Raw genomic sequence first — 576716 nt, forward strand, 5'->3', positions numbered from 1 at the left:
TATGGTGTTTTTTGTTTGGCTTTTTTAATTACCAAAGCAATTCCATCTCAGTTTACAAAACAGGACTCAACAAGCTGATGTGGTGTGCCAAGGACGTACAGAAATGCAGTCCAAAAAAAGAGTTCTGGTCTCTTGGGATGTGGCATAAAGGTCTAGCCATTAGATAGTACTGCTACTGCAGCTGCTACTACTACAGACTATGATTCCTTTAATGCCCTATGGATTGTTATGTTTTTTCCTCTCATCAAGAATAAAGAAGAGTAATATAAGATATGTATTATTTAAATTTAATTGGTGGCAATCTGCAAGGTACAACGATGCTCATATTCACATTCAAAATATTAATTCTGAAAATAAAAAATACCTCATGTCAGGTGACCAAGACACTCTGTATTGAAGAAAACTCCTAAGGAAATGGGAAAGACTAAGGAAATGCTGAAACAATTAGGATTACTGTACTGGGCTGAAAAGCAAAACCGGTGACACTTCAAGTCAGTAATACAATTTTTAATAGGGAAAAGAAAAAGGAAAAATAAAATACATGCAATAATAAAAAATAAAACCACTGACAGAGTCAGAATATAACCTGATACCCTGTTAGTCAGGGTGTTGGTGCAGTCCAGTTAAATGGTGGCTGCAGTCCTCCTGGATTACAGATGTGGTTCAGTTGAAGCAGTGGTATTGTAGAAGGTGCAGTTTTCCTCCAAAGGGTCCAGTGATGATGTGGGAAAAACCTGGTTCTTCCTGTGGAATCCAGTGGAGAAAGTCTGCTTTTGGCATTCTAAACCTAAGTTTTTATCTAGGTAGGAAAGTCTTGGCTCCTCCTCCTGGCTGGAGCATCTCCCAATGGGGTGATGTAATCTTATCAGTTATACAGTAGGACTCAATGGCCCATTAACAGAAGATATTTCCCACAGAGATAAGGATGATCACCCTTCTCAGATGGTAGTAGAATATATATCTTGTATTGTAAACCAGGACAATTACTTTTACAAATGGGAGCACCAAAATTGATAATGTGCTTCTTTGGACAGCCAAATGTCTTAATAGTCTGCTCACAGAGGTTTTATTTAAAGACAGGCTGTGTCACCACACCAGTGACAGGCTGGTACAAACCTTTAGGATGGACAGGGCTGCATGCTGTCCCTCTGGGCTCAGCTCTGTCCAGCTGGGGAGTGCCTGACTGCCTGTCTATGGTAGCCCTGTTGTTACAAGCACGTTTCTTGTCTTAGATCCTTCCTCTCTCCATGTTATTCTCATTAGCATGGGAAACAGAAAAGGGAAAATATCCTCAGTGCTGGGACCAGCATGGAGACACGAGGAGGACGCAGGGGCTGTGGCACTCAGGTGATGGGTGGGAGTCTGAGGGTGGGAGGAAACAGCATCCGGGGTCCACTGCAGCCCTCTCCCTCCCTAAGATGCTAAACTGCAGTTTTGGTAAAACCCCAGGGGATTGCCAGGGAATTGGAAGCTTCATCAGAGAGGGGTGGACACGGGGCTCTGTAGGGCAGGAACAGCCATGGGAGGGCACAGCTTGAGGGCCGGCCCCAGTGCGCACCCCAATGCCCGGGTATCCCCCGGGCTTGGAAGTATTTGCAGGGCTGGCCAGGCAAGCCCTGGGAGCCCAAAGGCTGCATGACCCAGCTCTCCCACTGCTGTCCAGCTGTGACCAGCAGCAATGCTCAGCTGCACAGAAATATCTCCTCCTCATCCTGCCTACAGAGAATGTCTTGGACCCTTGAAATGTTAATTACTTTACAGCCTCCTGCCATTAACAGTTAAATGTTTTCTTTTCTGCTGTTTAAAGAGATAAGGATGTAAAACTGGATCTAAGAGACCCAAACAAAATGCTCATTCCTGAGCAGGACTCTTACAAGACAAAACAGAACAAAGTGTAATTTGGATCTTGAAGATGAGGAAACTGAGGCACAGAACAGCTCAGTGACGTTAAGTTAAGCTCCATCCAGTTTTGGTAAGCTAAGTCTGAGGTTTGTGGTATATTAAAAGCATACCCAGCTTCTGAATCACAGGTCTGAGTCCTTTGCTTATAGAAATACTGCTAGGTGATTGCAGATATTTTTAAATTACAAAATAGGAAAGAAATCATAATTCATTCTCATGGTTACTTACACTGCCCTTCCTATTCAATGGAAAGAGCATCCCTGCTTCTTTCCTTTACACAGCTAACATCATCATGGATATCTTTGACTAGAATGTTGAGTTTAGATATATTAAATACTAGGAGTCCAAAACTTTGGGTTTCAAGCCCAGCTTTGCAGATGGAAGACAGTTTGTCAACTGGGAAGTTGCAGTAGGATTATGAGCAAAACTGACTGTGAACTTTTAACTTCATATGAACACGTAATATAAAACAGAGAAAAAAAATACTTAAGGCATCAGATGGAAAAACCAACACAAATGAATGAACACCTCTTAAGAGATAGTATACTTTTAATCATGAAAATATTAAACTGACTTTATGTGACAGAATAATCAAATTGAAAGGGAACCTTAACACTTGCAAATTTGTTTCTGTGATACAGCTGGAGGGAAATAAAATCCCTCTTGAGTGACTGAATGTTTCTTCTGTTTTCCTCCATTTCTTTTAAGCCTTAATTAGAGCCAGATGTTTATTTCCTTTCTTTTTAGTTTTCAAGTATGTGCAAAGTATGGTGCCAGCAGTAAACACCATCTTTGAGTTTTTTTATGTGTCAACTGCATCTAAGTCAGAGTCACAAACCAGTAAAATTCCAGCAAAGCAGTGCAAGCTTTCACTCAGTCATTCTCACTGGAAGGGGGAGATTGGCATTGCTGTTTCCTGCAGCACAGGAGTCATAAAAATCCCACCATGTGTCTGAGAACCTTGTCCAAATACCATTGGAGGCAGGAGGCTGGAATGCTGTATACCATGAACACAGCTGTCCCTCCCATGCTCTTCAGAGTGCTGGTGTTAGTGTGGAAACACATAATCACAGGATGATTATATGTGGGTTCTTTTATTGAAGAGCTCTGAGAGTCGGGGTACAAACCCAAATCTCACTCCGACGTGGATTTGAGACAAACATGTTTTTATACTCTTCGTTATATAACTATATATTAATTATTAAATCCATATTGTTCTGTTGTATACATTGATCTTATCCAAGCATGAATTCTTGTAATTTTCTTCAGGTCCCCTAAACACCTTTTCTCATGATTCTTATTACAATTAAACAATAACTATATTCAACTGCCAAACAATCGTATCATTTATCATATGATGATTACGCAGGTGCAGTTTCACCTGATCTGATTTGTCCCCAGGGCCTAGTTCCCTTTCCCAGGCCTACCAGACCCAACCTTTCTTACCACGCCCTGAATCTACACAATTCCCATGATTTTAGAGACATTTTAAACTTATGCTATCACTGGGAACGATTCCTTGTTGCTTAATTGCTATTCAACTGTATGGATCTGCAGCCTGTTTTCCATTTCTTCCTTCTCCTCCTCAGAGAGACAGTGGCTGGTAACCATGGCATGTAGGCAAAACCATTTCTGCTCCAGTTTCATGCCTTTATTGTGGTCTTACATTGACATCTTAGGTGCCATCTCTGGCAGAGTTCTATAGCAGAAGAACTATATGGCAGAAGTCTATAAGTGAGAGCTTATTTTCTAAACCAAATTGCTAAGTAGTATTACTGAAGTATTTACAATTATGGTTTTCATTTACTTTTCTAGACGCATTTTCATTCTAAGAAGTGTATCAAATATAGAAATCCATGAGCTGCAACATTTACTTAGCAAGGAGATAGAAATTAGTGTTTGAAAAAGGTCATCTGAGGACAAGTTATTCCTTATTTGACAAATATAAGGCTTTTTACTCACATATTTTGAGCAAGCACGTATTCTACCTAGAATAGATTTTAAGGACAAATTTTCTGGCAGTTTTCCAGTTGTCTTTCTCCCTTTTAACAGATGTGCTCTTTGTTGCTTAGTCTTTGGGAGTCAGACTCCCTTCCACTACTGCACATGCTGAAAGGCTTTTTGGATAAAAAACTATTTTGTTTTCTTCCACCAACTTCTGTACCAGCAACTCCTACCCAAACTGCTGTAGTTTGGAGGAACTGAAATATTTTGGGGACAGGGCATTAAGGTACATGATCCACTGAAGTTTTTTAGTGCCTTAGTTTTAGGGATGAGTGAACCTGGAGGATTCAAATTCCTTGCTGTCATATTTGCTCTTTGTTCATGCTATGTTTAGTCACAAGGGAAAAAGGTATTTGTTTACAGAATATAGAACAAACATCACAGCTTCTAATGACAAGGTAGTGCTGACCTTTCTTGAATAAAAGTTCAGCTTGTTCAAATGTCTGGATCTGTTATGAGAGTAACCTGTTTATCCCACCCTAACCTGTCCCATAAATGGTTATATTTTTTTCCCCTGAAAACATGACAGACATTTTACATTAATAAATCAATTTTATTTAAATAAAGTTACATGTGTATTTTGTCTAGTAAAGACTACCGTATAGTTTCTCAAAGGCACCAGTATTTAAAAATAATTTAAATTTTCTTGAGAGCAGCTTCCTGTTTCTGAGTGGTGTTTGTAAACTTGTCAGACCTCCCTCCCCTCATTCAACTCAGGCAATACCTGCTGCTTATAAAATGATGAAGGCTGTATCTTTTTCATTGTAATAGGTGCCCCACTGTTCCTGGGCATCTCTTTTGTACACAGGAGAATGGGTGTTCCATGTAGCAAAACCCCACTACGAAATAGGGTGTTTCTTTCCGTTATGGCACCATAAATTTGCCAGGCACAAACCCCCACTATGACTCACTTTGCATGTACTGTAAGTATTAAAAAATTCAAAACACTATTCTTTCTTTGAGACTTCAGGATCTGATTTTTTCTTTGCATTTCTCCAAGCTTGATAATGCAATGCCACCTCTTCTAATGTGGGGAGGGAGTCTTTTGCACAAAGCCTGCCCTACAGTTCTGTGTCACAGACGGTATCAGCCTCCAGTCTGGGCTTCTTTAGAGGTGTCTTTCCTAGGCATGGTTGCACCTAAACCAGCAGACGTGTGTTGGGATTTTTCATCCAGTTCTGTAATAATTTACAGGAGATTCACAACAGGGACACAGAGGGAGGTGCAGGTGATACCTCTCATCAGGCCAAATCCTGCTCATATTTTCTCCATAGAGAAGACCCAGCTCTACAGCCGTGACTGGATGTGGGTAAGGACAGAGCCAGGGTCCCCAAGCTCCTCCCCACAGGAGGACCAGTGTCAGGCACCCACTCTCTGGCCAGTGAGTTCAAGTACTGTCACTTTTTACTTTGTAAAAGCAGGGAATTTTTTTCTAAAAAACACTGCTTAGCACTGCTAAGATTTTGGCTTACTGCAGCAGACTTTTGTAATAATCCCCAAGTTCTCTTTGATGAACAACCATCACCTTCTCTGCCCAGCACTACAGAAGTTTTGTAGCTTGACCATTCTAGCAAGAAAAAGAATCAGCCCTTTAAAAATATCCCCACAATTTAGAGACAACACTGATGTGGTGCAGTGAAGGTAAGATGCTGCAATTAACAGGCAAACTCCTCAGGGAAGCCATGGATCTTGCTTCTACAGAAAGTCTGATTTTAATGGAACCACAGTAATCAAACTCAAGTCTTAGATTTACAGAGTAGAGTAAATACAATTATTACCGGGTCTGTAGTAAGACCACTGTAAAGCTGAGACACAGAGCTACAAATATACCATACCAATACCTATCTTACGAGAACGTCCTGAGACAGGCTTTAGTAAAGTTTGCCAAAATCTCCAAGATCCTTCAGAGAAAGGCATTGAAAAAGGGCCAACAGTTGCTCAGAAAAGCAGTGATCTTTGGCTAGCAATGTGTAATTTCCTCTTTGACATTTGTAAATGTAGAAATGTATGTGAGCCAACTACTCTTGCTTTCCAAAGAAGATTCATCTGGATAATCTGACACCTGATTATAGGTTCACAATACTTGGCAAATGTCTAAAATAATTTTTTAAATTAACAACTGAAGTCTTCTAAGAAGACATACGAAAGCTCAGACAGTTTATTTCGCTTTTCATCCCGCTTAGTTTAGAGATCCCTTTAGTTTAGAGATACAGCACCTTAATATTTGCACGGTATTGAATGTATTCATCAAGAAAAGCAGTGAAGAAATTTGCAATGTTCCTGCCTGTGAGAAGCAAAGTAGTTTCTGATGATCTCTTTTAGAATAAACAATACCACTGATTTTGGAAAGACACTGACAAAACTGACAGACTAAAATACATCATTAACAGCATGTGCAGCTGAGAAAGGTGCCCCTTGAAAAAGGGGAGATAAAAGATAGATCTTAGAAGTGAAGTAAATATTTATGTTGCATTGAAGGTAAAGTAGTTTTAAAAAAAGCCTGTAAGGATTTTCTTGGATCTTGGGATCCCTTTGAGGTACAAACTATTGTATTAGCTAGGTTTTTGAAGCAATCATTTTTGAAGCTGCCATTGGCCATGAACACTGTGTTTTTCACTAGATCGGTTTGCATGGAGAAAATAAATGCAATTAAAAGTGATGTTATTTTTTAATTCCCTCACTGGTGTTGGTAGCTGGGTATGGAGCTACTAAGAAGGCAACATCCCTCTCACAGCTCACTGTGCAGAACTACGCAGGCTGCCTGACTACTGAAGGGGTGATACAGGGAAAGGGATGCAAAACCATCTCATCCTGCCCACAGAGCAGAATTATCCACTCCTGAACTCAGGTGGTGGGTCACGTATCTGCTCTGAACCCTGCAGAAAACCACCAAATTCCACCAAAGGAAGGGAAATAACTTTGGGAAATAAACTGGTTTTGCAGTTAGGCGCTGCCTGACTGGACACCCCTCAGCCTCTCTGGAAAAGAAATTGTTCCAGGCACCAAAGGAAGGCAGAGTCACTTCCACTGCCTTGCAAAGTCATAGGACAGCAAATGGACAGGATGTGTAGGCACAAGCATGAGCAACTGCACTGCTTTTTGACCACCATACACATCTTTGGTCCTCCTGCCAGGCTTGGTGGTGTCTCTGGGGGGTGAACACACTACACACACTTCAGTGAACCACTCAATGGATTCACAGTGTTAAGTTTTTTCTGTTTAACATAAAGCCAGAGACATAAAGTTTTTACACAAGACAGCTGAAAGACTGTGGTTTCTTTATCTTGTTCTACTGTTTTCCAGGTCTGCACAGTTATTTATCCACAGGCACTTTCAGGGCAACCAACACACACATTTAGACATCCTAATTATGGAAACTTTATGTCCAGCAGTGGCTGAAAAACATTTTGCTTAGCTTTTAATAAGGCAAGCATACAGACTTCATTGTGCCATCTCATCCATGCCAAGTCTGTCCCATACTAGTCTGATTTTCTGTGAAGCATATGTTAAGCAAGGTACTAGTGCAACCACCATGGATCAACATCAATCTCACCCTTCACAAAAAAATATAACTGTGTAGATGTAGACATCATAGAGGATTGATATTTGCAAAGAAAGTCGTAGTAAAGAATTAATAAGATGGCAAAAGAATGTAGAAATGAGGTATCAATTAGCCTATTGGTTGGAGTGGGCAAACTAGTCGAGCCATGCTCATGCTAAATTTCTTCTTCTGACTCATGATCTCGTCCAGATGTTTTCAGTAAACCCATTTCCATGGGCTGGGACTGCTTAACCTTTGAGCGGACCACCCTGGAAACAACAACAAAAAAGTTGTCAATAGTAACTCAAAGGCTCATCTGACTATTTTTAACATGTCAAAATTGGAATTTTGTCAGAATTAACACTGGGCAGTGAGGAAAAGGGCTAACTTTAGACATTAGGGGGTGAAAATGATCAGTGAAAAGGAAATCAGGTTTGATCACAGGAAATTTCCAGCAAGGAATTCTGTGTAATAATATTCAAAGTGAAGTCATGAAGCATGCTCATTAAGCCACTTAAAATTACCAGAGATGAGTAGTGGGAGACAAGATTCTGCAGGTAAAAAGAATCTCCTACTTCTGACTTTATATGAACTTACAAATGTGGAAGACTATTGGAGCTCATTTTATGTGAGAAATATTATGCTGTCAGAGCTATATTTATGGATGTGTTTTTCCCCCTTTCTACTGAAGCAATGTCATGTGATTTTCACTGATTACTAATAAATATTTTTATTTCACCTTTCAAGACAATTATTTACTTCATAGAAACCTTTTCATTTGTCAGTGAAACTTTTCTAAAATAAAGCCCCTACTAGACTAAATGGACAAGTCACCAAAGTCTTAGTGTTTCAAGTAACTTACCAGGTGACAATTGTGTAATTCACTGCAAGTATAAGAAAAGCAAAGGCATAATGCCAGCAATAGCACATGGTCAGGAACATCATGTTAGTGTGATCCATCTGATTCCACTCTGGGCTCCCATTTGGAGGATAAAGCACAAAGCCAATCTGTAGTAAAATAAAAGGGATTTAGTATGTGTCATTTGATGAGCATCCTATGCCATATCATGTTTTATGCTACAGTTCACAAGGCAGACATTTAATTTTCTTAGGGTGTTGTTTATTTCTGTTTAAAAATAATTATTAAACTTAACTTTTAACTATTAAAAATAATTTTGTAGTCAGTCTCAGGTGTAATGGATCACTTTAGACAGCTCTGTGCAGAAATGCCTTTGAAGATAAAGTGCCAGCCCCAGAGACCTACTGCTCTTGCCCAGAAAATTAGGGAGCCTGCCCAACAGCCCAGCCCTGCAACAATCACAATTATGCACTGTAAGGAGAAGAGCTTGTGCTCAGTGTGCTCTGAAATGAAATCACCTCATACATCAGAAAACCTGCCTGGCCATTTGCATTGCTTCCCTTCTTCCCAGTAGTGTCTGGGAATGTGTTACATGGCTGGAAAGATGAATAATCAATGAACAAATAAAGGGGAGCTACAAGTCTATTTCTTTTGGACCATCCAAGGGAAAGGTAAGAAATGGCATAAAAATGGAGCTTCATCATGTGAGACTCTAAGTTCATGTGAAATATGTAGATTTGTTTATTGAGAACTGGGAAAGATCAAATTCATATTTATGCAAAAAATGGGAAAAGAATTAATCCTGTGGCTATACAGGCTTTGCATGACAAATACCAACCCTCTCTATTGCTTAATAATCTTTAAAGTCATCACTCAGCAGTTTAGCTGATAATTTAGAAATTGGGAAGAGAGGAAGAAGGGGGAGGAGTGCATTTTGCATTTCCATGAAGAGAATTCAATGAATGAGGATGCTGATGATGCAGAAAGAAAGTCCCTTTACTTTTTACAGATTTCCTGTGCTGCAGCCAGTGTGTGATTTTCAGTCACACAGATGGCTGAAGTCTGATGCAAGTGTGAAAAAGCCACTTAAATTTCTTCTATTTTTAGTACTTCAATTTTTGCTTTGAAATAAAATCCACATCGTCTCTAGAGCTAAAGAAATTATCTCTTCTAAAATGAGACTAGGCAGAAAACAATTAATAAATGATTGCATCTAATCCTCCTATGTAAAACTTCTAAAATCACCAGCTGAAAGTTTGCAAACAAGAAAATAAAACAGCAAGTATTGTAGCACCACATTCTTGAGTTCACTTATAGAAAAATAAAGCCAGTTCTGAGGTCTGTCTTCATGCCAGAGCAAGCATTTAAATATTTGATTTGGTGCTGAGTGTCCAGTTCTCCTAAGAAACAGCAAACATTTTTATTCATCTTGTCTGGCCAGCACAGAAAAAAGGGAAGCAAGTCTAGACATGCCGGAAAGAAAAATCATTGGAGTGACCTCAATTCTCCACTATAAGATGAAACACACATCAGTGCTAGTGGTCCTATTTCTGTTACAAACGCCCAGCTACTTCTTAAATCTGTCTCTTGTTCTGACAGGAGAGAAAGCACCACTGTCAAATATCTGTTATTGGACAGACTCACAAGTAAGTGAGGGCATGGAAGCTACATTTTGAAAACTCCTTTCAGGAGCCACATCCCTGAAATATCAAAGATTTGGCTGTTCTCTTTTCTGCTCAGCTCCCAGAGCACTACAAGAGCAGGAGGCTTTACATCACTCAGTCTCCTAATGAGAATCTGTAATTTAGGTACCTTTTGAAAACGGCAATGTCAATGAGGCCTTTGCATCACCTGTCCAGTACTACACTGGGCATCCACTCACTGCTCCAGCAGGTGACAGTGGAGACTCTATTTGTAAAGAACAGCATATATTTCCACACCCTAAAATCACTGCCATTTGGCTGGCAAATTTGGAACAGGATGTTCCAAATTTACGGGGATCAGAGAGCTCTGTAACATGGAGAGCTCAAGAAAAACACTTCAGCTTCTTTATTGATTCAAATAAAATGCACTGGAAGTAAAATGGCTGCTTCTTCTTCTTCTTCTTCTTCCGTAAAATGGATATGAGAAATACTTTTATCTCTTAAAAGGAATATTTTTTTCTGTATCTCTTTAAAGGAACTTGTTTTCTGTTAGTCTCTTGAGGTCTGTGTTTAAAAGGCAAATACATAACCTATGAAAGATCTGTAGAGGGTTAAAATTACTAATTTTGGTGAGAAAGAAATTACAAAGGCAGAAAAGTTACCTACCTGCCAGAACCAGCTGCCTTGTAATATGCAGAGGCTTGTACGGAGCATCTCTAGCACAATACTGCCACGGAAAAAAACTTCCAAAAATATGCAGGCAGCAGCTCCAAAGATAGCAAATAGCAGTAGCTGATGAACATGAACATCCAACATGGCTCTCCCATGAAGATGGTAGCAGAAGAGAAAACCTGGAATAAATTGTGATCAGTTTAAGATAATTTCTTCCCTTCTAAATTCCCTTCATCTGCTTTTAGAAAACAGTGAAACATTTCTGGCATTTCTCCTTATGCCAGTATCACCTTCTCTCACGCTGGCTTTAACTAACTAGTTGTGTACCATGTCAGTACCTACATCAAACACATGCCTGAGCTACTGAGCACTTACCCAAAACAGGCTTTTGCAATTTTCATAACATTTCTGTTGCTGTCTGAGCCAGGTAGGAAAGCTAAGATGTGGATGTAGACCCACCTCTACAATGTGGGATCATGACCTAGGGAGTGTAACAAGGGCCAAGACTGATCTTTTTGTGACCTCTTTGAAGTGTTTCAGGGAGTGAAACACCCAGATTCTAAAGGGTCATTCTGTAAGGCTGATTTGAGATTCCCAGACCAATGACCAATAGCCATCCACAGGATTCATGCATATCCCTGCAGGGAAAGGTAAACTGGCCTTCAATAAAGACTGCTAAGGAAAGCATCATCCTGTCCATGGCCACTGGCAGCGCATTGGTCCCATGTGCCACGACGTCCACCAGCCCTGAAATGCCATAGAAGAGGTACATGGTGGCATGCTGCCAGTTCATCAGGTGATCCCAGTGCTTCTTCTCATAGTTGTACAGCTTCAGATGAGGTCCATCAGGAACAAACTGCTCAGCCACCATCCCTGTGCATGAAACAAGAAGAAAAACCATTTGTTGTGGTACTTAAGGTATAAACTGATGACAAGTCTTTACACAAACAATAGAGGCAGCAATATATCCCCCATGCAGCACAATGCCAGTAAGTTTGAGGTTTTAGCATCACATAATCTGGACAGTGAAGAGCCAGAGGAAATCAGGCTTCAGCTGCACTCCTGGTGGAACTATTTGTGTTTTGCAGTTTCCAGCAGTGAAAATGAAAACAGCTATTCTGTGCTGCTTTTTCTTCTTTTAAACAATTGCTATTGTAGTAGTCTTCTGACCAAATTTTTCAGCTGCCTTTTCCAACAGTTCAAACATGAACATAACACACACTAAATTCTCCAAAAGAAAGATTTACCATTTCAGTGCCCTGCCACATCCAGGATGACAGAGTTCAGACTCATAATTCAAAGGGAATTTTTCTTCTAAAGCCATAACAGGAAACCCCTCCACCATGCAGAATTATTAGAAGTCCCATGGGAATGTACACAGAGTTAGTATTTGAATCACTGCTCCACTCTCTCTCTTACCATGGCCCCTCAGTATCTTGCTAATTAGCTGAAGTACTCCAGCAAGGGAAAACTGATTTTAAATGTTTTATATGATCAATGAAGTTTGGGGAGAGTTTAAAAGTTTTTCTGCTTTTAAAACATCAAAACTGATTACATTGTTTATAAGGCATAGGCTAGCATCCTGCTGTATAAGTAGATATGCTCTAGAACAAATGCAGTGTTGTTCCATCTTTATTGCCAGTTTTCCTAACATGGAAACAGAAGGTTTTACTCCTGATACCTTTACTATCTGTCATAGCCAAGAGTTTTTGCCCATACTTTTGATTGGAATTGGAATTTTCATATGCTAAAATACTAGCTTGTGGTTTCAAAGTGAAAATAAAAGCAGTAGATTAATGTTTTAGCTGCCAAACTACCTCTAGACACAGACTGTGAGATTTGTAGGAAAGATGTCCAAAGACACACCTCAAAATGAATGCTAATATTTATATTTTTATAATTTTTTAATCATAAAACTGTAGACACAACATCCCTTCAGTGATGGATCTTAACAGAGAGGAAGGAAAAGCAAGAACAAGACTTTGTCATAGCCTGCACTTTGATTAGAAATGAGGCAACTCTGGGCATCTAAAGAGGAGCAGACAAATAGATCTGGAAGTGCAATCTAGAAGTGCAAAAATGCTCAAAATTTAGATATTTTTCAATTTGAGCTGCAGGTGCTGAGGTCCTCAGTTGCCTTGTTGTTTAGTTTACTTACCCTCTAAAGCTAAATCACTACCATACAACCTGCCAGGATGCAAACCAGAGCTAAACACTTCCAATCAGCTACACAGCTCTCAAACTATCCCAGTAGGTTTGTACCCAGGTCTGGACACAGCAGAAGGACAAACAGCTCCCCCACACCCCATCACAACAGTCCTGCAGCAATAAGATCTGGAGCTCTGTCTTTTTGTGTGAATATTTTCACTTTTCACTGAGATTAATAAAAAAATCATCTGCATCATTTACATATTTTGTCAATAAATCAGTGGAGGCTTCCAACAACTGAGATGGTTGAATTCAAAATAGAAAAGCAACACCTTTACAGTCTGGTGCTCCCAGCATGCATATGAGAGCCCCTTGCCTAAATATCTTATCTCCCTCTCTGAACAGTGAACTGTACATGAACACTGAGATGTGGTCAGGAGTGCTTAAGTGGTCAAGAGACCTCACAGAACCTCCAGAAGAGCACTATGAATGGAAACCATGTTATAGCCACAGCTGTGTAATTAACAGCAGCAGCCCCACCACTTCTGAGTGGTTAAAGGCGAAAGAGCAGAACACAAGTAAATCCATTTTATCAGAGAAAAAAATTTAAAGCAAAAGGTGTTAGATAGTACAGCCTGCTCTTAGTCCACCTCACTTACCAATGAGGGCAAAGACAGCTTTGATGATGCCCTCAACAAACTCCAGGCGCTGGAATCCTGCCCTGGAACCAAAGTAGCAAGCATTCTTGTTTTTTCGACAGGCGTACTTCAGTGGATACTTCACTGACCACCATAAGCCAAAAAGAAGAAAAAAGCTTCCAGGGAGGGCATGCCCTTTGAAATTGCCCATTGTTTTCTGCTAGGCAATACCTGAAGGAGAAACAAACTGACACCAATTATGGGAATAGTGGGAGAATTCTGTGAGTTACCATTTTAAAGTATGTCCTTGCATAGATCAAATGGGTGCCACTGATCTGAGTACTCACAGTTAATTTAAAAATAAATTCAGGTGCTTAACTTCCCAGCTAGTCTCTCCAGTTTCATAGCTCTGCAGAAGCAGAGACCCAGATGCAGAGCAGCTGACCTGAAATGCAGAGCTGGCAATAAGCAGGGTAGGAGAAGAAAAAGCCATGGCACTGTGTCTTGCTGTAGAAGTTGTGCTAGCAAAAGAGAGAACCTGAATACTCACTCTTTGGTACTTTCACCTTTGGAGATGATTATGTATTTTCTTCCTTCATGAAAGGAAGCCAAGACAATACCTGACTGAAGGAAAAATGAATTGCATACCCACCAAATGGGTAAATATTCACTAGTAAATTGTATTTTTAATTTCAATCCAGATGTCTTGTTATGATTTACAAACATCAAGCTATTATTATTTGATGGGTGAATTATGCACCCACAACTAGATATATATTATCAAGTACATCACGTGCACTGTGTGACAAGGTTACTAGTTGGTCAGGATCATATAGTTATTTAAAAGCAGTGCCATTCATAATCCTAGTAATTCTGGTCATCATCCAAACATTGAGGATAGCTGCCTTCAAGCCAGTGGCTTCTTCATTAAAATGACAGTTCTAACATTATATTGCAATTTTTTCTTTAAGATACTATAAATAGAGTTGTTCCTCATGTCCCCAAAGCCAACAGTCTCTGCACAGGCAGCAATCAAGAATAACCACTTTAGAAGGATTGGCAGTCTGTACTTTCTGTTATTATTGTTGCTGACTTAAAAGTTCAACTGCCACACTGCGCTGGAGCCATCTGGCTATGAATGGAGCATGGAAGTTCTAGTATATTTTTGTTTTTCATGGGTATTTCCTATGGTCAGATCTGCATAAGAAGTTTTAAACTGAGGCTTCTGGTCTGTGTAGTACTTGCAGCTGGTTCATGTAAGGCTGTCTAGTCACGTAGCATGAGCCCTCTCCTATTTCTGGAGGCTAAACTCCACTGAAAGCATTATTATAAATTTTTTTTTTAAGGAGAGAAATTTTTCCACATGCACAGGTCTTGGATTTCTCCTAAGACCATCCCAACTGCATGAAGAGAGGTGACCTCTATAGCCAAAAAAAAGAAGAAAATAAAATACAACTGTTCATGCATAGCATGAGTCTGACCTGATTTAAACAGGATGAGGGTCCTGCAGCCCCTGTCTGTCCCTTCCTTCTCCAGAACTGAGCTCTCTGACTGTAAGGGCTGAGTGGGAGAGGTGAGCTTTAAAAGCTTTCCCTGGAAAATACCCTGCTTACCTATTTCTAGCAAAGCACTGGGGAAGTATAACAGCAGAGAAATGTGATGCTGGTTGCCCAAGCAAGTCCATTTCTGGCTGTGTCCCCTGCAGACTCTGGTGTCTGCATGTGGAAGCTGGAAAGGGGAGCATGTGGAGATGATGCATCGAGCTCAGGGAAGCAGCACCTGCCAGTCGTGGGGCAGCCAAAGGGGACATGAGGGAATGTTTATGAACAAAACATAAAGGACACCCACTTGGGATTTCTGCTGTGTGGGGAAGGCCTCTGGCAGCTGAGGGTCCAAGGGCTGGAAGAGCCTTTCTCTGCCTCCTCTGCCTCCCCCATCACCTTTCATGTTCTGCTGAGTTGATGCCTGTATGTTTTATTTGCAGTTGGGGAAAGTGCTGCTCACCCTGCAGCAGCCCAAAGCATAATGGGGCTCTCACTGGTGAGGTTTGGGGAGCTCAGCGCCGTAGGTGGGACCCAGCCTCTCCTATCTCAGCCAAAAGGTTTTTTCCTAATTTTGAGACACCTTTAGTTCTAAGAGACTGACCTGCCTGTACATCCCTGCCAGTACTCACTGCACCACTGTTTGCCTCAATAAAGGGCAGTACTGACAGTTTTAGATAGTTGTCTAAGCTTTGCTTTAAACTTTAGAAAACTTCTTTTGCTTTTCAAACCTTAATTTCTGAGATTTTTAAAACATGCTGGCCTGGAAGGCCCTGCTTTCTTTTCAGGACTTTTTCCTTCTTCTACTGAAAGGAAGAAGGGAGGAAAGGGGAGTGGCTTTTCCTCACCATGTCTGATCTCACTGAACATTGTACACTGGAAAGAGTTTATTCATTATTCATCATTACTCACCACAGATACAAAGCAGTTCAAAAGGAACAATTTACCCTGTACTGCACATCAAAGCAAAACAATGGATTATAAAGGTAAACGAAACCTCTGAATAACCTTCCCTTAGGAGAGTACAGCTGCAACAGGAGTGAAATGAAGAATTGTGTTTGCACCATTTGTAGTGTATGGTATACAAAACTTCAAAAGTAATTATTAATCTGTAAATTCACACCTAGATCTTTAAACACTGGAGGATTTTTCTGCACTAAATCTGGGCAAGCTATCGAGAAACTTTGTTTTAAACTATTTTTTGCCTTTCAAAATAAACAAAAAGAAGAAAATGCTGATACAGCAACTGATGTTCCACATCCAATATGAACAAAAATAGAATCAGAAAAATTACTTTTTTGCTAAAAGAAATACAATCACATATTATTAGCTTTAGAGAGTGTAGACTTCAGATTGAGTTCATCCAAAGGTGTTAGGGATTATTTCTAGGATTTCTCTAGAAAGACACACATCAGTTCTGCTGGCCAGCTGTTGTGGCAGACCTTTGGAATGCAGCATCTCAACACAGTTGGTTTCAGAAAGGAGTTATACAACTTGCCCTTTAAAGTTTTAGTGAATTTGAAAACATCATGACAGACCTTGCCTTAAAATTATTAAACTTCCTAATTCATGAGTTTTCTCTTTTCAGGCCTGAGAGTCCTTTTTGGTAAGTCTAGAAGTCATCTGCCAACACCCAGAGTTTGATGTGACTGAGAAGTTTTGTCTGAAAATAAACTGGGGGGTATTGCACAATTTGGGGACTTAGTATGAAACTGAGAATATGGTGAGGCCAAGCAGAGACTCCTCAGTAAGAAAGTCACTGTGGGATCAGGAGATGGATCTGGGAGATGGAAAGCAGGGGTGTAATGGGAGGTGAAAGGAGAGGAGAACAATATATCAGGCTGCTGCCTTTCCATGTGGCAGTTTGGTATACCCCTGTGCAGCCTGGGACAAAACATCTCCTGCCAGCTCTTCTGTACAGTTTGAGATCCAAAGAGTTTTGATACAGCAGGTGCTGTTTATTGGACAAAGATGGCATCAACATGTTATGAAATACTTGATAAATTTAAGGGCCTATTTTTACAGAGCCTTATCAGTCTATATCTGCAATGTCAGACTGATGTTGCAGAAAGTGCAAATCCAAGGTTTTCTTTTTTAACCTCGGTGATTTCAGGTGTTGCCCAGAGTGCTGGCAGAGTCACAGCGATGTTCTCAGCAGCAAACATCCCTTGCTGCCCACAACCCATCCTAGAGTTCATCATCTTAAACTGGATATCAGGAGAAATTTCTTCACTGAAAGGATTGTCAAGCCACTGCCCAGGGAAGTGGTGGGATCATCATTCCTGGAGGTATTTAAAAGATGTGGAGATGTGACTCCTGGAACATTGCTCAGTGGAGGATTTGGCAGTGCTGTGTTAGCAGTTGGACTCAATAATCTAAAAGGTCTTTTCCTATCTGAGCAATTCTGTTATTCTATGGTCTGCCAGAGTTGTAAGTAGAGTTGCCCCATTGATGGGAGCCATGAGACCTGGCCCCAAGGCCACCCAGTCCCATCAGGTGCCACATGCATTCCTTTAGCTGGTGACCTGCTTCACAACTTCAGCTCTGTCCAAATCCTTCTCTTAACCCTACCAGGCAAAAGCAGTGGCTCTGATGCCTACAAAAGGCACACAGACAGCTGGCATCACAGAATCACACGAATAACAGAATCACTAGGTTGGAAGAGAACTTCAGGATCATTGAGTCCAACCCATGCCCTAACACCTCAACTAAACCATGGTACCAAGTGCCACATCCACTCTTTTTTAAAACACATCCAGGGATGGTGACTCCACCACCGCCCCAGTCAGACTATTCCAGTACTTTATCACTCTTACAGTGAAAAACTTTTTCCTGATATCCAACCTATATTTCCCTTGGCAAAGCTTAAGACTGTGTCCTTGTTCTGTTGTTGCTGCTTGGAGAAAGAGACCAAACCCCACCTGACTACAGCCACCTTTCAGGAGTTGTAGAGTGTGATAAGGTCGCCTCTGAGTCTCCTTTTCTCCAGGCTAAACACTCGCAGCTCCCTCAGCCATTCCTCACAGGGTTTGTGTTCCAATCCCCTCACCAGCCTTATTGCCTCCTCTGGATACATTCAAGCATCTCAATGTCCTTCCTAAACTGAGGGGCTCAGAACTGGACACAGCACTCAAGGGGTGACCTCACCAGTGCTGAGTACAGGAGAAGAATGACCTCCCTGCTCCTGCTGGCCACACCATTCCTGATCCAGGCCAGGGGCCATTGGCCTTCTTGGCCACCAGAACACACTGCTGGCTCATGTTCAGCCAGTTGTTGACCAGTACCCCCAGGACCCTTTCTGCCTGGGCATTTTCCAGCCACACCATCCCCAGCCTGTAGTGCTGCAGGAGGTTATTGTGGCCAAAATGCAGGACTCGGCATTTGGACTTATTAAACCTCATCCCATTGGATTCTGCCCATACATCCAACCATTCCAAGTCTCTGAAGAGCCATTCTACCTTCCAACAGATTGACACATGCTCCCATCTTAGTGTCATCTTCAAATTTATTAATGAAAGACTCAATGCCCTCATCCATGTCATCGATAAAAATATTGAACAGGACTGGCTGCAGCACAGACCCTTGAGGGACACCACTGGTGACTGATCCCCAGCTGGATGCAGCACTGTTCACCACCACTTTCTGGGACTGTCCATCCAGAAGAAATAGACTCAGATGGTTGATTTAAATACTTCCAATGTTTTTGGAGAGATGTTTTATAATATTTACCAGTTTGACTTCTGATCTCCACTTTTGTGGGGTCTAAGGCAAGACATGCAAGTGATATGGAGAAACACTACATACCACCTGGTTAAACAGAAGTCTTCTCAATTGCTTCTGGAAGAACTAGGTTAGTTTCCCTTCATCCCCTTTCCCTTTAGAGGACAGACAGGGGTTTAGGCAGCACAACCTTCATGGGACAGGGAGGACATAAGCAGTAGCTGAGCCAGAGCCTGCCCTGTAGCAGGCATCTTCCCTTCCCTGCACATTCTCCTGCCACAGCAGTATGCCCTGCAATTTCCTGTGTTTGTCAAGCCCTAGGGCATGCTATAGAGGACTGTCAACCAGAAATGTGCATTTCTTTTCCAGAAATGACAGAAATTATAAAGCCACAAACTCACTCTGCAGTAATGCTTTCATTTCTGCTATACAACCATCTGACAAAAAAGGTTAAGCCCAAAGATTAAACATTACCACCTTTATCGTCCATGTGCTAGATTAGAAAACAGTGATGTGGAATTTGTAATATTTGATAGGAAATGTTTATTTATCCATAACAGCCACAGGAATGGATTGTGAGATCAGTGAGAATGATGCACCCAGATAAGAGGAGGAAATAGCAGTTGTAGGCATTTTCTAATCAGTACACAAGCTCTGATCATACAGCTTTTACAAAAAAATGGAAACCAGCAGAGCTAAAATGTATGTAAGACAAAGAAAATAACACACGGGTTTAATTCAATACCAAAGTTTCCTGCTTACAGATAGAGATCTATTCAAGAGGCAAGTGCCTTTTGTCCTGCAGTTGTTATACTGTAAATACCACAGCCAGCCAGGCTGATCTGAAAAACTGTCTGCTCCAAGTACTTTGTTCACTAAACACAATCCTGATTTCATGTCATGACTGAGAGCATTTCAGCGATTACAGCTCCATGTTTCCAGATGAGACCACTGCTCTGGTGTTATACTCAGCTGGCACCTATAGACATTTTAGAATTAGACTGAAACTAAGTATTGTGTGCATGAATGAAAGCAGGACACAGGACTATTTGAAATGCTAAAAGGTGACAGGACAGCCTTGGTATTTTTGGCTTAGGGGTGTTGGAGATAAAGATTTTCAGGTAAAGAAAACAAAGAAACGTCAACACACATCTCCAGTCTGTAGAAGAATGGAAGCCTTGAGAGAATCTTCAAGCCTGAAAGACAGGGATGAAAACAAAAAATCCCAGAGGTAATAACCAGAAATCTATCTGCTGGCCCTAGAAAGGAGGGACTCTGGGACAGTCTCCCACAGTGATAAGTTTGAGCCAACAACTTGTACCACTCTATTCTTTTTCAGTGCCTTGCATCTGTCAGAGACTCTTCCTTCCCAGATTCTTGTCAGCCCTCTGAGTGCTCCTCACTGTTTTTGTCATCTCACATGACCCTCAGTTTTCTGGCTCTCTTTCCCTGTTGTCTGTGCATCTGCTGTCTGTTTCTGCTCCCACAGATGAGCAGGCTATCTCCAGGGGTTATCCAGGGACAAGTACTACGTAATAATCTTACCATTGGCTCGATATCTGAGCAGCTGATCATCTGGGGATATAATTTTTTTTGTCTTCAGAACTGCCAAATTGGGTCCTTTTTCAGAGCACCACAAGTTCAAAAAAGTTAAGCACACAAAAAGTAAACCTGGTAAGTTCATGGGACATGTAAGAGTAATTTTTTCCTATGAAAGATTCATAGTTCCTGTATTGGCCATAAACCCTGGTATTTCCTAGGACTGGCTGAAATAAAGGATAAAATAGCACGGGTATGTGAGTAGACTGTTGCAAGTAAAACAGTGCTACCTCCAGTGGGACCAGGTTTGGCTCCAGCCACCACAGCCACTTCCATGCTCAGCAGGGTGCCTCCTGTGGGGTGACCCTCCATCTGTCCCCCTTGCAGGACAGCAGTTTCCTTCTCCACAGAGGGTCACAACAGAGTGCTTCCCTCCAGCTGAGGTGCTGCAGGGCTCCTCTCAGCCTGGCAGTTCTTGATGGTGTGTGGCACACCCTCTGTGTTACACACTGTGACATCCCACTGCTGTGCTGTGGGAGCTCTTCGCTAACATCTGAGACCATCTCCCATTTCCAGTCCACCCAGAGCTGGGCTTAGGTGGAGATCTTAGTGCTTCCCTATTTTAACCCAAGTTGTGCCAGGTAGTGAAATTCCGACCTGCAGTTGCTCTCCTCTTGAAGTCAAATCCTTTTATAACAGAAACACAAAATCATGAAATCACAGAACGGTTAGTGCTAGAAGGGACTTCTGTAGGTTGTCTAGTCCAGCCCCCTGCTAAAGCAGGTTTCCCTAGACCAGGTTGACCGGGATTGCATCCAGGCAGTTCTTGAATATCTCCAGTAAGGGAGAATCCACAACCCCTCTGGACAACCTGTTCCAGTGCTCGGTCACCTGCACAGGAAGAAAGTTTTTCATCATGTTCAGGTGGAACATCCTGTGTTTCAGTTTGTGCCCATTGTCCCTTGTCCTGTCACCAGGCACCACTGATAGTTCTGGCACCATCCTCTTGACACCAGCCCTTAAGGTATCTGTATGCATTGATGAGATCTCCCCTCAGTTGCCTCTTCTCCAGGTTAACTGGCCCAGTTCCCTCAGCTGTTCCTCTGAAGAGAGATGCTCCAGTCTCCTAATCTTACTTGTAGCCCTCTGCTGGACCCTCTTCAGTAATTCCTTGTCTTCCTTGAACACAGGAGTCCAGAACTGGACCCAGCACACCAGATGGGGCCTCACCAGGCCAGACTGGTGGGGTAGGATTACCTATGATCTTTAAAATAGTCCAAGTCACTTCAATGAACAACCTCTGCAGGACTCTGGACATTCCAGGAGTTCCATGGTCCAGCAGAGGTTACACTGCCACTAGGCAGATTGTTCCATGGCTTTGTCACAAAAATCAGTTCTGTAGGTTTTTCTGTAGTTTTGTAGGGCGTAATCTCTGGCTCCTCTTTGTCTTTCCAGTTGTGTTCACTTAAATGTTCTCTGCTTCCTAGGAGAAAAAAGGCTTCCTAGGCTAGGACAATGTCAAGAGAGTAAAAGTTTGATGTATCAGCTGATGATTTAGAGATCATAGCCATGCTCTGTAGAGGAAATGAAATAAAATGTGGTTTGGTTTCTGTTGGCATCCTTTTTACAGACCTTCTCCTACAGTATCTTGACAGTACAGTTGGGGTTTCAGTGGAATGATCTCATAAAACAGCAAAGCTGACAGGACTACTAGATTATGTAAAATATTTGTAATAAGTACTAGTGACCACTTGGGCTGTGAAAGATCCTGCATTTGTCACTTACAAAGCTCTTTACAGACTCTTAGAAGTTACTGCAATTGTTATTTGTGTCTCCAAACACTACTTGAAGACAAGAAGACACAACCCAAAAAAAGGGGGGAGTCTACTGAGAAAACTTAATGTTTGAGTTGTCTTCAATGGATATTTTCCACCAGCAAAGAAGCCATATCTGAAAGGGAACTCTGTGCTTAGAGAAGGACAGGTCACAGAATCACAAAATCAATTACCTTGGAAAGCACCTCTCAGATCATTGAGTCCAGCCTTTGATCACCACCCAGTCAACTACACCATGGGGCATGTCCAGCCTGTCCTTAAACACCTCCTGGGAGAGTGACTCCACCACCTCCTGGGCCACTGGGTGGTCCAATCCCATTTCTAATCACCCTTTCTGTGAAGAAATTCTTACTAATGTCCAACTGAAACCTCTCTATGCACAGTACAAAACTATGTCATTTCATCCCGTCCCTACTTGCTTGGGAGAAAAGGCAGACCAACACCTGGCTACAATCTCCTTTCAGGTAGCTGTAGAGAAGGTGTGAAGGCATGGAGGTGTGAAGTACAGGGCTTGCTGACCTCAATATGAGCTATAATTCTTTGGTTGCAAAGTTTGCTCCCTTACGATAACTACTGGTGACTGTGCAGAAAAGGCATTAGAATTTCTCTTCATTACATACAGCACCAGATATTGGGGTGACTGAAGCCTTTGAGTGAGAAACTGGATTACAAAGAAGACCGTGTTTTAAGGAATAACCAAACACTAACAAAATATGGGAAGCAGAATTGTCATCTGTGCTGTGTGCATTAGTAAGCTTTCATTTTAAGGACAGTCTCAAATTGACAAAAGTGGGAAGGGAGCTTGCATCAACAAATGCAAGGTCATTATTAAGACGTTGATGGTTTTCATGGGAAGGATTTGTTTTTCTTACTGAAAAACTACAAAGAGACTCAGATTGCTAATGTGATGCTCATAACAGCTCATACTTGGGCAACAAGCAGGTGACACTTGTAAGAGCTGAACTTCTCCTGTCGCCTGCAAGGGAGAAGGCTGGAAACATGGGGCACATGTGTCCAGAATATTGGCTTCTGCTGTGACACTGTGCTTCATTTTGCTGCCTCATTCCATAGAGAACCAGCCACTTGTTCATGAATCTCTGCTTTCTGAAGTTATTCCATTATGGGCTCATAACCTCATGATAGAATTATAGAATAGTTTGGGTTGGAAGGAACCTTTCCACCTCTCTAGGCAACCTGTGCCAGTGTCTCTCCATCCTCCTCATGAAAAATTCCTCTCTTATATCTGATCTACATAGATCCTCTTTTAGTTTAAAACCATTGCTCCTTGTCCTATCAACAAGCCCTGTTAAAAAGTCTGTCCCCATCTTCAGCCAACCCATCTATCTGTGCAGTACAGTTAGGTAGTGTAAACTCCCACTGCAAACAAAATGATTAAAAATAAAGGTTTAAACCTTGTGGATTTGAAGATTGTAACCAATCATGAGTGCTTGGAGCTTACAGCATTCTGCTGTGATAAGAAGAAAAAATATTAAAATTTTCTTATCAGTAATTTCCAGAAAGTTGTGCAGCAGAGCAGGTGGGGTTTGCACCTGGAGCTTTGCCTTGGCTAACCTGCCTTTGCACCTTGAAGTTTTCTCTGCAGTCTTGTCTGTCAGTCTCAGGCTGCCTGATAATACTGCTTCTCCAAGGGGAGACAAATGCACTGCCTCTACCAGCTATAGCTCGGGGGAAACATTATCAACAGCAGAAAGCTGTGTGGATCAAAACCAAAAAGAGAGACATTAATGAATAAATGCGAGTGTTGGCAAGGTAGCCTGTAACATTGATGCTAGCTGGGAGAAGTGGCTGGCTGGCATTGCCCGGCTAGAAAAGACAAAATGCTTGAGAGGTGTAGTTCCATTTTACAGGATCACCTCATACTCATTAAATTAGAATCAGCTTGTGCTAACACAACATTAGGAGAAACTGAAAAGTCCTCCATGATACAAGGCTACAGCAGTAGCAGCTTCAGTTCTGCAAGCCCACCAACAACACAATGAACAGAGAGAGCAGATCCACCAAGATCCTCTTCCAAAACCACTGGCATTACAGATGCTACACAATTTGTCTTGCAAATGTGTCAAGTACAAGGTGATTTGGACCAAGAGTTTAAGGAGTGCTGCTCAGATAGCATTAGTTATAGCAGGCCCTGATTTAGGCATAAATCGATGAAAGGGACTTAAGCATCCTTTTTATCTTCTGGAGCAAAAAGCAGTGCCAGGACCTGAGGTCTGGCTCATGCTGCATGTTGGGATAGAATTGCCATGCAGAGAGTCACTCTTCTAAAAATGAAGGTATTTCAAAACCAATGTAAAATTATTTGTAATTCCTGGGTTTAGGAGCTTGTCTTGCTTGCAACTTGGAAGAGACAGTCAAAATTACTACTACTGCCAGCTGCAAGTGAGCATGAGTGTGTTTGGTCACATTTAAGGAAAAGGGGCCAGTGACAAGAGTTTCAACACTGAGAAGTCTTGGTTCATGTACCTCTTCAGACTGGAAACAAGGAGCTCATTTTCGCACTGCTGCACTGGCCATCTGCAGTACTGACTAAAATTATCTTTGCAGGCAGATTTGTGTGCAAGAAGGGAGTAAACAGCAGTTTGCCTAAACACAGGCATAATTATTCCAGCCACTCCTTAAAGTTCATTTGAGATTTTTCTTCAGCTGTTATTTCTACCCACAGTCTCCACAACTGAGAGAATAATGTTTGATTTGCTGAGTTTCATTTGTAAAGAGAAAAATACAGAAACGGCCAAAGAAGCAACCCTGAAAAGCAGCAAAAGACATCTGTGCAAACTTCTGAAAGGTAACTCCAGAGTCAATTATGACTTTGCATCTAAAATGGATATTGAAAACATTCCTTTTACAAAATAGTTACAGTGACTTGGAGTACAGCTTATACTATAATTTAAAGAATTCCACCAGAACAGCAATGTAAGGTGATGCAAGCAAAGTTATACATAGTGGAGAAATCACAAGTCCTACATATGCAAATGCATGGTAGTCATCAAACACTTGGTTTAAAAAGAAAAAAGCATAAATAGTTTGGCCTTCAGTACTTCAGTTCCCAAACTCTTCAGAAAATCCTTTATCAAAAAGATAACTTTTGACACCATGTCAAGTATTAAATGTTATTGGTAGAGTGGAATATTATTTATTGATGGAAATTTGAAACAAAATGGAACATATCCGGGGTTTTTCTGTTTCGAAATAAATTAAGTGGCTAAGATAATTTTAGGGTTTCTCTCATATAATAAGAAGTCATGAAGTACATTTCAATTATCTTAATTTTGCCTGGAAATTAAAGTTTGGATGTACATATCCATTTGACACACCCAGGAGGGAGGGAGAGGAAAAAAATCACGTAGTAAACTTAGAACTAAGCCGAACACTTAATCTGCGCTTTGTTCAACGATCCAGAACCTCGGCTGTAAAACCTCTTGCACACAGAGCAGAACGCTTCGGATGCCTGCAAGGGCCACGCTCGCATTTGAACACCAGCGACCTTCGCGAAAGAGATTGCTGATTTCTAAGTGCCGTTCGCGCTTTTCACCACAGAAGTGGCCCCCGTGGACCGAGCTGAGGCAAACATGGAGTAGTTGTCCTTTCCCCCGGCAATATCCGACATCCCCCGGCCCTGCCCCGCCGCCGCCCTTCCCGCCTTCACCCCGGCCCTTCCCGCAGCCGGGGACCGCAGGAGCCGGGCAGCCCTTACCTGTGCCGCCCCTTCCCTCGCAGCCCCTTCTCCCCTTCCTTCCCCCTCCTCCGGGGGTCTCGCTGCCGGCCCGGGCAGCGCCTGGGGGGGGTGGGGAGGGGTGCAGGACCCTCCAGCTGCGGCCCCCGGCGGATGCGCCGAGACCGCTCCAGATGTTTGCGGCGCGGCCGCCCAGATGTTCCCCTGGCGGCCCCGCGGGGGACGGGCGTTCTCCTCCCCGCCTGGCCGGGAAGGACCCAAAGCAGTGCCAAAGGAGAGGGGCTCGGGTAAAGCGAGGTTTCCGCGGGATCCGACGCTGCCCGCCCCCTCTCCTGCCCCGCTTTCCAGGAAAAGCGGCCGGGTGCGGGCAGGGCTGGCGCGGGGCTGGCGGCCGGGGACAGCGGCTCCCAGTAGCCCGGGCAGGCGAGGAAAAACAGAAAAAGTGGGGAGACTTTCAGGCATACAAACTTTCCATTGATCGCTGCATATAACAGAGGCCTCTTTTTATTTACACGCAAACCGACAGCCGTGGTTTTCTCGACGAACAGTGAATAGCCGTGGCTCTCATTCCTGTAATTTAGCGGGAACTTATGGTACAGCCCTGAATCCAAAAGAAGAATGTCTAAAAATAAAATTTAAAGAACGAAACCACAACTTTATTTGCAAATGTTATCCTGTAGTAAACAGTGTAAGTGACATTACAGAATCATTCGCAGTGTAACAAAGGGCATCCTACACGGCACCACCTCTGTTACAACAGCCAGCAGAGAACACCAAGTGAAAGCCTGAAATCTTTCATTGTGGAAAAATCCTCCTTTGAGGTATTTGCCAGGCAGTTGTGATAATTGGGTTTTGAAGCTCTGTTTTAACTATGCCAGAAGACTCCCTTGACCCTTTTCCACCCCTGTCAGCATTAAGATCTTGTGTTGCCAGATTTCCCTGTGGCTGTAGGAATAACCAAGCCGAGGTGCAGCTCTTCCTAGCAGTAAGTCACAACTTGGACTGAATACTGAGACACTCTGCTCAAGTCCCCTAATTTAAGATGTCTGCTTTTCATGATCCAGAATCTTTTCTTGTAGAAATTTTGGAGGAAATCAGCTCCATGTAAAGATTAAAACCTTTTCATGGTCACTTCTCAGGCAGCTGCATCCATGCCTGCTCTCTAGCACAAAGTGAAATTTTCACTCTCACATAAATAGTACTCCAGCAAATACCCCTGAGCATCTGGCAAGCAGATGCCTTTGCAGGTTGGATGATGTAATGAGTACAGAGGAAAAGGGCAATAATATTTCCAGAAGGACCACCTCTCTGTAAACAGTGCTTCAGAAATCCAGCCTCTATGAAAGCTGCTTCCTGGTCTGAGTGACTTCTGAATTTTTTTTTTTTCAGACAGCAGAATGCATTTCACATGACAACATTAATGCCTACCTAATGGACAGCCTTCTCTTGCAGAAGAGTTTTCAGTTAGACTGAGCTAAATCAGTCAATAATACTGATAATTGTAATTACCTCATCTATTTGCCAATAGTTTGATTCTTGTCTTGGCAGTGGAGCAACAATTGCTTCCTGGGGTTCCTCATTTCCACGAACACTTAAAATGAATTAAAAATCTTTCTAAGTGACAACCAATGTTGCCAATGTAAAAAAACCCCTCTAATTAGCATCCCTGGAGCCCTGCATGGATTCTGCACTTCTGCGAGTCAGTGTGTGCCAAAGTAACCACAGAGAAGTGCATGCATAAAGTATTCTACAAAACTGTTAGAAACTAGGGAAACAACAGAACATCTTTTGTGATGTTTTACATAAGGTCAACAAAAGGCCAACAGTGCTGCCACATTCAGTCAAGTTCTGACCTTCCTTCATTTTGACCTTACTCTCTTTGCCTTACTCCAAAGTTAGTTTGGAAATTAATTCAACACTCCTCTTACAAACTCAGGATACATGCTTGACACACAGGCAGGCAATTAAGCTCTTCTCTTTCTGGAGAAATAGAGCATCCAAAAAGAGCATTTATTTGGTTGTTCACTACTGATATTGAGCATTGCACCTGAAGGAAGGAATTAAAATATAATTTCATGGGCAAAACCTAAATGTTGTGAGATGAATTTGCAAGTATGCTTGAACCACTTTCCACATGAGTTAGGTTAATGAAACAACACAGGGTCAAATGTCTGTGGCTCCAAGGCATTTAGACATCAAATCTATTACATTGCATTTAGTGTGGTGTCCAGAGCTTTTACTTCATCAGAGCTATCACAGATACCAGGCACTAACATCAACACTAACATGAAGTCACACATCTATGACTTGATCCAAATAATTAATGAGCACATTACAGACAAATTAGAGCTCTAGATGTTTTAGGATTATTGTAACATCTTCATTTTGGCCCAGAAGACAAGATACCACCTGGGCACAGGTGAGCTGATTTCAGCCTAAGTACTTGAGGGAGCACTACTTTACATATCCATGACTTGTTTCTTGACGAAAACTGAAGTGAAATGTTGATCTACTCCCCTGAACACTTGCAGTCTAAGGTTTGCTGTTTGTAGGTATCTTTGTAGCATCACACCTAATTTATAGCTGCGGGAGTGAAGGCCCTACCACCACAAGAGCAGGTTCAGGACCATCTGATGAAGGTGAATAGTTACAAGTGTCTAGGACCTGGTGAGATACATCCCAGGGTCCTGAGGAGACTAGATGTTGTTGTTGCCAAGCCACTTTCCATCATATTTGAAAAGTCACAGAGGCCAAGTGAAGTCACCAGTGACTGGAAAAAAAGGGAAACGTTTCTCGCATTTGCAAAAAGGGGAGAAAGGAAGATAAGAGGAATTCTTTACTCAGAATTCTTTACTGTGAGGGTGCTGAGGTGCTGGCTCAGGTTGCCCAGAGAAGCTGTGGATTCCCCATCCCTGGAAGTGTCCAAAACCAGGCTGGATGGGGCTCTGAGTAGTCTGGTCTAGTGGAAGGTGTCCCTGCCCATGGCGAGGGGGTTGGAACTTAATGGTTTCTAAGGTTCTTTCCAACCTAAAGCATTATATGATTTTATTAAATGTAACATAGAAGTGTGGCTGATAAAATAATAGCTCTCTGGATAAAGTGCCCAGAAAGTTAAACAAATAATTCTGGCCTTGCAAAGTTCATTCAACAATTGAACAAAGAGCAAATACATGCATTGTCTCTGACATGAGGAAAAACAAACATTGACATTCTGGTTTTAATACAATTTGCAAAACCAAAATAAATAAAAAGTGAACTTGGATACAAAGACCCATCTTTAAAAAGTCCATTCTTTGGAGTGCTATTAGGAATACACGCTCTTGTATGGATTTTGAAGGTACAAGTTTAAATCTGTAAAGTTTAAAAATGCTTCCAGGACTAATCCTATCTATCATCTGGGGGGAGGAGGAAAATGGGGAAGAAAAGCAATTACCTTATACATGACATTTTTAATTTTTTTAAAGTTAATAGTTATTATCTGTGTTTATGTTATCTGCTTTTTATTTTTTTACGAGTAGCCTGTGAGACCTTTCTAAGAAACTTTCAAAAGGAGCACTTTTTCTGAGTTGATATCCTGTCCATGAAATTTGTCAAGCTGATTTCTAGCGTATAAAAATGTATCCCCCCCATTATGAAAGTCTTTCATCAAGAATAAGATGTAAAAATAATCATGGAGATATAAAAAAGTCAGAGCTCATCTTAATTCTATCTGCATGAACAGAGGAACTGCAGTGACTGCAGGAGCATTTCCTGAAACAATCTTTAGTTCACAGGTAATTGACTATGTTTCAAGTTGATGAGAGTCCTTTGAACTAGTCTAGCAATTTGGCACAGAGAATCTAGTGTAATGTTGAGGGTTAGTTCTCTCCCTTTTTCCCTCTGTGGAATTTTCCCCATTGTCATGCTAAGATACCTGTTGACTGGGCCCTGGTGACAAGGGGGAGGGGACGGGAGGGAAGAGGGAACCCCGCGAGATTCAAACAGCCAGAAGAGGAAGCAGAAGGCTGGGCCTCGGCCCCATTTCCCCCGTGGAGTTCGGACGAGAAGGACGATCGCTGCCTCTCCTCCATCTCCGCCATCCCAGCGTCGGGAAACCACCATCGGACCCTGCCCGGCTGTCTTCTCACTGTGAACTACCACCATCCAGCACTCTGCTGAGCACCAGGACCAACACCGTGAGCGGAGGGCTCTCTCTCCATCTCTCTCTCTCCCCCTGGGACAGCGCTGCCATCACCCCCAGCCCTCCTGCGGCTCTGGGGGACCCATCCGTCCCCAGCACCGGGAACTGCAGCTCAGGGAAAAGGTGCCTGCAGCCAAAAAACACTGGGACTGAGTTACTGTTCTGTTTGTGGGTAATTTCATAGCTCTTGTTGTTCTTGTTTGTCGTGTTAGATATACTAGTAAAGAACTGTTATTCCTACCCCCATATCTTTGCCTGAGAGCTCTCTCTTAATTCCAAAATTATAATAATCGGAAGAATCACAATTTTTTTCTTTCAGTCCAAGGGGAAGCTTCTGCTTTCCTGGGCAAACACCTGTCCTTCAAACCAAGACATGTAACAAAGCCAGAAATGCCAGGAGTAGTAACAGAGAGAATTTTCTACCCAGACTTTCCTATCCCTTTATTATGAGGATGAAGGATGAAGAAATCTAGGAAAAGCAGAAGCACCAGAGGAAAGTAGTTTACAGGTTCCAAATGTTTTTCTTCTCAGTTTCAGTTCTTGAAGCAAATTATGTCTCAACACGGAGAGCTGTGCAGGTGAGGTTTTCTGCAGTACTGCTGCTTTTGTTCACATGTTAAACCATGACACAACTGCACAAAAAAAGATTGAGCCCTGTCACAGTGTTGAGCAAGAATCTTGGATTTTCCTTGTCTCATTGGGTATCAGCTGAATGAGAGAAAATATGATTTTAAAGCTCAGAGACATAGAGCTCTGAAAATCATCTCTGAGAATGTGGAGTGGCATTTCTTTTTACTATACTCTAGCTCATGATGCAAGTTTCATGTTAGAAAATGAGAGATTACTCACACTGAGGAAAATCATGTGGCATTTTTTGATGAAGGACAGTCAGCAACAGAACAGTCAAACAAGATGTGACTTCTAAATAACATCTGGCAGTGGAGAGCTCATCTGTGTGTGCTTACTCAGGGTCAGTTATCAACCCAAGTCCTAGCTTGTCTGGGACATGGAAACCTAAGGCAGAGGACTGTGGTAAAACAGGGAATAATCCACTAGCAGAGGAAAGAAATGGCAGCTGAAAGAACTGAAACTCTCACTGCTTCTGTCAAGTTCCTTAGTCACATCTAGGTGAGATATCTGCATGTCTGGCTTATGGTTTCCTGTTTTTAGACACCTGGTAGGAGCCATTTAGGTTATAGATTCATAGAAGCACCCAGCACTCAGAACAGCAAATGAAGTCTGCAGCATCAGTTAGCTAAATCATAAAGTATTCTGAATAAATGCCAGAGCTAATGGAATATTCAAAAAAAACTTCATCAAATCATAATAAAAAGTTCCCAGCTCATTGGAAATAGTAGGTTCTCACCTTTAGGCAGACTGTGGTGAAGAATAGTCAGAGGCTGCAGGGAATCCACCCCAGAAAACCTCATGAAGAAGCTGTCAGCTCCAAATTCAGTGCAGAGTCTGGGTTAGGTGGTGATAAACGGGGTTCCTAGTCATACACTTAGTCCAGGAAATGCAGACACTAGCTTCATTCCCAGACACTATCCTGCGTTTACACTAAATGAGGCACTAGTCCTGTGGGAAAAATAGCATGTAACCAAACAATTAAATCATGCCACATAACATACATTGTGGGGGAAGGGAAAAGGGGGCTGAATTATCCCTCCAAAGGCAGACTTAGGTCTGAATTTGTCCAACATTTGAGAGTTTAACTTTGTTAACCTAATAGTGTTTCCATATTTTTTAAAAGTTGCAGTTTTATCTTCCTCATTGTTTTGTTAAGTTTTTTCTCTCAGTCTCTCTGGCTCACTGCTGTTCTGCACGTACCTCGGGTGAGTCAGGATAGTTAGCTGGGGAAAGACATCAGGGTGAACAACCCTCTGGACAGAGACACGAGGCAGAAAGAACAGGATGGGGAAACTGGCCAGTTAAGCAATAATATGAAAAACATCAGCTGTAGCCCAGCCTAGGGAGAAAGAGGGAAAAATGCTTTTTCAGCAGGAGAGGGAAAGTGAGAGCAGGAGCACAGCTGTGGAAGGTGAGTGTGGAGTGATGAGGAGGTTGTAAATCCAGTGTCACTGCATAGGCATTGCCTCCCATGACCCTTCTCCCTTGGCTCTTCTGCAGCACAGCAGGAAAATGTCCTCCTGCTTGCCACGTGTAGTTGTTGTACCAGTCTTCATTACACGGGACACCAGGGACATAAAATCTCTGGTGCACAAAAGCTCCCCCAATATACACATTTATCACTTACATGAAAGAGAAAGAGCCATAATAAGGAGAGAGTCTATCCAAGTCACAAAATCTCAGTGACCAAGTGCAATATTCCCAGGAGACAAACTTTCCACTCAGCCACTGTCCTCCCAGTCAGCTCCTTACAGACATGGCCATGTGTCCCATCTCATTGGGAAATGGATCCTTTGGTGTCCTGGCTGGCTGTCACTTAGGGAAACTTTGACCTCCCAAAACACCTGAATTTACAGAGTCCCTATGAACCCAAAACATCTCTTAAAAACCAGTTCCCTCCCAGAGGCAGCTCTGGGCTCCCTCCACCACTCTCCTCCCCAGGGATGCACTAATCCAACCACCTCATGAAAAAGTTCAGCCTGAGCTCCTCACCCCTGGCATCACCATCTCTGCTCCCAAGCCAGGCACCAAGTCACAGCTGCAGAGGTGCTTCAGCATTAATTCACTGGGGTCCTCCTCCTCTTTGCTTTGTTCCAGAACTCCAGCTGGCACTGCCACCTTCACAGTGCAGACTCTCACTTGTTCCTGCCTTTTCACGAGGTTTCCCACAGCATGGAAATGTCCATCTGCCCACGGATTAAAATATATTGACACAAGACACCTTATCAGAACAGACATGCTTGAACATGTGTTTGAGCTTGCAAGATAATGTTGGATATAAATGGGGTCACAGGCAGTCAGCTAAGCATGTTTGTAGGAAAAGGTTGTTGTAGAGAAGCTGGGGATTGATGAGGAGAAGACTGTTTCTGAGCAAGAAAGTTGAGGGAAAGCAGAGAAACCCAGAGGCAGCTTGGAAAGTAATAGTTTGTGGGCAGGCAGGAGGAGTGGTGGACAGAAAACCACAATACAGCACAGTTCTCCCAGGAGATGCAGATAAACAAATGCCTAATTGTCAGCACATGTCTCTCTGTGTGTGTGTGTGTGTATGTGCATGTATATAGGTATAGTGCATATGTTATATAAATATACATAAATTGTTAATTTGTACCTTGGTGAACAGGCAAAAGTATAAAAATGAAAGAAGGTCAATTCTGATTCTGTGCCATCCTTTTTTAATTATCAGCTTTTTTTTTTTTTTTTTTTTTTTACTTTACTGTGACTTACTTTGTTTCTTTTTTGAAATATGGTTGTTTTACCTGCTTTTTATTTCTGAGCAAATATACACTTTTACTTGACAGGACATCTGAACTGATCCTGCCAATGTGTCCATTCACATGGATTCCATTCACGTCACTTCACAACCATGAATAATCCCCCCACAATTATCATATTTGTAGTTGCTTGGAGAATGAAGTTCAATATGGTTTTACGTGTCCAGATTTCCACTGCAATAACAGTGAGAAGACTGTAACTCACGTTACTTGTGCAAAGAAGATGAGTGGTTTAAGACTCCTGCTGCTCCCCAGGTGCTTATTTCTGTCCCACTGCCAGATGTACTCTCACAGCAAAACTGCCCAACAGGAGCGTGTCCCTGCCCTTTGCCATGGGAGTTCTCAGCCCAGCAAAGGAGCACAAACCTCCCCATATCCCAGACTCTGAACCAGACTGGACAAAATTGGGGTGCATATGCCACTAATCTCACTTTGCAGTTGTAAAGGAGAGGTTGCATTTGATGAACAGAGATGTTTTAAATGTATTTTAAAATATGGCTTATTTTCAGCTGTGTTGCCTGTGAAAAGTACTTGTGCTGCTTATAAGAATAAAAATGCTATTGCTTTTTCTCACTGATTAACTTCTGTCAGAATAAACTTGGGGCAAGAAATGTATTATCTTTCCTATAGTAAGAACTAGGAGAGAGCTGGATCTGGGTTTTCTGCTGACCATGGGGTAAATACTGCAGTCCTTAATACCAGATTAAGCTCTGCCATGGGTTGCTGTGTATATTAATTTCCTTTATTTCCTTTTTCCTTTAAAAAGCCGTATATGAACAACACAGGGAAAAATTTGACCACTTGGACTTGTGCTGTTGATGATGGATGTCTCCTGCTGGCATTGTAACTATTTCAGTCTCAAATTTGTATTTGCACTGGACTATAGTGCATGTGCTGACTTGGTATGTACAGACTCCCTCTGCTGGAAAATGGCTATGAAGGTTATCTAGTCAATAAATGATCAAAAGTGAAAGAGCTTGCAAACAATGTATTTTGTGGAAAATGTGCAATTTTGATTTACACTGTCCAAGGAATTGTAAAAATATTTTTACTTATTCCTTAATCACTGGGAAGGAGCTAGAAAGTTTTATCTTCAAAGTTTAAATCTGGACTTCGTAAAAATCCACACGACTTACACTAACCTTATAATGCATTAATTCACTGAATAAAGTTTTGATTTCTCTTTTTTTCTGTATCTAGAATCAAGCCTTGAATACTTCTGTACTCCTAAAGGATGCTCTCTTCACTTCTTCATCAGAGAGGACAAGAAACTACCCCTGACTTTACAGACACAGCAGGACGTGATGTGTGGGACAGCTTGGTTTTTTAGCAGCAACTTTTGAATGCACTGTTAAAAGTAAGTGGGAAAGTGCACTTGAAAACAGGATTTTAATGCAAGAATTCCTGCTATTTCTCAGGAATTTCAAGAGGTGGAGCTGATATATTCCCTTCAGAAATTAAGATCCCTGGTCCAGATGATTTACTGGATCACTGATCTTAAGGAAAGGAAGTTTACTTTTGTTAGATGAAGTCCTGTTATCATCAGAATACCTTCAGCAGGATCCAGGTCAGACACAACTCTTTTTTTTTTCTTTTTTTCTTTTTTTTTTCTAGAAGAATGTGTTATCCAGTGCTTTCTATTTTGCTTGTTTGATACCAGACCAAAAAGTATTGAGATAAGACAAACATATAAGAAGGAAAAAAATGCATCCAGTATGACAGAATATTGATGCTCATTGTAACACTTCTTTCTCTTATTTTCTGTCTGACCTCAGAGACAAGACACAGCTTAGAGAAATTATCTTTTTCCAAAGAACTGTAGATACTGAGCTGGGATTCAGAGGCATCCTCCTAAGAGGAGTGAAGCATCTGTCAAGCTAATTGTCAGATTGTTGTTTAACAGTGAAAATGATAATCAACATGCTATGAGCAATGTTTTCTATGACGTGTGGGTTTATTTTCACACTTGTTCTCACACAATTACTTAAAGCTCTGGCACAACAACTGCAGGCAAAGCATTATTTATTAAGTTTGTTGCATTTCAGTGTTCAATTCCCTCATTGAATTACTAGATTTTGGCTGTAATATCTCTCTGGAAATGTTTCAAGACCTGTTTGTTTACAACAGTTTTGGCAGAAAGCTGTAATAAGCTCAAAGTCCTGTGATTATGATTCATTGCTGTGTGAATAATTTCAGTTAACAAGCTTGATTATATGTCAACATGTTTTAACATTATTCACATGTACACTGAGAGCATTCAGAGCCAGGGCTGTGCTTACTCAAATACCCTTATTGGGTAAGCACAGCCCATATTTCTTGTGCTAAAGAGCAAAAACCTGCCAATGAATATTTTAGTATTTTTTGTATTTAGTATTTTATTTCTTTTTTTTTTTTTTAATAGGTATTCAGTTATACATTGTGGTTGTTTCATTTTTGTTTTATTCATGCATTTAAATATTTCCTATTTTTTCCCCACAAAGGCTTGTTGTGAGCATGTACATAAATACAGCTGTTACATCATTTTACCTCTGTGGGGTATGGCATTTCATATACCAATACATGATAGGTTAACCAGCACTCAGAATTTAATTCATCCTCCAAACTGATGCCTAGAGAGGCTATCTGTAACAGAGGCTAGACGGTGTTAAAGGAATAAGGAAGGTATTTATTAAAAGGCCTTCAAAGGATTCACCTTGGGCAGTACAAGAGCTTGGCCGTGGCTCTACCCAAGATGGACCCAAGACAGACATCAGGTCACAAGTTTTCACACCTTAATAAGTTTAGGTTCAATTACAGCTTCAGGTTATGAAGTCCAATCCTCCCAGGCTGCTCTCCTCAGTTCACTGTTGTTTGTACTTTTTGGGCCTGAAGCTGCAAAGGTGTCCTTGGTTCTCAAGCTGGAAAAGGATTGTTTTGTCCAACTAAACTGTGAAGAGAATTTACTAACACTTTATGTGAAGTTCAGAGTCACACACCAATGCAGTACAGAATTGGAAAAATATAAAAGCTAAAACTTAAGGTATCAAAACCATTGAACAATACAGTGAAATTAAACAATACCTGAGAAGCAAGCATAAATATTTTGCTTTGGGAATGCCCATCCGACAGATGAGGTAATCACAACTGATGTCCTCTTCTTAGCCCTCTCAGAAAACACTGGGGTAAAAGTCTCTTTTGCTCTTGAAAGTTTTGTACATACCCACATTTTCCCTTCCCACAGAAGCACTTTCCAGCTAGCCTAAACTGCTGGAAGAATTCACAGGGATGAGCATTTTTTCAGACCATGGTCTTCCACTTGTGAGACACAGCAAGTTTAATATTTCCTTCATGGGTCCCTGAACCACACCCGTTTTCCTGCTCATTCCCCTTTCTGCTTCATGTTTTCAATATTTCTTAGTAGTAAGCATATGGATTTTTTCTTCCCTTTGTCTTCGCTTCCCACTGAAGCCTGACCTCCTTCACATCCAGGGTTTGGACTCTAATACAACTTGCAGGCATCCCACTCTTGGAAAGGGCAGAAAAAGCAAACAGTGTTTGCCCAGGAATGAGTGTTTGTGCAGAAACTGCCAGCAGCCAGCCCTGTTGCTCTGGGGATTCAGGATAGAATCAAGACAGTGACAATTTTTTATGTCAGTTGCAACAGAACTAATGATCTACTGTGAGAATGGAAACCCTCTGGAGCCTTTCTGACTACTTGTATATTCCACTTCCTGTGGAAACACAAACATCAGATAAGCCATTGCAATCAAATTCCTCTTTCTATGGTTACCTGCCTTCCTAAATGCCTGATTTCTTATGGAATACTTGTTAATTTCTGTGGAGAATGATTGCATTCTATCATGCAAGCTTCAGTCCATCTAAGTAATATTATTACTTCAGACTGGAAGGGACTGAGCTGGAAAGGACTGTTGGTCTAATTAGCCGTGACACAAAGCAAGAGAGAACATTTTTGAGTAAACTGAGGACATTATGTGAAAGCTGGTTTCCAGAGTCACACCATGAGGCTGATGAGCCGGTTCAAAAGAACATAAACACTTACAGACTGTCCCATCAGAGAGATGGGATTCAGTGGAACACAGGGGAGTTGTTTGCAGGCAGAGCTGCCTGGCTGCCCTGGTGGCAGTTGAGGCTTCTTTGTGCTTTCAGAGAGATGGTAAACCAGCAAGTCAGAGGCAGCAACACAGGGCTCTCCTATTTTAGATCTGTTTGGTGTTTTCTTTCCATCAGGTGTGGTGTACAACCAGCACGTGTGTCTGATGAACACAATGAAATTCTGCTGGGTGGGCCCTGTTGAGTTTACCTGTCTGTAAAACAGGAGGAAGCAGCTGATGGCCTGAAATTCAGGCAAAGCTGATACAACCATGGCATTCAGCTCTCCCAAGACGTGAGTACAGGCTGCTACCTGAAAGGATGTATGCAAGAGATTTTATCTGAGGAGCTCAGACACTGCTGGCCATGTTCTTTTCTATCCAGACACCTTGTAATGCAGTCTTCAGATTAAGATTGTGAAGTCATCTCTATTTAAGTTTTGGCTGACAGAAGAACTTTGTAAAAATTCAATATGGATTGAGAAGGATGGGAACTATGCATAGGAACAACATTTTTCCATTATTAGATTTATTAGTTTATAATATATGTTACCAGGCTAGAAGCAATTCACAAGCATCAGTAGGGGTCCAGTTACTTTCTTATGTATCCCCCAATGCCCTAAACAAAAAAACCAAACAATAGAATCTCTTAATGGATATAAGTGTTACAAAATTTTAAGGATGCTCTAAGCTTTAAAAGGACTGAACATTCAAAAGTAAGGCTCTAAGGTAAATTATAAGATCTTAGTTAATTACAGAAAAATCACAGGAAGAATATCCATCAGACCTTGACTTTATTAGTCTTCACTCTTCTCTAACCATATTATCCAAACCAGGCTTTCTCCATAGTGGGCCTGGGGAGATTATTTCCAAAGAGAGCAGGGTTGTATCTGCAGAGAACACTGGCACTTTGAAGAAGGGGGTTATAGGGGAATTGTGGGAATGTGTATGTGCATGTGCCTGTGAGCATGTGGAGATGAGATTTACACCTGTGTTCAGGAGATCTTCAGCCAGAGGAACAGAGTTTTGCCAAGTCCTGCTTACCAGAGACAGCCAGTTTGGCCCAAATTTTGGAAAAGGAAAAAGGGTTGCAATGCCTGAGCAACCCCTTGAAGAGATTATATGGAAATAGGAGAGACAGAACATCTCTGATTTTACTGGAGAATTTTCAGCAAGGCTCAAATGCTGATGAAGCAAAAGTAGAGATGTAGCAAGAGGCAAGATACAGCTACAAGACAGCAAAATAGTAAATGGAGAGAGGAAAGGACACAAAAGAAGCAAGGTAACAAGGCTAAAGTTGGGATAAAGAACTAGTTGTGTGACTGGGGAAATGGGACTTTGGACATGGGAGAGGGCTGGGAGATGCCAGTGAAATGAGTCACACTGCAGAGTGATAGGAAAAGCAGAGAGAAGTGAGACATCAGGGATGTGTAGAAGAGAATTTGGGCTTCTCTTACATAAATTTGGAGCTGAAAGATTGTCAGAGCAAAAAGATACCTGTTTTCAAGACAAATCTAAGTGATTGTCAGGGCAGGAAGCAGTTGGCTGTTTATGTGTAGTTTTTTCTTCTCAAACCCAGCAAAAAAGCCTGTTTTCAATTATAAAAGAAACATAACACTTTGCATGGCTCTGTAATACATAGGTGGAGGTCCCCTTTTAAAGGAACACATCCACCACTGTCCTGCTGCAATGCTAAATATGCCTGAAATCCTCTTATAGTGGTTAATCTCTAACTTGGATCTTGCTACTGATCCACTCCTATGACAAAGGTCACATTTCTAATGACAAAAGTAAAGAAAGGAAGGTAGTAACATGGTGCCAGTGGTGCAGTTGAATTTTACTTTTATTTTACAACTTAGGGGCTATTCTAGCTAATAGGCCTTTTCTAGTCAGAACAAGAATGCTCCCTCTGTTCTTCAGGGAGATTGTTAAGATTGATTATCTCAATGCATTCTAGCTGCCTGTGCATACATAACCTTTCTGAATGCTTGCTTGTGGTAGAAACTCTTCTCTGTGTTTTGCAGGTACTTCTGAACTTTCAGCTTCTTCCCCGTCTCTCTTTGCCTCTGATTTCTCTCCCATTTTCTTATGAGACTTGTTTTTTCTCAAATGCAATTTTTCTCTTTCTTGTCTCTCTTTCGCACCTTCAGGTTGCTAAAAGGCAGGGAAAAAATAGCAGGAAATTAAAAGAGACTCCTACAAGAACAAAAACAACAAAAAACCTTCTTTATTTTATTTCACTATGTAATAAAATATTCCAGTAACCTGCCTCACCAAGATCAGCTTTACAAGGATGGGCTCAAATTCAAGGCCCAAGCCAGTCATCCTAAAGCTCAGCAAGAAGAAACACACATTATTTGATTTTATTCTGTATATGATAGGAGGGTCACAGGCTCAGTGGACTTGAAGAGAGCAGACAAGAGGGAGAAAGGGAGGATCTCTGAGATTTCAGCCCAGACTCCATGTTTCTATTCTTTCATGTGACCAGTCTTTATGCCCCTGAAGGCTGCTCAGTGCTAGCTGCAAATACTTCACTGAAAACAAGTTCTGAAAGGTTCTCAAAGACACATTTATATGAGAAAAGCAAAATGCAGGGGAGGACATGAATTACCTTTCCCACACTGTTCGCCTGTCTGATCATGTTGGTTTGAATTGTATCCACAGAGCTCTGAATGCAAAAGACTCTCTGTTTGGAGGCACAGGTTTACGCCCAAATTTTCTTTCACATCTCTGGCCTATTGCTCAGTTCTTTGAGATTAACAAGTCCTTCACATCTCCCAAACTGCAATTGCAACTGAGGCAATGGCAAAAACTTGGTCTGCTTGAAAAACAGATTAAAATACAGCTCAGCACACTTCACTGCTGATTACAGACAGGCAGTGGAATCCATTATTTTAACTAGATCCAAAGCCATATTTAATACATTGCGCTCACTATACCTAATCTTACATCAACTACACACTCATAGACTTCTTAGCCACAGGCATTTTTGAGAAATGATAAATGATAAACCAGACAACCACTGGTGAATGCTGGCACATGAGGCAATGTAAATTTCCAATTGAATAGCTCCTGAAGAAAAAAAATATTAGGGAATGCACTTGAAATTTTGACAATGGTGTAACACTGTTGTCATCATCATAATTCCTCATATTCTTAGAAGACTGCTCATGCAAGAACTATAATTATGGGATCAATCATGTAATTATGCTGCTTATTGAAAAGAGAAATTTTTCACCTCTTTTGCTGTGCAAAGAGAGTTGAAAATTGCTTTTTCATACAAATTGTCAGTGTCAAGAAAGTGGGGAAAAAGAAGGATACTTCCTTCTGTGGTTATTTGATGCCAATGTCAGGTGTTATTCAAGCAGTTTTTGAATGGAGTGACAATTTGATAGTGTTTTTCTGATACTTAAATGTGAGTTAGAATTTATTACCCTTTCTTCCATTGCATGGTACAGCAGATACTACATATTATATAAATATATTAAAGTGTCATAAACAAAAAGTTGTTACTGACTACTTCATCAACACACACCAGAGAAAATGCTCATGGCTCTGGATAGAATGATGGGGAGAAGGATAAAATGGGGGGAGAATCCCCTGCTGGCTGCATGCCCTTTCAGTGAAAATACATTCTGCTACTTACAGCAATAGCTGCTGCAGCTGCATGGTGACACTGCAGAAAGCAGATGGATGGAGTCCTGTGGGGTAAATGAAAAGCCTGTCAAGCACTGGAGTATCTGACAGTATAAAAGGTACCTCCAAATAGGTTAAGTCAGGTTAGCAGCAGCGAAAATGTGAGCCAGGTCTTGCAGCAGAAGTGAAGCAAACCTGGGTTTGTATTGTCATGTTTTGTGGCCACAGCCTTAGAAACCTCTGAAAACATTGCCACATGAGCCAGTGCAGTGTCATGTTTTGAGGATAAACATTCCTGAATAAGCCTAGACAGTAGGTAACATCACATCAATAATCCTCACACTAATGACACAATTTTAACCTTGTTTGTGCTACTTGTAGTTATTCAAGACTACATAATATGAGAAATTCCAATTGGAGTTTATTTCTGCACTTCCCCCAGCAAAGTCACAGCAGTTACACAAAGGATGAAGCTGAGTTGGTTGGTTGGGTTTTCTTCTTTTGTAGTGATCTTAAGTTGGTTGTTACCTACCAAAGAAACTGAGCGTTTACTTTTGAGATGCAATTGCTTTTCAAAGGTCTCTACAAATTCCTGAATAGAGTTTGAGCTTGTCTCTGGACATGAGCTGTCTGCTGAAGGTGTTCTGCTTGCCTTCCTGTGGCAGTAGCATTTGACATCTTGGTCTTCTTGAAATTCCTTGGAGCCCCTGAGGTGGCCTGAAGATGAGCCTTTGGCAGAAGCATGAAGTCGTGTTGCATGGAGGGAGGAAAGCTTGGCCTGAAAAATAAAAGGTCTTTGTTAACTATTAAATAGTAAAGCAGAACACACAAGGCAGGTTTTTTTTCTGCCACAGACAATCTCCCAAACAGTGGTACAAAGTAAAGGACCTTTCCCAGAATTCTGTATATTTTTCTTTTTTTTTTTGTTTTTAACTGTACGAGAATCACACTTCCAAGAACTTGCTTTCTGGAGGCAGCAGCAGCAGAATTTCCTATTATTCCTGGGTTTGAGGATATAAGCTTTGGCACACAATGAACATTTCAAATGTAAAGTGGTTAAAAGTAAACCTCTTAGTGTTCACTGACATTAAAAGGAACCGGGACACTTCATAACCTCAAAAAGCCATGCCTCACACCTGGCTGCAGTTTCTAGGCAGCACTCTCAAAAAGCATTACCCAGCCTTTTGTGGCCACCTGAGTCTGATAAGAGGTTTCACCTACAGTGCTCCAGGTCTTGTCAGCTGTTTGAGTTTAGAGTGTGACAGCAACCATTTCTCACCCACTTCTGCCAAGTTTTCAGCATGCCCTATATGCAGGCAAGATCCTTTATTGCCCAGCTTTGAATTTTCTGCTGCTTTCTTAGGCATATTTGTTTTGAACTAATGAAGGAGTACTTTCAGGGTACTGAGGGACACACCCCTACCAAAGAAGGGGTAGGAAACAGACTTCTACAATTATATTTGCAGGACTGAAGTGGAGAGTGAGAAGACAGTTGTTTAGTTTCCATGTGATTCAATTTTCTGAGGCCTGGCATGCAGATAAAAGCTATTGATCCACATCAGCTGTGTTTAATTGAATGTCTGCAAAGGGGATTACACTGATACAGAACTGCTGTGTCCTGTGGAGTCATGTATTGGTGGTTTTAGAAAGCGAGAGACCTGTAGAAGAGAGGTGTGAGAAGGACACCACACAGAGCTGAGGATACCCCAAACGCTGTCAGCTGTTGATAATTTTAAGGATGAGTAGCTGAACACTGGTAAAATGCAGATGGTGAAAGTTGTGAGAGATGGGAGGTACTGAAAATTACACCCCTGCAGGTGTCAGATTAAAGCACTCCAGGCACCCAGCTGCTGAATACATTTTTGACTGCATATATGTTTTGGATATTATGAGGAATTTATTCACAGAAGGGATGACTAGATATTGGAATGGACTGCCTAGGGAGGTGCTGGAGTTAATGTCCCTGGGCATGCTTAAGGAAAGACAGGACATGGCACTCAGTGCCATGGCATGGTCTAGTTGACATGGCGGTAGATTGGTGAAAGGTTGGACTTGATGATTTCAGGGGTCTTTTCCAACCTAATCAATTCTGTGATTCACTGTTTTATATAAGCCTAGTGCTAAACCTTCAGCTACTAAGTAACCCTGAGAAGTTCTGCTGGCTTTAAGGGAGCTGTGATTGTTTATAACAAAGGAAGGTTTATCCCACTATTTCTGCAATGCTTTCTAAGAAAATCCAGTAGAAAACCATACACTCAGTGCAGGGTTTGTAGTGTGTGTATTGGTTGTTCTGTTATTTTAACAAACAGGGGAAAACTAAACCAACTTGGTATAGTGTTCACATGAATCTACAAACCTTGGACTGCAAGGGACCTGAAACATGTCCTGCACACAAATTCATTCATAATACATGTACTGGCACAACAGATACCTATGCAGCCTTTCTCTGAACAGAGAGACTGTACATTCATATGGCTGCAGCTACATCACATTAGACAGACAGAGAGGCTAAAAATAATAGGTCTCACACCTGTCAGAAGTATCTAATATTGAAGAGTGTTTACAAAATACATGGTACTGGTTCCATTTTTTTCCCCAGGAATAATCTTACTATATCTTATTGCCTCTGAAAATAGTGTTAATGATTTCTGCCATATTATTTTTACTTCAGTTTCAAACCAGTCAATACAGCTGTAAGTTCTGTAAGGTCATATTGTATTGTCACTTTAGAAAGCATCAAAGCAATCCCGTTGTGCTTGAGGGCCAGGAGCACACATTCCATGCCAGGCTCAAAAAGCTAAATGCCTTCTCTGTCATATGGCATCAACATATATTCTTTCCTGGAAATAAAAGTTGTCTCACAGTAAAAATCTCTGGTATCTGTTTCTAGAGGGTTGGGGAAAAATCCCAAACTAAACACAGGAGGACAGCTGAAATGGGGGATTGTATTCAATCAATCTTGTTTTGCAAAGTCTGTAAATGTTTTCTTTTACTAAGACATTTCTTTTTAATTTCCCTTCACAGACAGAATTACAGTTAAGCCCTTAACAAAAAGACTCCAGTTTACCTATTGATTTGGCAGCAATGGTCCAGAAAAGGGACTAGCTTTCCTCTCAAATGCCCATCTGCCTCGGTGGGCTAAGGATAAAAAGCTAGACAGACAGGTCTATGTAATCATATTACTGCGAGTGTGCCTTCTCTCACAGTGCCTTTGCATGATACATTAAATTCTCCACCATCAAAATGGGGATTTTTTTTGCCTGTGCTGGGAAAGCCAGAAGCACCAAGGGATCTCAGGGATTGTTTCTCATTCCCATTAGTAGTCCTTTTTTCTGTGTTGGGTAAAGGCCACTCATGCCCAGTGTATCTATTTACAAAACAGCAAATCTTCTGCTAATCGACCATCTCAAATACACAAAAGGTAACAAACAGAAATACTTCACACAACAAATATTGTTGTCAGCATAATTTGCCTTATCTCTTTCTCAGTTTCTGTTGTAAACAAGTTAAATGTTTGTATCTTTTGGGCTTGATTTGAGAGCTTGCACAGCTATCAGTAAAAACATGAATCTTCAGTGTGTCAGCAAAAGTGTTCTTTTTTGCTGGAGTTTATGCAATAATCCGAGTATTCTAGGGATATTTTGGAACATCTGACATTCAGATGCTCTCCCGTGGCTTCATTTCCTTTCTAGAATCTTACAGACAAGCATATATTTCTTAAAAATGCTTTGGTCTGGCCTTCAATTGGTCTATAGTAACAACAGTGTTGTAGATGTTCGTCAAGTTCAGTTTAAATTAAATACCAGTAACATCAACAGCAGTCATTTGTTCTGCTCTCACTCTCAGTTGTCTTGGCAATTTTCTCCCTTGAGCAACAATGTATATTTGAACGTGAGTACATGTATAGGGTTGTAAAATTCTTACTAGTTTTCCTTTGCCTCCAATCTTTTCCTTACAACAAAATGTTTGGGAGGTAGGATGTGCTCTGAACAAAAATTATGCAGAGTAACTAGAATGTGTCAAGGAAAGTCATAGCTGGAGGCTTCAAAAAGGGTATCAGAGTTAATTTGTCTAAAGTTTGCCAGGGGAACAAGTTAAATAAAGGAGATGGGAATAGCTGACTTAATTATCCCCTGGCAGTTTTTGCATCCAGCATTGGACCCCAGCAACATGCACAGGTCTGAGCTTTCCAGGAGAGTGAAGTTATGTGTTGCTTTAGCCTGATAGATTGCAGTTATATGTTTTAGCCTGACTTGCAAGTGACACAGTGAAGGATTAATATAATTTTGTGCTCCCCTCTGCAAAGTGTGAATGACTTTAGCAAAGGCGTTTTGCAAAGCTTATCTCAGGAGCGTTTGCGAGGTATACCAAGATATTGGGGGGGGAAAGAAGAAAACTGTTCTTAGTTTGGGAGTTATTCTTCAAAGCTTTATCTATATTTAGGATAGGGACTGTACCACGATAGGATACCACAGGAGTTTACTTCTGTCTTTGAGGTGGGAGCAGTGGCTTGAATGTCTCACAACAGCACTGCAAAGATCAACACACCAGTTTGGAGCTGAAAGTGATTTTCCAGCAGAACTACGTTTTGTGCTACCCTGAGAGCACTTTGCTGTGTAGCACCAAAAGGCTCATGATGCAGAAGCAGTTCACATGGGCAGGACTGCTCTGCTGCTGATGCCCTGAATACCAGCCTTGGATATGAAACCAAGTGAACTGGCAGTGCTCTTTGGGCAGTACCATTGTACCTGCACAAGGAGCTCTTCCCAACAGCTGTGTCAGAACTTGCTGACTTGATTTTCATCTAAACAGGGGAGTTATCTCAATTTTCAGTGCTGAAACAGAAGAAAGGGTACACTGAGATGTGCTAAGGAGGTATTAGCTCTCAGAAGAGATACATTCTAATCTCAGTTATTATTCCTCCTGATAATTAGCACTGTTCTGATAAAATGAAGACAATATTTAAATAACAGTACCAGTGTTAACGGTCTTACAACAGTTATAATTTGCAATAATAAATCTTACAGCACTTATAATTTGGAATAACTGTGCAAAAAACACACATCCAGGTACAATAGCTCTCAAGTTACTGCTCTCAACAAGGAGATGCTCTGTCTGGAGGTATTTCCAAGGCATCAGTAGCGCGCATTTATTTAACTTCTAGCTTTGGTTAGACAACATATATATTAGTGCTCTTTACTACCAACTACTTAACTTCCAAATCAAGAGTTCATTTCAAAATGTATCCCCAAGTCATAAAATCCCCAGACAAATCTTCCCATCTCATTCCTCCAGTCAACATCTGGCACTGAGAAATAAAGCAGTTAAAATTTATATCTTCTATATTAAACTTGTGGAGCAAGACAAGTTTGTGTGAAGCATTAATTTAAAGGCCAGATATTATTAGGTGTACATAATATCTTTAGCTTGTTAAACAGTAACATCAAAAAAATAATAGTCTTTCTGTCAGCTAACTTATCTAAATTCTAGGTATCGATTAAGGGATGCAAGTATAGCAAAGTATAGCTATTAGCTAAATATTTAAATAGCTTTTGAATAAACTACAAGGACAAGCTTCAAATGAAATGTCTGCACACACAAATACAGACACAAATATACAAGATGTGTTCAGCACCTTGATGAATGGAAAGAGATTTAAAATACATCCTTGTACTCCAGTTTCTCTTGAGGCCTAAAGAAATCACATATGTATGGATCTTTGAGTGAAAAACATGAAATACAGTAAAATTAATTAACCTCCTTACCCTGCAACTAATAAATGTTATGTATTCAGCATTCTGATGGAATACAGCAGCAAAGCTCTAGCTCAGAGTCTGTCTTACAATCTGCAGCTGAGGTGAAATATTAGAGTAAATAACAAATGTGGCTGGTCAGACCAGGTTACCTCTCCAGCCTGTCCATGAATTCAAAGAGGGAGGAAGTGGTTTTGGACTTGTTTTTCTTAGCCAATCTTTTGGAAATAAAAAATCCCACATCTTAGAACCTGAAAGCTACAGAGGAGAAGAATTTGCAAGGTGGAAACATAAAATGGGACCAAAAAAAGTTTGGAAAAGATTAGCTGTTCCTCCCCAGTACATAAGCATTTGCTTCATTGCAGCCATAATGATCTAAGGATATAAGAAAAAAAAATGGTTTGTAAGGAAACATAATATCTTTGTTAAGACAACTGATTTAGTTGGAACAAAAGGAGACAGGTTTGGACCACCTAAATGGTTATTCAAAAGCTGAAATGAAAGCAACAAACCTTGAATAAAGAGATGACTGAACAGTTGTTTTCAGTTTAACCCAATTTTGATAATCACTTAGATGGTTGTGAGCTGCCTTCTGCACATGAACCTCCCCCTTTCCTAACTGTTGTTTTAAGAATAAATAATGTACTCCTACCTTAAAGTCTTACTTCACAGTTTAGTAAGCTTTGTTATGTGTTGTATCATTGTTTTCAGAGTCAGATGTTTTAAACAGGAGGGACTGCATCCTCTAGCTTAAAATAGAAGTTACACTTATCTGAGAACAGGTAAATCTCAAGGGATAAAGGGTAAAGCTTCCTGGAGACAATATAGTTGCATAATTAGGTCCAAATCCTTTTAATACATATGGAGTTATACAGTTTTTCACATGAGAACAGACTAATTACAGAACAGTCACTATATATGCAGGGGCAAAATGTTTTGATCTCTGCCAGTTGTGCTGAGCAGCCAGCACATACAGTAATACACAAATGGTATTACAGTAATACTGCAGTAACACATAGTTAGGCAGCTATTACATGCTTCTCCTTACATTGCTGGTCCTATCATCACTTATCTTGGTGTTTGCCAGTTTTCTGTATTCCAAGACCCCAGAGGCTTGACCCTGTCAGACAGCTAAATTCAAAAAGCAACTAGCAGCTGTCAGCAGGAACTGAACTTACTTGGCAAGGTACAAGCACATCCTCATACATCCCTGGGGCTGTACCTCCGGGCATGGAACTTATATTTATATGTATACCATGTGCACACACAGAGAAAGCTGCACACGGCTCTTACCGGTAGGGATGCTCTCCTTTCACTCCAGACTCGTGGCTGACGTTTCTTGTGGCCTCTGCCTTCTTTCTCCTCATCGATCAAGTTGTGGCCCCAGAAGCTGCTCATCCATTTTGCAAAGAAAATATCATCATCCTCATCATATTCCATGTACAGATGCTCCAAACTTGGGGGGGGTGGGCGAGGGGTGTCCCAACCAAACAAGGCAAAGCAAGGCCAAATTCCACCACCACGCCAGTAGCTTCAAACTGTTCTGCCAAGAAGAGGAAGCAGACACAGGTTCAACCACACTTTCTGCACTCTCTCCCCAAAATCTGTCCCACTGTAGCTGCGGGCACTGTCTAAACATAGTCAGCCCTTTCTCATCTCTTTTCAACGAGGTTTCCTTTAACCTTTCCGTTGCAGCCATGTCCAATATGACACTGCTGGAGGGTGTGGGTGGCAGGGCTGTGGCTGCTCCCTGTGTTGCTGCTGAGTGCCCCAGCTGTCAATACCAATGCAGCATTGCCCACAGTTACATGCCTGTGAGGGGCAGACCCAAAGTAGGCTTGTGATTTTTGGGAAGCAGAATTGACATATTGATGTTAGTCAGAAATTGGCATAGATGCTTGCAGAGACCTAGCTAGCCCTGTGGGAGGGATCATAAATGGATCATAAATGGCCCACTCTTCTGTTGCTCTCTCTCTCCTGACCTCTGTTGCTTCTGCTCTGCCTTCAGTATTTCAGAAACATTGTCTGTCTAGATAAAAACCCTCCCTGAAGCAAATGCTCATTCATTTTTGGGTTATAACAGACAGTGCAAGCTTGCAGCTGCTGCTTTTCACCTGAGTAATTTCATCTGCCGTATCAGGGGTATGGGAGGCCCTGCCTCACTTGAAGGCACTCAGGGTTAAAATGTGCTGGTTCTTCCTCACCAGCCCTGGGTGTAAGCCTATACCAGAGAACAGAATAGGGCCAGGAAATTACTTCCAGCCCTCAGACCAGGTGTCTAAACTGACCTCATGTACCCTGCATGGTGTTTGTGTTGAGGGTCTCTTCAAGGCTTTATGCTGTAATTACTGCACTGTTGTCATTTTTGTGTTTCCTTTATTTCAAAATCTCTGGTATAACACAAAATCTGTTGTGGCCCACAATGTTGTCTGCATGGTATGAAACTGGAAGATGTGTTACATGATTTGAGGAGGAAAATGAGGCCTCTAAGGCTGTAGTGCTGTTGGGATGGTTTTGGAAGATTGCATGCATGGGAGGAAGAAATCAAATCTAACTTCTTACTGGAAGAAGTCCGTGGTGTGTGCTGGTGTTCTTCTGCTGCCCAGGCATTGCTGTGGAGATGCTGGTTGGTCTTGACAGAAATAGGCCAAAGGGCTTGCTGGTAATTTAGCATTACAGAGAATCAGTGGTGCAGCATTAAATCTTTTCCCCAACCTGTTTAGAACTACAGATGTAGCTACAAAACTTGTTTCATTCATGGGGGTGTAGGTATGAGGTGTAAGTACAATGTGGGACTGTCCATTCTGAACAATACAGGTGAAGGGAATGATTGGTCATGGATGTCTATGTGCCCATTTTTACCCTGTCCATAGCAGGCAAGAGTGTGATTAGCAGAGGGACCTGAGTACATGGGTGTCCAAACGTAATTCCCTCAGATGTTCTGTGTGACAGCTTGGAGACACTACCATACCTGAAGCATCCTGGACGGGGGAAAGAGAAATAACTGCAAAACAGTACAGTAAGAAGACACCTGGAGCAATGAAAAGCATGTGTGGGCTGATTTTCTAGGTGGGGAAGGACACTCCTGGCCATATTCAAACAGCCTGAATTTGATTTACATCTTGGAGGAAACCCATCTGTACAGGCAAGGGCACATCTGAAGGCCTACAGGAAGTATGATGTAGGTGAAAGTGAGGTTGTCCCAGCAGGAAGCTATGGACCTGTTGGATCCGTATTTTCTATCATGAGATGACAGGGAGAATGGGGGGGAGGAGGTGTCACACAGTTTTGTCAAAATATGCTTACATAAATAGTAGTAGTCCATCAATTAAAGGATATTTCTCAAGTTGTTTACTACCAGGCATGCAGATACACTGACTCAGAGCACAGCAGGGCAAATTTTAGTTGGGATCCTGAGATGTTTGTTTTGCAATCTTATTGCTGTTTTTATTTACAGCCTTTTTTCTTCTGCACAATATGTGTCTTCTCACATTTCCCTCCCACAATGAAATTTCCAGGCATGAGATGACTGGAGCCAATTGTAAAAACATATCAAAAATTATTCCTCTTCATCTTCACCTGAGTGCTCCACAGAAATAAGTGGAGGCAGGAACATAAACTTCTTCTGCCTACAGGTAAGGATTTTAACTAGGCATAGACACACACATGAACAAAATTCCGGTATTAGATATTAAATTATTTTTATGACAGATTCAATTAATAATTGGGAAGAAAACAGAAATATTTAATTTATAACAAGGATTGCTCCAAAACTCTTAAGTACAAAGTCCGAGAAAGTTTTAATCAGCCACATTAGCTGAAACTTCACAGAATTAGAGAATCAGCCAGGTATGGATGGAAAGGGCCATAATGGATCGTCTGGTCCAACCTCCTTGCTCCAGTAGGGTCGTTCCAGAGCACAAGTTACAGGATTATGTGCAGACAGGTCTGAAATATCTCCAGTGAGGGAGACTCCACAAACTCTCTGGGTAACCTGTTCTAGTGCACGGCCACATGCAGAGCAAATAAATTCTTCCCCATATTCTGATGGAACTTCTGTGCATCAGTTTCTGCCCGTTGCCTCTTGTCCCATTGCTTGGCACCACCGAGAAGAGCCTAGATCTGTTCTCTTGGAATCCCCTCCTTAGATACTTGTAGACATTGATGAGGGCCCCTCTCAGCCGTCTTTTCTCAAGGCTGAGCAGGCCCAACTCCCTCAGCCCTTCCTCTTAAGAGCGCCTTAACCACCCGCGTTGCCCCTTCCTGGACCCGCTCCAGGAGCTGCACGTCTCTCTGGTACTGAGGAGCCCAGGACTGGACACAGCACTCCAGACGTGGAGCGCACTTCTCGTGGGAGCGGCTCGGAACGCCTTCCGAACGGATCACTCCGGCCCCGAGGCCTTTCTTTTGCCTGGGAGCTCCCCGGAGCCCCGAGCCCAACCCCGTCTCCCTCACAGGGGCTGAGGGCGCTCCTCCGCGCCGGCAGGGGGCGCTGCGGACAGGCGGAAGAGGCGGCGCGCCCGCGTCCTCCCGGCGCACCCCGCGTGTCCGCTGACCCTCCCCCCCTCTTCCTCCTCCTCCTCCCGGGCGTCATGGCCGCCTCGAAGCCCGTGGAGGCGCCGGGCGGCGGCGGCGGCACCACCGGGCTGTCCCGCTGGCAGCTGGCGCTGGTGCTGGGCGCGCCCATCCTGCTGGGAGCCGGCGCGGTCTACCTGTGGGGGCGGCGGGCGGCGCGACGCGGGAAGGGCGCGAGCGAGCGGAAGACCCCCGAGGGGCGGGCGAGCCCCGGGCCCGGCGGCGAAGGCGGCTCCAGGCAGCCCGACGGGCCCGGGCACGACGAGATGGTGAGCGGCGAGCGGCCTGTAGCGGCGGCAGGGGTGAGGCTCGCCGCATGGGGAGCCGGGGCCGAGGTTCCGCCGCCGGCCAGGCCGCCCGGAACAGCGTGGGGATGCCCGGGCTGCGATCTGCGGGCGGCAGGGCCCGGCAGGCCGCTGGGCCGGTCCGGAAAGCGGCTGTCAGAGTGCCGGTCCCGACCGAGGAGCAGACGTGTAGTGGGATAGAGCTCGGGTGGCATCCTGGTCCTGCTCTACGTGACATGGCGGGCAGGTCACAGAATCACAGACTGGGCAGGTCGGAAGGGCCCACAGTGGATCATCTGATCCAACCTCCGGGTCGGGCAGGGGCATCCCAGAGCACATGGCGTAGGGTTCTGTCCAGACGGTCTGGAATATCTCCGGTGAGGGAGACTCCACATGCTCTCTGAGCAGCCTGTTCAGTACAAGGCCATCTGCAGAGTAAAGTTCTTCCCCATGTTAAGGTAGAACTTCTGTGCATCAGTTTCTGCCCATTGCATCTTGTCCCATTGCTTGGCACCACTGAGCAGAGCCCGGACCCATCCTCCTGATGCATTTTCTCCAGATGCTGATACATGTTGATGAGGTTCACTCGCAGCCATCTCTTCTCAAGGCTGGCCAGGCCATTCTCCTTTAGGTTCTGCTCCTGTGAGATGTTCCCCAGTCCCTTAGTTCAAGTTTGTCACCCTTGGCTGGACATGCTCTCTGGACATGTTTCTCTGTCAGCCTGTGTGACCCACAGAGCTCTTAGCCAGGTATCTGTGGTTGTGGTTCTGCTTTTTCCACACAGGGATCAGGATTAGTTTGTTCCAAGATCAGGCATTGCCAAATGCATCTCATCAAGTGGCTGAGCATGGATCTGTGCTACTGAGGGGAGAATGTACCTCTGCCACTGAGGTGTAGAATAGCTGTAAGTTTCCTCCAGGAACAGTGTTTTGAAAAGGAAATCTGTGAGATGTTGGATAGAGCAGAGTGGAAAGAAAACTATCTAGTTTCTTGATAGAAAACTATCAAGATTATTTTAAAATGGAATATGTTCCATGAAAATGTAGACACCACACAGTTTGTGCAGCAGAGACTTTAAAGTGTAGAATTTGCCTGAGTAGGTATGCTCTCAAAACATACATTTGTCCTGTTGTAAATGACTGTTCTGAGAACTTTCAGATAAAATGGTTTGTGCAAAATCTCAAGGACAACATGTAAGATTAGAGTGCAGATCAGATCCATGGTTGTCTTGTATATCTGTATTTGGAAAAATGCCTCTAAGATGCACTTTGTATACATCTGCAGTCCCAGATGTACCTTGCCAGTCATGCAACATTACTGAGGTGATGTTGCAGTTGACAAGCTTGTTTAAAGTGATGGATTTGACTAAGTGATTGCTTTTATAAGAATATCCCGTACTGCATTTTCTTCTCGTTCTTCTCTATCACCCAAAATGCATTGAACTGTCACACAGTTTAAGCTTCCCATCTGAAATGATCAGGAGGGGGAAAAAAATCACCTCTTGGAGACTGGAAAGAGTCAGTTTTAACCTTGATGGTTTGAGTGATGAAGATGGACTAGCTTGGGCAGGCAGTGGAAAGTGCACATGGGAGTGGCAAGGAAGGTGGGAAATTCTCCAGCTAGTGAATCATAGCTACTCTCTGGCATTCCTGAAAGCACAGTAAGCTGTAAAACCTATGCTGGACCTTGAGGCAGTTACTTGAATGCAGTGATTTGTTTCTTCCTGGGCACCAAACAATACTGAACAAGTTGTGTACAGAGGGCAAATTGAGACTGTTTACTGTGGTAGCTTTGGCTCATGGCTGCAAGCAACATCTGGCATATTTATGGGAGTGTGCTTGCTGCGTGTGAGGTCTGGTTTGCAGGCTGCTATGACCTTTGTTTTGCTGCAGTGACTTCCCTGTTGGTGCTTTCACTCTGGATTTCTTGATTGTGTTTCTGAATTCCAGCAATATCCAGGGGTTTGTAGTTATTCTGCAGTTTTAAGAAGGAAAAGGTTAAAACATTTAAAACACTTATGTAGTATTTGATTTAAAATGATGTGTTGCTCCACAGATTGAATTACCAGAAGGCTCTGTGCATTTAAGAGTAAGTTGAGTGGTATGACCTGATGCAAAGTTTCTTGAAGAGTGTCATTGCTTACACTGTTATGAAATGAGAGATATTGCTTAGGAAGGCTGCAGATGTTATCACATTTGACTGATTACATGAGATAATTGTCTAGCTGGTCAAAATATAGCTGCGTCAGGAAAATAAATTGCTCCAAGTTCCCAGGACTGCGTTATGTGTGTATGGAGGATTGTCTTCCTGTTACTCATATCCAAAGCAATGATGCCATGTAGATTTCATGTTTTCTCTCATATTTTATTAGTTATGGATATTAGTGATAAGACCCATGATTGAAAATGCAACCACTGCAGATACTTCACTTGTAAAACTACTTGTATTGTATTAATCTGCCTTTCTAATGTGATGGGATATTTTTTTAAACTTGGTTGGATTTCACATACCAGTCTGCACAGTGAACAAGAGCCAGTAATTAATTTCACAGTTGAAATATAAGAGGAAACTTTTGGAAAACACATAGGCCAATAATGAATTTGCTACCAACAGCTGTGTTAGCTAGCTATTCTTTTTCTCATAAATGTAACCTATGACTCAAACTTTTTTGTGCTTTTCATTAATTCGGCCCCTGTATCCATTTGATGTTCTGGTCACTGTTTCTGAAGGCACAACCTTGAAATTTTTTTCATTGTTCTTTAAAAATATGTAAGGTCCAGTATCTTCCCTGTTCTTTATTCAGACTTGTTACTATTTTGTGTGCAGTTCAAGCTTTTCTTTTACCTGCTGCACAGGCCTCACATTTTTTTCCCAGGCTTTGTCTGCACCAGAGGATTCTCCTGACATCGATGAACTGGCCAGGTGTGTGATCTGTGACTGACATTGTGTTGGCAGAAACCTTTAGCACAGGTGCTATGTTGGGAAAAGCTGAACTACTTTTGAGATTCTTTCTCCTGTAAGCACAGCTCTTCAACAGTACAGTAAACTGGTATTATTGAACCAGTTAAGTGATGTCAGTAAAACTGCATCTATGGATGGCTCAAAGGTCAGAAAGCCAAATTGCATCTGTTAATGACAGTTGTCACTGTTCTTATAATTTAGATGGAATATCTTTTAGTCACTCAGTAGCAGTTGCTTTTTATATGCTTTCCTGGTTTGTAGGGAGTATTGTGGAACTAAAACACAGTTATTTGCATATATTGCTTTAGTTGTTGCACAACTGATGTTTTTTTAACTTGTTCTGTGATAAATTCTTAGCAGATTTTATACCCTCCTTGTCTAATAAAAGTAAGCACTGGTTAGTCAGTGAGGTAATGTGTTGGTTGTTTCAGTATTTTTTTCCCTGAAGTTGGAATCAATTCCTTTTGCAGCTCTGTAATAGGCTAAATCTCACACCTTAACTCTTTCAGCAAGTTCACGGGGTTGCCCTGTGTTTGGTGTGACAGGAGGTCAGCTGGGTGGATTTGTGTATTGCAGACAAAGCCATTGGGGTCACCAGGTCCCTGTCTCTGCACACTTTCCTGTGAGCTGGGTACTGTCCTTGAGTGCAGTGGTGGGTGAACGTGACAAACTCATCGGCCTTTGTGGTGCCACATATCGGGATCAGCAGCCAACTAGCGTGGCTTCTTTCCAGTGTCTGTTTTAGTAGCAATTGCTGAATGCTGCCTCACTGACATGACATTAGATCAGGATATGAACAAATTGAACCCCTTAGTCTACATACAGTCATGTTGGTGCTTACTCTAAAATTAATCTAAGCAAAGTAACTAAAAAGTAATTTTTATTGTACTGAGCACCTACCTTTTGCTTAATAAATCTCACTATCAACCTACTGTAAGTCTTCTGTTTCATGCTTGCTGTAGTGGACAGGTGTAGAAAATTCCTGAGTGTACAATAGCAGTAAAACAATTGCTAGACTCTTGGCTTATTCCTGAAAGGTGTGGATGGAAAATTCATTTAACAGGAAGGTGACTGACTGAGAACATTGTGAATTTGTCCTGTAAACTTTTTCATTTGTTCTGGGTGAAATACATCTTTTTCTTGTGCTTTGAATTTACTTCTAAAGCTCACATAAACATATTTTTTTCTCATAGTTGTTTTAGTGCTAATGAGACTTTCTAAACCATTTATATTCAGTTAATGCCTTTGTTTCAGAAAATACTTGAGATTAACCTTAGTCAAAAAAAAAAGTAGTGGAAAGATAAGTATTCAGAAAAGAACAGGATTTTTTTTCCTGGTACCTCATGTCTTTTAGAGGGTTCTCTCACTTGGAAAGGACGAAAAGAAAGGTCTAGACCAAGGCTTTATTTTTTTGCAGGTTGAATTAAGATGGGTAGTAGCTGCCCTCCACATCATCTGTCAGACAAGAGCTCATGCAAATCCTTTTCAGCCAAAAGAAAATGCTGAAACTATGCTTGAGCTTCTGCTGTGAATCACTCTCATCATTGGCTGGCGGGAAATTTCTTGTTCTGCTTTGAATAACAGTCTCCCTCAAATATACAAGGTTCTGAACTGCTAGTTTAACAATATTGCCATAGATGGGAGTTACTAAACATTATTATTGTAGCTGGCAGTGTGTTGCTGTTAAGTTGCTGTTTGCACGCAGTTTCTGAACATTTTGTGAGGAAAGCAGTTTTGCTGAAGTAGAAGTTAAGAAAATTTTCTCAGTGTTGTCTCTTTCTTAGTCAGTGAGCAATCTGCTTGTTCAGGTACCTGGATAACTGATAACTCAATTTTACAAGTGTCCTTTAGCTTAAGCTCTGTTCTAAGACTTGTTAATGAACAGTTGCTGAAAGCAGTCCTGAGATGTTATTTTTTGTGTAGCAGCAAATTTTTTTTTTGCTCTAGAAATGCACAAGGAGAAATTCAAGCTGACTTGCATGCATTTAAGTTTGCGGCATATGCATAACCCTTCTGTTTGTTAAACATACATTGTTGTATTTGGAGATAAATTTAGGGCCTACTGGAAATAAATTTAACGTTTTGAGACTTTGGTTAAGTTTTAAAGAAACAATTTATCAGGTACACAGTTACTTGTCTCTCAGTAAAAATAGTTACACTCTGATTTTGGCTTAGAGTTCCTTAGAGTTTCACACAGTGTATGGGGTGAAGTTAATAATCTTCTATCAAATTAAATTTGAAGCCTTGCAGATTGCCTTTTTCTGTGAACAATAAAGACGGTGCAGATTAATCTACTGTGAACTCAGTGATTAATGACTTGCAAGAGAAGAGCTTTGCTGGCAATAGGGATATTCAAGAAATTCTCTCCCTTATATGGTTTCACTTGTAAGTCTCCCCTCAGGAGAATGCCTCTAAGATACTTCTGTTCTATTTGCATTCTTACTTGTATGTAGGAACTGAGGCTACTATGCATTTCTGTTTCTCTCCTGCCAGGATAGGGATCCAGGCCTTAAAATACTAGCTGTAGAGCAAGTCCTGGCTTCCCCTCAGGTTATCAGTTTTAAAGTAAATCACTTAGATGCAAAAAATTATCGGGTTGGCATGAAATGAACAGACATTAAGGGGAGTGGACAAATGAAATGCAAAGTTGCTTTCAAATTTGTGTTACAGCTGTCTGGTTGTCTGTATCTGTTAAATTTGGCCCTGGCAGTGGATAAGTGAGTAGAGAAGGCAGAAGTATGGTCAAAGAGCAGCAGGGACAATTCCCAACAAATCCTCAGTGATATGAAGTGCTGGTGGTATGCAGTAAATCTGGCAGCTAATGTTAAAGGCACTCCTACCCCCAGTCTGTAGTCTTTCCCTCCTCAGAAGGGTTGGTAGAATGGCATGTGTGCTCATACTTCTGTTTTTGGTCTGGTTGAACTGCTGCAAAGTGTTGTCCATGAAGCAAGGCTATTGCAGAGGAGCAGAAATCCAGAAGATCAATATTAGAATCTTTTGCAGCTCTTATTTCTTGAATGTGGGTCACACTCCTTTGATAGAGCATTTTTACATCTGATTCCATACAAACCACAAGATTGGATAACTGATTTGTAAATCCAGGGATTTCAGGTAGGTAGCAATGTTAGTTTCTGCAGAAATACAGATCATCAGTATGTGGTGCAGAACATAAAGATGCATTTAGCGGGATCTCAGGCCAGTCAGCAAAGTTTCCCATCCCCTGCTAAGATGGTTATGGTCCAACAGTTGTCATTGCATGAAACAGAGTGTGTGAAGCTGTAGAGGAGTCAGCTATAAAGTTGATGTTCCTGGTGCATGAAAGGTAAACCAGCTTTATTTTCCTTACAGGTTTTATTTGTCTTGGTCAGTAGGTCTTTCTACAAAATGTTTTCCATATTTAATTCACAGTCTGAGGAATCCCCTCTGGTTTTATATGCTACATGTATTTCAAAGGGAAACTCTTCTATTTGAATTGCTCTGAGGGCTTGGTTTTCTTTATACATTTAGCCTTTGGAGAAACAACTTACCTTGTTGGTTCTGATCACCAGCCATGTAAAAGATTACAATCTGTTTAGCCTTCCAAACAGAAATCACTGCATTGTTTATTACCATTGTAGTTAATCTTGTGAAACAGTTGTCTCCTATCTGATACACTTGCAAAAGAAAATTCTTGTGTGTAACCAGGAACTGAAATCAGTGAGATTTTTTAGAAACTGGGTTACAATTTACAACTCAGGTCCATTTTTATGTCTTTGAAGATGAGCCCTAAAGTGCATAGATTGTGTGCTGTGATGCCTTTTTAATCTGAACTGACCTCTCACTTTCTTTTTCAGAGTCCTCTTGGTAGAGCCCAAGCAGCCAAGAACAAAGGAAACAAATACTTTAAAGCAGGAAAATATGAGCTAGCTATTCAGTGTTATACTGAGGCTATCAGCTTGTGTCCTCCTGAGAAAAACCTTGATCTTTCTACTTTCTATCAAAACAGAGCTGCTGCCTATGAACAACTGGTAAGAAATTAAAGATAATTATGTTTTTATTGTAAAAAGTAGCATTATTAATTTTGTATTTTGTCATTTTCATCCACTGAAAGGTCCCAAGGGATAACATCTGCTGCTCTCACAACAAGATACTGTTGCAGCTTTCTTCAGCTCATCATACTTTTCTACATACAAATGAAATTATTTTCTGTTAACTACACTTAGTCTATCTTATGTACTTCTTAATGCATCCTGTTCTTCCAAGACAAAGTTTTAATTTCTTATTTTCTGGAACAGTTTTCCTGTATATAAGTTAATTTTACTTCTCTATTTGAGTGTTTAACCATGAAAGGTGAAAGGTCAAATATTTTGAAAGGGTGCTACTTCAAAATTTAAATTAAAAATAATTTAAATCCTAGTGAAGGCCAAGGCCTAAATTTTGCACATGGGGAAGTTACATTTACTCAACAGCTGAGTATACTTGGTATTATTTTAGAAGTCAGCCAGTGCTGCTTATTACAGTATGACGGATTTACTTATGAGGTTGAGTTGGTGAGCTGTATAAAGCAGTGGAAAGGCTGGCTTTGTACAGTCTAAAGTATCAAGTGAGAGACTGCGCTTGCATAAATCTGGTGTTAGCTTTAGTTCTTGTCATACACAAATTCATGCCATAATGAATCCCAAATGTGTGTGGTTCCTCTATTAGAAAATTGAAATAAATTTTGTTTGAAAATGTTTTGGCACTTTGGTAAACTTGTTTGCTTCCATTATGTTTCCATCTTTTTTATTCTAGTTGTTTTGCACCAGTCTTTCAGTCCTGATGTTACCTATCTTTGCATCAACTCATTATGTTTTCCCATGGGATTTGTACAGTGTCTGGTGTAATATTTTGTAGGAATTCTGTTTCTGTTGTGTGGCTTTTCTGGTGCAGGTGATTTGCAGCAGTGCCCAGGCAGTTTCTGCCTGTGGGACTTGCTGAAGCAGAGGCAAGCCGGGAGAAGCGGAGCCCCGGGAGCTGCAGCCGCCACTGGATGTGTGTGACCCTGGAGCTGGCTGTGGGAAGCCAGCACAGGGAGCTGAGGGGGCCCCCCTCTCAATGTGTTCTTCTTCTGTCCACAGCAAAAATGGACAGAAGTGGCACAAGATTGTACAAAGGCTGTTGAACTTAACCCTAAATATGTCAAAGCTCTCTTCAGACGTGCGAAGGCCCATGAGAAGCTAGACAATAAGAAGGAATGTTTAGAAGGTAAGTGGCTCATGCTGTGTATACTTAAAAGTGGAATTAGCTCTGCTGCTTTGGAGAGCTTTGGAGATGGAAACTTCTGCAAATGTTTTGTTTTTACTTCTGTAGCTACAGTAATACAAAATTATGTATTTAAAACCATTCATAACTTCTGCAAATACATATTCTTCTCTTGTCAGAAGAAACCTATTTGCATTTCTCAAGCTCTCATCTGCTCACATCTGAAATGTCTGCTGAGAAATTGATGTTACTGTAGCAACTCAAGGTATTCTTTTTCTAGGAAACTCCTTCACTTTAGAATAGAATTCATCTAACATGAGTGGATAACGAGGACTTCAGTTGTTCTATTTCCATGCAGTAAAGAGACTTTCTTCTTCTCTGTATGTTTTAGAGAAATTATACTACTACAGAAATGAAGGTGTTTTTGCAGGCAGAGATACATGGTCAGAAATAAAAATATTGCAGTGATTTAAATGTATTGGACAGGTATTAGAGGGAGAACAACTTCAGTATCATTTTTTTCTGGTGCATAGTTTATGAAGACCAGAACAAATTTAATTATTTTTTTAGTATTAAAACTTTGTATTTGGAAGAAATTACTGTGTCAAATCCTTCCAGTGCTATTCCTAAAGAGAGTACATTTTGAACTGTCAGGAAGATGTCACTGAGAAGCCATGGAAATGAAGAACTACAGGTCAGATATGTTTTGACACAGCACTTTTGAACTACAAGCTACTGCTTGAAATTACCCATATAAATTTCATCAAGTGAAATCATTCCTGATGATGTTGGGTTAAAAGACAAATGAAATTTTCAGCTGTGCTCATTATCAAAGAAGGACAGAAAATAAGGCAGTACGTTGTCTGGCAAATCTAACTGTTAAATTAGTTTCATTATGTGTAACGGCTAAGAATTAGGTGCCAAATTAGAAGGTAAATTAGATGTGGAAATTTTATCTGCTGGTGGGATGCCTTTATGCCCTTTAAGACCATAATGACTAGAAAAGACAACTTTGTTCATTTAGTGCACTCCTTTGCAAACCACTGTGTATCAGCTGCACTTCCAGAGTGCTCTAATAAAATCTAATCCTTATGTAGCTGCCAGGTGATAAAAGCCCCAAGAAAAATCAAGTGTCCCTGTGAAAGTAGGACAGTTTTAAATGTAACTTCTTTTTAGTGTTAATAGCAGTAATGTTAGTGACAATTATTTTCAGCCTTGATTTCTGTTTGATTTTTTGCTTGCAGTTTTTTCAGATCTGAAGCTTTCTTGCTTTTTTTTTTTTTTAACTACACTGTTTTTCTATAACCCTGCTTTTACCTGCCAACCACATATCGCCAGTAAAATCCCAGGAAGTAGGGTATGCCCATGTAGTGGAGGAAAGCAAAACCAAAGAAACCTCAAAACCCCAGCCACTACCAGCAGGAAACTCCTCCAGTGATCCCTGGCAGTATAATTTGGGAGGATGTGCTGCAGCAGCCAAGCCTGGAGTGCAGCAGCCTTTGGTCAGAGTGTGTCTGCTGGGTTTGTATAACATGTTCTTTCTGGGGGTACCATATTTTCCCAAGTACTTTGATGTGCTTCCTGACTGTGCCAGAGGTGCAGGGTGTTTCTGTATAAGTGATGGCTTAATAGTCCTTCTAGCAGTGTAGAATTAGAGAAACATGCTAAAACTCCAGAGCAAGACATTTACTTTTCAAGCATATTCAGACAATACAATGCTTGAATTTCAAGTCCAAGCTCTGTTCATCTTCACTAATGTTTAAATGAAAGCAAAACAGGGAAAACTCACGGTAGCATTGCATTAAGAGGAGGATCCAGAGAAACTGTGTATGGTAAGAGTGCATTTCACACTGGGAAGCTTCACTCAAGCAGCAGTGGGTTAACACTGCAGAGGTTTCTCCGTGTGAATGAAAGCCATGTGATAGAGGCTGGTGCTTTAAATAGACCAGCAAGGTATATCTCCTTGCTCCCTTCCAAAGTCACGGAGTTGAGCAGAAAAGTTTGAGATGGCATTTAGGCAGATTTCTTAAACTGAGGAGCAAGTGAGATATGATGGGACTGAATGTGAATTATAGAATTAGAAAATAAAGATCAGTCCCAGTGTGTTAGCACTTTCAATATGAACATCATATGAACATAAGTACTCTCCTCAGAGTTTCAAAATGGTGAAAGGCCCTGATAGAGGTATACATTTTTCACTGTTAATTTAAGTGTGCTCATCTCTAGATAAAACATGAATAGAAGAAGAAATGTAATTTCTTTTCATTCACTGTCATGAAATCATTTTATCCCGGGAAGATAATGGGGTTTTTTTGGAAAAATTTGTGTCCTGAAAAATACAGTAAACACAGCAAACTGGAAACAGAGGCTTTTGCTTGAGAACAGGATGTGTATTAGTTTGGCAGTGCCTCGTACTCAGTGGCACATTTTATAATGTACTACAGAATTCCTTTAATCTCACTTTTGTATGTTGTTTCCTAGATGTCACTGCAGTCTGCATTTTAGAAGCCTTCCAAAACCAGCAAAGTATGTTATTAGCTGATAAAGTTCTTAAACTCCTTGGAAAAGAAAAGGCCAAAGAGAAGTACAAGGTAGGACTTGTGATACTGCTGACTAATTGTTGTTTCACCTGACTAGTTTTTGAAAAGTTGGTTGTTTGCATTCTGTCAATTGTTGTAAGCAACTCACTGTCTCCATTTGCTCAAATGTAAGAGACATAAAGTGGTTTCTACAAAGCTGCTGTTTGTACCAATGTTATTTTCCTTTGAGACCTCTCCAAAGTTTTTTGAACCTCATCAGGGAATAAAGATCTGCTTCTAGCAGTTGTTTCTCTTTAATAATGACATTTGTTATGACATTCTGGAGACACTATAAGTTGATGTGCTGCCCTACACAGGGCTTTTCTGAACTTGCAACTTCATGGAAACTGGAACTTCATGAAAACACATATATGCCTGAATGTTTGGAAACTGTAGAAGAGAGAACTGTGGAGGCATAGGAGTAGCCAGGAGCAATAATTTTAAGTGGCTGTAGGTTTACAAAAAATTTGGGGCAGATATTAACATGTTCTTGGTTGTTATTAAAATATTCTTGCTTGTGTTTTGGTGGTGGTTGAAGTACTGAAATCCTGGTTTTGAGATGCTGGATTTCTTTCCTACAGAAATTCACATAGATGTGTAGTGTAGAGGTAACAACAAAGAGTGTTTATGAGTGGGGTGGACATAAATAAGTGTGCTGCAGAAGAGTGCATTCGGTGTTTTCCTGCGGGAGGGATTGAATTGTAATTCTTGTGTGCAGTTTATTTTAAACAAGAGATTTTTGGCTGTAGAAAAGATTCATTACCTGAGAGGTGTTACTTCTGGGACTTCAAGTAAAATGTGTGGTATCTGGGCCAAGTTCCACACCGAACTAGGGTATTTCCTCATTAGTCTCCATTGTAACAATGACAGCAGCTTCTCTTGGACAAGCTGGAGAAAAGAGAAGACTGCCATTCAGAATCTGCTTGAATTTAGGCTCATGCTTAAATCACAAGCTTGCATTTTTCACCCAGTTTATGTGCACACCCAGTGCTTTAGTACATCTACCCAAAGAGTCCTTATTTCTAGTCACATATGTGGAAAGATATAATCTCCCTCCCCCTGGCATATCATCACTTTATTTTCACTGGTGATGGGTATTGCATTGTGATCAGAAGCTTAAAGAATCCCTAAACATCAAAATGGCAAATCCAAAACATCAGGCTATCAGATGAGATAGTGAAAGTCATACATTTGTTCGTCCATCAGTTTTTTTTTAAATAATCATGCTTGCTATCCATTTCCAACTTTATAATCTGATATTACCACCTAATGATTTGGAATTACCTTTCTCTGTTTCAGAATCGGGAACCTCTGATGCCCTCACCACAGTTCATTAAGTCCTACTTCAGCTCTTTCACAGATGATATAATTTCCCAACCTTTGCTTAAGGGCGAGAAATCAGATGAAGATAAGGACAAGGAGGGAGAGGCTTCTGAAGTAAAAGAAAAGTGAGTTTACAGTACAGTTAGGAATTGTTTGGCACTGGAATTACGTTTTCAGTGATTTGGACATTCTGCTCAGTGTAATGTGCTGCTGTTTGTGTAGTACTTGGCGCGGAGATTCCTTTGATATAAATTATATCCGTATTGCAAGTGAAACCTTAGTGAAAGCTGACTGGCTAGTTCCAAGCTTGCACAAAGACAATGAGACTGGGAAAAATGCTGAATATTTACTACAGTAACACAGTAAACATTAGGAGATGGGAGAACTGGAGAGGCCTGAATGATGCTTTGGAGGAAAGGAATATTTTATACGGAAGGAGCATTTCCAAGGAAGAAAGCAAGTTAGCCTGTAGACTGGCAGGGAGACGAGCTAGGAAAAGGGGGTTTTTAAATGAAAACATGTGTTTACAGTGACAGAGGCTGAAAGGGTGTTTTTATATTTCTGGAATCGAATTGCCCATAAATAAAAAGTTTGTTCTGGCATAGAAAAATTTGATTTTGTGGTTCTGTTTTGTATTGTTTTAGTGGAGCCTGAGCACCACATAAATGGTTCTTTACTATGCTACTTTCCAGACTTTTTTTGGAAGATAACAGTGCTGTCAGTTTAGAAAGCATTGCAAACAGCATTATAATTTCTTTTAAAGTAAGAGAGAATGTCCTGATCTACAGGCAGATTCACTGAATCCAGGATACAGCTGAGAACAAGGCAGTACTGTAATTTTTTTAATATTAAATAATTTCTTCCATATACAAGCTGCACATTGCTAGGTTTAATATTTCACATTCTTGTCCATGAGTTCTACCCTTTTGCTTTAAAACAGAGATTATTGCTGTTCTTCATGTGAAAAAAAACCCTCAAGAGACAAATGAAGCTCCTTTATGTTTAAAACATTTCTCTTTATTTCCAATGTAACTTGGCCAGTTTTTGTGCAAATTGTTTTCCATCTATGATGGCTCTATTCAGGAATGGATATTCCAATGGGACAATGCTGATGTTGTAAAAGTATAGCACAAGTTAGTATTTGTAATGATTTGATGAAACATCTGAATGGAAATTGCAGTGTTCAGTGAATGCATGTATATATACAACTGTTTTTACATCATTTACAGCTCTGGCTATTTGAGAGCAAAACAATATATGGAAGAAGAGAACTATGACAAAATTATCAGTGAAAGCACAAAAGAAATTGAAGCAAAGGGAAGATACATGGCAGAAGCTTTGCTTCTGCGAGCTACTTTCTACTTACTTATTGGCAATGCAAGTGCTGCCAAACCAGACCTAGATCAGGTCATCAACATGGAAGATGCAAATGTGAAGGTAAGAATCTGTCACAGCTGGATTGTAGTTGGGATTGAGAAGTTACATGATAAACTTGCAATGTATTTCAAGAAGTTGTTTGTCCAAATTTCCAGGTGTATTAGTGGGAATATTCTGGTTTATTTACTGTTTTGTTACTGACAAATTGTTTTTTTCAAGGGCTTGTTGATTTTTGAGACAGCTGTACTGAGTAGTGCAAACTAAAAGTGATAAGTAGTATAAACTAAAGAATGAGGGAAGTTCAGTGAATTAGAAGCTTATCCATGCTGGATAAGTGAAAAACCTTAATTGCACTTCTGTATTCAGCTGCTTCAAAAAACATGGATGTATTTGTAAACATAGGAATTGAGAAGGATTTTGGGAGGCTTGGAAATCCACTGAGATGGAAGCATAGGCTAGCATTTTTGAAATTAAGGGAGCTCATTCATTTATGGTCAATATGAAATTTGCTGCTTATAATAACTGAAACCTGTCAGTGGGAGAAATAGTCAAATGAAAAATTTACTGTGATTGTAATGAAGCCTTAAATGCAGAGAAACATTGCGGTGGCTGATGTTTCCCTGCCCATGTTTTGCAGCTGCGAGCCAACGCTCTGATCAAACGGGGCAGTATGCACATGCAGCAGCAGCAGCCTACGCTGTCCACTCAGGACTTCAACATGGCTGCAGACATTGATCCTCAGAATGCTGATGTTTACCACCATCGAGGACAAGTAAGAAACCTTCGAGATTTGGTCCCAACATTTGGCTATTTCAGTATATACTGAAAGGAAAACTGGTGTCGTTGGAGACACTTTATACTGTTTGTGGCAGAAAACCCTGAACTCCTAATTGAGAACTTTTGTGGGATAAACACACACTCCTCTATTTTGGAGGTTCAGGTCAGGCAGAAGTTTATTTCTATAGCTTTAGGAAAGCCCTCTATCAGTATGAACTGAGACTTACAAGTGCTGGGGCTTGTGTACATTTACAGCAGATGAAAGCTGTTCTCTGAAGGGACCTGGATGGCAGAACAGCATCTGCACAGCAGGAAGCTTTGTTACAGCAGAGGAAGCATATCCCTGATAACACCTGCAGCCCTGTGCTCTCGACTTGGATCTGTTCAGCTCATCCCTGTCTGCCTTGTGACACTACTATGTCCTAGACTAATTTCTGGCAGGCTTCTGCCCGCTGCCACAGACCTGTAAGATGAATGGTGCTGGAAGTAAAAAAGGAGCACTATCATATGCACATAGGCTATTTGTAAGGAAGACTTCCATGGATCAAGAGTTTTCCTCTATTAATTTGTTAGACCTCTTTAGTGTTCAGAAATGAAAATGGTGCTGTGTGTTGACTGAATGGAATGAAAGTTTTCTGCAGATTGAAAATTTGTTTTACAGTAGCTTCACAGTTAAGTAAGAGAATGATGGAGTGAAGTCTGCTCCTGTGGAGGAGTAAGAATGTCAAAACCAAAGAAATGCAAACAGAAGAAGTTGAAATACAAGCTGGAAAAGCTGAAATATTTCAGTGTCCAAATAGTCCACAAATACTGGCTACAGAGAGGCAAAACAACTTGAGAAAATACGGCATAATTTTAGAGGCTGGTCATAATGCTGACACAATGATGGCAACAGTCTAAAATGCAAGCATTCTCTTCCTACACATGGTCATTGCCTCCTTGCGTAGTAGGTAGCTAAAATTTCACTGGTGGCTTTGACAATACATTATGATGGTGATTTTTAGTTACGGGTTTCATAGGTTTTCTAGACAGTTCTGCAGTTTAGCTGGAGATGATATGAGTAACTGATGCTAACTGAATTATCATGTAAGTGTCTGAAGCACAGATGAAATGCAGAAATAGGATTTTCTTTCATTCTGGCTAGCTGAAAATCCTGCTTGACCAAATTGAGGAGGCTGTGGAAGACTTTGATGAATGTATCCGATTGCGACCCAATTCTGCCTTGGCACAAGCACAGAAATGTTTTGCTCTGGTAGGTAATGTGCTGGGGTTTGTCTGGGTGCTTTTGCTTTAAAGTGTTCTGGAAAGCACTGTGTTTCTCTGGTTTATTCCAGTTTAACAGGAAAGTAGGGCAACATGCATCTCTGTCTTTTAATAATAAGGTAAAGGAATAATGCAACAAGTTCTTCAGTTGGAACATGGGTTTGCTGCTTTCCCTCTGAAACACTCATTATTTAAACAGTAGAACATTTTTTCTGTTCTGTGTGAAAGGAACAAAAATCTTGATTGTTATTGGAGCACAAAATTGATTTTAGTAAAGCTTTACTGTTGTGGAAAATGGTCATTACCAAGAAATTGGAAACAAACTATTTCAAGCTAGTATAATGACTCTGTGTGCAAGAATCTTGTCAGGACAGCTTTGCATGGTATGAACAAGGAAGAATGCCAAGTTTGGAATTTCTAAGCATTTGAAATAGAGAGAGGCTATCACAATTACCAGACCTTATGAGTTCCTTCTTTCACCCATTTTCCTCTCTAAATCCACACACCTGGTCACGTGTTCGGTTCCCAAAACCAGATTTGGTAGGATGTACAGGCCTTTCACCTTCTGAAACTTAGCACAAAATCATACAATGGCCTGTGTTGGAAGGGATCTCAAAAATCATCTCGTTTCAACTCCCCTGTCATGAACATCTTCCACTGGACCAGGTTGCTCCGAGTCCCATGAAACCTGTCCTTGAACACTGCCATGGATGAGAACTTCCCTGAGCACTGTTCCAGTGTCTCACCACCTTTACAATACAGAATTTCTTCCTAATATCCAATCTAAACCTGCTGTCTTTTAATTTTAATCTGTTCCCCCTTGTTCTGTTTACATGTTCTTGGAAAAAATAATTTTTACATACTCTTGTAAAAAAATCCCTCTCCATCTTTATCATGGCTTCCTTCAGGTATGTGAAGGCCACAGTTAAGATCACCCTTCAACAGGCTGAAGAATCCCAATTCTCTCAGCTTATGTAAAATAACTCAATTATCATGATACCGGCAACTCTTGGTGAGGTGGGTAGAGGCCTGATCAACCTTTTTCAGTCTGGTGATGGCATTTTTGTTTCATTTTCTTTTTCACTGGATTAGTATCGCCAGGCTTATACAGGAAGTAATGCTTTGACTGTGCAAGCAGCCATGAAAGGCTTTGAAGATGTCATTAAAAAATTTCCAAGGTGTGCTGAGGGCTATGCACTCTATGCTCAGGTATGTTTTTCTCTCTCTTTAAAAAAATGCTGTATTCTCTTGTACTTTTTATCTTGGATATAACGATTCTTCAAATAACAGATGAAGATTTTGGACACTAAGTTCTGAGATAAGTGATGCTGCGTGGAACAAGCTGCTTGCATTTATGGTTATGGCTATTCTGGTGCAGAGGAGGTACAGGGGAAGTGGTGGAGCAGGATATAGATAATAAGAGTTGAGGGTGGTTAGGAGACAGAGGTTATTCCTGCATGATTCCTTCCTGCATGTGTGTGGCATCTCAGCTGATGAATGTCAGGGATCGTCTGGGTAATTTGAGAGTCAGATGTGTGGAACTAGAGTAACATTTTTGTTCTGCTGTCAGTGGCATGTAGTGGTTTAGAAGAGCTGTTCAGAGTGCACTTGTAACAGAAACTGTATAATTTCTTTTCTAAGAACATACTGCTGGTTTTAGTAGGAAGCATGACACATTCTGATTTTAAGTAGGTTGGCAATATATATTAATTTCTTTCTGAAAGAAGTATATGTTAAAGAGGAAGAGTTGAAGCTTGCACTTACAGACTTTTAGAATGGTTTTTATTTACAGCACACAGCATGTTGCTTGTGGATATTTGATTACAGGTGACAGTGTGGTCAGTAATTTGTGCACTTAAAGCACAGAAGCTTTCCAAAAAGCCTCAATTTAGAAACTTAACTCTGGTAATTGATTTGCCTGGCCTGCTCTACCATAAATTAACTACATCCAATCTCATGTTGTCAATACAGTTTTAATTAGAGTTAGCCGAGTGCAGAGTGCATGCTTTGGTTGCTTATTGACAAACAGGTTTCTCTTTTGATTCAGGCACTAACTGATCAACAGCAGTTTGGCAAGGCTGATGAAATGTATGATAAATGCATTGACCTTGAGCCAGACAATGCCACCACATATGTTCATAAAGGGTATGTATTGAGTTTGCAGTTCTTTTGGTTGAGAGCAGTTGGTGCATTTAGATGAATCAACCTGAATTGAATGTTTATGTTTAGAAGTTTAGCCAGGAAAAATAGCTTTGTGAAAACATCTTTGTGCTCTTAAATGTATTTCTGTATTTTTGTCTTGACAAAGCTGCAAATAAGTTTCAGGAAAGTTTCATCAGTGTTCATTGCTAATTGAGTATCTGCTTGAAGTACATCTGACTTTTCCTTTAGCCCTATTAGTTTCAGCTTTGTGTTGAAGTTTCTTCTTTCATAAAACAACATGTACCAAACAACATGTTTATCTTGAGGAAAATTTGCCTTTCTTTAGAGTCATTAAAGCAGTAAAGTGGCTTATTGAAAGTGACTTTCACATAGGTGTTTTTAAAAGTCATGAAGTTACTAAGTTACTGTGTACCTGCATTAGAAATTAAATACATTATACATTTGGGATGGTTTTGCTTACCATGATGAGGGTTTCGGGGGGAGTATGTGAAGTCTGTTTGAAATTTTCTCTTTCTTGTAGTTTACTTCAGCTCCAGTGGAAGCAAGATTTAGACAAAGGATTAGAACTCATAAGCAAGGCCATTGAAATTGATAACAAATGTGACTTTGCATATGAAACCATGGGAACGATTGAAGTGCAACGGTAATGCTGAATTTCAGTGTTAAAGAGTTCTCAGTTACTTCTGAAACTACAGTAGTCCTTTAAATTTGCTCATGCATCCTAAGTCTTGTGATCTTCTCCCTGGCGTCCTGTAAGGTCAGCTCTTACCCAAGGTCCTGATTTCTGTTCTGTAACTCTTAGGTAAAGCCCTCCATTCCTTGTGGTATAATTGTGATTTATGATCCGACAACTTCTCATCACCAATTTCATATTTAATGGACAACATGCAGATGAGTCCATATATTTTTAAATACATCTCTTCTGCATTTTAAGTTACTTCCTTAATCATTACATGGCTTTGTGTGTATCTGATGATGTCCTTGGACATTGGACTGTCTGTTCTGAGGATCCTGTGCTGTTTTCTCCTGCAGCCAATAGAACTCCAGTTGGCATTTCTTGGGAAAAGAGGAATGCACTGTAACATTGTATTGCAACTGTGCAAAGGTTTAGAGTGTAGCTGACAGTACAGTTGAGTCCCTTTTTAATATGTCTAGTCCTCTAAATGACAGGCAATTAAACTAATGACATGAGAAATTTTGCAAGCATCTCTTATTTAAATAATGTGCTTCTGTCTGTGCAAGTTTTCCTCTTTTGTTGTATACAAAGTCCTTTTGGGGAGATGAGACTTAATTCAGTTGCCCAGAATTATCTTTGTAGTGAACCTGGTGTCCCGTGAAGAACATTTTATCCTGCACCACCACCCATTGGGGCTCTCAAGAGGAAGGCTGTTTAACAGCTGTCCTAGTTGCTTAGGTTTGGTAACAACTTCTCTGAGTTTACTCAGCATCACCACAAGTTCTTGTGGTGATTCTTCCCGAAGTCCTTTTAAGTTATTAATGGAGAGAGTGAAGTCCTGAAAGAAGAAAGATGTTTGAGATTACAAGATTGCTTTGGCAGACTTAACTAATTTTTTGTTTATTTCAGAGGTAATCTGGATAAAGCCATTGAAATGTTCAACAAAGCTATCAACCTGGCCAAATCAGAAATGGAGATGGCCCACCTCTACTCACTCTGTGATGCTGCCTATGCCCAGACAGAAGTTGCAAAGAAGTATGGATTGAAACCACCAACACTGTAAAGAAACAAGGAGGAAATGACCTTGCAAAGTGAAGTTGCTCACTTCAGCCAGCCCTAAAGACACTGTTGTAGACCATGCTGAATGGTGGAACTTAGTTTTTTCCCGTTCGTGGTGTTGTCGTTTGCTACATTTGTTAAATGTTTAGGTGTTGTGGGAGTGGTTGTTCAAGGAAGTATGCAGTGCTGCATCTTGTTCCTTCTGCAGCAAAAACCTTAGAGTGTGATAAGGGAAATAAAGTTGCAGGGGAACCAAAGGAACATATTTTGGCCATGCAAATAAAAACTTCACACTGGTTCATTTTGGGTGATTATGTTGTGGGCGATTTTTGCTTTATCAAATAACATTACAGTATGTGGAGTTTTTTTCCTGTTGATTTTAAAGGTAATACTAGTCAGTGCTGTAAAATAGGTTTCATTTTTAATATCCAATTAATCCTTGAGGGTTGATTTTAATTTTGCAAAAATTAATTTTCAAACTTTAATAATAGAGGTTTTTTTAAGTCAGTAGATGTGGAGAGGATCCCTGTAAAAACATGCAAGCATGCACAATCTTCCCTTAAATCCCCTTCCACCTTTCACATAACTTACTTAGAAATAGTCCTGTGGCAGCTATTAGGGAATTAATTTGATAGTCCTTATTCTCACCCCAGAAAGCTCTAGAATACTGCATAGGAGAACGAGGAAAAAAGGTTGGCTGGGGAAGGAGGTCAGGTAACATTGCTTCAGTGTAGACTTTACTGGAAGAATGTATTCCTGCACAGCAGTCCTTACTTGAATGTCACAGGAAATTGTTCTGGGGGGTTCAGAGGGACTTTCAAGAACAGAAAGTACTGCTGGGAGTCAAGCTCCAAAAGGTAAGGTCATGCTTGCATATAATCTTTGTAATCTCTGATGCTTTTGCATAAATGCAGCAGCTGATAGTCAGTCTCCAGAGACTGCTGGGTTTTGATCTCCTTTTAAGAGTCCCTTGGCAGGATTAAGTGAGATAAGGAACAAAGCATAGGCTGAAACTTCCAATAATGGATTTGCAATCTGCACTCATTTCCTTGTTTTGTAGACCCTGTCTTGTCCAAGATTACAAATACTGTAGAAAGGAAGCAATTGTGCTGCAAACAGCAGATAGGCAAATTATGAAATAGTTTTTCTCTCATTAGGAGCTTCACAGAGTGCTCTCTTGCTTTGGGTTGATCTTTCTGGTATGGAAGTCAGTCCACCTTGCCTTTCCCTGGACTGATGTGGCTGGACAAACCTCATGCAAATGATGTAGCTTAATTTATGACACACTCATTTGGGCTTCTTTCCATCCTGAAATCATAGATCTGTTCGTGGTGAATTGTCTAATGTATTTAACCTTTTAAAGGAATGAATGACGCTGTAGTCAAACTGTCCTGGTCTGTAGTTGTGCCACCATGCAGCAGCAGCTTGCATTTTCAACTTGACCTTCCTTTCTCCCAGCAACTACATTTGAATACTTAAATGGTGGAGAGTAGACATAAAGATTTAATCATTACTTTAGTAGTTCATTAGGTGATCTGAAATCATAGCACTGGTGTAGAACTGAAGATAGGGGAAGGTACTGGCAGCTTCTAGGGGCACTGAACGTAACAAGTGTCAACCGTCTTCTCCAACCTCCAATCTCTGCATCAATTAACTGAGAACAAAAATATGCTAGACTGAGGAGTCCTGTTCTCCAAGGAGTTTTTATTCGCATGGCCTTATTTACATTGGCATTTTCTCCTCATCACCCCATCTGTACCCCATTCCTTACCCCACCCAATCAATTAAGGGAAAAAAGCATGTGCTGTCAATTACTAGCATTCCAAATCATCAGACTTTTGCCTGTTCTTCAACTAATTTGATACTGCACTGAAAGGATGCATTGTCTGTAATTTTTTTGTAAATGACATATCACCTGTAAACTGAAAAAATAAATACTACCTTCAAGTATCTCTCTCTGACATGTACAAGAACAGGTTTTGATGAAGGTGTTCTCTGCAGTGGTGAGCTCTGAACATACATTCTGACTGACTCCTTGTCATCTCTCACTTCAACCTTTAAGAAAGAATGAGGAGGAGATGTGGAATCAACAAATCCGATTTCTGCTTGCTTCCATCACGCAGGGGCAAGGAAGTTGATCCAGGAAGGCTGGGAATCTGAGTAGCTGAGACCCTATTGTGCATGCAGGTGCATCCCTGTGATTAAACGGACTTTCTGTAAATGGCTGATACAGCTGAGGTTTTGTTTTAAGACAGGTGTGCATGTGAACCGAAGTGAAACAAGTATTATTGCTGTTTTTAAAAAAAGTTGAAATTATGTAGGAAGCTAGTATTGAAGACTTGGATAAAGCCCATGTCTCCTAGAGGGATACTCTGGGAAGTTGCTTCCACATACAATTGTCTAGCAACTTGATTCTCATCATATATGGTCCTTGTTGTGCACAAGAGACAACGTGCTCAGGCACACGGTGTGATTCTTGCAATGTCCTGCACAGGGCCAGGAGTTTGACTCTGATCCTGATGGCCCCTTCCAGTTGAGCATATTCCATGATTCTTGCATCTAACTGCAAATGGAAAGGGAAGAGGGAACTAACATACACCGAAGAGCTGTACTGTAATTTAGTCTGTAGCTATCAAGAACAGCTTAGATAAGGGCAGGTTTAATCAGCCCAGCAGTCCTAACACTGCCCAATTTTCTGCCATTTCTTTAAAAGTAATTTAAATTCTTGCAAGCTGAAATTCTGGAACTGTTTCAGGGTTGTTGCTGATTAGTTTATTGGTGCATATGTGTCATAGGGATACTTAAAAGTGCCTGTTTCCTACAACACAAAGGTTGAGTATTGGCTGCTTTAAGTACTATGGCTAAGGACTATTTTTTTTTTTTTCAGTGGAAGCCTCACAAATGCACAGTCCCATTTGTTGCACTTGTGTGCAGCACACTGGAGACCCTACTAAATACCCTACTACAACAAGGCGCTTCAAAGTTGTCCTGAGAGACTGAGAAGAACTGAGCTCATGTCAGCTCTTCAGCTGAGTTTACCAAAGTAACCTGTAAGAGATTTTCATTCATCCTCTCCATTTGGGATTCCAGGGGAGGCTTCAGACCACAGATTCTGTTACCTGTTGCAAACTGCACTTTGCATTTCTCAGACTTAAGTGGTCAGTCCATGAGAATCCTGCACTATAATCCTCCAAAGGTAGTGATTATTTACTCGTGTGTGTTGAACTAGTAGAGAGAGGGGAGGGAAAGAGATAAAATAGTTATAACTTAGAAGTTGGAGCCCAGCAATGGCCATCACATATACAGGTTGTTAAGTATGTGGGAAACACTAATCTAATGCAGGAGACTCAGCTCAAATGGTAAACTGTTAATTTTTTAATATTTATTTTTCAACAAATAAACCTTCATTTCACCTTGTGCTCTGTGGCTTATTTCTTAAAAGTTCCAGTGCAGTATGTACATCAGAATGCAGTGAAAAGTACAGACAAAAAATACCTGCTGCTACAGAATGCCACCAAGTGGAATGGTGGGATCTGGCTTTTGAGGAGAAGAATGTGTCATGGCTTGGCTGAGCATTTGTTTTTGTTTATAAAACACACACCCAAGCTCATTGCAGAGAAGCCAAAATTAAAAACAAACAAACAAAACAAACAAACAAAAAACCTCACCAAACAAAATAACTGGGAAGAGGAGGATTGCTGAACATGAATAAGAGGTAAGATAGTTTGGGGGTAAATGTGGTTAGCTAGAGCAAAACAAAACCTTTGCTTTCTATTTTGATATCTCTTGTAGCCTTACAGCTGTTTTATGCTCTGGGAAACCAAAAGTTTATCAGTGAAAGCTGGCAAGTTGGTTGTGTTTTTCATCCCAAGGAATAAAAAGCATAATTTGTAATTTCTGTTCGCATTAAAAGATATCTTCCTTCAAGAAAAACCCCAAAACCAAGAGTGCAACACGCTTGGCTGGTTTTCAGTATTTTAAAGCCATCTTTCACAATCAGTTTGTCTCCAGCAAAAGCAGCACAGTAAGGAGTGTTAGCTGCCCATGGTAGCAATAATGCATTCCCACATTGAGCAGTCCCCTGTGAGACTGGGCAGAAGGACTAGTGCAACAGGTTTTCCAACCTGACTCCCCTTGGCTTTTTTGCAGACAGCAGAATGAAAACCCACTCAGACAATCTATTAAGGAAGCAGTATGGAGATAAAACGTGTGGCAACACGTGAATTATTTTAACAACACAGTAACCCTTATCACTGCAGCAATGAATAGGATTTCCCATAAGGAGAATTCAATACATGGATCCAGACAAAACACATGAACCAAAAACTCTTATAGATTCTTCTATAGGAGCAGCTCTGTCTGGCAGCTTCTTCTGGTGTCCCAAGTAGTGCAGAGCAGAATTTGGCCTATTTTGGTCAGTGTGTTAAATTTTAAGCTTCTCAAGTTAGAACTAGGGCATTCAAGGACCTTGGTTAAGACATGTGCATCTAATAAGGACAGAGTGAGAAGAATCATGCTTCTAGATGTTCTGATAATTCATTGAAAAATTAATAATACCAAAGCTGATTTGAGAGGGAGTCTGAGAGAACATTTCCATATTCTACAAAAAAGCCTTCAGAAGGTAACTAAAACATTATGATGCATAAAAAGCAATGTTAATCACTGCTGTGTTGAACTGATTTCATCTCCATCTTTATCCTAGCTGTAAAATATTATGAAATACTCAAGTATGAGAAGAGACACAAAAGTTGTATTTCAATCATATTAGAATTGCAACAAGTTTTTCTTATGTGGTGGTTTCTTAACTGACACATTTGGCAGCAAATTATGGAGCAACTGCTAAGGAAATCCTTCCAAAGATGAAGGCACGAGCCACTGTGACAGCTGAACCTCCCCTCTTCACCCAGCTTCACTTTTTCATCTCTACACCATAGAGATCACAACGCTTCTGGCTTAAAATAGGAATTTGTTGACGTATTTCTGCAAGTTTCTTTAGATCTGCAGAGGAGAAGAAAAGAGTTAAAGGAACAGCAGCTAAAAAGAAAGCTCCTGACTTGCTCTGAGGTAAGACAGGGTGGTAGTGCAAGTGAGCAGGCAGGACTGAAGGAAGCCTCAGCTTTGCTCTATCCTAAGGTGATACCTTCTTCCCATGGAAGGAACTACAAGGGTACAGCTACAGAGTATTGTATACAGAACAGTATAGCCAAGTGCTGCTGGTCCTTGCTTTAACCTAGCAAAGATAGACAAGGCAGAGGAAGGCTGCACCATCTGTAGCTGCATGTGTAAGGCCAGACTTCAAAAACTGTCTCTCCTTAGCATCATGACCTGTACTCAAGGAAAACAATGGGGAAAAAAAACCAGTTTTCCCCTTACCTATATCTGTGTATACAACTGTTTCCTCAGCCCCAGCTTTGGCTATGACTTCACCCCTGCAAAATTAAACACATTTGTTCACAGGATTAACACATTGGTCTCAAGGCATCAGTCCAGTTGCTGCTGTTTGTACAAAAAAGGAGTTCCTACCCTTGAAGCCTACAGCTGTAACAACAGGGCTGCCCTGAAAATAGCATCATCATCCATAACTCTGGCATGATAGAAATGGCTTCCAGGCTTTATATATGGCACTTTTTATATGTACATACTCAGCATAAGCATCTTTCAAAGATCAAGAACTGTGGTAAAAGCCACTCTGAGAACCACTGCCTGTGAATAAGCAACATACCTCAAAGGGAAACAAACAACCACACTGGCAAAGATGAACACTTTCTCTTTTGAAGATCCTACTGGCTTTTATTAGCGTACTTATACTCTGCATCAACTACTGAACATGATCGTGTCTCTGCCAAGTGTACTGTCACTGCTTTCATCACAAAAAGTTAAAAGCTCAAGACACAGACAAAGTTTTTCTTACTGTACAAACAACTGGAAGCAAACTATCAGTAGATTTATCTGAAAGAAAAACAACTGTCTGAAGATTTGGTCACTTTTACCTCCTATGCACCTTTGTGACTTCTGCTCAAGACAGAATCTCTCTTCTCTAGCTGAAGACATTCTTCTTGTTCTTTCTTATGTCAAAGTAGTGTTGTTCTTTTAGGAAATCAGATAATTATGTGTAAGCTGTTTAAGATGATCTGCTTCTACACAGAGAACTACTATGTGCATAGCATATAATGGACTGACAAGGTGACAAGGTCAGCAGTTGCTAAATCCTAGTACTAAGCAGCATCTTTACTATCAAAATGAATACACACTCAAACTAGTCCTAGTTTACTTCTTGGTTTTTTTAATATATTTTGGGTGTTTTAAGTTATGATCTTGAAAATGTAGGCTCAAGTATCATGTGCCTTTTACCAAGAATTTGCACTTTTAACTGTAGATGGTAAAGTAGGACTGAAGTGTGACTGCCATCTAAAGTATTTTTAACGAAAAAAAAAGGTGGTGTTTTTAATTTTATTGAACTTACCATGGATTTACTACAGTGCTGTGTCCCCAGGCAACATAGGATGCTTTTTCATCTCTAGCAGGAGATACAGTAGCTACGTAGAGCTGATTATCAACAGCTCTGTGTTCACAGAAAAACAAAGGAGAGAGGGAAAAAGTGAGAATTGTTTTTATAATACCATTTAATTAAGCAGAAGAGAAAGAATCCACTCTGAAGGACAAGCTATATATCCTGTAAAATGACTAGCCCTAACTGTGAATGATACAAAGGTCAGAGAAAGAAGAGTCTGGAAAGAGAAGTCTCTAGCACCTGGCTACAGAGTCAGTGCATAGAATATCATCACAGATTGATTGAGTATGTATCAAAATTGATTGAGGCTGACCAAATGAATAAATAATACTGCATTCAGGAATCTCAGAGTCTACTTCTACACGTAATCAGACCACTTCCCAAATTGTAACTGGCTGTTCTCTCCAGAATTTGTGTGTGAAGGATGCTTATAAAGCCATGGGAAAGGGCTGTTGAAAGGGCAGGGGACAGGCAGGAGTAAAGGCTGAGAACTTCCTGCTTTTCTCCTTGACAGTAAAATCACTTTGGTGTCCTATGCAAGGCTTGACGGATGGTACAGCTCCAACGGCAGAGTGGCCCTGCAGCACCACTTCTGATGAACAGGTGTCATTTAGAACACAAGGAAATTCAGTTCCATGCACCAGCTCCTATAGAATAGGGGGATAAGCTGTTACTGTGATCTTACCGTCCCCTTTGTAAGAGTTCCCAATGAGCTGGTCCTGTTGTCATGTTAAAAGCCCCTGGATATATCAGCAGCTGGCAACCTTTGTTAAGAGACAATTAGAACCCAAGCATCATTAAGGGGAAGATGGCTTACCCTGGAGTGGCCTTTACACTGAAACCCAGGGTGAGGTTTCTTTCCATACTTCCCAGCCTCTGCCCAAAATGGAACTAGACAGAGCCAGTCCATGTGTAACAGGTTACATCAGCCAAGAGCTGTTGTGGGGATATCCCCAACTCCATCATTCCACCACCACATGTGGATCAGGAAGTGTTGGTTACTTTACTCCCTGAGAGAAGTCACTTATCTGAGTAAGAGTCTTGGCCACAGGATGCATTTTGTGTTACTGGGCAGGGATAAAAATGCCTGATCACAGGGATCACCCAGCACACACACCCCAGAAACAGCCCTGACTAGGCCTGGCCTTAGGGCTGCCCACGCTCCCTTAGGTGACCCAGCCTTACCTTTCTGGCTGTAGATTTGAGCCATCTCAGCAAATCTCATATCATAGCAGATGCCCAAGCCCACTTTGCAGTATGCTGTTCTCAAAACACAAGAGGCAGTCATATGACTAGCACAAATACACAAAACAATCACAAGACTCCCTGTAGCCATCCTGCCAACTGTTATTTTTCATGGCTCACAGCAACAGGAGGACCTGTATTTAAATGTGTATACAACAAGCACTAGTGGGGGATATCCGCGCTTCAAGACCGCAGAAAGACTTTGAGAAGCAGTCTTATCTACCCATTAAGGATAGCCATTTCCACAAAATCATGCTGTAACAGATCTTTGTGTAATATATTCCTCTCTCATTTAGCTGCCATTTTTTCCATTATTTTCCTTTCAATAAAAGAAATCACTCCCTGCTTTTCATGGAGTAAAAATACAATAGTGTACTTTCTTAGAGCATGCACATTGCAAGGAGGAAGAAGTGGCAGACTGTGGCACACAAGACTCTTTGGAGAGTTCAGTAAACAGACTGTGTCAGTCTTTTAGTGATATTGGATGGGGAGGAGTAGCTATTTTGCTTTTTTTATCTGATGTGGCTGATTCAAGAAGGCTGATATAGTTAATTGTCTCCATTATTACATCATCCTCACATGAAGCAATGTACCAGTGTAGCTGTTACATACTTCCTTTTCTAGGCCATGTTTTATAAGAACCATTTTCAAGCTGTAACTGCTATAAAAATATAGACACTTCTCTCTAACAAGTCAACAGGATGATTATTTAATTAAGGGAAGTGGGGTGACATATGTTTCAACTCTTTATACTCCTCTGTCATTTTGCAACCACATTGCCTTTTTAAGTTTCAGAAGTGACCCAAACACTTGAAGCAAACTTAAACTATATTTGCCAAGGGTATCAAATGCCCAATCTAATAGTCTAAAAATCCACTGCTGGGAAGGAGGAGAGAGACAAGAACTGCAGAGTGACAGCAGTGTTACTGTAGTAGAAATCCTTAAAGAGAGGGCTTGTCTAATACTCACGTGTGTCAAACATAGAGAAACTATTCCCTGGACTCAGTGTTTCAGACTCTTTGAACTCTATCTTCCCAGGAACATTAATGTCAAACAAATGGACCTGCAATAATACTATGATTAATAACAATTACTAACAACTTCTCTGCTTGGTATTTCAGCCTTTTTAGGCATGTGTTATTTCCTGTTATCTAGACTTCTCTTTTGTCAGTATCCAAAGTACACATTGATTAAGATTGTTAGATCCCTCAAAGATGATTTAAAGTATTTTCTTCTTTGCAGAAATATACATGTCTAAAGTTGCAATAACATGCAGAACAGCTAGATGTCTTGACCTAATGATCTGTCTCTAACATTTAAGTCCCATTCCTGTAAAACTTCTCAAGAAAATACATTCACCGAGGCATAAAGTTCCCATGACTTCAGCTATACAGATGCCTCTGAGGGCCTGCAGCAGCCTTTATCCCTCCCTTGCAATTCAAGTGTTGTTCCTGACTGGAACTTCCTAACAACACAGCTGGTTTTATCTTATTATTCATTCTTACTTAGCACAAGCCTGCACTCACTCTACAAGCAACTCCTGGGCTTGCAGACTGCTGTGTTATGACAGGTGGAAGGCAACACAGAACTGCACAAGGTCATCTAGTTAAGTGATGCTAATGGAGAATCAACAAACAGAATAAATTAATACTTGCACCACAGGGGGTTCTGCACTACCTTATTTCTTCCAAGTAACCTTGCATTATCTTTTTGGTTTATCCTTGAAAGAAATAAGCTGTTATTCACTCATGGAGTGATCCCTGTGTGCACAGTCCCATGAGCAGAAACTGGGGATAAGAATGTACAGAACAGTCCCGTGAAGATAAACTGACTTGAGTTAAAAATGGGAGGCAGTTTTTCAGAAGGCACAAAGCAATGTTGAAGTGGAAGATGACAGTAAGCAAACATCTACCACAAACAGCAGTGACAGCTTAACTTGGAGTCTGCATGTCTGCACTAATCACATGTATAGCACAAAGTATGTAAAGAAGAGCATTTATTATAACAGAAGGACTAAATCCATCAGGAAGCTGAGGGAAAAATACTGATCCTACTCAAGTGGCACTGTGTTTTAGACTTAGGCCACAGTATAGAGATATCTGAGTTGGATCAGGTTTTACTCTTCATCATGGTTTTGGAAAGCCAATTACACTTTCTAGTATTTTGTCATCCTTATCTAGAACAAATTTATGACCACCTTTTGAAGTGGTCGTTACATGCCCCAAATAAAAGTTATATGAAATTTCATGGGTGATGGTACACAACATTTTATTATTGCAAGATTCTACTAATTTACATCACTTTTAAATACAGATAAAATGTTTATGCAACACCACTGAGAAAACTTTTAATAACGATATTCTGCTATCTTACCTTCCTATGCTTTGCCAGCAGAGCACCATCAGGCCCAAAGACAGTACATGTATTATAAAGCTTTCCACCATCCTCTTCTGGAATGGATCCTTTGCAATGGTGAGAACAGAGATATCCCCCACTGTATTATTTATGTAATTTTGATCTAATGGCAGTAATAGACACTGCCCATTTCCCCCCCACCCCTGTGAGGTGGTCACTAAGAGTAAACTACCTCCAATAAGATATATGCTGCACTCCTTTGCAACTTCCGACAGCTTTTGTGTCGATTCCCCAGGAATCTTCTCTGCATACTCCTTAAAGTATTGGGTTCCATACGGAGAATTAAAGCATTCCTAGAATTAGACAGGGAAAAAAAAAAGAGAGAGAGAGAGAAAAGCTAAAATCCGGTAACACCACTACAATGAGATGTACCTAGCTTTTCAAACTCCTCTCTAATCACATTCTCAAACAACCTTTGGTGACAGAGTTTAGTTTATAGAAGCTCACTAAACAAACCAGAAAAGCCAGGAAGGCCAGAGAGACTTGAACAACTGTTGAAAATAGAACATGTGTGTTCATGGAGTGCATGCCAAACAGAACAGCAGCTACGATTATCATGCAAGCTGTAAGGCTAGCACATTAACTGCTCTGGGTTTAGCAAGAACACAAAGAATATTCACATCAGAATCAGGAGCTAAATTCCACACAGCTCATTTGACAAGTTACAAGCTCAATAGATACTCTCAAAACTGTGAAATGTTCATGCTCATCCACAGCCCATTAGCTCTTAATTTTTAAAAGAACATTTGCAAAAGCACGCATTTCTCAAAATTACTTATTGTTTTGCTAAAACAGTACTTTAAACACTATTTTTTCCTAACTGAACAGTGTCCCTCACCTTAGGCCCTAAAGATTTGCCATCTCTCAGAACCAGGCATGTAACCTTTACACAGTCAGATTAAGAGAGTAGTTGAGATGCCTAAAATAGGTGGGCTAGTGAGATTTGAGATGCCCAAGATATGAGGAACTTTCACTCTACATTACACTTGCCAGCTCTGTGAAGATGCCAGACACTCCAACCAACACTTTTTTGTCTCCTGAAGGAGAACAGCAGGAGGCCACAAATAGGCCATCAGCAGCAACTTCTCTTCTGTGACAAAGGGACTTCCAGCCCAGTCACCTCCATTGTTTCCTTTGCTCATCAGAAGTGACAAACACACATGTGAGATGCTACATAGTGTTTCATGTCATTATAAAAATACATTATAGGATCAATATAAACAAAAATATTGATTCCAAAGAAAAACATGGACACGAGACACAGGAAAATCTAGTAATTTTATTATACTTAAATCACTTTGTTGTAAATTGTTATTTTTTTTAAATTGTTTTTTCACTATAATCATGAATTGCATCCACTTTTATGTATAAGGAAAATGTGAGCTTTGGAGATGAGCAGGCTTGTCACTGTGGTTACCTGCTTGCTAAGTGTAACCTGAAAACGTGTTCGAGCCTTGTCCAAACCTAGTGGGGGCTTGTAGCCACTGCTGCTTAAGCCCTAGCCAACATGTTTGGGCTTGCTCGGACTTGTATCCCAGCACGGTGGGCATGATACAGCCCACCAGAGACTGCCTACAAACGGGGCAGTGACCAAAGGTGAGGTAGATATGTTGGTGGAGTGCAGACTCCCCATGTCCCCAGCGCTGCTTGCCTGTTCCTTATCAACGAACTAATAAATTGCATTATTGATTGACCTACCCGATTTTGGTCAGTAATTTATAACACCCACACCCGCAAACAAAAAGGGAGAAAAAAATCGAGCTCGGACTAGAACAATAAACGTTCCTGCTTCACCTGCTCAAGAAAACTTCTTAACAACTGAGATAGGTTCTACTGAACTGGAATAAATGTACCCAAACTGGAAAGGTTTCTTTTTCCCCTATACAGGTACTTGGCCAGCAGGCATCAGCTAACCCACAGCAAAATCTGTAGATGGAAAGAGCACGAAGAGAAGTCTCTGGAGGCTGTCAAAATGAGCTTCCCAGGCTCTTGAAATCTGTGCTGAACTTCAAAGCAAAGCCAGCTGCCTCCATCTTCATACATTCTGTGCGAGATACTTTTCTTTATATAAAGTTACTAAAACAAACAATGAAGAAAAGAAACAGAGGGAGGACAGTATATCAAAGCCCATGCCCTAAGGTCAATACAAAATGTATCTCCCAAAAGTCTGTGAAATGCCTTGCCCATGTTTGACAACTTGTATTCTAAAAGTATAAATCATTGTTGGCAAAGTGAGTATCTCAGCTAAATAAGTCTGGAAAATTCAATGTTTGTACACGTGATGAAACCAGTAACTAATAGGTAATCTCTACACAGGAGGCCCAGGCAGAACACTGGTCACATTTGCAACACAAGAACCATGTTAGCACAGAGGAGCGGGGAAGGTTGCTCAATGCTTCTCCCATGACAGCAGGAGAGAAAACATTCTGTGGGTAAAACTGAAACTCCAAGTCCACCCAGAGACAAACTTTGCACTCCTCTGTCAAATGCTGCAAGGTACAGGAAAAACACAAGTATCCCCATGAAGAGAGGAGAAATGCTCAAAGCTGCACTGGGAAGCCCCCCTGCTGCCAGCACACCCATTGTGTGAAAATTCAGCAAAGTAATGATGGCTGAAGTTCAAAAGATAAGTCGGAAGTGATTGATCATTTTAAGTGGCTATTTATGTCTCCACACATGGAAGTCACAAGAGAAATGTGTAAATCATAATTCAGCCACAAATGACCTACTGGAAATATGTTTTAAGTCTATTTTGTTTCTCATGTATCTGGAATGCTTACAGTAACGGGAGTTACTGTGTACCATCTTTCAACTTCTTGACAACATAATTTAGCTGAAAATTGCCTTTTTCTACACTTCTTCAGCAAAGATTCAAACTACAGTGTCATTTACCTGAATTCAGAATATATCAATGATGGCATTGCCTAGTATTTAAACCAGCAGAAACTTTACCAGAATCTTACACTACATAAAAGATCAACCTGTTTTTTGTTTCCCTCTACATTCCTCACCTCTTTGTTTCTGCCAAATACAACCCCAGGGATTTTTTTTAGTTTTTTGTTTTACTTCAAAGCTTCATACAGCATCTAAGCTATCCAGGGAGGAAGAGGAATATATACTGCATTAATAACACTAGAAGGAGGTTTTGAAGGGTTATGAATCATAAGGGCTAAGTAGGCCATGATCTTTACTCACAGGTAGAGCCACAAGTTTTGCTCCTTTAGTTGATGCTTCTCTCACCAGTCCACAGGCTCGTTGGAGATTATCTGATTTAACAGCAGATACATGAAGTTGGATAAGAGCGAGGCGGAAGGCTGATGGCAGAAAAGAAAAAAATTATTCATCAGAGCTCCCCCGGGAAACTCTTCCATATTTGAATTCAGTAACAAGCATTGAAGAAAACAAATGAGTTAATATATAAACATATGCACAAACCACCACCAACTCATTCTGCAGCCTGTCTCTGACTCTGGACACAGGGAGTCTTAACACAGGGAGAACAATGAAACCCAGGACTGCCAATGGGAGCCACGCATGGCCACGGTCCTGCAAAGATCACAGAGCTCTCGTGCCAGCAACACCCAATCCATGATCTAGGGGCAGGTGTCGTGTTACAGGAAGGGACAGCACAGCCCGTCTTTCCCAGGCTGCTGTGCACTGTGGGAGCCCATCTTCTTGTCACTAGTACGCCAAAGGACTGGATCATCCCAAAAGCACCAAATAAAGGAATTATTTGCTTTTATCCCTCCATTCACACCTAGTCTGGGAAATGGCAATAAGAACCAAGAAAGGCTAACATCTTTCCTGATAATCTCTTAGCATACTGGTTTCTAGCTAAATTGCAAGTGTTATCAACAGCTTCTACTCCCACTATGCAGGGTACACATATGCAGGCTCTACAAGTAGCCAAGTTTTTTGTACGCCCCTTGGACTTCTTTCCCTTAATCGCCAAGTAGCCCAGGTTGTAGGGAAGCACACCCTGATCAAGTAGAACTGTTTCCTTTAAAACAACAAAAACAACCAACCAATCCTCTCTGGCTTTATTAAAAAAAAAAAAAAACCCAAAACAAAACAAAAAAAACCTATCCCAGTTTCATAACACCTCTCCTGTTTGGAAAACTCCCCCATCATACAGTCAAAGATCACAATAAAGAAAAAGACAAAGCCAGAAGCAGTCTACAGTCAGCTGGAAGATGACTACAGTCCCAGCAGTCAGGGAAACTGAACAGCTGATTCAAGTGAAGTTGAGAACGCAGCAGGAACAGTCGAGATACATATTTTTTCCTGCCCAATTCTCACTTCAGTAGCCAAGCAGATAATTTCTAGAGGTTAAGCAAATGATTAACTGCTCCTTTTGTCACTCTTCATGTAAGACACTTTTATTGTTGGTTCTATTGAGCAAACATAACTCATCTGATATTCTGAACAGATGTAACCATAGGTTCCAGACCCACAGAGATAATTATACTAGGGATCTGCCAAGAACTTCCCAGTATTTGTTGAACGTGTTTTAGTTCAGACAAGTCGGCTGCTTAAAGATTTACATTTCAGCATAAAAGGAAAAAAAAAAGAAAAAAAGACCCTAGGAAAAAAAAACCCAAACCCACAATGTTTAAAATATCAGAAAATGTAATTAAGGTAATTAATACTGTTTCCCCATACATAAATATAATCCCATATGACTCAGGTTTGGAGTTTGATAAGGTACAAAACTGTAGCTCAGCCACAAACAGAACACATGTACTTGTGCCACGGTTTCGTTTACAAAAATTCAGATGTGGAAGCAACAGAAGCGCAGAGAAATGTGCAGCAGTGCTGTAGACAGACCTCTGCTCCCAGCCTTGACCAGCTGCCTCAAAAACTTATTTAAAAGCAATGTAGGCCACAACCAGGTAAAAGCGCATCAGAGTAAAATAATGGTTCACATTTATATCACTACATTACAAACGCGCTTGCTTTTTTGTTTTAAAACACCGGAAGCGAACTACGCCCGGTTTGTTCGCGTTTCTTGAGGAGCTGACCCCTGCAGGACGAGCGCTGTATCCCGGTCTGTGCCCAGAGGAGCGCCAGGGCAGCCCCCTTCTCCCTGCGCTACTCCACAGGCTGTGCCAGCGCCCAGCACCGAGGCCTTTCCCGGCCTCGCCAGGCCCGGGGTCTCCGGGGAGATGCGCGGCAGGTAGGCGAGCGCCCCACGGAGCCTCTGCCGGCGGGACCGCGGGAGGAGGAACGGGAAAAAGCTCCCACTCACACGCCATGGCTCCACCGGCCGCCCGCATTCCCGACACCGCCCGGGCGGCGCGGCCCGCGGGGGCTGCCGGGATCGCAGGGCCGCCCCCGGGCCGGGGTTGGGCCGAGCCGCCCTCACTCCGCCTTTGCCCAGCCCGGCTGGTGCCGGGAACTGCGTTCCGAGCAGCGAAGGGCAGGGATGAGGCACCTCAGCTGGCAGCAACAGCAGATACCCCACAGCTCCGGCTGCGCTGAAAGCCTCTTTGCCCTGCCCTGCGCAACAACCCCTGGCTGCCTTAGGTCTGCCTCGGGTCTGTCACCCCAAGGGTTCTGTACCAGTTTACAGGTAACTCATTCACCTGGGACATCCCCGTCTTTCTTTACAAGAACAGCATCTCCCAAGGTACAAACCACCTCCACAGTTCTCCAGCTGTGGAGCAGTGTCCAGTTCTGGGCTCCTCAGTACTAGAAAGACAAGGAACTACTGGGGAGGATGCAGTGGAGGCTACAAAGATGATTTGGGGTCTGGAGCATCTCTCTTATGAGGAGACACTGTGGGAGCTGGGCCTGTTTAGTCCAGAGAAGGGAAAACTGTGAGGCAATCTCAAAAGTGCATATAAACATTTCAAAGGCATTTTTCAAGAGTGTGGTGCCAGACGCATTTCAGTGGTGCCCAGTGACAGGACAAGGAGCAATGGCCATAAACTAAAACACAGAGAGTTTCACCTCAGTATGAGGAGGAACTTTCTTACACCGAGGGTGGCAGAGCACTGAACAGACTACCCAGTGAAGTCTCTCTTTCTGGAGACATTCCAAACCCACCTGGACAAATTGCTGTGTTACCTGCTCAAGGTGGCCCTGCCTTGGCTGGGAACTTTGACTAGATGAGCTCCAGAGGTTCTGTCCAACACTGCCAATTCTGTGAAACCAACACACTAATTAGTGTGCTGCTCTTCCTTGACTTTAAACACCAAGTGCTCCCCTCTACTCAGCACAAAACATTGCTGTCTCATGTACATATTTTACAGCCTTGGGCTTTTTAGAAACATGTTTGTATAATTGTAGATTTATGTTGTGCAGCAGTATTTCTCACACAAGATTATATCTGTAAACTGAAAGCACGTAACGGCAGAATAGGCAAAGATAAAATGGGTAATCCAGGATGATCAATCTCTTGCACACCTTCCCTTACAGGAAACATGCAGAGAAAGGATGGGAAGTACATAACCACTGTAAAATACACAACCTGCATTTTACTGTGTGCAACAATTACAATCCTTGCTTTAACCAGAGAACAGTTCAACCTGCCCCTTGGAGCAGTAAAGGGAACCACTCAACCCAGCTCAAGCCAAAGGATGGCAGAACAGAGTGCAACAGCCCTTGGCAGGTCTCCCTCCTTTTTATACCTGTCCATGGTGGTAGAAAGAGCATACATGATTTTAATTTTTTTTTTCCCCTAAACATCACACTTTGCAGGGCTCCAGGTACAAAGAACAGCTGTCTCCCAACTTCTTCCCAAATAAGAAAAAGAATAAAAATTTAAGTAGTATTGTCCCTTCAAGGTGCAAAGCACAGGCCAAAAAATCCAGTTTCCCATGCATCAGAGAGACAGAATGTGTTTTTCATGTTTCCAATCAAAAGTACCTAAAAGCACTAAGTATATCCAGTAGAACAAGTTACATAGTACCACCATTTTCCTTCCCTAAAGAGAAACTTTTCACATATTCAGTAGATTATGCCTATATTGACAAAGCTTATTAGACAGTTCCTGAAATTTTGAAACTACAGCTGACGCATAATTGCAAGGAAATGATACAATCACAGGTGAGACCCATGTGTTAGGGCTAACAGGAAAAGGAAATTTTAAAAAAATTCATCTCTGCAATTAACAGTATTTTTGGTATGTAATACATGTAACGTTCTTTACAAATTCTCACACAAATCAGAATCTAAATGAATCTGTGAGACAAGTGAAGAGCCATCACTGAGCATAGAAGCACCAACAGTCAATATGAAACAAAGTTAAGAGCTTTCATGGGGCAGCAAAGTTTACTTCAAGACATTCTTTCCTACTCCAGACCTCATTTCTATCACTCCATCATAACAACTGTCACATTCAACAATACAGACAGTGGTGCATGCACAATAAAATAAGAGCTAACATATTGCTAGCAAACAATTAAAAAAAAAAAATCTTTGAAGCTAAAAGGGATAGGAAGTAGCATACCAACTTTTTTATTTTTCTTTTCAAAAATGTCACTGCAGTACTATAATTAGAATTTCTGCTTAGTAATACAAGTTTTATAACAAAAATAGTAACTACAGATATGTACACTAAGGCAAAAGTGGCCCTTAAACTGTGGGTAGAGATACACCAGCAACATTGAAATAATTCATAATTTGCGCTGAGCTTTTTAAGATAAGAGGTCTGTTGATAACTTGTATAGTGCCTTAAAATTTACAAATAATTAGCCTTGAAATGGCTTGGACTATATGTTTCTACAGAGAAGGGATTTAAGAACTGACTTCCTGTTGCTTCACTTGCTGTAGATCTCAAAGGTCTGCTGTATTTGCTGTCCCCACAGTGAGGCATACACATTAGCCACAGTCCACATTTAATACTCAAGTACACCTGCTTAACAACTGCGTGTCATTTTCACATTTCCCCCTTCCTGACTACGTGAAATATTTTGCCTACAAGTCTGGAACTTATGCAGAAACCTTTTCTATAACTTGATTATTTGCTAATTCACTTTGACCTTTCTGTGGATGCTCACCCAAAAGTCCTTAATGAAATTAACCTAAATTTTGAAATACTTACATTAAGAAGTCACTGGCAGTAGCTCCCTATGATCCATAATCAGCTTCTTCTACTCCAAAGATAAAATTCCATTTACAAAACACCTTTAGGAAAAACTTTTAATTGATTCAGAGAATTTATACAGTACGCAACTAAATGCCTTCTCACAGAACAAGTTATGTTCAAATTGTACTGGTTTATTTACAACTTTTAGTTTATAAACAGTAGCACAAACATCTTTACATGAAAAAATCTCATTGCTGAAGTAGGCACAGAGTCAGAGACTCCTGAGGATATTTTCAGAAGGGATTAGGAAGAGGAAAATGTAATACAACAGCTGCTGGGCAAAACTATAAATATGTGAGCATTGGCCCAGGTGCAATTTCATGCAAATATTTTCAAGAGTTCAAGTTCTATTGGTGTTTACTCAGATACTAAGAAGGAAAAAAAAAAGTAATTAGTTCCAGAATTAAGGTGCCCTAGCTTGATTCCTAGTAAAATAACTTAGAATAAATGTTTTCTATAAAGGTCAGTTTAACTTATTTCACCTTCTGATGAAGTACCAAATCATAGGCTTTGATTCAAGTACTCAGAAGATTTAATGCAGAACAGCTAATCCCCATTATCTTTATTTCACAGTTTTTGGTGATTTCTCATCAGTCTACAAAGATGCTCTGCCTTGTCCATAAGAACACTCCTGTACTGACCTTTGAACAAGAGAACCATTCTTAAACAAATGGAAAGCTTATGATGACCAATCATACAGTTCTCATCTCCCAAATATTTACTAATTTAGAAGTTGTTACTCAAAATAATATGAATGAATACTTGAATCAATGAAGGCAAAAAATTAAGAATACATTTATCACAGGTATACAGCACTGGTATTTCTTCCCTGGTTTTGTGTGCATTCATCTTCTTGCTGAACACACTTTTGGTCAGCATCTACTCATTTTTGTGCTGAACTGAAGATGTTTAAAACATCTAATCTAAATTTCTTATCTATTTTGTTTCTGAGGAGCATGGCAACTTGTTTTCAACATTCATATTCTGTCATGAAAGTTGCATTTCAGTGCATACACTCATCTTTACATGGGAAACAGCCTCAATCTATGAAATGTAAAATTTTGCATAATTAAAAAAAAACCCTCTCAACCCTGTAGTAATAACTACAGTTAACAAACTATTTAAAAATATTCCTTACCACCAATTCCAGTCATTTAGCCTAGTAGTTGGTAAGACTTTAAAAAACCTTTCATTTTATAAATTGCTTGCATTTTTTCCATTTATCTGCAGCCCAAATTGGACTTAACCATTTTTAATGCTAGAACAGAGTTTTTAAGATTTTTATCTGCTCTGCTTAAAGCCCTAAATTTTTAATTAGTCTGTGATGGTACCTGGTAGGCAAAAACAAATTTCTAGACTGTAGGCATGCAATGGAGACATTTTATTTGCAAGGGTTAATAATTTAGAAACCACTGTGTTTTCAACTGCTTCTCTGTATATCACAGTCCTTCATTCCCTTAACACACTTAATGTGAACCCAGCTCCATCTGCTCTTGCAAAGATGCAGATCACTCCCATTATGGCTGCATAACAAACAAACTGACCTTTATAATAAACACTTATTCAAAACAGAAAAAAATTATAGTTAAAAAAAAACAACCAACCAAAAATCCTGTTCAGAAATGGATTATAATTTACCCTATCTTAAGCCTGCTACTCAGGCACTCCCACCAGCAAACGGGAAAATTCTCTTAAGTTAGTATTCAGTTGGGAAACAGTCAGCTTGTGTCCACATACAGTATCTTGGTTGCTTCTTCTTTATAAATTGGTCTCTACAAAGTCTTTAGCTATTAACTCTCCAAGGCATCCAATACTTTCATGATCTGTTGTTTTATGGCTTTGGTAGCATCACCTGCATTTGGAATCAAATACCTTAAAAAAATTAGAAAAAGCCATCATTAATTCACTATAGGATTTTTTAAATGAAAATTCTTTTCATTCTTCCTCTGTCTAGGAGGAAGAAAAGAGGGGAATATATTAAAATGAAAATAATACCAGGAAAATAACATTTAAATCCTGATTATATTATGAAACCTTCACTTTGTGAACTTAAAACTGTTGAGGAGTAAAGAATTGACAATGGGATAGGTCAGGCCATTCAAGATCTCTACAGACAGCACTGTCTGACTGAAGCATAGCAGTCCTTGCTTGGTTTTTGTGGTGTTCATTTTTTAAATTCATTTAGATAGCTCTAGATCAATCTGCTCCAGTCCACAAGGTGGTAATGAAGTAATACAACAAGAAGTAAAGCTCTCTGCAAAATTTTAATTTATCTTTGTTGTCCTACTACAAACCTAAGGAACCAGTGGCACAGAAGTTAGGTAGGAAACTCATCTCCCATCTTCATACACTTGCATACAGTTCTCTCCAATGAAGAGGATGAGAAAACATCCAGCTGGTATCAGCAACTTTCTTAAAACAGTGCCAAGGAACAGCAGGCTACACAAGTAGAAAAAAGCCTGATACACTGCCTCATCTGACCCCTTCCACCTTTTAAGCATGCAAATAGTGAGCATGGCAACCTACAACCTCCTGGAATCAGGTTTCAGGGAATCAGAGTTTTAAGTTTAGGCTTCTAGACTCCTTACACAATGCATACAGAATGAGAGTCAGATGTCAAAAAAAAAAATTCCACAGAAGAATGACCATACTCATAAATCCCACTCTTCACAAATCTGTATTTTTGCTGCAGAGAACTGTCCACCTCAATTTTTATTTAAGACCTATTACAAAAAGAAAACACTTGCACACATCCCATTCCCAATAACTGTAGCTGCAGTTCCTCTCTTCTGGATCTCATACACACTCAGAATTTTGCTGGCAGATCTTTTTTCCTAGATCATATCTGAATTATGTATTCCTAAATAAAAACTCTTACTTTTGAACTCAATTCTGGGAATTACAGCATACTCTTGATTTCCAGTGTAGAGATCCAGGATTATCATTACCACTTACACCTCTGCTACTGAGATGGCTTACCTTTCAACTGCCAGAATTTCTATGCCTGAAGTATTGCTATTTCCATACTTAAAGGTGATCAGTTCTGGGTGTTTCTTCTTGGATGTGATTTTGACTACGGAGTTGAGTGCCTGTCGAGACTGTATGTAAGCCAGTCCCTTTCGTGATGGAATCTCTCTCAAACAGTACATATGAGTTGCTGTTACTAGGAGATGACTTAAAGGAAAAGAAAAAATACAAATTAGTTTTGTTAATGAATTAAATATCAACTATTTAGAAAGTTAAATTCTATAACTAAACTACATGGAGAGAGCTAGATAATACAGCTACCAAATTTAAGAAATAGTTTTAATACTTTCATAATACCTAATTAAGAAAGCTCTGCAAAATACTTCAGATTTTCCTTGAGTGCTGTAGCATGGCCATTTCTGAAAACAAGCATGGCATCGCCTCCAGCATTACTGGTGCACACAGCAAGTACCTCCAGCCCCTCTCTCCCCCTTCAATTTTTCTTACTATCTTGTTCTTCAAAGCAAATCTTCACACCAGGTTCTATACATAATTACCATCCTATAACACTACGAATACAGTGTTGGAGGTTGGGTATTTTTGCCTTTTCTTTCGTTGTTACTTGTGGCATTTTTTCCCATTAAGTCGCTAAGAGGCAGTGATGGCTGGGTGCTTGTTCGGGAGGGAGAACCACTCGGGTTTTGGGAATTCCTCTCGGAGGGACAGAGACACCGTGCGATTAGAAGCAGGTAAAGGACAGGGGCTGGGGCAGTTCTGGATCTTTTTGCTCTCGCTCTTCGGATCAGAGTAGGACAGCCAGGCTGTCGCTTACTGCGGGGAGAATTCACCGGCACCTGAAGGACCTATCACCATCTCCTCGGGTGCCCAGGAATCCTGCCCTGCTCTCAGCCAGCCGCCGCTGCCTCAGCCCCGCCGCTCCTTGGGCGCTGCTCTGGGTTTCTCTGCGCTGTAGCCCCGCACCCCCCGCCCTGCCGGGACGTCCCGCAGTTCCAACTACTGCTACGGTGTTTCTGATACATCTCGCCCACCAGACCGGGATCTTTTGTTCATTCCTGCCGTTCCATCTTAGTGCTTTTTCCAGAGTCCTGCATGGGCACCGGGATCGACTGCCCCAGGGCTTTGTGAAGTAAAAACTTCTCCTTCATCCCCCCCCGAGAAGGTTGTCAAAGGGTACTTGGTTCTGTTTGTATAGTTATTGTTTTGTTTGCCTTGTTATACATACTAGTAAAGAACTGTTATTCCTGCTGTGATAATTGATAAAAGATTCGTGTTAATCATAGAAGTTTTGGAGTTTGTATTTAGATAAGACATGGAACTAGATAAAGGCAAATATATCATTAAAACTATTCTGCTTAAATCTCCCTGTTATGAATATTGTGCTAAGTAAATTGTATTTGACACCAGTTTGCAAAACGAGGTTTTCCCACAGCCTGAAGATTTTGCAAAATCAGATTTCCTGCCTTTGTGTAATCAATTGCAACCTATCTACTAAGGCCAGACTTCCCACTTCTGCTGTTCTTTATCTACCAAAACCAGATGGCTACTTGACAAATTGTCCAGAGATTTCACGCAAGAGGTCCCACGGATGTTTTTTTTACCACCACTGCTTACCTGGCAGAATTATAACAACAAAAAAATAACAATTATTGATTACTACAAGGAAAACCATACTATAAAAAGGAGCTACAAACCAAAGTTCAACAGAGCGTGGACTGGGCAGTGACCCCTCACATTCCCCAGCGCTGCTTGCTCCATCTATATAAAATAAAGCAATCTAAATTTTGCTAAATATCTAGACTATTTGTTTCTCATTTATAACACTACCCTCATATCTTTGCCTGAAAGCCCTTTAATTTTGAAATTATAATAATTTGGAAGGAGGGGGTTTGCATTCTCCATTCCACAGGAGGGTCCTGCCTTCCCTAGCAAACACCTTCCAAACAAAGACATACAAGAATGCAAATACAGTAACACTTCGTTCTAGGTTGCTTCACACTTTCATTTCCTGGTTTAATATACAGGATAATTTAAGTTTCCAACACTTTTTTTCCTGAATGTATATCAAGATGGATGTTTTCGGTGAATTTAGGATTAATTTCAGTACCTGGGAAACATATGTCCATTTTCTTTTACTTCATTACATGGGAAGTTATACTTCACATCAGGTTTATTAATCCATGTTTGGATGTTGACGACCTCTTTTCGATCATCGTCTGACATTGAGGAACTATCAATTTCATCTGTTTTGAATGGAGGAGGTAAAAATGTTTAAAAAAAAAAGGAAGTATTTTCACACCCACCAGCCAACTTTTCAATTCACTTAAACCCACTGTAGCTACACTGGTTCAAAGCAAGGTCTACCTAACCATACAGAATTATTGAGAGGGAAGAAATATCTGATATTTCTCTCTTGACAAACAAGTATTTTTACGTCGGGGGTATCTTAGGCTAGTCTGATTTGTCCATTCAGTAAAGTTTAATGGATTTCTTTTACTTGGACTTGTCCAGACTTTCCCTGAAGCCATATAAACCCTTTGCATTTAAACCATCAATATCCTCTGGCAAGGAGTACCAAAAACCAAGCCAGCTACAGAAATCCAGAAGAGTATCTTCTTGTGACTTCTAGTTTCTTTTAGAAGAAGAAATGAACACTTGTTGATTCCTTTCAAGGCCAGGCATTATTTTTGTGGATCACTCTTCCTCCCTTAAAATGCCTCTTTCACATAACTAAACTTCTAACATACATACAGCTGTGCCTTTTGTGCAAGCAATATCAAATTGCCTCACCCTTCTTATTCCTCTCTGAACTTTCTCCTATTCAAACATTGTTTCTGACATCAAGGTCAGAAGACACACAATATTTAATGTGTGAGTCATATTTCTGAGCATTTGATTTGCTTTTCTAACTGTTGATGACTGCTTACTTATAAACCCACTGCTGCTGGATACAGCCAAATCATTCTACCACCACTGGATCTGAAACTAGAAGTGGTGGAGTTTTTTTTAATGTCTTTCTTGCATTAAATTCATACTGAATTTCATGTGCTATTTTATTACCCAGTCATTCAGATTAGCAAAAGACTCAGTCTGTCCTTACTACCGCAAATAACCTTGGATCATTAGCAAAAATTGTTGTCTTTGGCTTCACATCCTTTTTTAAGGACATTTAAGAACATATTCCAACCCCAAATTTTCAGCACAGACCTCTGTGAAACACCCAAAACTCCTGCATGTATTACTTAGTTGCAAAATATTGCTTTTATGTCTAAAGATGGTGATTATGTTTACATAGTAATTTTGGTGCTACATTAGAAGAATTTAAGCAATCTAGTTATCTGACACAATCAACTATATTAACTCCATGCAAATCACTCTCAGAAATAATTCAGGACAGCTCTTTAAAGAGCCTTTTTCAAAGCCAGTTTTCTACTTCGTTAAACTATTTACTTCAATGCAATTCAGAATTTAAAACACACTTTGGAAAACATTTTCACTGAAAAATGTGTCGTGGAATTGAAGCAAATGAAACAATAATCCACCCTCATGTCACAGAATCACAGAATGGCTGAGGATAGAAGGGCTCTCTGGAAGTCACCTGGTCCAACCCCCCTGCTCAAGCAAATCTACCTAGAGCAGGCTGCAATAATTACAGCTGACTGCAATTATTTAGTACAGAAAAACCCCAAACACTAAAACCAATTAAACAGAAACAGGTTCACTTTTTGCATTCTTCTGTATCAAGACTAGATGTATTTCACTTCATATCTCTTAGCTTTGCTTACTCAAATTGCTCTGATTCTGCTTAATTGCCAAGTGTAATAGTGATTTTAAAAGCAAACATTAAATAAAACTTAGCAAACAACCATTACTGAAAACATGTTCTAGACAATCTGTCTTAGAAGAGCTGGTTTTCTGAAACTACAGAGACTTTGCCAAACACTATTATGGATACTCAAAAGACTGTGCAAACTTAATGACATGGCATTTGGAGAAAAATCTTATTAGCACTAAAGCTTCTGCCTGATAATTTCACTTTGCTCCTTCAAAATTTTTACTGCAAATGATGATCAACTGTTTGTCATCTATGTTATTTAAACCTGTGACCCTCGTTAATTTACCAGAATTGCTTCTTTTGCATGTCAAAGATTCTCAGACTAGTTACTTGTTTCTCCCACGGTGGACAAATATGCCTTTTGGCCACAGAAGAGTTATTTGTGAGATGATGACTGGGAGTGGGCTAAAACTACCAGAGCAAAACCAGGGCAGCAGTAGGTCTGCATCATTTTAATGTTAGAACTGTTCTCAAAAAAAAAACTCCAAACAAACCTTTACAAAACGTGTGGTGCTCCAGTTTTACCTGTAGTTTCTCAACTGGATAAAAAATTTAAATAAAAACTGCTTACTTTTTTCCTACAGCAGTCTGCATGCATTTCAAGAGATGAATTATTTATTAATAGATTCAGCGCCGAAAAGCAAAGTCTGAAACACTGGAGAAGTGTGCATACATGAGCCATTTAAAGTCTAGCTCCAACTATATATTCCAGAAGTTCAGATCATTACACTAGCTGACAATACTAGACATTTAAAATGAGATACATCAGCCAAACTAGGTCTTTTACATTTTGCTTACTCTTAAAGGCACAAATGCCAGGTAACACACACAAGATCAGTGTAGAAAAATATCCTTACAACAGAAATAACAAGTGAAGACAAAACATCTACTATATCTCTTATTTCAATTTTTTTTCTGGCTGTTTGGTGCCTACCACAAATTATTTTTTATTTAATCTGCTACTATGTATTTGCAGGGGGGTGGTCCTAGGCATTACCATAGCACACATGAACAACAAGTATCATACTGCAAGACAAAGATGTAAGAGACACTTTGATTTAGTCCAACTTAATAATTTTGTCTAAATAAGCTAATCTAGGTAAGAGCAAAATCTTCTACTGTACCAGTATCATATTCTTCTTCATCTCCAATGCTGAATACTGGCTTCACACCACGGTAGGGTTTTCCTACTCTGTCACTGCTGCTGACATGTCTGCCGGCAATGAAAAGGGCAGGAGAGGGCATGGGACAGGAGAAGAAAAGTAACTTTGAAACTGATAGTCTGAGTTCCACAGTAACATATTAGCAAAATGTAAACACAGCTATGCAACAGAGAAGGACAACAGAATTTCACAAAGCTTCCTGCAAGGAAGACATGAGTGACCCATCAAGCAACTCGGTTAGTGAAAGCACATAGTTCAGTCACTTTGTGAGGCTGACTGTTGTAACAAAGAAAGTATAAAGAAATGCTGGTTTGTCTTAAAAAAACCCCAATTTCTGCTCACTTTCTCAAATGGCAACATACATTAGAGACCTGAAAACTGACAACATGCTAAGTTTCTAGCATGAAACTAAAACGTATCTGGAGAGTCAGGGCAACCTTCATAAGGATGCCAAATTCAGATGAAGCAAAAAATGAAGACTATTAACTAACATGTCTGGCAGTTTAATTTTTCTGGTTAACTCCTCAGAAGACAACAAAATGCATTAAAAACTACATAGTGGTTGTTATAAACTATTAAAACTATTAAACTATTACAAACCATGCACTGTAGTTTAAACCCTGACTTCCTGTTCATTATTTCCAGTTTGAGTCAAATCTTGAAATACTTGCTAAAACAATTCCTACTTCTACAACCCCAGCACCATTGTGATATTGATGCAAAAAATTGCATTTAAATTGTTTCTACAGATCATATCAATGACACAAATACACACAAATGAATCTTAATGTGTGACAGTAAGATTGCAAATCCTGAGATACTCTAAAGCTCCAGATCAGAATGCTGTGATTACAAGGTCACAGGTGAATTAAAAGCTCTTGCCCTCAACTGCTGAGAATGCCTGAAAAATATGAGAAAAGTCCGAAAGTTCAGAAAGCAACAATACAGGCAATTTCTTAAAAAAACAAACAGTTCTTAATTTCAGCCTTTAGAACTGGCAATGCTTAGCAGCTTTAAAAAACTCAGAAGGAAACCAAAAAACCTGCCTTGTCTCTTTCCTCCAGTTCAATCACCTCCTTCCCCATACTCTGCATTCATGTTTCCTACCAACTCTAAGCCTTGGTTCCTGTTATAATACATTCACAAACTGCAGCTTAAATGCTACTCTAGAACCAAGCTGGACAGGGAACAGGTTTAGTAACAGGTAAATTAATGCTACTACTTAGGGGTACCTGAAAGTAGAACTGAAAGTTAGAAAAGAAAACATTTTCTATGGGTAAAATTTACTAACATAAAAAAATAAGGTAAAGTTAAAAAACAAACAGAAATGTGGTCTACAATGGCACAAAAACATACGATAACATGCTCATTAGTGTTTAAGACAATAAGCATCAATGACACTGACAATTCAAGAGGGCAGTGCTTCCAGATGGTGGCTTTTGTAAATATGCTTTAGTAGTACATAACCAATTGAGTAAGAAGCAGCACATTTAAATAATGTCAAATTGAATTATACAAAGAGGGTCAAAGAGCACATCTCACTATCAACTGACCTTAGTCAGGACAACAGAGTAAACAAGAGAGTAAAAAGCTACTTTATACAATACTGGTAACATCTTAAACTAGAAATTGATTCCCTTTAACCTGTGTATGTGGAAGGCCATCATTACATGGTTACAAATTGAATGCTATGTCCTTTGGTGGCAAACCAGCCAAACAAAACATCATGGTGATAAACACAAGGTAAATCTAACTGAATGGATACAGAAAAAAATGCCATTCTAGGCTTTTAACAACTGCAATTTTAAGAAAATGCTCTTAGGATATATTGTGTGAGCTAATTTATTATTGCATCTACCCAATGAAAGAAGATGTGCAACACGAATGAAAGGAATTAGCAAAATAACCAAAGTAAAAAAACTCAGTATATCAAAACTTCTTTGTTACTAATACAGATTCATGCATCTCTGAGTTATTAAAGAGTCACCATATATTTAATATGGTATTTTAACACTTTCTCACCATATTCTAGAAACAGATCAACAAAGTGTGGGGTACAATCCCCATGATCTTTAGTATTTCTAAATTAACAAAACATATAATATGCCATTGGGCCATGCCCATTGTTCTTTTACAGAATACTGGTTAATGTTACTACTGATTTTGTGCATACAAACAGCACCTTTCTGTGATGCTTTTGTGTGAATCCGAGTGCAAATTATGTGCAAACTACTTGAAAGAAAAATTACTGAAAATTTTAAAAGTGAGTTTTTAAGGATTTTTCACTAATTTATCCAGCATTAATCCTCATACACTTCAGTGTAAGAAGGTCAAAAGCTACAGAACTCCTAAAGTATAACCAAAGTTCCAAAGTAATTATGCATGAGCTGCTCTTCAATTATCACAAGTAATTTTATAAAATAATTCACATATTGTATTTGTGAAATAATTATAAGACACTGTATGTGAGGCAAATGTGAAGGGCCTCCACATTTGCATGAAATGCAGTAATTATGTGAACAAGATGAGGTAAAACTGCAAAGCATATTTACTTATCATTTTTCTTTTCCCAGTAATGAGCATGTCTGTTTCTTTCAGCATGTTTTATCACCATGTGGTATGAAGCATGAAAACTTCAGACTTCCAAGACAGAATTTCCACATGGGTTTCGTATCTAAGTTCTGATGATGTTCTATGAAAAGTTTACTTTTCATACTTATAGTCTCTCTTGTTAAAACCTTAAGCCATAATTTGTTCAGCAATTGCTCTTGGTGTCTTCTACTAGTACAGGTTACTAATAAAATGTATATAGGAAATGACAGGTTAAAAAAATTCCATAAATAGTAAGGAAGAGAACAGAAATTACAAAGCAGAAACTAAGAGAAGAAAGCCCTGGCAATACATTTTTTTTCTTCCTTTAGTCTCTTGACCACTGCTTGTAAAAAGCAATAGTTTTAATATATTCCAAAAAAATTAAATTTATATCAAAATACGCAAGCAATCTTGTCAGTGTAACCAATGCTTACAAACATTGCAATGCCATGCTAAATACAAGAAAGGTGGTTTTAGTCAGACTACTTAATTATCAAGCTTACCGCTCCAGGCTTGGTCTGTCTGGCCAGGAAATATTGAAAGGTATTCTACAGTACATTAGGGTAGAGGACAGAACAAAAGCATTAAAAAAAAAAAAAGTAAATAAAAATCCTAGATAAATAGCTGAAATTCTCTATATTGGCAATGTATCTTCTTCAAGGAGGATGCTTGCAAATAAAAACAAGGCTTCATAAAGCAGGTAAAGAAATACACAAGGTAAAGAAATATTTGCAAAAAATTTTCTAAAAGATGCGTTTCCTATGCTACCTATGGCTCACGTGTAAGCATTACTTGATTTCACAGAATGGCTTGGGTTGGAAGGGATCCTAAATACCATTTTATTCCATGCCCTGTCCTGCACAGGGACACCTCACACCAGACCACATTGTTTACAGCTCCATCCATCCTGGCCTTGAGCATTGCCAGGGATGGGGCAACCACAGCTTCCTTGGGAAACCTGTGCCAGCGCCTCACCACCCTCACTGTGAAGAATTTCTTCCTAATATCTAATCTAAATCTCTCCTCTGAGAGGAGATCTCAAAATCTTCACGTTCATTCAATTTAGTTCTTCACACAGCAAAAGCTACTACCAAACGCTATTTAAGATTTTTTTGCCTCCAATTGTGAAAGAAAAGTAATAATGGAAATTTAGAAAAACATTTTCCAACACTAAAAGAAGGAATGATCTCATGTACCAGACTATTAAAAGCTACTCTTCATTTGGCATGTATTTTAAATCCTGCTATTAAACAAATGCTAGGTGTCTCAGATTCCTGAATACCAGTGTCTTGGTATCCAACATACACCTTCAAAGGCTGAAATTTAAGAACTACAACAGGTATTTCATTTAAAACTCTGACAGATGAAAGCTGTTATTCTTGTATTTAGTTAAGACAGGTATTTGGAATTATAGCTTCCAGATTTGGAAGTGTTCTTCAATCTTCATTCTCATTCCTTGCTGTACCTTCTGAAGACACAAAAGCCAAACAAGGGTGGATTCTGCATTTGAAAAGCAGCTTTACATGAGGACTTGAAAAAAATATCAAGATCTTCAAAAGAGGCAAATTCTATTTGGCAAGATGCAGCAAGGAAAAAAAAACAAAACAGAACAAAACCAACCAACAAAAAGTCCACACGGAATCCCACTGTCATTAATCGATTTCATTAGAGTCAGGATGGGGAGGAAATGAAATACAAATGAAATCTTGTTCACTTTTAGACTGAACACAAAATTGACACATTATAAGAAGTGAAATTAAATTACAAATTCTAGATAAACATTCAGTAAGGAGCATAGTAGGCTCCTTAGGTCACAATGAAATTATGAGGAGGGCAAGGGTAGAAAATTAAAAAACTGAATATTTGGAAGACAAGATTTTCCAAATTAGCCCAGTTTTCCCACTTACAAAATAGCCACATGAAATAGGAAGTCACTTCTGCACAGTGAGATATAAATGACACACCTGTCCACTGGAGTAGAAGTATTTTCAATAAAACTGATAACTTTCTCTTTCACATTGACAGATTTAGTCTTCAAAGCAACCGTCATTTTATTCACTAGGGACTTCATGCCTTTTCCATCACCTGAACCGTTAGGAGAATCACCCTGTAAAAGTAACTCCTCTCAGGATTAATCATAAAAAAGTATGTTATTTCATCTCAATGAATTTATTAAAAAGGAAACAGACTATAAAACAGCAATTCACATTTACTTTTTGGTACTCAGTAGAGCCTTATTTACACAACTGAGTATTTATTTAGAGTTATATAAAATAACAGCCATGATATGTGACTGAGGAAAATATCCCATAAAGCAAGCTTTACAAACTATATTACTGAGCACTCTGCTATGGACATCTAGACAAAGGAATCTTATTAGTGATACATTGCATCTAAATTAAAAGCTAAATTCTACACATAATAGATCAGCTATAGAAAAAATACAATTTTGAACTGTGCCATGAAATTGTATGCCACTTTATAGTAACTCATTCCCAGAGTGAGTAAGAGCCAGGGAAAGAGTTGCCTATTACATGTACTCTGCTGGAGAATGACTACAGCAGGTTCTTACCTACAAACTCTTGCCCTCAAGAGGATAAAAATGTTTATGTCACCTCTGACTAGACTGTGATCATAGCTTGAAATTAAACACACAAGTGAAAAGTCATAACTTGCAGTACTGCATTTTATGGAATAGAATGAGGAATGTGAAGAAAATATTCACTACACACTGTGACACACTAAAATCTCACTTACATCAACAGAGTTTATGCTATTTCTTAAGCCTGAGGTACTTGCAATCCAGTGGCCATATCCATTTTCTGGTCCTTCTACATTGATATCTGCTAAGTGCTGTTGGAGGGCTGTTAAAAGGCCATTAAAAACATTCAGAATTACACTGTTGATGAAAATATTGTATATACCCGAGACTAATCAGTAACAATTTTTTACCCACAATTCAATTAAAATAGATAAATTCAGCAACCACTGTAACAATTCCCAGCTTTTCTTTCAGTAGTACAAAGGGATTAAGATAATCTAATTATCTAATTGTCTATATATCTACCTAATATACAAATTATTTTAGTAAACATTTAGAATACAGCAGCAATTAAAAATAAATGCTTTGATTTTGAAGGCAGCTCTTACAACACTACACATATTGATTAATAATTCCTCTATCATCATATTGTAGCACAGATCTCCCCACTGTTGTAGAGTCTAATTATTTCCAGCAACATCAACTGGAATTAAACTCCTGATTTAAGAAATCACAACAGCAGTTAACAGTAATTATGAAGCATTGTCACATGAATCTGCCATCTACAGTGGCTAAAATATCAAGAATGACTAGTTGGAAGAGGGAATTTCCCCAATTCCTGCATTAATTTTTCATCACTCAGAAATTTGGGTAAGCCCTAAGAGTTAACCACATATGTGCAAGTGCACAGTATTTACTTATACAAAACAAAAACCTGACAAATGAGACCTAGTTGCTATTAATTTAGATGGTTTTTAACAAAAGTCTCAAAAATATCAACAGTGTTAAAGATAGCAAGATTTTTCAAGTCAAAGTTGATTTTTAATAAGCTTACCCATAAAGCCTCCTTTGGCAATGCTCACATACTCCTTATTTTTCTGCAACAAAAAAGATAATTCTGATCAGAGCAAAAACCTGTGGAATGAGTTTGGCAAGCATGGTAATTAAACAGGGTAATTAGTTTGTTTACCAGAAACTGTAAACTTGAGTAATGTAAAAACCAGTTCAGATCTTAAGAAGAAAATGTTTTGCCATTTACCATTAACGACACATGCAAACACCCTTTACCCCAGCTGTTAAATCAATGGCAAATTTAATTGTACCTGTAAGAAATGTGCTAACACCATGTTCATATACATATCTTCTTCTTCCCTGCCACTTCCCATGAAGCAGAGATGTTCCCCACCAGCTATGGAGCCAGACTCAATAGATTGTTTTTGTGCTTCTAACAGAGATTTTACAGACTGTGCAAATTCTGATGGGTTTTGAAGCATCTGTGGAATGAACAAACGAAAATGCTGTATGACACCAAGATGTTGTAATAAGAGTTGTGAAAGGAGAAAAGCTTTGAGAATGGTTACAGTTTGTTGATCACAAGCAAGGCAATATCAGCACTGTGCAAGTCACACACACAAGGAACCTGACAGACCTCATGTTACATAAAGAATGGTCATTTACTTCCTTACCCCACTTACTTTCCCCACAAAAGAAATACAGCTAACATTTGTTACTTTATTTCTGAAGGCATCAAGTGGAACAAGTCTTTGTAACTTTCATGTTGCATTAATTTGGTAATACAGCAGTGGGATTGCTTTCCATATTTACACAAGCTTGGGTAGAACACATTCAAACTTCTGAGATTTGAAACCCTTTAAATTACCTAAGATTTCTAGATGCCAGTAAAGTCTTCCTCTTGTTGCGTCCCCACTAAGCTTTTTCTCATTTACTTAAGCTTTTTCTCATTTACTTATCAAGATTTGGGAAAAGAAATTACAATTGAAAGAACAAGGAGGTATCTGTGATTCTTTGTACTCTCAAAAAGTTAAGTCTGGGATTCATAAAGGCCTACTATGCATGTAAAAATCATGAGTTCTATATGAAAGAGACAGAGAAAAAATGACTTTCTCAATACAGCTAAAATTTTAACCTGTATTTGTGGGGAAGGTATTTATTTAAACTTGTAAGGGAATTTTGACCTGTAACTGGATTGAGGGGGCAGGGAGGGGCCAGAAGGGATTCTCATTATCTTGTCTGTACAGTGGATTAAATGGGGAAGGACAAAGTACACAGCCTAGCCATCAGTAAGGCTGAATTTTAACTGGGGTTTTCCTAGAGATAAAGGCTGCTGCTTTATTACATAGGTCCTAAATCTCACTACTTCTAACTATAAACGAGATGGATTCCAAAGTGCTTTCTTTCCCCATTGTCACTCCTTACAATAATTTTTGTGTACTTTGCACATACAGGAATATAAAATGCACTGAAATTTCATTAATGACTTGTCATCGCAAAGATTTTTCCTTATAATATTTTTCTAGCATTGAACTTTTAAAACAAGGATGAAGCTGGTGATATTCATCCACCATGGTTCATGAAGGACCATTAATTCCAATATACAATTTAAACACACACGAACTGATCATATCTAATTTAAGATTTGTTTTCATGGACTCCTTTTTCATATACTATCAGCTATTTGTACTACTTAATAATTTAAAATGCTTATTTCTTCACTGAATATGATATTCAATTAAGGCCAGAACAGCCACATAGGACAGGGAAAATTTTTTCCCAAGTGATTTTTAATCTAGGTTAAAAACCACATTATATTGAGTTGGAAAAGACCCTTGTCATCGAGTCCAATCACCAGCCTCACACTGCCAAGCCACGTCTCCAAGTGCCACATCTACAAGTAATAAATACCTTCAGGGATGGTGACTCACCCCCTTCCCTGGGCAACCTGTTCCAATGCTTGACAAACCCTTTGGGGAAGAAATTTTTCCTAATATCCAATCTAAACTTCCCCTAATGCAACATGAAGCCACTTCCTCTTGCACTGCTAGTTACCTGGGAGAAGAGACTGACACCCATCCTGCTACAACCTCCTTCAGATAGTTATAGAAAGCACTAAGGTCACCCTTCAGCCTCCTTTTCTCTCCTATGCAATTATATTTAATATTATATTCACATATGTGTATATAATGTACTGAATAATGCATTATTTTAATTAGAGAGGTAAAGATATTAGGTACAGGATTGAGTCTAACTAAGGTATAAAAGTCTTTTATGGTGTATATCCAAATTAATCATTCCATGCAGCTTCCATAGACTGCTTAAAGTAAAATAGTTGAGGGCTAATCCAGAAGCAATGAATACACCGCTGAAATTGAAGTGATTCTGGGGGGGAAAAAAGGACAGAGAAAAACAACTGTATGCTTAATTAGGAACTCATAATCAAATAGAAAGTACAAAATCTTTATTGAAGTTACTCATCCATAGCACATCTCAGTGCCAAAAGTAATGCACTTTCTCTTTCATATCGTAAAGCAAAAATTTTAAAGAAGCAACCAAATCCTTTTCATGATATATGCCCTGTAAAAGCAGACTTATAAGACTGGCTAAGGCAAAAAAAGACAAAGAAGAAAAGTCCTCTTTTTAAACATTAATTACACCTTTCACTGGAAATTAGGACGTTAAAAAAAGATTTCTCCTTCAAGCATGATACAGGCTATAGTCTGTATGGGTTTCCATTCCTAACCAAAGAACAGGAAGTCTGAAATCCCAAATTCTAATGTCATTGAGGGCTAAACTCAGTAAAATGATGGTTTTACCATTTCCTTTAGAGAAGACAATTCTTGAAACCTTACCATCACATAGTTAGACACTGCAGTCCACAGAATAGAGCCTAAATTAAAGATGCTTTATTTTTCAAGGCAGGCATTTCTCTTCCCTTCTATCTCAGTTAGGAGTCAAACACGAGTAAAGAAACAAAAAGCATACAAACCAAATCTGAGTCTAAGTGAAATGCTGTTGATAAATGCCCAGCATTGTATTGCTCTGCAGGACGACAATCCACTACAAAGAATCTCACTCCTTCCTGAAAGAGACATTTTTAAATTTTAAAATTGCATAATTATTGGCATAATTCAATTACATTCTAATACTAATCCAATACTATAGGAACTGCTCAGAACAGATAAGAGCTATTAAAAAAATATCTTATTTCATTTGATTAAGCTGAACTTTTTCTAGAGTTACCAGACCACCAGTAGTATTCTAGTACCAGCTTTCCATTAAAACAGCAGCTTGTACAATTATATAATTTCTACTGAGAGAAAACATAGTGGGTATGAGACAATACAAGAGTCCACTGCTAATCAGCACAGCACATAAGGATATCCCACCAACTTGGACAGGATATAAACAGATGCGTAACTTTATTTGGATGAGGAAAAAACTCAAACTGTGCATGACAAAACTGGGGCCTGGAAACTGCTACAAGAAGTCAGTAGTCAATAAGACACACTGTAATCTAACTACATTATGATTCATATATGGGTCTTAAATATTTCTAGTGAAGTCCTGCATCTATATCTCCAATTAACTTCTAATGAAACAGGTTTAATCAATTTTATTTTTCTCATTTAAACCTTTCACTGACAAAAGACATATTCCTTAACAGCATTCTTCTCAAAGGTACTGAGTAGTGAGTTTTAAATTTTCCTCTACTGTAGCTACATTTGGAAAGGAATTCAAATGAATGAGATACTACTTTCAGTTCACACTCCTCCAATTCCAATTGCTGTCTTAAGCTCCCCTATGCTCATTGCTACAGCACAAATACATTGAAGACAGCAGATCATTTACAAGAGAGAAAACTTCAAGACAAAAATATTTTTCCTGAAATAGCAAATACTCATATGTTCTGTTAGCATTTAAAACTAATGGTTAGTGATCCATTCTTTTCCTTTTCTATAAAACTGGGGAGAAAAGGTTAGTTCAGTACACTAACTCCTTGTTGCTGATTTGCTTGCAGAATCTCGGACACAGAAACTGCTAGACAGAGAGCCTGGCTCAAGTCTGTGTCATCATCTTTGAGGCCCATCAAGCTGCTGCCAAAAAGACTGTGGTTGTCCTAATAAGGCAAGGAAAAAAAAAAAAGATTAACTGAAGCCATTACCTTTAGGTGTGAAAGTTTAAAATAAAACTACATCCACTAAGTTGCAAATATTAAGTTCCACACATGCATATCCTGTCTACATAGTAATTAAACTTTTGATCAACTGAAATTCTTTCTGAAAATCATGGCAAGGTCTGCACTTCCATTACAAACATGCTTGTTCATCACTTTGACCATGCCAACATGATGCAGTGCCTCTGGTATTTGTTTTTAGTTGTTTGTTTTGTTTTTTCCTCATTAAAAAATCCTCTCATACCTGTCTACACACATCAGAGGAAGTATACACAAGCCAAGGGCAATGGCTATCAAATACTTTTATTTCATTCATTCACTAAGTCAGATACCCAGAGTAAGGAAGAGCCACAAAAACAGTGCACCTGATAATAGGTTAATCTATAGTAAGAGACATTTTCCTCTTTGTTATTGCAAATACAGCTAGCACTGCCATGCAGTGTACCACAATGCAACTGTGTCAATATGAAGTTTAGCTTCATGAGCTCTTACAAGAACCTCATTTGGAAAATGAGGTGATCAGTCATGAAGTGAGAATATTACAAGGAAGCTTCTCTCTAACATGTTTCACTTAATCTTATCTTTCAAAGACCCTAAGAGTATATACAACCAGAGTAACAGCATGAAAAAAACTGTTAAAAAAAAGAATATTGCAATGAAATATTCAAAGTTACTGTCTGCAAGAGCTTAAACACTTGCCAAAAATAAGACAATTTCAAAATTACTGTTATTACCTTCCTGAAAGAAGCTGGAGTTTTGCTACAGTAATACTGTGCCAAAGAGAAAAGATCTTCTATATCCTCTAAATCGAGATTGGCTGGTGATGTTTCTAAGAATTCTGAGACAAACAACATAAATGCAACACTATTTCAGACATGGAAACCAAGCAACCTAGATCATAAAAGAACTTATTTTTAATAAGGCATAACAATCTAGTATATTGATTAAACATGAATATTGATCCACTCTCCAGATGAAAAGTGAAGATACAGGAAATACTCCTTATCCACAGAAAGCATATGCTTTTTGCTAGATGTTCAAACCTTCTACGCAAATTGTTTTTTACCAGATACTTACTTCTGTATAGCTTTAGCTTTCAGTATTTATTCTAAGTCAGCTATTTTTCTAGAGCTCTGACCAAAAGAATCCTTTAAAATGTCTACTTAATCAGTACCACTGTTCTCTGCCCAGGATAACCCAATGGTGTAGTTCCGCAAAGACACAAAATTCCAAGAATTCTCATTTTGAATTACTAGAGATTATTAATCATATTGTATCATGTATGTAAAAAAAGTACAAAGGCAAGAGTTAAAATTTCCACTGCAATTTAATGCATTTTCTATAAAAAAATGAATTAGGCACAAATTAAGTGCGCATGAAGATAATCCAGAAAATGCAACAAGTGCAGTAGATTTAAAGAAGGATTTGACAGCTGTTGTTTTGGGCTTAGAAAGACCAGTTCCTGATTATTGTTTCCAATACTTCAAGCTGAAGTATAAAACTAGGTGTGGGAGTACTAAAAGAATAGGAAAGAAGGTCAAGGACAGGCCAGCAAAAGAACAGTAAAAAAGGAATTACTGGGTGAAGGGATTAATTAATGACAAAAATCACGCAGAAATAATCTAGCTCTTTAGCAACAAAATACAGTTTATAAAAATACAGTAATAAATGGGGATTATAGTATATAGTAAATAGTTCACTAGCAGCTATGTAAGAAAAGTACTTACTTATCATTTCTTCTTTATCTGATTCTTGTGCTAAGATAACGTCTCTGAAAACAGTAAAGTCACAGGCATAGATTAAGTCAGTAAAACCAAAATGAAACAAACCTGGATTAAAACAGTGTCAGCAAAGTATGTCCCACAGAATGAACTATACACTTACTTTGCATTGACAAGGATGATCAACATTAGGAAATAAATAAAGAATGGATCTGCTTGTTGTAGATATCCATCCCATATTGCCTGAGTGACTTCAGCTGAACAGTAGTAGGAGAAGAGGCTTCCAAGCTAAAAATTTGGAAAATAACATGAGAAAAAGCAATTAGCAAACTTATGAGGAATACATTTTTAACAGAAATACAAGATACCTAAAAGAAAATGAACTCAATGAAATTATGATAAAACCTACATCTGCACAGTGTACTGAAGGATGGTTCTAACCTCAAAACCAGTTTTTAATGGAAATAGTGTACAATAGAACAGATAATCTGTGAATAAATATGACTATTGTGAAGGCAAAGTTAGCTGCACATTGTTAGTCTTTCAAATTCAATCACAGATAACACAATCAAGCTAGAGTACTGTTTAGCTCAAAGCCACTGCTAAACACCAATTATACCAACAAGACAATCATAAGAGAACATATTTACTCAAATAGCATAGCAATTAGGGCTTTGAAAGGATCCTGCAAACATAATTATTTTTATTTTCCACAGTAGAATTGGGCTAATTTAACACAGTTGCACATTAGTTTGACATCACTTACTTAGCATTACATTATGATGCTTTATGACTGAGTAATTAAACATTTGCAAGTATCAGAAAATTTTCATTACTGTTGAAGAAACTCTTTGCCTGCTCCCATGCTCCCAGTCTGAAAATATACCCTCTCTGATATACAAAGGTCAAAGCAGATAAAAGGTGCAACTTACTATACATGCCAGAAAACATTTACAATCACACCTAACTCAAATGCATACCACTTGACTTCACTAGGGTCTTACTGAACTTGCTGATGCACACAAATTCAATACCACCACAGCTATAGATTTGTAAAGCTTTGTATCTGTTTTAAAACATTATCTTGGAATATTTCAATGCTTCCCAGAATAGTTTTATAGCAAAAGATAAAAATATCTATTCAACTCTGACTCAAACGCAACTGAAGACAAAACGTCCATGAACAAGATGACAATGGCAGGCCTCTGTTTGTTGCTTATGTACTTCTAAGCATTAGTGATATACCTATATAGACTGAGATTTTTCACAGATGAAGCAGGGAATTTTACTGTAATCTCATTATATAATATGAAACTTAAGATTTTTTCCTAAAATTGTACACCAGGAAGCATGGTGTTGAGGACTGGTAGCTACACCAGCTTACTTCACTACCACCTTTCAGAAAGAAGATTATTTTTCTAATTGGGTTCTTCCAAAATGCTAATAAACAACTTCTAAGAATTTTGTATTTACTAAGGAAAATTCTATTTAAAAATGGAAGTTTAGTGGCAAAAAAAAAGACCTAATTTCTCTTTTGAAGGCTCATCAGACTGGCAAAAGGCAGATTTTGAGAATATGAAAATTTTTCCTAGACACATTTTCATACTAAAATTGTCAGCAGCCTTAAAAAAATAAAACCCAAAACCAAAAAATAAACAAACAAAAAACCCCATCCAAATACAGACCTCAAAGTTTAATAATTAATTAATTCTTCTTCAACTGAAAATACACAACGTTGAAAAAAAATTTACATAGTAAATGAGTATGCAAGAAGAACCTAGGAGAGTTCATGGGTCAAAGCCTTCTCTATTAGATTACAGACTTTACCTTCGCAAGCACAGTATCATGATTTTGTATTGCATATACTAAGTAGCACTGAAACAAAAATTCTGTTGTAGTCCTGCTACACAAACTTCATAAAAAATGATTGAGGTAATCATCTTTGTAACTACCCACAATCTGAGGCAGTTTTGAAGAGGAAATAACTATTGCTTTAAAAGTTGTAAAATATACGTGCCTAAATTCTAAAAGACATACATATATATGTGTGTAGCAGGGAGATTTTTAAAACAATTCATACTTCAGTTTTAAAAGACTGGTCAGACTGATGTTTACCCATATCTGCAACATACAGCTGCCCACAATCAAAACAAACATCAGAGCTTCTTATTTTTTGAGTATGTCAGCTGCTTTCTAACTTCCTTAGTCCAAGAAGTTCCTAACATCAGTGGCTCAATAAGGACCCACCCAATACAGTAAGAAGGAGACATTAACAAGACCTCATACCTCATGCTAAACACTAAAGACAAAAAGCCCACACTATATGAAAACATGCAATTTGTTTTAATGTACACAGTTCTAATTGCTTGTACTATTCTTCCATAAACTGGCAACACACACTTAAATTTTAACGGAATTTTTTTTTCATTATGTTATTATGTTTCCCTACTTTCACTTTATTACCCAGTTGAGTGCATATGAATCTGGAGTCATCTTCTTGGTATCAAGAAAGGAGCAGAGTTCAGGTTCATGGTACTGAAGCAACAGTCTAAATAGATGAAAGGGCCTTCCCTTCATAAAACAATCCCTAAAAAGTAGCAATGAAAAGAATAAACTTCCTGTAATATTGCAGTTTTCAGACTTGCAGTAGCAATTCTTTACTATCAGTGATTACATAATTTCCTGTACATTGCTCTTTTAATTCACAGGGACTGATCATGAAGTCAACTAGCCTCTAGAGTCAAGAGACCAACCAACCAAATCAAAACAACAAAAACACATAACACTAAATTAACAAGGCAGCAGAATGAAATACTGTCAATGCTTGACAGATTATATAATACAGAAGTGTTTACAACAGATTGAAATCTCAAAACAAGGCAAGCATGGTACCAATGGAGCAGAGATTTGCATCTATTATAAACTGACTGTATTTCATTTTCTCACTCATGAGGAAAAAACAGTCCACATCTCATTGAAACACCACCTAGATTCCTACAGAGAAGCTCAAATACCAGATACTCTGCAAGCCTTCTACAGCTGAAAGCACATGAGTTATGTGATCATAACGCCACTATCACCAGACAGCTCACAGAGTGTTTAAGAGTAGAAAGGGAAACGAGCTGAATCAAGTGACAGAACCAATAAATGCTTCCTTCCACAACAGCAAACATACATTTTTCATATTTTGGGCTTATATCCATCAGCCAGGCTGGAATCTCCTCTCCAGGCAATCAGAATAAGATCTTTAATTACAGACTATCCAGGCTTGCTGAAGCGTCACGGTGCTCCAACATACTTAACTTACTTTAGTGAGAGCACAACATAACAGCATGAAAAGCTCAAATTTAGTATTTGTCATTACAAATATTTAGCAACTTAAAAAATAATTTCAGTCCCAACTCAATAGAGCGTATGAAAAATATCAAAATATTAACTACTTCTAAAGAAATTTTGAGACTTAACTAGTGCTTATGAATTACCATTTCTGAAGGGATAGAAGTATTTTAGATCCCAAAAATGCTAGGAAAGGGAATGAAAAACCACTTTTATGTAACCTACATGAATTAGTTAATAAACAAATGTTTTTGATATTACATGAAAGGATAGTTCTTTAAAAGGCATATTGAGTCTAGATCAGTCACACGCTAACTCTTTGCAACTAACCCAACTAACTCTTCTTAAACCAACGTAATCATCTCCTGGATTTCAAACCAACAGGTACTGAAATTTATGATCATATGAAAGAAAGAATCTGACAACATGGCTACAAACAGTGCTACCCTAGCCAAACCAAACATGAACAACTTTCAGAGAATCCTTCTACTGCCAATAAAAATAGTACATATGGAAAAGAAAGAGTTTTACCTTGGAATGAATTTATTCATGATAGCATAGAAGCAGTTGTACAAATCACTGCGAGGCAAATGAAGGTGCACCAGAGGTTTGAGGAGATGTATCCAGCCAAGGCAAGAATTGTATTTAACATTGCGTGATTTACAATAAAAAGTAATTACAGACTCAATATCCAAAATTAATACTGACTTCTCTTCTTCTGGCACTGACAACTGGTCTGAAATAGGCACAGTAATATCAACTGTGTTAAAGGCTTTTCAAAGAAATTGAATGAGATTATTTCATAGCACAATTGCACCAATGGAGACTGATCAGGGAAAAAAAAAAAAAAAAAAAAAAAAAAAAAAAAAAAAAAAAACCAACAAAACCGGACAAACAAAAGCTGGCTATTTGGATTAGATTCTTACAGAAAGGAATTAAAAAAGGTATCAAAATACAAGTGAATTTATAAAAGGATAGGACATTTAAATACTGCAACAACAGGATGAAAGAAGTTTGAGGATTCTAGGATCAATATGAAAGAAGGAGGTAGATTCTTATAATGCACAGAATGCTCCTTTTCTAGTCCTATTTGATGTACTTTGCACACAACTTAGGCTCAACTCTACAACAAAATTCCTTTGAATTTCAACCCACGATGCATACCTTCAATTCCTCAAAAGTTGACTGACATGTAAATTTATCCAAATCAGAAGTTTGAGATCAACTAGGCTTACAGACTTAAATTTTAGCATTAACTTATAAATCACATTTTTTTATGTCAAGGATGGGGGAAGAGATATAGTGGTATGGTGATGAATAGTAGAGATGTAGTGTGTATAATGTACACACTGAATTAACATAGTGGCATTAGATCTCTTGGAAACATCTTTCCTCCTCAGCTTCAGGAAGACCATGAGTCTCATTATTGTTAATAATTTTTTTTATTACAAAAGTCTTTAATACTTTCCCATCAAAGCCAGTCAATATATGGCATTCCTTTTCTCTACCTTTCAGAAAAATGAAACAGTACATAAAACCCACATCCCAAATGAGGATAGATATACTTCAAATCTGGAGATTACTTGCTTTGCTAAAACATTGAAATAGAGACACTTAATCCAAGAAAAAAATGAAGTCTCCATATAACATTCTTTCCGAAGTAACTATACATTTGTTCCCTTTATCAATTTAAATCCTTACATATCAAAAAAAATTGCCAATAAATACAAAAAGAGAACTATCAGCCACTGAAGTGCTTGATTTTGTAAGTTACGAATATAATCAGGACATTTTGCATCTTCTGAAGAGAGACTGTGATTAAATAAGAGTGGTAATTCCACCCCCATCTCTTTCCTTTACAGGACACAGAGAAGGAAAATAAGTCCTATTAGATTTTAGGGCTAGAAAGTGTAGAAAGGCATTTCAGAAATGGTAGGTATGTATACATGCACCAACTCTATCCTCTGCCTTAAATTTCAGTTGTACAAAAATAAATAAAGTGATAGGTAATAAAACAGAAGATTCTCTTATTGAAATCGTGAGATGTATCTTGATTTATGAGTCAGCACTGATGCCGTCAAGTGATCACTGATATCAGTGCTGTCGCATCATGTCAGGGGTTTGACCAGTTCTGTGATGAACCGCCAAGCAGATCCTCTGGCAGCTCCTTGCAGACATACCAGAGTATTATTTCCTTTGTCTTGGCAGCACCTTGCTTGCACAAACAGCCTTTCTTTTTCACTAAAAATGCTATTAAAAAGTATCTATCTTTCTTTAAAATTGTTTATGAAGTCCAAAATGTTTAATATATTTCTTCTCTCAAATGTTACATGCATTTTTGTGCTACAGCAGGTTTTCACATTAAAAACAAGGCTTTCCACAATTAATAACTTGAAGGACACTAGACAAAGAATGTCTGCTTTAAAAGATGGAGCTTGGAAAACAATTACCATTTTTTTTTCATCTTACAAAGCTCTCTGACTATGCAAACTATCACTTACAAGCTAATACTGTAAACTCCCATGATGTCACCCCCCTCCCCCCCCCCCCCCAGTCTGTGTACAGGTAAGACACTTTTGTTTTCTTACAGTTTCTTAATGATTTTTATCTGCTCTTTCATCTTCCTCCTCAAAGCTTCCCCCAAAATGTAAACACCATTCAGATAATTTAATTGAAATAAAGTCTTAAGACAACTGAGAATACAGAAGTTTTCAAACCGATGATCTAAAAGTAACACAACTTACCAATTAGCTCTTGGCAATCCTTGTGAATTATACTCTGCTCAGGTAAGTCTAAGGAACCATCCCAGGATGCTAGGCTGTCCCCCTTTCCTACAACATTAAGTGCAATCTGAAAACAAAAATACAAAGCCCTCTAAACATTTTAGTGTCTTTCTACAGTTGCTCAATTCCTGAACTCAGCAATTAAAAAAAAAAAAAAAAAGAAAAAAAAAAAAAGAGAGAGAACTATTCTTAAACTGATTCAACACAGATGCATATTAAATTTCCAGTACTACATCTCTTCTGCTGAGATGCCCAGCAATTAAATCTTTTACCTCAAATGAAACACAACTTCAAATACTTCCTGCTTCTGAATTTAAGCTCATATTTACCATCCAGACTTTAGCCCTTAGATCAGCAGGTAATTGCCTTCCTTGAATGATGTTTCTCACAGTTTCAAGATCACAACCTCCTTCTTCTAGAGCGTCTGCAAGATCTTTTATCCTAAAATAACGAGATGTAATTTTAAAAATCAATTCTACTATTTTTCAATGTTTATGTAGACTGAAGGCTACTGTCAAGAAAATCCCACACATATGCAAATATATAAGACAACTTGGAAATTACTAAAAATAAATACTTGCAATATGTTATTTATTCCTCTACTTTAAAGCTGCTTTTTCAACTTGTAGTTCCATTCATCTTCCGTACAAGAAAAATGAAGTTTGCTTTTTTGTTTTCATTAAGTGACAAGGTTGCAAAATGTATAATAAAAATGCAAATTCAGTTGCAGTATACAACTTCCAGCAACTTTCAATTTCAGCAAGCTTTCACACATACACACAAAGCAAACATTACACCTAAATTAGACGGTGGAGTTATTTTAAACAAAATATTAGATGTTCTAGAAAACAGAACACTTATTTAAAAGTTTTAGAACATTCAGCTTTTTTCTGACCTCACCTTTCCCTGAAATGGGAAAAGACCTTTTAGTCAAACTCACATTTATTTAACTAAACAGTTCTAGTATTTTAAGTGTGGACATATGCACAAAAAATAACAGAGAGTAGCAAAATACACAAATTGACAAGACAATAATGATTGCTGTATTGACGATTGCTGGGGTTTGGGATAAGACAACAAAAGTTCATAAGCATTACAGACAAAAAGGAATTCAGCATTCAGGAATGATTACTTTATAATCTCTCTTAATAGCTTCTGCAGACTGGTTCAATGTTTCCATGCTGTCAGTAATGGGAGAACCTCATCTGATGATTTCAGGATTTCAATTATCATGCAGCAGAGTAGTGGCAAAACAGGTTCACTGGAAAAATAGCAATGGCAGTGACACATAGGTCCTGTAGGCAAAACTCCCTTGCTATATCCTCTTAATTCCTCTCTACTTGCTCTGACATCTGCCTTAAAAAAGGCTTTGTTTCAGATACCTGGGGAGGTAAACACACATCCAGGGGTTTATAGCCAGAGCAAAACAAAGAACACAATTGTCTCTCCAGGACAGATATTCACATGGGAAGATGTGTTCCTGGTAAATAATACATCTACTTACACATATGGAATAACAGATGTAAAAATCTTATCAGCAGAATTCTCAGTTACTCCATGATTATGATGTAGTCAACTCAATCAGCCACAGAAAAAGAATGTCATCTGCTGAACTCTTATCTACTTTAATTTCCATACATACACAACTAACTCCTCAATATAAAACTTCATAAGTTTGTTCTCCTGAAAATTTAAAACACACATTTCTGATTTTCTAAATAACATCCTTTAGGACAAATAGATTAAAATCTCAGATCTCGGTATACCTCATACCTCAGGAAAAAGGTATGCAGATATTTAACTAGCTTTACTCAAGACTTCTCAAAAGTATTTACAGGTCTGAAGAGTAAGCTTTTTCCTTGCATTGTATCAGCCAGTTTCTTCGTCACTACTTTTTGGTTTGCCTTTTAAATCATATTTCAAATATACACTGAGGCACAACTCTATTTTCGTCAAGTAATTTGCAAATTTGGATGAAAGAAAGCACAGATTACAAAGAGACTGATTTGCCTTATTTTCTCACATTTCTATTACACAAAAAGAAAAAAAAATCTCAACATCTGTTTTTGTATAGGGCTACAGGTTGCACAGGTTGCCAATTCCTTTCCTGAGACAGAAATGGAGGGGAAATGGAGGGGAAGCAGAATATGGAAGCACACTTGCACTACCATCACCTATCCTGTTATCCAGTTGTGTACATAATGGTCAGTGCCTGAAAAGTTAAATGAATGGATCAGCTAGCCTTGGATAAAAATCAAGTATTTCCAGGACATTTACACAGAGACCTCCTAGCTCTCAGAAGAACTGTATGAACTCTAGGATGATCTAGCTTCAACAGAAGCCAAAATCAAACATCAGCTGGAGAGAATGAGGTGCTCTTAGACATATTGCACATTTCTGTGAATATTGTGTATGAAAAACAGACCAGAGAGCAATAGTCAGACCTTGAATTACAGCATACAAAATACAATCAGTTGTTACAACTATATTTAAGAATTAAACAGGTATGTAGAAATGAATGCAACAGATGCGTACACGTTCCATTTCAAGCAGAAATTCTGTGTCACCCAAAGAAACTATTTTGAGAATAAAAAAGTAATTTTTACTTGAAACAACACTTAAAACTACATCTACACTAATTACAGAATCATCTGGCAAAGACTGTTTCACAAACCCACAAGTACTAATTCTACCAGTAACTAGTATCCAGCATTCAAGAAGCTGTGCATGGGCTAACACCAACTTAACGTGTTATCTACAAATGTCTGCTTCTGCTGCTTGACAATATATTACCATTTGCAAAAACTTCTTCCAAGTACTGTCACCCCCACTCTCTACACTGTAAAGATGAGAGGCAAATGCAAGTTTTACTACCTCATCTCACAAAGCAAGACACTGACACGTCCATCTGTCACATGAAAAGATGTGATGCATTGCCAACAAGGAGTTAAATAACAGCAAGGGGAGAAATGCTTTGCTCTGCTGTGTTTGAATTAGGTGCTCATTTTCTCCATCAACTGCAAGATTACTCACAGGTTGTAAGTAAGGACTTTTCAAAGATTAAGTAAATTATTTTCTAGTAAACTTTCTATTCAGGCTAACTTGCAAAGTACAAAACATGAAAGTGATTTCAACACTTTAATGCATGTCCACTCACTGTATTTTACCTTACTTCTGTCAGTTGTTCTATAAATATTCCAGTAAACTGCTAGCAATCTGGATCCTTGTTTTTCATGAGAGGAGAGCTCCTAGGAAGTCTTCTGTTCACATGGACAATTATTACATGTATTTTGAATAGAAAGCTGCACTTCTCCCTGTGGGCAAACTCCTCCAGACCTGAACAACTGTACTTTCTGCTCTGCCATGGCTTCACTACCTGTTTCTAGGTGTTACTCCAAATTTTGGCTAGATGTGCAGAATTCCAGCCTACAACCAAGCCATGGCTTGAAACAATAAATTCCTCACATGATTCATCATTCCCACTGTTCAAAATGTTGTAACACAAAATGTTCCTATTAGTGGATCTGCAGTAAATTTCCATACTTACAGAAGGATCTCTTAAATTCATGCCAGTCTGGTGACATATTATAATCAATAAGTAGCTATCTCCACAAATATTAAACAGGACCTTTTGTAACTTAAGGTGTGTAAGCTGGTGGCAAAAAAAATTGATCAGCTGTTGGGAATTCAGATTAAGCCACTTCTTCTAAGTATTATTTATACATGACTGAGATACTTGGTAATAATCACTCATAAATACTAGTGAAGGGATTAAAAGTGTGGGAATGTGAACAGCAGGGAAAAGATAATAGTAAGTGATCAAGAAACTACATAAAGTATTAAGAATACTACAATCAATTTCATACATTTATAGAAGCTATTATTATGGTTTCTACTTTTAATTCAGGATTTTCCTGACTACCAGGAAAAAGCCTCAACAAGAACTATATTGAATTGAAATTAATGAGTGTTTATTAGCTATTGAAAACAAACAAAAATGAAGCCCTCACATTTGCTTCAAGATATCCAATGTATCCAGCATGTCACTGAAACATCTTTTATTTTCCAACAGAATTTTGGAGAAAAAAAAATTCCCTGACGTTCCTTCTTCAATTTCATGCTTAATTGGAAAAGACTTTTCTATTAATGGGCTTTCAGAAGAAATACTTCGTCTCCAAGTATTAATTAGCCAGATTGCGAGAATGGGAAAGATATATGGGGACTACATTTGTCACCCTGTTGTCTTAGGCAGTTGCAGTGCATTTTGGGATCCACAAGATGAATTATTCCAATGCAAAGTTAAATGCACAGGAACAATTCCATCTGCGGTTACAGTTATATTTAGTTACTTCAGGTCCTAATTTCCCAAGTACAGATCTTAAAAATTACTCCTTGATCAAGTTTCCTGAAGCTTGAGTATTAAACAAACATCTGCAAAAAGGTTTTATAAACTAATTCATAACCATTAATCTGTCTGAAAATCTGAACAAGAAAAATAAGGTTCAAATCAGCAGTTTCCTTGATAAATAAGGCAAGAAAAGTCTATAACTTTCAATTACAAACATTTTAACTAATAACCATCTTATTAAGACCTTCTTATTTGCATCTGTACAGTCTACTGACTAGACACATTGCATTGACTGAAATTATGATTAAAATAAACAAATAAGCAGGCGAAAAAAAATATTTTACAGCAGTTTGAAAGCAGCCTTTGTGTTTCACAGCATTCTTAGCTTTGGACAGATTTGCCTTCCAGAACAAAACAGTGCTAGAAATTTCTCAAATTAGCTTTTGAGTATATGTCAAATAGCTCAAAAGAAGCATGTAGCAAACAAGGCCTATGATTTAAAAATGATTTTGTTACTTTTTAAATCAAAAGTGATGATAACTTCCTGTATTTACTGAAGAAAACAAATTACACTCATGTTTCTCTATACATAAGTTTGGGGTGGTGGTGATGCTGGGTTTTCTTTTTAATTTTATTTTATTGTGTAGTGGCAAAGTTCCCTGGTTTTTGTTGAGCAAAACACCCAGCAGTCAGTACAGATGTTGGGGGGTTTAATTCATAATTAGTTTGTGACACTTTACCCCCACCCAAATCACTTATACTGGCACTGCATGAAAAGTTAATGCTGAAAAAAACAAACAGGGAATTTTATGTTGGTGAACACATCTGGATTCTACACATTCAAGGTGCTGCAACAGCCTCTGAACAGAAAATTTCATCTGCCTTTTAATCCTCCAAAGGAAGTGAACACAGAATCAGCACTGCCAGTTTTGCTCCCAGTAAAGCTCAGGCATATGCATCACTATATGCATTATATGTTTGGGTACTTTTAAAATTTGAAATCCTATATACTTCAAAATATGACAGTGTAGTAATTTACGCCAACAACCTTCAACAACAACTGCTCACAACACTGAAATATGAATACAAGACAATGCTTTAAATCCATTAACAAAAAAGAAAATACTACACTGAAATTGGCTTTTAAACAAAAAACAAAACAGGAAAAAAACCCCAAAAAGCCACGTGAAGTTTATAAGCAAGCAATAAGGAATGCAACTTTGTCATTCACAGATCTAGTAACAGGATGCACTGTCACATATTAGTGTAGCATTTAAGCATAAAATTCTAATTGTTCCCATAAAGACTTAAATCTGTTTTAACAAATGCCTTCAAGTTTGCGTTTTCTAGTGCCATCAGTATAGTTTACTATAGTTTTGAAGCTGCCAAACAGAATATCAGCAATGCAGGCTGTGCCTTGAAATGTGTCTGGAAACACACTCGTCCTCATCCATAACATAAATCCTAGAGAAGTTTGTTGTGATTCCATTATTAGTAATGAAAGTCATCTGAAGTAATTTTTCCAGAGGTATTTGAGGTATGGTTCTTATTCAATGTCCAGGGTTATATTTCAAAGTATCAAGAGTGCACTGTCAGTGAGTCCACCCCCCGCTGTAATTATATGGCCCAACAGTCAGGTCTTTATTTAGAAATAATGCTTATGCAATACTGCTCATAGAAAGAGCTTCATAAATATTGAGGCTGTAAGTAAAAGAAAAAAAAATAACACCAACTAACTTTGATTTTCTAGTTAATGATACTAAGTTGTTTAAACCAAAAGCTGTATTTGTAGAACCAACCTAGACAATGAAGAGTTTCCACCTACACCTGTGTGCTGTAGCTTCCTTACAGTGAGATAACTAAGCACAAAGAAGGCTAGGCTCAGTCTGCAGGAAACTTTGAATCTGCCACGTCAAATAAAGCCTAAAAAGCAAAAACATCAGATTGGAAGTGATCATAAAAAGCAGATCTGTAAAGTAATTGCTTGAAAAGCCTATACGTGGAAAGAACAAAGAGCAATGGTGTGGCACAGATCCACAGAAAGAAATCACAATGCAATGCAGAAGCGCAGAGACAAAAACAAAGTGAAGATGCAAATGGAGATGCTGGATGCAGTGAGAATAGCTTCAGTGTTTAAACATAATGTTTATTTAAGCCTTGGCAATCTTGAGTGAATACACATGCAAAAAATACTAAAATCACATCACCGTTACCATCAAAATGAACCTATACACACTCCAAAAATAGTCTCTATTCTTATCCTAGAGGTTCAATGCACAATCCATTATAAGCAATAGCCGTGCTAAAGAAGGGTAGCGAGCAAAATCATTCAGAAAACCGAGGGAGGACCCACTGCTGCCACCTGTTCCTGAAAGCCGGCACGCAGCGAAAGGGAAAGCTGAACTGAACAAAGCAACTCCAGGCAGACTCCTGGAGCAGCTCATTAAAGCTGTCGTTTTAAACTGGAGCGACCGGCTGGCTCCAGGCTGGGCACGGCCCTCGTTTTGTGTCTCGCCCGTGTTTTGACGGGCCCCTTCCTCTCTGGGGACCCGGAGCCGCCGAGCGCCGGCGGCGTCCGCCGGGAGCTCCTGCCGGGCTCCCAGCGCGACCCCGCAAGCGCCCCGAGCGCGACGAGTCCGAGGGGAGAGCGGCGACGGGCGGGGCGCTCCGGCCTCTCTTCGCTCATAGCCGCTGCGGAGGGGAGGGAGGGCACGCGCACCCCCATAACTCACCAGCTGCCCGGCGGCGGCAGCGCCTCTTCCCCTTCCGCCATAGCTGTTGACGTGCCCACTCGCCCGGCCGTAAAGCGCGCTCGGGAGGTATTTCCTCCCCGAGGCCACTCCTCCCGAAGCCCATCCCCTTCCCGGCCACTGTCCCCGCCTCCCCGCGCCGCTGGGCTGAGGGCGCGAGCCGCAAAGCGCGGAAGCCTGGCACGGGAGGAGGGCGGGACGGGACGGCGGCCGGGGCAGCTGCTGAGGGAGGGGCTGCGCAGCGCCACGGGAGCAGAGCAGGGCAGGGCAGGGCAGGGCAGGGCAGGGCAGGGGAGTTACTCTGACGCAGGTTTGAATGCCTTCATAAAACTGTAGTGCTTTGCCAGATGTAGGTCTGATTGTTAAGTGACTTCCCCCACAGTGTTTAATGTGCCACAGGTAGGGCGTACTCAGCGAGTCGGGCAAATTCCCAAGTTTCACGCAGTTTCCAAGGGCTAAAACTCACTTGGTGTCGTCCATTAGCAACCCTGGACAGAACAACACGAATGCTCTTTGTCACGCACGTTCCTTACCCACCTGCATCCTCAAAGGCGGAAAAATGTAGTATACCTCAATGAAAGTTGAGTAAGAGCGTTGGAGCGGGTTATAGACGGAGTAATAGTGCCGCCTTACGAGAAACTGCACTCCTTACACGGGTCTGTTTCACTTCCACGGCTTGACTCGGGATGTGCTCCAGCAGGTAACGGCCTGGCTGGGAGCGGGACGGCTCCTGCGGGAAAGAGATGCAGGATGGGCACGCTTGCCCTGCTGTCTCCGGCCCCAAAGGGCCGGGAACACTCATTCCAAGGTAACGTGCACCTTCTGCAGGCACCTATCTGTTCCTCAGAAAAGATAACGTGAATTACCTCAACCAAGAAAGTAAGTATTTTACAGTGTGACACCGGGCTGAGGCAATTAAGTGAATGTTGAGAAGAAGGAGGTAAATAGTTTTAATTCCTTTCTTCCTTCCCTCGCTTCTATCTTTTCCAAAAAAAAAAAAAAAAAAAGTAAAATTTCCCCAGCATGCATTTAAAGGCCCATTTCTCTTTCAGAAGACTATTCTCTAAGATGCAATGTCAGCTGTGGCAGCAGCCGTGCCCGAGGCAGCGCTGTCCCCCGCCCGCCCGGCAGCGCGGGGCGCTCCCGGCCCGGTCCCGCGGGCAGTGCGCAGGCGCGGCGGCGGCGGCGGTGGCGGCATGGGGGACGCGCTGGAGGAGCCGTGGTGGGACACCGAGACCGGCCCGGGCGACACTCCAGGTACTTCTCTACTGGAGCTCGCTCCTCACTCTGGGATTGAAGCATTTTCTCCGACAGCCAGCCCCTCCCGCCCCCCCCCCCCCCCCCGCCCTTTCCTGCCTTCCTTCGATTTTGGGGTTTCTTTCTACTTCCCCCCTCCGCCTTTCCCTTCTCTGCTTTTAATTTACTTCTCCAGGTTTTCCACTCTCACTCGCTTTTCCCCAGACTGTATTTTCTTCCCAAGAGTTTATTTGATGGAAGGTTTTTGCATAATGTATGATCCTTGTGGGTCCCTTCCACCTCAGAATAGTCTGTGATTGTGTTTACCATCACTGGAATGAACTTGCAGTTTTGTAGGGCCTAGGAAACAGTAAACCCATAGTAGAGCCTTTGGAGGGAAAAGTATCTTTTGTACTTGAAAAGCATCACCCATGTGCTCACGGAGGTGCGTGGCATCACCCTTGCCATGTGTTACTGTAAAAGGGCTAGAGTTAAATAGTTCTCTCCAGCCATTGCTCCTCGGAGTATGGTGCTGTGATTGATTTGTCTTTTTTTTTTTTTTTTTCCCCTGATGGTTATGTACCTGGCTCATACACTTGTATTTTGTCGATGTGTCTCAAAACCACAAGCTGTAAAATGTTTTATCTGTAATGCTTCCATTTAGTGTGAAAAATTAAGTAGATCTAGGCAACTAAAATCACTTTAGACTTTATAGTGCCCTATTTTATTGATTGTTTTTTTAAATTTATTTTTTAATACAATATTGGCAAGAGCTGGGAATTACTGGGAGTTGTCTGCACCTCTACAAAGACTCCAGTTTTTTGAGTGTCTTGGTAATATTTCCTATGAGAAGTACTTGGAGAATAGAGAGGAAGCAATATAAAAATCATATGTATGCAATAAAGAGGGTTCGCAAGACCTAATTAGGCTAGTGAACATCTAATTTTTATTTTCAGTCTCATGTGAGTTCCTTAAGCAGTCCCAGTTCCCATGGTAAATGCTCTTCATTAGCAATTTTTCTTAAGAACCTACCTGCGCATTCAGCCACCGGAGGTTTCATTTGGGGTGGATGGTTAGCTGACTGTTACAATGTTGGCAGCTTTCCTTTAGAAACTGGATGCAGATCAGCACTTTGATTATAAACTTTTGAGGTGATGGATGTACCATCTGACTCTGAGGTGAGACTGTGAATGACAACTTTTCCCGTTATGAAAAACTCTTTGGGATTTTTCCAATAGCATTTTTGAGCTGCTAAAAGAATTAAGGTGGAAAATAACCTTTGGAGGTGTCTAACCCAATCCTGTCTATTTTACTCCAAGAACATTCTTTGAGTGTGTTATGAGTAGTGATTACAGGTGAGTGTTGTGCAAACCAGGTACTCTGCTGTCTGCAGCCCACCTGTGTAAACTTATTCACAGATTCTTTTTATGGAGTGTGTTGTTGGATGAAGTTGACACAAGCTATCAGTAAACATAAAACATCTGTCACTTTTATTTTGTGTAGCTACTTTTCACGTAAAACAGGTAAAATCAAAGGTTAATTTGTACAGCTTCTTACTGATAATGTAAAATGTTTTAAAATTAGTTGGCATAAAAGAGGAAATCAGGGTTCGCAATGTATAATGTAGGCAACAATACAAGAAAATAATTGCACTTTAGTGAGCACCTTTGAAAGACTTGGTCAGTTTTATTTCTGTGAATCATCAAGTTTTGTTAAAAAAAGTACTATCCAACCTCATTTACTGACCTATTTAAAAATAACATGTCTGCCATAACTGCAGGTGCAAAGCAGAATTCAAAATGTACTTTTGAAATGCTGATCTTTTGCCAGATCCTTTAAAACTAACCCTAGAATAAGATCTACAGAATATTAATCACAACTCAGCTCTCAGAAGTGTTTTAAATTTTAGCCACTTGTAGTTAGGAAAGGCTACTTTTAAAATGAGTGTGAACATTGTTCATTCACTCTACCTAGAGAGTATGAAAACACAAAATATATGTAAATATATCCCCTGGTGTATGGATATGTAATTCTAAATTTGATTTTGGCCGTAACACTGGAAGTCATTATTTTAGAGTCCATATTAAAGATTAAAGGTAATTACTCTCACCTTAAAACATGAATCTTTAACCTGCTGCAAGTGATTTATATGTGTACAAAAAGCCCACAAAACCCAAGGAAAAAATGCTAAAGGGATACCCATCTTTTTGCCTTTCTGTGGCATGACAAAAACTAAAGAATCTTGCTTGATAACATCTTCAGCAAGTCTTTGAGGTGAGATTTGTGGAGGGAGTGGTTAGGGATTGTTCTCTATTTAGTAGGGTAATTTAGTGTTACTCATGTTCCATGTCATGCAACTGCAGGACTTCCTTACCTTCCTTTTTTCCAGTTAGTGTCTCAACTTTGTGCAGTCTTTCATGTGTTTTTTATATTGCATTCAGAATTCAAGGGAAAGGAAAAGGAATTCAGAGGAGTTTATTTTGTACTGGTGTAGGACACCAGCTTTCTCCTCTTCCCTCTCTGAACATAAAGAGCAATTCTCACAGTGCTATAAATGTCCAGATCTTGCCTGTAGCCAGTGTGCCTCATCTTCCAGTCAGTTTGAGGGAGAGAGATGAACTTCTGTTTTTCAGAAATTCTTCCAGTTTCCTCCTTTTTTGTTACTACTGCTGTCTTCCTTTCTCCATGCTTTCTGTATCACCCTTAATCCCATAGGAGTGTAGTATCCCCATTTGTCAGTTTTATATCCTTAAGTAGGTTCTACTTATGAGGGGCATGGCCCTCACAGGTAGAAATTAATTGTGTAATTGCAAGACAGGAGCAAAACTCTTGTATGTCAGCAGCACAAATTGATGAGAAGTATAATATGGGACCATGGAGGATGATTTGGCAGTGCTTGTGGTGTCCTGTGGGCAGTTGCTTGTGGGCTCTAAAGCAAAGGATGCTATTGCAGGAATTGATTTCTTTTGCCAGGGGTTCTCTTTTCTTTCTGTGTAGTGAAGGGTGCCAGTTAACATCAATTTGTAATATGTGATTTGCAGCTATTGAGAAGCAGACTCTTCATTGTATTGCATTCAGTGGGAGCACTGTTGCTTGATCAGAGCTGAGGTTTGTTGCTGGACTCTGTACGAGGCAGTTTGTATCTTGTTTTGGCTCATCAATGACTTGCTGTTCCTTGTAATAGAACTTGGTCAGTACTTGAAGATCTGTTTGATAAGCATACCAAGTTGGCAACTGCTTTTTGAAATCTGTGTTTTTTCACATCAGTGTACATTCATTCTGCAGGTTGCAATGGTGTGCTTCTGTGAACTGTGTTGGGATCTGAGCATACATGATACGGACTCTCAGAACTTGGTAGCTGCAGATTTAGTGAATAAAGTGGGAAGCCTTTCCTTTTTACTGTGGAACAGTCATTCTTTAATGTCTGCATATTAACGCAGGTGTGTCTTGTAGGACACAGCTGAAATAATTTTTCAGTAGACTGATCTTTTAAAACCTTTAAGTACTTCTAGAGAATTTCTTGTGAAGCTGTAGAGGAAGACATAGGTTTCATGTGGGTTTGCAAAAACAGTCACACAGCAGTGCTAAAGTCTTGTACTGTCTCAGTGGTTAAGTTAAACTTTTAGCTGTGAAATGAAAGGGAAAAATGGGGTAACAGAATGCATCAGAATCTCTCCTTGCTTCAGCAAAAAGACTGCAGTTCAGGCTATGGCACTCTGTTCACCACCAGCTTTTGTTCTATTTAGGAATTGGGATTGGGCAGTTCTTAAAGAAACACCGATGTGTAAGGAGTTTTCCCACGTATTATCAGTTGAGCCATTTAGGCTGTTGGAATGCACTCTGTTAGGGGAAGAAGAACAAGGAATTAATGCCAGAGAAATAAATAAATTTTAATATTTTAAAGCAGTAACTAGGGTTAGTTGATGTTAAAGGATTCTTGTATGGGAGTTCCTTGCTGTAGTAGTAGTATTTTGTAAGTCTTTCTTAGCGTTCTGTAGGACAGTGAGAAATTTTCTTGTAGAGCAACAATTACTATTTTTCAGAAAATTGGTAACAACAAGCATGGAGTCTCTTCTAATGTTTTTGTTTGAGGTTTTGTTTTTGTATGTGTGTGTTGGCTAAAGGGAAACCTTGAATTTTAAGTCTTTTAAAAAAGTTATGCTTTAAGAAAAGCAAAAAGACAAATTCTCTCATGTGAACTCAGAATTTCTTCAAGAAAGAGTTTGGTTATAAAGAAAACCCTTTCACTGGGAGCAATGAATCTAGTTGCATATTTTAAGTGAATGTGAGGAGTTGAAAGGAAGGGCAAAATTGTGGAGGAATGCAAGAATAAAGTTGCACTTCTATGTAAGCCACATCTTACTGTTAAGCTTGATACTAATCTTGATCAGTTCTAAAATACTTTTTAAGTGAACTGAGATCTAAATACTGTAGTCCAAATGATGAAAGTTTATGTAGCTGATGCAAACAATATCTGTCATGATTCTCGCATCTTTTTTCTGCATGAATTGTAGTGGAGATAATCACACTAGTTAACTTTTTGAGGAGTGAGTCGCTTATCTTCACAAAATACTTTTAAAGTGATGTTTGGCACAGCAAGGAGCTCTGCATTTCTCTAAATTGAGTATGTTTTAGAAGAGGAGATTTCTCCATGCCTTTCTTCATTCCATCCTTAATGTTGAACTTACAGAGACACTTCTTGGCTAGACCAGCTTTGAAAACATGATAACTTCTGCAGCTCCTCTTCATGTGATTGACCACATTTTTATAAATCTACTGAAATAACCTTACTGTTATTTGTAGTACATGTCAGAACTGAATTTATAGTAGAAACTTATTTGTGTCTTGTGCTCCTGTACTGTGAGTGGCAAAATCTGGAATTGCGCCAGAAGAAATGGAGCTGAGCATGGTCCCTGCAGACATGCAGTTAACTTTGGCTCCTAAGAATTTGGCTGTCCTGATGTCCTGTGATTGGTGACTGTTGATGTGCTGACCATGTGGATGGTTTCTGATTTTTCTCCAGTGGAAACAATTGCTGCTGAGATTCAGATGGCTTGAATCTGTTTTAGTGTCACAGATAACAGGAAAGTATTTACCTTCTCCCTCCACTTTGAAGGTAGGCTTTAGACACAGTCCTTGTAATACGTATTTTTCCAGAAGGGCTGTCTTGGAGTGGTTTGTTGAGATGTCCAGCAGGAATTTTGACAGGTGCTTTGGTTGTGCTTGCAGGCTTTGGTTTGGGGATCCGAGTTGGAATTGAACGATGGAACGTATTGGTAATCTGGAAATAAACCAAAAAAAAATAAATCATGCATTAGGGAGAAGAAACAAGCTGTGCTTTTAGCTTGGTGGTGCTTTTTCCACTTTGTAAATTTGAATGTACTGCTTTTAGAACTGTTTGTTTAAACTTCCTTTATCTTGTTGGTAATGAGACAGAAGCTTTGTATTTAACTTACCTACTTAATTGGTGAATATCAAAAAATCTCAATGGATTGAAACACAGAGTATAAATAAGAGCGTTTTCCTTTCTGTCAGCTGACTATCAGCCCCAGGAACTGAGTGGTGCAGTGCAAAGTCTTGAACTCTGTGGGTTCTCTGGGTGTATAATCAGAGAACTTCCACATGCAGAAGCAAATCTTGTTTCAGTCCTGAATAGAAGGCAATAGCCAGGTCATACTTCACTGTGAGACATCGTTCTTTGACAGTGACCCATGTACACAAAATTAATATACTTGTGAGATAACTCTCCCTCCAGAATGACTATAGTCATATATAATTGCAAAAAAAAGGTAAATATACAAAAAAAGTTAGGTGCACTGAAAAGGGGTGAAAAATTATAAAGTCAAGACATTTGTTTGAAAAGTACCATTATCTGAAACCAGGATTAAACATACGCTACTCATGAGACAACATTTTTGTTTCGCAAACATTTTTATATGCCTTTTTCAGTTAAGATAAAAGAACCTCACTTCATATTTGGTTTTTTTTTTCTTTTACAAAGAATGGAAATAGTGTTCCAATGGGGACAATAGAAAGCAGTGTTGGAATTCTGGTGACTTAATTATGAGTAAGAATAAACTAGATTAAAATGGGTTTTGAAAAAACTTCATAGTGGCTATAACACTCTGTCTGGGCTGATTAAAAAAATAAAAATAATCACAAATCAAAAGCTTGCTATTTACCTGTAGATAATTATGTATGACAGGTTTTCAATACAATGAAGCTGAACCAACATCAGATCGTTGCATGTGTTTAGCCTGGAGGAATTTGGGGAAAGTTTGCACATCCCAGATGTGCTTAATGGATCATGACTAAGGAAAAAAATCATACGGGGCTTAATTGCAGTTTGATAACAAAGAGACAAAATAGTAATGATCTCCCAGAACAGTGTGGTCCATTTCTAAGAATTCTGAAGGAGATGATATTTAAAATTGCACAATCCTTGTTAGTGAGGTGCAATCCGCTGCTGGAATTGTTGGTGGTACTAGAGGGGTGCAATGCCAGTTTGGAGTAAAGCTTCACAGCAGATTCATAAATGCAACTGCTGAACTGATTAAAGTGTAGAAATGTCAGTTAAGTAATATGTTTGCCTACATGGTTACTAATTTTGCGAAAACATCCACAGTTCTTCTCGGGGATAATCTTCAGCTCTGTTAGTCAGATATTGTTGTATAGGTACATGCTATTGGATTGTTTAATGATGAGACCCATGTGGGGGGGGAAAGACCTAGGTAAGTTTTTGGAAAAAAACCCTTGATAGTGGTCTCTAACAAAAGCATCTTATGAGAGCAGATTTTGTGTGCAAACTGTGGAAAACCAAGGAAAATTCTCAAGGTTAATAAGTGACATGTGGATAGGTAGCAGAGCAGTGAGCTAGTTTTTAGTAGTGTAGTAGAGATAGCATCTCAATCTCACAGACACCTCTGATACTCAACATATTCATAAACTGCACAGGCGGACAGTGCTGAAATTATAATATTTGCATATCATATAACAGGCAGAATATTAGAAATAAGAGCTGACAGTAATTCATGTTAGTGAGTAAAAATGTGCGTCAATGTTAACCATATGAAAAATAATATATGTAGAGAAAACTAGTTCATGTACAGTTGAGACATTTATTGTCACTCAGACACAGATCTTGGAAATCCTCATTGCTCAGCAACTGGCAGTTGTCAAAAGGGTAACAGACAGGTTAGGAACTACTAGGAAAAGAATAGAAGAAAACAAACCCCATCATTTTTTAGTGTGTGAGTCTAAACCGTCCTACATTGGACAAAACCCAGCAAGATGTTCACAAACAGCTCAAGAAAGAGTATGCCAAAATGCAAAAAAGGTGGCAAAGGCTATCAATTATGAAATGTCTACTCAGTGAAGATTAGTAACATACACTAAACCTTTTCAAGATTGGAAGATAGATGGTGGTAAGAAGAATAAACTACAGCAGAAATGTAGCAGTATGGTGAGTAGGGCTATTCTCTGGCATGCTTGAATGGGCATCCACTGGGGGTGGATTAAAGGTAGGTGAAAAGTGTTTTTCCTTGTCAATGAGCTATGAAACTCTTTGGGACAGACAGTTTTTTGAGGTGATGATATAAATTGGTTTGGAGAAGATTTGTACTTATTTGGGGCATCCCTCAAGGACTGCTAAACACAAAGATGTGTTGAGATTGCAGCTGTAAGTTGCAGGCTGCCTAAGGCTGGATTTTCTACTCTGTTCCTGGTGCTTAACATTCACAGGCATTTAACACTGGTCACTACCAAAGAGATGTGTAGTCTGAGTGTCTAAAACTTCTTTAATGTCTTTATTTTTAAAATCAGCTTCAATTTGTAACACTTTTCAATTTTTTTTAATGCATTGAGAAAGTAAAGAGTTTGGCTTTTTGACTGAGTAAGGAGAGAGGGGATGCATTTTTCTGTGTTCCTTCAAGATTTTACCTCTAGGTGGCAGCAAAGAGTTCCTTTTGTATTTCATCAATGCCGAGCAAACAAAATTAACATGCATTTTCATGGTAAGTTGGAATTTTAGCATTCATATTGTTTGTAGGAAAGGAAGCAAAAAAAATATATATATATTTTCCCTTTTACCCCCAAACCAAAAAGCATTTTGCTTCAATTACTAAAGGTGCTGTGTAACTAAAGGAAATAATATTGGAAGGGATGACTGCATTACTACCGTGTGGCTTTCCATGAGTACTGAATTGGAAGAGTTTGCCCCTGTCCATGTGGTATGGCCTGGTAGATGAGGCACAGTCCTGAGAATAAAATATTTGAGTGGGCTTTTACTGGCAGTGCTACTGCCTGATGTAATTATAGAGATGATAGAAAACGTGTCTGTTTTCGAATTATAAAAAGAATTTCATTAGCCATCACTTGCTAAGTATATTGAGGTGAATAGATATCTCTAAGAGTTGTGTTTGGTAGTTTGGTTTGAGGTCTTTTTGGGAAGTGTTCCAGCTGAGAGATTTCTTAGGTTGCGAAGTGGTTGGAGTATTGTCTGGAGTTGATTGACCAACCATGTTAGTACTTTGGGATGGCATTCGTAGGCCCAGATTTTTACAGGTTTTGTGCATCTGACTCTGGTATTCAGGCTGTTCGGTTTTATGGCATCAGTGAAAAGTTAGGCGTTGAAATATCCCTGTGCTCTGGCCTATAGTTTGCACCAGTCTAGCTCATTAAAACCACTATTGACGATACGGCCTTCTAAGCCATCAGATTTAATTTCCAGAAATTTTTTTTTTGTGATTCAAAATGATGTATTTTGCTTTTCTGAATGACATTGTTGAATACCTAGAGCTGCATTGTAACAGATGAACTTGTCAAGGTTTGATCTGCTTACAGAGTTTGTATTGCTCTCTTGCTTGTGTCGTGTTTGATTGTACGACAATAACAGAATTGCTCTAACTCCTGGCATGGGCTCAAACTTGACAATAGCAGTTGTATTATGGGGCTTTTTTCTTTTTTTCTGAATTTGCACTTCAGTGATTGTGATTCTGATGAAGGCAAGGATTTAACAGACTGCCCATCTAGTTTTCTTCCTCCCCATACTGCACTTAAAAATTGGTTTATTTTTCATCATTCATTATATAAATTCTAGAGAGGAAAGAAGGAATAATTTAAATTTAAGGAAAACACTTACTGACACTTAGCCTTTTGAATTCAATTACATGTGTGGCTAGATCAAGGACTAAACTTCATTTATTTTCTAAAACTTGTACTTGACAAATTATGAATCTCAGTAAGAGTTGTAAACAGAACAGATTGGGTCAATTGACTAGATCAGTGCTTAAGCTGCTGTAAGATACAGAGGGAATAGTGCTATGTGGGATTTGTCTGGAAAGCTCTTGAAAGTAACCATATGTAAAATTCTGCATTGATTTAGTTGTATGTGTATTGGAAATGTAGTGCAATACTCTTAGGTCCTTCCCTACTGCTTAGTGTAGAGGCATGTAAGCAGATACATTAGCCATAGCAGGCTTGTATCTGAGGATGTTTGGTTTAGTTTTTAAACAGACCTAAATGACTGAAAACCCCATATATATAGATTTTGGTGGGCCTTTTCAATTTGATTTTTAGCTATGTATGGGAAATCTGTGTGCACACCATGAATTACTTCAATTTTCTTCAAGTGTATGCATCCTTTCTACTAGTTCATTTTCTCCTTCAATAAGAACTGTTTTTGTCTCCCTCATCCTTTTTTGAATTCTCATTTGTGTTCTGAATTTGCTGGCTTTGTGTTCATCATTGCTGTTTAGCTATGTCTCTTGAGTTCCCATCTGTAGGCCACTTTTTATATCTGCTATCTTTCTAAGTCAGAGAAGAGAAAAAAAATGTTATGTTTGTTCTTCAGAGCTGAGCTGCCTTTCATGTTCTGGAGATCCCTTGTGAATTCCCATTGAAGCTCTTGAAAAACTCCAGAAACAAAATGTTGCCCAGGAGTGACCTGTGTGAGTAGTGTTATGCAGTTTTCCTTCACTTCATGTGTCTAAGTAAGCATTTGCAAATAATTACTGCAACAACAATGATAACCCCAAAAGCATTAAACTGGCCACTTTTAAATTAGATTGTCTGGTATGTCTGTCTCTAAGTATAATAGTACCATACTGGTTCAAGGCATGAGGCTTGGAAAATAGCAGTGCTTAGTTGGAGAAATGAACAGTTAAAGCTAATTTTCAAGGCAAGCAATGATGTAAGAATCAAGAAGGCTGCATTTTAACTTCATTTTTAATTTAACTTCTGAAGCAGACATCAATTGCCTGTAATAGAAATTGGCAGGAGAAAATGTGTTAGAGTGAGAACTGTGCATAAGGGACTACATTTGTTGTCTCTTAGCAAATGACAGTTGGTACTTCAGGGATGGGGACAAACACTGGCACAGGTGACAGTTGAGAAATTTTCACACATTAATGTGAAAATGGACCTTCTGATTTCAAGAAGACAATGGAGAAAGCATGCTCTGGAATATCAGGATGTATTTTTCATATGCATCTTTTTTTTTCTCCCCCATGGGGACAGAGGTGGCTTATTTGTATATGGGCCAGCTTTTAACATAGTGCAATGCTTGCTTTAGAGAGTGTGCTAAGGCAAGCATATGTGGGAGTGTCAAGGAGAGAAAATATTTCTGTTTCCTTGTTGTTGAAGTAGTTCTGCTTTTGGTCTTAATCCTTTCCTTTTCCTTTTGATAGTATGATGTGTGCTTTGCTGCCTGTTTGAACTTTATTCATTTAAATGGAGGGAGCATGTAGTATTTATGCTGTAAGTTTTCATACTTGTTTTTCTACGTCATTGGAGCACTTGATCTAGGAGAAATAACATTAGATAAGGTTCTTTCTCGCTGCTTAAATTTTTTGCAAAGAAAATTGAGTAACAGAGTATCATTTGCAGCTTCAGTGAAAATGTCCAAGGGATGGTGCTGAAGATCTTTACTCAGAAGGCCATATCTAGATGTATGTGCACAAAGCGTGCCTCTTGCCAGACTTAAATTTGTTCCTGGATGACTGAATGCAGTCAGAATGAAAGCCAGGTCTTCAACTGAGAAGGAGTTAAAATTAAGTGATAAACTTGAATATTCCCTTTTGTCTCCAAGACAGACAGCTTTGGCTGAAATTTTTGGTTAGGCATCCTCAACTGCACAGAACATTTCAGATACTTCCTTTTCTTTACTTTTCTTTCATTACATCCTGGCATTTGTTTTCTAGGAATCCAAAGTGAGAAGTCTCAGTTGCTCTGAATTCCCTTTTATGCAGCACATCTCTGTGTGTGACTGTACTGAGGTGTGTGAGCAGGAGCAGTGAAATACTTGCTCTCACCAATTCACTTAGGGTAAAACCTAAGCCAGGCTGGTGTCTGGCTTGCCTCACTGCATTGTCACACCACTGTAAACAGCTCGGCAGAGGGAAAATTACAATAATCTAGAGTCGTAGTACTTGAGGTATTAAGTGGGAGAGCAATTTGGTTTGTTTAATCTAGAGAAAACAAAACTGAGCAGGGATGTGATAATTGTCTTCTAATATGTGTTGCAGAGAAAATGAATTTCAGAGTCCAGTGGGGGGAGAGGAAAGGGAATACTGGCGTATTCAGCAATGTAAGTTTAGTTTGGAAGTCAGCAAGATTCTTAATGACAAGGGTATTTCAGCCCTGTTCCAGATTCCTGAATAACTGTGAAGTTGTCACTGCAGAAGTTTTTTTGGAACTGGATGAAACAGTTTTTTATATGGAAGGTTTTAAGTCAAGTTGTAGTGAGAAAATAGGCTCAAAAATGTATTGAGATCCTTTTTGAAGCTTTATTTTATGTGTCTTCTACTCTTCTGCTGATATTTGCTTTATTACAGCCCTCTTGATTTCAATAATATGGCATATTTGACAGAAAAATCTGTATTAATATTATAAATTATTTCCATATATGTGGCACAATTTGCACTAATGTACTTAAATGTGTCACTGCAATCTTATTTCCTGAATGTGCAGTTTAAATCTACTTTCTGGTGGTGGAGAAAAGAAGAATGGTTGGAGGCAGAAGTTGTATTACAACTTCTAAAATTCTGTAATGTGCCTTGCTTTTCTTGGGACATGTCCTCACTGGCAAGTGTGATGATATTATTTTGAACTTCAGATAACTTAAAGACTCATTTCTAGTAGATAACTGACAAGATGCAGGGAATGGTAAGGTTATGTTGTGGATTAACTCCTGTGAGACAAGATTACCTGGGGCTGGTTGATCAGCATTGTCATGCAGCTGGAATGAACAGCTATTGTTAATACTCTCTTTGCCCCTTGAAAGTCCAGGGGGTCTCAGGCACCTTGATAGGGCACTTGGGGGCGCTTAGGAAGAGAAGTGTGTGGCCTTTTTAGAATACTACCCATGCTGTAATAGCAATTCTGTCCTGCACAGGGGAGTGCTGGCACTTTGATGTTTCTGCAGGTGCTTAGGTGTCAGTGGTGTTGGAGGGAATACAGCCTGGGTGAGACCTGCAGTCCAGTTGGTTTAAAGCTGCTCTGCCATTTGTTGAGTAAGATTCTTGGCAGTAGGGGATCATTCTGTGCAGACTAGGGGCACATAGGGATATTTCTGTTCGGGTATTTTTAAGGCAGTTTTTAAAGGTTTTTGAAACTGCACTTACACATACCTTTTAATGTGAAAATGTCTTCATTATCAATATTGTCTGTTCAAAAGCTTTGAGTATGTTTTCCCCATGTTAGCAAATTTTTATGCTTAAAAGGTTTACAGAGGTTCTGCATGGAGGAGGAAAAAGACCCTCTTGCCATCATGGCTTTTACCATCATGTCTTTTTTTTGTCTGTGAGTAGGCTGTTTTTCTCTTGGAAGGCCACATTAAAAGCTATGTTAATCAGAGACCTATTTTCAATATATTTTTTTCCTAATATATATAAAATGATAATGAAAATAAAATATTTTCTATCTTTTATCCAGATAAGATTCATTTTTTTCAGGACAAAAAATGATTTATAGTGGCTTGAGTATGAGACAACTAAGTATAAGAAAATGTAGGTACTAATGATATTCAAAGCTACCTTGCTTGGATTTTGCACAAGTCAATTAACTTCTCTCCCAAGAGAGATACAGAATCATTTTGATGGGACTGATGGATATTTGTTGGATATTTGAAGTGCTTTGTGATGTATTTGCATGCTAGATTGTATCTCTCCACCAAAGGTGATGGCTTTGGCAGCAATTGCACTGTAAAATTCTCCTTTTTCCTTTTTGCTTGTCCATTCAGTTATGCCGATGTAGGTCTTTTATAAAGCTGTGCTATGAAAATGGATCCTGTTTTGTTGAGGTTGTTTGTTTGTTTTGCTTTTTTTTTAATGAGGATTTGTGGCATATTGATTTTTGTTTGTGGTTTTGCTTTTGTTTTTTAAATCCAGGTTAATTTCTCGACTTGGTTCACAGTGCTGCCTTCCAGAAAGTGGTGACAGCACAACTGGAAGGGCAGTATTTTGTAATCAGGGTTGTGGTAGGGGTGAAAAAGGGGAGGGAGCTTCTTTGGCCCAGCCCTGTTTTAAGACCCTGTGATGTCAGACAACTGCATGGAAATGAAGAGACATTGATTAAAAGAGGTCTTTCTTCTTGTACTCAAAAAGTGTTTCTCAAGAATACTTTGCTTTATGGTCAGAAGAGATTCATATTCAGTTGGCAGCTCTGGTGTTTGAGGCTTTCTGAGTGCCCACAGGTGGGTCATTGGGTAATGTGCTAGTTACAGCACAGAGAGAATTCAGCTTCATCTTGGAGCCACTGGCTGCAGATCTGTGAAAACACTTCTTGCTGCTTAAATTTTTATGGCTTGTCTTGTTTTTTTTTTTTTTTGGAGCAATTTCTGACTTAAAGTACTTGGTGTTAATTTTAAAACATTTTTATAGATCCACTTGTGCTGTATTTGAACCATAAGATCTTTTTCTCTTCTGTTTCTTGGTAACATAATGTTTTGGTACTCTTTCCTTAAGCCTGGAGATTAGGCAGTTGTCAGTTTTTGTTTTGCCTGTCTCAATATCTGTTTCCTAGGGACAAAGTCATCCTGCAGATGGTTACTCCATTTCCATCATCTAGCCCTGCAGCATCCATTGAATCTTACTCAGAAAATAGAGCTGTACGATTCTGTTTCTGATTATTTTTTCCCTGGTGTGGGGAGCACGCCTTCCTAATCCCTGCTTGAAATGCTTACATACAGATCTTTTTCTTATTACAGCCTTACACACTGTCCCCAGACATGGTATTGGCTATGGTGCTTTGGATCAGGAAGATTAGTAGTCTGCTCCTGTAATTTTTGTCAATTCTATTTCTTAATTAGTGGCTTGCAGGAAGTCTTTAAATAACTTGAAATACTACCTCATAATTGATGGATGGGTGCTTTGGTCTCAGATTACCATTTGCACTTCATATTATCTTTTTTGTTTTCCTCCTTTTCCCTCCCTCCCCTCATCCATCCTCCCTGTGTAAGGACAAAAATTGCAAGGATTTCTTCTGAGAAATTTAATCACAAAAAGAATGGCTTAAAAATGCTGAGCACCAAAGTGTTGCTGCTACCCTCACTTGCATCCATTTGATCATTCACTGAAATAAACCTAAAAGGATGAAGGAAAGTGGGCTGGTAACTGCTGTCATTTTAAAATCAGTTAATTCTCCCTTTCTTTTACTGGAAACTAAACATAAAACGGAAAGGGTAGATTTTTAGACCTTAGAGATGCTTGCCAAGAGTTTTGGAAAAGAGGATTGATATTACGATCTGCTGAAAACTATTTTTACATTCTCTTTCACAGTTTAATCGCTCTGATATATGCTTCTTAGTATGTGTCCTTATTTCCCCATAACATTTAAATGAACCATTACATACCTGTCAGACTTTAGGCTTTTGAGCGACTGCTGAAAGCAAAAGTGTCTCAGCCTCCAAATTAACAGCAATACTTACCACTTACAGAGTAGTTGAAATTCCTAGAAAATCTGTCTTACTTGTTGAATTTTAATATGATTGTGTTTGATGTTTTTGTTCAGAGTGCTTGAATCAATGTTCAGATAACTTATTTAAATTTTTCCTTGCTTTGCTGTTTTCTCTTTGTCCGTCAAGGAAGTAGGTGGCTATTCCCACTCAGCAAAATGGAAATACTTGGAAATATGGAGTGGTGATCTGAACAACTCAAGGTTAATTTGTAAATTAATAATTTGACTCCTTGAGGTTCGCTTTCTATTTGTTATTTCATTATAAAATTACAGCTAACTTCTTTCTGTTTAAACAGTTGTTTCAGCTCTCAGCAAATACATCCAGGTGTTGATTTTCTCTGCTTTGAAACTGATCTTGGGAATTGAAACAAAACAAACCTGTTTTGTTGTACAAACCTTATTTTCAGGCAAAAATAATTATTTGATTTTTTTTTTAATCTGTTGGAATGACTGACAAAAATTTTGCTGTGAAGTCAGTTAAATCTACACAGAGGTTATTCCATTAGCAGGGGAAGGTAAGCATCCCTTAATGTGCTTTTTCAGGAAATGTAGCAATTTCATTTCCAGGCAGTGCTGATGCTTCTTACTTATGAATTAATGGTCATGAGTGGCTGCTTCCTTAGTCTTTTGTTAATTAGACAGTTACTGATAAATCATTATGAGTTTAAGACAGGGACAGAAGTACTTACCTGTTAAATGATTATACTTATAAATAGTGTGAACTGTCATCTAGGTTTTGTATTCAAATCTTAGTTTTAAAGACTGAACTTCCTTATTCATAATAGCTTGGTAATTTTCCAAAGGACTGTGTGTACTTATTGCTATGCCCTTATTTGTACTATTCTTTTATAAGCTACTCTAATAGGTGGCCAAGTGGTTAGTGATCAACACATTTCTGTGTATTTTTGAAGGTAGATCTGATTTTTTTTTTTTTTCCTACAGGCTTTTTAGGTTTAACTGAAGAAAATTTTAGTGCCTGTGGAGGACAAGTGTTAGTCCTTTAATTTTTTGAGAATTTGATGTCTGTCAGTATGCTGGCAAGTGGCTACTACAGACACAGTTATTCAGTACCATGCTTGTAATGTGTTCCTCCTGAGATCTTAGGTATAGATCAGCAGGATATGCAGTATCCTAAAAAACAGAAGTGCAGAGAATGTATTTTGAAGGTACTGAGTTTTGGGTTCTTAACTGAGTCCTGCAGTTAAGAATGTGCAGCCTGAATGTAATAAGGTAACTTGTTTGTGTAATTAACATGCTCTAAAAATTATGATTTTGCTTTGCTTGAGTTCTGGCTGTTGTTTTTATCAGTAACTTTTGTTGAAGTTGGTGTGAGTCAAAGTTTGCTCTGCAGAATAAGACTATGTACTCTTTCTGACCCAGGTCTTAGTCAGAGCTCATTTGTGCAGCCATGGATATAGAGTGAGACAAAACAAGGAAGGAGGACTTTTTATGCCGCCTATTGACTTCAGATTTATAAGATGAGGTTGTGCAGGTCCACGCACAATTTCTCTTTTGGAAATTGCCATTGTTCAACTGTAATACATATGTTATTATCCATTTCTATCACATATCTTACGTAATTTATTGTTTTTTTCTTCCCATTGTTTACTGGAAAAAAGTGTTTATGGGCAGTGGACTTTGTTTTTCAGTAGAAGCTGTTCTAAAAGCATTTATCCACAGTTATAAACATTTTGTTTCCTGTCAATCAAAAGTACTTAAAATGATACAAGTCCCCTTGTTATATGAGATCATGGGCCAAAGTTCTTTGCTGAATCTGTTGCTAAGTTATACTGCAGAAATATTTTTTTTTCCTCTGGGAAATACAGGCAGAATAAAGATAAGGGTTCAGTGAACAGGGACTTTCTGCTTACTTGCAAACCTCCTTGTTGATAAGGAGGTTGCAGTTTTTAATTAAAAAAAATTATGCATACCACCACCACCCCCCCGAAAGCTCCAAATTTATGGGTATTTAACTTTTTAGTATAAGAACAATTGTTACAATTTTGACAAAGCGTACAGCTTTTGTGAAACAGAGAAGTTTGAAAGTGCATTCCAAATCTTCTGGACTGATTTATGTTGTATGTGAAGCTGTTCTACCACTAGCAATATTTTATGGGAAACTGACTGCTTGGCACGTGTGTAAAGGACAGTATTGCTTCTTAATGCTTCTGTCAAGCTCTCTCTGTCTATGGAGGGAAAAACATGAAGTTATGCCATAATTTGGTAATCTTGTTTCTTCTTCAGTGTACTTGTGTGATGTATACTGGTTGTCAAATTGATGGCTTGGAGCTTAGATGAAATGTGAAAATTGTATGTGAATATGTTCTCCTGAATTATTGTTTAGCAACAGCTAAACAATAATTGTTTACAGCATACCTGAATGATTGCAGTTTTTCCATTGTATGGGAAAAAACCCTTTGTTTGGACAGAATTACTTTGTGATACAAGCTTCTGAACTTGGTTCACTTACAAGCAAAATTTACAGGAGTATTTTAAAAGAGTTTTAACCAAACATTGTTATATAATACATAACATTTTGTGTGTGATGTAGTGATAATTATCTGAAATGAGAGGGCTAGAAGGAATTGGGAAGTAGTGGGGAGGATAAAACTTGATTCATTATCTGAAGTTAGCAGGCAGTATTATGGCTTAAATTCAAATTCTATGATACATGCAGAAAAAATGCAAACCACACATAACAAAAACAAAAAAATATTCAGGCAATGATGAAAATAATCAATTATTTACTGGTTTTTTTTGTAATGTTAAAATATTTTACCAAGGCAAGTTGCAGTCAAAAGTAATGTGAGTTATTTTGAAAATTGCAATATATAAATGCAATTTATACAAGTACAAGACTAAATATTTTATATAACTGTATTTTAATGAGAAGATACACAGTAAGTGCACACTTGATAACACTAAGCAGGCAAAACTTAACGTTAGTTCCATATGCTGTTGTGTAGTTCATGCACAGATCTTTCCCAAAGTAAAGAGGCTGTTCAAATAATTCTTGCTGGGATGAAAAACAGGATGGGTTGCTGGTAAGGGTGTCAGCATGGATGGGGGTCAGTTATAGATATTACTTACTGTAATTTGTGATTGCCGTGGAAGAGGAGTGGCTGATGGTGTGATAGTAATACTGCTGGTGATTTTATTGGTGGACTTAGTGGGTACGCCATTAGCTAGTGCTGGAGTTCTGTTGTCTTGCACTGCATTGCAGGGGCTGATGGGCTTGGAATTGGTGAGAACTTGGACATAAGGACTTCCTAAATGAATGTGGATTTTGTTATCCTCAGTAGTTATTACACTTGATCCTGTACTGTTAGATCTCTGAAACTGCCATGATGACTGCCTGTCTGGGGATACTCTAAAAACAGCATGCTTGGCTCCCATTTCCAAAGGCTCTGAGGAGAGTGTTTGTTCCTGAGAACTTGAGCCAGGTAAAGCCAAAGGAGACATTGTTCCTTCAGGAGTTAAAGAACCACATGATTCAGGAGTTTGAGATCTTGCAAAAGTAGTCATAGTAATAGGAGAAATTACATGCTCTGGAGTCATGTAACCTTCTCCTGAGTTTGATTTTACAGGTGTTAAGGAGGCGTTTTGAATTATGGTTATTCTTTGCTTTGGTGTGCCACAGTTGGGTATAACAGCTGTGCTTGTGTAGGAGTGAGGGCTTTCAGTGGTAGGACTGGTTATTTCAAGGGTTGCTGTATTCTGTCCATGGTCTGGAGTAACTTTTATGTGAAGGGGTTGGCCAGGTGTATGGCTTAGTACTAGATCTCCAGTCTGTGCACAGTTTCCATTTTGGTTTGTGTGTATCTTTCCATTTTGAGGGTGACTCTCTTTGGATTTCATCCAAGGGATCCATAATTTTTTGTTTGTGGCATTTGCGGTGGATGAGTTGCTTTTGAAAGACACTGTTTGTTCCTCTTCATTCTCACTGTCTTCATAGATCTGCCCATTTATGGCTGTTCGTTCTAAAGGCATGAGGGTTTTGTAATCAGGTGGTTCATTGTCTGCTGGATCTGTTTGGATTTCTTTAGAAAAAACTTGCACATCTGGAATTTTCTTTCCATTGAGACTGGGCCTGATGTTCTTGCTGAAGGACCTGTACCTCTCCAGTTCTTTTGTGAGGCTTTCCATTTCTCTTGCTAACTCCCTGTTTTTTTTTTCTTGCTGGAGGAGTTTCTTCTGTAAGACTGTGTGATCACCTCGCAGGTGACAGATTAGGTCTTCTGTTGCCACATATTCATGAACTTTCTCTTTCAGTGCATCTACTTCTCTGGAAAGGTGACTCGATTTAGCTTCCTCTTCTTTGAGTTTCTTAAAAAGGCTCTCCTGATCGGACTCTGCCTTTTCTGTTAATTTATACCTCACCAATTCCATTTTCACAGCCTCCAGCTCCTCTGAGAGGAGCTTGGCTCTGTCCCGTTCACTGACATATTTTCGTTCTAGAGACTCAAATTCATCTTCAGTTTTCATAAGATCATCTTCTATGGACTTCATTTCATTGAGCTTCTGCTTAAGCCTCTCAACTTCCTCAGAAAGCTCTTTGATTATGTTATTTTCCTGCTGCAAAGAGGTGCTAGATTTAGTACTCTCCTTATGTTTATTTTTAAGAAACTCTTTTTCAACAACTTCCAGAGACTGAAGTCTTTTACTTAGAATATTCACTTTGGAAACAAGATCACTTCCTTTCTCCTCTTCTGCTTTGAGTTTGTTTTTCAGTTCATCTCTTTCTTTTGTAACACTGGACATTTTTTCCTCTGCATCAGATTTCGATTTCAGTACCTTTTTACTTTCCTCCATCAGCTTTTCTGTAACCGACATCACTTTATTTTGTTCCACCTGAAGCTGAGAAGTTGCAGCTTGCAGCTTTTCTTCTGTTTGTTTTATTTTTTCACCCATAGTTTTTCTTTCATCCACAAGCATCACTGTTAAACTCTTCAGCTTTGTTAAATCTTCTTTAAGTGTAAACTCAGTTTTTTCTAACTTGCTTTCAATTGCTTCAAGCTCGCCAACTCTAGCTTTTAAACCATCCAGCTCATGGGACAACTGCTTTGTTAATATTTTTTCTCTTTCTAGGTTGCATTTCAGGGAGTAACATTCCTGTTTACTCTTGTTGAAAGCATCTTCTAGTTTCTCCAGCTCCATAATTCTTTTATTCAGTTTATCAACTTCACCTTTAAGGTTCTTGCTCTGTAATGCTTCTTTTTCTAACTTTCTATTAAGTTCTCTGCACTGATCTTCCATTTTTATGAGCTCTTCATCTTTTCCTTCCATCTCCAGCAGTCGTTTCCGTAATTCTTCTACTTCATTCATAAGTGTGGTATTCCCACACTCTCCCTTATTTAACTTATCCTTTAGGTCTTGAAGTTCTTCTTCTGCTTTTCGTAAAGATTTGTTGGTCACTTCCAGCTCATCGATTTGCTGGCTGAGAGTTGTTAATTTTAGCCGGAGCTGGCGATTCTGACTGTCTTCACTGGTTAGTTTGGCCGTCATTGCTTCTTGGTCTTGGGAAATCTTACTGCTCTGGGCGTGAATTTCAGCCTCCAGCCTGCTGGATCTCTGTTTATCTGCTTGAATTTTTGCTTCAGCAAAAGTCAGCTTTTCATGTGCTTGTTCTGTACAAGTGGTTAGTTCTTGAATTTTTTTACTTTGTTGATTCAACTGCTCAGTGAATCTTTGCTGTTCATCCACCACCATTAAAGCAAAGGATTTCAGTTTAGTCAATTCTTCTTTTAGTTTAGCTATTTTCTTGTTGTTTTCCTTTTCTTTTTTTGCCTGATATACTGTCTCTTGTTCAAGAAGTTTTTTCAATCTGTGGGAGGAAATAATATTGTATTTTGTAACCGTTTTAGTGGGCTTTCAAAAACACACTTGAAATATTACAACTTTTCTGCTGGATGTCCATGGACATCTGCTTGTAACTACAAGTAGACTTCTCCTTGCAGCATCATTCGGAAGTGCCCACTGGCCTTACTTCCTATTCAGAAGTTCTTTTGTAATGAACACTTCAGTATGATATTTAGACTTAGCAACTTCAGTTATTGTGCATCTTTAATTCTATTTTCAACTTCTCATGGCATCAGAGCAACAAAACTATTTCGTTATTCTGCACTGGAACTGCACTTCTCTCAGCTGTTTACTGAGGCTAGGTATGTGCATACAAGCTTTGTTTGGTTTTTGTGTGTGTTGTGCCTTTTTTTTTTTTTTTTAAGCAATGTGATTATTTATAATGCTTGAGAAGTTAGGTCAGTGTAGCCCTCAAGGACAGATATAATTTACAGCATCATAGACATCCTAGCTTTGTTACTTATAAACTATCCTGACATTTTACAATCAAACCTTAAGGACATTTGAGTATGTGAAGGAAACATAGCCACAATGGGCAGTTAGTCAGGCTGCCTAATGTGAATCCCTAAACAACACACCAGAGCAAAATTAGGTAAGTCTGTCCTTAGTGAAAGTGCAGGCCTTGTGACTTCATTACACACAAATGCAGTCAGCAGATAAACAGCTATTCAGTTGTGCCTTTTGAACTTAACAAAGTCAAATGTCTTAATGTGTGCTAGGCCTGGATTTGCAGATACACCTCAGTGCAACCGTGCTTTTACATGACTCTTGAAGGTTTTCATGATGATTTTCCAAAATTAGTTTATGTTAATACTCAGTCTTTATTGGGATGCCACATACTTAATTAGCAAGAGACTTGGGATAAGGTTGTGCTTTTATTTATATAAGATCCTAAGAAACCTCCAAATACCTCAACTTCTGAGGTTCTTTTGTAGACTTTTCTTTGTCAAGGAGATGCTTGTGGAATTCATCTGAAGTATGATAAGGTTTGGCCAGCACATATGCCTCCTTTCAGTTGCATTTTTCTTACAGCCAAGATAAATATATTCTGGTATTAAACAAAAATCTGAAAAGCCTATGAATGAAGTAATAAAGAATTAGAATTTGTATGTTGTTCATAAGAATGGTACAGACTCAGTTGTGTAGATCATGTGAAGGAAATGTCTTGGTTATCAAGACTGTACTTGTACAAAATGGTTGTTTAGGCACCCACTAAAACTTTTTCCCCCTCTGAAATATGACGGCTGTCTAGAAGTTGCTGCTGAAACATAGGATTCCTGTTCCACATTTGTCTATGGTCACTATTGTGATGTCCATGTCCAAGTGGTGAGTCTTTACAGCTTTCCACTGACAAGTTCCTGTTGCTGTCTCCCTTTTAGTTCAGGAAGAGCTTAGATAAGGGCCTCCTGTGCACAGCTTATAATTAGTTGTTGACTGAGTGAAGGCATATATTCCTGGGTAATAGGCTGCCTCAGCAACATTCCCTTTGGAAACAATGTAATTTTCCTGCACAGAGAAAGGAAGTCCTTGCCATTGTACAACTGTCCCCCAGACTTGTCTGATTTAATGGTGATGTTGGTACAGAAATCCATGACAATACAATTTCTTATAACATCTTCATAGTCCCTACTGTTTCTATTTTAGTGCCTGTATGTAGTGAATGTAGTGAAATGCTTTGTGGAAAAATTAACAGAACGGGAAGTAGTCATAAACATAGAAGACTTGAAGCAGTCACAAATTCTGTACAACAGTCAATAACCATAATGGGGGAAACAGATATGAAAATGTAGAAAGGGAGAGGTTTGTGAAATGATTTGAAGGAGTGCTTCTGGTTGACAGAACAAATAAATGGGGGAGGACTGCACCATCTCAAAGGCAGCTTTTTACTGTGTTCATGGAATATAAACTTCTGTCCCCTTTTCACTGCTACTTTCAGTTCTAATTCTTTTTAGTGTAAAAATCCATTTTCCCTCTCCACCCTTGTCTCTGAATGCTTTAGGAGTGAAGTTCAATTGATGATTTACCGTTGCCATAGCTATAAAACCATAACAGAAGCACAACTAACAATTTCATTTGGAATGAACTCAGGTTTTATGTGTGCATGGACTTAAGACATATTCATATGGTTACTTGGACTTACCAGCATTTGATTTATTTTAGCTTGCTTCATGCTATTTATTTTTTTAAGGCAGATTTAGCTGTTGTCATTAATATTTTAGGTAATCAGTGTTATACCTAACACTTTCGTATTAACTAGTTGGTATCTCTCTCGCCAAATGAAATTAATGATCCAGCAAGTCATGCCTCTTAAATTGCTTTGGAAAGAAACTCTTAAGCCAAATAGTAACAAACAATTGTAATTTTCATAGAGATGCTATACAAACTTTTTTATGATTCAAATAAGATAATTGTGCATAAATAATGAATAAAATAAGTTGACAAGTCAAATCGGATCAAGCTTGTGTTGTGTAGGCTATTTGAATGAAAGTTCCTATATTATTGGTACCTGGACTGTTATCTAATGATTTTTGAAAAAGTCTGTTTCTTTGGTCATGCCAAAAGACTTTCTGTACTTAAAAGCGATTCCTTCGTTCAAAAGATAAAATGCAGTTTTAAGATATGAACAGACTCCCAAGCAAGTATTTGTAATGACTGAGATCTATTTAGTTTTTAAAAAATACTTCTATAAAATCACTTGATTGAAGTTAAGAGCTTAGCACAGCAACCAGGAATTAAAGGATTTTAATGTATTTCCAGAAAAAAAATGAGCAATATATTAAGCATGATATATTTTTTGATACTGTGTCATTAAGTTTTTTCATTTGCTTTTGATAACTGTATGCTTAGTCATATATTCCCATATAGACTAAGCATAGACTCCTATTCAACACTGCTGAATAAGTAGTGATTTCTTGGATAAAGATTGATTTTGCAAGAAGTCAGCTGGGAGTCTGTTAATATTTGCAAAGAATTTTCCTTGGCTGCTGGGTTCCTGTTTCGTGGTTCATTCGGTCACAGTGACTGTGTCTGCACATAAGCACTTAGGAATGGAAGAGGATCCTAAAATGTTTGGGGGATTTGGTGTTATTTATTTGTTTGTTTATGTTCTTAAATTAATTGCTTAATTTTGGTCAGGGTTTTTTTTTGGAACCCGAGTTCTGTGGGTCAATGCTTGGTTATGTATATTGTCTGAATTAAGAAGTCTCGTGCTTGAAGAAGTGCTTTTAACTGATAATATCACTTAGTGACTTTGGTGACAGGGTAAAAGTACTTTGTGTTAACTTCATCCAAAATACTGTCTTCCTGAAGAACAGTATCTAGAGTATCTGAGAGAGCAATTTTACTGAAAATACGCAAAGGTCAATAAAGTTGGCTTAAATAAATAATAGTTTTTAAAGAAGAGCAGGCACTCCCCTATCCAATAAAATATTTTTATAATTTTCTTTGCCAGCTAAATTTTATGATCATGTAATTTTGTATTAGGCAAAATTGTAATTTTTGTCATGTATATAATTGTTATATATATAACATTAATATATATTATATTTTATTATATTATATTACATAATGTTATGTCATTGTATGTCATTTAGACAAAGCTTTTACACACCTCTAAGCAGTTGACTTCACAGGACTGCAACAACCCTTTCTGCATTGAAACCAGCAAAAACAGACATTGAAAATTGTTTTTATGAACATGACTGATAGGTAGTTAAAGAGAGTCAGGGCAGTGTCTTAATGCTTCAGAGTTTGTTACAAATTTTTGCTTTATTGTGGCTCAATATTGTAAAACTTGCAATACCACTTAACTGCTCCTTTATTTCCTGGAAGAAATCGCATTTCTCAGCTCTCCTCTGTTTACTGTAGTTGTTTCCCTCAATATGCAGGCTAAAGCTTCTTGGTGTTAATGCCATGCATTCAATTGTGTTGTTTTATTTTTCCTTATTTTTTCTAAGTGAATATAGCTTCAGCTACACTACATTATATTTGGGAACATAATGACTGTATTCTCTACAAGATTTCAAGACTCCCATAACAGTTCATTGTCCTGGTGTCATGTCATAACATTTTGCCTTTAAGAGGGACTTTCCATTTTCCTGGGGTGACCTGAATTACATGGAGATTGTTTAAATTATGTTTTTACAGAATTTTAAGGGGGTGACTTTTCCTTTCTGTTTCACAGAAACCAAAGAAGGTACGGGAGCTGAGATTGCAACACTCTTTTTTTTTAATTTTTGTTTAGTTTGTTCTGGAATTAATCATTATTCTTTGAATAATAAGAATAAAAATTAGTATTTTTTGTTTGTTCAAGCAATGTTGTAGTGGCAACTTTAGAAAAGGCTTTCTTCTAAGGAGGCAAGTGAAATAGATGATTGTTTGTAAAGGCCAGCTTTTGTACTTCTCACTGAAGTGTTGTGGAGTTTTTAATGTACATATGGTAAATATCTGTATCAGACCGTTCTGCAGAAATGATAGTGATTTTTAATTTCTGTGATTTTTTTTTTTTTAATAATAAAAATCCATATTTTTAACTAGGTCATGCTCTTCACCCTTCCCCAGATGAAAGATATGGTTTATGAGAGGTTCTACAGGTTATTACATGAGGGAGACTTCTAAAGGTTTTGGACATATGCTTGAATTTCCCCTGTTACAAAGCAAATAAAAGCTTTAAGCTGAAAGCTTTTAAATGTGGATGAAGTCATGCCGCTTCCTTTGAGGCACTCTTCTCAGTTAGCAGTAAGACATGGTCTGGCCTTTAATAAGAGAAGAAACATGCTTCATCATTTCTGGTAAATCTTAAAAGTTGTTGTAATTTTTTTTACACCAGTGCAATAACATATCTATTATTGCAAGAAAGCCATTCTGTGCCTTCCACAGTTCATTGAAACAAAATTTTTGTTTGTTAAAGTATTTCTGGTTTTGGGATGGCTATGCATTTTTTTTAAAAAAACTTTTATTTTTCTTTGCCTACAGTTCTATTTATCGATGTATAGTTTCTATGAAGACATATGTTACAGCTTTTTTTATGGTTCTCTATTATCTTTATTAATGCTTCTTTTTCCCTGTCATAAAGAAAGTCAAAAGCCTTTGAAATTACAGCAGCAACAACATACCATAGCTGTTGTGTAATCTGCTGGCTTCATCTGAATCAGTCAGCACTTCCCAATAGAATGTGAATACTTTTTTTAAAATTTGTTTTCCATTACATTAATTTACATCTGTAAATTGCAAAGAATTCATTTATGCTAGGATGCAAACCTCTGCAAAGGGTGTCTCAACTGTAAGAGACTGTGTAAAGCAAATTTCCCAATAAGGAAGTTTATTTTATAAAACTAGAACTTTTAATGAGGGGGCTGTGAGTACTATCACAAAGTAATTATCATTTTATCTGATGCTTAAAATGCTGGCTTGCTTTACGAGTCTTAATAGAAATCACAGAAGATGAATGGTATTGCCAGTTCTAGGTTAACGGGCAAAATTTTGCATGGATAACCAGATATATTTAGCTGTGGTGCTGAGTAAACATGTGTAGATTATACATGCTTTTAAAAATTATTTATTCTGGAACACTGATGTTGTTTCTGACCATGATTTCACATCTGCTAAGCTGTTGAATATTCTTACTGGTGATACAGGGATATTTGCACTCAAAAATGTTATGAAATCCTGGATAAATTTGGTGACAGAAAATGGTATGAGAAACTTTTAACAAATTCATATTAGTTAATTTAAGATTTAAGACTGGATTAACTTCCAGTTCAAATAATTATACTTCAGCAATAAAATTCAGTTTTGTTTTATTATGAAACCTCAGTTTAAGAAAAATTTTTCTGTCTTGAATTACATTCTTATCTGGATGTTCTTGAAAGTCACCTATCAAAACATCAGTCTTGTGTAAAAAGTATTAATGCTTTCTGTGGCAGTAAGGACTTGAACATCAGTGTGATAATTACTAATTCTGATGTTCATTTCTAATCTACCAGTGGCAGCCATCTACAGTGAGATTATGACAGGAAGATGGGAGTGGAATTTTTAGGTGGCAGTGAAGAGGACACTGTCCTATTAAATTGTTGGCAGGTTTTTGTTTTGGTTTGTTTTTTGATTTGACTGTTTATCCTGAAAACGTTTTAAATGAACACTGACCTGAGAAGACCACAATATTAATGAGCTTTACTTGAAGTTAGCCTTAAAAACTCTGGGTCCCAGCATTCGGCTTATTAGAAAACATGGCACAATGAATTGTGAGCTGGACTCTCATGTGTCACTGCTTTTGAGTTGCACTGTGCTTTCTTCTTCCCTCTTTCTAGATTTAACAGCTATTTCAGGTATTCTTTGAAGTCATTATCTATTACTGTTGGCATTTCATTGCCATATGATTGTGCACACAGCATGACTTAATCCTTTTCTGTTCTGGATCTAAATACCTCAATAAGCTAAACAGCTCACAGGAACAGCACTTAGGTTTTGTTAGTAATTCGGGATTTTTTGTACATTACATTTATACATTTTTATACATAGAGCATATTCACTACCTTCTCCTTCCCCCCCATCACTCTCAATGTCTCCCACCATACTGCCTCTAAAGTCAGAAATAAAGCCAGTAATTTCAGATGCAACACCAGAATTTGGAACTCCTCAGACTTACGTCAGCCAGCAAATTATAGTTTTGTACATGGAAAGCTTTCTGAAGGAAATGGAAAGATGAACCACAAGAGATGTGGTATGACGATCCCACCCTTGTGTGTTTCATTTGTGTAAGGCAGATACTACTTCGCTATCACTGCTATCCTATGTTTACTGGTGATGGAAGGGTAAAATTTGGAGGTGTGAGTTTTTGTCTTGGCTGTTTACTCTGCATCCTTCAGTTGACTGGGGAATTCGCAGAAGTTCTGATTCTCTGAATGTGTCACACTGAGCTGAAGCAACTAAGTTTGAAATCCTTAAGTCATATTTTTACACTTAAATTTAATGATATTGTTTTATATTAAGAGAACAGTCTGAGTTTTCTTTAAGTCATTTCTATAGATAAATCCTGTTAATTTTTTAAAAATTCTGCATGTAATATCATAGTGTGTAGATTCAAGGTGGACCCCTTTTATGGAATGTTTTTAGGGGGTGCACAGGTGGGAAAATAGGTGCTATTCTGGTATATGATGCACCTGAGGCACCGCTGGTGCTGCTGTCTTGACCAGAATTGGGCATAATTGTGCAAGGATCTAATTTATACAAACTTCTTTAAACATCAATTAGTTAATATTTTTGGTATGACAGAAAATGGCTCTCAGCCACATCATATTACTCAGAGGAGACCAGTTAGTTGTAAATGTCATTTTCCCATAACATTTACAGGAACTGGATGTTCTCTAAAACAATTTTAACACACTTTTTATATAAAAGTAAATGTCTGGGGCTACATTTTCATCCATGGGCAGAGTAGGCATTATGCCTATCTTTTATGCTAATCATGGCCTTATATTATCAGTCATCAGCAGTGGTGAAATTTAGACCTTTCTATACTGCCATGCTCACTTATTCTTTTGAACTGAAGGCATCCTACTCATGTTGCGAGCCCTGGATAATCTGCTCAGTGGTCACTTTGTTTCTAGACAGGTGGAACTTGTCTGCAAACTCTATTATGCACTCTTCATGCTCAGTGTACAAGAATTCATGTACCTAAACTGTGATTTAAATGACATAGATTAAACATGGTAAGTTAAATAAAGATACTTTAGTACTGAATGGCACTGTTAGGGAAGACTGAGAGTTTGCCATTATTTGTAGGAATGAGGCTGGTTGTAAACAATTAGACAAATAATCCTCAGAAAATTATAGAGGTGATGTCACTGCTTTGTGGGAGGATTCAAATTCCATTATTTCTTGAGAGTTCTCTTCATGCCATAAATCTTTATTATATACATACATCCTCAGACAAAAGTAAGTAAGCCCTTTTTCTGGTATGCTTATTTCATGAAGAAGCTTTGTGTGTTTAATAAACTCTGAGCGCTTGAAACTGGGCTTGGGTGGCATCACATTTCTTCTTTTTTGTCAGAAAGCTTAAATCTTAATTGTTACTGCACATTTAGTTTGCAGTATTTAAGTTTTCCTTGATGCTAAGTTGCATGAAGCAGTGTAGTTGAGGCTTTTATGAGGTTTGCTAGTACAGTTGCAACTTTTTCTGGTAGCCAAGACTGTAAATAATAATGTTAACAGCAGTAGTGTTAAAATCAAACGGAAGTTTAATTTTGAAGCTAAATATGCATCTTTTCCCATAGACTTGATAATGTGGGGGTGTCCATTTTCTCTAAGCACTTCATGTTGGAGGCACACGTGAGAGAGATGGTAACAAATGCATTGTGACAGCGTCAACTAGCTAAACTTCAAAGCTGCAAGTGATGAAGAATCCTGCTATTTTCCTGGTTTGCACTCTGTGATATTCGGAAATTGTACTGAAACTTTTTCTTATGTATTACAAATTGTGTCTGGGTGCAGTTCTACGTACTCAACCTCTATAGGTCTGGTGACTTGACATGGCAGATAATTCATTTTCTTGCTATCTGTTGTAAACCTGCTAAATGTTAGGAAGTTGTATTTTATTTTCTCCCAGTAGGCCTCTGGCAACACAGACCTGGGAGCACTTGATGAATTATCTAAATGTACAATGTCAATGCATGTTTTGTCTAAAACATGTTAATCCTGAGCAAAGGTGCTCTGGTTCAGCATTTAAGTTTACATGGTTTCTTCAAACTGATCCTCTTCATAGAGACACATTGTTTTAGACTACAATGTAGGAAGCTACATTGGAGACCTAAAGATGATAGTTAGAAAATTTTTTTAATGGTTATAGTTCTAACCAAGGTTTACTTCACAGATTTAATTCACAGTTCAATAGCAAATGATTGTTAAAGCAGCTTCTTCACCTGTGATGAATTGTTTAACTGAAGAAAATCTTTTACTCTCAGGTCTGTTGATTATGATGTGTTGAAGTAGGATTTTTCCATTTCTGTGCAGCCTTGGCTGTTCACTTTGTTAAAGATCATATACCCTGCTTTAGAGTAAAAGAAATTGGGATCCTTTACTTGTATGTCCACTCAGAGTGCCAGTAGCAGTGTTTAAGATGATTGTGGTGTTTTGGGATTTTTAGCTACTTGCATGTGTGTTCAGCAGTTGGAGTAACTTCCTTGCTTTGTAAAATAAATGTTTCTCCATTTTGTAGGGAAAAAACTCCTAAATCATTGGAATGAAAAAAGTAGATTTAACTAGTTCTAGCATTTAGGTGATGAATGATTTCTTAAACTCTTTTAAATTTGGTCTGAGCACTTTTCCTAAAGCTAAGAGAGATACTTACTTTTTCCATCTTAAGTTGTTTTCCAGTGGTTTTTGCCTTTCAAAAACTGTCATAGGAAAAGGCTTTTTTTAGGAAAGAGCAGGGTCACGTGCATGTATGCTTCCCTTGTCCCTTCATATGAAGACTTTGTGTTCCTTGTTCTTTAAGGAACTTGAATTCAATTGAACATTCTGTGCCCAGTTAGAGTACCCCAAACTGATTTATAACTCAGTATCATTATGTGACATTTGGCTACATGCCCTACCTGATCTCTTTCCTTGCCCCTCGGCTGATTATCTGTGGTATTCAGGTTATAGTTTCTTGTTTCAGATGTTGCTGAAAATGAAGGAGCTGTAGCATGTTTTCATGTACAGTATGTTTCTGTTGTAATATATTTTAGATTTTACCATTAATTTGTAATGTGGTTTCAAATGCTGAAAATAAGAGTTCTGTCTAGACAGAACTTGCAAGTAGTTTAGTTAATTGCTTTAATCTAGGTATATGAGAGGATAATTTACAAGTTCTAAAATGCTACCAATGTCAATTTCTGACTCTTCCCACCCAGGTAATCCTGACTGAAATAGAGAAATTTTGCACTTTACAGAGATGAGAGTAATCCTATAGGGCTCTAGGTGGCAGGTGGGAACAAAGCAGGGGCAAGAAGACCCTTTCCGAAGTGGCCTCTCCTTTGTATAGAAAAGTACATTTTCCTCCCTCCTCCTTTGTAAGGGTTAGCAATGTATGTAAGCTTGACTATTCCTATCAGCCCTTGTCTGCTGCTTTCCCAAAAGGGAACCAACGTGTGAATCTCCCAGCACAAGCCTAAGCATTCTCTACGGGTTGGTGTCGTCCCCGCACCACCCTAGTAGGCAGCTGTTTGTCATTTGGAATTGGCCTGTAGTGAAGCTGTACTTGCTGACTTCACTGCAGAGGCTTTCATCCCCCTGCTCTGCTTACTCATATGCATACAAATGAACACGCTCATTTATAGATTACATATTTCTTTAGAAACACAGATTTTAGAAGTTTTAGGGCTGCCAAGGTTCCTGGTGGCCTTTTCATTGAAGACAATTCAGTATTTAGTTTGGGAATTTAGTTTTTGGCTGCTAATTTAAAAACTCTTTACATTAAAAAGTGTATATAATAGTATTTTGCAAGTTAAGAAAAATGTTTCAGATTTAGCATTAACACTTGAGCATTGAATATTTTTTTTTTTTTGGCACACCTTCCTACATCCAAGCTAGTGTTCAATACTGGATTTTTAGATACTTAGATTAGAGATTGGCTACCCCAAATCTGGTGGTGTTGTTACATCCTCAGGTTCAAGTGACCAATATAAATCACTTTCCATTTTTTTGGTATGGATTTTTTTTGTAACAGAATGGCTTTTCCAAGGTGTTGAATGTGCTTGACTGGGGGGCGTAACATTTTGAAATTGAAAACAAAAACAACTGTGGCATTTATTAGGCTTCTTCTGAGCCTCTTTGTGGCTAAGTAGAATAGAATCATGTTTGGGAATGTGATGGGTGATGTTAGTTTCAGGTAGGCCAAACTTACATGTGATAAAATTTCTAAATTTTCTTCATAGTGAGGCTTAATGACTAAAAGCTTTATAAATTGTACCAAAAAAAGATTAAATCCATTGAAAGCTGACAGAATTCAGTCAGCTTAAAATTAGCTCCTAGATAGTTTTGTCCAATGTGTAATTAAAATGCGAGTTTTATGAGTGCATTACTTTCTATTTTTAAGCTGCCAGTTTTATGTGGGTTTTTTATGGCAGTAGCATCATGCTGCTTCATTTCAGTTTTTAAAATTTTTCGTCATTCTCTTACTCTGTCGTTGCGATAGTTGCTATGCAAGCACTAGATAAGCTTTGTGTCTCTAATAAAAACAAAGTTTTAAATCAGCTGTCTGCAATTAATTTTAAAGAAAATGCTTTGAATATTAGGTTTAAGGCAGATCTTAAGAACTCCATCCATCATTTAAGTGCAATTGTGTTCCTTCCCAGGCCTTTGGAAACGTATAAAGGATAATGATGTCTGATGTATTGTTTCACATCCCTGACATTGTATGCAAGATGAGCGTTTTCCTTGTCAAGAGTGGATTTTTTTCCCACCCACGTTTTCAGTCATGTTCACTAGAGCTTTGTGTACCCTGCCTGATGTACGTCTGTAAAGCTTTTGCAAGTTTGGACATGAGCAGTTAGGTGGTTGTGGGCTCTGGTTTCTCAGCTTCTTTGAGCATGCAGCATGAAGCAGAATGGCTCAAGTTCTGGTGCTTTGCCTCAGCAGCTACTCTCTGGTGGTCACCTGCCCAGCCTGAGGCTGAAGTCAAGCAGCTGTGTTACATCATTGTCATGTGCTCAATGAGCTGCAGCAGCAGGTGTGACTTCTACAACAGGCAAAGAGTGCATGTATTTATCATCTTGAATGACCAAGGTTATGGTTTTGAGTTGTGTGGAGTTGCATAGCAAGGTTGGGTTGAACTTTCACCCCTGATATTTCCATATTACTTTTAAAGGAGGGTTCTGTGATGATGTTGCTGGGTGTTCAGCCAGCATTCATTGTTTTCATGAGCATTCATCTTTTCAGTCACATCCCTGGTGAGGGACCACTGCTTTGAGAGGTGTTTTGCATACTGTTTTTAACTGGTGGCTACAGACTGCCTCAGAAAATCTCATACATTCTGCTAGAAACTGTGAACACTCTGGAGGAATCAGCTGTGACTGCCTGAGAGTGCTCCATTGGTGCATCAGTGTGAGTTCAGCTACTGAACTTCAAGAATTTCATGGTGCACTGGACATGCAATCAAAGTGATTTTTGTCTTGCTGACAGAAAACACAGCAAATGTCAAAATCAGCATAATGTACTGAGAGGTGTTAACAGTTGAAGTGTCCATTACTTCACTTAAATCACAAGACTGGGCAGTGTATTTAGAATTTTTCAACAGTGATTTTTACTTTCCTGGAGCTTAGTAATACAGTTTAGTGAATGGTTGGACTAACCAAGCTTTCATCTACATGAAGAAGCTCAACCTAAACCTTAAGGGTGCCATGGCAGAATCTATTCAGTATGAAAGAAAAACCCTAAGCAATTAAAAATTATTCCTAAGACAGTTTCTAAGTTCAAATCAATTTGGTGACAAGATAAAGTGTTGAGGGAAACCATTAATGAGACAGAACTACAGTTTTATATAATGGTTTTTAAAGATATGTCCTCCTACACTATAAATTCATTAGGATTCTCTGACTTAGATATTTTAATTGCTTTTTTTAAATGAACTTTATTCAGGTAGTACCACACCCAGGATTTGAGAACAGCTGCTCATAGGAAAGGCCCAGAGGAGCTGTAGTTGCTCAGTTGCCCATGCCGAACTACTTGTGTAAAGAATTTCTCCTGAAGAAAAGTATCAGTCTTTTAAGACCTGCCACAGAGGGGAAGCACTGGGAGTAAAACCAAACTTTTTTTTAATCCCATGACAAGTACAAAATTGGTAATTCATCACAGTATTAGGTAAATAGTATGAAAATTCTGTTGCTCAGCACAAATCAAGAAATAAACTGATTTTACTAATACTGATGGAGCATAGAAACTATCCCTTGTCTTCTGGATCAAATATCTAAATATTTTGCTGTCAACAGATATTTGTCAATGGAAGAAAGGGAAGTGATGGGGACGGAACAAAGGGTCGATGAATTTTGATAGGAAGCTGACTTTCATTTCTGGAGGATATATTTGTTCTTAAAATGTTTTCACATTGGATGTTGTGAAAAATTACAACAGTTTACAATTGTGTGAAAAGAAATTTAGATGAAGACTTTACAGTTGTTTAAGACTGAGTTATGTGATGATTGTTTTCTTTCACTGTCTTATTTTACTTTTAATTAACAGAAGCTAGCATTTTAATAACTTAAAATTAGGAATACCAATCAATTAATACCCAAAACATGTTAAGAAATCTGATATAATAAAGGAGTGTAATACAGAGGTGGTGGGGGAAGAACAGAAAAGAGACAGTTTAATCATTATACCTCTGTCTAATTATTTTGGAGTTTTACCAGTATAAATGAGAACAAAATTGGTCCTGTAAGTATTAAGTGAAGAATGTTTTCCCTTTTAATCTGAGGAAGACAGACTATGGGAAGTAGAGTTCTGGCTTTTGATAGATGTTATGATTTGTTTTAGGCTAGCAGTATTCAGAGTACAGATGGTACTTAAGATACTGCTAAAGCAGTAATTAGTGAAAAAAGTCACCCTTCTTTTTTGGATTTGGAGCAGCTGAAATTGCCTCTTACCTATGGGGAGACTTTTTTTATTTTCTACTTAGTACTTTTATCAAATTCATTGCATATGTAGCATTCCTGTTAATATTTTTTCTTTGCTATATTGTTGTCTTTTGACTTCTTCAGCTCATCCTTTCTACTCAGACACGCTTTTTGAAGACTGTCACTTAAAGTTGGTTCCTAACCCATCTGTTCATAATGTAGCTAAATTTTCTACTTTATAACTTGACACTGGATACTTAGGAAACTGAGTAATCATTTTAAAACTGTGAAGCCTCTGCACATATGACAGAACAGTGAGCAGAAGACTTTTTAGTGGGCTCAGGATATTGATATGGGGTATTGTTTTTGTACTGTGAAATGACATTTGTTCTGGTTGCTAGGATTCTTTTCATTCTATATATATACTATACAGCACCCTCTTCCTTGATTCTCTCAACAGAGGTATAAACTTTGCTTGTTACAAAAAAGATTATTTTGGAAGCATGGATGTGACTTTTATCTAATTTGCCAGGTTAATAATATACAAATACCTGAATTATCTTTGAAATGAAAAGTCACTTTATATTTACATTTTTAGAAGCATGTTGAAAATAAGTGCTTTATATTTTCTCCATGTTTAAAGCAAAAAAAAAAAAAAAAAAAAAAGTTGTGCAAAAGTCCACACAAGATATTTTGGCTCAGCCTCTAAATGTGCGCATGCAAGATACTACAACAATACATATGTTAGTACCAGCTTTGATTTTTCCTAAATATATAACTGAACAAGGATTTTGCAGGATTTAAAACATCAAACAGAGGGAAAAAGAACCCTTAATTCTCTCCTAAAATTGCATTTATTTTTGTATTAAGTAAAAGGAGAACATACCATGAAAACATGTTTTACCTGTAAGAGGAGTTCGAATTTAAAGTTCTTAAAGTCTAACTTATCTAACATTTTAAGTTATACATAGGACTCTAAAGAGCAGTGTAGTTCCAATTTCCAAGTAGGACAGTACAATTGGTTTAATTGCAGTTGTTCCTACGAATAAAGATTTGACAGGGCTTGGCCCTTAATTAACGGAGAGGACAGTGAAATTTTGCATATTACGCAGGTGTGAACTATAAACACACTGAAGTCTAATCTTTCAAGATACTTTGTGCCTCGCCTTGTGAATGTTTTTCATTCCCTGTTTTCTGGAGTTAATAGCTGCAATACTGTTGAGCGTCTTGCAGTATAAGCCTAGAAGGGAGCAGTGTGCTTTCTGATTCTCACACTCATTCTGTGTTTGAACAAGATTAAAAGTTTTTTTCATCAAAATCTGACAGTTCTGCCCTCTTATGATTTGACACTTGCACGCAAGACACAGAAGAGGGAAGCAGTGTGTAGGAGTTGAAAAGTTTGTTAGCAATTAAAGTAGTGGCAATTCTTTCTTTTAGACATAGCATAATCTTAATACAGAGTAATGTTTGTGGCAATTTATACATTGCTCTGAAAACTACAGTAGAAGTTGTTCAGAAGTATAATAAATGCTTAGAGACATGTATGTACATGTCTACTAATAAATAGCATATGCATGTAAATGCAGCAGAAAGAGAGGCAGTAGCTCTACCTAATATATTACAATACTGTTGGACTCCTTCCACAGCTTTAAATGCAGTCATGATTTTATCTGACCATTTGGAAAGTGTGTGTAATTCATAACTCTCTCCTTCTTTAATGTTATATTAATTCCTCATCTGTTGCCTCTGCGGGAATTGTTTAAAAACGGTTTTTAACGCTTGAAATAGTCACTCTATATATGATTCACCAGACATCTTCTAGATCTCCTGGTGCTGTTTTGGGGTATTTCATTGTTTCTTAGTCCTCATCCCTCTTTTTTTTTTATTTTGGAAGTGACTTTTTAAAAGGTACCTCAACAGGAAAAAGCCAGAGGCGCCAGTGCTTGCCAGAAGAAGCTTGCTTCCCACCCTCTCTGCCTTACCTTGCGCTGGTGGGCTATAGCAATCCCGGGTGAGCCGGTGCTGCGGGACGCGGGAGCTGCGCGGTGGCATCGGGGCTGCTGCGAGCATTCCAGCGCTCCCGCGGAACAATGAGGGATGGGCGCGCGGGCGGCCCGAGCCTATGCACCATTACGTCAGCGCCTTGCCATATAAGGCGCGGTGCAGCCCCGCCGCGCTGCCCGGTGCCCTCCGGTGCGGCCCGGCTCCCTTTGGGGCGGCCCGGCTCCCTCTGGACGGGGCGGCCCGGCTCCCTCTGGACAAGTCGGCCCTGGGCAGCTCAGCTCGCCCTTGGCAGCTCGGCACCGGGTGCTGGCTCTCAGCACTGTGTGAAACACTGCGTTTGCCCACCAGCTCAGGGCCAAGAAGAATGTGCGGAAGGTTTGGGTTAGGGCAGCTCCTCTATAGCCCTGATAATTAAGTCGTTAGAAGTTGTTACTGATTAGGTACAATGCTTTCCACTTAGTCCCGCAGCCTGGAGTTTAAAAATGGAAAAAACTTAATTCGAAGTCATCTTGTTTAATTAGTTGTTCTGAGGGAGCTTTTTCTGTTTTACTTTTTTTTTCCCTCCAGTTTTTTTTTTTTTTTTAATATGACAAAAAATGCGACTTTAGCTGAACTCCTCTGAGGGGGGATATGAACTTTGAGCCTGCCTTTTTTTTTTTTTTCCTTCTCTAAAGAGTCGGGGTCCTTGGAGGATAGTATTTTATTTCCTGATGATGTAACTACAAAACAATTCTCTTAAGTGATGATGGGAAGGCCAGATGAAATCTGATTTCTTTTTTTTTCTCTTCAATGTTTTTTCTGCAAACCCCTTTTTCATATGTTTGTGTTACAACTAACACAGTTAAGCAATGAAACCAACTACTTTTAGTAAGAAGGTCTTGAAGAAATTAGTTGTTTGGTTTAATATTTAGGGAAGAGGCAGAAAGCCAAAAAGTAGGATTTAGATTAAAGAATTAAAATGTGTATGTTGTAGTCCCTCTACTTTAGTGTACACACTGAAGAAACATTGATGACAGAAAGAAGAAATACTGGAAATAGGCACAAAATTTGTTACTGAAAATCCACTAAGGGTTAACGGGATTCAGTGAAATAAACTCCTTTTATGTTGGTGGGTAAATTAGACCATTGACAGGAATTCTACACTCCTAAAGTAGTGGGTGCCTCCACAATAAATTTACTTGCAGCATTTGAGTTTTAGTCTTCATCTCTATAGCTTAAGCTGTTCTCTGCCTACTTTTAGTGTGTTTTGTCATACTGAACATAATGCTAACAGTAAGGCAAGTTACTTACTTGTGGGTGTTGTCTGTAGGTATAAAGACAAATGGTGATTAAGCTGCTTGCATTTCATGAACAAGACAGAAATCTTCTAGCTATCTTGAATATATTTATGAGTGTAGTCTGAAAAAGGTACTTATTCTTTAGTTGGAAAATTCCAGGCAACCCCTTGCATGGTTACTGAGTAAAGACTTCCTCAGAACTCTGCTGCTTACTTGTATGTGTGATCCTGCTGTGCCCTCTTTGTAAGTTTCTGAGCAAGTTCAGATTTGGGTGCCTCATCAGAAAATTTTCAAATTATTTAATACTAACCCTTCCCAAATGGTTTTGGAGATAGAAAACATCTTATTTGAATATACCAATGGACAGACCAGGATAATATTTCATTTGCTGTTCTAGGGAGAGTTAATAATCAAATCCAAACAAAAAGAAAATAACATGTCCTTTAGATGATATTAACCTATTGAGTTCCTTGGCTAATGTTTTTGGAGGCTAACAGTTTGCCTATTTTTTCTCAAAAGTATTATGCCAATATGAATAATTTGAAATACAAGCTCATCTTGGTGACCTTGATATGGGAAATATCTTCAGCCTTTCTGCTGGGACTGTTTAAAATGACAGGACAACTGCAGGTGCAAGGTACTAATTGCAGGCTGTGGTGGTAGTGCTGTATCCAGTACTGATTTGCAAGGGGAGTCAGGGGATTTATTCAGTGGAAGGCAGCTAGGAGTTAAATGTGAATGCATTCTGATTTACATGTACGTATGTGTATATGCAAGCATACATATATAAATCCTTAGGGGTGAGAATACTATTTCTGTCCTGGGTGTGTTTTTTTTTTTTTCTGCCCTTCCCTTTGCAATTGTTTTGTTTTTCTGCAACTTTCCCTTCACTTGCGCACACCCTGTTTCTGTAGTCTATATGAAAATTGCCTGCATTTTTGTTTTCCCACATGAAACAGTTGTTTTAGGCCATAAGCAGCTTTGAAGAAGAGGACTTCTCAAAAGCTGGCAATCAAAAATTCATCCTCACAATCTAGTTCTGTTCTGGAGTGGCAAGGAACACAGCTCAGATAGTGCTGGTGGTAAGTTTATTGATACTGTGGAAACAGGGAATAGGGAATGCAAGTCCTTCTGTTTATAAGTCTGTGTTTACATCTGACGATGGCCAAAATACAAACTCCTCATTTCTTAATTAATTCCTCTCTGCAATACAAAAATGCACATCTGTGACCTTCTGCAAACCAGCTTTATCAAAGAGCATCAGCTGACTGTATAATGACCTGACTTCCTTCTTTTAAGTTGTTATGACTTAAGGGACATTGTACAATGCTATCCAAGCCCCGTTAAGGGACTGGAAATTTTATTAAAAATTCCAATTCTGGACTACTATAACATGAAAAGCTTATTTTTTTCTGAGGCAATTAATTGAGTTGCAAAGTTCCTTACTGTGTTTTTACAGTTTCTTTCAGTATCTGTAGGTAGAATCCTGGCACTGGTGAACTAAACCAAAGAGGAAAAAAAGAAAAGCCTTTGAGCAGGCAGCTGTGCCTGTCTCATTCTCAATTGCTTATTGAAAGTGACTTCTGTTTCCTTAGTTTATACATACAGTTTTGCACAGAATTGGTGCATTTGCAAGTATTGTGATAGCAAAAGGAACTGTTCATTTGTAGGAATAGGAGACCAAAAGAAAATCTTACTAAATCATTGTTGCATCTCCTGTCAATGCAGGGTTGCTCTCTGCAGCTGCTTGCAGTGACTTTTTTCCTAGTCTCTGCTTATTATTTTGTACTGTTATTTGTGCACACATTCTTTCAGAATTTTACTTCAGAAAAATAGAAGCTGGGAAGATGGAAGATTATATGAGGCAAGGGGAAGATAGGACAAATGAGCTAAATGACTTTGAGGCAGTTCTTTAAACATTATCTTAAACTATCTGAATTCCTCCCATTACTTCTATCGTTAATCTACTTCTCTTTCCTTTTTCTTCCCATGGCGTTTCAGCAGCAGTTCCAGTGTCCTTAAACCCATAACCTATCTTGTTGCAGCATTTGACCCCTTCCTTTGGCCATTTTGTATCTAAGATAAATAAAGGAAATTAGAACTTGGGCCTCAGTTCAACAAAGCACTTAAAACATAGTCCTGTGTATTTTTGTTGAAAAAGGAAAGGACTTCAGCAGAAGTCTGATTTTAATGATAAATTGAAATGCTTGGCTGAATCAAGCTCTTGGTGACATTTACTTCATGTAGATATTTTTGAAGCTTGGGCTTTTGAAATTCTCCCTGGGGTCTAAATCTTTAGGTTACTTTCATATTCCAAAAATGAACATCTACTGAAGTACAAACACTGTCTAAGATTCTATTAGTAGTTCACATTACTTAAAACTGTTCGCTTTTTTGGGGTGGTCTGCTTAAGTTTTGCATGTGATACCTGGAGAACTGAAACATACATGGAATTGACAAATTGCATTTTATTGCCTTGCATAAATGGATTCTAATATTTAATGTTTTAATAACTCATGTGACTTCAAGCATTTTTGTCCACTGTGTTCTCAGCCTTGTCTCTGAAATTTGTGGGAGTTTAGACATTACTCAATGGAAGAAGATTCAGTCTAATTATTTCTTAGATTACTGGCATCCTTCAAAATTTTTCTAATTTATCTTTATTGCTCCTAGCATTGTGTTTGATCATCTCTTAGATTTCATCCATAAAGTGTTTTAGGGTTTCATATCCTAATGTTTAGGTTAATTTTTGAATATGGCAAAGAGAAATATGGAGGTTGTTTACAGCCTAAAATGTACTGACAACTGATAAATGCACGTGGAAGGCAAGTGGCAGGAGCAGGGGAAAGTTCTAAGGATAACATTCTCCAGATTCATGTGTCTTTTACTATGGACTATGGGCAGAAAGAGATTAATATCTCCATTGCTCTGTGTTTTTAATTTTTTTTTTTTTGGCAGCATGGAGAAATATTTTTTCAAACTCTCCTATTGTTTACAGATTCCATTATTCTCCCCTTTTGTTTGGCAAATACAAATAAAATTCCTGGCCAAATTTTAAGGATAATTAGATCCCTTTATGTTGGGCTCTGTATTGGGAAGTTGATGACTGCACCTCTAAACTACTAATGGCTTCTAAGGAGGATTTGCAAGTGCTTCATATCTGCTTGTTAGGTGGTTTCATTCTGTATATGGGATCAAGGGATTTTTTTATGAAAAAGACAATCTTTTGCATGGCAGAGTTTACCATGAACAAGGATAGACAGAATTTAATTTGTATGCCTTCTGTATATAAACCATATATAACCAAGTAATCTTTTCTCCGTGATAAAATGAGATAATGTTCTTTAGTTCATGAAAGCTCCATAGAAGAGTGTGTTTTTAAAAGTTTGGTATTGGAGGTTTGTTTTGTTTGTGATGGGTTCTGCAGTGAGATTGTTTTATCAGCCCACCCCCACCCACAAGTGTGCCTGTCCAGTAGGGCTATTTCTGGTGGCACGACTGCCATTTCAGTATTAATGCAAGAGCAAAAGTGAGTTGTAATCCTGTGAAGACTTAGGACCTCGGAAGGTGCTCAGTTTCATGTCTGTAAACATGCTTGGAAGTAGAACATATTTTAAATGTCTGTCTTTAGTCATTAGACTGCAGAAAAAATGACACTGTGTACTACTTTTCCTCATCTATTTCCTTTGAATTCAGTCAAAGTGAAGTTGGTTTTGTAAAACTTCAGTGAAGTGGTATGGCTGAAACATTTTGAGCCTCAAGTCTGACTCCACATGTATCCCTGTCTCTTTTTAATGTATTAATTTAAGCTGTGAGTTCAGTCATTTTATTCAAAGTAATCAACTCATTTTCAGAGCAGTATAATTATTGTTTGAATAAAAACTGTGCAGGTTTGTTGACTCAACTTTTCACACTGTCTTGAATTGAACATGGAGGGTGTTTCTTTCAAAGCTTTGAAGATATGAGGTAAAAAAGTAGATAAAGTTATTACATGTTCTTTCAGCTCTTCCATATCATGCACCATCTCTTTCTTGATGCTTTTCCCTTCATGTCTGTTGTTCCTGCACTTGCTGGGTGATACTGTTCCACCAAGGGCTTGGAGAGCAAAGCCCAGCACACAAGTAGAAGGGATTTAGCATTCAGTGCATTTCTTGTGGGTTGCAGGTTTACAGGAGCCTCCCAAGGCCATTGGCTACTGTGGGAGCACAAACCTGTCAGGCACACACTTAGGTGAATGTGGGCTTGAATGCAGCATCAGAGCTGGAAGAAGGCTCATTGGTGCTATTGATTTTATGCAAAGTGAAGTACAAAGCTATCATGCTTTTTTTTTAAATTTTTTTGGTGGTTAAGTAGACAGAATCCAGAATTAAAATATATCATGAAGCCTACATGTTGTTAATTCTGTTGAACAGGCTTCTTTTGCTTCCTGCTGATTAACCCAGTGAAAACAGAGCTGTTAAAGAGCTTTTTTTGAAAGGGAGTAAGGCAGTAGAAGAATGAGTACAGGTGCTAAGGAAGGCAAAATTTGCATGGAGAGAAAGTATTTTTTTGTTGGGCTGCCTGCATTAGCAGAGTAAAACACAAGCATGCTCTTGGGCCCAGAGGCCCTTCTTTGCATCTCTAGGTGCTGCATCTGTGTTACAAAATCTATGTTAATAGCAGATGTGTTTTCAGCCTTGATCCCCCCTCAGGATTCCTGGTAAGAAATACATTGAAAAAGGCTTTTCTTAGTCTCTGTAATTTCAGTAGCTATGTGTTTGTTTCTGTTTAAAGCACAGTGGTTCAAGTTATTGGTGATTTTGGTACCTGTTCAAGGAACATGTGTTGAAATAACACAGAGGCAAATGTATCCTATCGTGGCTGTTTTAGATTGCAGATTCCTAGCGATGTAATGTAGCTTGTAAAACTTTGGGATTCAGAATTGCTGTGCTATCTGATGGATTCATAGTTTAGAAATGTGACTTAGTTGTGTGGTTCAGTTCTCTGGTCTGGAAAAGTATTTACAGAATTTCTTGACCTCTTAGAGTGCAGTCACATGTAGCTCTTTGTGTTAGTCTTGCCCACAGCAGGTACTGTTCAAGGACTCTCTGGGGCTTGGAGAAATGTCTTTATCAGACCCAGACACTACTCAGCTCCAGAGTCTGCAACGAAAATTTTACAGAACCTTGGAGTGAGGAAGGGGAGCAAATACAAAAGGGTATTAATTTGGCTTTTTTACAGCAGCTGGCATGAGACGTATCAGCCTTAACAACCATTACTTTCAACTCGGCAATATTGAAGTTGTGTCATTATCTGGAAACGCTTTCATTGATCTCATGTCTCCATGTGTTATGTCAACAGGATGGACTATTTCCTAAGAAAGTCTTTTAGGAGATGAACTAAATGCTTGAATAGCCTACAGCTTGCTTCATGCTTGAAAACTGAACCAAAGCACAAAAAAAAGTGGTTTAAGGAAATTCTCTTCCAGCACCTGAAGGATAGGCAAAATTTTCTTTTAGTCCCTAAAATCCAAGGCTCTTTAAACAGTCTTTTCTGCAACATTTCCCACTGCTTTATAGTCTGCTTTATTTTATGTAGTCTTTTAGTTGTTGGGTACTTTATTTTTAACCTGTTTTGTTCAGTTACCTATTTTTAGTTGTAAGGATGAAGCTTCTTTACCTTTTAACATTGTTTCTGTGAGTAACTTGATTGAAAGCATTTTGACAGAGCATAATTTCTGCCTTGTGTTTGCTCTGGCCAGTGAACTCAGGAGCTTCTGATATGAAGATTAAGATTAATTAGATGAAAGATAGTTACAGTCCATAAAAATTGCACTTATAAAGTGTGTGGTCAGGATGAACTATGTAGAATTGATTAAAGAGAGCAATGCATTGGGTTCTTTCTTGTACTGATACAGTTTCATGTAAGTGAAATCTGTAGTGGCATATTCTACTGTGAAATCTCATTGTACATTTGATAATTGCTAATAATTTATCTTATAAGCAGACTGTACCATTACTCAACAAAAAAACAAACAAGCTAATTTCTTAAATGGATTCAACAAGAGAACATAGCCTTTAGTACTTTTAGGTGACTCTACAGAACAATGATTTAAGCACTGTAAATTTGTAGATCTTAAGGTTATTTCCCCTCCTTCCCCCTCTCCAATAAATACAGAACTATATGTATAGGTAAATATTTGTGCATAACTAGACAGTAGCAGGGACAGAGGAGAAAAGTGGTTCTAGTTACTGTAATTCAGTACTTATGGTAGTACTTGTGCAGCCTTTTTGTGTTTAACTTTTAAAATGATACAGAAATGTCTCGATTCCATTTATAATTAACAGAGGCCTAGAACTAGAAAGCTGCAACAGAACAAGTATATTTTTGAATTCCTAATGTATGTTAAATCTGGCTAAATCCAGATCCAGTTATGCATGAACTCTTACTTTGATTCAATTTGGGACACATGGAATTTGTTAGTTCTTTTCTATTTTACTCTGTTTTTCTGTTTTTAATTGTTTTTCTGTCAAATTTCCATAGTAGATGGGTAGGGGCTATTCTCACATAAAACAAATCAGTCCTTGATATTGCTGCTGAGTAAAGTGGAGTGTACATGAATCCAGCACTACCAAAATAGGAGGAGTTATTTTGCTAGAAGCCTAAGATGTGTCTGGAGTGACATAAGGTTATACAGAGCTTGACAAGAATAAACACTTTGAGAGCTATAAAATTGCTTTGACCTTGGGGCTTGGGAAGCTAAGTGAAGCCTTAACTTTTAGCTATCTGTGTGTATGTAAATCAAAGCAAGTCATGCCCAGAAATGTTGCTAAGTGTATTTTTCTCAGCAGTCAGTGTGATGGATGGTTGCAGTTCTTGGAGTGGTTGTGATAGGCATAGGTATCTCTGGAGCAGAAACACGCATAGCTCAAGGGCTTGTGGAAACCCTTAGTGGTGGCTGCTCGTGCGAGAGCAGGGTCTGAGTTAGAGGGAATTCTGGAGTGCCTCCAGATCTGTTGGGAATCACTCTGAAAAGTTTTTGCAGTTTTACACAGAGGAGTTCCGGGTGTGTCTGAACTTCAATGACTGATGGTTCCAATGGATTTTGACTTCTTTCAGCTAGTTAGTATTTAGAATTAATGACTGAGGGCTGTTTGTGATACCTGAGGGCTTAAGTGATGTCCTGGTCTGTGTTCCACATGTATTGAGGTCATAGAATTTGGGTCATTTAGTCAAACTTGGACTCATTAATTTTGTTTCAATATTGGGCTTTCCTGGAAGCATTTTCTCTCTTTTAGATACTTACCAAAAGCAGCAAAGCTGCCCATTTTTGGTAGCGAATTCTTACAGGCTTCAGAGAAGAACATTAACATAAGTAATACAAAAAGAAATGGGAAATCATGTCTGTGAATCCTTTTGCAAGTACAATAATTTGTTTATTTTCATAATTGCAATATAGTAGAGAGACTAAATCACCTTGTGAAGTTATTTGGGATTTTTTTTTTCCTTTAAATACTGCACCAGCTATTAACAAATTTTTCTACTTCTCTTCTTGTGCTATTCTGTGCCTCTCTGTTTTTTATGGGCATCTAGGAGGCAAAACCAATAAAAGAGGCTAATGTTGTTCAGGTGAGGTTCCAGTTTGTCATACTGGAAGAAGAAAATCTGTTAGTGGATTAATGGAAGGTGGAGGGAGGGCCATGCAAAGATGTCAATGTCCAATGTAGTGACTGGGAAGTAATGGCTAGAGGTATTTTTAGCATTTGTACTGGAATGCAGGGAGGCTCATTGACTGCACTTTTGTTCTCTGAGGGAGGTGAGTGGGAAAGGGAAGAGGTCCAGAATTGGGAAGCAATCCACACAGAATTGCACATGTGTGCTTTTCACTTTGACATTAATTTGAGTTTAGAAAGGAAAATGCTGGGGTGTTGCATTTTAGCATAGACTTATCTTAGAAATCTTGTGTTTCAAATAGGGCCAACTTGTTACTGTCAGTTGCATGGCATTGAGGACAGAGAAAATGGTCACATCTTTCATAATAAAGAAAAATGTTCACTTTGTTTTCTAGTAGAGCTTTGGGTTTGATTTTTTTAATCTGTCTTCGTTCTTCTGACCCTGACATTGTTCTCTCTCTCTCTCTCTTTTCATAGTAATTTCTTAAGTGACAGTGATTTTACTCAGCTGATAATAGAACCTTATTGTTTTGTTGTGTCATTTTTCTGATGAATATTTGAATATTTTATTTTCACTAAACTTATATTCTCTTTTAAAAACCACTTCTTCATTGACCTGAACTATGAAAGCTGCTATATCTAAAACCCCATCAGGTGACAGTCCTTTTAAAGTTTGTTTGCGTGCATGGTTTTATGACATCTTTAGGCTAATACTGTTTCTACTCTGATGAGCAATGAATGTACTGGGAATGTGTTAATGTGCAACATTTGAATGCAAATCCTAAATTAAACACCTTCATAACTCTTAAGATATGGCTGTATTGGTACAACTGGAATTCCACATATAATTTCACTCTTAGGAATTGCACAGATCTCTTCACTGTTCTTTTGGCTGCTGCTTTTTGGGCATATGCACTTTTTAAAGTTGTTTAAAGAAAACATTTTTTTCTTTCTTGTTCGTAGATGCAGTTTGGGAGAGAATTTTATTCCATTTTTTGAGAACCTGTAAATTCAAATGAAGTTGGATTGTTTTGTGTGGTTTTTTGTGTGACTAGTTCGGCAGAAAATTGTGGTTCTGTTCTTGGTGTTAGAAAGTTTTGTAAGTGCTACTGAGCAAGCAAACCATGAAGGGGGACACTGCTCTTGAGCAGCTGAGTGGTTCAGACTGAAAAGTGCTTGGGCTTCTGAATTCTGTGTTTCACAGTGAGCATGCTCAGATGTTTTGTTACTTCCAAAGAAATATTACATCATCTTATTTGCAAAGTCACTAGGCTGTAGCTGTCTTTACATCCAACAGTTCTCAAGTGGGATATCAAATACATGCATTACATAATCAGAATGAAGCCTTTATTGGTTGATTGTACCCTTAAGGTGGGATGCTGAATGGTAGTTGCATATGGAAGACATAATCTCTCAGAATTAACCATTTCCTAACCATCCTGTCAACAGCTATGAAGTGAAATAATAGCCTGAGGATAGGATTCATCTGGGAAGGTGTAGCTAAAGAAAATAAGATTTTAAATTGGTTTAATGAGATCATCATCTTTCTGTAAATGCACTTAAATGTATTGAAGCAAGCAGAAAGAACCAGAAGAGTTTTATGGATATATTTATAGATTGATCTGCTGAACTTTCATGTGGTGTAATTCCTGTTGTTAATGAATTCAGAGGAGGTAGACCAATTTCCACCAAATTTTCCATAATTGGTTTTAATTTATTGGAAAATGATCCCCTTTAAAATACCAGAAATAATTTTTTTTGGTTATGGAATATTAAACTTGTCTTTCTAAGCTAATATAAGCACTTTTTTGAGTTATTCATTTGTTAAGGACCATATGTGCAAAATATGTGTCTGGTGATTTTAACTAGTCCAGTTCAGAACTGATCTGGTTTTTAATAAGACCATTTTTTGTGATAGATATAATATAGAGCTTATAATTTTCAAGATACATGAAAGTGATACCAAAGTTTGGTTTTTTGTTGATTGTCAGGGTATTTTTTTGTGATCTCAGTCTAATTTTAATGAACCTGGTTTTCATAAAACTCATTAAATAAATTAAATAGATAGGTAATTCCTTACTCTGTGGGCAATGAGACCACATTAAAAGAACAAAACAAAAACGAAATGCAAACAGAACCTCCACATTAAAAAATCTGAGCTTTGTGTTATGATGAGCTAGATGTGATTTTCTGTGTTGTCGTAATGCAGTTTTTATATGTGGCTTCAGGGTAAAATTGCACTGAACTTTCAAATTAAAACTGCTAGTCAGCCTTTGGGTATGTGTACTTTTTAGACTGGAATATGTTTTTCGGGGAAAATGCTGACTGAACCCAAGGCCATTTTGTTCATCTCTTCCCTCTCGTGCTGCTCCCAGAATAAATTAGGCTCCAGTATGAATAATCCATCAGTATTGACTTTGCTCTTCAGGTATATTTGTTGAAGAGTGGGAACTTGTTGCCAAGCTCTTTTTGTTATTGTGCTTGTCCTAAGATATCCTTAAAAATAAAAAAATTGATTTGGTCATTTCACATAATCCCCTCAGTTCTTCACCACATTAGTTTCAGATGGACAGTGTGTGTTGGCCTCAACATGCTCTCCTTGATCCTTCAAGACCACTGGGAAATAAGTGTGTGTAGTACTGAAGGTGCTCAAGTGCAAAGCAAGGCATGTACGGCAGAATTTAAAACTTCCTTGTATTTTTGTCCAGTCACAGCAGACAATGTAATTCTTTATGTTTTCCTTTTTGGAAATGCACACCCAGGACAGAGCATGGATGAGCACTCAGACTTAATAAAGCTAATATCCAAATTTTTGATGAATGCAAGTTTCAGCTGTTATCCCTTGGATGGGCAATAGGTGATGTTTAGCATCCTACCAACTTGCTTTCCGTTTACTGAATAGCAGTTCTGTTTGGAAATGTGGAGGGGGAAGGGTTGGGGGAGGGGCTGAGCCTGTGTGACATTTTCCCTCTGATAGTTACTCATGTAGGTATCTTTCTGTTTCAGTCTCCCAGTGATATTTGCACCAGTGACTGAGCAGACACTGGGACAAAGGATTGCTAGTTAATTTTGAGAGCTAAATATACATGTGACTGATATGTTAAGGAAAACACCACTGCAAATACCCGCCAGGTTTTGGTAGGGAAGCATCAGCCTGTAGGATTTCTTTTTTTGACAGTGGAGCTTGCCACATGATCTTTCTGCTTTTTGGCCTCTGAATTAATCCTGAATACTAGTCAGAAATGTAAGGAAAAGCATAATTCTGCATGAATTGCAGTCAGTTTCATAGGACATCTTGGAAGTAGCAAACATCGAACCCTGTCATGAAAATTAGGTTTAAAAAACAGGTAAAAATAACCCAGCACATCCAAGAAGAGTCACTCAATAACAAAACTGTAAATAAAAGTAAGACATGCTGGATAGTTCCCATTCTTAGCATAAACCCATGCCTTTAAGTAATTAACAGTGGCTTTGCAAAATTCAGAAAATACCAGGTTTCAGGCTGTGCATCTCTTGTGTGTTTCATTACCCTCTTGAGAATTTAAATGGAGGTAAAAGTAATTCTTTAGTCTCTGATTATGCAGTTGAGGTAATTTTCTGACATTGAATATATGGTTCCCTTTTTTTCCTTTGGAAACTTTTGTCTGCATCTCCTCACATTAAAAAACAAACCAACAATCAAAAACTCCTAACCAAACAAGATAAAAAAGCAATCCAAAAACCTGAAATCAACCAACCAAAGAAGTGACCAACAAAACCAGAAAAAGATCAAGTATTGCCATGTAGTGATTGTCATGCTGATAATCGGTGCAAGAGCACCAGACAAGAAAATAATCCAGTCTTATTTTAATTCAGTTTAGTTTAGTAACACTTTTTATTCCCTGAAACTTCTCTTGAAGCTGGCCAACGTATCTACTTTTGTGTTGTTTGTCATTAAGTGGCTCCCTTTGGAAACATTTGGTTATTATAATCCATTTTAACAAAATTATTTCTCAGTAGACTAATTACTTCTGTTTCATTGTACCAAGGTAACTGCTCAATTCTCTTTTAGTGGATAGCATACATTTTTTCCCCTCCATTCATGTTCTACAGTTTTTATTCACCCACCTTTCTAAAGAATTATCGACATAATTTTAGATTTCATGGTCTTCTCTTGACAACAAAAACAAGGGCATGTGTAGTTCTTTGAGGTGCACTGCTCTGGAACTGTGAACTGTGTGCCCAAGCTGACCCTGAGAAGCAGGAGTTGTAGGGAGAGAGACTGCAAACCTCTAGTGAACTGAGCAGTGAGTTTACAAGAAAAGAATGTTGGATCACCAGTGTTGATGCTTGGGTAAGCGATTCACAAAGGAATCTTCCATCTGGAAACTGAAAGAAGTTTATATAAGGTGACCTTTAAAAAAAAAAAAGGTAAAAAATTGCTTCTCCAGTACATGGCTGCAGCTATATATTTTGCAGCATGACTCACAAATGGCTTTATAGTTCTGCACCCCATTGTATAGGAGGAATAAACTTTGGAGAAGAGGAAGTTAAGAGAAAACAGAAGTGTGAACAACTGCTAATGGTGCTCCCTCTGGCTCCATTCAGTCTGCTGTTCCATCATACTTGAAGGGGGTAATTCAGAGATTCCTTTCTTGGCATATAAGTGGCAACATATGTTTGAATCAGTGAGTGGAAAATGTAGGAAAAAATGACAGGCATATGGCAATAAGGAGGCAAGGAAAAATTTGTTGCCCTAACGTTAGCCACATAATTGGTACACTTCTGAGGGACTGATTTATTTAAAGACAAAATGTATGCTCCTTTTATTCAGATTTTCTGTATGTGGCCTTGATCTTACAGTGCCTTCATAATTTCTTTGCTCTCTGAGAGAGTGGAAGGTGATAGGAGAGATTCAGAGCCTGAGCCAAGGAATAGAGGGGGAAATCAGGATGCAAATTAGACAAATCAACTTTCATTCATATTCTCATTTTAAAAGAGGAAGAATTGAAAAACTCCATTATTTTAATATTCAGTTCTGTGCCTTTTTTTTAACATATTGAGTTAACTAGAATGTTTATGGTTTAATGCAACATAAGATGTACTGCTTAAGGAATAGAATAGCTAACAGGCATCATCCAAAATAGTGTTTCCAGTGTGCAGTACATGCTGAGGTAACCTGCTGACTTTAGTCAAAGAAAGGTTTCTACCCACGCATATGTATGTGCACAATTGTAAGCAAAATGCAGAATCTCAGTCACATCAGAACCACTGTATGTGATGTAGAGGGAATGTGGGTAGGTTTTTCTGTTTCCTTAGTTGATTTTGTGTCCTGAGTTCAATAATTCATTTCAAGGGAGAATGTTGGGAAGGTCAAGGTCAAACCTGGTTACGTAGAGCTTCTGATGACATGTAAAATGTGTGTTTGGGAATGTTCTTTTACCTGAAGCTGAAAACTACAGTCCAAATAATATATTCTCAGAAATGCTTAGGAAGAAATCAGTCTGTGTTCTTTCTATTGAAAAATTATTTATCGAAACCCTGGGAGAATGTTTCCTACCACGTTTGCCTTCAGAAATGTGGCCTCTTTTTTCTGAAGAGTGGTGAGGCCTTTGCAGAAGTCTAACTTGGCAACTGATTGGTCTTGTTATGGCTCTTGTTCCATGGGGATCTTAGTCATGCATAGAAAAGGAAAATTGACTAAGTGACATTTTAATTTCATTCACTCTCCTTTCTGACCTCTTCTGGCTCTGGGATTTTATGGTCTAGTGGTTTAATTTTGAGATGCGAAGTCTTGTGTGAGATTGTAAATACTGGTAAATTGATTGCATTATGCTAGCAATTGTAACTTACTCTGGGGAGTGAAGGGCAGATGCCTTACCAATCTTATTTAAATTCAGAAAGTATGCTGTGTTAAACTTCTAAAAATAGATAAAAAGCCAGCTCTGTCTTTTTAAAAAACCAAAGCCAAAACAATGAAAACAGCCTCCATAATTAGTATTGTGTTAACAAGTAATGCATTGAACTTGGGAAATCTGAGCTAATATCTCTACCTGAATAAAAGACATCACAAATACTGTCAGCAAAATGAATTAAAACAAATGCTTTGAAAGAAAACCTATTTATGCTGTTCTGGTTGTCACCCATGTTAGCAAAAAGCCAGGAAAATGCATCTGAAATTCATAGAAATCTTTGGAGTTCAAAAGGAAGAGAAGAATTTCTAACTATGTGGAGAGAGGAACCTGTGCAACGAAAATTATTAATGTGCTGCTTGTTTGGAAAGAAAGAGGAGACATTTCAAAAGAAGTTTTAGGAAAATTGTTAAATGTTTTCTATTTGGTAGCTTCTATATGTTTTAATTTACTTAAAACTAAATGCATTCAATTGCCCGGTAGATTTTTTTGGGTTGTTTTGTTTGATAGTTGGCTTTTTAATTTAGTTAGTTGACTTTGGTGGAATCACTTCCATGCAAGCAGAATCCTGCAAAAGTGTGGATGAAGTCAGAAGGGACAAGGACACATCCTTTCTATGAGGCCCTGCCTCCTAATTATGCATCAGTTTGAAGAGTGCGTTTAAAGAGGTGTGGTCTTTCTGCTGCTCTGGTCACGCTTTGGTTTCTGAGCAGCTAATGGTTAAGAAGAAAACTACATTTTGTATCATAAACACTTCAGCTGATTGGAATTTTTCCTTTGACTGGCCATCACACCAGCATAAATTGCTGTGAGGACTTGTAATGTTTAAGGAAGAGCTTTTTGCTTCAGTAATTGGCTAAAACATACAAACTCTGACCTGGTGTCAGAAGGAAATCAGTGCTTGACTCCACCACAATGTAACTGTAATCTGAAGGTGTGCCATCTTTATGATGTGGGGAACTCCAAATGGTTTGTACAGCTTTTTAAAGCAACAGGGTTATCGCCTATCTGCGTGCCATGAGTGGCAGCCATCCAGTAGAAGGGCAGCTTTCAAAAGGAGACATGTAGGGACTGCTTGCTGGGTATGGAACACACATGCACACATAGTTATTTCTTGTGAAATGCTAGCAGTGTGTTCATCCTTTTTCCCTTTGCTTTTCTTGAGTTAAGCAGAACTTACACTCTTCCATGTTACTTCAATCACCATACAGCGAATGCTGGAGGAGAGGCAGCCACTGTTGTTATCCTTCCCTGACTGAAGGTTGAAATCAGTGCTTTTATGCCACCTATCTTTAGATAAAATCCACCAATATCATGTCGTTTATATTAAAATGATAAATCCTTTTCTAGATCTGTGGAGCTTTAGGATCCTGTTCTTACCAGCAGTACTGGCAATTAGTTGTCCTGTAAAAAGTCACTCTTTTTTTTTTTTTTTTACTGAACTATTAGCTTTCTTGAAAAAAAGCTTTGTGCAGATGTGTAGCTGTGGCTTCTGTGTGTCTGACCTGTGCTGGTGGGCAGCATTGGGTATGAACTGTTATGAGCATGGTTGTAAATTGAGTTGGATTTGGATATCATGGTGGAGTTCAATCTGCTTTTACTAATGCTGAGAAAATGAGATGTTCTCTCATCTGCAGCTTCTGATAGGAGTAGATTTGAGCTTCTTCAGAATTCTTCAAATCCTTTTATCCAGTGTCACTGGAGTTGTTTTTTTTTTTTTCAGTCTCAGATATAAGCTCTGTTGGTTTACTGTACTGGGATGAATTTCTTCTATGGGTCTTGGGGATCAGTGTTAGTGTTTACTTCCCCATCCTGTCTGGAGTGCTGATGCTGTTGTAGATTGTTTTGCAATTGTTTTTGTAGATTTTTCTTTTTGTTTAAATTTTGCCTAGAGATGATTAAGAATTGCATACGCAGGAGAGGTCTGAGTAAACTAAAGAGGCAACACATCTAATCCTTTGGGGGTTTATCGCAGATTATAATTTGAAGTTTGTAAATATTGTAAGAGAAGGATGCAACATGAGTAGAGTAGACATCCTATGTAAATATTTGGGCTTTAAAGTCTAGAATGTCTTCTGATGTTGTTTTATACCATTTCTTTTTAAGCAGAATGTTTTTATGTTTTAAGAAGATGTAAACTCCTAAGAAGTTAGCTTATTAGTGTGCAAAAGTATCTTACCTGTATACTAATGAAATAAAATTTCCACAATATTAATAGATGACAGTAAGTGAAACCTAAATACACTTGAGACTGTGGTCACCAGGATAGGAATTTTACATCTCTGATTGATTCCTCTCTGTCTGGGAATAGGCATTGTAAACTCCTTTCTCTTTGTTTCCTTCCAGCAGTTCAAAATATCTGAATTTTTTCATTTTGTTTTATGTGTATTAAGGACACCAGTAACAGCCATTGCTATTTCATAGTGACTTGGAAGCAGAGAATAAAAAGATTTGTTGAGCATGTTAGGACACTTGTTCTAGCATAATATCAGGACTCTTGGCATACACTGCTTAACGGAAGTGTAGGAGGCAAACTGTAGGGTAAGCATGGACAGAATAATTTGTTCCATAATAATGTCTCATTTTGATTTCTAATCAGAAGTACATTTGATTTCAAAATAATATTTTTCCCTTCTTCATGCATGCTGCTGAATCCTCAGAAACAAGCATCAACCATTTCAGTGCCTTTGTTTTGCATCTAAAGGCTCAGCAGAATTTCCTAAACTTTTGGGCTTAGAAATTTCTGGTTGAAGTGTCATAATCTCTTTATTAATAAAAGAAACAAGCTTTTTGATGTACTTCTAGTTTTGGAGTTACCCTGTTTTTATATTAATAGAAGCTTTATTTTTCCATAATGCAAGGTAAAGAGCAGTTCCTGAACAGCCTTCAGTCTCCATTCATGATGCTTTGTGTGTGATGCATTTGATTGTGTTCTCTCTTAGCATATGAAACAAGAAATTGTGCAGAGAGAGTAGGTGAGTGAATGTATAAATGGGTATGGAAATTTCACTGGCTATGGATGTTTCAGTTGAAAGGTGGAAAGCAATAAAGAACATCAGATGTGCTAATCTGTAAAATAAAATGTATCTCAATATACGTATGAGCAAGAATATAAGCGTATATATGTGTGTGTGTATACATAGGGACTAGCGTTCATCTACTGCATTAACGTCAAATTCCCAAAAATGTGGTGACAAGAGAGGACCGTTTTAGCTCATGTCAGGACAATGTGCTTTAGTATTTTCTGCATCCCTGGAGGGCTTATTAAACACTAAACAAAATGTCTCAGAATATAACTGATTGAGTGTTTTAATATGCCCTTTTGTTTGGCTCTTGGCCAGCTGCTCATTGCACCAGGCTGTGGCAAACAAAACCTGTAATTTACACTGAAAGTATCATGCAGTTCACTCTGCAAGCTTCTTAACTCAGAACTTTTATAAAGTAAACATTCAAACAAACTTCAGGTTCTTAATGTAAACATATTTTGTAACTCTAAACTTGGCCAAACAGTTAAGAATCAAATAAGGGTTGTATTGTTTTCCCCTTCCCATGAAAATGCCATTATATATTTTTCCTTTCCTTTGCTGATAAGTGGGGATATCTCTACATGAGTAATGAGAAAAGATGGCAGTAATCAAAGAACTTTTTTTCATTCTCGCATTTTTTTAACTTTGTGGCTTAGGCACCAATTTCTTAACTGTTTAATTTTTTACTATGAAGTGTATCCTAGTGAGGACTGACACAAATTCCACCATCAATGGCATATCTGCATATCACATTCCACTTGGTCCAAACTCAGAATGCAAAATACAATTTAGTGGACTTCTGTGAAATGTAAAATTTTCAGATATTTCTGTGATTTTGCTGTTTGCCTTATTTTTTTTTCCAATTGAATGAATTAATTTTCTTTCTAGAGGATGTTTCCTTAAAACTTAAATGTGATGTCTAAAAGTGTGGGCAGAAGTAGAATGGTAAGAAATCGGAGTGGGCAGATGCTGTAGATGTGAAACAGATAAGATGGGTCAAAGCTGTTGGTTAATAGCTGCACACAAGGGAGAAGTACAGGAAACCGTGCTGCAAATGATTGTGGTATAAATGAAGAGTCCAGTACAGATTTATCCTGCAAATTGCATAATCAAAGAGAGGTTATGGGGAGGAGTAGTGACCTAGGTACATTATCTACAAGTCATCACTTCTAGAATGGGATTCTAGTGTGTGTAAAGGTGACTGTCTTTAGTCACTTGAGTGGAGCTGTATTTCCATGGACAACACTGGGATCTTGGGCACCAGCCCCAAAGTGGAGACATCTGAATGAAGTTCCCCACTTTAGATCTATAGGCTGAATCTTGCCTTTAGTGCCAAGCATGGAACAGAGTTCATTTTTGGTTCTTGAACATAATTTACAGCTACGCTCAAAAGCAGAGGGGGGACATGAGCAGTAGGACAACAGAATTTGCTCCATGTTAGGCTTACTAGAAGGTGATATGATCTACCAGTCATAAGATCATCTCACGTAAGAATGGAGAAACAGTAACATAATCTGAATAGGGAGAGAAGGTTGGGATTCTTTCTAAGCTGCAGTCAAAACTATGTGTTTTGCCATAATGACTGCAAAAATATGTATTCTTTATAGAGCTGATGACAAGAACAGAAAAGGAAGTAGAATTGAATTATTTTAATATTAAGCACTGAAATATCTGAGAACAGATGGATCAAATAGAATGAACATAAAAAAATAAAAGAAACCACTGCACAAAACTTCCTTATGAATGTCTGCTTAGTATATACCTTATGAAGTATTTGCCAATTCATCTAATATGTAGTTGTTTGTACTCTCTTGTTTTATGTATTTGTTCTGAATGCAATGACAGTGAGTAAGGCTTGGCCTTTGTAATGGCTTACAGCATCATCATTCCATTTTATGCAGGAAAGTGAGGGGTTTGTGTTAAATAAAGAAGGACTTAAGTGTTACACTGCAAATCATCAGCTTTTCTTTCTAGCTGCAATTATAACACCTGAATAAACAAAATAACATGAGAAGTTTCTTAAATAATTGAGGTAGATGTCTGGATGCTGCAAGGAAGTAAATGGTGTTCAAAATGTTCAGGATGGATTTTTTTCTGCATTCCTGGTCATAGTGTCATCTTGTGTTGGGATCCAACTATTCCTCTGTCATAATTCTTGAAGATACTTTAGTACCTTAATTATTCATCATATACATTTTGTCTAATTGCTCTTTTATTTGTGTGCATTCATTTGAAGAGGATGTGTGGTATGTTCTGTCCAGCATTTTTTGAGATAAGTGTAATTGAAGATATTTTTAGTATTTTTCTTTTAAAAACAAACAGCCTCTCCCTTTCTTCTTGGAGGTAGGAGAGCTCTGCTTTATTCTGAATAATTTTTAAAAGCCTAATTGTTCCCTTGAGCTCAGCATCATTATTCCTCTCTCCATTATTTTTATGAACTGCTGCCTGCCTTATTTCCTTGGGAAGTCTGGCTGCAGCTCCCTAGGAGGATGAAGTCTGCATGCCTGAGCTCTTTTCAAACTATGACACCACATGCTAGTACTTACTTCTTTAAAATTTGACTAAATATTTCATTATAGATATTTTCAAGAGACTTATGCATGGGTTTCCATGATCTCATTCTTTGATTTTTTAATGAAAAGAAGGAAAAAGGTCGTGATATTCTACAGCTATTCAAATATTCAGCTTTTGCAATGGCAAATCAAATTCTGATATTGCTTCTTCATTTAGGTGCAATAAGGATAGGTAGCTGTTTGTAAAAACAACATGATTTGCTGTGGAAAGAAAGCTGGCTCTTTGTATAGTGAAACTAAGTGAGTTATAGAAGTTTGTTTCATGACTGGATTTGTTTTATTGTCTAATAATGTGCAAGCTACCAGGCTTTCCACACTGTTGGGATGAGCAACGTACTCTTATCGAGATCAAACCTTCATGCCTGCTTAATACACTGGACACTAAAAGATAACCTGTTTTCAAGAGCCCAGTAGACATTGAGTAATTCAGAAGATTCTTTCTTGCATTTTAGTTGAAGTTACCTTATGGATGAAAAAATGGGATGATGATGGATAGGCACACAGGCTAAGAAACTCAACTTAAATTGGCCTTTGTCAATATATGTTTCAAACAATTGTATGTAAATAGTCAAACCCTCAAGGGCTTTTTAATGCACGTTAAAGAGAAATATATCCATACTGGGAGAGGGGTAAATTAACTGTTCTAAGGTCAGTCTTGCTTCAGTTAAAATACTGGGATTAACAGGATAGAGCAAAGCATTACTTGGGGACGGGTGGGAAAGGAGAGCAGACTTGGCACATCATTTGCTTTTCCCTCAGCTGGCTGGAGGCTTTTGCGTTCACCAGATACATGCCAGTTCTCTTCTTTACTGTAGTTTCTTTTCTTGTTAAAAACTAGTGCTGCCTCCCATTTCCCTGTCAGCTTTAAGGACCCACCAGCTAATAGTTAAATCAGTTTTTCATTCTTTTAGACTACTTAAATACTGTTTAGTCCTGGTAAAGTGCTAGTAAACTTGTTGTTTTGTATTGTACATATTTGATTTAAAGTCCTGCTACCAGTTTGGATATAGATGGCATCACAGACACTTTATGGAGAAAGAATCTAATGTGGAAACCTCCTTGACTTCTGAAGTACTGGAATCCAAAGCTATCAGTCAGGGACAAATACAAATCAAAAAGAGATTGTAACAAATGAACCAAATTAATTTTATACTTCATTATTCAGTGGAGAAAGGTGTCCAGATTCTGATTTCAACCTTTGTTGTTATTTCAGATTGATGATCAGTAGATTAGAATTTATATGATTATCTGTTTATATATGTGCTACAACTCACAGAAGGTCTGGATATGCTTTTACACAGTTAAATACATTTCTCTTGTTTGGCTCAACTTTTCTGCTTTCCTTTTTTTGTTGAAGCTATACAGCCCCCACATCAGCATAATCTGTTCTCTAATTTTGATTTAAGTACTTATCAACAGTATAATCATATTTCTCTGGATGTTCTTCTCATATAGTTTAGAAGTATAAAATCACATTCTATCCATGGCCACATTTACAACTAATTTTTATGTTGGATTCTTGATACTGCATAGCAGCCTTCACACCCTTGTTCTTTGACAGTTTGCTTTGTAGCTGGGTTTTTAAAAATTCTGCTTGTTTGAAATGCTCTTTGATTAGACAGAGCTTTGCTATTTCCTGTCAAACTTCATTAGCCACTTATATTCTTTATTTCCAAGAATACAGAGTTTTAATGATTGCATCTCTAATTGGTGCTTCCTTCTGAACTGTCTTTGCATCTGCACCTGCCAACTTTCTGTTAAGTAGTCTTCATCTTAATTTTAATCTTAAATACCGTAGTCTGTTTTTGTTTTATTTTAGGTGAAGTTGTGCATCCTATTCCAAGTCTTCCACAGTCTAATAAAACTGAATTCTTTCTTTCTGCATCATTTTCTCAACTACTTTTTGAAATACAACTGTAATGCCAGAACCTGTGCTTTGGTATTAGAACTATTTCAAAGATGTAGCCATGGAGACAGTCATGTTGTCAGGTGGCTAAAAAGCTTAATTTTATTCTCCAAGCACTTTGAAAATTCTTTTATATGCTGTTATTTTTATCATGAACAGCTCCTTCTCAGTTTTCTCCAAGAAATTCTCTGGATAACTGCTGTTTATCATAAAACCACCCGTCTTTGCATTTAGTAATCAGAATACCCAAGGGCAAGGTTGTATGTACTGTTTTGAGATCTTTGCATATGTAACTGTTAAATGATGGACTTTATTGAAATGCTGGCAGTGAAATCTGGTATTATATGGAATTAGCTGAATTTTAAGATTGATTATAGACAAGAAATTTAGACCAAACTAATCTTAAAATTTGATAATCCATATAAGCATATGTGGAAAACAGGCTGATTCATGTAAAATAAATGTTTTATATTGTGCAACTAGTAAAACCTCTGTTTGGAATGCCTTCTTTTCTTTCTTTGTATTGGAAAGCCTGCTTTTCTTATTTTGCTTTTGAAGTTAAAACAGAGCTAAAGAAGATGGGAATTCACAGAGATCAGGATCTTAAATCTGTAAGATATGTTCCTTTGATAAAACTATTGAGTTACACACCATTCTGCTGGATATTTGCAAGAAATGATGCATTCCAAAGTGGTATTACAAACCTCCTTACCCTCTGGTAAACTGAGGGCTTAGGAAGCTAAATCAGCTCATCATTTGTGCCCTTCTGTAGGTTCAGTTCTGTATATTTCAATTACCCTTTATTTCTAGGCCAAATGCTACACTGAGGGAGACCTAAAGCACACATAGATGATCAAAGCAGTTTTCATTGTTTTTTCAGGAGAATCGAACTGTGTAAACTCGTAGTTTACTCACTGCTTCTTCATTCAGAGCTAATGTTGGCTGCTACATTGTGTTCAGAGAAATGAGAAAACTGGGTTCTGAACCAAAGACAATCTATGTAGGGTTGATATTTCAGTAAGAGTTGTGGATGACTAGCAATTAATAACATGGATTTATGGATGTCGTGCTCTATTACAGTGGTGAAGCTTTGATAAGCATGTTTACATGGTCCTTGGAGTTTTAATAGAGTAGTTTTCATTAACTTTATGTATAACCTGTATTTTTTATTGGCTATACTTAAACCTAGCCCATAATGATTTTGGAGGTTGATAGCAAACTTAGAGATATAAAAAGTTAAGTAACTTTATCCAATGAGTGTGTTTATCCAAATATGTTATCAAACTTCTCAACTTGCGCTTTAGAAAGCCAGTTAGGGACAGACTGATACCTTCTCCTGTCTGACAGAACACAAAGACATCCAAGATGTTGAAAAAGACTGTTGAAAAAAAAGGAAGAATTTTAGGATTTCAGGGAGTTGGTCTTGCTTCTCAGTTCCTCAGTTGGATGCAAGATGCAATTTTGAAGTGAGAAACATGTGGAATCTTGTCTAAACACTTAATAAATTATGTCCCAGTTTCTTGATGACTTAAACACAAATTGTAGGATCTGAACATTCCTAAAAGTAATTTTAATTGTGTCAGAATAAGGTTTACAGTGCTCAAAATTTCTTGATAACCCTGACATTTTTAGCAAACAAGTCAGCGTGAAGGGAGAGGAGGGTGCATGGTCTCCATTTCTACTAGGTTTTATTTCCTTTTCCACAAGGTTCTCTGGTTTTGTTCAGACTACGAGGAGGAAGGAGGCTAGCATCATGTGTAAGGAAGTGATATGGTAACAATTATGGTATACTGAAATGGAAGGGTAGTTCAAGAAAAACAGGATTTAGTACCTGTTAGTACCTGATAATGTTTGTGGGGCTTGTGTCTTTCCCCAGTGACTTGAAGATGCTGTGAATCAAAGTGCTGAGGCTAAGGAATTTCCCAGTAGCATATAAAAGCCAAAGACCTTGACTGCTTTTAAAAGTGAAGAGCCCTATTTTAAGTTGCAGGTTTTTAATCAGCTCATCACACATTTCAAGCAAAATGTGTGACTTGGAAGGTATTGGCAAGGAAGTTAATAAGGCAAAGAGCAGCTTTAGTGATGTGCTTTTGCAGTGCCTTAAGTTGGATGCTGTGTCTGCTGAAGATGCTCAGTGATTCTTGGTCAGAGAATGAGAGCAGACCTGTGCAAGGTAATCTCATCAAGCTCATCTACGTATTTAGAAACAACCATGTTTCTGGATTTAGTGAGTTTCCCTTCTCCAACACAAAGGCAGAGTCTGGGAGAAGATAACTGATGCTAGGCCAAATCTGGCAGACATAAACCAGTTAACTGAGTAATTTCAGTGTTATTGTCCTTTTTGGACTTCTTATCTATTTTGGAGTGGGGAGAGGAATAAAAGTTTTCTATAGCAGTATTCTTCCCCTGACATCTCTCAGTAGTTGGGTTTGGGTATTATATCTGCTTGCTGCTGTTGTTGATGACCAAGTTACGGTTCAAGAGTCTTTAAGTGCTGGAGCCTTCCCTTGTCAGAATGTCGGTGAAAGCTTCAGCTTTTACCAGCCATGTTTCTCATCATAAACTTTTCTGTGGGAGTGTGGAGGGACTGGTTAATTCTCTGCCTGCTCAGACTTTGGAGTTCCTTCAAGTTGTGCCTCACAGGGCTATTGTGTCAGATTTTATCCCAAGGGATGTGCAGCTCAGAGAGACCTACCACAGAAGAGGAGTGGGCAGTTCTCCTTTTGGAATCATCCTGAAGCAGCAGACTTTACTGCAGCTCACTCAAACTTTCCTCCTAGGGCTTTTTCTGCTGTGGATCTCTCTGTTACCTAATAGGGCGCTTTAGGGTTCTTTTTCAGTCTTAGCCAAGTATTTAGCATCTTTCAGTAGAGGAAGTATTTTATTGAGCTGTTAAAGAGAATGAATTATTGAATGAATAGAAAAGTATAATTTTGTTTATGACAATGCAACTTTTATATAACATTTCTAGAGAGATTAGGACTTTTCTGTACTTTGGACATCTGAAATGAGAAGTAAAATTGTCAACACTGCATTTGGAGAACATCTCTCTGTTGCAAGGGAGAGAATACATGGTCCAGTAAGTTCTCTTCTATCTACTCCAATTTGCTACTCTGAGCCATCCCTCTGACCTGTGTCTCATCATAACACACACCAAAACATACACAAGTCTGAATGACAAATTTTAAAAACCAGAGTTCAATATGTCCTTCCCAAACTTTTAGATAATTTCTGTGGCATTTTCCCAGTCTTCTTTTTAGTAGAAAGATACAAATATTGAATAGAGTTTTTCGATGTGTTCACACTCTTGATCTTCAGATTCTCAACAGATTGTGTTACCTTGTCCCAGTGTGTAGTGTTTTTCTGAAAGGGTCTAAAATGTGCATTTCAGGCTCAACAAACAAAATAATACAAATAATGTATGTACCTGACAAAATAATGTATGTACCTGAATATCAAAATTGCTGTGTGAGAAGATTTTGGTGTTTATTTTTAGGATTTTTTTTCAAGTAATCTCTTGTTCTTAACAGATTTGAACTAGATCTGAACTGAATTGCTTCTCGTCTTTTTATTTATTCTCTGTTTAAAATTACTGTCTCAGCAAGAGAATGAAGCTGAGACATTTTTCTTAAATTGCTGCAGTCTCCCATGCATGGTTCTCTCATACGCGTGTATGTAATACTCAGAGGTTTTCTAGCTGGGCATAAATGCATTGAAACTCACAGCATGCCATGGGAAACTTGGTTGAGTTTGGATCACAAGTCATGGATGTGTGACCTGCATTCTAAGTTCTCATGGCCATTTTCTCCTGCCTGTTTTTAAGATATGAAACTAATTATAGCACATGTAAGTCACTTAAATTTTTCTGCTACGAGAAAGATCTTAACTTCATTGAGATTTCTCCTCCTCCACATTCAAATAGGAGTAAGTCTTTTCCCATAGCAATGTCTTTTTATGGAAAATTATGAGATTGTCAGGTTTTCTATCTTGGAGAATGATTTAGGGCTTTTTCTCACTGTCAGATGTGTGTTTGATTTTCAAAGTTACAGTAACAAAATCCTGTTCCAGTTTCTCTCTCGCAGCCCTACCCTGCAATGAATCAGAAGTGCACCCTGTCTTTTTTTGGTCACAGGTCTTGGTACAGTCATCTGCTTCTGTTGTTGCTTATGATCAGATTTGTTATGCTGTGCCACACGTGGAGTGGTGCACTCAGTCTTATTTGATTGGAGCGAGTGCCCCATTACTGAGGGCAGTGCCTCCCCATGAGCATATTTGGCTTGTGCTTCATCACCCATGCTGGTCACTGCTTAGGTGTTGATTTACAAACGCCATAAATATGCCAAGTCTTGCCAGCTTAGAAAAGTCATCCTTCCCTTTGAGTTCTGACATGAGGGTTAAAAGTGCTGACCAGGGTTGCCATCCTGGTGGTAAAGGGTGGCTTTCCACAGTTGTCCCTTTCAGAATTTGTCCTTTTGCAGGGAGGGCAATGAGCATCTCTTTTCCCCCACATAAGGGGAGAGAGGGTAGCAGTGTAGAAGAATGTCCTTTGGCTAAGGTTATTCCTTGTGCCCTCCCCATCCTCCAAGTATGCTATGATAGTATTGGTTGCTAATAGTGTTAGTGTTCCTGGAACAGTGAACAGACATGTTATGTGCCCAGAATTTAAAAAAAAAAAAAATCTAAATATGACTCTTATTTGTCTGTGTCATTCCAGCAATGTCAGTGGACTTGCATGAGAAATGTTTGCCATCTAGATCTCACATCTCCTTGCTGATGACAATAGGTGGAATAATTTTTCATTGCACCACCAATCTAGAGAGAACTTCTCAGTTACATTAATGCTGAGCCCTCTTTCTATTTGTATTTATTCTGGGATTTTTTGCATTGAAAAAAACATAATGTGACCTCATTTAACAGTTTGGGGATCTTAACCCTAAATTCTGTTTATTTGCTTTAAATGCTTTAATGCATTTTTATCTTCCATCATGCACAAAGGCTGTCGTAAGCATCTTTAAATCCTTGAATTGTGACAAAGACTTGATTTCACAACATCTGTTGAAAGTCATGTAGTGCAACAGTACATAGTTTTCTGCATACGAGCATGAGGTAATTAAACTGTGTACATCACTTCCTGGAGTCTCTCTTTGTGCCTCAGTGGTGTTATTAGTGTGACTGTCCCATTGGAGTGTAATGTAGAATAAGAATGCTAATGTTGTGCTTGTGGTGGGTCTTTCTTATTCACCTACAGAACACAAGATACCCATGAAAAAGGTCAAATGTACACAGATCTGGCATACATTTCACAACTCTCAAGACATAGTCTCCAGCATATGTAATAAATATAACTCATTGCCAGAAAGCTAAAAGGAAATGATTGCATTTGAATACAATGCAATCTACAACAATAGTTCAGTGTGCGCAAAATTAAAAACCTCTGGTAACGTGTAGAATAAATAAATTGACACTGTTTATTTTTACTGCAGCTCTCTGCAGAGATAAGGCCCTGCTTCTTGCAATACTTAATTGGCTTCATTAAGAAAAACAGCAAATATTACTTATACCCACTCTTACAGAATACTGAATTTGCCAGAGCTGGACATGGAAAATACCACTACTCCAATGTGTAAATGTGTTTGAATTAAAGTATAGCAGTGTTATACTGGCAACTGATACACTTCACCTTTTTAGTTAAAATGATAACTTTCCTTGATACCCTGTCCTGAATTTCAAGCACTGTTTACTTGATGGGTAGCAATTACTTTCATCTGACACTTTAAAATAAACACAAAACACTTTGCCTTGAGCTCTAAATTTCATGAAATTACCTTTCTTACCAACTCAAACCTTGAACAGTCTTGTAATATCACTTAATTTTGGTACAGTTCTAGTGTGATGTTTAGTCCATGTAATAATATTGCATTACAGAGTAAGAGTGTATTGTGAAGGTACATAAGAGAAAAAAATGTAGTCTTAATTGAGTACTGAGTGTGCATCCAAGGAAGATACAGAGAAGGCTGAAATAGCTATTGTGGAAATGATCAAAAAGTATTTTTTTTTAAAGTGAGGGCCTGGAAAGTGATTTAATTATTTGGAAGTAGGGAGAGATATGTTTGGCTTATTTGGGTGTCTGTGTTTGGCTTGTTTGTTTTCTTGTTTTTTAATATTTATTTCTTTTGGACGTGCTTTGAACAAGAGTTTGTGAAACATAATGTAGGAAGGCTCAGGTAAAAATGTGTCTAAGTACAACAGGCAGAGTAACAAGCAGTTAACCCAATTTTAAGAATGGAGGTATTAGAGAATTTTAAGGACTGAGGGATTAAAAGGTTGTTCTCATGGAGTTGGGAATGATGGTGAGATTTGCTGTTTTGGTGATGACTGGAGTACATTTGAGTCATCATCATACAGATGTCTGACTTTGGGTTTCTATGAGAAGCACAGAGAGCGAATGGATGTAGACAAGACATATAGAATAAGACCTATGGAGTGCTATGAAGGGAGCAGAGGTGGACAATGGTTAGTTTCCAACTCAGAGTACACTGCAGAACACTCAGAGAAATGAGCCCAAGCTGGGGTCACAGAAACTTATGGGGTGAGATGGCAAGGAGGTGCTGAAAGCTCATTTGTGCCCAAGGCAGCCAAATTATCAGAGAAAGTGAATATGGATTAAGTTCAGAGCTTTGCCAAAAGAGATGTTACTTAGTTTTTTTGGAGAGCGGTTTTAGTAGAACATGGTGCAGAAGCCAGACCAGAATGATGCCTACAATGAAACTGAGGGAATGGGTCTTTTGGTGAAGATACTCGAGTTTGCATCAGGAGCCAAGGCAGCCAGCACAATCACTGACTTTGGGGATCTTCAGCAGTCAGCTGGACAAGGATCTGAGCAACCTGCTTTGACTGCGAGGTCAGCCCTGCACTCAGTGGGTTGTGCTGGAGACCTCCAGAGACCACTTGCAACCTGTATCACTCAAAAGGTTGTTGTATTAACTGACTGACAATGGGGGTGGCAGCAGCTGGAGCAAAACGCAGTGTTTTGTGATGTTTTGTTAGATGAGAAAGACAATAGGTGTGAAACTTCTGCAGATTAGGTTTCATGGAAAACTCCCTCATATTAGTAGATGATCCTTAACCTTAAGATCTTATTAATTCCTTCTATACCAAACTACTGAATTTTTTCATAATATTTGAATTCTGTGAGCAAAATTTATTATAACTGCCTTAAAAAATTTATTTACATTGCTTATTAGTGTACTCCTTTTTTCCCCTGTTCTGTTGAATAACATTCACCTCTTAATGAGTGTGTCTTCATAATAAAGCTTTACCCTTTGTATAGTTGAGAGTTTGTATAGAATATACAAAGTTTCAGAGTGGCATACACTTATACATTGGGACATTTCTTCCTTTCATCCAATTTAGCTCTCAGGTACCTGAGATTGATTTGTTTTCCTCATACCTGGATGAGAGAAAAATGGAGAATAGTTGTGCTTAGATAATATTTAGAACTCCTCGAGATATACAGTGGAAAAGTACTGTGTAAGTCCTAAACATTCTACTGTTTTGTTCTTGTGGTTTTTTTGTGTGTGTGTGGGATGGAGAGTACTATGTATATGCATAAATACTTGTATACATATGGCATGTGTTTTCAAACTGGGAACATGCATATCTGGGAAACATGCATATCTGGGAAACCTTTTGGTTTCATATTCTAGTTTCATATTCATATTCTACCCTTGTGAAATGTTTTCTGAAACAGCAGCTTTTATTATTTAACTGTGCTGCAAAAATACGGAAAATGGCTAAGTGATTTTGGACAAAAGCATACATCCTCAGGGAAGATACAGTGGACTCTGCATCAGAGTCTAAAGTAATTGTTCTTCATAGTCCTTAATCCTGCTCTCCATTTTCCAACCCCTTGAAATGCAAGAGCTTCTAAACAAGGCTGGTAGCTTTTATGGTATGATTCTTCAGGTGCACCTAGTCATCTGTGTATACACCTTCTGGACATATATATTTTACGTTCCTCCAAACTTTGGTGCTGCTGTTTCTTTAAGCTCCAACAGTACAACAAAATTTTCCCTTCTGGACTTTAGTTGACTTGGTCCACTAGACTACCATGCACAGCTTGCTTGTCTTGGTGTTCCTGTCTGGTTTGCACACACGCACGCACACAGAGAATCATTCATGTTGAAATGCAGGAAAGACCTATCCAGTTGTCCACTGGGTTCTTTTTCTCCACAGAACTTTACCTCATATGCTAGGGGTTTGTCAGGCTTGTAGCTCATTAAAGGCTCCATGTTTTAAAAATGTGACTGAAGAAGAATCACTACAAAGACAGTAGCATAATTTTATTCTTTGCTGGTAAATCTCTGTTGTAAGAAATGAGACTGTTCAATTTGAAGATCAGTCTTTGTCTCTGAACTACAGCAAGACTGTGGAGGATTAGTTTTTGGCTGGCAACAAGAAAAATTTTTAAAATGCCTAAAGGGTTAACATTGAATGCTAATCTGGTTTTCATATCTAAGTTTTGACTCGTCCTGTCAGGAACTTAACTTCCCAAATATGACAGTGTACAATTGCTGAGGACAGTCTTGTTGCCTTACTGTAAAGTCAAATTCTTGAATGTTAAGATTAAGAACTTTTACTGAGTCATTGAAGAATCTTACATTTTGCACAATCCAAACACTTGCTCTTTCAGTGAGAGAAGCCATTGATGAAGAGCATGAGGCAATATAAAGGCCATAGAGATGAAGGGTTGTCTAGTTTATGTAAAACATGATCATATAATAAATTAATAATTATAACTTTCATTTAAAAATTCTTCAGTTCTGTTTTTCCTGAGCACACAGGCAAGAGAGAGGAAGTGCTTTCTTTCTGCCTTATTTGAAAATATATCCAGAATAGTTTGTAAGACTTGGATCTCACTAATTATTTCTTTGTTCTTGCCATAAGAAGTAGTTTTGTAGTCTTGCTATTTAATAAAAGCAAGGCACATTTTTGGTTAATTGAAAGTCAGGGATTTTGCTTTGAACCTGAAATACTATTTGGAATGCTATATATCTGTCATATAGAAGAGGATATTGCTTCTGGCTAAAAAACCCCAAATAAGTTCATAAATTCATTGGTGAATATTGCCTGTTTTTTTTTTTTTTTTTACTTGTATTGGGGGTAAGCAAAAATCATGTCATTACTTTATGTGTGAAACATTTTATAGAGTTCTATTTGTTCTTAATCCAAATGCAAAGTTTGCATCCTGAGAAATGTAAATTGGAGTAAGAATTTTGAAGTGGAAGAGGTCACTTTGCCATCTCAAGCAGGCTCATGTAGGAAGAGCTGTGTCTTAACTTGGTGAGTGTTTTTTTGGTTGCGGGTTTTTTTGTTGGGTTTTTCTTCCTTTTTTTTTCCTGTTATGGTAAGGTTTTCCACATAAAATACATCCTCAAAAAAAAAAAAAAGAAAAAAGACTTAATCTGAAATCTATTATTATATCCTCTAAGGGCTCTTTAAGCACCTCAGTATTCCCCCTCTTCCCACCATTTTCCAGGCGACTTGACTAAAAGTAGCAGACAATAGTGGTAAATGCTTTACAGTCTTTTTGGTCAGGGGAACAGAGGTAGGGCAGAGGGGGAGGGATAGAGGGATATAGAGGAGGGACAGGGAAGAGAGTTTTAATCCCATGTCTATCCTGTTAAAAAATAAAATTACTCCAATGCTTAGTCTTTTCCTCTGTGCAGCTTTTCACAGTGCAAGCACATTGTCTGATGTAACGTTTTGCCACTCTTCGCATGTGGAGTTGTCTAGCTCTGCCTCTGAAAGAAGAACGTCTCAGATTTTGAAAAGACAGCAGAGATGAAAACTTGCCTTGATCTCAGGGTTTGGTTCCATTGATTATGATTCCAAAGAACAGTTCCTAGTATGTCCTTTTATCTGTGTGCCTGTGCTTGCCTGCATCTGTACCCATTTTTCTTCCTCAGCCTCTGTAGCTGCGAGCAGTAAATCTGGCTGTGTGCTCTGTGTGTACTGCCTTTAATAGAGGTGCAGGACACAGGGTAAGTGCTGCCAGAATGCTTAGGACATGATGTTACACAAGCCAAGCAAAGGAAGAATTATCTATGCATAATCTGAGTTTAGAATAGGCTTGACATTCTCACACCCAGACATTTCAACCTGTTCGTGCGTGAAAGGAAACTGAGACAGTATTCTATCTCCTGGGCTAGCTATACAGGGAACAGGAAATGCTCTTTGATATTTTTTTTCCGTATGATGTGTTCAGTTTTACTGAAGATTCAGAGAAGTCACAGTATAAAGTGACTTCTTTTAAAGGCAGCAAATGACATTCAATTCTTCTTAATTCTTCTGAGAATTGGTATTGAAACAAGCTGTAGCACTTTTAGGTTGCTCTTAAAAAATAAAGCTATTTTTATGGGTTTTATGCCAGCCCTGATATGAGATCTTTGTCATTCTTAATTTTCAAAGCTTTCTGGAAATTATCCTCTGCCTTTGCTTTCTCTGTATGTATTTCTATGTTTTATCCAAATATCTACTTTTCCTCTTATCTTTTTCTTCTGCCATGAAAGGCTGCATGCCTGATGATGTGTTCTGTTCCTTACATACTGTAGTGTGTACCAAGCTTCTCAATCACACTAAAAGGTTCACCTGCTTCCTGTTGGTTATAACATCGTACATCTGCATGTCTCCCTGTATGTTTGCAGTGTAACATCCCTGGCAGTGTAACATCTGAGATCCTGCCACAGTGCTGAAAAATCTGCCAACTGTTTGACCCACCTTGCTGGCTGATTGAGATGAAGACATTACTGTTTGTTAGAAGTAATATTGTTATAACTAACATAACATCAGTTATTTTTTCACAGCTTAGCTCTCAAAATACAATTCCACAAATATGTCTGGGTTTTTTTGGATGCAAAATAAGAAAGCAGAGATTCTTTGATGTAATGTTAAATTATACATACTTCTTAGTACTATGGTAAGAAGTAACCTTACCTTTCACATTCTTGTTCCAGCAAGTTTGTAAACTCATCGCTTTTTTCCATGTATTTGCTGTGCTTCCTCTTCTCTTCCTCTAGTTCATACAGTGTCTGTCTGTGTGCTTTTTCTACCATTAGAAATTGTTCCAGCATTCTTCTGTGAACTTCTTTCTGTTTCTCTACAACTTTATCAAGCTGCAAAAAAAAAAAAAAAGGGAAAAACTCCTGAAGTATTTTGAAACTTTTGCTTTCTTGGGCTTTCATTATTAAAATAATTTTAAGAGCAGCTTAATAATGATAATAATAATAATCCTAGTAACAAGGTCATCTGGTATCCGATTCTGTCAGTCTAATCCAAACAAATTAGAAAAATAAGGTACTGTTTTTCAGGACCCTCAGTCACCTTCCTTTCTTCCTCCTGCCATAAGGGATCCTCAACTTTTTTTAGCTAATTAACAGTTACTGTTCCCAGGGTTGTGTTTTTCTCATTGATCACTGTGGTAGAGAACCAGATGTATTGGCAGAAGAAGCATTATCCAGTGCTTCACACAGTGAATTACTAACTTTTGGTTGAATAGAAATAGCTGCCTCACTTATTGCTGCCTAGGAAATAAGAGCATGGAATTGTTTTTGTAAGGTAGAGGTAGATCAAAAAGCAGTTTTCTGGTTTCACAGTAAATGCATGGTTGTGCCAAGAGTGCAAAACAATTCTGTTTCTTGTGCTTACTCTGAGCATGGCTCTGGGTTTCTAGAATAAGTAAGTGCTGAATTTTTTAATAGTTAAACATATTTCTTTATAATCGTGGCATTTCCTATTATGTTCCTCAGATTGCACATGTTGTTGATGTCTTTGTCTTTCAGGTGGCACCTTTATAACACGGTTTGAGCATAAAATTTCCCTCCCTTCCTCAAGGATTTCTAAAAGACCTCCAAGATCATCAAGTCAAATTTTTGAACAAACACCATCATGCCAACTAAACCATAGCACAAAGTGCTGTGCCTGGTCATTTCTCGAACACACTGAGGAATGGTGACTCCACCACCTCCCTGGGCAGCCCATTCCAGTGCCTGATCACCCTTTCAGTGAAAAATTCTCAATTTTTCTAAATATTACTATATGATGATATTGTAGCATAAGTAATTTATTTTAGCTTTTGGCAATAATTTTTAGTTTTTCTAAACCACAGAGGTATTGGCATAACTGTTCACTAGACTTAGGTTGTTAAAATAACTCCATAAACTTAGAGAAAACTGTGATGTTGCGGATTCTGTTACAATTTCGAGTTCAGTATGTGACAGAGTTGTGCAAGTGGGTACATGAAACCATGAGTGGTTTTCCTCCTTGGGCATTACTGATTTAGTTGAAGTTTCAGGGAGGATCGCTGGAGGCTATCAAAAGATCTGGGAAGAGTCTGTATTTGTGAGCAACTTTTTTCCCTGCTTATTCCCCATCAGAGATGCCTCCCTCATTAGGTCAACATAGGAATCCTCATGTCCTTTTAGGAAAAGGGAAATTTTGAGCTGACAGCCCAGTGCCTCCTTTTAACTGCAGTCTATTCTAGTAGGTCAGTCTGATTGTAGTGTTTCACTCTATTAATAAGAAGTAATTCACAAATGGGTACTGTGTGAAGCAAAGCTGGTTCTGGTTCTCTGATGTTTCCCCCACAAGGAATTATATGTGCCACAAGAAAGAGTGGGGTTTCAGATTCTTAGGGCCACTGCTTGTTTTGGACAATTTAATTCCAGGGAGTATGATTAATTATCTTTTCGTCATGTTTATTCACAGTTTGGCCAATAGAAATGGTGACAGAGAGAGCCAGAATTCCTAAACATGAGTTTCTTCAGTGGGTGAGGATATCATCAGTTTCTGCTTAGTTTTCCAAGTCTTTCCCTGCTTATCTCAGCTTCTTTTAAAGCTGTATGTATTCTCTTATGTTCCTCCTAAATTATTCTTAACCTTTTGTTGACGCTGCTATGAATGAAGAAAAAGGAGCTATTGACAAGGCTTTGAAGATGGTTTGAGTCCAAAATATTCCTACAAAAATGTGAACTGTTTTTTTTTTAAAGTTTCCTGCACTTTCTACTTATGGCATTAGAGAGTCTTTTCTGTTGTAACATAGCTGAGCTTGTTTCATGCATGATCAAGCAATATGATGAAACCATTGATTATTTGTTTTGTTGCTATTTTGTGGTGCTCTTACAGCAGATCTTTAGGGGTTTTTTATGTTGTTCACTGATAATTTGTATGCTTTACCCTAGCAAGGTGACTGCTTTCTGGAATCATGATCCTGAAGCAGGGCTTCCCTTGGAGACACATTTCTTACCTAAACCCTTGCACATGCAATCTCTCTTAGTAAGCAAGAGTTGCCTTATACAGGAATCTTTTGGCTGTGCTTTCTATGTCTTTCAAAGCATTTGAAAACTGGATTGCCTTAAAAGGTCAGGTTGAGGAAAGCTGTCCATTTTAACTTCTTCATACACCCCCTTATTTTCCCAGAAATGAAAATTTTAAGAATTGAAATCTTTTGTTTAGCTTCTAACTTACCAGAAAGATGTTCTATCAATCTTCCCCCTGCCCCACCACCCAAAATTTCAGAGGGGTTTTTGGAACAGGTATTAGAGATGCATGAAGTGCCATTGCTTACATTTCTAATCCCTGTCTTTTTAAAGATTATGCTATCAGGTGAGTATACACTCTTGTAGGAAAGCAGTCAGGCTCCTGATTTTTGACAAAGTTTTGATGCTGTGCTGCTTGCAGCTATGTCTCTGTTTTGCTTAAATTGATACGAACTGGGCATCAGCTTTCCACCAGTACCTGCTGGTCTCAGCCCTCAGTGTGAGGTCTGGCAGGCTGCATGGGTGGGGTGAAGAAAGTAATGGCATTTTTGTGGATTGGACCCCCACTTTGAAGGTATATGTAAAAATCTGAGGGGATATGTAAATTGCTGTCATAAGAAAGCACTGACATTTCTGGCTACAAGCTGATCATAAATTAGATAATCCTGTTTCCAAACATGTAAATGCTTGATTGAGATGAGGGTTATTCATCAGCCAGGCAACATTAACCAGGTATAAAATAGTCCTGCTTCTTGCACTGTTTGGTGTAAAGGAAAAGCCTGCCAGGAGGGTTTTATATGTTCTGTATGTTTTGTTTGCTCTAGAGTACTTGTTGAATGGCTACAAGATGTTAATTCAAGCAGTAATCTAAGTGGCATATATGCAAAAATAAAAGTTGTTAATTCCAGGGTTTTGTTTTGCAGCTCTCCGTACTTCACAGTAGCATATTTGTCATTGTTGAGATTACAACAGTTTGGATTACAAGATGGTATTCGGGATAGGTGAAGTATATATTCAAGGCAGGGAGTTGGAACAAAGAATTTTTAAATGGGAAAGAATAGTGTCTTGGGGAGACCTGCTCACTTGAAAGAGTAAGAGAAAAGTAAATAAGGTGCTGTATTAAAGTGGTTTGCATGTTGCAGTTTTCTCCTATTGTTGGGACCAGAAGATGCATTTCTGTTTCTTTTAAGCATTCTGTCACATCATTTCTACTATGAGCATTTGGCTGTTGTGGCTGGGAAGAAGGTGGAGAGTGTGAGCTCGGGAGGGAAGGGAAGAAGTGCAGGGACTGTTTCCTGGTACAAGTAGGTCATAAAGGAGAGAACTGGAGAGACAGCAATCCTACATCACAGTTAATGCACACACTTGAGACCTACATGTGACAAAAGTAATGGGAATGGGCATTTGGCCTTGTTGACACCTGTGTATCCCTGTGCACACCATTCTCTCACTGCCTGACCACACAGAGCTGAGCCTGGGATTGGGTTGCTGCACTTTTGTGTGGTTTGTTGAGAAAATGCTGTGTCCCTCTGCAAGATAAGGACACCTCCCTGGAGAGCAGATTTGACTCCTGCATTTTCACTGTGAGTTCTTCTGTCTGACTCCCACATCTAGCAGAGTAGAGAGAGAAGTCATGTGAACCCCTGCTGGTGTGAGATCCTCACACAGAAGTGTCTCCAACAACCCCAGATTCTTCAGATTGCTCTGGCCAAATGCTAGATCTGCCCATACAGAAATATCCATTTATATGCATTGACACAAGTTTATTCAGCCTACATAGTTCTTAGCTAAAAAACATAGAGCATTAATAAGCAGCAGTATAAATGAGGTCTGTTGAAAATTTAAGTGATAAAATCTTAATTAAGTGATTTGTTGTTTTGTTCTTGCTAACCATATGGGCATTTTGTTAGAATTAATATTTGAACATGCTGTAAAATACAATGGAAAATCAGAGGCATAGCCTTACATAACTGTGAATAGTTAAGCAAGCTAAAAATTCATATGAATTTAACAGTTTAACTACATTTTGCCACTAACTCTTGACTGAAGTCAAATTAGGATGGTGTATCTGATATCCATTACATCAGAACTGAACTCTTCATCTTTCTGTTTTTAGATTGTTTTCTGTTTGGTGACATGCTAGAAGAAGATCAGGGTAGTTACTTTTTTTATTCTAAATTCAGTGTAATATTATTCCTGATAATAATATCCTCTCAGTCATTGTTTATAAATGTATAATCCTGAGTTTAGGATTACCAGAGATTATAGGAGCACTTCTTCCCTTGCCTTTTCTAACCTTAGCCGAGCCAAATTTCCACCCAGATACGCTGGTGGTCTTCTCCTGAATGCCACCTTGTCAGCGCTGTTGTTCAGTGTCTTCCTGTGACTGACTTATTGGTGCCCTACAGCTGTGGTCCTTGGGAAGTTTTGACCAACACTTACCAGATGTTGTGAGGACACAGTCAGACTTTGTTAAAATACTGATGAGGGTGCATTTTTCCCCAAGGTGATTGGCAATGGGATTTCAAAAGTTGATCCAATTTTTAATTATCCTTGATGGATGCAAAATGCAGGCTTTCCTCTCATTTCACATCTTTTAGAGGAACTCTCAAAATGGTAGGAAGTTCATCCTATTTTGAACAGTGAGGCACATGATTTTTTTTTAAACTTTGGCTGTATTACTGGGAGAGTTAGAAACCAGAATCTGCTTTCTGATGGAGAAGAGAGGAGAGGGAGAGGAGAGGGAGAGGAGAGGAGACCACAAATTCTGCAGTGTCTTTGTCTTTATCTCCATTTCCCTATGTCGCCATCTGATTTTTTTGATTCCTTTAAAAAAAGATTGTTTATTTTTTAATCAGGAGAAATTATTCTTATATTATTATTTTGCATTTACTTAAATGTTGAATACTCTTCATTGTCTATTCAAGACAAGTGACAATTGATCTGAAAAGAGATTTTTTTCACATAAATTGACTACTCCTAAATTTGTAAATCACACAGAAATGGAAAACCTTTCCAGGCTTTTGAGTCAGAAACAAAACCAAAATAAAAGTTTATTTTCTTTTATGGCCCTCAAATGTGAATGCTAACAGTAATCTTCTCTGACATTTTTTAGGTTGCAGAAAAAAACAGCTGTAGAGCAAGTTTGATTGAAAAAACCTGTTTTCAAAAAAAATAAAATTAGTATCTTCTCATGGCCAAAGAAAAAATGGTTTTGATCTGTCACACTTCTCATAGGTTTTGCAGAGGAAGATGTATTAATACTGCTTTCTAATTTGTTGCATTTCTTCACCTATGAATCCTGTTCCCAATGAGTCAAGCTATCCAGTCACCAAATTTTCCCACTACATTATTAATCAAATTTGCCAAGAAATTTATGTTTAGAATAGGTAAGAGAATTGTGAGAGAATGGTAAATGACTGGAAATCTTAAAGTTGCATTCTGAAATTAATTGTAATTTGACTTGAGTTTTGGGAAGATTCTCTGTGTTCAGAACTACCAGGCAAAACTCCGAAGGGTGAGATGCACATGCAGATACAAAGGTACATTGTCCTAGTAGCAAAGGGGGGAATTTAAATGCTGTTCCTGGACTTTGTGGCTGGTTCCATCTCTCATCTAGTCTTTAGATGTGTTTTAAAGGTACAGAAAAAAGAGAATCTCCATTCCCCCCCCCCCCCCCCCAAAACCAAAAAAAAGGCCAACAAAGCAGATTTCTGACTTAAGGGGATTTTGAAACTGAAATTGTGGAATGCCTACCTATTACAGCATCCTTTGGTTTACCAAGACCAAGAAGTGGCAGTGGTCCTTCTACCCTTTCAATTGCTCTCAGGATGTTTACCTTTGCCCTTTGAAATTGCCAAATCCAGCATTGCTAGAAATTATTTTTCTTCCCTTAAGTGTAAGAAGAAAAAAGTGTGTATAAACTTACATGAAGTAACAGACGGAGCTTATGTTTTCAAACTGTTTTGGACTTCTCCTCAAATAATTTCCATTTGTGCTCAAAGTTTCTGTGACATAATATCACAGTAGTCTAAAATAAATTAAGCTTCAGGGATTAACTTTATCTGTTTTGGATTATATTCAGAGATTTTAACCTTTGAGTTTCTGAAATGAGACTTGACCTTTTGCCTGACGTAACTTTGTCTGGAATGATCTCTGTGTCCTTAGGTACATTTCTGTTCAAAAAACTTGGAAAACACTTGGTAAGAGAATTTTATTCATAATTTCTGCTTTTATTTTGTGATGTTTATCTATACTGAGCAGTATGTTAAAAAACATTTATCTGAATTGGAAACAAGTACCTGGGATAAAAAAATCACAATCTGATATGAAGGTGTTTTAATATCCAGTGATTTGCATGGCAGGGCAGAAATTAGTCAGAGAACATTGCTCAGAAAGTATGGTAGCTGCTGCTGCAGTGTAATTAAACTAAAAGTTACTTAGGTATGATGTCAGAATAGTAGATTTCTGCCTGGATGAAGTTTCTAATGCCAGCTCATTATAGTAACTCTGCAGACCAAGCAGGTATCCTTTTGACTGCTCCCAAATTAATGGGAGCAGGGTTGTGCAGAGCTGTGTCATTGCTGCTGGATGGGCACCTGCAGCCACTGATAGATGGGCTTCCATGAGATAAGTGGGGACTGGCAAGACTTCTGCTTGTATGGGCTGGGAATGTAGATAATAGAAAGAGGGAAGAAAAAAAAAGATTGTTTGAATGAGACAAAATCATGTCGATGTGTAAAGCTCCCAGTCTGCAGTGGAAGTGAGGATCATTAGATTCAGGTCCCTCCCAGCTGGACCCTAGGCTTTGTTCTGCTCCCATTTAAACTCACGTTCCATTCCAGATTTAGAGCTCATTTGTCTCCTTCCCCAGCAGTGGGTGAGAGATTTTCTGTTGAATTTGGTGGCAACTATGGTTAAATATCAATTACTTGTTCTTACCTCTCCTATAGGCTTTTCATAGATATCTTCTTGCCATTGCTCAGTCTTTGTTTGAATAGCATCTCGCTGGAGTGCCTGTAATACCTTCTTCGGAGTAACAAAGCCATACTGTGCTTCAAGCAAAGCTAAGTCAATTTTTTCAGCCTTAAGTACTCCTATGACTTCATCTTGAGCCTGCAGAAACACAAAGTAAGGCTTTATCTTGTTAAACTGTATATATATATGCATTTACAGGTTAGCTCTCTACTTTTGATTTTCAGAAAATTGAAAAACTTCTAAAATAACACTGAGATTGTAAAGTGCTCCAAAACAGTAATGTGAAGACGGTTGAAAAGCATGAGGGAAGTATTGGTTCTTTGTATTTTATTAGTTCAATATAAACTCCAAGATCTTCAGACCCTTCATCAAAGCTTAAGTACTTATTTAATGATTAGATCATTTTGCTGTTTCTGGATCAGTGTGTAGCATTCATAAGACAGGGTTTCAAGGCAAAGTTTGGCTTATGGTATTAGAAATTGAATTGTTAGTGCAGTATGGTGGGATGTTTCTTGAATCCTGAAAGTCATTCTGTTTATTTTGGGCGTAGATGGCTTCTGTAGTTAAAACCCACTACAGATGGGTCCCTCTCAGATTATTTTCCCCACTCCACATCCTCTGGTGGTGAAGGTTGCCCCCTGCCTCCATTGCAGTGATGCAAACTACATGAACTATCTCAAACATCCATTGTCTGCAATTATCTCAGTTAAAAACAAATATGTCCTAATCCTAGAAGGATAGAGTAGGAAGGAAGGAAATCAAAGAGAAGGATATACCAGGGGAGGGCAACACTTTTAGTCTGACTCCTTTTGGCTGGAAGACTTCTGTATCCCCATTTATGACTGTCTAAACAAATGTGTTAAAATATTAAATAGTCTATTTCTAATCCTTAGCATTGCAGAAAAAAATAGAAGAGTGATCTTTGTACACCTTGAATCTTCTGGAATTTCAGAAGGAATGACATCTAAATTAGGAACTTAGTTATGGTTTGACTGACAACTGTCTTCAGTGATTTGACTTGGCATTACATGAGGTTGAAAATAAGGGATAAAAGATGACTTCTTTTTCATTTGTAGTGCTGCTTCCTTTTAAATTTCAGATGTGATTTTAAATGTTCATGTCAGGCTCATTGTTTTCCAGATTCTCATTTCCCTTTTCCAGCTTTAAACCTTATTTGAAGTGTGTGTGTATATTTATATTTTTATATTCATGTGATCCACTGTGTAATGAAGAGTGTGTGTATAATGTAAATAAATATATAAAAATGTGTGACATCTGAACTTTAACCTAAATTAAGAAAGGCCAAGTGGGCAGAAGAGAAATGCTTTCCAAACCTGGAAATTGTTCTGTTTGCATAATGAAACAATCTGTAGAAGTTTGCCTTGGATCTACCCTCAAAGATTGGTGCAGCTATTAAATATTCATATCACATGTGTGTTCTGTTAAGCATGTCTATATTATTATATAAACATACACACATATGTTAAGAATAGAACTACCCAGGTACTGTCTGAGTAATAAACTCTGACACCGTGTTCTACACCGATTTAGGCCACTTTGGCCAGCTTACTTTTTTCTCTGCCTGTGAGTAGTTTTAAAGCCACTTCTGTGCAATAAGCCTGCCACAGAAATATTTTCCCTGCTCACTGGAAATCCGGTTCCCGCTTCCTGAAATTACATTTGACCAGGTTAGGCATCATTTACCACTTGACAGATGGTTTCTTTTCTAGGTAGAAAAATGCTCACTCTTAAAATCCAGTAATTTGTGGACTAAGTGGCATGTAACACTTTTGCTTTTTATTATGGGAAATAAAATGGCTAATTTGATTTTTATAGCAAAAAGTTTTAGAAATACTGTTAAATGAGTTAGTTTTTGTGAAGTGGCACATACTGTTTCATAGGCAGTAAAGCTCTTGACTTCATAGGAGTGGGAGGATAAGACATAAGTAAAATATCTTAAAGATCTGTGATATGTTCTCTATATCAGCCATACAATGACAAATACTTTGTATTCAATATACTTAGAATGGGGCAGCACAACTTGAAAGTTTTATGAGCTGTCTGCTTTGAGAGTTACTTGTGATATAAAGATCATATTTCCTGTCTGATAGCTATAATAGCTATAATGTTGGGGTGTTTTGTATGCTGCAGTTCATATTTGTTCTGTATCAGACTGTGTAAGGTGTTTACTTAATGTAAAAGCAGCATGTGTTTGTGGTGTAAGGGGGAATGGGGGTGGAGGGTGGAGTGTCTTTTAATTCGGAATATAAAGTAGGATAATACATTACCTGTAATTCACCCTCGAGGACACTGAGAAGAAATAGTAAGTCATCATGAGAGAGATCCTCCCTTTTCTTGACAGAACTTTTTTGTTTTTTCTCTGCCTTTGGACTTCTCAGGATGGTACTGGCTTGGGCTACATCATCCTTCTCTTTCTGCTGTGTTTGTGTGTTTCCTTTCCCACTGTAACCAACCGCTTCTTTGTGGTGGTCTTTCGCCCTTGGCTGGCTCAGCTTTGGTCTGGTTGGGCTTTCGGTGCTGTTACTTCTGGAATGCATGGTTTATATCTCTGAAGCTGAAGGAAACTGGGGAGAAAAATAATTGTTTTAGGTAACAGAGACTATAAAACTATTACTGTAATTGATGGTGGGTGTTATTCCCTCCAGAATGGTAATTCTCCTGTCTGCACAAGGCTGTCTGTCATTTGACAAAAGCTGACAGCCTTATGTACACCAACAGTACTGGGCTGTGATCCTGGATGTCCGTAGTGAAGTGAGTCTTTACTGGTCTTATGCCATTGTATACAATTCCCTCCTTGATACTTCAAAGATGTCATCTTTAGAAGCAGCACTGGGTGCATTACTGCAAACCATGTTTCCTATTCTGTTGCAAGGCCTACCTCACCTTTCAGGTAAATACTTTCTATGATGCGGCAAATTCAGGTTCAGAAGCTTTTCACGAGGAAGATCTTTCTGTTCCACTTTAATAGTTACCCAGCCCACACTGTGTTCTGTTTTCCTTTGTCTTTCCAAGAGAGAGCACAAAAGCAGTCCTCTACTACTATAAGCTATGCAGGCTGCATTATCCATATTTGGCAAAATGTAGGGACTAACAAATGAATCCAGACTGCAAAAAGTGAGCAGCACTGTAAATGCTCCCTCCCTAACACCACCACCACCACCACCAAAACCAAATTACCTTGCAGATCATGACTTTTCCACTCTTAAAACCATGCAGGATAAAACCTTGCAAACTTCTCTAGTGCTTGTATCCAGCACTCTAGAGGTGTTAGTACCTGGTGAAAGGAAGACTTATCTTAACTAGGCCCCTTTGAAGTGCCACTGTTAAGGGAACATACTCTAATGCCTTTCAGATAAATGACTAACACTGTGTAAATATTGATTAACCTCAGGCACTTGTGTTTGGTTATCACCACTCAGATTAAGGAATGAATGGATTATAGTCCACCTCTGCTGGAATATTGTGGTCACAGATGCCGTCTACCAAACAATAACCTGATTGTGTGGTTCAAAGGTGAAATTCAACATGTTCCAAATACAGCACAATTTTTCTTATTAAACTGCCAAGCTAATTGCTGGAACGCCCAGAAAATCGATATGGTCTATGATAGGTACTAGATGATTTCTTGGCTGCTTTTTTGCCTCAATTCTGGCTGATAAAATTCCTCCCCTGCTCCCTTCCCTTCCGGATTCTGACTCTAAATCTTCAACTCTGTGACTGCACTCCTTAACTGTGGTAACTTCCAAATGAATGCTAGGAACACTTCCTTTTGTTGTTTTTTTCTGCAAGAACGGAGGAGGCAGAAGTATCTTTTGGTTTATAATGGATGATGACTGAGAGTGGGGTGAATTGATAAAAAACATTACAAAATAAGAAAGTGACATTTTCTATAATGTTGAAGTCTCTTCTAGTCTGATTTGAAGCACTCATTAATAAGAAAATCTTGTTTCTCCAGGTCTCAGAAAACTAAGATGTGTCAGATTGGCATGGCAGTGTGCACTGGAAACTGTTTTATGAAACATCAATAGTGTCAGGTTAGGATGGGAGCTTATTACAGTGTATGTAGGAAACCAAGAGTTGTTCATAGCAGGCTGGCAGCAATGTTAGCTGGTTAGGATTAGTTTTATTTAGTGTTCATCCTGGCCTTTCAGTCAAATGCAGATTCTCTTTATTCGCTGTGGTGTATTTATTAGGATACTCCCCTTTTACCCCTTGCTTACAGATTATTATTACTTGGTAAGAAGGCTGTTGGTTTCCTTTGAGTGTACGATGCTGGATGCCTGCTTGGCTTTTGTGTGCAGTTAAAGGCTTATGCTTTTAAGTTCAAATGCAGGAGTTGTGAGCTAAATCAAGTAACTTGAATGTCTGAGGCTGTCTGTGGACTTTGGCACCACAAGTGCAGGACACTATGAAATGCATAAATAGTCCAAAAATTCCCCTTCATGCATGCAAGTTGCAGCAGTGGTATAAACTAGACATCAAGCTACTATCAAACTTCTTCACAACAAATGTCAATATGGTATATCTTATGAAAGGAAAGGGAAACCAGTGTATGAGGAAGAGCTTCTTACCTTTTCAGGCTTTTGGAACTGAGTGCACCTGGAAATCCTGAACTCGGATAAACAGTCCAAGGACATCCTCCCCTGCATTTTCTCTTGCACTGTATGTATGCTGTTGGCTTCAAGGCAACATGCCACCCAGTTTTCACAGCTGCTCAGTTAACTGTGACTCCCTTTTAGGTTTGTCATGCATACTTCCTAATCAAGTAGATCAGTCATTATTGCATTGCAAAAGGCACTTAGTCCCTGGCAAGGCCAGCTGACAGACAGGCTGTGCTCCTATGGAGAATGGCATCTTTTCAATCTCCCAGGATGGAGTTTTTCCTTTCCTTGGTGAGAGTTCGTACATACAGTTTACCTGTATTTTGTTCTGACATTCCTGAATGCCAGTATGTATTATTGAATCTGCATATGCAGATATTTTTCCAATTAAGGAATTAATCTGAGTTATTAGAGGTTGAAGTGAAATACTAGGTATACTTCAAGCACTTTTTTAATGGTACTTGAATATAGCTGACAAGAGTCACAAGCACTCTGGAATTAGTAGCCTGCTTTATTAACATATTCTTTCTCAGTTGATTTATTTAAACTTTCTTACTACCTGTACACTGATAGTCATTATTATTTATATTGTTGTCTGTCTACAGAAGGCTGTTAGGGCTAATGTGGTTGTCAGAGGAAGAAGGTATGAGTAACAGAAGAGCAATTTAAAAATTAAAATGTACCTTTAACTGCAGGTGTAGCAAGGAAAGTATGGAACGTCAGAAATAGACAAAACCAAACATCCCATCCACCAACCCTGAAACTCCTCACCACCTTTAAATTGTCAGATTCCTTAGATGTGCCACCACCTAAGGGATTCACCTTCAAAACACACCTGATATTTTGGGCGGAACATTAGCTACTCATACCCTTGCACCATGGCACGAAAGAAAAAGCTCCCATTCTGTTCCAAAGGGTGCTGGTTTTCTGCAATGTTAGACCCTGGAATGACCATAGTGAGACATTTAAGATAGAAGTAGCATAGCTAAAAATTTTTCACCAGTGTGTTTTGGTACATTGGGTTATTTTTTGTTTTGAGCAACTCTTTCCTTGTTCTTGAAGGGTTGATGAAGAGCAATGTTATATTTTGTTGGCTTTTTTTCCACAAGGTAAAAATTTTAATAGACCTGTAAAATTTACCATGTTGTTCTTGACATCCAAAACACTGAGCCCAGGTTCTCGAGATTAGACTAATGAGCGTAAAATTTGCCTTTTTGCATATCTGTCTCAACCAACACTAACATTCTATAATGATGGCATCTGTGTACAAGAAAGTTGTCTTGCAGAAAAGAGGTACAAAAAAGTGTTTCTTCTTGTAACAGTTTGTAATTCACAGAGGCTCTGGGATTTCTCCTCGAAAGCTGACTCTTGTGAATTGTGGCAAACTTTTGTATAGAAGTTAATTTAAGCCCTTTTTCTCTGTGCCATCAGGAAGAATGACAGTGTAAGATGCCTTAGAAAACAGTAAACAACAATTGCTAAAAATGAATTGTGTGTCTGTGCCTTGCACTTGTGATCTTTCAGCTGTTTTGGCTCACTTACTAAACAAGAAGGATTGTAGATATGTAACCAGAAGGAGCGAGGATACTTGCCAGCATTCTCATATGATGCATTATGTACCATTGCTTGCATCAAAATTAAAAGAAGACTGAAAAGGGTCATCCAGATCATGAAGTCACATGTCTTGAAATGACAGACCACTATGCTGTGGGTACCTAACAGAGATGAATTTTCTGTAATTGTGCTAATGGAATAACACAAGACCTGTGTTCTGTCCTATTGTGCTTTCCTTCACATTATGAGGTGGCTGTTCTACAGAAAATTTTGCACTGGTATCTTGCTTGAAGTGACAATGTAATGGTTCCCAAGCTCATCAGATTTGTGCAGTTTGGTAGGCTGGATCCTGATTCTAAGAGGAATGAGATTAGGTTACACTGAAACATTCTGGTAAATCAAATAATTGCAAGTTAGAGACCCAGCAAAGTTTGCATCTATTCTTAGTGTTCATGTTCTTGTTCTTTTTACAGTTTATTTTCTGTTCTGTTTTTTTGAAGACCTTGCTCATCTGTGAACTGAATGCTATCCTTCTGCATATAAAGGAGGTATTTTCTTTTCTTGGTGATGAACAAGCAATCTGAAGTGTTGAAATAATACTTTCCCTAAGAGCCAGGTGAATAAAGGACTAAATGTTTCTATGACATTAACTTGGTCTCCACCCTCTCTATCATATTCTGAAGGAGATTAAACTGCATTTGTCTCTTTGGCAGCAGTGAATGAGCAGGTGGTTCCAAAATCCCTGCACTTCTGTGGGACAGATTGATCCTTCAGAGATGGCTTCATCTTAGAGTCTTAAGAGATATTTTGGCATTTATTTTCACCTTTAGTGTTTCCCTTTTTAGTCAGTGATTGATTTATGAGCTAACAGAATCCCTCATAGGACTATGTATTCCATTAATCCCAGGGTAAGGACCCTGAATTGTTAAGAACTTGCTGCTTCCTCCAAAAATCTGTGACTAAGCAAGGAATTGTATTGCTCTGGTTTTTTGCACCCCTTAAAGGGCAGTGTTTTTGATTTGCTGAAATAGATAGCACTCCTACCAACAGACTGACTTTGAAAAGGAGTTGAGATCTGATTGCTTGGCATACCAATGTAAGGGGAGAGTGCAAGGCACATGCTGTCTTTGGAAAGAGGTCTGCAATCCTCTGCCCATCACTATAAGTGTGGATTGGTGGCAAGAAGAAAAGGGGTCCCACGAAGGTGTCTCTTGTTCTTCTTTTGCAGTCCTGGTGTAACCTTTAGACCAGCAAATGCACTACTAAACTGGTGTAGAACATGAAAAAGTCTTTTTAATAATTAGAATCCCAAGATATGGCCATTTCACAGCATCACTGAGCCTTTCCTGGAACTGGTGCCTTCTGACAGAATGTGCTTAGGACTTTTATTCTTCCCCTAAGTGGAAATATGTTGCTTTGTGGTAGATTTGCCCCACTTCCGAAGAAAACAATCCTTACTTAGCAGGTTCTTCACTCAGGGAATGTGGGATAAGTGTTTCCATCCTGGCAGGGAAATGGCAAGATTAAGCCATTTTTCTGGGAAGACTGATGCAAGAGTGCTTACCTGTGTATCCTGATGCATCTGTTGGCAAGCAGAGTTGCAGGAAGTCAATCAGCAGAAAGAAAATAATTTAGCAGCCTGTTTCCCCACTCACAGCATCTTGTCAAATTTTGGTCTTTGAAACCCTTGGGGATCCTGCAAGAACAGCAGTACCTCGAATGGGAAGAAAGTCTGGATTCAGCCAAGGATGTGAACACTCCCAGGCAGGAAAAGTGCATGGGTGAGAACTGGATGTCATTTTTGTGCTGGTTGTGGTTTATGTTCATCTGACCACAAGCCAGATTGCTCATCCCTTGGCTACAGGGAGCCTCTTTTGAGACAGCATGATGCTTTTTGAACCATGTTGGCTTTGTCATGGTACTCTGCTCGCAGTAAAGGTACTGTGAAATTTCCACTATCTGCTGCCTCCTCCTCCTGATCCTGTAGTGTTTTGTAGGATATGTTGTGAGTGTGGGAGCTAAGATCTTCCCAGGTCCATTTTGCATATGTGCAGGCTTACAGTCATCTTTAGAAGGCTGACTGTGTGGGCAGTTTTGACCACGTTCTTTTGGAGGATATATCTCTATCACTTGTCTGTCATTTCATTATTGGTGTGTGGATTTGTGATCCAGTCTTCATTCTTGTAATGTCTCAAACTACAGAGGTATAGACATAGATGGTATAGGTATAGATATAGATAGATATAGGTATAGGTATAGATAGATGATATAAGTATAGATACAGCTAAACACACACACGTCTCCCCTTCCCCCCCCCCCCCCGTTGGATTTTATGCCAGGAGAAAAGTAGAGAAAATAATCTTTGCTCTATGACTAGTTCTTGGTTTTGCAGCCTTGAGCTCGTTAAACTCATTCTGTAGATTAACTGATCTCAGCCCATCTCCTACTAAGCCTTAAGTGGTGTTTGCCCACGTATTTGTCAGTTTAAAGCCCACACATTTGTCAGTTTAAAGCCCACACATTCATGGTGTGCAGCATGAAAGCATAAGATGCTCACCTTGAACAAATTTGGAATTTTCATATTAGGAATATATGGTTAGGAAGGTATAATCCTGTTCAGAGATGCCAGATTCTGTTTTAAATAGGATTCTTCAAATGGTTGGGTAATAGACCTCTTTGTGATGATACTTGATGCATCATACAACATTTCTTTGGCAAAACTGAGTATCTCTTTTGAAATTTGAAATGAAGGCCTGGGTTCCACAAAGCTTCCAGCTCAGAAATCAGTACTTTGAGACATGGACTGATTTTTTTTTTTGTTCTCTCTGGTAATAATTTGAAACAACTTCTGCTAAACCCTTCTTTTCTCTCCTCCGCAGGAATTCAGCTCTCCTAGTTTGTGGTCCAGCATTTTGCCAAGTTGATGGTAGTCTTGGAAGATGACAGTATATTTATCACATTAGAAGTGTACAGCTCCTGTAGCAAGTAGGTGAGACACAGTGGACATGCTTGAGGTGATTTGTTTTCTCAGTAAGGTGCTACCCCTGCCATGAGGCTACAGTGTGAAGCCAAGGGTTTCATTACAGTGGGAGAAGGACTCTGAAGTTGCAGGTGCACTGTAGCTTAAATGTGCTGCTGCAGAGTGGCAACTTTGGAGGAATAATCTTTGGAGGAATAATAATGAAAATAATATTTTCATGGGTTCAGAAAGTTGAGGAGGAATCAAAAGTAAAACACCTGGAATGTCTTTAGCTTTCTATTGCTGGAAATTGAGGGTTGAGGGGAATTTTATGCAGTTTGCTGAATTGCCTCTGAAATTAAAAGGGTTTGGGGTTTTTTTCTGTGTACTCCCATGGGTTTAGGTTTGTTTTATTTTTCTTTTTAAAGTAAGACGTTTCATACTTATTTTGTAATTAGTAAGAATGGATTATTTATAAGGATTAGTGCATGAGAGAGATTTTTGGTGAAAAATGTGAAGAAATGTTACTATAACATCAGGCAGATCTAAGTGTTAGAAGAGGTAAATTCTGCAATGCCATTCAATCTGCTTCTCTTGCTAGACAAAAAAATGTGAATCTTGCATTATCTGTATGACAGATTTTTATTAGTAAACAGAAATAAAAGTCAGCTGCTCTAATTTCAATTATATAAATTTACTTTCCAAATATAGAATTTTCTCGTTTTATGCACCTAAGAAATAGCTAACAATATTTAATGCAGTGTTTGTAGTTTAATATTTAATAATATTTAATTTACTATTGAATTTAGTATTTATTACTAATATAAACTTGGTTTAGTATGTATTATTCAGCTGCTGTAATTTTAGCTCCAGTGTATAATTACTCTGTAATTTCAACCTTATCTGAAGCAAAACAATGAAATACTGCTACATAAAACAAAAATGTTCCTATCTTAGAAACTGTGTGTTGAAAGTCATCCTTTTCTCTGGACATCTTGAAACTACCTGGACTGTAGACATTTATGTAGCTGGATAATTCAGTGTTAGAGTTGATAATTGCAGTTTTTCCTCACTGTGGCTATCTCTGAACTCTCTGTAGGCATCCATTTGCCTGAAATTTATAGAGATGTCAGTACCTTTTCTCCTCTCTCTGCCCTATTTGAAACTGGCCTTGGTTCAGGGTGAGACCCCTGGTTAGATATTGGACAAAATGTGCAGCCTCCTTTCTGCAGAGAAACAAGCTCAGGCTATCCTTAGGAAGAACACACTGAGAACCTTGGTTGGCCCTTCCCAGATACATCTGTCTTGGAAACATTCATGAAACTGGAGGGTACGATATTCAGACTTCTGAAACAAACATGTTTTTGCATGTGTGACATGTTACTGTAAATCCCACATGTATTTCAAGTGAGGTATTTTAGGACACGAGAAGGGGTCTCCATCTGTTTGGTCTCAGTCTTTTGTGTTGTTATTTTACAGAAGGAAAAAGCCCAAACCCAATTTTTCTAAGTTTTGAGTTTCAGGATAGGCCATAATTTTCCGTGTGGAAAGTCACATATCTTCTGTCTACTAAATGGTGAAGGTTTTTTGGTTTTTGTGAGGTGGTTTGTTTGAGGGTGTTTTTGCAAAATTATTGAGGGGTTTTCGTGTTTTATCGGTTATCAATATGATCTAGTTCATACATTAATGTCTTGTTTCTCACTCTTTCACATGAGATCCATGTGCTCCCAGGTCAATACTTATACTTCTGGCTTTTGCTTTCCCTCTCTCTACTGAAACTTAGTAAATGAATTTGTAGGCTCACAGTGTGAACCTATTTGAAGGTATTGTCTCAGCAATGGCATTAGTTTTGTATAAGTACATGTTTTGGCCGAATTTAAAAACCAGGGAAAGTTTCTTACTGTACAAGTCTCTCCTAAATGTTCCATATGTTTGCTTAGGTGCAGGTGGGCCCTTTCTTCCCTGGGTTCATGTGATTTTGGTAAATGGGAACCTACAAAAGCAACTATTTTTGTCTTCCTGACAATATAGGCTAGGTAATTGCCCATACTTCTTTTGCTGCCTGCAGCAGACTTGATGCAGCCAAAATACCATCACTGTGTGGTAATTCTATAAATATTTCAAGGTGAGTTTTGTGATAGCAGTTTTAAAAAAAATTAAAATCCTGTTTTTATAGTATTCTCTCTCACTTCCCAAAACATCCTATCACTGAAAAAATGTGAATACTTAATGTTCTATTTTAATAATCTAAGCAGGATTTAACCACTATAAATTGAGTATTTTTCTTCCCGTGTTTTTAGCAGCATGACATATCTCCTCATTTTAGAAATATTTCTCAAAATAATTAAGGTGCAAAACCTGAATATAACTAAGAGAAGCTTGTAAAAATAAAAGGGAAAGGAAGTTTACTCAGCCCAGTGCCATTTTTACATCTCTGACTTCAGTGGTTAGCTTTCCCTACACATACATGTTTGCACATGTCAGCACCATTTCAGTGGTGTAATAAGGTCCTGCCTTTCTCATGGAAGGTAAATTTTCTCTGTCAAAGTGCTTGTAAGAGTAATAGTAATTTTCTGTGCCCTTCAACATGCTGGTAATGTGATATAAGGTCACTTCAAAAAGCTTGTAATCACATCTTTTCAAAAAAATCTTAACTGAATAGTTATAACTTTACAATGTTATTAGCTATAACAGCTGTGGGCAAAAGAAAAGGAAGAAACCAGTGATTCTTGTATTTCAATGTGCATGTATATGTCTCCTTACACATACATATGACATTTGAAATAGTGTATTTGTGTACCTAGTGTGTATCTATGTGATGCTCTTGTGCTTGGTGCTCATGGCAAATACAAAATGAACAGCCTTTATAAATACTTTTATCAAAAGCACAGTAGAAGTCCACAAAGTTTTGAACTATCTTGCTATTTATTTTTCAATGAAAATGTATGGTTAGTAAGCAAGGATTATCTAGTATATGCTATCTAGTGCAAGTTAATTTGTTACCCCACGCTAATTGGTCTGGGTGTCTGAGACCAAAACTTCTTAACCCTTGCAGCCATCTTCATTTCCAATTTACTCATGGGCGTTTTTGTCTGGTGTTTGTATGGAGTGCCATACATTCATGAATTGTGAAATAAGCAGCAGAGGCTACAGTGAGAACTATAGGATAAAAATATTCACCTTCAAAGTGCATGTATGTTAATTTGCTTCAAGGGTATTTTTGACAAGTGTAGATTTGTTGAGACATTTGTGTGGGAGTGTTCACCTCAGCGTTGCTTTTCTCCACACATGAAAATAAACCACAGACTTTTAAGTATCCTGAGAAAAATTTCTTCAAAGACAGATCAAAGGTCTTTACTAATGTCTGAGGAAGCTGCCTCTCTGTTGGGTGTTGGTTCTTTCCCTTTTCCCTCTGTGGAATTTTCCCCATTGTCATGCTAAGATACCTGTTGACTGGGCCCTGGTGACAAGGGGGAGGGGACGGGAGGGAAGAAGCAAGCCCCGTGAGATTCAAAAAGCCAGAAGAGGAAGCGGAAGGCTGGGTCTCGGCCCCTTTCCCCCGCGGAGTTCGGACGAGAAGGACGATCGCCGCCTCCTGCCTCTCTGTCCCATCCCAGCGTCGGGAAACCACTGCCAAGAAAGGGGAAACCAAGACCCTGCCCTGCTCTCTTCTCGCTGTGAACTACCACCATCCAGCACCCTGCTGAGCACCAGGACCCACACCGTGAGTGGAGGGCTCTCTCCATCTCTCTCTCCCCCTGGGACAGCGCTGCCATCACCCCCAGCCCTCCTGCGGCTCTGCGGGACCCGCCCGCCCCCAGCACCGGGAACTGCAGCTCAGGGAAAAGGTGCCTGCAGCCAAAAAACACTGGGACTGAGTTACTGTTCTGTTTGTGGCTAATTTCATAGCTGTTGTTGTTCTTGTTTGTCTTGTTAGATATACTAGTAAAGAACTGTTATTCCTACCCCCATATCTTTGCCTGAGAGCTCTCTTAATTCCAAAATTATAATAATCGGAAGAATCACTTTTTTGTTTTTTCAGTCCAAAGGGAAGCTTCTGCTTTCCTTAGCAAACACCTGTCTTTCAAACCAGGACAGATTTTGGCCGCCCAACGTGAGGCCCAAGGGCATTGAGAGAAAAGGGTGAAAAAGGAATAACAGTTCTTGAGTTACCTCAGTTTTGTCTTCGGTGGCATCATGTTGTCCAGCTTACCGTGGTTTGGGCTCCATGTGGCCACAGCTTTATCTCTCCCATTTGCAATCCCTTACTTGAACATGGGTCCTATAACTCAGGCTGCTGTAACTATTATCCAGTTCCTTTTGTGGGCTGATAACGTGAGAAATTAATGGATTTTTAACTTCCTCTGGAAGGTGGGCACATGGATTCAGAGCTATCACACTCTAACTGTATATTTTTGGGGTTACTTTAATAATGGTACATACTGTGAGGATATGACACAAGGGAAAATTTTGTCCCAACCCCTTACACAGTTTTTTGGGTCTGCTCCACCAGCTTTTGAGGGGTTCAAATCTCTTCTAAGTAGTAATGATGTCATACAGTGGCTGACATTGCTAATAGGCCTTCTAAACCTGTTCTATTTAACATTCCGAGATGAGGGGAGATTGACTTGGATGACAACCCTGATACGTCCCCCAAGGAATAGGGATCCTGCCCCAGAGCCTGGCCCTGCCCCAGAGCCTGGCTCTGCCCCAGAGACTAAGGACTCTGCCCCAGAGCCTGATCCTGCCCCTGCCCCAGAGACTAAGGATTCTCCCCCAGAGACTAAGGATTCTGCCCCAGAGGTTAAGGATGTTACCCCGAGCCTGATTCTGCCCCAGAGCTCACCTCAGAAAGGAATCATCCAGAGTGGGTGGGGTTTCTAGTGAAGGAGATGGGCCAAATGCTGAAGGAGTACCTGTCCCCAGCTCTTGAGAAACTCTCCCCCCGCCTTAAAGAGGGAGAACCTGATGGTGCAGCAGTGGAACCCACAGATGTTACATCTCTCCAGGCTCCAGCTGAACTGCAAGGGCACTCACAACCAGCAGTAGTTGCCCCCGTGGAAACTAGAAAGTCTAAGGTGAAAACAAAGCACCTGGATAATGATCAGAAAGCAGGGCCCTCACAACCAGCAGGGGAGCCAGAGGTTGAGATGGTCACGGAGTCCCTGTCATACGAGAGTCTTCGTAATCTGCGTAAAGATGTTGTACGAAGGGGCCGTGAGGCTTTTACAAGATGGTTACTGTGGGTCTGGGACCTTATGGGTACAGGTGTGCAACTGGATGGTACTGAGGCAAGGAATTTGGGACCCCTGACCCAGGACTCAGGTATGGATCACATATTCGTAAGGGAGCCAGGCCCCCTTTCCCTCTGGGAGCGGCTTTTAATGAGTGTAAGAGAGAGGTTTGTCCATAGAGAGAGAATGCAGGAGCACCACCATAGAATGCACTGGAAGACCACTGAGGAGGGGATCCAACAGCTGAGAGAAGTGGCAATACTGGAGATACTCTTTGGGAGGGGTGGACAACATGACAATGACCCTGACAAGGTCAGGTGCACAGGGCAGATGTTGTGGAATCTGGCACACCTGGGGCCATCTCAATACACCACATTCATTGCAGCCATTAATGCTGACACCAACCACGAGACAGTGGGTTCTGTTGCCAATAAGCTCAGAAATTTTGAGAGTATAATGAATGGCCCAATGCAGGCTCAGGTCTCTGCTGTGATTAGGGAACTCAGAGAGGAGATGAGAGAGATGAGGGAGGAGATGAAAAAGGTGAGTGCAGCACCAGTGCGAGTCACAGATGCCAGAGTTAGAGCCCAATGCCCCCCAGATAGGGATAGAGGGTACACCCCACGAGCTGACCTGTGGTTCTTTCTGCGTGACCATGGGGAAGACATGAGGAGGTGGGATGGGAAACCCACTTCTGCCCTGGCAGCACGGGTGCGTCAGCTCAGGAAGGGAAACACTGACCAAGGGAGCTCCACTAAAGTGAAGGTAGCCTCAACTTCCCATAACCAAGATGCAGGGTACTACAAAAGGGAGGATGATTTGTCAGATCCCCTTTAGGGAACCTCCAGCATGTATGCCCAGGAAGGAAATAATAACCAGTGCTAGAGGGGCCCTGCCTCTAGCCAGGGAGAGGCACGGGAAAACCGGGTCTTTTGGACGGTGTGGATCAGATGGCCTGGCACATCAGAGCCACAGAAACATAGGGCATTATTTGATACTGGTTCAAAGTGCACCCTAATACCATCAGAACATGTGGGGGAAGAGCCTGTTTCTATTGCTGGGGTGACAGGGGGATCACAGGAATTGACTTTGCTGGAGGCTGAGGTGAGCCTGACTGGGAAGGAGTGGCAGAAGCATCCAATTGTGACTGGCCCAGAGGCACCGTGTATTCTAGGCATAGACTTCCTCAGGAATGGCTATTACAAAGACCCAAAGGGACTCAGGTGGGCTTTTGGAATAGCTGCTGTAGAGGCAGAAAACATTAAGCAATTGAACACCTTGCTTGGACTGTCAGAGAACCCATCTGCAGTGGGACTCCTGAAGGTGAAGGAGCAGCAAGTGCCAATTGCCACCTCGACAGTGCACCACAGGCAGTACAGGACAAATCGAGATGCCCTGATCCCCATCCACAAGATGATCCGTGAGCTGGAGGGCCAAGGGGTGGTGAACAAAACCCACTCACCCTTCAACAGCCCCATCTTGCCTGTGCGTAAGTCTGACGGAGAATGGAGATTGACTGTGGACTATCGTGCATTGAATGAAGTGACTCCACCGCTGAGCGCTGCCGTGCTGGACATGCTGGAACTCCAGTACGAGCTGGAGTCCAAGGCAGCAAAGTGGTACGCCACCACTGACATTGCCAATGCATTTTTCTCCATTCCTCTGGCAGCAGAGTGCAGGCCTCAGTTTGCTTTCACCTGGAGGGGCGTGCAGTACACCTGGAACCGACTGCCCCAGGGGTGGAAACACAGCCCCACCATCTGCCATGGACTGATCCAGGCTGCACTGGAAAAGGGTGAAGCTCCAGAACATCTGCAATTCTTCGATGACATCATTGTGTGGATGAACATGGCAATGGAAATATTTGAGAAAGGAGAGAAGATCATCCAGATTCTGCTGGGAGCCGGTTTTGCCATCAAGAGGAGCAAAGTCAAAGGTCCTGCCCGAGAGATCCAGTTCCTGGGAGTAAAGTGGCAAGACGGGCGGCGCCAAATCCCCACTGAGGTCATCAATAAGATCACCGCGATGTCTCCACCAACCAACAAGAAGGAAACACAAGCTTTCCTAGGTGCCATAGGCTTTTGGAGAATGCACATTCCTGAGTACAGCCAGATCGTGAGCCCTCTCTACCTGGTCACCCGGAAGAAGAACGAATTCCACTGGGGCCCTGAGCAGCAGCAAGCCTTTGCCCAGATCAAGCAGGAGATCGCTCATGCTGTAGCCCTCGGCCCAGTCAGGACGGGACCAGAGGTGAAGAATGTGCTCTACTCTGCAGCCGGGAACAAGGGCTTGTCCTGGAGCCTTTGGCAGAAGGTAGCTGGTGAGACCCGAGGCCGACCTCTGGGATTCTGGAGCCAAAGTTACAGAGGGTCTGAAGCCAACTACACCCCAACAGAGAAGGAGATCTTGGCTGCTTATGAAGGAGTTCAAGCTGCCTCAGAGGTGATTGGCACAGAAGCACAGCTCCTGCTGGCACCCCGACTACCAGTGCTGGGGTGGATGTTTAAAGGGAAGGTCCCCTCTACCCACCACGCCACCGATGCCACATGGAGCAAGTGGATTGCCCTCATCACACAACGCACCCGTACTGGAAACCCAAATCGCCCTGGGATTTTGGAAATAATTACAAACTGGCCAGAAGGTGAAAGTTTTGGTCTTGCCGATGAAGAGGAGCAAGAACAAGTGACCCGGGCTGATGAAGCCCCGCCATACAACCAACTGCCAGCAGATGAAACTCGCTACGCTCTTTTCACTGACGGTTCCTGTCGCATCGTGGGGATGAACCGCAAGTGGAAAGCAGCCGTATGGAGCCCCACACGACAGGTTGCACAAGCTACTGAAGGAGAAGGTGGATCAAGTCAACTTGCTGAACTCAAAGCTGTTCAGCTGGCCCTGGACATTGCTGAAAGAGAGAAGTGGCCAAAGCTTTACCTTTACACTGATTCATGGATGGTAGCCAATGCTCTGTGGGGCTGGCTGGAAAGATGGAAAAAAACTAACTGGCAATGTAGGGGAAAACCAATCTGGGCTGCTGATGAGTGGAAAGACATTGCCAGTCGGGTAGAGAAGCTACCCGTAAAGGTCCGTCATGTAGATGCCCATGTCCCCAAGAGTCGGGCTAATGAGGAGCACCGACACAATGAACAAGCAGATCAGGCTGCAAGGATAGAGGTGTCACAGATAGACTTAGACTGGCAACACAAGGGAGAGTTGTTCCTGGCTCGATGGGCCCACGATGCCTCAGGTCACCAAGGCAGAGATGCTACCTATAAGTGGGCACGAGACCGAGGGGTGGATCTCACCATGGACAGTATTTCCCAGGTTATCCATGACTGTGAGACGTGTGCTGCCATCAAGCAAGCCAAGCGAGTGAAGCCCCTCTGGTATGGGGGGCGGTGGTCCAAATGTAAGTATGGGGAGGCCTGGCAGATTGACTACATCACACTGCCTCAGACACGCCAAGGCAAGCGCTACGTGCTGACCATGGTGGAAGCCACCACTGGATGGTTGGAGACCTACCCTGTGCCTCATGCCACTGCCCGCAACACCATCCTGGGCCTGGTAAAACAAGTCCTTTGGAGACATGGTACCCCTGAGAGAATTGAGTCAGACAATGGGACTCATTTCAAGAACAGCCGCATAAACACCTGGGCCAGAGAGCACGGCATCGAGTGGGTGTACCACATTCCTTATCACGCACCAGCGGCTGGGAAAGTGGAACGGTGCAATGGGCTGCTTAAAACCACCTGGAAGGCACTGGGTGGGGGGACTTTCAAAAACTGGGAGATTAATCTACCAAAGGCCACATGGTTAGTGAACACCCGAGGTTCCACTACTCGAGCAGGCCCTGCCCAGTCTGAGCCCTTGAGAACACCAGATGGGGACAAGGTTCCAGTGGTGCATATGAGAGGTATGCTAGGAAAAACTGTTTGGGTGAACCCTGCCTCCAGCAAAGACAATCCAATTTGGGGGGTGGTTTTTGCTCAAGGGCCAGGGTGTACCTGATAGGTCATGCAAAGGGATGGAAAGACCCGATGCATACCCCAATGAGACCTTGTTTTAGGGTGAACTACCTACAATACTGTGCCTGTATCTGTAACTGTATGGATGTCTATAATTTGAAGATTTTAATTTGATTTAGCATGATGGTAGGGGAAAATTCGGGGTGGATAATGTTGGGGGTTGGTTCTCTCCCTTTTCCCTCTGTGGAATTTTCCCCATTGTCATGCTAAGATACCTGTTGACTGGGCCCTGGTGATAAGGGGGAGGGGACGGGAGGGAAGAGGGAAACCCCGCGAGATTCAAACAGCCAGAAGAGGAAGCGGAAGGCTGGGCCTCGGCCCCTTTCCCCCGCGGAGTTCGGACGAGAGGGACGATCGCCGCCTCCTGCCTCTCTGTCCCATCCCAGCGTCGGGAAACCACTATCAGACCCTGCCCGGCTGTCTTCTCGCTTTGAACTACCACCATCCAGCACTCTACTGAGCACCGGGACCGACACCGTGAGCGGAGAGCTCTCTCTCCATCTGTCTCTCCCCCTGGGACAGCGCTGCCATCACCCCCAGCCCTCCTGCGGCTCTGCGGGACCCGCCCGCCCCCAGCACCGGGAACTGCAGCTCAGGGAAAAGGTGCCTGCAGCCAAAAAACACTGGGACTGAGTTACTGTTCTGTTTGTGGCTAATTTCATAGCTGTTGTTGTTCTTGTTTGTCTTGTTAGATATACTAGTAAAGAACTGTTATTCCTACCCCCATATCTTTGCCTGAGAGCTCTCTTAATTCCAAAATTATAATAATCGGAAGAATCACTTTTTTGTTTTTTCAGTCCAAAGGGAAGCTTCTGCTTTCCTTAGCAAACACCTGTCTTTCAAACCAGGACGGTCTCTTGTGAACTCATTTCTATGGAGAGCTGGTTAAGACAATCCAGATCATTATTTCATTGATTTGATTATTTGCAGCCTGCTCTGAGAGGAGATGCCTTGTTTGGAGAAGGAGGAGGTGGGGTAATCCACAGATGCTCCTGATTTTGCCATGAAAGTAGTGAATAAAATGACTTTTTAAAACCACCTGTCTTGGTTCTTCTCCCTCTATGCTCTGTGGGTTGCTCTGCCTCTAATAATTGTCTTAAACAGTGCGTGCAGAAGTTTTGGATAAGAATGAGTCAATGACTTTTTTTTTAAAATCAATTTTATCTGCTTCTGTGGCTGTTGTGTTCATTTAAATGTCCAGGTTTGATTTTTCACATCACAGACATTTTACATCTTTGCTTGTTTCTTTGCTTTTATTTAATTTTTGTTTGTTTGTTTTGGGGGTTGTTTTTTTTGCTTCCTGGTTTTGGTTTGATTTGCCCAAAAATCTCTTTCTATCTCCTTTTACATCAAAACTACACAGAACACATATGAGCTAAGCTTTGAAAGTCTGTGAACTTCTCTCTAAGCTGGAATTCCCCAACTTTAAACAGCATTCAAGAAAATAAATTGATTTTTATTCTTTAAGGCCTGGGTTTTCTTTCTCATCTATTTCTTATGTCTGCTTTATAAATGTTTTATAGGCTCTGATAGCAGAGAGCTCTTAACTCTTAGAAGCAGTTGAGTGGTGTTTCTCTTTTGAAGCATTTTAAGGGTTTTGTCATGCTGTTCACAAAGAATCTGTTGGTGCTAGGTAGGACTGCAGGCTTGTATCTAGACCTAGGATTTCCACGTTGGTGGGTTAAGGGATTTTGTTAGTTGTTGGTTTAAGCCAAACATTTTTAATACCATCTCCACCAATGACTGTTTTACTGCTACCTAGAAATTGGACAACAATATTTTGTTGGTTTATCTGATCATGAATGAAATAATTTAATTTTCTTTTTTTTAGATGTTAGGGTTTTCTTTTAGCTGTGGACTGGATTTTTCTTGTATACCCTGAAGTTCTGAACTTCATTACATTCTGAGATTTGGTACTTTGGAGCAATACCAAGGTTTTCTTTGTAGTCTATAATATGGAGCCAGTGTGATACGCTTTTACTTTCTCCTTCCTTGCTTTTGTCATTCATGACAATACCTTAGTATGTAAGAGCAGGCTAACATCTTTTTGTCTGACTGGGATAATCCTTAGCTGTGCAAAGAATTGTCTCTGGCATTTTCCTCTTCCAGCTGCAGCTCCAAAATAACAACACATGCATAGCTGTGGAAGATTCCTCAACTCATTTGCCATGCTCACATCCTCCATGTTTAATATTCAAGAGGAAAATTTGTTTAAATATCCAAAATATTTTCCCCGGGTGTTTAATGAATGAATATCTCCTTCAGATCTCCAGTCCTCTCACTTTTCTATGCAGATTACACCTTATGGAACGTAGACAGTTTAGGTTTGGGGTTTGGTGAAGGGAAGGCATGAATGGCAGGAGTTCCCTCCTTACCCGTGAGCCAGGAGTGCAGACTGGTGCGGCCCTGTATTGTGCTTATCCAGATCCACATATGCTGCCACGGGACTCGTGTGATGCCTAAGGACAAATTGCAGCATTTTGTTAAGAGTGCCCTGGGGTCACAAGGTGCTCCTAAGAAATTTTGAAAACATTAATTCATAGGTTTTTGGTGGAAATGGAAATAAGTCTTGTGTTGGCCTTTCGAATCAAAACACCTTTATGTGACCGGAATGTGTATTCCTGCTTTTTGTTGTTTTGGAGTATTTTTTCTTTTGTTTTCTCTGTCTTCTTTTATTCTTTGTTTTTGTTCTTATTAATCTCTAGTTCTCCCTGTTAATACTATGGCAGCAGGATATTTTAAATTAGCTATTGCATGTTCACCTCCACACAAACACACAAGAAATGTGAGCTTCCTTGTAGATTCTCAAGTCAGCTTTGTAGTTAATTTTTAGTTTTTAAAGTTTTTTTTTCTTAAAATTTATTTTTGCCTTAAATAAGTGAAAGTAAAGTTAGAGTGGTGGCTTATATTTTTTTGTATTGTTCATATTAATTAGTGACTGTGCCTAAATATATCTGCCAGGAAAATGTGAAAAGCACAGAATTTGAAAAGTAACAGTACACGGTGAAATTAATTGTTGTATGTTTTCACATTGTATGTTTTACTAGCCATGACACTCATTATTATTTATTACAATGCCTTACAGTATTGCCATTGGAATATGCCCTGCTCTCATGTCACAACTTTGGAAAATGCAATGAAAACGCACTGGAAGCCTCAGCTTTCTAACAGGAAGTTTCTTGTAAACAGTGAAGTTAGAATGCCTCCTCTCAGTGAAAATGAGGTAGCGCAGAGGTCAGTGAGCCAGGTAGATGTTCCTCCTCTGTCATTTAGCTGTGCTTTCTTCTTTTTTCATCGTGTTGGAAATTTGGTCTTGAGGCCATCACCTGTGTTTTGGCATAGGGCAGGTAGAGAAACTCCATGTCTTCTTTTCACTGTTGCATAAAGACCCCACAGTTTGCCACATGATGTTCACAGCAAAGGCAAAAGTTGTTGATTTGTGGCTGCAGCTGTGACTTAATTTTTGTTTTGATGATACTGTGGCTGAGTCCTTGGAGAAGGGCAAGGCATGTGGCATAGAGCACGTACTGTTGTTTATTCCTCTCTTTGTTTTTCCACTTGCTCATATAAAATGTGTCTGGCCAGCTGCTAGCCCAGTGGCTAGTGAGAGTGGAGGAAACAATTCTTATAGATCTAAATGAGAGCATCTGTGACTGTTTTGCAAGAGTCTGATGTTCAGAGAGGTCTGAAGGGAGCACCAAGATCTGGATGCCTTCTTCCCTCTCCCCATTACTGTAAAGGCCTCTCTGAAAAGTCCAGCTGAAACACCTGTTTATCCTTTTGGATGAATGGTACTTAAAATGAAGGCAGAATCTTTGTATTGCCCAACTTGACTGCTTGGCATCAGTTTTTCTACATTTTGATGCATCTTTGGTTACATGTGTGTGGGTGCAGGAGACATGCAGAAAGGTTGTCCACCTGCCCCTGCTGGGCTAGTGACAAACAGTGTGGAACTAGGCAGAAGCAAGGTGGAACCAGGGGGACACAGTAGGGGCCCTTCTGCTGCCTGTGTTCAGCCCTGCAATTATAATGCGAACACTGGAGAAGGAACTGCTCCCTGAGCAGCAGTTATTATAAATGGGGTGATCTGCTAGGAGAGGCCTCTTGAAATTGCTTTTTTCGTCTTGGTGACAATTATATTTACGTTTCTACTGGTGTTTTTCTGGCAGCTGAGGACAAGTCTACAGTTTTTTAGGTGTTTAGAGGAGGACATGAACAGGTGACTCCAAATGTTTGCATTTAACATGCTAGCCCTTCCAAATGAAGCAATGAGTCATATTCTGCAGTCACAGATTCTTAGCTTCCTGCTTAGCAAGACTCAGCCAAAATTTTATCAGAAGCTAATATTTAGCTCCTGAGAGCACCATGCCTCTTCTGCACATAAATAAAGCTAATTTGCTATACATTAAACCAGAGGGTTAATGCCACTTCTGACAGTGCCTGTGCACCTTGTCATCTGAATGTACAGACATCTCTTCTAAAGATATAGTACATATACATATAAGGAAAAGATACTGACTGGTCAAACTTGTGATTTGTAAGTTTGTTTGTGAACATTTGCTTAGCGTGAAAAAAAGATTAATTCCGAAGTGGACACCCCTTCCCCCTTTTGATTACTGGATGGTTTTAAAGGAGCCACTGTAATGCACAGCAGTTATGTGTATGTTGTGATCATATCTTCCCATGCATTAATAGTATTTATATTCTTTCTCTAAGAGGATAATTTTTCTTAGTGCTCTGTTCAAATCAGTTCTGTTTGAGTGAATAAGTATTTTAAAAGTGTTAACAGTAGAGTGGTTTTACCTTGATAAAGGTAATCAAGGTAAATTGATCTAGCTTGAATAGCTAGATGTTCCTGTATGTGCAAGCAGTTCTATTGAGGAACAATCACAGATCCTAATACTTCTCTGACACCAAAATTTAAGTATTTAAGTTAAATTTCCAGAGGTAAAATAAAGGTAAGGCTTTTAAATGAAAGGTCAGAGAATCTGTCCTATATAATATAATACCAAATACCCAGTAAACATCAGAGTGCACATAGTGGGATTCTGCAAGTTTTCTTTGTGGTGATAGGCCAAATAAAGTCTGTGAGGCTGAATGTGCAAGATTGGATTACAGGGTTAGGGACTGTATTTTGTGACTCTTACTGCTCGCATAACTCTGAGTACATGTATTTTCCTGGACAGCCTCAAAATGTGGCATTTTAAAGGTCTATTGTTAACACAAGCATATTATTAATTAAAGAAACAACTGTAAAAACAGTAAGATGTTTAAATTAAGGTTTGGCTATTTTCTTGTCATATAGCCTTAAGAAAATTATAAAAGTAACACCCCCAAAATGCCCACACACCCATACCATATGAACAAAAAAAAAAAAAAACAACAAAAAAAACCAAAACTACAAATAACCACCACCAAAAAAACCCAACCTCTTAACAACCACCAAACCATAGAATTTATTGGGATAAGAGAGGGGAAGGTATATTTGTAACTGAGAAGTATATGAATATATATATTCATAACAGAGAAGTAAAACTGACTGTCTGGTTTGGTTTTTAGGGCTAGAATTGAAGGAAAAAAATAAGGAAGAAATGCATTTGTATGATAAATATGTCATAGATTGTGGCTTTTAACACCAGCCTTAATAATGTCAGGGATACTATTCATCATCATTTTTTGCTTTTGCATGAGCTTAAGACAAATTATGTAGGTTTATCCTCAGATGATTAAAATAGTGAGATTGTTTAGGTCATAGTTTCAGTTTCATGCAAATTAGAGCTGCTGAAATGTACCCATCTCTTTAACATTAGTGATTTGTTTAAAATGTATGTGGTGACAGGCAAAGGCTTCAACAGTAAATACTAGTGCTTCTTGTTTCAGAAAATAGAATTAAATTGGAATAAGTTGCTCTCCTATGAGTTTAGTAGAAGTCCAGTCTTTTTGGGATAAAATGGAGTCTTTTGCAAATTTACATTCTAGATTTAGTTTTGCTGTATTTGAACATGATATATACAGATTCTTAATGTCCTGCTAGGTCCTAGATAGGGGCTCCTAAATCCCACTGAAAAAATTGACAAGAGTAATAATTCAGAAAATTGATAATCTTTACCTTACTGCATTTGCATTGTGCCTTTTAAAATGAAATTATTGCTAAGGAGATATTGCAATGCACTGCATTTCTTTGGACTCTGAAAAGTGAAGAAGCCTTACAGCAAATTCTTGTTCTTGTGCTGTTCTTCAAATGTCTGTTAAGCCAGTGTTATCCCAACATATCCTTTATGTTCTGTGATCAATGCAGTTTGTCAGAGATGTGGGGCTTTAAGAATCTAGACTAGATACAATTGAGTTTAGCAAGCAGAACTTGATTCTAAATGTTTACTATTGTTTGGGGCCTGTAAAAATAGTTTGGAGGCTTAGTCACTACTACCATAATAAATGTACGAGCAAGCTTTGAAAAAATATTAAGACCAGTATCCCATGAAGCTATACAGGCCACCTGTGCAAGACGTAACCCTGTGGAGATTTAAGTCTGCCTTCCCAAAGGGCCTGTACGATACTTGTAAGGCACAGCTTTGTCGAATTTGCAGCTGCATGGTTAGGCATGGACCCTGGTCATCTTCTCCCTGGCCTGGCAGGTTTGGCCCCTGTCCGGTTGCTGGAGCAGTGGTGTTTGCCAACGCTGCCTCGAGGGGTCCCACGTGTCCCTGCTGTCCTCCCCACCCCAACTGCCTCCAGGTTTGCTGTCTGCCCAGAGCTCCTCTGCAACTGCTGACCTTGGCACTGAGGACAGCCAGGGTGGCCTGAGAGGATGGAGGGCCAGAAGAGAGGGGGGAAAGAAGCTCTTGATAAAAGATGTGTGACAGTTTTGGGGAAGTGGCCCTGTCACCAATGTTGGAGTGTCATCTTTGTCTTAGGGAAGCTGTGCATGCAGGGTGAACTAGACAGAGCATCTGGAAGGCTCTATCTCTGTGCCCAATCTTGGGACACAAATAGGGCTCATATGTAATTACATATATAAAATTACCTGTCTCTAAAACTATCTAGGCACATATGCAAGCTCACTCCACTGTAAGGAAGAATTGTAAGGGCTGAGACCATGATATATTGCAAAGAAAGGATGACTCTGTGTCCAGAATCAGATCTCCTAATATAAATGCTTGTGCAGGAAGGTTTTCACATTAGCTTTGCATATGTACCTAGCCTACCTGGCTGTAGGCAGTGAAGAGGGATGGAGTTGGTGTTCAGAGGGCACTTCCACAATTTTGAAGGTGGATTTCTTCTACTACTTGGGAGAAGCCCTGATTTCTCCATGAGGTGTAGCAGCAAATTGGTGGGTTAAGTACCTAAACTCTGAAGTATGAAAGCCTCTTTCCTTCCCTGTTGTGCACTCTTCCTTCTCAAAGGAATCAGTGTTGCTTCTCAGAAATCTTAAGCTTCTTGTTCAGTGTAACATACCAGAGTTGGCTTTGCTTAAGAATTAAGTGTCAGAATTGTAGCAGGAAAACTGTGAAAGTAGATTACTTATCTAAGAAAAGGTCCTGAGGCAGTTATTAGCAACTGATACTCAGCAAAGAGGGCCTGTGGAAGATCCCTTGTCATTGTTATAGGAATACTTCAGCTTAGTCTCCAGCAGTGCTCAGAAACCATACGGCTTTAACACAGCAGGTGAGCTAACCAGAAGGCATCATTATGCCTTTCTGCAAAGGTATTTTGGGTATAGGATGCAATTGATTCCCTATCTTCATAAAGTGTAAAGTAGCACCAGATTACCTATGCTCTTATCTCCTGGGACAAGCAAGCCATGACTGCTCAAATAGGAAAGAAAATGTGTAAAAGACACGTGATTTAGGGCTCAGATATCCTGAGTAAAGTGAAGTAACTATTTCCATGAAGTAAATGGAAATAGTTATTTGCTCATAGCATGATGATGGGGGACACTCAGTGGATCAGTTTGCCATAACAAAGTGAAATATTTTGATGCATGTAGCTAAACACCTGAGGCGGGTGCTACAGGATACAGCTGAGGCCAGAGGTGTCAGTGCTTTCACCAAAGAGCTTCACAGAGGAGCAATTTAATTGTGGTAGTTCAGAAATATGTTCTGAAAGCAGCTTAAATCCTTAAATGACAGCTGAGAGCATGCTAGGAGAAGGATCACTCCTATTGCTGTCTTTCAGCAAACATCTGCTTTTGGCCACTGCCAGAAAGGTTTTTGAACTGGAACAGCCTCTGGCTTTCCTGATGCATTTTTCCTGTAGCACAGGTGAGACTCTAGACTATTACTTCTCCAGTACCTTTTAAAGCTAGGTAATGAAACACATTTTGGAGCAATCCATTAATTATTTGCAGTAGGGAGGCAGGCTAGCCTTACCCATGCAATACTTTATACTTCAGAAGTTAACTGCTGTGTCGAGTCATTATTTCCATTGAGAAGAGTGATTCATCTTTCCATGAGTAGTCAACAGATCTCTCGAATGGGAATGACATTTTAGCTCATGTCACCATTCTGTAGGTGAAAATACATATGGAAACAGGACATTGTGTTTGGATACACGTTTTCTGTTGAACTGAATTGTCTAAGAACTTTAGTATCAAGTGTTTTGAGCAAATTTAATATTTGTTTATGATTAGCTTCAGAATGGTAGTTGTGGAGGAGAAGGCTTGCTTTTATGGGTAGTATAGCCTCTCAAATGTGCGTCAGTCCTGATTAAGAAAACCAGCTTTTAGCTGCTATAACAGCTACTGGGGATGGTTTTTCAATCAGTGTTTTACCTGATGTACATTTCTGTACATTCCTTTCATCTGTCTGGTCAAAATCTGCCTTACTTTTCTTTAATTGCTCATTAAGAATGGTATATTAGAGATGTTACTTGCATTGGAAAAGCCTCTTGGGCAAGAGCTAACCATACCAGATACGCATTCTAAAGTACTGTAACTGTGAAAATTTGGAAATAACCATCTGGAGAACACAATTTCAGGATCTATAAATCCAGCATATCACAAGTTACCTTGCACTTCATTTGTTTCCCTGTGTTGAAATTTTTGTTTTTATTTTTTGCTTCAGCTGTCTTTTTAATACTCTATATATAAACTTAGTAGGGGAGTTGGATGGTATTTGGAAAAATCTGTAGTTCAAATGTCACTGTTTTACAAAGATAATAAATATGCTACTGAACAGCATCTGTATTAAGTTGAGGTAACAGTGTACGTATTTTCAAGTATTGTATTTCTTACAAGAAAGAGATGGAAGACATAGAAGAGATGTCTATGAAGGTTAAATCGAAGGGCAGCTTTTGAAAGGGCTTTGAAACTGTGTGCCATGACAGGATACAGGACTTTGATCTATCTTGTTTTAAAAACTAAATTTTGGCACAGTATTTGTCTCAAATCCTAGTCTTCAGGAGTCAGGACACTGACATCCTTAAAATTATTTTCACAGCACAAGTGCAGGAGAATCACTCTTCTAAGTGCAGGAGCCTAAGCTTTGTGCAACTACAGAAGTGATGACGGTCAGAGGAACTGTGAAAATGTTATCAGTCGTTTTCTTTTGGTGCTTCCTGCAGCACCCTATGGTTCAGGCAATGATTGTGGTAAGAGGTTTTTTAATTGATGTTAAGACCAAGTTGATTTGACATGTTTTGTAACCAAGTGTTTATTAGTTGAAATAATCTTGGGTGTTTTTTGGCATAGTTTATGTTTGAGTGGGAAATTGAATCATTGTCAGAAGTCTGTGTATATTTGAGCATGTTAAGCTGAAGTTACCAAACAGAACTGTGGGAGGCTTTTGGCTTGTGTTTATGGAGTATAAACCAAAGCTCCTACCTTGCTGCCACAAGAGCCACTGAAGTGTTAAGAGAAGTCAGAGATGTTAAGTTAAAAATATATTCCATATAGCCTGTCTACTTGCCAGTACTAGCTTTTTCCTTGGGTTACTTTGCACTATTTTGTTCCATCTAGTTTAAGGTATTACAAGGGATGAGACTTCCTCTGCATTCCTGTGGAAATTATTTTGCAGTCCTCATAAGACTTTGTAATTTTTTTTTTTCCTTATTTCTATTTCCTGGTTCCTATATTTCCAGTGCAAAATCTGCACCAAAACTGTCAGGGGTTGCTTTCCTGTTAGCTTTGGCAAAATTATTCAGGCTTCCTTCTTGCTCCTGTCTGCTTTTGTTCAACTAAATGAACCAATGAACATTCAAACATGCCTCAAACTACAAGTCTTTTAGGATAGGTGATACTTTGCTGAAGGCTGCTGTAAACATTTTATATCAACCTGCATATATCAGATAAAGCAGCTGGAGAGATATTAGTTTCTTTCGTTGCATTTTCTTTTGTGTCTCTTAGACTGGGTTTTCATACAATGCCTTCCTAACTGGTTTCCCATATTCTCTTTTCCACCCCTCTCCCCTTTTACACTAAGATGCTTGTGCATAAGCCTCACAATAGGCTTATAGAATGGCCAATTATAGGCACTTAAAGCTAGATGAAGATGAAGTCAATGATTCATCAGTAAGCAAAAGCTAAAATTAATCCTGTAACCTGCCTGTAAGATTGGGCAGTTTTTTCCCATTTCATCAAAGACAATTTGTCCCTGAAGAACATGTTGCTTGTATTTGGGCTGTTAGGTACTCAAAACAAATGAATTTGAATTGTTGTATGAGTCTCCAGGAACATGTGAGCTTTTGCAATTGTTTCAAACCTCAAAATATTTCTGGTCTATTATAATTTAATTGGTTTCCTCTATTTTATCTTTCAATTATATATAATAAAATTATATACATATTTACTCTAATAATTGCAACTTAATTCATCAGGAACTGTCATGATAGGACAAGGAACATTCATTTGAATGTTATTTCCTTCATGAGCATTTGTAAATTTAATTGATGAGCCAGGTCAAGTGATTGGAAATTGCTTACTTTTTCAGTCTTTGTGTTTTGCTTGGTTTGCTGGACTAATTTCTTGTGTGTTGACTTGCTTCTCAGCTTTTAGCTTGAGCTACTGTATAAAATAAGGTGCACAGTGACAGCTCCTTCTTGAAAAGTTGCCATTTGGAAGGAAGTACAGAGGTTTTCCTGCAGACCTGCACGCACATGTATAACATACATTACATACGGGTACACCCTGCCTCATGTGGGAACAGAAGCTGCCAAAGGCATATGGGGATTTTCATAACACAGAATCAGTTTTGGTTTTAAATCTTTTCTCCCCCCAGGTCGAGTTTGTAAATGCTTTCTTAGATCTGTTGTACATTCTGAAGTGTTTCACAGTCTGATACAGATGAGCTGAGTCACTTGCTGCCAAAACCCTGCAAAGTGTGAGCCCCTAGGGAGGAATGCTGGTCTTTTAAAACTATGCCAACCTTAATATTTTAACTAAATTATGGTTTAAATCACAAAGTCATCACAGTATTCTTGAAAGAAGATGCAAACTAGGATCACTGTACATAAGGGGGAAGATGTGTGCAACACCTGTAAACACGGTGAAAAAGAAAAGTAAGAAGCTGTGGGTGTCTCTCTTATCAGGGTATTTGTGCTGCATGATTGCAGTCTGTCACCAATCTCATAGCTGAGCATTTTACTCAGCATTTTACTCAGTATTTTAGCTGAGCACGAACTTTGCACTCCTAATTGCTGTTCCCTCAGAGCCTTTTCTGGTGCCTGAATTGGAGAGATTGTGGTGTGGTATAGAGCTGTTCTTGTTTCCTCCACAGCCCTTACACAAAGTGTGGAAAACCAGCAAAGCAAAGAACTTGGGTTTGGTGACATGGTAAGTTTGTATCATCCTAAAGCTGATAAAAGGGAAGCAGTGGCCAGTGCAGCAAGTAGATTTTACACCAGGAGTGCAACTTTGAAATAATTAAACACATTAACTTTTATACAAATAAAGCTTGCATGCCAGATACCATTAAGCCTGCATCTTTGTTGCTCTGGCTGTCCTCCCTCAGCCAGTGTAACACGGGTGCAGATTTTGGCTTGTTAATAGAAATAGCGGCATGATTGATACAGATCAAATCAATTTTTGCTAGTGAGAGATTAATTCATGCACTGAACTCATGCTAGTGATTGTGTAAATGCTGCTTCCTATACGAATTTAAAAGATTCCTGACAGTCAGCCTGACCTGAGACGGCTAGTTTTAAAACATCGGGAAGTTTTGTGAGGGTATTGGGGTTGGAAGTTTGTTACGTAACCCTATAACTAAGTTCTGTGCAAATTCAGAGTACTCTTGCTGCTTACACAATTTTAGTGCAGTTTTATTGGTGCTGCTGAGCAAATGGACAGTTTTATTTGCTGAAAGTCAGCCAAGTGGCTCTCTGTGGGAGAATCCTGATAAACCTGACTATTTTAAACCTGGGTGTCTCTCTGCTGTTTTTCAAACACAGTATGCTTCTTTCCTCTGTATATATCATGTTGTCTTGCCTCCCCATCTCTGATTTGGGCTGGCTGCCATGAAGGTGGTAATACTTCTTAAGTTCTCATCCCTCTTCATGATCTTGCTTATTTTTGCTTACCTGAAAAGCTCAGTCTTTTACTTCCCTCTGTTAAACCCTTTGAGACTATTCAGCACCCTGAAAAGTCATTATTCTTCCAGTGTTCCTGCAAGACTTCAGTGTCTGTTTTGGCGAGGCAGTTAAGGAGTTAAAGACTTGTGGAGTTTCAAAGAAATGCCGGACAGCTGCTGTAAAGTACTGCTACAAATCCTAGCTGACCTCATTCTTGTCAGATAACAGTGATAATATTCAAAAACCGGTGCAAGACAGGAAGTGTTTCAGGAAGGTACGTGTTGCATGCAAAGACATCAGAAATGTACTTTCTCCCAGGGCCACTTACTGTAAGAGCCATATTAATTTAAATGAAACAGTAAAATTCCAGAATATGTTTACAGAAACATAATTTCAGTCCAGAAAAAAACATCACTTGTTGCTTTAATGTACAAGTGGCAAAAGCAGTTGTGGTAACCATTGTATGTATTTAATATAATGATAGTGCTGGCTGTATGAACCTACTTTTTAAACATATGGGGGCTTCACATAATATTTGACAGTTTTGTTTACTATTTTAAGGGGTATCTTTGACTTTAAAAAGTGATAAAGGAGGAAGACAAATCTACTTATGTTTTCCCATTTACTTTATGCTCAAAGACTGATTTGATAACTAATGTGCTTTTCACTACTTTAATCAACTGAGTTCCTTAGTACAAAAGGAAGAAGAAAATCTCATTTCCCTCCTAATGTGTTCTCTGACTTCGAATTTAAAATAATTAGCTTTTGAAAGATTTAACATTTTTCACTAGTCAGTCTACCAAGTTATCTGCAAAATGCGTCCTGTATGTGCATGTTCTTATTATTTTCATTGCACTGAAAAGTTGAGACATGAGAAAACTTGTATTTTATTTATATTTTTCAGACGTACCCATGTAAAAGCATGCAAATAAAAATATTTCCTACCAGTTCAGAGTTCTTCCTCTGATAGGGATATTTCCCCTGAATTTCCTCTTAGTTGTCTCCAGAACTGTGCCTCTTATAGTATGAATCTGCAGTAAAAATCAAGCATAAATGATTATTATTTTAGGAAGCATAAGTGAATATTGCTTGAGAGATTTTTTTCTTTAGATTACAGAGGCCCTTATTTCAGCATTAGCTTGATAATTTTTTATAACATAATTTATTAAGAGTTAAATTAGATCCAGTAAAGATTCTACTCTTTAAAAAGTTGCACATTAATAATATGATTAACTGAAATTAAGTCTAGCAGATGCCTGTAGGAATATTAAAATAAAGTATTGCTATTTAGCCTCTGTTCATTTAAAACCTTGTTTCTTCTGTACTTTTTTCCCATATTCCTCTGTAGTTTAAAAAATGCTTCTTTATGTTGGTAGGGAGTGAACAAATTCTATCTGCTGGAACTCATGTAGTAATTTCCTCTTTGGAAATTTGCCTGTTTGTGAAGCTGAGTCACTGACCTTGAAGGGCCCTTTGAAAGTGTAGCTCATGGCCAGGGATCATGGGGATACAAAATGGTGTAATAGCAGAGGTTGGGCATTTTTTATAGAGATGTGACCTAGGACTTCAGGTGAGGTGCATGAGGAGATAAAGGCAGGCTAGTGGGTGGAAGACCTGAGTGCAACTGAACTCAGTCTTGCTATATGCTGAAGAATGAAACAACTATGATCTGTGTTTTTAGAAAATAATCCAAGGATGTAACAGATAAGAAGAGGAAGGAAAATGAGATTATTTAGATGCAGGAAGACATATTTTTTTGTTATTTGATAGTATCAACTCATTTGATACACACACACTGTTGTTTCAAACTGAATTATATGTCAGATTTGTCTGCTGTTTCTGGAAGTTCTTGCCAAGAGTGAAGACCGCGTAATGCGTTTCTACTGTTAAGCCATCTACTACTGATGGGTAATGACAGAATAGAGGGAGAAGGCACCAGTTAGTCTGGGTTGGCTCATGTGCTCTGGATAACTCTTTCTTGAACCCTTAGATTTCTAAAGTTCTACTAGGCTATGTTGATTTCCTACTGCTTTTTGGATGTTATGCATTGTCTCCATGTCAATGTCTGGTAATCTCAAGTATTCCCATGATTGTCTGCCTCAAGCTTTTTCAGGTAATGTGCCTTTTGATCACTTTTCTGTTGGCTATTTTAATAAGATAACAAGCTGCAATAGCACCTTTTAACAAAATAAGTGTGTTTGAATTTTTAAAATTACAGATGACCTGCATTGTCACTAACATTTTAATTATCTTTCCTTTTAAATGCTAGGGGCATAAAATTTTGGATCTGTAGTGGCTTTCATGTTTGAATTCAGAATTTTTGATAGTGAAGCAGAGAATTCATTCTCAAAAGGGAGAAAGTTTTTGTAATTGCTAAACAATTATCAATTCAGATACATGAGGGAGAGAACCAGAATCCTGTTTTACTAACTGTTGGTTAAAACAAAAATAGAAAGTATGAGTTGCAGTGTAAATATTCACCTTACGAAATTATCTATTGATGCAAATATGAAAAAATATGTCATTTCATCAGTCTGTCTCCTTGGCTTTTCAAAAAAGATCTACCACGAGGAACTTAATTAACATGTTTTCTTGTAAAAAAGTATGTTATTTAAGGGGTGTTTTTTCTGTTTTTTTGGCTTTATTTTTTTGTTTGTTTGGTTTTTTTTGTTGTTTTTTGTTTTGGGTTTTTTTTTTGTTTGTTTGTTTGTTTGTTTGGTTTTTTGTATTTTCCTTCAAAGTACATTGGGCTGGTTTTCACCGATAAATGTGGATTTTATTTCTGTTCAGTCCATAATTCCAGCCAGTTTTGTCACTGTCCACTTTTGAACTCAGTGTCTTCTGATCTTTCTTCAGCATCTTTAGACACGCAGCTGAAGCATTTACCTCCTCATCAAATATACAGAAGAATCTGGGACTTGTTTTAGTATTCTGGAATAAACTAAAACCTGACTGTTGTGATTGTGCCCATCAAAGGTTCTTCCATGGTACACACAGAGCATCAGGGAATATGTTGTCTTACTGCTTAGAAAGCTCTGTTTAAAAATCTGGATTGGTTGGTGAAAAGAGTAGGATTTCTGAATTGATTTAGTGTTTTGTTGTTTTTTTTTTTTCAAATCCAAGCAATTGAGATTTTTTTGCTGTTAAATTACTGTTTTAGCCTTCCTGCTACTGAGCTTTATAAATTGGGTAATTGAGATAAGGCCTGGCATAGATGAGTTAAAGGTGTTAATTTTGTGAGTAGTTACCTGTGAAACATAGAAATGCTCAAAATCACAACACCCTGCTCTCTCCTGGGTACTTGGACTGACACCTACATATGAATTAATAACTAAAAGGAGATACTAAGGTATTCATAGGGCGTGTGAAAGTCCCAATAGTTTCAAGGGTAGGTAGAGTTTCCAAAGAGCAAGGCTGTAGTTTAGGGTGGTTAGACATGCCTTCCTTGAACAAATGGGATAAAATACCTAAATCACTCCACTGTTGTCACCTCTCTCTGCACTTACAGCCTATTTATATGGCCTTTGAAGAGTTGTTGTACAAACTCTCTTGGCCATTTTTTGACAAAATTCTTAGCAGATCACTCTGAGAAAACCATTTGCATTGCAGCTGTGGCAGTTTGATAGGAGCTGTGTGTGCTCTGCTTTGACTCTCTGCCTTTCTTTCAGAGGGTACCATTTGACTCTTCTGAGCCTGTTTCTGATCTGCTTAAGGGGGTAGTGATGCTGCCTTGTTTTGGTAAGGCATCCATCCTGATCAAGAGGTGAAATGCCAGATAGAGCCTTGTTTTACCGACCCCAAGAGAGCTTGGATACAAACTACATGAAGACCTGCAGTCTCTGAAGGAGAAGTAAGGCAGTCTTGCTGAGATTTGATTCTGTGTCTGAGTCATTTGAGCTTGTTTTTGTTTTTTGACCCATTAGTAAACCCTTGTTGCACTACTGCTGTTGCCTTTTGTTGCAGTCATTGCATTCCTCTGGAGTCTCTGTAGCCACTGTCTGCTTTGTATCTTTGGTTTTGTTTTTCTTCACTAGGGATAGATTTTTAAGTTGTCAGAAGGTGTGAAATTCAGTTCCCACCACCAGAAAACTGTGCATTTGCAAGGGATATATAATAGCCATGCAAGCTCCACTGCATGTTCCCTTCAGGCAAGTTCAGCTTCCAGTCTCAGTTCATTAGGTGTGCAGCCTTAGTGGGCTGTAAGAGTTCCTCCTCCTTGCCATTCTGCAGCCCGTACTGGCAAAGGAAGCAGTGCCACAGAGGAAGGTATAGGAAAAGCCTCAAAGGACCCAGATATGTGCTGTGGGATATTCAACACTGCAGAAAGCTCTTCTCACCCTTTTGTGTGTTGGTGGAGGCATGCATGGGCTCCCCCCATGGGACAGATACCTAATGTATTTGAAAGAGTCTGTGTGAGCTTTGGCTTTCTGCAGAGTGTGTGTGGGCCATTTAGAACAGACAGCTTTCTCAGAGGGGACAAAGGTCAGTTTAGAAATTTTAGTTGTGCTATGTAATGCAAGCTGTTGGCAGATTTGGAAGATACCTATGAAATCTTTGTCATGGAAGAGGCCATTTGTTTCCAAGAGAAAGTTTTGGATGCAGAGTGGGAAGAGAGGTATTTGCTAGGTCTGAAATATGTTTATTTTGAAAGTTGCTATTGAATTAGGTGTAAACTGTGAGCCTGGTTTATATTCCTTAGGGCAGAGGAAGATGGAATCTGTTGTTCATCTGAGTGCAGGTTTTCCCCAGGGTGCTTATATACGCTACAGAATATTCATTAGGCTGTTGGCATTGTATCTCTACATATTTTCCTGTGACTTCAGGTCTTAAATTTAAAAAGATACGCCAGATATCCCCACTCCTCACAAAATAAACCGAAGTTGTGAAACTGTCCTTAACACTTTTGCTGAATGAAGCACAAACACCTACTGTTTTCTGGCAAACCCTGTTTATCAATGTAGACACTCTTCTGAGAGTTGTTTCACTGTGTCCACATAGACTTTACCTGACCTTCTGAAAGACTGATGAGAAAGGGAATAGCTCTAAGGCAGATTACTGCCAATTTCAGATTTGGATTATCTGTGTTTTCTTGCACATGACATTGAACAGCTACCAGTGACAAAAGAATTTTTTGCTTCTCTCTTACTGTTGGCTTTAAAGCCAGAAGCCAGGAAAGGGACATGCCTTTTACATAACTTTAGAAAACCTTCAAAACATCTCTTTTAAAATTTTTATTAAGTTATATAGGACTAGTGTCATGGCATGATGGAGAAGCTTTCCAAACTGGTTTGAGAAGATAAGTGCATTTTCTTTGTTATTTTACATTCCACTAATATTGTGGTTATTGTGCTACCATTTTGGCTATACAGTTGGAAATATTTTGTACACAACTTTCAATATTGGGAAAAGGATGCCATTAATAATGAGTAGGAATAAAATAGTTAACTGGTTTTAACTGAGGTGACACATTTCAGCTGTTTCAGCTCTGCTGTTGTGGAACGTCAAAGACAAAGGAAATTTCAATTTTTGATTTCTACAGCTTTGCTTTAAGATGGAAAGCAGACCTGCAACCCTGTGATTAGGAGTCATGAAGGTCAGAAATGAATTTGGCAGTTCACAGAATTGTTGCTAAGATAAAATTAGGGGAAAGTGAGGGAATAGGGAGTGTTCAATGGGAAGGAAGTATCAAGAAAATAGACAGTCTACTTAGGAAGACTTAGAAACAGATGAAACCATGAGAAACTGAACAGAATACCATCATAAGAAGTGGGTTTGCCATACACTTAGACTTAAGTACACATTTTCTGTGGTGCTCTTCTGGAAATTGCTACTAAGAAATGGCTTTTGTGGACTTGAGTTTTAACACAGCAGCTGCTACTACCTGCACGCCTTGTTTTGGGTGATAATTTTGTTTGTTTCAAGAAACTAAGGATAATTCTGTTCTGCTCTTAAGGTAATCTACAGGGTGTTTTTATTTGCTTCAGAGTGAATGGCAGTGATCTGCCCTTCCTTCAAGTGACCATTACTTTTACAGGATGCTTATGGTGAAATAGCCATATACAATAATGTAGATTATAGCCGCATTTAGTGAAGTGACTGCTATCTATTCAGACTGTATAATAATTCTTAAAAGAAATTCTGAAATTTTCCATTTTTTGCTTGCCCCAGTGATTCCCCTTATCCTTTTTATATTTAGTGGAGTAACCAAGATACCTGGCTGAGACATGAATCTTTCCTAACAGTACACTTTGTACTCATTGCACAATTGGTTCCCAACTGTACACTATAAAGATATTTAAAAACACCTAGACTAACATGGAAATTATGTAACTGTGGTGAAAACTTCAAAAGAAAGCTTGGGGGTTCCCCCCCACCCCTTTGCTTCATTTAGGTACATGTTAGGGCTGGATTTTTATCTGTGCACTCTTGCAAACCCTTCGTATTTGTACTATTAAGTAACTGGTTCATCAGGAACTTGTAATGAAGTATGTAATCTCATGGTGGGAAGATACCTTTTTTTGCTTTTTCTTTTTCCTAGTTTCCATGTTCTTTTAGGGTGTGGTTCAAACTAAAATGAAATTTTGGTTGGTCTTTCCTTTTTTGACCTGCCAAAGGGTTTGTTCTGTTAGCATTACTCCGCTCCCTGTAAATCAGACATTCTTCTTGAGCTTCGTCAGGTTACTAATGACATGATTAATGCAGGAAGGGTAGAGGAGAATGACGTAGTGGCTTATGCAAAGTTTACCTGAGAATTATCTGTAGCTCTCTACTGTTTAGTGTCTATGTGAGTCATGGCCTGAAGCTCTGCCATTCCCTGTTCTTCAGCTGGGCAAGATCACACTTACCTCATTCTATGTATGCATTTCTCCCTTTCCTGCCAGATCTGATTAGAAGCACTTTTGTTTTAAACTCTGTTTATGAAACATTCAGTACACTTTTTGCAGATAGCTGACCATAAGACTAAATGAAAAGTGGCATTAGATATATCTGTGATCCAGACAGCTTTAGAAGTGTTCTCTGTCCTTACATGAATTCTGATTTTTATCAACTGAATTTTTTTCAGGTTCATGGATTTAACAGTGGTAGTGTTTTGACATTAGTGAGCTTTGCAATAGGGCTGTCTGTCAGTAAAGTCTCCTGTTTCTTCTTGTGTATTTGTCCAGATAAAAGCTTAGAAAATACAAACAGTAAGTTTGTGCTGCTGTCTCTGGCTTTTGTAACTTCCTTGGGCTGCAGGTGCAAGAGTTCCCATCAAATTTGGTTCATCTATTGATTCCTTAATGAAGCATTTGGGAAATTTGTCTGATATGAAAACATGGGCATGTTCTCTGATGCATTTTTAAGCCTTTGTCATTCAGTTATTGAAGGCTGGCTCAATGTACCTGCAGACAATATTTGTTCTGTTATTTGTGTATGTGTGTCCTTTAACTGTCATGTGTTCTCAAGTCTCTTTAAAAAGACTAGAACTAAGTCAGTGTAGAATTTTCGAGTAATGCTGATTATTTTTTCAAGATTCTTTTGTTTTCTCTGTAGAACTGTCACAAAGTCTTTGGCATTCTTCAGGACTTTGGCTTTCCTCAGCTGAAACTGTCACCTTTTCTCTGTGTGATCTGCTGTCTGAATTATCTTGTGCAAAAAGTGCTTAATGTTTAACTGTAAAAGAATATGCTGAAAGCAGGCTATCATTTTCCAGCCAGCTTGTATCTCACAACCTGCCAAAGCCTATATCAGGAACACAATGTGTGGGAAAAAGTTCTAAAATGATAGACCAAAAAATGTCTTGTGGGAAATCTAAAATGTCTTGAGACGCATTCTGTTACTAAAGAATGTTTTTATAAGCACAGCATCATCCCCTTTACTTCTTGAAATTTTCAAAAATGAAAGTTTGAGAGCATAGCATTTGTGTAGAGTGAAAACAACCTTGATAAGTGGAAAAGTGGCATTTCTTGGAAATAACATTGCCTTAAGAGAAAAGAATGGTCAAAGTGAATAATTTAGCCAGAAAAAAAACAAAACCAACCCAACTTAGTTCGAAAAGGCTCAAATACTTCTGATAAAGGCTATACTGATGCCTGAGATAAAATTTTATGTGCACTTTGATTACATATTGCAAACGTATCTTAGAGGAAAAAAAACATCCTGTGATCTGTTAATCTCAAAAGGTGCAACAGACAAATAAATTCTTATTGTAAACATATCATTAAAATATCTTAAAGTTCTCTAATGCAATGTGAACACATTTTCCGTGCGTTGCAGCATATGCTAATGGAGTTAATGATTATAATTACCCAGATGCTAAAATGGGGATAGCAAAAGTTCATGTTCAGCTTAATGTTGTCTGTATTTAATTTTCATGCTTTTAAAGGAACTGTTTACATAAAAGAGTAACATAGATTTTATTCAGTGAGTCAGTGTTTAGGCAAAAAATAAGCATGTTGTTTGACATGTGCCTTTATGTAAGCTGTGTTTGTAGAATCTGTCTTTCAGTTTGAGGAGTGAAATGGTATTTCTAGCATTTGTTTTCTTCTGGTGAAATAGACAGTGCCTGGCTGTAGAACTGATTTTTTGCTTTTTGTCCAAACCCATCTTCTTTCATGCTTGCAACTAGAAAATTAGTCAAACAAGGCTTTGGATGTTTTGTTTCTTTTTTGTTTGTTTGTTTGTTTGTTTGTTTTTTGTTTTGTTTTTGGTTTGGTTTTGGTTTGGTTTGTTTTTTTTTCCAAAATTGAAAGGCGCTGAATGATGTTAAAGTGCAAAACTGTTCTGTAAAACTTGTACCTTCACTTGTGGTGATCGCCGCCCTCCAGTTCATCAGGTTGTGGTTGCCTCTTGCTGCAGAAAGGAGCAAACAGCCCTGGAGAGACAAAGAGCAAGCTCTGTCTGACTCCTTGGCTGAGGCAAGCCCACAAATCCAGAGGAAACTCTGATTGAGGAAGGACCCAAGAGGCAGGAAACAGATGTTGGCAGCAATGTCCTGGCTCAGGTAGCCAGATAAAAAAAATGTACCAAGCCAGAATAACTAAGTGGGTTAAATGGCTATAATTGTAGCTCAGTCTTATTTGTTGGGCTACTTAAATCTAGGTTTACCTAAGGAGTGTTGTGCCTTTTGCATATGCTCTGCTTTGTTTGGCACCTGTGGTGTGTTGTCAGGCTTCAGAGACCTTGTGTGATAACAACAAGGTCACCCACCACGTGTTTCTGTGTGCAGTTTGGTACCTTTTTCAAAGGCTAGCTAGGGTCATCGTGGTATTTCAGTAGTTATTATCTTCTGTGTGGCCAAAGATCACCATGCATAGAGGGATGTAAAAGGACAACATGAGACTCTTAGGTATTCAGAAAAAGTCCTTTGAAGTCTCCAAAACAATGTAGATTTAGTATTTTATTTTTGCTGTGTATGCCTTTCTTCCAGTGGCCTTTGCTAGTACATTAGTTGTACCAGCACCATAGGAAGCCTGCAGCAAGCTATTTCACTTGGGTGTTGGCACCTTATCTTCCAGGGAGAGTGCACAGAAATGCATCTTCCAATCTGCTTTCAGGTTTTGGATGTTCCTGGTATCCATTCATCAGTTAAACAGTCTCATATTATAAGATCCCAGAAGAATATGGGAAATCTCAGGGTTAAAAAATAAAATAAGTTTTAAAAGCACAAACAAACTCACAACAAAATAAAAAAACTCCATAAAAGCCCAAACAAACAAAAACCCTACCCTTGAATAGTACAAGTGGAATTTAAGAAAATTATGACCCGTGGAGTAAGCATGATGCTTACAGGTGCCATGAAGGCATCACTTGTCAGAGACAGGTGGTCCATGCTTGTGATGCAGTGGAACAGCAGTGCAAAGGTCTATGCCTGGAGCCTTTCTTTTGGCTCCTCTGGCTTTTGAGAAGGGCCTGGGCAGCACCTCTGCCATGGGATTTCTTGCATTTTGTTTGAGACTCTACATCTGTCACATATTTCTCAGAAGCAAAGCATTTGTTCCTGGTTTATTGGTGGCCTGCCTGTACTTTAAAGCCCTTCCAGGGTTGTTGCTGCCTGACTCCTGGCTTGCTGTGGGAGCCCTTATTCTCAGCTCCTGCAGGTAGATCGCAACAGGGTAATTCAGAGAGTTTCTCAGTGCCCTCTTGCTCTTTGGTTTCACAACATGAGAAAAGTGCATAATGATAGTGTCAGAGATCTTCCTTCATTCCTGCTCTAAGTTTCCTCTTGGGGTTTGGTGAGTTTGTCTTGTTTTTAGACAGCCCTGATTTTCCGTCATCTCCCATGATTGCTGCCGCCACCATTTTTCCATTTGAGAAGGTGTTTCCAGAGATAACCTCTTAAGCTTCCTAAGTGCAACCTTGTGACATTCTTAATTTGTACATGTTATTTTCTGCCGTTTCTCTAGCATTGGAAATTTCCATTTCCCAAATCTCTTTAGGAGAGGTAGGAAAAAAACTGTGGGTAATGAGGCATAGGTGGTGTATTTGTCTTTTAGAGCTCTATAACAAGTATTTTTCATTTCTGAATTTACTAAACCCCCCTTGTGTGTAAATACTTGAATGTGCTAACTGGGGATTTGTTTTAATATCATATAAAGTTTTTTCTCTTGTAGTGAGTCTCCTAAATACATGCAAAAGATAACAAGAAGTCACAAAACTTAACACTGCTATAGTATTTTAAAAGCTGGTTCAGATATGAAGAAAGTTTGTTTTCTTAGTTGAATGCCACTTAGTAAAAGTGGAATGAACCTGTGTAAAAGTAGTGGATCTGATACTTCTGTCACTGACCTGTTGTTCTAGGGAAGAAGGACTTTTATCTGTTTTTCAGACAGTCATTCCTGGTGTTGGGGATGGACCAGCTGAGAAACAGATTTTGATGATAATGAGTTTTAGCAAATTTCATTCCAATGGCTTCCCAGGTAGGAGAGAAAGAGCTTGGTGTGAGCTTGTGGACCTACTCAGGTTTTTTCAAATCCCCTTAAGACACAAATTCATTGGAAGCCAAACTATGTTGCTTCCACTGTTTGTAGAGCTGCTTGCTCTTTTCTGTGGTGGCTTTTTAAAATCCAGTTATATGTCTGCCTTTGCTAAACTTCTGTTGTATTGCTAGCTTTACTGTGTATATTTCAGTTACTAAAATACAAGAAGCCACAAAGTGCACCAGTGTAATAAACAAGAACAGTCTGAAATGCTGTTACTTGCAGATAGTTGACTTAAAATCTGAAATTAAAAAATGTTTCTGTTTCTGGTATTTAGTTTATTTATAACTGTCTTACACCACTATGAACTTCTCTTCTTCCACTGTAATAAATAGAAGAGGACTACTGCTCACTTGCAACTATTTAAGAAATGCAAGCAACGAAAGTATAAAATACTTCAGATTTGAGAATTAATTTTCATCTAAAAGTAATGATTTTACATTCTGAATGTTAGATCTGTTTTCAATTCTGTATGCATGTTCCTTAGGCAAATTTTTGAAAACATCATCTTCTAATAAAAGTTCAAGCTTCTGAATTTTTTGTGTTTTCTCATTTCAGATTACCATTTTATATAATGAAATAAATACCATGATGCTTGTGCTTACTTTAGCTGTAGTTATTTATAATTAACAAGGATTGGGCATGGAAAGCTATGATTATAAAAGCATGGTTGATATCCTTCAAAATCTTCCTGTTCATATCTGACAACAGTATGAGATTACATTCAGTTTAAATTTGAGTCCTATGTTTAAAAGTTTCTTAATTTCTGTGGCCCAGCCTCTTGAAAACCTTGAAAATTACCTATTTGAAGCTTGTGTCTGCATGGTCCTTACTACAGAATTGCTCCAATTTTCTTTAGACACCCATCACTTCAGGCAAAGTGTTTTTATATTCCCTTGTCGCTTTGCTTCAAGATGGGTTTCCCTCTGGTAAAATGGTATCCTTTTTTACTTATTTGTTTATATTAGTAGTGGCTTCCCTGGTAAGGATAATTACTGTTTCAAAGAAACTGCAATTTCTTGTTCTCCTGTTCTTACTTTAGGTTTGTTCAGGAATACTTTCTGTTTTGAAGGCGTAATGCTCCAAGGGATGATTCTTAATCTCTTCCTCTCTTTTTTCTTCTAATTCTAGGTAAGAATGAGTTTTGCAGTGATTTTTTTGTTTTGAAGAATTTCTGCTTGGGTAAAGTATTAATCTCTCTATCTTCCTTTAAATAATAGTATTCTTTTTCTCTATATTTAAGGGAGGAGAGGAAATTCTTGGCCAAAGCTAGTGCTGTGCCCTATTAAATACTCTGATACAGTTGCTGGAAGAGAGTTATTTAAATTTCAATTAGATGTTTGGGTTTTTCTTAATAATTTTCTATATGCAGGATTATTGTAAAAATGCACAATTGATTTATTAACTGTCACCTGTTGTAATTTGGGGAAGTTTGAAACATATTTTCCTTAAATGAAGCAGTGTAGTGCTTCAGATTTCTTGTGGAGTACCTGCATACCTGCCCAAGTATATAATAAGGCTTATATAGTAGAAGCTCTTTGTCTGTATCCAAGAAGAATTTAAAGCTAGATAGTAAAAAGTAGGTCAGCTAAACACACACTGAAAATTAAATGGTAATTCAACTGGGTTATTAACACATGTTGCTATACCAGGACTTCAGAGTTGTTTCTTCTTTTTTGAAATAAAAAGGCTGGTATGTCTTTACTGTGTAATAATGATGTGGGGGCTGTACTTTTCCCTCCACAGCCATTACTAACTGTAGATTTGGCAGCTTCCTGTTGAAAGGCTACAATCTGAAGGGAAAAGGTCTTCCATTTAGCAAGCCTAGAGACAACTTCTGATCATAGGAGAGTTGGTTTATTGTGGAAAGTAATACAATTATAAATATGACTTCCTGTGAAGCAGACATGTTTGCCAGTTTCTGGAAGCTTAAAAAAGGAGATTTTGTCTGGTTACAATTCATAATCAACCTATAGAAAGGAGTTGGGAATAGCAGCCCGTTTCTTTTATCAGGGACACTCTGGGTTCAAACTACTGCAGTTTTGCTTTTTTGTTCTTTTTCCTATGTGTATACAGTTTTAATTAATCAGTGAGAGGCCCGGCATGAGGTAATGCTGTAAATTAACAATTTGAATCCTGTGATTCTTAATATAGAATTAATGGAAACAGAGGTATTGCTGTTTCCTTGGTCAGAAAGTATGTCATTGGACAGTACCTAAAGGCAGGCTCTGGGCTGTTGTGTGCATAATATTCCTTTGGGATTTGTCTGGTTTCAGAACATCAAAACTAAAACAAAAAATAGTGTAATTCATACTGGGAAATAATACTGATCTTTAAAATTTTCTACCATATGTATTTTCACAACTTTGAAGGACCCTGTGTAGTCATTTAGTCTGATCCTTTATGTAATGTAAGGCAAAAATCTCTTGCTTATTATTCAAACAGATTTTACATGGGCTTCAGCCTCTAATAAAGTCACTGCAAGCTTTGTTAATTTTAATTTTTCTCAAGTCTAAAGTATCCTCCTTCCTTGCTGTTATATCTGTAGGGCCATTACAGATGCTCTTGAATGAAAAGTTTGAGATTCTGTGCTTCTAGAGACAAAGCTTGTAGTTGCCCGGAGGTGGGTGCATGGTGTTTGTCCTTATCTTTATGGCTCCCTATGAAACTGGTTCTCAGGTGGCAGTGAGAAAGAGGTGGGAAGCAGTATGACAAGGACACTAGGGTAGAGAAGTAGTGGCACTTAATGGCATGAGAGTGAGGAAAAGGGATGAGGAAGCTGGTATCAATTACTACTTCAGAGAGGTAAGAAAACGTTGATCTAGGATTTAAAAAGTGGGACTCCGATACTTGTACTCTCTATACTGGCCTTGACCATATTCTTATTTTTAGAGTAACCTGACTTAGAAGAGATTCAGGCCTTTAGGTGGTAGTTCTCAGTGGAAGAAACCTGTGAGGAGGAAAGGGGGAAAACCCTCATGCTCCATGTCCTACACACCCTCTTGTTTATGTACTTTTTCTCACTCACTGTTGTCCTTTCCTGGCAATCTCTTTTGTTGGTTAAAGAATTACCATATTTGAGAGTTTGAGGCTGAGCACAGCTTTAATTACCTGTCTGGAGTATTGCATTAGTTTCACTTCGTCAACTACCCACCTCCATATACAAAGGACCAGAAAACCTGGACATTATGTCCCTGCTCTGCGCCACATCAGCATGCAGTGTGTGTATATATACTGCACACACAGCACAAGCCTGGGCCATGCAGGTAGCCTTGCTACAGTGCAGTTTGCTTTTTTCTCTTCTGTGTGTTGTTTTCTGAATGGACAGTAGCTTAGGGGCAGGGAGGAAAGAACAATACACTGTGAAATAAACCTAGATTTCACTTCCTTGAGATCATGTTTTACACTGGTTTTATAGTCACTTTATATCATTCAATTAAGAAAACAGTTAATAGAGCTACATTTGAGTACAGATAGAAACGTTACTTTCTTTGATCTGAGTTCTGTCCTGTGACTTAAAGGAGTGACATACCTACAAACTGTCTCCTCTGAAGGTCTTCAATATCATAAAGATCTTAACCTGGGAAAGAAATGAACTATGGAGTTTGGATTATTTATTTTGAAATATAAATTTAACTTTAAAAAAATTAAGTATAGATGTAGATTACATCACTTGTTCTGCAGTACTTGTATTTTCTACAAGGATACCAGTTTACTGCCAAAATATGACTCAAAAGATCAATAGCAAACAATCTGTACAAGTTTACACAAGAGAACTGAAGTAGTTCATTCCATAAGCATTGTGTTTTAAAAGCACACATTTCAAAAATAGACACTTCTTTGGGAAGGCTGCTTTCTTAATTTTCACTGTTGCTTTCAGAAGTTTGTCCAAATAGTTACAGGGTTGGTTTTTTTGTTTGTTTTTTTTGTTTGTTTGTTTTTTGTTGTTTGTTTTTTTTTTCTGAGAGATTGTTGCTGCACACTGAGGATGTTAAGGGAATTGGAATGGCTATGGCTCTGAATGCTTGCAGTTAACAGAGGTCAGTCATAATATTTCTGGCCACAAAGATAGTCTTAAACTAAAAATAAAAAAATTACAAGTTTGATGCATATTTATTGTAATGAAGAATTGAAATGGAGGTCTGAAAGGTATATTCCTATTGAAGGATAGGCTGATCATGGTGGCTGTGGTTGAGAGAAACTCATTTGTTATATCTTTATAACTATGGATAGGCTGTACATTTAATGTTAAATGTGTTTTGATTCCTTTAAAACCCTCTGGATTTTTTTTAAATCTAAAAAGCTGTGTATTAAGACATGAATGATACTGTCTTGTGCAACACAATACTACACTAATAGACATATTTCTTATTTTTGTATAGTCCTTTTTTGAGATTGTCAAACATTTTCCTTCACATTGTCTTCAGAGTGCTTTTAATCATCTGTATGTTGATCCATTTACCAATCCAAATATCAGAAGGAAAAAAGGAGAGCTGCCAACTCTCCCCTGTTTTTTATTTCTGAGATTAAAAATTTTCACACAAATTTCTCAAGCTCTAGGAGGAAAAATGTGCAGTTTAGGAATTAATCCTATCCCTTTTGTTCAGCTCATGCTTCTTATTAAACTCTTTGGCTCTTGATTTGACATTATCTACCCGGTAACTGATAGTTGAGGTCTCCACAGCATTTCCAACAATTCCAGAGGTGTCCTGACCACCTACAGATAGTAATGTTTGATAGCACTGGGGGCTTTTTTATCCTAAAAATGTTTGAGTATATCATAGCTTTTACATTTGAGGAAAAACGCACATTTTAGAAAAACAACTGTAAAAAAGAAGAAATTGGAAGAATTGGAGTAGGTGGAAAAGAAGGGCAGCTGAGGTAGTCTGGGCTTTCGGCTCTTGGGTGTATTGCTGAATATTCCTTAATTTTGGCACTTTTCTCTTGAGACTGTGAGAACAACCTTCATTACTCTTAGAAGTTAACCCACCACAAAGTTGTTCTCCTTCTTTAGAGGACTTGTCAAAATACTATGACAACTGGGCTGATTTTAGATAAACAGATCCTGGCTCTAAAAAGACCATAAGTCTGCAAGTCAAACATGGAGGGCCGCCATTGGCACTGGGAGAAGTAAGAAACCACAGATTGTTTTCTCATTGGATGAAGAGCTTGAAGTAACACCAAGTTAATTGAAGAATTCCTTGAAAGTGAAGTCAGCCTAAAATAAAAGCCTAGGGGTCTATAATTTACTAAATGTGAAATCTTTGTGAGCAGTAGTGAACATAAAAGTTTGAAAAAAACATATTTTATTTAACATATCTGGCTTGTGTTATGGACTGTCCTATTTTAATTATTCATCCAAATAATGTACATTTCCAGTATGATCTCTAATTAGGCACAGTTTGATTTATTGAGCTGGCCCCACATAAACCGTGATGTCATGCTGTACTGCTCAAAATTACAGCTCTGCTCTTGCAGTTTAAAGATGATTATTTTTAACTTTGGAATGCTTCAGTTTTGTGCATCTTGGCTTTTTGCTTTGTGAACTTAAGATGTGTTCTGTTCTTCTCCCCTTCCTCCTCCCAGACCAAAGCAATCTGTTGTAATGTAACCAGAACCAAACCTATTGAAATGGACTTCTGAACACTCTCAGCTTTAATTCTTGTTGGTAAATAAGAAGAAAGGCAAGACTCTTCATGCTTGTTGTCAGGGGCGTTGAGAAAAAGGTAGAAAAGGTTTTGCCAGGTGTCCAGATGCTGATGCCATTCCAGAGCAGGAATGCTTCATTTATGTCTCCAAAAGATCTTAATTTTCTTTTGATGCTGTAATTGAAGAAAATGAAAAAAGGCAGGGGGAGGGAAAGCAGGGAAAAAGCCCAGCCACAAACACACAAAAAAAGGAGAGAGGTCATATCTGCACTGCCTGTTACTGCAGGTAATAACTATTTTCTAGGAATGGGAGCTCTCAGGCACATGAATTTTTACTCATATATGTTGCATTTTCTGCTTGTTTCCCATTTGAATAGAAAAAAAATGCCTTTCCTTAAACCAAGGTCTCTTCCAAATGCAAAAGGAAGCTTTTTGCACAGAGGGATTTCTGCATTTTCCTACAGAGGAGGTCTTCTGCAGCAATGAGCAACATTCCTTCCTGCCACCATTTCTGATCTGGACTTGTGGGCAAAGGGCCAACACACACCAGAATGTGGAGGAGGGGAGAACTAAAAGCTTGATCTGAGTATGACCTTTCCTGCCAAGCTCACTGAGCATGTTAAAAAGAGAACATTGTTTCAAGGCCGTGGGAGTCTTTCTGTGGAGGTGTCAAGACTACTTCAGGCAAGGCCCCCATAGCCTGACAGCAAACTGGGGAGGGAACAAGAATAAAGGCATATCACAGTTAGACTGGAGGCACTTAATTACCTAGTGATGTCAAAAGGTGGGAATTGTGTTTGGAAAGCAGTAGCTGTGGCAAAGGAAGGCAGGCTCCATTTTTTAACAAAGCAATTTCTGACTGGGAGGGGAAGGTAAAAATACCTTCCTGTGGATTTTAGTGGGAAGACTCTATGAGCTGCCCTTGGTAGTGATTGTAGTGTTTCAGGCTCATACAGATTGTGAACACTGCACATTTTGAATCATTGCAAAGCTGTACTTCTCATGAGGAGCCTTGATTATATAGCAGCTGACTCAGTTTCTCTGGTATAAATTGATTACAGCTTAAAAGACCCATAAAAGTAACGGGATTTCTTAAGGTTTTTTATAAAGATATTCCCAAATGAGTATCACATTTTTAGTATAATCAGTTGTTGACTAATACATTGGTTTTAGATGGTAACTGCTTGTAGTTGTCCTGTAAATATATTTAGTTTGGGTAATGAGGCTTGGAGAAAGTGTTGCTTCAGGGGAAGAGGGGAAAGGAGTTCATACCCCTTCAATGCTTCGGTACCACTGAATGTAAATGGATGGAAAATGTGTACAAGTTTGCTGATGAATTATATGTACAGTGGAAAGATTGGATGTCTGAGTTCATCTGCTCTTTTTTTGACCTGGTGAAATTGCCAACTGAAACTAAATTTAACCATCTAGAGTAAGGTGAAAGTATTAACTTTGAACATTTGGGTCTCTGGTTTGCTGCTGGCTACTGGGGCCTGTAATGTCTTGATTGTAACATCATATCAGCAAAAACAGCCAGCAGGTTGTGGTAGGTTTCAGATAATTCTGTTGTAAGGTGCTCATGTTTTGTCTTGTGTTAATATATGTTTGGGGTTTTTTTTATTATCAGTTACAAATCTGAATGTAATCTCTTTTTCCAGGACGGTAATTAGCATAGTTGAAATCAGTCTTGCCCAGAGTGAGGTGGCTGTCATGCACTGTGTGTGTCTGGGCACATGTGTATATGTGCATTGGTTTTGTCCTCACTTTCTCTAATGGATCTGGCAATGTATTTGGCACAGAAACAGTCAGACCTTGAGGAACTTACATCTAACAGCAGTTTAATCCTTTTCTGTGTATTAAATGGCTGATGCAGTTTTAATAATTTTTTTTGCAGCTCTTCTGACAACTTACTTGCAGAAACTGCTCTTGGAACTTAGGGGAACAGCTTGCCTCTGCGAGTAATAACAGCTTCTCCATCATTTCATCTTGTCATTAAAACTGTTCATCCACAAGCTGTCTCACAACTCTGTAGTTAAGGATTGAAAATACTCTGTGAGGATCTTTAGCCTACACTATATGCTGAAGTGATCCTTATGGCCAAAAACTAAAGGGAATGATGATGACTGTCATGAGAAATGAACAGGGAAGTGGGACATGAATATGTCTGCTGTGGTACCTCTGGAATTGCCAGGAGCTGACCAGATGGAAAGTTAATGACACATCGCAGTTACAATACTTCCAGTAGCTTCCCCTTCCTTTTGCTCTACAGTGTAAAGCTGTTTAGTGTTACATAAACCAGTCTCTTCAAGTACACATGCCTGAAATTGTTTTCTTGATATTGATGCCAAAACCAGCTGGGATCACAGTGTACAGAAGTACTTGAACAGAGAGATGGAAGTGATCAAATCAGGTATACAAGGAGTCTCATGATTGTGGAGTCTTGTGAATGACACAGGGAGGAGCACATCTGGAAGCTGCAAAATTTAAACAAGTCTTTGGGCATTGATTATTGGTGTGCTGGTCACATACAAGAACTTGCCACATCTCTTGCAAAATTTTCTGCCTTCTCATACCCACTTTCTCAGCTGCAATTTTTCCCTGGCTTGTTTTGGTCAGAACAGGCAGGCTCAGAACAAACAAAAAATTGAGGAAGCTCATCTGTGCTAATCTGTCTTGGGTGGAAATGACTAGAGAATGATCATGCAAGCGGCTAGGTGAGTTTGAGAAGTGTCGACCTGCTCTTTGGCTGTGTGTAAGAAAAGGGAGACATATCCCCCGAGGAGAGGTGATTCCTGACAGAGGATATATGCTCACAAGCAGCAATGTCTCTGCTCTGCATCTGGGGCCTGCAGGCAGGTGCACACACATTATCACCTGACTGCTGTGTCGTGCATTGCTGGCTTGAGCTGGTTAGCAGAGAACCCATGATGCTGCGGGTCAGAGTGTGGCTCTAGGAAAGCTAAGCAGCTTTTATGGCTGAACAATTAAAGGCAGGCTGCTGCACCTCTTGGCAGAGAAGATACAGCACAGCTCTGCCTTTGGTGTTTTGTAAGACCGCTTCTGACAGGTATAATGGAAGGTGCGCTTTTCCTCAAATGCAGCTTTTGCCCAAATAAAGGTTTGGATTGTTATTGATTATATCTGGATTTCAGGAGGCAGTGCTAAGATTATTCACGTTCATTAAATCAACTTCCAGCACCATCCTGGGAGGTAGGTTTAGAGAGGAGGAAATGGAGATGTGTAACCTAAAGGTGCAAAGGGAATCTTCTTCGGAGCTGAATTTAAACTAGGCATCGTGCCTCTGGAAATTCCTACACTACTTGAGTGTCATGTCAACACTGTCCCATTACAGCACTGTAATTTAGAGTAATTTATAAATCTGTGTCTGTGGTGGATAAGATTTGCATAAACTACATCCATTAACAATAAAAGGACTGCTATTAAAAATTAAGTAATAAAAAGGTCATACAATCAGTCGCATGGATGGTCTGGCTAAGAATGGATATCACTTCTTTATATCTGGCTTCTGCTGAGCATTGAGAAGCAAATGTATTGTCAGACCATTGGCCACCTAGTCCTGTACATCATGTATAACAGCCAGAGAAAGATTGCAGGAACAGTACAAGTCCACAGTCATGCCTTTTTTTGTCATGTCTTGCTAGTTTTGGCAAAGCTGCTCAAATTCTATTCTGAAAACTATTTTCAGAATAGAATTTTGGGAATTGTGTCTTGTGGTGACATATCCGTAGTAATCTGTCTTTTCTTGTGAACTGTATGATTAAGCACACCTGAGCCTCCCTCAAACATGTTTTGTAATCACCGTCTGCTAATAGTGTTGTGATATATACTTGCATTTGTGAAGTTTCTTTTAAAGCAGGATAAATTAATCTGTCTGCCATAGGCTAGAAGATTTGAGAAATGTGGTGATTCTAGTTACAGTGTTTGTTCCTTCATTCATTTTAGAGAAGAATTAGTGGTTATGGAAACTGGCAAAAGACCCTTTCCTAAAGGAATTTGAAGGGAGATAAGGAAGGCCCTTGTTATAAAATGTGGAAGTTGCTGTGTTTTGTGTTTTCTTCCCAGAGTTCTGTAGTTGCCTCCTTTCATGGGTAGGCTGATCATTTATATTAGCATCAGGACATGCTTGCACTAAGTGGCTTTTGCATTATCATAGGCCATCCAGTCTACTTAGTGATCTTTGAGAAAAGTCTTTTATGGCTTTGTTTTTAGTTCTTGTGTGAGCATTGTTCTTTTAAAACAAAAACATCATGAAGTGATTTTATTGAAAGTTACAAAACTGGGTAAGCAATTAAAACTTTTTCTAAAGTTTTAAAAGCAAAGTTGTTATTTTTTTAGTAGTTATACTTGATTCTGTATGGCTGTAAGGAATAAGGGAAATCAGGAAAACAAATTTCCCCTGGTTTTCATTGCAGGCACAGGGGTCAAAGACCCAGCATGTTGTTCTCAGAAGAAGCCGTTCTATTTTTCCTATTGTGGACATGCAGTACTAAAGCATGCTGGTTTATGACTGAGCAGTGCTAAAATGCTGTTTACTGTCAGTCTCTTCACATCTGAATCATGTTATTCAATCCAGATTTTCTTTGAAACCGTTGACAGATGTGCAGTATGGATGAATGCTCAGAGAAACCAATGAGTGTTCGGCACTCGACTTTAATTATTGAGGTTAATCGTTAATTTCACATGTAGAGAGATTATTTCATTTTATCTATTCAGATTTACATGTTGAATGAAAGGTATAGCTGATTTTTAAATAAGAAAAAAAACTGTGGAGAAAATAGTAGGGTTTTGCTTTGCTTATGCTATGCATTTGGAAACAAGGTAGATTTGGTTTTATGCATTCCTTCGTAATCATAAAGGTATTTCTTTGTTTGCTTGGACAAGTATTTCACTAGAAAACAGTGGCATTTGGTTTTGTTATTTTTTCATCCAAATTTTACCAAGGAGGAGGAAAAAAAAAAAGAAACTTTCTGGGTTACTTTCAAATAGTGATACCTCTCTTCCTGCAAATAAACATATCCTGGTTTCTCATCTGCAAATAAACATTGAGTTACCTTCATTTTCTCATGTGCAAATAAAAGACAAGAGCTTCTCATTCCATCTGTGAAATAAATGGTTAGCATGTGCTTTGTTGCATCATGACCTGACACAGATTGTTTTTCTTTTCTTTTCATCCCTTAATTTATAAAGGTGACTGAAACCTGCAGAAAATACTTTGGTACTTGGAAATTTAACTTTTAGCTATAGGAATGAAATCTGGTACTAGATACTGCCTCTTTCCAAGAACTTTGTCATACCTGCAGTTAGCAAAGTATTTCAGCAGCTTTTATTTGATCCTGTATGGATGAGCTTCTGATTTATTTTTCTTGTTTATAGATGTAGTATTTATCATGTATAAGTAATGAAAAATCAAAGAGCTGTACCAGAGAAGCAGGAGTTAGTTTTGGAACATGTGCCTGGTCATGATTGTGAAGGTTCTTTTTTCTGCTCTTCTGGGTTTTTTTAAATACATGGCTAGAACATCTCATATACTGAAATACTTTCCATTTGCAGACCCCTCTGTTTGATGATTGTAAACTGCTTTTTAAACATTTTTTTGGTCTGACAGTCATTTTTCAGAGTCTGGAGCTCTCTTCATTTTTGGTGGGAATGTGGCTAAGTGCCTTGTTCAGGGTCATGCAGGGTATCAGGCAGAGCATAGCGACAACATGGATTTGTACATTTTTTGCTTTTCTGATGTCTTTATTGTTTTTTTCTCTACATTACATGGTATAGTGCAGCATACCTGGAAAATAACTAGAAAAATATTTTGAGTTGAAAATAGGAAGTTTGGAGAATAACTTGAGAGAGCTTGGAATAAGTAATCATTACTTCCTTACGCATTTTCCAAATTATGGTCATTGAGAATGATAAACTGGACTACTACACTAGCAGTCTTATGATGATACTTCTTTTGGATTATTTTAGGTCATACACAGATGCTACTTATGTGTAGACTTGAGTTTTTAAAATTCCAGAATAGAAGATGTTAAGATAAGACATTTTGATCTGTGTGGTCTTTGTGTTTGGTGGTTTGGGTTTTTGTTTTTGTTTTGTTTTGTTTTGTTTTGTTTTGTTTTGTTTTTTGTTGTTCCTTTCTGTTCCCTACTGGATGCAAGTGCAATACTTCCACTGCTGCTAAGTGCAAGCAAATCTTGCATACCACAAAGGTGGTAAGCAGAGGGGATTTTCAGTAGCTGAACACAGGATATAATTTCAGTTGTAGGTATATAAGGAAGGTCTTGTGGAAGAATTTTGGTGTCCCTAATAAAGAGGAGCATTTAATAATGATGGGGTTTCTTCCATCCCTTTTTCCTCTTTAATTCTGGTAGTTTCTATGGACCATTATTTCTGTTGCTGTTTCAATACTTGTGTTTATGAAAATATATCATCACTTCCAATAATACTTTTGTATAAATGGTGGTATTCCCTATATATTAAATAGCATGAGAATTTCAGGAAATTCAATCAAATTTAATCATATAATGACAGAGGTTTTTCACATTGCTTTTTGTGGATAGTGTAACTCCTTAAAAAGGAGCTCTTCAAGGGTGTTGAGAATATTTTACAAAGATGAGTTAAGTGAAACATTAGTTCAGTTACCACTGGTATTCAATAAGGAAGAGAGCAATCGTGGTAGTGGTTTGGGAGGCAGCTGAGGTAACATCTAGGAATATCTGGTGGATGTTTCCCTAGCAGCTGAAGGAACTACACAGATGCTAAATATTTTTTTCTCCATATTCTGCCCAACTATTCTTATAATGTCTGTGACTAGAAGGACACTCATCTCCCCCAGTATTGACTTACAGTTGCATCAGTGAAAGTTTGCCTATGGAGCTGAAGAGAATGCCATGGAGAACTTGAAAATGGTTTACTTAAAATTGCATCAGTGTAATAAGAAAGCTTTTGGCCATTTCTCTCCTGCATCCATTGGTCACTGTATGTAAGCAAGTCTCTACTAGCTTGTATTAAAACTCTGTATTTCTCCCTAGATCACAGGCTTTGTTTTCCTAATCTACAGCCATCTCTGGGCCGTTAATGTATATAGAAACAGTTTCAACTTGGCTGTTACCTATTCTCAGAAACTTTGAGCTGTTTTTTATAGATGTTCTCTACATGAAAATCTGAAGCTGGTTTGGGGTTTTGGGGTTTTTTTGTTTGTTTGTTTTAGTTTTGTTTTGTTTTATTTTTTTTCTTTTGCAAATAACAGTGAGTTTTACTAGCTGTTATGTTGATTGCTGAAACTGAAAAGGGAGAAACCAAATAATTTTGCTATCTTCTTTTGAGAACTCAACCTCATTGAAATTATGATAAGAGCTGGGAATGTTACAAAACACAGATTTTTTTTTTCAGTAGCATCTTATCCCCAGTGTCTTCTGAAACCTTATCAGTCAGCCATCACACTTGTACAAGTCACATTAACTCATTCCCTCAAATCAACAGACTGAGAACAGATGTTTGTATGAGTTTCAAAGAAGCTGCAAAGCTGTCTGGAGTCCCAGCAGCACAGTCACATGTCCCATCCTACCTAGGCAGAGCTAATTTACTGTTGGGTGCAGTTTCCATTCAGAGTTCCACGTTGATCAGCAAGAGCACTGACTGTCTTCAAACCTTCAAATTTGCTGTGGTATTTCTGGCTTGAATTGGCCGTTTAAATTGTTCAGTGTCTAATGAAACCTGTGAAGAGGCTGCTGAGGGCTGCCCTGTGGTTAGAAAATCTAGCAGAACTCATTCCCAAATATCTGGTCCCTTTTGTTCAGCCTGAATGAAAACTGGTTGGTGGAGCAAGCTAGACATGGATGGGATAGAGTGTAATGCCCTCTGGCATGACTATGAAGAATTACCAGAGACTGTAACAGTGTTGTCATCTGAGTAATCTTGTTTAGAGTTTTTCCAAGAATGCATAATTTGAAGTTCATGTTATGTCCCACTTGACAACTGATAGGCATGTAAATTTATTTTCAGTAGGCTTGGCATCCATAAGCCATGAATGTGCCATTTCATAGACTTATCTTACCATGATGATTTTCAATTGACTGATGGCAAATGCTGGCTTCACGCTCCAGCAGGTGCTTATGGCACTGTCTGTTTCTGGGCGCTGTGGAGTTTTCCTACCAGCTGAAACCAGGTTGAGTGGAAGGAGGAGATTCTCTTCTATTTGTTAAATATTATATAAATCTCAGTTCTTGATGTGTTCATTTTTATTCTTTCTATAAAGATCCATGTAATTTTTCTTGTTGGTCTAAGGCAATTTAAAATGCTGAGTTCTTTGTCATTTGTTCTGAACTCAGCATAGCTGAGGACTTTGAGCTACCATGGAGTTTTTCCTTTGCCCCCAAATGGAGAGAGAATAGGGAAGAAAAGCCCTTATTCTTGGTGGTTACGATCTGAAGAGTGTTATGCTACCCTCTGCAATAATTATGTCTCATGAATGTGTTCTTTGTTTTCTTCTGGCTTACATTTTTCTACTTTGTGTTTTCTGACTGCTAATTGCAGTATACTTTAGAAACTGTAATATGGGGAGTTGCTAATTAATAGGAAAAAACTAAGCTTTGATGTATTTTAGTGAGTTTCACTTGCCAGCAACTTTAACCACATAACCAGTTTTGAGAGAGGAAAGAGGGGAAGCAACCCCCTCCCCCATGAATTCTTGATCACTATAAATGAGTTGCTGTATTATTGGGAATGCAACCTCATGGCCACACAGTTAAATATTTACTTGCGAGTTTATTTAGTACAGCTTGCTTTCTTTTTGACCTACAGATTTCCACATTACATCCTTTATTCAACTGTTTGGCCTTCCTAAACTCATAATCTCTCAATCTGTGATGTTAAAGAAACCAGAGTGTGAGGTCAAAATTTCCATTACATAGCCAGAGAAGAATTTCAAGGAACAATGCCAAAATCACTTAAAAAAATAAATTTACAGGAAAGATGACTCATCAATCAACAATTTCTGTTCTAGAAAATAAAACTAGTTATATATGTTTTGGATACAGAGATGGACAAAATGCACCCTGACAGGCAGGGTTAGATCAGGGTGATTTGTTTGTTTGTTTCCAGACATTTTTGCCTTGACCTATGCTTCTTTTTCACCCTAAAGGAGGACCTTAAGTAGCACAGCTTCACATTGCCTGAATCATTGCCTCACAGAACTGCAACTATCTAGCAAAAAGAAAAAGATTTTCTTGTTTCTTGTTGCTTGCACTAATTAGCTAAGCAGCCGAAGGACAAGAGGAATAATGGAGGTGACAGACTTCTGCTTCAGTATGCAGTAATATGAGTGTAAAAAAGATGTGATAAAAAGTAGTTTTTCCTCTTCTAAAATGCTGAATAAATAACAAATAAGACTGAAAACCCTTCTGAGAGGACATACGTTGAACTATGGCAGTGTCTCTGAGGGAGTGTAGGAGGCCTGCTGCTTGTGGCCTTTTGTGTCATGCCAGCCCTTCAGTGGGAAAGGCCCTAGTGTTTCTGGTCTTTCTTGTCCTCTGAGCCACTCGATCTTTTTGCTGGGTTAACTTTACATGTGAAGAAACGATTGAGTACTGCGACTTTAAGGAGATGGCCCTGGAGAGGAATCTGACACATCCTGTGGTTCTTTCTGCAACCATGTTGGCTTTCTGGTCTGAACAGGGAAGAGGGACGGATATGGTGTAGCCACTCACTGTCCCTCTCTCAGAGGGTAGACTGGATATTTTGCACGGCTGGATGTTTCTCCCTGACAGAAGATGTAATGATTCTGTAAAGCTTTTCTGCTTGTGAGAAGTTTCATCAGAGCAGCATACCAACTAAAGGTGTGACTTCTGACTCCATTGCTTTTTCTAAGTGGGAAACACACTCTTGTATCCTGCATTATACATGTTGTTTTTACAGATTTTCTTTTGCTGTCACATTCTTTCCTGGAATAATAGTGTGGCAACTTGACAGTACATGCTTTTTGAAAAGGGACGTGATCTGCAAGAAAACCCTGTCTGCTATATGTGTTTTGCTCCATTGAAGTTTGATGCTCCCCTATATTAGTGTTCTGAAGATGTTAGCATATTTAGAGCTGATTTCACTTACTGAAGCAGATAATGTTTACAAGAGTGCAGACTGCCTATTTCTTCTGGAGCTTAAATCTGTCAGACCAAGGGGAAATCTCTCTCCGTATCGATGGGTACGGTGTTACAGGTAAAGGTTTGCACTTTTCACATTCAGTACATTTGAAAATACATGTGAGAAACAGCTGAAGCTCTTCGGGGTAGAGGATGTGTCATTGACCTGTTCTCTTTTTCTCTCTGCTGATGTCAGAGGTGTTTAGAGCATGGCAGTGTAGGGTTCAGTGCATGTTAGCAAACAGCTTAGTGTGGTTAATATGGTTGGGGGCAACAGTGATGTGGCTGTAGAGTCCTTTTGAGGGTTAAATGGGAGTGCTGAAGAAGTTGATGAATTCCTTCACCCCAGTCTCTTTTTCCTTAGGTTTCCTTCACAGTTTTGATTTCTGGGTATTTGTTTTTAATGTGTTAGTGCAGAGAACTGGATCATGGTGACGTCTTTGAGTGATGGCTATAATACTTGTAGCTTTCAGACCACAGTATGAGGGCCATCTCTTGGCATAACCTCACCATCAAGGGTAGTAAGTAAATGCACCAAAAGAGTTTCTTTTCTCCCAGTCTTCCTCAAGAAATATTCCCTTTTATCCCTAGAGGCTGGGAGCCTAGCAACTATCTCTGTGTTTTATTTTCCTTAAGATGCTGTGATACCATGGTGATGAGTTATTAATAAACCTCCAGGCAGATGGGGAGAGCTTTCAACTGAGAATAACCATATATGAACAAATGTCATGGTTTGGTCTGTTGGGCAGAGTGGCTGAGCATTTAGCACAAAAATACAACAATCTGCAAATAAATCAGGGCAGTCTTTTTGCTTAAATGTCACAATTACACCATGTTTATGGAAGAGCAAAGGATTGTAAAGCACTGCATGCATTATTTTAAGTATATGAACATAATGAATTAGAGCTGAGATTTTTTTCAGATTTGTTGCATTTCTGAACATATTATGAGCTATTATAAGTGCAGTAACAGTTTTCTATACAGCACAGTGCTCTGCTTCAATGGCACTGACTCAAAATTCTGTAAATCTTTATACTAATGCGCAGTAATCTCTGTAACAGTGACACTAATCCCCTCTTCTAATATGGAACTTAAGTTAAAAAATCTGTGAAATGAAAGCTTTAAAGCAGCTTTTGGGAATTAGTAATTTATAAACCCTCAATCTGTCATCCATACCGATAGAAATGTCTTTATAATAACAGAGCAACAAGGTACTCACATTAGGAAAAGCAGTGAAGCCTTGAGGATTTTGCTTTTTTTCCTTTGTTAATGTGTGAATGGCATTAATTGCATAACAGGAGCAGCAAGAGATTGGTTACAAGTGGTGTGAAGTTGTTATTTTGCCTAACCAAATGATGCATCCTTAATCTGTTGTGCGATTTTACTGTGCAGTAGTCAGCCTGCATTGTGCTTCAGCTGTTGCTAAAGGTTTGAGGTAACGGTGTCTCACATGGCAACATTGTTGGCTTCCTGAAGTTCTCACTCACTGGCTGCTCAGCTGCGGAGGAGGAAAAAAGCAACTATCTCCCTGAATGGGAAAGGTGGACAGGACATTTCTTTTTAATATTTCACTTAATTTTGGATGATTGTATTTATTGAGAGAATAGACCCTTAAAATTCTCCCACTGCCATGAGTTGCAATAAAGTTTGTTTCTTGTTTTGTGGCCTCGAGCAGGAGTTGAACTGTAGCTGTGAAAAACACCAAGTAAACAGGTAAGATAAACCATTATGAGCATTTGTGGTGTCTGTAACTCCCAGTGACTTATATAATGCTATGTCCCCTTACACTTTACACACATTGTGAGAGGCACTGTCTGTGGCCAATATTCTATTTCAGTATGGTACAACCCTGGTTGTAAGCCTGTCACTGCTTTGGTGGTGTACAGTGGTGTGTGTTCATTGGGTGAACAGCATTTAGGTCATAGTGGTCTTGCTATCAATCCCATTGAAATTTCATGGAATTAAATGTATAACTTATGTGAGAAAATAGAAAATGTTATCAATGATAACCATATTTCTCTCCTTTCCTCTTTCCTCTCCACTGTCATCATCTATGTTGGTTAAATGGATTTTGTGTTCTGAAATTTGCCTTAAAAATACTACCGAGAGACCTATATACTGAAGAACTGAGAGTAAAATTTACATGACCTCTCAGCTGAGGTATTTGTAAAATATAGGTGAAATGTCAAGAACTGCTGCGAATTTTTATTCCATATGGGGATATAAGCGATTTTATAAAGCATTCCAGCAGAGACTATCAAAAATCTTTCTGCTGTGTGTGTGAGGTTTTTGTTTTGGTTTGGTTTGGTTTGTTTTGTTTTTGTGTTTTTTTTGGTTTTTTTTTCATGTTAGGAGTGATTCTTCTGAGTAAAAATCTTTCTTTTTTGTTGCTTTGGGGTGGTTTTTCCATTTGTTGTTGGGTTTGGAGGTAATTTTGTAGCAAACAAAGACACAACACAAGCTGTTCCATCTGTAAAATGCCCTGTTACTCTCCAAAGAAAACCTTTTAGTAGAAAGATGCAGTAAAAGGGACAGTCTTGATGAAGTAATTGTCAGGGAAATTAGGAGTGGAAGTGTATTGCATGAAGACATGTTGCTGTTCTTTGGAGCAATGATGTTCTTTTGCTTTTGAGGTTTCTTGAATTCACAGGATAAGATGTTTCTTAATAAGGCCATTTCCCTTTACCTGTGGGAAGTTTTGTCTAGATTTAACCTCAGCTGTAGCCTTGCTGCTTTTGTCTCTGGCAGCATTGTGGTAAAAAAAACCAAACAACAAACAACAAAACAAAAATAAAAAACCAAACAAACAAAAAAAAAACAAAACCCAAACAACAAAAAAGCCCCCAAGCCATTAGAACATGTAGTTTTCTTGTCACTATATCAGGTTATCAGGTTGGAGTTTTCAGAGGTGTTGGGCTGGGCACTGTCCGCTGTGCCAAGCATCCTGTGGAGCTCCACTTTGTTGCTACTCCTCTGTCCCTGCTTTGTTGTAAAGAACCACACTGTCATGTTGTATCATAGAAAAAGGGAACACATTATTTCTCTCAGCAGCCAAATAAGTTTAAGTTCAGGGGTTTATGGTGCAGTATCAGGCTGTGCAAATAATCCTCAGAGAGATAACAAGGAATACAGGACATGACAGTAAGATACAGACACATGCAGTGGAACTTAAAGGAGCAGTAAGTGGTAAAACAGATGTGGGTTAGAGTTGGGACAGCGGTGTTTCCTGTGGATTTAGGTGTAGTATTTTTCTTCTCTTAAAGTAAACTACTTTAAGAGAAACCATAAATGCAGTAAACCAAGGAGCAGTTTGAGGATGTCAGACGTCCTACATGAGAATCAAAGAACTTGGTAGTAAACAGCGTGTGGCTGAGGAGCTCTTCCCATCATATCTTAATGATGTGAATTTGGTATACAGGTAGAGGCAGATACCCACTGGAAAAACAGTTTGTGATTTGGAATATTTTTTTTTTCAACTCATTATTTCTCCAGTTTACAAATTACTTCGCCTTATTTGGGTCCTAGATACTTACTGCCTGATAAGGCTAAGTTGTTGCTATTTATAATTTGGAGTTTTTTACTCATGCTGCTGTGATGTCTTAAGTGCTTCTGTAAAGGAGGAATGCAGTATGGGAAATAATATAAACTGTAAAATTAATTAATGAGGGAATTGCAATAGAGATGGCAATCTGCTTTGAAAACCATTGATGGCATGGTAGAAGGTGGTTTACTAAAGGTATTCTGTAGAACAAGTTTGAAGTTTCAAAGTTTCAAGTTTTTTTGTAGAACAAGTAATGAAGTTTCAGTGCTAGTGCAAATGCACAAATTAATTTTTAAAGTAATCAATGAAGCAGTGCATTCATTTGTGATAGAAACATCAGGCAGCTTTATTAAAGGTGCAGTTTGAAGTGTACTAGACTGATGTTGATTGCGTGTATTATGGGGGAAGTATGATTTTGTGTTGTAGCCATCTCCTTTATTGTTTAGTGTGAATTTTGTAAAAGCTCCAAGATTGCTTTCTCCTAGGGCTGTAGATTTCTTTTACAGAGAGCAGAAGCCGTACTACCTTGATCTTTTACGTTGTACTGGTGGGCAGCAAATTTCAAATTCAAATCTTTCTTTAATTTTCAGCAATATGACATAAACGGACATTGCACATAAAAGGCTGATCCACTGCATGACTCCTAGTATAAAGAGTATTACAGTAACAGAAATGCCCTGGTAATAAATTTATGTGAATGATAACCATGTGTCTCTGAATTCCTCTGGCTTCTCATTAAGTTTAAATGTTACTCTATCAATACTTGCCAGATATCTTGCACTCTCATGGCTCTGCAATATTTTTAAGCCTTTTGGTGCCTTTCAGTTTTTGAAGTTATGGTGTTATTTTTAAGATCCTTATATTAGGTTATGACAAAAATATTTCTGCTTATATAATCCATTTCCCTGTCTTCAGACTGCTTGGTGTACTGACTGCAGTGTGATGGGAGGAGCTGTGAATGATTAAAATTCCTTGCAGGGGGTAGGATTTGTATGATGCAGAGCTAGTGAGTTGCTATTTTCAGTTCTTGGGGGAAAAAAGAGTCGGGAATAGAAGGATTTCTATAGCTGTTGATTATTGTCTGTCAAAAGTGGAGTGTCATGTCTCATATCAGTTTTCCAGATGCTTTGGTTTGATTCAGGTTGGAATCCAGTATCCATCCAGTTGTCACTGCTCAGAGAAAGAATGGAGGAGTTGTGTTGGTTTTTTTTAATCGCACCAATTATCCTCTCTTGTTAATGTCATGCCTATTGGTCAAAACATGAGCACTTTTCCTTTAGTGCTTGTGACTGTTCTCTTTTATGTAGTGAGGAACCTGCTTAGGTGAGTGAGAGCTAACAGTAATTCCCTCATCACTTTTGCTCAAAGCTGCAGTTGCTGAGGGCAGATAATATTCACATCTTGAAGTCCAGGAACAAGTTTTTCAGGCACTGCTTTTGTCCTGGAGTTACTATGCATTCAGTACTGCCTTTGCCCTGAGTATTTAGCTAACACCTTTTGCTACCAGTTAGGTTGTTCTTCCTTCAATTTCAAGTTGCATTTATTCAACACAATGGGAAGAGATCCTAAGTAAAGATCTTGTTAGGAGGCAGTGACCCAATACAGCATTTTGTCTGGATCCTGCTTGAGATAAGCAATGTTTTTCTCAAACAAGGCCTGACTGTGCTGACATCTGTTAAAAGCACCCTCTAGTTTAAAAACAAAAAAGGTCTTCTGAAATGTCTCAAAACTATTCAAATGCTGGCAGCCAACATATTTCAAGGTCGCAGTGTTCTTTGTGCTGGAGAAGTATGACATTTCTGTTGGCAGGCATTTTATTCCTATACTTTCTGATTTTTGAATCAAATAAACAGCTACTTCAGTAAGATATTTATTGATACTCATAATTCCCATATATCCATCAGCTTTTCAGAACAAACCTGAGTGTGTTCTGGAAGCTTTTGTGGGATTTAATCCCAGACTTGGTGATCTCCCATGGGCTGTATAGCTTTGTATTGTCACTTGTTTCTGTCTCCCTTCAGCTGGGGTCCTCCATCCCACATTTATGTTTCCTGCTTTGCTTTACTTAATGTTCCAAACTCTTAAACTTTGCCATTGTTTCATTTTATTTGTACTTTCATTGCTTGGTGATGAGTTATCACTAGCTGTTTCTTGTCCTATGGTTCTTCTCATTCCTAGGAGCAACCTGACTACTGTCACACTGCTGGTGGACTACAGAACTATAGATTTTTCTGTCTCACTCTGAAAAAACAGCACAAAAAAATCCCCCAAAAAACTAAAGTCTCTTCACCTTCCTTGTAGAGAAGAGGCAAAGGTCCCAATAGTTGGGCTGTCTTTTATGCCAGAAGCAGAATACCTAGTCCTTTGATTTTGTGTCATTTGCTCTGGCACATAATAGGTAAAATAACATCTTTACTATGCATGTAGAAAAAGAGGAGAAAAGTCTATTGTAAATTTTTTAGATTTAAGGAAAATTTGGTAAAGTTGCGGGAACACAGGGGAGAAACACAGAAGTCCTTGAGCATGAGAGAAAGAAAATTTCTAGCTTTCAATACGCAGCTCAGTGGAACTGGGAATGGAACCACAGAAAGCACAAGGAATTGTATGTTGAGAGATGTCAGGCAAGCTAGGAAAATATATGTGAGGTTATAATACTAATAATGCATATAATAGTAGGTGATCTATTAAATATTTTTTAAAAAATTCATTTATATTATGCAGTTGTAAAAAACAGAATGGCATGTGGTTGGAACCACCTGTCTCGAGGATCTTTATCTCTGTTCTTTATCTTTGCACTGTCCTGATCTCACACATCAGTGTTTGGCAGAAATTGGGAGAGACATAGAGAACAGTGTATTTGGTGGACAGGGTTCTGAAAAGCTGAATTTGATGATTTGAGCAATATATTGACACAAAATCAGTTGACCTGTCCACATGGTCTTCCATTAATTCAGCCCTTGTTTTTCTCTAAAAAAATTATTTTGTTGAATTTTGGTGCAGATTTGGTCTCTTCTCTTTTTTTATATCAACCCACAGAATAAAGACATTCTAGGATTGAGGTTTAATCCGCCTGGTTCAGATTAGTCTTACTGCATCACTGAAGTAAGGTTTTATGGCTTTCCTACTATAACTGCATTTGAGTGCTTTTAAAAGCTTGTTGTTGTTGTTGTTGTTGTTTTAAATTGGACATGATAATATTTGAGGCAGTATTTTGGCTAATTGTTTAAATCTGCATTTAGACAATTGTTAAAACAAATGCTATTTTTGTTATGGAATATTATAAACCACACATGCCCTATAGTCTCTTCTCTAATTAGGGAACAATTAAAAATACAAAATGTCTACTTCTTGAACACCAAATTTTAATGACTTTATGCTTGAGTTGTAATATAGCAGCTCAAGGGAATGCTAATGGGGCATTTTGATTTCTTTAGAACTTCTATGAATGCCCATGTAGAAGCTGAAAATAAATATTCTTTCAGTCTAAATGACTGAAGACTTAAGTCCTTGTAGACTTAAACTACAAGGACTGCACCTGACCTCAGTTGCCTCATTTCTAACTTTCTACACTGTGTAGTTGTCACAAGGTAGAGTAGCACAAAAGTTGACTGACACTTTTTCAGACCCCATAACAGGAAAGAATAGGGTGGCTGACTGATATAATTGAATAGATTTAAAAAATATTCACGTTTGGAGACTGAATTCCTATGCAGACCAAGCTTTTACATTAGCAAATAGGAGTCACCAATATATTTCTTATTTGTCTTTGCACCACAGTATTCACATGTGATTTTTTAAGTAATTTTTAAAAATTCCCAGGTTTTCTAATTCACTTTGGTTCAACATTTTAATTATATGTTGAAACACAAATACCTACAGGCCCAAATAATCCTCGTTGTAGACTGCTGATTTTTTTTCTTTTTTTGATGATGGAAACTGTGGAGTCCTGAGACAAGGGAAAGTTTCAAGATTTCATGTATAAAAGTCATGGAATGAAATACTGGAGTGTGCCCTCAGGCTGATTATTTCATTCCCTCCCATTCTTCCTCACAGAACAAATGTATCTCAGACTGTCGTTGGAGCATCTACTGAAGTATTGCTTGTACTTCTAATATAGGTTTTTGCCTTTTTGATGAAGTGCATAGGTTGGACAGGAGTTGAGGGTGAAATCAAGGTCATGGTTCAGCCTTCTACCCGCTCTGTGACACTGCCCCTGTGGAGTCATGATTTATCCTTCCATCAGTTTTGTCTTCCAATAGCTCTGAGAATGTCTATGTAATAGCTTAGAGCATGGGTGAAATGTTCATTAAAATGTTGCTCATGTTCAAAAGCCTTAGGCAGCCTGACTGATCAATTCTGTCTGGGCTTCCATGGCACAAATTATATCTCTATTGTGTGAGGATCTTTAGTTCTCCTGTCTGCATCTAATATTATTTTCTCTTAAAAATCTTCAATTGATTTGATCTCTTCTCAGTCTTGAGGTAGATTGGATTTACCTAAACTACAAACAGAGCAAAAAACAGTACTGGCTAACTGCTTTGTTTTAGTTTCTAGGGCAGATGGGATGCAAACTCCGTTTTTTACTCAGTCATCATTTACCCAGATGTGAAGACCCCCATACTCAATTCCTGACTTTATTAAAAGCACTTGAACATGGTAAGACGTTAATCAGGGCCCTTATATAAGTATGGCTGTTTCATGGCTTTGTTGGAGTTAATGTCCATCCTGAATTTGTTGAAGTAGTTACTGTTATGAAAAGACTTGGTCTTTTACTTGAACTGAAGCTGGACAAGCTTCAGTAAGTGGCTTTCCATGTGCCCAAACCCACAGTGTTAGGCATCATGTAGTTGCTTGGAGTAAACAGAAAGAAGAGATGACGCCAAGACTCAAGTTCTTTGATCCAGCATTTGTTATGATACTAATTTGACTTCAAATCATGATCCTGTTTTATTGTCTGGGTGGATATAATTTTTACCCTATAGGGGTTACAGTACTATGACAAGGATTTTAGGTTGGAGGCATGAGTTCCAATTTGTTTCTGACTGACAAATGAGAAAATCAGTGAATGATTTTGTATCTCAGAGTTGCTGTATTCCTTGTTTTCAGTAACTCCAGAAACCTTTGCAGCCAAAACTGCTGTTGTGAAACTTCAGGTACTCAATCCAAGGATGTAGTTTTCAAATTCTTCCCACCTAGAAGCTGTTTTTTTCTTTCAAAAAAACTCACATAGGAAAGGAGGGTCTTATTTATCCCCCACAGCATTAAGTTTCCCATGCTCTTACACCATATTTTTGCTACTTTGAGAGAATCACTCTCACCAGGTGGATTACTAGCAAGGTTGGTATATGACCTAATAAACTGCTCCATGTTCTGTAGTCACAGCTGGGCTGCTCTCACAGAGCTATTTCAGTGTGTCTAGACATGTCTTTGAATATGTGTTAGTTGCCTACATGCAATGAGAGCTCTGCATTCTCTTCCCTTACGCTTGCAACATCTTCAGCTTTTTCCTTCTTTCCAGCTTCTCTGATTGCATTCATAGGAGGATGAAGTTCTGTCATTTCATCTTCCATGCTTTCTCAGTATTGACTTCCAGATAAATAGTGTGTGCTTCCTGCTCATTTGTTGCCTTAGACACTGATTTTACCTGTTTTAAAGGACTTTAAGGTTTAGCAAGGGTAATATTGTGGTGACAGTTGTGTTCTTTCACCAAGTTCTTCCTCTTAGCTTGACTGCTTTTCTTTTCCAGGGGAGAGCAATAACCACTTTTCCTTTTGTGCTTTCACTGCTCAGCTTGATGCTAATCTGCCAGCATTTCTTTCTCCAATCTCTTATTGTCTGCCTAGCCTTAGTCTTGCTTCCTTTATTCTGACAGCTGCTCCAGACTCGCCTTCTTTTGTGTCCTTCACATATTTATTTGTATGTCATCTTTGTTGGTGCCTTTGATGTTTGGCATCACCTTACTGTCTCTGCTTGAAGGAACTTGCCTTTCTAGTGGCCCAGAAGAGGCAGATGAAGGGGAGGAATCATCTAGAACCAATGAGTTCATGGGCTTGTTATCAGCAAATAGTTCTATGTCTTATCCCTTTCCCATTGTATGGGACAGTGTAAAACTTCTTATGTTTTCATCCTACGCTTTGCATGCTCTGTCTGCATCTGCACTGCAAAGAGTGACCAGGTGCCAAAATGATTTAAGTATCTGGTGGCCTTTTTTTCCCCATTAGGTTACAATCTTTTTTTGAGGGTAAACATATTTGAGATGCCTTTCACTCTCCCTCTGCAAGGCACAAGTATTTCTTTTCCCCAAAATATGAGGTATTAGATTTTAAAATATTGCATTTTTGGATCAGTTGTGGTGATTTCATCCTGGAATTATAGGAGGGGTTCCAAAATTATATTTTACACAGTGAGGTTAGAATATGCATCCTTTCACTGTAGTATTTTAAAGAACCAATAGGCAGACTTCTACATGCAATTCAGCATTTCATAATTATATTGTATTGAATTTGGTCAAGAAATGGGATTATGAATAAACTGGTGGAGTAACTGTATAGCCAACTACTTTGAAGTAGTGTTCAGTCACTTAATTTCACATGAATTTTTAATAGTGATTCTACCCTGCTTATTGTATTAAATTCCACTTGGCATGGATTCTTAGACCTCTGTGGTCTGTTGGTAACAGAAGGATTTTGAGACATGAAACTGTTTACTTTCTGAACTTTCATTTGCTTTACACTTTATTCCTTTTAATAATTAAATGGTTGTTCAATAACTGAGGATGATACTGGAAGCAGTTCTTTTTCATCTGCTTCTTACCAGCACAATTGAAGTTTCCCAAAAGAAAGGACATAAGATCTGAACACCCTAAACTAACCAAATTAGTGTACTTTTTTTTGGTGAGAAATAGTGCCCTGGAAAGTATCAGTTAATTCAGTCCTAAATCTTTAAAGAGGTAATTTTGACAGGATTCTATAAATGTAGGAAGTTCAACAGAGTAACCAGAGAAAGGTTCCTAATGAAATCCTGTCTTTGGTGGTGAAAATGTCTGTCTAGTTTTAATAAAAGCTCGATTACACTGCATTCATGAGGATTTCTGCAAGTCTGCCCTGATGACATATAAACTTTAAATTACGCATAGTCAATAAAAGGCCACCTAATATGGTTTCATATTTCGAAAGGTTGCCCCGTAATTGCCACAGCTAGTTAGTCTGTTTTCTAACCATTTCAGCGTCTGCATATGCTGAAAGAAATCATCCTGGGAAAGATGGAGCTTGTACAGCTTGTAATGGTATGAGCTGCTGCCTCCTTATTTAGTGACCTTCCACAAGAGATGAGACAGCAGCCTTCTCCCAGCAGCTGTTTTCTAAATTTGGTCTGACAAATGGTATCATAAAAGTGGCAGGTGAGGTTAAGAGATCTGATCAGAGCATACTGATTTAATAGCCACCAAAAGGTACAAAAGAATATAAGGAAAAACAATTGAGTGCTGTCTCTTTATCATTGTATCAGTTTTCTCTGCATGGTCCCTTGTGAAAGCTGTTACTGATGGCTTTCAGCTATGTATCATTATAATACCTCCAATAAGCATTACATAATAGGAAAAATATGCTACATTGAGCAATGAAACTGCTGTTAGCCAGTCCTGTGGCCCATATCAAAATGCTCTCACTAGTATTCCCTGTAATAACACTTCCTCAGATGTAATGGACTACAGCATATCATCAAGTAAGAGTTCATACATCCACTTTAATGTTTTTTGCATATCACTATTACAAGTAATGGCTGTGGCTACTCAAGAGAAAAAGAATCTATTTTCTCTCTCTATAATAGTTCAGACAATTTTCAAGCATATTTTATGCCATTGCTGTTTGCATGGCTAAATAGGCAAACACTATGTGTAGGTTCTCTCAGGCCCTGAGGAAGAGGAGAAAACACAGTGATGTAAAACCACAAGAATTAAGTAGAACAACTGGGTAGACGGTAGCACTTAACTGATTTTTATTCTTGGTTCTCTTACTGACAGTTCAGTAGATTACAGGTTGTCTCCTATAAATGATGTGGTTTATAAGAAGAAATTTGCAGAATGAGTGCATCTGAGGTGCTCTGACTAGAATGGCAAATCCTTTAGGAGCACTTCAGATGTTAGAAGCTTTGAAAAGGATCTTCCCTCTTTCCTGCTGAGTGATGTATCAGTATGCACTTGGGCTGGAAATACGAAGATGTCATTGGAAATCAGACCTGCTGACTGGATGTGTCAGACCTTCAGTCTAGGACAAGTCAGGAATTCAGGTGCTAACCTGAAATGTAGCTCCTGTACTCAACTTCTGTCATAAAATTATTCTTAACTGTTTGAATTCTCCATACATTAAAACATTGTACTATTTATGGTGCTAACTGGAAAAAAAAAAGTCCTTCTTTATTTGGATGGTTTCCTGTGTTTGCTCACTAGCGTTAAAGCACAGAAGTTACTTTCTGCATGGGATTGAAATGCTGCAAGCTCCCTACTGGTTACAGATGTTCAGTTGTCATCTTGAATAGTTTTGAAGACTATTATTACAGATACAGGTAGGTAGGCTATATGTAGGTTTAGAGATCTTTTGTCATAACACTTCAGTATAAAAAGTACACTGAAGAACTAAAATATTCCAAAGATGTTGAGTTATAAAAGACACATGCCTCTATGTATGAATGATAGTTTTGGCCAAATACAACACAATGTAATAAGTATTCATGTAATGGATGATTAGATTTGTCACTGATTGTCACTGGCACAATTAATAGATTGACATCTAGAACACAGGCATTGTAAAGAGGAAGGTGACTGGTGGCAATAGAATGAACAGATGGAGTTTGAAATACTTCCAGTGAGAGCTGGAGAGGACCATTTTTGGTAGTGTTTTTTTTTGTTTTTTGTTTTTTTTTTCATTTAAATTCTAGATAATTATCTGAGAGTAAATTGACCCCACAAAAAAAAGTTAGGAAGGCTCATAACTTACAGAGGATGGAGAAAGGCATTATTCTGTAACTACAAACAGGGTCCATCAGGCACTCAGGATCTGAAGAAAAGTTGACAGTTGTACCTGTAGCCATGCATGGTGTTTGCCCATAGTGTGGGAAAGATTTATTTCAGATGGCTGAGAAGCTCACCATCTGCAGAGTGCTCATGGGTGATTACCTTCCAAGCATAAGCCGGCACCCATCCTCGTGTTCAGGCCTTGCTCTGCTCCTGCCAGGCAGGGGTGGGGAGGGCAGCCCATGGGCCATGAGTGCATCACAGCAGTGTCTGCTGTAAACATTTATGTCTGCTTCAGCCTGCTCATGGGGAAGCAGGACATAACAGAAACCCAGCTACAATCTTGTTTATCTAGACAGCATGTTTTAAGATACAAATATTTTTATTCTTTTTCTTTTGGATATTTGTCAAGTGCGTTTTGGGTTCAGTGGGAAGTTTGTAGTGTAATGTTTGGTAGCAATTGTATATTTTGAGGATGGTGCCATGAGAAACAGGATGCCCAGGTCCTACCTTGTTTGAATGGTCTTTCTAGGTATTACTGCCGTGCTCCACACCATGGGATGCAAGTGCTTCCCAAGGCCTCTGACCTGCAGAGGCAAGGGCAGGGTACGCACTGGGCCTTAAGTTTCTTAGGAATGGAAGGAAGAGGCCTTTTGCTCTGTACCATGGAAGAGTTTTCCCTAGTACAGCAGGGCTTTTTGTTGCGTGGGTTCTGAGGTAGAGTTCTTCAACCATCTTAAAAGATGTCGGCAAAGTGGCTTTGAACCAAATTGCCTCTGGGGGATGTACTGGGGGATGACACAGTATTAATGTGTTGACCTAAACTTCAAATCCTAAGGTGGAATAGGGTGGCAGCTGTGTAAGAAGCAAGTTAACCAACCAGTGTTGTTAAGTGCCTTTGTCTAGGGCATACTGAGGAGCCAGTCATGATCTCCTGGGTGCTGCTTTGCTAAACACAGTTCAAATCTGAACAGGCCTTGTTCCAGAGGGCTTGTGGACAGTACCAATGGAAGGAAAAATGTGGGGAATACAAAACTAAAAGTAAATGTGCTACACATGTGAAATCAGATTATGATTTTTGTTGTGGGGAAATAACATGCAAGAAGAAAAGACTGCTTTAGTGAAGAGGAAGAAGACTAGAGACAATGAAGGCAGAACAGAAAGAGCTGAGCATACAGTTAATGGAGCCAAGAATTAAAGAATGAAAGAGGGTGCAGAGGTTAGAGGAGGCAGAGGAACCATGTTTAAGTAAGGAGAAAGGGTAAACCTAATGCTTGTACTACACTGTAGATTTTGAAGAGTGCATCTTGACCTGCACTCCTACAGTATTTTCCTCTGAAATGTTGTATTGGAAAGGATGGATGGTGAACTGTCCAAAGGACAAGTAGAACCTGCTGAAAGTAGTTGTGCCCATTTGATGAAAGTTTGAGTTTTGGCATGTCTAGTCACTGCATGTGTCTAGAAGAAACTTTCTGTTTTCTTCCCAACCTCAAGTCCTTCACAATTAGAATTCCTATACTGCAATTTCACTGTTATAAGAAAGCTGCAGACTTCATATATTGCTCCTGTGTTGGCTGTAAGAAGAATTGGACCTTTCCCTAAACACCAGTTTAACTGAGACTAGGAACCAACTACTGTCCTATAGTCTGCCCCAGGCCTAGCCTCCCCTCGCCCCTGGCTTTGGAGTCCAGCCCTGCACAGCTTTCTGTCTCTTCTGCATTAACTTGATCTTACCACAGGATGAGTCCCAAACTCTCTGGGTCCCTATGTGTCTCCAAAGAAGCTCTACCCTAGCCCTGCATAAATTCCCAAATTATCCCACCCTAAGATGTATCTCAAGAAGCAGCTTTAGGACTTTTTGTGTCAAAAAAGTAGAAACTTGAAGGACAGAAAAGCAGCACTTGATGTGGAGTTTTGATTTAGAAACAGCTGAATATTTTTTCTGTGTGTGTCTGGCACTGTCACTTCATACATAGGATGCTCAGAGGTCCTCTGTTGTACATGGGCAGCTTTGAAGGTGTGCCCAGAAGTATTTGCAAGGAATAGAAAAGGGAAGTTGTAAAAATCTGATGGCCTGTAGTATTGATGAGGGTAGGTGAATCTCAGGAAGAATTTAAGGCTATTTTTATCTTTTTCATCCTGGTCCTGTCTTCCATTTTGGCACCCAGAATTTAGAAAGTGAACCAAATTAGAGGGGGTTTTTTTGTTTGATTTTTCTTTTTGGTTGTGTTTTTTTTGTTTGGTTTTGTTTGGTGGTTTGTTTTTGGTTTTTTTTGGTTGGTTGGTTGGTTTTGTTTTGTTTTTTGTTTTTTTTGTTTGTTTGTTTGTTGTTATTTTAATATGTAAGTTGTTCTTCTTCTGGTAATATACTGGAAAGAGCACCTGCACAGCCTGTGTCCTATTCTCCCACAGCTATATGTCAGTTGGATAACACCACCATAACAGGCCATTTCAGTCTCCCAACAGTCATCCTTGCCATTTGGTTGCACAAAATGGTGTTTTTCACCTTCATCAGAGATGAAGATGTGTGTTGCAGCACTACAGTAAATAGTAAGACAGTTTGTTTCCTTAACCTTTGTCTGTGTTTCAAAACTCACAATTTATCTAGCAACTTCATCAGAAGGCTGGGATGTTTCTAAGGCAGTGTAAGCAGAGATACCACATAGCAGAGTTTATTGGGAGACTGTAACTAATGGATATAAGAAGATCCACCATGACTGTGGTTTTAACTCCCAGATTTCCAATGGAACCTTTGTTAACAGAAGGCTGCCATCACCCCTTCCAGGCTGTTTCATTCCCATTGGTGTGCTGGGACCTCTGTGACATGGGGCTCGGCATACACCCCACTATGTCCTCTTCCAGCCAGCTCCTGATTTTCCTCCCTTAGCCATGTGCCTGCTTCAGCTCAGGTGCTTCTGTCTCACAGTGACAGACACAGCAGAGAGATGATACAGTGCAGGTATAACTGGGGATAAATGTTAAATCTTTGCAAAGGAACAAACTGCACATTTAAAATATAAAAGTGAACATTAGAATGGGTGCTATGCCAAAATGCATATTTATTTTTGCTTTTAATAGCCCCAAATGAATTTAGTAATGTTTCCTTTCTGTTTTTATTTTGATGGTTCTTTTTTTTACCTTGTCTATCCTAGATTACTACCTTCTATGAACATATAAATTCAGCCTACAAAGCTGAACACATACACATTAGAATTCACAACACACATTATCAGTGGGAGAGTTGGGGGTTTTTTGTGTTGGATGTGTCTGTTGGTTTTAAAGTGTCCAGCCTTCTGGTCTTGAAGACATTTGGGATGGGATTCTTTCTATTTCTGTGCATATTCTGTTCAGCCAGTTGACAGTCTGATATTGATTAGGGGTTTTAGGTGCAACAGGAGTACAGCTAATAAGAAAATACTTAGTTGGTGTGTATTTCTGTGCTGTGCTGCTCCCTGCTGAATTGTCTGACTACCAAATAGATTAAGGAGTTAACAACTGAGAGGTGTTCTGGAGGAGTGCTGATGGAGCCTGGTGGTTTTACAGCTGAAGAGCAGGGATTTAGAACAAACAAGCTGTGCCGGCCTAAGAAGCTTCTCTCTCTATTCTTATCATAAATTGTGATAAGAATTATCATAAATTAGTTATGCTAAGTGAAACTCAGCAAAAGACAGCTAGCAGTGAGTGTAGTAGGGTCTTTAGATGGTTAATGTAAGGGTGAAGAGGAGGAAAGGTGATTTTCCAGTATGTGCTGCAAGTTCCAGGAGCCCTTTCTGAGCAGGAAAGGTCCTAGCTAATTGTCAGTAATTTACCATATTTGGATTCACCAAACAAACGCAATGTTTAGTTCAGCTTTGAAGGGCAAACAGTTCCTTATGGAACTTAATTGCTTTGTTTACATGTAGCTAGTTACTTACCACGTGGCAAGAACAATAGGCTGAGTGCCTTGCTTACCATGATCAGAATGAGATAAAACACAGAAGACAGTGAGACTGTATTTCTTAAACTGAGCACAGGTCAGATGCAGCCTCCTTGGCTGGCTGTCTCCTAGAAAACCTGCTGCCTGGCATACCAGCAACTGTGTGACTTTTCTGTGTGTCCTCACTGTCTGATCTTCCACTAAAAGCAAGTGGTGTTTCTTGGTCTCTCTATTTCAAATGGACCAGGCACCCTCCTGAGAGCTGTGTGACTCACTGACCATTCCTGACATAGTGCATGCAGTGAACATCAGATCATCACGCAAGGCTTTGGCCTCAGGTTATCCCACAGCTTAACCTGGACTATGCCCAATTTGCAACACAGGCAGCTGGGTTTCCTCCTGCCTGTAAGAAGGCAGGGCAGGGCCTTGGGGAAGCCTGAGCCTTGATTTCTCAACCAGCCAGACCTGTCTTGTGGGATGAGGAGCAAAATGGAGTTTACTTAGTTAAGATCTCTGCCAGTCAGTCCTGCCTGCTACTGACAGGAGGCCTTTTAACAAGGGTGTTAAAATGCCAGAACACTTTTCTTGTCACAAAGTCCTCCAACCACAGGCAGTATCCCATGATCCAGCATGACATGAGTGCGTGACCCAACACATACTTTCCCTGTCCAGAAGTTGAGAAGTTCATTGTCAGGTCTGCCAGACTAATAGAGACAAAATACATTTTTTGGTTGGGACTGCAGCTCTCACACCCTCAAGGAGTCCCTTGCATCTTGGGGGAGCATGGGGCTCATGCCAGGTCTCTCTGCATAACTGGGTTTTCCTGAGCTCTGAGCAGAGAGGACGTTCCAGAGATTTTTATCTGTTTGCTTCTCCATTTCACTGGTGGCTTTCCCCCTCATAACATCTGAATTAAAAGTCAGAAAGTTTGCTGAGAAAGACTCCTAGCTTGTTTCTCAGGTAGCTTCTTTTGGCAGAACAGAATTCTCCATTACACCTGCTTGTACCAAAGGAGTAAGGTGGATGTTCTCCATTAATATATCAGAAGTTAAGTAAGTTTCAGCCATCCCTGCAAACTGGAGTACAAGTTGCTAACATCTCTCATTTTGTAAATCTGTGTGGACCTGGGAATGAGGGGCCTTTGAAAATATGCACTGAAAGTTTAAATGCAGGGGAGCACCTGCAAAACAAAAATTTTTTTTATCTTTTTCCATGAGTGAATTATTAACTGACACAGTTGTGTGCTCAAATCTTAGGTACAGTTTACAGTTTTCACTTGCACTTGAAGGGGTGTAAATGGAGGCTGATATCCTTTATAGCAGTCATCTCCACAGCTGTTCATCTTCCCTCTGTAGGCAATCTCTCACTGGCAGAGGTGATGCAAGGCAGAAATATTTCCCATTGTTTTTGGTAAAGAGGAACCAAATTATGCAAATAACTAAACTAGACCATAATGACAGTGGTATTCTAGAGAATACTACAAATTATCATTACCTTCCCAAGCCTTTAGACTATGAAAATAAACTTTAAAAGTCTGCTGAAGATTTAAGCCCTAAGAGCTGCTTCCCATCCACCACCACTTAAATATACGAACTGCATCTTTTTTTTTTCTTTTTTGTCATGCAGCCCCTAGCCTTATGTCCTACCCATTAGGTTGTCCTCTGTGAACAAAACTCAGGGAACTCCTGAGTTCATGATCCAAGAAAACCTTTATTTTGGAATACAGACTGAAAAAGATAATCTGTTTTGTCAAGGGTTTCCACACCTCTGTAAGCATGCAGTCTCCTCATCTGGATGATCTCATGCATATATTCATCAAAGTTCTTACTTTGCTTTGAGACCACATTTGCAGCAAAACAGTAATATATGCAATATAAAAAGGTTTTGGGTGAGATCCAGTACAAGCATCTCATGGTGAAATCATTCTTAATATTATTTAACAGCTATCTGGTGTCTGATCCAGAGAAACTGGTCACAATTACACCTTCCTTTAGACACTTAAGTGAATGGCACATGTGAGCCTTGGAAGTACATGAATGTAGGGCAAGAAGGACACATCATAATTTGTCCCTCACGTTGTCAAGCACATTCCTCCTCCATTTTTTGACAGTGGATTGTTGATAGAGTGGTAGATAGAGCTCATCCTTACCAAAGAAACCTTGTCTGGAAACTCTTACCTCTCTCACTGGAAGTAGAGGGAAGGAAAATTGGAAGTCTCTGGCTTAAGGAAAACCATTTGGTACTACAGAAGTTAAGTGAAGATCAGCTAACTTGCTGGAGCATCACAGGCTGGAAATCTGGATGTTCTGGCAGATGCCATCATTTTGGCAATGGTGCAGGTGACAGTCCTGTGAAGTCCTCATGGTCTTTATCACGTAGTAGGAAGTGGCATTGCTGTCCTGCATGCAAACATCCTAAAAGAGAAGTGGTTAATGACTCTACAGAAGTAAATTCTTGGACACAGTTGATACCACGAGTGTTAAAGTGCAAGATCACAATAAAAGTACTGTAGAAGTAGTTATTGGTGTTGCCAGTGATGGATTTAATACCTACCAATGATTATATCTTACAAAATAAAAACCCCAACACCAAACCCAGCAGTCTTTCAGAATCCTTACTTTTCAACTTTCAAAACTCTTCTGGAGAGTTTTTTCAAATAAGTGGTTTGAAACCCAGGCTGATTAAATACCTACTCTGGCTCCTGTCACCTTGGAAACAGGGAATGCCTGCTGTGAAAACATTCTGAAGGATCCAGGATCTGAAATTCAGATGTTCATGTACAACAGGCTTTTCCCCCTTTCTTTGTTGCTCAGAACAATTATATGAGAGTCCACAGCAAGGTCTGCATTTCCAGCTATGTGCACAGTGTAACAAGTACAGTGAAGCAGCTTATGGCAGGCAACACTTCATGATAAATGCTGCACTGGAACTAGGAGTGCCCATGTCTCTACTACTGTAATTAGGGAAAAAAACTTACTTTCACACTCCATAATGCAGATCATACACCCACACAGCTTTAGCTCCTTATTTGCTGTGGCCAGTTTACTGTGGGCCATGGTAACTATCTATGTTATATGTCTGTTCTTTCTTGCATCCCTGGGAAATAATGAGATTGTATAGTGGTTATATTGTCATCAGGGTTTCTTTTCCAAATGTCTTTGCTTCTGTTCTGTTTTTCATGCAGCCCAGGAAATAATCTCTTTGTATACTGCAGAGTTCTTCCAAGAGATTTTTCTTTTCTGTTGGCAACATCCATAAAAAACAAGGAATTCTACCTTGCAGTTTTGTTCCCTCAAAACATCAGTCTCCATCCACCCATTTAAGTCTTCTTACTTTCATCCCTAATCTGCTTTAATATCTTCAGGCAACCAAGAATCTGGCCTTTCATCTGTCTTGAACTCTTTAGAATTGCTCAACAGTTGCACAAAATTCTTTTTCCTCCTCCTGCTGCGAAGATAGTACCAAATTAGGAGTGTATTATGGGCCAGGCTTTTTCCAGTTGCCAGGGGCTGTGATCTCATAACCTAAAGATGGAGAGATGTTCCCTGCTGTGCTTGACGTGGAGGCCTGAAAGTCCTCTGCTTCTTTAGGCATTTTAGGGTTCTCAGTGTCTTACAGGGACTTTATTTCCCAGCTTTCCTGGCACTTAGCTCTGTGTGGCCAGGTAAATACTACAGGGTGCCCACATCGAAAGAGTACAGTACCCCTAAAAGATAGTAGAAAGAAATGGAGCTGAAGTTAGGTCTGATTTTCTTGCTCCTGTGTCAGAGGCCATGATGGATTTAGCAGTTTAGGATAAATGTTGCCCTTCTATTCCTGTTTTTTTCACTAAATTTCAAGAGGGGTGCCAGGATTACCACCTTGGGTTTGGTTTGGGGGTTATAGTCTCAACACTAGTGATTACAATAAAGTAAGATCCTCAGCTTCAGATCACTGCTTGATGTCCTCTTATCCTGGAAATGAAATTATGCTGATTTAAATGTCCGCATCCATTGTCTTTTCAAAAGGCACAGGCAGCTTCGTTTTAAAAATAAATAATTGCCATTTTGGGACAGACTGTATGCTAGGTTTAAGTTCACTTAGCAAAGCTTTTTTATTGGAGTGGCTCATGTAACTTGTTAACATGCAAGAAATTATTAAGCTTTCATTTCCTCCACTCCCATTTCCTGTTTGGATGTTGAAAGGAAGCCCTGATTGCTAAATTGTGATTAGCCAGCAACCTAGAGTGAACTTAATCCTGTGGGTTTGTGTGGTGCTTGCCTGTGCAGATACAGCCTCACTCAAGAGTGGGATTGCTGCAGCTCACGTTTCATGGGGAGAGCTGTAAGCAATCTTCTCTTCTTTCCGTGAATTCATGGCCTGCCTTCTGAGAACAGAGCTAAGGCCTGCCAGAGCTTGGAAGGCCCTGAAAAGTTGGATGCTGCAGGAGAGAAGGGACACGAGGTTTTTTCTCCAGTCTTGCTTGCCCAGGAGGTGGCACTGTGCAATAGTGGGATTTTTACCTGCAGCATTTGTCCTCTGACCCGACTGTGATTGTTTGAGATGTGACACGAGTGAAGCTCCTTAGTCAGTAAAAAAAGAGTGACTCGTATTTCTTTTAGGACACCTCAGCTCTCTTCTCTGTGAAGCACGTCGTACTATCTGCTTTGCACTCCTACATTAGGGAACTGACATTTATATTCTTGTGCAGTCAGGATTAGAACTGGATTTGTGATGACATTGTTCTGGCCGCAAAAGAAGTGGTGATGTCTTTGGAGCATCTTTATTTCTGAGGCTTTTATGCAAGTCCTTTGAGTCCCCCTTGATATTTCCCAGACCTACTGACAAAGCAGCCACAACGAAGAGCTATATACAGGTAGCATGTGCTAGAAAACTAGAAAGTTTTGAGGAGTCTCTGTGGGATATGTCTGTCCTGCATGCATTGTGCTATGCTCCTGTTAGAGTACTGGTTGCTCTGGTTTAGTGCTTGTGCATAAAACACACAGAGCTTTTCTAAGGGACCTCTGACCTCACCTGCAAGTCCCTGACCTGACTTGTGCTGCCAAATGCAGGTGAGATAAATCTAGAAAATCTTCCAGGTCTTTCATTTTTATAATGGTGATGGGACCATTTTCATTTCTCTCTCCAGTAACAGCCTGAGATTAGGTGCACATACAGATCTGTGGGTAATTCTGATTTTGGAATGGATATACTACTTTTCAAAATCTTAGGCATGTTTATTAACCTTCTTTTAATTCTCAGAAAGGTAAAAAAGGGGTAATGCTTTCATGAGACAAGAAATACAAGAACCAATTTTTAACACAGTGTAACAAATATGTTCACAATATACCTCGGAGATAGAAACATTATGGGAATGTGAAATACTTTTGTTATTATTAATCAAATCTTAAGCCTATACGTCTGTAACAAAGGCCTCTTAGCAAACACATCCTTTGAAATAGCCTGACCCTTTCCACTTTTTCAGAGACGCTAATAGTTTCCTGGCTCAGTGTTTTAGGAAATGTCGTCATAGTCTGGAGGAACCAATAAAAACATAAGTCACCTATTTTGTCTGATCGTTCTATGCCAGAATATTTGAGGCTGGAAGCTGTGGAGTGGTAGGAGGCAACTGCTTTGTTTGCGTGGGTGGAAGATGTAGAGGATTTAATACTGCTTTAGAATAACTTTATGTATTAAGACTCTAGAACTGTATGAAAAATAGTATTTTTTTAGTTCATAAACAGAGGCTTTAGATAGTTTTTGTAACTATTTAATGATTTTTCTCTTTCCTATGCCATTTATTGCTTCAATGTCTCATGGGAGGGATGCTGTATTTGGGGAAGAATATTTTGTTGGTTTTAGGCTTTCATTGTCCTCTAGTGAAGAGGTAAGAACTCTTAAGAAATGGCAGTGCCTTACAACAAATGTTGGTAGCTGATTATAGCAATATGATTGGTGGGACAACAGCTTCTTTGGTATGGTCAAAGGAGATCCTTTCCTACAAGCAGAAAATGTAATTACTGCAGTTGAAGAACTACTACTGTTTGAAATCTTAGTACAAAGCATCATTACATGACATTGTGAAGAGCGAACCATGAGTGTCTGCAACAGGCATCCAGTGACACTTTGTTCTCCATTATAAATGCCAGCATTTACATCCTTCCGTGCCATCCTTCCATGGTTTTGATTCTCTCCCTTCTGAGGCAAAGCGTCCAGCAAGTGTGTTAGTCCTGACTGTGATCTATTGACTGTGGAGAGCAGATATGCATTGCAGTTTTTCCCCTACTGTGCTGTTGTCTGCCACAAGCTTCACACAGTCCCTCAGAGGTAACATCTCTGTTACTGTTGATTTACACTTGGTTGCGTGGAGCTGAGAAAGGCTGTTCTGACCCCATTTATCCTCTGCCTCTTCCAAGAGCATCCTCTAGAGAGGACCAAAGTTTTTACTTGTTTTTGGGAAGTCATGCTCTGTGTTTTCTCTTCTGTATTCCATCAGTGTTGGAGACCAGTGTAATGTTTGTCAGCAGTCTAGAGAAACTGAAGGATAACACTTACTTCATCCTGCATAGCTATCTTTACAGAAATGAGCTGCGGCACCAAAGGAGACAGCCGCCACCACTTCAAGCTGTACCATAATGCACTATGTGGACTCTTCTCCTCACCTGCCTCCCAAAGTAGAAAAATCAAACATGATTTCTTTTCAGCTTCTGTTGTAACCTCAAACAGAAGTATGTGCAGCTCTCAGTGGTTCAGTAAGAGTTCAAACCATGTTCAGGCTGCAGTTCAGGGTCTGCAAACCCACATTAAAATGTGCTTCGAGATTTCAGAAAGATACAAAAGGAGGGCAAAGGTACCAAGGTACCCTGATTAGAGTCCAGTCCAAAGGGGAAATTGCTGCTGATCTAGTGCATTTTTGTTTTATGAATTCAGCAAGGTGTTATTGCAAGACTTATACAATAAGCCAACAAATGAACCCCACAAATGAATCTTTTGGTTAACTCTCACCAGCCGTCTGCCCTTTATGTTTTTGGAAGCTTTTCTCTCTGCCTTTCACTTTAATGTGGTGAATGCTGGTTCTTACTCTTTTTCAAGGTGAGTGTGCTTCAGCCCTGTGGCAAAGAGACTGTGTCATGTTACCTTTCACTCAAGACAGCCCCTAGGAGATATTGCCACAGCAGAGGCGTTCCCTGTGTACCTGTCAGAATGGCTTATCCCTTTTGTGTATGTTTTAGCAGGTCAGGCGTAGACTTGTTACTTTGAACTATGCCATGAGATACCCCTTTGTTGGGGGTTGGTTTTTTCCCTTTTCTCTCTGTGGAATTTTCCCTATTGTCATGCTAAGATACCTGTTGGGCCCTAATGACAGGGGAAAGGGGGGAGGGGAGGGAAGAGGGAAACCCCGCGAGATTCAAACAGCCAGAAGAGGAGACAGAACGCATTGGCTCGGCCTATTTTGCCTCTGGAGTTTGGATGAGAAGGACCGAGAAGGACCACCGTCTCTGTTCCATCCCTGCCATCCTAGCGCCGGGAGCCATCCTCACTGCTGTCGGACTCTCACCTTATGCTGCCACCATCCAGCACTCTGCTGAGCACCAGGACCCACACCATGAGCGGAGGGCTCTCTCTCTCCATCTCTCTCCCCCTGGGACAGCGCTGCCATCACCCCCAGCCCTCCTGCGGCTCTGCGGGACCTGCCCGCCCCCAGCACTGGGAACTGCAGCTCAGGGAAAAGGTGCCTGCAGCCAAAAAACACTGGGACTGAGTTACTGTTCTGTTTGTGGGTAATTTCATAGCTGTTGTTGTTCTTGTTTGTCTTGTTAGATGTACTAGTAAAGAACTGTTATTCCTACCCCCATATCTTTGCCTGAGAGCATTTGTAGGGAGGAGGGTTCACACTCCTCATTTCAGAGGGAGGTTTCTGCCTTCCTTAGCAAATACCTGGCTTTCAAAACAGGACACCCTTTCAAATTCCTTTTTAAGATTGAGCTGGATCTGTGTGTGGAGGTGTCCCTTGAGTGTCAGTATCCCTGAGGCCTTGGGGATACCAGTGTCACTGCTCTGTCCCAAAGCACAACATGCAGGCAACAGCCAAGCCAAGGCAATTGCTTTCCTAAGTAACACCTTTGGAGACCTGAAGAGATATACATTGAGCAGGATGTGTAGATGAAAGGGTGAGTACAACATTGTTATTGTTGTTGCTTGTTCCAACAAATTCAGAACAAAGTTCCTGTATCAGATGCTTTTGCCAGCTGTGTGGGGGCTTTGGAGTAGACAGGTCTCTCTTTCTGACTGGTGTCTTCCATGCTTGGATTTCATCTCAGTCATCAAGTGGCGCTGATGGGAGAAGCGTAGCTTTTTCTCTCATCCCTGTTTCTTGCATTTTCAGGGTCTAGGGAAGGCAGAGCTCTTCTCAGTTAAATCCTTAGTTCAGTCATTTGCAAATGGGAGCTTTTTAATTTTTGTTGGTGTGTGGTTAAACTGTTATGAGCTGTGCATGTATCAGTTCTAAAATAAACACCTCTCTCATTCACCAGAGGAATTGTGATCTCTGGAAGAACCAGATTTAAAAATAAGACTATCATTTTAATTCTTAGCTTGACCCCACTCCCCTCAGGCTTTTGTGATGGTGACTTGAATTTCTTCATTGACTGCAGGATTTTTTTTTCAATAAATAGTGTCATTCTCCCAAACCAGAAACTATCCAATCCTACCCAAAGCAATTTAGTGAGAGTGAAACTAGAGGAGATGAAGTCAAACTATTTCTTACATTTTTGTCTTATTGCTGTATCCTACCATATGACTTGGCCATAGCAGTCATGTGAAAATGTGTGACCTGGTCTGTAAAGCTGAATACACTGTGGTCTCTGTGTTTACAGCAGATACAAGGAAAAGGTTTTGTCTTCAAGGCATGTCTGTGCAGGGCCTAGAACACTTCTAGCTTTACATGTGACCAAAATAATAAGACCAAAACCTCTCTGCCAGCTAGTGAAATGAAAATGCTGTACTTCACAGTTATGTCACTGGAGAATTATATTTCATTAGAGCTGATATTAAAAACCCTGATGTCAGTTGTGAAATGTGACTAACTTCAAATTTACAAAACACGTAGGAATTTTTTTCGTAATGTGTTGTCACTTTACAAGTTTGGCAGTCCTTTAGGTTCACTTATGAAACCTTAAGCTCTCAGAAGGGGAAAACCCCAAAGCTATTTCCCTTAAGCTTTAAAAGCCTTGCTCTTAACTAGCAAATGCCTTTTTTACAAAGTATATGCAAGTAATGTTCTGGATGTTTCAAAGAGTAGCAGCTGTTAGGACTTTCAGGTTGGAGAACTGGATGAAGTAGTCATGAGCAGTAAGTAATTCTAGATGTTTAAATGGGAGCTCTTAGAAAGCCAGTGAGCAGGGTAGAAAATAGCAGTCCAAAACGTTTCTGGTTCTAAATGCAAAAACACGCCTGTTGTTTTGCCGTTTTCCTTTCCCATTTGGTGGCTCCTGTGTTACTGGGAAGGACGGTGTGCGCAGCACTTGTGTTGAGTTCATTCCAACAGGTCACTGAGCTGCAGAACAGTTTCCATGTTAGTTTTCACAGATTTATGAGGTAGATCAGATTTCTGTGTTAGTCAAAACAGTAAAGACATGAGGGGTATATGTGAGTATATGTATTAGCTATTATTTTTGCTTGCTAGTCAATATTTAAATGTCCAGTGCAGTATGTAAGATTATTTCTGTTTCAGTTATATTTATTGTAGGAGATGATAAATGTTACTTGATTCTAGGCAGGATTTTCTGCTTTGGGTTTTTGGTCAGATGTGGAGAACTTGTGAAAATACATACACAGTCATTTGCTAATAGAAAAAACATATTATGGTTCAACAAGCAAATCCAAACTGTTTGTGGCTTGGAAATTGGATAATAACTAGATGTGTGTCCTTTTCTGCTTGGATATATCCAACTCCACTCTGTTCTTCTCATTGAATACTACACTGGGTAATAGCCATCATCTGCTACATCTACTCAGAAGCTGTTTTGGTGCTGTACCACCAAATAAGACTGACAGTGTCACAGTTCACATTTGGGGGATTTTTCCCTACACAGTGATTATAATCTCCTTTCTCCACATTGATTTTTTACCAGATTTTTAGGAGTTTGCTATTTTCAGGACTTCTCTCTTTCTTTTGAAGTCTGCCAGCGTGATAAGGGACAATATCTGATAGAATTGTAAAACATCCTTTGCAAGATTTTTTTTTAGGAAGGAGTCTCCAATCAGCCTGGTAGGACCTTTCTTACAGGTCTGTCCAAGTGGGTATTGCATTCCTTAAAAATTCACTGGAGTTAATGGCATTAAGGCATTAAAGTGGTGAATCTTAGTTATGTGAAAGCCGCTTGGTGGACAGACAAGGCTGAAATGTCAGTTAATCCCTGGCTGGGAAGATGCAGCTGTTCTGTTTTTACTTTGTCAGCCTACTTGTGTGAGCAGGTCATTGTCTCTTCCATGAGACAAAGGAGTGGGCTGCTTGTGTGTAAGGGTTAGATTAGCCTCTGGGGTCAGGGTCTGGTTAAGGGAGTTTGTTTTTATCAGCACATTCTGAGGCAAGTGGAAACTGGTTGGTTTGGATTATGAAAAGTCCCTGAAGTGTGTCTCTGTTCAGCTTGTTAGCTTCATGTACTTGGGAACTGTAAAGTCAGTGACAAACCCACCTTTTCTCTTTTTTTTTTTTTTTCTTTCTTTTTGTTTGGTTGGTGGTTTTGTTTTTATTTTGCTAAAAATAGTAAAGGCATTGAAACACTTTCTGGAAACAGAAAACATTCCCAACTTTTATGGATATGTGGTCAGCCAGCTCTTGCTCTTTCCCTTATAAGCAATATTCCTAACGGGTAGAAGTTGCTACTATTTTGGGTCAGTGTGTGTTTTCTTTTACAGTTGCCATGGCACTGGTAAGACAGATATGTTGTGTAGTTGTTTGTCTTTTATAAGATGTGAATTTTATTTTCAGCACTGTATTTGCACCATAATAGCGCGTGTAGTAATTTTCCATACTTCACCAAAGTTGTCCTTGTTGGAGTTACTGCACTATTTTTTTCTTGTTTGTCGTATAATGTTTTATGTGCCCACCTTTGGTGCAGTAAGTCAATAGCTCCCACATACAACCTTTGAACTTTGGATATTCTATAGCCTAGTGGATACTTAAGATTATAGACATTATGTCATGGTTGCAATCTTACATAAACACAAACCAGAGAGGCTAATCTAGCAGTTTTTTATACAGCTCAATAAACTTGGCTATGCTACAGCTTATCTTCTAAAGAGGCGCCCAGTATTGATTTAAAGACTTCAGGTGATGGAGAATCTAACCAAGATTAACTGTAAGTTAGAGCCACTGAATTTCACTGAGCTCTGTCAGTGTTTTTTAAAATGTAGCTTTACTTAAAATAAAGTGCAGCAAAACCACAGCAACAGCAGCCATAGCCAAAATCTACCATCTCTCTTTTGTTTTCCTCATGTTTTCTCTTTTTTTCCTGAGATTTTAATCAGAGTGATTGGAATCAAATCAGTACTCCAAAACAGTACTCCAGCTTTTACTTATTGCTATTACAGAAATAATTCTAGGGGAGTCTGTAGGGTTGTCAAAGTAAATTTGACAATTTGAAGTGTGTTGGCATAACTAGAAATGAGTCAAGCCCAGGATACACTAACACTGGCACTGAGCCGCAGTTTTTCCCTGCTACGAGTTCCTGTTACTTTGATGACACCTGGTTGGTTCACTGAGAATCAGCTTGACTGACTGACATGAGTCTGTTTATCACACAGGAGACTTCAGTGAGGTGTCTGCAAGTGTCACAAGGCTCTCTTACTCTTACTACACATGGCATTCAGGTGGAGTATAGTATTGAAGAAAGCCAGAATTTTTATGTTGATGTGTTATGGTTAGCCAGATCAAGTAAAGCAAACCTGTTTTGTCTTTGCATCTCTTTGGCCTTGCCTTTTTGTTTTATTTGTTTGTTTGTGGGGATTTTCTTTAGGTTTTTCTGTTTGTTTGGAGGTTTGTTGTTTTTTTGTTTTGTTTTGTTTGTTTTGTTTTGTTTTTTAATAGCCAAAAATACAGATCAGCTTTGAAGGAAATAATGAAAGGGAAGAAACCCATCGCTACCAAAATAAACTTGACTGATGATGATACTGAGTCATGAGAGAGTGGTAGACCTGTTCGTCCAGTTTATTAGCAGTGCATGTAAGAAAAATGTAAAAGCATTTTCTGCTGTTGCAGAAAGCTGGGTTTGAGAATAACAAAAATTCAATCCTTTCAGTTACAGACAGCAGTGACACAGCCTGAGGCTGGTTTGGGGGTGGCACCACTTGTATGTCCTTTTCACGAGGTATCTAAAATTTAATTGGGGAAGAATGATGTACAAAACATCCACTTGTCTGTTTAGTTGTATTTGCTTCCTTGGACAGTGTTTGGGGGCTTCTGAATTAAAAACAATTAAAAACAGCTTTCAGCTGTTTCCTTAATCTTGCTGAAGTCATCACTTAGTAGATACAAAGGCAAAGAAATGGTTTGCCAACCAAAGGTATTTACAGAAGAGGGAGCTCATGATTTCCATCATACGTGTTTGCATCGGTATGCCCTCATGGCTTGTTTTCTTTTAAGGTTCCAGGAGATGAACATAAGAGACTGTTTTTCCTGTATACATATACAAGAGTTAAGTTTCTAAACTTGAGACATTTGTTTTCTGAGCAACAATATGATCAACTCTCATTCAAGCAAGAATTAACCCAAACTGAAGTTACAGGAGCATCAGGTGGGTTGGCATCCTCTTTTTGGAGGAGCCATTTCTCATCACAGATGTAATCTGAAGATTATTGCCATTGTTTTGTTCTTGATTCATATCCAGTTTATAAGCCATCTTTGCTACCCAATAAGAGCATGTGATCTTGAAACATTTAAAGTTTTCCAGGATTTGGGGCTTATAACTACTGTAAAAGATTTTCATAATGGACTTCCTTTGGTTGGTTTTCTGTATTTATTTTATGCTTATTATTTTGAAATCAATATTCATCGCTGCCATTTCCTGGAAGATTATGAAATGGGCTTTCAATTAATCAATATGGTGTTTTTGTTGAGAGAGATCCTTCTTAGGATCTCTGTTTTCTTTTCTTGGCATATGCATCTTCTTTTTATGATACATATTTATATTAAGTGGTTTAAAAATGAATAACTCAACTTCTTTAAGGGATATGTTACAAACAGAATGTGAGTGTAAATCAGTGCAATTATGTGCTGGCAATTAAGAGGTTAAATAAATTTCCAATTTAAGAAACAAGGTGGGAAGGTTGTCTGAAGACACTTGGGGCTGTGTCTTTCCAGGAGCCACAGGTCAGCAGGGTACCTACTATCACATGGGATAACCAGGTGCCACACGGTACCTGGGCCCTATGGGGCTTACACGGTTCTAGAGTCCTTTCCAGGTCTGTCTGAGGAGAGCCTTAGCCCTAGAGTCCAGATATGAAACCCATCAAAATGAGGAGACCCTTAGCCCTAGAGTCCAGATATGAAACCCATCAAAATGAGTCAATGCCAGAGCACTTTTTGGAGATATCTGGATAAGTTTGTGATGGTCTATGCCAGCAGCTGGGAGCACTGGGATCCAGAATTGACTACTGGGCAGACTGTGAGTCCAGCAGCTGAAGGAATCTGTATTGTCCATGTGTGTGGACATGTGTGTGTGTGTGTATAAATATACACACGTGCATGATAAGGATATGTTTATCCATATGAAACAGACATATTCTGACTGGCAGACCCCTTCCCATTGAGGCAGGTAGGGGCTGTGTGTTCCCTACTGAGAATGCTGGTTGCACCTGGGAGCATGGACCTGTACAGCCTGTTCTTCTGACAGTGTTGTCAGATCAGGCCTATTCCACTTATTCTCCTAATGACAGCCACCTAAAATCAAGTAGATGAGGAACATGCAAACTGAATTTTTTTAGAGACCGATAACCCTGTGTATTTTTAAACTTTGTATGGTATCAGGTGAGCAGCAGGAGCTTGAGTTAGTGGCATGGATAGGCAGTGGAGGAAATTATATGGCCAAAGTGACTTTTCTGAGCAGTGAAAGCACTGAACAACTGTTCTTCCTTGTAGCCTTTTCATTCCTCTATGAAAGGAGGACTTTTAGTAACCTTTTTATGCCCCTGTGCCTTAGAGTTCTGAGTGTTCCTCATAATGTTGTAATCAGTGTCGAAAATACTTGGATAAAAGGATTAGTAACACTACATCACAACTTTTAATCTCTTGACAGATACCATCATAAAATTCAGTGTAAAAGATGCAAATAAAATCTGACAATAAATTCCAAATACTGTTTTAAAAACAACTTTTAAAAAGGGGTGCTTATTTTGCAGCTGGATGCCATCACCTCTTTCGTTTATCATTGGCCAATTCGGCTTGTTAGAATTTGCCTCATGGCTAGGTTTAATTCACCGCTGTTCTTGTAAAATCATTTGTTAATCACAGTTACTTTCCTTTGAATTTTAAAATCTTGCTCATTTGGATGAGCCATATATCATGCATTTTTAAAGGTTAAAATTAGAAGCAGTTCCCTTGCCCCAAAACAAGTTTCTAGCTTGACTTTCCCTCCATTTGAAAAACTTGTGGCAGTTCAGTTAGGAAAAAGATGGAAAAAACAGGCTTGTGTGGAGAAAATTAAACTAATTATTCAGGTATCACCAAAGGGGAAATCTGATGAGGCAGATACAATCTAAATTGGGGTTCGAACAAGCTAGAAGCTGAAGAAGATGGATCAGTTTCTATGTTTTAGTGCAAATAAATGGCAAAGGCTGAAGTTTTATGTCTTCAGCAGAAGACAAAATCCTGAAGAGCTCAATGAAGGATGTAATAGGGAAGAAGAATGGCTTTCATCATTACTTTAGGAGAAGAAAGCGGTACATCTGCAGCATTGATTTTTGGTGTCATATGAGGTGAACTCACCCATGCTTGCTTGCTGAGATCACATGAGATGCCTAAGTATGTTTTATGATAACACACGTTTTTGAGGGCTTTGTGTAAGCTCCTATGTAAGAGTCCTTTACTGCCAGTCTGTCTGTTTAATATGATCCTATCAGGTGCTGAAGTTAAATTTGGCTCCTATTTTTGAAAGGTTTTGATGATGGATTGCCTGGAATCTGTGAGTCATGACCTCTGGAAAAGTGTTATTTTGAAGCCTGTTTTTATATTGATACTAAAATCATTAAATTTGGTAACTGAAACAGCGGCTGTTTTTATTCTAGCAAATGGAAGCTGGATTTAGAACCTTGTTTTTATAGCAATTAAAAAATCCCTCAAGGAGGAGCCCTACAACATCTTACTTAAAGGGTTAACTCCTTGTTATGTTAGTCAGCTCTCATTTAACTCTGATGATTGTGTGGGTTTTGGATTAGCAAGACCACAGCAGCTCCCAACACCTCCAGGTGCCTCAGGTGGCTGTGGAAGGTGTAAGCGCAGAGTAAGGACTCATCTAATGATACTGCCCACTGCTCCTTAAAACCTGCGCTGCTTCTTACAGAAATCTGGCCACTTGGGTTTTTTCAAATGATGATATGGCATGTGTGTGCTTAATTTTATACATGGTTAACTTGATTTATGTTTTAGTCTTTTCTGGTCATCTTTTACTAGTTTGCCTGCATAATTAAAAATTTACTTGAAACGCTTCTGCACTTCAGTTACCATTGACTAGTACCAAAATTAGACCATGCAGTGCATCTGACTGGGGCAAGTTGACTTTTGTTTTTTTAATATTCTGCCTGAAGTATTTTGCATTCAGTGTGTTAAAATATGAGAAATTGTAAACCTGGTAGCTGTCAGCTGGTTTCTTTTTAGTGTACAATTGATGTTAGTTGTCTCTCCACAAAACAGACACAGCTTGACTGACTGAAATAAATTACCCCAGTTCTCATGGCAAATAACCAAAATCAAGGAATTTTGTTTTCTTCTCAAGAAGCCATAGAAAGAAGCATCTAAATGAAACAGCTAAATTAAATATTAGCATATTTTGGAAGCAAATTACTATTTAAAATATGCAATAAATTCTGCAGTTATGGCTACAGGATTATCTAACTAACTTTCATTTATATTTTGCAGATGCATGTAAGGCCTGTTGAGGCAAGTCCAGCCATGTGTGGAAGTTCAGGAATTTATTTAGTTTCCTTATGGAATTTCTTGATTTTGCCATTTTGATTTTGGGGGATTTGGGTCTGTTTTTTTTAAAAAAAGCTTGTTAAGTATCAGTATATTCTCTTAGGAGTTAAATAATGTTAGCTTAAGTTATACATGAAGATCTAAAATGCTACTTTACTGGGGGAAGGACTGACTTAGGTATTTAGAGGAAAAACTACTCAACTGACTGCAGAATTGGTGAATTCATTTTCTTTGAGAGAAGTCTGCTATATCTGATTTGGTGTGTATTTATATGTGGTGTGTTGTTTTATGATGTTAAGATCTGCTTGTAAAATACCAAGAGAGTGGGAAGGTAGAATTTTATGTAAAAAATAACAGAGTATGTAAAATTTTAATTTTGGAAGAAAAGTTTCAACATTAGGTGCTTGTGAAAATGTCACAAAATGCTTTACCTTAGTACATATATTGAGGAAGTATAATGTCAAATTCCTTCTATGTTTTTTAATAGGTGTCTGTGACTAGAAAGTAAGTTCTGAATTCCACATTAGGAATGTAGGAATTAGGAATTAAGGATTAGGAATTAGGTATTAGTAGGAATTTTGCCATTGAATTCCATGTGACTAAGATACGACTTAGAGTGTTTATGGCACTCAAGCTAGCTTCCTTTCTTAATCACACTGGTGAAGCTCAATGCCATTTGCTGGTCCCTGGTTTTAATCCACAGTGGTGGGTTACTGTAGAGAAAAACCCTCCAAATACATTAAGTATTTATAAAGGAAAGCTTTGGAAAGATTGGCTCTGCTGGGGGCAAGTCTCAGGCCATCTCATCAGACAAAGAAAGGTGAGGCATGCCTTAGCATAGCACAGAGAAACAGAGAACTTCATTGATCGAAACCAGCTTTTTAAGCTTCAACCAGGAATTGCTTTAAGCATAAGTACAAAATATGCTTCATATTGTATACTTTGCCTTTTCTCATGGATCAGCAGTGAAGTGTTAGTTCAGATGTTTCTAGAAAGACCAAGCTTTATTTCAGATGTTTGTTGTGAGTCTGTGCTGTCCATTCAGACAGGTCTCTGTGGGCCGAAGTAGATGTAACTTCTGCCATTGTGGAAATCCTCCAAGTGGGTCCAACACAAAGGCCATTTCCAACCTAAATTATTCTGTGATTCTGTGACATTTTATCAATGTGATAGCCAAAGCAAGCAAGTGGTTATAATTCATCCCTTGCACTTTTGGCATTAACTAAGAGAATGGAATTGATAGACACATTAATTATTCTGTTACATTATTTCCCAAAGAAAAAAATCCCAAATTACAGTAATTTCATGGAAGTATTGCAGCAATGGTTTTTAATCAGAAATCTTAATGGCAAGAGGATGAAAATTACTATCCGTATTGGGAATGCATAACAGACCACCAAACATCAAGAAATACCCATAACAGGAATTTTGGTTTTTAGTAATTTCCGTTTGAAGCCAAGAGATCTAACAATCCTGTTACACAACATACTTACACACTTTGCTAAGTTTTGATCATTAGACTCCCAATGGAGTTTGAAAGAAAGGAAATAAAAAGCCTGTGACAGTAGTTTTGTTGACACTCTTCCAACCGGCTAACAGCTCTTGTTATTTTTATTGTTTAGGGAAAGAAAATATAAAAATTGTCTTGCAAGAGCATGGGATTCCAGCTATTCTGCAAAAGATAAAAATTCTGAATATTTTATAGGATGTCAGTTGCCGGGACTAGAGTCTGTGAAATTTGCACTCTGGTTTTTGAAACACAGCTTGAGACAGTTGCCAGTGAAATACTTCCAGAAATGTGCTTTACCTAGAATTGTAAATGAATCTCACAAGGCTTTAAATAGCCTGTGTCATAGAGTACCTGTGCTTACATGTGAGAATACTTCATACTGCTGTATTCAATCTAATACTTGACTGGCAGAGCTTCAGAAATACAGTTCTTTGGAAAATCACATTAAATATTTTCCCATACTTCAGCTGACTCTTAAAAGTCTTCTGAAACACAAAAGAAATTATTAGTCACTGCAAGAGCATGTAATGGATCTAACTGCTGTATTGCTTCATTTTTCACATTTGTTGTATATATATTGGCACTCTTTGAAAACTGTGGTCAGGATTTCTTTGCACCAACAAAAAAATTCCTATATAAGTCAAAGGCACAGTAAGGACACCCAGTAGGCTAGCTGAGCTAATAAGGTTGAGGTGTGAGAGAGTTGTGAATGATCAGGATCATTCACAAAGAATGGGAAGAGTTGCCAGATGCAGGATGAGAGACCAAGGAGAAAGCAAGAACCAGTTTTATACTAGGTTACACAGTGATGCAGAGTGGTACAATTGCATATGGTAGACCTTCCTTTACTGCTTTTGTGGATATTCCTCTCATGTCTTCATCATCCTTCCTAACAAAATGGATGGCAATTTACTTCCTTCACAATATTACAGTTTCATCCTGGAGCCTTTTAACTGGATGAGCCAACTAAGATGTTTCAGTAGAAAAAAGTTTGTGAAATACCACATAATTTGAGTTTTTGAAACATAAATAAGACATTTGCCTACCTGGCTCTGAATGCACTTGCTTGCCTGCATGACCTAAAAGTCCTGACACAGTGATGCAAGATGTTTCCAGCCTACAATGTATTAGGTAAATGCTACTTCCTCAGGAAGGCAATTTATTTGTTTTATGTGACAAGCAGGTCATAGCTGTTTGTCACCTCTGAAGGAAAGATACAGAAGTCCACCACATTAATCTGTAGGCCTTTTCCCCCACCTCTTGTTTCTTCGTGGCTAACAGAGGTGGTGGATCTCTACAGCTGTTGCCAAGGAGTGATCAGAGGGTATTACTTTGAGCCAGCTGTGAAGAGCTCCTCTTTACTTGTAATGTCAAGTCGCTCTGCAGACTTCACCCTCTTTTTTTACTGCAAAGGCATCTTAAGGAGATGGAGTTCAAAAGCAAATTAAAAGTAGAATGAAGCAGCCCTGTTACAAGTAAATATTAGCTATACACAAGATTGTTATAGATTGTGTGAATGTATTTTTCCTCACCTGTAAGTTTGAACGAGATAAATATTCAAATGAGGCTTGGCCTCAAAATTAAGTAGTTAAACAAAACCCATCGAATGATACATCCTTGTCTCTTTTAAAACAGATACCATTTGTCCGTGGTTTTGTTTAGAATGTGTTTTAAACTGCTTGCTACATTTCCCTGAGATTTTAATGTGGTTTGGATTAAAGTTTTCAGATGGAAGGACTTACTCCTCTGAATTAAACATTGCATAACAAATCTGAGTTGCTCAGGGCTTATGCACTAAGTAATAGCTGTACTGTTGCTTTGTTCCTTCATAATTATACTCACTTTCTTTGCCAACAGCTATAGAAAAGTTTAGTCCATTTTTTTTTAGATTTTGTCTTTGAGATGTCTGCTATTCCTAATGACTGCATAATTTGTGACTCCACATTCCTCACCACCATGCCAATAAAAGAAGTGTCATTTCTGGTTTGGGATTAAACTGTTGCTTCCAAATGCTTTTATATAGACACATCTATCAAAACAGCTGAAAGAATTCTTTAGATGATCAAGGGTAGGATCTCATTAATTTCCTTATAAATTAAAAATGTGTGCCCACTTTAGAGGAGTTCCATTTACTGGACTCTACAAACATAGCCAAAAACTGAGTGGAGCTATTGAATTGCTCACTATCTATCCTGAAGTTAACAAAAAAAAAAAAAATCTTGTAAAAAACCCCAAACCTTTCAATTATCTGGAGGAAAAACTACAGAACAGAGAATAATCTGCCAGATTATTATACATGGGTACTTGGGAGTGTTGTAAACACATTATGTTGGATTGATGTTAAGGGTCACCCAAGAAGGAAAGCTGCTGGAGTTCTAAACCTTCGTGTCCCTCTTTATGGAGAATCCTGCTGGCACTCTTGATCCCTGACACTGTAAGATCAGTACATCATTGGCCATGTAAAATCAGCTCATCACAGGAATTTGTCCTAATAGGCTGGCTAATCTTTTAAATTTGGTAAATCAAACAACTGCAACTCTAAATTGTGCTTGGTAGGGAAAAAGCATATTCTCTGCAAAGTGAATCCTAGAAAACACAGAAGATAGTAATTGCTCAATCTTCTATTCATACATGTGGTAACAAGTGTTTCCTTCGACTCAAGTGCTGACTGTGGTCAGTAGTGCTTGGTGATTAACTTATGTGGGGAATAGACAGTAGAGGGGCCCTTGGATCCTTACCTGAAAATGCATAATTTTGAGCTGTTTTGCATCTGGAAGGAAGGAAGTTCCAAATTTTCAGGTCAACCATATTAACAAAGCTCTGTAGATATATTTTTAGTTCACTGAATGGAAGTCAGATTTGGCTGGTGAATAATGCGTTTCCTTCTGCTAAGTGTGTTAGCTGATACTTTATTACAGAGTGAAGTGTTTTCTTTCCCATTTTTCTTGCAACTGGGGTAGTGTAAAACTTCCAGTTTTCACTTGGCCTCAGAGAAGACTTTCCCCTGCTTTCTCTTCAAATTTCTGTATGTAGTTTGTCAGTAGCTTTTATGGCATTGTGAAAAAGTCACTGTTATTGTGAAGAAACGGAAAAATTGCTAATTCTTGTATAGATTCAAAGCAGCAGATGTTTGCTATTGTCTTCTCAAGAATGAAATTTACTTGCTACATGCTACTAGACTTGAGGATCATCAAGGGAATATTATCTCACTATAAAAATAATTAAAACCTTCTTTCAGAATAATGCACATGTGGCTAATATAAATGTTGGCCACAGGCACTGCATCTGGGGATTTTATGATTGAAGGTATTTTTTGAGTGCCGTGTTGTGATCTCATGTCTGTGGGTATAATTCCATTGACTTCAGTTGAAATTGTTCTGTTCTCATCTATGAGATCATAGTTCCTCAAACCCAGTTCCTGATATTTCTGTTATGTTCTATGCCCATCTCTTAAGACATGAAAATATGTAAATGGAACAACTTTTGAGTACACTGAGTTTTCACAGTGGTGCTTTGAGCTGAGTTTATTTCAGTTATATGTAGAATTATAAAGCCAGGGGACCTGAGCAGTGAGTTGGCCTTGGGATACCCCTGGAATGTGTGTCTGTTCTCTTGCAGAACCTCCTGTAAATATTTGTGGTTTGTAATGTGTGGACTCAAAACCAAGAGGTTTTCTGTGCTCTGGTGGTGTACCTGTCACTTGAGATTCATATGTCCTATCAGCTTTTGAATAGAATTCCAGACTTTTATGGAGTAGGTGTTTCCAGCATCAGGATAATACCCAGATATCAGTGTAGTACAGCTTGGCTACATCAAGAGAATGATTTTTTTTTTTTTTTTAAATTAGCCAGCTGGGTGTGAGACTTTGGCTGCATTAGATGCAGTTGACCAAAAGCTGTTTTTCTTCATCTTTCTAAGGTCCTAAAACGTATGATTTTTTTGGTACTGGAAAAACCAATTGTTTTTTTTTAACTAACTGGTGTTTATTGTGAAAGGCTGAGTAGAGACTTGTTCTCTAGAATTGTGATTGATAAGTATGTTAAAATGTACATGCACCAGTTTGAGTTGCTGACTGTATATAAGCACTGAGTATTGTACTTTAAAAATTATTTCTTCCTTAGTTTTTAATTTGCCTCTAAAGAAAGAAATCACAAACATGTTGATCTCAGAGTACTGAGTATTCAGTAGTCCTCAACTGCATGGAACAAATTGCAGCATACTGGGATGGGGAATGTGGGGGGTGAGAAATATTTAGGGGAGATCACTGTAAATCTGTTTAACCCAAGCAAAAGCCTTTTCATTGGAATGGTTGCTCTGTGAAATTCTCCTGATACGGTTATTCTGGTTTAACTTGATCTCAAGGCCAGTTTGGTGACAGGGGACCAATAGACCAATACAGTACTTGTATTGTTTGCGGTGCAATCCACTTGAGCTTGTCACAGACTATATGAATGGAAAACAATGCCAGCTGCCATTATCTATGGGTCTTAATGCTGTAGCTCAGGCAGCTGAGGTGCCTGTGATTTAAGACCTGGAGATACTTTAGGTCTTTGAGGTCATCACAGTAGGGAAAAAGTGAAAAGATTTGAATAAAAGAATGTGGCTTGCTGTAGTGATATGTGTGAAATTCTAGGGCCATTTTCTGCCTTTTTCTGTATTGTTGATGTTTCTCAAACCTTTTGTTTCCCAGTTAATTTCCCCTGAATGTCTGCAGCATGTTAGAAGGATAATCTTCCATATTAGAGAATATTTAAGTGCCTACTTTACAGAGTAGATTTCTTTCAAGTATTAAGGGAGGAAACTTGGGTGAGACTCATCTGCATGAGACAGACCTCAAAGTGGACAAAAGCTGAAATGTTTTCACAACTCAAGCAGGTTTCTTTCAGCAGAGCATTCTTGTAGGAATGGGGACTTTCAGAAATGCTCATCAGGAGCTTGATTTTCTGCCCACTGAAATGTGTTATTTGTTTTGGAGGGGTTTTTTTCTGTTTTTCTTCTACTGACTCTTCTGGGAATGGATCTGAACCAAACTAATTCTTACTGTAATGTAGTGGGCATTTTTCTTGAAGAACATTGGCTACCTGCCTCTCTAGTTCTCTCTATATCTTCGCAGGTGTACATGTGTGCATGAACTACAAGTGTGGATTTTCTTGTAGCCTGTTCTTCCTGTGCTCCCTCATATGATCAAAGCACTGCTTTAACCCCAGCATGATTTGTATGTGGGGTTTGTGTTTTTTAAATTTCTCTGAATAGGTGGTTTTAATTCCTGGTAAATGTTGTTTACTTCCTGCCTATTAATAGTAAAACCTCAATGTCTGTTTTTCATATACTGTTGCAGGAACTTCATGCGATCCTAAATGGAATGCCCTAGGGAGCAGCAGATGAGGTCAGCCCTGTTGCTTGCTTACTTATCTTGGGATTCAGCCCTTCCACCCTTGTTTTTCAATAGTAACATTCTTGGTTCTAAGCCACTATTGAAAGGTAAAGATCTCATGGAGAACCAATATAGTCCACCTGGAGCTGATGGTGTTTCTGTGGGGGGAAGGCCTAATTTCAGAGGGGCAGCCATCATCCTCAGAGGCATTTGGTAATTTTTGGTACTCTGAAATAAAGGTGAAGAGTTTTTTCCTTTGATGAGAATCAGATGGAATTTCAAATATATTCACCTCTCTCAGGTTATATATTAACCTGTATCTCCATCCTTGATCTATAGCATATTGACAGAGCTGAAGGGTGACATGCAGTACTTTGAAGAGCATAATGGCTCAGCAAGCTCTGAGAGAGGGCACTCAAGCACTCTCTGAAATGATTGCTCATGTTTCTGTGCAAGATCTGCCTTGCTTTTTATGATAGGTAACTTCTGAAATCTTTTCTCATGCGATGATTTCATTGTTCTCTATTCATTGCACATCTTAACTGTATTTTAAAAGAATTTGATCTGATGCCAGCATCAAGATGTCTGAGCAGTTTTGATGCAACTTAGGTAGCTTTAGGCCTGAAGTCATATGGAAAATGTTGCTTTAGGGACTAAAGTCTTAAATATTATACCAGCAGGAGTATTCATAGAGATTTCCAGAGAACTGGGCAAGTAATTCTCTAGAGTTGACTGCAATAGCTTTTGTTATCTGCTTTATAAACTTAGGGATTAAATATAGTGGGTTTTTTGGAACAAGTATATTGGGGTGGGATATGGGGATGAACTTGGCATGGAAGTTAATATTTTATAGAGTGTTGAATGAACACAATGCTGAATAACAGACTGCTTAAATTACATTATCACTAGGAGAATGTATTCTGATTCCACTTACAACTAAAAATACTAATGGTAATAAAAAGATGGTCTGTTTTTTCAGCTAATCCCTATGTTTGTACTCACCTATTTTTTCTCTTGAATTCTTTTCTTATAGCTGTTGGCAGATTTCAGATACCAGTTGGAGGGAAGTAACTGACTTTATTTAGATCACTTAGAAGTGATCCTGCACAGTATCTTGTCTGCAGGGAGCTGACTCCCTCCATAATGACAGAGCTCTTAGTCTCTTGGCATGTTCTTTAAGAACAGTCTTGCCTTCAGAAGCTGTGCTCTTTACTGAGTACTTGAAAGACCTGCTCTGGGTCTAGATAAGTGAGAAGAAGCCTTGCTTGGAACAGATTTGTATCCACAGTTTCATCCAATCAGGCAGCTGTAAATGCGTGGGTACCTCTCAAAGCATCTGGCCTTTCTGGTTGGGCAAGTCAAAGGAATTGTTACCCTGTGCTATGTTGTCTACACACATTTCTTTGCCACAATGCCTTGGGGCCTCATCTTGCTTTGGACCTGAATTTCAAAGAAGTATAAAAATTAGGAAGTCTTAATATGTCAGGAAAAACCACTTCTGGATACAGAAAATATCTAACTTCATGTTCTTGCACAGTGTTCAGCATATTTCAGTTCCCAATGGAATGTTTTCATCATCCACATGTAGCTATTGCTTTAGCTTTTTAAAGTATTGCACAGTGGGATAAGGCAGAGGTGGCAATGCTGTGTTTGGATTGACTACGGTAATGAACACTTCTTTTAAAGTGTCACTGTTGTGTTGTTGTGGGCTGCCAGCGAGTTTGCTGGACACAGTCAGGTAAAGTGTCAGTGACATCAGCTCCTTTGATATTTCTTCCTGAAGGGAATGGCTGAGCTGTTCAGGCAGTCTCCCCTGAGACACCCCTAGCTGCACATTAGCTCTACTAGGGCACCATTTGAAGGATGTTGACGGACTGCAGTCAGGATCATTGTGTAATGTAGGTAGGAATGATGATCTCTCTCAGTCCAAAAAGTGCAAGTGCAATTGAGTTAAACCAAAATCCATTGCTCTCTGTGCTGATTCACAGTGGGAGCTCACATGCAATACCGAGGAGGGATTAGCATGCACAGCATTCTGTGGTTAAGAGCTTGTGCCACTTGGTCAGACCACGACATGAAACTGTGGTGAGTGTTGAGTTGCTAATGTCTCCTCAGGTTACTCGACTTGGGTTTGTGAACAAACAGAGAAAGGTGTCTGATTGGTAGGCTGGCTTCAGAGCCAGGGGTTTTAGAGCACTGCTGAAGAGTAGGCCTGAAATATCACCACTTCAGTCCCTCACTAACAGGAGCAACTACACTGAAGCCTTACTGAGGAGGGAAAGCTGCTCTGGATTTAAACTGATGTTTTAAAAGTACTTTGCTGCTTTTTTCTTTCATATAGATTCTGATATACTGGTGATCTGACAAGGCTCTCCTGTGCTAAGAAAATTTGTGTTTTGTCGAACTTCCCACTCAGGACATGAGTACATGCATGGAGGCATTTTTAAAGAGAGATGTTTCAGCCTTGCATTACTCTTTGTCAAACATCAGCCTTTTCAAAATCTCATTTTACTGTGGAGAGGTGTTCTCCCATTCCCTTGCCTCCCATGCCCACTTTTTCTCACATCAAGGATCTGACTTGCTCAGGGGTTCACTGTAGCTCATGTTCGCTGACAGTATGACCCAGCCCTGGCAGAGCAATTTTGCTGAAATTATTTTCCCATTGAGTGCTGTGGAAGAGGTGCTGTGCCTGTGCTGGTGGTGGCAGACATGCCTGAAGTCCTGCATCACAGAATACCTTGGAGTTGGAAGGGACCCACAAGGATCAAGTCCAGCTCTTATGTGAATGGCCCATGTGGGGCTTGAACCCACAATCTGGGTGTTCTTAGCACCATGCTCTGATCTGTGAGACCTGGCAAGCAATGCATGTTCATCCTAAATTCCTAAAAGGAGAAGTGACTGTTAACTTGGGGAACGTGAAAGCAACAGAAGACTAGGGATGAGAGATTAAACTCAGATCCTTGCCTGATTGCCTATTACAAGTTTCACAGATGTGTAGGACTCCTTGTATTTTGGTCCCCTCTCTAGACCTTTGTAAGGTCGTCAGATCTTTGCCTCTGTTGTAGGTCCCAGCCATAGATGAAGGCAAGCAAATCAAACTGTGTTTAAGTAACCAGATCAAAACAATGTAGGAGATTACAGGGAAGGATCTGCTGCTGAAGTTTTTTCTTGTGTTGGAGTCTTTGTAGAGGGAAGGATGCAATTGTGCTAGTGTATTATTGTTGAATATCTGAACTCTCCCTTCCTGTTGCTGGCTCTCAAATACTTTGTTATTGCCAATTCACTGACCTCTCCTTTGCTGACTGCACAAGACCAGGTTGAAAGTCTGTCATGTCATCACCTGGGAAACTAGAAAATAAATTGAATAAATCCTATTAAAGAACCTATTGATAGAGATTGGGCAGAGAGGGTTGGAGTAGATACGTATGTATTTAGTGCGATCATAAAGCTTTTAAAAATAATTTTAAAAACAGAGATGCAAGAATTCTATCAGTGTTGGTAATTTCTGCTTGTGAAGAATAACTTTCAACGTTTCATGGGGCGAGGAAAGGAAGCTATCTGTGGGATGGAGAGAAAATGGTGGTATTAGGTAGCAAGATTTGGTGCAGTTGGGGTAGGTGTAGAGAACTGTATGGAGTCCACAGCTCTCCCTTCACACTGTGTTCAGTTTCTGGGAAGATGAAGGTTCAAGAGAAGATATGTGAAAGCTCAGTTCTCACTCATTGGTGAGACCTTCTGGGCAGTGCAGTCACATATCTGAGTCTCCTGTCCTCCATTCTGTGCTGCCTGTACTGTTACCACTGCTGCTGTTGTGGGCAACGTGTATGATATATGCCTGCCCAGGTCTGAACTCCTTAAGAGTATGCATATCTGGTCTGGACAAGTGTTTTAGCCTGGAAATTCCCGGTCCTTTTGTACTGAGGCTACGTCCTCACATAGTAAGCTGTGGTGGGAAATAGTTTCCCCTTGCATTATCACACCAGTGGGGAAGTTTCATGTCGCATGATAAGGTTTGTACAAGCACCGTCTTCCTGCTGTGGTTTTTGCTGGCCAAAAAGGTCATAGCCTGCTTCCTCCAGTCGCCTGCAGATCTCCCAGGTGGGTGGTTTGCTTTTGCTCTGTGACTGCCCTGGATCATCATGAGCAGGGTGAGCAGTAAACAGCCTGAGTAAAGGGCCACTGCCAGGCTGCTTTGTGCAGCTGAAATGTGCATGGGCAGATAAAGGGGCATGACTTGTATAAGGGTGATAATGGGCTCAGTCTTCCCCTTTCCCTTCTTATTTAAACAGTCACAGCCAGTGCTGACTGGGGATGTGTGATCAAAATATTCATAATAGGTATCTATGCTCTGAAATACAGACCTTGAAAGAGTAAACTGCTATCCCAAGACAGATGCATTGGCTCTGTCCTGGTGCTTATTTCAGAATGGACGCTGTTCTGTTTTTGTATGTACATGCATGCAGTGTTTGAAAAGAGGCTTAGAAACAAATGGGATCCCTTACCACACCCTGTCATTGGCTTTTTTTTCTGTTTAATTTGGAAAATACAAAATCTCCTTTAATAAAGATCCTTGCTGTGCTAGCAAATGTGTGTCACCCACCAGTTTGCTCCCTCCTGATCCAATGCTGGGAAAGATTTAGAAGAAAGAATGGAATAAATCATTCAAAGTACTATGTTTTGCAGTGCCTGCCTAGCCAGATGAGTAGTTTTCTGAACACTGGGGTTGAATATGTCTACTTGCCTATAAATTTGTGTCCAGTGGTTAACTGTGAGTCTCAGTGAATACTTTTCCCATGTTTGAGGAATTTGCTGGGATGCTCCCCTCTCTCTGGGATTGCACATGCCAGCCTCGCCTTTCACAAGGATAATTATAGAATTGCCTTCCTGCCTGTTTTCACAAAACTTGTAAGAACTTGCAGGAATTTGCTTTCTCCAGCTTTTCATCAAACCTTAGCTCAATGTCTGTGGGCCATGACAAAAACTCTGGGATCAACACACAGACATAGACATACACACAGACATATTGTGGTTGTCATATATAAATCTTGATTCCCTAAGAAGCAAAGACAATGAGATGTGCAGTGGGAACTGCATTGTAGGCTCTGCGTGGGACAAGGAGTCACCAAGAGTGTCCTGAGAAATGGGGATATTGCACATACAAAGCAGAGGGTAGGAGGAGTACAGCACCTTCTCCTTCCCTGCCAGTTTGAGCTTCCCTTCCTATATGCCACCAACACTCTAGGGGATGCTTGGTGGCTTTCCTCTTCTTTTGTGATGTGATTTGTAACCCAAGTTCAGCACAGTGGGCACTTGGAGAAACACCCTTACAAGTGGTTAAGAGACAGGGAGGATTTGCCCTATTTAACCACAAAGAGTTTTCAGAAGAGAAATATGGTACTATTTCTAGCAACCCTTGGAGAAATATGGTAACTGCAAGCATAAAGACACAGGATTTTAGATGAACGAAGGCTATTCGAAGGTATGTTTCCCACTCTGATGGTAATTCACTCCGTGAAAATAATGAGCAGTGCCATGTAACACCAAGCGTGGGAGTTCAGTCTTGCATATTCAGCATGTGAAAAATAACTAGATGTAGACAGACATAAATAAGCAGAAGAGCCACGCATGGGCTTGCAGATGTTTTACTGCATCTGTGAGATTTGTTCCTGGCCTTGCCATTTGACTCGGCATGTGATTTGGGAAAAATCATCTTCATGTTCTATGCTCTGGCCTTTCACTAGAGGCTGTGGCTGCCCTCTGAAATCTCACTCTACTCTTCTGTAGAGAAGTTGGCTTTTGTTTCTGATAACCTTTGTAGTATTTTTTCCAGTACCTCTAGCTTCAGCTGCTCAACAGTTCTTGTGAGAAATTGCACTTCTGAGGCTAAAACTTCCTTACGTATACCAGCATTTATTTATTTTTGGCTTTTCTGAGAATAGGTTTCAGCCACACTTCAGTAATGAGAGAAGAATGAAATGAGATTTTCTTTGTCCTCAGAAATGTTGGTTTTAAGCATACTTTCAGCTGAGTGGATGAAATTGTAAAATCGGGATGTGACAGTGATGCTCCAGAATTCCCCAGGGGTGTTTGAGCTTGACATGGTTTCATGCAGTTTTTTGTGGCTGATACAGAACCAATAAAGTAGACCTTTTCAGTTCATTTTTTTCTGGAGCCCACAGCTAAGGAAAAATTGATTACAGAAGCATCTGCAGCTAATTTAGCAGTGTAATCCAATGAAGGATATTGCTGCAAATTGCTACAGAGACCTGGCATGGTTGGTGGCTAGGCCAGAGAAGAATCTTCTGTGTGGCTGTCAAAATCAAGGTGCCTCGGTCTCTTATGCTCGTATTTAAACTGAGGGAGAGGCAGGGCCTTTCTAGAGTTTTCCAGTGGTCTGAAATGGCACATGACTTATCAACAGTGAGGTGTTGTTTCTCCTTCCCCTTTTCCTTGGTCACTCTCAGGAAGCTTTTTGATCGAGGAAAGGTAATTAGTGGAACAGAGTATTTTGCCAACTGCTTTTAATATTGACATGACAGCTGAGTCCTCAGTGCTTTCCTCAAGCACCTCACCGTCCAAATGGGAAATTGAAAATGGTTTCCTGGTAAAAGTCATGTCCAAACTGGTGAGGAGAGTACAGAGAGTAGCTGATGTCTGAAGAGAAATGTGAGTGGGGTTTTTGTGTTTTAATTTTGTTTTTAAGCTCTTTCCAAGAAAAGACCTGGCTGCCATTGCTGCTTTGATCTTTCTTATCTCATTCCTTCCCTTCTGCTGGCCCATGTTTGAGTGATGGGATATGACCTATCTTCCATTATTCCTGTCTCATTTCACAGTTCTCATATGTCTCTCTATTTCGTTCCCAATTTTTGTAATGATGTTTAGGAAAAAAAAACACAAAAAAATTCCCCAAAATTCTTTGATGGCACCACATGGGCAGAAAAATGTCTGGAGGATCATGTCATTCAGTCTACAATGCTTGGATCTCAGCCATTCTCTGAGTTCATTGCTTACATGACCTCTAAATATTTATTTTTGAATTGGGTTTATAAATTGCTATGACTGAATAAAAGACTCCTGGAAAATGTGACTTTTTCTAAACACATGCAGAATGGTGGTTGTTTTAACAAAACAAGACAATAAAAAAACAAACAACTTGCTTAGTTTTACATGAAGTATCAGATCTATGCAAACCTATGTGTTGTTTTATTGTTTAAGTCTGGTGGGGAGAAGCTGAACAACCAATATGTATTCAGAATGACCATAACCTTGGCAGCAACTCTGAACTCAGGTATCAGCATTTCTAACATGAGATGCAACCATGATTTTCTTTCAAGAGCCACATTTTGGGGGGGTTATTTTCTTTTGCTTTTTAGTGTATGTCCCTTGTGCTTTTGCTTGGACAAATACTGTGTCTTAGATGATTAAAATTGAACTCTCTTACTAGTGTATATTTAAATGGCTTTGTCCTCTATAAACAGGCAGATCTTGGCTCCAAGTCTACATTAGTATGTGAGACATCGCATTCTTAAGACCTCTGGTTATCTGGAAATCAGTTTATGGAAACTAATTGTCATTGCATTGTGATGAAGGCTTAGGGAAAGTATCTTAATAAAAAATATATAGGTGACTGTAGGGGTCAAACCCAGATATGAGTGTGGGGAAGCCTATAGGCTAAAGCTAATTTGTTGGGATATAAATACTTATGCAGCCTTCCTTTGTTGCAGTGGTAAACAGTTAAAGCACCTTCATACATATTTGCCAGGTAAATATATGTGAGTAGGTTTGCTTCGTGGAATTGGAGTATGGATGTATAATACATTTCAATTTTCTACTTGGAAATATTTTTTTTTCCAAGTACTTCTCACCAGGGTTTATGCTACAAAATTTATCAGCCTGCTCCAAGAGGCTTAAAGACCTCTGTCAAACACAGATTTATGACAAATGTTTATTTGCTATGGCTGAAGTTATGTGGCATGTATGACAATGTAAAAAATATAATATTTGAGGAGGTAAATGGCTCAATCTGCTGATCTTATTTTCTAAACACTACTTGTACAGATGACTTGCTTTGCCAAAATCAAGCTTTAGAAAAACTAAATGTGATGTCTTGATTTGATGGTGTAAGTGGGTGAGGGTAATAATATTCAGCCAGAATGTTTCATTACAATCGCCAATTTAAAAAATAAAATAAAACTTGAGAACATGTTATTCCACTAGCATGATCCGAATCCAGCTTCCATTGGAGAGCCCAACTGTGGGCACAATTTTTGAAGTTATACTCTTTACCACATAGGGCCTCGACACACAATGGTAATATCATCTATATAATGGGGCATTTCTATTGCTTTAATCACCACTTACTACACTCTTACTGGTCATTAGTTCTATAGATTAATGGCACAAACATGGCTTTATTAGTGCTGTAAACCTCTGGAAAACAGTAGTCAAATTAATGTCTTTTTCATAACAATTGATGTGCCCTTATTAGACCTGAATATGGTGTGTCACTTTCTAGAGTAAAAATGACTGCTTGTGAGCCACTTCAGATTACTTTCATCACTTGATTATAGCCTTTTGAATTGTAGAAAACTCTCCCACTTGCTAGCAAAGTCTCAGTTCCTGATTTAGGGGATCAAAAACTTTTTGGAAATCACTTTTTACCCTAGAGTGAAATGTTTTTTTTTTAAAAATAGTGCTTCTTCACATGTAATATTGACGTGGTAGAGACTTCTGAGTTCCTTGACAGGATAAGATATGCAAGATATGTGTGTCTTAATGTGACTGTTTATAAACCAACTTACTGCTGGATTGCAGCCTGAAATACAAAACTGGTCAAAGAAACAGGTTTCTGATGCAAAATTAGCTACAGTAGTTAGTGCTCTTTGGATTTTAAGGAGTTCATTTACATGTCAAACCATGTTTTTGTAATGCACCAGTCTGTGCCATGTCTACACAACCATTAGAATATTTCTGAGATGGTTAGAGACTTTAAAAGCTCTGTAAGTCAGTAAAAATCCATTTCTTCTCTCTTTCTGTGTAATTTGCCATCAAGCTGATTAAGGTCGCTTATAAGAAAGGCTGATGAATATGCATCTTGCCTGCTAGCCCTTATAAACCAGTTCTTAAGTTCAAGGTTAGATGTTTCTCAATTTGGTTGTCTTTCAGTTGCAATGAACTATTTTATTTACAATGTTAGTGATTTTGTGGTCTCTCTTGGCTGTAATGCTCCACAGCTGATGAAAAGAGCCATATAAGTGGTTGAAACTTAGAACCAAGAACATGAAGGACTTCTTAGAGGTACATTTTAAGGAATTGTTGAGTACAGTAGTTTTCTTTAGTGTCCATTCCTGTGTTCTGAGGGTGTGCTCCCCTGTCTTCCACTGGCTGCAAAATCTGGACATCTCCTTCTGTTGGTCTGATAAAGACAGTCCTTTTGTAACCCATCCAAAAAAACTTCAGATGGATGGGCAGTTGGGGCCAGTTTCTGGTGGCGCAGTCATTTTGAAAGCAGAAGATAAAGAAAGGAGTGTGTTGCTCCTGGGCATGCAGAGCCATGGAGTGGCAGATAAATTCCAGGCAGTTGCTTTAATAGTGCATAGGGAAAAGGAGAGGGAAAGGATTCTGACCACTTAAGAAATATTTCTTCTTGATACATGCAGAGATTCAGTTTCCTTGTTCTGAGCTGGAGACAGCTGTTATTCCTCCAGACACTGAGGAAGCTAGGCGTCAGCACTGTCTGCTTCAGATAAGATTAATAATGTATAGATTCATGGAGAATAGAGCCTAATCTGTTGGGATGCCCCCGCAAGCACTCCTAGTGAGGAGGAATAGCGCCTGCTTTGGGCCTCCTGAGAGGAACGAGAGGAGCCATCTGAGACAGATTGGGATTGACTCCTGCTTGTTCTGCAGGCGAGTTGCTCACACCTTGTAGCAGACTGTTTTGAATGCAACATAGATCAGTGGATGTTTGATCATATCCAATTCCTGGATCAGTACACTTCAAAACTCTCTTGGAAAAATGACCACACAACTGAACACAGGAGCACAGCAGAAGGAACTTTTTTTCACCCTTGTATAGCAGACTACGAGTGTGCTTAGTGAAATATATGCTAACACAAGTCTTGACTAGTAAACCAAAACAGCGGCAATTTTTTAAATTAAAATCATCTGCAGTCACTTCTGCTTCCCATTTTCAATTTGGAAGTTGAGAATTGTTTGATCTCTTGAATGCTTTCTGTGTTGAACACAGGTTGGAGGCTTTTGACCTATCTCTTTGACACCTTTTTTTTGTCAGCCACAGTACTGTTCAGACCCATGGAGTGATAGAGCTTGGAAGGCTCAAGCTTTTTTGGGCTCCCTTCTGAGGCCCTGGCTATGATCTGCACAAGTCTGTAGTTTTGAAGCAGCTTTTAGGGTCAGCCCAAGGTGAAGTACATCATGTTATTTACCTTTCCACATCTTTGGATGCAATTAAAAGATACGGCATGAGTGAAGAAGAGAAAAAATGAGTGAAAAAATAGAAAATAGGAGAATTCTAGACCAGTTGAGGCTGCAGCATGTAAGTGCTGGTACTTTCACACATTCCTGGTGTGGGATTCATAGTTCTGGTTCTTAACCTGATGCAAGGAAAGCAATAGCAGCTGTTCCTGCTGGCTTGAACATGGTGTAAGTGGTGGTCTACCCAGTGGGTATTAAATACATCACTCAAGCTCTTCTGAAAACCTGAGCTAAATATTGATTGCCCAGTGCGGGAAAAAAATTAAAGAACAATAATTTTAAAAAAAATGTCTGAGGATTGCAAATCTGTACAAAGACTGCCTCTTCAAATAAAAAAGTGAGGTTTTGTGCCCTGCTCTGCAGTAATAATTTGATGCTTTTTCCTTTTTGAGGTTTGCCATCCAAGCTCATCAAGCATTGGTTTCACACACAATTACTGCTAAGCATCAATGACTGGTTTCCAGTCTGGAATAACTTTACATGTTCCAGAGAATGCCATTGCCTTTACCCAATTCTGTGATTATTTACTGTAACAAATTATTACTGTAACTTTTGGGTCAATGACAACTGTAGAATAGAATATCTGTGGTACTGTTGGGTTAGCAGAAGCAAACAGAAAATAATGAGCTAGATGCTTTGCCAGAGATGGAGCATAGGTCTGTACCTTGCTTGTTGTCAAAGGAAATCCATTATCATTCTCTTAAACCACATTTACTTCATTTTCTCCTGCACAGAAGTGAGATGTGCTTTATTATCCTGCACAGAACAGTTTCACCCTGGAAAACTAATCTAATTCATACTTTATTTTAATTGGATTGGATTTTGTCAGCTTTATGGATATACTGGGGTAAGAGATATGTGAATTTACTTCTCTTTCTTTCTCCCAGCTGCTTCAGTTCTTGTCTTTTCAAAAAATTTAGATAACAGCAGTGAACAGCTAGCAGAGTTGGGCTGCATTTGATCTGGTATTGTAGCAGGGAGGAACTTGGTATCCCTTCACATGGGTAGGAGCTGCCAGGAGCAAGTGTGTTTCCACCCCTGTGTGACAGTGCCTCTAGCAGGGACCAAGGAACCATGGAACCATGGAACCATGAAACCATAACTGTCCAGACCCTGAGAGGGGGTGCAGCAGCTCACCCTGTTGAGAAGGGGAGAGGGTTGGATTTTGCAGAGAATAAAGCATTTTCTACATAACAACAAGGAGAAGTATTCTGGCTCAGAATCAGAGCTCCACATCTCTTGCCCTCATTCCCTTTCCAGCCACCACTGCCACTGGCTTCAGTGGTATGTGCTGGCTGCCCTTCTCTAGGGTTTAGTCATTTCTGCTTGAATACTGACTCAGGGGTTTCCTGGCCCTTTCACATTGTCTAGATTATTTTCTGGTTTTTACATCCCTCTTGGAGGAGGATTTAGTATTTACTACTGCTACTGGTTGTGGACAGTGTGCAGCCACTTCTGCAGGTTACACTTAACTGGTACTGGGGACTGTAGTGTCTCAGTAGAAGCAGGGCAGTTTAACGTTTTCATTTCAGTATAGTAGCAAAATACTGGTGAATTCATGATGCACAGGGGAATGCACAGGAAAATTTATGTGCTTTCTGAATTTAAAGATCTAAATTACAACATCTTATGGGTCTTATGAGGTATTAGCTCAAAACTTCCTTATTTTGAGATCTGGTTCCTTGTTTGCCATGCACTTCTATGCATGTTTTGTCAGACTTTAGGCATGACTCACTTCAGCCTGGATTATACAGAAAATGTATATAAGTGCACCATGTGTTGTACCCTGAATATCCTGTTTTTATCTTGTCACTTTATCTCATATTGTTATGCTAGTTCACTGCTGAGCTTTTTAACAAAATGCTACTGTGGCTCATGTGTATTATAATAGCAACTTATTTTAAATTAAAATGCTTTATCAATATAAAAACAAAAACCTTTATTTTGTAATTTGGAATGTTTTTGTGCTTTTAATTAATACAAGTATTGAAGAGGTATTTGGTTTCTGATGCTATATTTGGCATTCCACAGCCACGTGTTTTTAGTGATATATCATTGAAATGTCTTTTGAAAGCCTCTATAATAAAAATAGAAGATAAAATAAGTTATCTCTGAGACTTAAAAGAACTATTGAAGAATTCATTAGAGCAGTGTTAAAATATGCTGTAAAACGAGTCATTAATGTACTTTACCATTGCTCTAATTGATCTGGGATATCTGGGGATTCGGAGTACTGTACTACTCGGATTAATTAAAATGTAGTCAGCTGAAACCTTCCCTATAATCAAACTTGTTCCCCAGAGTTATAACTTCATTACAGTCCTGGTGTTGCCTGTCTGAAACAGTCCTGACCATTGCTGAGCTAAGTAATTAGTTCAGTTTAAAACAAAAACAAAAGGATAAAATGACCGCTACAGTACTTAATATATTGTTTGGGGTTTTTTATTGCTATGCTGTGTTCTGTTTGGTATCATTAATTATATATAGCCATTCTTTCTGCTCCCAAAGACACACAGTGAGAGACAAAGTATCTGTGATGTGAGGGTTATGCTGTTTCCCATATTGTAAGACATGGGATATTTTACGATTGCTGTTTTCTGTAACTTTGGCTAAGACACTGATCTCCCTCTACAGATGTGCTGCCTATCTCATCCCTGTTGTGCTGTGGGTAGTGTTCTGCTACACAGGTTTCCTTATCAGCAGTCCTGCAGTAAATCAACAAGTAAATCAATTTCCCAACAGTGTGTGGAAGGAAGAACTCACATTATGTGAATTTGTACAGGATACCAGAGGACATCTGCCTTCCAAGGCTGTCTCCAGAGTTCAGACTTCAGGACCTAGATAAAGCACTACTTCTGTCTCTCCCACCCTGTGTATATTTTGGCACCAGTTCTGCAGAATCTGTCAGCAGTATGTCCTTGAGCTGGATGTGGTAGTGAAACCCTCTGGATAAGGCTAACCCTTATCATTCTCTTGTGTCATGTAAGGCACTCTCCCAGAAGCTGCTGAATAGCAAAGACATGACAAAGAAGCCTTTGATTGTGGCTGTCAATACTGGAACCTGGAGAGTGTTACTCAGAATCAAAATGCATCCTACTGAGTTGTGGCTCTGATAGAGTGAGGCCCAAGTTTGTTCTTCATATTAATTATCTATGCAACTGGTTTGAATTCTCAAAAATATTTTTAAAAACACTTAAGCTTTTTAAAGGGTTAAAGAAAGGGATTTCATGTCCTTTCTGTCAGAATATAACAAACAACTGTTATATTCTCCTATAGCACTTCCAAAATCCCATAGAATTTTGCATATGTTATTTAGGCTCCCACAAACCCCATTAAGGGATCTACATCTCTTTCATTTTTTTTTTCCTGCAGTGAGACAACTGAGGTGGAAGAAGTGCTAGTGGTTTGCTAAAGGCTAAGCAGCCCCTCTCAATGCATCGATGCATACCCCCAATATCTTTAGTATAATAATAGTAGCACATCCATGCACCTGACTTCCATCCAAATAAATCCTCTAGAATTCCTTCCTCTGACCACATGCACTGGGCATTTACACAAAGGAAATGCAGCTCATCTATGCCATACTTCATCAACAATTGTAAAGTGAAATATTGACTGCTTAGTACATACAATAGCTTTGCACTTTTTTAATAATAAAAATGTCTTCAGTGTTAACAGCTCTGTTTAAGTGACATGTCACAGAAAGGACAGTGGGGAAATCTAGCTGTGCCTTCTGCAGTGATCACTCCATACCCTGCACTGTTTGATGAAGCCTGGCATTTCTTTCTTTTGTTTCAGTGTCAAGGAGCAAACTTTATGGGAAACCTGCCTTGTACATTTTTGACAGGGAAGTCTAAAATGGAGGAATATCCAGGCTTCCAAAGAAATTTGTGAAATTCTTTGCCCACGTTAGGAGCCAATCTCTGGGAAGACTCAATAAAACTATAATTAAGGCTATGTGCTGTCAACCTCAGACAGCTGGAGGTCAGATGAAACTTGGTGTGAGGGGGAACAAAGGCTCTGTTTTACCACTTCAAGAGCCTCAAGTTGCAAAAAAGGTAAATAATTTCAACCTCTGGGTGTCTGCTGTCTGGATCTTGAGAAACTCTCTCACAGTCTGGTTGTCTCTCCTTCTGAATGGGCTGGTGCTGGTGAGTGGGTGAATGCACAGCAGGGAATGTGCAGCCCCTTGGCTTGGCTGAGTGAGAAGGAACTGCGCAGCAACAGTAGGTGCTTGAGCACATGAGCCCTGACACATCATCTCAACCCTTCATTTTTCTGACATATACTGACAAGCTCATCCTGTACAGTCTCAGTTTCTACCCAAGCAGGACTTCCTTGCCATTCCCCTCTTTTAGGGAGATGTTGTGAGAGGGGACATATATCAGGTTGTGCTGGATTGCATATCTAAGCATTGTGTTAGCAGATCAAAATGCAGTGACAGGAAAAGTGGCTGCTGCTCATTTGCTATTTAAATTGAGTGTTCTTAAAGACAGACAAGATGGTGAAAAATGCCTATTTTTACTGTACTTTGTACATGATTTAGAAGTTGTTTCTTTAGGGAAATTTTCCAAATTATTTGACATCCATTTATAGATTTTTTTTTTCATCCTTCATTCTTATATTCACACGAAATATTGTTAGTGGTTAAGAAAAGTGCATGGGAACTGTGCGAAAATACAACCACGTTGTAAATGCTGTTTTTTATTTTTTTTAATATTATTTGTGCTAGGGATTGGACTCTGTTCTCCTGTTGAAGTTCATGCCTGCAGATCAGATTGTATACCAAAAAGATGGTTATGAGTGAAAAGTGAGAAAGTTCACCTCAAAGGATTGCTTCTAACAGGACTATATTTCATTTTATGTGAAACTGTAATTTACTGTTTTGCAGGTGTCTATATGCACTTTCACTCTCTGGTGCTTGAGACAGAAGAACTCAAGTGTTGTTGGATTACTTTCTATGGCATTTTAGCATCAATTTTCTGCAACTGAAAGAATTTAGGCTTACTTAATGGAAGATAAGAAATTTGTGTCAGTTTTATATAATCATAGTTTTAACTCTTTCTTCCTGCATATCTTAATGCCACATTGTATAGGTGAGATTGTAATTGGAAATTGTTTTGAAATTGACAGCCTTCATCTTCTCACTTGAATGGGTTGTATACCCATCCAGAATAATCACCAAAGTAAGGACTGAGAGCCAGAAAATGGTACTGAGTGGGACCACAAAGTTGTCTGGGTGAGAAGTAGGGCACTGGGTGTAGCAGGCTGTGGTCTGCCTGCAGTTTTCCCGAGTTTAGAGCTGGCACTTGCAGCTGCCAAGCAGTGTGGTACTGCAGACCTCAAGAGTACCTCACTGTTCTGGTGTCTTTCTTGTCCTGTGCCTTACTGTGCTTAGTTGTGAGCATGAAGGTTTACTGTGCTCTGAGTAGACAACAGTCAGTTTGCCACAGTTAAAAGTAATATTCTGTAATGCAAAATGTGAAAACCACTGTTGGACCTCTTTCTGTCAGTCCCAACACTTGTATCAGACTGGAAGAAAATGTAGATAATGGGTCTATTGCTCTCCTCAGGGCAGACTGTTTTCTGCAACGAGGTATCACTACCAGCAGGGCACCCTATGGAAAAGTTGTGTTGGGTTTTCTCCTTCCTATTTTTGAGAGATGGGTTTATGAAAGCGGTCAGACAAAGGTTGAAGTTATGTGCTGGTTGTGAGTATGGATTTTTATTTCTTTCCCTGTCCTTTTTACAAGTAAGTCTCAGGGGAATTTACTGTTTAGCAGAATGACTATAATTTACTATTTGCTTAATTATAGCTTTTGGATTTTTCTGTGCCTGTATCTCTCTTTCCTATACAGCATATATTGGCATATTTCCTGGAAAGTATATTCAGAAGTTTTGGCAATAGTCACTAAAGGTTTTGAAAGGAAATTTCAGTGCAGGATTTACGGCAGAGCTCCTTCAGTAGTTGTAGCCACCTGTTTTCATAACAAATTCTGTGTTCCTCCTTTGTGCAGGTATATACACAGAGCTGCACCCAAGTACTCACAGACTGACTCCAAGTACCACCTTTACCCTTCTTACACTCTTCCAAGCCCCTTTTGGGTGTCCCGGCCTCAATGCCAGCTGCAGCACCAGCTCTGCATTGATGGTGGTGGATGGAGATGAGTCTTGTGTTCTGGAGACTGACTGCAGAACTGTGTAGCACTGGTGCTGTGGCAACTAGCAGGACCTCCTGTTAAAGGTCCTTGTTTTAATATGAGTGGAGGTATGTTTTGACTCTCCCCAAAATCCCAGATTGTTTCTCTCTGTTCAGCTTGACAGGGAGGGAAAAAATCCTAAAGTTGTTTGTTGTTTGGTTGCACCAGAAGAAAGCCCTCAGGGCAGAATGTAAATACAGTGAGTAGAGCAGGGGATCTGACTGCTGGTGGGACTTATCCCCCTGGCACTGTTTGGATGTACCCATCTGGCTTGGGCCCTGCTTACACCTGTCAGCTGAGGGGGACAGTGCCAAAGCAAGGAGTGAGTGAATGTCCTCTTGGAGCTTTGCCTGGCCAGCTGGCAGCATACATCATCAGCCAAGCTTTCTCTTCCTCCTCCTCCACAGCCTTGGACATGTCATTCAATATATATGGCCATGCCCTTCCACCAAAGGGAAGGAAGGTGGGTTTCAGCCCCTAATAGAAATCAAGGCTTTCTTTCTTTCTTTCTTTCTTTCTTTCTTTCTTTCTTTCTTTCTTTCTTTCTTTCTTTCTTTCTTTCTTTCTTTCTTTCTTTCTTTCTTTCTTTCTCTCTTTCTTTCTTTCTCTCTTTCTTTCTCTCTTTCTTTCTTTCTCTCTTTCCTTCTTTCCTTCTTTCCTTCTCTCTTTCTCTCTCTGTCTCTCTTTCTTTCTTTCTTTCTTTCTTTCTTTCTTTCTTTCTCTCTTTCTCTCTCTCTCTCTCTTTCTTTCTTTCATTCCAACAGAAAATAAATTTATTTCCTCCTTTTAATTTATTTTTTTAAATTTTTTTTCACATCCATGGTGGCCTCCACTAAAATGGACTTATCATGCCCATTGGAGACCATGCCTTAGCAATAGAAAGCTAGTTCACGGTGCTGGAATTTTTTAATGGAGTTTTATGAGGAGAGAATAGAAGGAGGAAGAGCCCACCAAGTAGGACTGGCCCCAGAAAGAGGTTAGAAGCAGATGGAGTTTGTCTACCTTAGAATATGAGGCCTGTTCACTCAGATGTGCTTCTTTCTAGCTTCTTCTGGTAATGCCATGCTCGTATTCATCATCGTACTGCCGTTTTCCAAAGCTGCCATCCTGTCATCCCTATGTCAACAACCTTGCACTAGTTTGGGTGACAGACACATTTTAGGTTCAGGTCCTGTGAGGAGGGTGTGATGACCCTTCCTTTAGAACAAGCCAGTCTGTCTGCCACTGTGAAGCAGCAGTGCTCCTGTCCATCTGCCAGGGGGCGTTTGGGAACACTGCATTAGTAACCTCAGTCACATCACTACTGGTTTTTTTTTTGTTGTTGTTGGGGGTTTTTTTTGCTTTGTTTTTGCTTTTTTTTTTCTTTTTTTTTTCCCCCTAAGCCAACCCTACATCCCTGATGTCTTTAATATTGATGGGGAGTAAGTAATATTTTCCCACATGCAAATGGAGAATAGTACCACAAAATGACACAAAAACTAAGTTGATTCATTAAGCAATAACTTTTGGCAAAACCTGAACATCTAAATTTTATAAAGATGTATTTTCCCCTTTTTCTATCAGTGTATAGCTACTGTTTATAAAAGATTGTTCAGATCTTAGACTCCACTAGATAGTCTTATACTGTGGCACCTTTCACTTGCTGATAAATTTGATAAATGCATTTGCAGTACTTCAAGTTCTCACAATATAAACCTTCTGGCTGAATCTGAGTTATCACATGCAATACAGCTCAAGTTGGTTCCATGGCATGCTACCATAGTTTTCATTTGTTAAAGAATCTTAGGACTGCTAGGAAGATATTCTGTGTGAAATGTATGGTGTTTATTACTTCTGCCAAATAAGCTTAACACTCCAGACTCCAAACATAAATTACTAAAATCAGAAAGCAAAGAATGAGAAGATCTTATGCATAGTTGAGAGTAAGAAAAATGAGAAGTTTTTTCAGCAGATAAGACTTTTGTCAACTTAGAATGTTCTGCAGCCTGATGCATGGCATTGTTTAACCAGCAGCTATATTAAGAAAAGTCAACCTGAAATAAGTACAGGAATTCACCCAGTCACCTTAGCTGAACTCGCAGTGACTTGGTGACCTCTCTTGCTCTTTGCTTACTTTTGATCCAAAATCCATCTGCCTTTCTTCAGTTGCTTCTGCTAAGGCTTTTATGCAGTGATTATGTTGTGAAGAATGTATGTATCACTGTTTGGATCTTTGGATCAAGTAGACCTTCCTACCCAATTTTTTCATGTTGCCATTCCTGTGGTCTTGCTGTGGTCATGTTGCATTAAAAAGTGTGTGTGTGCCAGTGCTAAGTCCATGGCTCTAGAATGTCTTTACATGACAACATTCTCCTCATGTTGGATGCATACTACAGGATCATGATACCCCTGTGACATGTGAACTGTGTTAGAGTCTCCTCACGGACAGGTATGCAATGATGTATTCTGTCCAGAAGTTTTCTTGCCTTAAGAATCACAACAGTTTAAAGTGTTGCTGAGGAAAATTGTTGAGCCGTATGTGTTTTTACAAAGAGAAGCAACGCTGTACCAGTATATAGCATCCAGTGGAAAGGAAACCAAATACAATATGATCTGTAATACTGCCTGTACTCTGGAGCTGAGCAACTTCTTTGGAACTATAAAGAGATTTGAGCACGTGTTCATTTATTATTGTTTTTTTACTTAGATCTGTGCCATTTGCAGCAAGCCCTATATTGCAAACTTGCTGCCATTCTTTGTCATGTTGTGCAAAATAATGAGGCTGAAACATCACTCAGCACATCTAAATCCATGCCTGTATATGTAATCAATGTGCATATAGCCACACATTTGGGGCTCTCATTTTCAGAATTATACAGTCTATCAGCATGGCTGTGTGCTTTTTACAGTAATTTAAGCAGGTAAAAATCAGATAGTGTGTATTCTATTGCACATGCTGATACACTTTTATTTTCCTATTTCTTATAGACAGTGATGATGAGAATTGATATTTTTACATGAAGAATTTCATTATCTAAAAATACCCTTAATGCTGACATGCAGAACTGGTGTACCAGAAGAAGCATATCTGATCCAAATCATCAATTGCTCTGTAATTACAATGGCAATGCAAAAATGAAATAACCTTACCTTATCTCAGGAGAGTCTTTTTGCTTTATCCCTGGCAGTTTCCTTATTCAACTGAAAAGGAAGAATCCACTTAAATAAAGAGAGATAAGGACTAGAAGAGCGAGGGATTTAAGGAATTCTCATCTGAACTGCTGATCCACTTGCTTTTAGCAAATTGCAAAAAACCAGCAGTAGCTCAGAGCGACTTTCCTATCCTTCTGTGTTCTGTGGGCTGAGAATCTGCAAGAATAAACCTGAGAGGGTGCTGCAAGAGAGAGACAGTGGGGGGGACCTTGGCACAGAGTTGGACCAAACTCTAAATATAGCCCAACCTACTTTTACTGAAATTCTCTTCATACTCTGAAGGCAGATGACCTTGTCAGAAAACTTGACCTCTCGGTATGTCCCCCTCTTAGTAGAGAGGATCTAAGGGAGCAGGACTGCAACATAAAGGGACAGAAAAACAATCCACCATCTGCTTGCAGCAAATGAATTTAGGTATGAGCTGTTATTTTCCTGGTAGTTAGAACTGATTGACTCATAATGTGCTTTATTTGATAATTTAAATAAATGAGCTGCCTGTCAGTTGACAAAGGCCTGTGCAGATGAGAGATTGCATTGTAGTCATTAGTCTTAAATAGAGAGCACTTACATAGATGACAAACCTGATGCCTTTTCTCCTCTCAAAAACCTTAATGCATCAGAGTGTGGAGTACTGCCCCAAATGCTTCTCACTATAAAAAATTATCCCTCCTTTCATTTGCTCTTATAATAAGTAAGACTTTTTGGAAAAGTGAGTTAAATCCACAAATGTATATTCTAGTATCATATAAATTTGAGATGCTAGGATAGCTTAAAAGGGAATGAGAACCTGCAATATCAAACTGAAGAGAAATGCGAAGTATATGCAGAGGAGGAGGAAGTAAAGAATGAGACATAGAAACATAACCCTTGTGCCATAGATAGGGAACTGTTTTTCAACAGATGTTTTATAATCTGGGGAATTTGCCATTCTAGCTGTGTGGCAACATGTCAGGGTATTTTGTTCTTAGCCTGAAGGAGAGTTTAACTTGATATGCGTTAACCTGATACTCTATGAAATGGAGACCTGATACTTCTATGCCATATGAAGGCTCCTAAATAAAAAAAGCTGCAGAAATGAGAGCAGCTTAAAATGTCAACTCTCATTGGCAAAGATGGGTAGGAGAGTTGGGATAAGAGACTGTTTGCAGTGTTGTTCTTCAGTGGGATATATTATTTGGTGGTGACGTCTATCTGAGTATATGCGACATTATATGCATGCGTGCAGTTTTCCATGTTCAGAGAAAACCTGAGAAAAATCAGGACTGTGGTAACTGCATACTATAGATGTGTGTATCTGCAAAATATCCATAAGCCAAAAAGGTGGGAATGGTATCAGTAGTCAGTAAAGTTACAGTGTGTCTCTGTGAACAATAATTTGTGCTGTTAAGTTTTTGTGAAGTGTGCTATATATCTTTTTTAATTACAGCCTACTATTTTTGGCAAGTTCCACTGTGTAATTTTATAATGATCTATAGACTTGAAGTGCACAGGATCAGCCAGACTCTCTGTGTTACTCTCACAGCAAAAACTACAGCTGTGAGCCACAGCTGCTTCCCAATACAAAGAACAGTAAAAAAGCACAAATCACTGGCAGTATTAAGGGAGACATCACATCTGGGACCATGCTACATTCCTGGCTAAAACTCACTCATAGTCAGACCTAGGCTAGACCCTAGCCATTAAGTAGTCTTATGGATTTATCCAAGTTCATCTTTCCTCCCAGTTTATTTATTTCTTCCCCATTAACACAAATAAATGTTTGTCAGAAGTTACTATTATAACAAACGAAGAATGCTGGTGTTTGACTTTTGAAGAGAGGACCTTCAAAATCAAAGAAACAACAGGACCTTCAAAAAAAGGAACAAGTCCACCTCCAGATAGGTGTATATTAAATAGCACTGTGTAAGTAGTGAAATTCTGAATGTACAGGTCATCAATATCACAAAACATGGATAGCATTGTGCTGTCTGTGCTCCAGGGTGGTACCCTCATGAGAGCCACACCAACCCTACCAGTTCCAGATCCACAGTGCCACTGCCAATTTTACTCCTCTCTCTAGTGCCAGGATATTGAATTCACCACAGATCCCTTCATTCAGACCAGGAAGGTGACGAGGATAAAGGGATAGGTATACTCCCCCAGCATGAGGGGGAGTGTACTTTTCACCCTCTTTTTCACCAGCTTTTCACCTTCTGCAGCAAATAGCAGCTGCCATACATGATAGATGGGTAGTTTTTAGAAAAAAAGAAGGCATCACAGTTCTTGGTGGGTCTCAAAGCATAGGCATAGTCATACTTTGTCAGGAACTGGGCCATACACTTCTCCCATAGGAATATTGTGGAGAAGGAGTGATTTCTTGCTCATATAAATAATGCACTGGTTAGCTTTGGGCAGGGAGTTAATCTTTGGGGAGGCTTTTATGGAGCGGTGCTGTTGATGTATACAGGGCTCTAAATGTTGTATGACCTACCCCAGGGATGCAAACTTCCTGGAAGAAGGGGAAAAGGCTTTAAAAGTGGTTGAATGTGTTCATCAAGATGGATGGAAAAGTGTTTGACAGCTGTGTACACTCAAGTTTTCTTTAGGATGACGTTAATTTTTCTGTTTGCACCATGAAGAGGAAAATGCAGTAGAGAGTCTGGCCCTAGTTTGTGCTCTTTTTTGTGCCTTTTCCTGAGCTCATAACTTGTGTTTTCCTTACGATTATGAATGGTTTTTCTGCTTATTTATTGACAGTTTTTAACTGCCCAGCTTTTTTTTGGTAGCATTTCCTCTGGAATGAGTTGGGTCCAACTTTTCCAGACCCCAGGCAGTTTCTTTTCCCAGAAGCCTGCCTTGGGGTTGACACTTATTTCAAGCCAGGCTTGTGGGATTCTCCCTCAACACAGTTAAACATTCTGTAACTAGTATGTGTGAGCTGATTTTCCTTTTGATTAACCCCAAATTCCTAGACAATTTCGGTTGTTTAAATATCCCATGGAGCATTAACAATGTGAGATTATGAACCATAATGGCTCAGACAGTTTCAAGTGTGGTCAGCTGTATCCTGGCTTGTCCTCTTCCTCTGCCTTTCAGAGTTGGATAGCACTGTCTTTTTAGCATAAACTGTTGCACAGGATTGCTGATACCTTTTTGAGTGGTTTCTAAACTGAGTGTATGGTGTGCATTGTGTGGTATCTATCAGGAAGAGAAGCTCTTTTTACAAGGTTAACATTTATAATGTTCATGCAGTAGATTTGAAAATAGCCAAAACCCCATGCTACTTAAACAAAACAGTCTCCCATTTCCCCATCTCTCTAGAAGTATGCTTTTGAATTAAACTTGGAGTTACAAGGAGATTACTGGAAGTTTCAGCAAGAAGGATCATTTTTGAGAGAACAAAAGAAAAAGTAGACTGAAGTGATTTGTGAATCCTATCTCAGCCTTCATTCATGATACCACTGGTGAAGGATACAAACAATAAAACTGATTTGTACTCTGTGCTGAAGTCTGTGGTTGCTCTTTTTTGACAAGCTCATAATGAAGAAATTAAATTGGATAGCAAACAGTAAAAGGACCTGTCATGTTCCTGTCATGTCAAATCTTCATGTTCATCCTTTGCTTACCATGGGTTTTAAAACTCCAGTGACCAAATGAATGCTGAGTTCTCCCTGCTTACCTTGGTGATATTATTTCCCATTGTCTGAGGAAGAAGCAGGATGTCGAATTCAACCTTCATCTAGCAGGTGAAAATTCTTATTAGAAGGAGGGTGACCTACTGCTTTTTACAGTGGCTTTCCTACTATCTTTCTGTCTTACAGGCAAAATATAACAATGAAAAAGTCAAATTATTAGTAGGGCAAGCTTGTAGCTATACTACGACCTGGGCCTAGCCTTGATAATATAAAATTTATTCTCCTGTGGCTTACGTGTATACAACAGAGGATTTCCTGGTCTTATTCACTGATATGAACTTTATTTTGTCTCTTAATTCGCTCCCAGTTAGAAAGTCATGTCAAAAATTTGTTTGGAAGTACCTGTTTTGAGTATTAAAGGAAACGTGATTAAAAAAGGGGGAGATGTAGTTTTTAGAAATGTATTGTGGGAAATCCTTTGCATTGCACATAGTTATGTCTGTGATAAAAATTATCAGAGTATAGTGTAAATTAATTTGATATTATTCCATTAAGACCTATTCTTTTTTGCTTGAATGGACAGTGATTTTAAATTATCCATCAGGGTAAAGAAGAGGAACCTAAAGTGAATATCCTGTCACAGGATTCATCAGGAAAAAACAGTTGTTTGTGCTAGATATGTCTTTTGAACTGCCTCAGGAAAGGGTTTGCACTTTTAGAAGAATATTCTTTGACTGCAGTACAAGCTTTTGTCAGTCCTTAGGAACTATTGCAGGGAGTTCCTACAGAGTGGGACAGGTTTAGCCTGGCTGGAGTGTGAAGAAGTTTATGCTATCTATAGGTGTGTTACTTATCGGGACAAAGTTGAAGCTCATTTGATTCTTTGACAGGATTGTGTCTGTTTGTGCTGAGTCCTACATTGTCTGCCCTTCAGGTGTGGCTCACAAGCACACTTGGAAATAACTTTTTTAAATTAACTTCGAGGTAAAGTCTGCAGTTTGAGGCATCCTCACAGATATCAAAATTTACTGTTGTGCTGGAATGCGCCTGTTTTGGGAAAGGACTCCTTAGTTCATAGAGATTGGAAGGCAAAACTGCCCTGACTGTGAGGACTGTGGATGGTTTGGGATGATGGAACACTGGCACCATGTATAATTCCTATGGGGGTTGTCTCAATCGGAGCAGAGAGCCCCCTCTGTCCTCTGTTGCAGTAGGCTGATAAAGTCAAAGGAGTGGTTACTAACTGATAATAACCTGCAAGAGAGCTTTCTGTGTAGCTTTGTACATCCTAGTCACAATAACAGGTACCAGTGCATTCAGTGTTCCCTCTTTAATTTTAAATGGTCAAAATACCCAAGTATTTTAAGGCCTTATGAATGAAGGCACTTCATTTGATACATGTGCCCATTTTGCAAAAGCTAAACTGCAAAATTTGCTGAAGTTTTCCATTAAGCTGTAATTTTATGTCTTTTGATACAATTAAATACTATTTTTTCATTTCTTGTGAGTATATGTTCTTGTATTGATTTCTAAGACCAGATCTTATCTTACTCTGTTTTAAATGATTTAGCTAATCCTTGTTCAAGGAGGTAAGGAGTTATTTTGTTGTTTGGGGATTTTTTTTTCTGTAATGTGTCATCTAGATTTCTCAGTTATGCCACTCAACTGCACTTGATGCATGCCTGTGATGGGGAGAATTACTTATTTTTCTTGAGTTGCCAGGGAACCCATTCTAATTTAGCCAGAGCAATCTGAGAAAACAAAAGGGTGCTGCGACTGTCATAGCTATTTTTAATGCAGTGGTTATATGGTGATCTTCCCAAGGACAGATTGCTTTTGTATCTGACATTTTTATCTAATTTACGAGAAATTTCTAAAGTATTAAAAATATTCCTGTGATAAATAGCCAGCAATTGGTCTGAAGAACCATATTAATAATAAAATTTGCATTCTTAGCCATTCCATGGTCTGGAAGAAGAGCTTCATGACTATTGCTTGACCTTTGGCTTTACACCATGGGCTCCAGGGTATATGTGCTGTTATTAGGCTTTGCAATAGGAAAAATCAAAGCTGTCCACTGCCTACAGAGAGAATTCAGGGAGGATTGACCTGGTAGATATGAAAGATATCCTGTTTTTGGGGTTAGCTGTGCTGGTGACACATAGCTGAGTAATTTGGGATTTTTCCAGGAGTTGGTTCGGACTGCTATGAAATGCTGAATCCTGTACCTCCTACTCCCACTGCAGAACCTTTCCCTTTTGTCAGGGAAGTATGTTAATCCTTTTTTCTTAGTTAGCGAGCCCACTAGGCCTGTTGCCTTTTAAAGAGCTCGTCTGTTGTTTGGGTACTGGTAGGAAGCATGTCAGGACCTAGCTGAGCCCCCTTGTACTCTGCTGCCTCAAGGAGTAGTGCCGTAGGGGTGTGGTGTAAAATACTGTCATTGCCACTCTTAGTCCAGCTACTGTGGTCAGCACAACTCCGCTGAGCAAGGATGAACAGGGACTTGGGAGCCAATTTTGCTAACAGCTGTTAACAATTTACAGAAATTTAATTGACATTGCACTGTATGTACTGATGGGACATGCAGGAGAGATGCAGTGAGAGAAGTTCCAAGTAGTGCATTGACCTTGAGATTACTTAATCTGATTCACTGAAGATAATGGTTAGTTTTTAATATCAAAACTGAGAATAATAAGGAAGTCTCAGAATTTTTTTTCTCTGACCTCATCTATATCCCTCTTCTCCCTACCTCCCAAAGAAGAATGGCGATTAAGAACAGTCTCAAGATGTGCCCAACACGTTTGGCATTTTAATTGGCAATAAATATGTTTCAATCTACTGAATTTAGAGGTGGGAGCCCTGAGAAATATTTTGCCCCAGATTAGTGAACACAGATCAATACAATTTAATCAACAAGTAAATAAAAACACCACTTACAAAGCAGCCTGAAGTTAATCCATCATAGCATACCCAAACTGAACTATGCCCAACTATAGAATAATGGCAAACACATAATTTCCTGTAACATATCTGAAACTAGAAAGAGACCATAACAAATACAAAACCTGTTTCCACAGTGTACAGAGCTTTTTGTTAAAAATTAGGAAACAGGAAAATTATTTAAAATCTGGTTTCAGATATGAGAAAAATTTTGAACAGGCAGAGAAGGATGGAATTGGAAAGGGGGAGGCGGGCATAATAAATTTTGTACAAACTTTGTTCTCATGTAATTCTGGTTTAGTATTCATATATAACCCTGATGAAAGCATAAGGGAAGAAACAGGGATTTGTGATCAAGAGTGTGTCTAATTGCAGGCAGATACATCAAATAAAAGTTGAGGGATTCTCCCTTATGGGCATGTAAAACAGGCTCCCTCCAAATTTTGTCACAGAGATTAATTAATGGTAAGAATTGAGCTTGTCCTGTCACTGCCCCTGTCACTGGGAACCTTTTGGACATTGAATAGATGCCTGATCTCACATAGCTCCAGAACAAAAAAATACCCCAAAACAAAAAAAATGCCTAGTAGAAATTATTCTCTCACTTATATTTGGCTATGTATGCAAAGCAACATATTTCTATTCCAGGTTTTCTTTCTAGTTACATGTTGCTTGTTCCTACATTGCGAATAGTTCTAAGAACCTTGCCTCATTCCTCTCTCAAAAAGCTCCTTTTGTTTTCTTCATATTCCTGTCAAGCTTCTTATGGCTGGCATAATTTCTGCAAGCTGCCTTTATTTCAGTTGTAGGCTGCCTTGAATCACAAGCTGCATTTCCCGAAGAATTTTAAGATTATTTTCAGTCATAACTTTTTATTTATTTTGGGGCATTTGAAAGTGTCCTGCCTAGAAGAGTTGCACTTTTTCAGTCAGCCTTGGTTCTTACAGGAATCAATTATTTATGTTGTTGTCACTATAACTTCTATGTTAATAATTTCAGAGTAGGAAAGGGGCATATGAAGGTCAGAAGTCTCAGTAATAGTGAATCAGCCTAGCAAATGCAAATTTGTATGAACAAAATTGCATTCACATCAAAGCAGATGCCATTGCATCCTTTATCATTAAGGTCTTGTTTGCCTTTAAAAGTGCCATACTAAATAATGAAAAAATACTAATTCATTATGAATATATTAGTTAATAAAGGTGATTATTAAAGGAAACCTGTTAAATTATCTAAATATCTCTAAATATTATCTAAATATATAAACGTGCAGATGCATATATATATTAATGTGTTTACATGTATGTAATTAGTACACATACTGATGTGTTTAGACTGCATGTGTATGTTAATATTGGATTTGAAAGAAGTTAGAAACCAGTGCACTGGATGATTTTAAACAGTGATTGACATAAATGAAAATGTCTTTGTGTGTGTGCGCATGTGTGAAGCAGAAATGGCTTTTTCCATTTCTGCATGGTTCAAAATAAGATCAAATATAAATACTTCATGACTGGGAAGCCTGTTAGCTGCTGATGTAATATCAAAGCAAAACATGTGGAGAGTTGTGGAATTCCCATTTATTTTTCTATATTGAGAGCATTTAGTGACTGTTCTGATGCCGTGGATAATCTTGTGGTTGCATAAATGCTGTAAGTCTCAGGGAAGCAGAGGCAGAGAATTGCTGTGCTCAACAGCATCACCCTGCAAGCAGTGTGTCCTATCAGCACCTGCCTGCCCACTCTTTTGCACCTCAAGACAGATGAAAGTCAACTTTGTATTAATCAGTTAGGTTCTGCATTTTCTCCAGCTTATTATTAAGGAAGGATTTGTGAATTCTCCTGTTCTGGCAGAGAGAGGTCTCCTAGGAAGCTCAGCACCTCAAAGTAGAACAAACGGTGCTGGTCTGTTACAGACATGTTTGTGATCTCTGAGCTTCTGCATTTATTTGCATCAAGTTATGATTTATTTTGTGAATAACCCCACTGACATCAAGGTAACTATTCACCGAGAAAGGTACAAAGTTTAATGTGAGCATGGTTGGTGGAATCTGTCCTGTGGTACTTTGATGCCTGCAACAAAATGCTACTGTCATCACAGGAGCTGACATGGTGTCACAAATAATTACAGCTTGAGATGAGCTGCTGGCCTGACTGGAATGTGGGTGATTGTTTCTGGAATAGATAGAAAGTTCTCCAGTTTTATGAAATAAAGATACTCAGGTACTGCAGAAAGATGCTCAGATTTGAATTGATGTTTGTTGAGTCTGAGTCTGTGCCTCATCTCTTACTTCTTGCTTAGAGCAGAGGACACTGCACCATGAAGTACTGTCCAAAACTCAAATGAGCAGTGAACAGGTGGTACATTGTCAGGCTATTTCAGATCATAGAAACCATTTGTCCAGTTTTAGATTGCTATTGTTAGCAGCATGTCTTTCAGTTGTGAGAAAGAGAAGAGGTTATTTAAAACTTACATGACTCCTGTTTGCCTTTCAGAGCATGCCAAGTGGGATTTCAGAAGGAATGCTTGCAGATCACAGGCAGCTTCCCCTGAATATATTTGATGCAGTCCTCATTTATTTTCAGTGTGAAATGTTGGAAAGAGCTCACATAGCAGTTCAGTTCAGTGAAACATGCATAAATTCATTTTGGAGAGGGTGTTTGGGGCTCAAGCGCAGTGAAGAGGGATGAAGAGGCAATTCTGATTTCTTTGATGTGCTTCATTTATATAATCTCCCCACAGCCTGCTTCAATGCAGAGTGTGTCCAAGATCCCTGGGGTGTGGAGCTCGTGTGTGTTGAAGATGGTTGCACTCTCAGTATCTCTGGAATCAGGGCAAATGAGACAGCAGTCAGATGGGTCCTTAAATACAGAAGCTGCCCTACCAAAATACAGCGCAATAAATTTGCCAGAAGGAAGACGTGAGCCAAAGGGAAACAAGCCCATGGTAATGGCCAGTGGTAACAATGAATTACCAAGACACATTTAAACTTTCTGGAGTATGCTGAATGATGTGATTTTTCAGCTTCTTCCAACAAAGTGTTGTGTCTGAGATTCCAGATTGGCTGGAGAACCTAAGTGCTCAGTGACTTTGGAGAGGAATAGGCAGGAAAGATCTGTTGCTGTGCAGGGACAGCCATATGGTACAGGAGCACTTTGACATCCTCAAGAGGAGGATATTTGCTCTGTAATGTAAAGAAAAGCTTTGTCCCACAAACTTTGAGCTTTCTTTGTTGCCCTGTTTAACTGCTGCCACGTGTTGGGCTGTACAGGACTGGGCACGTCATTTCTGCGTGGGCTCTGGAACTTGTCTGGCCACAGTCCATTCAGCTCTGATTTGAGGCTGTGCCTGCAAGGAGAATGAAACAGATAGGTCAGCTGAGCTGTAATGTTCACTTGCTGCACACATTCCTGCATTTGCTCTAGAGCTGAAAAGCAAGGGCTTTTCTTGGTGAATTCCTATTTTAAGATTTCAGAATGTCTTCATCCTATGTTGAGATGCAAACAAGGGCTGTCATTTCTTCCATGGCATTTATTTTGGTCTTAATTAAGTTCATTAACATATTTATCTACCCTATTCACTTGGGAGTCTCTTAGTTGTACTGAACAAAAAACAAATTCTCTTTTCAGTTGCTGTTCTCTTTCTAAAGCTTTTGTGGTTTGCCAAGAATCTAGTTTATATCAAGTAAGATTTCCTGACAAATGGAATCCAACCTGGTAAAATATTCGCTGATTTTCTTTATTATCTTTGAACTTCCTGAACTTTCTTGAACTTTTAACAGCTGTCAGAACCTAACTTTAGGGTGCTGATTGTTACACAGGCTTTTCAAGGTGGGAAAAAGAAATTAAGATTATGAGATGGTATCTTTCCAGGAATAAATGCGTACCCATTTTGTTACCCATTCTGTCACATTAGGATTTTTAAAGCCACTGCCTTATTGCCACATGATACATAATGTTGTGTTTGTGGATTAATAGAGATTCTTCTCTCCCCTCTTTCATCCCTTTACTTACTTTTCACTTAAATTATTTTGCATAATTTTCACTTAACCTTTCACTTACCTTTTTTCAGTATATAGCTATTTCAACATGGAATTTGTAAATACCAGCTATAACTGATTTTCTCTCTCTCATGTTCTCAGTTTACTCTGCTCCCAACTAGTGATTGCATAGATATAGTTATATAATCTATACTTGGGGTGATGTTTAAGAAAACTGCTATTCCTCTCTTTTCAAAATAACTCAGTCTTGAAGCTGTGAATTTACAGGAGATTAGGAATACAGGAGATTGCGATAATGACTGTATACCTGTTGGACAGAAATATTCCAATTACAGAAGTTGAAGTAATTCAGTTTGATGTATGATAATGCTTCTGGCAATAATCAGGGAAGTAACTCAGTCTGCAGTAGAAATGTCTGTGTTTGAATACATCTAAAGCATTATTATAACACTGTTGGAGGGAGCTGTTGCTGTTCATTTATATTTTCCCCAAAGTCCCTCTGTACATAAAAGAGCTGGAGAATGGGTAGAGACACCTGAATTTAAATAGTTGTCTTTTAAAACACAGTCTCGTGTTTTAGTCTTGTGTACATTCTGCTCTAACTTTGGGATTGGTGCCTTTGTCTAATTACTGCTGAAGTAAGAGACACAATTAAAAAGTATGTGCAGGAAAAGTGTGCATATTTTTTACAATAGGACATTTTACCTGTCTTGTAGTTTTTTTCTCTTTAATGTGTGTAAGTAAGGCATTTGGGAGCTTGAAATGGGGATTTCGTGCATTTTTGTATGTGTTGCTTGGATTTTTTTTTCCTTCATCTGCAAGACTTGTTTTAGTAGGAGGAAATAACTTTATTTTGAAAGAAGTATCAGCAGACTCAGCAAGAAGGATGTATTTGTTGCAGCTGTATTTATTGCCAGTCATGAAATTGTATTATTGTGACAACCTTTCAGCTTAAGATTTTATCCCTGTTTTTGAATGCAAAGATGGATAGATGGATTTGAAAAACAGTAACAAGAACTCTTCTTTTTTTTCTCATTAGATCCTTCAGATGATGAAGCTATTGAAAAAGCAAGTGAAAACAGGACAGCAACATGTCAAGATCCGGATTCCAAACCTGCTGTGAAAAAGAAAAGAAAGCGGGTTTGTAAATTAAGCAACTGTTTATCATGAGGATGAAACACATAGGGAAATATAGTGTCCTTTTTTCAATAAGGGGACAGTTTTCTTCATTCTCTCTGATCTATTAATATATATTTTATTATTATTATTATTATTATTATTATTATTATTATTATTATTACTACTACTACTACTACTACTACTAAATTGCCTTATTTGGACGTGATCACATTCAAGTAGATTTTAGCAATAACATCACAGTTGTTTTGTGTCAGTTGAGATTGCTGTCCTATAAAGTGATTGTTCAGTGGATGATGCTACTGAGTATCCTTCCCTGCAATTTTTTGCCTTTCCCAGCACACACGAAGTGTGGAAAGCTGTATTTACTTGTTGCACAGATTCTCTACCCAAGCATGTCCCCAGTTCAAGGTCCAAGTGAAAAAGAATTCAGGTCTTCGTGGATTTATGTTTTTTTTACCCTTGTGCTGCTAAAACCTTCACTTAACGCCAAGAGGAACTGTGTTGTTCAGCAATACATGGAGTATGCCAAGGAACAGGCAGCATCACCCCAGTTTGAGGGAAAAAGTCATCTAGAGGTTGGTTGATTTTAAGAAGTTTCTTGTTTGAAGGTAAATTTGTTCTGCCTTCCTTATACCACCCAGGAGAATTGACTGAGTGGGTGTTGGAGAGCTGAAATTACATTGGAAGCTATCTCTCCTTGAGATTATGGATATTAATTTTGACCCCTAGGTCAATAGTAAATTCACTACGTAATGCCTAGGCAATTGCCCAAGTGAAAGCTATTTGCAGGGATGTTCTTTTTTTATAACAGAGAAGTGCAAACAACATGGTAGCAATTACTATGCTTTTGGATGTCTTTCCAAAGAGACCAAAGGTGAAGTGATCCAAATATCTGAATGAGATCAATGTTTTTATTAGGAAAGAGAACCAAGCAATACAGGAGAACCTTTGTACATGCTCTACCAGGGGGTCAAATGCTGAGGAGTGAGAATTCTTATGGAGCCGCTTTTTATTACCATTTTCACCTTGGCATTTAGAAGTAGGTTAAGACACTTTGTGTGGAAGGGTTGCTTGGCCCTTTTGATGAGAACATTAGAAAGGATAACCAACACAAATTACTTGCCAAGGTAGCCTGGGACTTCTCAGCTGTAGCAGAATACCTGCCGCTGGTCTTTCTAGGCTATCAGCCTGCATGTTGGAATCAGGTAATTTGATGTGTAGATGTGAAACTGCAAGAGGGAAATGTGTTATGGAAGGTGAAAGTCATGGATGGGTTATTGCCCATCTTTTAGACATACAAAATTAGAGTTATTTATGGAAAGCTGATGGTTTTGTAGTTCTGGTGCAAATAACAAAACCCATTTCACTCATGCCTGCCTTATTCCGAGACTGGAAGCTGTTCTGCTATGAGCTTGGCACCTTAAAGCCTGTCACGAGACAACTGACCAGAGTTATGGGCGTCCATGTTCCTTACTCTGCAGGCTGTCCTCGGGCTTACAGTGAAATGAATGATCTGTCTCCAGTCCAAGTGACGCAGTGATGTGTTTACTTTGTTACAAACTCCAAAAGTCAGAGTATGTGGCTGACCTGGAATGTAAACTTTCACACACATGCAAGACTGTTTTCACTCTGCATTTGAATTTCCCATAACTTTGGCAACGTGTAAAGAAAAAAAAGCATGTTAGAAATATAATACAGGAAATATTTTATGTTCTGTGTATGATTAACAAACAAGGAATTTATGACATTTTAGCTCATAAATCACTGGTCTCAGCACAAATTTCCTGTTTTCTGCATTTTAAGAATTTCCATGTAAAAATAGCATAAAAACACAGAGCACAAGGGAGCCGTGTCAAAAAACAGTAGTTGTCTGCTTTGTGTCTTGCATAAGAAAAGCATGCAAAAAACCTTTTCATAAGGGTGGCCTGCAGAGAGCTATTACATGAGTAGGTAGGCAGCTAAAGCTTGGATAAGGGTCAGAAGTTCAAAATAGATCAGATGCTGAAATATTTTAGACTGCAGATCATCAAAGATGTGTAAGTTTACAACCATTCACCACCATGAAATTTCATTTTTTATGTCTTTATTTTTAATGTCTGAATAAGGTGGATTCACTGTTGCTGGACTAATCATATACTATGCCTAAATATATATGCCTTATATATAAACTATACTATGCCTAAATATGCATATATATATATATATATATATATATATATATATGCAGTTAAAGGAGGCAATTTTGAGTCTTAATGTGCTTCTCTAAAGAAGCAAGACTTTGACTACAAGCCTGCTGTGTTCTTGTGCTGCCTGCTGTGTGTTTCTGTGGCTGTTGAAAGAAAGGGTTACATACTGTCTTCAAAAAGGAAGCCATGGAATTTGGTGGTACTTTCAAACATTTGAATGCAGGCTTAGCAGAGAAGTTTTTTCTTTCAGAGAATTTTTTTCAACTGCATGGCACATTTCATTCTTTTCTCATACAGATACCAGTTGGGAGTGTTTGCAGAGTTATGTAAAGCAGTTCACTAAGTATAAGAAGGGAGAAATGGGCCCAAAGTGAATGAGTGACATTTTTCAGTATGTTGGAAGAGTCGCAGCACCACTGGGATAGGGACCCATCATACTGTACTGGAGGACAGAGATTCATGTTGGCCCTTTTCTGACTTTTTGATTACTTGTAGGTAGCCCTTGACTGAAGCAATCCAAAGGCTTGTTCTCTGCATAAAATATGCTGTTGAACATAGAATTTATGATTAAAACACCTGGCAAATGACCTTTAAATATCTATGGACAGCTGGGATTTGTAAGAGTAGAGCAGAGTGTAGTTCTGTTTCAGTCTCAATGTCTGGGAATGCTAATGGTAGGGATAGGAATGAAGAAACATACGTTGGTGTTTTAAAGACACTTGAATCGGTGTCAGAACAGATTTTTTAAATAGCAACAAACCAAAAATAAAGCCAAAAAACTTATATTAACTCTGGAACAATTTTGTTAATTTAAGTGAGTTTCCACTTGCAGTCATTCCCTTCATTTCTAGTGAAGATAATCTGTGTTTATACATGAGAAAATCACAGGGATGGATCTCTGTTGTTGAGGCAAGATATAATACCTATCACAACTTCTCATGGGTTTTGATGCAGGCTGTGTTATATTCCAGCCATAGGCATAGAGTGCTTTGCTAACTGTAGCAAGTCCCCAGCCAAATCTTCTCCAGTAATTTTGAAGTTTCATTTCAATCCTCAACCAGTTTCAGAGCCACTGCTGCACAATACTACCACCTTTGCAAGAGCAGTGACTGTGGTTGCTTCACAGCACAGAAAGCAAGAGGTCATTTGTTTGTGTTGAGCATAGTGGTTACCTGTTTTAATAGCTAATTTAGCAAGGAGAGTGGGGAGGAAAAGAGAAATGTAGACATAATATGAACAATTAAACCTCAAAAAATGCTTCTGATAAAGCTGTGAGAGTGGGCTTAGAAAGGCAGGAGTGTACTGGGTTGGGTCATTTATCACCAGTTGCTATGAAGTGTCCTCCTGTTAAGGTGGGGCAGTGCGAGAAGGGATCAGAAAGGGCCAGATACTCTATACTTCTGTTGGCTTTCCTTTGGCCCCCTTGGCCTGACTGAGGCTCTATTCCCAAGGGAACAAAGGAACAGCTTCTCTGGCTTTCAGCTAAGCATCCCTGCCTGCTGATACTTTTCTTTCAGGCTTTCTCTGGGGAGGAGTGCTAGATTTGCTGTTCCTGAGCTTTTTAATGCTCCATGTGATGAGTCTTCTCCACATTTTCTCACAAGAACAGAGTTTTTCTGCCAGATGCATCACAGTAGCATGGATCTTTTTCCTGCAGCTCAGCCTATTTTCTCATTACTCTTCATCAAATCTCTTATTAAGTTCCAAAGCCTGTCTATGTAGATAAATGTGCATTTCCATTAGGTAGAAGGCCCTGAGAAGCCAAAAGAAAAGAGAATTGCTATATTAAAACAAGAAAAGTCTGTGCCTTGCTTCCTCTGTTTTTGGACAGTTTTAGGCGGCTAAGGACAAATCCTAGCCCTGGATTATTTGAGCAGGGACTCAGGTACAAATGGAACAATTCAGCCTGTTCACTCGGGCACAAAAGAGGGTTAATGATAGCAGCATATGTTGGATTATTCTGAAATGTGTCATGTATTTTTTCTTGTGTGTATTTGACCCTTCCTGCTTTGAGGAAACAAAGCAAGAATGGGGTAGGACAAATTTGAAACCTGTTTTCCTAAAATTTGCATTACAAGTGTAAAAGAAACTCCAGAGCATGATTGTTTCCAATTAATCTTTCCCACTTCCATGTTATTTTTTACCATCTGGATGCTCACCTTAGACACAGTTATTTTAGAGCACTACTGGCAAAGTTTTTCATTTGCAATAGTAGAGATTAAAAATATAAATTTAGTGGCAGATTTTGTTCATATTTTCCTTCTGATTTTTTTTTAAGTATCAAAACCTGCTTTTCACCATTTTATGGAATAATGACTGTATCCTGAGTGTTTCAATTTTATCTTCTATTATTCCCTCTTTTGGTAGCAACAACAATCTCAATTCCAAAATTACTTTGTATATATATAACTGTTGTAAGCATTTGATTCCTTCTACAGGTGGGGACATTCAGTTTTAAATTTTTTTTCCTAGCCCAGCATTATAGTTTCGGTATCTCCTCTTATATCCTTTGCCTTCATTTGGTAACACTCTTCTTCTTACTTCTTTTTTTTTTTAATGTGTTTTGCAGCCTACAGAGTGTTTTTTAAATCAGCCTGAAGAAAAGCAAGACAGCACTGTGAAGGCAAAGAGGAGGAAGAAGGTATGAGTGTGTTTAGGTTCTGGGCAGTGGGTTTATATGCTATTACAAGGTCCAGAATGGGGACAACCCCATGATGATGAGAAGTAATGTAGTCATAATATTGCAGCCTCCTTTAGAGAAGAAGAGAAATTCCTAATTTTTAAACTTTCCTCAAGATGTCTATTCCCAGCCTGACCTGTGGCATTAAGTTGGTATTCCACTCAAGGGTTGTGTATGTCTACACCCCACTGAAAGTGTTGTCCCCCAGAAAACGGTGACTGTATGGAAGAAAGGTGGAATTTCAGTTGCTGCAGAATCTGACCCATTCCTACACTGTGGTCAGGCTCCAGGTGCTGTTACGTCTTTTGAGCCAAGTTTTTTCAGTCTTTGCTCACTCTTTTCCTCATAGCATAAGTATATAAATAAATACTCTGTATTGTTGCTCTGGCCAAGCTCCAGCCTAACCCATAACAACAAACACACCCTGAAGTCTAAATGGAGATTATGTGGCACCAGGCAAGTTAATTGTCTTTCTGTAGGGGGACAGCTTGTAAATAGTTGGCTCCCTCACAAGGCTGAGGGGTGGCCTTTTTATGTTATGTTAGCCCTCTTAACCATTCAGGGAATGGGAAGCTGGAAGAGTGGGATTTTGCTGTCAATGTGGCTCTGGCACAGTAAGTAGAGTACTTACTCCACTGGAGCCAGAGCAAAGGCGTGCCATTGCAGAGGCTGGTGAACCCACCTAGCAAGAAATCTCATTCTCAGGCAAACAGCAGCTGCTTGCTTACACCTTTGCTTTCAGTGGGCCTCTAAGCTGACATACACAGCCTGTCAAAAAATCCCATTAGGAAACATTTTTTTAGGTTGATCTGTGGTTTCCAAACAAAGTGCTCTCTCCAAAAGTTAGGAAAAGGGGGGAAAGTCCTGTTGTTTTTAAGCATCTGGAATGAATTGGAAGAAAAATAATAAAACTTCCTGCATGAGGAACGTTTCCCCACAGCTCTCCTTGAAGGAAGAGAGCTTGCTCAGGTGTCCTTGCTCTTGCTTTTAAAGAATTTCTCATTGTATCAGGCTTCTCCTCTCCAGAGGGCAGTAATTTTTCTGAAGGAAACAAGTGGCACAATGAATGACATAATGGTCCTGTGGGACAGCGTCTTTCACTGAATTACCAAGTGAAAGGAGTTGATAGTTGTGTCTTGCTGTCTGCTAAATCAGAGGTTCCCAAATGTGGGTCATTTCTGAGCCTCTGGTTATGCTTTGCGAATACACTAGTTCCATGGCAGAAAAATACAACAGTGGTAAGTGAAGGGGAATCTTGGGTGGGAATGCTACAGATTCAAGTACTGCATAAACCTGTGGAACAACTAGATGTCCTCTGTAAAGTCTTCCAGGGACTGTGGAGGGCTTTGCACCAGGACAAAGCTGAGCTGCAAGGAAGGCATTCATATCCATGTCTCCCACTGCCAAAGATTTAGCTGGGGGCTTGCAACCCCACAGATGGCTTTTAGCAGGGGTGAAACAGGCAGTACCAAAGTGGTAATGGCTGGGAGAAGCAGTGCCTGCCTTGCCTTTGCTATTTTGATGGCTCCTCCCTGTTCAGCATTCTGCCCCTCATGCTGCTGTTATTGGAGTATTTGGGCTGTATTGGCAAGAGGGAGAGACAGAGTGGTGGGGAATGGAAGAGAGAAGGGAGTGGGTGCTGAGATGCAGTGAGGGAAAGAATGGATATAAGAAGGTCTGTCCCTGACATTAAAATTCTTGCCATACCTATTTTCAAAATTTCCACTGAACTTTATTGTCCTGAACCTTTGCCTACCAAACTGAAGCCTACCACCCTCCCTCCAAAGCTGCCAAAATTTTTTCCAGACCCACCTAATCTCTGTGAAATCCCATCTTTGCCTCAAAAATATGGATCCTTTCGCTCCATCCTAACCACACCCTTCCACCCCTTTTCACTTCTTGACTTATGCTACCATATGTCCCCTTGATGACAAGTTCAGTTTAACTTACACAGCTGAGAAACCTTAACCTGTCCTTTCAGAAACTAAACACATCTCAGCGAGAACTAGAGAGACATCACATTCTTGTCATTCTCTCCAGACTGCCTCTATCCTTGCAAATTGGCTGTTTTCTTAAATACTTAAAATCTGCTTTTCTTAAATGCTGGTGCATCAGTCAATGGGAACCTTGGACTATTCTACCCACATGTTACATTTAATTATGGGAAAAAATGCAGCAATCCTTTCACTTCAGTGAGAATTCAGACCTGTTACTTGGTAACCTTCCGAAGGTGTAAAACACTATCATTATGAATTCATGTTCAGTGTCTAAAAATTAGCAGGTTTTTTTTAAAAAAACTATACAGTGTGGGAGAATAAAGCAGCTGTGAATTCTTGCTTCTTGACCTGTGGTTTTGTTGTTTTAACTTATTTTCATCACCCTGCATGGTATTCTGTAAATACAGGTCACCATCTTCCCTTCCAAATATAGATAGATAGTTACCCTGTTTTAATGAAAATATAACAACATCATATATTATCACTTGATTCCTGCTGTTATTGCTGAAGAATAATAAACTAAAACAAATCATGAAAAAAGCCTGAATTTTCGAACTGATACTAAAGTGTAGCAATAGCAAAACTCATAAAAGCTTTCATGTTTTTTATGTTTTTGTTACAGCAGCATTTCAGGTGAGTGCACAAGATTTTTCATGTTCAGGCTCACAGATCATTTTGTCCAAGTTTCTCAGCTTGCATCTGAAGTCTGCATTCCTTCTAAAGACACAGGGAATCTTGTCCCATTGTAAGGTGTTTTTCCACTTAAGCTGTAATGAGAATGATATAACTGTACAAAGATAGGGAGGAAAATTTATTTACAGTGTTGTTAGCTAGCCAAAGAGCTACATAGAAACACCATATTAACCCGTTTTACTTGGATTTTTAGAAGATTTCTGATGTTCTGCAAAAATCTGCTCCAAAACCTGGTGTTCCTGCAGATCTGCAAAATCTGCTTACTCAACATTTTGGTGAAAACCGTTCTGTGATTGAAATAGAGGAATTACAGCTGTCAGGTAACTTACCTTACATTTAATCTATAAATAATGGGGTTTTTTCATGATACTATTGTCTTCTTTTTCTGCAGAAGAAAAAAATATTTGGGACATAAATTGAGTTGTATTTTTTAATGAAAATATTTTCTTATATTTCTTTTTTACTGTATATTAATTTGGTATTTAAGTTGAAATGCTAGTTTCTTTGGAATAAATGTGAGGTTTCTTGGAGTAATGGAAATGAAACATTGTTTAAATGTCTCTTTTTATTATAAAGTATTATTTTCTGGTGTTCACTCTTCTGATAGAAATTTTATGATTCCTAATAGTAGCTCCCAAGTGAGTGATGTATTTTGTTCCTGAAATTATCCGAGTCAATCCAGAGGCATAATAAGGGGCTGACAGGAAAAGGCAAAGAAATGATGAGACATCATCCTCCTATGGGTATGAGATGTTGAATGCAATGGTTTTTCAGGGAGTGGCTTGAATTGAGGTGGTAATTTTGGTCCATGTGTGAAGTGACCAAGTTTTAGCCATAAGGATCTTCTTTTTTGCTCTCTGTATCCTGTGACCAGTTAAAAGACAGATAGGAAATGCAGAAAGCAGGACAGAACAGTTTTAGCTTCTGTCAATTGGAGGTTGCACTGGAGATGATGGCAGTGTTGAACTTCTCTGCCTTCTGTGCCTCTGTGCAGGCACACTGTCTATTATTTGTTGGTAGGGCTCGTCAAGAGCAGCAACCTGGTAACCAGCCTGCATCCACCTTTGGGACTTCTTGAACTGTCAGTGGCCTATACCCAATGTAGAGGCCTACCAACCCAGCAGTGCTTTTGCTTTTTTAATGAATAAGCCTGTCTCTCTAAATAAATGTGTTCTTCCTTAATCCCCATGATCTAGGTGGATCCTTCTTTATTTCTGTGGGGCAGTCTTAGCTCTGTTACTGGATCAAGAAAACCTGGAGAAGTCCCATATGGATTTCTTGGAAAAGCTTCTGTTAAGTGTTTTTTGGCATATAAGGGTTTTAGGAAATAATAAATTGCTTTGGTTTCTTTCTTATTAAAAGAGTCCTTTGGGCTACTGAAGTGACCCATTTCCATATGTGTTGGATGGAGATATTTTTTCCTTTTTTTTTGCTGGGAGTTGAAGGCTTAGAGTGCCAAGGAGTTTACGAACTTGTGTAGCTGTCAAGTCATTCACATCAAAGCACTGAGTAAATAACAAGCAGCTATTTTGGAGCTGTGTGTTCCTGTTCACTGACAAAGTGCAGAAGGTCAGGGTTAGTCAGAAAGTCATCATGGCCTCTTACTGCAGTCTGGAGCTGTGTGTTTCTTACCCCCTCTCTGAAACTTCTATTTAAAAGTGTTGTAAATGCTGCAGTGTTGCTGGACTGTTGGTGAGGAGTCGGTGAGTGAAGCTGTGTCCTTCAGAAAGGACCTCTTGAACTGTCAGTCGTTAATGAGACCATGTGTTCGGATCAGCCCCTGCCCATCCCCACCAGCATTAAGTGCATTTTTTAAACATGATTTTTAAAGTAAATCAGCTGCTGATCTTTCAGTTGTACATATTAATTTCCTTTGAAGCTCAAGTTCCAGTAAATGTCAGTCTCAGGATTTAATAGAATCAGTGCAAAATATAAGTTTTTAGCAAGACAGGACTTCAGCCAGGCATTGGCCACAAACCAAGTTTATCACACTGTTCTGATGAAGGTCTTGGATTGGTGCTCTCAGCATTAGCACAGTGCACCATCCATGTGAACATGAATAACGTCTTTGAAGAACCTCCTTAGTTTAGAAAATGTATCAACAAACATCCATGGACACCTTGAGGGGCTGTGCTTCATGCAAGATGATGACAAGTATATATGTCCTTAAAGACAGAAGAATGCTCTGCCAGAAGCATGTTGTTCCATCAGGCAAAGAGCCCTTAACAACAGTGGCAAGTTTTCAGACCATGGAATTTTAAGACCATTCACTTTTTAAGTACTTTGATTTTCTATATAGGCATGAGAAAGGACCTTCCAAAGAACTTGTTAGGATGTTCATTGTCATTATATGAAGTTAAATGGCACGTCTGCCACAGAGTGCTTTTAAAAAAGATTTCCTAGTTAACATAGTGATTAGGGAAAAGGAGGTCAGCAGGAAATGGAGGAAGGGAAAGGCACTGAAATGCAGTGCAGGTGTTGCTGTTAGAGTCGACTTAGTTGGGGTGATTATCACAAGATGAAAGGCCAGAAGGTGAACAAACTTACTGGCAAGTAGACTATGGGTAGGTTCTTGAATTTACACAAGATGAATTATTTGGGGGATTTACAAACGTATTTCATCGTAGGTACATTGGGGGAACAGTCTAGCAGTGTAAGGCTTTTGACTGAGGCTTTGATTCAATGTGGCAAAGACATATGAAAACTTTCTTTAAAGCATGTGATCATACCTGTACAGCAGCCCTACATTCAAGGTTTCAGGCTAGGAGAAAAAAGAGAAATTGCAATTCAGAGATGTTACCTTCATTGACTTAATCCATATAAAGTTTTTTCTACATTAATTTCTGTTTCAGAAATGATAATATATTGATGAGGGATTTATGAAGTTGGGAATTCATCAGTATAACTAGTGGTTATGTTGCAAACATATATTCTCCCTTTGCTGTTAAAATACATCAACAAAAATATCTTTTTCTTTGTTTTCAGATTCCTGTTTTTTGCCAGCCAATGATCTTACCCATAGTTTTTCTTCATACCTGAAGGAAAGTGAGTTTAAGTGTTGGTCTGGGTGAGATGAAAGATGTATGAAAAATATTGTTAAGACAATATTATTGCATTTTTATATGTAGCTCCAAATATTGCTTATTATTAAACATTAATCACTTTAAAGGTTTTTCTTAATGATAGGGGTTTTTTTTCCTGTTTTTTTTTTTTTTTTTTTTACTCTATCACTTTTTTTTTCTTTTTGGTATCAGAAAAGTTCTGGGCTTTCTTTTAATTACTAGAGATTATTTATCAGTAATTTTTTGCAGCTTCATGAGTAGGTGTATGTATTATCTTACAATAAAAGTCCTGCAGCTGTCTACTGACATGGACCAAGAGAATTTTTATTCACTTGTATATTTATACAGAACTTCTGGTCTGGTAAATGTTTCTTTGCAGTTGATTTTCTCTGATACAAATTGCTGTATGTGGCAAATGAAGACAATGGGCTCATCACCTTAAAAACTGTTGATTATTAATGCTTGTCTAGTTTGTTCAGTTATGTGATATTTCTGTATTTATTTTCTTGGGGCTTTTCATTTTCCAGTTTCTCATCCATGACTAAATGCAAAAGTGTTGCCAAAGTTCCAGACCTCAAAGGAGTCAGCATGTGTGTTCTTGCTGCTGGCTACCATTCATCATGTACTCTAGTAATTTAAATTGTGGCATGTAGTACTTTGTGCGGGTACAAGCGCTTTTCCATTGCAGTCTGTCCTAAGTGGGCGAAGCTCCGGAGAAACCACAAGGAGAAGAAGTCGGTGGTGATGCTGGTTCTCTGCAGTTCTGCCCTTCGCTCCTTGGAACTCATCAAGTATGTCAATTACAAATGCTGTGTTGAGGTTGGCAGTCCGTCAGGAGTTTTGTCTTGGAACCACAGGCAAAAAGGCAAAACTGGGACACTGTCCTCTGCTAGCCAGCAAATTCAGACTCAAACTGATGAAATATCCCTTTCTTCTTTAAAATCTGGGAGTGTGGTGTTTGGTTTTGGACTGAAGTAATGCTCAGTATTTCAGTTGCCTGGGATGTGTTACTTTTGTTAAAAACCAAAAGTGTAACCAATTTAGGGGAAACATGCAACATGTTATATTTGTGAACCCAGTAAACCCATTAGGCATCATGATCCACCCCTAGAAGTCATGGCATTGCACCAGAGGCAGCAAAGACATGGTATTTCAGGCCTCAGATGCCAAGGTGTGTCTGGTTTCAGTGCCTCCAGGTCTGTGTCAGTGTTCTCAGCTGGCTTAGGCTGGCAAAACTGCAGGGCATAGATGATAATTTTCAGTGTGCCCTGTTCCTGTTTTTTCCCTCCTTCTCTATCCTCCCACTTCTCATGCCAGAAGTTTTGATGACTCTGAGTTGATGGATACCTCACAAATTTCATGGTTGTCTTCTATGTCTTGACCCTACTTCCTGTGATTATCTGTCAATACAAAATGAGATGGAGATTTGGGGAGTTTGATTCCATGACACATATATAACCATAGGTGAGGCAGATAAGTGCCAGTCATGCATGCAGAGACTAGCACCTGAGACTTAAGTGGTTTAGATGTAGATAAACCTTTAGCTTTGCAAATTAAAAATTTGTTGTACTGCTAGAAGCATGCAAAGCAAGCTGCCTTAAATGACATTCAACAAATACTGATTATGTTGTCTCCGTTTGATGAATACAGAACATAGAGTTGTTACTGTATGCCAAAATGAAGTGTCAGAAAAAGAAGTCAAGGTTTTTAACAAATTAGTTTGGTTAACTGGAATTTGATCAATCTCTTCAGTAAAGACAGAGGCAGCTGAGGTTTTCCTAGCAGCCACGCTACAGGAATACTGTAAAATGTAGATTGGTGCATACACAGACACTTCCTTTTGTGCACATACGCTCATATTCATTAATGCCTCCAGCTCAGTAAATTAACTTCTTAAAATTACGATTTGGTGATTAACCAGTTTTGAACTAAGCTAGCTGTGAAAGCACAGGCCACAATATTAAATATTATCTGAAAAGCTATCTAAACAATATTGCCCCCTACTGATATCTTCCATTGTGTCTGTCCAATTATTGATCTCTGTTGATGAGTAGCAAACAAGAATGTACACAGTGTTTGGAGTACAACCAGGGTTTGCTGGGGGACTATGTGTGTCTCAAACATATTGAGAAATGCTTGAGAAATTAGTTTTTCTTTCCTCATGTGTGGTCTTAAGCCCAGTCCTGCTTCTTATATTTAATTGTTCCTTTTTTTTTTTATTGATAGGTCAATGACAGCTTTTAAAGGAGATTGCAGAGTCCTCAAGTTGTTTGCAAAGCACATAAAGGTAGGGAATTTTAATAGAGCAAGTAAACAGCTGAATAGTGTGATACAATTTTCTTTTTAAATCCTTTGGCATAGTGCCTTTCATACAGTGTTCATATGAAGCTCCTTTCTTTAGGTAGTGCTTCCTTTGGTAACCCATTGTTGCAGTGTGAGGAATTTCACTAAGCACCATCTCCAGTAGCTCTGGTGCAACCTTGTGCAGAATGTAGATGCTTATGCACCTGCTGAGTTTCACTGTTCTACATTTACACCAAGTGCTGATTCAAATGCCAGAAGGCTCACACACACAGGTCTGTGGAAGCAAACTGTACCAGCACACCCCCACATTTGGATTCTGAAAGTTGAATGTCTGGATCCCCAATATCCATACCTGTGAAAAAGCACAAATTATAGGGGTATTGGGAATAATGAGTGGCCTTTGATATAAATGCTGTCAAGCATGCAAATGTCATTTGCTTTATTTCACCTTTTTCCAATATCTTCATCTTGAGGGACTTTGGAGTTAATTAGTTTTTCAGTATTCCAGAGAATTTGTTTAAATGCTGTTCTCATTTCCAAATCTTGCTGTTCTCACCTCCAAAAATAGTTGGTGCAATAGCAGATTTTTAAGGTTAAAAAAAGTTGAACTTCTAGAAAAGTGCGATCCCAGCTGGCTTGTTATATTTCTTAAACTTTACTCCAGATATAATTGTCTGACAGTTTCAAAGACAAATATCTTGTGTTACTTTATGGTGTTCTAGAAAGAAATACAACAAGATCTTGAATTTATTTCCAACTCCTTTAGAAGAAATTTTAAAACAATTAGGGGTTTACTGTGATTTTTCTTTCTGTCTTCAAATTAGATACAGGAACAAATGCATATGTTGGAGAAAGGCGTGTTCCACATTGGAGTTGGAACTCCTGGGAGAATAAAGGCACTAGTGGAGCAAGGTAGGAGAACAAGGAGGGTTTCCTCCCTAGCTATTTTATATTTGGTCTAATAAGAAGTGAAACTTTGACTGGTTTTTTTAGGTTGACATGAACATGTAGATTTGGGTAGCAAACTGTGTGGTCTAGTTCTTGACTTGTGCTATGTCAGTCAAAACAAGATCAAGGTTCTAGTACTTTGTTTTATGATCACTTTAAGCTGGCATAAGGCAGTATTAGGAGAGAAAGGCAGAGTAATGCTTCCTCTCACCTACTATTCAGTGCTTATTCCCCCTTCCTGCTCCCTGTGCAAGCCCAAGAGTCTGTTTGGCAGCTCGGTGAAATGACCCCGATTAAACCAAAAACAGTGTGCACATGAAATCAGGTAATGAGCAGGCAGAGGTGGGGGACTTCCTCTTTTGGCAGAAATACTGATTTATGTTGCCTTGAAAGTGATTGCAAAACCACAGTGTGAGATTTAAAGCTCCAGCAAACCAAACACTGAAAGTTGATCAAAAGGAAATAGTGGCAGAAGTCACTGTATCATATGTCACTCTGAGCTCAGTGTAAACTTTTGTGAGGGGTGGATGGAAGATCTGCTTGCTGATTTGATCTTATTTCTCATTTGCCTGTAATAAAATTAATTATTCTTTGTAAATCTTTTCCTAGATTTTGAGTATTTTTACTTACTCAGTAGACATTATGTACACAAAGAAAAAGAAGTAGCAAAATGGCAAGATGATGAGGCAATGTTTTCCATTCCTCTTATGCAAGGCACTGTCTTGCTCTGACTGTGGTCTCTTTGTCGGGGACTGGCAGTGGTTTGGGCCTCTACTGCTCCTCCCAAAAGAGTGCAGGCGTAACATCATTTTGTTGTTTCCACCAACATTAAATTTTAATGCTCAGCGAATCACCACATTGCCTTGAGAGAAGTGAGGCACTGGAACAGGTCTCCCAGAGAAGCTGTGGATGCCCCATCCCTGGAAGTGTTAAATTTCATCCCAAGCTCTAGATCTTTTTTGACAGTTTAGTGTTGCAAATCCAGGTCATTTGGAGAACAGAGAGGAATCAAAACTGATGAGTAAAAATGGTGGGCATCATGTAGAAGACCAAGGTAAAAATAGGGTAACGCCTGAAAAGCATGTTCAGAAAGGACCTTTTTTTTCACCAGCATTTATTTGAAGGATAAAGGAATTATTCAACAGCACCACTGACCTGACTCATACTTACATAGCGCCCTGTCCTGTAAATTGCTGGACACTGTCTGTTCCTGTTAACATCGAATTTCAGGTTAGGATCCTTGTAATTTACCAATGATATTAGCTGTGGAAATTCAGCTCCTGTGGTTTCATCAAGAGGAAGCTTGAGGAATTACTTTCTGGCAGGATGTTAAGCTTTTGACAAGTCCGGCAACAGTAGTTATTCTGCTTTTTATCTTCCAAAAAGGCATGGGATTATGTGGCTAAGGGAGCTTGCAGTGTCAATGCATTACTTTTCCAACCAGCAAATGTAGTACTTAAGTGTTCAAAGATTAGTTTCCTTGGAAACAGACAGCAAAAAGATGTAAAAGCCAAAAATCGTCTTGATAAGTACATGTCATATTATCTTGGTAGTGAAATTTATGTTGCCTTTTTAGATGCCCTGTGCTTGAACTCCACAAAATACATGATTCTGGACTGGAACTGGAGAGATCAGAAACTAAGGAGAATGGTGGATATCCCTGAGGTATTGTATAAGCACCCGTATATGTTCTATACTGTGTATTCATTACTTTTGTTGGTAGTTCTCAGGTCTTCATCAGTAAAGTACTCTTTCTGTAAAGCTGTCTTCAGTGGTAAAGGAAGATGAAGAAGTTCACATTGACTGAGAAGTCTGTACTCTCAAGTCTCAAAATTATCTTCTGAAAAAGAATTTTTCCTTTGCTGTTGCAAGTCACAGCTGTGACTTCTGTGGTTGTGCTGTGTGTTTCCCCTGTTTATGCTTGATGGATGTTCTACCTGCCCCCAGGAAGTTCTGTCAGTCGGAGGACTTTGTACATAATCCTAGACCTCAGCAAATGAGAAATGGGAATCACTGACTGTGTGAAATTTAACCAAGGGAAGTGCTGGGTTCTGCACCTGGGATGGGACAGCCCTGGATGTATGGACAGACTGGGGAATGCGACACTGGAAAGCAGTGCCATGGAAAGAGACCTGGGGATTTTGGTCAGTGGAAAGTTGAACCTGAGTCAGCAGTGGCCTGGAGCCAGGAGGGCCAACCCTGTACTGGGGGGCATCAGGCACAGCATCACAGCCAGGCAAGGGAGGGGATTGTCCTGCTCTGCTCTGAGCTGGGGTGGCCTCACCTCGAGTGCTGGGGCAGTTCTGGGTGCCACAATGCAAGATGGAGAAGGGCCTTGATGGGGAGCCCTGTGAGGAGTGGCTGAGGACACTTGGTCTGTTCAGCCTGAAGGAGACTGAAGGGAGACCTCACTGCAGTTACAGCTTCCTTGTGAGGGTGAGTGCAGGGGCAGTCATTCATCTCTTCTCTGCAGTGATCAGTGACAGGACTTGAGGGAGTGGCCTGAAGTTGTGTTAGGGGAGGTTTAGGTTGTATATCAGGAAAGGGTTCATCCGCCAGAAGGTGGTCGGGCACTGCAACAGGCTCCCCTGGGAAGTGGTCACAGCACCAAGCCTGGCATAGTTCAAGAAGTGATTGGGCAATGTTGTCAGGCGCATGGTGTGACTCTTGGGGTGTCCTGTCTAGGGTCAGGAGTTGGCCTTTGATGATCCTTGAGGGTCCCTTCCAACTCAGCATATTTTTTGTGATTCAGTGAAAAGTTTCATCAAACACTAAACAAAACTGTGACCAAACATTCATGTTTCTCCACCTGAGATTAAGACAATATCATAAGAGTAAATCTATGGACAGTTCTCTTGTTCTTTTCTTTTTTCTCTTTTCTTTTTTTCTCTTTTCTTTTCTTTTCTTTTCTTTTCTTTTCTTTTCTTTTCTTTTCTTTTCTTTTCTTTTATTTTTTCTTTCTTGCTTTTTTTTTCTTTTTTGTATTATTTTGAGAAGAAGTAGGGTAGAAGCAACTTAGAGCTATCCATCATTTGTGCAGTCCTTCTAAGATAACTCCCAATTCTTTCCAGTTCTGTAATCCAACTTTTATATTTCTTGCTGTAACAAGCTGAGTTTACAGTATGTTGTGGGGGATCACCTTTTTCTAGCCAGATGAAGAGGCAGTTTCCTCTATTAATGCTTGTTAGAATGCTCTCAATTTCCTGCACAGTGTCTTCAGGTTTTGTACATTTAGAGCAGGCCCATACATAGAAGGAATCTCCAGGAAAAAGGACTTTTTTTGCACATAAACATTTTGCTGTTCCACAAGTGAAACGAATTATCAGTCGTTAATCCATCTATGTCCTTGTCTAAGTATTTGAATGTGCTGCATTTTACATCTCTACATACATAAAACACAAGAAAAAAATACATTGAAGAAATGAAGTAGCAAAAAATACCCCCTGCCTTTGATTTTTTGGAGGTGAGGAGGCTCCCTCTTGCGGCTAATGCAAAAGGCTTTTTTTGTACGGTGCAAGTCTTTTATAAAACGGAAACCATGAAATCACAGACAGTTCAGTACAAAATCACAGGCAGTATAAAAGGTGTTGATGGCAGTGGAATAGATTTTTGAAATCATCAGAAGTCAATAACCATGAAGTAGACTATAGGTGATCCAAGTCCAAAAAATGAAGATTATGTTGCCAGTGTTTCATTTTTGGGCTATTGCAAACCTCAGCTCTACCTTTCAGCTCACTGTAGGCAGCATCATAACAGTTTTGTGTGTCTGTCTAGAAATACAGGCCAAAAGTTGTGAATCCACGTGTACTTTATTAGGGCAAAATTGTAAGGCTATCTTAGCATGAAAAGTTAAAGCTTAGTTCAAATTAAATTCAGGTAAGTAAGAACATTACACCATCATATATTGTGTTAGGATAAGCAATAGATATTTATGTGTGATTAAAGAATAGTGAATTGTGTGATTAAAGAATAGTGAATATCTAATTACAGAAGAGTCTTCAAACTGCTCTTGACTCAGGTAACACATCATAAAGGAAGGTTTTTAACACTGGAGCTTTATAAGTGGAAATCTTACAGGTATTTATCTCAATGCAGACATCAGGCAGATTCCTTAAAGTTATGTATCAAGAATGTCAACAGCGAAAGACGCTCAAATAAAGTTTTGGTCATAAGGCTTCTTAACACCACATATAAATCAACAGGATGTTCTAGCAACTTGTGGGCTTCAAATATGGAATACAGTCTTAGCCAGCTTTTCTAATTTTATACAAAAATGTCAAATGCATGCTATGAATAGTCAGAAGTTTTCTCATGAGGAGGAAAGACAGTACCAAAGACAATTCAGAGAACTGGCTGTTTGATACACTCATTTCTTTTACCTGTGTTAGTTATGGAGGAAAAATTTTACACTTAAAATTAGAAACTCATCATGCTGGCCTATTTTCAGTGCAAACCTCCATTTATCAATAATTTCTTTGCAAACTTAAGGTGCACCATTGCTAGACTTCATTGTGTTTCCCTCAGAAAGAAAGAACAGCTGGAAGCACATGTCCATTTTACTTGCTGTTTTTATAGTCACGTAATGTTCAGTGGAGAATTCTGTACACAGTGGTATATCCTAATAAATACATGATTTTAGAAACACATGGCAGTTCTGTATCCCATCATATCCACACATGGGATGGTGGCCTGATCCACTGCTCTGTCAGCTGCCCCAGCATCTCATTAGTTAATGCTGCTGGATTTTTTCATTCTCTTTCTGTGTCTCCCACTTCATTCATCCTAAACAATGAAGAGAGAAGGAGATGAAGGCTCCTAAAGAAACCATAGGAGGAGGGATTGAGTTTGTCAGACTTTGTCTTGGTACATGGACATTGTAGTAAAGCATAAAGGTGTAAATAAAAATGGATTGTATACTTTTTTGATCTGACCAAAGGACAAGCTTCCTGGTTTGAAAGCTTTTCATACAGAGGTTGTTGGCAATACAGAGCTGTCTCAACTACTTGCTCCTAAGATTCAAGTGAAGTTTTTTTCAACAAAACCCAATATTGTATTGTTCGCATACAATACACGCACCAAGCCTTCAGTAAATTTGAAAATATGCTAAGTTTCAGACTTCATGAAAATAAAAGATGTGTGAGAAATGGACTTGTGATAGAAAGTCACAAGTGAACCTTCATGTAGCATATCCTGTCTGAAACTGAGGCTGGCTGGGCTTTCTTACATCATTTATTCCTCTGCAAAGAGGAGGCACAAAAGAATATAATCCTGAGAGAAAACCTGCAAACAAGTTATTTGTAAATGGTAAGAGGGAGCTAGAAGGAAACTATGGACTAACCATGATGATAAAGAATCTTGTGTTCCCTCTGAAATATGTAGTGAATATTTGCTATGTAATAAATTTGTTTTATCTTTAGATAAGCCATAAGCTACAGCCATATCAGTGTCATAAACCAAAGTACTTTGTATGCAGTGAAGGCAGACCTGACCTTCATGTTCACTTTCAGGTGTCTCGGACACAGACATGGCTGTGCCTGTTGCACTGCCCTTGATCTGCTTTATGCCAATTGTTACTTTGGAAAGTCCTCTAGGGATTCTGCAGCCTAGGATGAGTCTTTTGCTGTGGAGTGCTTTATCAACTCTGCCAATCACAAACTTTCTATAGCCGTGTGAAATGGGACTTCAGGGCTGCAGGGCAAATGATGGGTATTTTTTAAAATGGAAACATTCCAGAGGACCTTGTATAGGAATCTCTTCTTTAATTTCTAGTCCTATAGTAAGGTGCCTGAGTAAATAAATAATGGTATCATTATCAATAACTTCTTATGCTTTCTTTGATTTTTGTTTTCTTCAGATAAAGAAAGAAACAATTGACCTACTGGAAAAGAGTATTATAAAGCTGTGCAGAGATGGATCTGTGAAGCTGGGACTCTTTTAATGAGTTTACCAACAAGGAAGTAATTTGAAGCTGCGTTTTATTATTATCCTGCCTGCAACTGAACTTTGACTTTTCAGGGGTCTCAATACAGAAGTCACATTGCAACTTTTTCTGAGTTTTCTTTTAATAAAAACCTAGAAGTTTTGTTTGTAGTTCTAGTATTATTTTTATTACAGGAACAATATCATACTGAAGTCAGAGTTACACTACTTTGACCTGCTAGATTTACTACTATATGTCACTAGAAAGACTTTGAAGATGACCAAACATGGATGTGAAAGTCTTTGCACAGCTCAATTTTCTGTTCCCTCCCTGTGCAGTTCCAAATGTGACATGTATTTCTCTCATGAGAGTGGTAATGTAGTTCTTGCCCTTGGGCGTCTTTGAAAAAGTTGAATGAGTTTCAGTAATATGTTAAAAAGGTATTTATCACCTATCTGTTCTAGAGCTGGCCAAATGCTGCTTTTTGTCTTTACATTATAAATTATCTGTAAATTATACTGAGATTATATTTTGGTTAAACTGTTCAAGTGTGCAAAAAGTATTCTTATGATTGTCCATTTAAATTAAAATGAGGTGATCTCTGGGTGGTGCTTTTGTCATTGTGGATAGTAGGGAATGGATAGATTCTTTTTCAGAGAATGAGATTAATAGAGATGAAATAGAAACAGAAATCATCAGTGTCTCAGAAAGCCATTGATCCAAATTGGTTATTTTAAAAATGAGTTGTCCTTCTATGATAAAGAACACGCAACCTTTTTGCAGCCTTTAATTGCATCTCAGTCAATAGCAACGAATATAATAGGTTAAGGAAATTGCTTTGGTCTTCCAGAACAATGTTCTCTGTCCAGTGTTGTCTCAGCACCTGCAGTCCTCCCCAGTGGAATCCAGTGGAAGTAGAACTTTCATTGTATGCCATGCCTGTTAGCTGGGCAGCTATGGAAGTGAAGGGAGAAGAAATAATACATCTGAAATTACAGTATAGCTGACAGTATTCCTGCAAATGAATAAGTCATAATGAATCCTAGTGAGCTCTGGGGCAGGAAAAATATATCTAAGCTTTTCCAGGAGGAATGAACTGGACACCATGATCAAAGTACACTATCACTTGATTGGTACAAGCTGATCATGGGGATCTGAGCACAAATACAGAAAACAAGGAAGAGAGAGATCTAGTTAATAAGTAATTCCTCACCATAATGCAAGTTTGAACAAAGAATACAGTCTCCCAACAATAAAGACAGTATCTCAGCTGAAACACTCTCCAGCACGAGGATATTACTCCTTTCTCTCACCAAGAAGAAGAAAATGGAAAACAAGACAAGTTTTCTTCCCAGAGAAGGAGAATCTCAACCTTCCAGGTGTCCAGATAATAGTGCATTCAAACAGCAGAGGCTGCCAGCTTGGAAGCCCCAGCTCACCATTGCATCTGTGCTCTCCAGCTTCTTTGTGACAGGGGCATTCTGTCTCGCTGTGGGAGTCTGCCTTGTCCGGTCTGCAAACAGTGTCAGAGAAATACAGGTTGGTTTGGGAGTGGTGTTTTTTGGTATTCTGTAAAGAAGAAACCAGGCTAGGTTTGGAGAGTAAAGGGTTTGAGTTTTTGCTTCCAAATAAGGATGGCTTCATGCCTTGGACATATGTCCAGCAACTGGTATTCCTGTGAAAATCTGAAGAGGGAGTTGGTCAACAATAAAATCAGAGTACTGGGTGATTAACTGGGTGGTAATATCTGAAATATGGGTGATAATTACTGCCACTGGCTGCTAATATCAAAATGTCATTATTTTCTGGGATTTTGAAGGAAAATAAGCAAATCCCTCAGAGAGTGTTTGACACTGTAAGAACTTACATGTTTGCTGGGGCAAAATCTTGAAATACAGGGAGCCTTAATGTTTAAATCCCTCCTGCAGAAAAGGTTGTTCAGACCTGCGGTGTTGTGAATAGTTGGCTCCTGTTTGGAGCCAACACTCTGCACTGCACCCAGGCTATCCAGAGGGGGTGGGCCACGATGCATGTGGGGATTTGGCAAGCATTATTTGGTCAGCCAGCCCAAGGTACAGGAGTGTTCTTCACTCAGCACTCCTTTGCTGAGGAACAGAGGTGAAAGTACTGCAGTAGTTGTCAAAAGGCTCTAAACCAGCTTTAAACTAGGGATAAGTTTTGTGGTTGTTCACTGAGGCCAAGTCATCACTTTGCCTCTTCATTTTCAACAATGTTTTTGGCAGTTCAGTGTCACTTAGAAGAGAATGGCTCTGAGAAGCCTTAGACCTAAAACACTAACCTTTTCCTATGAGCATGTCCTTTATTACAATATATTTGCTCGTTCACTTCTCTGACAGATAGATTATTCAGATAAATGCTCAAATTGTTCAGAGCTCCGTGAAAATTCCTCTAACTGGAATAAGGAATGCCACTGTTCTGTTAATTTCACCCTGAAAGAAGATATATTGGTAAGTGGGTGCAAAAACCCAACTCAAGTTGCTGCATACCGCCTGTTACTTATATCCCTAAATGATAAAAGAGTAATTCTGTTCTGTAGAGCTCCTGACTAAATTTGCTTTGTACTTTTTCAGAGCATGTAATGCTCAAAATTTTATACTTTTGCCTTTGTTGTTCATTTTGGTATTTAAAACCAAGACCAGGCTCCTCGGCTGGGAGATGTCCAAGAAGAAGGGGGTGGGGGAAATGTTTGATTGTGGAGATGACCTCTCTCTGTATCTCTCTCTGAGTCAGTGGTAAAGCCTTGTCATTGGCCTGGGGTTGGTTGTTGCTGCCCTGCTTAGCTCTCCAGTGAGAAGGAAATCTGAAGCTCTGACCACTTTACATAAGTAGACCCCTATAGTCATTTTTACAAGGGTTGTGCTGCTAATCCCCAAGGTCCTTGAAATAGTTCAAGTCTAGCAATGTGAATTGCAGTTTCTTTTGGAAAAAGTGTCCTTCATTTCCTGCCTTAAACTACTAGGTCGTGTTGTTGAGAGTATTAAAATGCTTCATGTTCTGCCAAAGAGATCTTATACTTAGTACTGAATAAATGATCCCTTAAAATTACAGTGTGATTTAAAGTCACTTCAGGATTCTTCAGTATTGAGGAGGCTGTTAAAATACTTCGTAATTCTTCAGATTACAGTGATCTTTGAGATGAGAAGTTAACTGAGTAATGGCTTTTTTATAGCTGCATAATTACCTCTCATGCATGATTCACCTGTCTAGAATTCTCCTTTTAATGTGAAAGTTTTTGTTCACCTTCTTTTATGAAAAATTAATGTCTGTCTCTACAATATTATTCATAATCATTGCAAGTTCATGGCCAGCCATGGCATCTTGGGCAAAATAATTATCAGACATTTTTATTTTAGGTTTTGTTTGGTGATTTAAATTATGCTAATTTTGTGCCAAAACATAAAAACTTGGAGTTAGGGTAAAGATTAGATTCTAGCCCATGATGTTGTATTGTATAGTTAAAGACTATACTTAGGGTATAGTTAAAGACATTTTAATATAAGTTGAGTATTGTCTTCCCCTCTTTTTTAGCAAGTAATAAGATTTCTCATTGCCTACATGAACTCTCCTTATTGAAGGGATTTGTCTTTGGATTCTAGGGTGATGTTTTTATGTACTATGGTCTGCAGAACTTCTATCAAAACCACCGTCGATACATGATATCAAGAAGTGACATGCAACTGTTGGGCCGAAATGTAAATGTAAGTTTTCTTTTTATGTTGTGAGATCAGCAGCACTTCCAGCAGGTGTGCCTTTGACTGTATGGACAGCTAACTAGGCAGAACTCTAAGTGTGTTTAGGTGGCTCTAGGGAATAATGAAGTACAGATTTTCAGTGTTTGATCGTGGCTTTTATCCTTGTTAGGGCCATTATACCTAATAAGTTAGTAAGAGAGGAAGGTTGGGCGGGGGAGGGGGGGGATAAGTATATCAGTCCTGTGTTGCAGCTCTCAAACCTGCACCTTGTAGCACAGATTAAAAATGCATTGTCTTTTTCAAATAAATACACAGAAAGCTTTTCCTTCTTGTGTTGTCAGTCTTCTTAACCAGACGTGTTTTAAGCTGTGCTTTTTTTATAGGGTTAGGGAATTAAGTTGTTCAAAGTCTTTAGTTTTGCCATCTGGCTTTGGAAGTGTGCAAGGAGCAGGAAAAGGTTGGTTCTGAAATAAGTGATCATGTAGCATTGTCAGTATGCAGTTTAGAGGTGTAAGGAGGGAATAGACAGCATCAACTGCAGCAAACGGCATAAGGAAACTGGAGAATGCAATCATGGCATTCAGGTTCTTTTACTTACAAATTTAAAGTATATTTTCTTTGGCTTAAAAGTAGCATTTTTTAATAAACACTTAGTCCACATGTCCTTTCAGTATATATATGATGGTTGTGCCATGATAATCTGTTGTTTCTATAAAATGCTTCTTACAAATCTCCAGGTGTCCTGTCAGCTTGTTTGCATCCAGATGCAGCTGCTTTCGGCTTTTGTGTGGATCAGATACACAGCTCATTGGAGTTACTTGAAAATATTTCTGTGTTGAAACCTGAGGATTTATAGTTTCTTATAAAATGGGGTAGGAAAGATGTGCTAAAGCTGAGGTGGACTTCTGTTTTTCATTCTGTATCTTCATACATCAAGATTTGCCCTTGTTGAACTGCAGTAATGTGGCCATCTACATCTGCTGTTCTCCAGCACTAATGCAGCCCAGGTCAGAATTAAAAAGAAGGGAAAATAAAGATATTCTAGGGTAAGCCAAAGTTTCACTGGAACATTTTCAGCCATTTTACAATAGCAGATCCCCAAACCTGTTTTTGTAGTCTGGAGCTTGCAAGTTGGCAGCAGAATTTGGGTAAGACCTTAAGTTTCTGTGCCTAGAAAGGGAAGGTTCCTGGACTACAGACCCGTTCATTTGGATGTCTCTCTAATGTGACCAAAAGGTGCTGGAGACTTAATTGTTCAGTGGCTTTTCAAAAGAAGGCATGGGAGAACACCAGCAAATTGAAACCAAACCCTGGGTCTGTGTCTGATCGTTGTGTGACCTTGAATGCAGATCCAGAGGAGCTACTGCGCGCCCTTCAGCACCTACAGGAACGGGACCCCGATGGCACCGTGCGGGGCCATTGCCAACAGCATGTTCAATGGTACGTGGCACCTCCCTCTGCCCCTTCTGGGGGTTCCCTCTTGAAACTATTCCCTTACCCCAGACCAGGGGAAACCTGGTATTGCAAGGTCTCTTCTTTCTCCCTTCAAGAGGGTTTGTTTGATGGTGCTGCTCTGGTGAACGTGGGGCTCTGCTTCCTACTGTTTAGTGACAGTAGGCCTTGTTTGGAAACTGAGGGAGATTTCTCATTTTCTAAGGCTCTCTCCCATGTAAGTGTACAGCAGGAGTGAGGGATTTAGGCCCTCTTGAAATAAAGAACAAGGATATAACGGATTTCATGTACTTCCTTGCTAAAAGCACATTCTTATGCAGTGATGGGAAGAGCCCAAATTTATTCACAATTGTGCTTAGAAAGAGGGATTCTCCACATTCTCCGCATTAGTTTGGATCTTTGGGTGTATGTGGTTTCATTTTTGTTCTTAGAATGCTGGAAGCATACATAGGCTTAATTTGATCCTGGATTTCATCTTTGTAGTAACCTAGTGGGCATAATCTATTTATGAGTACACTTGGGAGATTTCAGAATGTGTCTTTGGAAGGAGAAGCAACAAAAAACCTGTACAGACTGCTCCACTAGCCCATCGTTTTTGTCTTTCAATTTCTACCACTCTCTGGAACCTTTTTGTTGCCTGTTCCATGCAGCAGGTTTTGGCAAGGCAGCAGCTTTTTCCAAGCAGCTGAGCCATCCACACCAGGGGACTTGTGAAAGCCAGTTGCATTCAGTAACTTCTAGATCCATTTGATTTCTGTCTGCCTGTGCACCCACCTGCTGCCCTGGAAGTGTGATTTACTGGGTTGGGCTCAGACCTAGGCCAGCAGAGCCCAGCTGTGTGCAGCCTTTCTGGAGCGTGTGAGGGGGAGTAAAAACAAGCAACTGAGCAGGCAGAGCTCAGAGCATTGCAGCTCCTGTTAATGAAGTGATGGCAAATAGCTGGGTAAGTGGTGGGCCACAGAAGGATCACTTCCCCAGAAGAGTGTATCTGAGCTTTAAGGAGCTATGTGAACACAAGTTTTGTAGGAGGAAACAAAATAAGTATGTATGTTTTCATTGATGCTTATGCAGCTGAGTTGTGCTTCTCATGTCTCCTAAAAGGCAACCCCTCCCCATCTGTATGATCTGATTGTCCCTGGCCATCATCCCATTGCCTGCCTAGGGGTTTACAGAGCTGTTAATGAGTCCTATAATATTTTTGCCTATAATGTTTTTGTTGAACTAATCCATGTAGGAAAATAGTAATGGATAGAAACAAGTTGTCTTCACCCACTGAAACTGGATGGCATGGCTAAGCAGAATTTTAACTAGATGGTTTTTGATTGAAGGAAGTGTTTGTGTCCAAGTTGGTAAGCAAGTTCTGGCATAAAACTAAAGCAATTTATTTTTCCTAAAGGACTGGATTCAATTGGTTATGCTTTTACCTCTACCCTAGACTCTGAGGACACATCATGTATAGCAAAGTTTTGGGGCAATTGTCAAAGAAATTCTAGGGAAAACCAACTAGGACAGTAACTTCTGTAACTAGCTAGTGAGCTCAAAAAGTTATTTGCAAAGAAGTAAGTCCCACAGGAGTTGATGGGCATGAGGAACGTGCACAACATACGCAGGGATTGGTAGGAAATGTTCAGGCTTTAAAACTTCAGAAGTTCTAAGACTCTGGTACCTTAATTCTTCTTGTGAAATGTGCAGTGCTCCATACACATGATGAAACCTTTCCCACGATGTTCAGATTTTCTATCCACTTGAAAGATGCTTCAATGTGACATTTTTTTTGTTAGTCATGCTGGCAATTAGAATGACTATCTTTGACTCACAGATGTTGCTTACTGTATTTTCTGCAGATACTATTGATCTTTTTTACAATCATTACTCATCTGTGATTCAAGTGCCACTGTTGAAGACTGGAAACAGTTGGTGGACAGATAAAAATGTGAAATTTCGCAATCCTGAGTCATACAATCTCCCTTCTGCCTTTGCAGGTAAAAATGGTTCTGCTGGTGGTCCTTAATTTTCAATGGCTTCCATATCTCCTTAATATGTCTCCCATTATGAGAAAGAATACCTTTGGGAGAAATAGCTCCCAAAGCAAGTTAAAGAAATAGCTTTAGAGGGTGACTGAGAGCAGTAGGCACATTAAGCCAAAATAGCACCTTTTTTACCTTTTAATCAGTGACAATATAAATTTAGAGAAAATGTTTTTGGAAGACTGAAGTTAGCCAACATCAACACCCTTCTTTGTAGTTTCTTGTAACACTTAATCTGTCCAGCTGAAGCAAGGATGCAGTTGAAAACATCTGTGAAGGAGAATTGTCCCATCTTTCCTCCATGCCTTTGCAGATTCTTGGGCAGTCATGAGACATGAGAGGCTGCCTTTGTCACTAGTTCTTTCAGACCTGCTTCCTAGGGCTGTTTCCTTGTTATGGTTGATCTCTATTGAAGTGGGGCTAAAAGCTAGCTGTTGTGGATCAGGACAGTGCTGTGCTGGGTGCAATGTGCAGGAGTTTATTATATGTGTAGTTTTCATGGGACAGATTCTAAATGTCATAGGCTGTGCCATTAGACTGCAAAAAGGTGCCTTTCTCATTGTACAGAAATATATTAACATGTAAAAATGAGGGCAAGCTCCTCACTGTAGAGAGCATGTTGCTTGCTGAAAGAGACAAGAATCCAGAATAAACAGTATTTTCACTTGTGCAAGTCACTTTGTTTTTCCTGTGCTTGAAGGTTCTAATGTGTGGCAGCCCCTGGGTACTGTTAAGCTATTAATTCTAGTTTGAGGTGAGTGGACATACTTGGAGATGCTGTTATGTGGCATATATATAATTTTGGACAATGTCTTATGTCTCTTCCACAGTTCATATTCTGTGTTGGTTGTGTGAGGCCCAGAATCTCAGCAACCACTCTTTCTACTGAGAGTGTCTTTTCTGCTTTGTCACTTTGTGCCCAGGGACAGCCAGACCTCCTTACTGGCAGAAACCAGTGTATCTGTTGGACGAGGAAGATGAGAGGAACAATGGTTATGTGAATGATGACTTCATTATCTGGATGCGTGTGTCAGCCTTTGCCACGTTCAGGAATCTCTACCGGCGCATCAGACGGGTCCGGCACTTTGCAGAGGGCCTGCCAGCAGGGAATTACACCTTCCGTATTTCTTACAGTATCCTTTCAGATTCACTAAGGCTGCTAGAAAGGTACGGGGAGATGGAAGTGAATAGGATTTGGGTGGTCAACTGGCAAAGAAGCCGTGCGGAACACCCCTGTGACAGCAGAGCCCTCTGAGGGATTTGGGCACATCCTGAGTGATGGGAGCTTTTGTGCTGGTGCATCTGCCCCCTCACACCCAACAGTGGAAAATCTGCTGACTAAAGCACTGCTTTTGTCAGCCGGAGTTACATCAACATGACTATAAATTTCTCTTCTTTCTCAGCTGGTAGAGATGTGGTTTTAAATGTTCTGTCATGGTTTTATTCTGAAAGCTTCTATGGGAGATATGAAAGGTAAACTCATATAACATTCTGGCTACAATATATTAGGTAGAGGTGAGCACTTACTCTCACAGAGACTATGTGGAGTATCATGATGAGCTTCCCAAAAGGCCCATTTTCAACTGAGCTTTCATAGCAAATGCAGTAGCACTCCTATAAATTATTAATCTGAAATTTACAATGTTTTTAATAAAGGAAGTTTTTACACATGCACACAAACACTGTATCTAAAATAACTGGGTTTCTTACCACCAGCTGCCTACCACCTCCCTAAAACCAGCTGGGTTTTTGGATCCAGAATAGCAGAAACATCACCTATCAGTTAAAGGAGTTTTGGCAGCAAATGCAGACCTCAAAACTCTTAATGCCTTGGAAAGCTTTTTGAGCATTTAACCATTACTTTCTCTTCTCCTGGAAAGAATGTACACTTTGTTAGTGAAATCTTAACATCCTTCTCTCAGATTTCCCTGTTAGCAAATTCAAGGGGAGGAAGCATGTGATTCTTTCAACTGTGGTGTGGAGCGGTGGAAGTAACCCATTCCTGGGAATTGCCTACCTGGTTTCTGGCACAGCAGCAACCCTGACAGGTTTTGTCATAACTGGCATCCACTTAAAGCTCAGGAAAAAGAAAACATACTTTCAGAAGCAGTAAGGTTCACCTGACTTTCTGAACAAAGAACAGAAGTGTGCAGTGAGCAAAGAATGTGCAGCGCAGACCTTTCACTCTCCCCTGAACTCTGGACAGTGTCAGGTTTGATGAATGTAAGCAAACTGAGGTGCAGGGCTATTCCTTCATCTGAAACCAAACTTACCTGAGGTGCCATTTTCATTGATGTATGTGTGAGCCTAATTTTGTTTCCTAGGAAACTTATAGTGAGATGAGCTTCAAACACCAGATAGCACAGTGGATTAGAATTGGCAAAGAAATTATGGTACCAATATGGTACCAAAGAAATGTGGTACCAATGTCTGGCCAGAAGTTAGGGTCCATATTAATTTCTTACTCAACCCATAATTCAGACAACATTTCTCTTAACTGAAATGGAGCTTTGGGTGGGTAAAAAGTGAGGTCTTGATCCAAAAAGCTTGAGCAGGTAGAACTTACTGCTAAAATCTGCTTTTGGGCTACATACATGTGCTGAATGGCTTGGCTTGGCTTGGGTTTTATATACATTTTTCAGCTTTGCTGAGAAAAGCAACCAATTTACATCAGTGTACTTACTCCAGTTTGACACCTGATTTGTCATTGAATACAGGGCATTTATTAGGAGTTTGGAATTTGTTTAGACCAAATTTATTGGATTTATCTAGCTACTGGGAGCATCCAATCATTGATTTGCATATTTTATGGTTTAATAGAAATCCTAAATAAACAGCTCCTTTAATGCAAAATATTTTAGCAGAACCACCTACCTAATTTAACTATTAGGCCAAAATTGCACTCCTACCTACCCCAGCCTTCCATGTGAAAGTCCATAAATTCTTACATGACCCAGAATGGTAATTTATTGTCAATAAAAACCAAAGCACCATCAAATCCATCAGTTTAAAGTGAATATTGCAGCTCATGAATAGGTTCATCAATTTTCATGTTTCATGTTCAAAATTTTACACATTTAGGACTTATTTCTGGTCTCACAAAATGAACACCACTGAAGAATTTAGGTCAAGCATACCTTGATAAATGCAAATTTTTAAAAATAGTTTTTGTGTTGTAAAAATGCAAGTGGAATAAAACACTTTAATTCCTTTTGTAAGTATTTTGTGTGCCTTGCCTCTCTCCTAAAAAGCCTTCTCACTAGAACAAGAAAGAAATCACAGACTAGAGACGGGGATGTGACACAGGGAGGCTCCATGCCACTGTCAAGGCACCTGTGTCTGCTTTTGAGAGTGTCTGGGGCTGTGCATCTGGTGACCTGTGACAGATGGCCCCTGCTGGAAGGGGCTTGCAGCACAGAAGGTGCAGTTTCCTTGAAGTTCTGCTTTGTAGCTGAGCCAAGAGCAGCATGGGGAGCAGCAGAAGGGGAGCTGCTCCAGTTCCCAGCCCAACCTGGGAGGACAGTCCTGCTCCACTGATGCTTTGTGCTGACCTGGGAAAGGTGCCTGTCCTCTCTGCTCTTCCTGCTTGGGGCCAGTCACCTCCATCTTGAAGCTGTAGAAACAGGAGTCCTGGATTTCAGAAGGCCTTGCACTTGGATCTGTCAGGAGCTGTGGAAGAACCCCACTCCTCACTGGGCTGGACAAGACAGAACATGAAGCAGTGCATTCAACAATGCTTAAGGATGTTAGTCTAAATCATTTTTAACAATGGGACATGCTCCTAAATCTTAGAAGTCCTTTTAAAAAAGTAATCCTGTGCAGCTCTCTGAAAAGCCCTGATAGGATTTCCTGACAAAGCTGAATTTATGTTTCCTGGCTCCTACAGACCATAGGAACTTCTTTATTTTTCTCTTTCCCTGTCTTTTTTATGTTTGTTTTTTTTTTTCATTGTCTGAGAAACTGACTTTCAAGAAATATTAGGGGTAATTAAGTCATGATGCAGTTGTCACTGATTTCATTTTTTCATGAAGTAACTGGTAAAAAATTTACTAAAAGGAGGCTGAATAATCACATACATATTTCAGTGAGTCAGTGTCTATCAGGAAAAAAAGTTACCTAGAAAACACAGCCCAGCAAGTAGTGTTTGCCCATTATCTCCCAGAGGTTTTTGCAGGAACCTCTTCTCCTGAAAAGAGGAGCCTCTCCTCTCTCTCCTGTCTTCAAACAAGTCTTTCTGGTTTTCCAGAAGTTGTCTATGTCTTCGTTTATAAACCCAAAATCTCTTTTTTTCATCTTACCACAGCTTTAAACATGCCTTACATCTTTCTGGTACCCTCTGAACAGTGTCCTTGGAAGCTGCTGCTTCAGCTCCAGCTGTTTCTGTTGTTAGCTCTGAGAAGCTCTAGAGTGTCTGTCTGGTTTGGGATGGTGCTGCCCAGACCAGAGCAATGGGAATAGCAGATCTGATTAATTACTCCCAGCAGATGGAATCTGCCTTGCTTAAAGGTTGGAAAATAAGTGTTAGCAACCTCCTTATGCTGCCTTTTGTGCCAGCACTGCAGCCATGCTGGGGGTCTGCCCCCCGTGCCAGAGCTGGCACAATTTACCTTCTCAAGAAGGCTTTGCAGGTGTGCTCCTCAGTGCCCACACTGGGAATACTTATCTGTCTACATTAAATGTTTGTTTGTTTATTTAATTTTATATTTATGTTTATTATATTAATTATATTTATGACATATTTAATATGTATTATATTTAATGGATCATATTATTATTATTGGTTTATTATTTGTGTTTATTTATTGAATATTAGATTGAATTTGTTTATGCTGCTGCTGCCTTATTCCCCTTCATGCAGGGGCTGGAACAGAAGTGAGAGGCTGGACTGAAGGACTGGCCTAACCTAACAGAAAGATGGTAAAAGCCATCATTAACAGGTCCTCATTGTGCCGGTTCCCAGGATATTGTCCCCCTTTTTCAGCTGCTGATAGCAGCAAGAGGCAGGAGTGCAGCAAATATCCTGTGGGATTTCGAATTAATTTATCCTGGCTATTAGGAGATCATTAGGTCAGCTGGATCAGGGAAAGCAACACTGAGTTTGGAGGACAGAGTTTTGAAGCAACTGGAGATGTACTTTTCCTGAGATACAAATTGCTTTCAGAAGACCTGGTGTGTTATGACCAGTACTGTGTCTTTGGCACTGTGCTGCCTTGGCCTTGGACATTTGACTTTATGAATTAAGATTGTGTCATGAGTACAGAGGAATTTTTTAGAAGTGCCTTGGTAAAAATTTCTAAAATAGAATTTTAATAGGCTTATCTATCAAACATACTTTCACCAATAGTAAGGGGGTTCTTTTCTCAGAGAGACTGACTTATGTAGACTTGACAACTCAGTGCAAAGATGTCTGGGTTTATGATTATTGAATGACATTGAGCTGTACCTGAAAAGTCTTAAGACAACAGCATGACCATGACAGCTACAACACTAAGCCATGAACTGCCATTACTTGTAATGTCTTGACATATCAAAATTATTAAATGGTTGGTTCTTTTGTTATAGCTACTTAAAGCCTCATCTTGCATCATTACTGCATTTTCATTACCTTTGAATGAATGAAAAAGTGAAATTTTGCAATTTCCTTCACTCTCAACAAAAGAAAGATGCATGTCAGAAATGAGGCTTAGGTTTGGTGAGCTGAAATTAATGGTATCATAGATGCTGGCAGTGCATTTTGATTTGTTTTCCACATCTTTTTACCTAGAATAGATAGATAAAGGAGGACATTATTTATTCAGTTTTTTTTCTGGGGGGTGAGTGGATATTTAGTAAATGGAGAACTTGACAAAGGATTCCTGTTAACAGATGTGATCTAAATTTATATGGTAAAAATGGTCTAAAATAGGTAAGTCAAATGGGATATATGTTTATGGGTTTGTTTATGATTTTGAAAATGGCAATTACATGTGGGAGCATCTTCTGGGGTTCCTTAGTTTGGTTTTTAACAATGGCAAAAATATCTGGAGGAGACAAGATCCCATCATTATGAAAAACTTACCTGCAATTTAAATCTCATTTCTAAATTGAGGTGTAGGGGACATTTCTATTTTAATGTCAAAACTGTTTTTGTGGTTTTGGTTCCCATCTCCTCTTAGGATTAAATTCCATTAATGGATATAACTTTATCTAGAAAGAGAGACATAAAAATTAATCAAGTGCTACAGGGTATTTCAGTGACACTTCAGTTAGAGAATTTTTCCAAGTCTTTTTCAGGCTTTACAGTCTCATGAATATATGTCCAGTATTTGTCTGTCTCAGTTGGTTTTTCTTCTTCTAACCACAGACATTTGCTTTCATCTAAAAGTAAAGGGATAAGTGCTTTATGTGAAATAGATTAGCATTATCACAGATCTATAGAATCTGGAAATATTAGTTACATGCTGCATCTATTTTATATTAACAGCTGTGTTACATGCAGTTTATTAAAATTAGTGTTTGGGTGGTGTTACTGTAGTGATGCACTGCAGTGTAAAATCTTCCTCTCCTTCCTCTGAGAAATCAAACTCATACAACAGTAAAGCCAAAGACAGCAGTTCAGGGAAGGGAGGGCTTTGTAAGCTTTGACAATGTAAAGACAGGTTGCAGAGCAATTTGGATTTGAGTTAGATCTAAAAGAGGAGAGCGCATTTGCTTTTGTCACATAAGAAGGTGCTGTCAGTCCTTACTGGGAGCAGTAGGTTTGAAACAGCACATTTGAGGAAAACCTGTAGCCATAAAATGAGGGGAGCAGCAGCAGGGGAAGAAGTGTTGTTGCTGCTCTTGGGTGTGGAGGCAAAGAAATTTGGCTGAGCTGCTCAAGATGATGGTATATCCTGACACGTTGTCCTGGTTTGAAAGACAGGTGTTTGCTAAGGAAAGCAGAAGCTTCCCTTTGGACTGAAAAATGTGATCCTTCTGATTATTATGATTTTGAAATTAAGGGAGCTCTCCAGCAAAGATATGGGGGTAGGAATAACAGTTCTTTACTAGTATATGTAACAAGACAAACAAGAACAACAACAGCTATGAAATTACCCACAAACAGAACAGTAACTCAGTCCCAGTGTTTTTTGGCTGCAGGCACCTTTTCCCTGAGCTGCAGTTCCCGGTGCTGGGGGCGGGCGGGTCCCGCAGAGCTGCAGGAGGGCTGGGGGTGATGGCAGCACTGTCCCAGGGGGAGAGAGAGAGATGGAGAGAGAGCTCTCCGCTCACGGTGTCGGTCCCGGTGCTCAGCAGAGTGCTGGGTGATGGCAGGTTACAGCGAGAAGGCAGCAGGGCAGGGTCTGACAGCAGTGAGGATGGCTCCTGGCGCTGGGATGGGGCAGAGGCAGCGATCGTCCTTCTCGTCCGAACTCTGCAGGGGAAATGGGGGCAAGTCAGAGCCTTCCACTTCCTCTTCTGGATGTTTGAATCTCACGGGGTTTCCCTCTTCTCTCTTCCCCCCCCCCCCTTCTCGCCAGGGCCCAGTCAACAGGTATCTTAGCATGACAATGGGGAAAATTCCACAGAGGGAAAAGGGAGAGAACCAACCCCCAACACACGTGATCTGAAAAGCCCATATGATTTTGAGTAGCAGCCAAGTTAAGTAAAAGTTTCTTGGTTTTCAGTGCAGTCTGAATTCCAGTGCATAGTTTTTCAGCTAGAGGTGTTTTGTCTCTGTAATTGCATTATTCCCTACAATTCCGAGAAAAATTTGTTATGAGCTGGGAGTGCCTTGGGTAGCTGCCTTCAATTTGGTGGTCTCTTGTTTTCAAAAGAGGGATCGTGGAGCATTTTTTGTTCTCTTTGGGTCCTTAAAAACAAAGGGGTCCAGGAAGGATAGATGTGCTTCAAAACAGAAATCTTGAAGGCACAGGAATAGATTGTTCCTGTGTGCCAGACGACGAGCCAATGAGGAAAACAACTGTCGTAGATGGGCAAGGTGCTTTTGAAAGAACTAAGGGAAAAAGAAAATGAGGGTGTACCACCTTTGGAAGGAGGATCAGGTATCTCAGGAAGTGCTTAAGGGAGTTGATAGGTCATGTAGGAAAAAATTAGAGAGGCAAAATCCCAATTAGAACTCAATCTAGCCACTTTTGTGGAGGACAATAAAAAATATTTTTTATAAATACATTAATGGCAAAAGGAAGGGCAAGGACAACCTCCATTCTCTATTAGATGCGGAAGGAAATTTAGTACCTAAAGATGAGGAAAAGGCAGAGGTACTTAATACATTCTTTCCCTCAGTTTTCAACATTAAGACAGGTTATCCTCAGGACAGCTGTCCTCCTGGGATGTTACATGGTGTCAGGGAGCAGAATGATCCCCCTGTTACCCAGGACGAAGCAGCCAGAGACCTGCTGAGCCACTTAGATGCTCACAAGTCTATGGATGGGACCAGATGAGATCTATCCCAGGGTGATGAAGGAGCTGGCAGATGAGCTTGCGAAGCCACTCTCCATAATTTACCAACAGTCCTGGCTCACTGGGGTGGTCCCAGGTGACTGGAAGCTGGGCAGTGTGACACCCATCCACAAGAAGTGCCCAAAGGAGGATCCAGGAAGCTCCCGGATCCTGTCAGCCAGGGTCCTGTCAGGCCTGTCAGCCTGACCTCAGTGCCCAGCAGATTATGGAACAGTGCCATCTTGAGTGCCATCACATGGCATCTGCAGGATGGGCCTGGTATCAGACCCAGCCAGCATGGGTTTAGGAAGGGCAGGTTGTGCCCGACTAACCTGATCTCCTTTTATGACTAAGTGACCTGCCTGGTGGATACAGGAAAAGCTGTGGATATTGTCTATTTGAACTTCAGCAAGGCCTTTGACACTGTCTCCCACAGCACACTCCTGCAAAAACCGGCAGCTCATGGCTTGGACAGGAGCACTCTGTGCTGGGTTAAGAACTGGCTGGATGGCCGGGCCCAGAGAGTGGTGGTGAACAGTGCTGCATCCAGCTGAGGATCAGTCACCAGCGGTGTCCCCCAGAGGTCTGTGCTGGGGCCAGTCCTGTTCAATATTTTTATTGATGACATGGATGAGGGCATTGAGTCTTTCATTAGTAAATTTGCAGATGACAATAAGCTGGAAGCATGTGTCAATCTGTTGGAAGGTAGAATGGCTCTGCAGAGACTTGGAACGGTTGGATGTATGGGCAGAATCCAATGGGATGAGGTTTAGTAAGTCCAAGTCCTGGGTCCTGAATTTTGGCCACAATAACCTCCTGCAGCACTACAGGCTGGGGATGGTGTGGCTGGAAAATGCCCAGGCAGAAAGGGTCCTGGGGGTACTGGTCAACAACTGGCTGAACATGAGCCAGCAGTGTGTTCTGGTGACCAAGAAGGCCAATGGCCCCTGGCCTGGATCAGGAATGGTGTGGCCAGCAGGAGCAGGGAGGTCATTCTTCTCCTGTACTCAGCACTGGTGAGGTCACACCTTGAGTGCTGTGTCCAGCTCTGTCCCCTCAGTTTGGGAAGGACACTGAGTCTCAAGCATGTCCAGAGAAAGCAATAAGGCTGGTGAGGGGATTGGAACACAAACCCTGTGAGGAATGGCTGAGGGAGCTGGGAGTGTTTAGCCTGGAGAAAAGGAGACTCAGAGGTGACCTTATCACACTCTACAACTCCTGAAAGGTGGCTGTAGTCAGGTGGGGTTTGGTCTCTTTCTCTAGGCAGCAACTGACAGAAGGAGAGGATACAGTTTTAAGCTGTGCCAAGGGAAGTTTAGGTTAGGTATCAGGAAAAAATTATTCACTGAAAGAGTGATTGGGCACTGGAATCATCTGCCTGGGGAGGTGGTGGAGTCACCATCCCTGGAGGTGTTAAAAAAAAGAGTGGATGTGGCACTCGGTGCCATGGTTTAGTTGATGAGGAGGTGTTAGATCATAGGTTGGACTTGATGATCTCAAAGGTATTTTCCAACCTTGTGATTCTGTGAAAATGGCTCATACCCTAGAAAGCTTATATTTCAGAAAGCTCTAACCAAAATAGCTAGTATTTACTGAGTATGTACTATGTATTCTGTGAACAAAAACACACAGCATGAAACAAGACGAAAAGAGGCCCTTTGGTTATACTCCTATGCAATTGCAGCTATTGTCACTTGGCAGTAAAGAGCCTAAAATAATCCCTCTCAAACTGAAATTTTAAAAAGCCTGTGAAAAAAATGAGGTTTTCTACTGCGTCAAACCCAACTACCCAAAGTTATTTGATTTTTTTCCCTGTAGCAGTTCCTGTCTGTAATGAAGGCTGTTGCATTACCAGTTATAATACCGGAGGATTCAGAGTTTGAGATTATGTTAAAAGGTCTTGATATTTCTCAGATAACTTATATGAATGCCTGGTCTATCTCTGGCCTATATAATTAGTGACATTAGACAATGAACCTGAAAACACTGGATAATGAAATGTGTCCAAGAAACTGGAATGGATAAGAGAAAAAAGTAAGAGAGTAGTACCTGCCCATAGCACTGGTTGTCATAACCAATTAATTAGTGGGGAGAGTGTGGAGCCACTGTGCTGCCCCTGAAGTGAAATGTGGCACAGAGAGAGGCTTCACACCAACTCAGGACAATTGTAACATCTGCAGTTAATAACCCTCCTCCCCACAGAGGCTGTGCTGGGAAGACTGTCACAGTGACTGGTGACAGTGGGGCGTGTCCCCAGCGCTGGGCGGGAGGAGGGATTCAGTGCTGGGTGCCAAGGATGCGCTCCAAGGAAATGCGCTGCCTCATCCTGGTGGGTGGCAGGGTGTGCTTCCAAGTTGTGTAATTGGATGACAGTCCCTGCAAGGGCTGGCTATTGCTGGCCTGTGTGGTGCCATCCCAGTGTGGGACATCCAGAAACTGAAATTAGAAATACTAAAACTAATAAAAAATAATCAGTGAGTCATCATCTACACCTTACACCAGTGCTTGTAGTCAGACTTCTGTCTTTTAAGCTTGTTGACATGAGGCCCAGCAATGATCATGAAAAGCCTTTGAGCAGGCTTTCCTCATGCACTGTCATTTCTGGCTGTGCAGTTAATAAAAATTGATCCTGAATGAAGTTGATGAGCTAAGGAGAAAAGCTATGGATAAGATTTTATCTCTGCATGTTCTTGTTACTGATAAAATGAATTAAGTACAAGAACTGCTTAATATATGTATAAATTGTAATTGTGCCAATGGGTTTTAGGCAGTACCTTGAAGAATTTATCATTCAGATTTCTAAATTCATTACTTCACCTTAGACCAGTGGAAAGCCAAGTCTTAACTACCAAGGTCAAGAATTGCTTTTCAAAGGGAGGTAAGAAATTAGAAGACAGACCACAAGCCTGTTGGGCATTTTTATATTTCTTTTGCTTTTAGGGGGTTTTGATTGGAAAGGAATGTTTCACACAGTGTAAGTAAATAGGCTAAGTTTTGTAATTTGGGATTTGCCCTGAATTTTTTTTTTTTGTCAACATTTCCCACACCAACCTAACAGGTGGAAGTGATCATGTCATAGAAATAAATGAAGTATGAATGTGTCAGGTGAAATTTTAAGTGTTCTCAGCTGCTGAAAGATTATTTTCCATAATTAGCTCTGGGGCAAGCTATATTCTCTTCTTGTGGGGCACTGGTACAGTTTGAAAGTTTCAGTCTCATACCAGATTTGAGTTGTCCCTACATAACATGTGTGATCCTCACTGATGAGTTAAGGGTCTGTGAGGAAAACACTGGATTGATTCTGATATTTTCCAGGCATTAGCACTTTCTTTCTCTGGTAGTAAGGGTAGGAAGTCTGTGGTCTGCTTATTTTGAGACCTTTTGAAGACAGTTTTTTTAATCTGAAAATAGTTATGTTACTGAAAAAATGTACAATAATTTCTCATCATAATACATACTATAAAGTGCTTTTTTGTATAAATAATTATGTTCTGAGCTGAACTTATTTGATATGAAAGCAAAAAATTTATTTTTCTTTTTTAAGTGGCAATAACCCACATTCAGAATTCAGGCACTTTTAGACTCAGTGGGGGTTTTTGTAATTATTTGCCATTGAATATTTAGTTTATATAGTCACAGTTTTACTTCACTAATTAACCTGAAATAGCTGGCGACAAAATCCAGTTGTTTGCATGGAATTGTAAATGCTATGAGGAAATAAACTTCAGTGAAGGTGTACTAGAGAAAAGCTAATTAAAACAGTGGTATTTTTATATAATTTTATAATTTTGTGCTTGTACCAACAAAGCAATTCGTCACTGGAGAGAGTTTTTAAACCGTCCCATTTAAGAAGGGAGCTTCAGCTGGGATAGAGTAGATCATCTTGGGAATTATTCTTGCAAGCAGCTGGATTAGTACTGGATATCATGTGACTGTCTCATCATGTAAGTTTAAAATCTAATACAGGCATCAAGAAATTGAAACATTTGAAATAATCAGTAATGATTTCAGTCTTTTGATACTGACAAATTCAGCATCTGCCACTGTTTGGAGTGAGAATGCTGCCAGTGGAGGTCTGGTTTCATGAGAGACATTTGGTTGAATAATCAGCATTCATTTTTGCTGGTTTGCTTTATGCAGAGACCAGTACTTTGTGATTATGGTTCCATCTTCCCCTACTGTGTTGGAAAATTGCTATAAAATATGCATAGAAGCATAGATTATTTGTATTTTGCTGAGAAAACGTAATTGACGTGCCATTGGTTATAATCTGCTCTTATGAACTGAGATTTTGTTAGGATCTTATGTCTTTCTCCTTCCTTTCCTACATCAAAGTACTGAATTTTGATCCCATTTAATTTTGAGAAACAAAGGTAATTGTCAAAGTAACATTGGACAAAGTTACCTTTAACACAGATGGCTTATGAACTTTGGGATTTTATTTTTTTCTGTTTTGATACTTTTGTTTTAAAATTGTCATTGTAGAACCTGAAGAAAAAAGCAGAGGCTTGTTTAAGTATTTTGTCTCAGTGTCAGGAGAATATTCTAATTTTTGTTCTGCAAATGCAGTCCTGAAAGAATTCCAAATATCATCCATCATACATGTTTTACATACACACAAGTGAGTTTACACTTTTGTCTGTATTTTACAATGCTTCTGATACTGAATATTGATTTGTGTTCACAAAAGGAGCTAAAAACAAATCCTGGATCTCAGTAAGATTACTGTGAATCGGGAGTTTTCTCTGCTGTGTCAGGAGATTGAACATCACAAACCAGTTCAGGAGAGGTGCTGTTTCCAAGTCTGGATGGGCCCCTGTTCAAGGAACTGCTACCTACTAGACTGCAGTGAATGTAAATTATAAATCCCTGATTCAGTTCTCATGCAATCTCTGTAGCTTTGTGAGGGGATCTTTTGTGGGGTGGAGCTTTGAGATGGATTCCTCTGGACCTTAACTTACAGTGAGCCCCTAGAGAAAGATTTCTGAATTTTCAAAAGAAAAGTGAGAAATCTTTCTCTTTAGGGGCTCACAATATAAAGAGGAGAGAATCAGAATTAAGGCAAAACAAACACATCACAAACCCCACACATTCCTGCAGTGCTGGTGTCAGCTCTGTCCTAGCCTGAATGGTAGAATTTGACCTGTAGGTAATTGTATATGACCTTTGTTCCTATATTTTTTCTGGTCAGTTTCCTTTTAGTGTACTTTGTATGACACTACACACTGGTTTCAAACTCTTTTACTTGTACCAAGTTTTCCAGTGATGTTTGTCCATTTTTCATCTTTCCCTTAAACTGAGTTTACTGTGATAGAACAGAGGTGACTTTTAAAGTAAGATTGGTTTCAGTCCCTTTGAAATATGAAGAAGTACAAAATATCACTGGCATTTTTTATTTATTTGCATCAGACTCTCAATTACTTTATTGCCTCTTAGAGGCAGAATGTGTCTGCCTTTTGATCCTAAACTACAAAACACACTTTTAATATCCCCTCTGCTCTGTCTTCTTTGTTCCCTCAAAGTAAATACTACAAAACCTCCACTGAAAACAGGACTGCAAAATTTTGCAGTCACTGGCAGGTCAGGGAGTGCAACCAGCTTCCATAAACATTAATATGGACATTTTTGTTGGGACAGTTGTTCCACTGCACTTCTCTCCTGCCTGCCTCAACCTGCCTTCCTTCCCTGAGCAGATTCATGAGAAGCCTTGGCAGATGCTGCACTTCTGTATTTTGCTGGCATTAATGGCAATTAATTTTTGACAAATCCTTTTTATTATCTTATCATGAAGGAATTGATGTTTTCTGTATTGTCTATGAGCCAAACTTTAAAAAGCACAGCCTTCAGCCTTTTTTTTTTATCAAACAACCCCAAAAGCAGATAGTGAGGTGAAGGAAACCCAGCTGAGTGCTTCCCAATGCAGAGCAGCAGAGTGGATTCCTCTGTGAACATTCCATTCTGCTGTAGCTGCTTGGGTATTTTGGAAAATGTGTGCAAGACAAAAGACAGAAGCTTGTAGTTATTTTCCTGTAGATTAACTGGTTGCAGTGCAGCCAGCTGAGCTCTCCTCAGAGAGCGATGTGTTTCTGTAAATTATTTTTCCTCCTTCTGCAAGCACTAAGTGTTTTGGTCATCAGAAAGCTGAGAAAACTCCTCACTTTTGGAAACAAAAAAGCATGTTTTTCTTTGTGAGCAGGCTTCTGTAAAGCAAGTAAAGAAAGAGTACAAAGAGGTTGTATATACACAAGAGAGGATTTAGAATTACTTCAACACATGAAAAATAAGTCCCCGCCTAGGTCTTTTAGGTATGTGTATTCATTATGCTGAAGGGTGAGGAACACCACAAATCCATGCCCCACCCAGAAGATGGGCAAGACATGCAGAAATTTTTTTATACTTTTAAGTGCCTCCTTATCAGAAACAAGATTCTAATCTTGGTTATTCTTTCAGCAGAGAGGCAGCTGCTCACCCCAATTGCAGGTGACTTCATTGGATGATCCAATGCCTTCTTATCCGACATCCACAGTTGAGTGGCTGTGTGACTTTTGATGGAGGGAAAAAAAAAATCCCAATTCTTGAAGGTACAGAAGTACAGACCATATCTTTGAATCTACTCTTGAGAGGTTATAAAGGGAAGGTGTACAAGGGCTTGAGACAGACCTATTTCTGTGACTTCTGAAAGAATATTTTAATCACCCATGCCTTTGTATCAACTGGTTTAGATAGGGATCAGGCTCCTTATATGTACAGCATTGATTTTTATTTTTTTAACTAATAAAACCCAATCTTTTTGCCTTTTTCTTTCAGAAAGTCTCATGTACTAGCATAGTCCAGAATGAAGGAGCCTTCCTGACCAGAACGGATTCTGGCACTCAGTCTGTTGCTGCCAAAAGCCGGTTTAGGAGAGCTAAAATCTTATAAAGATGAAGCATGTTCAGGAGCAAGACAAGTGATCTGCAGGCACTTAGAAAATTATATAAGACTTTATAGTGTATAAACAACTTCTGTGTATTGTGGCTTTGTATTAGTGTACAAACTAACCTGCAGCCATTCACCTTCTCCTTCAGCTGCATCCTTGATCAGTTTGGGCTCTGTCTTGCATCAAGCCATGTACAAAGGTAAAATGTTAAAATATCAACATTATTTGCGTTTGGTTTTAGGGAGACTCTGACTGTGGTGTAATTTGATCATACAGTTCTGGGGGTGTCTTCGCTCTAGTTCAAGTCAGCTTGCAGGCAGGACACTTAAAAGCTGTTCTAATCTTCTGATATTTAAACATGAATATAAGTAGGAGTCTCATCCAGTTCTGATGTAATACTGTCATTACGTGTGCAGAAAAAGTTTCCTTTCCTTTTTCAAGGCACCAGAGCCTCAGTAAGAGCTTCTGGCTATGCAGAAAACTGACAGCAGTTTCAAGTTTTGTATCCCTTTTTATATCAGAATTTGGTTACTGATCTTGTGGTTTCATAAAAGTGATAGCTGTGTGTCATAGCACAAGCCAGCTTGCAGCTAGGCAATTAATTCAGCTAAAATTCAGTTCAATTAGCCTGGTTCGATAAACAGGCCCTAGGTGAACAATGAAAGGATATATTCAAACCCAAACAGGGATTTCACCTGGTAATGTTCCAACCTAAGCTGCAGGCACCTCACTGGTCAGAGCTGGACACTAAAGCAGCCAGCTGTCATGAGCTGGGGAATTCAAACCCTCTATTTAATCAGGGCTCAGAACAATGAAGAGGCTTTTGTCACATGAATCACAGAGGGTCTTGTCATCTGTCTCCAACCACGACCCCAGTTAACACTACGGTTGTGTATCTCTCCAAGTTCAGCCACACTACACTTGATTACATTATCAATAATTGTTTTAATTCTTACCTAAGCAGCAGACAACTCATAAAGCGGACACTGGACTATCATATGCAGTAGAACTCCTTAGTACTCGTCTCCCCACAGGTTGGCATCACCTGTTTTAATTGTGTGCATTTCTTTGATTTTTAAGAGACATTTGCAAGTGCCTGGTAGAGCAACAAGAGTTTCTTCCAGCTTGCAACAAGATACTGTGAACTCACACTACATTTACTCAAAAAATAATAATTTTGACAGAGTTCTTTGTATGAGGCATTGCAGTGCTGGAATTCACATGAAGAAGAGGAAGAAGCATAAGCTGCATCAGCTTTACTCAGTAACTGGCAATAGCCATGGTCTAGTTGAAGACTGGACCAGCAGCCTCTCCAGCAATGCAGAGGGGCTGTGCTGACTGGGGGACAAGGACCAGCCCCCCCTGCTGCCAAGAAACCCTTGGAGACTGGGCATTACCCTGTGTAACTCACAAATAACCCTGGCATTTCCAGACTGCAGATGAATTAGATACAAGGTAGGCATTAACTGCAAACATACTGATTAATACATATGTACAATTTATTTAAAATACTTTTTAACATATAAAACCCCCTCACTATTTATACAATCTAAGTCTAGCAACATATACAAATACTGAGCAACTACAATACATGCTGAGGTAAGAACATACATTCTGGGAGAATACTCAAGCCAAACAAGATTGAAATACATTTTATATACATGTCCTCACATACAAGAGAGACCCATGAAATGTACCTTTGCTTTATTGTACACAGGCAAATTCTAGTCTTAGTGTGTCATGCAATTAAACCTGTTACATGTTCAACTGTATCTCAGCCCTAGCAGATAACATCTCCAAAGTCTGAAGCAAGAGCAAAGCCTGAGACCAAATTCCTTTTGAAAAGGGGCTTACATTTTAAAAACATCAATTTCTTTAACAGCTCATGCTCCTCAAGTTATGAAGTTGCATTATTATGTTTGTTTAAAGAATAACCCACTGTACAGAAACTGCTTAATTCTTACACCACCTTAGCCTTCAGCTATCCACAGTTCTATCATTCCTGGTCTGCAGTAAAAATTAAATCCAGGTGTGTTATTTATACTGACTTGGACACATCAATTAATTTTTATGGTAGATTTTTTTTTTCTAACAGGTTGAGAACAGAGAGGATTCTTAACTTGGCTGTAGCTGTATTGTCACATCTTAGAGGAAACTAACAACGTCCCACTCCTTGAAACAAAATCAGCTCAGATAATTTCAGTCACAGTTGCTGCTGACAGCTAATTACAGTTACTTACCTGTTTAAGCAAAACTACAAAGATTGCAGACTATTTTTATAAGGCAGAAAAAGCTGCAGTAACATCAGAAGTACAATTACAGGCAGGAATTTGCTGTTCACATGGGTCTTATCCCATCCTTACATTCACATTTAGGCTTAAGACATCCAGCTCTAAACAAATAATTATGTAATCCTCAGTGAATGAGAATGTATGATCAGAAATTGTAGAATTGGGCTTTAAGGTAGGACAGAAAATGTTCAGCATCTCTGCTGGTGACAGGGGGAGTGGGACTGAGCACACCCTCAGTGAGTTTGCCCACAGCACCAAGCTGAGGTGCAGTCAGCATGCTGGAGGGAAGGGATGTCATCCAGAAGGACTGGACAGCCCCAAGAGCTGGTACCCTGTGGAGTTGAACAAGGTATTGTCCTACACCCTGGGTCAGGGCAATCCCAGGCTCACAGACAGGTTAAGCAGAGAAGTGACTGAGAGCAACCCTGCAGAGAAGGACTGGGGGGTGATGGTTGCTGAAAAACTCAGTATGAGCCAGCAGTGTGCTCTCACAGCCCAGAAAACCAATGGAACCCTGGGCTGCATCAAAAGGAGCGTGGCCAGAAGGGTGAGGGATTCCCCTCTGCTCAGATGAGACCCTACCTGGAGTGCGGCAGCCAGCTCTGGTGCCCCCAATATAAGAAGGACGTGGAGACAGAAGCACCTCCCCTCTGGAGACAGGCTTAGAAGGTTGGGGCTGTTCAGCCTGGAGAGGAGGTGGTTGTGTGGAAACCTCATTACAACCTTCCACTATCTGAAGGGGCTCATGGGGAAGCCAGAGAGGGACTCCTTGTCAGGAACTGCAGTGACAGGACAGGGGGAAAATGGGTACAGAAAGAGGTGAAGTTTAGGTTAGAGATAAGGAAGAAATTCTTCATTGTGAGGGTGGTGAGCCAATAAAAAAGGTTGCTCAAAGAAATCACGGCTACCGCAGCCCTGGAAGAGTTCAAGGCCAGGTTCAATGGAGCTCTGAGCAACCTGATCTAGTGGACGGTGTCCCTGCCCATGGCAAGGGATTGAAAATAGATGACCTTTAAGGTCTCTTCCAACCCCAGCCAGTCTATGTTTCTACATATCATACTTTAGATGCTGAACAGGCCACAAGTGATTTTTGACTCCAGAGCTTATATACAGCTCCTCTGCAAATAGATTTTCAAGTGGTGAGTGAGGATACTGTACTGGTATTAAGGCACAGTGGCAGCCCCTTGAATAGCACTGCAGTTTCCATTCAGATGTTGTCACACCATTTAAGGACCTGGGCAGTAAACAAGGCTTTGAACTGCACAACAAATGAACAGAAGTCTATAACACTTGGCTACTGTGTAGGGAGGGGGTCCCACATGTACAAATTGATTCAGCATCCTTCCAACAGTGCTCTTAGAATAAAAATACAGCATTTTTATAATGGGGTTTTCTCCTACTCAGGAGAGAAAGCTGTGCTTTTTTTAAAAACAAGATTAAAAATGGCAAATATGCCATTCAGACTGTTTTCATTTTATGATTACCTAGCTAAAATGAGTCTACATTATCCCAGTAAATGACCAACTGCAATGTTTTCACAGTACAGAACAGGGGAACATTCAAAGGAAACAAATTCCAATAAATACATCTGAAATGAACACTCTTTGGAATACTGATTCTTTTGCAAAGGTTTTGGAATCTTTCATGCTTCTAATACTAATCATAAAAAAACCCCCTAACACTAAATTTGGTAGTTGTGCTAAAATGTACCATATGTGCTAAATGCATTTCTAACACAAACTGGGCACCATTAGAATATTTGTGTGCTTCCTTAAATACTCACAAAAGTATATACAGATCTTTTTGTATAAGCTCACACCTGAACGCAGAATAATGGACAATCAGGGGGAGGGCAGGGCAGGACCCTTCTCAATTCAGGTCACCTCCATGACCTGGATGCTTCTTGCACTGAGCATCAGGGAAGCCTGACTTAGAGGCAAATGCTGTTCAAGTGGCCCTCACAGCACAGGGAAAAATGTAAAAGCAGTTGCCAGGTAGTCTGCTTGTGTCAGTCTGTGCCTCCTGGATCCCTAGGAAGGAGTAAGACTGAGTGGCTTAAGGAGAAGAGGCAGAAGAAAGATTGGACAGACAGCAGCTTCTAGTTTGGAAGGTTAACCTAACCAAAAAGGCAGGAACTTTCTGAGGAACACACAGCTGAAAATTCCCAACTTGGTTAACAAAAGCTGAAATAATGTAATTCAGAATCAAAACTATTTTATGCCATGAAGCTAAAGGGATTTTTTCCATCAGTCCTGACAGTAGCTTGTTAAGTCCAAAATTGTGGAGCTATTTTACAAGGAAAGAGGAATTTTAGAAACTGTAATGCTTTCACAGAAATTAAGAGCTTTGGGTATTGAGGTGGAGTTTTTTCCCCCAGGAAATAGTACCATTAGGAAGAAGTAACTGGCTTTTGTACTTAAACTGTTTCTCCCAATTTATCACTCACATCTGTGAATTACTGGAGCTAATAATGAAGAGTTCTTCTCTCATGTCTGGCAGACAATTGTATAGTAGTAATAAAAAAGTCCACATTTTTGCAGGAGACAAGCTGTTAATTGTACATACAGCTGAAGGAAAAGCAGAATTACTGTTTCCCCAGACCTTTTGGTTCACCGTTGTATTATTTAAGACTAACAATACCAAAAGGATGGAATTTAAAAAGTGAAACTGTGAGCTTTATGAAACTGGCTTTTAGAAACAAGCCATCATTCTACCCTACTCATGAGCTAACTTTGTTCATCCTTACTCACAGTGGGATGGCCCACACTCTGTGGCACCTGGTACACAAGTTGGTCTGCACTCCCTGGCCCTGGTTGCCCCTTTGGTATATCATACAGTGCCTGTGCTGAGGATGTACTGTCAGTCCTGGATAACAGTTTATTGCATGTTCCAACCAGTGGAAGAGCCTGATTCCCAGCAGCTTTGAAGGTGGAAATGGAAGGAGCACCAAGAGGTGTGCTGGGATGGCTGGACATGTCCATGATTATCGGAGTTGCGTACTCGGGTCCGGTTACAGGCAGTGGCTCGGCATAGGCGTGGTACACTTCTTGGATGGGGGAACTGTAAGGGTCCAAGTCAGCGTAGCTGGCTTCTTTTCCTTCCTCTGGTTTGAAGGTTGATCTCTGGTGAAGCGTGCCCACAATTCCCCCTACCAGGGGCTGAGCATACTCTGTGTTGCAAGCCCCAACAAAACAAAACATAAACACATTTAATGGATTGTTGCAAGTGGCATCACATTAAATACAACCTGTCAGTAGTCTCCTAGAAATCACTATCCTACATCAAACTGGTGGTCCATCTCTGTCCAGCAGTGCCAATAACTTTGGAAAAGGATTCCTTTCCACTCAGTAGGTAAAGTTGTTGGGATAGCCAAAACATCCCCACCTCTCAGGTTTATATTTCTCGGGTGAGCTGCAACTTCCTATGCTGCAAATCTGCCTGAAAATGAATCTTATTAAAATGTTCTTCTCTTTAAATTAGATTTAAATAAAATTATTCTGCCTGGGTCTGGATAAAAAGTGGTCCTTGGGGTGGCAGGTTTGTCCTTTGAGGAAGGAAGCCTGCATGTAGTCTAAGATGTTTTAACTCAACAGATAATCTGAGCTGCAAAAGCAAGAGGTGAAAAGTCTGACAAGCTAGGTAAAAACAGACAAGCAGCCAAAAGGAGAAAAGTAATTCTGCCTGCAGCAAAGCTGTTATTCCTGCACATCTGCCCAATTTTGCCATCAGCAGGTAAGTGCAGAACCAAAGGCACAGTCAGTCATCCTCCTCCCATGACTGAGTCACCAGGGAAAAGGTATGTACCACCATCCATAAACCCTCCTTTTCTAGATCACAAGTATGATCTAACCCACACAGTGAGGGCAGAGCATCAAGTGCCACATTTCAGAATTGTGCATAAAAATATTGTGATGAAATTATATCCAGTGCATGAAAATATAATTAAAAGAATTTTTTAACCCTTTATGAGGTTTAAAAACAAGTGAAGAACCTTTCAGTTACTGTATTAATTCAGGCAAGTGTCTATCCATCGCACATGAAATGAGAGAACAGACATGAAAAAGCATTTTAAGCGATACGCTTACCCACAAAATTCTTCATTTCGCCTCTATTCCCCCCCAAACCAGGAAATAACTAAATGTAGCCAGAGTCCTGACTTTTTTTGCATGTAATATACATATAGATATGTAAAACAGGGCCCACAAAGTACCTGCAGACTCTGTTTGCAACATTGTTGGGACTTCTCTTGGTCTTAGATGACTGATTTCACTGCTGCTGTAGCGTACAGGAGTTTCTTCATGTTCTGCTGATTTGGTTGGGAAAAACTGCTTCATCCCTTTCCACCATCCTTCACATGGATTTAAAAAAGAACAAAAAAACACCCAAAATTATGTTTATACTGTGTTTTAAGCTACTAAAATATTTTTCAGCACAGCTTGTATTTTGTTGAAGCAGATAAATAGCTCAGTTATCACTATTCTGAGTAAAACCCTAAGAGATCAGAGCTGTGATCTATCAGAAACAGACACGTAGCAAATACAAGTGATTAAAAGGTTCCTTGTCTAAAGGGTAAGACATACTTAAGACTGCCAGTGAGAAGACATGCAGATGTGCAAGTTTTCAATAGGAGGCCAGAGAAGGGAAGCACAGCCACACAGCACTACTAACCCAACTGCTGCAGCTGGGGCACAAGTGGTTTCAGGACCATTGAAAAGAACTGCTTGGTGCAATTGTCTGATCCTACGTTTATGAGCACAAGACAGTAGGGTGGAAGATATACATAAATCCCACACACCTACTTAGGGCAGTGAAGACAAAATTTTTGACAGAACTTTTACACTAAGATGAAAGATTTTTTTCCCAGGACAAAGAAATTATTAGCAAATATATAAAGACATTCCTTTTTCTCCCCCTCATGTTGTACAATTAAGAGGTTTTCTACTTTGTTCACAAAAAAACCCCAAAGCTGTCAGCTCTAACAGGAGACATGATGTTTACTAATGCTAAAAAAAAGAAATCTGAGAAAGACGCAGTACAGTTAAGTTTGTCCAGAAAAGAAATTCAGTGTTTGTTATTCAGCAATTAATTCAGCAGTTAGCATTAGAGAACCTTCAGCTAGTGGAAACTGTTAACTGCAATCTGAAATACACATTGAAAAAAAACATTGAGTAAATCGTTTCATAAAACCATTCTGTTACCTGCACGATCCCAGTAAGGTAGATCATACGTGCCCTCAGTTTTTTTCTTGCTGAGAAAACAAAAACACAAAAAAGGTTTATTTTAGCTAGTCTGCTTATCAAAAGATGCAGTAATTAATGCTCAGCAATCATCACCTTGGCTGTAACTGGTCCTCAAATTTAACGTATAAGCATCAGTAACCTGGCTTGCCATCATCAGTCTGCTGCTACCAGAGAAACCAGTTTTTCATCAATGCACTTCCAATGCAAACAGTTACAAAAAGCTGTTTTGTCCTTGCTAGTCAAGTGAATTTTTTTTCTCAGAAAGAATGCAATTCTTTCCACAAGTTCAGACCTCAGAGTTCCCACAGCAATACATGCAGCATTTCATTCCCACACACCAGGCTAACATTCATTTAAAACATTTTCATCCATCTATGCATTTACCGGTTTCTCCAATGCCACGCACAAACTAAGATAAGAATCAGAGTAGTGAAGACCATCACCAGCACTGGAACCAGAACTGCTGCCAATGCCACATCTGAAAGCCATTAAATTAAGTGGTGTCAGACAGAAAGAGCTTCTCATGAATCAGTTTTTTATTTGAAAATTACTTGGGAAAAGCACAGAGTTTTCACTTTTAGTGTCTCTCACACCAGATCCCCCACCAGCTAAGATACTCTGCTAGATGCTCCCACAGTGCAAACTTCAATTAACATCTGTCTCTTCTACATGCATGCACAGCTGGAGGTTTTACAGGGTTTTTCATCAAAACCAACCAGTTTGTTTAAATATATGGTTTTTCCATTACAACAATGTATTCTCTTATTTATGCAGAAAATTCCTTAGTCCCATGTAAGTCTGAACCTCCTTTAAGAAGTAAATTCCACAGTACCTTAACAGTTAATCCCAATCAGACTGTGTTGGGTCTGTGTGTGATCCTGTCCCTTGCCATCCAAAGGACACTTCAGCAGTGCCCATATCTGCAGTGACTTTGCTCCCTTTCCTGACCGTTTTCTTTGATAAACAAAATTATTATGCTAGGTGAAGTTTTCCAAATTTCATGTCAAAAAAGACTTCTCCAGAAAAGATTTGCTGTATCAAAGGTGTTTTGTTCTAAGAAATTATTAAATAAAGCAGTTACACCTGATTAATTCAGAAGGGAAGTCCAAGTTACAACTTCTCCTTCTGACAAAATTTGTTCAATGATTGAAAGCTGAACTCAGTTTGAACAAGTTCTGGAAGATGGAACTATTATATATCCATAAAATATAAATTTGGTATACATTTATATTGTACATATTACTTGGCAGATGGTTTTGTTTCTGTATGCAGTATGCAACTGCACATTTTTTATAATACGTGTATTTAAGAACTAGTAAATATTAGAAATAAATATTGATCATCTGCTGTAATTTGTTAAGTTTTGAGAAAATTTCACTATAAGGTGTTCCAAACATTTCTACTGTTTGACAGTGGATACCTTTGGTTACACTTGGAGTCACTGTAGTGTTTTTTATTTCAGGTGTGGAAGTTGTTTTATCTGTCTGCAGTGAAGTCTTCATTGAATGAATGAAGTCATCCATGAAGTCAGCATTCTTCTCATCATTCCTGTTCTGAGGTGGTGGTGGCAAAGTGATTTTAGGAGCACGACCTTCAGAAGGAAAGAATTTATAAGGTAAGTTCTGCTAGTTTTCTATATCTCCTTTTCAGGAGAAGACAGCTGGTACAGTTTGCTATAAAGCTTTTGTTCATGTTATATAATGAGGACCCCCCCTCCACTGCCGTGAATCAATGACATGGAAAGCAAGTGCTTGGCATATTTTGACACACTTATTTTGTAAATTACCTTGTGTACACCTAAATTCAGTATTTTCCTGGTTAAGTGTAATAACTTTTGGATCAACTCAGAAATACCAGTTAAAGAAGGACTATACAGCCAAGAAGTACTTCAGACTCACTGAAAATATACCCATTATATAAGTTAAAACCTTAATAGTTTCACTTCTTGTCTTGCACAGTTAAAAGTTTTCAGTTGTCTTACCTATACTAAACTGACATCCTAGCAACTCTACTTTCATTGCTATTTTCTGGTGCCATTTTAAGGGGTTAATCCTAAAAAAACGTGCAATAATAGGCGGAATGAAATTATTGCGAACTTCCTGGTACAATTCAGTATTCCCTTGAAATATCTAGAAAAGAAGGGAAAAAAAGAAAGAAACATTATTTGCAACAAATACAATAGCAATTAAGTAAGTACTACCAATTTTGATGTTTTATTTAGGAAGAATCAACAGTGAAGGATCCAATTCAGCCCTGAACGGCACTGCTGCCTGCACTTGTCCACTCCCTTGGCCCCATTACATTTACAACTAAATAAAGCACAGAAAGGTGTGTGCACATGAATGCACACAGCTACATAGCTCAGGGTAAAGGTACCATGGAATATCCTACTGCTGGTCCCCAGGGAGTGCCTGGTGTTACACATATCTCACATGTTTATGGCACTGAGTCATTCTAACTTGGTGCCTCTTGGTATTTTGCACTTACCCTTCAAATAGCCGCGGATAGCAAGGAGTTGTGACGCTGTGCAAGCAGGAATTAAGCAATGCCTTCACACAGCCCAGTAGTTCAGCACAGCCTGTCTGAGGATGGTATTAATTAGAAAGCACTGGGAAGCACCCTCAAGTGCGTAACCACACTGTCCTCTCATGGCTGCTGCCTACAAGCGCTGAGCCATAACAAAATAAAGAATTCGGGTTCTGAATGTGAAAGTTCTCCTCACTCTCACATTGAGCCATGAGGTTCTGCAGGATAACGGCACAGACTTTGCGTGAAGGATGAGCAAGCTGGTCCTTCACTGCCATCCTTGCACATGAAGAACTCATAAAAATGTGACGAGTCTGGTTGAAGTTTAAAAGCAGTGAGTGGAGTCCCTGTGAGATGCAATGTGAGCACACTGACAGATTTTACAGCCCACCATGGGTTTTTCACTACCGAGCTGCTTAAAACAATACAGCAACTTGGCCCAGTACTCCAACCCTTGCTCTCCTTCAGGAGGACTGGTTTGGCACCATGTCTTTTGGTAAGAAATGTTAGTGCACAGCAGTGGGGCTTTGGCCCTGCACATACAACTCTGTGGTGCACTGGGATGACCATAAATGAGTTCATTCTCTTGAAAGCACTGATACAGACACTGCAAATCATGGTGGACACAATGCAGAACAGAATTACGGTACTTGCCTGAAAAAAAAAACTCAATATTACAATGAGTTTTCTTCTCACTCACACCACTTCGTAACCAATAAAGCACCCTGCCATTCCTAAAGACAAGCACTGCATTGTGCAACAGCTGATGTGTCTGTGCAACAGCTGATGCGTCTGTGCAACACAGAGCAGTCAAGAGCTTTTAGCATACCTTTGATCAATAAAAATCAATGCTGTTTCAATCTTGATACATAAGAGAAGATATTTCTGTATTGCACTGCTGAGGTTTTGAACAAAATGTCTAGAATATCCCTAGAGATCTGAAATAATTATTCTAGGAAACTATCCATTCAAAACAAGCCTCTGCTCTGAATTTAAGCTTCTTGTTGTTAAATATACTGAGCAGCAACAAATGAAGACAGAGTAAATGCAGAGGGAAAGCCTAAGATGTTATTTTGGAAATGAACGAACAGCACCAAGTAGTTGAAGTTCCTGTGCCCACAGCAGAGTGGGTTCCAGCTTGTAGCTACAGATCTCACAAAAGAATTTTTTGTTTTGGTAAGGATGCAAGTGAGAAGTAAAATAGAGAGGTGACTTCCTGATGGGATGTACCCAGCCCAAATTGCTGTACTGTATTCTTGTATTGCACTAAGTAGTTTGTTTTGTTTACAGGGTTTGGGGTAATTATATTGCACTGAATGGTTTGTTCTGTACTCCCCCTAGTTTGTGATATTGGTTTAGTGTCCTCCCCTCGACCCTCCCCTTCAGTTGTACCCCATTGGTTGTGGTTCTGTTCCCCTCCTCCCCTTCCCCCGAGTTTAAAATTCCCCGCCATACTTTGTTTGCTCTCTTTTTTTCCCCCCGGAGTTGTTCAGTAAATAAAGCAGGACTGTGGTCCCCGGAAAAGGACCCTCCTTATCTTTTACCTTTGTTCGTGTGGATTTACCCCTCTTCCCGAGGTCCAGAGCTAGCCAACAGACCAGGGAAGACGGGATAATTCACACACTGCATCGCTGCTCACGCTGTGCCTGACAGAGCCCAGCACCAAAAGAAGACACATCTGGCTGCCCAAGCAACACATGCAGAGGTTACAGATTAGGGACACAGAACTCTGAAAGTTGAATCTCATATCAGGTGTCTGACGCTGACGTTACTGAGCATGTAACAGCAAGGGCAAAAAGAATCAATGCCAATTCTTACCTCCAAGAAAGATTAACAGTAAAGACATTGACTCCAGGCTTCTATCAATCAAGGTTTTGTTGTCCAGTGTTACAGAAGTAACTAAACTTTACCTGCAGCTCTGTACTTTTTGTTGCTTTAATTTTTGCATTCAAAAGTCATTTCCTTCTGAGCTCAATACAGTACAAACTTTTAATGAGAAATCACTTAAATATTCTTTTTATTATCAAACTCTTTCAAATTCCTTCTGTGCTGTTAAACGAAGTTTTTTCAACACTGGAAATCTGATTTGTCCTTTTCCCCAAATTCAAGCACTTACACTTTTTTTCATCCACAAAAAGTTAATGTTGAGGGTTGGTTCTTTCCCTTTTCCCTCTGTAAAATTTTCCCCATTGTCATGCTGAGATACCTGCTGACTAGGTCCTGGTAACAACGGGGAGGGGAGAAAAAAGAAAAACCCCCGCGAGATTCAAACAGCCAAAAAAGGAAACTAAAAGCCCTGGCTTGGCCCCACTTCCCCTGCGAAGTTTGGACAAGAAGGACGATCGCCGCCTCTTTCCCATCCCTGCCATCCCAGCGCCAGGAGCCATCCTCACTGCTGTCAGACCCTGCCCTGCTGCCTTCTCACTTTAACCTGCCACCATCCAGCACTCTGCTGAGCATTGGGACCCACACTGTGAGTGGAGGGCTCTCTCAATTTCTCTCTCTACCCCTGGGACAGCGCTGCCATCACCCCCAGCCCTCCTGCAGCTCTGCGGGACCAGTCTGCTCCCAGCAGCAAAAACTACTGCTCAGGGAAAAAGTACCTACAGCCAAAAAAAAAAAAAACTAGAACTAAGTTACTGTTCTGTTTGTGGCTAATTTCATAGCTGTTGTTGTTCTTGTTTGTCTTGTAAGATATACTAGTAAAAAACTGTTATTCTTATCCCCATATCTTTGCTTAAAAGCTCCCTTAATTTCAAAATCATAATAATATGTAAAAAAAAAGGATCACATTTTTCAGTTCAAAGGAAAGCTTCTGCTTTCCTTGGCAAACACCTGTCTTTCAAACCAGGACAGATTTTGGCACCCAACGTGAGGCCCGAGGGCATTGAGAGGGAAGGGTGAAAAAGGAATAACAGTTCTTGAGTTACCTCAGTTTTGTGTTAGGTGGCATCATGTTGTCCAGCTTACCGTGGTTTGGGCTCCATGTGGCCACAGCTTTATCTCTCCCATTTGCAATCCCTTACTTGAACATGGGTCCTATAACTCAGGCTGATGTAACTATTATCCAGTTCCTTTTGTGGGTTGATAACATGAGAAATTCATGGATTTTTAACTTCCTCTGGAAGGTGGGCACATGGATTCAGGGCTATCACACTCTAACTGTATGTTTTTGGGGTTACTTTAATATTGGTAGATACTGTGAAGATATGACATCAGGAAAAATTTTGTCCCAACCCCTTACACAGTTTTTTGGGTCTGCTCCACCAGCTTTTGAGGGGTTCAAATCTCTTCTAAGCAGTAATGATATCATACAGTGGCTGACATTGCTAATAGGCCTTGTAAACCTGTTCTATTTAACATTCCGAGATGAGGGGAGATTGACTTGGATGACAACCCTGATACGTCCCCCAAGGAATAGGAATTCTGCCCCAGAGCCTGGCCCTGCCCCAAAGACTAAAGATTCTGCCCCAGAGCCTGACCCTGCCCAAAAGGTTAAGGATGTTGCCCCTGAGCCTGACTCTGCCCCAGAGCTCACCTCAGAGAGGAACCACCCAGAGTGGGTGGGGTTTCTAGTGAAAAAGATGGGCCAAATGCTGAAAAAGTACCTTGCCCCAGCTCTTGAGAAACTCTCCCCCTGCCTTAAAGAGGGAGAACCTGATGGCGCAGCAGTGGAACCCACAGATGTTACATCTCTCCAGGCTCCAGCTGAACTGCAAGGGCACTCACAGCCAGCAGCAGTTGCCCCCGTGGAAACTAGAAAGTCTAAGGTGAAAACAAAGCACCTGGATAATAATGATCAGAAAGCAGGGCCTTCACAACCAGCAGGGGAGCCAGAGGTTGAGATCATCACTGAGTCTCTGTCGTACGAAAGTCTCTGTAATCTGCGTAAAGATGTTGTACGACAGGTCCGTGAGGCTTTTACAACGTGGTTACTGCGGGTCTGGAACCTTATGGGTACAGGTGTGCAACTGGATGGTACTGAGGCAAGGAATTTGGGACCCCTGACCCAGGACTCAGGTATGGATCACATATTCGTAAGGGAACCAGGCCCCCTTTCCCTCTGGGAGCGGCTTTTAATGAGTGTAAGAGAGAGGTTTTTCCATAGAGAGAGAATGCAGGAGCACCACCATAGAATGCACTGGAAGACCGCTGAGGAGGGGATCCAACAGCTGAGAGAAGTGGCAGTACTGGAGATAATCTTTGGGAGGGGTGGACAACATGACAATGACCCCGACAAGGTCAGGTGCACAGGGCAGATGTTGTGGAATCTGGCACACCTGGGGCCATCTCAATACACCACATTCATTGCAGCCATTAATGCTGACACCAACCACGAGACAGTGGGTTCTGTTGCCAATAAGCTCAGAAATTTTGAAAGTATGATCAATAGCCCAATGCAGGCTCAGGTCTCTGCTGTGATTAAGGAACTCAAAGAGAAAATAAGAGAAATTAGGGAGAGAATGAGTAAGGTCAGTGCAGCACCAGTGCAAGTCACAAATCCCAAAGTTAGAGCCCAACGTCCCCCAGATAGGGATAGAGGGTACACCCCACAAACTGACCTGTGGTTCTTTCTGTGTGACCATAAGAAAGACATGAAAAGGTGGAATGGAAAACCCACTTCTGCCCTGGCAGCGCGGGTGCGTCAACTCAGGGAGGGAAACACTAACCAAGGGAGATCCACTAAAGTGAATGTAGCCTCAACTTCCCATAACCAAGATGCAGGGTATTACAAAAAGGAGAATGATTTCTCAGATCCCCTTGAGGGAACATCCAATATGTATATCCAAGAAAAAAAATAATAAGCAGGACTAAAAGAGCCCTGCCTCTAGCCAAGGAAAGGCACGGGAAAACCGAATCTTTTAAACAGTGTGGATCCAATGGCCTGGCACATCAGAGCCACAAAAACATAAAGAATTAGTTAATACTGGTTCACAGTGCACCCTAATACCATCGGAACACGTGAAGGAAAAACCTGTTTTTATTGCTGGGGTGATGGGGGAATCATAGGAATTGACTTTGCTGGAGGCTAAAGTAAACTTGACTGGGAAAGAGTGGCAGAAACATCCAATTGTGACTGGCCCAGAGGCACCGTGTATTCTAGGCATAGACTTCCTCAGGAATGGCTATTACAAAGACCCAAAGGGACTCAGGTGGGCTTTTGGAATAGCTGCTGTAGAGGCAGAAAACATTAAGCAATTGAACACCTTGCTTGGACTGTCAGAGAACCCATCTGTAGTGGGACTCCTGAAGGTGAAGGAGCAGCAAGTGCCAATTGCCACCTCCACAGTGCACCACAGGCAGTACAGGACAAATCGAGATGCTGTGATCCCCATCCACAAGATGATCCGTGAGCTGGAGGGCCAAGGGGTGGTCAGCAAAACCCACTCACCCTTCAACAGCCCCATCTGGCCTGTGCTCAAGTCTGATGGAGAATGGAGATTGACTGTGGACTATCGTGCATTGAATGAAGTGACTCCACCGCTGAGCGCTGCCGTGCCGGACATGCTGGAACTCCAGTACGAGCTGGAGTCCAAGGCAGCAAAGTGGTACGCCACCACTGACATTGCTAATGCATTTTTCTCCATTCCTCTGGCAGCAGAGTGCAGGCCTCAGTTTGCTTTCACCTGGAAGAACATGCAATACACCTAGAACCAACTGCCCCAGAAGTGAAAACACAGCTCCACCATCTGCCATGAACTAATCCAAGCTGCACTGAAAGAAGGTGAAGCTCCAAAACATCTGCAATACATCAATGACATCACTGCATAGGAAAACACAGCAATGGAAGTATTTGAAAAAAGAAAAAAAATCATCCAGATTCTGCTGAAAGCCAGTTTCGCCATCAAAAGAAGCAATGTCAAAGGTCCTGCCCGAGAGATCCAGTTCCTGGGAGTAAAGTGGCAAAACAAATGGCACAAAATCCCCACTAAAGTCATCAATAAGATCACCACAATGTCTCCACCAACCAACAAAAAAAACCCCCTCAAGCTTTCCTAGGTGCCGTAGGCTTTTAAAGAATGCACATTCCTAAGTACATCCAAATCATAAGATCTCTCTACCTAGGCACCCGGAAAAAGAACAATTTCCACTGAAGTCCTAAGCAGCAGCAAGCCTTTGCCCAGATCAAGCAGGAGATCGCTCATGCTGCAGCCCTCGCCCCAGTCAACACAGGACCAAAAGTGAAGAATGTGCTTTACTCTACCGCCAGAAACAAGAGCTTGTCCTGGAGCCTTTAGCAAAAAGTACCTATTAAGACCCAAAACCGACCTCTAAAATTTTGAAGTCAAAGTTACAAAAAGTCTGAAGTCTACAACACCCCAATGAAGAAAAAGATCTTGACTGCATATAAAAGAGTTCAAGCTGCCTCAGAGGTGATTGGCACAGAAGCACAGCTCCTCCTGGCACCCCGACTACCAGTGCTGGGGTGGATGTTTAAAGGGAAGGTCCCCTCTACCCACCACGCCACCGATGCCACATGAAGCAAGAAAATCACCCTCATCACACAACATGCCCGTATCAGAAACCCAAATCGCCCTAGAATTTTGAAAATAATTACAAACTTGCCAAAAAGTAAAAATTTTAGTCTTGCCAATGAATAAAAGCAAGAATAAGTGACCCAGACTAACGAAGCGCCACCATACAACCAACTGCCAGCAAACAAAACTCACTGCGCTCTTTTCACTGATGGTTCCTGTCGCATTGTGAGAATGAACCAAAAGTAAAAAGCAGCCGTATGGAGCCCCACACGACAAGTTGCACAAGCTACCAAAAAAAAAAAAGGTGAATCAAGTCAACTTGCTGAACTCAAAGCCATTCAGCTGGCCCTGGACATTGCTGAAAGAGAGAAGTGGCCAAAGCTTTACCTTTACACTGATTCATGGATGGTAGCCAATGCTCTGTAGAGTTGGCTAGAAAAATGGAAAAAGGCTAACTGGCAACATAGAGAAAAAACAATCTAAGCTGCTAATAAGTAAAAAACCATTGCCACTCAAGTAAAAACAACTACCCGTAAAAGTCCGTCATGTAAATACCCATATCCCCAAAAGTCAGGCTAATGAGGAATACCAACAAAATAAGCAAGTAAATCAGCCTGAAAAAATAGAAGTGTCACTAAAAGACTTAAACTGGCAACACAAAGAAAAATTGTTCCTGGCTCAATGGGCCCATGATGCCTCAGGTCATCAAAGCAAAAATGCTACCTATAAGTGGGCACGAGACCAAGGGGTGGATCTAACCATAGACAATATTTCCCAGATTATCCATGACTGTAAAACATGTGCTGCCATCAAGCAAGCCAAGCAAGTAAAGCCCCTCTGGTATGAGGAGCAGTGGTCCAAATGTAAGTATGAAAAAGCTTAGCAAATTAACTACATCACACTGCCTCAGGCACGCCAAAGCAAGCACTATGTGCTGACCATGGTGGAAGCTACCACTGGATGGTTGGAGACCTACCCTGTGCCTCACGCCACTGCCCGCAACACCATCCTGGGCCTGTAAAAACAAGTCCTTTGAAAACATAATACCCTTGAAAAAATTAAATCAGACAATAGAACTCATTTCAAGAATAGCCTCATAAACACCTAAGCCAAAGAACACGGCATCAAGTGGGTGTACCACATTCCTTATCACGCACCAGCAACTAGGAAAGTGGAATGGTGCAATGGACTGCTTAAAACTACCTTAAAGGTGCTGAGTAAGACAACTTTCAAGAACTGGAAAATTAATCTCCCAAAGGCCACATAGTTAGCAAACACCCGAAGTTCCACTAATCAAGCAGGCCCTGCCCAGTCTAAACCCTTGAAAACACCAAATAAAGATAAGGTTCCAGTGGTGCACATGAAAAGTATGCTAAAAAAAAAACTGTTTAGATGAACTCTGCCACCAGCAAAGACAATCCAATTCGTGAAGTGGTTTTTGCTCAAGGACCAGATTGTACCTGGTAAGTAATGCAAAAGGATAAAAAAAACCCGATGCATACCCCAAGAAGATCTTGTTTTAAGGTGAACTACCTATAATACTGTGCCTACATCTGTAACTACATGTATGTCTATAATTTGAAGACTTTAATTTGATGTAGCATAATAGTCCGGGAAAACTCAAGGTGGATAATGTTGAGCGTTGGTTCTTTCCCTTTTCCCTCTGTAAAATTTTCCCCATTGTCATGCTGAGATACCTGCTGACTAGGTCCTGGTAACAACGGGGAGGGGAGAAAAAAGAAAAACCCCCGCGAGATTCAAACAGCCAAAAAAGGAAACTAAAAGCCCTGGCTTGGCCCCACTTCCCCTGCGAAGTTTGGACAAGAAGGACGATCGCCGCCTCTTTCCCATCCCTGCCATCCCAGCGCCAGGAGCCATCCTCACTGCTGTCAGACCCTGCCCTGCTGCCTTCTCACTTTAACCTGCCACCATCCAGCACTCTGCTGAGCATTGGGACCAACACCGTGAGTGGAGGGCTCTCTCCATTTCTCTCTCCCCCTGGGACAGTGCTGCCATCACCCCCAGCCCTCCTGCAGCTCTGCGGGACCAGTCTGCTCCCAGCACCGGGAACTGCAGCTCAGGGAAAAGGTGCCTGCAGCCAAAAAACACTGGGACTGAGTTACTGTTCTGTTTGTGGGTAATTTCATAGCTGTTGTTGTTCTTGTTTGTCTTGTTAAATATACTAGTAAAAAACTGTTATTCCTATCCCCATATCTTTGCCTAAAAGCTCCCTTAATTTCAAAATCATAATATGTAAAAAAAAAGGATCACATTTTTCAGTTCAAAGGAAAGCTTCTGCTTTCCTTAGCAAACACCTGTCTTTCAAACTAAGACAGTTAAGAAAAGTTTGTCTTGAGTACTGCCGAATCTCTAAAAGGTATTTGCAACAAGATCTAAAGTAAAATCTTGGAAAAGCTTGTAGTGTCCTGAAAAATGTTAGGAATTCCAAATATGTTTAAAAAAAAACAGAGACTAGCACCTCCCGACTGGTCTGGCATACCAAAACGAAGAAGCCCGCAAGAAGATGCATCCAAAAGGAAATCTGTATCAAGTGAGGTGATGGCAGATAGAGAGAAATTCTGATATTTTGTACCAAACTGAACCATTTTTCTGTCATTTAACTACAGCTGCTAGTTCCTGGGTACATATGTTCTTCATGCCCTGTCCCTTAATGACACACAAGAGTGCAAAGAAAGATCTGTTGCCTGTAATTTCAGGCTCCACAATTTGTTTCATTTCATGAGCATGCAAGAGGAACAATGTGCTGAAATTCAAGGCAATAGCTGCAAAGGTTTTTAAAGGAAATTATCAAATGAACACTGAAGCCTAAATCTAAGCAGCTTGCTAACCAAGATCTTACTTTATGGCCAGAAGAGGGCACTCAAAACAAGCAAAATATGCTGGTTTTTCCCTTTTTCTTGAATACTTCACACCAACAGTCGCCTTAATTCACATGTAGGCTCAGACCTGACAGTAAATACTTCTCTTTTTCAAGACCTTACTGCAATTACGTCCAGTGTTGAAAAATCTCTTAATTTAACAAACTTCAGCCTTTTACTTCATCAAGAGAATGCTACATTCTACCTTGAAACATTCTTAACCCATAGTAAAGAGAAGACTAAGGACAGCCAAAGTGACCATCCTTAAAGCTTGTTTCTAAAATCTACCAGACTAGCAGTTACAGTACATGTACATAATACCACTGGCCTACAGAACTAAGGTAAATTACATCCAAGGATTTTAAGAAAAAGAAGGAAAATCTAGTTCCAGTCACATTACTAAGAATCCTGTCATTTATTTAAGGAAATCTGATCAGAATCACTGGGAAGACATGAATTTTCTCATTTTTACAGTCTATTAAATACTGCAGAGCTGTAAACATGAGGAAAATAAGATTGCCTTGGTGCTAACATTAGGGACTTTCTCTGTGTGGCAAAATCTTTGCAATCTGAACACATCCCCTCTACAAGGCTGTCCTCTTATATAAGAAACTTAACAGTATTTCATTAAAAATTAAGATTGACAGAAACATTAGGAAACATGAAAAATTATACAACCTGTAACATTTATTCGTAACTACAAGATAAGAAAGTAAAGCTTAATTTTAAAACATATAACCCACTTTAAAAGAAATAGAATTATTCTTGAAGAGATGCACTACTAGACAGCCTATCAAACTGGCAACAGAAGTTTCTTGTATAGAATATTCCCACTCAGATAGTAATAAAAAAAACATATGAATTTTAGAACTGTTCAAATGCTTACATATTTTAATACTGTCATATTTTCTTCTGCATACCTGCTATTTACAATTCAAAATAACACTGAAAATAAAAGTTATTTAATCATTCTTCACCATATCAAAATGACTTGTATTTACAATTGTGAAGTCTCCATAGAACACACCTAGAAAGTATGTGGTATTTTTACCTTATCTTTACCCATGCCAGGTTCTCTGTACACTGTCCACTTCTGTGCATCACCACTGTATAAAATTCTGTAGGCTGAGACATAATAGTAATGCTCTGCTAAAGTTGATCCAGTAGTTATAATACCTGTGAAAATTGAGGTGCCCAGTTAGGATAAAAAACTGGTGCCACTTTGTAAGAAATAAGCAGTTTTTGTACCCAGAGCTGCATAGTGGAGTGTCCTCACTGGTCCAGATATCTTCATGAAGTTTATCCAAAGTGCCAGGGTCTGAAACTTCCACAGTAACTGAAACTTAGTAAACTCGATTTACTTACTTTGTATTTTAATTTTCACCATATAACCTTGCTAAGCCCTTTCCCCCTATTTCTTGATGGAAGCAGCCCCTTCATTTGACCACAGCCAACTCTTGTCTTCAGCTGCTGACACAGGTCTTTCCCTGCTCTTGCACTGCGAACCTAAAGGCACCACTCAAAGAACTGCAGCTTCCTACAGCTGACCATGCAGCACAATTCACACAGGAAAGCTGTTTTGGAAAAGCTTATTAGCACAGGAATTAGAGGTGTAATGCAAAATCCAAACACTCCCCAGGGAGGTAGTAGTAAAGGCCACTGTAAATCCAAGTCACCTGATGACAGCAAGCCACAGCTGCTGATAGCAGGGTGTGCAGCTGAGGTTACAGAAACCAACTCAGGCAATTTGGAAAGAGACAAAGGCAAACTGATCACCGGAACATGTTTCACAATAGCCTTAAAGCCCTGGACTATATGAAGCACTTCACCTAAATCCAATTTAATTTTGATTTACATCAGATGACAAACATGCCCATTAACAACAGCAAATCTCCTCTGAACGATTAAATCAGAAAACACTAACACTGGCCCTGAAGGTACACCAGCTACCCAACTACCCATACCCAAAATGCCAATGCCTCAGCGCTTTGCTACTTGGAATGGGAAATGCTGTGGTCAATGGGAATTGGTAACCATGAGCTGGATGCTCAACTCAGAACAGAAAACAAACCATCCAGCGCAGCCTGGGAAACAGCACCTCCAGCTGTGTCTCCAAATCAACACAACTGCTAAAATCACCCCCTGTGTGAAGGAGCACGGTCAAACCCAGAGCCTGGCTGGCTAAGCCCCTACTGCTTGGTCTTTTTGAAGTAAGGCTCCGCAGAGACGGTGGGCCCAAGCCCCGCTTGAGACAAGGAGGTGAAGGGGAGGCTGCCAACTGTTCTCCTGTGTCTGCTGATTCCTCACCCTGCACTGGAAACACTCCTTTCCCTGCTGTTGGATTCACTGTGGCCATGATGGGCACTAGGGAAATCCTAGGAGCACAAGTCAGTACACCTGTGTCAGAGGTACAGTGAGCTGCGCTGACTGGATGTTGATCTGCATCTCCAAGGAGACAATGAGCAAGAAAAGGGAAGCATCAAGGATCCAATAAAACCACAAGAAAAACTTCAACAAGTTCGGATGGAAGGGATGTCTTCTATTACAAAACTATACCTCTTCACGTCCAGGCTCCTCAGTGCTAGGACATGGAAGCAAATTAAGTGTAATGGTAATTAAGTGCCATCTGAGCTTTATCTAAGGCCCAGCACTAGAAAAACGGATGTCACTAACCAGAAATTTTGTATGCTGCTGAGAAGCCATATCAGATTCCCTTACCAGTTATTTTCTTTTCTTTATTCAAGTCGATCTGCAACCACTGATATTCATCACTGATAAAAGCAGCCCAAGGAGGTCCAATCCTTTTTAGTCTGGCATTTTCAGGTTTCCAAATGTTTATTTGTCCTGTTTGGTTAGGCCACTCAAGAATAGATGATGATGTGATGTGGGAATCAGGAATCACCCCAGATTCCATCCCCAGTGTCCCATAGCAACCTGAACAACAGAAAAGGTGAGGATTGAAAATGAGAACTACAATTACGCTGCTTGGATTTTAAGACTTTACATGCAAACATTAAACTGCCATCTATATTTATTCCGTAACAACAATACCAACAAAACACACTGTCTTCTGCTTTCTAACAGGGATGCTAGAACCAAACTGGTCACGAGAATGCCATGATTTGTGCCTGTTCCAAAAGTAATGTGGAAATTCTCTCTGTTACCACTCACACAGAGCACTCAGTGAGAAGCACTGGGGAACCTCCATGGTCTAAGAGTATCTATGGTTGATGCAGGAATGGGAAACAGATTACAGCTTCATTTGTTCCCTTTTTTTGTGTCTGTACAGCTTCCTGGGTCTTTAAACCAACCCCGGTATCACACTGTTAATTTGAACAAAGCCAAAGCGTGTGGGAAGTCATGTAATAATCCTGGCCTTGAGCTCAAACACATCCTTGAAATCAGTTACATTTTTCTGGTCACCGCTCTCACTAAATGTTTCTTCCCATGTTTCCTTCTGCTGGTGGCTGACAAACATCTCCCAAACTCAGGGCTAAATTTCTTGTTCTGTAACACCAACAGTTTTCCCCTCTCACATGCATAGTTCCCAGAAGTATCAGCAGAGAGCAATCTTTGCATTCAATCAGGTAGGTAGAACAACCCAGCCTAGTTTCTCTTCTCCTGTGAACTCCCCCTCTCCCTGCAGTCCCCCTCTGCACCAAAGTGGGCTCTCATCCCTCAAGGGAGGCCCAGGTTGCAGAGCCCACGTGCAGCTGGATCCCAGAGAAAGTCTTGCCCATGTCCTGTGAGATGGCATTACTAGTTTACTGTCTCTGCTGGATGTATGTCACCTGCCACAGCACAAGATCACTTCACTAAGAGAATCCTTTCCCTCATCTGTCATTTTCCATCTAACATGCTGCCACTTTGAAGCAAAAATGCCTCAGTCTCTAAATACCTACTATTTTCCACTCTGCTCTATGATGCTTCAGGTATTTTCTATTGAGTCTCAAAATCAGGCAGTTCTTCCTGTACAAGTAGTCTCATCTTCCTCTGCACTGACCACACCTCTAGCATTAATAACACACTTCTCTATTTCATATCAAGTCATGAAACCAACTACAACAGCAGGAACACACTAGGACCCTCACCACAGTCTGATAAACCTCATGTGAGCATACTACATGTTTTTTACCCCTCACCTAACTCCTAGGCAACCCAACCACAGACATTTAAAACTAGACATGCATCTTGTCTCTAGCTTATTCAATAATTTCTCACATGTCACTGAAATCCACAAGGTCTAGATCAGCATTTTCTCCTATCTCTTCCAATTTCCAGGCTATTTAATTACTTTCATACACACTATCAGATCACACTCTGAAAGACAAAAAAAACCCAACAAACTCTGCCTGGATCAGTATGTTTAATATTCTTTCTGCATAAGGACACTGGACATATAATTTCTTCTCTCAGCTCTTGCAGATGTCTGAGACAGAAATAATTTTAATATTATGTGCACTGTATTTTCTAATTTTTGCTTATATAAATATTTCTATCACCAAACACTCTGTCCATCAGATTCCTGTCTTTATATTCCCATTCACTCTGCCTTCTGTTTATATATTAGGAGAAGTATTTGTTTACTTTCAAGAAGTATGTGTATGATTCCCCCCCACCCTTTTTTAACTTTATCTTTATGAAAAACAGATGTGATGGTTTTATGGTTTTTACAGTTATTAAAACAGTTAAAGAAACTAAGGAAAGGCCACTGTCTTCATATTATTTCCAACATCCACTCAAAGATGGTATTTAAATTGACTTACAGAAAAAATAACTTCCACTTAGAAAACTATAACTAATTTATTTAATTAGACAAAAAAAATCTCTTTCTGCAGATAAGCAAGGCTTACTTGAAACATCACTGTACCTATAAATGTAGTGATGATTAATCATCAAATTGAGATAGTGAAACAATTCAAAAATATACATTCTTGAGGAACGCACTAAAAAAAGTCTCATAGATGAGGAAAAAAAATTAAGAAATCAAGTACCTGCACGCTTATTTCTAGTCACAAAGTTTGTATGAAAGCAGTAACATGTAATACATGCGATAACACTTACCACTCGTCTTAAAGGTGAAGAGACTTGTAGATAAGGGTCCCCTGCAGAGAACAAGATACAATGTTTGCAGTACCCAGTGAGAAAAACTGAAACAGTCTTGTCTGACTGCTTGCCATTATTCACACATGCTAGAACAAGCACTCAATGATTAACACATCCTACCAGCAAGCTGCAGCACTTTCAAACACCCTCTTTCAGCACAAACACCTTCAAAATGAACTCAAGTCCAGAGATACTGGGTTAAAGACTTTCAAACAAACATCTACCCAGCAAAATGCAAGCCTTCATTAAAATGCTTTCTTTTCAAATTAAGCCAATCATAGTAACACAAGTCAGTCTCTGTGATTGCTTTCATTTGTGAGACTTGAGATACAATGATAAGCTATGCTCTTTCTCTGAAACTGAAGAGCTGCCATTAAGTAATTGCTTTTCCACTGACCAGTAGGAATTTATGGCGAAGAAGGCAAAAACTCCTCACAGAATTTGGAAAATTAAAATTTTTGGTCTAGAGATCAAAGATATTTGGTAAAACAATTACACTACAGCAAAAGTGTGAGAAACTTAAGAGAAGAGAACCTGTCCAGGGAACATATAGCTCCAGGAGCTAAATTAATGCTGCAGTGGGACACTACCAAGACCTAAGGTGCTGAAGATAAGGAAATGATAGGAAATACACTTACACTTTTGAGGTGACATTGTTAGCCAAGGAGCCTTCATAGTACGGAATGCCCTTGCTGATCACAACATTAACTTGACCACCCAGCGTATTTGACACGACGCCTGCGTGAACACCAGCCATACAAAGTGGTGATGACTTGAAGAAGGGAGTGAAAGAAAAATTTCGTACTACTAAGTGAATAAGTTAAACACCGCACCATATATTCTAAATGCTACACTGTCCAGTTACAGTCTTTGTTATTATTACATTAAAATACTATTCTTAGTTAACTGTTATCTTGGTTATTTAGAAACCACTCTTTTTTATTTATTACTGAATTTATAAAAACACAAGAAAGCTCTACATTTCATTGTTTCCTCACCCAGATGTATTTAGAATATAACTGTTGCAATTAAATAACCTCAAACCAACACCAAGGCGAATCAGTCTGAAAAAGCCAGACAGCCAGGCTCAGCCTATAATAAATCATATTAGACAACAGAAGATGTAAATACATAGAAAACCTTTTAATAAAAGAACATTGAAAGTATGTTTATTTATTTTCTCTATTAAGGGGTGATGCACTGCAGATTTTGTAGCTTTTAGCCAAGGGGTTGTATTTTTTATCATAACTTGTGGTTAAACATGGTTTAACCATCCAACACTCTGATCCACATAAAGCCACAGTGATACATGCATACAACTCATCCTAAACATGTCAGTTACCTATGTTGTACAAGTCAGTGGGGATCAGTAATAAAAAATATTTTTGCAGGGTATCATGTTCTTGCCTTCTCTCCTTGGATGACAGAATCTACTAACATATGTCACAGTGACAGTTCCCTGGCTTGCTAACTACACGTAGCTACAGTGAGCAGCACTCATCACACAAAGTCCATCAGGCTTGCACAGATTAAACTCGCTTCTAACAGGTTTGGGACCAGCACAGTTCCCCTTTCCATTAAAGTAAGAGCATGGGATTTTGTAGGAGTTGCAGTTCTCTCCTTCCTGCTCACCAGATGTCAGCAGTGAGAGCTCCGAGCCCTCATGGACTGAACATTAGGGTCATACAGAACAGAATCAAGATTTTGGGTATTTTTTAAAGCAGCAAACAGTTCTCATACATTTGAAAGAGATGCATGAGAAACCTCAACCTGAAACTTGGTCTGAAGTGCTGGACAATTTACTTTCTGCACAGCCTGACTTCTGGGAAATTCTCTGCCTTTTCTGAGTGATAAAGTATACAAAAAGAAAGTCACTGGGTATTTATTTCCTTAAGTTCCCTTAGGAAAAGGTTTTCTTTTCCTCCATAGAAAACAATTATTCCAGATTTTGGCAAAAAACTCACAACAAGCAGAACTCCTACAGATGCTGCAAATTTGTGAGGCATAGAATCAATTTCCTCTTGTTCCTACCTACAAAAATTACCTTGCAGTCATTTAGTGAGGACTCACTGTGGACCAGTACATGTAACACAGTTACACATTGTGGTGACATTTTTACCTGGGGGTGATTGTTTACACAAGTAGCCTGGGATTTACAAATATTTGGCAAAAAAAACCCAGACATGCACATTTTAAGTTTGTATTTAATACTGAAATCTTCAGTTACTAACGTTTTTACATTATCTTACCTCTGTGCTAAATCTAAGGGCTTATTAAAAGAGTATTTTAAGATGAAAACCAGATATTTAATGTAATTTTTTAGCAGACTACTAGCAAAACTATAATCACTTAAAAATAAAGCAAACATCCTCCCAGCCTATGGCAAGTTCATTAATTGACCTTAATTAATTGTTCATTAATTTGCTTTGTAAGCAAAGGCTTACATTAAAACATTACTGTAGAGAGTTTTGCAGTGTTTTAAGTAAACAGGACATGATTAAAGATGCTCATTACTTATTTACAGAACTACTGTTACAGTATTAACTTTGTTTTGCAAACTATTTTATAGCTTATGAGCATAAACAGTATTTCATCTGTCAAGTGTAACAAAAATTAGGATAGCCACTAAGACACTGCTGAAAGAGGCATTATAGTGTCAAAAACAAGAGGACATCATTAAAATAGTCGGTTCTTTCTTCATAAATCTCAATTTCCCAGCCTGATAAAACCAACAAAAAGAAAACAGGTAGTAGAAAAAAACCCCTCTCTTTTGATTGATCCACCCTTCTCTGCAGGACTTAGACAAGTATTTGAGACTCCACTACACCACTCCATTTCTTGGGGATGGCAACATCTGAAGCACCTGCTATTTAGCACCAATGCTAAAAAACGACTACCACGTTGTTCACTTTTGGGAGGTACAAATCCCAGCATCCAGGAAGCACAACCAGTGCCAACAACTACAACTGACTTGTATCATCCATCATGTGTTTTACCAAAATTCACTTGAGTCCATAGTATTTTTACTTACATCTCTGTATCCATGAGGGATAGTGCCTGAAATATCAGCAAAAGGAATCACACATCCAGCTGGACAATACTTGCTGAAAGAGGACAAAATCTCATGTCAGGATATGCATGCACCTACAACGCTGTTACTGTTATAAAAAAATTATGTTTTCCATTTACAATACTGCTATTCACTTTGTAAGTATACCCCCTAACCGAAAAATCAGATCAAAAATACAAGTACACAACAAGAGAACAAACATTCAAAAATGTTTTAAAACAAATCTCAGCTGAAAGTACAGATCCAGTCTCAATATGATGAACTAGTAAAGCCAGCATTTTATAAGACGAATACCACATGGCTACTGTAAATATAAAGTCATATAAGCAACAGCATTAACGAATTTTATTTTATGAACTAGATACCTGTGTATCTATTTGTTTTCCGCCCTTAAATAAAACATCTGAAAAGTAATGCTACTTTGTAACTGCTTTTAGCAATGCTTTGATCATAAAAAAACTGGCCAAATTATCACTAACTCAAAAAGCAAGAGGTAAGACACTAGCGCTTCTAGAGCAAGCCTGTGCTCATGTTCTAGGGCCATTTCATACTGCACACGTGACAATTATTACATCTTCAAGATATAAAAACAAAGTAAACTTATCAACATTTTCACCACAGTTCAGCAACAGGTGAAAACAGGGTTCCATGAAAACAGGGGATTCAGAGACTTTGTCACATGTTGTACTAAGGACAAAACCTACAACTAGAGCCCTATTTTGGAACCTGGGAAAATGAAAGAAAAATGCAAAGATTGTGCTTTGAAATGTTTCATGCTGCCATGGCTTAAGTTCTACAAAAAGTAAGCTTAGACACTTCACAATAGTCTGCAGCTTTAAACATTGCCCTTGCTTTAGATGGAAATGGGGAAGGGGACAACAGGGAAATGACATACTTTCCCCTGCAGAATGTACAGCATTCTATGTCTCCACAGAACCTCATTAATGAGCACCAAACTGTGAAATGGGTTTGTAATTTCTAATACATGTCATCATTTAGTGCTCCTTAGGTAACTGTAATACAAATTTCAATAATTAAGTTGTGTACCTTCTATAATTTATTTATAAAAGCAATATTCTTTCTATGGAAATGAGATATTAGCTCCTATGTGTTAGTGGAAATTAACGAGGTTCTACTGTACACTGCATGTAAAGAACACAAATGGGAGAAACAGGAGAAGGAAGCAGGAGTGCAAATGTCAAAATTCTTCAGCTCCAAGCCTAATTAGTTTGTGTCTCAAGTTCTCTGCATGGCCAATTCTCAAGCTGCATCAGATACATGTAACAAAGCCAATAGAAACACTAAAATCTCTTCATGAAAGAGACTGGGAGGGAAACAGGTAAAAATCAGTCTTACTTGAATTCTGGTTCGGAAAAGTGACTTGCATTGTCTAAACAGGTAATTAAGTCTGGAAAGAAAAAATGTTAGGTCAAGAAGATGATAAAGACAACAAGCTTGGATATGCTTTTTAAAGTGCACAAATACATACATTCAATCTTCTGAGGTTTAAACAAAAGTCTCATAACAAAAAAAACCCCACATTCGTACTAAATTTTCTTGCAACATAATTTGTATTACAGTAGAGCCTTGCTAATTTGTCTGAGTAACTAGGAAATCTAATGAGAATGACACAAGATAATACTCCAAAATTTATTTTCTGTGCAGCCTAATTTTAATTTATAGCTATACTTCAGAGATAAATCAGAGACAGAAACATATGCTCTTTTCATAAAATTAAATTAGTAAGCTAGAGAGACCTGTGTTTTCATCATTTAGTGGTTCTGCAGTGCTGAACCCAAGCACCCACAGAGAACAAATGTTAGAATGCTGTGTCATTTGCATTCATAACTGATACCATACATTTTCCTGCTTCTGTCTGCTGTGTATCAACACATACAGTCCAAAATACAGAGGGTAAAGCATAGAAGACCCTACAAAATGAAAAACTGAAACTCTTTATCTGCTCTTTTTAGAATAACTTCCAGATAGGGTTTTTGCCTTCTGAGGCAGCTGCTGCCACTCCTTAATTTCCTTGCGGACCACGTGTATCACTTGCCTTTACAATGAGTGGGAAGAGATGCAAAACAAATACAGTAACCTCTTTCAGAGCTTAAAAGAACCAAAACCAGGGTAAAAGAAAAAAAAACAAGAAAGAGAAAAAACTAGTCAACAAATTATGTCATTAAAGAGCTAAGGCAGTACAGGATGTTGCTACTGAAATAAAAATTTCCACAAGGTTAGTCTGTATAAAATATATACAGTTTGATAAGAAAACCTGTTAGCTATCTGCCATCTTGACTACTGCTTGAAAAAATGCATTTTGTCCTGAATCTGAAGCAGTTCTTTCATTTATAATAGACAACTGACATTTTTACTCTGCTATTCAAGGTAAGCTTTGATACACTTTCTTTAAAATTACAGCAACTTTTATGCAGGCAGTTGAATTTCCTAGAGAAAGTAATATGAAAAGTGTACTAAATTTTTAGAAGTTAATTTGTGAGAATGTAGGAGTCAATGAATTTGTTCTGTCTTTTACTAGATAGCTCTTATTCTGCCAGCAGAGAAAAATTACCAAATAATTATAAATACCTGATTTGTCAGTGGTTGAATAAGCTGCAAGAAATCCACGTCCAGAAGTATGAATTCCACTCATGAACTGTACTGTGACTTCATTACTTTTTGAAGTAACTAAACCATCCATTTGAAAGCCAAACCCACAGTATTTTCCTGTGGAGAGAAGTAGGAGAACAAATATTGACCCAAAACAATATATATAATAAGCACCTCATTCAATTTCCAGTCTATTATTTCATCTGCAGTGCAGGCTCACTGGTGTGTAGTTCTGCTGTATATTCAGAAGCAAAAAAATGAGCATGACACTAAATAATGTGCTTAGCGACCATTTAAAGCAAACGGCAGACTGTGAGTTCCACATTCATTTTGCCACTGTCAAAGGTCTCTCATACCCCAATACCTGCAAAAAATGTGATCTTATCCCACTCACCTCTAGCCATGCATAACCTCCATAGTCAGAGCTTCAAAGAACATGAGGAATCTCTCAAGCAAATGGATCAAGTTAGGACAGTGAGAAGCATCTACAGAAGCAAACAAGAAAAAAAACCTCTCCTTTTCCCCAGGTAGCTGGAGCACTTCTTCCTCATAGACTCTTCCATGGTTTCTGTCACATACTTTCCTTAATTCTGACAGCAGCAGGTACAGCTCACTGCATTTCAACAGTATCTTATGTAATCATTTCACATCGTAGGTGAGCACCATTAAGATCCATTACCCTTTAGTTCACTTTCTATTTTGTCACACCTAAAAATGTAATGAAGGTTCTGTACCTGGGTACCTCCCTTGCCATACAAAATGAACAAAAATAACACCATTTCAACTGCTGGAATCCACAAATATTGACAGTATTTGCCCTACAAAGTTCTAGAATTGATACCAAGTTACATTAATGGATGAATGGCTGTTAAACAGACCCCAGATAATATGGAATTCTCTAGTCCTACTAACTAGAAATTTTAGTAAAAACACTGACCAGTTAATTATCTAGTTAAGAAAAATATAATCTTTTGTTCTACAGGCTACCTTGATCATTCATTATTGTAGAAACCCTATATAACCCCATTTAAGATTCTGCAGTGGACAAGCAAAGTAGATAATCACCAGCAGTAAATTACATTGCCTCTGTTTCAGCTCATCATTCCACTTTCTTTCCTCATAATGAGTATGTTATCATACTATAAAATAGCAGAAAAAGAGACAAGCCTCCTTTGTCAAATAAAGGCAAATTACAATACTAATGTAGAGGAAGTGGAGTAACATGGTCCTACAGGAATAGTTCTTAAAAATAGAATACAAAATAAATATAATATGTATGTCAATTTCCTTTAAAAAGTGAACTGCACTCCTAAACACTAACAAAATAATTTTTAAAATTTTTAAAATTTAAAATACAAATTCCTATAATTATTCAGAGCTTTCCAGATTTTGCTTATTCAGTTTTTTTTTTTTTTTTTAAACAAATAGTATCTTCTAATAAAAGCCAGAAAAGCTTTTTTGGAAGTTTTGTTTTCAGCCATTGGATCTTGTTCCATGAGCAACCATGATGAGACTCCTCTCAAAACACCATTTAACCCCTTCTTCATGCAAATACACAGCACAAGCCATTTAAATCCAGCTTGGATAAACTCTCCAGTGCTGCCTGCCCCATGGACATACGGCCTTTGACAAACCGTAGAGTGATACACCTAATGATTCATGGCAAGGCATACTATTGAGACTACAAATGATTTTTCTAATTCTTCCCTGGCCTCTTCCCTGATTTTTGTCAATCTTTTAGAAAGCAAGCACTAGGAATGGACAAAGCATGACTGTAGTAATACCTCTGTCAGCTGTATGTGCAGAAGATGTAATATTCCTATTTTGTCAGTACTTATGCACTGAAGGATCCCAAGTGCTTTTGTACAGCAACAGTACAGCAGGAGAGGGAACTCCCATGTCTAAAATAAGTACATCTGACTGCAGATATACAGTGATTTGACTACACTGGAGTCTTAGAAACTCCTCTAGATCTTACTTATATACTAGAGGCAAGTCTAACACTGAGCATTTGAATCTTCATTTGACTTTGTGATAAATACTCCATTTGGAATAAGCACTAGCCCTTAAAAGGTCCATTAGAAACCCTCTGTGTTTATCAATGAACCCACTAACAATTTATTTCTTAATCTAAGCAGCCAAATTTTAAGTAATTTTGTGTTAAAAAAGTATGACTAAATTTCAGATTTTATGCAAAACAAGTATTTTAATGTTAGACTATGTCAGTAGTCTTGAATGGAAAAACATAGGATCTAAGTCCAGATTTCTCCCAAGAAAATTCAAGTCACTGTTTAATCTCTCCAATGTCTGTTGCGTCAAACGTGAAAAAAATCCAAACCCTGCCTCATCTGTATTTGCCACTGGTAACATCACTGTTTGTCCTGTGATTTAATTGATTAAGAGCAGAAAACACACTTTTCCTCAACATACAGTGCTGCTACACTAGCAGCCACAGCTGAAAAGCAAGGGAAACAAATGAAGCAGGAATATACTCGAGCCCATTAAGTCCCTTGTAAAAGTGAGTAATAGACTTATCAGAACTTGACATTTCTTGCCATTTAAGGTATTCAGTGTTTCCTATTTTAGACCAAGTCTGGCTCAACAGCTTCAAGCACATACTTATTTTCACACACACTGACCTACATAACAGTTGGAAAAGAGGGTTAATAAATCTAACACTCCACTAGCCTTTTTAGAAAAAGACTCAATTTATTGGGATCAGCACTTGAATTGCACAAAAAACAGTCCCAGTAATGTAAATCTTTCTCTCTCTCTCTCTCTCTCTCCAAATTAGAGCTTTAGGAAAGAGAAAAAAAAACACATAATAACAGCTAATTTTAGAAAAGGAAGAATGACAATTCATTTTGAGTTTTATGCAAAGTAACTCTAAGAGTCTAAATACCCTATATATACCTTGATGTAGATGATAACATCACACTGCCATTTGAAAAAAACCACTGACTTCTAGTCATGAAATTCTCCTGAAGAGAACAAAAACTAACATTATTAGAAGACGGAGGATATTTGGACTATACACCTATTGAAGCTTGCCATCTTTAATACCACCAAGATGAACAGCTCAAATCAGAGTGAATCCATATAAAAAGAAAGGCATTTCAGGTAAGATATATATATATATAGATACATATTTACTCCTTTTTTATTTTTTAAGCGAAGATACTTCTAGTTTTACAGCTCCCTCTTCACTGCTTACAAGAACTTTGCAAGCTACTAGGAAATGTCAAAGACCCACATTGCAGTGGAGCTTCCTTTGAGAATCTCAAGAATCAAAGATTATTACAGGTGTTGCATTTAACATACAGCTGTTGTTAAAAAGTAACAAAAATACCATCAGTACACTCCAGTTCCATACAAGACAGCAGTTCTCAAACAGTGATAATTAAAGCTCCTACCTATCTCTGTCCTGTTGGGGCCAATGCCATTATGAACTCTGAGGTAACTGGAATGACAGGAATCTGAGTCATCAATATCAAAATCACCAAACTTGAGCTGCACCCGCTGCCCAGGCTTCACACGGATTTCCCACTCACAAACTGTGCTATTGGGAGAGGTCCGGGGGTAGTTTATGGAGGCCAGGGTCCCGCTCTCAGGGCCCAACACAGTGTGTCCACACCCATCACCTAGGAAAGAACAGAAAGAATTCAGCTCCCACATTTATCTTCAAAGCCTCAGATCACACCATACCATACCAACCACGCTCCATTTGCATTTACATGCAAATAACACAGCAATGGTGACAAAATACCACTCAACCACCATTGCCTTTTGCTTAGATTATCATCACAGGTGACCAGAGAGCTGCTACAACTTTCTCAATGAGATGGAAGCCGATCCATAATGACTTAAAAAACAGCATGGACAGTACAGGAAGTGTCCCAGCTATTTCATATTTCCTCAACACCTCAGTACAGAAGGAAACAGGTGCTGAAAAGGAGAGAGAAACCTGATAAAATAAATAATAACAATAAAACAAGAGCACATTGGTTTTACTGAGCTACCATACTCACAACATAATGAAAAAGAAGTAGAAAGCCAATGGACAGCAAATAAAATTTAGCATATTAAATACAGCTCTGACCATTACCAAACTGCTAATATGTTGTTTTCTACTGTACTACTGTTTTAATGCTGCAATTCATTCTTATTTGGAGAACATACTTAATTTTTTGGAATTTGCTGTGACTCCAACCTGGAGCCTTCTACCTAACCTAAATTTAAGTATTAATTTTAAACAGCAATAACAGTACTAAAACTAATTTGTTTAACAAATGGAAAACAATAGCACAAATTGTGTATTGTCAGTATTAAATTATAAAGAGCAAACTGATAAATTCAATTACTCAACAGCTAGACATGCATCTTCCCCGGAATGTAGCACAAAAAGTGTATTTCTGTGCTGGTTTAGGAATGTGAATGCTCTTAGAGTAACATTCACAATGATCACCATGATTCCTATTGATAGAAATTTGTTTTGACAGCTGAAAATGTTTCATATTACTCAGTAATATGTGTAGCTCCTCTACTAAAGATGAAAAGGTACGCTGAGCTTTAGGTACAAAAACTGTACACATACTTAAGAATTTTATATAAATTTCAAAATTCTTAAATGTTTTACATGTGAGACTGAGTGGAAAAGTAAGTCCAATACGCTGAAGTAATGTAGAAAAAACAAACCCCCGTGATTAAATTAACTAGGTCTGACTAATCTGTTTGCAAACACACCTAACTTCTGCTAAGAAAAACTGTTCTCCTTATAATCTGAGCACATTAAGGATAGCTGAATGTTATAAAAGCTAAAGTACTGCTAATATGCACATCATTATAAATTATAAACAGATGCAGATGCAAACTGCAGCTATTTATCTTGCTAGCAGTATGGAATGAAAATGATACATCCTTGGAAAAGTTAACTGTATTTCTGCTTAGTAAAATCAAAACTTATATTTGTGAAGCTGTTCTTCAGCCATGCTTTCATTAATGCAATTTGATTTAAAACACTTTGTTCTATCCCGTGGCAAATATTATTTCCATTTGGATGACATCCGATAAATTACTCTTCTAAGTTAGAGTTTTTCTAACACGAAACACCACTGTTCAACATTACAACGAGGTAACTTAAACTGCATGTTTTACATATCATTATAATCATGGTTTCTTTAAAAAGGAATGTTATAAACCTAAGAAAAGTGAAAGCTTTCTTATGCAGAGCCTGTATGGCCTTGGTTTATTAGCTACTAAGCATTCAAATGTCAGATTTCTGATTAGTCTTAATATGCTAACACTTAACAATAAAGGATTCCTGTTCTAATAAAATGGCTTTTCACAACCAAATACTCACACATTTCAAAATGCATGGAATTTATTATATTAACAACAACAACAAATATATTTATGGTGATACATGGGGTTAGCATTTCAAAATTCTTTACATTGCAGATATAAAAATAATTATCAACATAAGCAACAGTCAGGTTTAGGTTACGTCCTAAACAAAACCAATGAGCCATTAACCAGTTCTGTGCTCTTCCTGTCCCATGATGGGGTAAGCAACTGCTTATTCATTCATAGATTAAAAATACTCTGCACATACACTGACACAGTGGCCCTTTGAATGTGCAATCATAGTAGCATCCCCCTGTATGGGCAGATACACTGTTCTGAGTGCATTTTAAGGAAAATAAAAATCCCTGCATGAACTATAATGCTCAGAAGTTAATTATTTCTCATTTCAATAGGCCAGGTACTGCAATGCAGTCACCACACAAATACTATTTTTTAAAACTGGGAATACCAACAAAGCACATGATTCTGTATCTTTGATTCTTTCCTATGTCTTGGCATCTTAAGCCTATGCTGCCAGAAATAAGAGACAAGGGAAAGCCTGGGTCTCCTCTTTGACCCAAAATGTACTTAAACTGTAAATTTCTCCAGTTAAAAGTAGAAAAGACCATGCCTAACATTCATTTAAACACTTCTCTCTGCTAGTTTGCTGTTCAGCTATCTCAAGCCTGAAACAATATCTGCACTGTGCATGATAAACGGCACAGGTTTCTGATGAGAAAAGTAAAAACTCCAAAACATATTTAGGTGAGAAAATGCAAATAAAATATTTTAAGTTTTAAAAAGACATTGATACTTTTCTTTTGAAGACACGTCACTTTAAAAATGTCAACATTACCCCCTGTAGTTTGGAACAATGTCTTGTTTCCCATGGCTAGAAAGAAAAACTTTCTAATTTGCTTCACACAATTTAATAGAAACGTCAATCTCAAAACTCCCTTTTGTCGCAGGTTTTCTTAAAAACATGAGAGAAAAAATACTCCTCTATCCCTGTTAAAAAACCTGCTGCCAAATCATACTAGAAAGGTAGGGAAAGGAAAAACAGTTGTGCTGAATTGCAACATCTTCCTATGGAGTAAATTTTTAAAAGTAGTTCGTTCTGAAAAGACATTTTAGATATTTTTATTGTATTTCACTTATGTTAATGGCAACAGAAATGCCAGACACTTAATGCCTGAAGAACTTGAAGATTTCCATGGCATATACAGTCTGCCAAGGGCAGCAGCATCACTCATGAGCTATTTGGAAAATTTTAAAAATCACAATTCCAGTGAAATTTGCAGAACAATGAACCCACATCTTGTTGTATTGGCACTATAAAAGGGCAGTTCTTGAGCCTCTCCATATAACATGGTGCTTCATCATTTCTGCCACACTTCCTTAAACATCACTGATGAACTCCAGAGACACATACACACATCCAGCATCAGTGGAGCAATCTGCAATACTCAGCAACTTCTCCAAGAAAAAGTACAGTTCTTTTCACTGTGGCAGGATATATAGAACAGTATTCACTTCATTCACCTGCAAGTCATTAAGTGACACAGAATCTTTTGGTTCTGTTAATCTGTGAGAGTGGAGTATCTGAGAACAGGTGGAAGAGACATCAATTCCATAACCAATTATGCCTGGATGGACTGACAACCTTTGTTGTCAGCACAGAGCTGAACAAGTCTCCTGCTTTCTTTCAGACTTATGTCACATCACAAGCCTCCTACTCTTGCAGTATAGATAAAGCTGTTTGTAGAAGCACTGAATCACTTGTGTGCATACTTCACACCTGACACTTGGAGAGGCTGCAGATGTGCATCCAATTTCACATGTCCTGGGGACCAAGTTCACAGCAAAGAGGAAAAGCTCAGCTCTTCACCAAAATTTGTGTTAGAAACAAGAGCACCTCTTAAGTAGCTGGCAGAGGAAGGAAGACTGCTGCCATCAGGAAAACGATCCATCTCTTCTGTATATGCAGCTTTACTATCATCCTCTCTGGAACTCCAGTCTTAGCCTTCAGCCACTGAATTTCATACTAAAGAGTAACACTTAGGAATCCTAAATTTAGCATCCAAAATATGATAACATTTTAAAATAAATTATCAAAAATTATTAAGTTGTCAGAGCAGGTAAGACGTGCTTTCTCTGCTGTCATGTACTAATTGAACTGACTACTTCATAAGAACAGAGACACATCAGCGGTGTGAGACTGCTGCAGAGTTTTTACTTACTGATGCCAGGGGAACAATGAAAGTCCCCAGGGACAGCTATAACTTGCTTACGTAGTATGTTGGCAAAAGGAGGCTACAAATACAGGCTAGGCATGGTGCAAAGTGATTTACATGAGGAGTCTGTGAGAGGACTGCGTGCTCAATGGTACATAATGCAGAAGCCCCTCTGATCTGCTGCCCAGGCTGACTCACAGTGACAGCTCAAGCTCTATGTCTTTGTTTGGCTGGCACATGCAGCTGGCCCACTTCCCAGAACACAGCATTTACTTTGCAATCTGCACCAAGACTTTCTTAAAAATAAACACTGCTGTGATTAAGTGCTTTAAGTGCTACACAGATGATAAATAAATGAAAAATAACACATAGACGGTCATGCAAAACACTATGAGAATAGGCAACAGTCACGGTCAGAATAGACTTCAAACCTCCTGGAAGATCTTCAAACTCCTCACCACACTAGGACCATATGAAATTTTACAAGCCTCACACATGTCAACTAAGAGGCAAAAAGTTCTCCAATCATACCAATAAGTCACATGCTAAATTAACACTACACTCAACACTTCCTCCTTTCCTTTTCCAGTTCATAAATGAGACTGCACAGCCTAAGCTGCAGATCCATGGTGGCAGCACCATCTTATCTCTCATGAGCAGCTGCCCCTTCCTCCACCCAGTGCCAGCCAGTGCTCACTGTACCCCTGTTGGGCTGTACCCCATTTCTGAGCTCAGGCTCCCATCCCAGCTGCTGTCTGCTGGGCGAGAGATGGGTACAGCCCACCAGCCACTGGAGTCTGAACAATGCAGAGGATGCAAGGTAGGGACAGGGAGCAGCCAGCAGCAGCCAGGTAAGAATAGCTTTTGGCACCATGGAATCAACAGAAGCTGGCAGAGAGGAAGCTCCTGGTTTGAGTACCTGAACAGAAAAAGTGTGGAGGCTTTCAAAAATAAAACTTTAAAACACAGTTGTCACTGAAAACCTCAGAATACAGGTGTCATTATTTGCACCCCACAGCTGCACCAAAATCAGAGACGTGAAATATATTTCCTAACCCTCTTTAAAGGTTGTCATCCAACTGATCAAACAGTCCCACTCCACATCAGTGCACCTGCAATTCTTTCTCCCAGTGTAGGTGGCATACAGCATCAATTTAATTTCTAACATTAATTTTCTAATCCAATTTCAATACTACAACAGGGACTGTCTGGAGTTTCCCTGTTTTGAATGACTTGCCTTCATTCCAGCATTGCAAAATTTAATATAAAATTTAATATACAATCTGTTCTAAAAGGCACTTCATTCCTAACTTTGCCCTACAGATATTCTCTTAAAACAAAGATATTTTCACACTTTTGACCCTCTATGAATACAACCAATAAAATATTTATGTACTACATTTTGTACTACTGCATAACAAGATGATGAACTATGAATATGACAGCAAATTTAAATGTTTGAGTCACCATTTTTTAAGTGCCAGATTTATCATAAAAAGTATAGTGAGAGCATGTAGGAAGTCAGCGTGTGAAGCTTCAGTAAAGGTTATCTGTGAACTTTAAGCCTGCCCATCAGCTTTGCTGTACCTTCTTCACAACAAGCTGAAAATTATGCCTTGTGTAGTAGGACTGGAGAGCTTGAAAACATATCTTTGAAAATTAAGATATAAAGTAATGCAAATCCTTTATTTGAAATTTTCAACTATACTTGGGAAAAAAGACAAAAACTGATAATCACTAGACTTAGTACACAAGTGTTCAAAAGCATTCAATTGAATGCATTCCTCTTTCCTCCCTTGTGATAGTGAGATGTACTTTGACACCTGTACACAACTGCATAAAAATAGAATTGAACAGATAATGTGGTTTAGGGCTAATTTTATCATGAAACTCAGAGATTTGTCAATGAAAATTTAAGCACCAGTGGCTTCTTTCTACCACACGGAACAAGGCAAGATGTTTTTTTCTCTATCTTAACCATTCTGGAGCAAAGTTAAAATAACCAGATATGGGTTTTAACTGGCTACAGTCCTGCTGAAGATGCAACAGCTGCCAGCTGTGGGGTCCTGCAGGCAAGCATACATGCACAACACACTCAGCATACATGCTATATCTCCGTGGTACACTATCCCCTCACAGGCAAAAGCTCTGAACTCTGAGGAGTAACCAAAATTACACAGAAATTGCAAAATTGCACCACTGTAATTTCTCTTTCCCTCACAATACTGAGGATCTTTCACCTGCCTCACTTCTGTGAGGCTTCTCTCCAGAAAAATAAACAAACATGTTTGCATGCAGGTATCTATGTAAGTAGCTTGTCTTGCCAAGTCTAATTAAAACACTTCACACATCCTATTTTTAATTTTATATTGGGGTCAAACTGAAGAGAGCTGTGGCACAAAAGCTAAAACAGTTCAGTGTTATCCTTCAACATTGAAAGCTGCAACTGGGCATTGAAACAGCTACTCCTTCTACTCCAAGAATGTGCAATGAAGAGACCTGAAAGATTTCCTCTTCAAAGCTATGGAACATTTGAGGTCTTATGATGGTCCAGTCTAAGTTTAGGAAAACCACAAAGGGATCACTGAATAGGAGGAGAAAATGGTACTCAGGGATGAAAAGTACTTATCCTTTTGCAAATCTGAAATAATTTTACCATTTATATACAAACATTGATTAAATGCCAGGTCACAATAAACAGTATTAGTGTGATGAATGACATCATCACTCTGGGAAGCATTTACACCATCCTCCTGTTTAGAAACCATGACAGAAGAATTATCTGCTCACAACCATTTTCAGAAGCATGTCAAGCTTTTCAAGTTCCCTTTTCCACCATTAATAGTATTCACAAGGATGTATCAAACTATTACCTCTGACAGCACTTAGAGAAGCAAGAAAATCAGAGGGGTTGGCTTTAAGAAGTGGTTCTATCAGAAAAACCATTTTGGGGGAAAAAAATTCTGAAAGAGAATCCATGTGACCTCATGCACAATCCATCAAATTCCAGCAAGACTGAGAATCCAAAGATGAGTAGCTGGCAAGGATGGTCATTCTGATGGATACTATTCCAATCCTAGATAACAAAACCACTTGCCTGAGCTAAAAGTATATCTGGAAAACTTGAAGATCTGGGAGGAAGATTTTGAGGGGTGATTAACAAGTAAAAATGTAAAGTGGGAAGAGGAGTGTTTAATAAAGCGTATAGATGATCTGACAATCTGACAATCTGACTGATTTTATTTCCACTTTTCAGTTCATAAATGATGCATGATCAATGGAATGTGGTTAAAAGGCAGTCTCCTGTGATTAGCTGAATTGAGTTGTTGCATCATGAAGAACGCTAAAATGTTATACACTAGTTGAAAACTTTTACTGAAAAATGTTAACAAAATCAAAGATACCCACACAGAACAACAACCAAAAAAATCTTAAAAGAGATGTTTGTTCTTAATACTATAATTAACAAAACCACTGTGATACAGTTTTGCCAATGAAACGCAAACTCTGGCATTAACAAAATGCCAGAGAAATATTTCTTTAAAAAACCAAAAAAATAAAAAACAAAAACAAAAACCCCTCAGACTCTCTCTTTCAAAAATAAAAAAGCAGCAAGTTTGAACCTGTCTGATCCTAATTTATAAGTAATTTTACACAATGATGGTTTCATAGTGTACTGAAGAACAGAAAGGCCTTTAAAGGCCTTGATTTCTTGTACATCTTGACTACTTAAGAGTTGGCTAGTCACTATTCTAAGGGGAATTCAGGAAGTTGCATTAAATTTCTTTCCAGAAAGTTTTCAGACTTGAGCAAAGGCATCTTGAGAAAGAGACTTTTAAACTATTTCTAAAGCTAGCATGCTCTAAACACCTGGAGAAGAAAACAAATAAACAAAATACAAAAGTAACTCTCCACCCCATCTGTTTCCAAGACTTTCTTAAAAACACACCTACTGGTGTGCCAAGAATGACACAACTGAATTCACAAAATTGTTTCAGCTTCCACATAAACAGTCCCCATTTACACATATTCTGCTTCCAAGGAAGCCTTATTCGTCAAAATAATGTACTTTTTTAGAAGCAATTGCCAATAGCTGCTAAGAATCCTCACACTTCAAAAGGTTTGTGGACTTGCATTTCACATTGCTATTGCAAAAATATTCCAGTTGTTTTATAGCTAGAGAGGTCAACGCAAATCACAGTCTCACTGCAAACTTGGAACAAAATATTTAGAAGTATGAGTTGTCACTTGCTGCAAAGATAAAAACACATACGCTTGATTTTCAGGATGCAACTAAACCCACCAAAATCAAAGAGAACTAATCACTGAACTTCAGTATCCACCAGCTGTGCTGGTCCAAACCTTACAGACTGCTAATTCACTGAATATTATTTTTATTTTAGAATTGGCCGAGAAAAAAGAATAAAACCCAAACAGAGGTGACAACTCCAAACAGAGAGATTTTGAAGAAATGCCAACAGGAAGCATGCAATGCCAAAAGCAGTACCAAGTGACTGTGTTACAATTCCATGATCCAACTGATTGAAATACTGAGACAGCTAAACAAATATGAACTATCTGCTTCAATTTCATTATTTGAGGAGTTTAGCAACCACAGAGAAATGTTATCCTCTTACAACTCTTCACCAAGGGAAAACTAAGTGGTCATGCAAGGAAACACCAGAAATTACATGCCTGAAAAGAAAGCACAGGTTAAATGCTTACCCATTCAAGGGCTGGTGTTTGGGTTTTTGGGGGCTTTTTATTCAGACACTAGACAAAAAAATGCATCAACCAGAAGCTATTTTCAAAATGAGTGTTATTCTGTGGTCCAAAGGTCAAGACACTATCAGATTTTCAAGTATAATTTTTGTTTCAAATAATACAAAGTGTTTGGTTTTAAAGCAACAAGCTCAGACAATGAATAGCACAGCTCAAGCTGTTTGCCTCCAGTAATGGATGGCATAGGATGTAGCAAAATTTGGTATTTCATAGTCTTACTGCATAAATAAACAAGCTTTACAGATAACAACCCACCACTGTATAAGAAAACGTCAGGACTGAATATTTTATCATAATGCAAGTTGCCACATGCCTTCTACATCAATGCTACTCCTGCTCTCCCTCTCTACCTCCCCGAACTTCAGTTTAGTAACCAATCCACACTATGCTTGGACAATGTTTTCAAATTTTAAATAAAAGGACCCTAAATATTCTGTAATATTTGACTTAAGAGAAATTAATCTAAAAGCAACTCAGTCAGAAAATGCAGGAGGAAAAGGAAATACTTTGACTACAAAACAAATTCCAGGTTTCCCCAAAGCACAGGGTGCGGTTATAAGAGTGGGAGTGACAAACAACAGCTTTTTTGAAAGCCTTTCAAAATATGGATGAAATAACCAATATAGAAACATTTCACAATATGCTGAGCAGCAATTCCAACAAAGACTGCATTTGAACTGATGACTATCTGAGCTATGAAAGCTGATGCATTCAAGGTAGCCTTTAACCAGCTGATGACTGAAACTACACAGAGCAGCAGTGATCTCATTAAAAACCTAATGCATAATTTCCCAGCATAAAGCAGGTTGGCAGAATTGCAGAGAAAGGAGATATTTATTTTTCTCTTATATGAATAACATAAGAAAACACTCCCAAAAATCTTGAAAGCCAAATATCTCTATTCACTAGCAGGAAAATAATTTTCCTAAACACTGCACTAACGTGCTGGAAGGTTGGCTTAAGATGCACACAGTAACAGCATACAAGCTTCTCATTTACCCTGCTTTGTTAACACCAGCCCAGATGCTTGATTTTTATAGCCACACGCATACAGTTACATATATAAAACCAAATGCACCGTACTGCTTAAATCCAAAACACAGTACATTCTTATGAGGGCTCCAAAGGACATTTACACAAAGGAGTGATTCCTGCATTCTTTACAGGAACGGATGAGGTAACACAATCTCAACAGGCTCCCAGATGAGCTGGGCTGAATCAAGCCAGTACTGGGAGGCACCCTCCCAGAAAAGATGCTCTGCAGAACCACATATCCACTTCAAGTAAGGCTCATTAAGGGGAGGAAAAATAACATTGCTGAGCTTCTTCTTTTCAAAAGCAAAGAATATTCACTCTTTTTAGGTCTGTATTTCCAGTATCAGCTCACTTCCCTACAAGAACAGCATTCCTCCACAAAATTCTTTATGGCACCGTTCCTTCTCTCTATATCCATCTTCAAGGTGCAACGCTGGGAAGTTAAAAAGAGCATCAGAAAACCTGAATAAACCCACCCTAACTTTAAGTCCTGGTCTCGAAAAATTCTTCCATACTTCTCAACAGAGGGATGAAAGGGATTTGCCTCAGCAGTCCTGCCTAAATAGTACCAATCCCTGAATCCTCAAGCTGCATAACTGCACCTTCAAAACACTCTGCACTCTTAAATAAAGCTCTCACATTAAAAAAGCAAAGCAGTTCATTAAAGCACTGCCCTCCTCCTCATAAAATATTTAATCTGATGTCAATTTGAGGGACAATAAATCTCTCATGCAAAGATCTGAAGGTCTTTTTAATCAAAATAATTCCTTTCGGGTTTGGCTGCAACTCCCTACCTTCAGATTAGCCCAACCAAGGAGAATGGATACAAAGGGCAGTTAGACACCACCCAATCTAATTTAGCAAGAATAGAAACTGGCACTTGTGTGCAAGGCAGCACATGGCAATAGCTCATGTGACAGAAGGCTTTGTGGCAGTGCTTTGTATTCAGGTGCCCAGAGATCTCTTCAGCAGGAAAAGACACACCTGCAGTGGGCTACCCTGCCAGCTGGAACCCTTGCCAGCCCCTGTTATAGTAGGAAATACTCTCATCCAGGACGCTGAGGGAGAAGCTGCAGTGTCTCTCCATCTTGGTCAGCCACTGGATATATGAAGTTAGAGCCATCTTCTCTTTGCCTGAATCCTTCTCCCCACACTACACCTGATGGCTCAACAGCTGCCCAATTCTAGACTAGCCACAGTCAGAGCCACCACTGCCTACTGCCCTGCAGGAGGGACAAGCAGAGGTGAGACCAGGAGTGCTGCAGAGAGGAGAGCACACCGAGGAACTGAAGAGAAACAAGGAACTCACAAATGATTCACAAATACTGCGGCTGAGTCCCTGAACACAAAGCCATGGAAAACCATTTCATGAAGCTCAATGTGCACAGAGCCATGAGTTCCTTCACTTCATTTTTCAGATGACAATAACTCAGTACCAGACATTCGAAAATTATTTTTCCCTGCTACACCAAAGTAAACATTTTTAAGCAAAGCATAATTTTAAGCTAAGTGGTGAATCACATTTTTGCACTTTCTTCAATGAGGCTTGAGCATATAACATCCTGATGGGCTGCTATTTGTTTAGAACAAAATGTGGGAATCACATTCAAAAAGAAGCATCCAGCACTACTGTTTTTTAAAGACTGCAAATAAATCTACTTCAAGTCACTGGGGAATCAGTTTCAGAATAAAAGGTTCCTTTTAACTTTAGGCACTTTCTCCCAGTTTTACAGGTACATTGGTATCCACTAGGAATCCCAACAGATGGCTACCAAGCTAGTTTGTGTGGTAACATAGTTCTTGCTCTACAGACCCTAAAAGCTTCATACCTTCAGAAATACTGACACATTATTCAACTTCTCCTTTGATGACAGCTAAGCAATCATTCCTCCTGTAGCTGCGTTTTTCTAAACAAAAAAAACAAAAAGGTTAAACTTAGCTAATGAACAGGCCATACTAAATTTATGTCAATACCTAAACATCTGCTACGAGCAATGTTTCTCAAAATGCAATCCACAAAGAGCAAGAAGCTTAGCTGCTGGCTTGCTTTTATTCACACCTGCCTAATTACATGAAAAACAAGCAAACAAACAAATAAACAAAACTCTAAGTATTTTTCAAATACCAATTTCCTTGCAACCAGGAGCTAGATTCCCTAAACAACTGTTTCAAAAACCACAAGAGCTGACTTGCACAACCATTAGCTAGACAGTCCCCAAGGCACGAGATTATGAAATGCAGTACAGGACACTTCTGAAGGTGCTAGAGCTAATAAAAAATGCTCATAATCTTCAAGCACAGCAGTACACTCAAGTTTAAGACCTTGATCAAGGAATTCTGAATTATATACACTGAATGATTTTAAATATCATAGACTGAAAAAAATTCCACTTGAATCCTACATAATACAGCGGGCTACTGTGAAAAACATATTCACCATAGCAATACCTGCACTTTTTCATTTCTCAGTTTGCTGCTGTCTGAAAGGAGCACCATTTTGACCCAATACTAAAAACAAGCTTCATGTTGACCAAAAGAATATTATTTTAAAATCAGTTCATACCAGGAAGGTGCTCTATAAAAAAGCATGTGAGAAATGAAAACATTATCTTCAGTAAAAGATTTAAATACTATGTTATATGCGAGGCTTAGAGCTACTGAATAGTAGAAAGGAAAATGAAAAATTGCTTATTAACAGAGGATCAGCCTCTCCAACATAATTAATGAGGCTAGGCTCCTACACAGTATCACTCACTGTACTTTTATAAAAAAGCTTAAAAGCAACTTTAATGTGGAATTCCCCAAGTCTTGGTTATTTTCGTTGTCAATCAAGATACTCTCTTAGAAGCCTGTTCACATATTTAATGCCCTAATTGAGTAATAACTTTGTGCAGACCTTCAAGAACTAGACAGCAGCTTCATTTCTATATGGGACTCCTTATCCAAACTAGAATTATGTCAGCATTTAGAGGTATAGGATATGGGCTTCACAACCTTCTCTGGAATAAGATAAATGAAAATATTGTGGCCAGGAAACAGTCCCTCACTAGCAGAACTCTTCTTATAAGCTCTAGCAGTTTCTCATATTAAAGCATTGCATTTGAGAACACCAGAGTTCCTCACCTCAAAACATGCTCTACTTTTTGTTAGCAAATAAAATGAAGCTTGTCAATAAATAGGTTCCCCTCCTGCTCAAGAGGAGACTTCTGAGCAAACTTTAAGCATTAACTAGGGAAACACTGCAAATTGAAATTCTGGGTAGCTCCTCAGCAGCACTTTCCCAAAGTACAGAAAGATAAAGTTTCACACATACTTAAAAGCCTGCCGTCCTCGGTCCTCACCCTGGCAAGCGCCACTTCTTGCTGGATGGTCCCACCCCCTCTAACACACCTCTGACTACTCAGTGACCCAATTCGACTCAAGCATCTGCAGGTAAATTATGACCCTTTTCCTACCCCCACAGTTATTTCAATTTTCATCTAGAATAACAGACTGCTCACCAAAAGGTCAGACAAGTGTCCGGTCAGCACAAGCATGATGCTCCTACAATATGAACTAACACCTTGCTGCTGTCTGCCTTATCCAGCAGCAACCTTCAAAAGATGAAATGTTAAGACAGCCCAACTTCCTCTCAAAAGCAAATGGGTCTTCTACAGATCCATTATAAATTACAAGAAAACAATCCCATCTTAAGCTGCAAAATGCTTATTAGCATTAGTTTTGTACGTGTATTGGAACATACTTAAATGCAGTTAGCTGGAAATAAGAGGAAAAAGTTAAGTCCACACAAATACCTTGCTCTATGAATACATCACTGAACTTCTCCCATTCAATTAATTTAAACTAATTAGTTAAATGTTTAATTTAGATGCAAAAACAGTAGAGTGGATATAGCTCCTATTCGATTTGTGCATTTAAATTCAGCATTTCTGAAATTCAACCACATTTTCATCTCCGAGATGGAAAGGAGAAAATTATGTGACAATTTGAAACAGTTTCTGAGAAGATCAGTTTCTAAAACGATTTAAGACCAGTGCAAGAAACAAATGGAATTGGAAACCACAAAATTAATATTCCCAAACCCAGAAGCGAGTTTCAAGATGCTGTCAAAACACTCTCCCACCACTCTGTCCCAAGAACATGATCAAAGTGACAGTCACAGTGGCATCCTCTGATCTTCCGCCATGAATTGACCAAACTGTGCCTCCTAATTTTCACAGTGCTAAAGCCTGCTAATTAATTCCACCCGAAGAGGAGAAATCTCGTCGATTTCTCTAAACACAAAAAAACTCCAAAAAGAACAACGCCTACTACCCGTCACGCGTTCCGGATAAGCACCCCTATACACACTTCTGCATACTCTTGGGCGAGTGTAAGTTTATTTTCACAGCAAGCAGAATCTCCCCTGGCGCACACCGAACACTTCGCAGCCTGCAGGGCGGAGTCACCCCAAGCCCCATACAGCCCCTGCCCGGTCCCCGTGCCCCCGTCTGCCTCCACAGCCCCGGCTCCCTGCCCAGCCCCGGCCGCGCCCCCCCGGGTGAAGCCCTCCGGCCGCCAGCTCTCCCTGGGAGTGCGGGAGCGGCGACGAAGAAAACGTTTCTTGTTTAGTTTTTGGTTTGCATTTTTTCTCCCCTTTCTCCAAAACGGGGCTCTTCTCGACTTTTGTTGGCCAAGGAGGGGACAGGTTCGGCGTGCAGGGCCACATGCCAAGGGTTCCCTCTACAAACAGCAGAGCCCCGGAGGGTTGGTTTCCCTCCCCCGGCCGCCGGGGCTGCGGGGCTCGCCCGCCGCCGCTCTCGCACCCACCTTTCTGCGCCTCGGTGCCCCGCAGCAGCAGCAAGAGGAGGAGAAGGCTGGGGCGGAGCAGCGAGGCCGCCCGCCGGGTCCCCGCGGGGAGAGGCCGCCCCGGGCTCACCATGCCCCGCCGCGTGGCCGGCGCGCCCGGCGGTCCCAGGGCATCGCGGGCTGCGGGGCGGCCGCGCCGGGCCGCGTCTGAGCCCTGAGCGCCGGCCAGCCCGCCCGTCCCCCGCGGCCGCCCAACCACTTCCGGGGGCGCGGCGGGGCCGCCCTTCTTCCTGCCGCCCCCTCCGCCGCGCTCGGCAGGCCCCAGGGGCCGCGGAGCCCCGCGAGGCGGCTGCGGTGCGGCCCCGCCGAGCCAAGCGTGGGGGCCCCTCCACTCCCGGCCCGAGCCGCGCCCTCCCGGGCGGCCTGCCCGGGGCTTATGGCCCCGGGATCGAGTACCCGGGAGCCAGCCCCTGAATTCTCGCTCTGTTCCACCTCTGCCCTTCTCTGCGAGCTGGCTAGGAGTATTTAACATTTTTGAGCCTTTTTCCCCCTCCCAAGTAGAGATTAAGGCAAAATTTCTGGGAAAAACCGGAACAGAAGTCCTTGGAAACACGACTATTGCTGTTGTTAATAGAAAGGGTAACCTGGTGTCGTAGCGCTCCACACGCAATTGTGAATTCAGCTCTAGATGTAGAAGAGTTTGCTTGGCTATGAGGTCCCAAGCCATTGCAGCTTTAGCCCTTATCCCCCAGATTTTGAACATGCACCATGTGTGACTGGAGAACTTTCCCTAAAGACTGAAGTCAACGGGGGGAAAAAATACTTAAAACATAACTCTCAAGTCTTAATATCATGAGATTTTAACCACTGTTAGGATCAAAAAATCGCCTTTCTAATACCATCATTATGGAAAGGAGCATTTTTCTATGTGTTTTTCAGTGGTGGATGAATTGAGTGTAATTTCCAGGTGCTGACAAAATGTCATGTCCATGCTTCCACAGCTGCAGTCGCAATCCAGATTCCTCCCAGCAAGGTTTAAGGGTCAAGAGGAAGGGTGGGAGCCACATCTACACAGACATTGTTTCACATTTCTCTCATTTTTATGATTGAAGCACTCAGCACTCACTGACGATGCTGTCTCTCAAAGCAGAAGGGACTTGGGACTCTCCAGCTTCCAAAGATCAGCCTCTCAGCCAGTATAGGCCTCAAGGTTCATCCTTTCTGCTGTGGAAGTGCTGTTGCACATCAGTTCCTGGTGGCATCCAGATCCAGCACTGTAAAATATGTCTTGCACTGTAAAACATGTCTTTTGGAAGAAATTGTCCTCTACTTCTCCCAAACAGCTCTATGAAACAGATACTTCTTCCTGGCCAGGAGTTTCCAGTGCGGGCCCCACCAAAATGGCCCTGCCAAAAACCATCTTAGGAGTCAGTCTTACCCAATCCACAGAGTTTCTTGAAGTATTTAGATTATCTTTAGTAATTGTTTTAATATTACTATTCCTTATTAGGATGCTGAAAACTAAACTATGTCCAAGTCTATGCTTACAGCTTATTAAGCGTTTTGTATAAGGGCGATTATTGCCTGTTGACAAAGAAACATGGAGGGCATTACCTCTCCTTCCTTGAGCACATCGTCCATACCACTTGTGCCAAATAACAGCAAATTCCAGAATAGATTCAGTTGCTTGGACTAAAGACAGCAAAGTTTTGTTGCACATTTTTTATTTGGCCCATGCTTGTGCCACAGCTCCTAGGAAGTAGCTTCTCATATAATTAAGGAAGGATAAACATGAGGATTTTAGAACATTTCTTATTTTTCCCAGTTTTAAACCTTTTAATGTCATGGGAAGAGACCCCAGTGAAAGCAAAGTCAATGGAAGTGTATCACAGATTAATCTTTTTTAAGTCATCTTGTAAGATGTAACAGCCACCAAGACATCTTGCAACACCAAATGGAAGGTGAATCAGAAATAATTTATGTACATTGCTTTGTCTTCTATTCACCAGACATAGAAGTTCATGCCATAGGTCATGTGAAGCAGTTATATCACTAAAATAACATCCTTTCTGTACTACAGAGACCACATTCCTAAGATCACCAATCATTGATGGGATTTGTTGTGTACTGGAAAAATCACTCCTTGAATAATTTGCGGATTAGTGGTGTTGTGCATTAAGAGGAGCATCTGAATTTCTAAACGTAATTCAGTAACAGTCTCTGGTGGACCTGACAGAGTTTTCCTCCTGTATTATGTTCTGTTGATAAGGTGTTTTGTGAACTTGATTTGACTATTCTAAATGGTTTATTTGTGCATTTAAAAGAGGAGTTATCTGAGTTTGCAAAAGGGTTGATTTCTAAATGGGGTGTGAAAACTTGCAGAATTCTTAAGAGCAGCCAGAGGCCAAATTTGACTAACCAATTTTGGAAGTGTACCCCAAAGCTACATTGCCTGACCACAAATGGTTTTTGTGGACCCTAGCTTACATATTTTGCAAAGGGAACACCACCATCCTGACAGAAGCAATGACAAATTATTAAAAGTTACGCACCTTAAAAGGCTCAAAGATTTATAGAATCTACAGAGCCAAAGGATTACCAATTCAACTGTTTGAAAGGCTTGTCTTAATACATCGTTTTCATGTAATAGAAAGATCTGAAGAATTAGATAAAACCAGGTGTTTTTATCACTATGGCTTTTGGAATCTTCCTTCTGAGAAGATTCCAGCACAAAATGAGTTTACATACACCAGCTGCAGAGTACTGCATATTTTGGTCTGTGAGAGTTCCCGGGCAGCCTCTCTGTGGCAAAAATTGCATAAGAAAAACTCCATTTTAGTTTGTGACTTAGAACTGTCACTGTCATCAAATCAAAACAGATACAAAATTAAAAAGCTGTGGGAAGCAAACACAAATATAATAACATATGATACCAATCTCATAAGGCAAGTTGCCAATACCTCTTATGAAATCAGCACAAATACTGTTTTTTCAATATGCTAAGACAGAAGACCAAACCAACTCCTCAGTGCTGATAGAAGAATGTTTAGCCAACTAAGCATTTCTATAATATTTCCTTCCCGTTGTGAGTACCTTCTAGAGGTAACTGAAACTATAATCTCCATCTGGTTCTCTCATTTCCCTCGGGAAGCTTCTGAGTTCTGGGCTTCTTTCCCACCATAGCTTTCTAGATTTTACATTCTTTTGTTGCATTTTGAAAGCTGAATTCAGCTGGAGGGCAGGACTGCTCTTCAGAGAGAGCACCACAAGAGCAATTCCAAGTTCTTGCATCTGGAAAGGAACGGCCCCATGCAACAGTACAGGCTGGGAGCCGTTTGGAAGCAGAAAGGGATCTTGGTGTCCTGGAGGACAGTTTGAATGTGTGTCAGCACTGTGCCCTTGCAGCCAAGTTGGCCAGCAGCATCTTGAGCTGTATTAATGAGAGGGCCAGGGGAATGATCTTTTACAATGCCTTATCTCAGTTCTGTCACTGGTTTGGAGCTCCCACTAGTGCAAGAGAAATACTGACACATGCAACAGAGTCAATCAAAAGGCCTCCAAAACGGTCGGGGGCTGGGGAGCATGATGCACATGAAGAGGCTGATATAGCTGGGTATTTTCAGCTTGGAGAACAGGAGGTCTTGCTGCTGCTTACAACTACCTGACTGCAGGACAGGACCGGAAATGGAACCAGCCACTTCTCATAAGTGCACTATGATGGCACAAGAGCCAACAGACACAAACTGCAACTCCGTAAATTCCATATTCTAGATAAAAAGGAAAAAATATGCCATGAGGATGGTCAAACACTGGACTGGATTGCTCAAAAAGATGTTGTAGAACCTTCATATTTAGATGGAGAAGATGTTCAGGACTCCCTTAGCCTGATCAATTTAATCTGATGAGACCTGTTTGGGCAAGGGGTTGAACTAGATAACCCCTGAAGATCCCTTCTGAGCTGTTATGACTGTATGATTCTAAGGCACCAAGTGATGTGCTGTGGGTGAAAGTACTATAGTTCCAGGTGATTTTCTAGAACCTAACTTTGGTTGCATTGGCTACTTTTTTTTCATCTCATTTGGGATTTCTAGGTTTTGTCATAGCTTTAAAAATAGTTCTACTCCTCTCTTTGCTCTAATTTTTTCTTTGCTCCAGGTTTTTGGCTATTATTATGATTATTTTCTAAGAATAACAACAAAGTCTTAGTTGCTGAATAGGTTTTAATTCATCCTTTTAGAAAGGAAAATGGGTATTGATTATATATTACTCACATCAATATATGCAATTAGTCTCATCCTCAGAAACACATTTATAAAGCCATTATATATTTACCTGAGGTTTTTTATTAATTCACTTCAGATAGGAGCCTCAGGACTATACATAAAGCACATTTATTTGACACTCTATGTTGCAGTGTGTTTCTTGTTAATGGTATGTTCTGTTATTGCCCAAGTTAATGGTTTACTCCAAAATTATACCCTCCCACCCACCTTGTCCATCTATCCTGAATTACCTGTCACTTCTGCTTTGTGCCAGCCCCCTGCTTGGAATTCCCCCTTGGAAATCCTCTAAAACTCAAGGTGTCATTAGTCCATGTGACCCAGTTTTCTCCCCTAGCTCCCACATTGGACAATGCCTTTGTAAACCCTACCCTTTGCCCCTCCTCAGAATTTCTCCAATTTGCTATGAATTTGTACCTTCTTCTTGAACCTCCCCCATATTTAAGTTGTTGCACCTTTGCCTTTTTTGTCTTTTGCCCCTCTGCATTCCCCAAAGTAATAAATCCTTTTTATGCTATGCAAAAGACCTCTCCCTCCTCCTTGCCTCCTTCAAACGCAATCTGACAGCCAAAAAGGCTGTGGAGCCGTAGCTTGAGCCACATCTAAGGCCTCCTGTTCCTGGGGTGTGACCCACTCTAGGCACAGGACTGTAATGGCAAAGTGAGTGCAGCTCTGGGCATTGCATCAGTTCTAGAGTTACTTGTTTGCTGAGTGGTTTGTGTTTTTAAAAGAGAATAAACGCTTAACTTCTAGTTCTGGATTATTTTACTAAGAAACATCTGTTAATTTGACTGTTATGAAAGTCATTATCTGGGGAAAACAGTAGCATAAATTCTAAGAATTTTTTTTTTTTACATTTTTACTGCGTATATATTAAACAATTCAGGTATGCTGGGGATAAAAATAAGCTATTTTTTTCCTTATTTAAACTCTGTAAATAGAGAAGGAAAGTATTAGGGAGGATCTCTTACTGTCTTCTACTCTCGAACAAGTTCACGTTTATTGTATCAATGTCCAGTACTACTAAGATCCTTCAAGCAAAAATAGAAAATCATTAAAGACAAATTGTATCTTATCACTGTGGGTTTTATACATTTAAATAAAAGCAGTACTTCGAAGTATTGAGTAATTTAAATTCCCGGGATACAGTGAATCCTATGGCTCAGTGAAAGCTGAAGGAGGAGTCTATGATTATTATAGGATTAATTAAGCACTTAAGCACAGGTAAAATTTTAATAATGGCTCTAGCTTCTGTGGGAATTAAGAGCATACATAAGTCTGTATCTATTTTGCTTTATCAGGAACTATGAATCTTCTACTTCAATTATTTCCATACATTTTCTCTCTATTTTATAGTTAAGATACAGTTCTTCACATTCTCTTCAATCTTTTGCATTTTTGTCAGGATTTAGTTTTGTCTTTTAGCTTTCATCCTTACGTGCAAAGCCCAGGTTGAAACAATCTTACATAACTCGCACCTGTGCCAAACTCTGTTCTAGTTCTCTTCTTTGCCTGTATTCTTATTTGTTATTAACTCTGAATTGATTTAGACACGGTACCAGGTTGAATCATAATTTGATTTATACTTATGCTTCCAACCTCATTGACCAGTAGCAACTAGAAAAAATTTAGGTGTTGGGCTCCTGAAATGCTGCAGTGCTTTATAGATGCATTTGCATGCTTGAGGAGAACAGATCACATTTATGATTAGGAAAATAATTATGAATTATGAGTCCTTATGAATGTGAAAGAGAGGAATAAAGTGTGGCATGTTTCAGGGCTTTGTATCCAGTCTAAAGAAAATATGATGTCTGTACATCACTGTCAGAGACAGTGTAATGTTCAGTTATAATATATCTGTGCATAATGCTGTCTACAGGGGAGCCTCAGTTGTCAACAGAACCTTGAGAGGAGACTATAATGTAACAGCCTGGGACCTGTGAAGACAATGTCTGGAAGCTGAGATCCAAAAGGAAGAGCTTCAAGCAAATTTTCTGTTTCAGAAATAGATGCAGGTGACATTGGTAATTTCCTTAGCAAATAAATTGTTTCAGGCATTTGTACTTTGGCTGTTCTTAAAATTGTGACTTGGCATATGAAATTGTTGATACCAGCTCTTTCTCTTCCAGATAAAGAAACTGGAGAGCAGCTTGATTTCATCTGATCTTTCATTGCAGTCCCACCAACACAAACTGAGCTGAGCTGAGCTGAGCTGCAACCATATCAGTACAGTGATGAGTAAAACAGACTGTAGTGAAAAGAAGAGAATCAAAATGTGAAAGTATCTTCTGGAAACACCAGATTAATGATGAAAAGCTTGATATCTTTTGTACAGATCAAAGTTATGTGCTGATCTACAACCCTGAGTGGTGCTGAAGAAATTCAGAGTTAGATCTCAATTTCAAAAATTACTCAATTCAATTGGTGCAGCATTTAACTGAAATAACAGAGAATTTTAATTTTAAATGGAACAAAGCCTTAAAATATTATAAGCTTTAAAGGAAATATTACACTTTGCTAATAAAGACATACATTAAACATTAGAGCTTTTGATCAAATTTAAATAAGAAGTAGGGTTGTTTTATGAGAAATCCAAGCTTTGTGCACAGGGCTAATTGTTCTCTCTGGAGAGCAGCATTTCCAGTTAACAAAAAAACATAAACTTGGGTTTTTTTTCTGTTATGGCCAGCACTTGGATGCTGGCAAGCAACAACTGTGCAAGAATTTCAAGAATCAAAATCCAAATTAAAAAATAAGATACAGAGAGAGAGAGAGAGAGAGAGAGAGAGAGAGAGAGAGAGAGAGAAAAGATGTTACAAAAGGGTAGGTTTCTGTCCCTTGTGATTGGTATAATAATTTTTAAATATTTAAATATCTAAATATAAATTTAAATATTCCCAAATCAACCAGAAAGTTTGATAAAAATAAAAGAAAGACATCCTGGCCCTATATATTCTTTAAATAATATTGTCTTTTCAGGCCTAGTTATTTTGTTGGTTTTGTTTGGGTTTTTTGTTTGTTTTGTTTTGGTTTTGGTTTTTGGTTTTTTTTGCTTGTTTGTTTTTTTTTTATTAAATTTGTGAGTGGCAATACTCAGTTCCCCAGTCCCTTTGCATTTTCAGACATAAGGGGTAAATGACACCCCACTCTTCTTGAGGTTCAACACAACTTTTGTGCCAACACAGGACCTGAAGTGTCCTTTGGGCAAGACTTCATGAGAAAGATGTGAGCTGTTGGATGAGATTGCAACCTCATAGTGTCAATCTCTCCTGTGAACAAGATAGGGGCAATACAAATGTTAGTGAAAATGGATTTGGAGAAACTCCTGAAGAACTTGGACAGCCACTTGCAGCAGATGGGAAGGAAAAGGTTCACTAAATCATATCTTATAGACAAATGTAAAGGGGAGGACTTACCATATTGAATATCAGAAGGCTGGAGCAGTAACTCACAGGTTTTCTTGAAATGAAGCCCAGCAACACAGATGTGCAGTGTTTTCCTGGGAAGTCCTGGACCGAGTGTGTATGTGCAATAATTATGTTAATGCACAGATAGAGGAAGCATGGCAACCCAGCTTGCTATAGCAAAAAAAAAAAGTTAGCGATTCCTTGTCAAAAAGTTTGAGTAAGTATGGAACCTATACTTTCCAGTACATTTCTAAATGGTCGGAATTAAAGCCTGCAGCTGCTTCTATGTTGAGAAGGAAAAGTGTGTCTTTTCAGATATAAATATGAATAAATAGATAAGATACATACATAATACATATATATATTATATATTATATATTATATATTATATATTATATATTATATATTATATATTATATATTATATATTATATATTATATATTATATATTATATGTTATATGTTATATATTATATATTATATATAATATATAATATGTGTAATAAATACATAAATATAAACTATTTTAAGCAGAATGGCTAAAATGTTGCAGATCAGAGAGTCTTTTCATTAGGTTGGTGACCATTAAGCACATGATTATATCTCAGTGCAAGATGAAATCTCCCTCTTTGGAGCCTGGTTCGGTCCGAGAGGGTATAAAAAATGGGGATGGCTTTGGTGGTAAGTTATATACTGAGATATGAGGTCCAGTCTCTTAAACAACTTTAAAGCAATGGGAAAAAGGGGGCAAACTGAAAGAAGCACTTCTTTCAGCCTCACCGTGAAAACCTTCTGCAGCCTCTCATCCAAATTTTAACAGTGAGAATCAATCAGCAATACTGATGTACTTCTTTTATGTCTTTGGTATCCTTAGGCAGCAACAGCACCTTCATTTTTACGTCAGGGAGCAAAGTGTTCTCTAGGATGTATTTTATGTTTCAGTAATGATTTACATTCAATCCGCTGTAATAAAGGCCAGATGGTCAACTCTGTTATGCAAATGGAAGCATGGAGAGAACAAGGAAACAGCAACTCAAAGTGGCAGAAGGAACAAATGCTGTTCTGTTCATGGGACTGCTTTTCTTTATCATTTGACCTCTCAGTAGCTTTCTTGCCTGCAAATTCTTATTCAAGGGGAAGGGTGCAGTCATCTGGGAGGTGATGAATTCTGTTAGAAATCACTATGTGTCACAACTAAGACTGATATTAAAGGTGTCCAGTAACTAAAAGCCTTGTTACCTTTAGGTTTTTAGTGCATATAAACTCTCAATAGTTTAAGCAAATAGGTTCCAATGCATTGGTTGTTAAGACAGAGACTTATTTTATTGACATGCAAGTAAACTGGGTACCTATGCTTGGGGAAAGAAATACAAACTACATGTAATTAACAGGAAATATACTTAATACAGGCTATAGTCTAGTTATATTTATATGTTGTTTTACATTTGTCTCTCTAGAGTTTTGAATTAAATATTGAACTTAATATTAGTCATACCCTTCAAAAGCAGACAGTGACTGTGGACCTCCAGGGCTGAATCTATTCTCTTCAGCATAAGCTAAATAACCAAGCTGCCAGGAACTTGTGAGACAAGAACAGTTGTAAAGTAAGAGGCTTTCCTGAGCAACAGACTCATGTCAATATAATTGTGTAATTCTAGCTGATGTAGCTAAAATTCAAACATTGTACACCATAAAAATGATAATATAATACTTCTGATACTTAAATATTACAAATACTAAAAATTATTTTATAAAATCTGTTTTGAAGGTTTAATACTGGGTGTTAGAGATTTGCTTGGGAAGCAAACCCTGAGCCTTAGGGAGGGCTGGAAGAACTGAGAGCATTGTGAATATTCATATCTTGCATCCACTGAAATAGATTAAGTTTTACCTGTATAGGATTAATGCATACATTTTTTTATTTTCTTTATTCTTTTTGGCAAGGATGGAGAAAGAATTCTGGGAAAAAACAAATAAAAACAAGCACCCCACATCTGAATTAGCAAATTGTTATACTGATAATTGTATATATACATATAAAATTAATACATTAGTAAGTTAAATAAAATTAATAATTCCACTGTATTTTCAGAAGGTAGGGAGATAATAATTTTATTTCTATCTGTGTGAGCAGCATATTCAAAATATTTTTCCCAGGACAACAAATAAGGTAGCTTAAAGCCTCCATTTTGTAATGTAAAAACTCAGTTTCTGAATACATTCTGAGCTTTGGGAAACTTCATACCTGACTTGAAATTCATGGCAAAATGTTTTTGACATTTGCATCAATGCTCTCAATTCTCTTCTGCTAGCTGGAGTCCTACTTCAGTGAATTAATTTCTGAAGTTTAGCCCATGTTGAAGGAAAATGCTTATGTATTACTAGTCCTTCTTTTGCTAACATTTTGTGTTTTTCCTAGGGCTACTTACCCAGATTTTTTTTGAAGAACATTTTCCTTCTCACTCTGTATTGAGCTTGAAGTTTTTGGTTTCCATTTCACATCTAAAGAGGGATTTACGTGCCTAAAAAATTCTTTTTTTACATCTCATTGCCTCCATAAAAAGACTTTACCTTTCCCTACAACCCTCGCCCACATGCCTCCTGAGAGAAAAAAGCAAACTATAATGACAGCACCCCACAACTGGCTCAGCCTGGAAACCCTCACAGAAAAGATTACCCTTACAGTGAGCCAATGTTTTACCTAGTCTGACATGTCAGGTTTTGGCCCTGTGCTTGCAATATAAAGCCCTCCCAAAAGAACTGAATGAAAATATTTCAGATTAATCAATATAATGTTTATGTATAAAACAGACTTATTGACCTTTTGGTAAGTGATCTACTAACAAAAGCAAGGTCTCAAAGGATTTACCCCTTCATGTTCAGTCTGAGGCAACAAGCCAGTATAACATCTGCTCAGTATGCATTGCAAAGCAAATGAACAATGCTGACACCATTAATCAGCTTGTTCAAGTGAATAAAATTTCAAAAGCTGGTGTAAGAAACCTTGGCTTTAAAAGCAAACATTTCATGCAGATCTGCATGGATTCATCTAATGATGGATTAGTTAACCCTGAGAGATGAAGAATGACTCAACCACTGTGTTTGAGGGGGGAACACATGTAAAGCTGACAATGTACAAAGAAAGATTGCAAAGAAATTGAGATATGGGAAGTAGTTTTACAAAAAATTGATCAACTGCCATTGGTGCCTCAAATTTCAGTGTGTGATACTAAATACAGTGAATAAAACCCATCTTGTTTGGAGTCCTATCCACAGGCTGCAAGCTGTGATTAAATGTGTTTTTTCATTCACAGAACTGCTAAAATGCAGGTGGCATTTTTTTATTCCTTTCCCTCCTTAGATGGGCCACAGAGGGGAACTGCACCTCAAAGAGAAAAACTACCTGGAAGTAATTTCAGTGGAATAAATCAATGTTGTAATTCACATTCATGGTTTTATATTGCACGGTTATTTATATGTTTGCACTGAAAATGGTTTATCCCGTTCCCCCCCCCCCCCTTGGCAGCATCCCATTGGCTGTGACGTGTTTCTCCCCGCCCCTCTCCCTGGGTTTAAAACCGCCCGCCATTTCCTCTCTCCCCAGAACAGAGTGTGCTGGGTGTGGTGTAGTGGGTGAGAGCCTTTTCTGAGTTTTTACTTTTGTCTGTGTGGGGTCCCTAATATTTTCTGGCCCAGCCTGGCCTTGTTAGAGCCAGGAGAGACTAAGGAATCCCCGCAGATCAAAGCAGTGCAGCAACAATTTAAATCTGGAGTTAAATCATGGGTGAAAATTAAGAAAGAGTCAGTAAAGGGAGCTGATACTTCCTTATTTAATGAGGAGTAGAACATCTGTCAGGGAAAGAGAAGGTAGGGAACACAGACACATGGAAGTTACACAGAGAAGCTACAGATGGAAAACGTCTTTGCTACCCAGTTTAAAAATACAGGCCCTAGTCTATTGGTTTGTTGAATCTTCTTTTAAAAACCCAAGACTTTTCTTTCTGCTTCCAAGATTCCCTTTCGAAGATGTCTCCAGACATCTCATCCAGTACTGTATTTTGGTCTCAGTATATTTTTTCCTTGTATCCTTTTTAACCTGAATTTCTTCCCATAATTACTAGAACACTCCTTTGGAATGTACTAAAAATTCACCTCCCCCAGTAACCTTCACTGCCTTTTTAGGACCTGATTCTCTTATGTCTTCTTAGAATATCATGCCCAAAACTTACTTCATTGGGAATTACCAGGTTTATTCAAGGGGCAGGGTTCTAGCTTTAAAGAATAAAATGGGCATCACTGTCTTTAAAAAAATTGAAACACATATTTTCATTGTGGAGAAAATACTATATATTGAATGCATCAGTCTCTTAATGAGTATAAACCAGACACTGGGTGAAGAGAGTGGCCATCACATGAACTGAAAAATGTGCTGTTCTAATAGAAGAAATACATTACTTTTCTGTTGTATTGTTTCCATTTCGCTTAGGAATTAAAAAGCTCAAGAATTTACTGAAAAAGTGCTACTGAATAAGGACTGCGTCTTTGTTCCACCTGGCTAAAGAGCAACAGTAGCATAAAATGATTTTGGTCCTAATGATTATGAGTTACCTCAGATCAATATAAATTAAATTCTTGTAAATAACCAAAAAGAAGTGTTAGAAAAGAAGAAGAAATTTTATTAAAGAAAGAGAACCGTTTGGAGAAGTAGGGTGGTCAGAATAGTTTAGAGTCCTGATGGCTGAGAGGTTTGGGAGGATTGGTAAATAGGAGATGGAAAAACGCTCTGTAACTTAGAGGAGAGATCATATGCAACTGGATGAGCAGCTACCTGAAAAAATATGTTACAAATAAACAAAAACTTAGGAGAAAATCTGCCTTGGAGATGAGAAAAAATATCAACACAGTAGGGACTATCAAAAGACCAAAAAAAACCCACAAAAAAACCACAAAAAAAAGTGTGGAAGGAGACTTTAATTGTTTAAAAAATTGATCAATATGTGTAACATTAGCAAATCAGAAATTAAAGATTATCTGCCAAAGACACCACAAGAAAATGGGGGCTATTTTTTCCCATCTTGTGTAGGAAATAGACATCAGTGTTTATGAATACGGAAAGGACACCATGATGCAATTTTACACTTCATATAGTATACAGGGCTTTAGAATGTGTTGCAAAGGAAAATACTCTACAAGGCATAAAGATAGTAAAAAATAGGACAAAACAGACTTCGGGTTTATGAAAGATAACAGATTCTGCTGGCATTGTTTTTGACAGCAATCAGATATATTTAGGAAGAAAATACAGTGAATTTATCAAGACTTGTGTAAAGTAATCTCATACAGTTCATAAATTAAAGTAGAAAAGATATGAAATAACATAGGAATCACCTGGCTATGTGAATACAAATGAATATGATAATAGCAAGAGGATTTGGCAAGGAGAGTAAAGGAAAGAGAGAACAAGGATTTATCACTTATAGTTCAAGGAAGATTACAGGGAGACATCCTCCAGGACTGTTCATGGAACTCAGTATTATAAAATACTCTCATGGATGGACTTGGCACAAAGAATAGGAGCAAATTAACGGAATCTGCTGATGACACAGTGAGAGGCATTTTCAGTATAAAGTATTGCATAAGGAGAGGGAAAAGATTATCATGCAAGAAAGATTGATTTATAAGTCAGGAGTAATTGAAATGTGATAAACTACAATAAAAAAGACTAATAAGAATTTCTTATTTAAGTTGACAATTTGCTATTTGGAGTCAGGGACAATGACCTGCATGTCAGGTTGATGGCCTAACTATGAGATATGACTGACATGAAGGTATGAAAAAGACAAATGTATTGCTCAGCTGAGAGACAAGATATTTTAATGGAAATACAGAAATATTAAATTAATTTTACATAAAATAATAAATGTCTCCCGGAATGGGACACTATTATTAAAATAAATAACTTTATCTGATTGGGTACACAGAACATCCTCAGAGATGGGATGGTAGGCTGCTCAGGAGACTGAATTCTACATTCAAGAAGAAACTGTCTGGATAAAGTGTCTAAATGAGTGATGTTGTTCAAATAAGCAAATATCTTAAAAGGTAAGATCATAAATAAGAGGAATTTGTTCTTCACTGCACAAGATGATACTGGCAAAAAGAGAGGTCTAAAGAGCAGAACCTCATGACCTTTTTCCCCTCCACTTTCTTCCAATGGAAAGCAAAAAAAAAGCAAACCGGAAAAAAGACTTAAAATTGCCAGAGCTGTTTAGTACTGAGGAATCTACTAAAATATAGACAGTTTGAAACATTCTCCCTATGGCCTCAAAAATCTATAAGTACCGTTTAGATTCCCCTTGGGCTCTAGTGAATTCTTTACTTGTTCTTTGACTCCTCAAGATCTCTCTGCATTGTTCTGTAGGACACCTAGTTCTTGTTATAGTGCTCATCTAAGTTCAGGTTTTTCTGGTGAGGATCAAATAGTTCTTTCTATGTTGTGTTTAGGCACAATTTTGAATGAGTTTGGAAATTCTGCAAACTTGTCTGCCTATGCCTGATCATGGTCTGCTGATGACATCAGATGTACCATTGGCTTTTGCCTTCCCAAGACAACATGCCCCTTTTTAGCTTTCTTGGCCTGACTCTATTCACTTTGACAGCTGCCAAGTGTCCCCCAAACCCACACTTACCAATCATGGTCACACAATGACAGGTCCTCCAGTGCAGCTGTGCTAGTCTGTAACACCATCAGTCAAATTTGGGATTCTTAAAATCACGGTTAGAAGAATAAGGCAGAGACATATCCACAGATTTGCTCTCCACACATCACAAACTGACTCTTAGAAAAGCTCCAACAGAGATGGGGAAAGTAATGCTAAGACATGCTCTTGTAAACTGCAGTGCCTAGCTCACTGAACTGGAGTTCCAATGATTAACAATGCTCAAATAACAGTGATTACTTCCACTCTGTTGGCTTCATCTTCCCCTCCTTGGGCTCCAGAGGCTCTGCATAGGTGTCCTGGTGTGATGCTGTGGCTGCTGTTTCTATATTCTGTTCCCAAGCTGAGGCAACACAATGTAAAGGTAACCAACAAACAAATGTCTAAATGAAAATAAAATGAGAAAAAACAGTCTGGGTCTCTGTTATCACCACAAAATATTGTCAGAAGGGAGTGTGAATGAATCTTAGACCTGCTAAATGGGGGCTTTAGATTGAAATTTAAAATAAATATTTTAAAAGAAGTCAGATTTAAATTGAACATAAAATCTGATTAATTGAAAATCAGCATGTTAGATGTGTACCTAAGAACTCAATATGAAACATTCTGGAATATGAGAAATTTCACAGCTCTTCCATTTACATTTTGAAGAGTAAGAATTTCTAAAAAAATATTTTGAGCATTAACTCAAATATTCCAAAGAAGCTCTTCAGTTTCATACTTAGTATAATTTATTTTTTTTTCATATTCAGCTTTTGTCAGTTACATTTGCATTAAAAACTTCTGTAATGGTTGGAGGGGCAGCCAGGGTTTATGGAATGAGTATAATTAGAAATCAGAGTTAGAGAATTACTCTGCATTGAGATGGCTAAATGTTCAATTTCTAAAGAAAATTTTTCCTTTCCAAATTTGCCTTCCATCCCTTCCAGATGATCAGAGCTCATCCTTCTCACAGCTAATATTAAAGCATAGGTCAGTACACTGATGATGCTTGGCTGGCACTCTTAAAGGTGGTTTAATACTTGTACAGACTAGAAGGTTACCCACTTTATAAGCCACCATCTCCCAATTTCTAGGTTGTTTTATTTGTTTTCAGACGGGTGTGTGTTTGTTGGTTTGTTTTTTTCTTTTAATCACAGCTTTTGCAACCACTGTTCTGATTTACACATTCTGGTGCAGTTTCCTGTTTGTTGAGGGTTAGTTCTCTCCCTTTTTTCCCTCTGTGGAATTTTCCCCATTGTCATGCTAAGATACCTGTTGACTGGGCCCTGGTGACAAGGGGGAGGGGACGGGAGGGAAGAGGGAAAGCCCGCGAGATTCAAACAGCCAGAAGAGGAAGCGGAAGGCTGGGCCTCGGCCCATTTCCCCCGTGGAGTTCGGACGAAAAGGACGATCGCTGCCTCTCCTCCATCTCCACCATCCCAGCGTCGGGAAACTACCATCGGACCGTGCCCGGCTGTGTTCTCGCTGTGAACTACCACCATCCAGCACTGTGCTGAGCATCGGAACCCACACCGTGAGCGGAGGGCTCTCTCTCTCCATCTCTCTCTCCCCCTGGGACAGCGCTGCCATCACCCCCAGCCCTCCTGCGGCTCTGCGGGACCCATCCGTCCCCAGCACCGGGAACTGCAGCTCAGGGAAAAGGTGCCTGCAGCCAAAAAACCCTGGGACTGTGTTACTGTTCTCTTTGTGGGTAATTTCATAGCTGTTGTTGTTCTGTTTGTCTTGTTAGATATACTAGTAAAGAACTGTTATTCCTACCCCCATATCTTTGCCTGAGAGCTCTCTTAATTCCAAAATTATGATAATCGGAAGAATCACATTTTTTTTCAGTCCAAGGGGAAGCTTCTGCTTTCCTTGGCAAACACCTGTCTTTCAAACCAGGACAGATTTTGGCCACCCAACGTGGGGCCCGAGGGCATTGAGAGAAAAGGGTGAAAAAGGAATAACAGTTCTTGAGTTACCTCAGTTTTGTGTTAGGTGGCATCATGTTGTCCAGCTTACCGTGGTTTGGGCTCCATGTGGCCACAGCTCTATCTCTCCCATTTGCAATCCCTTACTTGAACATGGGTCCTATAACTCAGGCTGCTGTAACTATTATGCAGTTCCTTTTGTGGGCTGATAACGTGAGAAATTCATGGATTTTTAACTTCCTCTGGAAGGTGGGCACATGGATTCGGAGCTATCACACTCTAACTGTATGTTTTTGGGATTACTATAATAATGGTACATACTGTGAAGATATGACACGAGGGAAAATTTTGTCCCAACCCCTTACACAGTTTTTTGGGTCTGCTCCACCAGCTTTTGAGGGGTTCAAATCTCTTCTAAGCAGTAATGATATCATACAGTGGCTGACATTGCTAATAGGCCTTGTAAACCTGTTCTATTTAACATTCCGAGATGAGGGGAGATTGACTTGGATGACAACCCTGGTACGTCCCCCAAGGAATAGGGATCCTGCCCCAGAGCCTGGCCCTGCCCCAGAGCCTGGCTCTGACCCAGAGACTAAGGACTCTGCCCCAGAGCCTGACCCTGCCCCTGCCCCAGAGACTAAGGATTCTGCCCTAGAGACTAAGGATTCTGCCCCAGAGCTCACCTCAGAAAGGAACCATCCAGAGTGGGTGGGGTTTCTAGTGAAGGAGATAGGCCAAATGCTGAAGGAGTACCTTTCCCCAGCTCTTGAGAAACTCTCCCCCTGCCTTAAAGAGGGAGAACCTGATGGTGCAGCAGTGGAACCCACAAATGTTACATCTCGCCAGGTTCCAGCTGAACTGCAAGTGCACTCACAGCCAGCAGTAGTTGCCCCTGTGGAAACAAGAAAGTCTAGGGTGAAAACAAAGCACCTGGATAATAAAGATCAGAAAGCAGGGCCCTCACAACCAGCAGGGGAGCCAGAGGTTGAGATCGTCACAGAGTCCCTGTCATACGAGAGTCTCCGTAATCTGCGTAAAGATGTTGTACGAAGGGGCCGTGAGGCTTTTACAACGTGGTTACTGCGAGTCTGGGACCTTATGGGTACAGGTGTGCAGCTGGATGGTACTGAGGCAAGGAATTTGGGACCCCTGACCCAGGACTCAGGTGTGGATCACATATTCGTAAGGGAACCAGGCCCCCTTTCCCTCTGGGAGCGGCTTTTAATGAGTGTAAGAGAGAGGTTTGTCCATAGAGAGAGAATGCAGGAGCACCACCATAGAATGCACTGGAAGACCGCTGAGGGGGGGATCCAACAGCTGAGAGAAGTGGCAGTACTGGAGATACTCTTTGGGAGGGGTGGACAACATGACAATGACCCCAACAAGGTCAGGTGCACAGGGCAGATGTTGTGGAATCTGGCACACCTGGGGCCATCTCAATACACCACATTCATTGCAGCCATTAATGCTGACACCAACCACGAGACAGTGGGTTCTGTTGCCAATAGGCTCAGGAATTTTGAGAGTATAATGAACGGCCCAATGCAGGCTCAGGTCTCTGCTGTGATTAGGGAACTCAAAGAGGAGATGAGAGAGATGAGGGAGGAGATGAAGAAGGTCAGTACAACACCAGTGCGAGTCACAGATGCCAGAGTTAGAGCCCAACGACCCCCAGCTAGGAAGAGAGGGTACACCCCACGAGCTGACCTGTGGTTCTTTCTGCGTGACCATGGGGAAGACATGAGAAGGTGGGATGGGAAACCCACTTCTGCCCTGGCAGCGCGGGTGCGTCAACTCAGGGAGGGAAACACTAACCAAAGGAGCTCCAATAAAGTGAAGGTAGCCTCAACTTCCCATAAGCAAGATGCAGGGTATTACAAAAGGGAGGATGATTTGTCAGATTCCCTTGAGGGAACATCCAATATGTATATCCAAGAAAAAAATAATAAGCAGGACTAAAAGAGCCCTGCCTCTAGACAAGGAAGTCACGGGAAAACCGAATCTTTTGGACGGTGTGGATCCAATGGCCTGGCACATCAGAGCCACAAAAACATAAAGCATTAGTTAATACTGGTTCACAGTGCACCCTAATACCATCGGAACACGTGAAGGAAAAACCTGTTTTTATTGCTGGGGTGATGGGGGAATCATAGGAATTGACTGTGCTGGAGGCGAAAGTAATCTTGACTGGGAAAGAGTGGCAGAAACATCCAATTGTGACTGGCCCAGAGGCACTGTGTATTCTAGGCATAGACTTCCTCAGAAATGGCTATTACAAAGACCCAAAGGGACTCAGGTGGGCTTTTGGAATAGCTGCTGTAGAGGCAGAAGGCATTAAGCAAGTAAACACCTTGCTTGGACTGTCAGAGAGCCCATCTGTAGTGGGACTCCTGAAGGTGAAGGAGCAGCAAGTGCCAATTGCCACCTCGACAGTGCACCACCGGCAGTACAGGACAAATCGAGATGCTGTGATCCCCATCCACAAGATGATCCGTGAGCTGGAGGGCCAATGGGAGGTCAGCAAAACCCACTCACCCTTCAACAGCCCCATCTGGCCTGTGCTCAAGTCTGATGGATAATGGAGATTGACTGTGGACTATCATGCATTGAATGAAGTGACTCCACTGCTGAGTGCTGCCGTGCCGGACATGCTGGAACTCCAGTACGAGCTGGAGTCCAAGGCAGCAAAGTGGTACGCCACCATTGACATTGCCAATGCATTTTTCTCCATTCCTCTGGCAGCAGAGTGCAGGCCTCAGTTTGCTTTCACCTGGAGGGGCGTGCAGTACACCTGGAACCGACTGCCCCAGGGGTGGAAACACAGCCCCACCATCTGCCATGGACTGATCCAGGCTGCATTGGAAAAGGGTGAAGCTCCAGAACATCTGCAATACATCGATGACATCATTGTGTGGGGGAACACGGCAATGGAAGTATTTGAGAAAGGAGAAAAGATCATCCAGATTCTGCTGGGAGCTGGTTTTGCCATCAAGAGGAGCAAAGTCAAAGGTCCTGCCCGAGAGATCCAGTTCCTGGGAGTAAAGTGGCAAGACGGGCGGCGCCAAATCCCCACTGAGGTCATCAAAAAGATCACCGCGATGTCTCCACCAACCAACAAGAAGGAAACACAAGCTTTCCTAGGTGCCATAGGCTTTTGGAGAATGCACATTCCTGAGTACAGCCAGATCGTGAGCCCTCTCTACCTGGTCACCCGGAAGAAGAACGAATTCCACTGGGGCCCTGAGCAGCAGCAAGCCTTTGCCCAGATCAAGCAGGAGATTGCTCATGCTGTAGCCCTTGGCCCAGTCAGGACGGGACCAGAGGTGCAGAATGTGCTCTACTCTGCAGCCGGGAACAAGGGCTTGTCCTGGAGCCTTTGGCAGAAGGTACCTGGTGAGACCCGAGGCCGACCTCTGGGATTCTGGAGCCGAAGTTACAGAGGGTCTGAAGCCAACTACACCCCAACAGAGAAGGAGATCTTGGCTGCTTATGAAGGAGTTCAAGCTGCCTCAGAAGTGACTGGCACAGAAGCACAGCTCCTCCTGGCACCCCGACTACCAGTGCTGGGATGGATGTTTAAAGGGAAGGTCCCCTCTACCCACTACGCCACTGATGCCACATGGAGCAAGTGGATTGCCCTCATCACACAGCGCGCCCATATCGGAAACCCAAATCACCCTGGGATTTTGGAAATAATTACAAACTGGCCAGAAGGTGAAAATTTTGGTCTTGCCGATGAAGAGGAACAAGAACAAGTGACCCGGGATGATGAAGCCCCACCATACAACCAACTGCCAGCAGATGAAACTCACTACGATTTTTTCACTGACGTTTCCTGTCGCATTGTGGGAATGAACCGGAAGTGGAAAGCAGCCGTATGGAGCCCCACACGACAAGTTGCACAAGCTACCAAAAAAAAAAAGGGTGAATCAAGTCAACTTCTGAACTCAAAGCCGTTCAGCTGGCCCTGGACATTGCTGAAAGAGAGAAGTGGCCAAAGCTTTACCTTTACACTGATTCATGGATGGTAGCCAATGCTCTGTGGGGCTGGCTGGAAAGATGGAAAAAGGCTAACTGGCAATGTAGGGGAAAACCAATCTGGGCTGCTGATGAGTGGAAAGACATTGCCAGTCGGGTAGAGAAGCTACCCGTAAAGGTCTGTCATGTAGATGCCCATGTCCCCAAGAGTCGGGCTAATGAGGAGCACCGACACAATGAACAAGCAGATCAGGCTGCAAGGATAGAGGTGTCACAGATAGACTTAGACTGGCAACACAAGGGAGAATTGTTCCTGGCTCGATGGGCCCACGATGCCTCAGGTCACCAAGGCAGAGATGCTACCTATAAGTGGGCACGAGACCGAGGGGTGGATCTAACCACAGACAATATTTCCTAGATTATCCATGACTGTGAGACGTGTGCTGCCATCAAGCAAGCCAAGCGAGTGAAGCCCCTCTGGTATGGGGGGCGGTGGTCCAAATATAAGTATGGGGAGGCCTGACAGATTGACTACATCACACGGCCTCAGACACACCAAGGCAAGCGCTACGTGCTGACCATGGTAGAAGCCACCACTGGATGGTTGGAGACCTACCCTGTGCCTCACGCCACTGCCCGCAACACCATCCTGGGCCTGGAAAAACAAGTCCTTTGGAGACATGGTACCCCTGAGAGAATTGAGTCAGACAGTGGGACTCATTTCAAGAACAGCCTCATAAACACCTGGGCCAGAGAACACGGCATCGAGTGGGTGTACCACATTCCTTATCATGCACCAGCGGCTGGGAAAGTGGAACGGTGCAATGGGCTGCTTAAAACCACCTTGAAGGCACTGGGTGGGGGGACTTTCAAGAACTGGGAGATTAATCTACCAAAGGCCACATGGTTAGTGAACACCCGAGGTTCCACTAATCGAGCAGGCCCTGCCCAGTCTGAGCCCTTGAGAACACCAGCTGGGGACAAGGTTCCAGTGGTGCATATGAGAGGTATGCTAGGAAAAACTGTTTGGGTGAACCCTGCCTCCAGCAAAGACAATCCAATTCGGGGGGTGGTTTTTGCTCAAGGGCCAGGTTGTACCTGGTAGGTCATGCAAAGGGATGGAAAGACCTGATGCATACCCCAAGGAGACCCTGTTTTAGGGTGAACTACCTATGATACTGTGCCTGTATCTGTAACTACATGTATGTTTATAATTTGAAGATTTTAATTTGATGTAGCATGATGGTAGGGGAAAATTTGGGGTGGATAATGTTGGGGGTTAGTTCTTTCCCTTTTCCCTCTGTGAAATTTTCCCCATTATTATGCTAAGATACCTGTTGACTAGGCACTGGTAGCAATGGGGGGGAGAGAAGAGGGAAGCCCCGCAAGATTCAGTCAGAAGAGGAAACGGAAGGCGAGGCTCATCCCATTTCCCCCGCAGAGTTCGGACAAGAAGGACGATCGCTGCCTCTGTCCTATCCCTGCCACCCCAGCTCTGGGAGCCATCCTCACTGCTGTCGGACCCTGCACTGCTGCCTTCTCGCTTTAACCTGCCACCATCCAGCACTCTGCTGAGCACTGGGACTGACGTTGTGAGTGGAGGGGTCTGGAGGGCTCTCTCTCCATCTCACTCTCCCACGTGGGACAGCGCTGCCATCACCCCCAGCCCTCCTGCAGCTCTGCAGGACCTCCCCACCCCCAGCACCGGGAACTGCAGCTCAGGGAAAAGGGGCCTGCAGCCAGAAAGGACTGGGACTGAGTTAGTGTTCTGTTTGTGGGTAATTTCATAGCTGTTGTTGTTCTTGTTTGTCTTGTTAGTTATACTAGTCAAGAACTGTTACTCCTATCCCCATAGCTTTGCCTGAGAGCTCTCTTAATTTCAAAATCATAATAATCTGTAGGAAGGAAGGATCACATTTTTCAGTTCAAAGGGAGGCTTCTGCTTTCCTTAGCAAACACCTGTCTTTCAAACCAGGACACCCATTAGCCCTAGGGGAATAATAGCTGATATTTTTTTCATGGTAACTTTTGAAAGAGGATGATCAGATAATACAACACAACAACAATTTATGTAAAGCAGAAAAGAAAGAAAAGATAACAGGGTCCACCAGTGATTGGGAATGCGTGAATAAGTGCAGTGCATATTCAATGGAGACAAAACTCCCTTCTCACCAGTCTAGAAATGTTTAGTAAAAATTCAAATGAGTAGAGTGGGCTGGGTCTAGGAAAAACCATCACTTAGGAGCTGCTCTTAAGTACCAAACACAGTTTTTAGAAAGCCATGCCTTCCATCAATGTATCCAGAGAAAAGGTTTGTAATATGTAAAATTGTTTGGGTTTTGCTAGTTCTAACAGCTGGTCTAGCAAAAGGTCACTTCCTTTGGAGCTTTTTGTAGCTACAGCAAGGCTGCTACATTTTAATGCTGCTGGGTATTCTCGAGACAGAAAGGGTATAAAGCTTGTGAAATCTATGGATCTCCAGCAACTTTGGTGGGGTTTCTTTTTATTTACATGAAGTAAATCAGGCCTTGGTCCTTCTTTGAGGCCACTGTTAAATAGAGTTTCAGGAATTTGTTTCAGAACGGTAATCGAGATAGCTAAATACATTTGAATGCATAAGAGTGGAGATTACAGTTGTGTGAAAGTATAATTAAAAGCTAACCCAGTATCTAGAAAGTTGCTAAAAAGTAGTCCAAATAATAAAGTGTGGTGACAAATACTGTGAGCAGGCATGACTTTTACATAAGAAATTCAGTGCAGAGAAGTTAATTGTCAAACAGGCCAAATTTTAAGATGCTTACAATAACATGGGAAGCATTCTGTGCCTGCATGCAATTCCTCACTTAGATTATGCATAGGAAACAAAATTATTTAAACTCCCAAGGCATCTGGCCCTGTGTGCAGTTGTCTATGAACAAAATTATGTACAAAATACTCAGATATTATCAGAACCTCATGTATATCATGATTCCATAGCAATGGAATTTGCTGACGAATTGTGGTCTTGACTCTTACTTATTATTAGTTACTATATGAAATGGAATGGGAAGGAATTTGGAAGTTGTCAGGGAGGTCTCCATGGTGGACATTTTGCAGACATCTGGTAAATGAACAGAGACTATAGAACAGTGTCCTGGTTTGAAAGACAGGTGTTTGCCAAGGAAAGCAGAAGCTTCCCCTTGGACTGAAAAAAAATGTGATTCTTCCGATTATCATAATTTTGGAATTAAGAGAGCTCTCAGGCAAAGATATGGGGGTAGGAATAACAGTTCTTTACTAGTATATCTAACAAGACAAACAAGAACAACAACAGCTATGAAATTACCCACAAAGAGAACAGTAACACAGTCCCAGTGTTTTTTGGCTGCAGGCACCTTTTCCCTGAGCTGCAGTTCCCAGTGCTGGGGGCGGGCAGGTCCCGCAGAGCTGCAGGAGGGCTGGGGGTGATGGCAGCGCTGTCCCAGGGGGAGAGAGAGATGGAGAGAGAGAGCCCTCCGCTCACGGTGTGGGTTCCGATGCTCAGCAGAGTGCTGGATGGTGGTAGTTCACAGCGAGAAGACAGCAGGGCAGGGTCCGATGGTAGTTTCCCGACGCTGGGATGGCGGAGATGGAGGAGAGGCAGCGATCGTCCTTTTCGTCCAAACTCCACGGGGGAAATGGGCCGAGGCCCAGCCTTCCGCTTCCTCTTCTGGCTGTTTGAATCTCACGGGGCTTACCTCTTCCCTCCCGTCCCCTCCCCCTTGTCACCAGGGCCCACTCAACAGGTATCTTAGCATGACAATGGGGAAAATTCCACAGAGGGAAAAAAGGGAGAGAACCAACCCCCAACATTATCCATCCCGAATTTTCCCCTACCATCATGCCAAATCAAATTAATATCTTCAAATTATAGACATCCATACAGTTACAGATACAGGCACAGTATCATAGGTAGTTCACCCTAAAACAAGGTCTCCTTGGGGTATGCATCAGGTCTCTCCATCCCTTTGCATGACCTACCAGCTACAACCTAGCCCTTGAGCAAAAACCACCCCCCGAATTGGATTGTCTTTGCTGGAGGCAGGGTTCACCCAAACAGTTTTTCCTAGCATACCTCTCATATGCACCACTGGAACCTTGTCCCCAGCTGGTGTTCTCAAGGGCTCAGACTGGGCAGGGCCTGCTCGATTAGTGGAACCTCGGGTGTTCACTAACCATGTGGCCTTTGGTAGATTAATCTCCCAGTTCTTGAAAGTCCCCCCACCCAGTGCCTTCAAGGTGGTTTTAAGCAGCCCATTGCACCGTTCCACTTTCCCAGCCGCTGGTGCATGATAAGGAATGTGGTACACCCACTCGATGCCGTGTTCTCTGGCCCAGGTGTTTATGAGGCTGTTCTTGAAATGAGTCCCACTGTCTGACTCAATTCTCTCAGGGGTACCATGTCTCCAAAGGACTTGTTTTTCCAGGCCCAGGATGGTGTTGCGGGCAGTGGCGTGAGGCACAGGGTAGGTCTCCAACCATCCAGTGGTGGCTTCTACCATGGTCAGCACGTAGCGCTTGCCTTGGTGTGTCTGAGGCCGTGTGATGTAGTCAATCTGTCAGGCCTCCCCATACTTATATTTGGACCACCGCCCCCCATACCAGAGGGGCTTCACTCGCTTGGCTTGCTTGATGGCAGCACACGTCTCACAGTCATGGATAATCTAGGAAATATTGTCTGTGGTTAGATCCACCCCTCGGTCTCGTGCCCACTTATAGGTAGCATCTCTGCCTTGGTGACCTGAGGCATCATAGGCCCATCGAGCCAGGAACAATTCTCCCTTGTGTTGCCAGTCTAAGTCTATCTGTGACACCTCTATCCTTGCAGCCTGATCTGCTTGTTCATTGTGTCGGTGCTCCTCATTAGCCCGACTCTTGGGGACATGGGCATCTACATGACGGACCTTTACGGGTAGCTTCTCTACCCGACTGGCAATGTCTTTCCACTCATCAGCAGCCCAGATTGGTTTTCCCCTACATTGCCAGTTAGCCTTTTTCCATCTTTCCAGCCAGCCCCACAGAGCATTGGCTACCATCCATGAATCAGTGTAAAGGTAAAGCTTTGGCCACTTCTCTCTTTCAGCAATGTCCAGGGCCAGCTGAACGGCTTTGAGTTCAGCAAGTTGACTTGATTCACCTTTTTTTTTTTTGGTAGCTTGTGCAACTTGTCGTGTGGGGCTCCATACGGCTGCTTTCCACTTCCGGTTCATTCCCACAATGCGACAGGAAACGTCAGTGAAAAAATCGTAGTGAGTTTCATCTGCTGGCAGTTGGTTGTATGGCGGGCCTTCATCCCGGGTCACTTGTTCTTGCTCCTCTTCATCGGCAAGACCAAAATTTTCACCTTCTGGCCAGTTTGTAATTATTTCCAAAATCCCAGGGTGATTTGGGTTTCCGATATGGGCGCGCTGTGTGATGAGGGCAATCCACTTGCTCCATGTGGCATCAGTGGCGTAGTGGGTAGAGGGGACCTTCCCTTTAAACATCCATCCCAGCACTGGTAGTCGGGGTGCCAGGAGGAGCTGTGCTTCTGTGCCAATCACCTCTGAGGCAGCTTGAACTCCTTCATAAGCAGCCAAGATCTCCTTCTCTGTTGGGGTGTAGTTGGCTTCAGACCCTCTGTAACTTCGGCTCCAGAATCCCAGAGGTCGGCCTCGGGTCTCACCAGGTACCTTCTGCCAAAGGCTCCAGGACAAGCCCTTGTTCCCGGCTGCAGAGTAGAGCACATTCTTCACCTCTGGTCCCGTCCTGACTGGGCCGAGGGCTACAGCATGAGCGATCTCCTGCTTGATCTGGGCAAAGGCTTGCTGCTGCTCAGGGCCCCAGTGGAATTCGTTCTTCTTCCGGGTGACCAGGTAGAGAGGGCTCACGATCTGGCTGTACTCAGGAATGTGCATTCTCCAAAAGCCTATGGCACCTAGGAAAGCTTGTGTTTCCTTCTTGTTGGTTGGTGGAGACATCGCGGTGATCTTATTGATGACCTCAGTGGGGATTTGGCGCCGCCCGTCTTGCCACTTTACTCCCAGGAACTGGATCTCTCGGGCAGGACCTTTGACTTTGCTCCTCTTGATGGCAAAACTGGCTCCCAGCAGAATCTGGATGATCTTCTCTCCTTTCTCAAATACTTCCATTGCCGTGTTCCCCCACACAATGATGTCATCGATGTATTGCAGATGTTCTGGAGCTTCACCCTTTTCCAATGCAGCCTGGATCAGTCCATGGCAGATGGTGGGGCTGTGTTTCCACCCCTGGGGCAGTCGGTTCCAGGTGTACTGCACGCCCCTCCAGGTGAAAGCAAACTGAGGCCTGCACTCTGCTGCCAGAGGAATGGAGAAAAATGCATTGGCAATGTCAATGGTGGCGTACCAGTTTGCTGCCTTGGACTCCAGCTCATACTGGAGTTCCAGCATGTCCGGCACGGCAGCGCTCAGCGGTGGAGTCTCTTCATTCAGTGCACGATAGTCCACAGTTAATCTTCATTCTCCATTAGACTTGAGCACAGGCCAGATGGGGCTGTTGAAGGGTGAGTGGGTTTTGCTGACCACCCCTTGGCCCTCCAGCTCACGGATCATCTTGTGGATGGGGATCACGGCATCTCGATTTGTCCTGTACTGCCGGTGGTGCACTGTCGAGGTGGCAATTGGCACTTGCTGCTCCTTCACCTTCAGGAGTCCCACTACAGATGGGCTCTCTGACAGTCCAAGCAAGGTGTTCAATTGCTTAATGCCTTCTGCCTTTACAGCAGCTATTCCAAAAGCCCACCTGAGTCCCTTTGGGTCTTTGTAATAGCCATTCCTCAGGAAGTCTATGCCTAGAATACACACTGCCTCTGGGCCAGTCACAATTGGATGCTTCTGCCACTCCTTCCCAGTCAGGCTCACCTCAGCCTCCAGCAAAGTCAATTCCTGTCATCCACCCGTCACCCCAGCAATAGAAACAGATTCTTTCTCCACATGTTCTGATGGTATTAGGGTGACCTGTGAACCAGTATCAAATAATTCTGTATGTTTCTGTGGCTCTGATCGGCCAGGCCATCGGATCCACACCGTCCAGAAGACCCGGTTTTTCCGTGCTTCTCCCTGGCTAGAGGCAAGAGCCCTCTAGCACTGCTTATAATTTCCTTCCTGGGCATACATATTGGAGGCTCCCTCAAGGGGATCTGACAAATCATCCTCCCTTTTGTAATACCCTGTACCTTGGTTATGGGAAGTTGAGGCTACCTTCACTTTAGTGGATCTCCCTTGGTTAGTGTTTCCCTCCCTGAGTTGACGCACCCGTGCTGCCAGGGCAGAAGTGGGTTTTCCATCCCACCTCCTTATGTCTTTCTTATGGTCACGCAGAAAGAACCACAGGTCAGTTTGTGGGGTGTACACTCTATCCCTATCTGGGGGACGTTGGGCTCTAACTCTGGCATCTGTGACTCGCACTGGTGTTGTACTGACCTTACTCATTTTCTCCCTCATTTCTCTTATTTTCTCTTTGAGTTCCTTAATCACAGCAGAGACCTGAGCCTGCATTGGGCCGTTCATTATACTCTCAAAATTCCTGAGCCTATTGGCAACAGAACCCACTGTCTCGTGGTTGGTGTCAGCATTAATGGCTGCAATGAATGTGGTGTATTGAGATGGCCCCAGGTGTGCCAGATTCCACAACATCTGCCCTGTGCACCTGACCTTGTTGGGGTCATTGTCATGTTGTCCACCCCTCCCAAAGAGTATCTCCAGTACTGCCACTTCTCTCAGCTGTTGGATCCCCCCCTCAGCGGTCTTCCAGTGCATTCTATGGTGGTGCTCCTGCATTCTCTCTCTATGGACAAACCTCTCTCTTACACTCATTAGAAGCTGCTTCCTGAGGGAAAGGAGGCCTGGCCCCCTTAAGATTACCTGATCCACGCCTGAGTCCTGGGTCAGGGGTCCCAAATTCCCTGCCTCAGTACTATCCAGCTGCACACATTTACCCATAAGGTCCCAGACCCACAGTAACCACGTTGTAAAAGCCTCACGGCCCTGTCATACAATGTTTTTAACCAGATTACGGAGACTTTCATATGACAGGGACTTGGTGATGATCTCAACCTCTGGCTCCCCTGCTGGTTGTGAGGGCCCTGCTTTCTGATCCTTATTATCTAGGTGCTTTGTTTTCACCCTAGACTTTTTAGTTTTTACGGGGGCAACCGCTGCTGGCTGTGAGCACCCTTCCAGTTCAGCTGGCACCTGGAGAGATGTAACATTTGTGGGTTCCACTGCTGCACCATCAGATTCTCCCTCTTTAAGGCAGGGGGAGAGTTTCTCAAGAGCTGGGGCAAGGTACTTTTTCAGCATTTGGCCCATCTTTTTCACTAGAAACCCCACCCACTCTGGATGGTTCCTTTCTGAGGTGAGCTCTGGGGCAGAGTCAGGCTCAGGGGCAACATTTTTAACTTTTGTGGCTGGGACAGGCTCTGGGGCAAAATTCCTATTTTTTGGGAGACATATCAGGGTTGTCATCCAAGTCAATCTCCCCTCATCTCGGAATGTTAAATAGAACAGGTTTACAAGGCCTATTAGCAATGTCAGCCACTGTATGATATCATTACTGCTTAGAAGAGATTTGAACCCCTCAAAAGCTGGTGGAGCAGACCCAAAAAACTGTGTAAGGGGTTGGGACAAAATTTTCCCTGGTGTCATATCCTCACAGTATGTATCATTATTAAAGTAGCCCCAAAAACATACAGTTAGAGTGTGATAGCTCCGAATCCATGTGCCCACCTTCCAGAGGAAGTTAAAAATCCATGAATTTCTCACGTTATCAGCCCACAAAAGGAACTGGATAATAGTTACAGCAGCCTGAGTTATAGGACCCATGTTCAAGTAAGGGATTGCAAATGGGAGAGATAAAGCTGTGGCCACATGGAGCCCAAACCACGGTAAGCTGGACAACATGATGCCACCTAACACAAAACTGAGGTAACTCAAGAACTGTTATTCCTTTTTCACCCTTTTCTCTCAATGCCCTCAGGCCGCACGTTGGGCGCCAAAATCTGTCCTGGTTTGAAAGACAGGTGTTTGCCAAGGAAAGCAGAAGCCTCCCTTTGAACTGAAAAATGTGATCCTTTCTTTTACATATTATTATGATTTTGAAATTAAGGGAGCTTTCAGGCAAAGATATAGGGGTAGGAATAACAGTTCTTTACTAGTATATCTAACAAGACAAACAGGAACAACAACAGCTATGAAATTACCCACAAACAGAACAGTAACTCAGTCCCAGTGTTTTTTGGCTGCAGGCACCTTTTCCCTGAGCTGCAGTTCCCAGTGCTGGGGGCGGGCAGGTCCCGCAGAGCCGCAGGAGGGCTGGGGGTGATGGCAGTGCTGTCCCAGGGGGAAGAGAGAGATGGAGAGAGAGCTCTCCGCTCATGGTGTGGGTCCCAGTGCTTAACACAGTGCTGGATGATGGCAGGTTACAGAGAGAAGGCAGCAGTGCAGGGTCCGACAGTAGTGAGGATGGCTCCTGGCGCTGGGATGGCAGGGATAGGGCAGAGGCAGCGATCGTCCTTCTTGTCCAAACTCTGCGGGGGGAAAATGGGCCGAGGCCCAGCCTTCCGCTTCCTCTTCTGGCTGTTTGAATCTCACGGGATTTCCCTCTTCTCTCCCCTACCCCTTGCCACCAGTGCCTAGTCAACAGGTATCTTAGCATGACAATGGGGAAAATTCCACAGAGGGAAAAGGGAAAGAACCAACCCCGAACAATGGGAAACCTGAAAAAAAATCCCTCAGCATTTCTTGTCTCAGAAGGATCTTTGGGGTACCAATGGGTGGGATCCTGAGGAATGCCACAACATGTGGCTTGCTTTTAGAGAAAGTATGATCAGATCTGCATACAATTTCTTGAATTTGCAGGCATTTTTCAAAATACCTAGTTTATCATTTCAATCAATCCAAATAGACACATATATATTACTGGTAAATGTTTGTTCCAGAGAAAGCAGTGTGTGGTCTGTGTTTATCACGAACAGGCTGGAAATATGGAATGTGTATTGCTCTGAGTAAGAATCCTGGAATGAAAAGCTGAATCCTTCCTCAAAAGCCTGCTTGCTTGCTTTCCTTTTATTTTTCTGGCTCAAGAAGGATATTGACACAATTTGCTGAGTGTTCCTGCATTACTGTGAAAAAAATTCCCTCATCACACAAAAATACATTCATTCTGTTAGAAGGCAGTAAAAGGACCAGCATGCAGTTTACAGAAATAGTGCATTATAAACAAGTTGTAAAATGTTTGAATCTGTAATTTTGAGAATATAATCTTTGATTTTCAGTGAAAGATTAAAAGGAAAAATTCTTAGGATATAAGAACAGGACCAGATAATCAGCATATTTACAACTGGGAAAGTTGTGGTCCAATGTAGCAATTTAGTAGGTTTTCCTGAACTAACTCACAGCAGAAATGCTCAGCCCAAAGGAGATGTCTGCAGCATTTGTTCCAAATAATCAGCTCCCTTACAGAAGAAATGTATCTGTTTACCGCAGATCATTTTCAGCTAGAATCAGTCTTCTGGTTGTTTGTAGGCTGAGATTGTAATCTTGCTGGAAAACTATCTGGAAGCCATAGAAACAATAAAATTTTTCGAATGTAAGATATATCCCAGAACAGATGGTAAAAAGACTTCATTGCCCATGATGACTCCACCTATTTCAGGAGCTGACTCAAAGATTTCTCCTGTTTCACGGCTTGAGCTTCTGCTGGGCTGTTGGCTAAGAGCCAGGATTCCAATTAGGCAGGAGCTGGAAGATGGCCCACAGGTCAGTGCCTTTCCCTGGAGACCAAAGGAAACGTTAAGATCAAATCTTGACTGAATTATGGCCAAGATCAGACTGCAACCATCAATTACTCATTTCTCGTCTTTCATGATGTTGCAGCTGTATTTGTACATCTGAAAACTGGGAGATAGTAATGTGTGAAGCCTGAATGGTCTTTTTCATGCATAGGAAACAACAGGAAAGAAGCTCTGTGAGCAGGAGCAGCAACAAACAGAGGAAAGACTCTCTTTGCAAAAGATAGCTTAGTGGATGGAGTTCACGTGACTGAAATAATTTCCATCTTTACAGCACATTTTTGGAAACACTGTAAACAACTTATTCATACAGCTGCCATTGGAAATAAGAAAGCAGCATTTTTCTCATATTATGAACGGCAATATTGGAAAAATAACTTAAAGCCACAGAAAACAGTGATAGAGCTGGGACTGGATAATCTAAACATTAACTAATCAACCAATGTACACAGCTTAAAGTCACATTTTCATTGAACTGGGTCATGCAGGCACTCACATAAACTCCATGAACTGACCACCTCTGTAAAACAATAAAACAACGTTATCCCCGCCTTGTGGATGGGGAATTGAAATGCAAATATATTTTGTCACACAGGAAAATGCATGATCTCAACCAGATGTTTGAAGATCTGGCTCAGTGCTGTAAGCACAAAATAATACTTTTAACTCATAAAAGTGCTCAGCCAAAACTGTTCTTTCTCTTCTTTTATGATCTGGTTTAGTAAAGAAAATAGAAAAAGGTCAATAAGTACGCTGTTAACTCAAAGCCAGCTTGGTGATAACATGCTTTGCTAACTGTGGAAGGTTATTTGACTTTTTCTTAAATTAGGGGAAAGTGGGGGGGGGGGGGGGGGGAAGTGTCTGTTTTACATAGAGACAATTTCCAGACTTGAGTCCTTTCCCACTGTAAACTCCTTTTATTCTTTGATACATCTTTCCCAAAATTACCCAGGGTCAACCTATATGGATGGCACTGTATAAGCTACTTTCCAAACTGCAAATTGTTGTGAAAAGTTGTTAGGACAACTGCATGGATCCGTTATCTACACTTCCCCATCTGCACTGGGAAAATGTGTTTCAAAAGCACTGTTTCTCCAGAATGTGTAAATAAATTTGACTAGGGCAGTTGTCCAGAGAAATGCTGTTGTGCTGCCATCTCCTCACTCCTCTGGATGCTGGATGCCTTGGTCCTGATAATTAGCCTCAGTTCCTGTGGGAGCAGAAATGTGCTGACTAAACGATTGCTCCTGTTATCTGTGTTTCCTACTCTGCTGGGAGTTGTTTGGTTGAATTTCATTAACTGTGTAAAAGCCCAGCCATGTCCAAAATGTCATCTTTTTTCAGCAAAATCTGTATTAAGGCAAAAGACACTGTTTAATAGCCTAATTAGTGGTGTGAAGTGAACAAAGAGCTGCATGATACGTTCTTCATGCAACTGACTGCCAGTTCAAGTCTATTTAACCACTGTAAATTTATTTGAAGGCAGCACCAGATTGTGCCACTAGATTTCCATTTATTACTCACTGGAAGTCAATTAAATGCATATTATCTGGAAATTGTCCTAAGGAAGCAGATGTGATATGTTTCTCGAGGTTTTGACAAAAGACACTTTTTTAAAGCTTCAGGCAGGAGTTAAGGGTGCGCAGCATCTCCCAGGAGACTCACAGCATAATGGCTGGCCACAGTGTAAGCAGAATCTGCTTTGAGTAATATGACCTAGATTCAAGAAGTCTTTTGAGTATTTCTGTGAATGGAAGACTAAAATCAAATCAGATATTTAAACCATAATAATCCTTTCCTACAGAACCTAGATGAAACTACTTTGCTTCGATAATCAACATGATCATTCTTCAGTTTTATTTTATTTTGCAATGTTCATTTCCTGTGGCCATTTTCTAAGATCCCAGCATTTACAGGGAATGTAACTCCCTAACACATCCCACTTGGAGAGAATTTTCACTGCTCACAGAAGGGTACTGAAAGGTGCAAAAGTTCAAACATACTCAGCTGCAGATGAGCTCACCCTCACCAGTTCTCTGCAGCTGATTATAATAAAAACATCACCTCCCATGTGACCAGCTCTTGCCATTGAAAAGTAATAATGTCATCTCCCATGGGATCCTGGATGACATACAGCTAGTATTAAAACATAAATATTTCTCCGGATTTTTCTGCAGCCTATAATTTCCTTTAGGGCAACAACTATGTGATCAGGGAGAGTCTAAAGAGGGTAAAGGAATAAAAACTCTGCTGATATTAAAGGGAAACAAAAATGATGACCACGTTAGTAAAACAGATTGTAGCTTGGCAGTTGGGGCAAACGTGGGGCAGCACTGATAATAAGGGTTGATATTTATTCTTATTTATTATATAGGAAGCTATATGGCTTTGAATTTAAAAAGTTATTATTAGCATTATTCCTTCAAGCTAAATATGTTATTGTCAAGTCTGATCAAATAGCTCATGGAAATATTTGCTTTACGGGACATTTGATCGAGTCAGCAGAACATTTAGATTAGTGTCTGTGGAACAAGAAATTTGATTTTCTGGGCAAGAATGCCATCTCCAAGAAATATCACAGACTTCTAAATTCTACTGTGCCTGGTGGCCTCAAGCAAGAGCAGAGGCATTCCTGTGAAAAAAATAAAGCCCAAAATACTTGTTGAGTATGTGTCCTTGCTCATTATAGGTGCATGGTTACTTGCCTAGCATTTAATTTGTGGCAGTCTTCCTTTCTAGGGAAAAATCCCCAAAAACATTATATTATGCATATCTGTCACAAAAGAGAAGATTAAATACTGTTACTTGCAGACAAATTAATTCAGAAAGCTTAAGAAACATTAGATAAGAATTACAATATACCCCAGAGTTTGCTTGAGACAACCAAAGCTGGGGGAGGCTATGCACTTTCCAGACACTCCTCTCAGCTAAATTCCATCACCAGGCAGAGGGATGTATTGTAATGACAATGTAATATCATCCCTCATGGTTTTGAGAAGCTATCTTCCATCTTTTGAGAAGGCAGTAATATAAAGCTAAGAAAGGAATCTCCTCAGAAACATCCCACCCAAACTAAAGAGTCTGAATGCAAGAAAATGGTCGCTAAATATTCATATTTAATCAGACTCTTTTTGTACACAAACAACATATTTTCAAAATAAAGTGTTATTTTAACAGAGAAGGAGGAATTACTAACATTGCAGACCGATCAGTGCATTGGAAATTGCTGAGTAGGTACTGCTTTATCTTCACGAAACCCAAACAGACCTTAGAATGTCTATTAGCTGCTGATGGTTTAGCTGACTTCCTTAAAGTCATCTGTAGCTCTTCCCAGCTCTTTAATATTTCTCTAAGAAGAGATCCCAGGACTAAGTGGGCCTGAGATGATGAATAATTTGCAGTGTATTATCTATCATGGCTTCTTAGGATTACTTTTAGGAGGTAAGAGGCTACAGAAAGTGTAAGGTAGGCTTATACCTGACACAGCTCAAAATGTGAGAAGATATAGGGCATTTGAAAAGAAATCTTCAAGGTTATTGCTGCACATATTGATCCCTGAAAAAGCTAACCTGGAACAGAGACTAGACAGAGCAAAAGGAATAAAATAGACAGAGCAAAAGGAATAAAATAGGTATTTATTGAAAGGATACACCTTAGGCAGTGCAAGAGCCTGGCTGGGGCTATACCCAAATTGAATCCAAGATGGATTCCAGTACACTTTTGTAAGTTTTGGTTCATCTACATACTGGGGTTAATTGTCCAACCACAGCTTCAGGTTATGAAGTCTCAACCCCTTGGCTTGCCCTTTTCCCTTCACCATTGTTTATACTTCTTGGGTAACATGTCCTTGATTCTCTAGCTGGGAAGGGATTGTTTTGTCTAACCACCCTGTGAAGAGAACTTACTAAAACCTAATGTGAAGTTTCAGAGTTACATACCAAACAGCAGAGAGTCTGAAAAATATAGAAGCTAAAACCCAAGGCATCAATATCAGCAGTGCTGAGGCAACACTTGGGATGCTTTAGAGATCACAATAAAAGAAGATTAAAAGGCAAAGTCTTGGTCTATTGAGATTCCTCTGTAGGAACTCAAGGAGAACTTGTAGGTCAGGTTAAGCAGAACTTTTTATTCAAAATCAATATCCAGAGTCCTCTGCAAATCCATATCCATATACAGATTAGCTCTCAGAAATTCTTACACCTCAATTGAAGTAACACCACAAGTTCTCTAAACTTTGGATGGCAAGAAATGGCCACCCATAATTCAGCTTCATTTCAAAACTGACACAAGTTGATTGTTTTTTCCCCCAGAGCTAATGAGACATGTTCTATGTAAACTCTCTGTCACTGCACTGTCCAGGGCTCATCAATGTTTAGTAAGCAAATAGACATTTGCCCAGAGAAAAGGCAATGCTGAAACAACATTTCTGTGAAAGAAATGTTTCTGTAGGGTTTAGAAGATGCAGGAAGAGTCAGACGAGCTTGAAAATTGACATGGCTTTTCTGAAGTTAACTAAGAGACACTTCATAGTACAGACTTGGGATCTGAATTAAAGACAATTATGTGCTTTCCCCAACAACTGCAAAACTATTTTTGAAAAGCTTCTCAATGGATACCAATTTTACTGCTCTGAGGAAAAGTGGCTGTGTTACATATGTGCTCAACATGGCATAGACAACCATTACAATTCAAATTCTAATTCCCAGAATTTCCTGTGAGAGCTGAGGGGGAACTGGATTCAGTGCATTATACTGAGAGCCTGCAGAGAAGCAGTTGGTGTGGCAAATGCTGTAGATATGCAACTGAAAGACAGAAATGCAAATACAGGCAGACAGAACTACAGGCTCTTGGCTCTGCTTATTGAATGAACACAAGAATAATCCAATGTCCCATCAGAAGGGCTTCCCCTAAATGTCAACTACCAACTCAATTTTTTTCAAAAAACAACTTAAATTCTCTTATGAACCAAAAGAGATTTAGAGTTTGATAATTTCTTGCCAAGTTGGCAATGTTGTGCTTCATACCCTTGTGTAGAAGCTCACAGCAGAAACCCAAACTACAGAAGGTAAAGTTGAAGTAAATGTTTAATAAAACTTGCAATTTTCTGTGTCCCATTCTAACCTGGCTTTCACTCATCCTGTGTAGTTAGGTGCCCTAAATCATACTAAAACTTCAAAGCTTTGCCAAAGTCTAATTTGTCACCAGCAACTTGCCAACTTCAGCTAACAGGAGAGCATTAGACACAATTAAAGCTTGGGTGATTAGAAATCATCCTGAAATTTCATCGTAAATATTCACAGTTAAACAGTTTTAGTAAAAGAACTCAATAATTCCCTAACAATATCTACACCATTATCTATACCCAGCCTATATATCTATAGTACACATATGCAACTCCAAACCTGCATTTCCTAGAAGGTGTTGACTTAAGTTTTGAATTTCTGCGTATAAAGAATGGGAGCAGGCTTTTTCAAGTCACAAAAGAGTCTATTTGAGATAAAGTACTATTTAAAAAATAATCTTTTCATTAAAGCAGCTGGACTTGGAAAAATTCTTGTCACTCAGTTTGAAAAGAGAAAATCACAAACTTAGACAAGTAGGACTCACATAAGCAGGAATACAGAAGTACTACCCAGGCAATATTCAAAGAGAAACTTAAATGGTTTTTTTGTGTATCATTTTTTCTGCTGATTCTGAGCTACTGTGTGGTGCATGAGTGTGAGGAATAGCTGTCCAGCTGTTCTCCAAAACTAGGGAGCAGCTGGAAGGCAAACATAACAAGGACAATAGGGCAGAAGCTGCACTACCCGAGTAAACCAAGCAGGGCCAGCCAGGCATGGCAGCCAGAGACAGCCCAGAGCCCAAATCATACATGGGGGTGAGGTAGGCCTAAGGAACACAAACAAGAATTAAGGCAAAAGCTGGAATAATGAGAGATTTAGAGCAATTCATTGCATTCTATGAATTATGCAGTAACTGTAAGGTATCCTGTTCAATCCCTAGGTAGAAAGGAAGAACCAGCCACCTCCTGTGATTATCCACTGTGAACTGCAGTGCAGAATCTGCAGCTTATCCCCTTACCAGGACCCTTTCTACCTGCCTGAATGGGTCAGATTTGTCTAAGGTAATAAAAAAATGTTTTAGGACAAAGACCTTGTTCTCCTTTGTACTTTCCAAGGCTGATGCAGTTCTGTGCTTCCTATCTTGGAAAGCAGCATTAAGAGCAAACCGCAGGCTGGTGACATCTGCAAACTGCAGTAGAGCACATCTTGTTTGTCAGGCTGTCAGACTCACCTATGATTTAACTTCTGTATTTTCTGTACCTGAGAAATGTTAGAGGATCTTCCAGGTCAAAGGTATCTTGGAAGGAAGAAAATAGCCACAACAGAAGCTTTATGAGTATGTTGATCATTAGAGATTTCTGCCAGTGATAAGACATATGTTGAAATTTTGCTTCACTGAAAAACATTCAGTAAGCAGACCAGGTATTCCTCTTGAGAAAAAAAGTAGCGAGGAAACTTCCATTGACTTTAGCTGTTGGGTGAAGAAAGGAGGAAAAAAGGAGGAGCAATTTTTGGGACAAAGGCTGGGTTTGTGCTGTCCTCTACTGGTGAAGAACACAAGTTACGGTACTTGTGTAAGCAACATTCAAATATTATATTTTAATAAAGCTTTAAAGAAACAAAAGGTGTAATAGCTGTACAAATGAATACATTGTCAGTATTAAAATTAAATACGTAATGTGTGTGTGTGTCTAAAAGCACAGTCTCTGACTGCAGTTACTTCAAGTAAATCCATCCGTTGAATGTAAACTTTCTGCCATTACTGTGTATGCAGGAAAATGCTTCCCATTGCCTTCCCATTCTCCTTCTTATTTTTCTTCTGTTTTTCTTTTATTTTTAAAAATACAGCTACAAACCACAAGTAAAACAGGAAAAATGCAGTATATGCCTATATGAGCAAACATCCCTTTCTCTTTTGGCTTCTGTCTGAACAGACAACCTGATGGACAGCATTTACTCAAGCACAGATTCTTGCAAAGATATTCTATAAAGGTTGACAGCGGCTTTTCAAAGGCATGGGTTGTGTTTGTGAGGTTTTGTTCCTCACTTTGGTCACAGTGAACAGTGGTTCTCCAGTTCCAATGGTGTTTGCTGAGCCCACTATGGCCACCCAGCTCAGTGTCAATGTAACAAGGTAACAGCAGTACCACACATTCATGCAGAATGACAAACAAGTCTCCAAAAGACATTAGGAAGTGTCCTGCAGAGGCTTGTTTAACTGCAAGAGTAAACAGCAGATGAGGAGAAGGACACGGCACACAGGCAGCATTCATCACAACAGATTACTCATTGTTTTACGTAAAGTGAGGTCCAGAAAATTTAAACATCTTCTGGAAATCCTGGGTCAAAACGTCTCTTGTGCATCTCTGCACAGACCTGAAGAATTCATAGATAGAGAGGCTCAAGCACAGTCTTATTCCTGAATCTGTGTAATGATTTTAATTATTTCTTGACTTACACACTTGATATGTGGCTGAGATACAAGTTTAGTTCTTTGTTCTATCTTCCTGTGTGGCAGTCCCATTACTTCCCATCCTCAGTAAGGATTTATAGTGATTAAGAGCAGACTTGCAGCCTCTTCCGTGATAGTCACAGCAGTATACCAGGGCTGATGAGAAATTCCAAGAGGTGAATAAAGAGTTGCCCCTGATGTGATGCAGTATAAGACTAATCAATGTTTTTCCATACTGATGCAGAAGCTCCTGTGCTACACCAATGCCCAGAAACAGCTCAGAAACAGCTATAAACCACCACTAGAAAGGGACAATTTTGCCTCAGGGCAATGCAGAGGGAGCATGAGATGACATAACCTGCCTTCACAGATCCTTGAGCTGTTTTTGCACAAAGCAGAGTTACACCCCAAGGACAGAAATGGAACTGATAAAAAGGTCATCTTTGTTGTGTTTGCTTTCTGAGAAAAAAAAATCCATAAGATGTTATCAGAGAAGCAATTTTATTTTTAGAATGCTCTTGTTCCCATGAAAGTCAAGAGAATTTTTATCTTTGACTTGAAGAGGAGCAAAATACTGCCCTTGGGGAATGACTTCTTACATTACCAAAAAAGAAATATGATTATGAATACGTGTGGAAAACACCACATTATTCCTTTCAAATAAATTTATGTATAGAGAGAAGTGTTCATGTTCATTATGGAATATTATTTTGTCATGCTGTTACTTTTATAAGCTACTCGTTTACACTATGTTCCAGAACCTATTAAAATTAATGGCGATCACAACTTTTTAATTAGCACTGAATTAGAAGACTGAGAATTTTACAGAGGAAAAGAGAGAATATGATTTCATAAATTCATGTTCTTTTTTGCAATTATTGAAAATATTTTCCAACACATACAAATATAAGTAAAGACAAAGATAAAAATCCCATCCAACAAAGCTCTATACATCTTAGGTCTGGTAAAGCATTTGCACATTTACTAGAGACAGTGTATTTGTCCTTGCACAGCATTTCTGATATTGAAGGAGCCTTCAAGCCATTCCTTTTGCTATTAAGTTGCATATTCTGTTAGCCCTGGTTTGTAAAAGCATTGACAATCTACACTAAAGCTAAAGCTCATTTCTTCAAACAAAAACACAGTTAAAACTGATAGCAGTACCTTTTTGATACAAAAAACCAATAGGTCTGGATTTGAAAGTAGGGAAATTCAAAAGCAAAATTCAAATACTAGTGTGGTTTCAAATATTAGTGTGGTTTCTTGCAGGGCATAGAGACCTAGAACAAGGATATTATCTTTCTGGTCTTGAAATTTAGACAGTGTTAAAACTGCAGTTCAGGAAAGCAGGGGCTGCAGAGGTCCACTTAATATTGGAGTCCTTCAGTTCTCTAGGGCAGGTTGAAAGCTATGGTTAGGAAGGGTGTGAGCTTTCTGCATGGGTGAGTAAGGCTTCTGCTGAGAGAAGCAATGGGTGGTGCTGTTTCACATAAACAAAGCCTAAGAAACCTGTTCTGTGTTTGGTTTCTGCGAGACCAATAATTCCCATTTCCCTGTTGATCTAAGTCATGAAGAGCAGGAATGTAATCGGTGAAAGAAGCTGGGGCATGGATAAAATTCTGGACAAGACTTTGAGATTTGCTTTAGGTCTTTAGGAGTTGCTCCATGTTCAACATGAGTTTTGCTTTACCTCAACAAGCTGAGGTAAAGTTTGGCATAAAAAAAGGTTAATTAGTATTCATTTCAGTATGGCTGGAAAGGAGGATCTGGAGAACTGTGATGCTGCCAGTTCCGTTGGGACAGGACAGGACAGGACAGGACAGGACAGGACAGGACAGGACAGGATAGGATAGGATAGGATAGGATAGGATAGGATAGGATAGGATAGGATAGGATAGGATAGGATAGGATAGGATAGGGATTGGACTTGAGGATGGACCCTGGATTTATGCCTTCTGGTCATTTTTTGAGAGGGGAGGTGTTAACAAGAGTCTGATGAAGGCTAAGATGATTCCTTTATGGATTATTTTGAGACTGGATAGAATTATTTGGTGTAAAGAAAAGCAAGAAAGCAAGAAAACACAGTTTTGAGCTGTTTGTGGGGTGGTGAATAGCACTGCAATTGTTTCATATCTTTCATGCATGTTTCATTTGAATATTTAAAGATAGCATGTTCTTTTATTTTTATTTTATTTGAAATTTATATATATGTTGAAATGTCAAAATTGTTTTTAAACTAAACACTATATTAAATACTGACAGCTGGAACAAAACAAGTGCTTTAATTAATGGTCATTTTTTAATTACCATGTCAGGTTTTCCATAATAGATTTTTCTCCACTTTTCCATTTGGCTAAATAGCCTAAAATCCCGTTTCATAGTGCTAAATTCCTTTGCCATATCACATTTAACTTCATGCATGGAGACAGATACAGATACAAAAATTAAGAAGAAAAATAGAAACATTGATAGTATTAGAGAAAAAGTAAACATTTCTGGTGTTTAATGTATCACTATGACACAGCACAGGGGAGGACAAGAATTGTGTTAATGGGATTTTCTACCTAAGCTTCCACTGTTCACCTCTGTTGCTTTCCTTGCTTTGCAGATGAATGCAAAGTTTCAACATTCAGAATAGTCCTCCTGGAAAATATTATTAATATTAAATATTCATGTATGAAATATGTTCATATCCAACCTTGAAATAATTTTGAGTTTGCTTATGACCAATTAAAATGCCATATAATTTTCAGATTCTGCCATCTGAGTAGGCTGAATGCAGAGAATGAAGGACAATATCCTGTACATCTAATTTAATTTTCCTATTGGTGTTAGTTTGAACTCTATCTGTGGGTCAGGACAGTAGATGTCTGTGCAAATATTTTCTGCTTGTGCCAGCCAGGACCATGTGCATAATTCCAGTTAAAATTTCAACAATATTTTATAGTCAGTTAAGATTACTTTTTCCACTTAAAAAAATAACAGTTTCAGATTGAGAGCTTTATTAATGAGACATATGTGTCACTTGCCTGTGGCTGAACTTTGTATTTATATAGTCTGGACCTCCCTCTGGCTCCAGATCTTGACTGGAGTTTGAAGAATCTTATAATCTTCAGAAAACAAAATTTTATTGAACTTGGAACAGTCCCACGAGCATCAGGAGTTTGATGTGTGCACAGAAGAAACAGAAGATAACTAATTGGCAGAAGACTGTAGTGAGTCAATCTGCAGAAAAAAAGTAAAACACATGGAAGAAGACAGCAGCAGGTAGAGGATGCAGTTCCCCTTGGGGTCAGCTGGATGTGTTTTTCCATCCACTTTAAAGTTTTATCTCTCCTTCCAAGTATGATCAGCCTTACTTATGAGTGACAGGGAGGCGAAAAGAGGTGGGAAAGGCACTTCCATGATTCTTAGCTTTCAAAAACAAAATGGGAATGTCTGCCAGAGAAATGTGGACATTTTGGATTTTCTTGAAAGATCCAAACATTGTTATGTCCTCTGATTTTGTATCCAGTATCTGAAAGAGAGTGACTTGTAAGCGTTCCCACGGACTTTGCATGCAAAAAGAGTAATGAGACATTTTCAATGGCATTTATTTTAGATTGATGGAAGGAACAAAGATCCAGGCAGCTTCCAAGAGAGTTCTTCCATAGTGTGACCCTGAACATAATTTGAGAACAGTCTGGCTGCTCCCTCTGAGCGCAGGCACAGCTCCTGGAAAATGAAAAGGTGCCTGCTATCAGCAGTAGACAGACATGGCAAGCTCATGCAGCATAATTCAGATATTAACAGGGAAATGTCCTCAAAACAGGGAAAGCTGGAGTCAGGATTTTGGGTTCGATCACTGGCACAGGCCCATTGGAGAGACAGGCCTGTTTGTAAAAGCTGGATGCCTAGTCAGATTGGTACAACTTGAACACTAAAAAGATACTCAGAAAGGGGCAGGGGATTTGGTTCTTAATACAGCATCAAGTGGGTTTATCTTTTTACTACCTTTACTACATGTACTGTGTACAGAATAAATGTGAAATAAATTCAGATAACCCCGATTACAAAAGAGAAATTAATTTCCCCCACTGTGTCTCATATCAAGACCACTTTGAGGCCTGATCACTTCAAACCATAGTTGGAGCTGCTTGTAAATAGTTTCAGGCCCAGTTTGCTCAGTCTGTGTTTCACATCACCTCAGTTTTTTGCATAACAGTCTATACTACTTTAGGTAGATACTCGATCCAATCCCCTCCTGAAATTATAGAACTCTTTTGGTTCTCTCATGAATTACACAGAAACTAACAGAAATGTAATAAATCTGTTGTAAGACTCCACCTATTGAAAAGCTAACATCCAGAGCAATCAGAAGATTTACACAATCCTCCAGATGTAAGCTTGGTATCAAGATCATGGTAGTTATACCTTTATCTGTGACAGAGCAAAACACAATGAAAATGTGTCATATATGAGAGAAACTCAAAAACATTTAAACTGGTCATGGCCCAGCTTACCACTTCTTCCATTATAGAGAAGTTTTTCATGGCTAAAATCCTATTTCCAAATAATCCAGATTCTTTCAGACCATTTCTGCAACATCAGTCTACAGGGCCTCTTGTGATGATTCCACTCTTCCCATATTGAGGCCTGGGACTGGATGATCTTTAAGGTCCCTTCTGACACTTGACATTCTATAATTCTGTAATTCCATTTGTTGAACTGTGGAGCTTTTCCCAGTCATGATTTTCTTTAGGATAGAAACTGAAGAGTGATTGAGTGAACAGGAAAAAGGAAACAATACCACCTCAGAAGACAAGACAGGAAATCTGAAGTTGGTTTTGGAAAAGAAAATATAAAAAAATCCCTGAATCTAAACATTACATTTTGGCAGTATCAAAAGAAAATTATCTTGACTGCAGACTCAATCTTTGGCTCTGTTTACATTCTTAAACTTCTACATATATTTGAAGTCTAGAAATAATGAATCCTGGAAGACTGAGTTTTCAAATTGTAAGAGGCAGCCTTGAAGCTGTCCAGATTCTGAAAAAGAACTGTTCAAGACCCTACTTGCTGCACCTTCAACATTGCTATCTCCAAAGCTATTCAGATAGTGCTCCAAAGATGTGACTCAGGAAATGGGGGCTCCCAGGGAGTTTTTATCACTGAATAAATGCAGCCAAAATCCAGGTTTAGCACCAGAGCAGGCTTCTATTAGAAGTGTGTTAGTGTAATGATGGATCCCTCTGAGATACACTAGGATGACATCCATGATGATAAAAGCTCTCCCCAGTCAGTTTTCCTCTGCTTCTGTCCCGTGTCCCTCAGAAAAACAACATGAAAGCTGACAACCACATTCCATGAACATTACGGAACATTTTTGTGACTTCAGCTATAAATATTTCCTCCTATTTTTATCATTGTTGTAATCATTGCATGACCAAATAGCTCTAAGTATTCGCTATCACAACTGATTTAACCTATCTGTTTTATACAAGACAACCTATCTGCTTCTAATTTCATTTTGCTTTCAAAGCAAGTTTATATAACAGGCTAAAATGGATTTTTGTAATTTCCAACAACTCCAGGCAACCAATCTAGACTTACATGGATCTCAATCACTTGTAGATACGATGAGATAGTATCTCTGAAGGAACCTTTGTCATTTTGGCATTTCAGCAGGCCAAACTGCATAGATGGAGGGGCTTCAGAGCAACACTTGGCAGGAAATAAGCAGTATATTGGAGGTTTACAACTGTTCAGTTCAGCATACTAGGATTTAAGTCCAAATGAAAAAGCATAAATAATTTTGCAATTGAAAGGGGAGGTCTGACTTCAGCTCATTTAATTAGTCAGGATTTCTAATTCTTTAGTGGCAAGCTCTGCAGAATGGCAGATACAGCTTTTAAATTCATTTAAAAGCATTAAAATGCAGTGGAATGGCAACACTTTCTGAGTGGTACAAGTGAGTTTTCTGAGTGGTACAATTTCTGCCAAAAGCAGAGAGAAGAAGCCATGTAATTTATACCACTTATCATCTTTCTAATGCTACCAAATTCTCTTTGCAGCTACAAAAGTAACTGTATTTTCTTCTATTCCCTTCGGGGATTCGAAATATTAAGAGTCAGTGTAGTTGTCTTTTATTTCCCTTACTCTGTCTTTTCTAGCTTTTGTACTTTTCTTATTACTCTTCCTGTCTCTTAACACACTCTTTTCTGTACCATTTTCCCAGCTACTGAATGCAGAACTTGGTAAAAAATCCTTAAAACAATCATCCTGGGTAAGATGAATTATAGATTTAAGAGCAAAACAAACCGTATCTCAAGAGTACTTTATCTCTATGATCTTCGGAAGCGTTTCAGGACAGTATCCAAAATATGTAATGTGATTAAGATACTGTGTTCTAGCATTGGCACAGCTGAGACTAATTCTCTTTAATGCTTTGACTCAATGATAAATATTTCTAATGGCTGTGTTTATTTCAAATTTGGGGCTCCTTCTATCTGGACATGAATTCCTATCAGACAGTTTAAAGCCTTGGGTTAACCTTCAAGCAATCAAAGCATTAACTCTTTTTGATTGTAAAGAGCTAACTTCCCCAGACATAAGTATATGGCTTGGCTGGTTCTTAGATATATTTTACATTTTCCAAATGCAGAAAGGAAGACAGAAAAGTTTGGGCAAGGTTCACAGCCAGTAAGAAGCTGCAGCGATCTCAACATCAGGAAAGCCTTACTCCCCATTCACACACTGCCTTTGGACTGGCTGGATTGAAGCTCTTTGAATGTTCTTGTTTTGGTCTGAAGCAAAAAGACATGAAGAGACCAATTATGGGGAGCAAGAGCTTGTAGGAAATTACATGCTTTAATTTACTACACCAATATTCTGCAATTAAATATCTTGGTAGTTTATGTAAATGAAATACATCAGTTGTGTCCAGAACTAGCTGACACAACTGAGATGTACAATTTCTTTTCCTTAAATAAATAAACCAAGCTTATTTTCATAATTTTTCTTTAATTTTTTAATGTGGTCCTATATCTGTAAAAAAATTACATGATGAATGGAAGAATCTCCAGGGTGTTCCACTGCAAAGAATGCATCTGCCATTTGGTAATGAAGGAAGAAACAGCTTTTTGTTTCTTTACAAACCGGATGCAAAAGGACTGGATATTGAAACTGCAAATAGAGTAGGGACAAATAGTAGATTTTTAGAGGTTGTGCTTTTCTCCTTTGAGGCAAACTTTTTATCAAATTTTGAAATTTAAACTGAACATAAAAGTCTTTGAAGTACAGACACCAGTACTGAGGCTGTGGTTAAGTGAATCTTATTAGAGTTAAGGAGAGATTCCCTGCAATACAAGCCCTTGGAATAACATTTTATCATTTCAGACTGAAGCAAAGACCTGTTTACATAAGTGAGTCGATCAGACAGTTTCTGGCCAGACAAATGTTCAAGAAGATTAATGGCGAACACATGTTGTATTTTGTTATCTAAAACAACACCCAAATTCTCAACTGAAATCTAGGTTATGTGATGCCATAGAGCGCTGGTTAGGGGTATTTACTGTTTTTGGAGTGTTTAACACAGTGTTCATTTTTGTTGCCATTTGGAAAATGAAGCTGGGCTTTTTGTAGAAGAATTTCACTCAGTTACTAGGGAATGGGTGAATTTTCCTTCCTGCTGTGGGGCAAAGAAGTGTAGGCCTGAGAGGTGTTCCAAATATGTATGTAGAGATCACAGAATTGTTTTATCAATAAGGATAACAATGAGATTACTAGCAAAAGCAGCTCCTCCCTCAATTCAAGCTATTCTGCAGTGTTAGGATGCCAATAAGGCTTATGGCATATCAAGAGGTTTGGTATTACCCTAGTTCACCAGAAATCACAGTAATGTGCTGCTGGTTCTGTCAGCTTTAGGTAGTTGACTCCATTCTGCTGAATTGGTCAGCCTGAAGGCCTCTTTAGAGCTCCCAGTGCTACTGAATAATTAAATAGCAGTGATGCAGAAACAGTCCATGATGAATATCAGACCGGGCATGTTTACCTTTGTATTAAAGAGAAACTCAAGCCATTAAATCAAGGAAGTTAAAGAAAGCAGTAGTGGCAGCTACTTTCTACTTTACAGTTCTTGTGTCCTATCTGTCAGTAGAATGATGAAAATGAAAGAGCAACAGATAGAAGAGGTTCTGGTGTATGTACCCATGTAGCACAGACTGCAGTACACTGTCCTGCCTGGCATGAGAATGATCAAACACATCATTGTTGCTAGACCAAAGTCATGTTTTCAATTTGGCACTTCAAAAACTCTGCCTGCAGTGGTACTGTCCATAGCTGCATTACCTATTTCAGGTTACAGATCTGCCAGGATTGGTGTTGTCTTTCTATTATGTGTTTCTCTTCAGTGAAGACTGAAGAAATACACTTTGGCCCACACCAGGGACTTCAAACAACATTTTCATGCACCAGTTGGTGGCCATCTCCCTCTTATAGAGGGAAAAACAAAGTCAAAATATAGTCTATGGCCTCCAACTCATGACTACAAGTGTTTCCAGGATTAACAGCTGAATATCACCCCCCCAGGTTACAGCTCTGTGCAAAAGAAGCCAACAGTGGGATTTGGGATGATAAAGGCTAGGCCTGCCTTTGTCAGAGCAGCATAGGAAATATATGGTACAGTGGAAAAAGAACTCAGGGGTTCCAGCTGCTGTATCTGATCTCCACTTTATATTTTGTCCAACAATATGTCCATTCCTTGCCAACTAAATTCTAAATGATTCATTCTGTTACTGGGTAGTCATATTTTGTGGGTAGCCACAAGTCAGTTTGAGTTATTCACTTCTACAAAATACTTCCTCTAGAAGGTACTGTAAACAGAATTAATTTTTAAATAGTTGGAGTTGTTTGAAAGCCATGAGCAATGGTTATTAATATTGGCACAGAGCAGGTCACATGGTGATGATTCAAGGGATAGAAAATGGAACATTTTGGACAGAAATGATGTTTTTATATTCACTTGCCTTATATCCAGACACTCTGGTGGTATATGTGTTAATTATAACCAAGACAGCAGGCTGTGGAAGTTACAGGTACAAATATGTATGGTAAAATAAATCTTTAGATGAAGCTAACCTTGTATATTGAAGTAATTTAGTTTCCATTTCTCAGTTATGGCATGCAGTTTTGTCATGCATCTCTTCTGCATGGAAGGAGTTTGTCTCATGAAGGCAGTGGGAAATATGCTTGATATAGCATGCACAAATATGGACATGAAGCTGTGAGGCTGCACTGCTAACAGCCCTTACAGATGCAAAGAAGCACGCACCCAGATTCCTGAACAACCTACAGTGATGTTTTCACTTGAAATTTTTTACACTGAAGCTCATTCTTGTGATAAAAAACAGGCACTCCCCAGCCAGTTGGCTCAACAAGCCAAGAAATCTCACCGCTTGGTGATTGCAGCTTAGTTACCGCAAGCACAATTGTACATAGTTCTCCTTCCCTAAAGAATAAATAAATAAAATATCCAAGGCTTGCCACTGTTTGGAAAGAACCTGTAATTTTTTTGCACATGTCTAGACTGGTTTACTGCTTTTCAGTGTGACTTCTTGTCATGATATCACAGCCAGTACGTATTTTTTGACTGCTGCTGACCAAGGCAGACTCTGAGTAGTCTTCAAAAGCAAAAGAATTTGCCAGTAACTGAGTCAGTTTAAGCAGCCTGCCAGGAATTTGCAGCATGTCATACAATACATTTTTGAGTCACCATCTGAAAACAGCCTTGATGAATAAGTACTTGACAAGAAAATGAGTCTGAAATTCCCAGCTGGTCTTATGCTGGGATTCTGCCATGTTCCCTTTGTCTCCAAAGTCAAGGCACTTGAAGTGAGTACAAATGGCTCTTCAAATTATCCCGTTCAATAAGGAGCATGACCTGGGGCTGCACAGGGGCTTTGACAATGCCACCTTCTGTGAAGAAACACGGAAGTCTTATGCAACAACACACACACACACACACACACACACACACATTGCTGGGGACTATAACAGAAATGAGGAGCTGCTTGGATGTCCAGCGCCCTGAGGGTAATGCCCACCTCTCTTGCATTGCAGTCTGACCAAGAAGAATGTTCCTGTCGAAAACACTTGCGAATCCTGAGGGAGACAGAAGTTATTGGTGTTTAATTCACCACTAGGTGTCACGACGTCTTCATTTTTTAAGCAGGCTGCTGAGTTGTTTTTTTTTTTCCTGTGCCTACAGGAAAGAAAAAAGCTAAAGGTGAAGGCAGGAGGCCAGTGTTTTAGCCAAATATGTAGGCCAGCTCCAATCTAAATTTTTTATGAAAGTCAGGTTGGTAGATAGCACATTCAAAAGAAATAAAGATTGAGAAATCACCTCCATCCCTTTTGCAAATTACTTCCATCCCAGACCATAGTGAAACACTAAGAATGTTGTAAGTGCAGGTGACTGTAAAGTTCAGCATGCATAGTACATCACAGGACTCTTCTTTATATCTTTTTGCATTACCCTGCCAGAAATGAGCCCCAGATGCAGTAGAATTACAGATATATGAAAATGAAAAAGGTTTTCCCCACATTTAGGATAAGATTCCTCTTTCCAGTGTGTCTTAGAACATCTGATTTTGTTGAAAGTCCATCACTGTTGTTACTGACAAATGCTGTAATTTTTTTGTGGCTTTGTGGACCAGCAAATACACAGACACAAATCTATGTACTTATTTTAATATTCATTCACAGGAAAAACATGGTTCAGAAAGAATTAATGCAACTACCCCTCCCATAGCCACGTACTTCTCCTATGCGGCCATGCTCTCCAGGGAGGTTTCACCACCTCCTGCTTTGCTGGCTTTTCTACTGAAAAAGCTGATTTTATGTTCTCCATTGAGTTGAGAATTTTATCTCCTTTCTTGTAAGTAGACAGTTGTCTTCAGGGTAAGGCTGGAACATATTTGATTTTTAAGTGTGTGGACTCGAGGTAAATCAGCAAAGGAGTGAGGAGCTCTCTTTCCCTCTCCACAGTTTCCACAATCCCCCTCAAGTTGGGATAAAAAACTTAAGAGTTGTGGCTTTGTCAGGAGAAGGACAAAAAAATGGTTAATGAGTGTTTTCCCCCTTCTCTCTGCATATCACATGACACATTTAATGCACAAGGGTCTGGGGTGGACATGAACCCACTAGCCCAGGAAGCGGCAGGAGACCTGATGATGCTTCTGGGCACTTTAAGGAACTTGGCAACAAGAGGGGACTGAAGCAGCTGCCCACCATGGGCAGATGTTTTTTCCTCTGACCCCTTGTAGAGTACACATTTACTGGATGATGTACAGCTTGTTCTCTGAGCCAAAGGAAAAATCCAAACATTGCTGGCTGCAGTCAGATTTTATTTGACCTCTTAAGTAGTTTAACATGGTACTGGCCTTCTTTCCCATTTTAGGTCTTTCTCTTCCTAAACAGCAGAAGGGATTTAATGATACAGCTTCTCAGGTATCTACCTAATGCCCTGAGCTGGATTTGTCATAATTATCTTTAAGATAAAAGGTCTTTTTGTTTGTTTTGTGGGACATCCCAGAGAAACACAGGGAGATACAAAAGAGAGCCTCACAAGTGACTTTTTCTCTTCTAAGTGCAAAGGGTGTTTTTATGGTAATGTGCTATAAGTTTCCATCTTCCTATTCTTTAAGTTAGGAATTTGAGAATCAGCTTTTGTATGAGAATTTAAGACTCTACAGTTTCCTGCATCCTTCAAAGTAAAGTCACTGGGTGGTCTTGGCACTGAGCTCTTATATGGGCCCAGTAAAGGTAACTTTTATAAGTACAGAAACCGAGATATCTGATTCACATTAAAAATATGTAATTAATCTATTGCATAAATTAAGATTGATTCATATTCCATATTCTGTGTTGAAGCAACACAGAAAGATTTCACCCCATAGGATTCAGTAGGCATTTTGGATATTTGTTTGAAAGGGACACAGTTCTACTTTTTACTTTCAGAATTGTCTCTTGATTTAATATTATTCACTTAATGTTCCCTTTGCTATTACAGAAATTTATATACAATTTTCATAATATTTTTCCAGTTGATTTGCCTTGGGCATTTGACAATATCTTCTGTCTAGTCTGCTTCACTTTTTTAAAATTGGAAAGCTTTGTAGTAAAGCCACAGAAAAGCAGGGGAATTCAACAGCAGGTGCTGGGTCTAAGAATATTTTCCACTCATTCTCTAAATTAATGGAGTGTATTCAAACTGTCAGCATCTTTAATCTATAGATTTAGTTTATTAATCACCATTCTTAACAGGGTAAACTGAATGTCATATATTATTTATTTGCATCTGATAGGAAATGGGAATATAATACTTCCATTTATTTTCTGACCCCTCATTTTCAGGTCCTGAAACAAAGCCCCATGCCTCCTAGATTGAAGAACTTGCCATTTCTATAGCTGTATGTTCCTTCTCCTCCAAATCTGTTCTACCTATGTCTTCTCTTGTGCAGATGGGTGGTTCCTGGTTCAGTAAATACTTGCATAAGGACAAATTATTCTGCAGCATTTTTGCCGTACAGGAAGTAATGCCTGTCTAGTGACAATATAATGGAAACACCCTCAGGATATCCAGATGCTTTGCTTTAGCCAAAATTATATCTGAACATCAAGTATGAGTAGAAGAAATGCATATTTTTTTCAAGAAATTCACATAAACTAGATAAAGTGTTGAGGAGGAAACACTAGAGATCTCCTAATGTTCCTACAGAAACATTACTAACAAAAATTTATTTGATCTCCAATACATAAATCCTACCAATACCACTTTGAAAATTCTACTCAAACTGTAGTAGAAGGCTGGAATAGGACTTAGCAGAGACATCAGATTAAACTCTCAAGCAGCAGATCTAGAAGTGGATGAGTCTTGCCAAATCAGAAGCTGTTCAGAGCATATGCAGTGCTTGGGAGATCCTTTCTTGGCAAAGCTAGAGGATGTGAATACTTAATAGAGTCAGATTCCACACCTGGACATGGCATCTAAATTATTTAAATCTCACTTCAGAGCTAAAAAAGGACATTATGCACTTGGTTTACACTCTTCTCTTTTTAAAAAAAATGTTTTTGGAAAACAGGGAAACTGTTTCATAGTGCTCCTCTAGATCTACTGCCAGAAACCACTTTAAGAAAGGTAGGGATTATTACCTGTGAGCAGAGAGCTCACACATCAGTGAAGAAAGGGGAGCTGTCTGAGGGATTACAAAGTACTTGTCCTCTGTGACAAAGGGGACAATGACAAGGACATCAGATTTACATAGATTTGCTCTTATTTTATTCTCACACAACACAACATGACTTGAAGAGTTGAACTTGAAGGGGAGTAGACACAACACCTAGAGGTCAAATAGTAAGATTTCCTTGTAGCCTTAGAAGAGACAAATGCTGATTCTGAAGGAGAATTTTGACTGCTTAGGAGCAAATTTGCTTAAAAGTAGGAGATACACAAACATAGAAAGATCATTTTAAAAGCAGAAGTCCTTGAAAAGTTATACCTTAAAGTAACTGACTCTAGGATATGAGTGACTGTAGTATTCTCATTAGACACAGAGGGATATGAAACGGTGCGAGATCAAATGACAAAGAGAGAAACATAAGAATATGGCACGGATAAACAGTGAGTTGAACATCAATCCCTGGAGACTTTGAGTAGGCAGCTGGACTGCTCTTCTCTTGTAAACTTTTTCAAGTGCTGAAGGGAGATATGTGCATCTCTTAATGAGATGGTGTCCTGGTTTACAATAAAACATACATATTCTATTGCCATCTGAGAAGGGTGATCATCCTTATCTCTGTGGGAAATGTCTTCTGTTGATGGGCCATAACTGATAAGGGTGATCATCCTTATCTCTGTGCGAAGTATCTTCTGTTAATGGGCCATTGAGTCCTACTGTATAACTGATAAGATTACATCATCCCATTGGGAGATGCTCCAGCCAGCAGGACGAGCCAAGCCTTTCCTACCTAGATAAAAACTGAGGTTTAGAACGCCAAAGGCAGCCTTTTTCCACTGGATTCCAGAGGAAGAACCAGGTTCTTATCCACATCATCGCTGGACCCTTTGGAGGAAAACTGCACCAGCACCCTGACTGACAGGGTATCAGGTTGTATCCTGACTCTGTCAGTGGTTTTATTTTTATTATTGCATGTATTTTGATCTTCTTTTTTTTTTTCCTCTTCCCTATTAAAAATTGTATTACTGACTTGAAGTCTCACTGGTTTTGCTGTTCAAACCAGTACAGATGGCTGCAAACTAGGATATCACTCAGGCTTGTAGAAATTTAATTAACAATATTCATTTGATGCTTTGTATTGGTTTTTTGGCAAATGAACCAACATGTAACCCATGGATATGGTTAATTACAATGCCTATGAAAAAATGAAAACTAGTCAGGATTGAATTGCTAGAACACTGTAATCTGTGACATGGTGAAGTCAGAAAATGTCTTTAGGAAGCAAAAGAATGTTGCTAAGAGCTAAAGCCATCAGAAGGGCTGTCTTTCAGGGAGCTAAAATAAACCCACTGAAGTAGTTCAGTGAACCCAGCAGCAGGCAGTCAGAGCTACGTCTTGGAGAACCCACTTAACCCTAGAACATGTCACTCCATCAGCACAAGCATCTGTTTAAAAAATGCATGTCATCAAAGAGGCCAATGAGATTAAATTGCAACTATTAGCCAAACACATGCTTCATAAAATATGCAATCAAAGCACAGAATTCAAACTGAAAAAAAAAACCCAAACAAGTTCTCACTTTTGCTCTAAAATGTTCCTTAAATAGCAGCTGGGAAAATTAGTTGTATGCAAATCTTAATGAATGAAATCCAAACTGCTATCTCCAAGCTTTTGAGTGAATGCCCCTGGTGGGTCATTCATGAATGATGCAGTTGAGTTTATTGGCCTTTTTATTCCAGATTTGTGTGCATAAAGCAGTCATTTATGACAATGGCCTGATTTTCACAGCAAGTGTTCCCATATGCTCCTGCTGGAATTGAAGCTTTCAGAGTCTCTAAAAACAAGTCTGCTTTTTTGAGTGGTTAAAGATGGCTTTTAGTTGTGTAACTTTTAGGCATCCCCATCAGAGAGTTTAGGCCAAGTGGAGAAAGTTACAGCAGTTCTCAGGGATTTTCTAAGTCCCGCCAAATCCCAGGGGACATCTTATTAATCAGATTTTATATACTGAAAACTGTGTCTTTGCTATCTGGGAGTTGCACAGTCAGCCAGAAATCTTGTCAGGAATGAACACTGCAAGCAGCACCAAAAACAATGTAGGTTTTGTTTGCTTGCTTTTTTGTTTGTTTTAAATGGCATGTCTCCAACCAGCTGGACTAAACATCCTGGGAAGCCCTAATTGGGACTGGTCTCCCTGATGACCACAGAAACTGCTGATACCCAAACAGAGCACATTCTGAGCATCACAGAGAAATAATCTGCTCAGTGGTAAACTTCTAACCAATACAAACACTGAGCAACCTGTTCTTAATTAACATTTTGCCATCAGTGTTAATTGGACAACCTTTGCCTTCACCTACTTCATTTTGGGCAATCTTTTCTTGCTTTGAATTTATATTTGGCTCTACAGAGCTGTCTTGTCATGTTAATCAGGGAATTCAGGTGGTATTCACATGTTTGAGATTACTATGGTAAGTGGCATAAATTTCAACCTGCTTGTTTTGTCCTTGACCAGGAATTTTTCTTTGCACTTTATCTTCCTTCTTTTGCCCTTAAGGAGGGCAAGACAGATGTGCTGGTACCTGATTTTTAAAAATAGTCACTTGATTTACCTTATTAGGATCAACCTGTCAACATAATGGATTGCCTGATGGACATCCATTCAGGAGTTGGTAAAAAAGATTGACTTTGTTTGTTTTTAGACATTTTTTGGGAGCATGCATTTGCCAGGCTGTGGTAGTCTCAAAGTTTGTGCATGCTGAGCTTACTGTAGAGGGAATAACTCCTAAATAGCCTGAGAGAAATCACATTTTTCCAACAACATCTCCAATTTATTGGGCCATCTAAGGCACACATGCCCAAATGTCACTTTGGAGCTGGTGTCAGGGTTCTGGGATATGAGCTCCTATTACTGCCAATTTGCCACTAACTGGATAAACACCTTAGCTATTTTTTGCTCTCATGCCATTCTGTCACAGCTAATACAGGTGAGTACCTATCCACAGAAGCTCCTGGGCTAAGCAACAATAACTCAAATAGGCCACCAAAATCCTGCACACAGTATCCCAACTTTATGGAACAAGAGCTGAAACCTGGATAGCTCTGCTTCATGTATTTGACTGAGATCATGTGTTCTGTCCCTTAAAATGCCATTATACAATTCAATATATGGCTTTGATGCCACTGGGAGAAGCCAAAGAGAAAGGAAACTTACTCTTTTCACAAAAACATAAGGGCTTTTTGATTTCCCTTATGAAAATGAGGTCAAAGAGAGAGAGTGTCAGTGAAGAAGTGAAGAAGCTTTCTTGTATCCACTGAGTGAGCACCCACTGCCAGTAACAATTCAAATCCCAAATAATTCACTATTTTTAGCAGACTGAAGTTCCTATAAGCCCCTGACAATACTGTTATGGATGAATGCCCAGTTTTAAAATCCAGAGAACATCAGTATGCAAGATACAGGATGTATGGGAAGTACTACATGCCTTCCTTACAAATTACCTGCTCTATCTTTATGATGATGAGGCAACATTATCCTGAGGGCCAGCTGGGTCATATGAGGTAAATCATGTATTGAGCAGAGGTTTTTTTGCCAGACACTGGCAGCAAGAATTGAATCTGACATATTTTACTAGACTTTAGTCTCTGGTTCTCTGGCTCTGGCTCACAAATGCATTGCCAAGAAGCTTTGCCATTCCTTTAAAACTAGTATTATTCAGAGTTATAATTTATTCGAGCTTCTGTGCTCTTCTTGTCTTGACTGGAATAAAATGATGTCCATAAATGTCCATTTCTGCTTATGGCCAAGAAAAAATTGTCAATGTAGAAAGGTAGAGAGGACAAAATACCTGGAAATAACAGGAGAAAATTTTAGGAAATTAAATTTATTTGCATAGCTTACTCTGGAGTCTTTTTGAAAAGGTTGTTTTAAAATGAGGGGTCTCATATGCTTGAAAGGGCAGGGCAAAATGATGTTAATATGAAAAATCCACTTAATAATAATGAAGCAGATTAAAAAGAAAAAAAAAATCTGTGCTTGTATTCTGTATGTATTCTGTGAGCAGTTAATTCCATTGATGGATTGTGTCCACAGATTGAAAGGTTTATTGGAAACATGTGTTTCTGCAAAAATTAGCTCAACACTTATTTTTAAAAGTCTCTTTAGCCTGTCCTTTACTTCCTCAGTGGAAATAGATTTAAAATCTAAAAAACTTGTCTCTTATCTAGTTTGCTAGTAGTATATTACTTTCATTTTTCTTTTGGTGGTATGATTAAAAAATTTTGACATACCTTCTTAATCAATATTCCTAGTTGTAGGACTGCTTCTGAACTGACTGTGATAACCAGGCATGATTCTAAAGCAGTTTTCAGTACAAGTTTTGTACATTGCTGTCCATGTAATTCTGTCTATCCTTAATAAAACTTCCTTGTAGTCAATCTGGAATTGGTAATTTTTCCACATTGTGCAGAGGGCTGACTAAAACCACGGCACAGACAAATGCTTTACTAATATTTGTTACAGGTCTTTTCAAGTATCATCAGAGACAATCACTAAATGGCACTTCTTTGAATCCAGGTTTTTCTACATTTCAGTCAAAATGCCTTGATTATTACAAACTATTTGTCAGTATCTCCAAAAATGTTTTGAAGGTACAGTCTCCAAAAAGCAAGAAGTTGTTGGAATGAGAAGATGTATATGTTTTTATCCACATTTCTCCAGTGCACTGCAGCCAGAAAAAAATATGGAGTTCAGAAAAAAAACCCAGAAAATGTTTCAAAGCATCAAGTAACTTCAGCCTGGGATTCATGTCATGGGAAAGCAGCAGAGTTTCAATGGCACACTTTTAGTGTCAAGCTGGATTTTTTTCCATCATCCATAGCTAGAAGAAGTACAATACAGTGTAGTTCCACCTGCACATGGTAAAGGGTAGACTAAGCAACCTCCTACGGTCCCTTTTTATTTCTGTGAGTGTGCAATTGCAAGGACCAAAAATGTCTAGACATTTCAAATCAATTCCTCAATTTCAGCACTAGGTTAGAAAATACTGCCATGTAACTCTAGGAAGTGGGGATCACTCAGTTTCATGGACATTTATATGTGTATTCAATGATTCCTTAACTAAGTACTACATGTTGAAAAGAATTCTGTCAGCTCAGACAAAATAAGATAGACATTGATCAGTCATTGTTATTATTCCAAGGATTTATGATCAGACTACTGATGGATACTCAAACCAAACATTATCTTTGTAACTTTTAAATTACAGAATAATTTCACACTCAAACAACATGCCCAGCATGCTATGAAACCCAGTTTTTGATAGGCCTAATAATCGAAAATTAGCAGAACAGAGTCATATATCAGGACAAGAATTATACTCAATGAGAGATTGCAGAGTAAGGTCTATAAATCTCTACCTAACATACTTTATGTGTGCAGATATGAGGGAGGAAAATAGGAACCTACAGCTCTTCACCAGTGTTGCTGATATTTTCAGTGGGTAACATGGTTAATACATGCCCTACCTGTTCTACAGCTTCAGAGGAAGAGATTAGCAACAAGTTTGTGCCATGCCTCAATACGAATCTAGAGAAAACTTGCTGATGTTAATTGTGTGTGATGGATTAAATTTGGTGCAAATAAAACTTTGGCTCTGTATCTGCACTAAAAATACGTCTGTAGAGGGGAAAATAGGACATTTTTAACATCTTAGCATTTATTGGACAAGGAGAGGTCTGAAGGGTGCAGAATGGAAAATGGCAAACGTCTTTCACAAAAATAAGAATTGCCCCTCCTCCATAGGCCTGGATAACTTGCATGTGTGGTACAAAAATGTGTAATGGAAACCTGGGAAAAAAAGAAGTCTTTTCAGGCAGAGGATTCCAGCTGTTTGCAGACTGTGGAAGTGAAAACAGACTTTATTCAATGTCTGCAGATGTTTCCAAACTTTCATAGTTCTAAAATTTAAATTCAGTTACCTAATCAATATTAAAGATCTGAGGGAAAACATGTTGCCCATTGGATACGGTTTAGGTGGTGAGGAATACAAAGGATTCAAACATTCTCAGGCAAAAAGATCTGGTGGCTCAAAGGCAGCAGCAGATGAAAACAATGACTGGAAACAGCCCATGCTGGAATGATAAATGAACATTCATTTCTCAGCTGCCCTGATGCAACCTCACTGGCTTTACTGGAGTGTGGTGTAACTCAAGTGTAGTTTATGTACTAGGTCTGATCATCTGTAAATGGGGACAAATTCCAACTTCAGTGGTGCTAAGGTGTAATTCTGTACCTACAGGATTCACAGCTTAAAAAATGTCATCAGCAGTGCGTTTTACAAATTTGGCAACAAATTCATGTGCAGCCTGAGATTAAGACGTGGATTTTCTGGAGTCCACTCAAACAGGCATTAAGATGGACATTTTACAGGCAGTAACTTCGTGTTTTCATATAGCATCAACAATACAAACTTGTTGTACTGAAAAAGCTCACATGGAAGGAGTGAGGCCTCTTTTCATCTGACAAGTAAAGGTATTTTTGGCTGTGTATACAACATCCCATTGCCACATATCTGACTTATGCGTGCAATCTTCTGCCATGTCTGTGCTGAAAGTTGTTTTCACTGTTCACCTCTCAAAATTTTGGTTCTTGAAGCACTCCATTTTATAGAAACAATTCAAGCAAATCCCTTTACTAAATTATTCCCAAGTGCAGAGGGTGGTCCATTAATAAAAGGGGCCTAAAAACATCTCACATCTACCCCAACACACTAGGCTGTGTTATGGGACAGAAAAAATTCTTTACTCTCTACCACGTCACATGATGACATCAGAACAGAGATAAAAAATGGTGCCCTTAGCAGTTTCTGAGATTTTTGGTTGCTAGTATTATGGAAACTAAAGGAACTCCTGTTTCATAATTTCTGAAAAGGACTGAACACTGCATGAGTTAAAGCCTCTGGATAAGAGCAGTCCAGGTAAGTAGATGTTCTTTGGAAAGCCAGATTCATATGAGATTGAATCCAGAAGTTTTAGTTTTATCTGTATGAGGTGGTTGAGTAAAACAATACAGGCTCAATTCTATTGTTGTATCTAGTTTAATTTAAAGGTTTTTAAATTGCTTCGTGTGTAAGAAAAAGTTAGTTCAAATGACCCATATCTGCATTCAGGGTTCAAATCAATACCATGCTGCTGAAGATAAGAATTTTAAAAGTATTTGTTAGAAAATAACAGAGAAAAAATTGACAATGCAGAAGTGTGCTGCTGGAGATTCAGGGGAGATTAGATGAGGAAAGAAATCAGTGCATGCTGTTCTGTGTACATGATAGGCAGATAGTTTTATATGCCTGGCTTTTAATGATGGTGTGAAGCATCTTTCTGCTACATCACTGTGTAAGAAGGGAGTGAAGTAGGGTAAATTTACTTTATGCTCTGTCCAGGATTCATTTAGAAAACTCCAGCTGCTAAGCCTGTGAGAAAGAGGCTTCAGCTTGTCTAGCTTCAAATGTTTAAAACAAGTTCTCTGTTATAACTGGACAAACCCCAAAGCTTTAACACTTTTTGGAGAAGGAACTTTTTCTTCTCTGTGTTTGTATGAAACCTAGTGTGCCCAGAAGTCACACTTCCTTCTAATAATTAACATGGAAACATGTAGCCAGTCTTAACTCGAATCCTGAATTATACAACTTCAATCCAAGACCTTTTCCCACAGTCCTGCCTGTGAGCATGTACGTGTTACTCTAAATGCACACCAAATCTGTATTTTTTTAGAGCAATCAATAAGAAAACCACCACAACAAAATCCTTGTCCTGCAGATGTCATAAGTGGCTTTGTATGGCATGTGACCTTTTGACTGAGTAACCTCTGTCCTGCTGCCAAAAATACCTGATGAGTGACTTTCTTTTATTTTTAGTGGGCTCCTTATTGATGAAGGTAGCCTGGAACTAAAAATCCTGCTGTGGGTCAGACAGCAACATACTTTTCTTATTGTATCTTCCCAGATCTTAGAAACATGTTGATTTGATTCTCACCTCAGATGGCCTATCTTACATCTCATCCTCTGACAAATTATCCAATTCCTATGCATTTTTGGGCCATGGTTTAATATTTTTTTATAGTGTGACTAGCTCAAGACCTTCCCTTCCTCACAAATCTAAATTTTCTTACTGCTTCACAAGCCAGGGTTGGCACAATTATTTCAAATGATCTGGTTTTCAGATGATTCCCACATCATTCCCAGACTGTGAGACAGCCTGTTTATGTGATGGAAAGTACCAGAGGGACCCTTATACTGATAGACTAATTGTTTACATGAGTGAAAAAAAATCAAAGTAATTTGACTTTCATACTTTGCATGTTCCCATGCTTCTGTCTGATTGTATCATCCTTGGTTTCCTGTGCTGAGCATCTCTCTGTCAAGTTCACTTCTTCCCCTTCATCTCTTCACTGCGGTTTATGGTACTGTCTGTACAGGACCACCTTAGTTTCTGGAAGATCTCTTGCTTTCTAAGCAAGGACCTAAGTAGATGGCATACTTACTATCTCAGTATTCTTGTGAGCAAGGCAGGACAAGTATAAGGAAGTAGCAGAGTGCTTACACTGAACGGAGAGTGAACTGATGCAGACAAAAAGAAAAAGGAAGGGAGCTAAAGGATAGGGCATTTATGCAACTAGAAACAAGAATTTATCCAGACAGCCAAAAATCTTGTACCTGTCTGTGCCCCATTTTCTTTATTGGATATCATGAGTTTCTCTGCCTCATCCTTTGTTTTCCAGACTACTAAGATCCATGAGAGAAAGGATAATTCCTCTGCTTGTGAAAAATGCCATTTTACAATGCTGTGATATTCTACCCGGAACGTTGGGCTCCAACACTATTACCATTTAAGTGAACTGGGAATCTCCCACTGGTGCTGACTTAAGTTTTTGTTACTGAGTGTTGTCCAAAGGAAAAAACTTCAATTTTCCTTTGTAGTCCAGCATGTACATTTCACTTTTCACTTGGAACTGTTCCTTTCTTATTCACCTACTTCCTTCATTCTCAGAGCTAAATTCAGTGTCTCTTGATGTTTCTTTTCTGAGACTACTGATCTATCTCCACTTAGTCTGTCACTCATTGTTTCTGGAATTGGCAAGGAACATCGGAACATCTAGAAAGAGAGGTACTGCTGAAAAGGATGAGAAAGATAAAGCTAGACAATAAAAATAGCAGGGAAACCTATCCTGAAGTGGAGCAAAATTAGTATTGGTGGAAGTTCTATATTAAATATATGTTTCTGGGAATGTTTGAAAACAGAAATGGAATTGATAGTAATTATTTTAAAAATAATTTTAGGACATTTTGAGAAATGTGCCCACTGTTGCCACTCACCTTATATGTTTTTCTGTGTGGACTCAGCCATTGGAAATCTTTCTTTGGTTTGCATGTTAGCTCTTATGTTTTCAGCACTTACGTAATTTTCAATCATGCTTTAAAATTACACAAGTAATGAAAAGGTAGAGGAAACAAAGTTTTCTTGGGACAGGGAGAAGAACCATTTCAAAAGTTCTAGCCAAGCTGGCTTCAACCTTGCAGTGCCTTAATCAGCTTCTCTTTGGTAAGGGCAGAGAGAAAAGCAAAGGAGAGAGCATATTTCAGCTGAATATGCACTTGGTTCAGTGAAACTTAAAGTGCATTATTCCATTCCATGTATATCTGGAATCATCAAAAATGCTAAAACTCCCAAGACTTGCATACACTTATACTGCTCAGATGCTAATGAACAGAATTGCATCTTGTTCACATCCACTTTCACAGGAAAATTTTAGTAAAATGGGTTTCATTGCTCAGTTTTAATGGCCCTTGGTGAGGTTGGATTTTTGTCCCAAAGGTTGGACTTTTGTCCAAGCCTGGAGCACAAAGCAGTATGTAGCAACAATGCTGCAGTGGCACAGCCAGGACTGTCTGGGGTTCCCCTTGCTCTTTATAAGTAACAACAACAAGCTGCTCCCTGATTCAATAAGCACTGTATTATTTAAAAGAAGCAAAAGGAAAAAAAACTGGCCAATAAAATTGTCTGAGTTTCTAAGTCAAGTAAACAGTAAGGGCTACTATATTTATGCTCCAGCTACTGAAGAGGAAGGATAATATACTTTCTCTCTTAGAATTTTAATAGTAATAATAATAATAATAATAATAATAATTACAAAAAAGTTCTTTTAATTAATCTCAATTGAAGGAAGTGTGACTCTGGAATGGGATTAACAGTCTGAACTGTGAAGGACACACAGTGCAGGGCAATACAGTGGTGTCTATAACAGCTACAATTATACCTGAGTGTATCTTTATGCTCATAAACCCATATTTAAACAAATAAGTGGTCTGATTTTCAAAAATACTTCTGACCCAGCTTCTCCAGCTGACTTCAGTAAAATGTGCACATGTTCACTTCCAGAATGAAGCCACATATTTAGATGCTTAAGTCTAAGCATATAAGACTTGAAAATGCTGCCAGTAATAATTCTCCTGGCTTCATCATGGGGATAACACACCAAGTGGATTTTAAATACAGGTGTTTCTACAGGAGGATAAGCAATGTGATCAGAAGGACCTGATGCAACTCCTGGTTTCTTGGTTCCTTCTGAAACAGTTAAGGAATTGTGTTCTTGAAACATCAGCACGGTCTTGACTACACCTGAACAAACAGCCCATAGGAAAGCTGTCACAGAGAATTCTCTGACTTCCTGGCTCATCCTTCTGATCAAACCAGTGTTAATACTTTGCATTGCAATAATAGCATGTAACAACAGAAAATATTTCCTCAAACTATTTTCTGATCATCATGTTTGAAGGAAACTCTCCTTAAAAAATCCTTCACCTGTAGATATTCATACCTAGTTTTCAGCTTCAAGTAAAAATAGCAGGTTTACCATTTTTAAAGAGGACTTCAATAAACACTTCTGAGGAATGGCTGAATGGTTCTTTTGGAAAGAATTCAGCTGTAAACCTGAAGTTGGAGCCATCCTTATGCTAAGAAATTTGAATTTCCTCTGTGACTTCTACTAGCATCTATATAGATCTGATTGCTGTGAAACAATTTACAACCAAAAGGAAGAATACAGGTTTTTAATTGAAGATAAAATAGAAATGTCTTAATAATATTTGAATACTAGTTCTTTATATGCAGAATAATCTTCTCATTTTTGGGAGTCAGGTGATCTTTGAAATGGAAAACATTGTGCTTCAGGTTAAAAACTTGATGTGTTCAAGCAGAAGTCACTTGGCAGAATTTCCCAAACACTGAATGACTTCCCACCACACTCTTCACATTTGAAGCCAACCTCAGTGAAAAAAATTTAAAAAAAATTGGAATTAGATAACTTTTTAGTTTTATTATGAAAAAACCCGAAACTCTTCCAAGAAAAATAACAAACATTTCTAATATTATACTGAGAGAATTAGTCCACTGGAAAAAATTATGTGATGCCTAAGAACAGGTATCAAACAGATGTAACCAAGTTTACCACAGAAGGCATTTAAACTAAGAGGCCAGTGTCTGCAAAACTTGTGTTTCTTTGATTTCCTCTTGGGAGAATGATGCTGGTGAGAAGCAGGCCAGCATTCTCCTTTCTCCCCACTTAACCTGCTTTCTTTTTATGTCCTCTTTTCCATGCTCTATTTTTCAGATCAAATCCCCGAGATGGATGTGTATGTTGGGACGTGCAAACACAACTATCCTGGTAAGGCAGTGATCACAGCCAGAATACCACCATAGGGTAGATCTACTACTTTTACAAATGCACAGGACATCTGATAGCCAGTGCTGCCAGGCAATCTGCCCAAGGCAATATGTAATATCAGTGCAAACTGGATGCTGGGTGTGAGAACTCCTGCCACTTGACCTTGTCTCAAATCATTGGCACAACTTCTCCCAGTGTAAGCAATATATCTAAAGTGAAAAGGAAAACAATGTGCAAAGCAGCCATGAAGGTAATGAGGTATATTAAAAAGGCAGCTATGAAAATAATATTTTTGAAATCAAAGCACCCAAATGAGAACTAAAAGAATAATCACATTTGTGTTTTTAGCATTTTCAGTTGCCAGGAGGACATTAGTCTTCCTGAGCTGTAGCAGCAGGAAGTCTCTAAGTTCTCCATATGGTGGCAAGGAAAGTAATATCTTCTATAATAGACAAATGAATCTTAGAGAAGACCCTTTTGCATAATTCCTAGCAATGATTGCTTTCTGAGTCTCTGCAAAATATACATGACTTACATGACTTTGGAAAATATTCTTTAAAGTTCTTTTTTCTGTCTGATTCCTGATGCCAAGTCTTTGGTCCAATGACTTGTCACGTTTGTCTGCTTTAGACTTTCATCATTCAACAAAACTAATAGTTTTGCTCATTGTAGCATTGGTGTTATTCTAATTACTGCTACTGTGTAAGCAGCGATGTACAAATGAGCCTAATGGAGCATGTAAGAGAAACTTAACCATGATGGAGTATGAGCATGATTTATTACCCAAAATCACAATAAATTAACATGCTGATAGTCAGAGTTGTAACTTCTATATTGTAACTACAATTCCACTACTCTCTCAGCATTAAGCCTGTAATAGATACCATTCCTATGTACGTAAGCTGAATGGAGATTTTCCTCCAAGGAATGCTACTTGTCTAAAGAGATTTTTTTGGATATGAGACACACTACCATTAGACTTTTATATAGCTCATCATTAACATGCTGTCCCAATTTTAGTGGATAAGTTGTTCAGCAAATTGGAGAAGCAGTTGCTTTTCATGAAGAAAAAAGAATGAGGAATCCTACAGTATTACAGATTATAGAACATAATTAGCAAAACATTTAAGTGTCCTCCTAGACAAAATCTGAATGTCCAGCTAAGAACTCGCAAAAAAGGAAAATGTTTCTCATTTGGGTTTGTTTCTTGTTAGGATTTGTCCTTTTCAAGACTTTTTTGATAATTACTTAAACATAGAGCATGTGATCCTCGTGCCTTTTGGAAACAGGTCTAACAGGTCATGTGGCATTTCTGAGTTAGGTGACACCAGAGCAGACATGCTACACTAAAAATTCTCTACTCTGATGAACTAGCAAGAATAGGCATTTTGCAAAGTAGTTCACAAAATTATGTGAACTGCAGAAAGAAACGTGTGAATTAAACAGAAAGCAATATGGCATCCAAAAAAAATGAATGTACCTGTAGTGTAATTCTACTAGATACAGACACAATGAATCCTGAAGTTCTTTTGCCTGACAGAACTTAAACACAATATCATCTCTGCTTTAGATAGTCTCTGAATTGCAGATAGCTAGAAAACTTGACTATGCTGATATGTATTAATCTGAAGTTGCCCTTATCTGATGCTCTTACCTAGGCATCAGTTTCTAGTCACTTTTTGGTTGCAGGATTCTGGATCAGCTAGAGTTCAACTCAATTTGATCTGATACAGCTATTCACTTTCAGCCCCAAAATTCAGAATATCAAGATAGAGATAATTTAAAAATTTCCTCCTTCAAGTTAGAAAAGAAGGCTGCAAATCACAGCAAATAAAAATGACAGTTTGTTATAGTAATAACTATTTTGCATTGAATGCCTTACTTATCCCTATTTTTAATGGACACATTGGGTTCAACTTCTTTTCAGCAGTGAAGAAAGGATGTTTTTGACATTTCAAGTAAGAGTCATTTAAGGCCTTTGCAGGTATTTCTCTCTTAAGCATTTTGAAACTTTCTGTTGGTATTCCAGGCTTCCCATATTAGTGAAGATTCTGTCTACTTTGCAGCCAGGAGAAAAATCCAAGGCACTCTGAAGTTAACCATCTGCCCTCTTGGAAGAAGGATAAAAACTAAAGAGACAAAATTTGACTGATTATTTACACAAGATTATGGCTCTATCAGTAAGCCATAATTGCTGGTATAACAGATTTGGTGCACTGTCTCTAAGTGTGGAGAGCCTAACAGCCAGCAGAGCAGGTACTTCACCTCAAATTGGAGTTTACAAGAGGTTTTCAGCTGCAGAGATGTAACTGTGTGGGACTTGCTCATGGTAACAGGTTCCTTAATAAAAAGATGCTGATACAAATACAACGTATTAAGGTCAGTGTTTCTTTAAAAATTTATAATCTAGAACTCTGCTCCCTCTGACTACAGTAGCAGAACTGTGGCTGACTGGAGGGAGAGCAGGGTGTTTCCCCAAAATGCACCCCGAAGAAATAGCCCAGGTTGTTTGGCACTCTCAGACAATAGTGTCAGTGCCCTCGCAGGGCCAGCCTGGCTTTCTGCTCCGTGCAAAGGCTTGAGCCCACAAGTCTCAAATCTTGTTCCTGGCTCTGCTGATAGCATTTGGGAAAATCCTTTGCAGGCAATTTACAGTCAATATCTCAGTTATTCCATCTGCAAAATGGAGATGAGGACTCCATCTGTAGAACACTCAGAGACCAACTCAGAAAAAATGCCAAAAAATAACTAGATTTTATTACTGTAAATAATAGTAACTCCAGGTCTATAGGGATGCCATATAACAGAGCCTCTTTTTTTTCCACTATGATACAACTTTATTAGTTCTATCACTGTTTTCTTTAAGGATACTTTTGGTAAACCTCTCAGGAATTAAAATTTTCCAGGTCCTGGGCTATATTGACAACATAATGCAAAAACCTGAATAGTTTTCTTCCTATTCTCCCCTCCCCGCACCCCCCTCCCCCAATTGCTAAAAATATATGGGATTGGGTGACAAAAAAGATCATATTTGCTGTTCCAGAAAGAGAGACTTTTGTCCCTGTGCTACAGCAAGACTGTCCATAATGTCCATAACAGGTCATTGCTAGGCAAAAGACAGAATTTTAAACTAATTTGTCTGAGTTCATAATGGAAAAGTCTTCAACAGGGAGAAATGAGATAATATAATTTGAGAAAGACCAAGTTAATTTCTAAGGACAGAAGAAAGCTGACTGAGAGAGAGCACAGTTGGGTTTCTGTTTTATTTTAGGGCTTGACCTCTGTTTCAGTATTTGAGGCAACTGTAATGGTACATGTTCAACACAGCAAAGAGCCACGTGCTGTAACAGGCACTAAATTGTTAATGTCACAAATGATCAATATCTTTTTAAGTTCAATATCTGTCTGTGAAATTCCCATTCCATGGTTATATGCATTGATGGGTACACTAAGGAATTATGAAGAGCAAGGCAGGACTTCTCAGCTTCTAAAAGTCCAGCTGAATGTCATTTTAAGATGTTTACACTGCTTACATTTATGACTCTTACATTACTTACAAATGTCCTTATGTCAATAATAGGAAATTGAAACTCTAATATTTATAATGCTGATTTTATCTAAGGAAAGCTCTAATTGGGACTTCAGAGACAGAGCAGAAAAGGGACTACACTATCAAAGAATTATGCTGAGATTGTTAAACTTCAGTGAATTAGCATTTTTGTATCTTCTGTATGGTCAATTTTGAACAATCTGTATGCTTTAAGCCTGACCACATCCCTCAGCCTTTTTCCTATTCTCCCTCTGACCCCTCAGATACCTTTTCTTTAAAAGAGCTGTGGAATATACAGCATTAGCAATTCTTAGCACAGCAGCACAGTCCCTGCATGTTATATCTCTTGGTAGCGCATGGAGAAGCACTGTAGGCAAGCGGAAGTCTTTTGCTTGAACTTGTCATCCTTTAAAAAAAACATGAAGGTGGCTACCAAGTCTTAGATATTATTAAACATTTTCACTAGAAACAAACATTGCTCTCGTTTACTGAAAGCACTACTTTCTAATATTTATTTTTTAAAACAACAAACAATGTAAATACAAAGGATAAAATGAGTAAAAAATAAAAAAAGAGCATACATCCTATGGGAAAATCCTGCTGTAATAATATTTTTTTACTCTAGATAACTTGCATTTTGCAAAAAAAAAAAATCACTCAAGGAAACAAAAATAGCTTCTCAATAAGAATTTAACGAGTATTTTCATATTATAGTTTCACAAATAAAATAGACAATTACAAGGACGCCTATGCCTGCTTCACAGAGATATTAGATGGAAAGGAGGGAAGCGTCTTTTTAGGATCGTTTTAAAACAGCAGCAACTTTTCACTGGATGTTTAGCTATTAGGTATGGACATTACACAGCTAAAGAAAAGGGTTGTTAGAAGAAGGTGGTAAAATTGAACAGGTACAGACAAAAGAAAGAGAGAAAAAAAATGGCTGTCCAAAAAACTGTTTGAATGGAATTGCCTCCTTTGATGTACTTTAAAAGGGAACCCCTTTTCAGAATCTGTATTTCCTGAAAATCTGGTTAATTTAGGGTATCTAATGATACTATCCCTCCTCCCAAACTGAGAGATGAAGCATCAGCAGAGGTTTAGAGTTCAGATATATCTCTGTGATATCATACCTTCAATTTTGTGGGGTTTTATTTTGTGAACAGATGCCAGACAGAACAAAAAACTGCATAATCCTTTTGCCCACTGAGAGCAGGCCATTTTGCTATCACTCAGCACAAAGGACAAGCAGAGAAGCCAGTGCAAACAGGGTAGGACAGAGCCTACAGGCAGGCTAAACTTAAAATTTTTGTTGCTCCTAAGATGTACCCAAATAAAAAAAAAAAAACATTATTGCTTCAACTTTGGAGATGCAAACTGTAATATATTTGAAACACTGACCAATTCATGAGCATTGCTTTTCTAATAACTGTGAGATGAAAAATCCAACCAACTCTATAAAATTATTGAGATCATTCCTTGCTGGAATAGCAGATGCCAAAGAAAAACAGTCAGAAAGGTTGACTTCCAGAAAGACTAGCAAAAAATATAATATTTAGAAGCTGGTCTCTGTTAAAAAGTTGGAAATAAAAGTACTGGTTTGAACTGAATCCAACTTTTCCCAAGCTTTTGACAGTCATGACTGGTTTGTTACTGCAGCACAGCTATTATTTAGAGGTTTCTCAAAGGCTGTTTTATCTAATAGGTTCTTACAGACAAGTTTGGGATAAATAGGAGCAGGTATAGAAGGGGCTGCAACTGAGGGACACTGAGTTCAGTGTCTCAAAGGTCTGACTGTGTGGTAACATCCCTCGGGGCATGGGATGAATGCTCACTTGCAATGCAAGACTGCCTACATGCCTGCCTGCCTGCAGACAATCGAGATGTGGATGAAGATTACTGCCAGGGACTGATGAATTCTCAGTTAACAGAGGACCCTTGATTTTTCCTGCCATAGTGAAGGAAGAGCTCTGCTGGCAAGCTAACCTCCCCCTCTGGTGATTCAGACTCACATATTCATACCGATGGGCAAACTTTCCTTGCCCTGTTCCCATGCTTCTGCTCCCATCAGACTACTTTGAATTGGTGAACTTTTTATTTCTGCAATTTAATCACATTTGTTTGCTTTTCCCTAAAGGGAAGTTCAATGTGAAATAGAATATGTTCTTTCTCTAGCAGAAACGTATTCCTGGTGGTGTTGAATAAAGAACAGACCCAAAAAGTAAGCAGGTATAATTGATCCTTTTCTGCACAGATACAGAGAAGAACTCTCAGCAGGCCTCCTCTGGGTTGGAGTCAGATGGAGTGGAGATTAGCAGGAAGAAAGGGAATGACACTCTGGATAGCTCTCAGTTTATCATGTGGACTCTGAATAGGAGAGCAATATAGGGTATTTACATTGGGGAATTACCATTTCCTTCTCATCTCCCTCCTTCTTTTCCACCCCACACTGAATTTGATTATCTTCTCCTTTTCTCTACTTGTTTGCTTCATTCACATGCTTGAAGTATTTCTCCTTTGGTCCCATCCATCAGATGACCTGTACAACACACAGTGTGAGTTAAGAGCTGCATGAAAATCTCTGCTTAATCTGTGCTTTCATAGAGCTGCATGGCATCTATTAATATTTTAAGCATACTGAAAGGACTATGTTAGCTTGATTGCATACAGAGTATTTTACTACATTTATCTTCTGTTTTTCTAATGAGAGATATGAACCCAGTGATTTTAACAACTTGTCTTAAAGGATCATTTCTTAGACCCTGGAGTTCTCTTATTCAATGGGGCTATTCCCCAGAGACGCAGTAATCCTGAAAGGACCCTGATGGGGACAGTGGATGATAAATTTCTACAGCTGTACTGTAATATAAATTCAGGAAAGGGAAGTTAAATGCACTTCTGTCCTGTTTTTGCAGAGGTACCTCATCACAGAGCAAAGGGAAAATAACCTAAACTCTTCTTGGCTCCCATACATGTGGGCTTTGAAGGCAATGTTTAGTTCCACATGCCCAGTGATCAAAAAGATGGCAAGACTTCAGAGAAACAAAAAATGCTTGGGAAAAGCAATACCCGGAGGAAAATTAAGGTGATAACATATAAAATGCTAAAAGAATGAGAAATATTTAAACAGAAAGAGTGAGATGGTAAATTAATATATGTGAGATGGAATCAACAGGAAAAGAAAAGACAAGAAAGCAGGTTGGTGTTAGGGAAAAATTCATTAGACTGAGTTTTGTTTGTTGTTTAATAAGTAGATGGGCAAATGCAGGAGTGGAAACCCTGGGAGATTTAAAATGATACAAGGAAAAGCACTATCAGCATACAGAAGGGAAGATTCTTCCACTGCTGGGAGGTGGAATGAACGATTAATTAGAATGTTCATCTGTGATATTTTACTGCAAAGTGACAGCAAAAAAAAAAAAAAAAAGAAAAAAGAGAGAGAAAGAGGCTGATGCTTTAATTTAGTAGAAAAGAAAAAGGAGCTAGACCAATTAGCTAGGAAAAGACAGTGGGAACCTCCCTGATACAAATGCTAATGAATTCAGTCTATGACAACTCAATGAAACATCTCCTGTCACTATGTTATTCAGAGGGAAATATTTACTATTAGAATTTTATTGCTATCCTTTAAAATTTTAGGTTTTATAAAACTTAATATGCTAGAACTTTCTTCACAAACTAGAAAAAAGCAGAATTTTCTGAGAATCTGAGAACAATTTAGATAGGAAAGAACATCTGGAGCCATCTAGTACAAGTCCCTGCTAAAAGCAGATCCTTCTCTGAAGCTAGAGAAGATTGTTCAGGACAATATACAGCCTAATTTAGAATATTTCCATGGATGAAAATTTTAATATTTCTTTGAGCCTCTTTTTCCAGTGTTTGATCTCCTTTGCTGTGAATTTATTTTTCTGGAATCAAATCAGATTTTCCCTTGCTATCTCCATTCTCTTGTGCCAGTAAATTGTCCCTTAAAATGACACCATAACTATAAGATATATAAAATGAAAGTTAAAACACAATAAGGACAGATTAAGGCACATTTTAAAATTATCAGGTCTTTACAAGAATTTGAATTCTTCATAAATCTCCCAGCCATTCTAGAAACGTTTTACTAGAATGAAAACTTTTTTCTGTCTGCCTGTAGGTGTATAATCATCTGTGACAAGTTTCTTTTAATGGCTTTCTCTGACACCAAGCTCATAGTAGTAAATTAAAACCCCAAGTAATAGACCAGTAAACAGGTCTTTGAACAACACTAATTTAGTAATGCATGCCTAAACATTAGTTAAAAATAAATGTAGAAAAAAATGGTGTATTTAATATTACTTGAGGACAGAATAGTGTGGCATGGTGATATACAGGTAGCAAACTCCATCAACTTGTAAGTTAAATTGATTTATTAAAAAATATGGGACTGAAAACGGGCACTAAACAGTGGTAATGATTATGAAATTTCCTATTGAGACAAGTCCTATTTCTTGGCAGACTGGTCTTGGTTATATTGGTCTGTGGACAACCTAAAAAACAAGAAGCACTCAGACAAATGTCAATATTTGAAGTGAGGGAACAACAGGCATTTTGGATAGCAAACACATTTTCTTTGGATCACTCACCTTTTCAGCTTCATGTTGTTGAAATTTAAACAATGTATATTTTAAGAGAATATACACATGTCAGACTAGGAGCATAGGTCTGTCAGAAGGATCGTCCAGCAGTTTAGAGTAAATTGCAAGTCTTTTCTACAGCCTAAAAACAGAGGCATCCAAAACCAGACTCTTCCTTTTTTATTTATTTTTTCCTTTTCTATTTTCTTTTCTTCTTCTTTTTTTTTTTTTCTTAGCACCTCTTTTGTGGTTGTTCTGCCAAGTTTGTATTGAAATACTGTTTTTGTTCTTTCTAAACTATCTCATGACATTTCTGTGTGAGCTAAAAGACAAAAGGTTTTGAGCACACTGATGTAACCTTACTATGGTTAAGAATAAATCAAATTCTATATTTGCCTCCAGTACCCATGCATGTGCCTCAGAATTTTTCGGGGGCATTACATATATGTTACTGATAATTTTCTCCACTTTAGTTTGCAGGGACATAGCCCAAGGATCTTGGGCAGATACGTGTCTCAGGGATGCTTACAGGGGTGCTCACAGGGGAGAGACATGGGGTAAACATATGGAGATGGTACTGAAAAAGTCTTTGTCATTTTAATAAGGAATAAAGGAGCATTCATGCTCCTCACTCACTGACTTTCCCCACACTCAGCGTCTGAATTCAGATTCAGTTCATATCAGTCTGGGGACTTAATAAATCTGCCACTGCCAAATGACTCTGCATGTAGTCAAACACAGATATTGTGCCATATAGAATTCACCATAAAATTTTATGCTGGTTATTATTACCATCGTGTCTGTCAGCTTGAACACCTGCTGTTTGGGGAAGCAACTGCCAGTTCTGACATCTGAATGCAATCCAGAAAATTATAACCAAGAAACACTCAAAACATCCTTCACAAAGACACAGTCCAAGCATCATAATTTCCTTGGTTGGTTGCCTGTTAGTATCATTTGTAATAAGATCTTGGAGATAAGCAGAAAAATGTTTCCAGATGCGCAGCCATATATCATAACTCTCAGATCACAAGAAAAACCATTATAAATAACTAAGGGGATGAGGAGGGTAATTCAATTTTTTAATCTTTGAAATTATTATAAATGTAGGAAAAACAAAGTCTTACTTTATAGGCAGTTTGTCCATATGTTGGGTAGAACAAAGCAGAAGACTATATTGATTTTCTTTGTATTAAGCATACAGTTAAAATTTTGAATGAAAATTCATAAAACCAATTTTGCAATATTTTCTCAGGTTTGGGGGGGGGGAAGAAAATTTTCATTTAAAAAAATCGACAAATATTGGATTTTTCAAAAAGTTTTCTTTCTCTTTAAGGATACATGGACAACACACTGCTTTTAATAGACCTTCAAATCAATACCTAAATAAGCACAATTAGGTGATGTAATCCATCTTGAGAATAAAACTGAGCCCCATGGATTTACTTGGGGAGAGTAATAAGAAAGGATTTAGCACCCATTTTAAATATGGGTACTCCTCCATCATGTGACATGGCAACAGAGGAAAATAACTTTCAACCCAACAGAGCAGTATTTGGCCTATGAATTTTCCTACTCTGTCTAAAAAACTGCCTTGTGTCCTAAAGCCACCTCTGTGCTACTGCTAATATAAATAATGGAGATAGATTTGTACAGACAAGAGGTTTAGAGGGTTAAAGGTTTTGAGCAACAAGGAAAAACCTTCCAATTTGTAATCATCAATGTTCTTAATGTTCTTAATCCTGTTTTGTCAAAGCTTTAAAATACTTTCATGCTGGTTTTAAGGCTTCATTGCTACAAGCTGTTGCAGTTCTGCCCAACTTGTTAAATACAGGCTTAACTGTTGCTGCTAAAATATTTGTAAAATCTTACCTTACAGCAAAATGAACTTGCATGGATGAAGAGCAGAAGGAAGGCTATTAGTGATTCAAATAACAGGTCTCCAGTCCCAAAGTCACTACTGAACAAACAACTTGGTGAACATCACAACCACATAGGCTGCTGAAAATCCTCTTTTTTCACTAGCACCTACAGCGCAGCAATCTACTAAGTGAGGAGTTGGTTTCCCTCCCTTAACCTCTTGATAATACATACATTCAAATATATACATTCAAATAAAATCATAAGCTTTGGTACTCCTGGTCACCACAACCATAAAAGATGAGGATGAACTGAAGAAAAGATGGACAAATTAAGGTTTCTTTACTGTATCCCTAGTATGGATCTGGGTACTCCAATTACACTGGCATTGAGTTAAATTATCTTAAATGAATTGAATCAGCTAAGTAGAAACTCAGCATCCTAACTTGGGTAACTAATCTAGAGTCTTCTGCTTCCTGAACACTGATGTTATTCTTCTGAAATTAATGGTCTCAGTTATTTGGGGTGGCTGCTGGCCCAGTGATTCAGCTGGATTTCATCTGAAATATCTGTGAAAATGAAGTTTTCAAAAAGCATTTATTTTAAGGTAGACATCATTATGTCACCTAGTAAAACTAAAAAATAGCACCCACACATCTCGCAAGAAATAACAATGAGATCTTCCTCCCAAGCAATCTCGTTGTAAGAAAAACTTCCAGCCAGGCAAAGCAGGAAATATTTGACCAGAAAGACATATCTTATGCTGAAGTCTGGGAGCTTCTTTCTGAGTGGAATTAATTCCACTACTCAAACCTTTCAGCTACTCAAGAGTGAATATGTAAGCTAAATGATCAGGAGTGAACAAAGGCAATTTAACATGTACTGTAATAAGTAGTAATCACCAACCACTGTGAAAAATTCAATTCAGAAGGTTTTCATTTGATCTATAATGTTTCCCAGCTGCTCAATACATTGAGATATTTCCAGCATTTCATGGAAGAATGTTTTCTCTTGTCTATATTGAATAAAGTTCTCAACAGTTAAAAAATATCTCTCTTTCTGAAAATATTCTGCCTGAAGGAGTTTTAGGTTTTTTTTACACAAGTCATGGATTTCACTGGAGAGCCCACAGCAATAATTTTTCACTCCCTCAGCCTAGAGGATTTCAAATGTTTTATTCTTTCACTGAGACTAGGAAGACACAGGTTCAGCAAATTGTTTTCATTATATTTTTCAACCATTGCTGAAAAAATTATTAAAAATCCAGGACAGGTTAAATGTTCATTCTCAAAGAGATGAGAAACCAGATAATAAAATACCTCAGACTAAACATTTGCATATTGTCTGCTTGGGCTTGAGTGTAAGGACATTTGAGTTCTTTGGATTTCTGGTGGAGCAAAGCATTTAGCTGAACTGCCAATGGCACCAGTTTACTCAGGAGGCTGCCGGCATCCTTCCATCATTTCAAGATTCAGGTTGTCTGAAGAAACATAAAAAACGTGGAAAAGAAGCTGAAGAATGTCAATGCAGCAGAGAATGAAACTGGCCTTTGTGCTAGTTGGATGCCAACGCATCATATTTCTCATCACACCTACTACTCAGACTATGCTACATGCATTTTCTGTGAAATGTATGTTCATCTGCTGAACAATTTGGCCTGAAACATTTGGATAAGGAGGTTATAATGGCTATCAGAAAGGTCGAACTGTTTCCTCACATTTTAGCTCCACACTTTAACAGCAAAATAATTTGAACAGCAGGGACTATTAATCTGAATTTCAGGCTAAAAACTAAGTCAGCTTTTCTCATGAGAGGTAAACAACATCAGGGACTTAAGAAGACATAAAGCTTGTTGCTATTTAAAGTTAGTTCCAGACTTCCTAGCAACATAAGCAAAAATCCAGTTCTGTTGCTCTAATGATGGAGGAGACAAACAAATCTAAAAATCCATTTTCTGTCTGCATCCTGGATGAGGCAAAATTCAATTCTGCATTAGCATCAGAGTTGTTGCCCTCTTTACCCTCCATCCCCTAGCCAGGTCTTGAGCTCTTCCAGCTTTCAGAGACAATGCCAGCCCAGGAGACAGGAGAAGGAAAGAAATTTACTGTAAGAATTGGTGTTATTCCCCCTATAATATCCTAGGTATTATTTCCTGGAATGCCTACCAGGGTCACCCTGGAAAAAGAGGGACTGGATGTGGGAACTGGATGTTGCTGGGAAGCAGATCTCTCTGGGGCTGTGCCTTCACCTGGGTTTAGTGCCCTGAGCAGTACAGGAAGAATGCTTGGGATATTGGTCTGCTTCTAATGCTGAACCAGACCTAGGCTAAGATGGGTGTGCAGCCCTGGAGTGTCTTATCTCAACATGAAGTGAAGACTTTGCTGTTCATGTCATCATTTAGCTGCCATTACCAGCTTTCTTCAACAGTATGGGATGTTTACTGTGTCCATTGGAACTAAGCAACTGGCCAACAGGGCCTGTGAGCTGGATGTTTGTACAGGGTCTGACTCCATGGGCCACTGCACCAGGGGCTGCTGTGTATTGCCTCAAAAATGCAAGAAGTGAATAAAGAAAAATTGCCAGAAAAAAGGTTAGTAACACAACTGGGTCTACATTGTCCAAAACCCAATATTACCTTGCTTAAAAAAATTGAAACCAATGCACTTCCACAAGGCAGTTGAGCAAATGGGAGTTTTCATAAGATGAATAGAAAGTTCTTGATGTTGTTCAAGAGAAACTGCCGTGAAATCCCAAGGGGATATAAGAGAATACAGACAAGGCAGAATTTACTGAGAGACACCTTAGCTCCAGGGCCTCTTTCAATAATACCTGCAAATTAAACTATGCATAGTTGGATACTACATTTTTCTTTTAGGATCCTGAGGGATAATATACAAAGCCATCAAAATACTGTGTGCCCTGGTGTCAGTAAGTGTCACATCCCTCTGTGGACAAGGTGTGATGGAGTAAAAGTGCTAGTGGACACAGAGTGCTCCTTGGCTTAAACTCAATGGATCCTCCCCACATTTATTTCTCTACCTAGGTAGCTACTTATTTTGACTAGAATACCTCTCACTGGTGAAAATAGTTATAATTTCCTACTAATAGGTGTAGTGTGAAACAAAATCCCAGTGTTTCACATTTTGGTCAAACATTTCTATTGCTTTTATCACACAATCAATGTGCTTGGCAACAAGCTCAATGTAGACTCAAAAGAACATTCAGCTACTAACCCACCCTTGAAATTCTTCTTTTTAGTTTGAGTTTTAAATACGGTATGTACTGACAAAATTCCTGTTTTGTATTGTTACGTTCCCTCTCAATTTCCTCTTGCATATATTATTGCATATATTACTCCTTCTGTCCTCTCTTAACCTATTTTGAAATGTTACTGTTTTCCATTTTACAGCTCCTGTGTTTCACCTCAAAATTGGCTGTATTTCTTTCAGTTGTGGTCACTCATTACATCTAGTTTATCTGTTTCTGAAGAACTATGGGGAAGAAAGTGTTAAAAGGAATAAAAATCACTATTATCATTTTGGGTGACTAGAACTTTCACCATAAAGACAGGCTATAAAGAAGACCAGGACAATTAAGTTTAACGAAGACTATTCACCATTTATACCTACATTGAAAAGAATAGAAACATTCTGAAAATATGAGGATGTTTGCTGTCTCTGTACATTAGGCCCAGGAGATGCGTGGCTGCAGCTAAGAAAAGTTCTGATTACTAAGAAATAAGCTGAGTCTTGAAAACCTGACATGCCTGATGAATAAGCCATTAGATTTTTGCTATGACTGAGTCTTCAGCGACACAGATATATGCTACACACAGCCCCTAAAGAACAGTATCAGAGGTTAAAACACAGGAAAAATGAGTCACAATTAGTGCAGAAAAGCCAAGAAGACTTGGCAAAAGATCCCACACTTCTTATATCCCTCTGCTGCTAAAATATTCAGCCTGTGTTCTGCTTCTTGCAGTTTCCTTCAGACTGCAGCAAGGACCATTTTGACAGGGCTGACAATGTAGGCCTGAAAGGAAGTACCTGAAGCAAATTTAGATGCTAACAAGTTAGGAAACTGGTTGATAAATACCAAACTGTCATTGGACAGCTGATCGCCAACAGTAGGAATAGCAATGCCCTGTGCCTCACCAACTAGTTTAAACTTCTGCCTGCTTTGGATCATATTTTTTGTTCAGAATCAACCCATGGTCTATGGGTCTATCTTTTTCCATCCTCTTCTGCCCATAACTGGTTGACTGCCCCCCCTGGGGGCAGGGGACATCTCACCTCCTTAGCCAGGGAATTTCCTCTTTCCAGCAGTGCATCTGCCAGCACTAGTGAATCCCGCAGCCATCACATGAGTATTTTTGTAGTCTGAAAGCTTGAACTTCATTAGCTAAACCTTGGGAAGGCATGTGAATTAGGTGGCCTGGATTTATCACCCATCAAAATCCTTATTAATTATTAGGTAAGCCTGAACTAGCATGAATCCTGCGCTCCATTATGCATTATATAAGGATACAACCCATGAGAAACAACCCTAACAGTTCTCAGGTAATCAAATTATAAGGATCATCTCATTACAAACATACAGACTATTTCAGCAGATACCAGTGATTTTGTTGCTAATAGCATCTTCTTTGCCAACACCTTTCGACCCAAAACTGCAGAAAAAGCTGATGAACTTTAATTCCTAGACTAAATTTTGCTTATACGTGTTTAGTATCTTTTGGAAAATAGGAACTAGTAGCTTAGTAAACAGTGCTCCTGTGGATTTGGGAGAGATGATCAAGTTTTATAAGCCAACAAAAAGTAACAACAGTCCTATTATGTTTTACAGGATGTAGCAGTAGGGTTTAAAAGAAGCCACATGTAACTCTACAACTTAAAGATCTTTACTTTTGAAGATCAGATGTCTTTCTGGATCTGTCTAAACTTCTGGAGCAAAGGGGAAGGAGCATGAGGCATCCAACACACTCCAAGATTTGCAGTTCTGGATGTAGGGTACTTAAACTCAGGGTGTGTGACTACACTGATTTTTCTAGCCTGGATTTTTCCAGAGTCTGGCAATATTAAATTAATGAAAAAGCCTCAATGTTTTTCCTGTTAAAACTATATTTCCTCACACTAATTGTTTCCTGAACAGGAAGGGTAATCTTTTGTTTAAGAATTAATTTGCCCAGTCACGCCCCACCACTTGAGTAGGAAGGTCCATAAGTTGTGGTCTGTCATAATCTTGAGCTGCTCTTACTCTATACTGCTCTAATTTAATAGGCAGAGAAATATGATATTAAGAGTGTCATGACAGTGTGAAAACACATTTGTGGGGTCAGCATTATAACCTCTGAGACCACTGTAAATAAGACCACTTTTTATATACACACTGATGCCAAGTCATGATGCCTTTGGCTGGACATATCTAGAACTTAATTCAACCTTCTTTAAAGCCAATAAACTGACAGAAAAACGTGGGAAAATGTGGGAATTTTGCAAATAAATAGGACTTACACAGAAGTTGTCTATAAATCTGTCTTGCCATCTCAACCACTTGAGTTTTGTGAACTGATTGTAACTAAGTTTCAAAGAGAGATAGGTAATGAAGTTACTTCAACTGGTGTCAAACACTGCTGGGTAAAAGACAGAGTCTGAGAGAATGTGGGCAGAACTCTGACCTTATAAATACAATTTAACTGCAGCAACTTTGCTAAAGACTACATCCATGTTCACTGTTAATATATGCAGCCCAACTGGTCACACCAATGCTGTCACTTTCCAAGGGAAGTATCAAACATAACATGGGAAGAGCTGAGTATACTTACAATACGTCTCTGTTCTTATTTCTCAACACATTAAAAATAAACATACAAGGCAGAACTAATGCAAAATCCAAGAGAAGTATAAATAAGAATACATTTTTCAGAATCTTCTGCCATTATTTATAGAAAATAATTCTGCATGCACCTGGTCAGACAAAGAGAGTGTTGGTGGTCTTGGACTCCCCCATTGCCTACCTCAAAGTACAAATAACAAGAGAAACTGATAAGCACATATTCACAAAGAAATGGCTCAAACCCAGAGTTGTGGCAGATGGCTTGCACATTTCAGGGGAAGAACAATGTGTGATTTCAATTTGGGTAGTTCTGGATGTGTGCTGATGTGCACAAAGTGACGATGGGAAGGGATTCGGACAAAATGATAAAAAGCCAGTATCTCTGACTTCTCTGGTGGTTGGTAACATGTGTGACATTCAGTAGAACATCAGCAATCATTCCAGGCTACAAAGCTTTCTGGTGCCCCCAAGCAGTGCTTTGTAAACCCTGGGAAGGTTTCCTCATGCATGTGTTCATGGTTGTCACAGGACTCAGCTATTTTTGTCATACCTGTGGACAGTAGTTATTTTCATCCTAGTTTATTTAAGTGGAATGTAAGTGGAAAGGGGATCTTTTGTTAGTCATTACTCAGAGCAACATTCTAATTTTTTTCCAGACAAGCCCTCTGCCTATCTTGGTATGTGGACACTTTAGTTTTCTTTTAGGTTAAAGGCATTTACCTTGCTGATAACTGCAGCACCACTACCATACAAGTAGTTATTCGTAAGCAGAAAAAAAAAACTTATTTTCCAAGGTGAAGAACTAAAATGCAGATCACACAACACACATGTGCATGCACACACACACACACGCTTGCCTTTAAATAGAAGTCTTAAAATATTTTTCATTAAGCATTATTGGGATTTGGAACTTCAAGCAAACATTTCTGAAGACAGGACAGCTTTTAGAATTCTCATTAGAATTCTCATTAGACGTTCCTCATCAAAAGCTAGGAAGTCTGCTTCTATTGTCTTTTTCTTCCTGAACTTTAATCTATTCTCTCCCACTATAACTTCTTTTGAACTGTGGAACAAACCTGCCTAGGTCATGGGATTCATTATATAGGAGTGCCAATATAACTGAAACATGCTGGGATTTCTCCTGTTTTGCAGGTTTTGTAACAGTCTGAAAATGTTCAGCTATTGTTTCAAACTGACTTTATTTCCTTATTCCTTCTGCCAAGTGTCTCCTATGGGACAACACACTATCTTTCATAATAATGGTATGTTTTCCCCTATGAGCAACTTTTAGTATGCTGGAAGCTGGATATCACTCTCAGAAGTGCTAACAATTAGTCTGTGTGAAGGAGAACATAAGCAGAGAAAATCAGGAGGCAGTAGTCCTGTGAACAACCACTCCACAGAGATTTTCTTTTCATTTTTGGAAGGAAACAAATTCTGAAACCGAATTCATTGTCTCCTATTACAAATTTGATTCAGAATTTCAGGGTGACTTGAGGTGAATTATATAGGTTTTGCCATTTTTAGGATATGGGAACCATTTACACCTCAGGATTAGGCAACTGGCATACACATGTAAGCAGAAGCAGACCTCTCTTCCAGATTATTTAAACCTGTCACCATGCAGAAAAGCAGCAGCCTTTCTTCACCACATTAGAGTTTTACAGTGTCTGTGATCAGAAGATAAATGGTCACAAGACCCTGTGCTTAGTTTGATTTACAGGGACATTTTACATTTCCTTACCAAAGCGGGGTTTAAAAGGGATCTAGATTTGTTTTTAGACCAGACAAATGTAGTGCCAACTTTAGATGCTGAAGAAAATCAAGGTATTCATATCTGTGTGTCCCATTTCCCTAGCAGATATAACATTGTTTCCTTTGTTTCCTTTATCTCTTACATGTTTTGCATTGCTGAATGCAAGAAAACCACCACCTTCACTTCATGTGTGAGATAGTGTGATAACAAGAATACAAAGCTACAAAAGAAGGGCCTTTTAAAAGAACCTATTTGGATACAGTGATTCTATTGCCCTTCTACTCTGACTTAATAGTGCATATGAATGGTTTAAGATCATAAGCAGCTCCTGAGAATATCTTTGTAACTTGTGGTCTGAATCATGCCTGGACACCAGCCAGCAGTTCTGACTCTGCTGTTCCAAGTTGCCTCCCTTTCCCTGCATCTCCTCAGGACTGACAGAGCGTGGGAGGACAGTTTGAGACCAGAACCTCTCTGCCCATCCCTTTACGGGATGGAAGAGGGGAAAGCCCTTCTCCTGGCTTCACTGGAGGAGCATGGGGAAGAATTGGCATTGAATACCTGTGTATCCCCTGTAAGCTGTCTGATGTAGGAAGCAGAACTTCTCATCTCAAAGGAGGCTGTTAAATGAGTACATCTCAGTGACAAAGAGTAGTATCCCTTTGGGAGAAGGCACAGCAGAAATTAGTAAGCATTTAAGCAAAGTTCAGAGAAAAGGAGCGAGCAGGTAAAGAGCAAAGGGACAGGTGGAATATTAGGCTGCACAATGGCAGTCTCAATCACCTTGTGAATTATTATCAGAATAGAAATCAGTGAATATCATAGGTCACGTGCTATTAAAGAAAGGGCAAACTTCATTTTGCATTATGGCCCTGTGTTGAACTGGCAATGGTTCCATACATAGTTCTCAAGTGTATATGGAAAATATACTGCACATTTATTGGTAAAAAAAAGAAAAAAAACCAAAGAAAAAAAGAATAAAAAGAATACAATGAATTACCCACCAAACCATGTGCACAAAAAAATAAAAAGTCTGTTTGAACAGCTGGAATTTAAAACACGTTATATTTCTGAGTTATTTATTTTAATAAATGAACAGCTACAATTAAGGTTAAAAATATTATACACACAGGAAGAGAAACAATCCTGTTATTACCGCTTCCAAGAACTTGTACCCTGTGACAGTGCTGGTAGAAGGCCCTGTGTTATTGGTGGTAACTTTAGATAGACATAAAACCCTTTTTAAACCACAACCACTTGAAGCACACGAACCACTGTCCCAGCTAGTGGGGATCAAGTGAGTGCAGGGCTGAGGCCGACACATTTCTGCTTTCATATTCAGTACCTTAATACTTTTCTGAAGCTTCGCTATTGAAACCAGACAAATGACAGTCTCTGTAGTAGACGCAAAAGTGGTTGGAACCAACCAGACCAAAGTGTACACAGAGGGGTTTTTATATGTTTGCTTCTGCAGTTGTTTCTGGACAGTACAGGGAGAAAATGTAGCCTTAAGTCTCTTTGGTTTTTTACACAATAATTGGCTATTATGAAAAATACCCAGGTTTTCACTCCCACTACTAAAGGAGAAAAAGCAAGTCACAAGGTAGCTTAAACCTTTTAAAATGTCATGATACCTTTCCAATCTGCAGCTGGAAGACCTGACTGTGAGGAGAAGAGATTGTGGATGTGGATCACTGTACCTGCACAGAGCTCATGGAGGAGGATGGTAGAAATTCCTTAAGCAGAATCAAGCACAGAGAAACCCCCCCCCATCCCGCCTCCCCTCACCGCCAGTATCTGCAAGGTTTTGACAGGAGGGATGCAGGCACTCAGCAGAACTGCTTAAAGTACTTTCATCAACAAATACATTTGATCTAATGTGAAGTTGTCTGAATTATTATTCAACTTTGAAATGGAGTTGGTATGTAGCAAGCACAGGGAAGCTCCCCACTTTTTGAAGAAATGCTCCAGAGGTAGTAAACACTTTTATGTGGAACTCATCCAAGAAGCACTGAAGTTAATGAGGGCAGGATTTCAACCTCTAAGTAATTTTTAATGGTCAGTGAAGTAAAAAGAAAGACTGCTATTGATTTTTATGGGCTTTTAATGCACCTGTTTTTCAACCTTGGGAATTTGAGTCAGATCAGAACTTTATAAGTCTGATCTGAGCAACAAGAAGTTGTCCTTTTGTTAGGTATTTTCCCACATCCAAAACCACTAAAAACTCCCCCACTGTTGAGTTGCTGTTGCTGTTCATGTCTGTGGAGAAGGTCCAATCAGAAAAAAATAAAAACAGGAGAGAGAGCTATACATTTTGCAATCGTATTTCATCATTTATTCCACAATATGCATTTTTTTCTAAATTACATTTAATTGCTTTCTTCTGAGGAACTTCCTTTAAAGCAATGTGTTCCTAAATAAATCCGGAAATTTCTACATCTCAGATAAATGACACATCCTTCATCTTGTCTGAGTCCAAATTATTCCAATCGAAAACATGCTTTCTCATTTTGTTAGATGAGTAAAATATAGATAATCAGACTTGAGAAAAACATCATTGTTTCCCAGTTCTTTCAGTCAAACTGCACATCAGCTTTTTTTTTACTTTTTAGGGGTTTTTTTAAATGCTCTTTAAATGAAGAATAAAACCCACATATTAGGGCAAGAAATGAAGGAGATACATGTCATGCATATTCTTAATAAGAGCTCAGGAAAGTAGTAAGTATTCTTGAAAGCCATGTCCTTCCTATAGCCTTCCTCCTTTGCACACAAAGGGAGCAAACTCTTCAAATGAGAGATGATGAATATGGCAAGTCTAGGAGACACCTCCTATTTCCCGCAAAAAGTAGCTGAAGAACAATATGCAATTTTAGGTACTGCACCTGAAAGTTCAGAACTGGAGAAACATTCATGGTACAGCATTTATTGACAACATCAGATTCATTTGTTTCAGCTCCAGTAGCCAGTTGTACGGTCTGTGGTCTGTCCTCCTTCAGACAGACAGTGGTCCAGAGAGCTGGGAAAGTCACCCTAGAATTTTTCTGTGGAACAGATTTTCCCATAAATGCTGCTGTATTTCTCATGCAACACATTCACTATTGCTCTAAGTCCAAGGCTTCCTTTTGGAGTCCATTATTGTCTTACTATGCTCCCTTTCACTGCATTTAATTCAAAGCCATTGAATTTGGTGGATGGGTAGTTGTTGGATCAGAGTAGCTGATGTTCTCAGCCATGATGCAGAGCACTGGTTAAGCTCTTTTGTGGAGCCTGTGTGGAAGGCAGGAGCTGTGTGCCCCTGCACTAACACTCGAGTAGTTTCAGAGAAGCTGCTTGGACCCTTTGGGTCATGCCATGGAGCAGGAGTGCTGCAGGTCTGCTCAAAGGTAGCCAGGGCTCTCAGCCAAGAAGAAGCAATTAAGAACTGCTGCAGGAAATCTTCATCACTAGAGCACACAGTACCTGTATGAGCAGGTTTTCAGAACATACTGCTAAGTCAAAAAGGGTTTCCTGGCATCAGTTTGGATGGGTTTATTTTGAATAGAGTTAGTTAGGTGCTTTGTTTTTCCTTTTTTTTTTCTTTTTTCTAGGGAGCCATAAATGTGGTAGAAGAAATAGAGCTCTAGAGGCAATGAAACAGACCAAAATTTGTTCCAAGATCAACTGAAAGAATTTTGAAGACTAAAAGGCAATTCCCCTCATTCTCCTTATATGAAATGTTTGTCTACAGAGACCCAGAGTGGTCTGCTTTGGCACTTTTACTTCTGGTTTAAAATGTCCTTTTTCCATTAGCAAGACTTAACTTATAAATAAGGAAGCACAAAAATCTTATTTAAAAAAGCAGTGATGATGGCAAAAGAATGGATTAAATTGTTTTATTTTAGAGTAAATTAAGTATTTGGAGTTGTCCAAAACCACCTGTTTGCTGTTTCTATTTTGCTGAGCAGTCCAAATGGAATCTAAATAATATTTCTCCAACTTTTTCCACTCAGGCACAGAGAAAAAAGGCCTTTATTCTTCCAACTGTATTCAGAAGTCGTCAACCTTATGTGAGTTATGCGAGTTATCTTGAGGTACAGTTATGTGAGCTAAAATCTATAATTTACCAGGCCAAATACCAAGCATTCTGAATGCTTGAACAGAGATTGTTTTGCATTTAAAAAAAAAATACACTGGAAGTACGCTGAGGATTTAGAATTTTCTTATTCTCTTATCTAGACATACTGTGGATCTCAAACACAGAATCTGCAGTTAATACAGTTTAGAAACTTCTAAAAGGAAAAAAAATAAATTACTTTTTTTTTAAAAAAAATATTATTTTTAAAAAAGAAATTGTATTATTTTAATTCTTAAAGATTTCTGAGTCTATTAAATATATCACAGGGCACTGTTCCATGCCTAGCTCTGGTGAGACACTGGATCTGAAATCTGCCATCTGTTCAGACTTATTTATTGTCTTACACCTCAGGTCAATGCAATTTAAAGCAAAAGAACACAAGGAAAGTACTATGATTTGGTACAACTGAAAGAGAAGGTCTGTGATTAAGAGACAATTTGGAATGTTTTTCATGTTTTGGAAGTTAGATGTGGTCCTTAAAGGAGACTGGGAGGACTGAGGACAGTTAAAATATGAAATGACATTTACCTTCAGTACAATCAACATTATTTTGCATCATGCCAAGTGTTTGTTACTTTATTGCCCTTTCAATAGCACTGCTCTTCAGAGTCCACAATCTGCATGAATCAGGGCCCAGAAGTTGAGAACTTCTACTCTGTGACTTCTACCGAAAGGACAGCTGTTTTCTCTGGCACAGGGGATACTGGCATTTTGCATGCACAGCCCAGCAGGTCAAGGGCTGCTCACAGCAGCTGTGCCATAGCCATACATCATTTATGTCTGCAAGGTTCAAGATGCACACACTGGCATCCTAAAGACACCATGTCAGGTATTACCCACACACATTCTCTGTGCCACAGGTATGCTTCATCAATAACAAAGTGCCACTGTAGCTGTCAGTGAAAAAAGGCAACTATAACTGCATTCTTTCTTCTCATCCCTTATTAAAGGCAGTGAGGAAAATGCAGGTATTTTGTCCTCTGGACCCAACTACTGAGAAAAGCAGGGTATTAATATGTGTATACACTCAGTATGTGTGTGTGTGTGTGTGTGTGTGTGTGTGTGTGTGTGCACGCTGCTGGCATACATGCTCACAGCAGTCAATAATTACCTGTATCAGGCGTGTTCCATGGGACTCTTCACAGTCCTGGCACCTTGACTGCTCAGCCTGGTGACCTGGCTCTGATTGCCCTGCACCCATGGTTCCCTGTATTTTAAACAAGGAATTGTGACAGTGTGTATCCCTGATAATCAGGATGCAGCCAGAGTATGCATACACAGAGCAAAGAGGTGAGAAGTTATCCCAGATCTGATGGATGAGAGGGCACTTACAGAGTCGGCAATGTTAAACCTTGCAGTAAAACTTATTATCTCAATTTTCCATTAATATATTTCACTGAAGGTCATGGTTGCACTCTGTTGGTGGTTGTTTTTTTCTCTCTGTGGAATTTTACCCATTGTCATGCTAAGACACCTGTTGATTAGGCCATAATGACAGAGGGGGGAGGGGAGAGGAAGGGAGGGGAGGGACTGAGTTACTGTTCTGTTTGTGGGTAATTTCATAGCTGTTGTTGTTCTTGTTTATCTTGTTAGATACACTAGTAAAGAACTGTTATCCCTACCCCCATATCTTTGCCTGAGAGGTCCCTTAATTGCAAAATTATAATAATTTGTAGGGAGGAGGGATCACAGTCTTCATTTCAGAGGGAGGCTTCTGCCTTTCTTTAGCAAATACGTGTCTTTCAAACCAGGACACACTCATTATCCTAATTCCTCAGACCATAAAGCCAACTGAGTAGTGAGAGGAGAGCAACATTAAATTATTAAATTCAAATATATCATATTGGAAACACACATACAAATGAAAATGGGTAACTCAATATGGAGACTAAATCTTTATATTAATTTAAGTGATTTTCAGTCATTTAGACCCCCTGAAAAAGGGGGAATAAAGTCACCTAGTTCCATGCAACTAAAATAGCAGGCCAAAGGCCTTCCTAGGTCCTCCCTCTGATGAGAACAGACTCTTCTGAGAGCAATTCAGAGTGTCGGTGCTCTGGGTCAATTCCTCTGTGAGCCCTTCTATGAATATTGACAGGATGTATTGATGAAACAAAAGAAGCAGTGAGTTAACCTGAATGATAAAAAATAACTGGTAAAAATAACATCTTAATGCATCCATGGCTTTTACTTAACACTAGCTACTGATTTTTTTGTTTTATTTTCTCTGGCACTTTAATGTTTAGGATATACTGACCTCCCAGTCAATTCTAGAATTGCTAATTGAGGGTATGAAAATTAATCTGTTCCCAGCACAGTATATGGAGAATATACAGACTTTGGATTGGTTTTGGGAAGGACAAAGCTAATCTTGTTCATAGCAGCTCCTATGGTGTTATGCTTTGGATTTGTTATGAAAACAGTGTTGAACACAGAGGGATGTTTCAGCCACTTTGATCAGTGCTTGCAAAGCAGTGTTTCTCCTGACAAGGCAGAGGGTGCATGAGAGGTTGGGACGAGACACAGTGAGGACAACTGACCCCAAATAACCATGGAGACATTCACACCATGAGGTGTTGTGCTTAGCAATAAAAGCTGGAAGAAGAAGGAGGAAGGGGGAACATTTATAGTGATGGTGTTTGCCTTCCCAAGTCATCAACACTCATGATGTAGCCCAGCATTCCTGGGATGGCTGAGCACCTGCTTGTCTGTGGGAAGTAGCAAATGAATTCACTGTGCACACAACTACCTTTATTATCAAACTGCCTTTATCTCAAAACACAATTTTTTTCACTATAATCCTCTCAACTCTCTCCCTCATTTGTCTGGGAGAGAGTGAGTGAGCAATCTGGGTGGGAATCAGCTGCCTGCGAGGGCTAACCCACAGCATCTTCTCACATGCATGTGTCCTAGGTTACAATGTAAGGATGTGCCCAAAAGTATGTATTCTATCACCATCTGCTGAAACTAGGTGGGGCAATGATTCTTATCTCCATGGAAGAAATTCTCTGCTAAAAGGCCATCTGTTAAAAACCAGGTGGGGCATTCATCTTTATCTTTTCCATGACACATCCTTTCTCCAGGAAGATATCTTCTGTTAATGAGCCATTGAGTCCCACTGCATGACTGATAAAATTACATCATCCCATTGTGAAATGCTCCACCCAGTGGGAGGAGCCAAACATTTCCTACCTAGATAAAAACTGTAATTTGGAATACCAAGGCAGCCCTAACCCACTGGTTTCCAGAGGACAAGAGCTACGGGACCTTTCTACAGGATCACTACTTCAACAAGACCACTTCATCCGGACTGCTACCACCACCCTAACTAGCAAGGTGTCACGTTGTATTCTGACTCTGTCTGTAGTTTTTCTTTTGTACTATTGCATGTATTTATTTTTTCTCTTTTTTTTTTTTCCCGATTAAATTGTGTTTCTGTATTGGATTCTGTCACTGGTTTTGCTTTCAAACCATTACTGCCTATTACAGTACATTTTTCCTCAGCACTCATTGTACATGCACATCTATCAAGTCACAGCACAGATGTGCTAAGAAGTCATCCACTTGGTATTTTCAAGATATCCCAGCTTCTGTCCTTAAGGTTGAGATGTAGCTTAATACTGTTTTTCAGAGTCTTCGATAAACAGTCTAAGAGAAAACAAACGAGTCTCTGAAAGGCATATTTTTTGCTACTGTGAGCTAGGAACTGAGGCTGTGATGTGAATTTACCACAAGAAAAGCTAGTATGCATTCTGCTTAAGAGGTACCTTTTCCAACCTTAATGGTTCTATGATTCTACCTCAACTAATATCTGATAAAGCAAATTAACAACCTACAGAAACTGGAAGCCAAATGAGACACGTTGTATGCTTGCACTGTATACCTATCCAGCTGGTAGTCATTGTTAGAGACAAGTACATCAGCAGGGAGAATTTGTACAGCTTGTTTGCAACATGCAGTAATCAAAAAAGCTTAATGTATCCTTTGCAGAAATTAGGCTGGGAAAGCTTTGATCCAATGAGCACAAATCAAATACTGAATTTTGGATACTGAAATTTTTGATCAATGACCAGAGACCTCTGCCACTCTGTAGGTGACAAGTAACTCATCGTATGCCAATCCAAACAATTCAATTTCTGATTTTGTCAGGGAGCATTGTTTTAAATTCTCTCCCCAGAACACCCCCAGCACCAAAAGCAGATGTTACAAGCCAGTTAATGTCCACTTACAAAGCTAAGCTCTACTGCAATTTGCTGCTGTTGAAATCTGTAAAGATAAACTTGTGCTCAGCAGCTAAAGGATAGGTCTCTTAAGTTCTTGAAGAGATTACTCAATGCACACAGTGACCAAATTGCCTCTTGCTAACCAAAATAGTTTTCCTTAACCTTTGAAACTGTGGTAGTTCCATCCACTCCTTTTGGCTCATCTGTCTTGGTATGACTCCAAGTGTGAGCTGCAGCTCATTTTCTCCAAGGCAGAGAAGAAAGGACTTGCTGAAATTACTACATCAAGGCATAAACTGTGTTTGGACATTGCAAATGCTAAAATTTTACATGGTTTTAAGGAGAAATAGAAATTCACAGAAGACGGGTCCACTGAGGACTGCTAAATTCAACCATATGTAGCTCAGAAACCCCTGAACTGCAAGTGGTTGGCAGCAAGGAGGGTATTTGGGGAAAAGTACTGAGTATGCCTGTTTTCTTTGTATACTTATTGGCTCATGTTGTAGGCAGGATACAGTGCTAATAAGAACATTGGTCTGATCCAGAATGGCTGCTCATATATGTTACATTAGTTAAATAATCACATCTTCCATGCAGACAAACTGTCTGCAATTAAAGTCAATTTGTAATGTCCTGGCTAGTTTCAAAACTGTAGCAAGTATTTACAGCCTCCATTTTCCCCGACCCTGAATGACCTGACACTACAAGCTCCCAGCCTGTGGCTCTGCTGCTTAACCTGGTATTCACAGCTTGTTCTTACCCTCCGCCATAGCCGGCATGAAGCCAGGAACACTCTGGTACCCTGTGTCTGCATGAAAAACTGGGCCTGGAAACACATCTGGCTGTGATAGGGCATGTGCTTGTGTGGCAGAGCATTTCACCAGCCAGGCCGACCCCTGTTGGCTCAGGTGCTGTGACTCCCTAGCTATCCGGGAGACTCCCATGGCTGGTGTGCAGGACAGGAGCTGGCAGCGGGGAGGAAGGGCAGGGGGCTCCTCACATCAGCGCTGCAACCAAAGCAAATCGATGGAACCCCAGCTAGGGCTGCTTGCGATCATCACCGTTTCTTCTGCAGCTTCCAACCCACCCTCTGATCCTTCTCATAGCTCTCAAGGGGAACATGACCTTCATTTTGAAATATGCTGTTGCAGCACAACCAAATGGAAGGCCACTGACAATATGGGGCTGCAAATCTGGGTTAAATAACAAGTTATCCCAGATAAATGGCTTCTTGCTGTTTCCAGCATACAGCAGCAAATGTGATCCATTCGCAGCAGATGTATATTTGTTTAAATTAGCCTGCTAAAGCAAAAAACCCAAATGTAAGTGAAACCAAAAGCAAGGGCTTGGGCTTTAAAAGGACATGAAAGAGAAGGACTGTATACACATTAACTTTCTGGTGAGAAGATATTATTTCCTTAAGCAGAAACAAGCATAGAGATGGTTTCTGACCAACCAATGCTAGAAATCAAGATTACAATTTTTGCTTTTTCTAGATTTACTGCTTTGTGCATTTTTTTTCCACACTAATGGTCACAGTCCTTCTCCCTGACTTATTTTCCCCTGGGTAAAATAGAGCATAGTCCAAAGGTATGTCAGTTCCTGAAATGGTAGTAATAATGACCATGTGTAACCATTACTGTGTAGGCCATCTGATTCTTCCTGTAACTTTTTTTGTTATACAACACAAAACACAATAAAATGGATACAATTCCTCTCTCAAATTAAAAATGGAAATTGAAAATGACACGAAAATGTTTCAGAATATTTCCATAAAAATGCAGCTTGCCAGCTGAGGGTGGAAAATAACAATATTGACTGATAATTACAATATAAATAAATCATGAGATAATTAACATGTTTCGGCTGGGAGATGAGTTGAAAGGTATTCTGTCATGTCTGGCAAGGTCAGGAGCATATCAACCTACTGAAAACTAACCCATTTTTTGAAAGTTCTCTCCATTGAAAAATTGTCCTTAGATGGTCAGCGTCTCTCCCTGAAACATCTTGGGTGTTACACCATGTAGGATTCACTAAATCCTAGCCATCTACTAGGGGGGTGAAGATTTCTGCCACATCTGCTGCCCAAGCAGAATGCAATCTGGTTTTACCTCATTCAATAAATGCACATATTTGGAAAAGCAAATCTTGGTAAATGAGAAAATATTATGATGCATTCCACTGTTTCATGTTAAGGAGACAGTATGAAATCAAATTAAGCCTTTTTTGGGAAAAGTATATTGGAAGAGAAATTAAGACCAAAGTTAAAGAAGTATTCTCAGGGAATTAAATATAAAAGCATTCCTTTCTTTGGAATATGCTCTTCTACTCTTTTGTCAGAATGTTCTGTATTTGGCATACCACAAAGCTCCAGCTTTCCTAAAGGCTTTCAGACAGGCAATATTGCTGAAAGATCTGTGTGGTACCCTGGAAAGATCCCTGTGTGAACTGGGACTTATTCCTTTCTATTTCAACAAAAGAAAATATTTTTTTTCTATTGTTGTATGATCTAACTCATTACTGTTGAAAATGCTGAAACTTGTACCAGTGTTTATTCTGAGTTCCAGCTGGATTTATAGCTCATTGCACAGAGTCTTGGGAAGCTGCTATTTTTTGTCTAGTAAAATAAATCCCTAGAATATGTCGGTAACCTCATCATACAGGATAAGCTGGCAGGCAGAATGGAATGGTTGGAGGAGATCAGCTTGAGCTGATGCTTCCCCAAAAGACACAAACAGCTTTTCAAAGTATAGGTAGGAAAGGAGGTGCACAACTGTCCCAAGTTATATTTTGCTACCCAAAAACTGACTAATGAGAAGGCCAAGATGTCTCGTTCATATAGATGCATATCCATAGGAATCATCTGCAATGCAGACAGACAACAAAATGGACCGAAAACCATGTAGAGTTTCTCTTGAGTCCTCGACAAGAGCAGGTTCCAAGAAACAAGGAAATTCAGTAGTTTTGGTAGGTTCTGTACTGACACCCTTGGGGACTGATGACCTTTCATAAGTCACTATGTGGGTATAATAATAGAATATGACAGCAAATGGTTACTTCATCTTTGTTGCCAACACTCTTTGCTCTTCTAGAAGGAAAGACTACCTGTAAGCTTCTAGGAAAAGAGCTTCAGCTAGAGCCAGTTCATCTCAGTGAATACCAGCTATTTTTCACTCTGATACCAAACTCCTCTTGGAGAGCAAAGAAAGGAAATCCATTCTTCATTTTTCAGCAATAGAAATGAGGATGCGTTGACTGTGGGTGAAATAGGAGGAAAAACCAAGTATAAGAGAGGGTTTCAGAAAGCTTATTCTGTACCATGGTCTAGATGTGTACTAGTAGTGTAATTGATATCTAGCAACTATCCATTACAATGCATAGGAAAGGTTGATTTCCTCAAAGTTTTGTTTCCTACAATAGGAAGTTTTCTTTGTCATGGGTGGAAGAAACGGGGACCAATATCACTGCAACTGGAGTGGCTGCCACAGAGTTGATGGCCATGCATTACCCTAGTTTACAAAAATATCAGACTGGAATGACAAAGTTAAAATATCACCCAAGATATTATTCCTCAGCCATGAAAATAGATGTTTGAAAGCATTCATCACTTTATCATAATTTTGCAACATTCCAATGTGTTCTACATTTTTTTCTTACTGTTATTAAATATTCCACTAACATTTCTTATGATTAGAAAAGAATATATTAAGAAAAACACATTCTGAAATACTTCTTAAACTTTTCTACAACTTATAAAGTTTGTGTGTGCTACCGATTACTACCCACCATTCATTTCCATTTTTTCTGCTTGTGGTGCTATTTGTTACCTAATCAACCCTCCAGATCTAAATGCTGGATGTGCTTCACCATTATTCTATAGCTACTAAGAGACTTTTTGACATTTCATATTATAAGATGCTGTCATAATTTAGTTTACTTTTACAAGCTCAGTTGAATTTTCCATGCCTGGTGTTTATTCCAGCCTGTTGTTACTCATGTGTTTTTAAATTTCAAGAGTCATGGTTCAATTGTTTCTACAAAGAAAGTTAGGGGAAAATAAGTTTTGCCCACATATGAAAAAAATTGGCCATTTCTTGTATGCAATTTGTTTAATACTTTAAAGAATGTATATAAAATTTGGCAGGGGAAGGGGCACTCCTTCCAGAGTCAATTTTGTCTTTCTTTGTGAAAGTTTTTTTAAAAAAATGCATTTCACACATCCTTATTAAAGTCCTTGATTTTCTAGTATCTATGATCTCTGGAAGCTTTTGCCCACAAAGTATGGTCAGTGCTCCCTAGGTGGGCCCTGCTGCCAAGCCAATCTAGGGCTACTGGGGTCAGGACAGCAATGGTGGCTCAAAATTCCTCAAGACTATGCACAGGAACTCAAAGCAAGGAGCCTCTTTCTCTGTAAATAACCTGACTGCCACTAACCAACAGCATGGAAGCAAATTTAGTAGTGGTATGTGCTGGACAGTATAAATAAAAAGGAGGAGTTGAAAGTAATGAATCTACTGACAGTCTGTCACCAGCTCTGTTTGCCTATGAGAGACTGAGTGAATGGAGAGATAAGTGGCTGAAGGAAGAGTCAGTGGGGTCAGACAAGAAACAAAAGAGTTGCCAAATTCAAGGGGTTTTTTTCTATTCAAAAGTTTTTTTTCTTGGTTTCATTATTAAAACTGAAAAATGTTATGTCTAGAAACTGATTTCTGATTTTTATATTACTGCAGTGCAACAATGTCACTGACTTCAAATGGAGTTACTCTTGTTTTTTGGTGGCAATATGAAGAGTAGAATTGGATCCTTCAGTTGCACTGGAAAACTTTCTGCTTTCCAAATACACCAGTCAGAGTTACGGCTTTCCATGTGGCTGTTACAAATGTGTTCAGCCTTGGAACACATCAAGTTGTTCTACAAACCTACAATAGGTGTCAAATATCACCTGCAGTAAACTAGGATTCTTTTATCAAGAACAATCAAGCAGGGCAGAAAAGCAGTACCTTTCCAAAGCTTTAAATCATGTTCTTCAAAGTGAATAATGACATATTTAGTTTGCTGCATTTTTCCTTTATATTTTCTTTATATTGAAGATATATTAAGATATATAAAATATAAAATATAAAATACAATATACAATATACAATATATAATATATAATATACAGTATACAATATACAATATATAATATATAATATATGATATATGATATATAATATATAATATATAATATATAATATATAATATATAATATATAATATATAATATGTATAATGTATAATATATAATATATAATATATAATATGTATAATGTATAATATATAATGTCACTATCCTTCTACCTGACAGCTGACACATGAAAAATCCTGGCTCTATTAAAACAACTATGGGAAAAAGAGGACCTATGCAGATGACAGGAGCTGTCTGAAATCCCCCTCAGCAAAGCTGAATTTCAAGGACAGTGATTCCATGATAGCTGATCTTTACAGTATCAGCTATGGGCAGAGGTGGCTTTTTTCATCAATGGATTTTAACACACCTTCTTCAAGGCAGCAATAGAAACAGTAGTTCTGGTAGTGTTAGCTACAATTTTAACATCATGTAAGTACATATCCTCATATTCAGAACTCACTCATTCCTGAGTTCTTGCAGAAGTGACAATTGAAGTGACAAACTGGGAGACAAAAACCCTTTTGTGGAGGGTTTTCAGGAACCAATTGAGAACTGCTATGCTTGAAAGTAATGAGAAGAAAAGAACTGCCAAGGGAGGCTTCTTTGTTTCAGAATTATTTCAAGACATCAACTTCATATCACTTTCAGGTCTTTTACCAAGCTTTTTACTACAGATATTTTCTTAATATGTTTAGAGCAGTGATTGCCTAGCTACCTTCTCTCTACTGAGTTTTCAAGGTTATCAGCAAGGTAATAATCAGAATCCAAGCACTCTAAATCCATAAGAGAATGTAAAATATGGGATGGGCATTGTTGGCATGGGGACTGTGAGATCATGATTTTACCATTAGTTTTGGCACATCCTTTCAGGGTGACTTTGTCAAGATCTTCTCTGGATGAAAATCTTTGATGGTCTAAGATTTACATCTCTCTGTAAAATAAACTTTCTCTTTTCATTCTCCGACTTACGTATTTTTATTTTGGCCAGGCATTTTTCAGGTTTTGTTGGGAGATCCAAACAAATAGGGTTCCTAAATAGGGCTCTCTCTGCAGTACAAGTAACTAACAAAAGTGATTTAATTTATATTCTCTTCATGGATATTCTTCTGAAATCCTCTTATCAGTTGAAATGCAAAAATTATAGTGATGTCTTGCATGATTATTATCATACAGATTTGTCTTTGTGGCTGTGTATGTTGGGGTACAGCCCCCCAGAATGGTCATCCTTTCTCTTTCAAGGCTAAAATTACATACAGGGCAAAAAACTGAGGGCTGTGGTGCAGCATCTTATGGTGAATAGAATTCTCAATAATTAATTCATAGTATCAATTTAAAACATTCAGGCAATGAGCAATAGGGAGCCTGTACCAGAGAGAATGGTGCAAAGCCGTTAACCTGAAATATTTATGGAGAACTTTCAGTCCAAAACTATGTCTGCACACTGATCTATCACTTGAGTTGAAAGAATGAGTGGAATTACTTGCTTTGTCTGCCTCTCGAGCCTTTTTTAGCCCATTAGAAGAGAGTACTTGTTTGTTTGGTTTTTTAATATTTTTTATCAATAAATGCATTAATTCCACATTTCTTTAGGCGTCTATTCATTAACCTACTTCATTACAGCAAAGGTCGTATCTAGGCACCTAGGAATTGTTTGCACTGATGGGAATATACACTTACTTTCTGACATTTGTATGAAAAGTTTTTTTAAAAAGCAGACATTGTTAGTCAACTAAATATTGCTTTTTGTCAGGAAAGCTGTTGGGAAAACCTCCAGTGGCTGTTAGAGCCATGTTTCATGGATTTAGTAAGAAAAAGACATCAAAGTATTGGCTGGATTGTTTCATTTTTATTGCAGTTTTGGGGAATAGTTAAAACCACAGTGCTAGACTTAGTGCAATACCCAATATCCCTGGAAATGGATGATGCATAAATGGGAGCAGGGAATAGAAGCACATCAAGCTAACAGTTACAGTGTCCAGAAACTAGAGCCACTTCAGTACTAAGCCCAGCAAGAATTAGCGATCTCTTTCCTGACTGGGAACAGCATCCAGAAAGCCAGGATAAATGGCAGGGGCCATGAGGACCCAGTATCTTTATATCCATGCTCACTGTAGCAGCAGCGTGCCTAAGAGAGATCTAAAGTTTATGGGGTGGCACCCAATAAGAGCTGGAAGACCAACTGAGGGAAGTTCAAATACTGAACTGTCCCATTGAGCCACAGCACTTACAACAGTAAACTTCTTCAGGACACCTAGGAAAATAAGGTAGAAATAATAGGAAGGGGGAACTTAAAGAAGTTCAAAACTAAAATGCTCTGGTAAGAATATGAAGTAGACACTTTTTATGCCTGGCATATTATGGTATATGGGGAACTGTGTTAATCAGATAGCGTAACCAGGATAAAATATAATGGTAGGGTATTATGCAAGTGTAACTACACATAAGACTCTCTCACATCCCCTCTGTACACTGCATTTTTACAAAAGGATTATTAAATTGCAACTGGGATTTTTTAAGAGATGGAAGGATGTAAATCCTATATTACTGTATTTTCATTATTTGTCCCCTATTAGTCAAAATGATGATTTTTTCCAAATATTTCCATGGCTGATATATTTTTATTATTGCATATGAACAACACCCTTTATCTTTACACAGTCATGGAAAGTGAATCTGCTGTGGAGTAAAGGTCCAACTCATTGATGCTCTCCAAACATCAACTTGTAGTAAATATATTTGGAGGTTTTTTCCCAGCCTTCTCACATTATATAACTTTTAAAATTATTTTCATGTTGAGGAGAGGTGGGAGGATGGAGAGCTCAGACAGGTGAGGTCCTGTAAGGGACCTCAATTGCTGCAGCATAAATACCACAAAGAGACAAAGGGAAGAAGCAAGTTTTAGAAACACTTTACATTTATTTGTGCATGTGTGATATCTTCCTAGAAGTATGTGCTTTTAACAATGTTCTGATTTCACTTAAGCAACTCTTCACCTTCCATAATGTTCTGTATGTGAAAATAATTACATTCTGCTCTCAAATTTAATCTCATGAGGCCAAACTAACAGAGCTCTTATAAACTTCCTTCCTAAAACTTGTTCCTCACTTCCTATTTTATTTATTGACTCTCCCCTACTTGTCTTCCCGTATGAATTAATCTTTTTGGAGCACAGATGACTTGTATTTTTTACTAATGCCTTGTACAATACTGCACAGAGAGAGATGCTGTGTTGTTTGGAAATGCTTGTTCTAGCTCCACCCACACATCACTTACTGAATGTGATAATGACAGCTGACAGTCATGCTCATGCTGCTGTTAGGTACCTAATCCAACTTGTTCCTCGAGGCTTCTTCTGTCAGTGGTGGGAGAGATCAACTGGGCCCAATATATCCTTTCTCAGAAAGATAATTGGCCAGGACTGCCCTTAGTAAAGGTCTTAGCCTATTTCAGATGACCTCAGAGAGGATGCTGGGAAGGCATTTCAGATTATGCATCTACCTTTCAGATGGTAACAACAACTTAGGACTCTTGGTTACAGGATCTGTTCTCCCAGGGGAATGAAGTCACTGCCATGAGTTTTCAGGACAGGAATTCACAGCCCCAACTGAATTCTTTATTCAGGGAATGGGGAAAAGTTAAGCACACAGGAAACAAACAAGGAAAAAAGCTGTGCTGAGAAAGAGCTACCTAAAACAGATGAACAGAAATTATCAAATAAGAAGAGAGAGCAGCTACAGTCTTGCACTTACATAATGTAATATTTTGAAAGCAAAACCATTTGAGAGACTCTAAGTCAGAAATATAATTTAATAGGAAAAAACCAAAAAAGCAACAGTACAAAAGAAAACTACTGACAGAGTCATAATACAACCTGACACCTCCCTAGTTAGGGTGGTGGTAGCAGTCCAGATGAAGCGGTCTTGTTGAAGTAGTGATCCTGTAGAAAGGTCTGGTAGCCTTTGTTCTCTGGAAAACCAGTGGGTAACGGCTACCTTGGTGTTCCAAATCTCAATTTTTATCTAGGTAGGAAATGTTTGGCTCCTCCCACTGGGTGGAGCATTTCACAATGGGATGATGTAATTTTATCAGTCATGCAGTGGGACTCAATGGCTCATTAACAGAAGATATCTTCCTGGAGAAAGGATGTGTCATGTAAAAGATAAACACTGTCCCACCTGGTTTTAACAGATGGTCCATTAGCAGAGGACATCTCCCACAGAGATAAGGATCACTGCCCCACCTAGTTTCAGCAGATGGTGATAGAATACATACTTTTGGGCATATCTTTATATTGTAACCTAGGACACACAGTTATGCGAGAACAGCAGAAATCTCACGGTTTTCACTACATTTGGTCCATTTTGGCAGCTGGCATTATTGCTATTTCTTTCTTTAGAGAAACAAAAAGATGGACAAGGATGGTGGACAAGCACAAAACAGTGCTTTGTTTCCTATCACAGTACAAGGAGTGAAGCACAGGATCTGAAAGGAGGAACCTCACAAGTCCAGGGGGTTAGCTCCAAGAATATAGCTGTGATATGGAATCTATAGCACTTAGGAAAGCCATACAAGACTGGTAAGGCCTGGAAGTAAACAAATAGAGAAGACCTACTTTAAATTTTAATTCTTCTGCTTACTTGTTTTTGTCATGCTCCTGAGTATAGGCACTCAGATTCCTGCTGTGGTTCAGACTAGACGCCCTCATTCTTTTTCTGGATTTCAGTTCTCAGTTCCTTACTCAGCAAAGATTTGAGAGATGCTCTTAGTCTTCCCCAGATTTCTGGGACTGAAACTCCAGTCCTAAAGATCTAAAGAGGCTGCCGGAAACAAACAAATTGCAGGCTCTGGGGAATAGTGTGGAAAACACGAATTGTTCCACAGTTCTTTAAAATCAGGCCCCTGATTATTTTGATGCCTAAACACAGATTTAAATATTTAACTACAGGCTGTGCACTTGAAAGTTCTGCCTTTAAAAACCCTTTAAAATCCTCTCTGTGGTCGTTTACGGTCGCCGAATATCATCTGGCCTTCCCATAATGTGCAATTTTCCCTTTGACAGCATACAAACAGTACAGCACTAGGAGAGCCAATGCAAGCAACCCTGGCAGTGCAGGAGGCAGCAGGAGAAGGCCAGTGGTGGGGTGGAGGCTGTGGTGGGGCTAACTGTCCTGACAGGTCCCAGAACCCTGCAGACACTCAGCCCCAGCACAGGCCTCCGAGCAGCTCCATGGCAGCAGAAACAACCCCAAAGGATGAAAGGACAATATGCCTCTTCTGTGATCTTGGGGAGGAATAATCTGGTTTGGATTAAAACATCCCTGATACTTTTACTTATGAAACACCTTTGGAAAAGCAATGTGAGCCTCCTGAGGCAAAGCAATCCTTAGCAGTTGCAAACCTCCAGCTGGGCACTCTGTAATGAAATACAGTCATGAAAATCACAGTAATGAAATCCCAATCATCTTGGGATTTTTACTGGTCAGCTTGATCCTTGTCTGTGTGCACCAGTCAAGTGAAGAGAAGGAAGCTCAGAGGCTGGCCAGAATAGGAGCATGGCAAGACCCTCCACTGCCGTGTAGGCACTGGTAACTGCAAATGGGATGCAGGCTCCCACCCCAAAGCAGCAGGGCCAACAATCAGTCTCAGTGAGCAAGAGTTCACTGGCTGGAACAGAAGCAGGCCACTTGGAAGTAGATAAAAATATTGCCCATACTTCACTTTAATTGTTTGGTGTTCACTCCTCTTGCAGAAATTCATGATGGCGGAAAAAAGGGAGAGAGTTGGACACAAGATATCCATCTTGCTTTTGCCCTGAGCACAGAGCATGTTAGTGCTCTCCAGATCATGTTTTGGCAAGAACAGCTTTTAACATTTTAAATTAATGTCTTATTTTACTTCAGTGAAACTTGTTGAGCTGGCAGTCTTTATGATTGAAGCCCTTTATTGAACACAGAACACTTGCTGGTTTGACACAGCCAGAAGTGACACTGTTTCCTCCCATTTTATACTGCACAAAATGAAGAGGCTGCTGTACTAATGATAGATTGTATCCAATTATGAGTAAAAATACTATCTTCCCACCACTAAAGCTACTCCTGGAACTCCTTGGTGTTCCTTTTTTTTTATGACCTGTCTGTAAGCAGTTACTTTAACCCTCTGATATTTAAACTGATATATACTATTATAAAAGACAGCCTTCTTTTACAACTCTGGATGATTGCCCATGGGCTTGCAGTCCCTCCCTCACTAGACATCATATTATTCTCCTTCAAGGAGAATAATATTCACTATGTAAAGGTTACTATTCAGAGCATATTTGGATATCCTTGACTGGAAATCACCCGTACACTCTATATGAACTCCTGCTGGAACTTCCTGGTGTGGTGGCTACATTACATTGAGTGAGGATTGAGAAGAGGCTCAATCACACTTTCAGAAGTTTTCAGAAGTTTTCAGGCTTTGAGAAGAGCTGGGCTGGTGCAAGAATTCAGGAATGTCAGAGGAAGCCAGGATGTTACCATACACCAACCAGGCAAACCAGGCAGTGCCATCCTGATCTGATACAACTTTTGGCCCTATGTGTATTTCTTCCCATATTGCTTCCTGCAAATTGTAGCTGGTCTGCCTAGCCCAGATTTTCCTAGAAGATTGGGGTCCTGAAATTCTCACTGACTAGTTACATGGGATTTGTAGCACCTTCAAGTCAAAACATGAGTTTAGACAAAAAATCTCAGGCAAAGTCTGAATTAGGGAACTTAAGTGTTTTGGGTACATAATGGTATCTTTCTAAATGGCTATCACTTCACTCTTCAATTCAGCAAATCTGAACTTGTTCCTAAAATTGTCCTCTCCTTGGTCTTCAGATCTAAATATCCTGTACACCAGGGTGATCATACCTGGAGTACTGGACCTGACTAGCTATAATCTTTAACAGCTTCTTAGAGTGCTTCTGGCAACATCATCTGGATGTACTTCCTCCAGAGTCAGCTTAACATAGCATTATATATCCTGTGGGAATCACTACTAAAGCCACAGCTCTCTTACATTTTCCATATTTCTTCCACCCAGAAGATTTTTTGGAAGGTGGAGAGGTGGCCCCAACACACAGCCTCATCTTGGCACAAGCATGGGCTGGCATGGTGGATCAACATTTGTCTTGAATAGAACTGGGGGGGAGGGGGGGTGTGGTTCAGGACACGAATAAGATATTTAAGCCTTTTATTTGAACCAGGGTACAACTTATCAATATGAGGACCAGACAGCTTATGGGGCATCTAGGAAAAACTGTCCCTCTCTAGACGACAAGAGTTGTTTAAGCCACAGGCTACAGCTTTAGTGAACAATGAAACAACTTGCAGGACCACTAGCATTGCCAAACTCCCAATTACTTTCTTGTGGAGCTCAGTTCATGTAGCAGGTCGTTCAGCTGTATTTTAATGAAGTTCTGCCTAGACTTCCCAGCCTAATGAAATAACATTGCTTAAGCTCTCACTGCACTAGGTACAAGGAAAAACTCCAGGCTGGACTATGTTATCATCTGTAATACTATAACACACATTTTTCTTCTTTGGCAGTTTCAACAGCATTTGAAATCTTGCTGTAAAGTCCAAGGAAATCAGAATATGAGACCTCTGTCGAGTAGTTTCTTCTGACTTACATGTTTCTCAAAAAAAGTGCTGAATTGAAAGTTCAGAGACTTGAGAAAACTGAAAATTACACAGTGTAAAGGTCCTGAAAATTGCTCTTTTGCTTTGGAGACTTGGGCAGGTTCAGGGAAATGTCAATGTAATAACAGAGCAACTTTGCTGAAGAAGTTGTAGTATAATTATTGATCTCTACTTCATTAGTGTTTCAAGAGCACCAGTTTTCCCTCATTTGACTTCTGAACTAGAAATTAAGTAGCTTTTTTTAAAAAAACAATTTTGTTTCACAAAGATCAGACACCATCTTCTGCACCTCTTTTGTTATTTTTTTCCAGTGAGTTAAGTTTGGACATTAAGCAATCAAACTGCCAATGCTCATGAGCTGTAATTTTCAGTTTTCTAAGGAAGATACACAAAATGGAAATTGGCAAACTTGTGATTCCATTTCAGGGTGTCTGGTGAAAATATTTTGGATCAGCAATATATCTGAGAGAAGACTGAAGAATTGGCCAGACGTCCTGTACATAATATGCCAAAATATGCCAGCAGCATCCGCTCACAATTCAGATGGTTTTTAAGGTTCAGAAATGTTTAATTAGAAGAGTATTTACTCTTTATGAAGTATGACTTATGGAACAGGGTTATTTAGGAAAGCTGAAATTATCCATTAATTGACAGCTTTATCTTGGGGATTTTTTCTCCTTCAACATAAACATTTGTCTTGAGCATTTCGTAAAAATTACAGTAGACTAAAAGTTTGCCAAATATTTAGTGGTTTTGTGAGGTTGTTTGGTACTCATGTCTACTACAGTTCTACAGAAAACAGTTCTAAGACCCATTCTTTCCCCATATGGCTGGCAATCTAGAGGGGGTGAAGGATAACAAACTTTTAAAAGATATGTAAAAGAAAAATGTGATTTGAGCTGCAAAAACAAATAAAAGACATTTTTGCAGAGGCTGGATTCATGTCTTGCCAATATTTATTACAGTGTTTATCATTAGGACAGTGATTTTTCACATGTTCAGTCTCTTCCAAAAGACAGTGTTGCCATGATTTTGGCTCTTGGGCTTCCCACCTTCCTGAGAAGAGATCAGAGGCTGATGAAAACTTTCTCCTTCCCCACCCTTGTTTACATCCTCACTGGCCCATGACACAACCTGGACAGCAGAACACCAGAACTCCAGCTCCTTTTGGTTCTCTTCCAGACACATCACACACAGACCAAAGTTCAGGCCACATCTGGACTTTGAGGAGCATGGGCAAGGGGAGAGTGTGTGAAAGAGGCCTGTCGTGTATTTTGTCCTGTGGTCTAGTCAGGGGTAAACATGGATAAACACAGGTTCCATACTCCTCATTCAGGCAGTGTAGAGGCCAGTTACTTCCTAGCATAGTCTCCAGCCCAGAGATGCACTGATACATCTCTTTTAAACAAAGAGGTGACTTGATCCACCTTATTTGGCCCCCTAACTTACTGCTTTTGCTTCCACACCTGCATTCTGTAAAGCTCTGAGAAAGTTTCCTGCTGTTCTGTGATAGCTACTTGCTACCTTTTTACTTCATTTTTTTTTAAGAGCCAGAAAGGTGCTTGAGAACAGGCTCAGCTGGTAGGCTTTGGTACATGATTTATGCCACTTAAGTGTAAAATTTAAAATTGGAAGCATTGAAGATAGAACAGAATTTATTTTAAACTGTAGCTGGACTCTCAAATTAGTTATTCTGTAATCCCAGTTCAGTTTCAGGAATGCCTGCCTGGGAAATCCTGAGGACCCTCTGAGGACAGTCTTCAGTAACCACATATTACATGGAACTTTGCCAGGACAGAATGGAGAAAAGACCCCAGAGACAGTGATATCTCAGGAAGAAGTGTCAGTTCATAGGAAGCTGTGCAGTTAAAAGCTATACAGTCAGTGCAGTTTTGAATTCTCAGAGGACCCTGGAAAAGAAAGGTTTCTGTTATGCTTCTGGAAATCAACTCACTGGAGACTCTGTATGAAATGTTTTAGAGACATACAATTGCGAATGAGCAAACTTGTTTCTTGTTACCTGCATTTCAAAAATCAGGTGCCAACTTTTTCAGTACATGTGCTATAAACTCTATCATGTGAAAAACAGAAGTCTTTTGTGGCAGGAATTAAGTGAGAACAGGCTATGTTTATACTCATCAAGTAGTGATGATAGTAGGCTACTGACCAAAGGACCACTACTAACTAAAGAATCACTGATTCTCTTTCAGATCTTAAACATTTATCCTTACTTAGTATTTACTTGCACATTTAGGAACATTGGAATGGCCACATGTAAAAACCCTTTCATTCACAGTCTTCAACATTAGGTATTTGTACTAGCTGGCAAAAAAGACAAAACAAAACAAAACAAAAAAAACCAAAAAAACCAACCAACCAAAACAAAACAAAACAAAACAAAACAACCAAACAAAGAAAAAAAAAACAAAATCAAAAAACCCACAAACCACTGATTTCTGTCCATGTGAGACAGCTGCTTGCTCTTTCCCTCTGTGTCTGCTGACTTCCGCTTTTGATACACCATCATTTAGTTCTGCTCTCTCCTCTTGCCTCATTGCAAGAGCTGACATGATACATGGACTTCTGTCCTGGCTTGCAAAATGTAAAGGGTCACTCAAGACCATCTGAACATCATTTCCAGTTCCCATTGTCTTCTAAAGAATGACCACATCTTCTGATAGAAACAGAATAATAATTTGAACAATACAATTTTCCACTTTTTATGTAGTTTGGTTATGCATTTATTTCTTGCACTAGCATAAGATTACTGGGCTTTATGTCCAGCTAATTCCTTACTGCACTGTGGTTTCAACCATATGTGTCTGCTTTCCTGAAAATCCATCTCTGCTCTGGCATCTCAACAAGATCTCAACTTTGTTCCACAGTAAAAATAAAGAGGTGGATTAACTGCATCTTAGCTAGGCTAAAACCAAAGTGGTTTTGCTAGCAACTTAGTAAACTGTTTTGTCATTAGCTGACTAATTGACAGCACTCTAAATATGTTTTGTGCTAGTCTGTTCCAGGCTTTTAAAGGCTGGCACACCTCTTTATACCTGGTGCATAATTCATACTTTGTGACAGATGATTCTTGAAGACACACAACCAAATCTAGGGTCAGAAATCCCAACACCCTCTTGGCTTTACTTGCATCCACAAACAAAAGAAATACTTGCTGTCTGTCAGATGCCCTTATTTGAGAGAACTTGTATCAGTATTTATGTTGGTGTGATTCCACATCCTTTACTAGGAATAGGATTAAATATGCAGCAAGTTTCCCTGCTGGAGCTTTTCCAGTATCTGGAGCAGTGCATCGTATGTACTATAAATGTCTGCAGCGATACTAATTGTATTACATATACAGGGCTAAAAGAGTAGAAAGGGCAAAATTCAGTAATTTTAGTCCTCCATACCCCAATCATCACCCTTCTGCTAACACAGGTTGTTACATCTGTACTTCATCAGTGTGGAAAATAAAAGGAATATTTGGCACATTCATAAATACAAGACAGTAATGCAATATGGATATGAACAAATATATATAAGATATATTTAATTCAGGGCTTGATGATAGGCATATTTCTATGAGTTTAATCTAAGCAGCTATGAAACCTCATTTTTAATTCCTGAGGACTTTCAAGACTTCAGAATGCAAGGCTCTTTGATATATCTCAAGATTCCTCATTTTTTGAGACCAGTAAATCAAGTCTCTTTTGCTTCCTACCTGGTGCTGAATATTTTCTTCTCTTGCTGCAGACAGTGGAAATTCAGGATATTCTTCAAGTCTAAGGGGCTTTCACCACCTCTGGAGGGCAGAAATTATGTTAACACAAACACAGTCTTAGGCTGTATTTTAGAAAACCTATTTTCTGGGAGATATTTGATCTGAAAGCCTGTATGCCTGAAGTTGGAACAGGAAGCAACAGGATTTGTTTAATTACCTACAAATTTTGATCCCTTATGTTCATTAAAATCTTACTCATCCCTATAGTCTTACCACAGAGTCTGATAGAAATCAGAGTGATTTTTTTTTTCCACACAAACCCTTATTTCAGGATTTATCCATAAGTTTATCCCTCTTTGAATTCAAGAAGAGAACAGGATCAGCACAAATTAGAACATTTTGTCTACTGTTGAACTTATTACAGAACCTGCCACTTCATTATTATAAATGAGGTTTAAGCAACAACCTTCTGTCGACGCTCTTTAAAACATCTGCGGATGTCCCATATTTCCCAGAAAAGACACTGAAGTTTACAATAGAATCCTTGTGTGTGGATGGGCAGCTGTGCCAATAAAACTCCAATCCTTTCAGTTATGAAAATGTTTCATGTACTACTGAGACTGCATTCCTGAGACAGTAATGACTGCCCAAAGAGAGACGTACATTAGTTTTTTCATTCTTTCTAAACATAGGCAAAATTTGTCCTTTACATGTACTTTGTCACTTACATGTTTGTAATACAATTTCCTTCCCCCTTTTTGTAACATTGGTAATGTAAATCAGTTTCCTAGGCCATGGGGAAGAGAGAGGGAATAACTATCATTGTGAATCCTTTCAACATTATTTCATGTTTTCCGAAAACCAAAATGACAAGAAATACAGTTGGATGATTTTTGACAACTGAATAATATGTTGACATAAAAGGAGATATGAGTATCTTTGGTCATCATCATTACTAGCATTGATAAACTGGATAAATTTCAGAACCTGAATTCTCAGAGGTTTTTTGCTTACAGTTCTAAATTACATACACACGAGGGGAGTTGGAATACAAGCTAGCTAGCTGATTCAAGATCTAACAGAATTGGGTTTTGGCAGCTTTGTTCTGCTCTCAACAAAATCTCAGCTGTTATATTTTGCATTTGCTATGATGTAATGAAAAAAGCTAATCACAATATTTTTACTCCATAAGGAAGATAAACATTATGATCTTTCCAAGTTTTTCCTCAAGTCAAATGTTAATTACTGCCTTTAAAAAATATTTTTCATACTTCTAAGATAACATCCGACATTAAATACGCATACTGCATGTACCTCACTGGTATAGGTGCTCACACCTAAAAAGAACCCCGTATAACATCACCCTAAATATAGAGTGATTGATAAACACTTTTATTTCTCAAATACACAGAAAACAAACCACTATTCAGCAAAGCTGCAATTGCAACACCTTTCTGAAAACTGTATTACAACTTTCTTGGGCTAGATGTTATTTCTGTGCTGTATTACTTACTACTGAAACTCGACTTTCATCTCTCATCCAGTATGAATGTTTCCTCACCCCTCGTTCTGTGTTTTCAGAAGTGTGTCTGCGATACAGAAAACCTGATGTGACACATCTGCCAATGAAACTATTTCAGAGCAAATATCTTAAGAACGCCTTAGTAGCTGAGGTTTTCATTATCAGCACAATTTTCATTCTGCTAGGAATGGGAGTTAATCCTAGAGAAGTCTACAAGAGTTTTCCCTTCTTTGCACATGCAAAATTGGCTATTTGGGGCCATGCCAGGCTCGGTGTAACTGACACAAACACAGCAGATGGAGTTATCTCTGCTCTCTGAACCCACGGTTATATAAAATTATCAGTATACTTTTTTCAAGCTACAAATTAAGGAAAACATTTAGCAGAAAGGGAAAAAATAACAAAATAACAAAAAAAATCCTATTTCAGATAGTTGTAATTGCAACTTCCAATACATTTGAATTAATATACCAGATTCCTCCAAAAAACAGGAAGGAAGGAAGGAAGGAAGGAAGGAAGGAAGGCAGGAAGGAAGGAAGGAAGGAAGGAAGGAAGGCAGGAAGGAAGGAAGGAAGGAAGGAAGGAAGGAAGGAAGGAAGGAAGTATTCCAGGAAGGAAGGAAGGAAGGAATCCAGGAAGGAAGGAATGATTCCAGGAAGGAAGGATTCCAGGAAGGATTCCAGGAAGGACTCCAGGAAGGAAGGAAGGATTCCCGGAAGGATTCCAGGAAGGAAGGATTCCAGAAAGGAAGGATTCCAGGAAGGATTCCAGGAAGTATTCCAGGAAGGAAGGAAGGATTCCAGGAAGGAAGGATTCCAGGAAGGAAGGAAGGATTCCAGGAAGGAAGGAAGGATTCCTGGAAGGAAGGGAGGAATGATTCCAGGAAGGATTCCAGGAAGGAAGGAAGGATCCCAGGAAGGAAGGATTCCAGGGAGGAAGGGAGGAAGGAAGGAAGGATTCCAGGAAGGATCCCAGGAAGGAAGGATTCCAGGAAGGAAGGATTCCAGGAAGGAAAGAAGGAAGGAAGGATTCCAGGAAGGATTCCAGGAAGGAAGGATTCCAGGAAGGAAGGAAGGATTCTAGGAAGGATTCCAGGAAGGAAGGAAGGATTCCCGGAAGGATTCCAGGAAGGAAGGAAGGATTCCAGAAAAGAAAGATTCCAGGAAGGAAGGAAGGATTCCAGGAAGGAAGGGAGGAAGGAAGGAAGGATTCCAGGAAATAAGGAAAGATTCCAGGAAGGAAGGATTCCAGGAAGGAAGGAAGGATTCCAGGAGGGAAGGAAGGAAGGATTCCAGGAAGGAAGGAAGGATTCCAGGAAGTAAGGAAAGATTCCAGGAAGGAAGGAAGGATGGAAGGATTCCAGGAAGGATTCCAGAAAGGAAGGAAGGAAGGAAGGATTCCAGAAAGGAAGGAAGGATTCCAGGAAGGAAGGAAGAAAGGATTCCAGGAAGGAAGGAAGTATTCCAGGAAGGATTCCAGGAAGGAAGGAAGGAAGGAATCCAGGAAGGAAAGAATGATTCCAGGAAGGAAGGATTCCAGGAAGTAAGGAAAGATTCCAGGAAGGAAGGAAGGATGGAAGGATTCCAGGAAGGATTCCAGAAAGGAAGGAAGGAAGGAAGGATTCCAGAAAGGAAGAAAGGATTCCAGGAAGGAAGGAAGAAAGGATTCTAGGAAGGAAGGAAGTATTCCAGGAAGGATTCCAGGAAGGAAGGAAGGAAGGAATCCAGGAAGGAAAGAATGATTCCAGGAAGGAAGGATTCCAGGAAGGATTCCAGGAAGGATTCCCGGAAGGAAGGAAGGATTCCAGGAAGGATTCCAGGAAGGAAGGAAGGATTCCAGGAAGGAAGGAAGGATTCCAGGAAGGATTCCAGGAAGGAAGGAAGGATTCCAGGAAGGAAGGAAGGAAGGAAGGATTCCAGGAAGGATTCCAGAAAGGAAGGAAGGAAGGAAGGATTCCAGGAAGGAACGAAGGATTCCAGGAAGGATTCCAGGAAAGAAGCATAACAGGATGGAAGGAAGAATTCCAGGATGGCAGGAAGTATTCCAGCATGGAAGGAACAAAGGATCCCAGGAAGGACGGATTCCAGGAAGGATTCCAGGATGGCAGGAAGTATTCCAGCAAGGAAGGAACAAAGGATCCCAGGAAGGACGGATTCCAGGAAGGATTCCAGGAAGGAAGGAAGGATTCCAGGAAGGAAGGAAGGATTCCAGGAAGGATTCCAGGAAGGAAGGATTCCCGGAAGGATTCCAGGAAGTATTCCAGGAAGGATTCCAGGAAGGAAGGAATACAGGAAGGAAGGAAGGATTCCAGGAAGGAAGGAAGGAAGGAATCCAGGAAGGAAGGAATGATTCCAGGAAGGAAGGATTCCAGGAAGGATTCCAGGAAGGATTACAGGAAGGATTCCAGGAAGGAAGGAAGGATTCCAGGAAGGAAGGAAGGATTCCAGGAAGGATTCCAGGAAGGAAGGAAGGATGGAAGGAAGGATTCCAGGAAGGATTCCAGGAAGGATTCCAGGAAGGAAGGAAGGATTCCAGGAAGGATTCCAGGAAGGATTCCAGGAAGGAAGGAAGGATTCCCGGAAGGATTCCAGGAAGGAAGGATTCCAGGAAGGATTGCAGGAAGGATTCCAGGAAGGATTCCAGGAAGGAAGCATAACAGGATGGAAGGAAGAATTCCAGGATGGCAGGAAGTATTCCAGCATGGAAGGAACAAAGGATCCCAGGAAGGACGGATTCCAGGAAGGATTCCAGGATGGCAGGAAGTATTCCAGCAAGGAAGGAACAAAGGATCCCAGGAAGGACGGATTCCAGGAAGGATTCCAGGAAGGAAGGAAGGATTCCAGGAAGGAAGGAAGGATTCCAGGAAGGATTCCAGGAAGGAAGGATTCCCGGAAGGATTCCAGGAAGTATTCCAGGAAGGATTCCAGGAAGGAAGGAATACAGGAAGGAAGGAAGGATTCCAGGAAGGAAGGAAGGAAGGAATCCAGGAAGGAAGGAATGATTCCAGGAAGGAAGGATTCCAGGAAGGATTCCAGGAAGGATTACAGGAAGGATTCCAGGAAGGAAGGAAGGATTCCAGGAAGGAAGGAAGGATTCCAGGAAGGATTCCAGGAAGGAAGGAAGGATTCCAGGAAGGATTCCAGGAAGGATTCCAGGAAGGATTACAGGAAGGAAGGAAGGATTCCAGGAAGGATTCCAGGAAGGATTCCAGGAAGGAAGGAAGGATTCCCGGAAGGATTCCAGGAAGGAAGGATTCCAGGAAGGATTCCAGGAAGGATTCCAGGAAGTATTCCAGGAAGGAAGGAAGGATTCCAGGAAGGAAGGAAGGATTCCAGGAAGGAAGGAAGGATTCCTGGAGGGAAGGGAGGAAGTATTCCAGGAAGGATTCCAGGAAGGAAGGAAGGATTTTAGGAAGGAAGGAAGGAAGGATTCCAGGAAGGATTCCAGGAAGGAAGGATTCCAGCAAGGAAGGATTCCAGGAAGGAAAGAAAGAAGGAAGGATTCCAGGAAGGATTCCAGGAAGGATTCCAGGAAGGAAGGATTCCAGGAAGGAAGGAAGGATTCCAGGAAGGATTCCAGGAAGGAAGTAAGGAAGGAAGGATCCTAGAAAAGAAAGCTTCCAGGAAGGAATAAAGGAAGGAAAGAAGGCAGGAAGGAAGGATTCCAGGAAGGAAGGGAGGAAGGAAGGAAGGATTCCAGGAAGCATTCCAGGAAGGAAGGATTCCAGGAAGGATTACAGAAAGTGAGGAAGGAAGGGTTCCATGAAGGAAGGATGGATTCCAGGAAGGAAGGATGGATTCCAGGAAGGAAGGAAGGAAGGATTCCAGGAAGGATTCCAGGAAGGAAGGAAGGATGGAAGGAAGGATTCCAGGAAGGATCCCAGGAAGGATTACAGGAAGGAAGGAAGGATTCCAGGAAGGATTCCAGGAAGGATTCCAGGAAGGAAGGAAGGATTCCCGGAAGGATTCCAGGAAGGAAGGATTCCAGGAAGGATTCCAGGAAGGATTACAGGAAGGAAGGAAGGATTCCAGGAAGGATTCCAGGAAGGATTCCAGGAAGGAAGGAAGGATTCCCGGAAGGATTCCAGGAAGGAAGGATTCCAGGAAGGATTCCAGGAAGGATTCCAGGAAGGATTCCAGGAAGGAAGCATAACAGGATGGAAGGAAGAATTCCAGGATGGCAGGAAGTATTCCAGCATGGAAGGAACACAGGATCCCAGGAAGGACGGATTCCAGGAAGGATTCCAGGATGGCAGGAAGTATTCCAGCAAGGAAGGAACAAAGGATCCCAGGAAGGACGGATTCCAGGAAGGATTCCAGGAAGGAAGGAAGGATTCCAGGAAGGAAGGAAGGATTCCAGGAAGGATTCCAGGAAGGAAGGATTCCCGGAAGGATTCCAGGAATTATTCCAGGAAGGATTCCAGGAAGGAAGGAATACAGGAAGGAAGGAAGGATTCCAGGAAGGAAGGAAGGAAGGAATCCAGGAAGGAAGGAATGATTCCAGGAAGGAAGGATTCCAGGAAGGATTCCAGGAAGGAATGAAGGATTCCAGGAAGGAAGGAAGGATTCCAGGAAGGATTCCAGGAAGGAAGGAAGGATTCCAGGAAGGAAGGTTTCCAGGAAGGAAGGAAGGATTCCAGGAAGGAAGGATTCCAGGAAGGAAGGAAGGAAGTGTTCCAGGAAGGAAGGATGGATTCCAGGAAGGAAGGAAGGAAGGATTCCAGGAAGGAAGGAAGTATTCCAGGAAGGATTCCAGGATAGGAAGGAATACAGGAAGGAAGGAAGTATTCCAGGAAGGAAGGATTCCAGGAAGGAAGGGAGGAAGGAAGGAATGATTCCAGGAAGGATTCCAGGAAGGATTCCAGGAAGGAAGGAGTCCAGGAAGGAAGGAAGGATTCCAGGAAGGATTCCAGGAAGGAAGGAAGGATTCCAGGAAGGAAGGTTTCCAGGAAGGATTCCAGGAAGGATGGAAGGATTCCAGGAAGGATTCCAGAAAGGAAGGAAGGAAGGAAGGATTCCAGAAAGGAAGGAAGGATTCCAGGAAGGAAGGAATACAGGAAGGAAGGAAGTATTGAAGGAAGGAAGGAAGGAAGGAAGGAAGGAAGGAAGGAATCCAGGAAGGAAGGAAGGAAGGAAGGAAGGAATCCAGGAAGGAATCCAGGAAGGAAGGAATGATTCCAGGAAGGATTCCAGGAAGGATTCCAGGAAGGAAGGAAGGATTCCAGGAAGGAAGGAAGGATTCCAGGAAGGATTCCAGGAAGGAAGGAATACAGGAAGGAAGGAAGTATTCCAGGAAGAATGGAAGGAAGGAATCCAGGAAGGAAGGAATGGTTCCAGGAAGGAAGGATTGCAGGAAGGATTCCAGGAAGGATTCCAGGAAGGATTCCAGGAAGGGAGGAAGGATTCCAGGAAGGAAGGAAGGATTCCAGGAAGGAAGGAATGATTCCAGGAAGGATTCCAGGAAGGAAGGAATACAGGAAGGAAGGAAGTATTCCAGGAAGGATGGAAGGAAGGAATCCAGGAAGGAAGGAATGGTTCCAAGAAGGAAGGACTGCAGGAAGGATTCCAGGAAGGATTCCAGGAAGGATTCCAGGAAGGGAGGAAGGATTCCAGGAAGGAAGGAAGGAAGGAAGGAAGTATTCCAGGAAGGAAGGAAGGATTCCAGGAAGGAAGGATGGATGGAAGGATTCCAGGAGGGAGTCCAGAAAGGAAGGAAGGAAGGCTTCCAGGAAGGAAGGATGGATTCCAGGATTCCAGGAAGGAAGGATTCCAGGAAGGTAGGAAGGAAGTAAGGATTCCAGGAAGGAAGGAATGATTCCCGGATGAAGGATTCCAGGAAGGATTCCAGGAAGTGTTCCAGGAAGGAAGGAAGGATTCCAGGAAGGATTCCAGGAAGGAAGGAAGGATTCCAGGAAGGAAAGAAGGAAGGAAGGAAGGAAGGATGGGTTCCAGGAAGGAAGGATTCCAGGAAGGATTCCAGGAAGGAAGGATTCCAGTAAAGATTCCAGGAAGGATTCCAGGAGGGAAGTAAGGATTCCAGGAAGGATTCCAGGAAGGAAGGAAGGATTCCAGGAAGGAAGGAAGGATTCCAGGAAGGATTCCAGGAAGGAAGGAAGGATTCCAGGAAGGAAGGAAGGATTCCTGGAAGGAAGGATTCCAGGAAGGAAGGAAGGAAGGATTCCAGGAAGGAAGGAAGGATTCCAGCAAGGAAGGATTCCAGGAAGGAAAGAAGGAAGGAAGGATTCCAGGAAGGATTCCAGGAAGGATTCCAGGAAGGAAGGATTCCAGGAAGGATTCCAGGAAGGATTCCAGGAAGGAAGCATAACAGGATGGAAGGAAGAATTCCAGGATGGCAGGAAGTATTCCAGCATGGAAGGAACACAGGATCCCAGGAAGGACGGATTCCAGGAAGGATTCCAGGATGGCAGGAAGTATTCCAGCAAGGAAGGAACAAAGGATCCCAGGAAGGACGGATTCCAGGAAGGATTCCAGGAAGGAAGGAAGGATTCCAGGAAGGAAGGAAGGATTCCAGGAAGGATTCCAGGAAGGAAGGATTCCCGGAAGGATTCCAGGAAGTATTCCAGGAAGGATTCCAGGAAGGAAGGAATACAGGAAGGAAGGAAGGATTCCAGGAAGGAAGGAAGGAAGGAATCCAGGAAGGAAGGAATGATTCCAGGAAGGAAGGATTCCAGGAAGGATTACAGGAAGGATTCCAGGAAGGATTCCAGGAAGGAAGGAAGGATTCCAGGAAGGAAGGAAGGATTCCAGGAAGGATTCCAGGAAGGAAGGAAGGATGGAAAGAAGGATTCCAGGAAGGATTCCAGGAAGTATTCCAGGAAGGAAGGAAGGATTCCAGGAAGGATTCCAGGAAGGATTCCAGGAAGGAAGGAAGGATTCCCGGAAGGATTCCAGGAAGGAAGGATTCCAGGAAGGATTCCAGGAAGGATTCCAGGAAGGATTCCAGGAAGGATTCCAGGAAGTATTCCAGGAAGGAAGGAAGGATTCCAGGAAGGAAGGAAGGATTCCAGGAAGGAAGGAAGGATTCCTGGAGGGAAGGGAGGAAGTATTCCAGGAAGGATTCCAGGAAGGAAGGAAGGATTTTAGGAAGGAAGGAAGGAAGGAAGGATTCCAGGAAGGATTCCAGGAAGGAAGGATTCCAGCAAGGAAGGATTCCAGGAAGGAAAGAAGGAAGGAAGGATTCCAGGAAGGATTCCAGGAAGGATTCCAGGAAGTATTCCAGGAAGGAAGGATTCCAGGAAGGATTCCAGGAAGGAAGTAAGGAAGGAAGGATCCTCGAAAAGAAAGATTCCAGGAAGGAAGGAATGAAGGAAGGAAAGAAGGCAGGAAGGAAGGATTCCAGGAAGGAAGGGAGGAAGGAAGGAAGGATTCCAGGAAGGATTCCAGGAAGGAAGGATTCCAGGAAGGATTACAGAAAGTGAGGAAGGAAGGGTTCCATGAAGGAAGGATGGATTCCAGGAAGGAAGGATGGATTCCAGGAAGGAAGGAAGGAAGGATTCCAGGAAGGAAGGAAGGATTCCAGGAAGGAAGGAATCCAGGAAGGAAGGAATGATTCCAGGAAGGAAGGATTCCAGGAAGGATTCCAGGAAGGATTCTAGGAAGGAAGGATTCCAGGAAGGATTCCAGGAAGGATTCCAGGAAGGAAGGATTCCAGGAAGGATTCCAGGAAGGGAAGAAGGATTCCAGGAAGGAAGGATTCCAGGAAGGATTCCAGGAAGGATTCCAGGAAGGATTCCAGGAAGGATTCCAGGAAGGAATGAAGGATTCCAGGAAGGAAGGAAGGAAGGATTCCAGGAAGGATTCCAGGAAGGAAGGAAGGATTCCAGGAAGGAAGGTTTCCAGGAAGGAAGGAAGGATTCCAGGAAGGAAGGATTCCAGGAAGGAAGGAAGTATTCCAGGAAGGATTCCAGGATAGGAAGGAATACAGGAAGGAAGGAAGTATTCCAGGAAGGAAGGATTCCAGGAAGGAAGGGAGGAAGGAAGGAATGATTCCAGGAAGGAAGGATTCCAGGAAGGATTCCAGGAAGGATTCCAGGAAGGAAGGAGTCCAGGAAGGAAGGAAGGATTCCAGGAAGGATTCCAGGAAGGAAGGAAGGATTCCAGGAAGGAAGGTTTCCAGGAAGGATTCCAGGAAGGATGGAAGGATTCCAGGAAGGATTCCAGAAAGGAAGGAAGGAAGGAAGGATTCCAGAAAGGAAGGAAGGATTCCAGGAAGGAAGGAATACAGGAAGGAAGGAAGTATTGAAGGAAGGAAGGAAGGAAGGAAGGAAGGAAGGAAGGAAGGAAGGAAGGAAGGAAGGAAGGAAGGAAGGAAGGAAGGAAGGAAGGAAGGAAGGAAGGAAGGAAGGAAGGAAGGAAGGAAGGAAGGAAGGAAGGAAGGAAGGAAGGAAGGAAGGAAGGAAGGAATCCAGGAAGGAAGGAATGATTCCAGGAAGGATTCCAGGAAGGATTCCAGGAAGGAAGGAAGGATTCCAGGAAGGAAGGAAGGATTCCAGGAAGGATTCCAGGAAGGAAGGAATACAGGAAGGAAGGAAGTATTCCAGGAAGAATGGAAGGAAGGAATCCAGGAAGGAAGGAATGGTTCCAGGAAGGAAGGATTGCAGGAAGGATTCCAGGAAGGATTCCAGGAAGGATTCCAGGAAGGGAGGAAGGATTCCAGGAAGGAAGGAAGGATTCCAGGAAGGAAGGAATGATTCCAGGAAGGATTCCAGGAAGGAAGGAATACAGGAAGGAAGGAAGTATTCCAGGAAGGATGGAAGGAAGGAATCCAGGAAGGAAGGAATGGTTCCAAGAAGGAAGGACTGCAGGAAGGATTCCAGGAAGGATTCCAGGAAGGATTCCAGGAAGGGAGGAAGGATTCCAGGAAGGAAGGAAGGAAGGAAGGAAGTATTCCAGGAAGGAAGGAAGGATTCCAGGAAGGAAGGATGGATGGAAGGATTCCAGGAGGGAGTCCAGAAAGGAAGGAAGGAAGGCTTCCAGGAAGGAAGGATGGATTCCAGGATTCCAGGAAGGAAGGATTCCAGGAAGGTAGGAAGGAAGTAAGGATTCCAGGAAGGAAGGAATGATTCCCGGATGAAGGATTCCAGGAAGGATTCCAGGAAGTGTTCCAGGAAGGAAGGAAGGATTCCAGGAAGGATTCCAGGAAGGAAGGAAGGATTCCAGGAAGGAAAGAAGGAAGGAAGGAAGGAAGGATGGGTTCCAGGAAGGAAGGATTCCAGGAAGGATTCCAGGAAGGATTCCAGGAAGGATTCCAGGAAGGAAGGATTCCAGTAAAAATTCCAGGAAGGATTCCAGGAGGGAAGTAAGGATTCCAGGAAGGATTCCAGGAAGGAAGGAAGGATTCCAGGAAGGAAGGAAGGATTCCAGGAAGGATTCCAGGAAGGAAGGAAGGATTCCAGGAAGGAAGGAAGGATTCCTGGAAGGAAGGATTCCAGGAAGGAAGGAAGGAAGGATTCCAGGAAGGAAGGAAGGATTCCAGCAAGGAAGGATTCCAGGAAGGAAAGAAGGAAGGAAGGATTCCAGGAAGGATTCCAGGAAGGATTCCAGGAAGGAAGGATTCCAGGAAGGAAGGAAGGATTCCAGGAAGGAAGGAAGGATTCCAGGAAGGATTCCAGGAAGGAAGTAAGGAAGGAAGGATCCTAGAAAAGAAAGATTCCAGGAAGGAAGGAAGGAAGGAAGGAAGGAAGGAAAGAAGGCAGGAAGGAAGGATTCCAGGAAGGAAGGGAGGAAGGAAGGAAGGATTCCAGGAAGGATTCCAGGAAGGAAGGATTCCAGGAAGGATTACAGAAAGTGAGGAAGGAAGGGTTCCATGAAGGAAGGATGGATTCCAGGAAGGAAGGATGGATTCCAGGAAGGAAGGAAGGAAGGATTCCAGGAAGGAAGGAAGGATTCCAGGAAGGAAGGAATCCAGGAAGGAAGGAATGATTCCAGGAAGGAAGGATTCCAGGAAGGATTCCAGGAAGGATACCAGGAAGGAAGGAAGGATTCCAGGAAGGATTCCAGGAAGGAAGGATTCCAGGAAGGATTCCAGGAAGGGAAGAAGGATTCCAGGAAGGAAGGAAGGAAGGAAGGAAGGAAGGAAGAAAGGATTCCAGGAAGGATTCCAGGAAGGAATGAAGGATTCCAGGAAGGAAGGAAGGATTCCAGGAAGGATTCCAGGAAGGAAGGAAGGATTCCAGGAAGGAAGGTTTCCAGGAAGGAAGGAAGGATTCCAGGAAGGAAGGATTCCAGGAAGGAAGGAAGGATGGAAGGATTCCAGGAAGGATTCCAGAAAGGAAGGAAGGAAGGAAGGATTCCAGAAAGGAAGGTAGGATTCCAGGAAGGATTCCAGAAAGGAAGGAAGGAATACAGGAAGGAAGGAAGTATTGAAGGAAGGAAGGAAGGAAGGAAGGAAGGAAGGAAGGAAGGAAGGAAGGAAGGAAGGAATCCAGGAAGGAATCCAGGAAGGAAGGAATGATTCCAGGAAGGATTCCAGGAAGGATTCCAGGAAGGAAGGAAGGATTCCAGGAAGGAAGGAAGGATTCCAGGAAGGATTCCAGGAAGGAAGGAATACAGGAAGGAAGGAAGTATTCCAGGAAGGATGGAAGGAAGGAATCCAGGAAGGAAGGAATGGTTCCAAGAAGGAAGGACTGCAGGAAGGATTCCAGGAAGGATTCCAGGAAGGATTCCAGGAAGGGAGGAAGGATTCCAGGAAGGAAGGAAGGAAGGAAGGAAGTATTCCAGGAAGGAAGGAAGGATTCCAGGAAGGAAGGATGGATGGAAGGATTCCAGGAGGGAGTCCAGAAAGGAAGGAAGGAAGGCTTCCAGGAAGGAAGGATGGATTCCAGGATTCCAGGAAGGAAGGATTCCAGGAAGGAAGGGAGGAAGGAAGGAAGGATTCCAGGAAGGATCCCAGGAAGGAAGGATTCCAGGAAGGAAGGATTCCAGGAAGGATTCCAGGAAGGAAGGAAGGATTCCAGGAAGGAAGGAAAGATTCCAGGAAGGAAGGATTCCAGGAAGGAAGGAAGGATTCCAGGAAGGATTCCACGAAGGAAGGAAGGAATTCAGGAAGGATTCCAGGTAGGATTCCAGGAAGGAAGGATGGATTCCAGGAAGGAAGGGAGGAAGGAAGGAAGGAAGGATTCCAGGAAGGATTCTAGAAAGGAAGGAAGGAAGGAAGGATTCCAGGAGGAAGGAAGGAAGGATTCCAGGAGGAAGGAAGGAAGGATTCCAGGAAGGAAGGAAGGATTCCAGGAAGGAAAGAAGGAAGGAAGGATTCCAGGAAGGATTCCAGGAAGGATTCCAGGAAGGAAGGGAGGAAGGAAACAAGGAATCCAGGAAGGATTCCAGGAAGGAAGGATTCCAGGAAGGATTACAGAAAGTGACGAAGGAAGGGTTCCATGAAGGAAGGATGGATTCCAGGAAGGAAGGATGGATTCCAGGAAGGAAGGAAGGAAGGATTCCAGGAAGGAAGGAAGGATTCCAGGAAGGAAGGAATCCAGGAAGGAAGGAATGATTCCAGGAAGGAAGGATTCCAGGAAGGATTCCAGGAAGGATACCAGGAAGGAAGGAAGGATTCCAGGAAGGATTCCAGGAAGGAAGGATTCCAGGAAGGATTCCAGGAAGGGAAGAAGGATTCCAGGAAGGAAGGAAGGAAGGAAGGAAGGAAGAAAGGATTCCAGGAAGGATTCCAGGAAGGATTCCAGGAAGGAATGAAGGATTCCAGGAAGGAAGGAAGGATTCCAGGAAGGATTCCAGGAAGGAAGGAAGGATTCCAGGAAGGAAGGTTTCCAGGAATGAAGGAAGGATTCCAGGAAGGAAGGATTCCAGGAAGGAAGGAAGGATGGAAGGATTCCAGGAAGGATTCCAGAAAGGAAGGAAGGAAGGAAGGATTCCAGAAAGGAAGGAAGGATTCCAGGAAGGATTCCAGGAAGGAAGGAATACAGGAAGGAAGGAAGTATTGAAGGAAGGAAGCAAGGAAGGAAGGAAGGAAGGAAGGAAGGAAGGAATCCAGGAAGGAAGGAATGATTCCAGGAAGGATTCCAGGAAGGATTCCAGGAAGGAAGGAAGGATTCCAGGAAGGAAGGAAGGATTCCAGGAAGGATTCCAGGAAGGAAGGAATACAGGAAGGAAGGAAGTATTCCAGGAAGGATGGAAGGAAGGAATCCAGGAAGGAAGGAATGGCTCCAGGAAGGAAGGATTGCAGGAAGGATTCCAGGAAGGATTCCAGGAAGGATTCCAGGAAGGGAGGAAGGATTCCAGGAAGGAAGGAAGGATTCCAGGAAGGAAGGAATGATGCCAGGAAGGATTCCAGGAAGGATTCCAGGAAGGAAGGAATACAGGAAGGAAGGAAGTATTCCAGGAAGGATGGAAGGAAGGAATCCAGGAAGGAAGGAATGGTTCCAAGAAGGAAGGACTGCAGGAAGGATTCCAGGAAGGATTCCAGGAAGGATTCCAGGAAGGGAGGAAGGATTCCAGGAAGGAAGGAAGGAAGGAAGTATTCCAGGAAGGAAGGAAGGATTCCAGGAAGGAAGGATGGATGGAAGGATTCCAGGAGGGAGTCCAGAAAGGAAGGAAGGAAGGCTTCCAGGAAGGAAGGATGGATTCCAGGATTCCAGGAAGGAAGGATTCCAGGAAGGTAGGAAGGAAGTAAGGATTCCAGGAAGGAAGGAATGATTCCCGGATGAAGGATTCCAGGAAGGATTCCAGGAAGTGTTCCAGGAAGGAAGGAAGGATTCCAGGAAGGATTCCAGGAAGGAAGGAAGGATTCCAGGAAGGAAAGAAGGAAGGAAGGACGGAAGGATGGGTTCCAGGAAGGAAGGATTCCAGGAAGGATTCCAGGAAGGATTCCAGGAAGGATTCCAGGAAGGAAGGAAGGATTCCAGGAAGGAAGGAAGGAAGGATTCCAAGAAGGAAGGGAGGAAGGAAGGAAGGATTCCAGGAAGGAGCCCAGGAAGGAAGGATTCCAGGAAGGAAGGATTCCAGGAAGGATTCCAGGAAGGAAGGAAGGATTCCAGGAAGGAAGGAAAGATTCCAGGAAGGAAGGATTCCAGGAAGGAAGGAAGGAAGGAAGGATTCCAGGAAGGATTCCACGAAGGAAGGAAGGAATTCAGGAAGGATTCCAGGTAGGATTACAGGAAGGAAGGATGGATTCCAGGAAGGAAGGGAGGATGGAAGGAAGGAAGGATTCCAGGAAGGATTCTAGAAAGGAAGGAAGGAAGGAAGGATTCCAGGAGGAAGGAAGGAAGGATTCCAGGAGGAAGGAAGGAAGGATTCCAGGAAGGAAGGAAGGATTCCAGGAAGGAAAGAAGGAAGGAAGGATTCCAGGAAGGATTCCAGGAAGGAAGGATTCCAGTAAAGATTCCAGGAAGGATTCCAGGAGGGAAGTAAGGATTCCAGGAAGGATTCCAGGAAGGAAGGAAGGAAGGAAGGATTCCAGGAAGGAAAGTAGGAAGGAAGGATTCCAGGAAGGATTCCAGGAAGGATTCCAGGAAGGAAGGATTCCAGGAAGGAAGGAAGGATTCCAGGAAGGATTCCAGGAAGGAAGTAAGGAAGGAAGGATCCTAGAAAAGAAAGATTCCAGGAAGGAAGGAAGGAAGGAAGGAAGGAAGGAAAGAAGGCAGGAAGGAAGGATTCCAGGAAGGAAGGGAGGAAGGAAGGAAGGATTCCAGGAAGGATTCCAGGAAGGAAGGATTCCAGGAAGGATTACAGAAAGTGAGGAAGGAAGGGTTCCATGAAGGAAGGATGGATTCCAGGAAGGAAGGATGGATTCCAGGAAGGAAGGAAGGAAGGATTCCAGGAAGGAAGGAAGGATTGCAGGAAGGAAGGAATCCAGGAAGGAAGGAATGATTCCAGGAAGGAAGGATTCCAGGAAGGATTCCAGGAAGGATACCAGGAAGGAAGGAAGGATTCCAGGAAGGATTCCAGGAAGGAAGGATTCCAGGAAGGATTCCAGGAAGGGAAGAAGGATTCCAGGAAGGAAGGAAGGAAGGAAGGAAGGAAGGAAGGAAGGAAGGAAGGAAGGAAGAAAGGATTCCAGGAAGGATTCCAGGAAGGATTCCAGGAAGGAATGAAGGATTCCAGGAAGGAAGGAAGGATTCCAGGAAGGATTCCAGGAAGGAAGGAAGGATTCCAGGAAGGAAGGTTTCCAGGAAGGAAGGAAGGATTCCAGGAAGGAAGGATTCCAGGAAGGAAGGAAGGAAGGGTTCCAGGAAGGAAGGATGGATTCCAGGAAGGAAGGAAGGAAGGATTCCAGGAAGGAAGGAAGTATTCCAGGAAGGATTCCGGGATAGGAAGGAATATAGGAAGGAAGGAAGTATTCCAGGAAGCCAGGAAGGAAGGAATGCAGGAAGGAAGGAATGATTCCAGGACGGAAGGATTCCAGGAAGGATTCCAGGAAGGAAGGAAGGATTCCAGGAAGGAAGGAAGGATTCCAGGAAGGATTCCAGGAAGGAAGGAATACAGGAAGGAAGGAAGTATTCCAGGAAGGATGGAAGGAAGGAATCCAGGAAGGAAGGAATGGTTCCAGGAAGGAAGGATTGCAGGAAGGATTCCAGGAAGGATTCCAGGAAGGATTCCAGGAAGGGAGGAAGGATTCCAGGAAGGAAGGAAGGATTCCAGGAAGGAAGGAATGATGCCAGGAAGGATTCCAGGAAAGATTCCAGGAAGGAAGGAATACAGGAAGGAAGGAAGTATTCCAGGAAGGATGGAAGGAAGGAATCCAGGAAGGAAGGAATGGTTCCAAGAAGGAAGGACTGCAGGAAGGATTCCAGGAAGGATTCCAGGAAGGATTCCAGGAAGGGAGGAAGGATTCCAGGAAGGAAGGAAGGAAGGAAGTATTCCAGGAAGGAAGGAAGGATTCCAGGAAGGAAGGATTCCAGGAAGGATTCCAGGAGGGAGTCCAGAAAGGAAGGAAGGAAGGCTTCCAGGAAGGAAGGATGGATTCCAGGATTCCAGGAAGGAAGGATTCCAGGAAGGTAGGAAGGAAGTAAGGATTCCAGGAAGGAAGGAATGATTCCCGGATGAAGGATTCCAGGAAGGATTCCAGGAAGTGTTCCTGGAAGGAAGGAAGGATTCCAGGAAGGATTCCAGGAAGGAAGGAAGGATTCCAGGAAGGAAAGAAGGAAGGAAGGACGGAAGGATGGGTTCCAGGAAGGAAGGATTCCAGGAAGGATTCCAAGAAGGATTCCAGGAAGGATTCCAGGAAGGAAGGAAGGATTCCAGGAAGGAAGGAAGGAAGGATTCCAAGAAGGAAGGGAGGAAGGAAGGAAGGATTCCAGGAAGGATCCCAGGAAGGAAGGATTCCAGGAAGGAAGGATTCCAGGAAGGATTCCAGGAAGGAAGGAAGGATTCCAGGAAGGAAGGAAAGATTCCAGGAAGGAAGGATTCCAGGAAGGAAGGAAGGAAGGAAGGATTCCAGGAAGGATTCCACGAAGGAAGGAAGGAATTCAGGAAGGATTCCAGGTAGGATTCCAGGAAGGAAGGATGGATTCCAGGAAGGAAGGGAGGAAGGAAGGAAGGAAGGATTCCAGGAAGGATTCTAGAAAGGAAGGAAGGAAGGAAGGATTCCAGGAGGAAGGAAGGAAGGATTCCAGGAGGAAGGAAGGAAGGATTCCAGGAAGGAAGGAAGGATTCCAGGAAGGAAAGAAGGAAGTAAGGATTCCAGGAAGGATTCCAGGAAGGATTCCAGGAAGGAAGGATTCCAGTAAAGATTCCAGGAAGGATTCCAGGAGGGAAGTAAGGATTCCAGGAAGGATTCCAGGAAGGAAGGATTCCAGGAAGGAAGGAAGGAAGGAAGGATTCCAGCAAGGAAGGATTCCAGGAAGGAAGGATTCCAGGAAGGATTCCAGGAAGGATTCCAGGAAGGAAGGATTCCAGGAAGGAAGGAAGGATTCCAGGAAGGAAGTAAGGAAGGAAGTAAGGAAGGAAGGATCCTAGAAAAGAAAGATTCCAGGAAGGAAGGAAGGAAGGAAGGAAGGAAGGAAAGAAGGCAGGAAGGAAGGATTCCAGGAAGGAAGGGAGGAAGGAAGGAAGGATTCCAGGAAGGATTCCAGGAAGGAAGGATTCCAGGAAGGATTACAGAAAGTGAGGAAGGAAGGGTTCCATGAAGGAAGGATGGATTCCAGGAAGGAAGGATGGATTCCAGGAAGGAAGGAAGGAAGGATTCCAGGAAGGAAGGAAGGATTGCAGGAAGGAAGGAATCCAGGAAGGAAGGAATGATTCCAGGAAGGAAGGATTCCAGGAAGGATTCCAGGAAGGATACCAGGAAGGAAGGAAGGATTCCAGGAAGGATTCCAGGAAGGAAGGATTCCAGGAAGGATTCCAGGAAGGGAAGAAGGATTCCAGGAAGGAAGGAAGGAAGGAAGGAAGGAAGAAAGGATTACAGGAAGGATTCCAGGAAGGATTCCAGGAAGGAATGAAGGATTCCAGGAAGGAAGGAAGGATTCCTGGAAGGATTCCAGGAAGGAAGGAAGGATTCCAGGAAGGAAGGTTTCCAGGAAGGAAGGAAGGATTCCAGGAAGGAAAGATTCCAGGAAGGAAGGAAGGAAGGGTTCCAGGAAGGAAGGATGGATTCCAGGAAGGAAGGAAGGAAGGATTCCAGGAAGGAAGGAAGTATTCCAGGAAGGATTCCAGGATAGGAAGGAATACAGGAAGGAAGGAAGTATTCCAGGAAGCCAGGAAGGAAGGAATGCAGGATTCCAGGAATGATTCCAGGAAGGAAGGATTCCAGGAAGGATTCCAGGAAGGAAGGAGTCCAGGAAGGAAGGAAGGATTCCAGGAAGGATTCCAGGAAGGAAGGAAGGATTCCAGGAAGGAAGGATTCCAGGAAGGAAGGAAGGATGGAAGGATTCCAGGAAGGATTCCAGAAAGGAAGGAAGGACGGAAGGATTCCAGAAAGGAAGGAAGGATTCCAGGAAGGATTCCAGGAAGGAAGGAATACAGGAAGGAAGGAAGTATTGAAGGAAGGAAGGAAGGAAGGAAGGAAGGAATGCAGGAAGGAAGGAAGGAAGGAAGGAATCCAGGAAGGAAGGAAGTATTGAAGGAAGGAAGGAAGGAAGGAAGGAAGGAAGGAAGGAAGGAAGGAATGATTCCAGGAAGGATTCCAGGAAGGAAGGAATACAGGAAGGAAGGAAGTATTCCAGGAAGGATGGAAGGAAGGAATCCAGGAAGGAAGGAATGGTTCCAGGAAGGAAGGATTGCAGGAAGGATTCCAGGAAGGAAGGAAGGAAGGATTCCAGGAAGGGAGGAAGGATTCCAGGAAGGAAGGAAGGATTCCAGGAAGGAAGGAATGATTCCAGGAAGGATTCCAGGAAGGAAGGAATACAGGATGAAGGAAGTATTCCAGGAAGGATGGAAGGAAGGAATCCAGGAAGGAAGGAATGGTTCCAAGAAGGAAGGACTGCAGGAAGGATTCCAGGAAGGATTCCAGGAAGGGAGGAAGTATTCCAGGAAGGAAGGAAGGAAGGATTCCAGGAAGGATTCCAGGAAGGAAGGAAGGATTCCAGGAAGGAAGGTTTCCAGGAAGGAAGGAAGGATTCCAGGAAGGAAGGATTCCAGGAAGGAAGGAAGGATGGAAGGATTCCAGGAAGGATTCCAGAAAGGAAGGAAGGAAGGAAGGATTCCAGAAAGGAAGGAAGGATTCCAGGAAGGATTCCAGGAAGGAAGGAATACAGGAAGGAAGGAAGTATTGAAGGAAGGAAGGAAGGAAGGAAGGAAGGAAGGAAGGAAGGAAGGAAGGAAGGAAGGAAGGAAGGAAGGAAGGAAGGAAGGAATCCAGGAAGGAAGGAATGATTCCAGGAAGGATTCCAGGAAGGATTCCAGGAAGGAAGGAAGGATTCCAGGAAGGAAGGAAGGATTCCAGGAAGGATTCCAGGAAGGAAGGAATACAGGAAGGAAGGAATACAGGAAGGAAGGAAGTATTCCAGGAAGGATGTAAGGAAGGAATCCAGGAAGGAAGGAATGGTTCCAGGAAGGAAGGATTGCAGGAAGGATTCCAGGAAGGATTCCAGGAAGGATTCCAGGAAGGGAGGAAGTATTCCAGGAAGGAAGGAAGGATTCCAGGAAGGAAGGAATGATTCCAGGAAGGATTCCAGGAAGGATTCCAGGAAGAAAGGAATACAGGAAGGAAGGAAGTATTCCAGGAAGGATGGAAGGAAGGAATCCAGGAAGGAAGGAATGGTTCCAAGAAGGAAGGACTGCAGGAAGGATTCCAGGAAGGATTCCAGGAAGGATTCCAGGAAGGGAGGAAGGATTCCAGGAAGGAAGGAAGGAAGGAAGTATTCCAGGAAGGAAGGAAGGATTCCAGGAAGGAAGGATGGATGGAAGGATTCCAGGAGGGAGTCCAGAAAGGAAGGAAGGAAGGCTTCCAGGAAGGAAGGATGGATTCCAGGATTCCAGGAAGGAAGGATTCCAGGAAGGTAGGAAGGAAGTAAGGATTCCAGGAAGGAAGGAATGATTCCCGGATGAAGGATTCCAGGAAGGATTCCAGGAAAAGTTCCAGGAAGGAAGGAAGGATTCCAGGAAGGATTCCAGGAAGGAAGGAAGGATTCCAGGAAGGAAAGAAGGAAGGAAGGACGGAAGGATGGGTTCCAGGAAGGAAGGATTCCAGGAAGGATTCCAGGAAGGATTCCAGGAAGGATTCCAGGAAGGAAGGAAGGATTCCAGGAAGGAAGGAAGGAAGGATTCCAAGAAGGAAGGGAGGAAGGAAGGAAGGATTCCAGGAAGGATCCCAGGAAGGAAGGATTCCAGGAAGGAAGGAAAGATTCCAGGAAGGAAGGATTCCAGGAAGGAAGGAAGGAAGGAAGGAAGGAAGGAAGGATTCCAGGAGGAAGGAAGGAAGGATTCCAGGAGGAAGGAAGGAAGGATTCCAGGAAGGAAGGAAGGATTCCAGGAAGGAAAGAAGGAAGGAAGGATTCCAGGAAGGATTCCAGGAAGGATTCCAGGAAGGAAGGATTCCAGTAAAGATTCCAGGAAGGATTCCAGGAGGGAAGTAAGGATTCCAGGATGGATTCCAGGAAGGAAGGATTCCAGGAAGGAAGGAAGGAAGGAAGGATTCCAGCAAGGAGGGATTCCAGGAAGGAAAGAAGGAAGGAAGGATTCCAGGAAGGATTCCAGGAAGGATTCCAGGAAGGAAGGATTCCAGGAAGGAAGGAAGGATTCCAGGAAGGATTCCAGGAAGGAAGTAAGGAAGGAAGGATCCTAGAAAAGAAAGATTCCAGGAAGGAAGGAAGGAAGGAAGGAAAGAAGGCAGGAAGGAAGGATTCCAGGAAGGAAGGGAGGAAGGAAGGAAGGATTCCAGGAAGGATTCCAGGAAGGAAGGATTCCAGGAAGGATTACAGAAAGTGAGGAAGGAAGGGTTCCATGAAGGAAGGATGGATTCCAGGAAGGAAGGATGGATTCCAGGAAGGAAGGAAGGAAGGATTCCAGGAAGGAAGGAAGGATTGCAGGAAGGAAGGAATCCAGGAAGGAAGGAATGATTCCAGGAAGGAAGGATTCCAGGAAGGATTCCAGGAAGGATACCAGGAAGGAAGGAAGGATTCCAGGAAGGATTCCAGGAAGGAAGGATTCCAGGAAGGATTCCAGGAAGGGAAGAAGGATTCCAGGAAGGAAGGAAGGAAGGAAGGAAGGAAGAAAGGATTACAGGAAGGATTCCAGGAAGGATTCTAGGAAGGAATGAAGGATTCCAGGAAGGAAGGAAGGATTCCAGGAAGGATTCCAGGAAGGAAGGAAGGATTCCAGGAAGGAAGGTTTCCAGGAAGGAAGGAAGGATTCCAGGAAGGAAAGATTCCAGGAAGGAAGGAAGGAAGGGTTCCAGGAAGGAAGGATGGATTCCAGGAAGGAAGGAAGGAAGGATTCCAGGAAGGAAGGAAGTATTCCAGGAAGGATTCCAGGATAGGAAGGAATACAGGAAGGAAGGAAGTATTCCAGGAAGCCAGGAAGGAAGGAATGCAGGATTCCAGGAATGATTCCAGGAAGGAAGGATTCCAGGAAGGATTCCAGGAAGGAAGGAGTCCAGGAAGGAAGGAAGGATTCCAGGAAGGATTCCAGGAAGGAAGGAATACAGGAAGGAAGGAAGTATTCCAGGAAGGATGGAAGGAAGGAATCCAGGAAGGAAGGAATGGTTCCAGGAAGGAAGGATTGCAGGAAGGATTCCAGGAAGGAAGGAAGGAAGGATTCCAGGAAGGGAGGAAGGATTCCAGGAAGGAAGGAAGGATTCCAGGAAGGATTCCAGGAAGGAAGTAAGGAAGGAAGGATCCTAGAAAAGAAAGATTCCAGGAAGGAAGGAAGGAAGGAAGGAAGGAAGGAAAGAAGGCAGGAAGGAAGGATTCCAGGAAGGAAGGGAGGAAGGAAGGAAGGATTCCAGGAAGGATTCCAGGAAGGAAGGATTCCAGGAAGGATTACAGAAAGTGAGGAAGGAAGGGTTCCATGAAGGAAGGATGGATTCCAGGAAGGAAGGATGGATTCCAGGAAGGAAGGAAGGAAGGATTCCAGGAAGGAAGGAAGGATTCCAGGAAGGAAGGAATCCAGGAAGGAAGGAATGATTCCAGGAAGGAAGGATTCCAGGAAGGATTCCAGGAAGGATACCAGGAAGGAAGGAAGGATTCCAGGAAGGATTCCAGGAAGGAAGGATTCCAGGAAGGATTCCAGGAAGGGAAGAAGGATTCCAGGAAGGAAGGAAGGAAGGAAGGAAGGAAGGAAGAAAGGATTCCAGGAAGGATTCCAGGAAGGAATGAAGGATTCCAGGAAGGAAGGAAGGATTCCAGGAAGGATTCCAGGAAGGAAGGAAGGATTCCAGGAAGGAAGGTTTCCAGGAAGGAAGGAAGGATTCCAGGAAGGAAGGATTCCAGGAAGGAAGGAAGGATGGAAGGATTCCAGGAAGGATTCCAGAAAGGAAGGAAGGAAGGAAGGATTCCAGAAAGGAAGGTAGGATTCCAGGAAGGATTCCAGAAAGGAAGGAAGGAATACAGGAAGGAAGGAAGTATTGAAGGAAGGAAGGAAGGAAGGAAGGAAGGAAGGAAGGAAGGAAGGAAGGAAGGAAGGAAGGAATCCAGGAAGGAATCCAGGAAGGAAGGAATGATTCCAGGAAGGATTCCAGGAAGGATTCCAGGAAGGAAGGAAGGATTCCAGGAAGGAAGGAAGGATTCCAGGAAGGATTCCAGGAAGGAAGGAATACAGGAAGGAAGGAAGTATTCCAGGAAGGATGGAAGGAAGGAATCCAGGAAGGAAGGAATGGTTCCAAGAAGGAAGGACTGCAGGAAGGATTCCAGGAAGGATTCCAGGAAGGATTCCAGGAAGGGAGGAAGGATTCCAGGAAGGAAGGAAGGAAGGAAGGAAGTATTCCAGGAAGGAAGGAAGGATTCCAGGAAGGAAGGATGGATGGAAGGATTCCAGGAGGGAGTCCAGAAAGGAAGGAAGGAAGGCTTCCAGGAAGGAAGGATGGATTCCAGGATTCCAGGAAGGAAGGATTCCAGGAAGGAAGGGAGGAAGGAAGGAAGGATTCCAGGAAGGATCCCAGGAAGGAAGGATTCCAGGAAGGAAGGATTCCAGGAAGGATTCCAGGAAGGAAGGAAGGATTCCAGGAAGGAAGGAAAGATTCCAGGAAGGAAGGATTCCAGGAAGGAAGGAAGGATTCCAGGAAGGATTCCACGAAGGAAGGAAGGAATTCAGGAAGGATTCCAGGTAGGATTCCAGGAAGGAAGGATGGATTCCAGGAAGGAAGGGAGGAAGGAAGGAAGGAAGGATTCCAGGAAGGATTCTAGAAAGGAAGGAAGGAAGGAAGGATTCCAGGAGGAAGGAAGGAAGGATTCCAGGAGGAAGGAAGGAAGGATTCCAGGAAGGAAGGAAGGATTCCAGGAAGGAAAGAAGGAAGGAAGGATTCCAGGAAGGATTCCAGGAAGGATTCCAGGAAGGAAGGGAGGAAGGAAACAAGGAATCCAGGAAGGATTCCAGGAAGGAAGGATTCCAGGAAGGATTACAGAAAGTGACGAAGGAAGGGTTCCATGAAGGAAGGATGGATTCCAGGAAGGAAGGATGGATTCCAGGAAGGAAGGAAGGAAGGATTCCAGGAAGGAAGGAAGGATTCCAGGAAGGAAGGAATCCAGGAAGGAAGGAATGATTCCAGGAAGGAAGGATTCCAGGAAGGATTCCAGGAAGGATACCAGGAAGGAAGGAAGGATTCCAGGAAGGATTCCAGGAAGGAAGGATTCCAGGAAGGATTCCAGGAAGGGAAGAAGGATTCCAGGAAGGAAGGAAGGAAGGAAGGAAGGAAGAAAGGATTCCAGGAAGGATTCCAGGAAGGATTCCAGGAAGGAATGAAGGATTCCAGGAAGGAAGGAAGGATTCCAGGAAGGATTCCAGGAAGGAAGGAAGGATTCCAGGAAGGAAGGTTTCCAGGAATGAAGGAAGGATTCCAGGAAGGAAGGATTCCAGGAAGGAAGGAAGGATGGAAGGATTCCAGGAAGGATTCCAGAAAGGAAGGAAGGAAGGAAGGATTCCAGAAAGGAAGGAAGGATTCCAGGAAGGATTCCAGGAAGGAAGGAATACAGGAAGGAAGGAAGTATTGAAGGAAGGAAGCAAGGAAGGAAGGAAGGAAGGAAGGAAGGAAGGAATCCAGGAAGGAAGGAATGATTCCAGGAAGGATTCCAGGAAGGATTCCAGGAAGGAAGGAAGGATTCCAGGAAGGAAGGAAGGATTCCAGGAAGGATTCCAGGAAGGAAGGAATACAGGAAGGAAGGAAGTATTCCAGGAAGGATGGAAGGAAGGAATCCAGGAAGGAAGGAATGGCTCCAGGAAGGAAGGATTGCAGGAAGGATTCCAGGAAGGATTCCAGGAAGGATTCCAGGAAGGGAGGAAGGATTCCAGGAAGGAAGGAAGGATTCCAGGAAGGAAGGAATGATGCCAGGAAGGATTCCAGGAAGGATTCCAGGAAGGAAGGAATACAGGAAGGAAGGAAGTATTCCAGGAAGGATGGAAGGAAGGAATCCAGGAAGGAAGGAATGGTTCCAAGAAGGAAGGACTGCAGGAAGGATTCCAGGAAGGATTCCAGGAAGGATTCCAGGAAGGGAGGAAGGATTCCAGGAAGGAAGGAAGGAAGGAAGTATTCCAGGAAGGAAGGAAGGATTCCAGGAAGGAAGGATGGATGGAAGGATTCCAGGAGGGAGTCCAGAAAGGAAGGAAGGAAGGCTTCCAGGAAGGAAGGATGGATTCCAGGATTCCAGGAAGGAAGGATTCCAGGAAGGTAGGAAGGAAGTAAGGATTCCAGGAAGGAAGGAATGATTCCCGGATGAAGGATTCCAGGAAGGATTCCAGGAAGTGTTCCAGGAAGGAAGGAAGGATTCCAGGAAGGATTCCAGGAAGGAAGGAAGGATTCCAGGAAGGAAAGAAGGAAGGAAGGACGGAAGGATGGGTTCCAGGAAGGAAGGATTCCAGGAAGGATTCCAGGAAGGATTCCAGGAAGGATTCCAGGAAGGAAGGAAGGATTCCAGGAAGGAAGGAAGGAAGGATTCCAAGAAGGAAGGGAGGAAGGAAGGAAGGATTCCAGGAAGGATCCCAGGAAGGAAGGATTCCAGGAAGGAAGGATTCCAGGAAGGATTCCAGGAAGGAAGGAAGGATTCCAGGAAGGAAGGAAAGATTCCAGGAAGGAAGGATTCCAGGAAGGAAGGAAGGAAGGAAGGATTCCAGGAAGGATTCCACGAAGGAAGGAAGGAATTCAGGAAGGATTCCAGGTAGGATTACAGGAAGGAAGGATGGATTCCAGGAAGGAAGGGAGGATGGAAGGAAGGAAGGATTCCAGGAAGGATTCTAGAAAGGAAGGAAGGAAGGAAGGATTCCAGGAGGAAGGAAGGAAGGATTCCAGGAGGAAGGAAGGAAGGATTCCAGGAAGGAAGGAAGGATTCCAGGAAGGAAAGAAGGAAGGAAGGATTCCAGGAAGGATTCCAGGAAGGAAGGATTCCAGTAAAGATTCCAGGAAGGATTCCAGGAGGGAAGTAAGGATTCCAGGAAGGATTCCAGGAAGGAAGGAAGGAAGGAAGGATTCCAGGAAGGAAAGTAGGAAGGAAGGATTCCAGGAAGGATTCCAGGAAGGATTCCAGGAAGGAAGGATTCCAGGAAGGAAGGAAGGATTCCAGGAAGGATTCCAGGAAGGAAGTAAGGAAGGAAGGATCCTAGAAAAGAAAGATTCCAGGAAGGAAGGAAGGAAGGAAGGAAGGAAGGAAAGAAGGCAGGAAGGAAGGATTCCAGGAAGGAAGGGAGGAAGGAAGGAAGGATTCCAGGAAGGATTCCAGGAAGGAAGGATTCCAGGAAGGATTACAGAAAGTGAGGAAGGAAGGGTTCCATGAAGGAAGGATGGATTCCAGGAAGGAAGGATGGATTCCAGGAAGGAAGGAAGGAAGGATTCCAGGAAGGAAGGAAGGATTGCAGGAAGGAAGGAATCCAGGAAGGAAGGAATGATTCCAGGAAGGAAGGATTCCAGGAAGGATTCCAGGAAGGATACCAGGAAGGAAGGAAGGATTCCAGGAAGGATTCCAGGAAGGAAGGATTCCAGGAAGGATTCCAGGAAGGGAAGAAGGATTCCAGGAAGGAAGGAAGGAAGGAAGGAAGGAAGGAAGGAAGGAAGGAAGGAAGGAAGAAAGGATTCCAGGAAGGATTCCAGGAAGGATTCCAGGAAGGAATGAAGGATTCCAGGAAGGAAGGAAGGATTCCAGGAAGGATTCCAGGAAGGAAGGAAGGATTCCAGGAAGGAAGGTTTCCAGGAAGGAAGGAAGGATTCCAGGAAGGAAGGATTCCAGGAAGGAAGGAAGGAAGGGTTCCAGGAAGGAAGGATGGATTCCAGGAAGGAAGGAAGGAAGGATTCCAGGAAGGAAGGAAGTATTCCAGGAAGGATTCCGGGATAGGAAGGAATATAGGAAGGAAGGAAGTATTCCAGGAAGCCAGGAAGGAAGGAATGCAGGAAGGAAGGAATGATTCCAGGACGGAAGGATTCCAGGAAGGATTCCAGGAAGGAAGGAAGGATTCCAGGAAGGAAGGAAGGATTCCAGGAAGGATTCCAGGAAGGAAGGAATACAGGAAGGAAGGAAGTATTCCAGGAAGGATGGAAGGAAGGAATCCAGGAAGGAAGGAATGGTTCCAGGAAGGAAGGATTGCAGGAAGGATTCCAGGAAGGATTCCAGGAAGGATTCCAGGAAGGGAGGAAGGATTCCAGGAAGGAAGGAAGGATTCCAGGAAGGAAGGAATGATGCCAGGAAGGATTCCAGGAAAGATTCCAGGAAGGAAGGAATACAGGAAGGAAGGAAGTATTCCAGGAAGGATGGAAGGAAGGAATCCAGGAAGGAAGGAATGGTTCCAAGAAGGAAGGACTGCAGGAAGGATTCCAGGAAGGATTCCAGGAAGGATTCCAGGAAGGGAGGAAGGATTCCAGGAAGGAAGGAAGGAAGGAAGTATTCCAGGAAGGAAGGAAGGATTCCAGGAAGGAAGGATTCCAGGAAGGATTCCAGGAGGGAGTCCAGAAAGGAAGGAAGGAAGGCTTCCAGGAAGGAAGGATGGATTCCAGGATTCCAGGAAGGAAGGATTCCAGGAAGGTAGGAAGGAAGTAAGGATTCCAGGAAGGAAGGAATGATTCCCGGATGAAGGATTCCAGGAAGGATTCCAGGAAGTGTTCCTGGAAGGAAGGAAGGATTCCAGGAAGGATTCCAGGAAGGAAGGAAGGATTCCAGGAAGGAAAGAAGGAAGGAAGGACGGAAGGATGGGTTCCAGGAAGGAAGGATTCCAGGAAGGATTCCAAGAAGGATTCCAGGAAGGATTCCAGGAAGGAAGGAAGGATTCCAGGAAGGAAGGAAGGAAGGATTCCAAGAAGGAAGGGAGGAAGGAAGGAAGGATTCCAGGAAGGATCCCAGGAAGGAAGGATTCCAGGAAGGAAGGATTCCAGGAAGGATTCCAGGAAGGAAGGAAGGATTCCAGGAAGGAAGGAAAGATTCCAGGAAGGAAGGATTCCAGGAAGGAAGGAAGGAAGGAAGGATTCCAGGAAGGATTCCACGAAGGAAGGAAGGAATTCAGGAAGGATTCCAGGTAGGATTCCAGGAAGGAAGGATGGATTCCAGGAAGGAAGGGAGGAAGGAAGGAAGGAAGGATTCCAGGAAGGATTCTAGAAAGGAAGGAAGGAAGGAAGGATTCCAGGAGGAAGGAAGGAAGGATTCCAGGAGGAAGGAAGGAAGGATTCCAGGAAGGAAGGAAGGATTCCAGGAAGGAAAGAAGGAAGTAAGGATTCCAGGAAGGATTCCAGGAAGGATTCCAGGAAGGAAGGATTCCAGTAAAGATTCCAGGAAGGATTCCAGGAGGGAAGTAAGGATTCCAGGAAGGATTCCAGGAAGGAAGGAAGGATTCCAGGAAGGAAGGAAGGAAGGAAGGATTCCAGCAAGGAAGGATTCCAGGAAGGAAGGATTCCAGGAAGGATTCCAGGAAGGATTCCAGGAAGGAAGGATTCCAGGAAGGAAGGAAGGATTCCAGGAAGGAAGTAAGGAAGGAAGTAAGGAAGGAAGGATCCTAGAAAAGAAAGATTCCAGGAAGGAAGGAAGGAAGGAAGGAAGGAAGGAAAGAAGGCAGGAAGGAAGGATTCCAGGAAGGAAGGGAGGAAGGAAGGAAGGATTCCAGGAAGGATTCCAGGAAGGAAGGATTCCAGGAAGGATTACAGAAAGTGAGGAAGGAAGGGTTCCATGAAGGAAGGATGGATTCCAGGAAGGAAGGATGGATTCCAGGAAGGAAGGAAGGAAGGATTCCAGGAAGGAAGGAAGGATTGCAGGAAGGAAGGAATCCAGGAAGGAAGGAATGATTCCAGGAAGGAAGGATTCCAGGAAGGATTCCAGGAAGGATACCAGGAAGGAAGGAAGGATTCCAGGAAGGATTCCAGGAAGGAAGGATTCCAGGAAGGATTCCAGGAAGGGAAGAAGGATTCCAGGAAGGAAGGAAGGAAGGAAGGAAGGAAGAAAGGATTACAGGAAGGATTCCAGGAAGGATTCCAGGAAGGAATGAAGGATTCCAGGAAGGAAGGAAGGATTCCTGGAAGGATTCCAGGAAGGAAGGAAGGATTCCAGGAAGGAAGGTTTCCAGGAAGGAAGGAAGGATTCCAGGAAGGAAAGATTCCAGGAAGGAAGGAAGGAAGGGTTCCAGGAAGGAAGGATGGATTCCAGGAAGGAAGGAAGGAAGGATTCCAGGAAGGAAGGAAGTATTCCAGGAAGGATTCCAGGATAGGAAGGAATACAGGAAGGAAGGAAGTATTCCAGGAAGCCAGGAAGGAAGGAATGCAGGATTCCAGGAATGATTCCAGGAAGGAAGGATTCCAGGAAGGATTCCAGGAAGGAAGGAGTCCAGGAAGGAAGGAAGGATTCCAGGAAGGATTCCAGGAAGGAAGGAAGGATTCCAGGAAGGAAGGATTCCAGGAAGGAAGGAAGGATGGAAGGATTCCAGGAAGGATTCCAGAAAGGAAGGAAGGACGGAAGGATTCCAGAAAGGAAGGAAGGATTCCAGGAAGGATTCCAGGAAGGAAGGAATACAGGAAGGAAGGAAGTATTGAAGGAAGGAAGGAAGGAAGGAAGGAAGGAATGCAGGAAGGAAGGAAGGAAGGAAGGAATCCAGGAAGGAAGGAAGTATTGAAGGAAGGAAGGAAGGAAGGAAGGAAGGAAGGAAGGAAGGAAGGAATGATTCCAGGAAGGATTCCAGGAAGGAAGGAATACAGGAAGGAAGGAAGTATTCCAGGAAGGATGGAAGGAAGGAATCCAGGAAGGAAGGAATGGTTCCAGGAAGGAAGGATTGCAGGAAGGATTCCAGGAAGGAAGGAAGGAAGGATTCCAGGAAGGGAGGAAGGATTCCAGGAAGGAAGGAAGGATTCCAGGAAGGAAGGAATGATTCCAGGAAGGATTCCAGGAAGGAAGGAATACAGGATGAAGGAAGTATTCCAGGAAGGATGGAAGGAAGGAATCCAGGAAGGAAGGAATGGTTCCAAGAAGGAAGGACTGCAGGAAGGATTCCAGGAAGGATTCCAGGAAGGGAGGAAGTATTCCAGGAAGGAAGGAAGGAAGGATTCCAGGAAGGATTCCAGGAAGGAAGGAAGGATTCCAGGAAGGAAGGTTTCCAGGAAGGAAGGAAGGATTCCAGGAAGGAAGGATTCCAGGAAGGAAGGAAGGATGGAAGGATTCCAGGAAGGATTCCAGAAAGGAAGGAAGGAAGGAAGGATTCCAGAAAGGAAGGAAGGATTCCAGGAAGGATTCCAGGAAGGAAGGAATACAGGAAGGAAGGAAGTATTGAAGGAAGGAAGGAAGGAAGGAAGGAAGGAAGGAAGGAAGGAAGGAAGGAAGGAAGGAAGGAAGGAAGGAAGGAATCCAGGAAGGAAGGAATGATTCCAGGAAGGATTCCAGGAAGGATTCCAGGAAGGAAGGAAGGATTCCAGGAAGGAAGGAAGGATTCCAGGAAGGATTCCAGGAAGGAAGGAATACAGGAAGGAAGGAATACAGGAAGGAAGGAAGTATTCCAGGAAGGATGTAAGGAAGGAATCCAGGAAGGAAGGAATGGTTCCAGGAAGGAAGGATTGCAGGAAGGATTCCAGGAAGGATTCCAGGAAGGATTCCAGGAAGGGAGGAAGTATTCCAGGAAGGAAGGAAGGATTCCAGGAAGGAAGGAATGATTCCAGGAAGGATTCCAGGAAGGATTCCAGGAAGAAAGGAATACAGGAAGGAAGGAAGTATTCCAGGAAGGATGGAAGGAAGGAATCCAGGAAGGAAGGAATGGTTCCAAGAAGGAAGGACTGCAGGAAGGATTCCAGGAAGGATTCCAGGAAGGATTCCAGGAAGGGAGGAAGGATTCCAGGAAGGAAGGAAGGAAGGAAGTATTCCAGGAAGGAAGGAAGGATTCCAGGAAGGAAGGATGGATGGAAGGATTCCAGGAGGGAGTCCAGAAAGGAAGGAAGGAAGGCTTCCAGGAAGGAAGGATGGATTCCAGGATTCCAGGAAGGAAGGATTCCAGGAAGGTAGGAAGGAAGTAAGGATTCCAGGAAGGAAGGAATGATTCCCGGATGAAGGATTCCAGGAAGGATTCCAGGAAAAGTTCCAGGAAGGAAGGAAGGATTCCAGGAAGGATTCCAGGAAGGAAGGAAGGATTCCAGGAAGGAAAGAAGGAAGGAAGGACGGAAGGATGGGTTCCAGGAAGGAAGGATTCCAGGAAGGATTCCAGGAAGGATTCCAGGAAGGATTCCAGGAAGGAAGGAAGGATTCCAGGAAGGAAGGAAGGAAGGATTCCAAGAAGGAAGGGAGGAAGGAAGGAAGGATTCCAGGAAGGATCCCAGGAAGGAAGGATTCCAGGAAGGAAGGAAAGATTCCAGGAAGGAAGGATTCCAGGAAGGAAGGAAGGAAGGAAGGAAGGAAGGAAGGATTCCAGGAGGAAGGAAGGAAGGATTCCAGGAGGAAGGAAGGAAGGATTCCAGGAAGGAAGGAAGGATTCCAGGAAGGAAAGAAGGAAGGAAGGATTCCAGGAAGGATTCCAGGAAGGATTCCAGGAAGGAAGGATTCCAGTAAAGATTCCAGGAAGGATTCCAGGAGGGAAGTAAGGATTCCAGGATGGATTCCAGGAAGGAAGGATTCCAGGAAGGAAGGAAGGAAGGAAGGATTCCAGCAAGGAGGGATTCCAGGAAGGAAAGAAGGAAGGAAGGATTCCAGGAAGGATTCCAGGAAGGATTCCAGGAAGGAAGGATTCCAGGAAGGAAGGAAGGATTCCAGGAAGGATTCCAGGAAGGAAGTAAGGAAGGAAGGATCCTAGAAAAGAAAGATTCCAGGAAGGAAGGAAGGAAGGAAGGAAAGAAGGCAGGAAGGAAGGATTCCAGGAAGGAAGGGAGGAAGGAAGGAAGGATTCCAGGAAGGATTCCAGGAAGGAAGGATTCCAGGAAGGATTACAGAAAGTGAGGAAGGAAGGGTTCCATGAAGGAAGGATGGATTCCAGGAAGGAAGGATGGATTCCAGGAAGGAAGGAAGGAAGGATTCCAGGAAGGAAGGAAGGATTGCAGGAAGGAAGGAATCCAGGAAGGAAGGAATGATTCCAGGAAGGAAGGATTCCAGGAAGGATTCCAGGAAGGATACCAGGAAGGAAGGAAGGATTCCAGGAAGGATTCCAGGAAGGAAGGATTCCAGGAAGGATTCCAGGAAGGGAAGAAGGATTCCAGGAAGGAAGGAAGGAAGGAAGGAAGGAAGAAAGGATTACAGGAAGGATTCCAGGAAGGATTCTAGGAAGGAATGAAGGATTCCAGGAAGGAAGGAAGGATTCCAGGAAGGATTCCAGGAAGGAAGGAAGGATTCCAGGAAGGAAGGTTTCCAGGAAGGAAGGAAGGATTCCAGGAAGGAAAGATTCCAGGAAGGAAGGAAGGAAGGGTTCCAGGAAGGAAGGATGGATTCCAGGAAGGAAGGAAGGAAGGATTCCAGGAAGGAAGGAAGTATTCCAGGAAGGATTCCAGGATAGGAAGGAATACAGGAAGGAAGGAAGTATTCCAGGAAGCCAGGAAGGAAGGAATGCAGGATTCCAGGAATGATTCCAGGAAGGAAGGATTCCAGGAAGGATTCCAGGAAGGAAGGAGTCCAGGAAGGAAGGAAGGATTCCAGGAAGGATTCCAGGAAGGAAGGAATACAGGAAGGAAGGAAGTATTCCAGGAAGGATGGAAGGAAGGAATCCAGGAAGGAAGGAATGGTTCCAGGAAGGAAGGATTGCAGGAAGGATTCCAGGAAGGAAGGAAGGAAGGATTCCAGGAAGGGAGGAAGGATTCCAGGAAGGAAGGAAGGATTCCAGGAAGGAAGGAATGATTCCAGGAAGGATTCCAGGAAGGAAGGAATACAGGATGAAGGAAGTATTCCAGGAAGGATGGAAGGAAGGAATCCAGGAAGGAAGGAATGGTTCCAAGAAGGAAGGACTGCAGGAAGGATTCCAGGAAGGATTCCAGGAAGGATTCCAGGAAGGGAGGAAGTATTCCAGGAAGGAAGGAAGGAAGGATTCCAGGAAGGATTCCAGGAAGGAAGGAAGGAAGGATTCCAGGAAGGAAGGTTTCCAGGAAGGAAGGAAGGATTCCAGGAAGGAAGGATTCCAGGAAGGAAGGAAGGATGGAAGGATTCCAGGAAGGATTCCAGAAAGGAAGGAAGGAAGGAAGGATTCCAGAAAGGAAGGAAGGATTCCAGGTAGGATTCCAGGAAGGAAGGAATACAGGAAGGAAGGAAGTATTGAAGGAAGGAAGGAAGGAAGGAAGGAAGGAAGGAAGGAAGGAATCCAGGAAGGAAGGAATGATTCCAGGAAGGAATCCAGGAAGGAAGGAATGATTCCAGGAAGGATTCCAGGAAGGATTCCAGGAAGGAAGGAAGGATTCCAGGAAGGAAGGAAGGATTCCAGGAAGGATTCCAGGAAGGAAGGAATACAGGAAGGAAGGAATACAGGAAGGAAGGAAGTATTCCAGGAAGGATGTAAGGAAGGAATCCAGGAAGGAAGGAATGGTTCCAGGAAGGAAGGATTGCAGGAAGGATTCCAGGAAGGATTCCAGGAAGGATTCCAGGAAGGGAGGAAGTATTCCAGGAAGGAAGGAAGGATTCCAGGAAGGAAGGAATGATTCCAGGAAGGATTCCAGGAAGGATTCCAGGAAGAAAGGAATACAGGAAGGAAGGAAGTATTCCAGGAAGGATGGAAGGAAGGAATCCAGGAAGGAAGGAATGGTTCCAAGAAGGAAGGACTGCAGGAAGGATTCCAGGAAGGATTCCAGGAAGGATTCCAGGAAGGGAGGAAGGATTCCAGGAAGGAAGGAAGGAAGGAAGTATTCCAGGAAGGAAGGAAGGATTCCAGGAAGGAAGGATGGATGGAAGGATTCCAGGAGGGAGTCCAGAAAGGAAGGAAGGAAGGCTTCCAGGAAGGAAGGATGGATTCCAGGATTCCAGGAAGGAAGGATTCCAGGAAGGTAGGAAGGAAGTAAGGATTCCAGGAAGGAAGGAATGATTCCCGGATGAAGGATTCCAGGAAGGATTCCAGGAAAAGTTCCAGGAAGGAAGGAAGGATTCCAGGAAGGATTCCAGGAAGGAAGGAAGGATTCCAGGAAGGAAAGAAGGAAGGAAGGACGGAAGGATGGGTTCCAGGAAGGAAGGATTCCAGGAAGGATTCCAGGAAGGATTCCAGGAAGGATTCCAGGAAGGAAGGAAGGATTCCAGGAAGGAAGGAAGGAAGGATTCCAAGAAGGAAGGGAGGAAGGAAGGAAGGATTCCAGGAAGGATCCCAGGAAGGAAGGATTCCAGGAAGGAAGGAAAGATTCCAGGAAGGAAGGATTCCAGGAAGGAAGGAAGGAAGGAAGGAAGGAAGGAAGGATTCCAGGAGGAAGGAAGGAAGGATTCCAGGAGGAAGGAAGGAAGGATTCCAGGAAGGAAGGAAGGATTCCAGGAAGGAAAGAAGGAAGGAAGGATTCCAGGAAGGATTCCAGGAAGGATTCCAGGAAGGAAGGATTCCAGTAAAGATTCCAGGAAGGATTCCAGGAGGGAAGTAAGGATTCCAGGAAGGATTCCAGGAAGGAAGGATTCCAGGAAGGAAGGAAGGAAGGAAGGATTCCAGCAAGGAAGGATTCCAGGAAGGAAAGAAGGAAGGAAGGATTCCAGGAAGGATTCCAGGAAGGATTCCAGGAAGGAAGGATTCCAGGAAGGAAGGAAGGATTCCAGGAAGGATTCCAGGAAGGAAGTAAGGAAGGAAGGATCCTAGAAAAGAAAGATTCCAGGAAGGAAGGAAGGAAGGAAGGAAAGAAGGCAGGAAGGAAGGATTCCAGGAAGGAAGGAGGAAGGAAGGAAGGATTCCAGGAAGGATTCCAGGAAGGAAGGATTCCAGGAAGGATTACAGAAAGTGTGGAAGGAAGGGTTCCATGAAGGAAGGATGGATTCCAGGAAGGAAGGATGGATTCCAGGAAGGAAGGAAGGAAGGATTCCAGGAAGGAAGGAAGGATTGCAGGAAGGAAGGAATCCAGGAAGGAAGGAATGATTCCAGGAAGGAAGGATTCCAGGAAGGATTCCAGGAAGGATACCAGGAAGGAAGGAAGGATTCCAGGAAGGATTCCAGGAAGGAAGGATTCCAGGAAGGATTCCAGGAAGGGAAGAAGGATTCCAGGAAGGAAGGAAGGAAGGAAGGAAGGAAGGAAGGAAGGAAGGAAGAAAGGATTCCAGGAAGGATTCCAGGAAGGATTCCAGGAAGGAATGAAGGATTCCAGGAAGGAAGGAAGGATTCCAGGAAGGATTCCAGGAAGGAAGGAAGGATTCCAGGAAGGAAGGTTTCCAGGAAGGAAGGAAGGATTCCAGGAAGGAAGGATTCCAGGAAGGAAGGAAGGAAGGTTCCAGGAAGGAAGGATGGATTCCAGGAAGGAAGGAAGGAAGGATTCCAGGAAGGAAGGAAGTATTCCAGGAAGGATTCCAGGATAGAAGGAATACAGGAAGGAAGGAAGTATTCCAGGAAGCCAGGAAGGAAGGAATGCAGGAAGGAAGGAATGATTCCAGGAAGGAAGGATTCCAGGAAGGATTCCAGGAAGGATTCCAGGAAGGAAGGAGTCCAGGAAGGAAGGAAGGATTCCAGGAAGGATTCCAGGAAGGAAGGAAGGATTCCAGGAAGGAAGGAAGGAAGGGTTCCAGGAAGGAAGGATGGATTCCAGGAAGGAAGGAAGGAAGGATTCCAGGAAGGAAGGAAGTATTCCAGGAAGGATTCCAGGATAGGAAGGAATACAGGAAGGAAGGAAGTATTCCAGGAAGCCAGGAAGGAAGGAATGCAGGAAGGAAGGAATGATTCCAGGAAGGAAGGAAGGAGTCCAGGAAGGAAGGATTCCAGGAAGGAAGGAAGGATGGAAGGAAGGAAGGAAGGAAGGAAGGAATCCAGGAAGGAAGGAATCCAGGAAGGAAGGAAGTATTGAAGGAAGGAAGGAAGGAAGGAAGGAAGGAAGGAAGGAAGGAAGGAAGGAAGGAAGGAAGGAAGGAAGGAATGATTCCAGGAAGGATTCCAGGAAGGAAGGAATACAGGATGGAAGGAAGTATTCCAGGAAGGATGGAAGGAAGGAATCCAGGAAGGAAGGAATGGTACCAGGAAGGAAGGACTGCAGGAAGGATTCCAGGAAGGATTCCAGGAAGGATTCCAGGAAGGGAGGAAGGATTCCAGGAAGGAAGGAAGGAAGGATTCCAGGAAGGAAGGAATGATTCCAGGAAGGATTCCAGGAAGGAAGGAATACAGGAAGGAAGGAAGTATTCCAGGAAGGATGGAAGGAAGGAATCCAGGAAAGAAGGAATGGTTCCAAGAAGGAAGGACTGCAGGAAGGATTCCAGGAAGGATTCCAGGAAGGATTCCAGGAAGGGAGGAAGTATTCCAGGAAGGAAGGAAGGAAGGAAGGAAGTATTCCAGGAAGGAAGGAAGGATTCCAGGAAGGAAGGATGGATGGAAGGATTCCAGGAGGGAGTCCAGAAAGGAAGGAAGGAAGGCTTCCAGGAAGGAAGGATGGATTCCAGGATTCCAGGAAGGAAGGATTCCAGGAAGGTAGGAAGGAAGTAAGGATTCCAGGAAGGAAGGAATGATTCCCGGATGAAGGATTCGAGGAAGGATTCCAGGAAGGGTTCCAGGAAGGAAGGAAGGATTCCAGGAAGGATTCCAGGAAGGAAGGAAGGATTCCAGGAAGGAAAGAAGGAAGGAAGGAAGGAAGGATGGGTTCCAGGAAGGAAGGATTCCAGGAAGGATTCCAGGAAGGATTCCAGGAAGGATTCCAGGAAGGAAGGAAGGATTCCAGGAAGGAAGGAAGGAAGGATTCCAGGAAGGAAGGGAGGAAGGAAGGAAGGATTCCAGGAAGGATCCCAGGAAGGAAGGATTCTAGGAAGGAAGGATTCCAGGAAGGATTCCAGGAAGGAAGGAAGGATTCCAGGAAGGAAGGAAAGATTCCAGGAAGGAAGGATTCCAGGAAGGAAGGAAGGAAGGATTCCAGGAAGGATTCCACGAAGGAAGGAAGGAATTCAGGAAGGATTCCAGGTAGGATTCCAGGAAGGAAGGATGTATTCCAGGAAGGAAGGGAGGAAGGAAGGAAGGAAGGATTCCAGGAAGGATTCTAGAAAGGAAGGAAGGAAGGAAGGATTCCAGGAGGAAGGAAGGAAGGATTCCAGGAGGAAGGAAGGAAGGATTCCAGGAAGGAAGGAAGGATTCCAGGAAGGAAAGAAGGAAGGAAGGATTCCAGGAAGGATTCCAGGAAGGATTCCAGGAAGGAAGGATTCCAGTAAAGATTCCAGGAAGGATTCCAGGAGGGAAGTAAGGATTCCAGGAAGGATTCCAGGAAGGAAGGAAGGATTCCAGGAAGGAAGGAAGGATTCCTGGAAGGAAGGATTCCAGGAAGGAAGGAAGGAAGGATTCCAGGAAGGAAGGAAGGAAGGAAGGATTCCAGCAAGGAAGGATTCCAGGAAGGAAAGAAGGAAGGAAGGATTCCAGGAAGGATTCCAGGAAGGATTCCAGGAAGGAAGGATTCCAGGAAGGAAGGAAGGATTCCAGGAAGGATTCCAGGAAGGAAGTAAGGAAGGAAGGATCCTAGAAAAGAAAGATTCCAGGAAGGAAGGATTCCAGGAAGGAAGGGAGGAAGGAAGGAAGGATTCCAGGAAGGAAGGGAGGAAGGAAGGAAGGATTCCATGAAGGATTCCAGGAAGGAAGGATTCCAGGAAGGATTACAGAAAGTGAGGAAGGAAGGGTTCCATGAAGGAAGGATGGATTCCAGGAAGGAAGGATGGATTCCAGGAAGGAAGGAAGGAAGGATTCCAGGAAGGAAGGAAGGATTCCAGGAAGGAAGGAATCCAGGAAGGAAGGAATGATTCCAGGAAGGAAGGATTCCAGGAAGGATTCCAGGAAGGATACCAGGAAGGAAGGAAGGATTCCAGGAAGGATTCCAGGAAGGAAGGAAGGAAGGATTCCAGGAAGGAAGGAAGGATTCCAGGAAGGAAGGAATCCAGGAAGGAAGGAATGATTCCAGGAAGGAAGGATTCCAGGAAGGATTCCAGGAAGGATACCAGGAAGGAAGGAAGGATACCAGGAAGGAAGGAAGGATTCCAGGAAGGATTCCAGGAAGGAAGGAATACAGGAAGGAAGGAAGTATTCCAGGAAGGAAGGAAGGAAGTAATGCAGGAAGGAGGGAATGATTCCAGGAAGGAAGGATTCCAGGAAGGATTCCAGGAAGGATTCCAGGAAGGATTCCAGGAAGGAAGGAAGGATTCCAGGTAGGAAGGAAGGATTCCAGGAAGGATTCCAGGAAGGAAGGAAGGATTCCAGGAAGGAAGGAAGGATTCCAGGAAGGAAGGAAGGATGGAAGGATTCCAGGAAGGAAGGAAGGATTCCAGGAAGGAAGGAAGGATTCCAGGAAGGAAGGATTCCAGGAAGGAAGGAAGGAAGGAAGGATTCCAGGAAGGAAGGATTCCAGGAAGGAAGGAAGGATGGAAGGATTCCAGGAAGGATTCCAGAAAGGAAGGAAGGATTCCAGGAAGGATTCCAGGAAGGAAGGAATACAGGAAGGAAGGAAGCATTGAAGGAAGGAAGGAAGGAAGGAATCCAGGAAGGAAGGAATGATTCCAGGACGGATTCCAGGAAGGAAGGGAGGATTCCAGGAAGGATTCCAGGAAGGAAGGAATACAGGAAGGAAGGAGGTATTCCATGAAGGATGGAAGGAAGGAATCCAGGAAGGAAGTAATAGTTCTAGGAAGGAAGGATTCCAGGAAGGATTCCAGGAAGGATTCCCGGAAGGATTCCAGGAAGGGAGGAAGGATTCCAGGAAGGGAGGAAGGATTCCAGGAAGGAAGGAAGGAAGGAAGGAAGTATTCCAGGAAGGAAGGAAGGAAGGATTCCAGGAAGGATTCCTGGATGGAAGGATTCCAGGAGGGAGTCCAGAAAGGAAGGAAGGAAGGCTTCCAGGAAGGAAGGATGGATTCCAGGAATCCAGGAAGGAAGGATTCCAGGAAGGTAGGAAGGAAGTAAGGATTCCAGGAAGGAAGGAATGATTCCCGGATGAAGGATTCCAGGAAGGATTCCAGGAAGGGTTCCAGGAAGGAAGGAAGGATTCCAGGAAGGATTCCAGGAAGGAAGGAAGGATTCCAGGAAGGAAAGAAGGAAGGAAGGAAGGAAGGATGGGTTCCAGGAAGGAAGGATTCCAGGAAGGATTCCAGGAACGATTCCAGGAAGGATTCCAGGAAGGAAGGAAGGAAGGATTCCAGGAAGGAAGGAAGGATTCCAGGAAGGAAGGAAGGAAGGAAGGAAGGAATGATTCCAGGAAGGATTCCAGGAAGGAAGGAATACAGGAAGGAAGGAAGTATTCCAGGAAGGATGGAAGGAAGGAATCCAGGAAGGAAGGAATGGTTCCAGGAAGGAAGGATTGCAGGAAGGATTCCAGGAAGGATTCCAGGAAGGATTCCAGGAAGGGAGGAAGGATTCCAGGAAGGAAGGAAGGATTCCAGGAAGGAAGGAATGATTCCAGGAAGGATTCCAGGAAGGAAGGAATACAGGAAGGAAGGAAGTATTCCAGGAAGGATGGAAGGAAGGAATCCAGGAAAGAAGGAATGGTTCCAAGAAGGAAGGACTGCAGGAAGGATTCCAGGAAGGATTCCAGGAAGGATTCCAGGAAGGGAGGAAGTATTCCAGGAAGGAAGGAAGGAAGGAAGGAAGTATTCCAGGAAGGAAGGAAGGATTCCAGGAAGGAAGGATGGATGGAAGGATTCCAGGAGGGAGTCCAGAAAGGAAGGAAGGAAGGCTTCCAGGAAGGAAGGATGGATTCCAGGATTCCAGGAAGGAAGGATTCCAGGAAGGTAGGAAGGAAGTAAGGATTCCAGGAAGGAAGGAATGATTCCCGGATGAAGGATTCGAGGAAGGATTCCAGGAAGGGTTCCAGGAAGGAAGGAAGGATTCCAGGAAGGATTCCAGGAAGGAAGGAAGGATTCCAGGAAGGAAAGAAGGAAGGAAGGAAGGAAGGATGGGTTCCAGGAAGGAAGGATTCCAGGAAGGATTCCAGGAAGGATTCCAGGAAGGATTCCAGGAAGGAAGGAAGGATTCCAGGAAGGAAGGAAGGAAGGAAGGATTCCAGGAAGGAAGGGAGGAAGGAAGGAAGGATTCCAGGAAGGATCCCAGGAAGGAAGGATTCTAGGAAGGAAGGATTCCAGGAAGGATTCCAGGAAGGAAGGAAGGATTCCAGGAAGGAAGGAAAGATTCCAGGAAGGAAGGATTCCAGGAAGGAAGGAAGGAAGGATTCCAGGAAGGATTCCACGAAGGAAGGAAGGAATTCAGGAAGGATTCCAGGTAGGATTCCAGGAAGGAAGGATGTATTCCAGGAAGGAAGGGAGGAAGGAAGGAAGGAAGGATTCCAGGAAGGATTCTAGAAAGGAAGGAAGGAAGGAAGGATTCCAGGAGGAAGGAAGGAAGGATTCCAGGAGGAAGGAAGGAAGGATTCCAGGAAGGAAGGAAGGATTCCAGGAAGGAAAGAAGGAAGGAAGGATTCCAGGAAGGATTCCAGGAAGGATTCCAGGAAGGATTCCAGGAAGGAAGGATTCCAGTAAAGATTCCAGGAAGGATTCCAGGAGGGAAGTAAGGATTCCAGGAAGGATTCCAGGAAGGAAGGAAGGATTCCAGGAAGGAAGGAAGGATTCCTGGAAGGAAGGATTCCAGGAAGGAAGGAAGGAAGGATTCCAGCAAGGAAGGATTCCAGGAAGGAAAGAAGGAAGGAAGGATTCCAGGAAGGATTCCAGGAAGGAAGGATTCCAGGAAGGAAGGAAGGATTCCAGGTAGGATTCCAGGAAGGAAGTAAGGAAGGAAGGATCCTAGAAAAGAAAGATTCCAGGAAGGAAGGGAGGAAGGAAGGAAGGATTCCAGGAAGGATTCCAGGAAGGAAGGATTCCAGGAAGGATTACAGAAAGTGAGGAAGGAAGGGTTCCATGAAGGAAGGATGGATTCCAGGAAGGAAGGATGGATTCCAGGAATGAAGGAAGGAAGGATTCCAGGAAGGAAGGAAGGATTCCAGGAAGGAAGGAATCCAGGAAGGAAGGAATGATTCCAGGAAGGAAGGATTCCAGGAAGGATTCCAGGAAGGATACCAGGAAGGAAGGAAGGATTCCAGGAAGGATTCCAGGAAGGAAGGAATACAGGAAGGAAGGAAGTATTCCAGGAAGGAAGGAAGGAAGTAATGCAGGAAGGAAGGAATGATTCCAGGTAGGAAGGATTCCAGGAAGGATTCCAGGAAGGATTCCAGGAAGGATTCCAGGAAGGAAGGAAGGATTCCAGGTAGGAAGGAAGGATTCCAGGAGGGATTCCAGGAAGGAAGGAAGGATTCCAGGAAGGAAGGAAGGATTCCAGGAAGGAAGGATTCCAGGAAGGAAGGAAGGATGGAAGGATTCCAGGAAGGAAGGAAGGATTCCAGGAAGGAAGGAAGGATTCCAGGAAGGAAGGATTCCAGGAAGGAAGGAAGGAAAGAAGGATTCCAGGAAGGAAGGATTCCAGGAAGGAAGGAAGGATGGAAGGATTCCAGGAAGGATTCCAGAAAGGAAGGAAGGAAGGAAGGATTCCAGGAAGGAAGGAAGGATTCCAGGAAGGATTCCAGGAAGGAAGGAATACAGGAAGGAAGGAAGCATTGAAGGAAGGAAGGAAGGAAGGAATCCAGGAAGGAAGGAATGATTCCAGGACGGATTCCAGGAAGGAAGGGAGGATTCCAGGAAGGATTCCAGGAAGGAAGGAATACAGGAAGGAAGGAGGTATTCCATGAAGGATGGAAGGAAGGAAGCCAGGAAGGAAGTAATAGTTCTAGGAAGGAAGGATTCCAGGAAGGATTCCAGGAAGGATTCCCGGAAGGATTCCAGGAAGGGAGGAAGGATTCCAGGAAGGAAGGAAGGATTCCAGGATGGAAGGAAGTATTCCAGGAAGGAAGGAAGGAAGGATTCCTGGAAGGATTCCAGGAAGGATTCCTGGATGGAAGGATTCCATGAGGGAGTCCAGAAAGGAAGGAAGGAAGGCTTCCAGGAAGGAAGGATGGATTCCAGGAATCCAGGAAGGAAGGATTCCAGGAAGGTAGGAAGGAAGTAAGGATTCCAGGAAGGAAGGAATGATTCCCGGATGAAGGATTCCAGGAAGGAAGGATTCCAGGAAGGATTACAGAAAGTGAGGAAGGAAGGGTTCCATGAAGGAAGGATGGATTCCAGGAAGGAAGGATGGATTCCAGGAATGAAGGAAGGAAGGATTCCAGGAAGGAAGGAAGGATTCCAGGAAGGAAGGAATCCAGGAAGGAAGGAATGATTCCAGGAAGGAAGGATTCCAGGAAGCATTCCAGGAAGGATACCAGGAAGGAAGGAAGGATTCCAGGAAGGATTCCAGGAAGGAAGGAATACAGGAAGGAAGGAAGTATTCCAGGAAGGAAGGAAGGAAGTAATGCAGGAAGGAAGGAATGATTCCAGGTAGGAAGGATTCCAGGAAGGATTCCAGGAAGGATTCCAGGAAGGATTCCAGGAAGGAAGGAAGGATTCCAGGTAGGAAGGAAGGATTCCAGGAGGGATTCCAGGAAGGAAGGAAGGATTCCAGGAAGGAAGGAAGGATTCCAGGAAGGAAGGATTCCAGGAAGGAAGGAAGGATGGAAGGATTCCAGGAAGGAAGGAAGGATTCCAGGAAGGAAGGAAGGATTCCAGGAAGGAAGGATTCCAGGAAGGAAGGAAGGAAAGAAGGATTCCAGGAAGGAAGGATTCCAGGAAGGAAGGAAGGATGGAAGGATTCCAGGAAGGATTCCAGAAAGGAAGGAAGGAAGGAAGGATTCCAGGAAGGAAGGAAGGATTCCAGGAAGGATTCCAGGAAGGAAGGAATACAGGAAGGAAGGAAGCATTGAAGGAAGGAAGGAAGGAAGGAATCCAGGAAGGAAGGAATGATTCCAGGACGGATTCCAGGAAGGAAGGGAGGATTCCAGGAAGGATTCCAGGAAGGAAGGAATACAGGAAGGAAGGAGGTATTCCATGAAGGATGGAAGGAAGGAAGCCAGGAAGGAAGTAATAGTTCTAGGAAGGAAGGATTCCAGGAAGGATTCCAGGAAGGATTCCCGGAAGGATTCCAGGAAGGGAGGAAGGATTCCAGGAAGGAAGGAAGGATTCCAGGATGGAAGGAAGTATTCCAGGAAGGAAGGAAGGAAGGATTCCTGGAAGGATTCCAGGAAGGATTCCTGGATGGAAGGATTCCATGAGGGAGTCCAGAAAGGAAGGAAGGAAGGCTTCCAGGAAGGAAGGATGGATTCCAGGAATCCAGGAAGGAAGGATTCCAGGAAGGTAGGAAGGAAGTAAGGATTCCAGGAAGGAAGGAATGATTCCCGGATGAAGGATTCCAGGAAGGATTCCAGGAAGGGTTCCAGGAAGGAAGGAAGGATTCCAGGAAGGATTCCAGGAAGGAAGGAAGGATTCCAGGAAGGAAGGAAGGATTCCAGGAAGGAAAGAAGGAAGGAAGGAAGGAAGGATGGGTTCCAGGAAGGAAGGATTCCAGGAAGGATTCCAGGAAGGATTCCAGGAAGGATTCCAGGAAGGAAGGAAGGATTCCAGGAAGGAAGGAAGGAAGGAAGGAAGGATTCCAGGAAGGAAGGGAGGAAGGAAGGAAGGATTCCAGGAAGGATCCCAGGAAGGAAGGATTCCAGGAAGGAAGGATTCCAGGAAGGATTCCAGGAAGGAAGGAAGGATTCCAGGAAGGAAGGAAAGATTCCAGGAAGGAAGAATTCCAGGAAGGAAGGAAGGAAGGATTCCAGGAAGGATTCCACGAAGGAAGGAAGGAATTCAGGAAGGATTCCAGGTAGGATTCCAGGAAGGAAGGATGGATTCCAGGAAGGAAGGGAGGAAGAAAGGAAGGAAGGATTCCAGGAAGGATTCTAGAAAGTAAGGAAGGAAGGAAGGATTCCAGGAGGAAGGAAGGAAGGATTCCAGGAGGAAGGAAGGAAGGATTCCAGGAAGGAAGGAAGGATTCCAGGAAGGATTCCAGGAAGGAAGGAAGGATTCCAGGAAGGAAGGAAGGATTCCAGGAAGGAAGGAAGGATGGAAGGATTCCAGGAAGGAAGGAAGGATTCCAGGAAGGAAGGAAGGATTCCAGGAAGGAAGGATTCCAGGAAGGAAGGAAGGATGGAAGGATTCCAGGAAGGATTCCAGAAAGGAAGGAAGGAAGGAAGGATTCCAGGAAGGAAGGAAGGATTCCAGGAAGGATTCCAGGAAGGAAGGAATACAGGAAGGAAGGAAGCATTGAAGGAAGGAAGGAAGGAAGGAATCCAGGAAGGAAGGAATGATTCCAGGACGGATTCCAGGAAGGAAGGGAGGATTCCAGGAAGGATTCCAGGAAGGAAGGAATACAGGAAGGAAGGAGGTATTCCATGAAGGATGGAAGGAAGGAATCCAGGAAGGAAGTAATAGTTCTAGGAAGGAGGGATTCCAGGAAGGATTCCAGGAAGGATTCCCGGAAGGATTCCAGGAAGGGAGGAAGGATTCCAGGAAGGAAGGAAGGATTCCAGGAAGGAAGGAAGGAAGGAAGGAAGTATTCCAGGAAGGAAGGAAGGATTCCAGGAAGGATTCCTGGATGGAAGGATTCCAGGAGGGAGTCCAGAAAGGAAGGAAGGAAGGCTTCCAGGAAGGAAGGATGGATTCCAGGATTCCAGGAAGGAAGGATTCCAGGAAGGTAGGAAGAAAGTAAGGATTCCAGGAAGGAAGGAATGATTCCCGGATGAAGGATTCGAGGAAGGATTCCAGGAAGGGTTCCAGGAAGGAAGGAAGGATTCCAGGAAGGATTCCAGGAAGGAAGGAAGGATTCCAGGAAGGAAAGAAGGAAGGAAGGAAGGAAGGATGGGTTCCAGGAAGGAAGGATTCCAGGAAGGATTCCAGGAAGGATTCCAGGAAGGATTCCAGGAAGGAAGGAAGGATTCCAGGAAGGAAGGAAGGAAGGAAGGATTCCAGGAAGGAAGGGAGGAAGGAAGGAAGGATTCCAGGAAGGATCCCAGGAAGGAAGGATTCCAGGAAGGAAGGATTCCAGGAAGGATTCCAGGAAGGAAGGAAGGATTCCAGGAAGGAAGGAAAGATTCCAGGAAGGAAGGATTCCAGGAAGGAAGGAAGGAAGGATTCCAGGAAGGATTCCACGAAGGAAGGAAGGAATTCAGGAAGGATTCCAGGTAGGATTCCAGGAAGGAAGGATGGATTCCAGGAAGGAAGGGAGGAAGGAAGGAAGGAAGGATTCCAGGAAGGATTCTAGAAAGGAAGGAAGGAAGGAAGGATTCCAGGAGGAAGGAAGGAAGGATTCCAGGAGGAAGGAAGGAAGGATTCCAGGAAGGAAGGAAGGATTCCAGGAAGGAAAGAAGGAAGGAAGGATTCCAGGAAGGATTCCAGGAAGGATTCCAGGAAGGAAGGATTCCAGTAAAGATTCCAGGAAGGATTCCAGGAGGGAAGTAAGGATTCCAGGAAGGATTCCAGGAAGGAAGGAAGGATTCCAGGAAGGAAGGAAGGATTCCTGGAAGGAAGGATTCCAGGAAGGAAGGAAGGAAGGATTCCAGGAAGGAAGGAAGGAAGGAAGGATTCCAGCAAGGAAGGTTTCCAGGAAGGAAAGAAGGAAGGAAGGATTCCAGGAAGGATTCCAGGAAGGATTCCAGGAAGGATTCCAGGAAGGAAGGATTCCAGGAAGGAAGGAAGGATTCCAGGAAGGATTCCAGGAAGGAAGTAAGGAAGGAAGGATCCTAGAAAAGAAAGATTCCAGGAAGGAAGGAAGGAAGGAAGGAAGGAAGGAAAGAAGGCAGGAAGGAAGGATTCCAGGAAGGAAGGGAGGAAGGAAGGAAGGATTCCAGGAAGGAAGGAAGGAAGGAAGGATTCCAGGAAGGATTACAGAAAGTGAGGAAGGAAGGGTTCCATGAAGGAAGGATGGATTCCAGGAAGGAAGGATGGATTCCAGGAAGGAAGGAAGGAAGGATTCCAGGAAGGAAGGAAGGATTCCAGGAAGGAAGGAATCCAGGAAGGAAGGAATGATTCCAGGAAGGATTCCAGGAAGGAAGGAATACAGGAAGGAAGGAGGTATTCCATGAAGGATGGAAGGAAGGAATCCAGGAAGGAAGTAATAGTTCTAGGAAGGAAGGATTCCAGGAAGGATTCCAGGAAGGATTCCCGGAAGGATTCCAGGAAGGGAGGAAGGATTCCAGGAAGGAAGGAAGGATTCCAGGAAGGAAGGAAGGAAGGAAGGAAGGAAGTATTCCAGGAAGGAAGGAAGGAAGGATTCCAGGAAGGATTCCTGGATGGAAGGATTCCAGGAGGGAGTCCAGAAAGGAAGGAAGGAAGGCTTCCAGGAAGGAAGGATGGATTCCAGGATTCCAGGAAGGAAGGATTCCAGGAAGGTAGGAAAGAAGTAAGGATTCCAGGAAGGAAGGAATGATTCCCGGATGAAGGATTCCAGGAAGGATTCCAGGAAGGGTTCCAGGAAGGAAGGAAGGATTCCAGGAAGGATTCCAGGAAGGAAGGAAGGATTCCAGGAAGGAAAGAAGGAAGGAAGGAAGGAAGGATGGGTTCCAGGAAGGAAGGATTCCAGGAAGGATTCCAGGAAGGATTCCAGGAAGGATTCCAGGAAGGAAGGAAGTATTCCAGGAAGGAAGGAAGGAAGGATTCCAGGAAGGAAGGGAGGAAGGAAGGAAGGAGGTATTCCATGAAGGATGGAAGGAAGGAAGGAAGGAAGGAAGTAATAGTTCTAGGAAGGAAGGATTCCAGGAAGGATTCCAGGAAGGATTCCCGGAAGGATTCCAGGAAGGGAGGAAGGATTCCAGGAAGGAAGGAAGGATTCCAGGAAGGAAGGAAGGAAGGAAGGAAGTATTCCAGGAAGGAAGGAAGGAAGGATTCCAGGAAGGATTCCTGGATGGAAGGATTCCAGGAGGGAGTCCAGAAAGGAAGGAAGGAAGGCTTCCAGGAAGGAAGGATGGATTCCAGGATTCCAGGAAGGAAGGATTCCAGGAAGGTAGGAAGGAAGTAAGGATTCCAGGAAGGAAGGAATGATTCCCGGATGAAGGATTCCAGGAAGGATTCCAGGAAGGGTTCCAGGAAGGAAGGAAGGATTCCAGGAAGGATTCCAGGAAGGAAGGAAGGATTCCAGGAAGGAAAGAAGGAAGGAAGGAAGGAAGGATGGGTTCCAGGAAGGAAGGATTCCAGGAAGGATTCCAGGAAGGATTCCAGGAAGGATTCCAGGAAGGAAGGAAGTATTCCAGGAAGGAAGGAAGGAAGGATTCCAGGAAGGAAGGGAGGAAGGAAGGAAGGATTCCAGGAAGGATCCCAGGAAGGAAGGATTCCAGGAAGGAAGGATTCCAGGAAGGATTCCAGGAAGGAAGGAAGGATTCCAGGAAGGAAGGAAAGATTCCAGGAAGGAAGAATTCCAGGAAGGAAGGAAGGAAGGATTCCAGGAAGGATTCCACGAAGGAAGGAAGGAATTCAGGAAGGATTCCAGGTAGGATTCCAGGAAGGAAGGATGGATTCCAGGAAGGAAGGGAGGAAGGAAGGAAGGAAGGATTCCAGGAAGGATTCTAGAAAGGAAGGAAGGAAGGAAGGATTCCAGGAGGAAGGAAGGAAGGATTCCAGGAGGAAGGAAGGAAGGATTCCAGGAAGGAAGGAAGGATTCCAGGAAGGATTCCAGGAAGGAAGGAAGGATTCCAGGAAGGAAGGAAGGATTCCAGGAAGGAAGGATTCCAGGAAGGAAGGAAGGATGGAAGGATTCCAGGAAGGAAGGAAGGATTCCAGGAAGGAAGGAAGGATTCCAGGAAGGAAGGATTCCAGGAAGGAAGGAAGGATGGAAGGATTCCAGGAAGGATTCCAGAAAGGAAGGAAGGAAGGAAGGATTCCAGGAAGGAAGGAAGGATTCCAGGAAGGATTCCAGGAAGGAAGGAATACAGGAAGGAAGGAAGCATTGAAGGAAGGAAGGAAGGAAGGAATCCAGGAAGGAAGGAATTATTCCAGGACAGATTCCAGGAAGGAAGGGAGGATTCCAGGAAGGATTCCAGGAAGGAAGGAATACAGGAAGGAAGGAGGTATTCCATGAAGGATGGAAGGAAGGAATCCAGGAAGGAAGTAATAGTTCTAGGAAGGAAGGATTCCAGGAAGGATTCCAGGAAGGATTCCCGGAAGGATTCCAGGAAGGGAGGAAGGATTCCAGGAAGGAAGGAATCCAGGAAGGAAGGAATGATTCCAGGAAGGAAGGATTCCAGGAAGGATTCCAGGAAGGATACCAGGAAGGAAGGAAGGATTCCAGGAAGGATTCCAGGAAGGAAGGAAGGAAGGATTCCAGGAAGGAAGGAAGGATTCCAGGAAGGAAGGAATCCAGGAAGGAAGGAATGATTCCAGGAAGGAAGGATTCCAGGAAGGATTCCAGGAAGGATGCCAGGAAGGAAGGAAGGATTCCAGGAAGGATTCCAGGAAGGAAGGAATACAGGAAGGAAGGAAGTATTCCAGGAAGGAAGGAAGGAAGTAATGCAGGAAGGAAGGAATGATTCCAGGAAGGAAGGATTCCAGGAAGGATTCCAGGAAGGATTCCAGGAAGGATTCCAGGAAGGAAGGAAGGATTCCAGGTAGGAAGGAAGGATTCCAGGAAGGATTCCAGGAAGGAAGGAAGGATTCCAGGAAGGAAGGAAGGATTCCAGGAAGGAAGGATTCCAGGAAGGAAGGAAGGATGTAAGTATTCCAGGAAGGAAGGAAGGATTCCAGGAAGGAAGGAAGGATTCCAGGAAGGAAGGATTCCAGGAAGGAAGGAAGGAAGGAAGGAATACAGGAAGGAAGGAAGCATTGAAGGAAGGAAGGAAGGAAGGAATCCAGGAAGGAAGGAATGATTCCAGGACGGATTCCAGGAAGGAAGGGAGGATTCCAGGAAGGATTCCAGGAAGGAAGAAATACAGGAAGGAAGGAGGTATTCCATGAAGGATGGAAGGAAGGAAGCCAGGAAGGAAGTAATAGTTCTAGGAAGGAAGGATTCCAGGAAGGATTCCAGGAAGGATTCCCGGAAGGATTCCAGGAAGGGAGGAAGGATTCCAGGAAGGAAGGAAGGATTCCAGGAAGGAAGGAAGTAAGGAAGGAAGTATTCCAGGAAGGAAGGAAGGAAGGATTCCAGGAAGGATTCCTGGATGGAAGGATTCCAGGAGGGAGTCCAGAAAGGAAGGAAGGAAGGCTTCCAGGAAGGAAGGATGGATTCCAGGAATCCAGGAAGGAAGGATTCCAGGAAGGTAGGAAGGAAGTAAGGATTCCAGGAAGGAAGGAATGATTCCCGGATGAAGGATTCCAGGAAGGATTCCAGGAAGGGTTCCAGGAAGGAAGGAAGGATTCCAGGAAGGATTCCAGGAAGGAAGGAAGGATTCCAGGAAGGAAAGAAGGAAGGAAGGAAGGAAGGATGGGTTCCAGGAAGGAAGGATTCCAGGAAGGATTCCAGGAAGGATTCCAGGAAGGATTCCAGGAAGGAAGGAAGGATTCCAGGAAGGAAGGAAGGAAGGATTCCAGGAAGGAAGGAAGGAAGGAAGGAAGGAAGGATTCCAGGAAGGATCCCAGGAAGGAAGGATTCCAGGAAGGAAGGATTCCAGGAAGGATTCCAGGAAGGAAGGAAGGATTCCAGGAAGGAAGGAAAGATTCCAGGAAGGAAGAATTCCAGGAAGGAAGGAAGGAAGGATTCCAGGAAGGATTCCACGAAGGAAGGAAGGAATTCAGGAAGGATTCCAGGTAGGATTCCAGGAAGGAAGGATGGATTCCAGGAAGGAAGGGAGGAAGGAAGGAAGGAAGGATTCCAGGAAGGATTCTAGAAAGGAAGGAAGGAAGGAAGGATTCCAGGAGGAAGGAAGGAAGGATTCCAGGAGGAAGGAAGGAAGGATTCCAGGAAGGAAGGAAGGATTCCAGGAAGGATTCCAGGAAGGAAGGAAGGATTCCAGGAAGGAAGGAAGGATTCCAGGAAGGAAGGATTCCAGGAAGGAAGGAAGGATGGAAGGATTCCAGGAAGGAAGGAAGGATTCCAGGAAGGAAGGAAGGATTCCAGGAAGGAAGGATTCCAGGAAGGAAGGAAGGATGGAAGGATTCCAGGAAGGATTCCAGAAAGGAAGGAAGGAAGGAAGGATTCCAGGAAGGAAGGAAGGATTCCAGGAAGGATTCCAGGAGGGAAGGAATACAGGAAGGAAGGAAGCATTGAAGGAAGGAAGGAAGGAAGGAATCCAGGAAGGAAGGAATGATTCCAGGACGGATTCCAGGAAGGAAGGGAGGATTCCAGGAAGGATTCCAGGAAGGAAGGAATACAGGAAGGAAGGAGGTATTCCATGAAGGATGGAAGGAAGGATTCCAGGAAGGAAGTAATAGTTCTAGGAAGGAAGGATTCCAGGAAGGATTCCAGGAAGGATTCCCGGAAGGATTCCAGGAAGGGAGGAAGGATTCCAGGAAGGAAGGAAGGATTCCAGGAAGGAAGGAAGGAAGGAAGGAAGTATTCCAGGAAGGAAGGAAGGAAGGATTCCAGGAAGGATTCCTGGATGGAAGGATTCCTGGATGGAAGGATTCCAGGAGGGAGTCCAGAAAGGAAGGAAGGAAGGCTTCCAGGAAGGAAGGATGGATTCCAGGATTCCAGGAAGGAAGGATTCCAGGAAGGTAGGAAGTAAGTAAGGATTCCAGGAAGGAAGGAATGATTCCCGGATGAAGGATTCCAGGAAGGATTCCAGGAAGGGTTCCAGGAAGGAAGGAAGGATTCCAGGAAGGATTCCAGGAAGGAAGGAAGGATTCCAGGAAGGAAAGAAGGAAGGAAGGAAGGAAGGATGGGTTCCAGGAAGGAAGGATTCCAGGAAGGATTCCAGGAAGGATTC

General features: G+C 40.2%; 9 protein-coding genes across 14 annotated transcripts; 3 read left to right on the forward strand and 6 right to left on the reverse strand.

Annotated features, from left to right (window-relative positions):
- Positions 1–7622: 7622 nt before the first annotated feature.
- On the reverse strand, positions 7623–13618 carry TMEM45A (transmembrane protein 45A). The gene is made up of 5 exons (XM_062512294.1): positions 13429–13618; positions 11282–11494; positions 10616–10800; positions 8310–8455; positions 7623–7716 (listed from the first exon to the last, which is right to left on the reverse strand). The coding sequence occupies exons 1-5, from the start codon at positions 13616–13618 to the stop codon at positions 7623–7625; spliced, it is 828 nt and encodes a 275-aa protein (XP_062368278.1).
- A 25740-nt stretch (positions 13619–39358) lies between these two features.
- LNP1 (leukemia NUP98 fusion partner 1) lies at positions 39359–48243 on the reverse strand. The gene is made up of 3 exons (XM_062512306.1): positions 48088–48243; positions 41574–41819; positions 39359–39559 (listed from the first exon to the last, which is right to left on the reverse strand). The coding sequence occupies exons 1-3, from the start codon at positions 48232–48234 to the stop codon at positions 39359–39361; spliced, it is 594 nt and encodes a 197-aa protein (XP_062368290.1). The 5' UTR covers positions 48235–48243.
- Positions 48244–51386: 3143 nt separating this feature from the next.
- On the forward strand, positions 51387–71352 carry TOMM70 (translocase of outer mitochondrial membrane 70). Its single transcript, XM_062515449.1, has 12 exons — positions 51387–51638; positions 58448–58621; positions 59711–59837; positions 62316–62425; positions 63713–63861; positions 64966–65173; positions 65751–65885; positions 67035–67142; positions 68246–68362; positions 69201–69298; positions 69837–69959; positions 70902–71352. Exons 1-12 carry the CDS (start codon positions 51387–51389, stop codon positions 71053–71055), a joined length of 1755 nt encoding a protein of 584 aa, XP_062371433.1. The 3' UTR covers positions 71056–71352.
- A 136-nt stretch (positions 71353–71488) lies between these two features.
- On the reverse strand, positions 71489–90010 carry NIT2 (nitrilase family member 2). Of its 3 annotated transcripts, XM_062515450.1 has the most exons (11): positions 89956–90010; positions 86471–86479; positions 84418–84536; positions 81395–81515; positions 81181–81269; positions 79777–79870; positions 78748–78822; positions 78248–78326; positions 77515–77613; positions 76425–76480; positions 73156–76049 (listed from the first exon to the last, which is right to left on the reverse strand). In XM_062515450.1, the coding sequence occupies exons 1-11, from the start codon at positions 90008–90010 to the stop codon at positions 75961–75963; spliced, it is 885 nt and encodes a 294-aa protein (XP_062371434.1). In that variant the 3' UTR covers positions 73156–75960. The 3 variants fall into 3 exon arrangements, with proteins under 3 accessions (XP_062371436.1, XP_062371434.1, XP_062371435.1); XM_062515452.1 differs by lacking the exons at positions 73156–76049; positions 89956–90010 and adding an exon at positions 71489–73106 and having other exon boundaries at positions 86471–86496; XM_062515451.1 differs by lacking the exon at positions 89956–90010 and having other exon boundaries at positions 86471–86498.
- Positions 90011–91076: 1066 nt separating this feature from the next.
- TBC1D23 (TBC1 domain family member 23) lies at positions 91077–122598 on the reverse strand. Of its 3 annotated transcripts, XM_062515445.1 has the most exons (20): positions 122543–122583; positions 115792–115903; positions 115424–115529; positions 113211–113415; positions 111807–111930; positions 109507–109631; positions 109350–109393; positions 108357–108460; positions 107443–107565; positions 106435–106527; positions 103754–103924; positions 103486–103528; positions 102647–102753; positions 101854–101996; positions 100393–100437; positions 98371–98373; positions 97259–97347; positions 94407–94542; positions 92294–92488; positions 91077–91186 (listed from the first exon to the last, which is right to left on the reverse strand). In XM_062515445.1, exons 1-20 carry the CDS (start codon positions 122581–122583, stop codon positions 91105–91107), a joined length of 2091 nt encoding a protein of 696 aa, XP_062371429.1. In that variant the 3' UTR covers positions 91077–91104. The 3 variants fall into 3 exon arrangements, with proteins under 3 accessions (XP_062371429.1, XP_062371431.1, XP_062371430.1); XM_062515447.1 differs by lacking the exon at positions 98371–98373 and having other exon boundaries at positions 122543–122598; XM_062515446.1 differs by lacking the exons at positions 98371–98373; positions 100393–100437.
- Positions 122599–123231: 633 nt separating this feature from the next.
- On the forward strand, positions 123232–349383 carry CMSS1 (cms1 ribosomal small subunit homolog). Its single transcript, XM_062512321.1, has 11 exons — positions 123232–123817; positions 329475–329575; positions 334331–334402; positions 336114–336116; positions 337325–337451; positions 340117–340176; positions 340882–340984; positions 342420–342480; positions 343322–343409; positions 345022–345110; positions 349300–349383. The coding sequence occupies exons 1-11, from the start codon at positions 123634–123636 to the stop codon at positions 349381–349383; spliced, it is 972 nt and encodes a 323-aa protein (XP_062368305.1). The 5' UTR covers positions 123232–123633.
- Positions 141818–203376, reverse strand: FILIP1L (filamin A interacting protein 1 like). Its single transcript, XM_062512313.1, has 4 exons — positions 203107–203376; positions 200783–200956; positions 193521–193699; positions 141818–144572 (listed from the first exon to the last, which is right to left on the reverse strand). Exons 1-4 carry the CDS (start codon positions 203374–203376, stop codon positions 141818–141820), a joined length of 3378 nt encoding a protein of 1125 aa, XP_062368297.1.
- A 1308-nt stretch (positions 349384–350691) lies between the features above and the next one.
- On the forward strand, positions 350692–358670 carry LOC134055860 (cell cycle control protein 50C-like). 2 transcript variants are annotated; one of them, XM_062512339.1, is made up of 7 exons: positions 350692–350908; positions 351727–351833; positions 352983–353084; positions 354428–354518; positions 356375–356512; positions 357481–357690; positions 358480–358670. In XM_062512339.1, the coding sequence occupies exons 1-7, from the start codon at positions 350692–350694 to the stop codon at positions 358668–358670; spliced, it is 1056 nt and encodes a 351-aa protein (XP_062368323.1). The 2 variants fall into 2 exon arrangements, with proteins under 2 accessions (XP_062368323.1, XP_062368316.1); XM_062512332.1 differs by having other exon boundaries at positions 350692–350904; positions 351723–351833.
- A 14714-nt stretch (positions 358671–373384) lies between these two features.
- Positions 373385–420413, reverse strand: DCBLD2 (discoidin, CUB and LCCL domain containing 2). The gene is made up of 15 exons (XM_062512350.1): positions 420302–420413; positions 405512–405739; positions 402078–402215; positions 400845–400896; positions 399450–399522; positions 397057–397190; positions 396377–396417; positions 394031–394246; positions 392364–392488; positions 381410–381557; positions 380849–381019; positions 379813–379906; positions 379387–379436; positions 378399–378536; positions 373385–377357 (listed from the first exon to the last, which is right to left on the reverse strand). The coding sequence occupies exons 1-15, from the start codon at positions 420411–420413 to the stop codon at positions 376915–376917; spliced, it is 2163 nt and encodes a 720-aa protein (XP_062368334.1). The 3' UTR covers positions 373385–376914.
- Between the last annotated feature and the right edge of the window lie 156303 nt (positions 420414–576716).

Source organism: Cinclus cinclus, chromosome 2 (assembly GCF_963662255.1).
Source record: "Cinclus cinclus chromosome 2, bCinCin1.1, whole genome shotgun sequence".
NCBI classification, from domain to species: domain Eukaryota; kingdom Metazoa; phylum Chordata; class Aves; order Passeriformes; family Cinclidae; genus Cinclus; species Cinclus cinclus.

Bases quoted from the DNA above. Each gene is read 5' to 3' on its own strand.
- LOC134055860 (XM_062512339.1), top strand. From the start codon at position 350,692: ATGGAAAACAAGACAAGTTTTCTTCCCAGAGAAGGAGAATCTCAACCT. The intron at 353,085-354,427 runs GTAAGTTTTCTT...CCTTGAATGCAG, and splicing joins TGTTGGGCCGAAATGTAAAT to ATCCAGAGGAGCTACTGCGC. The intron at 354,519-356,374 runs GTACGTGGCACC...TATTTTCTGCAG, and splicing joins TGCCAACAGCATGTTCAATG to ATACTATTGATCTTTTTTAC.
- LNP1 (XM_062512306.1), bottom strand. From the start codon at position 48,234: ATGGAATATGATGAGGATGATGATATTTTCTTTGCAAAATGGATGAGC. The intron at 41,820-48,087 runs GTAAGAGCCGTG...TTTATTTTTCAG, and splicing joins AAAGGAGAGCATCCCTACCG to GCCAAGCTTTCCTCCCTCCA. The intron at 39,560-41,573 runs GTAGGTAACAAC...CCTGCCTTTTAG, and splicing joins GTAAACGCTCAGTTTCTTTG to CAACCTGAAGGTGCGAAAGA.
- TMEM45A (XM_062512294.1), bottom strand. From the start codon at position 13,618: ATGGGCAATTTCAAAGGGCATGCCCTCCCTGGAAGCTTTTTTCTTCTT. The intron at 11,495-13,428 runs GTAAGTGAGGTG...TTTCATGCACAG, and splicing joins AGCTGTCTTTGCCCTCATTG to GGATGGTGGCTGAGCAGTTT. The intron at 7,717-8,309 runs GTAAGTTACTTG...TGTTGTTTCCAG, and splicing joins AATTACACAATTGTCACCTG to GGTGGTCCGCTCAAAGGTTA.
- NIT2 (XM_062515450.1), bottom strand. From the start codon at position 90,010: ATGATTGGTCATCATAAGCTTTCCATTTGTTTAAGAATGGTTCTCTTG. The intron at 78,823-79,776 runs GTGAGTATTAGA...TTTTGAGAACAG, and splicing joins TTTCTCTATGTTTGACACAC to CATACTGCAAAGTGGGCTTG. The intron at 76,481-77,514 runs GTAAGTTCAATA...TTAATTTTGCAG, and splicing joins AGCACTGTAGTAAATCCATG to GGGTGAAGTCATAGCCAAAG.
- CMSS1 (XM_062512321.1), top strand. From the start codon at position 123,634: ATGTCAGCTGTGGCAGCAGCCGTGCCCGAGGCAGCGCTGTCCCCCGCC. The intron at 329,576-334,330 runs GTTTGTAAATTA...TGTGTTTTGCAG, and splicing joins TGAAAAAGAAAAGAAAGCGG to CCTACAGAGTGTTTTTTAAA. The intron at 340,177-340,881 runs GTGAGTTTAAGT...TTTCCATTGCAG, and splicing joins TTCTTCATACCTGAAGGAAA to TCTGTCCTAAGTGGGCGAAG.
- FILIP1L (XM_062512313.1), bottom strand. From the start codon at position 203,376: ATGCATTCCAGAAGTAACAGCACCGAAAGCCCAACCAGACCAAAGCTG. The intron at 200,957-203,106 runs GTAATGTATTAT...GTGTTTCTGCAG, and splicing joins TCCTCGAGGGTGAATTACAG to GCTCAAGATGAAGTCATAGG. The intron at 193,700-200,782 runs GTAAGAACAAGT...TTTTTTTTGCAG, and splicing joins ATGAAAAGCCTATAGGAGAG to CTTGATAAAGTTGTAGAGAA.
- DCBLD2 (XM_062512350.1), bottom strand. From the start codon at position 420,413: ATGGTGAGCCCGGGGCGGCCTCTCCCCGCGGGGACCCGGCGGGCGGCC. The intron at 402,216-405,511 runs GTAGGAGCTTTA...TTCTCTCCACAG, and splicing joins CCCCAACAGGACAGAGATAG to GAAAATACTGTGGGTTTGGC. The intron at 396,418-397,056 runs GTAAGTGTATTT...TGTTCTCTGCAG, and splicing joins AACAATGTCACCTCAAAAGT to GGGACCCTTATCTACAAGTC.
- TBC1D23 (XM_062515445.1), bottom strand. From the start codon at position 122,583: ATGGCGGAAGGGGAAGAGGCGCTGCCGCCGCCGGGCAGCTG. The intron at 115,904-122,542 runs GTGAGTTATGGG...TCGTTATTTTAG, and splicing joins CTGCCGCCGCCGGGCAGCTG to GATAAAAGATCTTGCAGACG. The intron at 92,489-94,406 runs GTACTGAAATTA...TTTTCCTTTAAG, and splicing joins AATGGACATATGTTTCCCAG to TCATCTCCTAGTAACAGCAA.
- TOMM70 (XM_062515449.1), top strand. From the start codon at position 51,387: ATGGCCGCCTCGAAGCCCGTGGAGGCGCCGGGCGGCGGCGGCGGCACC. The intron at 58,622-59,710 runs GTAAGAAATTAA...TTCTGTCCACAG, and splicing joins CTGCTGCCTATGAACAACTG to CAAAAATGGACAGAAGTGGC. The intron at 62,426-63,712 runs GTAGGACTTGTG...TCTCTGTTTCAG, and splicing joins AGGCCAAAGAGAAGTACAAG to AATCGGGAACCTCTGATGCC.